This window comes from Pipistrellus kuhlii, unplaced genomic scaffold (assembly GCF_014108245.1).
Source record: "Pipistrellus kuhlii isolate mPipKuh1 unplaced genomic scaffold, mPipKuh1.p scaffold_m20_p_1, whole genome shotgun sequence".
Classification (NCBI taxonomy): domain Eukaryota; kingdom Metazoa; phylum Chordata; class Mammalia; order Chiroptera; family Vespertilionidae; genus Pipistrellus; species Pipistrellus kuhlii.
The window spans coordinates 12,761,021-13,278,557 of record NW_023425404.1 but is presented as its reverse complement, the minus strand read 5'-3'; the positions used below and the strand labels follow the sequence as shown (position 1 = coordinate 13,278,557).

The window sequence follows — 517,537 nt, the reverse complement described above, 5'->3', positions numbered from 1 at the left end:
CAAACGTTGGAAGGTTGCCTTTGCATCTGACACATTAGTACACGTGCCCAGCTGTTTGCCGTTTGCTCTGGGTCCCGCGGCTTCTTCACAGGCTCATTCCCGAAGTGCTTTCTTTATCTCAGTCACCTTCCTCCTCTCTCTCTCTTTCTCTCTCGGTTTCTTGGAACTGCCGCGGCTGTTCCTGGCGATTCCAGGACAGCAACTCCCCCCCCTCCCTCCTGGAAAGTCTCAATGTCAGGCCGCTCCCTCTGGCAGCCGGGCTTCGGTTATGTAAGGAGCGGTGGTCACCCCGCGCGGCTCCCCCTCCGCGGCCACCTCTCCTGTCCTGCACACACACCGGGGACTTCTGCGGGGACCAGGCTCCGGGCGCCTGGGGAGAATGGGGGGACCCGGCTCTCAGACCTGGCTTAGATGTAGGGAAGGTTTAAGGAAGCTTTGGGAAACGTATTTTACTACCTAGCCTGGGGGGGGTGGGGGCATAACCCTTTTCTGCAGAGTGGCACACGCGATTCTGGCGTGACTGTTAGATAGGAGGTGGAAAGGGTTTGCTAATGAATACTCTGATGGGACTGGAGGTGCCCAGCCTGTGTGGACTCCTCCCTGGAGAACCTCTGGCAAAATTGGGGAGATGTCTGTGAAGCCAGTCTACCGCCCCGGGAGCAGTCGGGAAGCTCCCGAGGTGGGTGAAATCGCACTGAATCCTGAATTAGAGGCCTCGTCAGCATACAGAAATCTGGCTGCCATCCCAAAGTTGTTGAATCAGGTCAAATAGCTAAGATAGTGGGGGGAGGGGGGAGGGGGGGAGAGGAGAGGCCGAATTGCCAGTTCTTCAAAGCTGTGCCCTCTCCCTTCCTTTCTCAGGGCTCCTCTCAAGGCAATGAATAAAAACCGAAACTTTTTTTTTTTTTTAAGTTCCAAAACTTTCAGAATCCAACTCATTACACTATTGGAGTTACAAATAAACAGAACAGGGCTGAATTCGGTATGTTTGTAAGACTTGGCCATTTTAACCCCTTCATTCATTCTACCCAGCTGATAGTGGAGTCAACTTCTATAGGTTGCTTTGTACAGCACCTTGCAGTTTGAAAAGTTGTCCTCTTTTCTAAAATTCCAGTTTGAAAAGTTTCTTTCTTATTGATTCAAAAGTTAATATCTTGCCTGGGATGTGCCCTGAAAACATGAAAATGCAAGCATTGTATTCTGATGCAAGAAGCATGAGGTTGAAGTATCAGTCAGAACTCCCACCCGCCTCTTTGAGATATCAAAATCGCAGCAATTCATAGTGGAAGGCAACAGTGTATTTTAATATGTGCAGCCTTGATAAAGGAAGCATAAAATCTAGCCTGCCCTGAACAAGGCTAATGATTTAATAGGAGAGGGGGAATACATTTATATCACATATTAAAGCAAAAATATACACCCTAAGCCTGTACAATCATGTATTGTGTTAAGGCCCAGAGGCAGAGACCAGCATGACTTGTCCCTATCCAGCACACTTGAAAATGGCAGGCCAGAGCTGTCTTTATTTTGAGAAATTTTAATCCAGTACTTAATCATTTGTTACATTTTATAATGATTGAATTGAGAAAATAATGACTTGGAAGCAGGATTTTTATAAGTAGGATAGGTCTTGCTTTTTAAATATATATATATATATATATATATATATATATATATATATATATATATATATGTTTTTTAACTTCAGAGAGGAAGGGAGGAGAGAGATAGAAACATCAATGATGAGAGAGAATCATTGATCGGCGGCCTCCTGGTTCACAGGTCAGGCATGTGCTCTGACCAGGAATCAAACCGTGACCTCCTGGTTCATAGGTCATCACCCAGTCACTCTGTGAGGGGCTTAGTGTGCACCTCTCAAAAGGAGACAGGGAATTTGAACCATTTTGGGGGAATGTTAAATTTTACATTCATTTTGCAAGGTAGTGCTACAAGTGTCCTGAGTCTTCCAATTGCCAACTGAGTGATCTTGGACAAGTTTACTTAGCAACTTGAATGTTTCTTCATTTGAAAAATGGCAATAAAAGGACAGATGCACCCCTGAGTTCATAGCAGCATAATCTATAATAGCTGAGATTTGGAAACAGCCCAAGTGCCCGTCAGCAGATGAGTGGATTAGAAATCTGTGGTACATCTACACAGTGGAATACTGTGCCACTATAGAAAAGAAAGAACTCTCTTACCATTTCCAACAGCATGGTTGGACCTGGAGAGCATTAAAGCTAAGTGAAATAAGCCAGTTAGAGAAGATAAATATCACATGATCTCACTCATTTGTGGAATATAATGAACAGCATAAACTGATGAACAGAAATAGATCCAGAGACAAAGAAGCATTGAACAGACCATCAAAATTCAGAGGGAAGGAGGGGGGTAAGGGGAAGGGAGATAAGAGATCAACCAAAGGACTTATATGCATGCATATAAGCATAACCAACGGGCACAGACACTAGGTGGGTGAGGGCATGTGTTGGAGGTTTGGGGGTGGCCAGGGAGAGGTCAATAGAGGAAAAAGGAGACATATGTAATATTTTAAACAATCAAGAATTTAAAGAAAAAAAGAAAAGAGAAAAAGAAAAATGGCAATAAATCATAGAACCTATTTCATGTGACTCTTTCCAGGATTGAATGATGTAATACATGTCCAGTGTCTAAGTGCTGAATATCTGATAAATTTTTTAATAAATATATTTAATACTTTCTTGTTGACATAAAAAATGTAGGGGATCTGAATAAAATGAGACATCAGAAAATGAAATTGTCATGCTTACATCACCAGCATTTATGCTACAATTAGAACAATATAGAGAAGATTATCATGGACTTGCCTGCCCAGGTGGCTCAGTTGGTTGGAGTGTTGTCCCATACACCAAAAGTTTGTGGGTTCAATTCCCAATCAGAGTACATACCTAAGTTTTGGGTTCAATCCCCAATAGGAGCACACATGGGAGGCAACCAATTGATGTTTCTTCTCTCTCTCTCTCCTTTCCCTCTCCCTGAAAATCAATAAACATATCCTCAGATGAGGATATTTAAAATGCTTTAAAAATTATCATGACCCCTGCACAACAATGACACAAAATTCATGAAATGTTCTGTATTTTTTATTAATCATTGATTTTTAAAATCTTCTACAAACTGACTTACAAACTATTTTTCTATTGAAACATGTTTTTAAATGACATTTACTCACAACACAAACAACTATTTTAAATCTGGATAACTTTATGTTGTCTTTCTTGCTTTTGTACCATTAAAACAATAAAGTGCTTTCTTTTACAATTGTATATTTACTTTATTTTGTATTACCTAATTACAATTTTCAAAATAGAAAATATAGAATGTCAAATTGTGCATTAGATTTCATTTATATACACTGAGTGGCCAGATTATTATGATCTTTGCATAATAATCTGGCCACTCAGTTATATATTAGAGTCCTAGTGCATGAATTCGGGGTCCAGCCAGTCTGGTCAGGGAGAGGGGACATGGGGGGTTGGGGAAGGGACATGGCCTGCCTGCTAGTCAAACTCCTAGTGTTGGGGACAATTTGCATATTAGCCTTTTATTATATAGGATATATACTGAGTGGCCAGATTATTATGCGTTTAGAGTTCATAATAATCTGGCCACTCAGTATATATATATGTGTGTATTTTTTTTTTCCAGAAAGGAAGAAAAAGGGAAAGAGAGATAAAAACATCAATGATGAGAGAAAATCATTGATTGGCTGCCTCCTGCATGGCTCCAACTGGGGATCAGGCATGTACCCTAACCCGGAATCAGTGGCCTCCTAGTTCTTAGGGCAATGTTCAGTCACACCTGCCAGGCTCCAGATGACTTTCTAAGGCACATAGGGTAAGAGAGAGATGTAAAGGAAGGAGATGCAGGCCTCACAAACAACCAGAGCTCATATAAAATAGGAAGTGTGCCAAAAAAAAAATCCAACATGAACACAGTTCCTAGAGGACTCTGCAGGTTGAAGGAGTTTTAAGTCCTGTAGGTATTAAAAAAAAAAAAAAAAAAAAAAAAAAAAGAACAAGAACAGCCCAGCCAATGTGGTCAGTGGTTGAGTGTTGACCTATAAATCAGGAGGTCAGGGTTCAATTCCTGGTCAGGGCACATGTCTGGATTGTGGTCTCAATCCTTAATGGTGGGTGTACAGGAGGCCGCTGATCAACGATTCTCTCTCATCTTTTATGTTTCTATCTCTCTCTTTCTCTCCCTTTCTCTTTCTGAAATTAATTTTTTAAAATGTTTTTTAAAAATACACAGAAGAACAAGCTCACCCTCGATCCCTTCATTCACCCACAAAAGGAGCAGCCATGACCTTTGCAGCAGCTAGTTGGCCATGCTGGCTCCCTGAGACCCAACACCGGCGCTGGCATGTTCTAGGCACTGAGTTGAAGCGGGGCCATCAGAACTGCCATCTGGTTTTCTCTCTTCTCAGAGATGTGAGGGGAGGTGTTTTTTTACTCCTTTCATGAAATCAAATTCCGAGATGTTCCTAGGGCCAGACCTCTGAAAGCTCTTAGACCAGGGTAGCGTCCAAAGAAAACCATCGTTGCTGTTTGCCATTAGCTCAGTTCATTCATTCACTTGTCCACTGGAGGGAGGGAGAGGCATTGTGCTAGGCACAGGTGGTGAAATAAAAATAAACCAGACATGAAAACCATCCTCATAAAGCAATTCCCATCCATCTGGAGAGAGAATAAAGATAGTAGGCCCAACCTTAGAAGCAAGCCAAGTAATTACTTAATGTGACTGAAAAGGGGGAAATGGCCAGTCCCTCCTTTTCCTGGCCCATAACCCCCGTGGACACATCCTTGGGTGTTTATTGAGTGCCTTCATTCCTTTGGATTTTCAAGGCTTCATGGTGTTAAGATTTCTCACAAATTGATAATAAAACAGGGGGAAAGGGGTATATGTCCAAGAACTTCTATGGAGGGAGCAAGTACCCCTAATGTTGGGGGAGGGAAAGGCTTCATGGAAAAGGTCACATTTAATTAGGGCTTTGGCTGGTATATTTTAGAAATGAGCAAGGAGTAAAAGGCCTTCCAGATCCAAATCATAACCTAAGAAGAGCTCATTCATACAGTCAACATTCGTAGATTCCCTACCCTGCTCCACCACGCACCTCATCTGCTGGGCCATGGGTACAGCGCTTGATTAGAATCTGAGGCCCCAGGCAAGGCAGCAGATGGGGTTTTTATACAGGAGCTTTCTCCACTCAAGTCACACGAAGTAACCACAGCCGACTCTGAAGTCTGGCCCCTGCCCCTTTCCCTCTCACTAATACAGACGATCCCCCGTGCACCTTGGTCCTTCCTGATAAAGCCACCGCTTCTAGAGCTCTTGGCGTGTCTGTTTTTTAAGATCGCTAACTTCTCTCTCCTGTGCTCCTCTACCTGCCGAGTCCAAATCTGCCAAGTCCTTCCTTGGTGCATCCACATGGACATCACATCTGAAATCCTGGCAGCTCCAGCATCCTAAGTCAAAAAAAACAAAACTGGCAAGGTCCTCCTGCAGAGAGGGACAGGATGGAGCAGGAAAAAGAAACCTTCCACCAATACCATCCTGGGGAGTGGCCAGAGCCAGGCTTGGACCAAGACAAACATAAACCAATTTCCCGTAAGGCTGTATCCGCCAGTGCAGAAATCAGTTCACCCCCTCATTCTGGATTAAAGAAATGTTTTTTCATCTGCAAAGTGACTCCCCTGAGGGCTCCCAAAGAGGGCTTTCTGTGGGGTATTGCTTTAAGTATGGTGGCACTCCAGACACCTGTTTCCCTTGCTCACACCTCACATGATCTCAGCTTTTACTCTGTTATTAGGCAGGACACTTCCAGGAGAAGTCTAAGAGCCAAGCACAGGAAAACATTTATTTTTAAAATTGATTTCAGAGAGGAAGGGAGAGGGAGAGAGAGATAGAAACATCAATGATGAGAAAGAATCATTGATTGGCTGCCTCCTGCACACCCCCTACTGGGGATCAAACCCAAAACCTGGGCACGTGCCCTTGACCAGAATCAAACCCCGGACCTTTCAGTCTGCAGGCCAACGCCCTATCCACTGAGCCAAACCAGCTAGGGCACAGGAGAGCAGGTTAAGTCTGGCTGTTTTGCAGATACTCAGACCACCATATAAAAATAGGTGTCCACAAGCAGGAATGATGGACAGAAGCCACAGGGCCTAAAGTGCCCCACACTCTGGCAAAGCGGGGGACAGAGGCCTGCTGAACGGCAGCAGATGTTTTCTATGCTCTCACAGCTCAAGGCGATGAACTCTGTCCTGCATAGCTGCAAAAGGATCTCAACTCCCTGTTTACTCTACTTGAGAGGAAAAAGGAAGGTGAGAACGCGTTCCTGAAGTCCACAGAAAGCCCTGTGCATTTTAAATGCACTGAAGCCAACAGCGGCAGCCATCCTAAGGATAACTTTCTCCAGGGCCACATTGGTTCCGGGTCAGTGGTCCACAGCCCAGAGGGTCCAGGGCTGCAAACAGAATAATGATAGAGGAATCAAGCAGGGGAATGAGTGAGGTGGGACTGCTGGGAGAAGAGATAAAAGATAAGCAATTGGTTCTGGTAAAGAGGAAAAGCAAGAATCCAATGACATGGGCCCAAACAGGTTTGGCTCAGTGGATAGAGCAACGGCCTGCAGACTGAAAGGTCCCAGGTTCGATTCCGGTCAAGGGCATGTACTTTGGTTGCAGGCACATCCCCTGTGGGAGATGTGTGGGAGGCAGCTGATTGATGATTCTCTTTCATTGATATTTCTAACTCTATGCCTCTCTCTTCCTCTCTGTAAAAAATAAATAAAATATATATTTTTTAAATCCAATGACATGGGATCATTAAGGTCTCTGCAAGAAATAAGATTTATTTTAGTACCTGGATTTCCAAAGTCACCGGATTTCTCTTTTTCACCAGTCAACCTATTTGATCCTTGCACAACAGACACTATTGTGTATTACTGTAGTAATCGGAACTCAATGGCAATTCTGAAAACCAGGGATATTTTCCAGACACAAGTGGGCTCATGAGCAACAACTCTGAAAGCCATCATGCTTCCAGAAAGCCTGTTTACAAAGCTGATGTTAAATATTTTCATCTTACCCATTTAGTAGCTTGAATTGAAACCTACGTGGATTAAATGGGTCTCAGATAAGTTACTTGCTACTTTCCGCTTTCGCAGAGTTTTATCCATCACTGTATTAAAACACACGTATGTAGGTGCACTTCATTTTCTGTTTTCCTCCTGCATCTATTGCTGGTAAGACTGTAAAATGGTTCAGCTGCTGTGGGGAAGAGTCTAGCAATTCCACAAATAATTACACACAGGTTACCATGTGACCTAGAAATTGTATGCTATGTGAATCATAGCTCAATAAAGCTTTTTTTTTTTTTTAAATTCATTTAAATGCCAGAAGCCCCACTAACCCAAGAACTTCTATGCCCATTTTCTCCTTTAGAACTGTTAGACATCTAGGAAATGTAGTCTATTGGAGGGAATTCAATTTTCAATTTGATGATTCTACATTCATATTAGCTTCTTGCTTCAAATCAAGTAATACAGAGAAAAATTCCTTGCCCTGAGAAGCTTGACATAGTAAAACTTAACTCTGACCCAAACAATGAGCTCATTAACAGAGATTCTGAAGGCCTTTAGTGTTTTGAGGAAGTCTTTAAATAAAGTCAAAAATAAGTGTCTTAATCTTGCTACCCTGGGGTGGCATCTCATAAAACAAGGGCTGAACCAAGTACCTTTCCTGCTTACTGACCAAAGCTGCTCCTATGTCAAGTTTGGTTTTCTTTTTAATTCTGAGATACAATGCGGGTTGCAGTGAAGATTTCATCGGAACCTGAGGTCCATTTTCATGTTTATAATGCCCTCAGCTAGCTTGTATCATAAATTGTGAATCATGGTTAAACTTTCATAAGGTAAAACTAAGAACATGACAGGGAATAATGTAACAACACTGAAGAATCTGAAAGTCTCAGTTAAAGAGGGCAGTTCAGAAAAAAGCAAAGTCAGAAAACCTTTGAAGTAAATCCTGGCTTATCTGTTTACAAAGGTACACAACCTCCGGCAGGTGACTTAATCCTGAACCTCAGTTTATTCATCTGTAAACTGGGGATACTGACAGTGAGGAATACATGTGATAAGGTGACATAAAAAGAAAAGCAGCTGATTCATAGTCTCCTCAGACAGAGGATGAAAATTGAATACTGGTTGGTGCTAAAGAGGTACAAAGAAGGCAAAGAACAGATGATGAGGAATGGCGAATAGTCTTGGGCCAAAATGGGAGGCCTTTCCTGTGTTCGAGGAAAAGGGGCATTAGACGAAACAGCAAAACAGGAGCCAATTGGCTTGTTGATAACTGCTTTGAGCTTATAAAGCAGCCAGTCTTTTCAAAATTTCCCTTAAGGGTATCATGGGATTATTTGTGGATATGTTGGATGACTATAAGATGCAATTAAATGTTATTTCCAGGTTGCACAATTACTAGCAAGTTGCTGTTACTCACTGTTAGCATGGATATTTCAAAAGCGTGGATTTTAGGGGAGAAAGCCTTCATGGAAACCAACATCTACTTCAGCCCATGCTAGAGTGTCTCCTCTTTTGGTGCCTCACTTGGAGGAGGATGGAGGGGTGCAACTGCATTTTTACTGAAAAGAGTAAAACCAGTCTTGAAATAGTGCACGATGTCCAATTGCCCAAATCTGTTACTGGCAATTGAGCGCCCTCTAGTGTCGATTCGTGAGGAAAACACCCTTTCAAAGACGCAAAGTTGAGGAACTTTTTGTAAGGTTCCGGTCCTGGAAGAAACTGCACAACACAGCAATTTTTTCTGCTCAAAAAGGGGAAAAAGTCAAAGAAGCATCAATATGATACGAATGAGTCCTTTTGTTATGAAGTTCTAGAACGTAATAGATATTCACAGGATGTACGGTGAATAAGTGAATGGCATTAGGTCCATGGCAAACAATCCTGGATTCGTGCCACATTAAGGCATTGACTTGTCATGAATATCATGCCTGTCAAACCAATGAAGCCATAGAAAACTTGGTTGTTCAGACTTTAGGATACTTTCCGAGTGACAGGCGATAAGCACCATGGCTGAGTAACGTGGTCAAAATCAAATACTCCTCTGGGTGAACCAAAATGTACATGTCGTAAAAACGAGTCATCTTTTCCTCTCTGAGCTTTAGTGAAATCCATCTGCAAAGCTAAGGGAGTCAATAACATGACCTGCCTCTGAGAAAAGACTGCCTACGATCCCACATTCTGTGAAAGCTGTAAAACATACTTGATTGATTTGTTACCCATGTTGACTCAGGTGGAGGGGTCGAGGGGGGGGGGGCAGGGATTTCCATAGCCAAGGCAGCTTTGCCATCAGATCTGTTCTTCACTGGGAGGAGAAGAAAAATCAACCTCACTGACTTACCTCAACCTGCTTGCCAGTCCAGTTTCTTTGGTTGCCAGGAACTTCTATTCAGTGGATTCGACGATATATGGAGTACGTCTTCCTTGGCTATTCCGGTTTTGCCCAGAAAGACTGCAGGTCTTACGAAGGTAAAATAAATAAATAAATAAATAAATAAAAAACTGGCACGCCACAATCCACTTGGATGTGAGTGCCTGGATAGCTGGGACAGCCAGCTGTGTGTTGGAACTTGCATTCTCCCTGCTTTGAGAACATGGGGAGATACGCCCTAAGCCACTTCAGGGTGAATGCACGACACGCATCACACTCCTTCCATGGCTTGGGAAATCTGCACCTTCTGATTTTTCCTATGTCAATGCTATGCTGGATCTACAGCCTATATGTATGTGCCCTGCATGGTCGGTTACCTGGAATCGAACGCCCAGCAGAATGAGCTGAGATGCCCCACCTTTTGGAAAACCCTCAAAGATCATACCTCCTGCCCTGTCTAGTTTGGCTCAGTGGATAGAGCGTCGGCCTAAGAACTGAAGGGTCCCAGGTTCTATTCCGGCCAAGGGCACATGCCTGGGTTGTGGGCTCAATCCCTGGTGGGTGACTTGCAGGAGGCGGCCGATCCATGATTCTCTCTCATCATGGATGTTTCTATCTCTCCCTCTTTCTTCCTCTCTGAAATCAATAAAAATATATTTTAAAAAAAAATCGTACCTCCTCATGGTTGATGCTTCAGATGACTGTTTATTTGGCCTAGAAGTCACAGACAGACTTATCTCTCAGACACTGGAGAAAGAGACTGTGAAAATTCAAATTTTCATTCACAATCTCCTTCCAGGACCCAGAGCATAAAGGGGGGCCGGATCGATGCGTTAAATACATGCAAGGGCACATGGTTCTGCTGAGAAAGGGGTACAAATCTGCCCCCCAGACAAAGCTCTTTGGGGGAGAGTACCAAACAGGAGCTCACTCAATACTCCCCAAAGTCAGGCAGGACAGGAAGGCTAGGTCTGGGAGGAGACATCCAGGCTACCAACTGGCGGCCACAGGTCCCCGGTTTCTATATTAAGGGCCACATGACATTGGAGAAGGGCAGAGTCCTCTCCAATTTGCTCTGCACTCACACAATTGTCCTTCCATGCAGCTGGGTGCTTTTGAAATCCTGGAGCCCTGCAGGGGTTCCTTTTTCTGACTCACCGCTAAGGCAAAGGACTGAGGCCTTCTTTTCAGGGCTCCTGACTTTCTAACACGGGAGCGCTCTCTCAGTTGGGGGTCAAAATAGCTTCTCCAGAGCTCCAGGGAGAGTGAAGGAGGCACGGAGAGTCCGTGATGGCATTCGAAGACTCTGTTCTCAAACAATCGAGGTCAGCTAGGCGGTGGGACATTGCAACAGGATGAAGCAAAGCCCCTTACATTCATCCTCATCGCTGATGTTTTTACAGGTTCTTTTTTTAATTATTAGAAAAAGACATCCTTAACAAAAAAAATACTAGATATTCTGTGTTTCCTATCCCAAATAGAGAATCAGGAACTGATTTTTGTTGATAAACACAATTATTTAAAGAAAATCAAAAGTATTCTTTTTAAATATTATTATATATATATATATATATATATATATATATATATATATATATATATATATATATATATTTATCCGAAACCGGTTTGGCTCAATGGATAGAGCGTCGGCCTACGGACTGTAAAGGTCCCGGGTTCGATTCCAGTCAAGGGCATGTACCTGGGTTGCGGGCACATCCCCAGTAGGGGGTGTGCAAGAGGCAGCTGATCGTTGATTCTCTCTCATAGATGTTTCTGGCTCTCTATCCCTCTCCCTTCCTCTCTGTAAAAAAATCAATAAAATATATTTTAAAAAAATAAATATAATATATATTTTATTTTTTTATTGATTTTTTTACAGAGTGGAAGGGAGAGGGATAGAGAGTTAGGAACATCATTCAGCCACCTCCTGCATGCTCCCTATTAGGTAGGTGTCCACAACCAAAGTACTTGTCCTTGATCGGAATCGAACCTGAGACCCTTGAGTCCCAAGGCCAATGCTCTATCCACTGAGCCAAACCGGTTAGGGCTCAAAAGTATTCTTAATAGCTGTTAAGTCCCTACATGTCACTATGAAGTGACTATATGTAACCATTGATTTAATTTGCCATCAAATAGAATTTAGTGCCCTCAAGTTCACGCTGTTGGGTGAACTATCATGAGCAAAGTAATTCAGACAATATCTCAGAATCCAACAACAGTTTATAGTAGAGGCCACTTCTCGCCCAAATAAGCGCATCCCGTGCAAGCAGACAACTGAGCTTAACCAATGAGAAAAGATTAATAATAGCAACACTTACGTAGTGCTTCCCCAAGTCAGGCACCATTCTTGAGCACTTTATCCCTGTGAGTCCATTTAAGCCTCTCAACACCTCCTCAAGCACACTCTCAGGACCCTCCGTTTACAGGCAGCAGAGATTCCCTTCTTTCCTCGGTTCCTTAAAGGACAACGGAGTCAAAGCAAATCCCTTCTCATTGGTAGCCTCGACTTAAAATGAGATCAACAAGTTTCCCCATCTCCACGCCCCCTCCAACAACTCTTCTCTCTCGTCCAAAACACAAGCATAGATTTCACTCTTCAACCTAACCTTTGCAAGGCGGGGTTTGTAATCTCACATCATGCTATTTTTATTAGCTATCCAAAAAAGCAGCAAGGAAACCTCACTTTCAAATAGGTCGCTTTCAACCTACACCTTCAAAGCAGCAGGCAACACTCAGCCAACGGCTGGAGAGGTCTCCCTACCTTTAACATATACTAACACCTCTCTTCCCCTCGCCTCAAAGTTCTCCCATAAAGAAAAAAATTAGCTGAAACCGGTTTGGCTCAATGGATAGAGCGTCGGCTTGGGGACTGAAGGGTCCTGGGTTCAATTCCGGTCAAGGGCATGTACTTTGGTTGCGGGTATATCCCCAGGAGGGGGTGTGCAAGAGGCAGCTGATCGATGTCTCTCTGTCATCTATGTTTCTAACTATCTCTCTCCCTTCCTCTCTGTATAAAATCAATAAAAAAATTTTTTTAAAAAGAAAAAGAAAAAAATTAATGCCAAAATATCAAACTTCTGCTAAAAGTTTTTAAAAGCTTGCAAAAAGCAGCAAGTAATTCTGCTGACACAGTGAACCCATCAAAAGGATGTGCTGTAACAAATATATGTGTGGCTTTACACATTTTCCCCTCTGCCCCATAGTTTGTGACGGGGGCAATACTTCAGAGCCATAGACATTTGCTTTGTTCATTCCTTTCCATCCCCTTTTCACGCAGAGTCCCCTCAAGCCCACTATAAATAAGAATGTGTGTGTTACTGAGTCGTATTAGTACTTTGGGTTTGGGGTATATTTGTTTTCTGTTGTTATTTTATTATCGAGATGAAGATAACTTCATCTTGTTCCTGGATATAAAAAATAACACATGTCCATTATAAAGAATGGGAGCAATGTATAAAGAAATAACCATGAAAAGAAAAATCCCCTGAAATCTCACCATCCTAATCAGTAACACTGAGGGGAACTTCCTTGCATGCGTTTCTTTATTATTTTTATGAGTTTTTATTTTTAGAGAGGAAAGGAGAGAGAGAAACATCAATGTGAGAGTGAGACATCCATCGGCTGCCTCCTGCACTCTCCCTACTGGGGATGGAGCCTACAGCCCAAGCATGTGCCCTGACCGGGAATCCAAACAACAACCTTTCAGTCCCAGGACAATGCCCAACCAACTGAGCTACACACGCCAGGGCTTGTACACACATATGTATGCGCTCACACATTTATGCACAGACACCAGACAGTCATACAATTTTACATAAATGGGATTGTATCATACTTACTATTTTTATTGTGGACAACTTTCCTCTACAATTAACAACCTAGGATGTGTCCACATACCCTTTCCTTAGTTATCACACACACACACACACACATTTATATATGAAGGTTTTTTGGTTCTTTAAAAAAATATATAATAGAATCATATTAAGCTCATTTTGCATCTTGCTTTTCTCACCGGTAACTTATGGAAATCTCTCTCAGACATCTGGTAAGGCTATAATTCATCCCGTTTAATGGCCATGTAATATTCTACGGGGTAATATATTTTAATTTTTCAGCCATTCCCTGATTAATGGCCATTCACTGTGTTTCCAGTTCTTGGCAGCTACAAACAGTGCTGCAATAAACGTTCTCGCACACATGTCTGCGCAAATCAGCACTTTCATTTTTATGGAATAGATTCCGAGGAGTAGGATTCTGGGGTGAAGTGGAATATGTATTTTTAATTTTAATAGGTATTGCCAGATTGCCTTCCTAAAAGCCTGAACGCTTTACGCCAATGTATGAGAGCACGCATGCCCCCACACCCCTCCTGGCTACAGGTTTATAGCTCTTTCTAAGTTTTTGCCAGTTTAATGGATGTAAAGCAATCTTTCATAATTAATTTGCATTTCTCCGAGTCTGGACCATTGCATGCATTGTGCAGTTTATGCTCAGTTTGATGGGGCTGAAATGTAGCCCACAAATGGCTTGCAAAGCCCAGCATCCTCACTCTGTTCAGTACAGAGAAAAGGCTCCAACTTTTTCTAGTTCATGGGGAGGACTGCCAATGGCCTTGTCCTAGCCGGCAAGAAATCCGAGCATCTTTTTATATGGCACTCGGATATTTGGGCTTGTTCTGTGAATTTTCTCTTCCTATTGTTGCCTATTTTTCTGTTGCATTATTATCTAGTATCTTTCTTGTCAATGTATGGGTGCTGAAAGTCCTGAAATTTACTTTATAGAATTAACTCTTTGACAACAATCTATATTACAAGTACTATCTATCATTTGCCCAGGAATTTTGTTTATGGTACCATTTATAATGTAATTTAAAAATGTTCTCTTGTCAAATATGTTTACCTTTTCTTTTATAATTTCTGGGTTTCCAGTCTTGATTAAAAAGATCTCCTTGATCCTTAGAAAAATGCATATAGCCTCCTAAATTATCTTGTAAAATGTTTATTCTATTTTTTTTTACATTTATCTTTTTATTCCAGCTGGAATTTGTACGTATCAAGTAAGATAGGGATTCAAACGTACTTTCATCATGCAGGGTAACTGGTTGAACCTGTCATTTAAAACATAGTTCATCCTTTTTTTTATATATATATATATTTTATTGATTTTTTACAGAGAGGAAGGAAGAGGGATAGAAAGTTAGAAACATCGATGAGAGAGAATCATTGATCAGCTGCTTCTTGCACGTCCCCTCCTGGGGATGTGCACGCAACCCAGGTACAAGCCCTTGACCGGAATTGAACCCTGGACCCTTGAGTCCACAGGCAGACGCTCTATCCATTGAGAAAGAAACATTTTTTTTCTTTATAGTTCATCCTTTACTTACTGAATTCAACTGCTTCCTTTATTGCCCTGGCTGGGAGGCTCAGTTGGTTGAACATTGCCCCATGCACTGAGAGGTTTTTAGTTCAATTCCCAGTGATGTTTCTCTCTCTTCCTCCCCCTTCCTCTCTCTAAAATTAATTATAAAAACACAGCCGAGCCGAAAACGGTTTGGCTCAATGGATAGAGCGTCGGCTTGGGGACTGAAAGGTCCCGGGTTCGATTCCGGTCAAGGGCATGTACCTTGGTTGCGGGCACATCCCCAGTAGGGGGTGTGCAAGAGGCAGCTGATGGATGACTCTCTCTCATTGATGTTTCTATCTCTCTCTCTCTCTCTCCCTTCCTCTCTGTACAAAATCAATAAAATATATTTTAAAAAAAAAAAAAAAAAAAACACAGCCGAAACAGGTTTGGCTCAGTGGATAGAGCATCGGCCTGCGGACTGAAAGGCCCCAGGTTTGATTCTGGTCAAGGGCATGTACCAGGTTTGATTCCGGTCAAGGGCAGCTAGTCAATGTTTCTCTCATCATTGATGTTTCTAGCTCTCTATCCCTCTCCCTTCCTCTCTGTAAGAAAAGCAATAAAATATATATATTTTAAAAATAATAATAAAAACACATTTCTCTAAAAAAATTTTTTTAAAGGGAAGGTAATTTTTATGCCCTAACTGGTTTGGCTCAGTGGATAGAGCATTGGCCTGCAGACTTCAATTCCCAAGGTCCCAGGTTCAATTCCGGTCAAGGGCATGTAGCTCAGTTTTGGGCACATCCCCAGTAGGGTGTGTGCAAGAGGCAGCTGATCGATGTTTCTCTCTCATCATTGTTTCTAGCTCTCTATCCTTCTCCCTTTCTCTCTGTAAAAAATCAATAAAATATTTTTTAAAGGGAAGGTAATTTTTAAATGCTTATTTTATTATATATAAATCTCTCATGTATATTAATTCTGAATTCTCTGTTCAGCTCCACTGCTCTAACTAGTGATAAATACTAGTAAGTTCTGATATCTGATTGTTTTTCCTCCATAGAATCTCAGTTATCTTTTGTGTAAGGCTTAAGATTATTTTAACTAATTGAAAAAAATCCTGTGAGCACTCTAAGTGAAATTGTGTGAAGTGTGTGTGTGTGTGTGTGTGTGTAATGGAGAATTGACATTTTAAAATATTGTCTCCATATTCAAAAACATGGTATGCCTTTGCATTTATTCAGATCTTCATTTGGAGTTTTATAATAATATTTTGTAGCTTTTTTATATATATATACTGTGTCTTGTCAAATTTATATCTAAGTATCTTATTATGTTTATTGCTATTATAAATACAGTATTTTTCCCATTTCCACATTTAATAGAGAAAATTTCTTGATCTTTATACATTTTAAAATCCATTTTCATTACCCAATTATCTTTTTAATTCTGGTAACTTTTTATTTTAATAGACTCAGTTTTTCTAAGTATGTAATCATATCATCGGGGGAAAAGAATAGCTTTTCTCTTGTTTTCCACTTTGCCAGTCAAACTGTAATTCTGCTACTGTTATGAATTGAAATGTAAATATCTGTGTTTTCCGATGGTCTTAGGTGACCCTGTGGGTCATGACAGGTTGAGAACCACTGCTGTAGAGCCTAAAACCATCGGAAAACACAGATATTTACATTACGATTCATTAACAGTAGCAAAATTACAGTTATGAAGTAGCAACGAAGATAATTTTATGGTTGGGGGTCACCACAACATGAGGAACTGTATTAAAGGGCCGCGGCATTAGAAAGGTTGAGAACCACTGCTTTATCGCACTTATCATTGTCAAATACAATCTTCCACAAAGTGGGACCCCTTTTCATTTTGTTGATGTTTTCTTTTGCTGTGTAGAAGCTTTTTATTTTGATGTAGTCCCATTTGTTTATTTTATCCTTAGTTTCCTTTACCCTAGGAGATGTATCCATAAACATATTGCTAAGAGAAATGTCTAAGATTTTGCTGCCTGTGGTTACAGTCTCCTCACAAGTACTCAATCACTGTACTTACTCTGTGGTACCTATCTCCTCTTTGGAAGAATCCCTATTTGAGCACAAGGACTATGGTTGAGCACTGACTTATGAACCAGGAAGTCATGTTTGATTCCCAGTCAGGGCACATGCCCAGGGTGAGGCATGCAGGAGGCAGCTGATCAATGATTCTCTCTCATCATTGATGTTTCTATCTCTCTCTTTTTTTCCTTTCCTCTCTGAAATAAATAAAAATATTTTTAAAGCATTACATTTTTATTTGTGATAGAGATAAAATTATCTTGTCAGTGAAATAATGCATTATAAAATACACAAATAAGGTAAATTTTATTACTGCATCCAGCTTCTTAAACAGGATATAATATTTTTTTAATTCTCCCAGTTTCCCTGCCTTATGGTTGGATGGCATATGGACTGTTATAATGGGAATAAAAAGAAGAAAATAATTATGAACATTTTTCAAAATTTATGAATAATCTCTCCAACATAGGAAATATCTTACCACTGAAATAATATGGGTAGAAACTGGGCAGTTTATTTCCATGACAAAACTTTAGGTATCTCTTATCTTGTCAAAAGGCCTCCTTAGGCAAGAAAGAACCTTTATGAAGCAAATGATTGGTAGGTGCAGGATTTGAATTTACAGATAAATTTGAGTGATACAGGAAGTATCAAATCAACAAAAGTCTATTTCCTGAATTTAGCAGCTGAAGTGAGGTCATCCAAACTTTCAATTCCAAGTCCACACTTTGCAAGAATGTCTCTAGCAGCACCAGCAAAACGACACCATGCGATAACCACAGATTCGTATTATTTTAACAATTAAAATACCGTGTTGTCTAAAAGTATAGAAGTTATCTTTTGCATTAACATAGCTTCAAAAACAAATTCTGAGATCCTTTTCTAAAATTTTTTTGTTTTATTTATTTATTTTTTTAATATATTTTTATTGACTTTGTACAGAGAGGAAGGGAGAGAGATAGAGTTAGAAACATCAATGAGAGAGAGTCATCGATCAGCTGCCTCTTGCACACCCCCTACTGGGGATATGCCCGCAACCAAGGCACATGCCCTTGACTGGAATCGAACCTGGGACCTTCCAGTCCCCAAGCCGACGCTCTATCCATTGAGCCAAACCGGTTTCGGCTCAAACTGTTTTTATTTGTCAGGATGCAATCAGTTTCTATGTGGTTTCATAATAATATTGTCTATAACTTGACAAAGCTTAAGAAATAAGTTTAAGATTAAGAGTATTCTAAGACTGATTATTTTTGTCCATCTAACTAGGTAACATTTAAAACATCCTGGATCTTTATTCCAGGCGTGCGGATCTGTAAGGAATCAGGGTATTTTAGTGCCTTGAACTTTCCGTGGCATTTGGAATCTCTCTCAGAAGGAAGTGGAGTGGTGACTTTTTCATTCCAAAGGCTATCATGACTTCATATAAGATAAATCCTTCAGGCAACTGGCTTTCCAGCAGCTTCGCTCTGCTTTGTTAACACTGAGGCTTTGGTCATTAAAGACTTCTCAATATTTGCTGAAATTGGTTTGGCTCAATGGATAGAGCGTCGGCTTGGGGACTGAAGGGTCCCCGGTTCGATTCCAGTCAAGGGCATGTACCTTGGTTGCGGGTATCCCCAGTAGGGGGTGTGCAAGAGGCAGCTGATTGATGACTCTCTCTCACTGATGTTTCTAACTCTGTATCTCTCTCCCTTCTTCTCTGTACAAAATCAATAAAATATACTTTTTTTAAAAAAAAAACTTCTCAATATTTATCAACCAAAAATAAAAATGAATGTATTATTTGATTGAAGTCATAGATATATATATATTTTTTCAATTAATTATTCCCTCCTAACTTGAAGTAGTATAATACATGCTATTGGCTTTGGGCTTGACTATGTGGTTTTCTTGGGCCAATGAGCTATTGAGCAGATAGATGTATGCTATATTTGTGCAGAGCTTCAAATGTGATTGTGTGGTTTGGCTAGACCTTTTACACTCGAGTGCCTTCTGCCTTGAGAATGGCATGTCCCACATGGAGGTTGTTCCATCAGCCTGGATCTCAGAATAAAAAGACACAGGAAGCAGCCCTAAAGTTAACCTAGCTTGGAACACAGCTGCAATAGCGACAGCAATAACACGAATGAGAAATACTTGTGTTGCAAGTCAAGGAGAGTCTGGGATTGTTTGCATGATTACCTAACTATAGCTGACTAATACAATGTGCATACACAAAAGGATTTACTTTCTCGTTATCTCTTTGTATTGGTTCCTGACAATAATTACATTGTGGTCATAAAACACACATTCTATTATTTCAATCACTTAAAATGTATCAAGAATTGCTGTATAGTCCAGTATATACCCAGGTTTTTTAAATATTCCTTGGTTGTGTGTGTGTGTGTGTGTGTGCTCGCACACGCATCATTCCTAGAAGTACTGTAATACCAGGTCAATGGGTGGAGTGGACAAAGCAAGCTCCTATTCCATCTCCTAATTTCAAAAATCCATTTAATATATTGTCCTCAGATACAGGACATATCAGATACTAAACTGATAAGAACAGCTACTACACTTGATCTTACCCACAAGGCCGAGAAGTGATAATATTACTTGGTTGAAAGAATATGCATTCTACAGTTATTGGAGTGTTGCATAAACTGATATGTCCATTAAATTAAGCTTGCTCATCATGTTGTTCAAATCTTCAATGTGCTTCCTGATCTTTGTCTGCTTGTCCTGACAATTATTGAGAGACTTGTTAAAATAGCCCATTATTATGGATTTTTCAGTTTCTCATTGTGGTCCTATCAATTTTTGTTTTATGTATTTTAAGTCATAATTATTAGATGCATTCAAAGGTAGATTTATCACCTTTCCCTGATAAATTGAACCTGTAATCATTACGAAGTGACTATTTTATTTCTAGTTATGCTTTTTACTTTAAAATCTGTGTTGTTTAATACTAGCACAGCCACACAACTGTCTTTTCTAGTTAACATGGTGTATTTTTACTTTCCCTTAACTCTCAAACGTTTTATATCCTTACGATTTAGATGTGTCTCGTAAATTGCAGGGTTTCCTTTGTTTGTTTTTTTTTTATTCAGTTCGATACTCTTTGTCTTTTAACTGAAGCACTTATTCTATGTACAGTTCATGTAAATTCTGATATATTTGGATTAAAATCTATTATATTATTATGTGCTTTCTTCTTGTTCCATATGTTTTATGTTCCCTTTTCTCACCTTTTCTATTTCTTTTGGATTGACTGAGCTTTTATTATTTTTTACACTTTTTTGCAGTTATATATTCTTTTTCTTTTTACTTTCAGTAAAAATTACATTAAGCATCCTTGGTTTATCTAAATCAAATATAATCAGTGTACCTACATTTTAAAAAAATATATTTTTTATTGACTTCATAGAGGAAGGGAGAGATAGAAACATCAGTGATGAAAGAGAATCATTGATCGACTGCCTCCCACATGCCCCCCTATGCGGATTGAGTCTACAGTCATGGCATGTGCTCTTGAACAGAATCATACCCGGAGCCCTTCAGTCTGCAGGCTGACACTTTACCCACAGAGCAACCCAACTAGGGCAGTGTGTCTAATTTTTCTTAGAAAATTCAAGAAATTTTATAGCATTTAATTTCACATATCCTTCTCCCAACTTATGGTATTATTGACATAATAATAGTTTAAATCTCTATAATCAAGGTCTTCTAGATTACCCATCTATTTACCCCTTTCTTTGTTCTTTGTTCCTTCCTTTATTTCTAACGTTCCATCTGAGAAAAAAATCGTGCTTTAGGATTTCCTTTAGTTAATCCGCTGATAGTAAACTCCCAGTTTTTGTTTGTCCAATACAATATTTTACTTTCATTCTTTGTCTGGATAATTTTATAACAGACATAATTTTAAGCATGGTGGTGCTAATTCTGAAGAATGTCTGTAATTATCAGTCCAGTAGCCAGAATATCTGCTTTCCTGTTACCTTTGCAAACAGTTGTTTGGCATAAAATGCTGCGTTAGGCCCAGTCCAAAGGTTATTTTGCCCAGTTCAAGCAAAGGTGTTAGAGGAGTAACACCTACAAGACAGTTCCTCTGAAATAGCAACTCCAACTCCATTTTGAAGTGGCTCCATTTTTGGTGGGGGGTTACGAATTTATTCCATCATCCGCACACCAGGTAGCTGAGCCTGGATGGCTCCAGCACCCAGTACCAGGAGCCAGCGGCTTTTAAAGGACTTTTGGCAGGCTTTGTCTGGGTGGACACTTCTTTATGCATACCTGGAGGGGAGAGGATGAAATGTGGTCTCACCAAAGGGAAGGTCCGCAGTGAAATGACTGGAAAACCCGGTTCCCGGGGCAGAGGTATTGATTCAATTCTTCGATCAGACCTAACAATTTTATTATTATTTTTATTTCTCTATTCCCCCTTTCCCAGCATTCGAATGTGTGGACAAAAAGGGGCCACATGCTAACCTGATGAGCTCAGGGAAAGCCTGCATGGCAGCCTTGCAAACTCAGAGACCAAAAGTAATCACAAAGGATTGTCTGAAGTTAAAACTTTTTAACGAAAAGCAGTTTATGGTGGGTAGTCATGTCTAGGTCGGCATCTTCCCAGACAAAGGTCAACCTTTACCCTAGCAGCCGGTCCATTCTCCTTTTGCGTCTATGATAACATATCTTTGGAATGACAAAGCAATCTTCCTTTTTTCTAGAAGTACAGGCACTGCTCAGCAGAGACCATAAGCCCCCTCATTGTTATTGAATTAATTGTTAACTATTAACTATCCTGCACTCACAAAAGAAGTATATGTCTATCATTCTACTTTTTTGCCCAGTCCCAGAGATTTCACCACTTTGCTTTCTCCTAAGACTCTCTATTCCAAGTTTGTTCCTTGTGATTAAGCCCCTATCCCTGTGGTCGGCAAACTCATCAGTCATGTGGCTCTCGAGCCGCAGTTTGCCGACTACTGTCCTAACCTATCACCAGTGGATTTTATATAACCCATTTACATCTCCTCTTTTGGTTGTAATGTATAGGATAAGGTGCAAAACTGCCATTCTCTGGAGCATTTTCTCAATCTTTTGAGATTTTGCTTAGACATTATCGATAGTTTGGCTCAAACACACAAAAATTCTTCAGAGGTTTGACTATATCTTACGTTGCCAAATGTTACCTTCCTTGAAAGCAAGGGTTTTGTTTGCCCAAAAGTATATCCCACGTGGAGTGTTGCAGCCCAAGTGGAATGAGGGAGGCATCCTCTTTGGTGGGGATGGCCAGCACAGGTTCCCAAAGCCCGAGGAGGTTAGGAGGACATCTGTACTGGGGAGGGTGTGGTGGCAAAGATATTGAAATATTTACGGCTGTATCCAAAGGACTTGATCAAATAAGTAAATAAATTCAAGATAATGGGAGTTTCACTGTTAGAGAAGGGAGATACAAATACGGAAAGGGAGTAACCTTTGTAAGAAACCTTACTAATGGAACCATTTCAAAATGGAATTGGAGTTGTCATCTCAGAGGCACTGTCTTGTAGGTGTTACTCCTCCAACCTTTGGAGTGCTGGAACTGGGCAAAATAACCTTTGGACTGGCCTCTAATGTATTGTCATAGAAAAGAAACAGCATGTGGCCAGGCCATTGCTGAATTTCCCCAGAGCAAACAGGATGTGGGGGGTGGGGAAGGGTATGACCTGTACACATAGCACGTGTCCTAGGAAGATTCCCCTAGAGGTAGAGGCAGCTAGAAAAGGCCCCGCCTACCAGTACTTTTATAAATGACCCCAAGGCAGATGGCAAGACTTAGGTGACCTATTAGGAAATAAGTGACCAAATTGTCCTCAGCCACTGAGGAACTGGAGGAGGGTCTCAATAAATAGGCTATGTTCCCTGCCCCACATGTGTTCCTGTGGGCGCCCACTCTCAAGACTGTTATTAAAAGTCTCATTTTTCCCATGCTTCTGTTTCCTAGTTCGTTATTTCAAATTTGGACAGGTGAGCTATTTCTCACAACTTCAATGAGCTCTGGGATGATGGATTAGAATTGGAAATATTGATGTGAACTCATGGTTTTTAAGATATTTAGATAGTTGGAGAGATACAAGATAGATAGATAGATAGATAGATAGATAGATAGATAGATAAATAAATAGATAATAGATAGATATTATGTTACAGAATTTACCAGGCCACCAAAAAATACACAGGAGTATTTGGAGATATAGGAAAAACTCAATGATTTTCAGATGTTTCACATGTACTAGTACAGTGACTCAGGGGAGACTGTTTCTCTCCAAATTCTGAGCAAGCCAATATGGAGGAAGCTCTCCCTTTATACCCTTTGGTTTCTTTGTCCCCAAAATATGGTTGGGACTTCTGGACCTTTCTCGGGCTTTGCAATAAGCCCTGTGTTTTGGGATGGGGGCAGTGAGACCACCTTCTAAAGGGCTGGCCTGGTGCCAGCTCTGATAACCCCCTCCCGGGGTTGTGTATTGTTCATGGTTTATGGCCTCTGTAAAATATGAGTAGTTAGGTAAATCGGTCTTGCAAGACCAGATTATGTAAAAAGGAGCAGTGACTTAATTATAGGATGTACCTTAGGTTACTGGCACAGATTCAGATTGATAGCCCCCCAAAAATGTCTTATTTTCCCCAACCGATAGATAGGTAAATAGATATGCAAGTAAATATAGTTGTAAATGTGTGTATGTGTTTGTGTGTATGTGTTGTCTATGTACTAGTAAATGTGTGTGTATTCCCAACTGTAACCACTGAGCAGGCCAGGGAACAGGGACACCCTATAGAAATGAGTGCACTTAGTACTTAGATCTCAGTTCCTAAGTACCAATCTCCACTAAATGGGACTAGGACTCCTTAGAGAACTGATTCATCCCTGGGACAGGGAAAGCCCAAGATGCACCTGGAACATCTTTTCCCAGAAAGCAAGGAGATGATCAAAGAATGATGAGGACATGTCAAAAGAACCCAGAAGACCATTTGAAGAGGTTCCTACTAGCCAAACCAGGACTATTGGAACATCAAAATAAATAAGAATGGATTTAACCCACTGAATAACATAGGAAACCATGAGTCCATAGTTAAGTAAATTAATTGAATGTTTAATAAAGAATAGAATATTTATATAAACTCGCAAACACTAACCAAATTACAAAAATAAATAAAAATAAGAGTAATATTAAACTATGGTTATGTAAGAAGGAAGCTATATGAAAGCAGCAGGGACTGTTGCAGAAGACCAAAGAAAAACCAAGCAACGCTTTTAGAGAGAAGGAGTTACACTGTTTAATACACAGGCGGACTCAGCGGAATAACTTCCCAAATCCGAGTAAAGTAACATGCAGGGGGTCTTTGTCCCGCAAATATGGATTATGCTTCCGGTCCTTTTCAAGGTTTGCAAGAAGGCCCCCTGGTGTTGGGTTTCTCCAGGCCTTATCTGATGATCTGGCTTGGAGACAGCACCTGCGTTAATAACCCCCCTCCCGGGCAGTGCACTGCTCACAGTTTTATGGTCTCTGTATTTAGATAACAGGTTTTGCAAGACCAGTTTCTGGGAAAGATGCAATAGGTTATCAAGAATGTACACTGGGCTTGCTGGCACAGATCCAGATTGCTAGCCCCCCAAATATCAGGGTTACATTGGAATTAGCCCTTTTTAGCCTTCTCAGGACCTTTCTACTATTTTTGCAACTTCCATTGAGTTTATAATTATTTCAAATTTTTAAAAGATTTTTAATAATAATTTTAAAAGAGTAACTTTACATTGGAGAAGCCTGGCCAACATCACACTAACCAAGAAGTCAAAGTTAGCCCTGGCCAGTGTGGCTCAGTTGGTTGGAGTGTCTTCCCATATATTCAAAGGTTGTGGGTTTAATTCCTGGGTACAAACCTAGGTTTTGGGTTCGATCCTGGTTGGGATGCGTACAGGAGGCAACTGATAGATGTTTCTCTCTCTTTCCCCTTCCTCTCTCTCTAAAAATCAATTTAAAAACACACGTATAACATATAAACATACCAAACTGCCTGAGTTTGAATCCTGGCTGTGCCACACACCAGCTGTGTGAATTAACTGCGTGACTCAATTCATCAGTGAAGTGAAGATAATAATAGTGCCTACCTCACATGGTTTTTGTAATTAACAGAATGAATAAATGAAAGGCTTAAAAAATAAGTGGCACATGACAAGGACATCTAAAAGTATTGTGTGTGTTTTTTATGTAGTCATTTTAAATGCCGTTTCAAAGAAAAACTTTTTTTTTTTTTTTTTTTTTTTGCCTTGCCTTCCAATTCTGGAAAAGAAGTTTTTAAAAAAGAATCGTTTTAAGTTTGGCTGATAATATGCACCATTCAGATACCAAGCCATCCTCATACAAGAAGGCATTGATGTTTCAGGGTCATCACATTTGCTCCTCACAACAACCTTACACAACAGCCCTCATTTCACCTCCCAGGAAACGGGTTCAGAGATGTCAAGTGACTTGCCCAAGCCCAGCTTCCTCTGTGTATTGATTTGCAAATGTTACCTGATGCCCACCCCACTGTTCTTTCAATGCAGCTCACCAGCTGGCTGTTTGCTATTTGCTGGCTCAGCAAGCCCCCAGCCAGCACCTCTGATTTCCTCCACTGATCCCCAGCTCTTCAGGTGAAAATCCAGTTTGACTCCTCCCACAGAGTTCACGTTGGTGCGTCCCATCCCTCCCTTCCATCCCAGCCACCACCACTCTGCTTCCACGCTGACGGCCTTTCACAGGGACTGAGCTGCATAAGCTCCTAGCGAAAGTGCTAGCCCCCAACTCTCAGACCCTCAGAGGTGTCCTTTGCTTGCTCCTTTCTCTGTTTGAGGTGACCCCACCCTCCTTCTTGACTTTCCTTCCAACTCTCTCCCTCCCGTCCAGCCAAAAGGAAGGCCTCACTATTCCTTGAGTCAGGTTATGTGTACAGCTTGAAACCTCTTTGTCTTCTCTTTCAGGCAGGCCGCTCAAGCTTCATGAAGCTGTCCTTTATTCTGAAAATACTTGCTTCTCTCATTCCTCTCACCATCTCTCCCTACTCCACACCATGCATTTATCTGTAAATTCTTTTTTTTAAAATATATTTTATTGATTTTTTACAGAGAGGAAGGGAGAGGGATAGAGAGTTATTATAGAAACATCAATGAGAGAGAAACATCAATTAGCTGCCTCTTGCACACCCCCACTAGGGATGTGCCCGCAACCAAGGTACATGCCCTTAACCGGAATCGAACCTGGGACCCTTCAGTCCGCAGACCGACGCTCCATCCACTGAGCCAAACCGGTTTTGGCTATAAATTCTTTTTTAAAAAAAACATTTTTATTGATTTCAGAGAGGAAAGGCTAGATAGAAACACCAATGAGGGAGAGAATCACTGATCGGCTGCCTCCTGCACGCCCCACACTGGGGATGGAGCCCATAACCCGGGCATGTGCCCTGACTGGGAATTGAACCATGATCTCCTGGTTCGTAGGTTCAACCAATTTATAGGGCAGGGCTGCCTATAAATTCTTTGAGAGCAGAAATCCTACCTTTTCTGTTGATTAAAAGGATTTCACACTCAGGTACAGTTGATAAATCCTACAACCTAAATCCCAATGAGTCCAACCACTCACAGGGGCCAGGGTTAACATGAAAGGCACATGGCACACCAGGCCCATTTGAGGCAAAAACCAACCCTGGCCTATTTGGACCCAGCTCTCTTCACAAAACTGTCATTTTTGGTCAAGTGGCCATGACAGGCTTCCATTTTCCTTTTAGAAGATCTGGTTGGCTGTCAGCAGATATCGGAAGCAGTCACAGCACTAGGAATATGCTGAAAATATTGGTTGTGTGAACAAACTTTATGCTGGAAAGAACATCAGGACATCAGGTCAACTACCTTGTTTCAACATAAGAAATCAAGGCACACTTTTCCGTCGGCAGCGAGCGGAGGAGCACACGCGGCTTGCCCCGGCCATGAGGTTGTTGGCGGCCGGGGGCAACGCCCGCGGGCGCGTCGCCAGGCCTTTCCAGAAACATAACAAAGGATGACTAAACCTCCAGGAAGCACAGCTGCATGTAACAAGCAATATAGGTAACTGCAAGTGAATGGACAAGTTCTTAGCTGTGGTGTTTTAAAATTCTTCATTGCCTCAGGTGTGGCCTGTGACATTTTTGGAAGAAAAAAACAAAAGAATTGGTCAAGAAGATAAGAACTGAAGCAAATTATGAAAAGTAATATTTTATTTAACAATGATCAATAAATTATATAGAAAATCACAATAAGGTTATATAGAAAAAAAAAAAGAAATCAAGGCACAGAAAGGGAAGAGACTCGCCCTCTGTCACACAGCGAGCAGGAAACAGAACTAAACCTAGAAGAGAGGCCTTCTGACTGCAGTTTGGGGCAATCTCCTCCGCACCTTGGAGCTATGCGGACCTCGGATTAGCAGCCTCAGCCTCCTGCTGTCACTGCTGAAGACAACACCACCTGTTCACCCCCTCCTTTTTCCCCTCCCTCATCGCAGAGCCTCCTTCGCCCTTCCCACAACACAATCCTTCCTCCTCCCCAAGTCTCAGTTCTCTCCGAGAGGCGAGAGAACTTCCACGGGCTGGATCAACGGGCTGCTGACGAACAGAGAAGGTAGCCGGCGCTGCCCAACCCTCTGGAGACGGCAGCCTGCAGCTTCTGGGTTTCCAGCGCAGCCTCCAGCCCCGCCCCTGCCCGGCCCCGCTCCGCCCACTAGCGTCGTGCCCCGCCCACTAGCGTCATGCCCCGCCCCCAAACGCGCCGGTTCCAATCACGCCAGCGAACACGCGGCCACTCCGCCAGCCTCGGGCGGAGCCGAACCCCCAGGCCCCGCTCCCTCCGTAGGATCCACCCAATTGGCGTAGACAGTCAGAAGCCTTGTCCAATGACAAGGAAGGGGCGCCCGCCACTGCCCTATCCGCTGCGAGAGCACGAAAACGGACGCCGCTAATTGGTGGACGCTGGGTCTTGGTCTTTCCGGGTCCCTCCACGCCTCGCCACTACTGGTGCGGAGCCTGGGCCCGAGAGCGAGCCGTCTAATCCAGTGAGTCTTTGCCGGCGGCGGTGGCCGTTGGGTCGGTCCAGGGGCTGCTGCTGCCCCCTGGACGGAGCTCGGGATGGGGCTGGGGCGTGCAGGGATGGGGAGGGCAGGGAGGGGAGGAGCCGAGCACGTGGGTCGCCGGCCTGACCGTGGCGTGGGTGGGTGGATGGGAGCTGGGCGGGCGCGCCCGGGTGTGCGGGGTTCTTGGACCGGAGGAGCCCGGTTTGCCCCATCCGATCGGTGCCGCAGCCGCAGACGCGGTGGGGGTTGGACTCGAGTGTCGCTGCTCAGGGTCGGACCTGAAGGAGCGGTCGTCTAAACCCGATGCCCGAAGGTGCCACCCCATACCTGCCCGCGGCCGGTCTGCGTTTCCCCTGAAAATTGAGGTTGCGGTTAGCGGGTTCCGGCAGGTCAGGATCACAGCTCTGGCAGGCCCAGCGCTCCCAGGCCCCGGTGCTGGGCGCCGGGAAGTTTTCCGCTCCCCGGGCCTGGGATGTGGGAGAGGGTACCTTTGTCAGACCCAGTCAGAGGCCCATTGAGATTGTCACTTGCCTGAGGTTAACGCACGCCCTGGACCTGGACCAGAAGCAGAGGAGCTTGGACCAGGCGGGTCCCGGTGGATCCACGGCCAGGGGGCAGAGCCGGGGTACCAGCCTCAGGATGAGGCCTGGAGCAAACTCAGTGGAGGCAGGGCGGAGGCTGAGTCCCCGGCAAGGGGCCCCGGGCAGCCCCTGGAGGTGGGGCAGGGCGCTGCGCTGGGAGTCTGACTCTGTCCCTGCAGATGCTGGCTGAATGGAAGTAGAAGCAGGAAGTCGTGGAGCCCAGGGTTGAACCCACACTTTCGGGGTTACCTACCGAGTGTGTCCGCGGGAAAGCCAATCTTTTCCTCGTCGGTACTTGCGTGACCAGAAAGCCTTATGTCTCCTCCACTTTATCTGAGAAACTGTGATACACCCTTCCCCTGGATGGGTGTGGAGACTTTGTCTTGTAAATCAGACAGCCAGAAGGAAAGGAAACGTGTGTGATAACTTTCTGGAGGAAACAAACAAAATTCCGAAGCCCCAGACTCCCATTTTAAATAATGGTGAAAATTGTAGTTGGGCCTCCTGGTGGTCACCAAGCCCCGGGCGCCAGACGGGCAGGGCTACAGTACTTAGCCCTAGCCCTCTCAGCCTGTTTCCTCAATTGTGCAATTAAAAAAAAATACCTGTCCTAACCGGTTTGGCTCAGTAGATAGAAGGGTCCTGTGGACTGAAGGGTTCCAGGTTTGATTCTGGTCAAGGGCATGTACCTTGGTGGTGGGCATATCCCCAGTAGGGGGCGTGCAAGAGGCAGCTGATGGATGTTTCTAACTATTCCTCTCCCTTCCTCTCTGTAAAAAAAAATCAATAAAATATATATTTTTAAAAAATACCCACTCAGGGTGAGCACACATTTTGTATTCTGCTCCATAAACCGATGGCATCAGCATTTCCATATTACAGTCCAGTGGTCTCTATGATCTTAATTCTCCTGTTGTTGGATATTTAGGATTTTTTTTCCCCTCTGAAAGTAGATTTTTATTGGGACCCTTGCCAACACAGTTCCACAAAAATTTCATCCCCCTCCAAATCATTGTTTTTAAATGGTATCATTGTTTCATTTTATTTGTTTACTTTTAAAATCTTTATTGTTGAAAGTATTACGTATGTCCCCCTATCACCCTCCATTGACCTCCCCTACCCCACCCCACCCTCCACCACCACTCCAAGCTCTCACCTCCCGATTGTCTGTGTCCATGGGTTATGCATGTAGGCATAGAGTTCATTGGTTGACTCCCCAGCTTCCCCTCTGAGGTCTGTTCGATGCTTCTATATCTCTGGATCTATTTTTCCCCCATCAGTTTATGTTGTTCATTAAATTATTTAGGATGTTTCTTTAAATATTATAGTACTGCTGTATTCAATCTTCGTTTTTGAGGTAGAATTTACTTTTTGAAAGTGTACAGTTTGTCGTATATTAGAAAGGTTGTGTGACCATCACGTGATATCTCTTATTTCAGAACACTTTCATCACCCTAAAAAGAAACCATGTGACCCCAAATAGGTCCCAGGCGCCCAGCCCCCAGCCCTGTGCTAGGCAGGGTGTGGGGGCCCTGCTGCCTGGGCTGCCCCGCCTGAAGGCGTAGGTGGGGCAAGTAGAGCCTCTGGCTCACGTTGAATTTCAGCCTCCGGAGAGTTCTGGGCCTACCTCTGGGTAGAGTGAGGGGACCAAGGTGTCCCTGAGGCGAGCAGCCAGCAAGGAGGCTGACTGCAACCTTTTGTGGCCTAGCACCGCCCCCACCCACAAGCCTTAAGGTTCCTGGGTCTGGGATTTTTCTGGGCCTACACCTTCCGGATTTTTCAGGCAAGCCCAAAATGGTGTCTTGGGGCAAAGACCCCATTTATCCAGAAACCTGTGAAACGCTCACAACACAAGCACTAGCACTTTGGAATGCGGAGCCAAATCTTTGCCACTCCTGTGCAGAAAGCTGCCAGAGTGCGAGACAAATCCAATCTCTGGGTGAATGAGATCCATGAATAGATCTCTAGAGAGACCCCAAATTTGAAGCAGGTTCTGAAAAACTGTTCAGATCTTTTCAACAAATGAAGGTTGAAACTTCAGGATTATCAAAAAGCGGAGGTTGAAAGACTTGCAACCAAAAGTTGAACTTTGGAAAGCTCATTGGAACCATTGTAAAAAACGAAATGGGATGACCGCAAAGCAACATTAGCAGTAAGGAATGGAGAAGCTAGGCAGACAAGTCAGCAAACGGATGGACGTGTTTCCTATTACAGAGAGCTACAGTGGATGCTACCCAAACAACTCTCCTCTGGAGAAACTATCGGTAGGTTTAAAAAGCAGATACAGGATATAAAGAATATATTTTCAGAATTTATCACTACTGAAATGCTTTTCATAGAAAACTTTAGAAGTATACTCTGCTGTCTACCAAAATATACAAAGGATTGATGAGGAAGAAGATTTAGAGGTTTTTCAGAAGCTCTACCGTGTTTCCCCAAAAATAAGACATCCTCTGAAAATAAGACCTACTTACAGGTTTCTTTCTGAGTGAAATATAAGACATCCCCCCGAAAATATGCCCCCCCCCCCAGGCTAAACATGAGAGATTTGGTCCACTGATTCTGAAAGAAATAGAGTCACAAGAAATTCACCAGGAAATTCAGGAATTGGATTGTTATGAAGATGTTCCAGAAGATGATATGATTGTCATTGAATAAATGAGTAAATTCTTGATACTGTAGGATTCACAGTTTGTTTGGTTTGTGTTGACAACTACCATACTACCGTACCATATACAGGTAATAAATTTCCTTTATTTTCATTTAACAATAAATGTGTACCATATTCTTCTTCTTCATGGAAAAATAAAGACATCCCCTGAAAATAAGACCTAGCGCATTTTTGGGAGCAAAAATTAATATAAGACACTGTCTTATTTTCGGGGAAACAGGGTAGGTATCTGCCAGATTCTCCATCTTGTTTAGATATTGTAAGAGCAAATTCAAAGTTGCCTTTTCAGAGATTGATGTAAGCTAAGAGTGTCTCAGGACAGGTGTCCATCTGTCAACTAAGAAAGGATCAACAAGCAGAAGATGAGTTAGATGTTAAAGAAGAAATTAATTTCCCTAAGTACATTTCTTTTCCCCCTTTCATCTTAAAATAACTCAGAACCCAGGATTACTATATTTAAAACTATACTGGCTTGCTATGTTAAGCCTCAAAATGAAATGGGACTGAAAATAGAGAAAATTAAAGGAAATTTATGCTGACTGAAAATTAAGGTTTTAAAAATATTACACACCTAGGCATTTCAAACTCCTATCTGGTAACATGTGATCTTTTTGTATGAACACTCACCCCCTTGGATTTCAAGGTACTTCATATTAATGCCCTGTGCCTGGCTGCGAGTGCTATGATAAGTAGTAAGTAGGCAACAGAATCTAAAAGATCTGCCAATTCCACTTAGCTTCTTTTAGGTTGACTCCAGAAAAAGATCTCATCAAGTCATTCTGTAAAATGTAAATTCTATTTCATGAAACTAAGTAAAAAGGTGTTTTCCATTTTTAAGCTTTTACTGAAACAAAGTATCATTTGATCTGTAAATTTACAGTGTGGACCAAACAGAATAAAGGAAATAGGATACCAATAGATCTGTGTTTTACAAATGCATGAAGCATAAGTTTTAGTTTAATTAATTTCAGAGAGATAGAAGCATCAATGATGAGAGGGAATCATTGATCGGCCACCTACTGCGCGCGCGCGCGCACACACACACACACACACACACACACACACACACACACACTTCCCCGTCCCGTACTGTGGATCGAGCCCACAACCCGGGCATGTACCCTTCACCAGAATCAAACCGGGACCCCTCAGCCCGCAGGCCAACGCTCCATCTGCTGAGCCAGACCGGTCAGGGCAGTGCTACAGCTTTTGAAAAGCTAGTAATCTGGTGGAATCTAAGAAAGCCTAAGTGCACATAGACTATCATACATTATGTAAAATTCTATAAAAATTTTATCAAGCTACCACTTAGTTAATAAGGTATAACCTTTCCCTTAGTCTCTTATTCTTGGAAGTATAAAACAATTTAATCAGCACTTATTATCTCATTTGGGATAACTCGAAAGAACAATTCTTCATAACAAAAATGGACTTTCAAGAAGCTTAAAAAAAAAAAAAAAAAAGACATATCAGTTAGTCTCATTCTCTGCCTCTCCCTCCACCTTAGCCCCTATAATGTGTGTGTGTGTGTCTGGATTTGCCTATTCTGGAGATTTCATATACATTGAATCTTTCAATTTTATGTCTGACTTCTTTCACTTAGCATATATTTTCAGAGTTCATCCTTGTGTCATATACTTCTTTCTTTTTATGGCCAAATAACATTCTGTTGTGTGGTGATGCCACATTTTTATGCATTCATCAGCTGATGGAAATATGGGCTGTTGCCACTTTTAGGCAATTATGATTAATGCCGCTATGAATGTTACTCTCAAAATTTTTGTGTGACCACGTGTTTTCATTTCTTCTGGGTTTTGCTGGCTGATATAGTAACTACATTGAACCTTTTGAGGAACTGCAAAACTTTCTGAAGTGGTGGCAGTATTTTACATTCCCACTAGCAAATCAAGAAATTTGTTATAGAATTGTGAAATGTTTGGTTAAGTACCATACTAGTTAAATTTCTCTTTCTTTCTATAAAAATAACCCCAACTCACAATCATAGGTTGACACGGAAGTGGGTGAGTAAATGCTGAATTCTGGAATGTAAGTCCAGGCTTGAGGCGCTCTGTTTGATGCTAACAGGCACTCTCAACTCAAAAGTAGAAGTTGGAGGCCCACATGGCTCAGTGGTCGAGCGTTAACCTGTGAGCTAGGAGGTCACTGATTCCCAGTCATGGCATATACTAGGTTGCTGGCTAGATCACCATTAGGGGGTGGACAAGAGGCAGCTGATCAATGATTTTCTTTCATCATTGATATTTTTCTCTCTCTCCCTTCTCTGAAATATATATATTGAATACGTATATATTTTTAAATTATTGTTGTTATTTATTTTTAAGTATAAGTTGGGAAATGGAAACTTTTATTCTTTGATTACATTCAACCCATCCCCCCCCAATTTTGTTATGGCATTTAAATGTGTTTTAAATGTATTAGGTAAGATGTCATCAGTGTCTCCAGTGAGTGGAGAGAAAAAAATCCCCAGGTGTTGAGAAAGCCTGAAACTTACAGCAATTGGTCCTTGGACCACAATTTAGTCTTTTTATAAAAATGAATGTGATTCCTATTGCAAAAACTTGTGATATTTTGATGATTGAGTGATAGATCAGGTTATAAAAGATAAGATTTTTAAAAGCCACTTGAAATAATTATGGCAATGTCAGTGTTACTAAGAAGTGCTTTCATCTCATTCCTCTAAAAAAAAAAAAAAGCTTGTTTACATCCTTCCTTTCAACTGCTAGTGTATGCTGGATGCTAAAACACTCTTTCGAAAGCATTCTGAGAAGTCATACACACTAGCCCCCAACTAATTATGTCCACAATTTTCCCTGCTCATCAATACTAAACTGTTCTCTGCAAACAGGATGTGTATAGATTGAAGGGAAAGTGTGTGCTCTGGTATTGTCTGGTAAGAAGAAAAAAGCACAATTTAAAAGAGACCTCATGTCAGGCTCAAACTATTGTCTTAAAGTAATTGTGAGTCTGTCAACAACTCACTGGGACCCAGGGATCAGCGGTTAGCAGCTTGTCAGGCCAGGTGTCAGCTGTGAGGTAGGAGAACTCAGCCAGCAAAGTGGCTTCAGACACATTGGATTTTATCGGTGTCTCCACCTGGAGGGCAGCCTTTTACAGATGAGGCTTGGGATGGCGGCTTTGATGACAGCCAGGTAGGGCTTGGTTGTAAGCATGAAGGAACTATCAAGAAGTGAACATAGCCGAAACCGGTTTGGCTCAATGGATAGAGCGTCGGCTTGGGGACTGAAAGGTCCCGGGTTCGATTCTGGTCAAGGGCATGTACCTTGGTTGCGGGCATATCCCCAGTAGGGGGTGTGCAAGAGGCAGCTGATCGATGACACTCTCTCATCGATGTTTCTGACTCTATCTCTCTCCCTTCCTCTCTGTACAAAATCAATAAAATATATTTTAAAAATTAAAAAAGAAAGAGAAAGAAAAAAAAAAGAAGTGAACATAGTGGGGGTAAGAGATCAACCGAAGGATTTGTTTTGTATGCATGCATATAACATAACCAATGGACACAGGACACTGTGGGGAAGGCCTGTGCCAAGGGGTAGGGGAGGCCAGGGGAAGGTTAATGGGGGAAAAGGAAGAAGTGAACAGAAAAGTACATGCACCCACATGTTTGTATGTAATTTTTCTTTTTTCTCATATAGGAGCAGAAATGCATAAAAGCGGCTGGAAAAGTAGAAGACATGGAAGAAGGAGCCAGCGGCAGAACCCTAGACTCAGACAACACAGCCCTAACGAGAGGCAAGTGCTGTTCCCCAGTGCCATTCAGTATTGTCCAGCACCCTCCCGTGCACATGGGTCACGGGGCGTTTGGTCAAAATGCAGAGTCCGAGGTGGGGCCCAGCGAGAGTCTGCACTCTAACGAGCTCCCAGGGGATGCTGCTGCTGCGGGTCAGCTTGGAGCAGTGAGGAGAGATGGCCACTCTTTGTTCTCAGAGTGACCATGGCTTCCGGCCAGAGCGTTAGCCATGAGCTTAGCGTAGACTTTATCTGAGGCTACTGAAGGAGAGTTGCTTCTCCATTTTATAGACTCCCTCTCTCTTTTCCTGTCTTTTTTTTTCTTTTTCTTTTTTTCCACCCAATGAAAATAGCATTCTGGAAATGTAATTAATTCAGTAAATCCTGAGAAAGAAGCTATATATACACATATATAAAATATAGTATTTAAAAACACAAAAAGGCATAAAGAATAGTACAATGAATGTGTACCTTCCACCCAGCTTAAAAAATAAAGCCTAGTCGAATCCGATTTGGCTCAATGGATAGAGCGTCGGTCTGCGGACTGTAAAGTTCCGGGTTCAGTTCCGGTCAAGGGCATGTACATTGGTTGCAGGCACATTCCCAGTGGTGGGTTGTGGGGGAGGCAGCTGGTCAATGATTCTCTTTCATCGATGTTTCTGGCTCTCTATTCCTCTCTTTAAATAAAATAAAATAAAAATAAAGCCTAGTCAATACTTAGTTGAAATCCCAATATAAACATTTTCCTCTCTACTTATTTTTTAAATATATTTTATTAATTTCAGAGAGGAAGGGAGAGGGAGGGAGAGAGAAACATCAATAATGAGAGGGAATCGTATATCAGCCACTCTACTTATTTTACTGCGTGAAGGAAATACAAGCAATCTAGTTTCAGAACAAGATTCCCCATCGCCTCATGGCAGGAGAGGACACCTCTCACAGTCAGGGTTGCTGGTGTGACTTCTAGCCATAAGAAGTCTGCACAGCCCCTACCTCACCAAGGGACATTTCTGCCAATTTTAAAACTTCCATACTCCAGACCTTTCAAAATGGACAGATTTCTAGTTATAAGGTGTCAAAGGCCATGATGCTTCTTTAGACCAGCTTAAACCAAACAATAAAAAAAAGCATCCAAATGTTGTGGAATGGCCTGGCTGGAGTGGCTCAGCAATTGAGCATCAGCCTAGGAACTAAGAGGTCATTAGTTTGATTCCTGATCCGGGCACATGCAGGAGGCAGCCAAATCGGTTATGTTTCTCTCTTATTGATGTTTCTGTCTCTCTATCCTTCTCCCTTTCTCTCTCTACAAAAAATCAATAAAAACATATTTTTAAAAAATGTTGTGCCAAAACCAGTTTGGCTCAGTGGATAGAGCATCGGCCTGAGGACTGAAGGGTCCCAGGTTCGATTCCGGTCAAGGGCATGTACCTTGGTTGTGGGCACATCCTCAGTAGGGGGGGTGCAGGAGGCAGCTGATCGATGTTTCTAGCTCTCTATCCCTCTCCCTTCCTCTCTGTGAAAAATCAATAAAAATACACAGGAACAAGGGCTTTGAAATTAAGAAGTCTGAGTTTGCACACTGCTTTTCCCTATGGGCAAGTTACTTAATCACTGAGTTGCTCTTGTACAGTCCTTCACTTGTGAACTTAACAATAAGGTATATAAAGCCCCTATCGGGCTGCCCGTCTCTGGGTAGGCCCCCCGTAAGGCATGGGCCTCATTAGGTGCAGAATATTACTCTAAGCCAGAGTCCCAGGCTGGACCAGTATTGTAGCAAGATCAGGGCAGTGCCCAGTGTTTGTATGTTTTGAAAGGAGAACCGTGGATACTTTTGTGGCCCAGGCCTTCCCATAGAGCACGGTGCGGAGTACAGTGTGATCTGTGCAGGAGTCTCAGCTCAGCTTTGGCCGAGTTGTGTGGAAACACTCTGAACAGCCACCTTCTGGGCTCCCTGTAGAAAGCATGGAGCAGCAGTCCTTGGACTAGAAATACAGACATTTGTCATGACACTTAATCCTCCTTTCCTCCTGCTGCTGATCACAGATGAGTTTCCTGATCACCGGAAGCTCTGAGCCATAAAAAGGGAGAATAAATTTTCCCTGAAACCATGCTTCGTTAGTATTTATAGACAAAAGAGAAAGTTCTTTCATTCCTTCCACCTCGTTTTGCAATTTGTGCTCCTTTTGGTGTGCAGGGAGAGGGGAAGTTCCTGATTTTAAAGAGGATTCTAAAATTAGGTCTTTTGCACTATCATTATATCCTTTAGCCTATAATTACCATGGAAGCTGCTTGTAGCTTTGCAAAATGAGTGTTTAAACCATGGCTCTATCTTAGTGTTACTGAGCAAATCACCTCTGTGTCCTGAACCCCACTTTCTCCATCTATAAGGTTGGGTTGCCAAGTACAATTTAAACTCTATTGCTGGATCCAGTAAAGAATGAAATTCACCTGCCCTTGTAACTGCTGTTGAGCTGACAAATGAGCCCAGCTGGTAGAATTCTTTTTTGTTGTTTTGTTTGTTTAAAGCACATGTGTCAAACACAAGGCCCGTGGGCCAAATCCGTCCCGCCAGGCCTTGCAATGTGGCCCGCACCGCGCTGTCATCACTGCACTCCGCTGCGTTTCCATCACAATGACAGTTTATGACTGTTCAGTAAACCATTCGGCCCGCGAAATAGGCTAGATTTGAAATTTTGGCCCCTTCTCTGATTGAGTTCGACACCCCTAGTTTAAAGTATTAAACATGTCTCCCCTTTCCCTGATTGACCTCCCTCACCCACACTACTCCTGCCCCCAGGACATGCCCCCACCGCCCAGTATCTGTGTCCATTGGTTATGCTAATATGCATGCATACAGGTCCTTTGGTTGATTTCTTACCCCAACCCCCAACCTCCCCTGCCTTCTCTCTGAGGTTGGACTGTATTCAGTGCTACCTTGTCTCTGGATCTATTTTTGTTCATCAGTTTATGTTGTTCATTATATCCCACATATGAGTGAGATCATGTGATATTTATCTTTCTCCGACTGGCTTATTTCACTTAGCATAATGCTCTCCAGGTCCATTCATGCTGTTGCAAATGGTAAAAGTTCCTTCTTATTTATAGCGGCATAGTATTCCACTGTGTAGATGTGGATTTTTAATCCACTCATCTGCTGACGGGCACTTAGGCTGTTTCCAAATCTTAGCTATTATAAATTGTGCTGCTGTGAACATAAGGATGCATGGTAGAATTCTTATTGGCAAAGATTTCTGGTCTTTTCATCTGGATAATTCTTAAAAAAAACCTCGTGAAGTGCTCAAGTGAGGAGATGAGAAAAGGAATGACACGCATCCTCTTACGGATGAGAGACAAAACCTTGCTCTAACAGGTGTATTTGCAATAGGTAAACTACTTTTAAGGAAAAGCGGGGTTAATGCTTCCCAAGTAATGGAAGGTGAGAGGGCCAGGGGTGAAGGCTGTGGACCCCACAGTCAGAGAATGACTGGGTCTCCAGCCCCTCACTGCAAGTTACCATGGTTGTGTCGACAGGTGTAACTCAGGGGCAGAGCAGAGCCCACAGGATTCCGACCATGACGATGAGGAGGTCCCGTCGACCTCGTCCAGCTCGGCCGGGAGTTCTTCTGCGCCAGGTAAGGCAGTCTGCTGGTGAGGACTCCCCTGGCCCTGCCCACAGGGAGAGATGAAACCTCGTCCTGACCGGTCAACTGGTTATGTCTGTTCGGGCCGCCCTTCCTCCTGGGTGTCTGCACTTGCACGTGGCTGAACTCCGTGTGTGTCACCAACCAGCTCATTCGGGCTTAGAGGAGATTCTGGGAGCAAACGGGAACGGTAAAGGGAGGAACTGGGTACGCCAAGAACTGTGATCCTGAGGCAAACAGCGCCCCCAGCCCTGAACTGGGCCCAGGACGGTGACTGACGATGCTAGCCCACCTCCCGCCCCTTAGAAAAGACAGGCAGCTGTGAGGGGGGTGGGCAGGCTCCGGGCTCCTTTCTAGATGGGTCGGGTCGCAGTATTTTAAGTTGGATTTTATTTCTTTTGGCTAAAGATCTACCAGGGTATTACTTTGACCCCGAAAAGAATCGGTACTTCCGCTTGCTCCCTGGACACAACAACTGCAACCCCCTCACGAGGGAGGGCATCGAGCAGAAGGCAATGGAGCTCAAAAGGCTGCAGCTGCTGGAGGAAGAGGACAGGCCGACCAAGGTGGGCTCCACGCCCCGGGGGCTGCTGGGCCCGCACTCCTGCCAGCCCGCGGCCACGGCTGGAGGCAGGCGCCCATTCAGCGCCCCTGCACACCCGCTTAGTGCACCTTGGGAGTGTGGCGGTGACTTTTCCCTGGCAGGAACCTGACGAAAAGAAGAACAACAAGCGAGCAGTCTCCTCCCACTCCACTTGCCCAATTTACAAGTTTCATCAGTAATTCTAACATCTGTCCTTCCCTGGGGGAATCTTGAAAAGCAGCATGATACAGTAACTGTATATTTTGAATAGAAAACCAGCGTACATGGTTTGGATATGAGGGTTTCTTAAATCCCTTCTGGGGATTGGATGCCAGGACATTTGGATGGCTATGTGGCAACAGAATGGGAAATCTGGGCCCCCGGGTCACCATAGGTGGACTGGCAAGCCCGATGCAGACCTGAGTGTCGAGGGCCGTTCCTGCACTCACTAGCTTTGTAGCTTCTCCCCAAGGATAGCTTGACTGGGGGCTTGGACAGAGGCACTGGGCAGACCTTCCAGTCACACATTCTTGCTTGTGATATGCTTTTCCTCTTGCCATGATTGGAAACTAGCCAAGGAGACAATCGAATTTATAGCATATAATTTCTGCCAATTTACCACCTTTTTCTTCATTGCATCCTATGGAACTAAAAAATATTTTGTTATTTTATAACATAAAACTTCACTGAATCTATCTTCTTGTTGTTTTTTAATTTAGAAAATAACCAGGATGGGATTTAATGCCACTTCCTTATTACAAAAAAGCAAGCTGGGTTTTCTCAATGCCACCAGTTATTGCCGGTAAGTCAGTGCCTCGTGTTTTCTTCATGAGTATTCTTTTTTATTTTTTTTAAATATATTTTATTGATTTTTTTTACAGAGAGGAAGGGAGAGGGATAGAGTTAGAAACGTTGATGAGAGAGAACATCGATCAGCTGCCTCCCACACCCCTCCCTCCCCCCACTGAGGATGTGCCTGCAACCAAGGTACATGCCCTCGACTGGAATCGAACCTGGGACATCTCAGTCTGGGGCCGGCGCTCCATCCACTGAACCAAACTGGTTTTGGCACTCACGAGTATTCTTTTTGTTTTTTATTCCCATGGCCCAAGAACCCAGTCAGGAGACCACATAGCTGCTCTGAGAGGAGTCCTCACAATTGAAGCTCACAGCCTGCCGCCTACTGCCGAACCCGCCCTGAGAGAATCACCCCTAGAGCACGGGCAGGCTTTTGCAGGCCCGAGAGAGGCGAGGGGGCCTAGGCAGAGAAATCGGGCAGGAATGTCTCAGGATGTTTTCTCTGTTACTTATAAATCATGTTTAGTTTAGTAGTAGGTCTTATAACTTCATTCCTGTGAGATTTCTGCTTCCTTTTCTCTCTACCTAATAAGTTACAAAACATGGAATATTAAATAGATGTATGTGCACTAAACTTAACTACTTGTGATTCCTGATACAATTCTAACTAAAGCCCTATGAGATAGGTAGATAACTGCCTTTCGTTTCTAGAAGAGACCAAAGCTCAGAGCGATTTTTCTCAAAGTAAAGCCAGAAAGGATGGGATCTGTCTGACACCCAGACCTGAGCTCCTCACCCTGTGTTCCGCTGCCTCCCACTGTGTGTGGACAGGTGGAGAGACACCATGAGTTTGGGTGATTTATCGGGGACACAGCTCTCATTTGGGAGCGAGGCTGCCTTCCGTGGAGGCCAGCCATGCAGGAGGTGTGAGGCAAGGCAGGTAGGAACATGCCTCTCCTCCATTTCCCTAAAAGAGATAAATATCTATATAGATAAAAAGACCAGTTCCTTGCCCTAAAACATGCTTTCTCCTTTGTGGAGAGGTAGCATGACGTGGAGGGAAAGAGGCAGTAAGATGGGCGGCCGCATGCCTGGGCTCTTCCCATGAGCTGGGTGTGTGCCTCTCGGTGTGTTTCATTTCTCAGGCACCTTCTCTTGGTCTCCAGAGAAAGAGTCATACCAGATGGTCCAAAAACAGATTCCTGTAGTTCTAACTTTCTCCGACCCTGTGAATGGGCCGCTCCTTCCTTTGCTTTAGTTTTTCTGAGAGTTCTAAAATTAGATTTATTTGGGATCTTGCTCATTTCCATTGCTGAGAAATAACAGGGCCAACATGGTGAGGTGGTCTTAGGATGTGAGGCAGGGAAGAAGCTCTGAATCTTCCTCATGGGTGTCTAGGTGTGGCGCCCATGCCCTCCCCGCCCTCTTTCCCCCTCCAGGTTAGCCCATGAGCTGCGAGTGAGCTGCATGCAGAGGAAGAAGGTTCAGATTCACAGCTCCGATCCCTCCGCTCTGGCCAGCGACCGATTTAACCTCATAATGGTGAGTGGGAGGGGCCACCTGTGATGCCAGGGGTGTTGCTGCCATGCCTGACACTTTATGGCCTAGCATTGGCTCCCATCACACCCTGCTGTGTAGATGCCGGTTGCATAAAAGCTTGTGTCCACTAGTTTTTATAGTTTCAACAGGCATCTGCAGGTGCCCAACTGGCAAGGAAGGTCATGGTGACCATTGTCACCCCTGCTATAGCTCTCTCATTGACATGAGATTCGGGGCCCACCTCACATTGACTGAGAACCACCAGAAGGGTACACAGTGGTTCGGGCAGGATTTGGTGGCCAGCCCTAGCGCTCCAGTGTCCTCAGTAGCAACAGCAGGTTACTCCCTTGCTTGCTATTCTGACCTGAGTAGCAGGGGCCTGTAAGCCTGTGAACCTTGGCCTGCACACCCACTACCATCATGCCATTTACAAGGAGCAAAAATCTCTTGCTGAAACTGGTTTGGCTCAGTGGATAGAGCGTCGGCCTGCGGACTGAAAGGTCCCAGGTTCGATTCCGGTCAAGGGCATGTGCCTTGGTTATGGGCACATCTCCAGTAGGGGGTGTGCAGGAGGCGGCTGATCGATGTTTCTCCCTCATCGATGTTTCTAACTCTCTATCCCTCTCTGTAAAAAAATCAATAAAATATATATTTTTAAAAAATCTCTTGGTTAGACCCGGGCTGGAAGCCAGGGCCAACTACTTGAGTCCAGGGTCCAGGGAAATGTTGGCAGAGGATCCACTGCAAACAGAAGGAGCCAAACTGCTCAGGTAGACTGGGGATTCGAGGTCACATAGAGCAAGCCCTGTCTTGCCTGGAGGCCTAGGGAAGACCCAGGAACGTGAGAGAGACATACAAAACAGAGCTTCGCCCAGCCATTACGGCTCAGTGGTTGAATGTCTGCCTATGAACCAGGAGGTCAAGGTTCGATTCCCCATCAGGGCACATGCCTGGGTTGCAGGCTCACTCCCTTGCGTGCAGGAGGCAGCCCATCAATGACTCTTATAATTTATGTTTCTATCCCTCCCTCTCTGAAATCAATAAAAATATATATATTTTTAAAAAGAGCCTCAGCCTGATGATCTCCTAACAGGACTAGGGGCTGAAGCTGCAGAATTGACCCTTGACATCTTACCCCAGGAGACCTCGATAGCACAGCCCTTCCTCGTACAGGTTTCAGGGGCCAGGACTCATTCCCCCCGGATGTGTTTGGGGAGACACTTGACCCGAATACTTTCTTGGAGTGAGTTCCCCTCAGGTCATCTCTGTGCTCCCTCATGGACAGGAGCTCTCAGCTGGTGAATATGCAGAGACAGGGGTTGGATAGATGAGCAGATGGTGTTAGGCCTGCGAAGTCACCTCCAGGCCGCTTTCCCCTTCCAGGCGGACACCAACAGTGACCGGCTCTTCACAGTGAATGACGTCAAGGTGGGAGGCTCCAAGTACGGCATCATCAGCCTGCGCGGTCTGAAGCCCCCCACGCTCAGGGTGCATATGCATGAAAACCTCTACTTCACCAACCGGAAGGTACTCCACCCGCCCCTGTAGCTTTGCAGCCCACTTGCCTTTTGGCCCAGGGGCACTGCAATGGTTAGCCGAATTCGGAGGAGAGAGAGCTTTGGGAAGAAGCCAGCGCTCTGTTACCTCATTTCCCCAAGGGAGAAACGGAGTTGTAGATCTTGAGAACCCCTGGAGGAAGAAGAGGGTCCCGGGAGTTTCTTGTCTGTTAAGAGAAAAGAATTCAGAGGTGGGAAGACTTGCAGTGGTGCTTCTTTAGCTGGTCGTACGGACCTTCTCTTCAGAAGGATTGAGTTGGTTCGAAGGAGCCCACGTAAGGGACACAGTTCCTGGGAGGTGGGCTGTAGTAGCCTGGCAGAGGGTCCTCCCAGAGGATCTGGACGATGTGGGAGCATTCAGCCAGCCCATGGCTAACGCTGAGGTTTACGTACATGTGGAAAGCTTGATATCTGAGGGGCAACCTTTAAACTGCAGTGGGTGACAACTGCATTTGTAAGAAGCTGTGGCTTTCTGTTCTTTGGGATATGAGCCACAAGATAGGAAAATGGTTTCTGGGTAAAGTGAGATACAGTAGCCTTCAGAGTTAGGTTTGCTTCCTGTCGTTGAAGAGAAGTCATCCTTGCCCTACAGGGTTTACCAGATGTCTCCCTGTGAGGCCCATGCTGACACTGGAGGACTAAGGCCTGGAGCTACCTCCTCCCTGTCCCCCTTTAAGGCTCTATGTGCTAGGACAAAAGCTTCCCTGTTCTCAGGATGCTTGTTCCAGCCCCTTTTAAAGAGAAGATCTATCCCCACAAGTTACTCCATGGGGTGGTGGTCAGACCAATCTTTCCGTCGTGCTATGTGCTTCCTCTCCAGGTGAACTCTGTGTGTTGGGCCTCGCTGAACCACCAGGATTCTCATATTCTGTATCCTTTGGCAGGTGAAGAGGTTTGGTGGGCAGGCCACGCCCTATTGTGGACAGGCATCCATGGGGTTTGTAAAGTCGTATCTTAGAAGTCAGAAGTCTGGACTATTCTGCACAAACTTCATTCTTTCAGAAAGAGCAATGCACATGGTAGAAGACAAGGATTCCCATGGTGCTCAGGGAAGTAGTTGAGGTCCTGGGGTGACTTTGAGGTCACTATGAACTTTAGCAGAGGAATAAAGCAGAAAGGAGCAGTAAAATCTTGGGAAGGAACCCCTGATCCTCCTGAAGCAGAGGTAGGAGCAAGAGCTGCAGTTGTCCCAAGGTGGGGTGGGCCTCCTCGGGGAAAGGGAAGGCTGAGGCAGGCATCAGAGAAAGCGGGTTCCTTTGGCATGGGGCATGGGCCTGTAGGCTCTGGACCTAGGGTCTCTGCAGAGATGGCCTTCTTTGGAGCACTCTTCATTCTAGTCTCTGTCTTCCCAGAGAGCCATCAGGGCTTCTTTGCTAGGAGCACAGCAGTGCAAGGTCAGGGTAGCTGGGCCCTTCGTCTAGGGTCCCAGGGGTTTCTCGATGCATAGGACAATTGTCCGACATGTGATTCACAGAAGAGTATTGTTTGACCCCAAGCAAAACCATATGTTAACAAGTCTTGTCTTCAATCATTTCCATAATAAAAATAAATGAGTTATTAAAAGGATGACCACTGGTACCCAACACACACTTCATGAGTTGCCATGTGGTTAACAGTTAACATCTGTGAATGCACTTAGCACAGTGCAGGGCACATGTGGGTCCTCAACAAATGCTGGCTGAATCGGAACCTATTTTTTTTTTTTTTAATAAATATATTTTGATTTTTTACAGAGAGGAAGGGAGAGAGATAGAGAGCTAGAAACGTCGATGAGAGAGAGTCATCGACCAGCTGCCTCCTGCTCACCCCCTACCGGGGATGTGCCCGCAACCAATGTACATGCCCTTGACCGGAATCGAACCCGGGACCTTTCATTCCGCAGACCGACCCTCTACCGCTGAGCCAAATCGGTTTCGGCCGGAACCTATTTAAACCTGAGGGTTTCAGCCACAGTGACTAAAAGTGCATGTGTAAGGACTTTTCCCCCATATCCTTGCCATCCACACTAGAGATACTTACCACCTAAGGCAGCATGATCTGCACGCATCAGACAGACAAAAATGTTGCTTGATTGCTTTGCAAATATTTACATTTTTTGATGAGGTGTGTGTGTGTTCATTCTACCAACATCTACTGAGCATATACAAAACCTGTGCAAAGTGCTGGAGGTGGGCAGCTCCACAGGAGTCTGTGTAGTGATGTCTCTGTTGCAGCTGGATGTAAGAGGGATGCAGGTATTGGGATGCGTGGAAAGGAGGGGCCAGTGCTCCATCAGAAGAAAGAGTCAGGAGATCGTGCACATGGGTATCCATGACGTCTCTGGCTAAGGGGGGTCTTGCAAGACTGAATCCTCAGGGATGTGCGATGCCCATAGAAGTCTGTGATCATGGAGTCATTTCTTATACAGGCTGACGACGGTGAGACCTCAGATAGAAAGCTGTTACAGTATTAGTAGGCAGTGGAGAGGGAGTGAGTGATGAGCAGGAGTGGAGGAGAGGCACAAGTCTCAGAGGCTTGGGATCCAGGCCAGGCAGTGTTGGTGTTTGGAAGAGTCCAAAGAAGGAACTCCATGAGTGATGGTGTGGAGACCAAGGAGTGTGTAGTTAGAAATTGTGCTGCATGACCCCAGGGCAGGCCTGGAGGGTGTTCATCAGATTCAGAAGCTAGGGCTCATTGGAGACCTTGGAGAGAACATTTACTGGGAAGGTGTCAAACCTGGATCTTAGTGAGTTGAAGAGTGAAAGAAAGGCAAGGAGTGGGGATACATGAAGGTTCTGATTGAGAGAAATTAGACTGGGAAGGTAACGGGAGAGGGACCAAATCAGTCAGAAGATGGTACAGTAGAAAAGTAGGCAATGAATATAGAGACAGTTCAGAAGGGAAACCCACAACTAATCAGATGAATCAGTACACCCAGTTGTAGTTAGGGAAATGTGAATTTAATTAATGGGAAGGCATTTTTTACCCATTCAGAGAAACACAAATTTTCAAGCTCTGATACTGCCAAGATTTGACAGATAAGGAGAATGGGGAACAATGCTGGATAAGTGCATTGATATAACCACTTTAGGTTGGAAGTTGGAGACACAAGAACCTTAAAACCCCACAGGCCTATCCATTCTAGGTATAGACATAGGAGCAGCTTCCAGGCTGCAGGTCATGGCCTGTCAGTGGGCTACAGAAAGAATTGGTGAGCAGCATATTTTAAGTGAAACAGACTAGAAAATATGACAGTTTCATACTTAGTAAGGGCAATTCCTATATGATAAAACCCTAATATGCAAATCGACTGAACAGTAGTTGCTATGATGCACACTGACCACCAGGGGGAAGACACTTAGTGCAGGAACTGCCCCCTGGTAGTCAGTACACTCCCACATGAGGATTACCACTCGGCCAGAAGGCTGGCAAGCGCAGTCTGGGGCAGTAGTAAGGAGCAGCGAGCTGAGCGGTAAGAAGAGCAAGCAGGTGGGTAGTGTGAGGCAAGAAGTCTTGGACTGGGCCAAAACCGGTTTGGCTCAGTGGATAGAGCATCGGCCTGCGGACTGAAAAGTCCTGGGTTTGATTCTGGTCAAGGACGTGTACCTTGGTTGCGGGCACCTCTCCAGTGGGGGGTGTGCAGGAGGCAGCTGATCGATGTTTCTCTCTCATCGATGTTTCTAACACTCTATCCCTCTTCCTTTCTCTAAAAAAAACCAATAAAATATATTAAAAAACAAAGAAGTCCTGGACTGTGAGTGGGATGTCCAACTGCCAGCTTAAGCCCACTCCCAGGAGCCAGCCTAAGCCAGCAGTCAGACATCCCCTGAGGGCTCCTGGACTGCGAGAGGGTGCAGGCCAGCCTGAGAGGCATCTCCACACACACACACACCAGTGCACAGATTTCTTGCACTGGGCCTCTAGTATTTTATGAAACTCTTGTTTCAAATATTTGTGTGTATATAGCATGTAGTACTGTAAAATTAAATTCTTATTCTGGGATTAAGAAACACTGCCTTAGAAAAGGCTCCCACACATGGCCCTGGGAGACAGGAAGGCACTCATTCCAGCAGCAGAGCAAAAAGAGAAACAACAGCCTAGGTGCCCAGCAGAAGACGAACAAATCAGTTGTGATGCATTTATACAAAGAATGGTGTAAGTGAAGGAACTGGGGCTATAAACCCCAACACTGATAAATCTAGAAGACAGTGGACATTGATCTGTGTGATACTGCTTACATAGGTTTTCAAAACCGTGACAGTTCTTTTTTTAAAAAAAAAATTTTTTTTTTTCTTAAAAAATAACAAACCTTTGTGTCGAGGGCTGACTTTCAATAGATCGCAGCGAGGGAGCTGCTCTGCTACGTACGAAACCCGACCCAGAAGCAGGTCGTCTGCGAATGGTTTAGCGCCGGGTTCCCCACGAACGTGCGTTGCGTGAAGGGCGTGGGGGCGGCCCCCTTTCCGGCCGCTCCCATGACAGTTCTATCGCTCATGGACAAATATGCTGTGGCAATGTAGCATGGCCTAGAACTTGGACCAATTTTAGAAGAGTGATTCTGGGTGAGGGAAAAGGGAGAATGGGCTAGGGAGGGGTCAAAGAGGACTTTTAGCTGGGTCTGTGACATTTTTTTCCTTTAAAAACATCTGAAACTCAATAAGGAAAGTGTGAATGTGTTAAATCTGGCTTTACGGGTATTATTTTTGTAATTTCTTGAAGGGTACTAATGTCCATTCTCCTCCCAGAGGAGAGCTTGTACTTGACTGTTCGTCCTTAACAGAGTTTCCAGGCTGTGCCTCATGGGAATCGCAGAGACTCCGGGCTGTGCCACCCTGCTCCCAGCGTCACTGTTCGTCAATAGTCATCCAGGTACCGGCCCTCCCCTTTTTGGTAAGGGGGTGCTGTGACAGGTCTGTCCTCGCCTCCCAGAGGCTACTGCCAACAACGCCAGAGCTCCTTGGCGAAGGACTGGACAAGAAGGGGTGGGAACCACAGGCTGAGTGAACCAGTTGGAGCTTGCAGGATGGGGACAGCAAACACCTGTGGGGAGCCCGTAAACCTGATCCAGGATTTATACTGGAAGCATGTGCATCTTCCTTTTTATTTATTTTATTTATTTTTTAATATATTTTATTGATTTTTTTACAAAGAGGAAGGGAGAGAGCCAGAAACGTCGATGAGAGAGAATCATCGATCAGCCGCCTCCTGCACATCCCCCACTGGGGATGTGCCCACAACCAATGTACATGCCCTTGACCGAATCGAACCCAGGACCTTTCAGTCTGCAGACCGACGCTCTACCACTGAGCCAAACCGGTTTTGGCTGCATCTTCCTTTTTAAAAAAGATTTTCAGATAGAAGTAGAAACATCAGGGATGAAAGAGAATCATTGATTGGTTGCCTCCTACAGGTACCCTACTGGAGGTTGAGCCAGCAAAACCAGGCAAGTGCCCTGACCAGGCCTCCAACTTACATTGGACAATGTCCAGCTGTTTGAGCCACACCTACCAGGGATGCATTGACATCTTTACATATCTCCTTCTTTTGGGTCATTTTAGGAGCCCAAACAGTTAAAAGTATGTGTAATCAATTCAAGAAATCAAAACATTTATTTGAGCTCCTGGTACAGATCATTCACAAAGGTGTGACCCGCTGGTGTTATCAGGGATATTTACATTCTCTGGATGAAGGCAGTTCAGAATTCTGGACTTCTTCCTGGCAGCATTCTGAAAATTAAGTTTCTAATCTTTCAGAGAATTAGGATCAATTAGACAAGGGTCAGGCCTCTAAGAGTACAGGCTTCAGGCAGGCTAGCACGAATCCCAACTTGAACAGATTGCTTTAAACTCTGTAGAGTGAAGAGGTTACATGGAGTCGTACATGAAGTCACATACACTTAGCCCAGTGCCTGGCATTTCGTTAACAGCTAATGTATGGAGCAGGTATTAGCACCATTTATAGATGAAGAAACAGCCAAGAGAAGTTCAGAATTTGCCTTTAAAACTAACCTGTGGCCTGATCCGTGTGGGTCAGGTTGAGGGTCAGTCACGGTTTGAATCCTGGTGAGGGCACATGCCCCCCGGGTTATGGGGTCAATCCCACAAAACCTCATCCTGGGTTCTCGGGGGCCCCTGGTTCAAAGTGGCTATTGTGAGGATGAATATATAAATCTTTCTGACGTCCGGGAGAAGTGGTAAAAGAGACTAAGCTATCGGAGAGGCAATGTAGTGTCTCAAGATAAGAGGGCTTCAATCTCGGATCATATTAGATGTGCATGTCAAGCAAAACATGTTTTTTTGTTGTTGCTGTTTTTTGTGTGTTTTTTTTAAATATATATTTTATTGATTTTTTAGAGAGGAAGAGAGAGGGATAGTTAGAAACATTGATGGGAGAGAATCATCGATCAGCTGCCTCTTGCACACCCCCCACTGGGGATGTGCCCGCAACCAAGGTACATGCCCTTGACCGGAATCAAACCTGGGACCCTTCAGTCCGCAGGCCGATGCTCTGTCCACTAAGCCAAACCAGTTTCAGCAAATAAAACATGTTTTAAATAAACTCTTTTATATATTTTTTTTAAATATATTTTATTGATTTTTGTACAGAGAGGAAGGGAGAGAGATAGAGAGTTAGAAACATCGATGAGAGAGAGTCATCGATCAGCTGCCTCTTGCACACCCCCTACTGGGGATATGCCCGCAACCAAGGTACATGCCCTTGACCGGAATCGAACCTGGGACCTTTCAGTCCGCAGGCGGACGCTCTATCCATTGAGCCAAACCGGTCCTGGCAAAACTCTTTTATTGATAAAACATACATAATGGGCACAAATCTTAAGTATACAGTTTAATGAGTTTTCACAAGGTAAATATAGCCACCACCCAGGTTAAGAAACAGAATTTCCAGTACCCTCCCAATTACCACTTCCCTAAAGGGAACCACTATCCTGACTTCTAACCACAGTTTTTTATTGTTGATTTTTTAAAAATATATTTTTATTAATTTCAGAGAGGGAGAGAGAAACATCAATGATAAGAGAGAATCATTGCTCGGCTGCCTCCTGCACGCCCCTGAGCAGCTGTTCCTGGAGGTTTCCCAAATCAGGTGGTTCCTGGCATGGCAGCGTGAAGGGGAGGTCTGTCCCTCCAGGGCCACCATCTGTACACTCCCTGCTTCTCTCAGCAGGAGACCGGCCTGGCATGCTGTGCAGTTTCCGGATCCCTGGGGCCTGGTCCTGTGCATGGTCCTCAAACATCCAGGCAAATAACTGCTTCAGCACAGGTGAGCCGGCTGCCACCCATGCTCCCAGAGTAAAGGATGTTTCAGACCTTAAATCCCAGATTACAAGTGACACCTGTCTCTCCGCCTCATCTCTGTCTCCGTCAGGCTTGTCTCGGTGGGTGCTGGTGACCAACGTGGTGACGGGACACCGGCTGTCGTTTGGGACGAGCAGTGATGTCTTGGCCCAGCAGTTTGCTGTCATGGTTGGTGGGACTGGGAAGGGCCCAATACAGTTTCCCAAGAGTGGAAATTTTGCTGGGTTGAAATTGGATTTCCATGTAACCGACAGTCCTCATTCCCCCTTTACAGGGGAAAACGGCATCAGAAGGATTAAGGGTTTCTTAAATGTGTCTGCACTGAGTGAAAGCTGACTGATCTAGAAAGACCTGGTTAAACTGGCTTTAAACAACTTCGTGTTTATTTTATTTTTATTTTTTTAAATATATTTTATTGATTTTTTTACAGAGAGGAAAGGAGAGGGATAGAGAGCTAGAATCATCGATGAGAGAGAAACATCGACCAGCTGCCTCCTGCACACCCCCTATTGGGGATGTGCCTGCAACCAATGTACATGCCCTTGACCGGAATCGAACCTGGGACCTTTCAGTCCGCAGACCGACACTCTATCCACTGAGCCAAACCAGTTTCGGCAAACAACTTCCTGGGTTAAATGAACTGTTAGCAGTTCTTAAGTAGCACTTGGATTAGCCAATAGGACAAGCAGTTTTTTGTTTTTAATGTTTTATTAATTTTTTTTTTTTTCAAAGAGGAAGGGAGAGGAATAGAGATGTAAACATTGGTGAGAAAGAAACATCAGTAGGCTGTCTCCTGCACGCCCTCCCACGTCTAATGGGCAGGTGCCCTGACTGGGAATTGAACTGGAAACTTCTTGTTTCATGGGTCAATAATCAACCACTTAGCCACACCAGCCTGGTGTGGCAAGCAGGTTTTTTTAGTGTATAAATTCCCAGTTTATAGCCCTTAATGGTTTCATACACAGTTTTCAAGTTACACATTTTATAAATTTAAAAATAAAAATTCTAGTCTTACTGCATTTCAAAATTTTGTTCCACAGAAAATGCTGTCTCTCTTTAGAAATGTGGAGGCGGTAGTATGCCAATCTGCTTCCAGCAGTAAGAACAGAGTTCATTAATTCCGGTTTCTTCACACGATCTTGGTGGAGATAGGGCGCCGCCCAAGTGAAGTCTTAACAGTGGGAACGGCCTTCGCGGGACACATGGGGCCCAGTTCTCTGCTTTCCTAAGGGACCCTCCCAACTCCGCTGAGGCTCAGACTCTGACCAACCATACCCACACCTCTGATGCCAGAGCTGGGGTAGGGGAGGGGACGGAGGGCTGTGTTCTGGAGGGCGCACCCCGCCCAGCCTTAGCAGGAGGTACCACGCCATCCCTCTTTCCACAGACTCCTTTGTTGTTCAACGGCTGTCGCTCTGGGGAGATCTTTGCCATTGATATTCGATGTCGAAATCAAAGCAACAACTCGAAGGCCATTAGCCTGTTCCACGACAAATCGGTGACCTCTATGAAAATCCTGCAAGAAGAGCAGTGCCTGGTGGCATCCGACATGGCTGGAAAGGTAGAGTAGACTGCAGGCAGCTGCTTTGCTAGAGCCCAGTCTGGTCTAGACACGTCAGACTGGTTCTGGTGCTTTTGATGGAGCCTCGGCCTCAGGATTTTGAGGCTTAAATTTCTCTAACCGGAAGAGGTGTTTGGAGAGCCCCTGCCCTCCCTCATTCCTGGGGTTCACCAGTGTACCTGCTGCCCCTCCTTAGCGGTCCCTTGTGCTTCTTCCCTTAGATCAAGCTGTGGGACCTGCGGACCACGAAGTGTGTGACGCAGTACGAGGGCCACGTGAACGAGTACGCCCGCCTGCCCCTGCATGTGCACGAAGAAGAAGGAATCCTGGTGGCCGGTATGGGGCGGGGCAGCTGTTCATTCACCAAGTTCTGTCCTGGGCCCCCAGTGTCTGAAGCAGCTGAGGGAGACATTACTCTGACACTGAACATAGTAGTATAGGGTTGTGGACTGTTGGGATTGGGGAGACTAGCTGGGACAGCCCTTCGTTTCCACATCAGTGGACAAACATCCTCTCAGCAACGGGCAAGCTGGGTGCAGTAACAGCAGTTTGGGAGACTTGGATGTAGGGTTGACAACTGTTCCCCAGGTCAGCATTCGGTGTGACCTTATCGCATTATGCAACTTTCCCACCGAAAACCTGGGGCTCCCTCTTCTTTGAACTTGTGTTTGTTTCCAGAAGAGGATGCTGAGAAAGAAATTAAGGCCATTGCAAGGAAACTGATGCCTGGTCCCTTTAACTCCATCCCTTGGGATCCATGTAGAACAGGAAGCAGAGCTGCTTAGCCACCAAGCCCCATCGAAAGCAGTTACAAGATTATACTGTTTGTGGACGATAGAATATTCTGGTAGCTGGGAGTTTGGTGGTTTGACAAATGAAATAGTAGGCTCTTGACATTAAGGGATATATTCTCAGTCTTAGATCCTCAAGTTTGCTACTATTCCTACAGAAAGTACTTTTCCCTGAAACCTTTTTGTGGCTAAGAAGCATCACTTTATTAGAACTTTCTTACTCTTTACTAATGTCACCATCACCAGCAGTTAGCTTGCATTTTATTGTTTTTTTACAGAGAGGAAGGGAGATGGATAGAGGGTTAAAACCATCGACCAGCTGCCTCCTGCACACCCCCTCTTCCCCCACTGGGGATGTGCCCGAAACCAAGGTACATGCCCCTGACTGAAATCAAACCTGGGACCCTTGAGTCCGCAGGCAGATGCTCTATCCACTGAGCCAAACCAGTCAGGGAAACTTCCTTTTAAAGTCTTATTTTCTGTGGGTTTTCAGCCCACAAGAGTTCAGTGTTCTGGATAATATAGAGAAGAGAGACACCTTGTTGACAGGCAGATGTGGGTAGTGGACAAGTTGCAGTGATATGTGAACTGCGCTACCTGAATCTCCCCGCAGCCCAGGAGCAGCTGGCTGGCTGCCCTCTTCCTCTGGAGCTCTCCAGTCCGTACACCATGTGTCTGGGCCACCGGAGCCAATGGTGCTGGGGGCCGCGTTCCTCATCACTGAGCCCTGAAGACCGTGTGGTCTGAAAAACTAAGCCAGAAAGCTCTGGGGAGCATGGCCCCTAGTTTGTCCCCAGGTGTAGTGAAGGCGTTAGTTCTTCCTGTTTTAGAAACGGGAAATCGGTTGCATGTCATCAAGACCAGGTGGGCCGGGCTCCCTCTTGAACAGCCATTGACACCAAGAGAAGCACAGTGCCCACCCATTAGCCAGATACCCAGCGAGCCCTGCAGGGTGTCACAGCCAGTCAGGCACCTTGTCACTTGAATACATGCAACTAGTTATGTTTCTAGGGCTCCAGGGTGACCCATCACTTTTTCAGAAACTACATATTATCGGTAGAAACTCTCCATTTGAGGGTTTGTGTTCTGGCTGCCAGGGAGTCATGAGCAGCCGCGCACACGAGTTCTCTGCTCTCACTAACCTGCCCCGTGTCTGTCTCCCCTCTCCTAGTGGGCCAGGACTGCTACACGAGGATCTGGAGCCTCCGCGATGCCCACCTGCTCAGAACCATACCCTCCCCACATCCCACCTCCAGGACCAACATTCCCAGCGTGGCCTTCTCCTCTCGGTTTGGGGGCGTGCGGGGCGCCCCGGGGCTGCTCATGGCCGTCCAGCAGGACCTCTACTACTTCCCCTACAGCTAGTTCTGCAGAGCAGCCTGCAGGGATGTGGATTCCACTGAACGGAGTGAGACTAGCCATGCCTCTGCCATAATTGCTGTTTCCAGTGAAGGCATTTTAAATGGATGCTCTGTGCACAGATCCCATCCATCCAGCTGCTGGGGACGTGAAGGTGCTATGTTTTATGTGGAGACACTTTAGTAATGTTATGTCAGTTAAGCTGTGGGCTCAGAGAGCTTGAAAGTCCTTTTCATAAAAGGTACCTATTTCCTTTTGTTGAATTCCTTAAAATAGTCCCTTTCCCCTTTTATAAAACAAACATTACTTTTTCTAAGGGCTGAAGATTATCAATACCAAAAGCCCTTTCCAGAAGCCTAATGAGACGGTTAGGGTAGTCAGAGCCTGGATCCCAAAAAGACATGCATCTGTACTTGGTAACACCAGCTGGAGAGAAGGGGGCGAGAGAAGTCCTTTTTCTCAAGTTTCTACAGAAAGATTTGAGGCCAGAGTGTGCCCTTCTCACACTCAGTATCAGGAACAAATGTTAGACTCTCCTTTTCTTAATAATTCACAGGCATTGGACAGAAAGATGGATGGCTTTAGATGCCGGAGGATTTAAGCAGTCTTCGCAGGCCTTTTGTTGAGGCGTCCTCCTGTGTGAGACACAGCAGCTCCCGTTTCTCTCATGGCGACATGAATGTCAGATTCAAGGGCCCCATTTCAAAGAAAATAGGCTCTGGCTTTTTTACAGTCTAAGAAGAAGTTTGTGAGATGTTTATACCAAATGTTGAAGAGCATGTCTTTCTACCAAATAAACCAGAAAGAACCTTGGCATGGTGCGTTGATATTAATGATTTATATAGAAGATCATGATGCTTGGCTACTGTAGGAACCAACCAGCTGCATGAACATCTACTTAAATCTCGGGTGAGGAAAAGGGTAGAGATTGGGATCAGCCCTAATGGCTTTGCTGGGGAGCTTTCGTTTGCCCACAGATCCACCCGTGTGCCTTTTCACCTGCTGTGTGTGTTCCCAAGCTGACCTCTTGGCTCCCTAGCCACCGTGGGTTTAACCAGGAGGACCTCGCAGTAGGAAAGCAAAGGGCAGGAGAGAAAGATGGATTGTTGTCCCTGGCTCCCCTCCTGCTCGGCTGTGGCTGTGTTCAGCTCTCTGGGGTCCAGGAACTTCTCTCCTTTTGTCCCTTCAGACCTACAGCTGGTATTGCACCTCCCTGTTGCTAGCCCAGGATGCTTCACCAATTAAACTCTCTTTAGTTACCCCTGCGAGTGTTACATCTGCTTCTTGCCAGAACTCAAACTAATTCAACCTAGTGTACGGAGAACCAAATCAAAACAGATGAGAATGATTGGTCATCTGCTAAATGAGCTACATGTTATAGTAGTTTTAGCGCCTCATATTTTATAAAGAACTTTACCATCTTAACTGGTTTGATTCTAATAATCCATAAAGAGGTAGAACAGTATTAGTAATATAAAAATTACTAGTATCATTAATCTATAATAATAAAAGCATAATATGCTAATTAGGCCGGATGTCCTTTCAAGCAAAGCTGGGGCTGCGAGGGAAGTCCAGGTCCCAGAGGGAAGCTGGTGCTGGCAGCTGGGGGAAGGCAGGCCTACTCCTGCACAAATTTCATGAATCAGGCCTCTAGTCTATCTGTCTATATATATATATATATGCCTAAGTGACCATAGTAACAGTTACAACCTGTTACTATGATGGACACTGACCACCAGGGGGCAGATACTCAACACAGGAGCTGCCCCCTGGTGGTCAGTGCACTCCCACAGCCAACCTCCCCCAGGCCAGCCAGCCCTGATGGAAACTGGGTGAGATGGCCCCGATTGCCAGCCAGGCCAAGGAACCCCACTCATGCACAAATTTGTGCACCAGGCATCTAGTAGATATAGAGAAACCCACACAAATGTTGAGTGACTTGCCTCAGATCACAGACCTTGTTAGTGGAGAGCTGGACTTGGAACTGAAAGACCTGAGATTATGTTCTCTATTTTTCATGCTCCTCCCATCACTGACAATATTTGCCATTATAACTGGTGGTATGGAGAAATCAGGAAGTGACTCAGTGCAAGTATAAACATGGGATGCTAACATTTCATGATACTTAATCACCAGGTAAATGAAATTTTCTGGCACCAGTGGGTAAGAAGCTTGCTAATTCTGTGTTTAATCATTTCAATTTGTCCCTATATCAGCAACCCTGGCATACTGGCCTGTACATGGGTCCCAAGAAATAGCTATATGATTGAAGGGTCCAGGTGGCCACTTACTGCAGTCTTCGATTAATATTGGTGACATGCCCTTGCCCAAGAGCACAAACAAGCATTATAAATGCTGAGCCATGACCTTAACATCCACACATACTCTTGTCCTCACGAAGTCTAAGTTACCACAAGGCACGAGTTTGTTCATTAAAGGATCTGCAATTTAGAATCACTGGTTACTGCACGTCCACTGCAGAGCTTCCCACACTGCCCATGGAGTTCTGTATGCGTCAGTGGAGCCACCAAAAGCCCATGGTTGGCACTCAGTTCAACTTGACTCCCTCCCTACATGGTGGAGACATTATGACTAAAGAGAATACCAGGTGAATTTTGACAAGCGTGGCCTATCACCGTATAACTTAACTTCTCTTATCAACATAGCCCAAGTTCTTAAGTAAACACATTTGTTGAAGAACCATTTTAGATTTTCCTTAGGCTTTATTTTCTTTAAGTGGGGAGCTTTCAAAACTTCTAATTTAAATTTGGCGATTTATTCTTGATCTCTAGTTAGCAGTCATCGCTCCTAACATTTAGTCTATGTTTTATGAAAAGCAGTTAAACTTAGCTGAGAAGTTGATTGAGCTGTTGATCTGTTTGCTTATTAATGCAGTATCCCAAAGATTAGTTATGTTGCACAGTCTCGAAGCATTTTTCACTTGCACGTTAATTGGGGCATTTTGCCCTGTTTGCCACGTAGAGAATGAGCAGGCAGGCAGCGGTGGCAGCAGCCCTGAGCTACGATAAGCCCTTTGTCAAGTGGCCTGGTGTTTGCTTGCTTCTAGCCTTCTAAAAAGAAATGAGAACACTGGCACATTCTGGCTATCAAAAATGCCCACAGATAAGCACCCGCCTTACACACCATCTTGCTGGTAGCCACCCTGGATTCAGCTGGCCCCACAGGCTCTGGAGGGTACTCAGAATCAGTGTCCCGGGAGGCATCCTTTAAGACCAAGTTAGTCCTCCTTACCTGTCAGCCCTACATCTGTCTGGTCTAAATCTTTCACAGGACAATCTCTGAAAATAATTGCAGGTTAAACTCAGTTTCTTCTTCCAATTCCCCATTAGTTGTAAAAAGCATCTAGGCCCACTCCTTTTAAGTCTGCCTCTCCAGGCCTCCCAATGCCTGGCTAAGACTCCTCCCTTCAACGGCTTCTTGTGCCTCGGAATAAAATGTGTTTTCTTTTGAGATTTGATCACATATGCCTCATCCTGTTGCCCCATCTCCACCTCCCACCTGGTGCTCTCAGGACACAGATGCTTCAAGTCCCTCCCTCACCTGCTCTCTCCTCAAACTATCCTCCATTCCTTTTCCTCTGAAAAGCCCAACTATTAGGCTTCGCTGATGTGGCTCAGTGGTTGAGCATTGACCTATGAACTAGGAGATCACAGTTTGATTACCAGTCAGGGCACATGCCCTGGCTGCAGGCTCAATCCCCATCATTGATGTTTCTATCACCCTCTTCCTCTCTGAAATCCATAAAAATATTTTTTTAAATGAACCCATAAATAAGTGGAACAACAAATCAATGTCGCCCATCCTCTCTAAAATCAAGATTTTTTTTAATTTTTATTTTTTTTAATTTTTTTAATTTTATTTATTTTTTAATCTTTTTTTAAAATATATATTTTATTGATTTTTCACAGAGAGGAAAAGAGAGGGATAGAGAGTTAGGAACATCAATGAGAGAGCATCATCGATCAGCTGCCTCTTGCACACCCCCTACTGGGGATGTGCCCGCAACCAAGGTACATGCCCTTGACCGGAATCGAACCCGGGACCTTTCAGTCTGCAGGCCTATGCTCTATATCCACTGAGCCAAACCGGTTTCAGCTAAAATCAAGATTTTTTTAAAACAACTTTATGCGGAGCATTATCTTAATCCGTTCAGTTTTGCTTCCTGGCAACTGTTGATAATGTGGCTCAAACTCACCAAAAATTCTAAAAAACCACTTTATGTAGCACCTCCCTAAAAGGGGGGGTGGGGCAGAACTAATCTGTGCTTCTATGTTGGGATATTGGATACTCCTGGTGTGAGGAGGGACCAGGAGTTCCTGGGGTAAAGTTATGTTGTTTCTTCATCCAGGTGCTGATGAATATACTAGTACGTTCAGTTTCAGAAAAATAATCAAGCTGAAATGTGTATGTACAATATAACTCAATGGAGGCGGGGGGTTAAGCCTTTGTTTTAATTCTGTATTTAGGTGGCTTTCACCTGATATTTAGTTGAGGATAGGCCTGGATATGTGGAGCAAGAAGAAAGAACCTTTTGTTAATTTGACACTTGGTTCCTCTCCTTTCCTCTGATGGTCTAGGGAAGGAAGTTCAGAATTTTGTTCTGCGTCATTCCTGTGGCTAGACTCCCGTGCTCAGGGGTGCCCCCACATGGCCATAAGACAAACAGCAGGTCAACAGGGCCACCTTATACATCTCTCTTCCCCCCCCCACCCCCCCACCCCCAGTCCCACCTACCCAAGTAAAGAAAAAAGAACAAAAGGAACCCAGAGCAGAAATAAGAAAGACCAGGGAAAAGAAGATGGGGCAAAGGGGAAGGGAAGGGACAAAGACCAAAGTGTCAATAGCCACCAGAATGAAGCAACAGTGGGGACAGACAGGAGTTGGACAGACAAGACAGGGCAGGGGAATGACAAAAATTTCCCCGTGTTTCCATAGGTCACTAGTAACACTTGCCTCCTCTGTGAGGGCGGATTCCCCAGGGAATGTGAGCCCACAGCCACCAGAGTGAAACCATCAGAACACAAGTTAAGCAGCTACCACGGCACCACACAGCACCCACCACACTGCCCTGCCCGGGACCAGGCCGGGAGAGCTCTGACCTCCCAACCTGGGCTCGCCCTCCTTGGAAGGTTCTGCTGAACAGCCCAAGCACAAGAGAACAGCACGGTCAGTGAGCAAGTGTGGAGCCCTAGAAAGAGTTCCTTCCACTAGAAATTCTCGGACCATCAGTTTGAACACACTTAAGGAATACCCACCAAGTTAGCCAACTGGGCTGGGGCATGCTATCTATGCAAAGCTGGGGAAAACAGCCCATTGTCACGAGATTAAAACCCACATAATGGTTTTGTGGTTTTTGGCTATGCTTTTTAAGTTCTTGTTAGAGTAATAACCTGAGGCATTTATAATAAAATATGACCACCCTAGAAATACACCTCTCCGCTTGGCTTCTGCTTGGAAAGCCACCAGCTACTCTTCTATCAGCCAGAAAGAGGGTGGCGGGAAAGGAAGGAGCCGCAGCCCGCGTTCAGCAGGAAGAGTCCTTTATAACAGCGAAGTTGATACACAGTACTAGAGGGGGGCCTGTCGCGGCCACGGGAGCAAGGGGGCAGGTCTGCGGACCAACGCAACGCGTTCCAGGGCTCACGTCACACCGATGCACCAGAGTGACTGCCACGTACCCCCTGGAGCTCCACCCACCCACCAGTTCCGCCAACAACTACGTCACTTTCTCTATCTTCGTTTTTGGCCACTGAAGATAAAATCCACCACGATGACAGGATTCAGCACAACAGTCTTTCCAGTCATGCCAGAGATGGATGTCCCAGCTCTTAATGAGAAACAAAAGTTCATTTGACTTCTCTTGCAAGGACCAGAGAGAATTTGTTTCTTCATGATCTGTTGAAATATGTATATATACTCCAAAACAAAACAAAACAACAACAAAAAACACAGAAAATAACTAACAGTCCATTCTGTGCTCTGTTTCCCTGGAAGATTGCTCATGATCACCCCTCCGATAGCTAGAGGGGTCATATGTCTGGGAATGAAGAATTAAGACACTTCAAAATAAGCAAGAAAAATCCTAGTGCAACACTCAGAAGCGGATGGTGGCTTGAGAAGGTCAGAGGGGCTGGGGCGTGGGTGCTCTATTTCGGAGCAGGGTATGTATGGCCTTGGGAAGCCGAGTGGATGCACAGACAGAAGCCGCAACAAGCAGGAAACACTGTTGGGGAGACCCACCTCCTTCCAAGCTCTCCCCAGGTACGAGGGTGTCACATCACCTGCACTCTGACTTCTCAGGGCTGAGGACTCTACCCCTCACCCTCCACCCACGCTAAGCTGAGTGGTCTCTGAAACAGGCCCAGGCCCAGGCCCAGGCCCAGGCCACGGCCCCGGATGCAGCTCCGGAGGGCTCCGGGGGACAGATCCCTTCTGGGCTATTCCCAGCAAGCACCGGGGAAGCTCACTTCCCCAGGCAACCAAGAGGCATAAAGGGGAGCAGCCAGGGGAGGACAGGCTTCGAAGGCTTGGGAAGAGAAACGGTGGCCAGCAGCACAGTGGCTTTGTACCCGGCTCGGTTTTATGGGAAGACCTGCTGCCACGCCACCTTAGCCCCGTGCTGCGGACAGACGGTGTCCAGCCTGCGACCAGCAGCCTGGAGAGACTCCGTATGCCTTTCCTATGTCTATGCGGGGATGTGTTTATTACTTGTAACTGATATAAATGCTCCTACAAGCTGCTCGGCCCGCTGCCCTGAGGGGTCTCTGCCTTCGGGCCTGCCGCCAGGCTCACCCCAGCTTGCCATCTGCCCTGCCCCACACCGTGGGAAAGCGGCCCCAGGAGGAGCAGAGAGGACACACACCACAACAGGTGACCAGGAGGAGGGCCTACCTCGATGAGACTTCTGTTTCTAACCCTGAGAACCTAAGGAATTGTGAAGGATGGGGAGAGGGAGCTGGGGTTAAAGGTCACCGGGCTTTTTATTGCAGTTAAAGCAGACTCGGACAGGATGGTCCCAGCCTCGAGATGGGACAGCCCGGCGGTCATGGGAGCACTCGTCGCAGAAGCCCTGGCCGCAGGCCCGGCAGTGGTGCTTGGAGAGCTTGATGCTGAACTCCTTCCGGCAGCTGTGGCAGTGCAGGATCTCGTGGTCGGGCACCCAGTAGGCCGGCCGGGCCGCGTCCTTTACCAGACCTGCGGCAAGGAAGGAGCCATGTTGGGCGGGACACGCGGAACCCACCACCCCCGTCCCACGGTGCACCAAGGCGTCCTCAGACCCTCCAGTGGCTCCCAAGGCAACTGCACACAGAATCACCTCGGGACCTTCTCAACAGGTACAAAGCCACTGTGCCTGGCCTTCGCCCTTTCCACCCGGCCACCGTCCTCAGGGCTGGGGCCCAGGAACTGGAATGTGTGTGTGTCAATGAGCCCTCCCGGTGTTCCTAAGGTGCAGCTGCATTAAGAGCCGCTGGATCAACAACAAGAAGTCGGGGTCAGGACGTATCTTCACTCAAATGCTAGTTCCACCGAGCACCAGTTACTTAGCAGCTGCAAGATTGCAAGAGGCTACTTCTCGGGGCCTTAGCTTCCTCGTCTTTAACAACCCACCTTCGAGAGCTGTTATGGGGATTTCAAGAAGTAACATGTCTCACACACGGGCGTGGGACCCGACAGCGAGGGAGCGCTTGGTGAGCGCAGTTGGCAGGCTCTGGGCACCAAGGGCAGCCTGCCTCTCCCAGTTACCGTGACAGCAGATGCAACCTCAACTTCAAGCCTGGGCAAATCCATCTATTCCTACACCTTGGAGTCAAAGCTCACTGTCTGCTCGTTCTGTGAGCCACGGTGATTACATCTGTTACAGGTAATTTTCATTACCATCCAGGAGACCTTGGACTCTGCCCTACAAAGGGCTGCAGTACCCCAGCCCAGCCAACCCTGCCTAAGCCCCCACACACTTCCTTCCTCTCCCTCTTCCCATCACGGTTACAGTGCCCGGTCTTCACCCCATTCCACCAGGCCAAAGGGAAGAGCCATCTTAAATCCTAAATGAGTAACAGCCTGGCTTGTGTGGCAGATTCTCTGACACTCGTGCCCCCTCCTTGAGTCTAGGCAGGCTCTGTGCCAACAGAAGACTGTACGAGTTTCCAAGCTCAGGCCTTGAGAGAGACTGGCAGCTTCTACTTGTCTCTTGGGATATTAGCTCTTGGAGCCTGAGCCACCATGTACAGAAGTCCAGCTACCAATGAAGAATCCACACGGAGAGGCCTGGAGACTTTATGGAGAGGGAGGGTCTACTCCCAGGCATCCAGCCCAGGCCCAGCACGTGAGTTAGGCTGGCCTGGACCCTCGAGGCAGTCCAGCTGCCACTCTGGAGTACCAGGCAATGCCACTTGAAGCAGAAGAATTACCCTTCCTGACTTAAAGGTGTGAGACATGGTAAAAGGGTGGTTGTTTGAAGCCTTTACGTGTTCAGATAGTTTGTTATGCAGCAATCAGTGGTCTAAGAGAATGGCCTCTGGAGGGAAACACGAAACCACTGAGGTCTTCCACAGAAGCAAGCAAATGTTCACCAATTTTCAGTCAACTTCCTGCTGCCCAGCCCAGCCTGGGTCTGCCAGCCTTTGACAAAACAACAGCCCAGGGCCCTCTGGAACCTTTCCTCCCACACACATGACACCCGGAGCAGCACTGCCAGGCCCACCTAGTGGTATGTCAATGGCTGTCACCACGGCTCCCAGAGTGTTCTGCACAGCCTCGCCCACCTTCCGAGCAATTAGTGTCCCGCCTTCGTCATCCACCTGTGCCTCGGTGACATCTGCAGACAATGACAAAGGAAAAGCCATCAGCTCTTAGTCACTTCCCAAAGGAAAACTCGCAGGGCAGCAGCAGAGCGCTTCTGGGCTCTTCTCCGGGTACCACTGTGCTGCCCTGCAGCGACCCCCAGGGGCGCGGCTACGGGTCAGGTCAGCCCAGACCCTGAAACCCGTGGCATCTGTTAGTCCTTTACCTCAGCCCTCTAGAGCTACCTTAAAACCTTTCTTTAAAGTAAAGCAGAAAGCTTCCAGGAGCACGACCTAGAACCTTCTCCAAGGAGAAGACTCGGTCTAAGCCATTTCTGGTAAACACAGGATAGGATTAACAACTCCCACCACCACCAAGAAATCGCTCCCAGCACTCAGACTGACCAAAGCCAAGGGAGCAACTGCTGTCGGCAGATGCAGTGAGGAGCAGGCTGGGCAGTCCCCAGCACCCAGCGCCACGGAGAGGTCCCGCCCTCCTCCCTGCAGCTCGCAGCCCCCATTACCTAACTGGACGCTCCTGGCTTCGTAGCAGTTGTCACACACCCGCACGGGCACGGGGCCCCAGCCCCGCTCGGGCACCGGCCGGGTCTTGGAGGAGCAGCCGTCACAGAAGCCCTCCCCACAGGCCCGGCAGTGATGCTTGGTGTCGTTCTCCTTGAAGGACGTCGCACACTTGCTGCAGCTCTGTTCCAAGCCCAGAACAGACAGAGGCAGGTGTCACTCACGTCTGCTCGGCTGAGAAAGCCACCGATACCCGGGGGGAGGGCCCAGGACCACCCTGAAACGGCAGGACCCCGCCAGTCCTGAGGGAGGGGCCCCAAAGCCTCCAGCCACTGAGGCAGCCATGACTATCATTTTCCTCCAAGTGCCTGGAAAGGTTCTCCAATCATGCGGCTGAGTCACGGGGTTCTCAGAAGGCTAATTAATTTAGCCAGAGGAGAAATGAGGCTTTTTTTTAACGGCTTCTGGGAAGTTGATGAGGAGCAAGCTCCCTGTCGAGGATTTGGGCCACAGCTGGGTGCTCCTTTGCTGTGGATGCCGTCAGGATTTATGGATCAAGTTGAGGATGGCGCTTACAGATCTCTAAAGGCTCCTGGCCTTCAGATTCTGTACCTATGGTCTTAGGCATCTGATCAATAATGATTAGCCCTTGCAGGGAAGGAAATCAAAATTGACCACAAAGAAAACACTTGCAGAATAACACGAAGGGAAATCCATGGGCGGAGAGGGCACTGCCTGCCTCAATGTGTCCCCCTTTCCAATGCTCCAGGCGCTAACCTGACGGGGAGAGAAATCCCACGCCTCCCCCACGGAGCAAGCTTGGGACAGGGTGAAGCAACACAAGCAAAGCAGGCGGTGCCAGGAGCGGCACGCCGCACCATACCAGGATCTGGGAGTTGGGCCTCCAGTAAGCTGGCGCTATCTGGTCTGTCAGCCAGGACGTGACAGCCTTGGTGGGCCCAAGGCTAAGCTCAGACACCGACTGAGCCATGAAGTTCATCCCGTCCAAGAGGCGCTGGGCAGCATTGTTGTTGTCCTTCAGAAATCCGTCAGTCTGGAAGGAAAATGCAGGCTCCCGTCACGCTCTGAGGGAAGGGACTCAAAGGAAAAGGGCGAGGGTCCTGGGTGAGCTGCACACGCATCACCTCCAGCTCAGAACCACAAACTCCCCGGCAGAGAAAAGCGGGGACAGACCGGGAATCCCTCTGGCTTCTGGGCAATATCACACCAACCAGTCATAACCGAATGATTCCCTTCAAGGCGGCCAGAAGACGTGGTGCACAGTCGCTCAATCCGGACTCAGTTTGCCCACAAACAAGATACACACTCCAGGAAACACTCACATAGAGACAACGCCTCCTGCAGGAAACCCCCATCCCAGGCTGGGTCAGGAGCCCTTCCTGACAGGTCGTCCCCTAGTATCTGTACATCCCCAGGAATCCTGTTTCCACGTGTAAGAACAATCTCTGTTTACGCAGTTACTATAAACTCTCTGAGAACAATAACCTATCTTTTCCACTTTTGTATTCTTGTAAATATCTAGCTCAATTCTGAGCACACGGTACTCAACAAGGCAACGAATGGGTGAATGAATGAACAGAAGGAGAGGAGCCCGCATTCCCTAATTCCAAGGACGGTGAGGAGCGCAGCCTGAAGGTACACCGCAGTGTTACTGTTTTCTTGGACTATAAACGATCTTGCCATAGAGACGGTAATAGCTTTTGCAAGAAATAACTAAGGCAGATCACAAACAAAAGACAGTCATAAAACACCTTGTGAGATATACTAGTGGGAGCCATGTTAAATCCTTGGACCAGAATAGCCTGGACCATCCTGTCAGGGAGACTGGAAAGAAGAGGAACAATAGGAAATTGTCGTTATGTGGTACCTGGAGGAACCAGGCAAGCTCAGAGGTGGGTCTGCAGGTAGGCCTCGGAGACTAACCGGTGGCTTTAGAAATCACCCAATAAGGGGAACGTCACCAGGTAAGTCCCTTCGAGAAAACTGCTTTTCCACGAAGGAAAAAGTTTTGGATGTATTGTGATTTATGAGTAATTCCAAGTATGATTTGTGGCTTAATGCAGAATCAAAGCAACATATCAGTGCCTCATAAACAGATTTATTTTTCTAACATCTGGAACTCAAAAGTCAAATTAAAAATAGTGAGGGTCGCCCGGCCTGCATGGCTTGGTCCCCAGTGTGGGGCATGCAGGAGGCAGCCGATCTATGATTCATTGATGTTTCTATCTCTCTCTCTCTCCCCCTCTTTCTAAAATCAATAAAATATATTTTTAAATAAAATAAATAAATAGTAAGAGTCTATAGTAATACCATTTCTTAGAATATATGTCAAGAAAATTCCCAAAAAAATACTAAATGGCTTTCTTACATAAAGATGGTCACTACAGCATTTTCTTTGATGATTAAAAAAAAAAAAACAACAACTCATAAACAGTACGCGTGAAGGGAATGGGGAATCAAACTATAACACTAGACATACTGTTACACAGTGACTACAAATGAGAATCTGAAAAATGGAAGCAATGTGGAAATGGTATTGTGGTAAAAAAAAAATTTTTTTTTTTTTTAAATAAATGGCATGTAAATTATATCTATATAAACATATGCATATGGAAAATGACTGAAGGAAACATGAAAAAATGATGTTTTGCCCATCCGGTGTGCCTCAGTGATTGAATATTGACCCATTCACTAAGAAGCTGCAGGTCCGATTCCTGGTCAGTAGTGGGGGGGGTGCAGGAGGCAGCAGATCAATTATTCTCATAGCTGTTTCTCTCTCTCTCTCCCTAAAAATAAAAAAAATAAAAAACATATTTTACAATAAATAAAAATGAAATTTTATTTGCAAAGACAATATAACAATAAGTCAATTTTTCACGTATTTTGTTTCAAGTTGTGCTTCTAGTATGTATGCAAAAAAAAAATGAAAGTAAGTAACGATCTAGAACAAGAAAAGCTCTTTAGATCATGCCTTCCTAAACCACCAAAATACTGAAAGTCATGGTTAACCTTGTTTCTAAACAAGTTCCACTTTTCCACACACATGTATAGCTGAACGATACAAGAGAAAGAATAATAAATGAAGCCGCTCTTACTCCAGGCCACACATGCACAATCTCTGTCCGCACCACTGTGTCCACGGGATCTTGGTTCCCAAACCAGTATTGCCGGCTACGATAGACCACGCCGCAGTTAGGGCATTCGATCACATACCTACAAGGAATGCAAACAGACACCATTACCCTGCCAGGTTTCTAGGGAGACAAACACACCAGACAACCCTTAGCTATGTTGTTTCAACTCACCCAGACCAGGCATATTTTGCAAGACCCATCCAGGGGGAGTCGGTGGAAGCAGATGTCTTGGGCACTACGCTGACCTCCTTGCCTCTCTCATAGCAGGCCTGAAACATGGAGCACTCTGCCAGCTTCTTCTCTGGACACCGGTCCCCGTGGCCTCTTCACATCCCTGTCCAGCACCCACTCCCCACAAACCATACCGTCTGAGGGTCTACAGACCCCGAGTTTAGCACATCAGAAGGAAGTTCATTTCTCTAAAGAAGCCAGTGCCCTGAATGGTCATGAACTGAATGGATACCCACCCCAGGCCCCAAAACTAATCTGTACATTATACACCCGTCAGAAGCAATCAAAACCCGGTTCCTTAAGAGCAAGAATAACAAATAGCCAGTGAATGTGACCCCTGCCGACAAGCTCAAGAGACTATGGGGAAAATAAGCTTTAAAGAAGTTCCACGAGGCCCCAGCAATAAATAAACGTGTATGAGTTATTTTGGTTAGAGCTGGTAAGAAGTTCCAGAGAGATTCCATATGAACATCAAATACTTGAGGGTGCAGCAAAGCTGCCCCAAGTTGATCTTTCCAACAGGAAAGGGACCAGCAGCCAGCTGCTGGGGCAGGGAGAAGCTCGGGACTCACCTTGCAGGTGTAAACTCGGTTGTCATACTGGTGGGAGTAGCTGCAGCGGCTCTTGGCTTCATGCGGTACTCCTTCTTTCCCATGATTCATGCTGTTCTTACATCCAGCCCTGAATGAAGCCCAAAAGCTGACAATGAGGCGGCCAATGGAACCGATGCTGCTTATGCAGAAGAATCTGACCCTGAGCCAGAGATGGGTTATTAACTAGGCCCCGGATCCTGAGCACAGAGGATAGTTTGTCTCAGGACCCACATGCGTCCCTTATCCTCGCCATCAGCGTCACTACGAAGGTAGAGCAATTAGTACCTTGTTATGAGGAGAAAAAGTGAAATGAGGAAACTCTTCTTAGAAATGGCATCTGGCCCCTCAGGAGGAATGGAGGCGCCAGGAGATACCACCTTGACAAGACATGGATCTGGAATGGCTCTCAGGAAATTAAAAAACCCAAACAGCATGAAATAAGTTTAACCAGGACAGGCTGCCAAGACGCCAAACAAAAACCATCCCCCAACATTTGGCAAAGCACTAAGAGGAGGCTTAAGCCGGACAAGAAAACCTTCCAAATGAACAGCGCACCCGGCCACCCTGACAACACAGGTCAGGACTTGGGAATGTCCCTACAGAGAAGCAAAGTCCTGGAAACCCTGGGAAGCTCAGTTAGAATGGAGAAGCACCGATCCAGCTGTGCTGGGCTCATGGGGCAAGCAAAAAGGAAGATAAATCACACTGGCAACGAACATCCCTCTGTCCAAGATAATCCTAGTTCTCCCTACCCCAGACCGTCTAATCCAACACCCAAATCCTTTTTACAAATTCAGAGCCAAGTGGTTCAGTACCCGGCGGTGGCCCACTGGGTCCAATGCAAAAGGGCTATTATAACAGAAAAGGCTCAGAACAGAGAGGTCTCCTCCTGTAAACGGGCAGATGTGAGCGAAGACAATACAGTGGGGAAGGGGTGGGAAGGCAGCGAGTAAGTATACGACGTGGGGACTTCGATCTGACTGTGACACACGGCATTTAAACCCCTGGGCTTCTTCAGTCAAGTCACCCAACTGTGATTTAACAGCCACCAACAGCTCAAAGTGTGGTCCCCAACCAGCAACATCAGCATCACCTGAAAACTTACCAGAAATGCAAGGTCTCAGGCCCTACATCAGACCCATTAAATCAAACTGTGGGGCCAAGGCCCACCGATCTGTTTTAACATGTCCTTCCGGGGTTTTTGATGCATGCTCAGCTGAGAATCAATGCTCTGTGCCCTGAAACAAAGTGTGGTCCACAGACCAGCATCAGAGGCATCACTCGGAGCTTGTTAGAAATGCAGATTTTCACCCAGAACTGCTGTCCACACTCAGCATTTTAACAAAATCACAAAGTGGTGTGTATACAGACCGATGTTTGAGAAGCACTGCTCTAATGCAATGTCCTCAACTCAGACTACACATTAGAAAAATCTCAGGAGCATTTTAAATATTCCAGTGCCTAGCCGTAACCGGTTTGGCTCAGTGGATAGAGTGTCGGCCTATGGACTGAAGGGTCCTAGGTTCGATTCCGGTCAGGGGCATGTTCCTTGATTGCGGGCACATCCCCAGGAGGGGGTGTGCAGGAGGCAGCTGACTGATGTTTCTCTCTCATTGATGTTTCTAACTCTCTATCCCTCTCTCTTCCTCTCTGTAAAAAATCAATAAAATACATTTAAAAAATATAGTTCGCAGCCTGACGCTCTATCCACTGAGCCAAACCGGTTTCGGCTAAAATATATATTTTTAAATAATAATAAATAAATAAATAAATAAATATTCCAGTGCCTACGCCCCACCCCCGAGCCATTAGGGTGGGGCCCAGGCCTGGGTAATTCTGCAAGCTCCCTGGATAATTCTATTGTGCTCTAAGCATTTGCCCTCACAGTGAAAGGTATCAACTAGGATTGATATGGACTACAGTGCTGTGCACACACTGGGATTTCTATCAAATATTAGTTGAATAAATGAAATAACTATGATTGAAAGCCCTGATAGGAGAAACACGGACAACAGGCAACGTAAAGTTTTCTGTAGTAAAAACTGCCCAAACCAGAAGCCAGTCAACTTCACATCTAAACTAGGCTGAAATCTTCAGGAGATTCTTCATAACCATGTGTCCAGGAATCCCTGCAACCTCCAACTGTGGTCCCTGACCTCCAGGAGCACCTGGGAACTTGGAAATCACCATCTCAGGCCCCAGCCCGTCCGTCCATCAGGATGACCTGCATGCACACTGATGTCTGAGAAGCACCGCTCTGAGGCTCTTTTCCCAAGATGGGGAGACAGCTGGCCCCACTTACCCGCAGCTGAGGCACAGGGAGGAGCAGGTGAAGTACTCGTCCGGGAAGAAGGAGCTGTGGGCCATCTGGTCGTCGGGGATCTCACCGCTGAAGCGGTCGCTCAGTGCCTGGCGAGGAGGGAAGGCGACATGAAGGCACAGCAGAGAGCCCTGTGCTTTGACTCTTCCCACACTTACTTGCCTTTCTAAGATCTCCCCCCACCCCGCAAGCTTATTTCTTACAGGCTCCACAGCAGGAAGAGGGAACTTACCTTCAACTTCCTACGCCCAACAGGCCTAGAAAGAACCAGCCCGTTTCCCAAGAGGTCAGAAGTGAACAAAGTTACTGTTCTCTACTAATCACCTTGGAGCTTATAAACCCCTCACACACTCAAGTCTTTCATTCAGAACCTCCCCAGATACTGACTAATGCCCACTTCCACTTGTGAAGCTGGGACTGAGAAATCAAGACTTGAGAAGGTGGCTCGCTCGTCTTGAGGCCAGAGACACAGCTGAGCAGTAAGCGAGTTTCGTGGGCTTTCATCCCGTTCTAACCCCAGGCACGCACTTAGAGTTTACTAGGCCACAGAACTATCTCAATGCAGAAAAATACGTCATGAGCCAAGAAAACAAGAATTATTGTAGTGTTTGGCAGCCTTTTATCAACTACAGTAACCCCAAAACAGCAAAGGGCCAAAAAAAATACCAAAAAGAAAGATAAGGTATTTGCAGAGGCAAACTGAAATTTTTATATTGAGAGGCGTTTCCATTTCTAATCCTGTTTTCACACATTACTTTATACTGAAAGTACTCTTCAAGCTGATTTCCTCCTTCCAGGCCCTTAGTCAGATTCAGTGGAAAAAGGAAATTAAATAGAAATGGGCTTTCCAGGCTTCAAAAATCATTAAGTGCACACTGTTCCAAGCTTCGGTCTTTCAGTCTCCCATTCTGAGGCAGACCATCGTTATTCCCGGGAAGAGAAAGAAAGTAGCCTAAAGCAGGACAAGATGTTACTTCCTTTGGTAAAAGCCAAATGAAATTGTAAAATGAAATTTGGAAAAAGGACAGATTAGGTTCTAAACCGAGCTTCTCAAGCTCTGAAAGCAATTTTGTTTCCTGAGAACTTATTTGTTCAAGTTCCTTTTCCTGCTTTCAATGAAGCCTTACCGCAATAAACTGCAAACTCAGGTGTTTGCGAAGAGAGTGATCCCAGTGTTGAGTCAACTCAGGTGTAAGACAAGAGTAGAGGCAGGAATGTGTCAAATTGAGGGGGCATGAGTCACTTCAGTCAGTGGTCGGCAAACTCATTAGTCAACAGAGCCAAATATCAACAGTGCAACGATTGAAATTTCTTTTGAGAGCCAAATTTTTTAAACTTAAACTTCTTCTAATGCCTCTTCTTCAAAATAGACGCGCCCAGACCATGGTATTTTGTGGAAGAGCCACCCCCAAGGAACCGAAATGACACATCATGAAACCAATTCTTACCATAGGCTAACTGATACAAACAAGAGCTAAGTTCCTACAGCACCTCAATGCTATAACAAAACATTTAACAAAACATTTGAGGAGCTGCTGTATTTAGCTGCAAAAGCTGCTTATGTATCTAATGCGGTGATAGAAAAAGTAAAACAAAAGAGAGAAAAAGAAAATAAAGGAATATAGAAGCTACTAAAGAGCTATAGGGGAAAACCAAAGAGAAGCATTATTAGCCAGAGGTTTTTTTTCTTCTAAATGGGTAACTAAAAAGATAACCTAAGAACTAGTTTGCCTTAGGAAAAAAGAATATATTTAGCATGAGTTCAACAACTGGGTTGAATTTGGCGAAGGGGAAGAAGGGTGAAATGAAATGTCACTCCCCAGTAAATATAAAATTGCATCCCAATAACCATGGCAGCACATTGTTACTCAAGGTTCTTTCTGTTCTAAAACCTAAGTTGCCTGGTTCACATCTCTGAAATTCCCTCAGAAAAATCGGGGCATGTCTACATATCTCAAAGTTTAGCATGAAACAATCTACAGCCCGATTCCCATGGTACATATGCCATAGAACCTCTATCACTGCCTGCCCTCAATAAATCAAGGCAATAGTAACCTCTATGACATCAGAAAGAGAACTCCCAGTCTAACCAGCCGCAGCACCTCATATGCTGGTCACCTGTGCTCCGAAACGCGGGGACACACGAAAAGCGTGTTACTTCCCTCACAAGTCACTGAAATAATGAGTCAGACCATGACAAGCGTCCGGAGGACTTAACAGGAGTCAAGAGTATGGGAATATTCGGTAACTGCTTTTTAAAAATCTGATGTTAGTGTGTTTTGGATACAAGGGTAAGCAGAAGCTGTCCTCCTTCCTGGTTGTTACTTTCCAATAAAGACATTACTGCCTAATCCATATACTTTGTCTTTCAAAAATTCCAAACCTCACATCATTCCAGGGATCTTGGGCTCTCCTCCTTCTGAGGTCCCATAGCTGTGAGAGAAAGGCAGGGAAGGAAGCTCCTGAAAAAGCTTGGGAAAGCATTTGAGGTAAGTCTGGAAAAGGTTGCCTGGAGACCAGATGATCTTGAACTTTAGTTGTCCAGGAAACAGTGTGGCTCTTTCTACTGAACCTGAAAGGTTGGCCCCAGTCATCAAGGGCTGGCAGTGAATGTTCTGATTCAAAATGGACTCTTATGCAATCAATGATGCCACCCCTAATAGAATATAATGACTTTAAATATACTTAAATGCATCCTGATGTGATAAAGGTCAGAGTTTCTACATTTAGATATTGGAGGCTAAAAGAGGTATTAAATAAAACCTATACAAATTCAACTTTAAAAAGATTCTCTCGCCAAAACCGGTTTGGCTCAGTGGTAGAGCGTCGGTCTGCAGACTGAAAGGGTCCAGGTTCGATTCCGGTCAAGGGCATGTACATTGGTTGTGGGCACATCCCCAGTGGGGGATGTCAGGAGGCAGCTGATCAATGATTCTCTCTCATCGATGTTTCTAGCTTTCTATTCCTTTCCTTTCCTCTCTGTGAAAAAATCAATAAAATATATATTTTTTAAAAAAGATTCTGTCGATTGTTAATAACTGTAACACAGACAACACAGTTAATTCAATATTAAATTCCCTTATTCAATAGGGTTCTGAGCATCTCTTTCCTTTAAAAAGATTTACTGGCTTACTCAGGTTTGCTCTGTTGGTGGTATCCTGCCTACCAACTTCACTGTTGCTACTATGGACCCTGTGGAAAGGAGTGGTCAGGAGGTGGGACATAACCAGCTGGCAAAGAGGCACTGGGCCTGGACCACACTGTGGCAGGAAGCGTGGTCAGGTCAGCAGTCACTAAAACAGAAAGTGTCTCTCTCTCTCTCCAAACTCTTCAGTATTCCTCATTAAACACATTCCCGTTGGATAATGACCATGAAAAGCAGCACGTGGGCTCCCCTTGGGTCCAACAGTTCTACATCAATCAGGTGGAACCTCATAACTAAGATGCAGCTAATAACTTTTAAAAGTATACCAAGTGGCATTAAAAAGAATGATGTATTATATACTAATATAGAAAGATAACCAAGATGTATAATTAAGTGGGGGGAAAATAAGTTCTGAAATAATATGAATGTTTAGTCCCATTTTTGAAGGAAGAAAAACGTGAGGTGTTTGTGTGTGTGTGTGTGTGTGTGTGTGTGTGTGTGTGTACATACACTTATATAGAATTGAAAATTTCTAGAAGAATATACAAGAAACTACTTACAATGGTTATCTGCAGAATAAGAGATTATAGGGAAGGATAAAAGAATTTAAGTTCCCTATGATCCCATTTATTTATGGAGAAAAATGTATCATATACATATACTTATGTATGCACATGTGTGTCACTGGAAATTTCTAGAAGCATATACAAGAAAATATTAACAATAGTTATCATAGAGTGAGGAGGTGAGGAGAAAAAGGGACTCAATTCATACTATACATATTTCTGCATTATTTAAGTTATTTTATCATGAACACACGTTGCTTTTATAATTTAAAAAATTGTGCTCGCTTCGGCAGCACATATACTATAATTTAAAAAATTACCTTTTTCAATGAAAATAACCAAATATACAAATAAGATTTATGGGAATGTCCTTTCTAGAGGCAACTAGCAATATGTATCAGGAACCTTAAAAGATGGTCACATGCTCTGACCTTCCTAGAAGTGGAATAACTATTGAGAAGGAATAGAGCAGAGTTAAAAGCAGAGACTTGGAACCAGACTACCTGACTCAAATTCTTCTCCACCACTTTTACTAGATAAGTCATCTCAAGCTAATTAATTCACCTCTCTGTGCCTCCATTTCTTTTTTGTTTTAATCCTCACCAAGGATATTTTTTTCCATTGATTTTTAGATAGAGTGAAAGGGAGAGGGAGAGAGAGATAGAAACATCAACGATGAAAGAGACACATCGACTGGTTGCCTACCCCACACCCCCAACTAGGGCCAGAGCCTGCAACCCGGGCATGTGCCCTTGACCGGAATCAAACCCGGGACCCTTCAGTCCGCAGGCTGAAACTTATCCACTGAGCCAAACTGACTAGGGCATGACCCAATTCTCTTTTTTATAAAATACCATAGTTTATCCATTTTTGTAGACTTAGTTTGCATTTTGTTGCTATTACAAATAACGCTATAACATCTTCATATATGTTCCTGTGGAAGTTTCTTTAAGGCAAATTCCTAGAACATATATTATGCATATTTTATCTATACTAGATATTTATAAATTACTTTTCTAAGAATTTTAACTCAGTTGGCAGTTTATAAGAGTTTACTGCTTTATACTGACTTTTTCTTGCCAGACTTTTCAGTGTTCACCCTTGTATTACTGTGATTTTCATTTCCTTGATTACTAGAGCAGCGTTCACCAACCTTTCAGATCTCACAGACCACCAGTGGTCCACAGACCACCAGTGGGCAACCGCTGTACTAGAGAGTTGAAGTTTATTGGTGCATCACAGTTTTTATTGCCTTTTATGTATTTTGTCTCTCCATTTTCCTAAAAGATTTGTATTTTTTCCTAACAATATTCCTGTATATTTTATCTAAAACTTTAAAAGTCATATAGAGCCGAAACTGGTTTGGCTCAGTGGTAGAGAATCGGTCTGCAGACTGAAAGGTCCCAGGTTCGATTCCGGTCAAGGGCATGTACATTGGTTGCGGGCACATCCCCGGTAGGGGGTGTGCAAGAGGCAGCTGGTCAATGTTTCTCTCTCATCACCATTTCTAGCTCTCTCTCTCTCTCTCTCTCTCTCCCCCTTCCTCTCTGTAAAAAATCAATAAAATATATATTTTTAAAAATAAACAAATAAAAATAAAAGTCATATAGACAAATGACCATATAAATCTGTCCCTACCCTTCTCAAAGTGTTTACTCAGTAAGTTAGGGAGGAACTAGACAAGGTAAAAAATGCCAGGGACAGAGAAGGAAACAAATGAAAACAGGAAGACAGACAAGTTATTTTGGCAATGATAATTTATCCGTTTATGCCAGTGATTTTCAACCTTTTTTATCTCATGGCACACATACACTAATTAATAAAATTCTGCAGCACACCAAAAAATACATTTTCTGCCAAAAGAAAAAAAAAAGGTATAATTTTGATTCATTTACACCAGATGGCTATTGCTATGTTGGCTGTTGTCATTTTTTAAAATTGATTTCAGAGAGGAAGGGAGAGAGAAACATCAACGATGAGAGAGAATCGTTGATTGGCTGCTTTCTGCGCACGCCTTAACAGAGATTAAGCCCACAACCTGGACTTGTGCCCTGACCAGGATTTGAACTGTGACCTCCTGGTTCATAGGTCAACACTCAGTCACTGAACCATACCAGCTGGACGTCATTTGTTTTATTTGACAATCTAAGAGAAAAGAGGTCAGTGCCCTAGACTAAATAGTCACAAATTTAATAGTCAAGAAATTTCACAAATTCTTGAAGCACACTGGTTTAAATCACTGGTTTATGCCCATCCTCACTCTTTTGTTCCAAAAAGGACTCGAGGCTACTTGTAAAAATAAATACAATATAAAACAAATAAAAAATAAGTGAAGAACAGACAGCAATTATATTATACACTGCTATGAACTACGAAGGCTTCAGTTAGGATGTATTTTAAAAGCAATAAAATTCTAGTGGGTCAATTTGTCGAATATAGTCCTTACAGGTAGCTTCCTATTAAAGTGATAGAGAACTGACAACTTCTAATATAAAGTGGATTGAAACAAAACAACCAAAAAAAAAAAAGAAAAAAAAGAAAAAGACAAAAACGTTTTTTTCAAAGATCTGAGTAAATTGCAAGAAACCCTACTATTGGCCCCGGCCGGCAGGTCAGCAGGCTGGAGCACCATCCCGACACACCACGTGTTCAGGTTCCATCACATACAAAAACCAGGACACACACAGAAACCAAACAATAAACACATAAATAAGTGGAACAATAGATTGGTTTCTCTCTCTCTTTCTTCCTCTCTAAAATAAATAAGTGTTTAAAGAATCCTACAATTTCCTGGGGAGAGCCCAAAATGTATTCTTAAACAAAAAATGCCTTGTCCTAGACAAGAGCAGTGGGTCCCACGTCTCAGTACAGCACAGCCCCTACTTCGGAGAACAGAAAACGTAGGATGGGGTCCAGGTGAAACTCAGGTGAGGACACCACTATCAAAAATCATCAGAACTCAGCTGACCAGGCTCACTTTATTTATTTATTTATTTATTTATTTATTTATTTATTTTAAATATATTTTATTGATTTTACACAGAGAGGAATTGAGAGGGACAGAGAGTTAGAAACGTCGATGAGAGAGAAACACCGACCAGCTGCCTCTTGCACACCCCCCACTGGGGATGTGCCCGCAACCAAGGTACATGCCCTTGACCGGAATCGAACCCGGGACCTTTCAGTCCGCAGGCCAATGCTCTACTGCTGAGCCAAACCGGTCCCGGCTGACCAGGCTCATTTTAATCTCAGAAAGCTTTTGAGATTCGTATCACCTCCTAAGAATACAGTGTAACTATTTTTCTTAAAAGTGCCTAATAAATGGTCTGGAGTAGGCCACCCAAGACTCTTAAGGGTGATATCACTAATTATCACTTAAGCACTCGGTGTCCCTGATGGTCTTATTTAAACATTAACCCATGCCGAAACCGGTTTAGCTCAGTGATAGAGCGTTGGTCTGCAGACTGAAAGTTCCCAGGTTCAATTCCAGTCAAGGGCATGTACATTGGCTGTGGGCACATCCCCGGTAGGGGGTGTGCAAGAGTTAGCTGGTCGATGTTTCTCTCTCATCGATGTTTCTAGCTCTATATCTCTCTCCCTTCCTCTCTGTAAAAAATCAATAAAATATATTTTTAAAAAATAATAATAATAAAATAAACATTAACCCAGCCATTGGCCTTGCAGTCAAAATTCCTATTGATCAGATTTACAGCCCTTTGCATAATAAAGCATGGATTCGGCAGGCCACTTTGGAGAATATTTGCAATACTTGGGTGTGTTCTTCCACTGTGACTACCTTTGAGCCCTTACATGGCCACTAGCCTGTACATCTAAGTACACATTAATCTCAAATTCTAATTAGAAGTATGTATATCATGAATTATTCAAATATAATCACTTTTCATAGTTTCTTTCTTCATATTATTCACAACAGTTAATTCTTATTGAACATTTACCATATGCCAAGTGTTGTTCTCATTTAATCCCCACCTCAATTTAATTAGGAACATTCTATTATTACCCCAATTGTTCTGATGAGGAAAGTGTCTGAAGAAGTGCTACAAGGGCAAAGACTGTTGTCTATCTTGGGTGTCCACTCTATTTCCAGCACCTCAGATTCTACCTGGCACAGAATGCACTCATTTATTTGTCCAATGAATTAATGATCAAACAACTTAATTCATTTCCCAAGACTAAGAAGCTGGTAAGTAGCAGAACTGAGATTCTGACACAAGTCTGACTCCACAGCCCAAGCTTTTAACCACTGTTAGTCTTTTCGGGCTGCTATACAGAATAGAGACCTGATACACAAAATTCATTCAAGAGTAGGCCTGCCTTCTCCCAGCTGCCGGCACCAGCTTTTCCTCTGGCACCGGGACCTGGGCTTCCCTCACAGCCCCCTCGGCTTTTGTCCAGAAGGATGTCCGATCTATTTAGCATATTATGCTTTTATTAGGTCTAGTAATAATTAATGTCGTTTTCTAATACTTTTTTTAAAATCGAATTTATTTAAACAATACAACAAAATTTAATCAACAATATAGTTGCCGTTGTTTTCTACTACTTGTGCCCAACGCTCAGGAAGCATTTCAATCCCTCTGTTGTAAAATTCTTGTGATTTAGATGCAAAAAATTCGGTCAATGCCATTTTGAGGCATTCTTCATTATTAAATTTTTTTCCAAGAAGAAAGTTTTGCAAAGAACGAAACAAATGGTAATCGGAAGGGGCAATATCAGGAGAATATGCAGGTTGAGGGAGAACTTCCCATTCCAACTGGCACAGTTTTTCAGCAGTGATTCTTGCAGTATGCGGTCGTGCGTTATCGTGGTGAAGAATTACGCTCTTCCGATTAATCAGCGCGGGTTCTTTTTCTCTTAAAGCTTGAGCTAACCTTTCCAATTGGGCACTATACACTGCACTTGTAATGGTTTGGTTAGATGGTAAAAGTTCATAATGAAGAATTCCTTTAAAATTCCACCAAACACACAACATCACTTTTTTCGCATGCAAGTCAGGTTTTGGCGTGGGCTGCGGAGCCTCATTTTTGTCCAACCATTGAGGCCGCCTTTTCAAATTAACATACAGCACCCATTCTTCATCTCCGGTAACAATTTGCTCTAAAAACGGCAAACGGTTTGGACGAGAGAGGAGCGAACTGCAAATTGTGACTCTTTGATTACGGTTGTTGTCGGTCAACTCATGAGGAACCCATTTTCCAAACTTGGACTTTGCCAGGTGCAAAGTTGTCGCAAGCTCTTGTTGGGTAATTTGAGGATTTTGCACCAAAAGAGCTTGAAGAGCTTCTTGATCAAAATTGGACACACGGCCTCGACCACTCTTGTCATCTAACGAAAAATTTCCCTCGAGAAATTTCTCAAACCAATGCTGGCATTTTCTGGCGCTAACTGCATCTTGACCAAGAGCACTACAGATGTTTTTTGCAGCCTCACTTGCTTTTCTTCCTAATTGGAACTCGTAAAGCATGCAGTGCCAAATATGCTCTTCATCCACCATCTTCTTAGCCCTAGTTTTGCAACAAAAACCAAACCGAACACAAACTTTTTCAAGCAAAACTTGTTAATTGCACTTCACACGTTCTGTAGATACCACGTGTTTGAAGGTTATGTCAATACAAGTACACCAAGCAAGATTTTAAACGAATGTTTAAAAACGACATTAATTATTACTAGACCCGATATTATTATAGATACACAGACTTAACAGAAATTTATTTCTAACAGTCTGGATGCTGGAAGTCCAAGGTCTGGGCACCAGTATAGTCAGGATCTGCTGAGAACCTGCTTTCTGGTTCATCAATAGTGTCTGCTCACAGTGTCCTCTCTTGGGGGGAGGAGGAGAGCTCTCTGGCGCTTCTTTTATTAAGGTTATTAACCTCATTCATGAGGGCTCCATCCTCATGGCCCAATCACCTCCCAAAGATCCCTAACACTAACACACTGGGCATTAAGGATTTCCAATAGGAATTTTGGGAGGACACAAACATTTAGTAGAAAACTCTGCTAAAACCACAAACCTTTTTTGGAGGGTAACTTTTCATTTTGACTTATAATTTCAAGATTATAGAAAAGTTGCAAGAATAATACAAGAAACTTCTACACACAGTTTACTCAGATTCACTAATTGTTAACATTGTGCCCTACACTGCAGACCTTTTAAACTCAATGGATTAAGCCACATGTGTCAAACACAAGGCCCTCGGGCCAAATCCGTCCCGCCAGGCCTTGCAATGTGGCCCGCACCGCGCTGTCATCACTGCACTCCGCTGCGTTTCCATCACAATGACAGTTTATGACTGTTCAGTAAACCATTCGGCCCGCGATTTAGGCTAGATTTTAGATTTTGGCCCCTTCTCTGATTGAGTTCGACACCCCTAGATTAAGCAAATCAGCCTAGGCCCAGAGTTGTTCCCTGTATAAACCAGGAACTGCCTAGCTTTGTACCAAACTCACTTCTACCGCTCCTTCCTTTCCCTCCCAGTCCCAGTCTCTGTCCCCTAACCCTCAGGGCATCCTCATATCCCAGCTCCAATCTTCTTGTTAACATTTCCCTGTTCTCTCTCCAGGCCCTGCAGCCCAGCACTGCCCCAAAGGCCCTGCTCCTTCCCAGCACTTCTGTCCTAAGCCTGAAGCCATAGTAACAGAGTTGTGCACAAAGCAAACCTCAAAAAGCAAGCAGTTTTTCACCCAGATGGACTTAATGAATTCATTATAAAGAAACCTATAAAATAAAATAGTAATATGCAAATTAACCATCACTCCACTACGTCCATAAGCCAATCAGGATCAAGTAGGCAAATTAACCCAACCAAGATGGCTGTGGCCACGGAACAAACAAGTGGCTTGGGTTTCCCCAGTAATGAAGGAAGCCAAGCTTTCAGCACACCATGGCCAGCCTACGCCTCCACTGAAGGCTACAAAATTTCAATTATAGAAGATAAATAAATCCCAGATACCAAGGCCTCTACTTGGATTCCTGGGGGGCGTGGCTGGCCTACAAACCACCACAGGCCCCTCACCCAGGTCGCCCCACACCCCAAAGGAACCCCCACCCTGATCCGGAATACACTTCAGGGCAAGCCAGCTGGCCCTCACCCATGCACCAGGCCTCTATCCTATCTAATAAGAGTAATATGCAGATTGACCATCACTCCAACACACAATATGGCTGCCTCCATGTGGTCAAAGATCCTGACCCCATGTGAACACAAGATGGCCACCACAAGATGGCCAACAGGGGAGGGCAGCTGGGAGGGACTGGGCCTGCAGGGAAGGGCAGTTTGGGGGGGACCCAGGACTGCAAGGGAAAGCAGTTGAGGGGGACTAGGCCTGTAGGGGAGGGCAATTAGGGGTGTCCAGGCTTGCAGGGAAGGGCAGTTAGGGGCAAGAAGATTGGCAGGGAAGCAATTAGGCATCAATCAGGCTGGCAGGGAAGTGGTTAGGGGGTGATCAGGCTGGCAGGCAGAAGCGGTTAGGGGCAATCAGGAAGACAGGCAGGTGAGCAGTTGGGAGCTAGCAGTCCTGGATTATGAGAGGGATGTCAGACCCTCGAGGGGTCCCAGATTGGAGAGGGTGCAGGCTGGGCTGAGGGACACATCTTCTCCCCCCATGCATGGATTTTGTGCACCAGGCATCTAGTGGTAAAATAAATAATCATATACTAAAGATAAAATACTGTGTTAAAATAAAATCCTTGAAATACTAAAAGCAAAATAGAAAAGGCACCAAATAAGCAAAAATACTTAAAATTATATTCTACATGCAACTATATGAGATGATAGAAAAATGATAGATGTTCAGTTTATATATACCAGAGTAGGAAAAAGTAGGTTTACAGTTGTTGGTACAGAAAAACATGCAAGTTATGATTATAATAATACAAGAATAAACTTATCTAGTATGCGGGCCAGATGTTCCCCACCCTTGGATTAAATGAACAAATCCTCTGAACTTTGGTATGTCATAAACAGCAATTATTGTTATCCATATATATTTTTTTGGTTTTTTTCTTGGTCAAATTTCTACCTGTAATACTAGTTTTCCATTTACAGTGATTACAAAATGTTGCCTACTTTCATAAATTAATTTAGGTTAAAAACAAAAACAGGTGAGTCTATATAAAGAAAAACAAAAGGGCTGTCCACATAACTGAGCCTCAGCATGAGTTGGCTCACCAGAGTTGAGCCACACAGTCCATAAATTAATGCTTTTTCCTATTCCCTAAAAGCCTAGTTTTTCACTTATATAAGGACTTATCATTTTTTAAAAACATATTTTTATTGATTTCAGAGAGGAAGGGAGAGAGAGAGTTAGAAACATCAATGATGAGAGAGAATCATTGATTGGCTGCCTCCTGCGCGCCCCTCACTGGGGAACTGAGCCCGCAACCTGGGCATGTGCCCTTGACCAGAATTGAACCTGGGTCCCTTCAGTCCTCAGGCCAATGCTCTATCCACTGAGCCAAACCAGCTTGGGCAGGGCCTATCACTTTTTAACTATCACCTAAGATTCCTCTGCACTCGAGCTCCTAGCAAGATGAGGTCATTTGAGAGATGTAAACTCCACTCATGCACTTCCTTTCCCTATAACCTCTCTCTCAGCCCAGGTTTCCAATCACCAGTACCAACAAAAGCTGGAGAACTGAGTGTTCTCACCACCCACTGGCACTCCAGTGAGAAGCACTCGAGGCGAGGCGGGAGCCAACTGACCTTCAGGGCTTTGAAGATGACTCCTGGGTGCCGGGGAGAACGGGTGGTGTTGTTCTCTAGCTGCTGCTCCAGAGCTCTCCGGAGCCCGGAGAAGTCCGTGGGAGGGTTGTAAGTCCTGGTTCCCTTGTAGTGAATGGAACTGAAGGCTTCAGGGAAGCGGCCCAGCTTCCGGAAACGGTCCTGGATGAGCTTCTCCGGCACCTCCGACGGGTGATCTGGACAAGCAAAAATAGGAACCTGAAAAGTGACCTTTCGTTCGTTTGTTTGTTTACACCCCTCACCCGATGGTATGTTTTTAGGAAGGGAGAGGTAGAGAGATGGAAACATCAATGAGAGAGAGAATCGGCTGCCTCCTCACCGGGAACCTTGCCTGCAACCCGGGCACGTGTCCTGACTGGGAATCAAACCACTGAGCTATGCCATCTGCGCTGTTTTTATTGATTTTAGAGAGGAAGGGGAGAGAGAGTGAGAAACATTGATCATTTGCCTTCTGTATGCCCCGATGCGGGATCAAACCCAAAACCTTTTAGTGTACGGGATAGTGCTCTAACCAACTGAGCTACCCCGCCAGGGCAACAGCGACCTTTCTTCAAAAAAATAAAAAAAATAAAGTTGCCGAAACCAATTTGGCTCAGTGGATAGAGCTTCGGCCTGCGGACTGAAAAGTCCCAGGTTCGATTCTGGTCAAGGGCATGTGCCTTGGTTGTGGGCACATCCCCAGTAGGAGGTGTGCAAGAGGCAGCTGATTAATGATTCTCCCTCAAAGATGTTTCTAATTCTCTATCCCTCTCTCTTCCTCTCTGTAAAAAAATCAATAAAATATATATTTTTAAAAATAAATAAAATTAAAATAAAAAGTCACCCCTCTTTCATTGCAAAAGTCTGACTCCATATATATGTAAAATACTTAAGCAGCCATAACTTAAGCAGGCAAGGGTTACCCTGTTAGAATTCAGGTTATCCTACTGAGCAGGACTGAGCAGGACTTCTATGAAGAGGGTGGTGTTGTGTCAAGATCTCAAACTGATTTCACGGGTATGTTCAGTAATGAAAACTCATTAAGTTATACACTTCTGATATGATGTGCACTTTTCTCTCTGTACATTATTCAAGAAACTTTTTTAAAAATCTGCTCATTATGCCCTGGCCGTGTGGCTCAGTTGGTTAGAGCATTGTCCCAGGCCGTAAAGATCCAAAGTAGCACAAAAACGCTGATTCCAGGAGGCATTCAAAATTTGGCATTTCCAACCTTAAAATCAATTGCTATGAATTATTTCTTCCATTCTGGAACACTTAGATTTCTTATCTTCCCACTAAACCAAAGTCCTCCCTATTCTAACTCCTTAATATGGCCCAGACTGTCCACTTCCCTCTTACTGCCACTGCCCTGGCTCACCCCCATCACTTCTCACCTAGAACTGTGAAAACCTCCTGGCTGGTCTCCCTGACTCTTCCAGGCATGCCTCTCCAGTTCATCCTACAACAGGACCTTTTGAAAACACAGGATTGACCATATAACTCCCCGCTTAAAATCCTGCCATACTTAAGAACTGAGGCACAACCATCCATGATATAATTCCCAAGAATATCCCCACCATTCCTTCTCATACAATCTATGCTTCAGACACACTGAGCCTCTTCATTTATCCACTGAGCATACGTCGGAGGAGAGCCTACTGTGAATCAAGCACTAGGCCAGTTTGGATGTAGCAGTAAGACAGAGAAGGTTCCTGCCATGTGGAATTTCCATTCGAATGGGAAAAGATCAAAAACAAGTAAGCAAATACACAGCATGATTTCTGATAGTGAAAAGTACCCTAATGCAAATGAATAGGGTGATGAATAAGAGTACAACCACCAGGATGCAGGAACAACTCTACGGGACAGTCAGGAAAGGCTCCGAGGAGATGAGAGTTGACTCTGAAAAACCTATGGCTAGGTGGGGGAAGAGCAGCGTATGCCAAGGTGTCAAGAGAGAAAAGGATAGAACTAGTGGAGGTAGTATACACATATGTCATGTGTGTGCACATATACAAACGCGTGAAAAGAGGAGGGCATTTAGTGGGTGAGGGGAGGGAAGGAAGGCGGATAACTAGAGAAGTTCAGAGACGCAGCTAGAAGTCAGAGTGAGGACACCATAATTAGGAGTTTGGATTTTATTTTGATGTAGACAAAGCTGCTGACAGGCTGTAAGCAGAAGTATGACATGATCTAATTTATAAACTAAGCTTTTAAAAAGATGGCTCTGGATGCTGTGTGGAGGATGCACTGAAGGGAGCTACAATGGAAGTCAGGAAGCTGTAGTAGAACTTACTCCTTCAAACTACTAGGCATTTGCCCTTCCTAGAGCATCGCTCTTCCCCTTTGCTACCTAGCCACGTCTCTAGAGTTCAAATATCACCTCCTCTTTCCTAGAAGGTTTAGAGTGTCCCTCTTCCACACCCCACAGCTCCAGTACCTGCATCTACTACAGAACAGAACAGAACACCCGTGGTTCCTCCACTACACTGTGATTTACTTGAGGGTGGGAATTGTGTTCCTTTTCAGCTTGGTGCCCCACTGCTCAGCACATTGTGCACTTAGTAAGCTTTGTTCAACTGAATAACAGGCAAATGGTGTAACTGCTCTCAGGGACAATACTAATATTCCCACCTGCTCCCCCAATCTCCTTCTCAGGTCATGATCTTGCTTCCTATTTATCTAAGACCGTGGTCTGCAAACTACGGCTCTTTGGCCCCTTGAGTGTGGCTCTTCCATAAAATACCACGGCCTGAAGTATATTGAAGTCTATGTTGAAGAAGTGGTGTTAGAAGTTTAAAAAATTTGACTCTCGCCGAAACTGGTTTGGCTCAGTGGATAGAGCGTCAGCCTGCGGACTCAAAGGTCCTGGGTTCGATTCCGGTCAAGGGCATGTACCTTGGTTGTGGGCATATCCCCAGTAGGGGGTGTGCAAGAGGCAGCTGATCGATGACTCTCATCGATGTTTCTAACTACCCCTCTCTCTTCCTTTCTGTAAAAAATCAATAAAAATATATTATAATATATAAAAAATTTGACTCTCAAAAGAAATTTCAATCATTGTACTATTGATATTTGGCTTTGTTGACTAATGAGTTTGTCAACCACTGATCTAAGAAAACAGAAACAATAAGACAACACACACACATACACACACACACAACTCTTACTTATAACTGTGTCCATACATCCTATCTTCTCTCCCATTGAAGATGAACTGTCCATGCTCCTAAGGCCAATGTCCTTGCTGTCTCATACATCTACTTTCCAGTGAATTACTCTCTTCAGTACACAAATATCTGCAATACCTTTCATCTTAAATTTTAAAAAGGGAAAATTCCTTGAATTCTCACATTAGCCTGCAGCTATCATTTATTTGTCTGCTAGCCTTTACAGAACTCTTTGAAAGAGTTGAATAAACTCACTGCCTTCATTTTTCTCCTCCTATTCACTCTCAATCCCACTCTGACTAGGCTTTCCTACTCACCATCCCTGGGAAACAGGTTTTAATACAGACCACCAAGGACCTCTATTTTGCCAAAGCCATTCAACAATTCTTGATCCTCATCCTAACCATAAGCAGATTATATATACTAGAGGACAGTTGCACAAAGATCCGTGCAATAGGCCTTCCTTCCCCTGGCTGCCTGCATCGGTTTTCCTCTGGCACCTGGGACCCAGGCCTTCACTCCAGCCGGAGCCTTCAGTCTTCACTCCAGTGGGAGCGCAGCTCCTGTAGCTCCCTCTGTTCCCCACCCTCCCCCTCAAAGCAGGTGTCCTACCCCACCCAGCACTACACACCTGCATGTATGCTGCCCAGAGGCCCAGAGGGACTGGGGGGGCGGGGCCTCTGGCATCTTTGTTGGGTTAATTTGCATATTCACTCCTGATTGGCTGGTGGGTGGCACAAAGTGGCATCAATTTGCATATTTCTTTTTAATTAGTGTAGGGGTGTGTGTGTATGCACATATATGTATGTATATGTATGTATTTATTGGTTTCAGAGAGAAAGGGAAAGGGAGAGATAGAAACATCAATGATGAGAGAATCATTGATTGGCTGCCTCCCATAAACCCCCTACTGGGGATCAAGCCCACAACCCAGGCATGTGCCCTTGGCCAGAATCAAACCCGGGACCCTTCAGTCCACAGGCCTACACTCTATCCACTGAGCCAAACCAGCTAAGGCCATAAGCAGATTTCAACATGGTTGATTCATTACGTCCTTCTGGAAACATTTCCTTATGTCTTGCCCAGGCCGAAATTTTTCTAGGCAATGGCCACCATCAAGTTGCTTTTACAGCCCAATGGCTGCCTCCTTGTACCAAGAAAGGTCAGTCTGTGACACAGTACCCCATCTACTCACCAGAGCCCAGCAGCTGAGTGTGCACAGTCTCATGGAAAATGATAACAGCAGGGCCCAGGGTGGACAAGGGCACATCCAGGCCACAGCGGGCAGTAGTAGCCTTGAGCTCCTTGGTGAAGTGCTTCAGATAAGCTTCTGAGGCGTCCCCGAGGAACTTGAAGAGGTCATTATGCAGCCGGTCTGCGTGAGTTCGATAGATGACGAGGTCTGAGATGGCCAGGACCTTAAGCAGCAGCCGTGTTCTCTGGCTGATATTCACCGTAGCCCCCAGGAGCCCTTCCGTGTCTATCACTGCTACTTTGTGGACTGGGTCGTAGGCTGCCCACACTCCCACGGTGCAGGACTCCTGGGCAGGGGAGGTTTTGAAGACTTCACGGCCATAAAAGAAAGTGTGATTGAGGGTATGAGACTTCCCATCACCAGTATTTCCAAAAATGGAAACAACCTTCAGATGCTGATCAGGTTTGCAGTCCAATTTCCTAATAAAGTCCTCTTCATTAGACACCTTAAAAAAAAAATACAATGAAATCAAGAAATGGCAAAATAGCTAGAAACATGTGCAAGAAGAACAAATGCTTCCCAGAGTCAAGGTCCTTGACTGACTTGTTAAAATGGCAAGGAAAAAAAGCCCCAGTGTAACAGCCTCCACCAGCCCTTACCTTTAGCAAAGAGCTAATAGGAACTTTTAAAGCCTCAGTCAGTATCAGAACTTAGTAGTCATAAAGAACTAAAAGTATGAAATTCTCAGAAGAGAACATAGGAACAAATTTTTATGACCTTGGATTAAGCCATGGTTTCTTAGTTAATACAGCAAAAGCTATACAACAAAAGAAAAAATAGATAAAATGGACTATCACAAATGAAAGCTATCATTCTGCAAAGGATATTATTAGCAAGGCAGTGAAAAGACACTCAAAGAATGGGAGAAAATATTTGTAAATCATATATTTAATAAGAGTCTAGTGTTTAGGGTATGTAAAGCATTCAACATGAGCCTGACCAGTGTGGCTCAGTGGTTGAGCATCGACCTATGAACCAGGAGGTCACAGTTCAATTTCCAATCAGGGTACATGTCTGGGTTGCAGGCTCAATCCCCTATGGGGGCGGGTGGGAAAGGGGGAAGGGGGACATGTAGGAGACAGAAGATCAATGATTCTCTCTAATCATTAATGTTTCTATCACCCTCTCCCTCTCCCTTCCTCTCTGAAATCAATAAAAACTTAAAAAAAAAAAAATAATGCCAGGCCCTACACAGTGTGACTCAGTTGGACCATCGCCTAATGAACCAGAAGGTTGCCAGCTATATTCCCAGTCAGGGAACATGCCTGGGTTGAGGGTTCCAACCCCAGTGGGGGGCGTGTACAGGAATCAACCAATCAATATTTCTCTCATATCTCCATGTTTCTCTTTTACTCTCTTTCCTCCTTTCCCTCTCTCTAAAATAATAATAATTATATTTATACATATATAATTATATGTATTACATATATATGTACACACACACACCTATTTTAAAAAGGCCAGGAAGGAAGAGACCTGGTGCCAATGAAATATCAGGAGCTCCAAAAAGATTCTCAGGGCCACTACTCTCAGAAAACAGATTCCCAAGAACAAAATTCCTAATCCAGAAAGTAATGTTTTACTCCAGCTAAAAGAGTGATGAACCTTTACAGCAAGTATCCTCCAGCCATAAGAAAAAAACACCTTCCTGATATTCAAGTATGCTGGTTTGAAAAAGAGCAGCTAGAGAAATGTAAATAGACCACTGGATGTGATCATATCAGCCCTCATTTCCCATAACCTCAGGATGGTAAACCACTCATCATTCTATTAATAACACCACTATTGTTACATAGTTAGGAGCCTTAATGTTAGTGATCAGACTAATAATTTTCTAAATGCCCACTATATCCTAGGGCAGGACCCTGTCTATTTTCTCTTTACATCTCTAGCAATTGGAACACCATATGACACAGAGGAGTTCAATGTCCAATTATTGAATAAATGAAGGCCAGACACCCTGTTTGCCATTTTAATCACTTTTCTCCACCCCTTTTCTTCCTCAGGGCTTACCACTCAGCCTCATTCAATCAACCTGGTAATGGGCTCGTGGTTTACCAGACAACTGAGAGGAACAAGAAATTACATGAACAGTTCATTCTATTTATTTATTTTAAATCTTTATTGTTGAAAGTATTACATATATCCCCTTCCCGCTCCCCAGTAACTCCCTCCAGCCCACCCCCACTCCCCGCCCCAGGCTTTCACCACCTAATTGTCCGTGTCCATGGGTTATGCATATATACATACATGGTCTTCGGTTGATTACCTCCCACCCACCCACCTTTCCCCGCCTTCCCTCTGAGATTCTGCACTCAGAACAACCCATTTTAGACTGGTGTCACTCCGCCAGCCTTGTTCCCAGCTGTTAAGTTGGCCAGCAGGAGAAACAAAAGCTCCATAAAGCACAGCTGGTGTGGCTCAGAGGTTGAGCATTGACCTATGAACCGAATGTCATGGTTCAACCCCCAGTCAGGGCACATGGGCGGGTTTCAGCTCAATCCCCAGTGGGGCAAGTGCAGGAGGCAGCCGATCAATGATTCTCTCTCATCATTAGTTTCTCTCTCCCTTACTCTCTGAAATCAACAAAATAATATATATTTTTAAAAGCTCCATAAACATCTACTAGCAAGGATCCACCACAAGAGCCATTCACCTTCTCAAATAGTCCTCAGTATCCATAAGGGTTGAAAAGTACAGCTAAAGATTTTCTTCCCTAGAAATCTACTGTTATCAATCTGTTAGCCCACAACTGTTACCCATATATGTTAAGAGGAGGTACCGATAAAGAGACACATGGGAACCTTCAGATACAGAATTAAATGCCTCATTACTCATATTGATTAAGTGCTGACTAAATGATGTACATAACATATATAAATTCATTTGGGATGAAAATAAAACACTCCCTATAAGCATCTGGGACATTGTTTGGGCACTTGGTATCCTGGGGTATTGTATTAAACACATCTGTTCATGTGTTGGGCATATACAACTGAGTCTAGAGCAAAGAATTCTGGGAGAAGCTCAAAGCTCTAGGCTGGGTTTTTGTTTTTCTTTTTTGTCTTTTTCCTATTAATTGATTTGAGGGAGGGACAAACATTAACATAAGACAGATGGACTGTTTGCCTCCCGTACACGCACTCCGACCGGGAATCTAATCTGCAACCTGGGTATGTGCCCTCAGTGGGAATCCAACCCGAGACCTTCTAGTACACAAGAACAATGCTTCAACCAACTGAGCCACACCAGCCAGGGCCATAGGCTGACTGCCCTGGCTAATCATTTAACATGCACTGACTGCATTTTTTTCTTAAATATATATTTTATTGATTTTTTTCAGAGAGGAAGGGAGAGAGATAGAGCCAGAAACGTCAACGAGAGAGAAACATCGACCAGCTGCCTCTTGCACACCCCCTACCGGGGATATGCCCCCTACCAACGTACATGCCCTTGACCGGAATCGAACCTGGGACCTTTCAGTCTGCAGACCGCTCTACCACTGAGCCAAACTGGTTTCAACACTGACTGCATTTTTTATGTGTAAAATGGGGATATAACCACTTTGCCTCCCTTGACAGGGTAGTGGTTGCTAATCAAATAGCTAAGTAAGAATGTGCCTTGCAAACAGAAAACATGGTTCATTTTTCCTTCCAGTATCTTTCACATAATTTTGCTCCCATTTTTACTATTCAATCCATATTTAAATGAGCCAAGAGAGAACAGCCTAGGCCTAGGAGGTAGCAAGACTGGTTTTCAGTCAGGGGAGGGAAAAGTAAAAATAAGAAGACTCCCTTTCATGAGGGAAGGAAAGGGCCAGAAGGGACAAGGCTCCTGCTCCACTGGTTCTTCCTGTTTGTAATCAATGATCCCACTTTGCATAGCACAGCGCCTGGCACAAAGTAAGCGCTCAATAAATCCTGGCTGTTAATATTTAAAGACCTGCACTGGGAAAACATCCAGGGGCACTGAGCAGCAGCTGGGCTGGGACCTGCTTGGTGCTCAGAAGTTGCTCATTCAGGTACTCAATCAGCAAGGGTGAAGTCTACACTGATTCTACCTAAGAAATGCTTGCTACTTGCTTCTGATAACTTCTTTCCTCTCCCTCAAATCAAAACAACATATTACCATTCATACTGGCTTTATAGTTGACTCTTAGTAAAGTTGGCATCTAACTGCATACACATCTTCAAGAAACCAAACAGTATACCTCTTCATCTCACTCACAAAGCTTTTCACTTTGTGTTGAGTATTAAGTAGAGTTTCTAAAATAAAAAATAACAGTACTCAGTGAACTTCATTGTTCCAAGTTAGAATTCAGGGCAGTTTATGGTAGTGAAAAGGATCCAGCAGTCAACCTCTGACCCAGAATGATGACAATCTCCTTTAAGAAATTCCTTCTTAGCCCTCCCAGAATCCTCCAGGAAGAATGACCAACCACATGGGCTTTGTTCTGAGGAGGCCTGGGAAGGGAAAAGCAAGAGATGGGGAAAGAGCCTTGGAAAGTAAAGTTCAACAGAACACAGTCAGACTCCTGAAATTAAACACCAAAGACAACAGAAAACAATCGCAAGGCAAGTAGCTCAGCATTGAGGTTCTTTCCGTTTTGGCCTCTCGGGATGAAAACGATCTAACTGGTACCAACTACAATCATACAGTCCTTCAAATCTTTATAAAGGTGTTTGGCCAAGGGCAAAAATCGGCTCCTAACTCAAAGCAATAGAAAGAGCTAAGGGACACTTGCTTGCTTTCAATAACAACCTAATGCTTATCATAAATTCCACCCCTGAACCAAAAAGATTTATTTTTTAAAAATGTTTTTATTTGTTTTAGAGGGGAGGGGAGGGATAGGGGGAGAGAGAGAAAAACATCAATGTGAGGGAGAAACATCGATTGGCTGCCTCCCACACACACCTTATCCAGAGATCAAGCTGCAACCTGGGCATGTGCCCTGACCAGGAATGGAACTAGCAACCTTTCCATGCACAGGATGATGCTCAACCCACTGAGCCACACTGCTAAGACTCAATAGATTATTTTATACCTCTCCATTGAGATTCTAAAACTAGTCTAAGTTGCCCTATCCGGTTTGGCTCAGTAGCTAGAACATTGGCCTGCAGACTGGAGGGTCCTGGGTCCGATTCCCATCAAGGGCACATACCTCAGTTGCAGGCTTGATGCCTGACCTTGGCTGGGGTGTGTGTGAGAGGTAACCAATCAATGTGTCTCTCTCACATCAATGTTTCTCTCTGTCTCTCTTCCTCTCCCACTCTCTCTAAAAAACAATGAAAAATATCCAAAGTGAGGATTAATAAAAAATAAATAAATAAAAAATAAAACCCAGTCTAAGCCCTAACCGGTTTGGCTCAGTGGATAGAGTGTCAGCCTGTGGACTCAAGGGACCAAGGTTTGATTCCGGTCAAGGGCATGTACCTTGTTTGTAGGCACATACCCAATAGGGAGTGTGCAGGAGGCAGCTGATCGATGTTTCTCTCTCATAGTTGTTTCTAATTCTCTATCCATCTCCCTTCCTCTCTGTAAAAAATCAATAAAATATATATATTTTTTTAAAAAAAAACAACAGTCTAAGTCGATACTAATTCCCAAAGTTCAGTTCCTCTTCATTACTTTTCTGTTTTGGCCTCCAGTTTACTTTGCTTTCATTCCATTTTACTGAGCCCACTGAAACCAACCAGATTTTTGGTCTTATCAGAACTGGGACCACTATCCCAAAAGGAAACTATAACTTGACATTTCATTTAATTAAGAGAGGAGCACAGGTATGGAACTTGGGTTACAGTTTCCTTATTGCAGGGAAGGGAAAGGGGAAGTGGAAGGTGAGGGAACTCTTCCTTGAAAAAGCCAAACCGACTTTCTTCACATTGAAAAATGTTCCTTAGTGGATAGAGCTTCCGCCCTCGGACTAAAGAAGGGTTCTAGGTTTGGTTCCAGATTTGAGTCCAGCCAAGGGCATGTACCTTGGTTATGGGATAGATTCCCAATAGGGAATGTGCAGGGGGCAGCTGATCGATGTTTCTCTCTCATTGATCTTTCTAACTCTCTATCCCTCTCTCTTCCTCTCTGTAAAAATCAATAAAATATATTTTTAAATAGAAAGAAAAGAAAAAACTCACTACAGACTGATTTATATGCCTTTCAGCATAATGATTATTGCTTGTCTCATTTCTTATATTTCCAATAGGACATGATCTCACTCATCTAGGGGAAATGGTGAACAGCATAGGCTGATGAACAAGAACAGACCCAGAGATAAGGAGCCACGGATCAGACTGTCGGACCTCAAAGGGAGGGTGGGGACAAAAGGGAGAGATCAACCAAAGGACTTATGTGCACACATATGAGCCTAACCAGTGGTCAAGAATAGTAGGGGGTTGGGACATGAGTGGAGAGGGTGGGGAATTGGGATGAGGGGTTGAGGACAAATATGTGATACCTTAATCAATAAAGAAATTAAAAAATAATAATAAAAAATGCAAAAAAAAAAAAAAAAAAAAAAAAAAAGAAAGAAAGAAAAAGAAAAATGCTCCAGGCAATGATTTAAGCTCATGACCTAATTTTCAAACAGGATTTTACTTAAACAATGTCAACCAGTCAGTGGCCACTCTAATTTGAAAGCCCAAATGATAAGGAGGCTCCATTTCAATAGCAAACCTCTACTGCCAGAAAGTTCTAGTAAACCTGTTTCTCTAAACCAGAGAGTTCAGAGAAAGGCCTCTCATTCTATCCTAAAAGTGTATATCGCCGAAATCAGTTTGGCTCAGTGGATAGAGCGTCAGCCTGCGGACTGAAAGGTCCTGGGTTCGATTCCGGTCAAGGGCATGTACCTTGGATGCCGGTACATCCCCAGTATGGGGTGTGCAGGAGGCAGCTGATCGATGTTTTTCTCACATCGATGTTTCTATCTCTCTCCTTTCCTCTCTGTAAAAAATCAATAAAATATATTTTAAAAAATAATAAAATATGAGGCTAGACAGAAGATAAGAGTACTAGGTTCAAGTCCACCTCTACCTGAATTTTACCAGGGATAACTTACTCAACTCTTCTCTTTCTCAAAGTCTTCATTCTCAACCCATCACCTCTGTTAACATCATTCTGGTTCTGAGATTCCCAAATAGAATGTACTCCATGCTAGCACGGGTCTGGTCTGTATTGTTTACCCCTGCAGCCCCAGCACAGGCCTGACACATAATAGGAAATCAACACGTATTTGTTTTTTAAAAATTAAGAAACTCAGCAAAAATGCAGATGCTACAGGTTCTTTAGAACAAAACAGTCCATATTACCATTAAGTGTTCACCCAACCAGTCTCCACCACTCACTGACTTTAGAATAATCTTAAAGAAGTTATTTTATTTATCTGAACCTCACCTTGCTGTGAGAATTAAGTGACACGATGTACCTCAAGCACTCTGCACAGTGGAGGCATGTAGTAAATGCTAGAGAAGTGTTGACTGACATTATTGCTGTAGCTATCTGGTTTACCTCCAGGCCAGTTATTGCAGCCACTACAAAATTTGCATTCCATTATCCCAATTAAAAACCCTCCTGAAGGAAGTTTTCCAATAAATGCCTCTTTATAGAATTAGGGATAATGGGACAAGGAAGATACTCAGTATTTACCACTCCCTCCCTCAAAAGGATGAATCTTCAATTTAATGGGGGGGAAAGCTGTTATAAGGTTATATAATGCATATATTATGCATAAGAAAGCATTCAGTCTTCAGAATGATGATTCCAAGAATTATCCCTACACCAGAGACTTACTAAAGTGCTCTTCTCACTGTTTATGCCGAAGATCTTAGTAGATGACACAGCTTTATAAGGAGAACTTTGGTGTCTGAGTCCAAAACTGAGAGGGGTCTGTTTCTAGTCAATATGGAATGAGATAGTAGAGCTGTGGTTAAGTAAGAATATAGCAATATAACTATTTTAAAGTCAATTAACAACAGTAACTCCTCCAGCAATAACACCCTCTTCTGAATGGCCATATTTTCTCCATAACACTCTGACATTATACACCTTATTCTATGTATTTGTCTTCTACTACCACTAGACTGTCCTCTCATCAAATTCAGAGTTCTACTGTCACTTTGGGGTTTTTTTTGTGTGTGTGTGTGTTTTTTAAATATATTTTATTGATTTTTTACAGAGAGGAAGGGAGAGAGAGATAGAGAGTTAGAAATGTCGATGAGAGAGAAACATCAACCAGCTGCCTCTTGCACACCCCCTCCCGGGGATGTGCCCACAACCAATGTACATGCCCTTGACCGGAATCAAACCTGGGACCTTTCAGTCCGCAGACCGACGCTCTATCACTGAGCCAAACCGGCTTCAGCACTACTGTCACTTTGTATTTCCCCCAGTTGTCAGTACATAGTAGGCACTAATTAAATGTTTGTTGAATTAAATGTTATATTTATTTATTTGAGTACATACTGTGTGCCAAACACTGTCTGGATGCTGATAAACAGAAGAGGTAAAAATCACTGCCCAGTCCAGCCAGCTTGGCTCAGTGGTTTTGCGTCGACCTTTGAACCAGGAAATCAGTTTGATTCCAGTCAGGGCACATGCCCAGTTGCTGGCTTGAGGGCATGTAGGAAGCAGCTGACTGCTGATTCTCTCTCACATCGATGTTTCTCTCTTTCTCTCCTTCTCCCTTCCTCTTTCTCCAAAAATCAATTAGGAATCTTTAAAATTAATTAGCCGAAACCAGTTTGGCTCAGTGGATAGAGCGTCAGCCTATGAACTGAAAGGTCCCAGGTTTGATTCCGGTTAAGGGCATGTACCTTGGTTGCGGGCACATCCCCAGTAGGGGGTGTGCAAGAGGCAGCTGATTGATGATTCTCTGGGCAATGTCCACTCTACATTTTAGTTGTATTCCATTGAAATTGTTGTGTGCTGCTCTGGTTAGGTGTCTACCTGAGCAGCCATCTTGGATCCTCTGATTGATGATTCTCACTCATCAATGTTTCTAACTCTCTATCCCTCTCTCTTCCACTCTGTGAAAAATCAATAAAATATGTATTTTTTAAAATTAGTTACCGTATTTTTCGGACCATAAGACGCACTTTTTTCCCCCCAGAAGTGGGGGGGAAAAGTCCCTGCGTCTTATGGTCCAAATATAGCCTACACATATACTTTTAAAAAAAAGTTTTTTTTACTTGCCCGGCTCTGTGTGGTCTCTGTGTGCTTGCCCGGCTCTAAAATGGTTCTAAATGCTGCTGTTTACTTTACAGGGTTGATTACATGTGTTTATGACTGTGATGTTGGGTTTTAATGCACATAAAATATTTTAGGACACTATTTGTTTCAGAATCTTTTTTTCTTCATTTCCCTTCTCTAAAAACTGGTGCGTCTTATGGTCCGGTGCGTCTTATGGTCCGAAAAATACGGTAATTAGCCGAAACCAGTTTGGCTCAATGGATAGAGCATCGGATTGGGGACTGAAAGGTCCCGGGTTCGATTCCAGTCAAGGGCATGTACCTCGGTTGCGGGCATATCCCCAGTAGAGGGTGTGCAAGAGGCAGCTGATCGATGACTCTCTCTCATTGATGTTTCTAACTCTCTATCTCTCTCCCTTCCTCTCTGTACAAAATCAATAAAATATATTTTTTTAAAAATTAGTTAATTAATAAAATGGCACAAGGGAACCTTCTGGGGGTGGTAGAAATGTTCTCTACCTTGACCTTGATGGGGAGTAGGAGGGTTACTCGTGTACATATATTTGTCAAAACTCATAGAACGGTACACTTACAATGTGTAAATTATACCACAAAAGAGTTTATTTTTAAAAGTCTTATTATGTCATGTACTTTTTTTATGTCATGTAAAATGGTGATAAGTGCCTAAACCGGTTTGGCTCAGTGGATGGAGCGTCTGTCTGCGGACTGAAACGTCCTAGGTTCGATTCCGGTCAAGGGCACACCAGTAGGGGGTGTGCAGGAGGCAGCTAATCAATGTTTCTCTCTAATCGGTGTTTCTAGCTCTCTATCCTTCTCCCTTCATCTCTGTGAAAAATCAATAAAATATATATATTTTTTTAAATGGTGATAAGTGGTATGAAAAAAAAAACCGGGATCTAAGACTAGGACTACAAGGTGGGGATAAGGGTTGCTCTTATTAATATGATGGTCAGGGAAGGCTGCACTTTTAATGCCAAAATCTAGGTCAATCCTTTAAAAAAAAAAAATGGAGCAAGCTTAATTTTCTGTGGTAATAAAAGGAAAAGGAATGTCACGAACAATAAAAAACAGAACATAAACTTGAAATCATTTGTTTAGCTCTAGACAGAAACCACCCCCTCCCCTCAAAGTGACAGATTTTCCAGAGATTACTCAAACTAATAAGGCACATAATTGACACTCAATAAAAGTTTATGACTGTTGTTAAAGGACACATGTAAACTGAACTGAGCTCTTTGGAAAAGCTTATGAGAGGTTATGGAAAACACTTTAGTCATAAGGATGACATATTCAATAGGCAGAAGCGACTGGGCTAGAAAGCAGAGGAATTTCTAAAATACCCTCGGACTGCTGAACGGCTCTCTTCACCTGAGGCTGGGGTGTCGTGCCTACATGTCAGAATCAAGCTCTGTCAGTTCTGCTCAAGGATTCCACCATCTAGACTCAAATTCCCTGGGGAAGACAGCAAAAATTCAGCCACAAGTAGGAGGAAATCAGAAGAGGGGGACATTTCCAGAGCTGCTAGGAAGTAGAATCCTCCTCCAGTGAAGTCAAGGCAGAGGTCAAGTGCTTACATATGGCTGGTATACACACTCTCCTGCCCCAGAACGCCAGCCACTACCAAGACAACCACACAAACAGTTTAAACAGAGCCTCTTCATTTCTGGCCAAAAGTCATTGGAAAGAGAGGCAAAATGAACAAAACATCCTCCAAGGAAGCATCCACCCTTTCCTGCCTCCAGAAATCCTCCTATGTCCTGCCTGCCCACAGGTCGTTCCAATTCCTCTTGCCTGGAACTTTCTACAGTCCCTTCTTCGGGGTCTCATCCATTCGCTTCCCTCTGACTTCCCACCACCAATCAAATGTGCTCCATTCAGCAGCTCTAAGCCCAGAGAGAAATGATCTCATGGGAGCTCCTCCCAAAGCAAGCAAGACTCCCCAGGAGACTGCAGCCTGTTTCTCTCAGAAGGCCTTCCACGCTCCAGGATAAACTCGAAGGTAGTACGACCAGGAGATGCATCCACAGGGAAAACATACAAGGTCAACAGAATAAGAATCTTCCTCTTATACTACCCCAGACTCAAAGAGCCAGATGTGTGCCCAATTCTAGAAGAAGAAAAAAATCAATCACTTTAAGGAAGTGACAGACCAGGAAAAAAACAGAATTGCACACACTGGAGGTAACTTGAAATAGTTAAAAATAGGTTCCCTGAAAAGCTGACTCACAGTGTTTTTGATGGCTTATATGGGTCAAATTTTAAACCAGCCCTGCACTAAACAAAATAGCCTTCCAGGTTAGATGCCAGGAGCCTGTCACCGCAGTGCAAGGCTGAGAAAGCTCCGAAGATGCAGGGCAGAAACTGAAGGCACACAATAGGGGCCCTTTCGTGTTTTTGCCTGTCTGAGTCACCCTCAACCCTGCATTGCCCAGTAATCCCATACAATGCCTCCCCCTCCACCATTATGACTAAACAAAAGGGGCTTTTTCTTGGGCTTTTAGAAGTAAAAGCCAGCAGTCTGTGGAGGGAGCCTCTGCTACTTCTCCAATTATTGCTTATTATTTTGACAGACAGACAGCTCCTGAACAGACAGACCTATGGCTTTGTGTTACTTTTTAAACTATAGCACGTAAGAACCAATAGTAAATATATATTCATGTTCTGAGCAGAACTTACCAAAAGGCTAACAGCCACACCACCAAAATTGGTCCTTACAAGAATTCGGCCATTGGGAGAGAAAAATGGGCAAGTCCCACAATGTAGAAGATTATGACCCCTCTGGCTCATGACCTATTGGCCAGAATTAAGCTAAGGGTTTCCTGCCAACCTGTCTGAACCAAAGGGCCTGGGAAGAGCCAGCCCCACCCAGCAAGGTACCCTGGACCCGGAAGCAGAGAAAGGGCCAAGGAGCCGCCGGCAGAGGAGGCTGGCACAGCCAGTTTGTGGTTCAGGATTCCCATGCAGTCTGAAAACATCCTCTGCTGTTTTCCACTCCTGGATCCCATTAAAATAATGTCTCTTTTAGCCAACTTAAAAAAAAAAAAAAAAAAGCCAGGTCCCAGTATTCTGAGCCACACTATTCTGGGACTGTAAACAAGTGACGCAGCCAAGTACCGGGATGGGTCTTCTTAAAGGGACGGTCTCGGAGAGATGAGGTCCACCACGGACTTGGCTGAGGGAAGGACAAAGAAGACTCCCTTGGGCTCCCATTTCCGGGAGGGCCCGAGGCTGTCCATTTCTGAGTCAGGGGGGCCTGCCCCATGGGTATTTTCTTAGCTTCTCATTGACCACCCGGCTCACTGGCTTCCTCAGCACCCTGCTTGCTGGGCATGAGGAGTCTCCTGGCATGAAAAACTCCCTGGTTCTCCTAAGGTCCCAGTCAGGGGTCCGTCAGCATAAAGAGGAAACAGGAAAATTTCCTGTCAGGCTGCTGCTCTATCCTTTTGGAAAGAGGACAGTTATAGGAAGTTTGTAGAAAAGAGACAAAGAGGAAAATGGGGTGATTGTGAAAAAAAAAAAAAGAGAAAAAAAAAACTTGTATGGGGTTTAAATGTCTGTGTACATAAGAATGAAGAGAAAATTTTGAATATTTTTTCCCATTTATGAATAAATATTCTGGTAAGATATCTGAATTCCTACTATTCTCTTTTAAGAACCCTAATTATTAGAACTATTCTTCTAACCTTTGAGTTATTTGCTAAGGTTGTTGTCTCTAACTTCAAGAGATTACAATGACTTGTCAGTGTGGATCATTTACTTATTAAGGGCTGTAAATAATAGGTCCTTAAATCCTTTGGTTTTTCCTAACACAATTCTACTCTGGGCCTAGAAAAATCAACGAACACAATCCAGAAAGCCTAGCTATTTCATATGCCAAAAGGAAATACTGATTTCACCTAGATTACTTCTGAGGAGTGAACAGAACCAAAAGAGAGGGGGGTAAAATTAGTGTACCGATTAAATATTTAGTTCCTGATATATTTTCCACTTCACTAGAATCCAGGTCTTCTATTCAACCAAACCTTCATCTGTTAGATCAGGTTTCCAATCTCAGCACTACTGACATTTTGTACCAGATAATTATTATTTTTGTTAATCTTTGCCCAAGGATATTTTTTTCCCTTTGATTTTTAGAGAGAGTGGAAGGGAAGAGGAGAGACACAGAGAGAGAAACAACGATGTGAGAGACATTGATTGGTTGCCTCTCACACACACCCCAACTGGGGATGGGGATCAAGCCTACAACTGAGGTATGTGCCCTGGACCAGAATCGAACCCAAAGACTCTTCAGTCCATGGGCCAACGCTCTAATGACTGACCCAAACCAGCTAGAGCCAGATAATTCTTTTTGTGGAGAACTGCCCTAAGCACTGTAAGATACTTAGCAGCACCTTGACTTCTACCCACTTGTCAGTAGCACACCCACCACTTCCCCCATCTGTGATAAGCAAAGGTGTCTCCAAACATTGCCAAATGCCCCCTAAGGAGGGAAAATCAATCCTGGTTGAGAATTACTGTGTTAGTTTAATACCAAATGAGGCTAATTTAGCTCTCTTTATTGTATAAATTTTGTTCTTAAAGACCTTTAGTTTTATAGATTCAATAAAAGTTAGGGTATTAAGCAGGTGCTATTTGCACAAACCAAATTCCCAGGAGTCACCACTAAGTTCTCTCATTCCTTCACTCCTCCACCCAATATATCAGCATTCATTTTACATCCGAACTTTGTCCTGCATTCATTAATGTTTTCCATCTCATCATGTCAATGATAGCACCAAATCTAAGCCACCTCTCACCTCACCTTCTGCCATAGCCTCCTAAGTGGTTTCACCGCTTTCACTCTTGTCCCCCTACAATCACCACAATCTAGTCTTCACACTCCAGTAAAGAGACTTCTCTTAAAAAGTTCTATCAGATCATGTGACTCTCTAGCATAAAGCAGATAGGTGCTTTTCATTACCCTCGTAATCCAGTTATTTCTAGGGCAGTGGTCGGCAAACTCATTAGTCAACAGAGCCAAATATCAACAGTACAGAGATTGAAATTTCTTTTGAGAGCCAAATATTTTAAACTTAAACTTCTTCTAACGCCACTTCTTCAAAATAGACTCTCCCAGGACATGGTATTTTGTGGAAGAGCCACACTCAAGGGGTCAAAGAGCCGCATGTGGCTCTCGAGCTGCAGTTTGCTGACCACGGTTCTAGGGTCCTCAAGGCCCCATGTGATGTGGCACCTGCTTGTTTCTGCACCTGTTTCCTTAACACACTCTACAACTCACTCCAGCCACGCTGGCATACTCAAACATGCCATCCCACCTTCTTTTTGTTCCCATTTCCCTCTGGAGGTCTGTTTGCCCAGGTAGTATCAATCATCAGATCTTTGCTTGTAAGTCACCTCTACAATAAAACCTTCCCTGACTATCCTGCAAGAGTGGATTCCAAATCATCTTCAGGTCCTGGCTGGGTAGCTCAGTTAGTTAGATCAACACCAAGGTTGTAGGTTCGATCCCCGTTCAGGGCACATACAAGAATCAACCAATGTATATGTAACTAAGTGGAACTTCAAATTGATGTTGCTCTCTCTCCCTCTTCCTCTCTCTCGCTAAAATCCATCAATAAAAATAATAATACTTACGACAACTAAACCATCTATTTGTGTTTTACATATGTGAACTGTGCTTTCCACACTTAAATAGTAAGTTCTAGGATGGCATGGACCAAGTTTTTCGGGTTTTTTGAATATATTTTTTTACAGAGAGGAAGGGAAAGGGTAGAGAGCTAGAAACACTGATGAGAGAGAAACATTGATCAGCTGCCTCTTGCACACCCCTACTGGAGATGTGCCCACAATCAAGGTACATGCCCTTGACTGGAATCGAACCTGGAACCTTTCAATCCGCAGTCCGATGCTCTATCCACTGAGCCAAACCGGTCAGGGCATGGACCAAGTTTTTTAACCATTTATCCCTGGAAACTAGAAAGTGCTGGCACATAACATCTGGTCAATAACTGTGATGGTTTTGGCTAGCAGGCCACAAATGAGTTTCTACTTCTGAGACCAAAAGTTAGTCTCGCATCAAGTTTATAATTCTAGTATCCACTCAAATGACAACAGAATGGTAATAAAACATTTTCACCTCTAAAAGGTAACTTTTTGTCCTTTAAGTTTTCCAAAAAAAACCTGAATATTTGAATCACTAGCGACAATCTTGGGAGACTCTAGGCCATAGGATTTGAGGAAACCACACATAACATTAACAAACTATTAGCTTCTAAAATATTCCTTATGTACACAGATGCCTAGAAACAAGAAAATAAAAACAAAGTTGGGTCCTAACTGATAGAATTTTTTTTGTTTTTTAGTATTTTCTCTCTCTCTCTCTCTCTCTCTCTCTCTCTCTCTCTCTTTTAAAATATATTTTATTGATTTTGTACAGAGAGGAAGGGAGAGAGAGAGTTAGAAACATTGATGAGAGAGAGTCATCAATCAGCTGCCTCTTGCACACCCCCTACTGGGGATATGCCCGCAACCAAGGTACATGCCCTTGACCAGAATCGAACCTGGGACCCTTCAGTCCCCAAGCCGACGCTCTATCCATTGAGCCAAACCGGTCCCGGCTCTCTCTCTCTTTTTATAAGAGTATTTATTGCTATAAGGAAGGAGCTCTTCAATGACAAGTCTTACATTTATATACAGCTCTTCATATGATTCTTACAGCAGCCTTGAGGAACTGGTGATCTGATGCTTTTGACCATACGAAGCTTAACTAGAAAGTTTAAATGATTGGGCAGAGATAGCAGAAGGGTCACAAAGCAAGGAGCTTAGAGCCAGATACCTGTGTTCAAATCCACTGCCACTCACTGTAACTTGATCTTGGCAAGTTACTTCATCTCTCTGTGCTTCGGTGTCCTCATCTATAAAATACAATCCTGGAGACGAATGTTTGTTCCCCTCCGAAATTCACATGTTGAAATCTAACCCCCAATAGGATGGTATTAGGAGATGGGGCCTGTGGAGGTGACTAGATCATTAGAATAAAGCCCTCGTGAATGGAATTATATGGGTCCTTTATAAAAGAAACCCAAGAGCCCTAGTCAATTTGGTTTCAGTGGATAAGAGAGTGGGTCCTCGGACTGAAGGGTCCTTATCAAGGACACGTATCTTGGTTGCAGGCTCCATCCTAGCCCTGGTTAGGGCAGAGTGGGAGGCAGCCAATCAATCAATGATTCTCTTTCATCATTGATGTTCCTATCTCTCTCTCCCTCTCCCTTCCTCTCTGAAATCAATAAAAATATACTATATATAAAAAAAAGAGGGAGATGAGAGGAGAATGAGAGCAAGCTAGCTGGAAGATGTTAATTGGGAGAAAAAGGGAGCCTATGTAATATTTTCAACAATAAAGATTAAAAAACAAACTACTGCAACAGACTGGTAGTAGACACTATGTGCCAGGCCTTAAGATAAATCCTCCCCATTCCTAATATCTTTGAATCCTCTCAACTACTACTATGGAGTAGAAGGCACAGAGCTTATAACTTAACCTGGTTATACAGCCAATAAGCTATAACATGGTTATAGCCAGGATATGAATCAAGCAGCCTTCACTCGAAAGCACAGACCTTATATTATCTTCTCTGGAAAGTATAAACATTATACCACCAATCTCTCCTAGTGGCCATATACTACCCTCTCCCCACCTCGGAATCAAATCAAATGTTCTACAGTCCTTCCGTAATCCCAAGTGTCTCACTGGCTTTTACCAATCAGAAGCCTGCACATGACAACAAGAAGAGCCTGTCTGGTGTGGTCTTTACGGGGTGGTAAAGCCTCTGCAGAAAGTTCCACCAGGAGACGGTGACGTTTTTACTACCTTTTCACTCCCCTTTGGGGGCTAACTGGTCACCCTTCTGTAGGTCAGCCCCAGGAAGGCCTGGGGGGGAGCGGGAGGGAGGGGCACAGGGGCGTCCCAACCAGAAATTTCTAACTTTTTTTATTTTTAATTATTAATCCTCTTCTGCTGTGGTTTTATGTTGTCCATTTTTTTAATTGTTTTTGTTTTGTTTTTTTACTTTTACTTTTTACCTCTTGTGTATATGTAGCAAATTTATAGGGAAATATGTATGTACTTTATGGAATAAATTTTAAAAACTAAAATATATTTTATTTTAAAGTAACGGACCTTTAATCTTACGCAGCTAAATTACTGATTATATATTTGCTGAGCTGACTAAACGGTTCAGAAAATTGTATCAAGAGTTTTATTTTTTTACTCCATAGCCTTCTTAATAAAGTCTTTTTATTACGTACGAAAAAAAAAAAAAAAAGAAGAAGAAGGAGAAGGAGAAGGAGAAGGAGAAGGAGAAGGAGAAGGAGAAGGAGAAGGAGAAGGAGAAGGAGAAGGAGAAGGAGAAGGAGAAGGAGAAGAAGAAGAAGAAGAAGAAGAAGAAGAAGAAGAAGAAGAAGAGCCTGTCTGGAGAAAATACTATCCTTACCAAATGCCACTTCTAAAAATTTTTAAATTAAATTCAGAGAGGGCCAAAACCGGTTTGGCTTAGTGGATAAAGCGTCGGCCTGCGGACTGAAGGGTCCTGGGTTCAATTCCGGTCAAGGGCATGTATCTTGGTTGCCGGCACATCTCCAGTAGGGGGTGTGCAGAGGCAACTGACCAATGTTTCTCATGGATGCTTCTAGCTCTCTATCCCTCTCCCTTCCTCTCTATGAAAAATCAATAAAATATATTTTAAAAATAAAAATTAATTAATTAATTCAGGGAGGGAGGAAGGGATGGAAGTGGTAGAAAGAGAAAGACAGATAAAGATAGAGAGAGGGGGAGAGAGGATAGAGATAGAGAAATATCAGAGACACACATGTATGGGTTGCCTCCCATTCTCTGAACCACAACCTAGGTATGTGCCTTGACCAGGAAGTGAACCGCCACCTTCAGTGCACAAACACTCCTACTGAGCCACACCAATCAGGGCTCAAATGCCATATACATATTGTTACTGATTTCAGAAAGGAAGGGAGAGGGAGAGAGGGAGAAATATCAATGATGAGAGAGAATCATTGATCTGCTGCCTCCTGCATGCCCCGACTGGGGATCAAGCCTGAAACCCAGGCATGTGCCCTTGCCTGGAATCAACCCGGAACCCTTGTCTGCAGGCTGACACTCCATCCACTGAGCCAAACCAGCTAGGGCTCAAATGCCACTTTTTCAAGACCGGCAGGTGTGGCTCAGTGGCTGAACACTGACCCGGGAAATCATGGTCTGATTCCCAGTCAGGGCACCTGCCAGGGTTTCACACTCAGTCCCCAGTACAGAGCGTGAAGGAGGTAACCAATCATGGATTCTTATTGCCTAACACTCCCATGGCACTCACTATCACCGTTTCTTTCCCTGCACAGGTAGAATCCCTCATCATTCACAACTTGCCAAAGTGTTCTCGTTCAGAAAACGGTTCTAAATCAGTTCTTCCTAATAATAATAACAGCTATCATATACTGAGCACTTATTATGCAATAAGCTAAACAAAACTGCCACTTCATCCTCCCAGCAACCAATGAAGTCTCAACGTTCCCAACTTATAGATGAAAAAACTGAGGATCAGAGAAGATATTCAGTCAAAAAAGAAAAAGAGAGAGAGCGCACGCGAGCCCAAAGTCACACAACGTGGTAAGAAACTAAACCCGACTCCTTGCAGTTTAAGCTTTCAGGGGTCCTGCCTCTTAATGCTTACAACGGGAGCTCCTCCTAGACTCCCCTTTTGAGAGCTGCCTTCCAACGACCGACCTGCCCCACCACCCCCACATGACACCCCAGGACTCACCTGGATTTCCTCATTTTCATCTACGAGGAGGAAGCTCACCACCTTCTCGGTCATCTTCTTCCTCTTGGTCTCCTCGTCCATCTCCTCTTCCTCCAGGAACTCCTGGGCCTTCGGGACATGGTAGGCGGTGACGGCGTGTCTCCTCTTGTTACCCCCAGAATGAGTCCTCTTCTGGCACTCCAGGCACAAGTTGATCTTGCAGGCCTGGCACCTCACGGCCGCCCTCTGCCTCACCCCCGGCGAATGGCCGTTGGGACCCTTGCAGGGGTCGCAGTAAGGGACGTGGCCGGGCTTGAGTCTGATCCGCTCGTGGTTCCTCAGGCGCTCCTGCCGGTGCAGCTCCTCCTCGCAGCGGAGACACTGCAGGCTGCAGCACTCGTCGCACTCGAAGACAGCCTCGTCGCTGCCGCTGCAGGCGTAGCTCTCCTGGCACAGGAGCCCCGGGTTCAGGCCCTTCTGCGCCGGGGAGGTCTGAGCACTCATCCTCAGGCTGGTAAGGAAATCAGCCACCATACAACAGCCGCCGGGCTCTCCCCAGCAGTGAGGACAGAGGCTCTGAGGACGAAGACCACACAGAAATACCACAGGGTTCTGAACACCTTACCCTTCACACACACACACACACACACACATTCAGTGTCCCGTTAGAATGCTTCACACGCTCACAGATGTCCAAGTTCTTAACTTTCTGCCACCAAGGCTTCGGTATCAGCAGCAATGTTCATTTGGTTTGATGGTTTCGTCCTCCATAAAGTGCAGACAAATATGTGGTCCGAATTAACCTGGAAGGGTCTGTTATGGCTATCACAGAGAGAGAGCTGCCGGTTCACTGAGGTGGACTCATTAGTTGGGCCTCAAGCACAAGGTCTTGGTAAGGAAAGAGGGTGGTCAGAAGTGCTTCAATATAATCCAACCTCAAGTCAAAACTTCGGGGGTAACCTAAAATAAAGGAAGGAAAAGGATTTCACTCATCTAAAAACAGAAGTACACACACACACACACACACACACACACACAAAAAAAAGCAAGCCCTGGCCAGTTTACTCAGTGAGAGCATCAACCACTGGGCCCAAGGGCTCGAGTTCAATTCCCAGTCAAGGGCATGCACCTCGGTTGCAGGCTCGATCCCCAGCCCCACTGGGTAAGTGCGGGAGGCAACCAACCGATGTGTCTCTCTCACATCAATGTTTCTCTCTTTCTCTCTCTCCCCATCCCCTCCTCCATCCTCTCCTCTCTCTTAAAAAAAAAAATTAAAAAAAATCACTGGAGCCCGAGGGGGTCAATAGGGAAAAAAAGGGGACATATATAATAATTTCAACAATAAACAATTGTTTTAAACAATCGGTGGAGTGTTGGCTTCAGCAGCACATATACTAAAATTGGAACAATCCAGAGAAGATTGGCATGGTCCCTGGGCAAGGATGACATGCAAATTTGTGAAGAGTTCCATCTTTAAAAAAAAAAAAAAAAATCACTGAAAAAAATAAAATACTCTCAGGTGAGGAAAAAAAAAAAAAGATTGTGATTAAATACAACACCAAAACTCCTGTAAAAAAAATTCATTCTTGCTTGTAAAATTTACACTGGCTCAGCTTCGCCAACTTAGCTCACTGGTTGAGCATCAACCCATGAACCAAGAGATCACTGAACAGATTCTGGGTCAGGATACATGCATGGGTTGCAGGCACCATCACCAGTAGGCGGCGTGCAGGAGGTAGCTGATAAGAGGTTTCCCTCTCATCGGATGTTTCTATTTCTCTATTCCACTTCCTTTCTCTCTCTAAAATCAATTAAAAAAAATTTTTTTTTAATTTACACTGGTTCATTCTGACCTAGCAATTTCTTCTCAAAATTATGGTCAAATTGTCCTTTGAAAATAACCACTACCTCTAGGCCCAAGGCATCTAAGACTTTGCTACTTTATTTCCCAGACAGAAATTTTCTGTTCACTCAGTTATTAAATTCAGAATAAAAATCACTGGCCTTGCCGAAACCAGTTTGGCTCAGTGGTAGAGCGTCGGTCTGCGGACTTAAAGGTCCCAGGTTCGATTCCGGTCAAGGGCATGTACATTGGTTGCGGGCACATCCCCGGTAGGGGGTGTGCAAGAGGCAGCTGGTCGATGTTTCTCTCTCATCGACATTTCTAGCTCTCTATCCCTCTTTCCTTCTCTCTGTAAAAAATCAATAAAATATATTTTTTTTAAAAAATTCACTGGCCTAGCTGGCGTGGCTCAGTGGTTGAGCACTGACCTGTGAACCAGGAGGTCACAGTTTGATTCCTTGTCAGGGCACACGCCCAGGTTGAGGGCTAGATTTCCAGTGTGGGGCCTGCAGGAGGCAACCAATCAAGCCAATGGATGGTTCTCTCTGATCATTGATGTTTCCATCTCTCTCTCCCTCTCCCTTCCTCTCTAAAATAAATAAAAATATATATATTTTTAAATCCCTAAATAAAAAAACCTTCTGCACCCTCACATGCACTCCCCAATTGGGAGAGACAGAGAAAGAAGCCTGTAAAAAGCTAACGAAATGATAATAGTAATAAACTTCAGCTCCATCAAAGTACTAGAGTTGTTGCAAGTCTAGACAGATGCCTATTAAGAACTCTAAACCTGGAAACAAGAATCACCATTTCATGCTTGAAAACAATATAAAACAATTACTGAACTTCCTTTTGTTCCTTCTCTAACTGGGCACACAGACACACACACACAAAAAAAAGAGCAACAGGAGACAGAATTCCTCCACTGTGGCCCACCGCAAAGCCAGACCTGTAGTGAGTTAAAACCGTTTTTCTCTTTGTTACTCAAAAACTTAAAAAATACATATGTAACTGGGGCAGGAAAGGGGGCTTTTGTGACTTCTACAATTATCTTCCTAACCCCCCTTATCCTTGACACCCATTCTAAAGCCCCAACGAAATGCAAAGCCCTCTTTTCAGATATTTCCCACTCCTCCTACACAGAAATCCACCGATCAATCTTATTTTTAGATAAACAAGGAAGGCGAAGGGAGTGACTAGGAGACCTTATTTACACTCTAACCTCAGACAGCCCAACTAGCTAGCTCCCTCACGCAAACAAAAAATTTGTCGCGATTGAGAAAAATATAAAACCAGCCTTCAACAGCACACCTCGCCGCCCGCCGGGCAAAGCAAACAAGCTGCCCACTCTGCCCGCTCCCTCCCTCGGTATCCCCCTCCGGCCCGGGGATTCCTCACCCTTCCTCCCTCCCGGGCAACACCACCACAACCCGAGGATGGGTGGGAGCAGAGCCCACGAACAAAGAAGGTCCCCCCAAACCCCACACAAACACTGGCAGAGGCCAGAGCCCAATCTATTGTTTATGCTACCCCACCCCCACAACAGCCGCACCCGACACCCCCACCCCTCCCTCCTTGGGGGCAGCCTGAGCTCCCGAACTATATGGCTCGTCCCCGAGGCAGGGCCGTGCCCTTCCCTCCCCTCCCGCGACGGTCAGGGGACCCCACCGTGGAGCAGCTCGGCTGCGGCCAGGCGGCGTCGGGGGACCGCGGGTCGCCGGTGGTGGGGGGCGGGGGCTGTTTCTCAGGGCACCGGAGGATCCATCCTCATTTCCATCTCCCCCTCCACCTCCTTCGCAGCCTCCCGGGCTTCCTCCTCTCCTGTTGTCAGTTGTGATCAGCTGATCGGAGTGAACTTCTACCAGCTCCGACTAACAGGAAGGCGTGAGCTGTGAGTGCAGCCCCGGGAGGGAGGAGGGGGCGGGGGTGGAGTCTGTCGCGCCAAACGCGGAGAATGGTACGCACAGCTTGCTGGGAAATGTAGTTTCCTGGAGGGGCATCCTCCCTCTACACGACGGAAGTGGGGGGCCCTGAATGACTACAACTCCCAGTACGGAAGCGCTTGCTCGTGCCAGGAAGCGGGGGGGAAACAAGCCATGAAGCATTTCGGGAGTTGGAGTTTTTGCATTGGCTGTGGTTTCTGCTGTTTCCTGAGCGTTGTTTTGGGCACTGGCCCCAGACAGGATGACGTTAAGTTAGAGAGTTGATGTAATGTGTAGTATATGCAAAGTAATTTCATCTCAAATAACCCTTATTTCCCACCATTCCATCAGAAATGTGTAAAAGCAACCTCCACTTCCTCAATTTCACCATGTACAAAGTAGGGAGAAAAATAATTGATAAGAGAATAAAAGTACTCCTGAGAGTTTTGTTTTCTGTTTACCAGTATTCGCCAAGCCAACCATTACTTCCCACCTCCCCTACCTTTTATTTTTTCTGATGTCTCCTTACATAGTTTCTGAATTTTAAGTCATCCTTAAGTTAAACAGAATATATTTTCAAATAAGCTTGCAGGCCTCAGTGCAGGGTAATAGGTTAATACTGTTATCTGGCTTTATGTGAAAGGCCATATATTAGTTTAGTGTTTTCACTTTTGGGGTGTGTTTTTGTTTTGTTTTGTTTTGTTTTTTGTCTATTTGAATCTTGGAACAACACTGAAAGAAAGTGTGATGAAGTCAAAAGAGACTGATCTAAGATGCCAAGACTGAAAGCTTATTCTAGAAAGCTCATGAGAAAGTCACTCAATCACCCCATGAAATTAAGAAATTGTACTGTATAAACTCTGAAGTCTTTGCCAATTCTAACGTTCTATCATTCTATCTTGATAATTGTTAACCCAGGAGAGAATACTAAGGTTGAGTTATTTGACAGGTCACACAGCAAATTATTGACAAAACTGGGACAAGAACCCATCTCCTCAGCGGCTGCTGGAAAGAATGCCCTGGCAAGCAGCCAGAGGCCCCAGTTGGTCCTGATTGCTGGCCAGGCCTAGAGACCCTACCCATGCACGATTTTCGTGCATCAGGCCTCTAGTAATCAATAATATTCTAACAACTATGTATGGTGTCCCAGGTTGCAGGCTCAATCCCTAGTAGGAGGTGTGCAGGAGGCAGCTGATCAATGATTCTCTCTCATCATTGATGTTTCTCTCTCTCTCTCTTTCTTCTTCCTTCCTCTTTGAATCAGTAATATATTTAATATATATTCTATATATATTAAAAATATATAAAATAGCCAGGACCGGTTTGGCTCAGTGGATAGAGCGTAGGTCTGCGGACTGAAGGGTCCCAGGTTTGATTCTGGTCAGGGGCATGTACCTTGGTTGCGGGCACAAAAAAAAAAAAAAATATATATATATATATATATATATATATATATATATATATATATAATAAAAAATCTAAGACTTTACTAAAAAAAACAACAACAACATAAGTGAGATCATTAAAAAAAGAAAAGTCTTTGTCATATTAGAATTATTTTATAGCTACTTGACTAAATGTGCTGATTTGAAAAATAATGAATAGTTATTAAAATTCCATAATTGGCTGTGGCTGGTTTGGCTCAGTGGATAGTGTCAGCCTGCAGAATAAAGGTCCCGGGTTCGATTCTGGTTGGGAGCATATGCCTAGGTTGCAGGTTCGATCCACCCAATAGTGGGGGTGAAGGCGGCAGCCAATCTGTGATTCTCTCTCATCATTGATGGTCCTCTCTGAAATCAATTAAAAAATATATATTTTTTAAAATATATTTTATTGATTTTTTACAGAGAAGAAGGGAAAGAGATAAAGAGCTAGAAACATAGACGAGAGAGAGACATCGACCAGCCACCTCCTGCACATCCCCCACCGGGGATGTGCCTCCAACCAATGTACATGCCCTTGACTGGAATCGAACCCAGGACCCTTCAGTCCGCAGGCCGACGCTCTATCCACTGAGCCAAACCGGTTTCGGCTAAAAATATATTTTTTAAAAATTCCATGATTGTACATAAGTTAGCCTCAAAGCATTAAAAATAAAAATAAAATATTAAAAAAAAGAGACTCAGCTGGTGATTTAATCACAAACTCTTAATTTATTTATTTATTCATTCATTTTAGCATTCCTAATCGGGTGTTTTTCCCCCCCCCCCCCCATATATTTTTACTGATTCCAGAGAGGAAGGGAGAGGGAGAGAGAAATAGAAACATCAATGATGAGAGAGAATCACTGATCTGCTGCCTCCTGCACACCCCTTACTGGGGATTCAGCCTGCAACCTGGGCATGTGCCCTTAACCAGAATTGAACCAAGATCTTTCAGTTCGCAGGCCGAAGCTCTATCCACTGAGCCAAACCAATTAGGGCAAAAGAAGAAATGTTAGAAAGGTTAGGAAAGCAAGTTTTGCCCTAACCGGTTTGGCTCAGTGGATGGAGCGTCAGCCTGTGGACTGGAGGGTCCCAGGTTCGATTCCAGTCAGGGGGCGACTGATCGATGTTCCTAACTCTCTCTCTCCCTTCCTCTCTGTAAAAAATAAATAAAATATATTTAAAAAACAACAACAACAACAACAACAAACAAGTCTTTAGATAGGTTCTTGAGACTGGCTAGCCTACTGTAAAATTTCCCTAGAGGTTTTGTTCCTAAGACCACCACTATAACTTTCGGTAGCCCTAATAATTTGCTTAGTAATTATAAAATAAGTATATTAATATGTCCTGGGAACAAAATGGTATTTAATATTTTTAAGGCCAAAACTACCCATTTGAAATTATATTTTCGAAAGTTATAAGAACCCCTTAAATTGTGGGAAATGGTTGACTCCAAGGAGTACCGGTATACTAAGGTGAGGAAGATGTTCTTTGAATACGTTTATACTCCAGAAAATTTTTACTATGTAAGTGCAATGCATCAATAATAATGAAAAAAAAACACACAACCTTTTCTTAATTTATTGATTTTAGAGAGGAATGGAGAGGGTGGAGTGAGAGAAATGTCATTTTGTTGTTCCACTTATTTATGCATTCATTGGTTAATTCTGTTTTTAATGTATTTATTTTTTATTGATTTCAGATTTCAGAGAGAGGGAAGGAGGGAGAGGGAAGCATCAATGATGAGAGAAAAGCTCGGCCAGCATAGCTCAGTGGTTGAACATCGACCTACGAACCCGGAGGCCAACTTTGATTCTGGTCAGGACACATGCCCGGGTTGTGGGCACAATCCCCAGTGTGGGGTGTGCAGGAGGCAGTAATCAATGATGCTCTCTTTTTTTTTTTTTTTTTTTTTTTTTTTTTTTTTTTTATATTTTATTGATTTTGTACAGAGAGGAAGGGAGAGAGATAGAGAGCTAGAAACATCGATGAGAGAGAGTCATTGATCAGCTGCCTCTTGCACACCCCCCCCTGGGGATATGCCCGCAACCAAGGTACGTGCCCTTGACCGGAATCGAACCCGGGACCCTTCAGTCCCCAAGCCGACGCTCTATCCATTGAGCTAAACCGGTCCTGGCAATGATGCTCTCTTTATCAATGTTTCTCTCTCTTTTCCTTTCCCTTCTTCTCTGAAATCAATAAAAATATATTTTAAAATAATGATGATGATGAATAAATGTTTTGAATAATGTAAAAAAAATTAATAATGATGAGAATCATTGATTGACTACCTCCTGCAGCCCTACGCTGGGGATTGAGCCCACACCCTGGGCACATGCCCTGACCTGACATAGAACAGTGACCTTTTAGTTCCTAAATCAACGCTCAACTGCTGAGCCACACCCGCTGGGCTCACAGATGGTTGGAATGATCAGATCTGTTTCTGTTAGTTGTTGCTACTCATTCTCATTTTTTGTGTGCTTATTTTTTACTCTGAGCTAGATTTACCTTGGAAAATTATTTCTGGGAAGTTTTTGAGGCCTAGGATACAGGTTCATTCCAACAGAGAGGATTTGCTATCAATTCTGCCTGGAGGGACCACTTTAAACTATACTCACTGTTTGGGATCTTTGTTTTTTAACCGTTGAGATGTATGTTTGGGTTACATACCCCTCAGAGGGCAGTCTGATGATCCTGTGACCCCTCTACAGCTCCCTGAAATCTCCCCTTTCCAAGAGGACTTTCTTTCCAGGCTGTTGAGTGACTGTGTTTACTAGCAGTTCTTCACCCTTACACTGAAACGGAGGCTCTTTGAAGCACCCATCTGTCCCACTTGCCCCACAAGGCAGAGAAAAACCAAGCTTAAATTGCCAAGTAAGGTAAATGCCCCAGGGCAAAGTGACATCACTGCTCTACTTACTCTTTGGATCCTGCCTTCACCTAGATTTTGGTCTGATAATTCCTTATCTTCTTGTTGACTCTTCAATATTTTACCAACATGTTTCGTTATTTTCAATAGGATGACCTATTTGCCATATTATGTGCCATATTACAAAAAAAGGGTTAAAAATATTGTAGCCCTGACCGGTTTGGCTCAGTGGATAGAGCCTCAGCCTGTGGACTGAAGGGTCCCGGGTTCAATTCCAATCAAGGTCATGTACCGTGGTTGAGGGCACATCCCCAATAGGGGGTGTGCAGGAGGTAGCTGATTGGTATTTCTCTCTCACCAATGCTTCTAACTCTCTCTCCCTGTCCTTTCCTCTCTGTAAAAAATCAATTAAAAAATATAAAAAATATTGTAAACATTTTGTATGATGACATATGGTTACTAGACTTATCATGGTGATCACATGTTAAGATATGTAAGGGTAGAATCACTATATTGTACACCTCAAGCTAATATTGTGTATCAACTACACTCTAATATTTTTAAAACATTATTGAACAAAATTAAAGAAGAAATAAATAGATATCCTGTGTTTTGAGATTGAAAGACTATTGTTATGATTGTAATATTCTTAAAATTAACCTACAGATTTATTGAATTTTCTATAAAAATTTCAATTTTTAAAAAATATATTTTTTATTGATTTCAGAGAGGAAGGAAGAGAGAGAAAGAGATCTGCTGCCTCCTGCACTTCCCCTACTGCGGACCAGACCTGCAACCCGGGCATGTGCCCTTGACCAGAATCGAACCCAGGACCCTTCAGTCTGCAGGCCCACGCTCTATCCAGAGTCAAATTGGCTAAGGCTCAACTTTTAAAAAAATATATATATATATATTTTATTGATTTCAGAGAGGAAGGGAGAGGGAGAGAGAAACATTAATGATGAGAGAGAGAATCATTGATCAGTTGCCTTCTGCACGCCCCCTATTGGGGATCAAGCCCACAACCTAGGCATTGCCCTTGACCAGAATGGAACCTGGGACCCTTTTGTCTGCAGGTGGACAATCTATCAACTGAGCCAAACCAGATAGGGCATTTTTAAAATTTTTGTATTACAAATGGACAGTTGAACTTAAAAATCATGTGGAATTGCTAGGAACTCTGAATAACAATGATGAAACAATCTTGTAAACAACAAAGTTGGAAGACCTCATTCTTCATGATTTCAAAATTTATTACAAAGCTATAGTGATCAAAAACATTATTGTGCTAGCCTGGCTGGTTGTTCAGTGGTTAGTGTCAGCCCTTGAACTAAAGGGTCTTCAGTTCAATTCCAGTCAAGGGCACTTAGCAGGTTTAATCCCTGTCCAAGTAGGGGGCATGTTCAGGAGGCAATCAATCAATGTGTCTCTCTCACATGACTTTTTAAAACATGTTTTTATTTATTTTACTTTTTTACTTTTTTGTTAAGCCTCACCTCAGAATATTTTTCCATTGATTTTCATTTTTAAAAAAATGTTTTATTGATTTTTTACAGAGGGGAAGGGACAGGGATCAAGAGCTAGAAACATCAATGGGAGAGAAAGATGGATCAGCTGCCTCCTGCACAACCCCTACTGGGGATGTGCCTGCAACCAAGGTACATGCCCTTGACCGGAATCGAACCTGGACCTTTCAGTCCACAGGCCGATGCTCTATCCACTGAGCCAAACCGGTTTTGGCTTTCCATTGGTTTTTAGAAAGAGTGGGGGGGGGGGGGGAGGAGAGAGAGAGAGAAAGAGAGAGAGAGAGAGAGAGAGAGAGAGAGAGAGAGAGAGAGAGAGAGAGAGAGAGAGAGAGAGAGACAAGCATTGATATGAGAGAGACACATCGATTGGTTGCTTTTTCACATGCCCGAACCAGTGCCAGGGATCAAAGCCTCAACCAAAGTATATGCCCTTGACCCTTTCCGCTGAGCCAAACTGGCTAGGGCTATTTTTATTGGTTTTAGAGAAATAGGAAGGGGGAGAGATGGAGAGAGAGGAAGAGAAAGATATATATATATTTCAATGTCTGCCTTTTGCCTGGCCCCCACCAGGAATTGTCTATGCCCTGACTGGGAATCCATTTGGTGACCTCTGGTGCATGGGTCAATGTTCAAACATTGAACCACACTGGCTGGGCTCCCATGATATTTCCTCCTCTCTCCTTCCCTTTCATTATCTCAAAAAAAAAAAAAAAAAAAAAAAAAAAATCAATGGAAAAAATAAACTCGGGTGAGGTTTAGCAAGAACAGTAACAAAACAGTGTTATACTATAAGGACAGACATAAATATCAATCCAATACAAGTGAGAGTTCATAATTAACCCCCTCCATTTATGGTCAATTGATTTTTTTTAAATCCTCACCCGAGGATATTTTTTCATTGATTTTTAGAGAGAAGGGAAGGGGGAGAGACAGAAAGAGAGAGAAGTAGATGTGAGTGAAACACATAGATTGGTTGCCTCTCGTAAGTGCCCTGATGGGAATCACACCCAAGACCCTTCAGTGCTTGGGGCCATATTCTATCCATTGAGCAAGACTGGCTAGGACTATGGTCAATTTATTTTTTATAAGAGTTTCAATATTATGGAGAAAAGAATAGTATTTTCCACAACTGGTGCTGGGATAACTGGATTATTCATATGCAAAATAGTGAATTTATATACCTATCACAACATATACAAAAATTAATTCAAATGAATCCAAGACCTCAATGTAAGAGCCAAAACTATAAAATTATTAGAAAAAATATAGGTATAAATCCTAATGACCACCCTGGCCAGTGTGGCTCAGTTGGTTGAGTATTGTCCCTGGCACCAAAAGGCTGCTGGTTTGATTCCCAGTCAGGGTACATACCCAGGCTTTGGGTTAGGTCCCTGGTTTGGGCGAGTTTGGGAGGCAACCGATAGATGTTACCACTCTATTTCATAATGATCTCTCAACTCATTAACAAGGTATTTTTTTAAATAGCAACCAATTGATGTGTCGTTCTCACATCAATGTTTTCCTCCCTGCCTTCCTCACTCTCTAAAAATCAATGGAAAAATATCCATGGGTGAGGATTAATAAAAATAAATAAATTCTAAATCCTAAAGGTGTACTTGTTAATAATTCAGATTTTTTTCAATAGATGGAGTTACACATATGTTAATATGTATGAGATTTAATATGTATGCTATTTTGTTGTATTGATAAAAGCTTCAAAAGTTCATATGTCAAATTTGCAGAAGGTGTTAACATCATAGATATATTTTTAAAAAAATATATTTTATTGATTTTTTACAGAGAGGAAGGGAGAGAGATAGAGAGCTAGAAACATTAATGATGAGAGAGAAACATCGATCAGCTGCCTCCTGCACACTCCCCACCGGGGATGTGCCCGCAACCAATGCACATGCCCCCGACCAGAATCGAACCTGGGACCCCTCAGTCCGCAGATCGACGCTCCACCGCTGAGCCAAACCGGCTTCGGCCATAGATATTTTTATACTTAAAAATGTTGAATTTCGTGCCAAACAAAGAGCATTTGCGGGAAGTTTTAATTCATTACTTTATTTTGAAGAAAAGTGCTGCTGAATACTTCGGGAAGCTTATGGTGAATGTGCTCAACCTCAAGACACTTGTGAATGCTAGTTTAAGCGCTTTAAAAGTGAGGATTTCAATGTGAAAGACAAAGGGTCCAGGTCAACCAAAAAGTTTGAAGACCAACAATTACAAGCATGATTGGATGAAGATGTGTGTCAAACTAAAAAACAACTTGCAGAAAGATGAAATGTTGCTCTGCAAACAATTTCTGATTGTTTACAAGCAATGAGAAAGACTTCAAAGAAAGGAAAATGGGTGCCATGTCAACATTGAAAGACAAATGGAAAACTGAAAAGTCATCAGTAAAACCTTGTTTCAATTTTTTGCATTGAATTGTGACTGGTGATGAAAAATGGATTTATTTTGAGAATCCCAAATGCACAAAATCATGGGTTAATCCAGGTCAACCATCAACATCGACTGCAAAGCCAAATGGCTTCTGAAAGAAGACAAAGCTCTGTGTTTGGTGGGATCAGGAAGGTGTGGTGTATTATGAGCTTCTGAAACCAGGTGAAACCGTTAATACTGATCGCTACCGATCAGTATTAACCAAGTTGAACCATGCTTTGATCATAAAATGACCAGAATGGGCCAGAAGACATGGCAAAGTAATTTTGCTACATGATGATGTACCATCACACACTTCAAAATCAGTTAAAGACACGTTAAAAGATATTGCCGGGGAAAAATGAAAAATAAATAAATAAATAAATGGATTAGAAAAGTAACTGTATAAGGAATTGTAGCCCATGGATACATTAATAAAAAAAAAGAAAAAAAAGAAAATTGGATTAGAAAAATAACTGTATAAGGAATTGTAGCCCATGAATAAATTTAAAAAATAATCTTGCCTGGGAAGTATTAACCCAACCATCGTATTCACCAGACCTTGCTCCTTCAGATCACGCACTTTCTGAGCAGCACTTCAAAACATATGAAGAAGTGGAAAATTGGGTCTCTGAAAGGTTTTCTTCAAAACAAGAAAAGTTCTATTGGCACAGTATCCACAAATTACCTGAAAGATGGGGAAATGTGTAGCTAGCGATGGACATTTCTTTAAATAAAGCACTTTTGATGTTTCTCATGAAATTACCGTGTTTTCTTTGATTACAAAATCCTCATTATGAACTGGCACACCTACTAGGTGGGGCCCTTGAGAGGTGATTGGTTCCTGAGGGTGGAACCCTCATGAATGCGATCCCACAGAACCCCCTAGCCCCTCCCCCATATGCAGATACAGTAAGTGGAAGGCCTGGGAGAGGGTCCTCACCTGACCATGCTGGCACCCTGATCTTGGATCTAGCCTCCAGAACTATGAGCAATCGATTTCTGCTATTTACTGGTATAAGCTACTCAATGTATGGTATTTTATAGCAGCTGAAACAGAGTAAGACACCTTAGATTAGGTTAACAGGTTCTTAAATATGACACAAAAAGCAAAAGTAAAGAAAAAGTAGGTAAATTAAACATCATCAAAAATAAAAATTTTTCTTTAAAAAAAATGTTAGTTTTTTTTTTTGTTTTTTTTTGAGAGAGGAAGGGAGGGGGAGAGAAAAATCAATGATGAGAGAGAATAATTCATCAGCTGCTTCCTGCATGCCCCAAACTGGGGATTGAGCTCAAAACCCAGGCATGTGTCCTGTCCAGAAATCAAATTGTGACCTCCTGGTTCGTAAGTCCTTGTTCAACCATTGAGGCACACCAGCTGGCTTTGTTCATCCTCACCTGAGGACATTTTTTCCATCATTTTTTTTTTTTTTTTTAGAGAGAGTGGAAGGGGGAGGATGGAAAAAGAGAGAGGGAGAGAGGGAGAGAAATATCAAGGTGAAAGAGAGATACATTGATTGGTTGCCTGGCAAATGTGCCCTGACTGGGGCTGAGGATTGAACCTGCAATCCAAGTATGTGCCCTTGACCAGGAATGGAAACCTTCATTCTTCTGCACACAGGCCAACACTCTAACCACTGGACAACACGGGCCAGGGCTAAGTTTCTTCATCTGTTTAACAATAGTTTCTACTTCTGGTGAGTTAATATGGGAATTAAAGTTGCTGATATTTGCAAGATGTTTGAAATAGTGCTTTGGGCCTTAACCTGTTTGGCTCAGTAGATCGTTGGCTCATGGACTGAAGGGTCCTAGGTTTGATTCTGGTAGAGGGCATGTACCTTGGTTATAGGCTTGATCCCCAATCGGGCTTGTGCAGGAGGCAATCATCAATATTTGTTATTGTTGTGGGGTCGAACTTGCTACCATACTTCATTATTGATGTTTCTATCTTTCTCCCTTCCTCTCTATAAAAAATCAATAAAATATACAAAATAAGTCATACAAAATTAAATAGTGCTTGGTACAATGTAAGGGCTTTAACTGGGTTGTAAAGTCTCTCTCTGTGTCCTAAGGGGCCTGGCCAGGGTTTGGGACTTGCTATTCAAACTACAAATATCTGGAGTAGTGAAAAGATGATTTTATTAGGTCTAGTAATAATTAATGTCGTTTTCTAATACTTTTTTAAATCAAATTTAAACAATACAACAAAATTTAATCAACAATATAGTTGCCGTTGTTTTCTACTACTTGTGCCCAATGCTCAGGAAGCATTTTAATCCCTCTGTTGTAAAATTCTTGTGATTTTGATGCAAAAAATTCGGTCAATGCATTTTTGAGGCATTCTTCATTATTAAATTTTTTTCCAAGAAGAAAGTTTTGCAAAGAACGAAACAAATGGTAATCGGAAGGGGCAATATCAGGAGAATATGCAGGTTGAGGGAGAACTTCCCATTCCAACTGGCGCAGTTTTTCAGCAGTGATTCTTGCAGTATGCGGTCGTGCGTTATCGTGGTGAAGAATTACGCCCTTCCGATTAATCAGCGCGGGTTCTTTTTCTCTTAAAGCTTGGGCTAACCTTTCCAATTGGGCACTATGCACTGCACTTGTAATGGTTTGGTTAGATGGTAAAAGTTCATAATGAAGAATTCCTTTATAATTCCACCAAACACACATCACTTTTTTCGCATGCAAGTCAGGTTTTGGCGTGGGCTGCGGAGCCTCATTTTTGTCCAACCATTGAGGCCGCCTTTTCAAATTAACATATAGCACCCATTTTTCATCTCCGGTAACAATTTGCTTTAAAAACGGCAAACGGTTTGGACGAGAGAGGAGCGAACTGCAAATTGTGACTCTTTGATTACGGTTGTTGTCGGTCAACTCATGAGGAACCCATTTTCCAAACTTTTGGACTTTGCCAAGTGCACGCAATTGATTGGAAATTGTTTTTTGTGAACAATTTAAAGTTGTCGCAAGCTCTTGTTGGGTAATTTGAGGATTTTGCACCAAAAGAGCTTGAAGAGCTTCTTGATCAAAATTGGACACATGGCCTCGACCACTCTTGTCATCTAACGAAAAATTTCCCTCGCGAAATTTCTCAAACCAATGCTGGCATTTTCTGGCGCTAACTGCATCTTGACCAAGAGCACTACAGATGTTTTTTGCAGCCTCACTTGCTTTTCTTCCTAATTGGAACTCGTAAAGCATGCAGTGCCGAATATGCTCTTCATCCGCCATCTTCTTAGCCCTAGTTTTGCAACAAAAACCAAACCAAACACAAACTTTTTCAAGCAAAACTTGTTAATTGCACTTCACACGTTCTGTAGATACCACGTGTTTGAAGGTTATGTCAATACAAGTCAAGGCCAAGCAAGATTTTAAACGAATGTTTAAAAACGACATTAATTATTACTAGACCAGATAGAAATGTGGAGTGCAGTTAAGAAAGATGGCAATGGATGTTAGGTCAACATAAACAACAAATGTTTACTACAGGAAAGTTAGCAAACTTGAGTCAACTTCTCTCTCCTTGTATTTATGCCTTTTTTTGTTATTTATGCTTTTGGTAGTGAAAAAAAGGCACAAATAGTTCGTTTGCAAAAGTAATTAGCATTTGACTAGCACTTGACTGAACGAAGTACTTTCACATGCATTAGTTAATTTAGTTCTTGCATTACATGTTATTAGCACTCCTTAATGTTAAGGAAACTTAGCAAGCAGAAATATAGATACATATAAATTTTATAGATGGTAAATGATATATCCTTTCCCATTAGTCTTCCAGTACATTTTATTTTCTGTTGGTACTCATCATGTATAACTTAAAAAAATACGTTTTTGTTATTCATTTTAGAGAGACAGAAGGGAAAGAAAGGGAGAGAGAAACATCGATGTGAGAGGGTAACATTGACCGGATGCCTCCTGCCCACCTACTGGGGATTAAGCCTGAAACCTGGGTTTGTGCCTGAATCTGGACTTGAACCCAGGACCTCTGGGTGCATGAGATGACTCTCAATCAACTGAGCCACACTGGCCAGGGCTGTCATAATTTATTTTATTCAACAATTTATTGAGCACCTGCTGCATACAGGCATTGTTCTAGACCCTGAAAATACAGCAATGAACAAAATTTCCGCACCCTTAATTTTACATTTTAGTGGGGTAGGGCAGACAGACTATAAGGAAAAAATACATAAATGGTGATTCGTTCTATAAAGTAAAACTAAATAGGAAACAATGCCAAGTAGGAATTGTTTAGATATGTTTCAATTTTATATAGTGATCAGAATTTGTCATCTGTTCCGCGTTGTTTGCAGATCACAGAAATAAAATTTCACTCCCGTTTGCCAAAAGCCTAGCCCTTAGCCCAGCACCAGTCCTTTACGGAGACAATAACTTCATATTGAATAAATTATAAGCCTTCTGAGAAGCAGTTGGGAAACAAAGACCTGTCAATAGCCATTGACCGTTAAGTCCGTAATGGAATAATCTAGTCATGCGTGATCCGCTTATTCTCCTTAATCTAATTAGCCGAGATCTTTTTTTTTTTTTTACATTGGGGAATGAAAGCCACGGGAAATGTGGATGCAGGTCGGTTTAGGTATTTCAAACACCTAGTGACCTCACTGGCCCTCCCAGGGCGCCTAAGCATTTAGGCGACGTGTGTGCATTTAAAACAAACAAAAGAACCCCACCAGGGCCAGTTCTCCCGGTATCCACAGTCTCCGCGTTCGGCGGGGTGGGGGTGGGGAAGGGCGGAGGTGGAAGAGGGCATAGAGGGGAGAAATGGGTGTCGGAAAAAAATAAAAAAAAACCAGGGGTAGATCAGCCGTTGTGGTTTAAGGTGCCCATCGAACCTCAAACAGGGACCTAATGTCCTAATCCTCAAAACAAACTATAAAAAGTAAGAAATCCTCCAACGTCGCTCGCGCAGCGTCCAGCGGGAACCTTGACCTCAAGATGGCGTCCCCCCGGTCACAAGACCCAATCAGCTCCAATCAAAAATGGCAGGGTGGGTCGTCATTTACGGCCCGAGCCCTTCTAGGCGTGCCTTCTCTATGGTTACCCCGCTGGGGCGTGGTGACGGAGGGCCCCGCGGCTAGGCCTCTCTATACGCGCTCTTCTCTATGGTGCTTCTTTCCACGGTTTCGGCCGCGGTGCACGCCGGGCAAAAGGAAGACCTCCAAGAAGCTCCCCGCGCCGCGCAGCGCGGCAGTGTTTGCGCCGCGGCCTTGGCGAGTGGTCGCCTTCGCACCAGTCTCCCGGTGAGAGCGGCGCGCAGAGACCTCGAACCGGCGGTGTCTTCCCGTCACCTGGAGCCCAGAGGGCCACGGAGACGGTTCCCTTGTCTCGGCGGCGGGTGAGTTCACGCGCGCCTCTGAACGCGTGTGGAAACCGGGTACCTCGGCTTGGGGGGGGCCAAGGGGGGGAAAAGGAAGGAAAGCCGGGAGGCTCTGAAAGGGCCCGGGGGTGGGTGGGTGGGTCGAGGGGAAAGAGGGGGGCCGGGTGGGGGAGGGGAGGGGAGGGGCAGGAGGCCCGGGTTTCCTCACTTCTCTCAAGGCCTCGGAAACCACTGGGCCGAGCAGGAGCCCGTGGAGGCCGGACCGGCTGACGGCCGGAGCGTCTTCTGCTTGCATTGTCGTCCGCTTTCCCTTTTCCGTTCACGGATGGCCACAGGGAACCCCGTCCGCACCTTCTGGGATCCGCGTTTGCCACCAAACGATTGGTCCGCCCCCCCGGGGGAGCCCTTCACTGGAGGCCCCCCTCGGAGCCTTACGGTACCATTTCCGGGCCTACGACTCCCTTTGGCCTAGGCTCCGCGGAGAAGCCAGCCGGCATCCACCCTTTTTATTAGAGAGGTGCCCGCTACCAACGGATTTCTTCCCCTCCCTTCCTCTGAGGCCACCTAGAGCCCGCCCCTGTGGGTGACCTGTCCACCTACCTCTCTGCCCACGAATTTAGTCGATGCCCACTTTATATTTACTTATCCTTGTAAGCACCCTCCTCCTAGTTTGCTCGTCTGGAGATTGTGGTGAGTGTTGTGGTCCTGCCCCCTTCCTCGAATGGAGGCTGCAGTAAACCGCATCTCCTCCATTCATTCCAGGCGATGACCAAGCTTGCACATTAAAATGTGTTACTTCTTTCTCACCCTTTCTTTGGGTCTTCAATACTATTTTTTTTAAAAATACGTTTTTCGAAATAGATCTAGGAGTATGAAGATTATTTTGAAGTTATGTAATGTGGATTTATATTGCCATGGAAAAGCCATTTTGATACTGGGCAGAGTGGAGCGGACCACAAGAGGAGGGAAGAGATTGGACTTCTCTTGCACCGGACTGCTGTAGTGTGAAGTACTGTGCATTAGGTAGTTGACAGTAGTGTGTAGACAACCTTTATATTGTCTTGGGTGCTTTTAATTTTTAAAGATTGTTTTCCAAAAACATTCAGAAGCCTAGAAAGGCATTCAATTCAGTTGGTTATTACTTGCTCTTGATTTTAAGTACTACACTATTTAAGATACACTATTACAATTGTAACTCTTCTTAAAGCTTCTGTTGTCATCTGTAAGAAAGGATTATAATAGTATTATAATAGATTATATTGAGATTGGAAATTAATTGAATGTATGTAAAATCCTTAGTGCAATACCCAAATAACATAGCGCTTAGTCCATTTTAACCGGTATTGTTACTTAAGAATTTTCAGTGAAGTACAAGACCCTAATCCTGATCCTAACATCTCTTCCAGTGTACTGTGAATAGACTATTTTTCTGTTAATAGACTTACAAAGTAAAAGTTAATTCTTAATACAAAGTTTCTCATTGGTATGTTACTAGAAAGAGTAAGCATTATGACACAGTGACAACAGCCCTTGGATTGGTGATTTCAGGATATTAGGGATCGTGAGGGGGTCCCCACCACTCATTATGTACCTTTGGGCAAGTTAGCTTCTTCATCTGTAAAAGGAGAATATATCTACACAAGGTAATTTGGGAGATTAAGTGAGATAATGTATGTTGAAGGCTTTTGTAAATTAAATAAAAAGTGAGTTGCTTTTATTAAATAATTCATCTTGGAGTTACTGAATTTCCATTTTTGGTCCCCAGAGTGTAATTAAAAGAAAATTTTTTTTTTTTTTGGTAGAGAATTAACGCATAGTTAGGAAGAAAATTATTGTCCCACTGTTGCATATAGGCGCCCATATACTCATAGTTTGAGTACGTTTATTGTGTTTGCTATATTTTTATTCCACTATGTTAAGGCTCTTAATATATTTTAAAAATAAGTCCATTTTAACACTGGGTAACTACTTCAGACTTAAAGTCAACATTTTTGTCCACAGATAAATGAGCTTTATACTTAATTATACATAATTTAAGGGAAACTTACATTAAGTGTTTTTATAACATTGGAACAAAAGTAATCTTTGAATCTTTTAAGGCCTTACAAAAACATTGTTTTTTAATTTCTCAATAGTTTTTTGACACTGCTGCTACCATTCATAATAATTTTGATTCCTCACAAAGCTTTTACCTAGCTTTTTTTTTAAAATTTGAAAATAAAATATATTCCCACTAAGTTTATTTTGACATAATTTCAAACTAATTCTCAAATACCTTTCACCCATATTACTCAAATCACCTGACCTTTATCCTTTCCCCTTTTTTCTCTATACGTAGTTTTCTTCTGAAATGTTTACTTGTAAGTTTTGTGTGTGGTGTTCCTAAACCCCAAAATGTGTATTTCCTAAAAACAAGGACATTCTCTTATTTAACAACAGTACAGTGATCAAAATCACGAAATTAATATTGTTACAATCTAATCGGCAGGTCCTAATTGGATTTTCCTTGTAATTGTCCTGAATTGGTATTGCTTTTTTTTTTTTTAAGCAGCTTTAATTAAAGTGTAATTGCATAAAATTCAGTCATTGTAAATTTATAATTCAACGATTTTTAGTCAATGTACTGAGTTGTGCAACCATTACCCCAAAGGATTCCTCTTTCCTGTTTACAAGCCACTTCCTGTTCCCACTCCAACTCCAGACTATCACTACCTTTATCATTGAAAATGGTAAAAAACGGCAAAGTGGAAATCTCAGAAAATTATCAGCCGCTTTTGGGAGACACTAAACACTTTGATAACATGAAAAGCTTTCTTCTAAAAAAAACCCTGGTTAAGCATTTCCCATTCCTTTTTGGACATGGAACACCTTTTTCCTAGAAGTAGTTTCTGAAGACTCCAGCAGTCTGGAAATTCAATTTGAGAAATGATATTTTGAGAGGCTTGCTTTGCTTAGGCTGGGGAGGTTATGTCCCTTGTATCTTGCCGGGTTATGTCCCTTGTATCTTGCAGAGCAGGCAGCAGTGCATGCTTCACTAATCTTTTATACTCAATGTAGAATCACTACTTGGTATATAACTATATAACTTAAAATTTGCTCTTTCAGAACTAGCAAAAATAATACTTAGAAAAGAACTGAGCACATATATATTTATAGAGTGAGTGAAGTTGTATAGGAATGTTTGCTGGGGGAGAATCTATTGGTTCATTTGCCTTTTACGATTTCAGAAATTTGGCAGTGTTTTGAAGGGGTTAGCCTCTTAAGTCTGTCCCTGGTAAAATCTTTTGTTTCTATCAGGATAAATCTGCAGAGGAGGAATGTGTATAAGCAGTAATGGCATTCTCAGGAGTGCAGGGAAAAAAGAATGGTTTGAAAGAGTAAAGTGGAAAAGAGAAGCAGAGTGCGTGCATATGTTGAGTGTAGAGAAAAATCTTACTTAGAAGTCTGTTTTTTTGGGGGGCGTGGTATACCAAATTTATTGAGATAAAATTTACATGTAATAAAATGCACCCATAATTTCAGTGAATTTTGACAAGTGCATAACCCTGGATGTTTTTGTTAATTTTTGTACTTATCAGGTTAAAATGCTTTGACTCTTATTCTAAAAGTGAAGCACTACTGTTCAAATATTTTTAAAATGCTACTTAAATTTTTTCGATGCTACTAAAAATAACCTCTCCATCTCTCTTTCCTTAAATCCCACACACATTTCCTTAGCAGTTGGCTACCTTCATAGTATATCCAGAATGTAGCAGCTTGTTACCACTTTCACTGTAACACCTATTTCAGGCCCCCGCTTGTTTCTGGATTATTACAGTCATGTTTTGCTTCGACCCTGGTTCTCCAGTCTTAACATAGTGACCAGGAATATTGTTAAAATCTAAGCCAAATAAGAAAACCTTTAAATTGAAAGGTTTTTCTTCTTTAGAGGAAAAATCAAAGTCTTTACACAGGCCTACAAAGCCCTATACTCTCTGAAGCTCTTCCCCAGTAATATTTTATAATACATTTATCTGACTTTCCTCCCATACTGTACTCCAGCTGTCGGCCTAGCTATTCCTCCTGCAAGTACTCCATGCCCACCTCTGTATTTTCTTAGTTTGCAAGATTATTGCCTCAACTTAAAAAAAAAAAAAATCCTTACCTGAGAATGTTTATTGAATTTAGAGAGTAACATCAGTTGGTTGCCTTTTGTATGTACTACTCTGACCACCAGGAATCAAACCGAAACCTTTTTGGTGTTCGGGGTGATTCTCCAAACAACTGAGCCCCCATAGCTGGAGCTATTGTCCCTAGATATTAAATAGAGCTTCCTACCTCAGCCCTATTCAAGTCTTTGTCCAAATCTCATCTTGGAGAGGTCTGACCACTCACTGTATTTAAAATAAAGCATGTCCAGGATGTAGCTCAGCGGTTGAGTGTTGACCCAGGAACTTAGAGGTCATCTGTTCAATTCCTTCAGGACACATGCCCTGGTTGCAGGCTTGATCCTCAATGTGGGGTGTGCAGGAGGCAGGTGATCAGTAATTCTCTCTCATCGATGTTTCTGTCTCTCCCTCTCCCTTCTTCTTTGAAAATCAATAAATATCTTAAAATAAAATGAAGTACTCCCTAACTCTCTTCCCAACCTCTTTCTTTCTACAAAGTAACTATCAACTTTGAATATTTATATAACTTATTATAAGAGAATTGCAATTGATCAATTATAGGTAAAATCTGATTAGCTTTGCTTATGGTTATAAAACTTTATTCTCAATTATTTTTACATGTCAAAATATATAAAAGAAATTTAAGTTGAAATAAGTGGTTGAGGCTCCCATATTAGGATGTTTGAAAGTGAATAATATTTTTTCTAGTGGTCACCAGAAATATTTGTGTTCTGAATGTCATGGAAGGGCCATTATCTTATTAAGATTGCCTCTACCTTTGAAGTTCAACTGATGAATAAGTTTTGAACAGTCTGAAGTAAAAGAAATATTTCATAGAAAAATTAGAAGTGCATAGAATGGATATATTGGCATATACTAAGATTAAACATGTCTGATGAAATTAAAAAAAAATTTTTTTTTTGTGGTTGTTAATCCTCACATGAGGATATTTTTTTCCATTTATAAATTACTGTAAGGCTAGACACTGGGTCATTGCTAGCATATGGGAGCTAACTTTACCTGGCTTTTTAATAGATTTGTTTAATGAAATCCACAGAGTTAATTTGTTTACTCATTCATTTATTCAACAGGTATTAATACCAACTGCCCTCCTAAGAAAAGTGCTGAGATAGAATATTATAATACAAGAGCTTCTGTAAGTAGGACAGTAGCTGTCTCTATTTTAAAAGGAGATATACTCTTTCTTATAGAGTATTTGTTTTTATTTTTGGGCAAAAGTATTACAAATGGATCATTTAAAAATATACATTTATAGTAAAATTAATTGGCATTTTCTCTTTTTAATTTAATTAAAAATATTTTATTGATTTTTTTACAGAGAGGGATAGAGAATTAGAAACATCGATGAGAGAGAATCATCTATCAGCTGCCTCTTGCACACCCCCTACTGGGGATGTGCTTGCAACCACGGTACATGCCCTTGACTGGAATCGAACCTGGGACCTTTCAGTCCGCAGGCCGATGCTCTTATTTATTGAGCCAAACTGGTTTCAGCCCCTTTTTAATTTATATTGATATCTACTTACTATTACTTATTTATTTAAATATATTTTTATTGATTTCAGAGAGTAAGGAAGGAGAGAAACATCAGTGATGAGAGAGAATCATTGATTGGCTGCCTCCTGCACATCCCCTACTGGGGATCGAGCCCACAACCCAGGCATGTGCCCTTGACTGGAATCGAACCCGGGACCTTTCAGTTTGTAGGCAGACATTCTATCCACTGAGCCAAACTGGATAGGGCGCTTTTTTTTTTTTTTTTTTTTTTAATCTTAGAGGAATGGGGGTGGGGGAAGAGAAGCATTGATTTGTTGTTTACTTAATGCATTCATTGGTTTCTTCTTATATGTGCCCTGACTGGGGATTGAACCCACAACCTTGGCATATTGGGACAGTGTTTTAACCAACTGAGCAACGCAGGCCAGGGCGATTCTCTGTATTTGAATGATTACTATGTGACCTGATGTTAAGATGTCCCCTACCTCCAGGTTTGTAGTTCAGTGAGACATTTTTGTACTCAAGGAACTGGCCAATACTGAATAAATACTGTGTAACTTCGTAAATTAGTTTTCAGAAAGGTGCTTATATATATTAAAAAGTGAGTATATCAGAACACTTTTAAAAAATAAGTGTTAGAAACCTTCTTGGATTCTGAGTTTGGTTTAAAAAGATTCATTGATATTTCGTATTTAATTTTGGATATTAACTGAACCTCAAAATTTTTTTCTTCCTTTATATGTATTCCCATATGATTGTAGGAGTCTATCCTGAACTTAGATCGTGTACATTTTGGGAACTTATTTTAGAAAAGATCTAAATTTTAAAAATTCTCAATGGACAGACAGAGAAAAGAGGGTCTTTGCCAACTCCTTTGGGTAAGAAAACTTTAGAATTTTGCAGATACTCTAAAAATGAAGGCCAACAAACCAGGCATATTCAATTGTAAAGTTTTCAAATAAAATGATTTCTCATGATTTCTCTTTTAGACATCTGCAGTAAGAATGTCTTTCCCCCCTCATTTGAACCGCCCTCCCATGGGAATCCCAGCACTCCCACCAGGGATTCCACCCCCACAGTTTCCTGGCTTTCCTCCACCTGTACCTCCAGGTAATTTTGTGAGTACTGTAGTTGTTTTAGCTTATACTTTAGTTTTCGCAGCATTTACTTTTAGGAAGATATGTGTGTGACTGTTAGTAGTAAAGATGTCTGTTAACAGCATTCTGGAAATTTGATGCTTCATTTTCCTATGGCAGAAGTTTTCTTATCTGACTGAGTATAAACTCATTTGCGATGTTTTTAAAAAAGTTACTTAAAAAGATAGTGGGTTCATGAGGTTCAAAATGAGAAAATATACAGTTAAAAAATTTATTACATTCCCACAAAATTATTTTTACCAGCCTCTTAGGAAAAGGGGGAAACAAAGCAGGGTTATGAGTTTTTTCTTTGTCCTTCCAGATATTTTCTAGTGCATATTGTAAGCCATGTAAGTATATATTATTTTATTCACCAGAGGGGTTTTTTAATTGATTTTTTTATAGAGAGAGGGAGAGAGAAACATTGATTTGTTGTTCCACTTATTTATGCATTCATTGGTTAATTCATGTATGTGCCCTACCCAGGAATGGAACATACAACTTTGGCGTTTAGAATGATGCTCTAACCAACCAAGGGAGATACCTGGCCAGGGCTCCGTTAGTACTTTTTCTTTTAACACAGATACAGAGTATTATTCTATACACTAGAGGCCTGGTGCATGAAATTTGTGCATGGGTGGATCCCTAGGTCAGGCCAGCCATCAGGGCTGATCAGGTTCCCCACCTCCCTGCCTCCTCCTTCCCTTGCTCCCTCAGCACCCGGCTGCTAGTGCCCCACCATGTTCTGCGCTGCCCCCTAGTGGTCAGCGCACATCATAGCAAGCAATGGAACTCCAGATCTCTTGGTTGAACTCCTGAGGGGACACTTTGCATATTAGCCTTTTATATATACACTGGAGGCCTAGTGCATGAATTTGTGCGCCCATAGGATCCCTTGGCCTGGCCTGTGGGATTGGGCCAAATCGTCTCTCTAACATCCCCTGAGGGGTCCCAGATTGTGAGAGGGTGCAGGCCAGGCCAAGGGACCCCACTGGTGCATGATGGGCACCGGGGAGAGACACAGTAAGTTGGCCAGCCAGGGAAGGATCATGGGAGGGCTCTAGGGTGTGTCTGGCCATCTCACTCAGTCCCGATTGGCCAAACTCCAGCAGCAAGCTAACCTATCAGTTGGAGTGTCTGCCCCCTGGTGGTCAGTGCACATAGCAAGTGGTTGAGTGGCCTTAGCATACAGTGGTGCCTCGCATAAAGAACGCCTCGCACAGCGAACGCTGCACACAACGAACTTCATTTCATGATTCATACAACGAACTTCGTTTCACACAACGAAGTCGCCCGAGCTTCCACGACCGCTTTGCCCGAGCTTCCACGACCGCTTTGCCCGAGCTTCCACGACTGCTTCGCCCGAGCTTCCACGATCGCTGCCGATGTATTGCATCCTTCCGCGCAGGCACTGCAGGCAGTCATTAGTCACTGCGCTTAACTTAAGCACGTATCGCGGCAATCGTTCTTCATTACGAATTAAATCACGCACGTATCACGGCAGTCGTCCTTTTAAGTTAAACTCAATATTTTTTTTATATCATGGCTTCTAAAAAAAGCAGGAAGGTGATTTCTGTTGAAATGAAACAGGAAATAATTAGAAGGAGTGAATGTGGGGTAAAACAGTGTGACCTCGTCAAAGTGTTTGGCCTCAGCAAGACCACCATTTTCACCATTTTGACAAATAAGGATGCAATCAAATCAGCCAAAGTAGCCAAAGGAGTATCAAAACTATTTCATGAAAAACATAGGTCTTCAATCCACGAGGAAATGGAGAGGCTATTAGCTATTTGGATTAAGGACAGGCAGGTGAAAGGTGACGTAACAACCCAAGATATTATCTGTCACAAAGCCAAGAGAATTTATGACGATCTAAAGAAAAACGTCCCTGGAAGTAGCAGCAATCAAGATAATGAAGAAGAATTCAAAGCCAGCAGGGGGTGGTTTTTTAGATTTAAGAAAAGGTGTGGAATCCACAGCGTTACTATGCATGGTGAGGCTGGCAGTGCTGACAAGAAAGAAGCAGAAAAGTTCTCTATTAACTTTCAAAAATGTATTAAGGATGAAGGATACTGCCCACAACAAGTGTTCAATGCCGATGAAACGGGTCTTTTCTGGAAAAGAATGCCGAGCAGAACCTTCATTACAAAAGAGGAGAAGAAATTGCCAGGACACAAAGCCATGAAGGACAGACTTACTCTTATGTTTTCGTCTAATGCCAGCGGAGACCTCAAGATCAAACCTCTATTGGTTTATCACTCTGAAAATCCAAGAATTTTCAAGAAAAATAACGTTATTAAGTCCAAACTGCCCGTCCATTGGAAGTCCAATCAAAAAGCCTGGGTGACCCAAGTTATCTTCAACGAATGGATTCTGGAAACCTTTGCTCCTGCCGTGAAGAAATTCTTGCTGGAAAAAGAACTGCCGCTCAAAGCCCTTCTGATACTTGACAATGCCCCTTCTCACCCAAAAGACCTAGAGGAAATATTGCATGAAAATTATCCTTTTATCAAGGTGCAGTATTTGCCACCAAACACCACATCCATTCTTCAGCCAATGGATCAGCAAGTTATTGCGAACTTTAAAAAACTCTACACTAGAGCCCTCTTTAATAAGGTGTTTGAAGAATGCGAGTTTGGTGGAGACAATATGACTGTCCGAAAGTTTTGGAAGGAGAAATTTGATGTCCTTATGGCAATACGACTTATACAGAAGGCCTGGGAAGAAGTGTCACAAAGGACCCTCATTTCTGCTTGGAAGATGCTTGTGCCTTCGTGGACCCAGGAAGAAGCAGTAGTTGATGACACAGAAGTGGTGAAGGACATCATCACAGTGGCCCAAAGGTTGGAATTAGAGGTAGAGGAAGAGGATGTAGAGGAGCTTATTGAGGAACACGAAGAAGAGCTGACAACTGAAGAGCTCCAAGCACTTCTGGTCCAGCAACAGGACAATGCTCAAAGGGAAGCGTCATCTGATAACGAGGAGCAACAATCAAACAATCAACCAATCCCAACTGCTGACATCAAGAACATCCTGGTCAAATGGAAAGCAGTTCAGGAGTTTACCAATGCCCACTATCCGGATTCAGCTGAAGCAAACAGGATCAACGATCTTTACTCCGATACTCTTGTCCGTTATTTCCGGCAGATGTTGGAGAAAAGAGAAAAACAAACGACTTTGGACAGGTTTTTCATGAAACCATCGGCCAAAAAGCAGGAAATGGATGAAGATGTGCAAGATTCGGTAGACTCAGTCTGTCTTAAAATTAAAAAAGTGTTTTTTTAAAAAAAAAATTATGTTTTTAGATGTATCTAAATAAAAATAATAACAAAAAATTTATCTTTTTTTATGTCATCTTAGCATATTTTATGCTACAGAACGAATTATTTTTTTGAACATGTATTGTTATGGGAAAACGCGTTTCACATATCGAACTTTTCGCATAACAAACTTGCTCCTGGAACGAATTAAGTTCGTTGTGAGGCACCACTGTATCATTAGGATATTATGCTTTGATTGGTTGAATAGATGACTGACCACTTAGCATATTGGGCTTTTATTATATAGGATAGGGTAGATACTGTTTTGCCCCCTTTTCCTTTTAATTGATTTTTAGAGAGAGTGGAAGAGAAACAACAATTGGTTGCCTCCCCTATGTATCTGCCCTGGCTGGGAATGGTGTAAGGGACAACGCTCCGACCTACTGAGCCACACAGCCAGGGCCAATTTAAAAAAATAAAATAAAATGTGTGTATATATATATATACACACACACACACACACACACACACACACACACGTATATATGTGTATATATAAGTGTGTGTGTGTGTGTGTGTGTATATATATATATATATATATATATATATATATATATATATTGATTTCAGACAAGAAAGCAGAGGGAGAGAAGTAGAAACCACGATGAGAGAGACTCAGTGATAGGCTGCCTCCTGCATGCCCCACACTAGGGATCAAGCCTGCAACCTGGGCATGTGTCCTAATTGAGAATCAAACTGTGACCTCCTAGTTCATAGGTCGATGCTTAAGTACTGTGCCATGCAGGCCAGGCCAATTTTTGCTTTTATTAAAGAACCAGGAATAACAAGATTCTTCCTAGGTTTTCAGATTAATTTATCATTTGATACCTAAAGAAAAAATTTGAAAGGATTTATTTCACTTTTTTCCCCTTAATCCTCCTCTGAGGATATTTTTCCCTTTTTTTTTTTTTAAGAGAAAGTGGGAGGGAGGTGGAGAGACAGAAACATCGATGTGAAAAAGACACATCAATTGGTTGCCTTCCACACCTGCCCCAACCCAGGGCAAGGCATGGAGCATGAAACCAAGGTATTTACCCTTGACTGGAATTGAACCCATAACCCTTCTGAATAACCACTGAGAAAAACTGGCTAGTGCTATTTTTTACTTTTATAGGATTCATTAATATTGTTAATCCATAAGTGAATCTATATTCGTGATAGGGCTGGTTTAGAGGGTATACTGAATAAAATGAACATGAATAAAAAACTATCCAGAATTTTATACTCCTTAGGTCAAAAACATGTTGTGGTAGCCTTCTTACTTTAAGAGTAGTTTATTTTGTATTTTTACATAGAGGAAGAGAGAGGGATAGAGAGTCAGAAACATCGATTAGAGAGAAGCATCAATCAGCTGCCTCCCACACCCTTCCCACTGGGGATGTGTCCGCAAACCAAGGCACATGGCCCTGACTGGAATCGAACCTGGACCCTTCAGTCTGCAGGCCAACGCTCTATCCACTGAGCCAAACCGGCTTTGGCAAGAGTAGTTTTTTGTTGTAGGTAAACTTACATAGATTGACCTGATACCACATTGCTTTTGAAAGTAAGATGTTCATCAGTATCTCATTAGTTCTCCATTTCTACTCAAATTAACTATGAGTGAGCATCTATAATAACAAAAGCATAATATGCTAATCGGACTGGTCAGCCAAATGACCTTCTGGACATCATTCTGGGTGTCCTATTGGACGAAGGCACCTCGGCGGGGGCCACAGCAGAGGCCATTAGGGGCAATCAGGAAGGGAAGACAAGTGGTTAGGGGCAACCAGGCAGGCAGGCAAAGGCAGTTAGGGGCAATGAGGCAGGGAGGCAAGCAGGCAGGTGGGCAGTTAGGAGCCAGCAGTCCTGGATTGCAAGAGGGATGTCTGACTGCCGGTTTAGGCCCGATCCTGTCCCTGAGGAGGGTCCCCAATTGTGAGAGGCTATAGCCCAGGTTGAGAGAGACACCCCCTCTCCCCCCGTTTACGAATTTCATGCACCGGGCCTCTATACTTGTATATATGGCATGTAATTGATGATAGAATACAGTCATATATAATTGTATGCTTATAACTGGCTATGCTTTTTCCGTAGGAACCCCAATGATTCCTGTACCAATGAGCATTATGGCTCCTGCACCAACTGTAAGTATAATTTTTAAGTAAGTAAATTTTTTACTTATTGTTGATTTGAGAGAGAGAGAGAGACATTGATTTGTTTTTCACTTATTTATGCATTCATTGGTTGATTTTTCTATGTGCCCTGACGGGTATCGAGCCCTCAACCTTAGCGTATTGAGACAGTGCTCTAACACCTGGGTTACCCATCCAGGGCTATAAGTATAATTAATTTTAAGGAGGAAATTAGGAGATATGTTAGTGCTTTTAAAACTAAAAAGCTTGATAAACTTACATTATTTTAAGCATTTAAAAGAATAGTAGGAAGGATGTGGTCATTCATTTCTATCACACTACTTATTTGATTAAGTAACATTTTCACTCAACTGTGCATATATGTAGTTGTTCCTAAAATTGCTCCCCAGATAGTTTTATGGTTTCTCTCTCATTCTCTAGATTCATTTACATATTAGTTCAGATTTGGCACATTGGCTTTTTCATTATTTCTTATGTCTTGGTTTCTAGAGATAGAAGAATGATATTACATATATGATCTCTTAAAAGAATGTAAGAATTATTTTAGCAGAAATGTAAGTTATAAAATGAAATTTGTGTTAAATATAGTTGTATTCTTTTTCTCCTACCTACCTAATATTTAGCTTTTTCCGAGCTATTTTTTTTCCTGTGTCTCCTAGTATGATATCTTCAAGCTTTGTAGTTTTACTGAAGCCTTTCCTCTGGGCAAGTGTTTCATTATTTAGTCTTAAGTCTTGAATCTTAATTCTTCACATTCATCAAAGCTTCTGTACACTTTTAAAATATATATATATATATATATATATATATATATATATATATATATATAATTGATTTTTTACAGAGAGGAAGGGAGAGAGATAGAGAGCTAGAAACTTCGATGAGAGAGAAACATTGACCAGCCACCTCCCGCACACCCCCTACTGAGGATGTGGCCACAACCAATGTACATGCCCTTGACCGGAATCAAACCCGGGACCTTTCATTCCGCAGACTGACGCTCTACCACTGAGCCAAACAGGTTTCGGCATTCTGTACACTCTTAAGCATCTTAATTAAGAAAGTTAATATTATTACAAATTAATAAATAATAACCCTCTTAACTGTTATTTAACCAGATATTTCTTAGAGTTCATTGGTAGAATATCAGTATTCATTTGGAATTCCACTATGAGAGAGGCTTGATATTACTTTCAACTGATTTTCTATTTGTGGTTTTGAAAAGGGAGGGGAGTGGTGTTATTTATGTTAAAAGGGAGATGTGAAGTAGGTGGACAAATAGGAATCTGCTGTGAAGATAGGTTTTGCATACTAAGGGGGAGTCCAGCTTTTTTTTTTTTTTTCTTTCTTTTTTCAATATATTTTATTGATTTTTTACAGAGAGGAAAGGAGAGAGATAGAGAGCCAGAAACATCGATGAGAGAGAAACATCGACCAGCTGCCTCTTGCACACCTCCTACTGGGGATGTGCCCGCAGCCAAGGTACATGCCCTTGACTGGAATCGAACCCGGGAGCTTTCAGTCCACAGACCGATGCTTTACCACTGAGCCAAACCGGTTTTGGTGGGGAGTCCAGTTTTTCTTGCATTAGACACCAATGTTTGGTCATTTTGGAAAACTTCCACATGATAGGTACTCTTACTTTCTTACATTTCAGTCTAGAAAAGACAGCATTTGGATTTTGGAGCAGCTCTCCCAGTTCACCAGTATTTATTCAATGGTTATTGTGGGTGCTTTGCTAAATTCACTTCCAGATAAAATTATAACTATTTCTTCCTTTGGGAAGTTGAAAGTTAAAGGGATAATAAGCTAGGAATTCAAGAAAGTGATAAAGGGTACATTCTAAGTGTGGAGGAGTGCTATGGGAGTATTTAAATATTTTATAAGAGGACTAGCAGGGATAATTGAAACTTTTATACTAGTACAGAGTAAAGTTGTGAAGAAACTTGTGGATGTAGTTGATAATTTTAAAAGATTTAGGGTGCCTAAACAAACAAAGTTTCCAAGTTATTTTTGCTTTTCCAAGTGTTTAAAGGTAATTTAAGAATGGGACTTTTCTTGTCATGAATGTTTATATTAATGAAAAATGCAGTGAGCTTTAGATTAAGTATGTAGACCTTTTAATGTGCTACATAGAGGATGGTGCAAAAGTAGGTTTACAGTTATTAAGTGCATGAAACAGCTTATTCTGGTATTATTTATTAATAGTATTTTCCATACAAACTACTGTAAACCTACTTTTGCCCTACCCTGTATTTACTAATTTAACATTGGTGATTTTAGCCTAATGTTACATTAAACATGATAGGAAGTTTAATTGCCAGATCAAATTTTATTGCCTTTCTTAATTCTAGGTCTTAGTACCCACTGTGTCCATGGTTGGAAAGCATTTGGGAGCAAGAAAGGATCATCCAGGCTTAAAAGTAAAGGAAAATGATGAAAATTGTGGTCCTACTACTACTGTTTTTGTCGGCAACATTTCTGAGAAAGCCTCAGACATGCTCATAAGACAGCTTCTTGCTGTAAGTTAAACTGTTTTTCATTTAAAGGATTTATTTGTTACAAATTTTAAACAAAAAGCAGAAAGAGGATTCTGAATTTCTCTGGAAACTTAGGATCTTCTCTTTTTTGCTGTAGTCTTCATGAAATTTCACCATCGTCCTTGCTGGCTGTGTTTCTTCACTGTGCTGGGTACCATGTACAATATATTTCTCATAAGTGTTATTTTTTTTTTGCTAGTGTCATACCGTTTATTTTTCTGTTCTATAACTCTTTTTTAAAAATATATATTTTATTGATTTTTTACAGAGAGGAAAGGAAAGGGATAGAGAGCTAGAAACATCAATGAGAGAGAAACATCGACCAGCTGCCTCCTGCACAGCCCCCCTGGGGATGTGCCCGCAACCAAGATACATGCCCTTGACCGGAATCGAACCCGGGATCTTCTAGTCCGCAGGCCGATGCTCTGTCCACTGAGCCAAACCGGTTCTGGCTATGTTGAAAATTTTTAATCCAGCAGTAAAGCTGAACAAATAATACAGAGATTATCCTGTACAATAATACCAGAATAAGCTGTTTCATGCACTTACAACTGTAAACCTATTTTTGCACCATATTGCCACATTTATAATATATTGCCACATTTATTCTTTATATATACACACGCCACATACTTTTTTTTTTTTGAGTAATTTGAAAGTAAGTTGTGATAAGACATACACACGCCACATACTTTTTTTTTGAGTAATTTGAAAGTAAGTTGTGATAAGACATCTCACCTCTGAATATTTCTTGTGTTACCTAAGACCAAAGACATTCTCCTATATGATCACAAAATCATTATTGCACTTAAGAAATTTAAGGATGACACAGTATTGTTAACTAATATATGTAGATATTTTTTCTTTTTAAAATATATTTTATTGCCGAAACTGGTTTGGCTCAGTGGATAGAGTGTCAGCCTGTGGACTGAAGGGTCCTGGGTTCGATTTCCGTCAAGGGCATGTACCTTGGTTGCAGGCACATCCCCATTGGGGGATGTGCAGGAGACAGCTGATCTACGTTCTCTCTCATTAATGTTTCTGGCTCTCAGTCTCTCTCCCTTCTCTGTAAAAAATCAATAAAATATATATTTTATTGATTTCAGAGATGAAGGGAAAGGGAAAGAGAGATAGAAACATCAGTGATGAGAGAATCATCTATTTGCTGCCTCCTGCACGCCCCCACTGGGGATCAAGCCACACCCGGGCATGTGCTCTTTTTTTTTTTTTTAAGGTACTTGGACATTTTAAAGGAACTTCCCTCCACGTAGCTTCAAGCTACCAGGACACAGGCCCCACCAACACCCTTAATCTTCTCCTCGGCTCTTCTGCTGAATAACTTGGCCTTCACAGTGACAGGCTGCTTTAGGAGCTTTCCCTTCCCCAGAACTTTGTAGTAGCCCGATCGCACCACATCAATAATAGGAGCAACTCCAGTCTTGCTTTTGGCAGCATTTACCCGCATCTGCTCACTGACCAGGGTCCACAGTTTATCAAGGTTGACAGTTGGGCAGAAGCTCTGGTTCCTCTTTAAGTGGAAATGCCTCATACCAACTTTCCCAAAGTAACCTGGGTGATATTTGTCAAAGTTGATCCTGTGATGATGCAAGCCACCAGCATTACCGCGGCCCCCCTGGTGCTTCCTGTGCTTGCCGATGCGGCCGTGGCTGTGGCCGTGGCTCACCTGGCCCTGAAGTTTTCGGGTCTTCCTGAGTCTGGATGGCATGTCGGTGGCCGGGCTGCAAGAGCCCGGGCATGTGCTCCTGACTGGAATCGAACCTGGGATCCTTCAGTCCATAAGCCTATCCAATGAGCCAAGCCAGCTAGGGTTTTTTTTTTTTTTTTTTTTTTTAATAAGTTTTATTTTTATTTATTTGTTAATCCTTACCTGAGGATATTTTTCAGTTGATTTTTAGGGAGAGTAAGAGGGAAAGTAAGAGAATCATCTATGTGGGAGAAACACATTGAACGATTGGTTGCCTCCTGCAACCAAGGTATGTGCCCTCAACTGTAATCAAATCTGAGATCCTAGCCAAACTGGCTAGGACTAGATCTTTTCAGTTTTTAAAATTTAACTTCCTTTATAATTCCCAAAGTACCATGTTTTTGTTTTTGACCTATGATTCAGTCAAGGATTATACATCACATTTATTTATTTATTTTTATCTTAAAAAATATACTTTATTCATTTTTACAGAGAGGAAGGGAGAGAGCTAGAGAGCTAGAAACAACTATCAGCTGCCTCCTGCACACCCCCTCTTGGGGATGTGCCTGCAACCAAAGTACATGCCCCTGACTGGAATCGAACCTGGGACTCTTCAGTCTGCAGGCCAATGCTCTATCATCCACTGAGCCAAACTGATCAGTGCTGTACATCACATTTAATTGTCATAACTTGTTTGACAGCTTCTTTAATAAAAAATAGTTCCCTTCTCCCCACCTTTTTTTTTAGTTTGCTTATATTTTGTTTATATTATTGATTTCAAGAAAGAAAAGGAGAGGAGAGAGAGAAACATCAATGACGAGAGAGAAACATTGGCTGCCTCCTGTGCAGGTCTCCTGCTGGGGATTGAGTCCACAACTCAGGCACCTGCCCTTGATTGTAATCAGACCTGGGACTCTTCAGTCTGCAGGCTGACATGGTCTACTGACCCAAACCAGCTATGGCTCATTGATGTTTTTGAAGAGTTTGTTGTTTATTGTGTTTTGTTTTTTTTTTTTTTTTTTTAAGGACGTGCCAATTTGAATTTGAGTGATTGTTTACTCACACACACACACACTCTTTAATTTAATTGATTTTAGAGAGAGAGAGAAACATCAATTTGTTGTTTTACTTATTTATGCATTCATTGGTTGATTCTTGTATGTGTCCTGAGCAGGGATTGAACTTGAAACCTTGGTATCTTGGGATAACACACTAACTAATCAAGCTATCCAGAAAGGGCACTATTTTTACTTCCGTATCCCTTCACAATTTGCTTTTTTCACTTAACATGTAGCTCTGTTTACTTTCAACTTCTATATGTTATTATATTCTTGAAATATACCGTAAATTGTCAATTTTCTACTGATGGTCATATGGATTAGTCCCGTTTTTTTTTTGTTTTGTGATATAATTGGTAATATCACATCTTCAGAGGTGAACCTCAATAAATTTATATGTTTTCTTTTAGAAGTGGAATTTCTGTGGTAGAGCATGCTTATCTTCAGTTTAATAAGATGATTCCAATTTTTCCAAAAGTGGAACATTGTGAAGACATTTTTATTTTATTTTTTAAAATATATTGATTTTTTTACAGGAGAGAGATAGTCAGAAACATCAATGAGAATCATCGATCAGCTGCCTCTTGCACACCCCCTACTGGGGATGTACCCGCAACCAAGATACATGCCCTTGACCGGAATCCAACCTGGGACCTTTCAGTCCGCAGGCCAACGCTCTATCCACTGAGCCAAACCGGTTCCGGATCATTGGTGGTTTCTTATATGTGCACTGGCTGGAGATGGAACCTGCAACCTTAGCATATTTGGATGGTGCGCTACCCAACTGAGCTACATGGACAGGCCACTCCCCTCCCACCCCCTCACCCCCCGTTTTGTTGACCTGTAGATCTACGTGACTTTATAGAAACACTAGCCTTTCTTTTTACCAGTATCTGCATCTGTAGACACTTGGAGTTATAGCTTTCTTTGCTCTATAGCACATGTGTCAAACACAAGGCCCGCGGGCCAAATCCGTCCCGCCAGGCCTTGCAGTGTGGCCCGCACCGCGCTGTCATCACTGCACTTCGCTGCGTTTCCATCACAATGACAGTTTATGACTGTTCAGTAAAGCATTCGGCCCGAGATTTAGGCTGGATTTTAGATTTTGGCCCCTTCTCTGATTGAGTTCGACACCCCTACTATAGGATGAGTTACCATCCATTTTGTTTGTTCAAAATTTTGTTGAATTTTGTTGCTGTTTCTCATGCTATGTTAGACTAAGTGTTTTTAACTTTTGTATTATTTTAAAATCAATAAAGAGAAAGAAATATTATTTGATTATCATTTTAGTGGTTTCTCTGAAGAAACCACTAAAAAAATTATTTGTAGAAAATAATTCTGTCAAAGCTAAATTTATATTCAGCTTTGACAATTATTTTGTACAAATAATTTTTTTAACATCTTGATTTTTAATTAGAAATAATGTTTTAAAATTAAAAGGAAAAAAGTTGTAATGAAGTCCCACCCTTCACACAACCTGCCCCTTAGAATTTTGGAATATTTCTGATATTTTATGAAAATTCACTTTTTTCATAATTAAAATCTTACCATATATCTGCAATTTCATGTCCCATGTTTTGCATTCCATATCAAGCACTTTCGCATGTTACTAAAACTTTTTAATATATACATGTATTTTATCGGGTCTAGTAATAATTAATGTCGTTTTTCAACATTCGTTTAAAATCTTGCTTGGCGTTGACTTGTATTGACATAACCTTCAAACACGTGGTATCTACAGAACGTGTGAAGTGCAATTAACAAGTTTTGCTTGAAAAAGTTGGTGTTCGGTTTGGTTTTTGTTGCAAAACTAGGGCTAAGAAGATGGCGGATGAAGAGCATATTTGGCACTGCATGCTTTATGAGTTCCAATTAGGAAGAAAAGCAAGTGAGGCTGCAAAAAACATCTGTAGTGCTCTTGGTCAAGATGCAGTTAGCACCAGAAAATGCCAGTGTGTGTTTGAGAAATTTCGCGAGGGAAATTTTTCATTAGATGACAAGAGTGGTCGAGGCCGTGTGTCCAATTTTGATCAAGAAGCTCTTCAAGCTCTTTTGGTGCAAAATCCTCAAATTACCCAACAAGAGCTGGCGACAACTTTAAATTGTTCATAAATAACAATTTCCAATCAATTGCGTGCACTTGGCAAAGTCCAAAAGTTTGGAAAATGGGTTCCTCATGAGTTGACCGACAACAACCGTAATCAAAGAGTCACAATTTGCAGTTCGCTCCTCTCTCGTCAAAACCGTTTGCCGTTTTTAGAGCAAATTGTTACTGGAGATGAAGAGTGGGTGCTGTATGTTAATTTGAAAAGGCGGCCTCAATGGTTGGACAAAAATGAGGCTCCACAGCCCACGCCAAAACCTGACTTGCATGCGAAAAAAGTGATGTGTGTTTGGTGGAATTTTAAAGGAATTCTTCATTATGAACTTTTACCATCTAACCAAACCATTACAAGTGCAGAGTATAGTGCCCAATTGGAAACATTAGCCCAAGCTTTAAGAGAAAAAGAACCCGAGCTGATTAATCGGAAGGGCGTAATTCTTCACCACGATAATGCACGACCGCATACTGCAAGAATCGCTGAAAAACTGTGCCAGTTGGAATGGGAAGTTCTCCCTCAACTTGCATATTCTCCTGATATTGCCCCTTCCGATTACCATTTGTTTCGTTCTTTGCAAAACTTTCTTCTTGGAAAAAAATTTAATAATGAAGACTGCCTCAAAAATGCATTGACCGAATTTTTTGCATCAAAATCACAAGAATTTTACAACAGAGGGATTAAAATGCTTCCTGAGCGTTGGGCACAAGTAGTAGAAAACAACGGCAACTATATTGTTGATTAAATTTTGTTGTATTGTTTAAATAAATTTGATTTTAAAAAGTATTCGAAAACGACATTAATTATTACTAGACCTAATAAAATGAAATCTTTGTGGATTTAATTGAATTTACTATATTTTTAACTATTATAATTTGGGCATTGATATATATATATATATATATTTGTAGGATAAATAATGCTGTAAAATTTCTAATTTATTAAACAAGTTTCTGTAAATAAAAATCAGTAAGAATTTATACTTTTCTCTGAAATAATTTGTTATATATTTCTTTCATATAGATTTGTAGGAACTGAGAGAATTTTAAGAAACTTAGTTACTAATAAGATATTTTTCTTTTTTGCTTCTATTTTTTTCTTAGTTGTAATTCAGTTGTGCTAATATTTGCATTATAAGTTAATTTTGTTAAGTGGTAACAATGTTTTGTTTTGTTTTCCTTTTTAAGAAATGTGGCTTGGTTTTAAGCTGGAAGAGAGTACAAGGTGCATCTGGAAAACTTCAAGGTAGGTACATTTTTCTTATTTCGATCATTAAGTAATTACTGGCTTCTTTCATCGCACTTTTTACATATAGTAATTTCAGATGTTTTTAGGATGTATGGTTCTAGAAATGTATGGTAAAATTTAGTGTTTTAAGTTCACTCAGAATAGTTTATGATTATGTCATTAACTATAATACATAAGTACTTGGATTTATTTGTTAAATTTTACTTCTAATTTTCAGGTTACTCTTTAAATTTAATTTTGTTTTGATATCTGATATAAAGGCATGTAGTAATAGTAAGACTAGTTATTAAAATGAAAGATACAGAAAAAATTAGATGAATATAATCACATAAGAGATTGTTACTTTTATAGTTTTAACTTCTCAGAAAAATGTTGTATTTATGTTAAAGCAGCCTGCTCTCATTTATAGCTGTTAAGAAGTCTGGATAGAATGAGTTCATGACATAATTAACAATCGTGAAATGTGCTGATTTCGTTAACTATTTTATCAGCACTTCTAATAAGTAGTAATTTGCCTGATTAGAATTTTTCTTTTCCCCTGTTTTTGTTTTTATTTTTTCCGTTAAGGGTGCAAAAGTGAAACCCTTGTCAAAGGAAATTGAAGGAAAGGGCAGAGTGACAACATGAATATTCCTTGTATTACAATATTTGGTCTATTAATGATTTTGACTTTCCATAAATACTCTTCATCTTTCATTATTATAGTGATATTTTACTAATTCTTTATGTCTATTGCTAGCCTTTGGATTCTGTGAGTATAAGGAGCCTGAATCTACCCTCCGTGCACTCAGGTTATTGCATGACCTGCAGATTGGAGAGAAGAAACTACTTGTTAAAGTTGATGCAAAGACAAAGGCACAACTGGATGAATGGAAAGCAAAGAAGAAAGCTTCTAATGGGGTGTGTTTTCTATAGTGTTAATCTTCTCTCAGCCAAATATACTCTTTAGTGCAAATACGTATTATAAGTGCATCTAATATGGGGCTTTACAATCCCATCGTGCCTGTGAATACTAACATGTAGGAGGGTATTTTATAGTTTATAGTTATTTTAAGTCTTTTATCTACCCATTGTGGGTGGATGACTATTGATTTGCTTGTTCCAGGTTGGGATGAAGGTAGTAAGGGAGGCTGGACAAGGTTAACTTGCCAGAGAAAACATTGGTACAGACTATTCCAAACAGAGCTAATTCATTAAGGCAGCTTTGTAAGTAAGTACAAAATATATTTCAATCTACACAACTTTTATTAGTTGCTCTCTCTTAGGAGTACACAGGTTCTAAAATACTGAAAATAAGTCGTATTGTTTTCCTCAGGTGGATGACTATATAAAGCATAAAGCTAACCTAAAGAAAAGGAATTTTTATTATTGTAATTTATGCATTATCTCAACAAAGCAAAAAATAGTTAAAATCTGAGTATGTTTATTATTCCTTCCTACTTCCTTTTGGCACCTCAAGCAGACCAGATCCACTATAGATTTATTATTATCTTTCTGTTTCTACAAAAACAAAACAGCGGTTTGCTCTCTTCAAACTTTTATTACCTTTTAAAACAGAAATAGCTTTCTTGTATATTCTTTGTAAAAAAGATTAATCAATTAAAGCAAACTATAAAAATGAAATTATCACCCATATAATCCCATCACCTTTGGTAACAATTGTAGACATTTTGTTTCGTTTTTAAAAATTTTTAAAATATATATTTTATTGATTTTTTACAGAGAGGAAGAGAGAGGGATAGAGTCAGAAACATCGATGAGAATCATCGATCAGCTGCCTCTTGCACACCCCCTACTGGGGATGTGCCCGCAGCCAAGGTGCATGCCCTTGACCAGAATCGAACCCGGGACCTTTCAGTCTGCAGGCCGACGCTCTATCCAGTGAGCCAAACCGGTTTTGGCTGACTATATTTCTAAAACATAATTATAATTATGTCTACTCCCCGCTCATCCATCCTTAATGGTTTTGAATTTCTTAGTGTTCCCCATTCATTCCCTTTCATTCAGTCATGTATCCATAAAAACTTATTTGTGCTTTGCTGACATCTCAAGTCCTTGTTGCCCCTTCACATAGTGTAATTAAAATGTTACTTGCTTCATCATATCTAACCCTTGATTCTTCTCGGGCAGAATTAAATTCTCTTTCTATATCAAACAGGTTTGTTATTCTGTTAAAGTAAGTCTGCTTTGTAGTATATGTTGTTTGTTCTTTCTCTCTCACTGCCTCTTATACCCAGTTTCTTTCTCCTGTCCTCCGTTCTCTGATTACAAGATAGAAAGGGCAGTAAGTTCACAGAGTGTGTCCTTTTATCTTGTACTTCCCCAAAATCTAGTACTGTATAATGTCTTGGCCCTAGCAAAAACGGAATAAGCATTTATTGAATTAAAAAATGCACAATTTTTTGTGTGATACATTTAATTTGTAAATACATTAGCCAGAGCAAACAGAATTTTAATTTTTATATATCTTCAAGAATGAAAATAAAGCCACCTCCAATAAGCAATTTTTTTTCAGATGAATTGAAATTTTAAAAAATTAATAGGCATGACTCTTATGTACACTTGGAATGGTTCCCAAGTGTTTGAAGTCAAAAGACAAAGTACATTATTTTTTCTGAAATGCCAATTTTTCTCAATAATGTGAATTTTAAAAGTGTCAAGCAGCTGTCAGAAAAAAAACTTTAAGTAACTTAGGCAAGTATAACTATACTGTGGAGTAGATTGTAGATTTGTCATGATTTTCTAAGATAAAAAATGAGAGGTTACTTGTTTTTACTCCTTTATTGATTTGTTGAAAAAACTTAGAAAATAGTGGCTTAAAGTGAATGATAGGAGAATAAGTCTTAGAGAAACTTGTATGTTACTTTATTCAGGCATTTTTATAACTCCCAGGCAGAAAGGATAAACACAGTTGGGTAGTTCTCTTTGACTAAAACAAAACAAAACAAAACACCATAAGCTTGTCTAGAAAGAGATTTTTCTGACCCAGGATTTTAACAGGATTCTGTGTCTTGTCTAATGGCTTGATTGAAAGTTTTCATTTAGATTCTCCCCCCCCACCCCCAATTTGTATAAGCAATTCTTTCACTTTTAGTAAAAATAGTTCATTTTGCTGATCTATTTCATGTCCTGTTGCTTTTTGGCTGTTCAGCAATAGAAGTAGAGCTATCTGCTTGAATGTCACAATTAGTGGTGGTTAACATTCAAGAATCAATTTTTTAAAATTTATTATATATTTTTAAAATATATATTTTATTGATTTTTTTTTACAGAGAGGAAGGGAGAGGGTAGAGAGCTAGATACATCGATGAGAGAGAAACATCAACCAGCTGCCTCCTGCACACCCCCTATTGGGGATGTGCCTGTAACCAATGTACATGCCCTTTACCAGAATCGAACCTGGGACCTTTCAGTCCACAGACTTGACACTCTATCTACTGAGCCAAACCGGTTTCAGCAAGAATGAATTTTGAGAAGTGTTGAAAGTACAGATATCTCTGGGAGGAGACCCTTATATTACACTTTAATAGATGTTATAGGTAGGAACATCTTCACATCTTTGCCTGTTAATTAGTTTGGCCAAATCTACATTTCCTCAAAAGAAAGAGCTCTGCATTTGCTTAAGTCCCCAAAGAAGTTCTTGTTTCGGATTCTAGAAGTCAGTGCCAAAGAAGCCTAGTAGAGCTGTTTTCCAACTTTACAACCAGTAGCTTTACTATTGAAGTTCCTAGTTTTTCTGAAAAGTGCTAATTTTGTTACTTTTTTTCCACACTTCTCCACCATTTTAAGTTTTAAGAAGAGAGGAATTAAGAGTAACGAGAAATTACCCAATGTTTTGAGGCAGTTTCTAAATTTTGTGGTTTGAACTAGATTAATTCCTTAACTGGGAGATTTGAAATAAAACCTAGAAACGATAGTAATAGTACCACAATAGAAGACAATAATTTTTTCATATCAACATAAGTAACAATCTAAACTTCTCTAAAATATAATGAAGTTTTACAAATAGTTGCTTTTTATTTTTTATTTTTATTATTTTATTTTTTTAAAATATATTTTATTGATTTTTGTACAGAGAGGAAGGGAGAGAGATAGAGAGTTAGAAACACCGATGATAGAGATTCATCAATCAGTTGCCTCTTGCATACCCTCTACTGTGGATGTGCCTACAACCAAGGAACATGCCCTTCATGACCGGCATCAAACCAGGGACCCTTAAGTCCACAGGCCAACGCTCTATCCACTGAGCAAAACCAATTAGGGTTAGTTGCTTATTTTTGAAGATTACAACATAAGTTTTGTGTTTTTATAAATGTTACATGTGCAAGTCATGGGAATAAAGACTGGTGCAGTATTTAGAGTTGATATTTTTCTTAGTATGTATATGATTTAAAAATATATATTTTTAAAATTGATTTTTAGAGTGAGGAAACGGGAAGGATAGAGAGAGAAAAACATTGATGTTATAAGAACATCATCAATTGGCTACCTCCTGCACACTCCACAATGGGGATCGATCCTGCAACCCGGGCATGTGTCCTGGCTGGGAATTGACCTCTTGGTGTCTGGGTTGAGGCTTTACTGCTGAGCCACATCAACTGGGCAATATATGATTTTTATAAGTGGTATTTCCACATTATAGATAATTTAGAGAGCAGAGGTGGAGGGAAAGAAACCACTGTTTCACCTCTGACCTATCTGATGCTTGCATTTAATTGTATAAAACTGTCTAGTGTGTTTTGTTCCTTTCACCTGTGCTTTTTAAAAAAAATATATATTTTTTTGATTTTTCACAGAGAGGAAGAGAGAGGGATAGAGAGTTAGAAACATCGATGAGAGAGAATCATTGATCAGCTGCCTCTTGCACACCCCCTACTGGGGATGTGCCCACAACCAAGGTACATGCCCTTGACTGGAATTGAACCTGGGACCTTTTAGTCTGCAGGCCGACGCTCTATCCACTGAGCCAAACTGGTCCCAGCTCACCTGTGCTTTCTTATTTTAAATAGTAGCTAGCATAGTGTACATAAATTATATTTTGCTTTTTTCACATAATGTATTTTTCGGACCATAAGACGCACCGGACCATAAGACGCACCAGTTTTTAGAGAAGAGAAATGAAGAAAAAAAGATTCTGAAACAAATAGTGTCCTAAAATATTTTATGTGCATTAAAACCCAACATCACAGTCATAAACACATGTAATCAACCCTGTAAAGTAAACAGCAGCATTTAGAACCATTTTAGAGCCGGGCAAGCACGCAGAGACCACACAGAGCCGGGCAAGTAAAAAAACTTTTTTTAAAAAGTATATGTGTAGGCTATATTTGGACCATAAGATGCAGGGACTTTTCCCCCCACTTCTGGAGGGAAAAAAGTGCGTCTTATGGTCCAAAAAATACGGTAATTAAATTTTCAACTGTTGAGTTATTAAATATTCTTAGTTTGTGCAAGTATTGAGCAAGACAGTCTGAAAAATTGGGGAAACTTGGCAGATGTTTTGTGCATTATGTTAGTCCTATGATTTTATCTTCCTGTAGCTGAGTAGGAGTTAAAATATTAGCTACCGCTGAAACCAGTTTGGCTCAGTGGATAGAGCATTGGTTTGCGGACTGAAGGGTCTCAGGTTCGATTTCAGTCAAGGGCATGTACATTGGTTGTGGGCACATCCCCAGTGGGGGGTGTGCAGGAGGCAGCTGGTCGATGTTTCTCTCTCATTGACATTTCTGGCACTCTGTCCCTCTCACTTCCTCTCTGTGGAAAATCAATAAAATATATGCTACCAAGGGAGAAAGGGAAAGAAATGAAAGTTTATTTTATAAAACGAAGAGCAAAATCAAGTCTGCATTTAGTAGAACCCCAGAGATGTGTTTTGTTTTTTTTAAATTAAAGATTATTTGTTTTTATTTCACAGAGGGAAAGGGAGAGTGGGAGACATCAATGATGACAGATAATTATCTATCTGCTGCCTCCTGCATGCCCCCAACTGGGGATCGAGCCTACAACTAGGCATGTGCCCTGACCAGGAATCATACTAGTAGCATCCTGGTTTATGGGTCAACGTTCAACCATTGAGCCACACCTCCTAGGCAAACTATATAAATTTTTTAGAAGAAAACATGTTTGTTTTGAGTACTAACCCTTAGAATGTTTTTCATTTTTCTTGGTTGATTCTTCCCACCCCACCCCACCCCACCTTTTGACTTTGCCTTGTTTTCTGTTTTGTTTTAAGACTGCCAGGCCAGAAACTGTCACTAATGATGACGAAGAAGCCTTAGATGAAGAAACTAAGAGAAGAGATCTGATGATCAAAGGGGCTATTGAAATTTTAATACGTGAATACTCCAGTGAGCTCAATGCCCCTTCACAAGAATCTGACTCTCACCCCAGGAAGAAGAAGAAGGAAAAGAAGGAGGACGTATGTGTTACTGAATTCTGACAACAGTCATTTCTACAGTTTACTTTTTATGATGCCACTCTTGTGCTTTCAGTACATTTTAACTATTGAGAGGAAAATAGAAGAATGACTAACATTTACAATAATTGTACTGTTAAGCCTAATTTGACATGTTCTACCAATTAACTCCTCATAATTTTGCCAAAACATTTCTGTTTTCTTTGTCTAAAATGCACTGGCATTATAGCTTGTGCTTAGCTGTGGATTCAAATTCAGTAAGGAAAAAATGACCTTTAGTGATGAAATGTAGGCACTGATGTTAAGGGGTAAAGTAAAATGTTTTTGTTTGACTATGAAGGACTGGCTTTGTTTTGCCTAATTATTGTTTAGTCTCTGCTCCAAGCAGGATGCTGGACTCCTTCACTAAAGATTTTTACCCATTCTTTAATTTTTAGCTGTGTCTCCTTATAACCACGTCTCATTCCCCTTCATGGACAGTAATGCTGTTTAAATTCTAGCTGGAAGACTGTCAAAGAGCAGCACACGATGAAACACTCTTCTGCAGTGTATTATATTATCACTACTCTGTCTGACCAGGCTAATTGAACATTAGGGAGTCCAGGTTGAAAGAAAATGTTTGGTTTTCTTCTTTCAAATAAACAGAGAAGTTATGGGGAGTGTTTTTTAAAAAAATATCAGAATTATTTTACATGCATGGATTGCATATATGTGAAAAAGTAATGTTGAATATATTGTGATTTAATATCAAAGTTCATATTATTTAGAATTTCATTGCCTTATTAGGCCAGCTTCACTTTTCTTTGTGGCCAAATACATTTTTATTATTTGTCTCATTCTTTTTGACATGGTCTGGTGAAATGCCAATAGTTGGGTATGGTAATTGGTAGAGTTAGTCAGGTATAGGGTAATTGAGGTTAATGGGAAAGGAGAAAGTAACTAGACATATGTTGGATATAGATCGGGAATAATGGATCAAAGAAATCTTGCTCTATGGCAGAAATTATGGATACATTTTATTGGTATGACTGTTCCCTATATCTAGGTCAAGAAAAAAGCCCCAGTAGTATGAGACCCTCCCTATTCTGTTGCTCAGGGAAGCTAGAGAGGAGGTGATTCGAAAGGTTATAGAGAGTGAAATATTTTTATTATCATGTAATTTGAAGTCAAGAAAATGCCCCAGAAGCATTGCTTATTGTAAAATATAGCATTGTTTTGCAGATTAATATGAACTCTAGTGTTTTTTTAAAAAAATCTTTGTGGATTTTTTTGCAGATTTTCCGCAGATTTCCAGTGGCACCTCTGATCCCGTATCCACTTATCACTAAGGTTTGTTTACATTGACGCCTTTGACAATAACTGTGTTCACTGCTAATGGTTAGATTTGTAATTCTCGTCTACCAGATTTTTCACTAACTTAGATCATTACATTTGTTACTATGTAAGTTCTTTTTATTAATCTACTTTTTTGTAAGATCTGTGCAGAATATCTAACCTTTGCTTTTTATTAGATTGATCTTTAAGCATTGCCTCCTGTCCCTTGTCTTTTAGGAAGATATAAATGCAATAGAAATGGAAGAAGACAAAAGAGACCTGATATCCCGAGAGATCAGCAAATTCAGAGATACACACAAGGTAGTATTCTTGTGTTTTCACTTGATACCAATCTAGACTTTTTACAGAATCCAAAGCAAACAGACAAAAAAAAAAAATCAACCTTACATTAGGATATAAATTTAAATGCTTTTTAAGGTTTAATTGATATTTAGATAGAAACAAACAAACAATATCATATTAAAGTGGACCTTGACATTATATTTAATTTTTTTAAAGTTACTATTCTGCAGTCATCTCACTTTAATATGAATAAAAGCTAATTTTATTTTTAGGTTTCAACATAAACATCAAGGTCAGATTTAAACTAGATTCAAGGGGGCAGGATAACATACACTGTAGTGTATTTCTGGGGGCATTTATTTAACTTAATCTTAGGACAACCTTTTCTTTAGAGCTGAGGTTAAAAATTAAGATTTATATTTGTATAGATTTAATTTGTGAGGGGGAGATTTTAAAAAGTAGGTCAGTGATTACCAGACTTACCAAATTTTAGATGCATGGAAGAACTGTAAATGCCCATAAAGCTAATCTATTCATTGACCCCCACCATTATGATAGAGATCATATGGTGACTAATGCAAGATGAAACACTCAGCTTGGAAAGTAACAAGGAATAGGATGTAAGTATGAGCTTCTGTTTTTTATTATATTTATGGATGCCCCCTCAGAAAAATATGCAAAGGGGTAACTGGCTTGGAAATGGGTATTTGTGTGTAGTAAATCTCACGAGTTTTGCCTATTGAAAGCTTCTCTCAATGATAGTGCATCTGTAAATGTTCACTGATGTTGAAATTGATGCTATGGACATTGAAATGCAAACACTGCATGAAATATATTTTGATGTTAAAGATAGTAAGACATCATTGGTTCTTCCACATAAGACTGAGTGACCTTTAATTAAGTGAAAAGTTGTATTCATTTTTTCTTTTATTATTTTTTCTTACTGCTTTCAAAATTCCAAGTTGACATTGCCATTGAATCAATGCTGCTGACCACTTATTCATGCCCAGTGCTTTTTCAGGAATTAAATATGAATAAAAGCACAAATGCAGTTCTCTCAACTTAATTTTTAGTATAAAAGGGGTAGTATGTGGGAAATTATTTTAGAGGACTACTTTCGATTACATTTAATATTCAAACTCAGGGTCTGAGTAAGCTTGAAAATAGTATGCAGTTGTGTGTGATTTACCCCTTTTATTATTTGTTAAACCCTATCATGTCATTGGTAAAATATGACAAAACCGTGTTTTAAAAAAAATTATTTCAAGATATTTGCTTCAGAGTTTGAGAAGCTGTCAGGCATTTGACTGCCTTAGATTTATTTCACTGTAAGGTGGGTGGGGGAATGTTTTGAATTTCCAAAATGTGCTTTAACAAAAAGGTCAAAATGAAAAATGGTTCTTGTTATTGGGTGGATGGTTAAAGGCATGTTTAAAACTTGAGTAACAAAAAATGAGCTCAGTGAACCTTTGCATGTTTTGGTATGAGTTTACTAAATAACCACAGACTGTCAGGGTATCAGCGTGGCAGGGGGCGTCCATTTACAGCACGGACGAGTCTGAAGAGAGAATAAGGTAAGATTTATGATTTCTTTCTGTTCTTTCCTCTTCATTATTTCCTTATATCATTTTTAGTCTCCATTTCCTTTTTCTTCAGTCTGTCTTAAAATACATATATATGTGTGGGTATCTATATACCACATATATAACCTTTTAGAAATGCATTTAATATGGACCAGATTCACTCACTTTTTCATTTACTTAGAACAAAAACTTTCAATGAGTTCTGAAACAAATTATTACTTACATAAGTGAAACTATACACCTAAGAAATAAGTAGTGCAGTGAATAAGCAGTAGTAAAATAATTGAGGAATTCTACAAAAGAAATTATTGGAACAGCTAAAATAATCTGTAAGTATTTATCTCAGAAATAAACAAATTTCTTTATAAGTGTATGACACTGAGGTAAGTGTTATGTAGTCTAGCCTCGTTTTACAATTTAAATTTTTACAATCCATTAGAATTGTTTCAAAAATTAGAATTGCCCCTTTAAATAGCTTTTAGTTTCTGTCCTCTTTATACCATTTCTTTTTCTCTTTCCTTTGTAATTTCAATGTATTCAGTATTAGCTTTGCCTGCATTCTACTTTGATACAGACTGGCACAGTAGCTGAATATATTGATTTTTCATGCATTAGCTTTTCTTTCATAATCCTCTATCAGTTCTCTGATCCATGAGCAAGAGAAAAAGAGTACAAAAGGTAAGATTGCTTTTTAAAGTTGTTTTAAATGCTTTACATGACTGAGAAAAGAAAAAAATGAACATTTTATTGTTACAGTTCAAATTTCATTTCAGTGACTCTAAACATGGAACAAAAGGATAAATGTGTTTTGTTTTTGTTTTGTTTTGTTTTTCCTGTTTGGGGTATTTTTCTTCTGAGCTTGTATAGAAACCGTGTGGTACACTGGTAATCTTGTCAGGGTACAAACTTGGTCTGACTTTGTTAATTTGGTTTATTTGTGAACCATGTACTTGCTCTTCCTCCCAGAAACATAGCTTGTAGGCAAGGTTAATCCAGTGTTGGCGATCCATGTCCTAACACAGCATCTGTAAGTTAATATGCGATCATTCCTTCCAAGGATGGATTTATCATTGTTGATATATTTTTATTGTCTTATAGGCATAATGGGCAAAAATATGTTGCTTTTACAGTTAAGTTAAATTTTTTGCTTGAAGTGAGTGATTTTTCAAACTTTTGAATTTGGTGGGCTGTCCATCTTGTAATGGTGGGAGTAAATGTTTCCATAGATAGTGAGGCAGGTCTTGGTTGAATTTACCTTGCCTTTTGGAGGGTGGGCATACCAGAAGACATATTATTGCGTTACAGACCTGACTCTTCTTCTTCACCTCTTCTTTAAAACACTTAACCACAACCTTTAGGTAGTGGCAAATCGTGTTTTGAAATTAGTATCAATAATCCCACTGATTTACAGAAATTTAGAATGGGAAGAATCACATTTTTGCTAAGTGATTGTCTTTTTAGAACTCTATGAACCAACACATTCTTCATGGTCATTTTAGTTATATAATCATTGAGTGGCTAGCCACACTTGACACAATCTCCCAGCATCCAAGATTGGAAATTCCTGGTCTGTGTAGAGTATATGGTTTTGCACGAAATCTATCTAATCTTGTGATTGCTTCAGTTTAATTTGTCAAGTAAAACCACAAATATTTAATAGCAAAGTACCAGTGGTTTTGTTGTTGTTGTTGTTGTTCTCCCCAATATTGGGCATTGTGCTGGGAAAAACTGAATACCGGAGCTACAGATTAACTCTAAAAGTACTTTTATTGGTTTCTAGAAACTGGAAGAAGAGAAAGGCAAAAAAGAAAAAGAAAGACAGGAAATTGAGAAAGAACGGAGAGAAAGAGAGAGGGAGCGTGAAAGGGAACGAGAAAGGCGAGAACGAGAACGAGAAAGGGAAAGAGAACGTGAACGAGAAAAGGAGAAGGAACGGGAGCGGGAACGAGAACGGGATAGGGATCGTGACCGGACAAAGGAGAGAGACCGGGATCGGGATCGAGACAGAGACCGCGACCGCGATCGGGAAAGGAGTTCAGATCGGAATAAGGATCGGAGTCGATCAAGGTAAGGCTTTATAGAAGTTATTGTTTTCATGATAGCTTTAATTGAACTCCAGGTTAGCACTCTGTAGGATGACTTATATTTATGTGATGAGAACTTCCTTAGCCACAGAGCATGCCTGGTTTCTGTATCGCATATGTAAAACGGTGAAAATAACAATTTTAATCTTAAGGATTATTTCTGATTAAGCCAGTTTTTACAGACTCAGAACATATCAACTGTTCATCCAGTGCCCTGGGCAGACTGAATTCTGTTATCCTTTTGGTTCGGGTGGCCTTTTTCTTCTAGTCACCGTTTCAGTGAGGTCCATTATACTGGGAAATCAGCTTCTAGCTTAGCCTTTGGTGTCAGTTTGCTCCTATAGCTCACTGCAAGCTCACAACTAAATTTACTCTCTTATGATTCCTAGTAATTTCATCCTTTTGGCCGAAACCGGTTTGGCTCAGTGGATAGAGCGTCAGCCTGCAGACTGAAAGGTCCCAGGTTCGATTCCGGTCAAGGGCACGTACCTTGGTTGTGGGCACATCCCCGATAGGGGGTGTGCGAGAGGCAGCTGGTCGATGTTTCTCTCTCATCGACGTTTCTAACTCTCTATCCCTCTCAATTCCTCTCTGTGTAAAATCAATGAAATATATTTTAAAAATTTTTCATCCTTTTGTTGTATTTAGGAATTTTTCTTATATTCTCAAATTCTTTAGGAATGAGGGAGCAAAAATGAGCAAAGGAAGGAAGAGGAAAAGGGAGAGTAGGAGGAGAGAAGAGAAAAGCACAGTTTTTTGTGTTTTCTTTTTTTTTCCTTTTTTTTTTTTAATTAATTTTCATTGTTCATATTATTATAAATGTTCCTTTTTCTTCCCCCCACCCCGCTCCATTGCTCTCCTCCACCAGGTTCCCACCCCACCCTCTGCCCTTTCCCCTCTCCCCATTGTCCTCATCCATAGGTGCACAGTTTGTTGTCTCTTCCCACATCCCCCTCTCCCCTTTTCCCCAAGAATCGTCAGTTCACTCCCCTTCCATACCTCTGATTCTATTATATTCAACAGTTAATATTGCTCATCAGATTTTTTTAATTTCCTTGGTTTTTAGATTCATTTGTTGATAGTTATGTATTTGTTGTTCATAATTTTTATCTTTGTTTACTTTCTCTTCTGAAAGAACCCCCTTCAGCAATTCATATAATTCTGGTTTGGCGGTGATGAATTCCTTTAGCTTTTTTTTATTAGTGAAGCTCTTTATCTGGCCTTTGATTCTGAGTGGTAGCTTTGCTGGGTAGATTATTTTTGGCTGTAGATTCTTACTATTCATCACCTTGAATATTTCTTGCCATTCCCGTCTGGCCTGCATGGTTACTGTTGAGAAGTCAGCTGACAATCATATAGGTGCTCCTTTATAGGTAACTACCTTCTTTGCTCTTGCTTCTTTTAATATTCTCTCTTTGTCTTTTGCTCTTGGAATTTTAATAATGATGTGTCTGGTGTGGTCCTCTTTGGATTCCTTTTGTTTGGAGTTCTGTGCGCTTCCTGGACTTGTAAGTCTAATTCTTTCACCAGGTGGGGGAAGTTTTCTTTCACTATTTCTTTCAGTATGTTTTTGATATCTTGCTCTCTCTCATCTTCTGGGACCCCCATAATTCTGATGTTGGTTTGCTTGAAGTTGTCCCAGAGTTTTCTTACATTATCTTCAATTTTCTGGATTCTCTTGCCTTCTAGCTTCTGTGGAGGAGTGTCTTCTGGCTCTTTATGTTCCAAATCTTTGACTTGATTCTTGTGATCTTCCCTTCTGTTTTTAGGACTCTGTAAAATATTTTTTATTTCAGACAATGTATTATTTATTTCTTGTTGATCCCTTATCATTTCTTGTTGACTCCTTATTAATTCTAGTTGATCTCTTTTCATATCCTCATAGGCCTTATCCATCTTTTCTAGGAAATTCTTGAAAAACCTTATAAGCGTAGATTTGAACTCTATATCCAGACGCTTTTTGTCCTCCATTTCTTTCGTTTGTGATCTATTTTGTTGTCGCATTTCGCAGTTACAGATGGGACGGGGTTTCAGGGTGGAGCCTGCAGCTTTGGCTTCCGTCAGCCCCGCCCTATGCGGGTCCCTCAGTGCTCGCTGCCGGCACCTCTGAGAGAAAGGTGCCCTCGATTTTCGCCTGCTGCCAAACAGTCTATGCTCTCTCCCAATGAGCCCGGTATTGGGGTTCGGTTCAGTTGGTAGTGGGATTGGAGGTGGCGTTCAGAGCAGTCTGGAGCCCGTCTCCTTCCCGTCAGGGCAATCCCGCGGCACAGCCCACCGTCCCTTCTCTGTGCGCAGTGTGCTCGCCGCCGGGACCTCCTTTCGCCTCTTCCCCGGAGTCCCGCCTTACAGCCCGGCTCCCTATGGCTGAGCCTGAGTCCCCGGGGTCTGGCCTAAAACTGGGGTTCAGAGCAGTCGGGGGCCCAGCACAGTCGGAGTTTTATCTCCTTTCCGCTCGGGAACGCCCGCCAGGCACTCGGCCTCCCTCCTCTCAGGTCCGTCCTCTCCGCGCGCCGCGTCTCCGTACCTTGGCTTTTCCAGCTCCTCCGCACCTCCTTCTGGTTTTCTCCTTGCTTCTCGCTGAAGAATTTCCAATCAGTCAACCTTCCTCTAGTTCTGGGCAATGTCCGTTTTATATTTTAGTTGTATTTTATTGAAATTGTTGTGTGCGGCTGCGGCTAGGTGTTCACCTGGGCGCAGCCATTTTGGATCTTTTTTTTTCTTTTTTTTTTTCAAGCTAGTTTTCAAAAACACATTTTTGGCTTGCAGGTTTTCTATCTGATTGTAGCCGAAGGGAGGTCCCCTTTAAGTAAGTTAATTACTGGATAATCTTTAGTGGGCATTAACAATTCTTCTTTTCTGCCGAGACCGGTTTGGCTCAATGGATAGAGCGTTGGCTTGGGGACTGAAGGGTCCCGGGTTCGATTCCGGTCAAGGGCACGTACCTTGGTTGCGGGCATGTCCCCAGTAGGGGGTGTGCAGGAGGCAGCTGGTCGATGACTCTCTCTCATCGATGTTTCTAACTCTCTATCTCTCTCCCTTCCTCTCTGTACAAAATCAATAAAATATATTAAAAAAAAAACAACAAAAAAACCCCCAATTCTTCTTTACCATCTCCACTGGAATAACCAGTATCCTTTTGACTATCATTGAGAATTTTACATATTATATATAAAATAGTGTTTTTATGCTTTTACTACAGAACAGTATATTGCTTCATATATATTATATATTTGTATTTAGATTCATGACATTATATCATATACTACAATTTTGTTTTATTGCTTCATGTTAAATATTTGAGAACTTCTCATTGCTCCTAAATAAAGTTGTAATTTATCTGTGTAACATGACAAAATGCTCTTTTCTCAGCACTCTTCTATCTCCTTCATTCCTTGACCACTAGTACAATAGACTATTTTTTGTATTTCTTTTCTTTTTTTAAATATATGTTTATTGATTTAAGAGAGGAAGGGAGGAGAGCGATAGAAACATCAATGATGAGAGAGAATCATTGATAGGCTGCCTCTGGCATGCCACCTACTGGAGATTGAGGCCACAACCCGGGCATGTGCCCTAATCGGAATTGAACCCAGGACCATTCAGTCTGTAGATTGACACTCTATCTACTGAGCAAAACCAGCTAGGGAAGCCCTTTGTATTTCTTATATCCAGGGTTTCTTGGTTTATTTTCTGAGATACCAATATGCATTAACATTGAATTCAGAATTTGGTGCTACTATTATATTCTGTGCCTCTGATGAATATAGAGGAGTTTACAGTTTTGCAGAAATCAGATGCTGAAATCTGGCTTGTTAGTTTGTATATTTCATAATATATATTGTTTTCTACCTTGGATTTTAAAGGAAAACAAAAAGGAGAATGACAGATTTTCAAAAATCTTTTTTTATGTAGAGAAAAGAGCAGAGATCGTGAAAGGGAACGGGAGCGGGAAAGAGAGAGAGAGAGAGAACGTGAACGAGAAAGAGAACGTGAACGAGAAAGGGAGCGTGAAAGGGAACGGGAGCGAGAAAGAGAAAAAGACAAGAAGAGGGATCGAGAAGAGGATGAAGAAGATGCATATGAACGGAGAAAACTTGAAAGAAAACTCCGAGAGAAAGAAGCTGCTTATCAAGAGGTAAATTGAGGAAATGTTTATATTGATAAAGCTTATACAAAATTTTAGAACCCTTGTGTACATTTTTAAAGCTCTGACAATTTCGTTTTTAGCGCCTTAAGAATTGGGAAATCAGAGAACGGAAGAAAACCCGGGAATATGAGAAAGAGGCTGAGAGAGAAGAGGAAAGGAGAAGAGAAATGGTAATAATCTAGGTTAAAAATAAGTGATTTTCAGATATAAATTAGGTAAAATCTTTTCTGCTAACTAGAAATAACTTTATAATTAAATCGCACAAGTTCCCAGTATAATTTTATTTTATATATTTCAAATAACCTTGAGACACTTTTTTAGTTCACCAAAATATTTTTTCCTTCGATATTTCATATTGTTGCTGCCTACACAAAATTATCTTTTGGCATACTTTGAAAGTAAAGTATGCCAAATATATAAAATGAGAATTTATGGAACATTCTTTGATAAAGAATCTGCACCATTTTTTAATTTGGAGAAGCTTTGATATTCTGAAATGGTTGGTACATTGGGTTGGATGAGTGTCCTGAAAAGACTTCTGGTTTTATAAGTCAAAATTATTGTCTTTATATACCATTTGTGGATTATAGGTTTTCCTTAGGTTACTGTTTATTCTTTTGACTATATAATAATCACAAAAAATGCCTTCTTTTTCACATTTGCTTTATTTGATAAACTAACAGTGAACAATTGATTTAAGTTGTTACTAAGTAAAATGTCAAAAATATATTTTATCATAGTATTTGCTTCAGTAGTATGTTCCATGTGTTCTGTCTTTGCCAGAATTTCATGTAAGTTTCTTTATCTCCAGTTTGGAGATTATTCTTCCAAAAACTTCACTGAAGTTAGGAACCTTCTTCAAATAGTTTTGAACATGAAACATAGAGGGAATTTTTGTAAGTAACCAAAAGGGTGCATGCAGCAACCAGCTATTTATAGATAGTATGGGTGTTCTGAATAGTACATCCACTAACGTTATAAATTATTTAAAATACTTCTTATTTCCCTGGATTGTAGCTCCCATTCTAGAATTTCTTTTTCATCCATAGGTTAGAAAGTAGGAAGAGAATAATATAGTAAAAGGCATAAGTATTTGAAGAAATAATTGTGGAATAGGTTTAAGTGATTTTTGTTTCCTATAAGCAAATCTGAACCCTATCTTTCTAGAGAAAAATTTCCTATTAATTTTTTATTTAGAAACTTAAAAAATAGTTAAAAAGTAGTTATTTGCTTATTATAAAAAATGTTCCAGTAACAGAACTATCTGATGTAAAAAGTGGAAGTTTCTGCACTCTTATGGAATGATAACTTATGTTTGTTTTAGTATTTACCGTGTGGGTCCTCCTCTTTTTTACTTAGATATTTGTATTGTCATTACTACCTAATAGTCTGCGTTTGTTTATTTGACAAATTTTGAGTGTACATTATTATATTCCAGCCTTGTGCTAAGCACTGGGCATACAAGAATAAACAATGCTTCTAATCTAGAAATAAGTAGGTAATATTGTTAGGGAGATAAGGTACTTAATATAGCATGGGTGAGAGTGTTTAAAGTATGGTAAGGTGTGTTCACAGTATTTTGGGAGTACAGAGAGACTGGGGGAGGAGTTGGTCATGGATAGATGATTAGATTGGGCAAGTCTTTATAGAGAGGTAACATTGAGGTAACATTTGAACTGGATTAAGTGGTTAAGACTTTACTGTAGTCAGAAACCTACTGTTACCTGCTTTGTACATAGATTTAATACATGTTGATAGAATAGGTGTAGATTGTGTATACATATATAATGGTTAGGTGTAACTGCTACTAAATAAATTATTTGGTGTATATTTGAAATTACAAAAACAGGAATAAGAGGTTTGTGTACTCAAGTGAGATAGGCATTACCTTTAAATTGATGCATGAACATGATTTAAATTTTTAATCCTGCATTTCACAAAAAGTACTTGTATCATTTACAAATGAAAATGCGTGAAATATTTTTGTTCAGTTAACGAATTCAGTAAGATAACTTTCAGTTTTGTTTACTGGTACGCTCAGGTTTCATTAATTAGAAATTAATTACTGTACTTTGAAGATTATATTCAGGGAGCAAATTTACTATAGTATACTATCTGGTTTTATTTTACAGATAAGTCCTAATTCTGACTTGTCTTATGAGTAAAAGACAAAAGACATATACTTTTTATTCTCATATGCTTTATTTAACATATGAAGTATGTGAGAATTATAAAGTTCAAATGGTACGGATAAGAAAAATCTGTTCCCAAAAATGGGGGAGGATGTAACTTAAATGACTTTTCTGTTAATTTTCCACAATTGATCCTTTCTAGGCAAAAGAAGCTAAACGACTAAAAGAATTTTTAGAAGATTATGATGATGATAGAGATGATCCCAAATATTACAGGTATATGCTTTATGAACTCATACTTTTAGCATTTTATTAGCTATATTTTCCCCTTGTCTACCAGAGAGTGCAAGTTCACTCAGCAGAATAAAGAACGAAATCTTCATATCCCATCTTGTAGTCACCTCCATAGCTGATATACTATTCTGGAGAGGGACGTTGAGCAGTGGGGAAAAGTGTTGTTGGCAAAGGATCAACATTTGTAGTATTAAAAATTTTTCTTCCTGTATTTTAAAGAGGTTTAGTTAGCCCAAATCGGTTTGGCTCAGTGGATAGAGCGTCGGCCTGCGGACTGAAAGGTCCCAGGTTCGATTCTGGTCAAGGGCATGTACCTTGGTTGCAGGCACATCCCCAGTAGGGGGTATGCAAGAGGCAGCTGATCGATGATTCTCTCTCATCGATGTTTCTTTCTTTCTTTTTTTTTTTTTAAATATATTTTATCGATTTAAAAAAAAATATTCTATTGATTTTGTACGGAGAGGAAGGGAGAGAGATAGAGAGTTAGAAATATCGATGAGAGAGAGTCATCGATCAGCTGCCTCCTGTACACCCCCCACTGGGGATATGCCCGCATCCAAGGTACATGCCCTTGACCGGAATCGAACTCGGGACCCTTCGGTCCCCAAGCTGACTATCTATTGAGCCAAACCGGTCTTGGCTATTTTATCGATTTTTTACAGAGAGGAAGGGAGAGAGCTAGAGAGCTAGAAACGTTGTGACTTAAAAAAAAGCCACAAAATATAAAATATATTTTACTGATTCTTTTAAATTTTTATTTATTATTTTTTTTGAAGAGGAAGGGAGAGGGAGAGAGAAACATCAATCAGCTGCCTCCTGCACACTTCCTACTGGGGCTGTGCCCACAACCAAGGTACATGCCTTGACCAAAATTGAACCTGGTACCTTGCAGTCCACAGGCTGATGCTTTATTCACTGAGCCAAATCAGTTAGGCAAGAGGTTCAGTTTTTATAGCAAGTTATAATTGATCTTTATAACTGTCTAAAGTAGTCTACAGATTGTTTTCTTAAAGAATGCCATACAGTAATCTGAACCACCCTTCCATTCTCCTCTCCCATCCAATTGATATATTATTGTGAAATGAGAATTGGTGAATCCTTTGCCTTCCCTCTTCTTTGTTTCCATGGTGTTTTTGAACTACTTGGATTCTAACATTTTTGGCATGGTGGTAAAATTGTTTTTATTTAGCTCCCTCTATTCCAATTATAATTTTCCCTGAAGATAGGGGTAATATTTTTAGTTTTGAAAAATCTCTCATGTGGCTCACATGACCCAGGCATGTAATAAAGGCATTTAATATGTTGGTAAGTTTAATACTCGGGTGCTAAAACAGATTAGCCAATTAAATGGAAATAATTTCAAAATTTGATGTTTTTGAAAATGCAAAAGTGAAATTATCAAATTATAAAATAGGATATAATTTCAACATTCTGAGGTATAAAGTGCTAGATGGAGAAACCTCTGCTTTCTGTTGATTCTGCACTACTACTAGTACTTTTTCCACAAGGAAATAATTTAATTGAAGATACAGATATTTTCTTAGTGTTATTATTACTTCTTATGCTAATTTTTCACAGCTTAGCATCCAAGCAAACACAGGTTAAGTGTTGGTGTTTCTCTGTAGAATAGGCACAAAATGAGAACTTTCTCTCTGAAAGCTATTTTTCTGCTTGATTTAGATATTTATTTAGAGTAACTTAACAATGAAGCATGATTATAAGTGACAAGACAATGCTCACTTATTAAATAGTAACACGTAGAGCTCACAATGTTTGCAGAAACAGAACATTAAGGGTCATGAGTCTTTTAGAATGCAGTTTTAGTGTTGAAAGAAAGTGCTTTTGATGACATGTGCATTAATTGATGGTCTGAGTATTAAATAAGGCCTGTTATGATTTCTTTTGCAGAGGAAGTGCTCTTCAGAAAAGATTGCGTGACAGGGAAAAAGAAATGGAAGCAGATGAACGGGATAGGAAAAGAGAGAAGGAAGAGCTAGAGGAAATCAGGCAGCGACTTCTGGCAGAAGGGCATCCAGATCCAGATGCAGAGCTTCAGAGGGTGAGTTACTATCACATAACGATATTTTAAGATCATGAAGTCATATATATATATTTTTAATATGTATTTCAGAGAGGAAGGAAGGGGGGGAGAAAGGTAGAAACATCAATGATGAGTGAGAATCATAGATTGGCTGCCTCCTGCACACCCCCTACTGGGTGATCAAGCCTACAACCCAGGCATGTGCTCTTGGCTGGAATTGAACCCGGGACTCTTCAGTCTGCAGGCCAACGCTCTATCTACTGAGCAAAACCAGCCAGGGTTTTTTGGTGCTTTTAAATTAGGTATAATCTTCCACCCAGAATCTTACCAATTTATAGCCCTCATGCCTTTTTTCATACTTTCACTATTGTGGTATATTGTTAGTTTTGTAACATTTAGGTTGGGATGATTTTATTTTATCTTTCTTAATTTCAGGATGAATGGAATGTTCATATTGTTTTAGGCCTTAAAATCTTAAATTCCCTCCATTGCCAAATTGTTTGCGAATATGCCAAGACTGGTTTGGCTCAATGGATAGAGCATCGGCTTGGGGACTGAAGGGTCCCGGGTTCAAATCCGGTCAAGGGCATGTACCTTGGTTGCGGGCATATCCCCAGTAGGGGGTGTGCAGGAGGCAGCTGATCGATGACTCTCTCTCATTGATGTTTCTAACTCTCTATCTCTCTCCCTTCCTCTCCGTACAAAATCAATAAAATATATTTTAACAACAACAAAAAAATTGTTTGCAAATATAGAAGTGGCTACCACACTTAGTCATTAATTAGGAAGAAGAAATAATTGTGGCCTGGCTGGTGTGGCTCTGAGGTTGAGTGCCAGGAGGTCATGGTTGGATTCCCAGTCAGGGCACATGCCTGGGTTGTGGGCTCAATCCTCAGTAGAGGTTGTGCAGGAGGCAGCCAATCAATGGTTCTCTCTCATCATTTATGTTTCTTTTCTCCCCCGCCCCCCCATCATTGATGTTTCTATCTCTTTTCTCTCTCTCCCTTTCTTTAAAATCAGGGGTGGGGGGGCCCCGCGGGGAAAGGAAAGAAATGATTGTGTATGACCAATGCTGAGGATTTGAATTTCCTCTCATGTTTTGTCTATACTGTTTTGAAATAAAACTGCTGGTTATACTAGTAATTTGTTTTTCTTTTTAAATCTTTACCACATTTTTATTGAAAAAAAATTTTTTTTTTTTTAAAGAGAGAGAGCGAGCCATCAATTGGCTGCCTCCCACACCCACTCCTACTGGGAATTAAACCTGCAATCTAGTTATGTGCCCTGACCAGGAATTGAACCGGCAATCTTTGGTGTATGGGATGACACTCCAACCAATTGAGTCACCCAGCCAGGACTCTGGCTCTAATGTCTTTAATAACTTAGAGGAATATAATTTATATTTTGAATTAGCCAGCTATTTATTTTGTATTTACCTTTGTTAATCTGAAGGGTTTATGTAATACCACTGAAAAATGGTAATTTTTGTAAAATCTTTTTAAAAAATTTCAAAGTATCTTCGTCTGCAGAATTACATAGCTTTCTGATTATAGAAGTAAGCAATGTTTTTCACTATTCTTAATTTAAAAAATAGATATTTTTATAAAGATAATTAGAGGCCTGATGCACCACATTTGTACAAGGGTTTGGCCCTGGCCCCAACCTGTTGCTGAGGCCAGGGCGCCTCTGTCACCTCTATCTGTCCTGTCCTGTTCCGGCTTTGTCCGGAAGGACATCTGGTCTAATTAGCATATTATGCTTTTATTATTATAGATACAAAACAAAAAGCCAGTTGAATGGAGTGTAGTTGTGGTCTGAGTTAGATTATTATTTTATTTTATTTTAGATGGAACAAGAGGCTGAGAGGCGCAGACAACCACAAATAAAGCAAGAGCCAGAATCAGAAGAAGAGGAAGAAGAGAAGCAAGAGAAAGAAGAAAAACGAGAGGAACCTGTGGAAGAGGAAGAAGAGCCAGAGCAGAAGCCCTGTCTTAAACCAACTCTGAGGCCCATCAGTTCTGCCCCATCTGTTTCCTCTGCCAGTGGCAATGCCACCCCCAACACTCCTGGGGATGAGTCTCCCTGTGGTATTATTATTCCTCATGAAAATTCGCCCGATCAACAACAACCTGAGGAGCATAGGCCAAAAATAGGACTGAGTCTTAAACTGGGTATGTTAGCATTTGTTTCCTTTCTTCTTCATTTTCCCCTCTGCAAACACCTGAATTTTGCCTTAAGGAAAAAATAAATTAATGTGCTGCTTGGTAGGTAGATAGAAAACATTCAAAAATGCCTTTCTAGCTCACTATTGTTTTCATAGTTCTGCTAGTGCTCCTATATCTGCAGCGCCTCGAGTTCTGAGAAGAAATGAAAAGTTATATTTTCTAACACTTGTGAGTAGTGAGTTATTTTTTACAGTTGGGATCTTTCTCTGAGATTTGTGGAAGTATATTTTGCACTGTTTTTGAGGGGATGGAGGGTTATAAAATGTAACATTTCAAAATAAAGTCATCATACTAATAGATTATTTTTACTATAGGTGCTTCCAATAGTCCTGGTCAACCTAATTCTGTGAAGAGAAAGAAACTCCCTGTAGATAGTGTCTTTAACAAATTTGAAGATGAAGACAGTGATGATGTACCCCGAAAAAGGAAACTGGTTCCCTTGGATTACGGTGAAGATGATAAAAATGCTGCCAAAGGCACTGTAAACACTGAAGAAAAGCGCAAACACATTAAGAGTCTCATTGAGAAAATCCCTACAGCCAAACCTGAGCTTTTTGCTTATCCCCTGGATTGGTCTATTGTGGACTCAGTGAGTAGTAAATTATATTTCACCATTTTATTGTAAGTAGTTTTGAATAGAGCACACAAATTCAGTTGATACCATTAATGACAAATAGTGATGATAATGTAGCTGGAATCTTGACATTGCTGAGAATTTAGTAGGTTATTGGAGAAATTAGTGGTGGTACTTGAAGTCTTCATAAATCAGAAGTAAATATATATCTTGATATATACCTCTTCCAGTGTGAAAGATTGTTTTAATGTTATGAAAAAAATCACAAGTTTGTAGACTTTATTTTTAAGTGTAATAAAAATTTTCTTAAATTTAGTAACCGTACTTTATTTTTCAGATATTGATGGAACGGCGAATTAGACCTTGGATTAATAAGAAAATTATAGAATACATAGGTGAAGAAGAAGCTACATTAGTTGATTTTGTTTGTTCTAAGGTTAGTCTTTTTCTCTCTCCATCCCCAACACTTGTTTTATACTTTAAAATGTTAGACACTTTCCAAATGAAATACCTTGCAGGGTTAAGACCATGATAGTTTAGTTTCAGTTAAGAGATTCATGGCTACTTAAATGAATTCCTTTACCCTATTTCAGACCCCTATGCTGCATGGTTTCATTTCAGAGGGTCAAAGAGGGTAGAATTGCTGGCTGCTGCCAATTTTGCGCTCTCCCTGCCCTTGCGAATGCCTTGCCCCACCCCCTTCTTGTCTTATTGGTTAGAATGGTGTTGAAGTACAGTTGAGGTGTTGTGGAGATAGCTGATAGCATGTCTCATCAGTTTCTTTGTCAGTCATCCAACCTTTGGAGGAGGAGCAAAATAGTTTTCTTCAGAATATAACCTATATATAAAAGCCTAAGTGACCATTACGACCAAACAACCAGAGTAACTGGTCACTGTAACGTGCACTGACCACCAGGGGGGTATACACTTAAGGCAGGATGTGCCCCCTGCTGGTCATTGCGCTCCCACAGCCAATTTCCCCTGGCCAGTCAACCACCCCCAGTCCCTCCCCTCGATCCTCCCCTAGGCCAGCCGGCCCTATACCTTCCTCCAGCCAGCAGGGCACAGCAGCCGGGGAAGGAGGAGGGGGAGAGGCAGAAAACCACATGGTGGTGGAGTGTCAACGCCAGGCATCTGGCCTCCTCTCCTGACCCTGCTGTGGGGCCTATGGGCCCCATGCTGGGGCCGGGAACCAAGGGTGGGTGGCAGTGGACACGACCCCTTTCCCAGGGGGCCAAGAGCTGGCTCCCTCTTTGGGGACAGTGGCCTACCTCCCATGCCCTGATTTCCTTTCTCACCCCTGGCCAGCAGGCCTCAATTGGTGCCTGCCCGTCGCAGTGGCGGTGCTGCAGTGAGGGAAGAAAGTGGGGTGGGGGTCAGGGAACCACGATAGTGGCGCCCACTGTCCATTCCTTCTGCGCCCATCCTGGCAACCGTTGCCTCCTCTTGCAACCCTGCTGGGCCTTCAGGGCCCCAGCTGGGATTTGTGACATCAGATGTGGACCCTTTTCCAGGGAGGCCATGGTCTGGCTGCCAATCTCCCACAGTTCCTCCCTCTGTGTCCTTCCCTGCAGCAGGCAGGCCCTGATTGACCCAGCCCCAATCGGTCTGACCCTGATCGGCTTTGAACATTGGCCAGACTTAAGGTCCCACCCAAGCATGAATTTCATGCACTGGGCCTCTAGGATTGATTGATTTATTACTATGTGGTGGATATCCTCTTTAAACACCCCCAATCTTCTTGAAACCTCCCAACAAAGGAAAGTGTAAGTTATAAGTATTCTCTAGTAAGACATCACAGTAGAAGTATCATATTTCTGGAAAGGAATAACTAATTACATTTAAGAAAATGCTATTTTTCTCCCTAAGGAGTAGCAGATTTAGGTTGCCCTTCACAGTTATAATTATTGTAGCATTAAAACTTGTAAGACTGGATTTAAATTATAAGACAGATACTATAGAGATTAAGGGCCCAAGTTATAGTGTCAAATTTCCATTCCAGAGAGTGGGATTTGGGGAATTAAGAAATTTTTAGAAAGATTATTCATCCACAAAAAATTCCCATACTAGTTTGAAAGAATCTTAAAATTACTTTATCTTGCTGTTTTGATTGGTTGATAAGTTTTTATTTATTTTCAAAATTATAATTTTTTATTTCTTTTAGGTTATGGCTCATAGTTCACCTCAGAGCATTTTAGATGATGTTGCCATGGTAAGTTGTTATTAATACATTTATTTACATATGTATATATTAAAATACATTTTCATTGATTTTGAAGAGAGGAGTGGAGACAGAAACATTCCTGAGAGAGAACCTTTGATCTGTTGCCTCCTGTGCTCCACCTCCTGGGGGTCTAGCCTGAAGCCCTGGCATGTGCCCTAACCAGGAATCAAGCTGTGGTTCTCCTGGTTCATGGGCCAACACTCAACCACTGAGCCACCCCAGCTGAGCTTATTAATACACATTTTTTAATTTATTGATTTGAGAGACAGACATTAACTTGTTCCACTTATATATGCACTCATTGATTGATTCTTTTTATTTTATTTATTTATTTATTTATTTATTTATTTAATTGATTTTTAACAGAGAGGAAGAGAGAGAGATAGAGAGCAAGAAACATCGATGAGAGAGAAACATCGGTCAGCTGCCTCTTGCACACCCCCTACCGGGAATGTGCCCGCAACCAATGTACATGCCCTTGACCTTTTAGTCCGCAGACTGACACTCTACCACTGAGCCAAACCAGCTTTGGCCATTGATTGATTCTTATATGTGCCTCATCAAACCCCCAGCCTTTGGTGTATTGAGATGATATTCTCACAAACTAGGCTACATGGCTAGGGCTGTTATTAAATATTAGGTCTAGTAATAATTAATGTCGTTTTCTAATACTTTTTAAAATCAAATTTATTTAAACAATACAACAAAATTTAATCAACAATATAGTTGCCGTTGTTTTCTACTACTTGTGCCCAACGCTCAAGAAGCATTTTAATCCCTCTGTTGTAAAATTCTTGTGATTTTGATGCAAAAAATTCGGTCAATGCATTTTTGAGGCATTCTTCATTATTAAATTTTTTTCCAAGAAGAAAGTTTTGCAAAGAACAAAACAAATGGTAATCGGAAGGGGCAATATCAGGAGAATATGCAGGTTGAGGGAGAACTTCCTATTTCAACTGGCACAGTTTTTCAGCAGTGATTCTTGCAGTATGCGGTCGTGCGTTATCGTGGTGAAGAATTATGCCATTCCGATTAATCAGCGCAGGTTCTTTTTCTCTTAAAGCTTGGGCTAACCTTTCCAATTGGGCACTATACACTGAACTTGTAATGGTTTGGTTAGATTAGGGGTGTCGAACTCAATCACAGAAGGGGCCAAAATCTAAAATCCAGCCTAAATTGCGGGCGGAATGGTTTACTGAACAATCATAAACTGTCATTGTGATGGAAACACAGCAGAGTGCAGTGATGACAGCGTGGTGCGGGCCACATTGCAAGGCCTGGCGGCACCGATTTGGCCCGCGGGCCTTGTGTTTGACACATGTGGGTTAGATGGTAAAAGTTCATAATGAAGAATTCCTTTAAAATTCCACCAAACACACAACATCACTTTTTTCGCATGCAAGTCAAGTTTTGGCGTGGGCTGCGGAGCCTCATTTTTGTCCAACCATTGAGGCCGCCTTTTCTTTTTTTTTTCTTCTTTTTTTTTTAAATTATTATTTTTTAAATCAATCTTTATTGTTCATATTATTACAAAGGTTCCTCGTTTCTTCCCCCCTCCACCAGGTTCCCACCCCACCCTCTGCCCCCTCATCCTCATCCATTGGTGCACAGTTTATGTTCAGTCTCTTCCTCCTTCCCTTTCCCCGATAGTAAATCCCTTTTCAGATAGCAAATCTGTTACTTAGCATTTTCTCATATCAATAATACCTCCCTATGCCCAATGATACACTTCACACAAAAGACATTTCCAAATAGGACAACCAGCCTCATCCAGGCCCCACCCAAGGCACTCACAGATCAACACCCCAGCGCTATACTAACTCAACACATCCAGATATAAGCCTTCATCACTTGATTCAGCAGACCCTCAAGTTCCCGCAAAAGTTTCCAGCCATGTCTGAGAGGCAGCCGTGGGGCAGGGGCAGGTGAGGAGCGAGCTGTTTCGGGCCAGGCTGCTCCGGGCCTGGCCTCTGTTGCTCTGGTTCGTTCCACAACCAGCTGCTCCGTGTCTGGTCACTGCCGCTCCCGACCCAGTTGCTCTGGACTTGGCTGTTGCTGCTACAGGCCTGGCCACACCCGACTCGGCTGCTCTGGGCCCAATTGCTCCGGGCCCGGCCGCTCCAGGCCTGGCTGCTCCCAGCCTGACAGCCGCTGCTCCGGGACCCGGCCGCTCCAGGCCTGGCCGCTCCCAGCCTGGCAGCCGCTGCTTCGGGCTTGGCCGCACCCAGCCTGGCAGCCACTGCTCCGGGCCTGGCCACACCAGACCCGGCTGCTCCGGGCCTGGCCGCTCCCAGCCTGGCAGTTGCTGCTCCGGGTCTGGTCACTGCCACTCCCGACCTAGTTGCTCTGGACTTGGCTGTTGCTGCTACAGGCCTGGCCACACCCGACCCGGCTGCTCTGGGCCCGGTTGCTCCGGGCCCGGCCACTCCGGAGGCCGCCTTTTCAAATTAACATACAGCACCCACTCTTCATCTCCGGTAACAATTTGCTCTAAAAACGGCAAACGGTTTTGACGAGAGAGGAGCGAACTGCAAATTGTGACTCTTTGATTATGGTTGTTGTTGGTCAACTCATGAGGAACCCATTTTCCAAACTGTTGGACTTTGCCAAGTGCACGCAATTGATTGGAAATTGTTATTTGTGAACAATTTAAAGTTGTCGCAAGCTCTTGTTGGGTATTGAGGATTTTGCACCAAAAGAGCAAAATCTTGATCAAAATTGGACACACAGCCTCGACCACTCTTGTCATCTAACGAAAAATTTCCCTCGCGAAATTTCTCAAACCAACGCTGGCATTTTCTGGCGCTAACTGCATCTTGACCAAGAGCACTACAGATGTTTTTTGCAGTCTCACTTGCTTTTCTTCCTAATTGGAACTCGTAAAGCATGCAGTGCCAAATATGCTCTTCATCCGCCATCTTCTTAGCCCTAGTTTTGCAACAAAAACCAAACCAAACACAAACTTTTTCAAGCAAAACTTGTTAATTGCACTTCACACGTTCTGTAGATACCACGTGTTTGAAGGTTATGTCAATACAAGTCAACGCCAAGCAAGATTTTAAACGAATGTTTAAAAACGACATTAATTATTACTAGATAGGTTTGTAGAATAATGTTAGAGTCACCCCAATCCTACTGGGATCAGGCCTAAATGGGCAGTTGGACATGTCTCAAGGTCCCAGATTGGAGAGGGTGCAGGCTGGGCTGAGGGACACCTCCCCACCAAATTTTGTGCACTGGCCTCTAGTTGTAATACACTTGCTATGATATGGGGATATGTAAAAAGGGGCAGAGGAGATAGAGCATCTGATGGTGTTGAGACTAGATAGGGAAAGCATCACAGAAATTACCATCTAAATTGAGACTTGAAGATTCTATAGATGTGTTGCCATTTGGATAGGTAATGTTGGAAGTAGGAAATACCAAATTCCCAATTGCTTTTAATTTGGATATTACAGTAGAGTCAGTGATTGCATTTATCTAATTTGTGGTTTTGTGAGAAAAAGGAGGAGGAAAAATATTGATGGTAAAGGTAAAAGAGTGATTGAATAGTCTTTGAACCCTGAACTAAGGGAAAAAGGAAATACTATTGGAATTGAGCTGGTAGTTTGAAACTGGACTGGGAAAGTGTTGGAAAGTTACAGTAAGAGAGTAGAATGTTTAAGAATACAGGTGGTGGCCTGGACAGTGGTTGAACATTGACCAGTGAACCAGGAGGTCACAGTTCGATTCTTGGTTGGAGCATATGCCAAGGTTGCTGGCTCCATCCTCAATGATTCTCCCTCATCATTAGTGTTTTTATCCCCCTCTTTTTCTCCCTTTTTCTGAAATCAATTATGTATATATGAATACAAGTTCATATGATGGCAGGGTGACTATAACATTATTCTACAAACCTTCATGGTAGTGATACCCTGAAGCTTAGTCACAGCTGCTTCCTGAGAAGGAAACATGATATTCCATTTTACCTCACTGTGTGGAGGAGGGCTGGCTGACTGTATGTGTGGGATGAGGGCAGGAAGATATGATGTGCCTAAGTCATGCAGATAGGAAGATAATTTGATTTATTTGTCAAAAAGATAGGACCTTTAATTTATTCACTAGTCTTGAGTTCCTTTGTAAGATGACACTTTTTACTTTCTCTTTTTATTGTATCTCAGACACTGTATTAAATACCTTACATATATTCCCATTTAATACTTATTTCAGTGTCATATACATAAGGACTCCATAATATTAAGATTCTTGTTTTGGGCAATAAAGGTGATACTCTGTATTAAAGTTATTAAGTAGTTGTATAACTAGTTCTGCCTAAATTACTATATCCTTTTTAAAAAAAATTACTGTATTTTTTAATAAAAAAACATTTGCTTCCCTTAGGATAGTTTTTCAAAACATGCATAAATGTACTATTTGTAAAGATAAGAGAATAAAAGTTGCATTAAGAAAATACTGTGGTGTCAGTATTCAGTAAGCCATGAAATTTTGCTGAATGTATTTTTATAGTTTATGTGTACCACATTTCTCACACTAGACAGATTTTTTTTTTTTTTCTATTGAAAGTAAATGCTTGTCAGTGGGTAAACACCCTTTTTTTAACAGTCTCTATTGTTGGGAGATGCTGATTGCTTATCTTACATATATTGCTGTTTTGTTTTTCCCTCCCTCCTAGGTACTTGATGAAGAAGCAGAAGTTTTTATAGTCAAAATGTGGAGATTATTGATATATGAAACAGAAGCCAAGAAAATTGGTCTTGTGAAGTAAAACTCTCTAGAGTTCCATTTCAGATATCGTCTTTCCCATCCTTCAAAGGACCTTGAAAAAATTTTTTGTCTTCAAAGACATTTGTGATATCTGTAATTTTTTTTTGATGTAGAAAATGTGAATTTTTTTTTGTTCTCCAATTTGTTGATGCCCTGTGTACTCCCTTGGTTGTAAAGACATCCGAATCCTACCTTGGTTCTCTTTATACTCACCAGGTACAAATTACTGGTATGTTTTATAAGCCACAGCTACTGTACACAGCCTATCTGATATAATCTTGTTCTGCTGATTTGTTCCTTGTAAATATTAAAATGACTCCCCAATTCTTTTGCAGAATTGCACTTAATATTGAACTATACTGTATAGGAACCAACATGAACAATTTTAATTGAAAGAATACCAACCACATCTATTATCCTTACCCCCTTGATCAAAATTGGCAAGCTTTCATGAAGGCAATTAGAGTGTGAAAATTAGGAGACCATCCATTCCTACTGTATCTCTGTGTGAATGTATATATAAAAGTATTGTCCCTAATTTGGTTGGAGGGCTCCCTTGAACATTTTCTAATTGAAAAATATAATTGTAAAGGAAACATGGTTGTGCCAATATCCAAATTTCTGGGATAATTAGGTTAATAGTCTCCCAGAGCATGTTGTTCTCTTATGGCAAGAAACAGTCTGTTGAATAGAATGGGGTTTTCCTGTTAAAGCTGGCTGCTTTAGCCCCTCTTTTACAAGCATGTGAATCAGTGGTTCCTCTCCCTTCCCTATCCCTCACCCCCATCTCATTGTTCAGAAATGAGGCAGATCCTGGAGAACTTTATTTAATGCATTTTTGCACTGATTGGCCCTTAGCTTAATTTTGGTGTGCCCCTTTGCATAAAAAATAAAATAATAAACATAAGTGAAAAATACTTTTTTAAAAACAAAAAGATAAAATTAGGCCATTTTACAGAGTAGGAAAGTTTGACAAAATACAATAAAATTTTAGCATGGCATTTTATAAAAGTTTACATCTTATTTTTAGGGATAAAGTAAATCATTTAGGGCAGTTACCACTAATTTTTGTTTTGTAAAGTCTTGATAGCTTGTGTATGTGTATGAAAGCACACACCTTGTTACCTCTGCTCATCAAAGTTTAAAAATACATTGATGGCGTTAGACACACACATGGGCTTTCTTTATTGTACATCAGAACTTCACCAGGGAGCAAAATTAATCGAAAATATAACAAGTTTTAAACAGTTTTAAATACAAAGTAGGTGCAGGTATTTCATGTCTAAGTATTTATTTAAAGATAAAGATTGGGAATAGGAAGACAAAGCTTAATGGAGCTTGAGTTACTAGATTTTTTTTTTTTTTTTTTTTTTTTTTTACATCTTAAGAGGACATTTGAAAACACTGTTCTTAACATTGGACCATGACATGGTTCCCTTATGTAAATATTTCAGATATTAAAAATGTATATATTTGACCTCGGGGACTCATTCTTTCAGTCTTATTAAATAAGTGGCATGTTTTAATTGTATGGTGCATACTAGAAACTTGAAATTATGGGCTGATATTTCTTTTGAGTATTATTAGTAACTAAAGGTCAGAGAGACCATTTACCTTATTTTGCATTAATCTAAAAGTCTATGGAGATATTCCCTTTTAGTGTTAAAATATTTTAAATTCTGGTTTCTCAAGGAAAATTTCAGAAACTTGCTTCTTGCCATTTACAAATTCATTTACTAGCTTTTTCTCAGATTGACCCTCAGCCTAACATCTTGTTCGGGCTTTATTAAGCCTATTTTCTCTTACCATATTACTACTTTTAATGCATCATAGTAGGTTGTTTTATTTAGTTAACATTAGCATTAATTTCTTTTGCTCTTACTCTTTCACTATATTTATCTTAAAAAGACGATATCTGAAACCCTTGGGGACACATACCATGTATTGAATAATGACTCCAGAGAGATTTGCCTCAGAATCCAAGTTCGTACATTAACATTTCAGTAGCAGAGCAGGAATGATCACAGTCGCTAGGTTAAAGTTCATTAATAGCTTAATGTCAGTTAAGTCAGGTTTTGCCACCAAGCTTAAACTTTAAGGTTTTCAGATTTACATGTGAAGAATTGGACATGTATAAACTGCTGCGGTGGGGTATTTAAGTGTTTGGGAGAATACACGTAAAATTTCTAATGAATTGCTTGAGTTTTCTGGGTCATCTTTACCATTTGCCCATAATTGAATTTCAGTTTGGAAACCTTGCTTGATCCCATTCCAGGTATAAAAAAGTTAGGCAGTTAAAAACCAATATGCTAAAAAAAAAAAAAAAAAAACCAACCAAAAAAACACACCAATATGCATTTTCCTCATAACAAATAATTTAAAACATGCATGTTTATTAACAGGAGGAGAGAAGTTATTTTAACTTTTTAGAAAATGTGCTTTTATTGATATATATATATATATATATATATATATATACACACACACACACACACACACACACACACACAAATATATATATATTTTTTTGAGAGAGAGAGAAAAGGGATGAGGAAGGGAGACATCAATCCGTTGCCTCAACCTGGGCTTGTGCCCTGACGAATTGAACCGGTGACCTTTTGGTGTACAGGACAATACTCAACCAACTGAGCCACACCAGGCAGGGTTGACGCGTTTTGTTTTTTTTTTTTAAATAAAAAAAACAAGACATAAAACTCTGGGGAGGGAGGGGGGCAAAAAAATATATATATATATTTTAAAAAATTAAAAAAAAAAAAACACAAAAAAACAAACTCTTATGTCGAGGGCTGACTTCCAATAGATCGCAGCGAGGGAGCTGCTTTGCTATGTACGAATCCCCGACCCAGAAGCACGTCGTCTACGAATAGTTTAGCGTCAGGTTCCCCAGGAACATGCATTGTGTGAAGGACGGCGTGTTCTTTTTTTTAAGATCAAACTTGAAAGTGCACTGCATCACTTGGAGGAATCTTGTTCCAAAAGTGCAGACTGACCTATTAGGGCTAGGGTGGGGCCCAAGGTCAATGATGGTGCCAATGCTAAACGATTCAAGGACTACACTTTTCATTAGCAGTTTAATATTTTCATTAGCAGTACCAATATTTTATCCTAACAGACTACATAAATGCAGCTTTATTTTCTTTTTGAGTAGATTTTGAAATTTATTTTTTATTTCAGAGAGGAAGGGATATGGCGAGAGAAACATCAGTGATGAATCATGGATCAACTGCCTCCTGTATGCTACTGAGGATGGAGCCCACAACGCAGGCATGTGCCCTTGACGAATTGAACCTGGGACCCATAAATATGCAGGTTGACGATCCAGTTAACCAAATGAGTGAGGGTTTTTTAAGTAGATTTTTAGAGAGGGAAACATTTTTTTAGGCAAATCAACATACCTATTCTGTATGTTCATCAATGTAATCTCTTCCAAAAATGTTGCCTGAGAACAACTCAATATTATAGGCTTTATTTCTAGCCATTCCCAGAACATTTCCTCCTTAGAGAACTTTAATTTGAATCTTGTCATAGTGCTTTCTGATAAACTTGATGTAATATAAGCTAACAATTTGTAGAGAGTGCTGTTTTAGATACTCATCAGGCACAGACACTGGACCTGGTGACAAAATGAGGAAACTCAAAGAGGACTAAACTTATTTTTTTCTTTCATATGGAGTAAAAAACAGTTTTTAATGCAAATAAATGTAAGCCAGGTAGGTATACTACCGTATATATGAGGCTTATTTACCTGGTTCTTTCTAATGAGGTCTATAAATGTTTTCACCTCTATGCAGAAACTGCTGAAAGGTTTTATGTCAAAATGCTTAGAAATTTTTTCCTGGTCATATTTTAGTCTATTAATAGAATAAAATTGAGAAATAGTTTTTGCTCAGCAATAGATGATAAAATTGATTTGTGGATACCACTGGATATAAAGGATATGAGAAAGAATCCTAAATAGACAAACAGTCTGGGTATCAAGAAGAAAACTGAGAATTCAGAAATGTATTTCTAGCCGAAACCGGTTTGGCTCAACGGTAGAGCGTCGGTCTGCAGACTGAAAGGTCCCAGGTTCGATTCCAGTCAAGGGCATGTACGTTGGTTGTGGGCACATCCCCGGTAGGAGGTGAGCAAGAGGCAGCTGGTCGATGTTTCTCTCTCATCGACGTTTCTGGCTATCTTTCTCCCTTCATCTCTGTAAAAAATCAATAAAATATATTTAAAAAAACGTATTTCAAAACCCAGGAACTGTTATATTTATACTTAGACCAAAGTGAGCTTGTAATTACTATTTTTTAAGCTTATTATTTTAGCTTATAATTATTGATAAATATAGATTTTTTAAAATGTTAAATTATTGAAATGTTTATTTGCGTTTGAATGCTTATATTTTCCATCTTTAGCGATCTTCATTTTCATTTTATTACTTGACTCATAAAAGCCAGATTGGAAATTGGCAATATAAAATGCCCAGTAAGGAATGATCTATAATAATATTAGGTCTAGTAATAATTAATGTCGTTTTCGAATACTTTTTTAAAATCAAATTTATTTAAACATTACAACAAAATTTAATCAACAATATAGTTGCCGTTGTTTTCTACTACTTGTGCCCAATGCTCAGGAAGCATTTTAATCTCTCTATTGTAAAATTCTTGTGATTTTGATGCAAAAAATTCGGTCAATGCATTTTTGAGGCATTCTTCATTATTAAGTTTTTTTCCAAGAAGAAAGTTTTACAAAGAACGAAACAAATGGTAATCGGAAGGGGCAATATCAGGAGAATATGCAGGTTGAGGGAGAACTTCCCATTCCAACTGGCGCAGTTTTTCAGCAGTGATTCTTGCAGTATGCGTTATCGTGGTGAAGAATTACGCCCTTCCGATTAATCAGCGCGGGTTCTTTTTCTCTTAAAGCTTGGGCTAACCTTTCCAATTGGGCACTATACACTGCACTTGTAATGGTTTGGGTAGATGGTAAAAGTTCATAATGAAGAATTCCTTTAAAATTCCACCAAACACACAACATCACTTTTTTCGCATGCAAGTCAGGTTTTGGCGTGGGCTGTGGAGCCTCATTTTTGTCCAACCATTGAGGCCGCCTTTTCAAATTAACATACAGCACCCATTCTTCATCTCCGGTAACAATTTGCTCTAAAAACGGCAAACGGTTTTGAGGAGAGAGGAGCGAACTGCAAATTGTGACTCTTTGATTACGGTTGTTGTCGGTCAACTCATGAGGAACCCATTTTCCAAACTTTTGGACTTTGCCAAGTGCACGCAATTGATTGGAAATTGTTTTTTGTGAACAATTTAAAGTTGTCGCAAGCTCTTGTTGGGTAATTTGAGGATTTTGCACCAAAAGAGCTTGAAGAGCTTCTTGATCAAAATTGGACACACGGCCTCGACCACTCTTGTCATCTAACGAAAAATTTCCCTCGCGAAATTTCTCAAACCAACGCTGGCATTTTCTGGCGCTAACTGCATCTTGACCAAGAGCACTACAGATGTTTTTTGCAGCCTCACTTGCTTTTCTTCCTAATTGGAACTCGTAAAGCATGCAGTGCCAAATATGCTCTTCATCCGCCATCTTCTTAGCCCTAGTTTTGCAACATAAACCAAACCAAACACAAACTTTTTCAAGCAAAACTTGTTAATTGCACTTCACACGTTCTGTAGATACCACGTGTTTGAAGGTTATGTCAATACAAGTCAACGCCAAGCAAGATTTTAAACGAATGTTGAAAAACGACATTAATTATTACTAGACCCGATAAAAGCGTAATATGCTTATTAGACCAGACAGGCCCACCTCTGGGCCAAGCCTGGGCCTCTGGTAATTTCTATTAAACAGAAAGGAATAATTCTCAGCCATGTTGTTTGAATTAAATGACACTCCGAAGTCTGCCACATCACATACTAAAGTGGTAGCTGACCTTTGAGCAACTCATTGTCTGCTCAGGTTTCAGGATTATAAAGCCCATTTCCTGCTTTCTGGAAGCTTACCATTTAGGAAGACTGGTTCTTAATTTGGATCCCAAGAATCCCAGACATTTGTTTAAAATGAGGCTTCTCAGGTTTGCTCTACCCATCAGTTTTTTCCTCAATATTTTTTGATTCGAGAGAGGAAGGGAGAAAGAGAAACAATGATGAGAGAGAATTATTGATCCGCCGCCCCCCACCGTGACCGAACCTTCATATGTCCGTGATCAGAATTGAATCAGACCCTTCAGTCCGCAAACCTGCCAGGGCCCACCCATCAGTTTTGATTCAATGAGGAAAGAGAAGGCACAAGTATTTACAATTTTAATTAGCATCCTCTTGATCTTGATGCAGTTGATTCACATTGAGAAACACTATAAATAGGTAATACGGAGACATGAAAGAAACTTGAGGTTTTAAGATATCATAACTTGCTGGTTTGGAGAACCACACACTGGGCCCAGCATACGTAGAAACTTTGGTCTGGCTCAAGAACTGTCTCGGTTCGTCCAGGTCCGAGGCCGGCTAGAGCGCAGGCTTCCCCCCGCCCACGATCCGCTCCCACACCACCGGAAGCTCCACCCCTCTCCTCTGGTCTTGTCCCCGCCCCCTCTAGAGCCCGCCCCTCAGTCGGCGGTCACGCCCCCAACGACGCCAGAACCGGAAATGACAGCGGCGAAGCCTTTGGGGCGGGGCCTGGGCCGGGCAGCTCCTGCGGCCGAGATTTCACTTCGGAAACAACAGGCGCTGCTCGCGAAGGAGCCTCGGCTGCGGGCGGTCGCAGGAGGCGGCGGCGAGGAGGAAGTAGGTGCGTGATGGGGAGTCCTGGGCGAGAGGAAGGCGCCCCTCATCCGGTGTCGACACGGGTGGCCGCGGGCTCGGCCGGCCCTTTGTCGCCGTCCCGGCCGCGGAGCAGACAGACGTCCTGGAGGATGGGGAGCGGGCGCGGCAGGGCGGGGACACGGGAACCCCGTGTGGCTGATGAAGAGGGGCTGCCGGTTTCTGGGGTTCGGGGCGCGGCGTGCGGTCGGGTGGAAGAAGAGAGCGCCTTGGGAGCCTCGGTCCGGAAGTGCGGATTTCTCGAAGGTAGCTGAGGGCGCAGGTGCCTGCGGCCGGGGTTGGCCGTCCGGACCAGCGGAGCCGGTGGAAGGGGAAGCGCGCAGCGCCCTGCCCGGTTGAGCAACTGAGGAAACTCCACGCCTCCTGCCGCCTGTGTCCTGGTCCAGGGGACGCGAGTGGCACTCAGGGCTAAAAAAAAAAAAAAGTTCCTTATGTCTCCCATTCGAAGCGGACAACAGGGTCTGAGGCGTTTGCCTTCGATCGCAACTGTCCCAAGGCATGTATGTCCGGTGCCTTGCATGTGTCTTAGATGTTTGTGTTTTCTTCCCGCTCAGATGGTTTTCCTTTTGTAGGGAAATAGCAGTAAGGTTAAAAGCATCATTTGTCTGCTTTGCACAAGATGAAGAACGTATTCAAGGTTTTCTGTGGGAGCTAGTGTGCAGAGTGTGCAAATGATTATATGGCAGAGCATATTGTAAAGGTAAAAACACTTCGTTGACGTTTGAGGCAGATAGAGATCACATCTGCGTAAGAGAATCTTGTTATTTGAATTATCTTTGGCAGTGGGAAGGTTTCCACCCTCGGCGTTGAAGTGGGGAGGACATTGTAATCATGGGGTGTGCCACAAACGGGGGTCCTGGATCTCACTGTCCAGTGAGCCAGGCTGAACATTAAATGACTGTTACGAAGGAAGATAAAACGGGAAAGTAGGTTGGATCCTGTTGCATTTGTCTGATTTCAGTCACCTGCCAAAGCCTATTTCAGTTTTCCTTAACTCCTTTGCAGAGTTCAACCAACTGAAGCTCCACCCCACCCCACCCACGTTTAAGAACAACCCTTTAGCAATGAACACATAAGTCTATTGTGTGCATGGATCCTCCCCTCCTCCCACACACACACACACACACAATAGATTGTAGAAGAACCACCTGCCATCTAGTTTTCCATTCTACTACTCCTGGTTCTTGAGTAGAAAGCCCCCACAGTTCTGGGTATCCTTTCTTCTGAATGGACACCATTTACTGCTGGATACGAGTCCTACACTGCTGCATGGATTTCTGTTTGCCGAGAACCTGAGGATTGGAGTTGGTCTCCGAATCACCAGCAGAAAAGTTGCCGAAGTTTATGTGGTTCTCTTCCTCGCACTCCAGGTTCCCTTGGCTGTAGTACTCTTCCACTATTGTATCAGATTATACGGGGAGACTTCTTGGAGACAGATACTGAAAAACCTTTCAGAGACCCCTCATACTGCTTGTCCGTCGTGTGTCAGATGCCAGGCAGATTCGGAAGGTGATTTGAAAGTGTGGCACTGTTGTCAGAGCTTTCTTAAGGCTCATTAATCCGGTAGTTGGGGCTCAAATGGATAAGAGAATTGAGGTGACTTTGCATAATCAAAGGAGATATAATGAGAGTTTGATCTTTGGTGGTAGTAGAGGCTTAGAAAGGAAGAAAAAACATGAACAGGACCTGGCACACGATTGAGCAAGGAATAAAGTGTTAAGTTCACAAGGAAACTTGGAGTTTGGAAAATGGGAGCGAGCGTTGATTGCACAAATAAGGAAGTGAGGAGCAAAGAACTATCTAGAGAGGAAGATGAGGAAGTCCTTTGGACAGGCCTGGGGCTGTAAACATGGGAGTCACTTAGACTTGTGAGTTGGTGTTGAAGCAGTGGATGAGACACCAAAGGAGAGAAAAGGACCCTCAGGAACACGCATACTCAGGGGGTGGAAGAGTGAGAACCGGGCCGGGTGAGGAGAATGGAGTTCAGTGTCACAAACGCGGAGGAAGGGAGGGGTTGTCAGGGATTTTCAGCATTAGGCCTGGTGTATCAGAAAGAACGGAAGATTTAGAGCACCACTGTCCAATAAAAACAAATGTGAATTTTAAATTTTCTAATAAATTTTTTTAAGGTAGAAAGAAATAGGTAAAATTAATTTGAATAACATTTTATATAATTCCATTACATCTAAAACATTTTGATTTCGACATGTAATTAATATGAAAAGATATGTGTCTGTCTTTCCCTCTAGAAAGTAAGCTCTTTAAAGTAAACAGAAGCGTTACTGGGTTCAGTGGCGTCCCCAGCACCTTTCACAGTGTCTGGGTATGGAGAGGAAACCCAATAAGCGTTGACTAAAGGGTATAATGTTTAGTTTTCACAGTTTCTTAAGTTTCTTAAGTTGATCTAAATAAAGCAAAAGAGGGAATGCAAGCTTTGTTGAATATATAGCCAATGACTTACAAATTAATTAGATAAAAGTAGTCCCCCCCCCATTAAAGATAAATTGTATTCTCATTTCCACAGTGAATTTAAGACAATGACTCAGGGTAATCATATCTTCCATGTAGAGTTATTGAAATTAAATGTTTGTTTTTTTTTTGGGGGGGGGGGTAGAGATTATTTTTAAAAAATTTTTTTTAATTTATTGATTTCAGAGAGGAAGAGAAACATCAGTGGTGAAAGAGAACCATTGATTGGCTGCTTTCTGCATGGCCCTTACTAGGGATTAAGCCTGCAAGTGGGCATGTGCCCCTGACTGAAAATGAACCCGAGACCCTTCAGTCTGTAGGTGGATGCTCTATCCACTGAGCCAAACAGACAAGGGCTGATTCTTTATAATATACAAATATCTACAAAAATTCTGAGATCCAAAAGCCCCTGAAAAAAAACTGAAAGGCTTTTCTTTTTTTTTTCTTTTTTTAATATATTTTATCAATTTTTTTTATATTATACATATTTTTTATTTTTTTTATTTTCTTATTGATTTTTTACAGAGAGGAAGGGAGAAAAATAGAGAGCTAGAAACATCGATGAGAGAGAAACATCGACCAGCTGCCTCTTGCACACCCCCTACCGGGGATGTGCCCGCAACCAATGTATATGCCCTTGCCTGGAATCGAACCTGGGACCTTTCAGTCCGCAGACCGACGCTCTACCACTGAGCCAAACTGGCTTTGGCCTGAAAGGCTTTTCATCACTCATTTGACATTTAACCTGAATCTGTTTGTGTAATTTAAGGTTACTTATATACTTTACTACATATTTATTAATGTGTTCTATATTGTGGGCCTAAAACCCCAAGGGGTCATTATAAAACATGGTACTTGCATCATATTACTTTATAAAACCCGAAAAATAATATGAATTCTAAACACATTTAGTTCTAAGGGTTTCAGATAAAGGATTCTGGACTTGTAAGTTTTTGTTAATTTTTATTCTGAGCCCACATAACCATTATTATTTTAAAACAATTCTGATAACTATATAACAGACTCCCTCAAAACTCAGTGCCTTAAAGCATTCAAGGCTCTGCTTCAAGATGTAGCTAGAGCAAGATGGATCAGCTAGAGCAATTTTGCTTTGCATATCTTATTCTGGGGCCAGACTGAAGGGACAGTGGCTACACATAGTAAGCTCTTCTCCAGGCAGCAGCAGAGGTACAAGAAGGCAAGGCCTACCTACTACACAAGCACAGTTCAAGTGTTTGTGCCACATCTGCTAAGATCTTAGTGACCAAAGCAAGTCATACTGTCACTGATGGAACTTGGTAGAAAATGATCCACCAGAAGTGGGAGATCCCTTTCTCCACTGGGTGCTTGTGGTCTGGTCCTTAGGATATCTTGAGAAAAAGAATTTTCTAAGGCTAGCATGGGAGGATGAATGACCTATATTTATGTGGAATTACATCCCTGGGTTTCAAAAGTCCCACTTCCCTTAAACCAGTCCTGAAAGTGTTGTAGCTGGGAATTCAGCAGAGCTGGAAGCAAAGCCAGTGGCCAGAGTGTCCTATTGTGGAGCTGGGTCCAGTGTAACATCAGACAGGTTATAGTCTACTAGAGGCCTGGTGCATGAAAATTCATGCACTGGTGGGGGAGTCCCTCAGCCCAGTTTGTCCCCTCTGACAGTCTGGGAGCCCTCAGGGGCGGGAGGCGACCTGGCAATCAGGGGAGGGCGACACCCCCAGCAGCGTAAGCCTGGGCCAGCCCTGGTTACCTGAGCCTCGGAGGTCCTGGAAGGCTGGGCAGTTGGGGGGCTGTGGGGATTCGCACCGCCACTTGTGGCTGTGAACACCGCCATCTTTGAGGGCTTGACAGTTAATTAGCATATTACCTCATTGGCTGTGGGCACTGCCATCTTTGAAGGCATGGCAGTGGGGTAGTGGGTGCCGCCATCTTGCGATGGCATGAGGGTCAGTTAGCATATTCCCTCTTTATTAGATAGGATTGTGTGTGGCCACCTGGCCATGAGCCATGTGGACAAATGCCGGGGAGCATGCCCTCTACAACAAGAGAGCCAGGAGCCCAGCGCACGAGAGTAAACCCCTTTGTGTAGGAGTTGAAATATCTGAAATCTTCCCACACTTGCAGCAGCCATGCTTACTCTGGCCAATGACCTGTTCCTTCCCTGTTTCATCCAGACTTTACTAGCATGCTCCTTCCCTGTTAATTAATAACTAGGTTACTTACAACAGTATCTTTATGATTGGGTATACTATACCCACCTTGAGGCAAAAGCAGGACAAAGAGGCAAACCTAACATTACTGGAGAGGGGAAGTATATTTTTCTCTTGGGGATGCTGGAGTGAATATTTGCTAAATAATAGTCTAATCTACCGCAGATGGTTCACAGAAGTGGAGTGGGATGGAAGGAGGAAAAAAATCACCAAATAGGCTATATCACTATCCTTGCTCTTTTTCAGAATCTACCACTTTGGCAAAGCCTGTTGTAGGGGTGGGGAAATCATTTGCTCTTAAAATTCAGAGGAGTCTTTTCAGGATGTATTTCTAAAACTTTAATTTCAAATTATTTTTATAAATTTTGGAGATGGGTTGCATTTATTGTTGGATGTGCGCTGTTAAAAAACAGAGGGTCTCCATACCCATCCATATAATCAGAATTTGGACTGCCTGTCTAGGAAGAAGCTCTGGCCTTGTTGCGCAGTTGGTTGAGCATCATCCCATGAACCCAGGCATTGCCAGTTTGATTCACAGTCAGAGCAAGCACATGCCCGGTTGTGGGCTCAGATCCCCAGTACGAGGTGTGCAGGAGGCAGCTGATCATGTTTCTCTCTCATCCATATTTCTCTTTCTCTCTAAAAAATCTATTCAAATATTAATCAAATTAACATTAAGGCAGATTAAGTAATTGTGTGGAAAAGAATAAATCACGAGTTTATTGACATTTGAAAACTTCTTAGCATTACAATACAAATACACTTCTAAAAAATCGATATATAAAGAAAAAGAGCACATAAAAAAAAATCGTTTTGGTCACTTTCTAAGTGAAAGAGAAACTAATCAAGTGGCTAGAATCATTAAAACAAGCCACAAGCCCTTTGCTTTTTGAGAAGATCATGATAAAATGTCTCCATGAACATATTTGTTTCTGTGAAGTAAAATTTTGTTTACATTTATCTCTGAGAGTAAAGAAAGAAAGTGTATCAGTAATTAAGTAAACATGCTGTAAGACCAGGATCTACTGAAAGAAATGCACTTTTCTGTTGATGCTGCCTTAAATGGGATTTTTTTAATAAACTTATTTTCAATTCTAAACATTGCTCCTATGATACTTTTTCAGATGCTGATGGGTAGAAGATTTTCTGGTTAAGTTTTTCTGTTCAGCATATCTAAGTTTCTATATTATTTGTATCTTCTTATTTTTAGACTCATTGTATTTAGATATTATAGTTGCCCATCAGAAAATGATTTCTTTTTCTTTTATCTGATTGAACAAGTGTTTTGAGGAAAAGGAAATGGATGGCAGTGAATTCAAGTATGCTCTGTCCGTCTCAGAGAAATCTTTAGCAGGTGGCCAGGGAGAGAAAACACCAAAATCCACTTCTGTCCCTATTCCCACTCCCTCAGCAATCCAGGTCACATGAAATATTCTCATTCCCAACAACTATCTTTTCTTGTTCTCAGCTGCTAAGAATGTTATAAAGTCCACTTGTGTCATCTGCCACGCTGCTTTAACAGTGGGGTCATTGGCCTTCTCCACGGAGTCATTAATTGTTTCCAGCTGTTACTGGACCAGAATCAAATCCGCCTTTGCCTGCTCCTTCCTTTGTGCCAACAGTGCTGGTTTGTCACCAGGCTGGCTGAAGACCTAGCTTAACCCCGTTGCCTGTCTCTGCTTCATACTGAGCTCCGTGTACAGAGCAGCTCTTCTGGGAGGGTTGCCTTGTAGTGTTTTGATCTTCAGAGCATTAGTGGAAACCTGTGCTTTCTCTGGGTGAACTGGAGAAGACCTGGACTGGGAAGCAGCAGACCTGGGTTCTGGAGCTGGTGTTATTTACTCCATAATCATGCGCTGGCAGATTCTTTTACCTTTCCTGAGCCTTAGTTTTTCACAGGGAAATGTGATGGATGTGCCTTTGAAAATACAATAGTATTGGGATATGCTAAAGTGATTACTGTATTGGTGATTTTTGCAAGGTTTGTCTGAGAAAGCTCCAGTATGACAATCAGTTTGTATGGTTTCTTCTAATAGCTGAACAGATCCTATAAGCAGAAGGCTAATAATGGAAACTTCTTCAAACGACCATCTTTTCGCCCAGCTGGTGTGGTTCAGTGGTTGAGTGCCGATCCGTGAACCAGGATATCATCAGTTTGATTCCAGGTTTGGGCTCGATCCCTGGCAGGGGGCATGAAGGAGACAGCTGATAGATGTTTCTATGTATTTCTGCCTCTCCCTCCCCCTCTCTCTAAAAACAAACAAATAAATAAAAATACAAAAAAAATGACTATAGTGTCATTATAGCTTATCTTTTTTTTAAAATATATTTTATTGATTTTGTACAGAGAGGAAGGGAGAGAGATAGTTAGAAACATGGATGAGAGAGAGTCATCGATCAGCTGCCTCCTGCACAACCCTCACTGGGGATGTGCCCGCAACCAAGGTACATGCCCTGGACCGGAATCGAACCCGGGACCCTTCAGTCCCCAAGCCGATGCTCTATCCATTGAGCCAAACCGGTTTCAGCTCTTTTTTTTTTTTTTTAATTCTCACCTGAGGATATGTTTATTGACTTTAAGAGAGTAAGAGAGAGAGAAAGAGAGAGAGATTGAAAGAAAGAAATCAATGTGAGAGAGAAACATCCAGCTGTTGTCTCCCATACATGCCCCGACCAGGGATTGAACTTAGTGTGCCACGCTGTTTTCCTATGTGGAATGGGTAAAGTGAACATATATGATTAAATCTCAGTGTCTGTCTTCCAGTTTTGATATAAGTCGATAGCCAGTAAACTGCTATTTAGTGAATGGATAATTACTTCTTGCTACCTTTAAAAAAAATTATATATATATATATATATATATATATATATATATATATATTCCAGTGCATGGATTTCTGCACATTGAAAGGAAATTACTTAGAAGGTGGCCTGCAGGGTGGGTCTGGGTGAGATGGGCTGGACACACCCTGGAGCCAACCTCCCTTGGTCCCTCCCCTGGGGCGGGACTGGGGCTTGAAGGGCATCTGTGGAGTGAGGGGGATCCCTCCAGCAGGTGGGGTCCCTCGGCCTGGCTGTGGGGATCGGGCTGAAACTGGCAGTCCAACATACCCCGAAGGATCCCAGGGTTCGAGAGGGCACTCTGAAAAGTTGCTGTTGCTCAGCAGCTCCTGTGTTGAGCGTCTGCCCCTGGGTGGTCAGTGTGCATTATAGCTACCAGGTGTCGGCCAATTTATCCTTTTATATATATAGATATAGATATATTTTACTTTTTAAATTGATTTCAGAGAGGAAGAGAGAGAAACATCGTGATAAGACAGAATCATTGATCAGCTGCCTTCTGCACAACCCACACGGGGATCGAGCCCATGATCCAGGCATGTGCCCTGACTGGGAATTAAATCACCTCTTCGTTCATAGGTCAATGCTCAACCACTGAGTCACACCAGCTGGGCTTTCTTCTCATTTTCACCTGAAAATGTAATACACTTTATTTACTTTTGCACATTGCTCTTTCTTTCCCTTTACTTTCATTTGGCTAAGACTGTCTTATTTACTTGATTTGTTTCTGAAGGATCATATGAGAATATTAATGATAGATTTCTAAGGACTTTTCTATAATAGAGCTATACTTTCAATGATTTGGTCTAGTCTTCAGAATAGTCAGTGGAGGTAATCAATTACAACTTTTTCTCTTTGCCATCCTCTGGCATTTCTGGGTTAGCTGAGGTGCTGTACTAAATGTATTGTGGAAAAGAAGGGAACAATATATGCTCTGTTTGCTGATCATTAATACATTCATGCTAAAATTTTAATTAGGTAATTAACTTTTAAAAATCTAGAAGCATAGTACTTGAGTACTTAGAAAATATAACTGTTGTGTTAGAATCCACCTCTCTTTTGAGTAAACTAGCATACTATTGCTAATTCTTAATTTTACCCATTTAAAAAGATAGGACCAATAGTATGAGTAACCCTAGATATAGGTTTATTTCCACAAAGATCAATTAAAATTTTTTTCCCCATTGTTGTTTTTTCCCCCCCAGAGAAAGTGGGAGGGAGGGTAGAGACGGGGAGAGTGAGGGAAACACTAATGTGAGAGAGACACATCAACTGGTTGCCTCCTGCATGTGTCCCTGGACCCGCAACCAGGTACGCGCCCTTGATTGGGATTTGACCGATGACCCTCCTGTGCACAGGCTGATGCTCTGAACACTGAGCCATATGGGCTAGGGTCAATTTAAACTTTTAATTGGAATATGTAGAAATGTGCTCACAGATCATAATGTGTACAGCATAGTGTCTTTCACAGACTGAAACCTCTGTGTAACTAGCACTCAGATCAAGAAACAAAACATTAACAGTCTCCTCCAAAGTTTCCTATGTATCCCTTTCCAGTGAATAACCCTCATAAAAGTAACCATTATATCTATTTTTATCTACTTTATTTTAAAGGACATTTACATTAATTATGTCTTACTAAATTAACATTAATTTGCGATCCCCTGATCCCAGGCCAGTTAACCTTGGGCCAAAATTGGAGGGGAGGAGAAAGATAGGCATGAATACATGAAAGCATGTAGGATAGAAGGGAAAAGATACCTTAATTAAAAGTTTGTCATGCCCTGGTCACTGTGTACAATGGTTAGAGCACCCATTCCCTAAAGGGTCTCGGGTTTGATTCCCGGTCAAGGGCACATACCTGGACTGCAGGTTTGATGCCCCACGTTGGTCAGGGCAATTTTGGGAGGCAACCAATGGATGTGTCTCTCGATCGATATTTCTCTCCCCCTCTCTCTCCTCTACCCCCCAACCCCCACTCTCCCTAAAATTCAGTTTTCTGGAAAAAATATCCTCAGGTGAGGATTAACAACACCAAAAAAAACTGGTCATGATTTGAGTGAGCCAAATATAGGTAGCTAAGGGATAATTTGAACTTGATATCTTTATTAGGAGAAAAAGTTACTTTAATATGTTTTTTATGAAAAATCATTATAATAAAAATAGTGGAGAATTTAGGGAGTAGAGGATCCTGAAAAGTGAAAATGAAACCAGATGTTGATTTTGACAAAATTGCTTTCATGTAAATATGTACATGGTAACGTTATTAGATACTGTATATGAATTAGAGTTCTGCTTAGGTTTGCAAACAGATCTTTTCCCTTTTACATTTCTGAAGACTTTCTGTGAAGAGGAAAGTTAAAGAATTGGCTGATGGAGATTAAGGTGAACAGGCAGAGAGGAATGTGTCCCTTGGAAGGGATGAACTCTGGGACAGAGTGATACATGTAAAGAAAGCTGTACTTGAATATAAAGGAGAGACTTGAGGCTGGGAGTCAGAAGTCTTTTATTTTTGTCTTGGTCTGACCAATTGTGATTTTTAACCAAGTCACTGAACTTCAGCCCCTTCTGCTTTTTAAAAATATGTATGTGTGTTTTTAAAAAATGTGATTTTATTAATTTTAGGGAGAGGGATAGAGAGAGAGAAACATTGATCAGCTGCCTCCTATATGCCTCGAGCCCATAACCCAGGCATATACCCTGATGGGAATTGAACTAGTGACCTCATAGTTCATGGATTAATGCTTAAGCATTGAGCCACCCCAGCCGGGCATAAAAATGTATGTTGCCCTGGTTTTGCCCAGTGGTGAGAGTGTCGACCCACAGACAGAAGGGCCCCAGGTTTTAGTTTTTGTTTTTTAAATATACTTTATTGATTTTTTAATAGAGAGTTAGAAACATCGATGAGAAACATCAATCAGCTGCCTCCTGCACACCCCCTATTGGGGATGTGCCTGCCATTACCTCCCCCCCTCCAAAAAAAAAAGGGAACCTAGCTGGTTTGGCTCAGTGGATAGAGTATCGGCCTGTGGACTCCAGGGTCCCAGATTCGATTTCGGTCAAGGGCATGTACTTGAGTTTCAGGTGACATCCTGGCCCCGGTCAAAGCGTGTGCCAGCAGCAACCAGCTGATGTGTCTCTCTCAAATCAATCTTTCTCTCTCTTTTCCTCGGCCCCTCCCTACCTACCTTTTACTCTTTCAAAAAAAGCAATGGGAAAAATATCCTCAGATGAGGATTAACAAAAAAATAAAAATTATCAGTTGAAGGTCACGGCAAATGAATAAATGTGTGCTTATAGATTGGTCTTTTAAGTACTTGATTGATGTGAATGGATGTACGAGGATTTGACCAACTCTGGGTAACCTGATAAAATCCTATTTCAGACCTAATCCAGGAGTCTGCAAGTGACAGCAGCCTGTGAGGTCCTTAGGAAGCTCAGACTGGAGGAGGACACATGAAAGAAAGGTTGGTTTGACCTAATGTAATTTATGAAAGTGTTTAAAAATAAAAGTGTAATTGTAATGCACAAAGGATTGCTTTCTTTCTCCCTTTTCAGAACCCCAAGAGACTTTGCTTTCTGTGAAAAGGTATTTCTGTATAGTTGCTCCAATGACAGAGTTGCCTGCACCCTTGTCCTACTTCCAGAATGCACAGATGTCGGAGGACAACCACCTGAGCAACATTGTACGTAGCCAGGTACATTGTCAGTCTCTGTAACTGCCTTTGTCAGACCGGATTCTCTGATCACCCTCCCTCACCTCCAAAAGATGCTGAGGGGGCTGAGCAGGTTTCTCTGTTTTACAACATTCACATATTTTCTGAACTTCAACTGACCACAAAGCATTGTTCCATTTCGTGCTGGGGACGCAAGGCTGTGTGAGGCATTGGTGTTGTATAGTACATCACTGGCTCAGATAGCACTGCATCCGTTGAAGCCTCTCCAACTTCCTCACCTATTTATTATTCTACCTTTCTTGCTCTTACTCTTCTATAAGTGAGTATATTTTACTTACTTTCATTTTTTTAGTACCTAGTATGGTTCCCGACAGTGCTCAGTAAATGTTCACGACGAAGTGCATGATGATGAATGCAAAGCTAAGTGTAGAAGTCCTAAGCTAGATCAAAGAAGAGAAGTAGGAACAGGTGTAATCTGTGGCATGGGACACAGAGACCTCACTAGCTATATACAGAGACATCAAATCTGCCTGTGACCGTTAGCTAATCGTTACAGATTGAAGGTGGTTTCCACAGAGGACCTATGAGATGGTTGAGGAATTGGAATTTTTAGAGGCAGAGCCAGAATCGGGGGAAACACAAGGCCAACTATGAGCTAGGCGGGGTGCACGAGGACCAGGGAATCCGACTTCTCTCTATTTCAACCAGAGGACAGAACCACTGGTGGAAAATACCAGGAAATATTGTAGATGCTGGGTTAGTAAGAAGAATTTTCTCACAATTACTGTATGTCTGAAAGGGTTTGGGCTGCCTTGTAGGCCAGGGTGTGCTTGTCACTAAAAGCAGTCACAGAGGCCAGAAGACTACCAGTCACATCTGCAGAGGGTTTGCTGGGACCGTCTAGCAGACCCTGAGCAACGGATGAATAGATTACTCTGACACACGTTTCTGTGAAAGAGAGGCTAAGGGGCTGGTTGGTAGGAGGCACCAAAACAGCCCTGATTGCCTGCCTCCTTCGGCTTTTAATGTAATGACAGCTTGCAGGGTAAGTATCCTTGAGAAAGCACACGTTTCCACAAGGCCGGGTCTTGAAGACTAAACATAAGAGATACCAGCAAAACGCCTGGGGGCTCAGACTTGTTTGGAAACGACAAGGCAGGGGCTGCTGCCTTCGGCAAGGTCCCCTTAAGAGGCCCCCCAACCTTTCTCCTTACAGACTTTCCAACCAAGTCCTGTGCTTCCCCACAAGGGTTAGTCCATGGAATGAGCAGTGAACTAGAGCACTGCCTGGCCTGGAAGTTCCCTTCATACTCTGAAGATTTGGAATTCCAACTGAAGGCCAAAATGTGGGGAGGATGGCTTCACAAAGTAGACTTTGCAGGATGCATAGGCTTAGAATAGTGAAAACTGATAGATGCAGTAACTCTAGGGGAGGGAGAATTTTTCTAAAATATAAATTGACAAGGAGGCTATATCCTCAGAGAACATCAACAGAGGTAGATCACATTATATTGCTTGAATATGATTAATTAAGTGAAATCAAGTTAAAATGAATATGTAAGGAAGCCCTGAAAGGGAACACAAGCTATCACCGTGTAGTATGTAGCCTCAGAGGTGTGTGTGGAGCGGGATGGGGGCACTTTGCCCTCGTGCCTTGGTCTGGGTTGATAAAGCGGTGTTACAGAGACTGATTTTTGTGGCAGCACATTTGTTCCTCTACTCTGGGTCAGCAGCATTTACTCTCTTTTTGCTATTCCCGATGAACAGCTTTTTGAAAAGTTAAGATGGGCCTGGATTATGAAGTTGTTTGGATGCAGGGTATGAACATTTGGATCCTACAGACTGTCCTCATTTGTAAACTTGAGAGGAGGGAGAGGGAAAGTGGGAAGAGCATAGTCAGGTTTCTAAGTACCTTTTCCTTATCTGTGTTACATATAATCTTCGGTGGATCCCTTGAACAAAAGATTCTATAACTAAAAAGTTTTGGAAAAAACACAGTTATATGTGACTCATTTGACCCAAACTTTCCAAAGGCATCTTGTTTCAGAATAAAATCTTGTCCTGAGGTTTTAATTTCACCCTCTCCATCCATATCATTTGTCTCTTAATCTCTTAGCACCTTCTTCCTCCCTCAGTGCTTCTTCAGCTCTGCCTCTGAGCCCTGGGTCATTCTCCCACTCTTCTCAGACGGCTAACTTCACTTCCTTCAGGTTTCCTCATGAGTCAGCTTATCAGTGAGGCCTTGCCTTCCTTGACTCCGATCCCTTTCCTGTACCCTTATGCTGCTTTACTTGTGTGTAGCTCTTACTATTATTTCTAGCATACAGTTTATTGGGGATTTTGTTTACCTGCCTCCCCCTGTGTAAGCTGCTTGAAGCCAGATATACAATCTCCTTTGTTCACTCTTGTTTCCCCAGCTTCAAGAACAATGTGTGATGTCCTGGCCAGTATGGCTCAGTTGGTTGGGTGTCATCCTGTGCATCAAAGGCTGCTGGCTCGATTCCCAGTCAGGGCATATGTCTGGTTTGCAGGCTCGATCCCTGGTCAGGGGCATGCAGAAGGCAGCTGATCACATCAATGTTTCTTTCTCCCTCTCTCTCTCTCTCTCTCTCTCTCTCTCTCTCTCTCTCTCTCAGGGGCATGCAGAAGGCAGCTGATCACATCAATGTTTCTCTCTCTCTCTCTCTTCTCTCTCTCTCTCTCTCTCTCTCTCTCTCTCTCTCTCTAAAAATCAATAAAAAATAACTTTAAAAAATATTTTTAAAATCTTTAAAAAGAACATTAGCAGCCCTGGCTGGTATTTCTCGATGGTTAGAGCTTTGCCCCACACACCAAAGGGTCTAGGGTTCGATTCCCAGTCAAGGGTATGTTATTTGGGCTGCAGGTTCAATCCTCGGCTTAGATTGAGGCTAGTGTGGGAGGCAGCTCATCAGTGTCTCTCTCTCTCTCACATCAATCTATGACTCACTTCCTCTCTACCTCTCTCCACTCTCTTTAAAAAAAAAAAATCAAATGGAAAAAAAAAATGCCCTTGGGTGAGGATTTAAAAAAAAAGAAAAAGAAAGAAAAGAAAAAAAATGTCTACAAGTAAGGATTCAACAACAACAGAACAGTGTGCGGCACTTAGTGAGCTCCCTGTTGTTAATGTAGTACTGTATTGTTTATATCCCTCACATTCACATTCAGGTTTTGTGAGGCTTTTATGGTATTACTAGAGGCCTGTGGATGAAAATTCATACCTTGGGGGATGAGGAGGGGAGCCCCTCAGCCCGGCCTGTGCCCTCTCACAGTCTGGGAGCCTCAGGGGATGTCTTACTGATGGCTCAGGGAGTGGGCCTAGGCCACAGTCTGGCCTCCCTCTGTGGGAGGCGACCAGGCAGGCGGATCAGGTGACATGCTGCCCGCATCACCCCGCCACTGCGTCTGGTGGGGCCTCCCTCTGTGGGAGGTGACCTGGCAGCTAATTAAGCTGACGCCTACTGGTCACCACCGCTGGTCACTGCTGCCCCCCCCGCCCCCCATTGCTTCCCTCCCCCTCCCACCTCCTTGCTCACTAGCATGGTCCTTGGCTGGGCAGGCGCTGCCGGCTTGCCGGCCCCACCCCCTGCTGATTGGCCGGTCTGCCATTTGGTTGATTTGCATATTACCCTTTTATTATATAGGATTTTTCTGCCATTCTTTACACCTCAGTGACTGATAAAATATCCCTTTGAAATAAAAGGTGCTATAGAGGAGGTACAATTGACACAGGATTTTTATTGAAAATTACGTGTGTTCCTGGTTTAGTTTTAGCAAGTCTTAGTGCTAATGTTCTCAGTGGTACCTTTTAAGTCTGTTAGGGCACGACTGTCTATAACATTAGGGCCTGATTTGTTTAATTTTGACTCTGCTATTGATAGTATATTGTCAAATAAGTTTATGTTTTACTTATCTCCTTAAAAATGCATTCTTTAACTTAAAAATCTTAGTATATTTCATACTTTCCAGTTATCATGGGATCATTATTCCCATTTTACAGTTTCTTTTTTTAAAATATGTTTTTATTGATTTTAGAGCAGAAGGGAGAGGGTTAGATAGAAAGAAACATCAATGATCAGAAAGAATAATTAATCAGCTGCCTCCTGCTTGCCCCCCATGGGGATTGAGCCTGAAACCCAGGCATGTGCCTTTGACTGGAATTGAACCCGAGATCCTTCAGTCCATAGGCCAATGCTCTATCCACTGATTCTTTCCAAAAATCGGGACTGTTTTAAAAAATCGGGACTGTCCTGCCAAATGTGGGATGTCTGGTCACCTTAATATACTGGCATCTGATATATTAACAGAAACACATAGCATAACAAGGCTCAAAAAATTGCTCCCTATGTTCATGTTGTGGGGCAGAGATTAGGAGAACACTCACTTTCTATGTTATAAATACGTTTATAACTTAAAAGCTTTTGGAAACTTGTTTATAGTATTTCTTTTATTTACAGAAACAAACCTTTAAAAGGCAGGAAAACACAAGGTTCAAAAAGAAAACAGGCAGGCACTACACTGTATTAAGAATACCTTCACAAATGTTTGCTGCTTGAGAAATACTAGCCCTGCTTGAGGGTCCACATGCCTTGGGTGGCTGGACCTAAATTTGCATCAGGTTCCAGAGTAAGGGGAAGGGAAAAAGAATTAAAATGATGCCTCTGACGTAATGGTGTAGGAGCTCACTTCCCACGTACCACTTCCTGTAGGACCCCGCCCTCCCTGAAACGTACAGCATTTACATAGTGAGTAATCCTTCCCCACTCCACAGAAATGAAATCATTTATGATGGCTACGGAACTTTCTTTTTTAACCTTAAAAATATCCTTTATGGGTAAAACTATGGAGGCAGTAAAAAGATCCGTGGTTGCCAGGGTAGAGGATGAAAAGAGGGATAAATAGGCAGAGAACAGAGGATTCCTTTAAAGAAAACATTCTTTTTTTTAAATAGATCTCAGAGAAAGGAAGTGGGGGAGAGGGAGAGAGAGAGAGAAACATCAGTGTTTGGGAAACATCATTGGGATTGCCTCCTACATGTGTCCCAACTGGAGATCAAACCCAAAACCTGATATGTGCCCTGACCAGGAAGCTGGTGTACAGGATGACCTTCCAACCAACCGAGCCACAGGAACCAGGGCCAGAGAACAGGAGTTCAGGACAGTGAAGCTATTCTATTTGGCATGATGGATGCATGTTACACATTTTTCAAACACCAAGAGTGAACCCGTGGAGCTTCATTACATACTTCTGACAGTATTTCTTTTAATTTTTCCATAATAAAAAGTAGCGTTAGCCCTGACTGGTGTGGCTCAGAACATGTCTGTGCACTGAAAGGTGGTGGGTTTAATTCCCAATTGGGGCACATACCCAGGTTGTGGATTCCATCCCCATTCGGGACACATGCAGGAGGCAACTCAAACGATGTTACTCTCTCACATTCATGTTTCTCTCTTCCTCTCTCGTTAAAATAAGTAATAATAATAAACAACCTCAGGTGAGGATTAAAGTATACAACTTGAAACCATCACCACAGTCAAGATAATGGACATAATCATCACCCTCACACGTTTCCTCGTGCTCCTTTGTAATTTTCCCCTCCTGCCCCTCTCCAGCTACACCTATCCTTAGGTAATAACTAATCAACTTTTTGCCACTGAAGTTTTGGTTTCCTAGTATTTTATATAAATGAAATCATATGATATATACCCTTTTGTCTAGCTTTTTTTTTTTTTTTTTTAATTGATTTCAGAGAGGAAGGGAGTGGGGGGAGAGAGAGAGAGGGAGAGAGAGAGAAACATCAATGATGAGAGAATCATTGATCAGCTGCCTACTGGGGATCGAGCCTGCAACCCGGGCATGTGCCCTGCCTGGGAATCAAACCATGGTCTCCTGGATCACAGGTCAGTGCTCAACCACTGAGTCATCCTGACCAGCATATGTTTTTATTTATTTTGAGTAAATAAGAGTACAATATAATTCATATACCTAAGAGTAGAATATGATCCAAGAGTAGAGTTGTGTATTTGACTTTTAAAAAAATATATATATATTTTATTGATTTTCTACAGAGAGGAAGGGAGAGAGATAGAGAGCCAGAAACGTCGATGAGAGAGAAACATCGACCAGCTGCCTCCTGCACACCCCCCACCAGGGATGTGCCCACAACCAACGTACATGCCCTTGACCGGAATCAAACCTGGGACCTTTCAGTCTGCAGACTGACTCTCTACCGCTGAGCCAAACCGGTTTCGGCTGTATTTGACTTTTTAAAAAAATCTTAACTTGTATAGCCGAAACCAGTTTGGCTTAATGGAGAGAGTGTCGGCCTGCGGACTGAAAGGTCCCGGGTTCGATTCCGGTCAAGGCCATGTACCTTGGTTGCGGGCACGTCCCCAGTAGGGGGTGTGCAAGAGGCAACTGATCGATGATTCTCTCTCATTGATGTTTCTAACTTTCTATCCCTCTCTCTTCCTCTTTGTAAAAAATCAATAAAATATATTTTAAAAAGGAAAGAAAGCAAGCTAAGCCATAAGCAGCTTTTAAAAGATAAAAAAATTAAAAAAATCTTATAATCATTCTTAAATCCTTTTAAAAAAATATATTTCTTTATTGATTTTAGAGAGGAAGGGAGAGGGATAGATAGAAACATCAGTGATGAGAGAGAAACATTGATCGGTTGCCTATTGCACATCCTCTTCTGGGGACCAAACCTGCAACCCAGGCATGTGCCCTGAACGGGAATTGAACCAGTGAACTTTGGTTCATGGGTTGAAGTTCAACCTCTAAGCCACACCGGTATGCCATATATACTGTGTATTAATCTATATGTACATTGGGGTGCAACAGATCTCTAGAACCTTTTCAACTTGCAAAAATGACACTCTAGCCACAACCCCAACAACCACAGTTATACTTTCTGTTTTTTTTGAGTTGGACTACTTTATTTTTATTTTTTATTAAAAAATTTAATGTTGGCATTATTATAGGTGTCCTTCCTTCCCCGCCCTCTTTACTCACTCCACCCACAGAGTTGGACTACTTTCGATACTTTATATAAGTAGAATCATATACAGAGTCTTTTTTTTTTTTTTAAGTACAATTTCCATTTATTTTTCCCCCAAAGAACTTTTCTTCACTCTTTAAAGACTTGGCTCCTTACATGGGCTTTGGTGGAGGTCGTGGGGCAGCACCCGAAGGTCTAAATCGGGGTGGGGGTGTTCGGTCCTTCCGGGCTTCACAGGAAGGATTCCTGACTGCCTTGCTGTGAATGGCTCAGCTCAGTAACGCAGCTTGGGAAGCACATAGGCATCTAAGACACTCACTTCGGAGATGTTCCCAATGGCCGCGGCCTCTACTGTGTTTCAAATGACAAACTTCTTACTGGCCTTGTCCCTGGGAATGCACCAGGCACAGTTGGTGCAGCAAATAGGCTACACATGGCCTTGGCCTTTTTTGGCACAGCCGTTACTCCTTTTCTTGGTCATCTTGGAAAGGAGGACCCGAGAGAGCTACAGTGTCTTTTTGTAACTTGCATATTGCACTTAGTATTATGTTTTAGCATGTGACAAGATTTTCTTTTTTTTTTTTTAAGGCTGAGTAATATTCCACTTTGTATACACATTTTCTTTATCCACGTGTGGTTTTTAAAAAATATATGTTTTTATTGATTTTAGAGAGGAAAGGAGAGGGAGAGAGAGAGACATTAATGATGAGAATCATTGATTGGCTGCCTCCTACATGTTCCCTAGTGGGGATTGCGCCTGCAACCCGGGCATGTGCCCTTGACTAGAATCGAACCCGGGACCCTTCAGTCCCCAGGCTGGTGAGCTATTAACTGAGCCAGATTGCTAGGGCTCTTTATCCATGTATTCATGGACATTCGAGTTGCTTCCATCTCTTAGCTTTTATGAATAATGCTGCAGTGATCACAGGTATGCAGATACCTCTTTGGGATACTGACATCAGTTCTTTTGAATATATACCCAGAAATGGGGTTGCAGGATCATATGATAATTCTTTTTCTAGGAAACTCCATACTGTTTTATAGCATCTGCACTATTTTTGCATTCATAACCACAGTGCACAAGGGTCCCAAATTTTCTGCATCCTCACTAATGCTTGTTATTTTCTGTGTGTGTGTGTGTGTGTGTTTTATAGTAGCATTCCTAATGGGTATAAGATGGTATCTTATTATAATTTGATTTGCATTTCTCTAATGATTAGTAATGTTGAGCATCTTTTCAGATGCTTGTTAGCCATCCTTCCTATATAATAAAAGGCTAATGTGCAAATTGTCCCCACGGGCGGGAGTTTGACCAACCGGGAGTTTGACTTGTGCTGATCACCAGGGGGCAGCACGGAACATGGCAGGCATCAGCGTCGTGACACTGGCAGCAGGTGGCAATGGAGGTGCTGCCGGCCACAATGGGCCCCAACGAGAGCGGGACTACGGCACGATGGTGGAACAGGTGAGCGGGTGGCACCAGGCCCAGGCAGGTGCGAGTGGGGGCCCTAATTGCCCCACCAGTTGCCCCACAGATTGGCCCTCATTGCTGGCCAGGCCTAGGGACTCTACCTGTGCATGAATTCCGTGCACCAGGCCTCTAGTTTGTATATGTTCTTTGAAGAAATGTCTGTTGAAGACTTTTGCTTATTTTAACATTGGTTTGGCTTTTTGTTGTTGAGTTGTAGGTGTTCTTTATATATTTCAGATATTAACCTCTTATTAGAGATATGACTTACAAATATTTTTCTCCCCTTCCATGGTTGACTTCACTCTGTTGATTCTTTGATGCATAGAGGTTTTAAAATTTGATGTGGTTCCATATGTCTATTCTTGCTTTTGTTCTTTAATTTTTCTTAGCAGTATTTTGTAGTTTTCAGTGTACAGGTATATTTGGGATTCTCCAAGATTATGCTCAGGTTCAGTGTTCAGCTAGAAGGATTCACAGAACTCAGAAAAGCTGTTATATTCACTCTTCCAGTTTATTACAGTGAAAGGATACAGATTAAAACTAGCAACAGAAGAAGGAAAATAGAGCAGGGTCCAGGCACAAGCTTCCAGTTGTCCTCTCCAAGTGGAGTCATGGGAACAGTGTGACCACGTGCATGGAGTATTGCCAGCCAGGGAAGTGCACTTAGCCTTAATGTCCAGGAGTATTGTTGGATATCACATAGATATGGCTGACCGTATTCTCTAGCTCTTCCCAAAGTCAAGCAGATACCACATGGGCCAAGACTCCCACCATAGATCACATTGTCAACAGTGTGATCCAAGGCCTCATGTAAACAGAAACACTTTTCACAAGCAATATATTGAAAGGGTTTAGAGGTTATCTTCCAGGTACAAGGCCAGATCCTTCTTTGTCATGTGCAGGGTTTGGACACTCCTGACCTACTGAGTTAATCCTTTATTGTACAGTAAGCTTTTCACATCTTTTCATCCTTCAGATTTCAGAAAAGCATCTCATGTATTTTTTAAAATCCTCATCCGAGGATATGTGGTGGTCTTTGTTGGTTTGAGAGAAAGAGAAATAAATACCAATGTGAGAGAGAGATATTGCTTGGTTGCCTCCCGTACATGCCCCCACCATAGGAAGACTTTTTATTGTACACCTTTTTATACTCAGATTTCAGAACCATGTGAATGTTTTATCTGTTTAAATAAATAAATTGTACTTTAAAAATGAAATTAAAACATATAGTCAATTTAAAAAAAAATATACTTTATTGATTTTAACAGAGAGAATGGGAGAGAGAGAGAGAGAGAGCGCTAGAAACGTCGATGAGAGAGAAACATCGACCAGCTGCCTCTTGCACACCCCCTACCGGGGATGCCGGGGGTGTGCCCGCAACCAAGGTACATGCCCTGGACCGGAATCGAACCTGGGACCTTTTAGTCTGCAGACCGACGCTCTACCACTGAGCCAAACCGGCTTCGGCCATATAGTCAATTTTTAAAAATAGTTATGTGCCCTGACTGGGAATCAGACCAGCAACCTTTTGGTGCTTGGGACAATGTTTCAACCAACTGAGCCACCCAGCCAGGCCCCAAGTATTCTTTCTCATATCACCCTGGTATAGTACCATCCCACTGTGTTTGTTTATTATCTCTCTCTTAAAATCAGTTCATGAGAGCAGAAACCTTTTCTGTCTTGTTGGAATGCTATATTCTTGGCACCGAGTGCCTGGCATTCACTGATAGTTAATTAAGGACTTGTTGAAATAGGCACTCTTCCTATTTAAACTGATACAACTCATAGGGAGGGAAATTAGTATCTCTACTGATGAGTACTTTGACCCAGCAATTTTACTTAAGGGAATTTATCCTACAAATACGCCCCCACGTGTGAAATAAGTTAATAGGGAGCATTCTGATTGCAGCAGTGTTTGTAATGGCAAAAAGTTCAAAGCAGGTTAAATGTCAGTCTTTAGGGAATTGGCCTAATAAATTAATGACATTTTATATACTGGCTATATAGATGATTAAAAATTGTTTTTAAGAATAAGGATGTTCTGCCCTAGCCAGTTTGGCTCAGTGGACAGAGCATTGGCCTGCAGGCTGAAAGGTCCCAGGTTCCATTCCGGTCAGAGGCACATGCCCGGGTTGCAAGCTCAGTTCCAAGTGGCGGGGGCATGCCGTGGGGAGGGGGCTGCAGGAGACCACTGTTTGATGTTTCTCTCTTGCTGATGTTTTTCTCTCTCTCCCTCTCCTTTTCTCTCTAAAATCGATAAAAGCATTTAAAAAAGAAGAAATGGTATATTTGCATCTAACCTAAAAAAAAGAAGAAAAAAAGAATAAGGATGTTCTCTATGTAATGATGTAAAAAAATCTCTAGGATACATAGTTAAGCAAAGTGCAGGGCAGTGCATTTATTCAGCTACTACCATTTGTGTGAAAAGGGGTAATGAAGCTATGTATTATATTTGCTTGTATTTACATGAAGAAACTTTGATAGAATTTGCAGAGAACAATGACAGTGGTAACCTGAGGGATTGGGAAACTAAGTAGATAGTTAAGTGGGAGACTTTTTATTGTACACCTTTTCATACTCAGATTTCAGGGCCACGTGAATGTTTTATCTGTTTAAATAAATATTTGTACTTTAAAAAAATGAAATTAAAACATATAGTCAATTTTTAAAAATAGTATCCAAAGTACTGTGAAGAGGAAGTGTGTGTGTGTGTGTGTGTGTGTGTGTGTGTGTGTGTGTCTCAAACTGTTCTAGCTTCCCGTATCAGCTTCTGGGAGTGGGGCAGGGTGGGGTTGGCTAATGTTCTTTACAAACCAGAACATCCAGTTGAGTAATGTGAATGAGCATGTTATGATTGCCTCTTTCATGCTAGACTTACTCAGTTAAACTGTTCACATAGCCTAATGGGACAGTTGTAGTGTCATAGGAAGAACACAAATTTTGAAACAAGAAACTTGAATTTGACTCCTATCTCTGTTGATTTCTGGCTGTGAGATTTTTTTAGACAAGTTGCTTTATAGTTCACCTACTAACACTTCTCAGCATATAAAAAGAATGATTGAGATATATGAGAGTGCTTTGTACATTATCAAATGCCCATATAGTTATTATTAATTGCATTTTAGTATATTTTGTGCATAATTGACCTGTCAAGTTGGTCATAATTGTGTTGCTAAACATTAATCACAAATATAACGTCCTTAGCATATTTTTCTTTCCACAGCTGCTATTTTATATTAATGACCAATAAGTTCCTACTGTTCCTACTTTCCATCTATACTCTCTCCCTGAGAGTTCATTCATTTCCATAACTAGAAACTAATGACCTTTCCCAACTCTCTTCTGAGCTTGAAATTCTTATTAACTGCCTTTAGACTTTCCTGCCTGGGGTGAATACTTTACATTTACCTATCTCCCTCCTCCAGTCTGCTCATCTTGTGTTCCCATTCTCAGTTAGTGTCATAATCACCTTCCTAGTTTCTTATGCTAGAAACCTCCAGGGCCATCCTGACTCCTTCCTGACCATTCACAAAGCCCTTCAATTCTACTTCTGAAATGTGCCTCACACATCCCTGTTTTCCATCGCCACTCAGTCCGTTTCTTACAAATAAATCATAATCTGATATGTCACTTCCTCAACCTTGACAATTTTTATGACTTTCTATTGCCTACAGGACAAAGTCTAAAGTCGTTGGCAGGCAAACAAGGTCCTTTACAACCTTTCCCTACCTTTTCTCCCACCAGCCCTAACAGACTGTTCTCCAGTCACCTCTGGAATACTCAATGGTTGTCTGTGTGGCACTGTCACATGTCTGCGCCACAGTTCATGTGGTCTCTGCCTGGAGCCCACTTACCTTACAGTCACTCTTGAAGTTTCTGTTCAAAAATCGTATCTTTTATTTTGTCTTTTTTGACCACACAGAATTATAGTCCTTTAGCACTTTATTCTTATCTCTAATATAATGTTTTTATCTCTATATTAAAACTAACTTAGGAACTTCTTAAGGATAGCAAGCATCTAATTAACTTCTGTATTGCCACAGAAGAGTACCTGAAATACAGAATTTTCATAGTTACCTGTGGAATAAATAGTATTGAAAGTAATGTAAAAGAGAACTCAGCTCACAGTCTGCAGAGCTCTCATGTTGTCTTGTGAACAGCAAATTGAGGTGGGTAAGAACTTGATTTCTGGCCGAAACCGGTTTGGCTCAGTGGATGGAGCATCAGCCTTCAGAATGAAAGGTCCCGGGTTCGATTGGCTGCGGGCACATCCCCAGTAGGGGTGTGCAGGAGGCAGCTGATCGATGTTTTTCTCACATCGATGTTTCTAACTATCTCTCTCCCTTCCTCTCTGTAAAAAAATCAATAAAATATATTTTTTAAAAAGAAAAGAAAAAAAAGAACTTTATTTCTGAAGACAAGCGTATCTGGATTCAAACCCACTCTGGCTTGTAGCTGTTTCCTTACCTATAAAGTGGCGATGATGGAGTATCTATGAGAATTAAATGTAAAGTACATATCAATCCTTGGTACATTGTAGTTTTTTTTGTTTTTTTAATTTTGTGAGCCTGAAGTTTTTTGTTTGTTTTTTTCTAATATATTTATTGGTTTTTTATAGAGAAGAAGAGAGAGAGATAGAGAGAGCTAGAAACATCAATCAGCTGCCTCTTGCACACCCCCTACTGGGGATGTACCCGCAACCAAGGTGCATGCCCTTGACCGGAATCGAACCCGGGACCTTTCAGTCCACAGGCCAACGCTCTATCCACTGAGCCAAACCGGTCTTGGCTACATTGTAGTTTTAAGCTATTATTAAGTATGTAATGTATTTTTAATGAATAATGGTTATACTCTATTAGGTATATTTGTAGTCAGAAGTGAGGTGCAAGAATAGTATGTTTTCCTAAGAGAACCCTTTTTCAACCAAGCTGATTATATCCCAGCAACAGTGACTATCTTTTATCATTGAGAAGGGAGAAGAATATCTGTTATCTTTCCTGTTATCTATCACTAGAGGCCTGGTACATGAATTCATGCACAGGTGGGGTCCAGCGGCCTGCCGCAATGGGGCCGCCCAGGGGAGGGACTGAAGGAGGTTGGCTGGTTGGCTCCGCCCCCAATTGGGGTATTGCGGGCTGATCAGGGGCTGAGTGCCAATCATGGCCAGATCAGGTTGGTTGGCTGCCATGGTGTGTGTCATAGCCACGGGTCTTTTGAGTCATTCCGCCTTTCCAGTTGCTGGGTTTTATATATAGTGATCTTTATTATTGTTATTGTTAGTGCCCTTGAGATTCATTCTACCTTTTATAAAAACTGAGTTTAGATGTGAACAGGGATACCAAAAAGGAAATCAAACTTGAAGAATAAGAAAGTAGAAACCTAGGATAAGGATAAAAGTATTTGGTATTAAGAGCCCAAGGAAAATAGAATCTAAGAAAGGTTCTCCTTTCATTCCATAATTCAACAAGTATTATTGTCCCCCATTCTATTCAGGGCACAGTGGGACCAGGGCAAGGATATTATCATTGTTTAAGGCCTAGTTTCTCACTGTAAAGATTTTTTTTTTAAATTGCATACTTGAGATAGACTTACATGCAATTGTAAGAAATAATTACAGAGAGATCCCATATACATCAATACAGGATTTTAAGTCTTATTGGTAATGAGGTGAGATAGTTCTTTGTATAACTGGTATAAAACCACAGATAGAAAGCACTTCATGAATTGGAAGAGCTGGGATTTCTCTGCTTGAAGCTGCAGCAAATAAAGTATTCATATAGGTGTCAGTTTTAAGCCACACCTCAAAGGGCGAGTGTAATTGTATTAGGTTAGGAATGGAGCGAGAGAGTGAGGAAAGCCAAGACCCAGGTGAAAGGGAGGACCTGGGTTCCTTGAAGGAATTTGGTAAATAATCTAGATTTCTTAACTGCACACTTCTTTTAAATTGGTTTTCTTACCTCAGGTTTTTAGAACTCAGGTAATCGTGAGCCTGTTGTTAATCTCAGGTTTGACTGTTACATTTCCTGTTTTTGATATAGAATAACTTGTTTCTGCTGAGAGTCTGACATATTGAAAAAGTGTTTCTTTTGCTTTTAGAATGACAGTAGAGAACGACATGAGTACAGCAATGAAAGGCGGAGGCGGGGCAACCCTGAGCCCTTGTCTAATGGAGGACCCCAGGGTAACACACTGCAGGTGGTGGAACAAGAGGAAGAAGAAGATGAGGAGCTGACACTGAAATATGGCGCCAAGCATGTGATCATGCTCTTTGTCCCCGTGACTCTCTGTATGGTGGTGGTGGTGGCTACCATCAAATCAGTCAGCTTTTATACCCGGAAGGATGGACAGTTGTATGTATGAATGTTTTCTTTTATTATTCTCAAAGTCAGCATAGCTTTTCTTCATTTCATGCCATCATTATCTTGAAGGCCTCTGAAGAAGTATGAAGGCCAGAGAGTTTTTTCAGTCAGAAGCAATTGAGAGTGAGGAGTTATTTATTACTTGATGCTATAAGTAGAGAAAATGAAAGCTACAGAATTATATTTCCTGTATGCTGTCACTAAGACAGGGCTGAATTTATTTGTAATGAGCCAGTAAAGCATTAAACAGTAATCTTTCCCATCTCAGGGCCATTGAGCCCATTTTTCTTTGCCTAGAATGTTCTTTTTCTAATTAGGTGGATTAAGTCCTCTCATCCTTCTGATCTTGGCTTAAATGTTAAATCCAAATATAATGGCTCTGATCCTACTAATAAAACTAGTAGGATCTTATAGTTTCTTATAGAAACCTGTTCTTTTTCACTTGTAAAGATATGCAAATATAAATTTATTTACATGACTTATTCAACACCTGGTTTCCTTCTGTACCGTAAATCTTTTCAGAGCACTTTGTTTCCAGGATGAAGTGTGTAATAAAAGTTGTTAAATGAAAGGATGAAGAATTACTGCAAGCTGGCACTCTACTCTTGGGGAACTATTGTGTAGATTCTCTGGTGCTGTTGGTGTCAGCCCTTGATTCTTATGTCACCTAGTTCTGTCTCTAGGACCCTAGTGGGCTCAAACAAATTTTTAGTGTATTTTAGAATTTGAAAGTGGCAAGTATCTTAAAAAATTTATAGTGTTCTGAAAGGCAAGCTATTTTTTAAATTTATTTTTATTTTTTTTAAATATATTTTTATTGATTTCAGAGAGAAAGGAAGAGGGAGAGATAGAAGCATCCATGATGAGACAGAATCATGGATCGGTTGCCTCCTGCAAGTCCCCCACTGGGAATGGAGCCCACAACCTGGGCCTGTGCCCTTGGCTGGAATCGAACCTCGGACTTTTCTTTTTTCTTTTTTTAAAATATATTTTATTGATTTTTTTACAGAGAAGAGGAGAGAGGGATAAAGAGCTAGAAACGTTGATGAGAGAGAAACATCTACCAGCTGCCTCTTGCACACCCCCTACCGGGGATGTGCCCACAACCAAGGTACATGCCCTTGACCGGAATCGAACCTGGGACCTTTCAGTCTGCAGACAACGCTCTACCACTGAGCCAAACTGGTTTCGGCCAAACCTCGGACTTTTCATTTTCAGTTCGCAGGCCGACACTGTCCACTGAGCCAAACAAGCTAGGGCCAAGCTATTTTATTTATATATATATATATATATATATATATATATATATATATATATATATATATATATATATATATATAAATAAATTTTTTTTTAAATACAACTTCCATTTATTTTCCCCCAGAGAACTTTTCTTCACTCCTTAAAGACTTAGCTTCTTACATGGGCTTTGGTGGAGATCGTGGGGCAGCACCCACAGGCCTAAACCGGGGTGGGGGTGTTCAGTCCTTCAGGGCTTCACGAGATCGATTCCTGACTCCCTTGCTGTGAATGGCACAGCTCACACAGTTATGCAGCTTTACATACAGCTTGGGAACCACATAGGCGTCCAAGACACTGGCTTCGGAGATGTCCCTGATGGCCACGGCCTCCCCTATGTTTCGAATGACAAACTTCTTAATCGCCTTGTCCTTGGGCACGCACCGGGCACAGTTGGTGCAACGAATAGGCTGCACATGGCCACACCTTTTTTGGCACAGCCGTTATTCCTTCTTTTCTTGGTCATCTTGGAAACGAGGACCCGAGAGAGCCCAAGCTATTAATTTTTGAAAGAAAGACTATGACATTGAGTATCGGCAGATAATGGAGATAATAGCTAAAAGAGATTAAGTAATAGTCTCTGTATTAATTAGAGTTAGCTTGGCTACATATTATAGAACAGGGATTAGCAAGTCATAGTCCACAGAGCAGCTCTGCTTGTCACCTATTTTTGTAAATAAAGTTTTGTTGGAATACAACCATGCCCATTCTTTTATATATTGTCTCTGCCTGCTTTTATATATATGGTTGAAGCAAAGGCCACATCACCCACAAAACTTAAAATACATACTCTCTAGTCCTTTGCAGAAAGTTTGCTGATCCTAATATAGAAAATAATTCTGATTATAGAAAAATCCGATTATAGAAAATCAAAACAGCTGCTTTAAATAACGTACATGTTTTATCTCTCATGGAGTAGTGCAGAGGTGGTCAGTCAGTTTGGAATAGTGCTTCACATTTATCAAGGATTCAGGCTCCTTTCTTCTTTATTATACTCTAGGTTATTTCAGGGTCTATGCTCTTGGTCTGTGGTCGGCAAACTGGCTTGTGAGCCACATGCAGCTCTTCCACAAAATACCACGGCCTGGGCGAGTCTATTTTGAAGAAGTGGCTTTAGAAGAAGTTTTAAGTTTAAAAAAATTGGCTCTCTAAAGAAATTTCAATCGTTGTACTGTTGGTATTTGGCTCTGTTGACTAATGAGTTTGCCGATCACTGCTCTAGGTTATTAGGATGCTGGAGCCCTAGCCTTCATTCAAACAGCAGGAAGCAGGAAGGAGTAGAGGAAAAAAGAACATAAAACATCTCAGCAGAATTAACTCCTTTCTTAGAAGTTCCACACAATATAGTATCTGCTTATGACTTATTAGCCATTACTTAATCTCATGGCCACACCTGACTATAAGGGAATCAGAACTAAAGTCTTTTAGCTGGGAACATTGGCCCTAGAATAAAAATGTTTTTGTGTGAATGAGAAACAAGGGGGAAATGGATATGTGACATTATCTTAAGACAACCCCAGTTGCAATCTCCCTAAAGATGAAGGATAATAATTATAAGCCATATTACTTCCGCCGACTATTCCTTGTGTCCTCAGTAGTCCATGTGGCAAAATCTGGTTCTTTAGCAAGTCCTAAGAAGCAGTGGAGAAGGAATATTTGCTGAGGTAGTTATTTTAGGATATAGCATCCACTAGATGGAGTCAGGGTCTGGTTCACAACTCCTATATCTTAGATATCTTTTTTATTTTTGAAGCACTGTTTTTGACAGTAGCTATTTTTGTTAAGTTAAAACTTCTTGGCTAGGTTGATGAGATGGGCAAAAGTGATATATCATTTGAATCAGGGAAACAAAACTCATGTTGGAGAGAGTATATGGCTTGGTGTATCTATCCATTAACACTTATCTGAGGCTTTGTATTTTGTTTTGTTTTGTTATAGAATCTATACTCCATTCACAGAGGAGACCGAGACTGTGGGCCAGAGAGCCCTGCACTCAATTCTGAATGCTGCTATCATGATCAGCGTCATTGTTGTCATGACTATTCTCCTGGTGGCTCTATATAAATACAGGTGCTATAAGGTGAGCATGAGAGACAGAGCTTTGCTTTCCACCATATTCTTTTTATGATTGGGTTTTCTATCTATGCTTTACTTGGTCTAGTAAAGAAAAAGGTCTGAGCCCTGGCTGGTATGGCTTAGTGGTTGGAACAACAGCCTGCCAAGGGTCTCAGGTTCGATTCCTGGTCATGGACATAAACATGGTTACAGGTTCATTTCCAGCCACAGTCAGGAGCATGTGCGGGAGGCAATCAATCAATATGTCTGGGTATATATCCAGAAGAACTGATATCAGTATCCCAAAGAGGTATCTGCATACCCATGATCACTGCAGCATTATTCATAAGAGCTAAGAGATGGAAACAACTCGAATGTCCATGAATACATGGATAAAGAGCCCTAGCAATCTGGCTCAGTTAATAGCTCACCAGCCTGGGGACTGAAGGGTCCCGGGTTCGATTCCAATCAAGGGCACATGCCCGGGTTGTGGGCTTATTCCCCACTAGGGGGCGTGCAGGAGGCAGCTAATCAATGATTCTCTCTCATCATTGATGTTTCTATCTCTCCCTCTCCCTTCCTCTCTGAAATCAATTAAAAAATACATATTATTAAAGAAAAAGAATGCACTGAACCCAAAGCCATATGTGCTCAGCCATTTGAAAAGAATAACATATACAGAAATAATATACTATTTTTGAAGAAAGTAATTTGCAATTTATTTGGATCATGGGCTCTCTTATTTATATTGAAATTTTTTTCTAGGTCATCCATGCCTGGCTTATTATTTCATCTCTATTGTTGCTGTTCTTTTTCTCATTCATTTATTTGGGGTAAGTGGTGAAATACTTGGTCTATTTTTCAGAAATTAATTCTGTTAGAAGTCTCTATTTTAAAGCCATGTCTCTTATTGATGAATAACCCTTGAAATTATAATTGTTTCCAGATGTCGGTCATAGTTGGTATATATAAGACAAGTTAATATAAATAAGGACATTATTTTATTGATCCTTGCTTATAAGTAGAACTGAAAGAACTCATGACTGTATTTAGTTCTAAGTCTTTTTAGTGAAGAACTTATTACTTTAATAAAAAAATTTTAAAAGTCTATAAATCAGATTGTTAACAGGATTTCAAGAAAGTGTATGCATGATTTAATTGCTTTTCAGTTTTTTATATTTTATAAGTTTTTTCTCTCAAATTAAATCTTATTTGAAAATTTCACATATAAAATAGAAAAAAAGTAGAGCTATCTGTTGAAAAGAGTAGAGAGGTTCAGAGATTTCTCAACCCCATTTACAGAATCAAATTTGTAAATCATTGGGATAGGTCTTATATTAGGAACAGAAGCAATAAAGCTAATACATAAATTGCCCCAGTCTGGTGGTTCACTTGGTTGGAGCATTGTCCTTTATACCAAAAAAAGGTTGCAGGTTTAATTCCAGGTCAGGGTACATATCTAGGTTGCTGGTTTGATCCTGGTTGGGGCATGTAAGGGAGGCAACCGATTGCTGTTTCTCTCTTCCCACTCTTTCTCTCTCTTCCCCTCCCCTTCCCTCTTCCTGACTCTTTGAAATCAATAAGCATATCCTCAAGTGAGGATTCAAAAAAACAACAAATGCATAAATGGAACAGTTTCATAGAGGCAGTGGGAATAAGGACAGACAAAAGAAACAAGTGAGAGAATCTATAAGAACTTGGTGGTTTTCTAGGGAAAAAAAGATAACTGCCACTGATGCAATAGAAAATCTAAATAGAGGTAAAGAAAAAACAGCAGAAAGTTGTTGAAAAGATTTCTATCCTACCTACCAATTAAAATAATACCAGGCACAAATGGGTTCATATTAAACTTTCTAGGAGTAGAAAATTCTAATAGTATTTTAACTGTTCCAAAACACAGAAGAAGAAGGAAAGCTTCCAGAATCACTTTATGAAGCCAACATAACATTGATACAAAAAACCCCTATAAATATAAAGTAAAAGGAAACTGTAGACCAATTCTATTTATTGATATAAAAGGAATAACTCAATATTAAACAGGATTCAGAAATACATTGAAGGAAAATATATTATGACCAAGTGGAGTTTGTTGCAGAATGGAAGGTTGTTTCATTATTAGCAAACTAGAGGTCCAGTGCATGAAATTTGTGCACGTGTGTGTGTGTGTGTGTGTGTGTGTGTTGTGTGTGTGTGTATCTGTGTGTGTGTCCCTCAGCCCAGCCTGTACCCTCTCCAATCTGGGATCCCTCTCACAATCTAGGACTACTGGCTCCCAACTGCTCGCCTGCCTGCCTGATTGCCCCTAACCGCTTCTGCCTGCCAGCTTGATCACCCCTAACCACTCCCCTGCCAGTCTGATCAGCACCTAACAGCTCCCCTGCTAGCCTGATTGCTCCTAACTGCCTTCCTCTGCTGGCCTGGTCACCCTTAACTACCTTTCCCTGAAGGCTTGGTCGCTCCTAACTGTCCTCCCCTGCAGGTTTGGTTGGCCCGGTCACCCCAAACTGCCCTCCCTTGCTAGCTGTTTGGCCTTAACTGCCTTCCCCTGCTGGCCTGGTCACCCCTAACTGCCCTCCTCTGCTGGCCCGATTGCCCCTGTCCTCCCCTGCAGGTCTGGTTGCCCCTAACTGCCCTCCCCTGCTGACCCGGTCACCCCTAACTGCCCTCCCTTGACAGCCTGTTTGCCCTTAACTGCCCTTCCCTGATGGCCTGGTTACCCCTAACTGCCCTCCCCTGCTAACCTGGTCCCCCACAACTACCCTCCCATTTCAGGCCTGATTGCCTTCATCTGCCCTCCCCATGCAGGCCTAATTGCCCCCAACTGCCCTCCCCTGCAGGCCTGATCACCCACAGCTGCCTTCTCCTGCTGGCCATCTTGTGTGTTGGAGTGATGGTCAATTTGCATATTACCTCTTTATTAGATAGGATTTCAATATAAGTCACTGTGTTACTAGGCCATCATCTCTGTACATGCTAAAAGGCATTTGATGAAATTTAAGACCTTTTCTTGATCAAATTCTTTTTAAAAACAAATATATGATTACTTTTTTAACATAATAAAATGTATGGATCTCATCTAAAGGTCATTATTACCTCATAGGGAAGCTAGAGGCATGCCTAGTAAGTTAGGAACAAGATGGGGATTTTCTTTATCACTATTCACTGCTATTGTCTGCCATAGCTCTGGAGGGAATAGTTAACGCAACTAAATAAGAGGGGAAAAAAGAAAGAAGAGCTATAGAATTTGTAAAAGATGGTTAAATTATCAATATTTGGAGATAAAATGATCGTTTACTTCATTTTAGAACTAACCAAAAGACAATTATAATCACTAAGTATTGTTGGATAAATATTCTAATCTGTTAAAGTTGCCAACAAACACACATTGGTGTATAACTTTAAAAAAAATATGTATTTATTTCGGAGAGAAGAAAGAAGAGGTAGAAAGGGAAAAATAATGATAAGAATCAATGTGATGCCTCCTGAACACCCCCTATTGGGAATGAAACCATGAACCGTGACTGCATGGTGCATGTGTCAATGCTCAACCACTGAGCACACCAGCAAGGCTGGTGTATAATTTGTACAAGCAATTTGGCAAAACCATTAAAATTTTCAGTGTATATGCACTGAACTTAGTAATTTATAGAGATAATAATTGTAGAATTGTTTCTTATGGCAAAATAATGGAATCAGTCTAAATATCAATCAATAGAAAACTGATTAAATAAATTATGGTACATCCATACAATAAAGCCATTAAAAGGATGTGATAGCTCCGATATACTAATGTGGAAAGTATTTTAGGAGGAAAAGCCTGATATAGTGCAATGTAATAATATGCTATCATTTGTGTCTAATAAAAAAGTGTATATATAATATGATATTGAACCTCCCTAAAAGGATACACATGAATCTGGCCGATGTGTTTCAGCAGTTGAGTGTTGAACCAGAAAACAAGAGGTTGTTGGTTCGATTCCTGATCAGGGCACATGACATGTTGCAGGCTCAATTCCCAGTAGAGGGCATGCAGGAGTTAGCCATTTGATGATTCTCTCTCATCATTGATGTTTCTATCTCCCTCTCCATTCACTCTCTATAAAAATCAATAAGAACATTCTTTTTAAATATGTACACAGATAATAATTTAATAAAAAATTTTTTAAAAAGAACATTTTTAAAAAATATATATATTTTTTAATGATTTTTTACAGAGAGAAGGATAGAAGGGAGAAGGATAGAGTTAGAAACATTGATGAGAGAAAAACATCCATCAGCTGCTTCCTGCACACCTCTTACTGGGGATGTGCTCACAACCACGGTACATACATGCCCTTAACTGGAATCGAACCTGGGACCCTTCAGTCTACAGGCCAACACTCAATCCACTGAGCCAAACCAGTTAGGGCTAAAAACATATTCTTAAAAAAATTAAAACATAAAAGCATGCACATGAAATTATAATAGTGCTTCTTTCCTTTGGAGAGGGGAACTATGGGAGGAAAACTTTTCATAGTATATGATGTGAATTATGTGGGGTGGGTGTTTAGTGCTAGGATATCTGAAATACTTAATACATTGTTCAGAAATTTCAACAGTTTTTTAAATTTTCAAAATCTCAAAATGATCTTTCTGGGTAGTTCTGGCACCCAAAGTTTGTGCTTAAATTAAGTGGGTGCTTTCTTTCTCATTTACCCAGGGCATCTTTCTTACATGTAATTTATTTATTTTTAGACTATAGGCCCAATGCATGAAATTCGTGCAAGAGTAGGCCTTCCTTCCCCCAGCTGCCAGCACCAGCTTCCTCTGGCACCCGGGATCCAGGCTTCCTTCCGGTCATCGGTAGCCATCCAGGACCTGGGCTTCCCTGGCAGCCCTGGCTTCATCCGGAGGGACATTTGGCCAAATATTATAGACCAGTGGTCGGCAAACTCATTAGTTAACAGAGCCAAATATCAACAGTACAACGATTGAAATTTCTTTTGAGAGCCAAGTTTTTTTAAACTTAAACATGTTCTAATGCCACTTCTTCAAAATAGACTCGCCCAGGCGTGGTATTTTGTGGAAGAGCAACAGTCAAGGGGCCAAAGAGCCGCATGTGGCTCACAAGCCACAGTTTGCTGACCACTGTTATAGATGGTGGAATCCCTCCCCCACAATTAAAATAGTATTTTTCTTCATTATAAAAATGACGCTGCCTGGGGTATTGCAGTTGGTTAGAGTGTCATCCAGATACGCCAAGGTTTTGGGTTTGATGCTCAGTCAGGGCACATACAAGAACCAACCAATGAATGGAACAATAAATAAGTCAATGTTTCTCTCTCTTTCTCTCTGTCTCTCTTACACTCTGAAATATTTTTTTTTAAATGACTAAACATTCATTGTAAAAAAACCCAAACATACTACCTATTTTACAAGATTATAAAGAGAAAAGTAGTAAAGAAATAACCAGATTCCCATCATCTAAAGATAAAGAATCCTGCATTCTTTCAGGAATTATGTATCGATATATTGCTCTCCCCACTCACACATAATTTCATAAGTGAGATTTTTTTTTTTTAGGCAGTGTGTCGTGTGTGTGTGTGTGTGTGTGCATCTTTTAATGGATTAATAAATTTCATTTTATGAAGGTACTAGAGGCCCGGTGCATCAATTCGTTCATAGGTGGGGTCTGGCCAGCCCACCCCAATCTGGGCTGATTGGACCCCCTTGCCCCTCCAGGCCAGGGGGAAGGGATATGGGAGGTTGGTCAGCCAACCCCGCCCCCAATTGGGGTAGGGGGGGCCGATCGGGGGCAGGGCCACCTTGGGAGAGGGGCCAAGGGCAGTTGGCCGGCTGGCCCCACCTCCTGGGCCTGCCTCCTGGTCAAACTCCAGGTTGAACTCCTGGTCAAGGGGACAATTGCATATTAGTCTTTTTAAAAATATATATATATTTCTATTGATTTTTAGAGAGAGAGGAAGGGGAAGGGAGATAGAGATAGAAACACTGATGAAAGAGAAAGTCATCAATTGGCTGCCTTCTGCATGGCTCCCACTGGGGATGAAGCCTGAAATCTGGGCATGTGCCCTGACTGGGAATTGAACCGGCGACCTCTTGTTCCTGGTTCAATGCTCACTGCTGAGCCACATCCTCCAGGCAGCATGTTAGCCTTTTATTATATAGGATCATACATTCTAATTATGAAATTAATTGTTCATGTTTCATTTGTGTCAATTTCAGGTATTTTCTTTCTTTAATGCATTTTATTTAAATATATAGCACATGTTCTACCATAGATTTTTTTTGGAAAACATGTTTTTTAAAAAATGAAATGCTGGTTTTTCATAAAATTTCCACACTATCTAATCTCTAATTTTGCCCAAAATTAAAACCAGCATTACAGGTGACTACATGAATCATTCCTCCCATCCCTTTGTTATAATTTCAGATATTTTAAATATTTTTTTTTATTGATTTTTTTACAGAGAGGGCGAGAGAGGGATAGAGAGTTAGAAACATCAATGAGAAACATTGATCAGCCGCCTCTTGTACACCCCCCACTGGGGATGTGCCCACAACCAAGGTACATGCCCTTGACTGGAATCGAACCTGGGACCTTTCAGTCTGCATGCCGACGCTCTATCCACTGAGCGAAACCGGTTTCGGCATAATTTCAGATATTTTATTTTATTTTTAAAAATATATTTTATTGACTTTTTACAGAGAGGAAGAGAGAGGGATAGAGAGTTAGAAACATCGATGAGAGAGAATCATCGATCAGCTGCCTCTTGCACCACCCTACTGGGGATGTGCCCGCAACCAAGGTACATGCCCTTGACCGGAATCGAACTCGGGACCGTTCAGTTCGCAAGCCGACGCTCTATCCACTGAGCCAAACCGGTCTCGGCTAATTTCAGATATTTTAAACGAGAGTTTCCAAAGTATAGAATTTGGTATTTTAGGTAGTATGCAGCCTTTTTTAGTGTTTGTATGTACTTATTTTTATAGCTACAGTCTATGTTACTGGTTTTCCATTTATATGAATGATACAATTTTCTTTTTCTTTTTTTTTCTTTTTTTAATATATTTTATTGATTTTTTACAGAGAGGAAGAAAGAGAGCTAGAGAGCTAGAAACATCGATGAGAGAGAAACATCGACCAGCTGCCTCTTGCACACCCCCTACCGGGGATGTGCCCGCACCAACGTGACCGGAATTGAACCCGGGACCTTTCAGTCCGCAGACCTATGCTCCACCACTGAGCCAAACCGGTTTCGGCTGAATGATACAGTTTTCTGTTAAAATAATTTGAGGAGGCTGGGACCAGTTTGGCTCAGTGGATGGAGCGTCGGCCTGCGGACTGAAATGTCCTGGGTTCGATTCCAGGCAAGGGCATGTACGTTGGTTGCGGGCACATCCCCAGTAGAGGGTGTGCAAGAGGCAGCTGATTGATGATTCTCTCTCATCGATGTTTCTAGCTCTCTATCCCTCTCTCTTTCTCTCTGTGAAAAATCTATTCTTTTTTTTTAAAATAATAATTTGAGGAGGCCAAAACCGGTTTGGCTCAGTGGATAGAGCATCAGCCTGTGGACTGAAGGGTCCCAGGTTTGATTCCGGTCAAGGGCATGTACCTTGGTTGTGGGCACATTCCCAGTGGGGGGTGTGCAGGAGGCAGCTGATCGATGATTCTCTCTCATCAATGTTTCTAACTCTGTCCCTCTCTCTTCCTCTGTAAAAAATCAATAAAATATATTTAAAAAAATAATAATTTGAGGAGAAAACTGAATTAATTTAAAGAAAATGTTAAAATAATAGCACAGTTGGTACAAGATATGGTAAAAATATGAAGGTGGGATAGGAATACCTAATGTTTGAGAACCATAGTTCTAAACAGTGTTTTGAGGAAATTATTATACATAAATCTTTTTATATCTCTGTTTCATTTTTTTTAGGGAAGTGTTTAAAACCTATAATGTTGCCGTAGACTACATTACTGTTGCCCTCCTGATCTGGAATTTTGGTGTGGTGGGAATGATTGCCATTCATTGGAAAGGTCCACTGCGACTCCAGCAGGCGTATCTCATCATGATCAGTGCCCTCATGGCCCTGGTATTTATCAAGTACCTCCCAGAATGGACTGCATGGCTCATCTTGGCTGTGATTTCAGTATATGGTAAAACCCGAGATTGACTTTTTTAAAATTTATTCACAGAGATACCTCATCTGGTGTATTTTCCTTCCTCTTCTAGTTATCTTGACTTATGAAAATGATAATTTTCATAATTAATTAGCAAATAATTAGCAATGGCATCTTTATCATAGAAAGATTTCAATTTTTTGAGGTTAATATCTTTAAAAATATTTTATTATTGCCTCCAGTTTAACTCAGTGATAGACAGATTTCTGGTCAGGAGACTTACTTAGGTTCATATCCTCCTATCTGTGCCACGGACAGCCTTTGTGATCTTAGGAATGTGACTCAGCCTGTTTGAGCTTCAGTTGCCTCATTTGGAAAATGGGAACAATGCTTCCCAGAATTTGTAATGGTTCAGAATATATGTGTAACACATAAAATGCTCATTTTAATTTAAAAAATATATATACTCTTATTGATTTCAGAGAGGAAAGGAGAGGCAGAGAGGTAGAAACATTAATGATGAGAGAGAATCATTAATTGGCTGCCTCCTGCCCAGGTTAAGTATTGAGCCCCAACCTGGGATGTGCACTAATTGGAAATCAAACTGTGACCTCCTGATTTGTAGGTCAATGCTCAACCCCTGAGCAACACTGGCTGGGCTCACTTAATTTTTAAAATAAAAATTAGGTTATCTTTTTATAAGGCACTTGGGTAGAATTATTCTTTTAAAAATAAAACTTATTTGGGTAGTATGAGATTCAAATTCATTAACAACCAATGTTACATGGGTCCTGAACAGTTAGAAAGTGCCCTACCACGAATAACTAAGGCAGTTGTACAAATGTGTACTCTGTTGCCCTGCATGAAAGCTACAAAAAGAGATCCATTTTTAGAGGCCAGTATGTGGTTTCTACATTATAAGTAGGTAGTGTTTTTTTATTCCTATACAGTTGCTTATTTAAAAATGTCAGGGGACGCATATTAGGAAACATCATCATCCCAAATTGAGTGTTGAAGAAAAAGTATATGGAAATAGAATTGAATTGGTTCTGTTCTCATATATAGAACTAAAGTCATATGTCTTCTGTGCCTGACTTTAGGTTATCTTCTATCTATTGATATATATATAAAAGCCTAAGCAACTGTCCACTGCCTGACTGGTAGCTATGACGTGCACTGACCACCAGGGGGCAGACGCTCAATGCAGGAGCTGCCGAGCTGTAGTGACTTGGCAGCTGTGTTCTAGGGTGACGCACCCAGAACCAGAGAGTAGGGAGCCCAATTCCAGTGTGCTTCACCTGAGAACTGCCCTCTGTCAATCTGGGACTCCTCAGGGGATGTTGGAGAGCCGGTTTTGGCCCTATCTCTGCAGGCCAGGCCAAGAGACCCCACCGAATCTGTGATCAGGCCTCTAGCATAATAGAATAGTACTTGATTTGCAAAGTAGTCATCAGTTATTCCATAGCTAAGATGAAGAATGTCAATGCTGTACTTCATCCATTCAGCAACTAATAAGTACTTTACAGTCAGAGATTTTACTAATATGTTCTGTTTAGTGCCATTGTCAACAACCACATTTTGCTAAGAGACCTGAAGTTTATATAGGTAAAGTATTTGCCCAAGCTTATCCTGTTTGATGTAGAATCGGAAGCCCAAATTCAGTCCTTTTTCTTACTTACATTACATTCTTTTTTCCATCAACCATTTATTTCCTTCAAATATGATACAAATAAATACCTCTACAGATCTTTGAGTTCCTTTAAAATGCAAAATTTTTGTATCTAATATTTAGAGCAGTGATTTTCAACCTTTTTCATCTCATGGCACACACAAATTAATACTAAAATTCCAAGGCACACCAAAAAATATTTTGGAACCCAACAAATTTCTCTTTTCTTATTCAAAACAAATTGAAGTGGAAACAGTGAGAGTAGCAATTTCTGTTTGTTGCATATTATATTATTTGTAGTAGTAGTAGTAGTAGTAGTTTACGAGATATTACCATTTGCAGGCATGAGATGTTTTACTTAAATGCATTAGACTGTTTGGAATATCACCATAAGCTGTCAAGTTTTCCTTTAAAATGTAGCTGTACCTGTTTTGTATTTTCAAATGTTTGAAATTATTTTCCATATTCTGAATTTTCATGATAGAAAATATAAGAACAGCTGCAGTTATTGGAAAGAGATGGTGGTAGAATCAAGAATGATTTAGAACAACAACAAAAAAGCATAATTTAGGCATTTTACTTCCTCTCTTAGTTGCTGTTTTTGTGAAAACAGATATACTCTAAGACCTAAATACTTATGAAGTGCTTTTGACAAGAAAACTAAAGAAATGCTAAACTCTCTCATAGAAAAGTTTATTATTTTATTTTGTTTAAATTTACTGCCCTCTTATTTAAAAGAAGAGAAGATGAATCCCTTGTCTGCTCTTCATATTTTGAAAAGTTCAATCAAATACCCTCTATTAAATTCTTTTTAGAATAAAGTTCCTATCTGTGGCTCATAGATATGGTTTGTTTGCAAATGGCTTGTCCCTATTTTCTGCTTATTGGACATTGACAATTGCTCTAAAATAGTTCTGTCTTGCAATTATCTCTGCCTCTTTTCTTCAAACTGGGAAGAGTTATTCTTAGAACCCAATAAAGATACATTGTAAACTAACCAAATAGCATCAAAACCAAAGCAAAATTTGCACAGATTTATAGGGTTTTGTTTAGGTTGCCCCATACCAGTTTACCTGCTATTTATTTCATATTCATTCAACATCTTTAAAAAATAGTTTATTAATTTTAGAGCGAGCGAAAAGCATCAATGTCATAGGCTAACATTGATCGGCTACCTCCTGCATGTTCCCTGATGGGGATTGAGGCAGTGACCCCAAAGTGTGCCCTGACTGGGAATTTCACCAGCAACCTTTCAGTGCACGGGAAGACAACCCAACCAACTGAGTCACACTAGCCAGGGCCATTTCACATCTTTTTATTTAAAAATTTTTTAAATATTTTCTATTGGCTAATTTTTCTCTAACACACCTACTTACAAGTTTAGCCAATACATTTTTTCAGATGTCTTTTCTATTTTGCTTTCTAGATTTAGTGGCTGTTTTGTGTCCAAAAGGCCCACTTCGTATGCTGGTTGAAACAGCTCAGGAAAGAAATGAAACTCTCTTTCCGGCTCTCATTTACTCCTGTAAGTATTTGGAATGGTATTAAATTAGTAAGCAGCTTAGAGTTTATAGGAACTGAAACACACATGACAAGGTCATTATCATAGTACTTTTTTTTTTTAATGTATATTTTATTGATTTTTTTTACAGAGAGGAAGAGAGAGGGATAGAGAGTTAGAAACATCGATGAGAGAGAATCATTGATCAGCTGCCTCTTGCACCCCCCCCACTGGGGATGTGCCCGCAACCAAGGTACATGCCCTTGACCAGAATTGAACCTGGGACCTTTCAGTCCGCAGGCTGACGCTCTATCCAATGAGCTAAACGGGTCTCGGCTATCTTGGTACTTTTTATCTCATCTTAAATGCAGATCTCTGTTTCCTTGCAAATTATTATCTTCCACCTGACATGGTAGAGAGAGAAGAAATAAAGTTTTTTATTGATATTAGAGAGAAAGAGAGAGAGAGAAACATTGATTGGCTGCCTCCTGCACTCATTCCAACCAGGGAACAAGTCCACAATCTGGGAATTGAACTGAGACCTTTTGGTGTATGGGACAATGCTCAACCAATTGAGCCATACTGGCCAGGGCAAGATAGAAGAAATATTTAGAAATTGGGGAGCCAGTATTCTCACTTAAAATTTTACTAGTCAAGTGTTACTGAGTACTGGTTATAGACATATCTTGCAGAGTTTATGAAAGAATTGTACTGTTCCTTCAGAATGTGTTTGCCTTTTTTGTTTTAGAGTCACCCTTTTCCTAATAATTCAGTAAATATTTATTGGGCATTGACCATCTTTTCCCACAGAGCATTGTAGGGGACAAAAAGATGATTAAGATACTTTGCCTTCCTTTAGAGCTCATTTGCTTACAATTTAGGGATCAGATAAGAAAATATACAAATAAGCAGCATCTAATGAAGAATGTGATCAGAGTGAGAAGTGGAGAGAGTTCAAAAGGGAGGAAGTCTGGCTGGGGACACAGGGAAGGCTTCCTGGAAGAGACAGCATTTGGATTGAATCTGTTAAGGATACGGTAGGATTGCAGCAAGCACAGAGGGAAATCAGTTCCATAACTGGGCTTGTCACAAAGAATGGCTTGGAGATATAAGTGTGGAGCCTCTTCATCAAATTTAAAGTGTTTACTTTGACTAGAACATGAAGTACACAATGGGGAAAATACTAGGGAGAGTTTAGAGAAGCAGATTACATCAAGATCAACTATAGATTTGAGTGACTGGGTTAACTCTCCATGCTTTTCATGATCATTGGAGAACCATAAAAGGTTCTTGAGCTGAAGAATAAAGAAAAATATGTGATAAAAGCCAGATGTGACCCACAAGCCTGAAATGTTTACTGTTTGGCCCTTTATTGGAAAAGTCGATAGACCCCTGATTTCTGTAGTAATATTAAATATTAAGAGAATTTGTAGCAATATTTTCTCCTTTGCATAAAGAAAGAAAATCAAACACCTGCTGCTGTGTTTCTAAGAAGGCTACCGAAATCCATAAGCCTGGAACATATGGTTGCCTTCTGTTTGTCTTATTTGGGTTTGGATTTAGTTGAACAGTGCATTGCCTGCCCAGCTTATGTTGACTTTGATAATGTTATTGGATAATGTAACTTATTTAACTTCAAAATAACAAAGTCATGATTAAATATGCCTATTATAGAATTTTCAGCCTCTTTTTTGTGTGTGTGGTTTTTTTTTTTCATAAGTTGCTCAAAAAGCCTAAGAGTATTAGGAACATGGGTATAATGATAAAATTTATAACAAAAAGCCAGAGAGACATAGACGCCAAGTGTCTTGTTTAAAATTGCTTACTATGATCAGGTTAGGCATTTGGTTCCTGGTGTAGCCCTGTGTGGTACATGTTTATATGAATTTTTATATTATTGTTGTTGTATTTTCAGGATGACTTCCCAAAAAGTGGTATACCTTGGTCTAAGGGATAATGTATATGTAGTTTTGTTAGATGTTACCATATTCCCCTCCAGTAGGGTCTATACCATTTTTAGTTCCATGAAATACATGAGAAGCACCATTTTAAAGAATTGATATTATCTCTTCACTAAAATGTGACAGAGATACGTATGTATGTATCTACGTATATATTTTTTTCTTATTTTCCATATGTAACATAGGCTAGCATTATTGAAAATCCAGAAATGGCACATGATATGAAAGAAACTAACTCTATGCATTTTTAGAATTATAATAAGCATATGATCCTCTTGTGAACCCTATTTTGTCCTCTAATTTAGTTCCAAGAACTAATTTTTATCTGTGAATTCACACTATTTTAGGAAATTCAACTAGTCCAGCTACTATTGCAGTGGAACCTTGCTGGCCTGAAGAGCTTTCCTTTTGGTTACTTTTCAGGGACTGTGAATGATTACGGCACTTTTACAATAGCAGCTGCAGTTTTAATTTCAGAATTTTTTATATGCCAGAATCAAAGAGAACCTTTTGTATTTTTAAAATACATCTAGTTCTGTTTTTTAAGAAGATGGTAGGAAGAGGTTAATGGGGGAAAAAGGATGAACTATGTAATACTTACAACAATAAAGATTGAAAGAAAAAGAGAAAGAAGCTTGGTGATTTGTGTGGGAATTGATGGCCTGCTGTCTATTCGTGCACTTCCCTTCTGCGTTTCCAATGCTTACCTGGACTCTGTCTTTCTTAACAGCAACCATGGTGTGGTTGGTGAATATGGCAAAAGGAGACCCTGAAGCCCAAAGGAAGGTATCCAAAAACTCCAATTCTAGTGAACAAAGTAGGTAAATTTTATTTGGTAATTTTCTGGGGTTTCGGGTCATTGTCATCTTACAGGCTAACAATTAGTTATAAGGTTGTGATTGTAACCTTTTTCTTTGGTCATAGATTTCTTTGAGAATCTCCTGAAAGCTGTGGTAATAGCTGGTAAAAATACCGATAAATATTAAGGAGTTCAGATTGTCCAAACCCAATAGTAAAGCCAAGGCACCCTCGGTTAAGAATTCCTGCCATTGGGTACCATTAATGCCAGGGTGAAAGTTTCAGGTGGAGGCTGATTTTATTATTTTTTATTTTATTTTTTTAAAGCTATTCATGACACTTGTTTTTTTAAAATTTAATTTTATTATTTTTTATATATTTTAGTGATTTTTTACAGAGAGGAAGAGAGAGGGATAGAGAGTTAGAAACATCTATGAGAGAGAAACATCGATCAGCTGCCTCTTGCACACCCCCTACTGGGGATGTGCCCGCAACCAAGGTACATGCCCTTGCCCGGAATCGAACCCGGGACCTTTCAGTCCGCAAGCCGACGCTCTATCCACTGAGCCAAACCGGTTTCGGCTGGAGGCTGATTTTAAAAGAACAGGTAGCCTTTCTCTCCAAACCTGTAGAGAATGAGAATCTCTTGTTTGTCATGGCCAGACCAACTTAAAAATAATTTTATTTGAGATGTGATCATGATTATACTGAGAAGAAAAAATACTCTGGGTGGACATGACTTTCTGGAGGAGGCAAATGATGGCCTAGGAGGGGAGAGGAAGAGGCCCACGTATGGAAACTGCCGAGGAGATTAAGGAGAACATAAGTTAGGAGTTATTAGAAAGAGTTGAATAACAAAAACAATGACAATAGTCAAGAAGAAAGGACACTTTTTTTAAAGAAAAGGAAAGGGCTAGCCTTATGAGGAAACTGAAAAACAGAAGCAGGATAAAAGTTGGTGAGAGAAGTGGAAAGGGCCTTAACTGAGTTGCTGTTTGTCAGGTAAGGAAGGGGTTAGGTTTTTTAGAGCCAAGAAAACAGCTGAAACCGGTTTGGCTCAGTGGATAGAGCATCGGCCTGCGGACTGAAGGGTCCCGGGTTTGATTCCGGTCAAGGGCATGTACCTTGGTTGCAGGCACATCCTCAGTAGGGTGTGCAGGAGGCAGCTGATCCATGATTCTCTCTCATCGATGTTTTTAACTCTCTATCCCTCTTTCTTCCTCTCTGAAAGAATCAATAAAATATATTTAAAAAAAAAAAATAGAGCCACGAAAACTGCTGCTTTAGCTTTTAGGTAACTGAGGACACTTTCAACTGGGAATTCCTATTTGGGTCCCAAAGACTCCAGGTTCATTCTGCAGTGAGCAAAGCAATAGAACAAGGTGACAATGCACCCTCAGTAGACCTGGTAGAGAAGTGGGAAATGTATTGGAAATAATTGCTACAAGTCTGGTTATTATGTTAACCTGTGTTAAGCTAAAGCAAATTAAAAGATGGATTGTTTATGAGTATGTATGTTTATATGTCAGTATGAGTGTGTATTTGGCATATCAAGATTTTATTCTTTCGATAAATGTTGATTGAGCACCAAACTGTGTGCCTGATATTTTGCTAGGTACTGGGGATAGGGCACTGAACGAGATACCCTGTTCTGTGGCACTTGTAGCCCATTTAAGGAGACACAAACATTCAACAGATCATTCATACAGTTGTTGATAAGTCCTATAAATGAGAAGTCTAAGTTGCTATGGAAGTTTATAGTAGAAGAATTTCATTTATTTTGGAAAGTCAAGGAAGGCTTCCCTGAGGAAGTGATAGCAAATGAAGAATGGAAGTATTTTCCAAAAGAAGAAATGACCTGGGCAGGGGGTTTGAAGTGAGAAGGAGCCGAATAAGCTGCAGTTCCTCAGGGGAGTGCTGTTGGTATTTTGGGTGGGGGGGGAGACACACAGTTCTTGGTAGTCACATGGGCTTATCCCGCTGCAGATGTCTAACATTCCTGGCCCTTCAACCAATAAATGCTAATCGTGACTTCCAGGTGTTACAACAACTCAAAACTCCTCCATGGAAGTTAGTTCCAAATAACCCCTGGGAAAACACTAGAGGAACTAGACACCTGATGGGAGCAAACGGGCATAGGTCTCCAGGAGGGATGTCTGTACAAGGAAAGGCCGGAACAGAGCTGGGAGGTTACCTGACTGTGAACTCTGCTAAGAGTTTGAGGATGAATTAGTTGTAATACATAGAAAATTAGTTAAGGAAAAAAATTAGGCGGTTTGCCAGAGAAAACAAAAAGTCATACAGAAGAAGCAAATGTAATTAGAGTATATTCTGATTGTAGCCAAGTATTTTAGTTGTGAATACTTTTTGCATTGTGATAGTATAAAAATTGAACTTAACATAAGATGATGACGTATTGAGAATATGGGGAGAGGTCAATTTACATGTGGGCTTGAATATGAAAGCAATGCTTCATTTCCCTGTAGGAAGTGATTACATTTTAACCTGAAATGAAAACATCAATATATCACACTATGAACATGCTATTTATAATTAACTGTGAATGCTAACACCAAAGGAAACAGCTGAGAAGTTTGAAAATAGGAGTGAGAATAGGAGGAGGGAAGGGACAGAGCAGGGGCTGCTGTTTTTATCTTTATTTGTAAACCTTATGCTTCTGTAACTTCACAAACTCCAAACCAGGGAAGATCCCATTTTGTGGTAACTGATTAAGAAAAAGAATACAAAATTGTGAGGACCCCTCCCAGAAAAAAATGTATGCAAGGGAGAGAGGCCTGAAGTGAACAGGCTTAATTTATTCATGGTAAATCTACCTCTGCTAGGAACATGTGTCATTTTTATAAACAAAGAAAAAAGAAAAAAAATATTACTATCAACGCCACGTAATATAATTATTTTTGTTGTGTGGAAGGTTCTCAAGACTCTCAAGTTATGCTCACAATTTTCAGACCGACAGTCATGACAAAATGACTAGCCCATAAAAAATGTGTTCCCTACCCACCCCACCCTTCACCTCCCTGCTGTATAACTTAGGCACTAAAGGCAGAGCCGAGTTTTCAGAAAGGAGTGGTTAGAAAGCTTTCAGCTGCAAACATCAGAAAAAACAACTTGTTTGCTTTAAACAAGAAGAAATGTGTTCTCTCACATGACCAGAGTCCCGAGGTGTAGACGTTTTAGGGTTAGTTAGTTTTGTGGTCGTCAGTGTTATCAAGGGCCCAGGTTCTTTCCTGCTGTGCCATCCTTAGCACACTGCTCCTCATGGTTGCAAGATAACAAATACAGTTCCAGGCATCATATCCAGATAAGACAACATCTAGGGGTAGGGGGACAGTTAGTAAAGAGTGAAAAATTTCCCCCAAATTTGTAGCAGGCTTTGCTTCATCACACACTGACTAGTACCAAACCCATAGCCTCAGAGCTTTCATTGGGAAGAGGAATGATGGACTTGGATCGATCAGGATTTACACTTGAGTCATGTGAGCGAGAGGTAGAAATCCAAACACATCAGGACTGCCCTCAGGAATAAGGGGAGAAATGGTTAATGGGTAAGCAACCAACAGGCCCTGCTATAGCCCATGTTTTGTGGTTAAAGAGCCAGGTAACCAATTATGACAACCAAGTAGTTACTGTTTCCATGTAACTTTCTAAAAGGTATTAAGAACATTTTCTGAATATTACAGTTGTGATTTCTTTTTCTTGAAGACACAGTGAGTGAGCCACAGAACCCTGTGACAGAGAGTGATGATGGTGGCTTCAATGAAGAGTGGGAAGCCCAGAGGGACAGTCGTCTGGGACCTCATCACTCTACAGCTGAGTCACGAAGTGCTGTACAGGAAATTTCCAGCAGCATCGTAGCCAGTGAGGACCCAGAGGAAAGTATGTGCATTTCTCTAATTGAAAGTCATGGATTCCTGTAGGTGCTGCAGCATCAAGCCCTCCCAAAATAAAATTAACCCAGAGCACTAGTCTACTTCTAAGTAACAGCACAGCTTTTAGTGGGAAATAACAATAGATGTTGCTTTTCTTTATACACACACACACACACACACACACACACACACACACACACACTAGAGGCCTGGTGCACAAAATTCGTGTGGAGGGAGGGGATGTTCCTCAGCCTGACCTGCACCCTCTCCAATCTGGGAGCCCTCAGGGGATGTCCTACTGATGGCTTAGGCCTACTCCCTGTGGTTCTATGCTCTCTGTGGGGCCTGCCTGCTCCACACCGCGGCAATGGCCAACCAAGCCATGCTGGGAGCTGCCTCCTCCCTGTTGTCAGTCTCCATGGGGGTAATGAGGTTAATTTGCATATGCACTCCTGATTGGCTGGTGGGTGTTGTGAAGTGGTGGTAAATTTGCATGTTTCTCTTTTATTAGTGTAGGTATATATATATATATGTGTGTGTGTGTGTGTGTGTATGTGTGTGTGTGTGTGTATATATATATATATTATTGATTTCAGAAAGGAAGGGAGAGAGAGAAACATCAATGATCAGAGAGAATCATTGATCAGTTGCCTCCTGCATGCCCCCCCATTGGGGATAGAGCTCACAACACAGGCATGTTCCCTGACCTGAAATCAAACTGCAACTTCCTGGTTCATAGGTTGATGCCTAACCACTGAGCCATGGTGGCTGGGCTAGTGGGGCTTTTCTCATAGCATCGTGTGTTAATGGGTCAAATCCTGCCCCTCGGGTTGTTGAAATTGGCCTTTTATAGTCTGATCTTTGGTATTTGTTTTATAAGGTCAAAGATTTATTTATTTTTTCAGTAAGATTTCATGGCTGCAGTATTCTTGTGTACAAATATTTTATTAATATTTTTTACTTTTTGTTGTACAGAGACCAGTGGTTTGAATGTTTCCATCTTTTACATTGTTATTCCCTATGTCAGCAAGTTCCTCCTAACTTCAGATTAATATTTTCTTTGGGACCAATATAAACTAATATTTCATCATCTTAGCATCCACTACCACACAACCACTCTGATTACATTAGTGTTTTAAACCAGACTTATGGTTACTTATAACGGTCTCCGTTTATACTGGAAATTATTTCTAAAAAGACACATATGTCTTCCAGGACAACCTTTTAAAAATCAGCATTTAGCCGAGACCAGTTTGGCTCAGTGGATAGAGCGTCGGCCTGCGGACTGAAAGGTCCCGGGTTCGATTCCGGGCAAGGGCATGTACCTTGGTTGCGGGCACATCCCCAGTAGGGGGTGTGCAAGAGGCAGCTGATCGATGATTCTCTGTCATCGATGTTTCTAACTCTCTATCCCTCTCTCTTCCTCTCTGTGAAAAATAAATAAAAATAAAAAAAATCAGCATTTAGCCCTAACTGGTTTGGCTCAGTGGATAGAACATCGGCCTGGGGACTGAAGGATCCCGGATTTGATTCCAATCAAGGGCATGTACCTTGGTTGCGGGCACATCCCCAGTAGGGGGTGTACAGGAGGCAGCTGATCAATGTTTCTAACTTTCTATCCCTCTCCCTTCCTCTCTGTAAAAAAATCAATAAAATATATTAAAAAAATAAATAAAGTCAACATTTAATCAGAAAACTAAGTAGAGCCTTTAATTAGAAATGTAAAACATTTTTATTCAGTGTGAAGGCAGTTGATCTTCTAGTGCAGTGTTTCCCAAACTTTTGACATATAATTTTCGTAACACTGAGTTCCCCTCGTACTCATGAGAACGTAGAATTAGGTGCAGCTAAGCATGGTGCAGTGCATATCCCCACCAAACTCCGGTGCAACGCGTACTCCCACCAAACTCTTCCCGTACCCCTGGGGGTATGCGTACCACACTTTGGGAAACACTGTTCTAGTGAATTTCAAAAATATTCTTCCTTCAAACATCATGCGCCCAGCAGGCTCATCCTCGGTGTAATACTGTTAATCTTACAATTGACCAGAGCAGGGAAAGGAGCCTGGTGTTTCCAGGAGTGGGGAGTTGACTCATGGAGGTTCTTTTCCTATTGTATTTACCTCAAGGAAGGAGAGAGAGGGATTTTGCTATTTTTTTTTTAAGTGGAGGAAGAGATTTTAGTAGTATAAAAGGCAGTTTTTAATATGTTTATATTTATTTAAGAGATAATAGGAAATAGTCATTATTATGCTATTATACATAAGCTAGACACATATGCTGCTGGAGGTCATATAGAGAAACCTTATAATTAAAGTGAGCAGTCACATCATTTATTGTCTTTACTATGTCTTGTGTTTGGTAGACCATCAGATGCCCCTTTTAATATTAAAAGAATACCATAATTACTTAAAATTATTTTTCAGAGTTGGCAAAAACAAAACAAAAAACAACAGAAGGCAGACTTCTGTTAACCATTATAAGCAAATAGTAGAAAAATGCTAGCAGCCAATTTTAGCATACTTGGCAATAGCATACAATTAATTCATTATGTCTAACTTAAGCAGTTTTCAGGGCTATAATTTTAGTTGTTTAGCCATGGCATATTTTGATTGAATAAATAAAAGTGAGCTGTTTAAAGAAAACAAATTCCCAGCAACTGATTTTTCTTAGGTTTTATATACTGATTCAGTTTCTTCTGATTATAGGTCAATAAAATGTGTCCTTTTGGTAAGTGCTAAAGAAAAAAAATTGATGGTTACTTCTTTGTCGTCCCCCCCCCCTCTATTTTAAATATATTTTTATTACTGATTTCAGAGAGGGAGAGGGAGAAAGAGATAGAAACATGAATGATGTGAAAGAACCATTGATCGGCTGCCTCCTGTACGTGCATGCTAGGGATTGAGCCTGTAACCCGGACATGTGCTCTGACCAAGAATCGAACTGTGACTTCCTACCTAGTTCATAGGTTGATGCTCAATCCCTGAGCCACGCCAGCTGGCTTCTTTCTCTGTTTTAATTTTGCTAATAAAATATACCTGTATTTATCCCTTCACTAAAATGAATTATGTGAAGTAGTACAATAGCATTTATCACAGTATAGGCAGTCCTCGGTTATGTCAGACTCAACTTACGTTGTTTGGTGGTTACGTCACCATCTCCCATTTATTTATTTTTAAAAAATTCCGTCATTTCGATGGATGTACATATGGCTTTATGTTTTTTATTATTTATTTACCACAAGTAAAAGTCAAGAATTATCTTTCTTTTAATTTTTTTTTATTGTTTGACTTCATTTCCGCTGTGTATGTGCTCCATGTGAGTGACGTAGGTGCTTATGTAGGTGGGTTTCTACTTACGGCGACAATCGCGTTACGTGGCGCTGTAGGAATGGATCTCTGACATAACCCGAGGACTGCCTGTATTGCTGTTATTTACACAAGACTTTATTTTTTATTTTTAAAATGTTTAAATTATTATTTTTTTTAAATTTAAAGTATTACATATATATCCTTTTTTTTAAATGAAAAAAATGTGAGACCGTAATTTTAAGCTTGATTCAATACATTTTTTTTTAAAGCTATATTGAGATATAATTCACTTACTATAACAGTTCATGCATTTAAAGTTGTGGCTTTAGAATATTCACAGAAGTGTTCTAGCTTCATCACAATTAATTTTAGAATGTTTTCATTATCCCAGAAAGAAACCCACACTTGTTAGGTGCCCACCTCTCCATCCCCCCATATAAAGTATGCAGTGCATTGATTTTTATTGTATTCAGAGTTAGGCAATCATCACCATAAGTGAATTCTAGAACATATTCATCACCTCAGAAAGAAACCTTTATCCATTCATTAGCCTCCACACCTCTCAACACCAACCAGTGTGTACTATCTTCATATGTTTTCCTGTTCTGGATATTTAATAAAAATGTGGTCCTTTACCCTAACCAATTTGGCTCAGTGGATAGAGCGTTGGCCTGTGGAGTGAAAGGTCCCAGGTTCGATTCGTTCAAGGGCATGTACCTTGGTTGCGGGCACATCCCCAGTAGGGAGTGTGCAGGAGGCAGCTGATTGATGTTTCTCTCTCATCAATGTTTCTAACTCTCTATCCCTCTCCCTTCCCCTCTATTAAAAAAAATCAATAAGATATATTTAAAAACAAACAAAAAACATTATGCTAAGTGAAAGAAACTGGTACAAAGGACCACATTTCAATATATTTTTATTATATAATGTTTGTGGCAGCATTATTCATAATAGTCCGAAACTGAAAACAGTCCACGTGCCCGTCACCTGGTAAGTGGGTAAACAAGCTTAGAGGTAGTATATTCATACAGTGGGGAAGTATTCATCAGTGAAAAGGAACAAGCTACAGACATGAAGTAGCATGGATAAACCTCAGAAACGTTAAGTGAAAGAAGCCAGTCACAAAAGACTTCATAATGTCTGAGTCCGTTTCTATGAGCTGTCTAGAAAAGGCAGATTTATAGAGAGAGCAGGTTGGAGTGGGGATTCTTTGAATGGGCACAGGTACTTTATCAGGGTGTTGGAAATGGGAATTGTGAAAATGGTTAAACAGTTCTAAGTTTTCTATAATGATTGAATTCTACACTTACACAAATAGATGAATTTTATGAAATGAATGGTACCTCAGGAAAGCTGTTTTTAAAAGGGGGGATGACACTTATCTCATAGGGGTCTTCGTGAGGATTTATTAGAACAAATGCCATGTATAAACCAGGCGTTCAAGAGATGACCAATAATAACTTGTTGTTATTATTTTTGATACTTAACAGCAGTATCTGGTTAAGATCCCGGAGTCAGCCACATAAAATCTGAAGCTCCTATTGTAAAAAAAAAAAAAAAGAAAGAAAGAAAAAGAAAAAGAAAAGGAAGAAAAGCTAGCTCAAGCCTAATTTTGTGTGATACCATTTACTGACTTCTCATTCAGGGTGGAGTAGAGCAGGGACATTTTTGAATTGTGAAATCATAGCCGAGAGTGACAAACTGTTTATATTTGTAATCTTTCCTTTTCAGGGGGAGTAAAGCTCGGATTAGGAGATTTCATTTTCTACAGTGTTCTGGTCGGAAAAGCTTCCGCCACAGCCAGTGGAGACTGGAACACGACCATAGCCTGTTTCGTAGCCATATTAATTGTAAGTACATACTAATAAAAACATGCCAGAACACCTCCTCGGCTCTGTTCTGGCAGCCCCATTTAACCCCCGCTGGGCTGAGTGTTCCAATCCCCTGGGAGCTTTTTAAAAACAATTAGGCCTCACCTGAATAGTTCTCCAGGGGGCCACACATTAAAATCACCCAAGACCTTTTAAAACTGTGTATCCCCATCCTGAGATACTCTTATTTAATTTGTTTCAATTGTGTATCTTATTTTTAAAGTTCCCCAGGAAATGCTGTAAGTACTTCTGATTAGGAACCATTGCTTCAGGCAGCATAGATATGTTGGAAATTAGCTGTGTCTTTAAAGGGGTGAGTAGATCCTCACTCAGTGCCTGCGTTTGGTGGTGATTTTTGCATTTAATGCCACAACCTGCAGGGTACAGAGTTCCTTTGGGCAGCAGATATGAGGCCAGAAAAGGTAACACAGTGCATGATCTCCTATAGGTCTTACCCATAGAGCCACACCATTAATCCTAAAGCTTCCAGAACTATGATTTAAATAAATAACTCAGAAGATATTTATTACTGCCCCCCCCCTTTTTTTTTATTAAAGATGCTCTTTGTTTCATATGTGAGTGAAGTTACATGACAGCCTTTATATTGCATTTATTTTGTGATTTATAGTGCTAATCTACCCAGTTAGAATTTTCTTGTATTTTATTTCTCTTTTGATATCAATTTTCTGGATGTGTTGCAGCTTTTAAGAAGAAAAGTATTTATTCTGGATAAACCTGAAATGATGCTTAGCCTCCAGAATTTATAGTTAGTGTCTCAATAAATAGAGTAAAAATGGACTATATTATAGGGCTGTTCTATTTCTAAGAGAGCAGCAATATAATTTTCATAAACTTGAGAAAAAAATCCTCACCCAAGGATATGTTTCCTGATTCTGATTTTAGAGAGACAAGGGGGTGGGGGAGAGAAAGAGGGTCATTGGTTAGTTGCCTTCCCCGTGGACCGGGACCAGGGATCAAATCTGCAACCTAGGTATGCGCCCTGACAGGGAATCGAACCCACAACCAATCAAAGCACCTGGCTGGGGCACTTTCATAAACTTTTATCAGCATATTCTGTGTAAATCTTTGCCTCCCTCCAACCCACAGCATAAAAAATACTTTTCATTTCTGGGATTTTAGGCAGCCAAACTTAACTGAGAGTAGCCAACTCAATATTTTAGATAAAATTTTTGGCATTAAATTTTTTCCAAGAATAGTTTTACTTATTTTCAGGTTCTAATTCTTTTTTTAAATATACATTTTATTGATTTTTTTACAGAGAGGAAAGAAGAGGGATAGAGAGTTAGAAACATCCATGAGAGAGAAACATCAATTCAGTTGCCTTCTGCACACTTCCTACTGGGGATGTGCCCGCAAGCAAGGTGCATGCCCTTGACTGGAATCAAACCTGGGACCCTTCAGTCTGCAGGCCGACGCTCTATCCACTGACCCAAACCGGTTAGGGCTTCAGGTTCTGTTCCTTGCCTAGAATTAGGGGATGAAGAATCAAGAATGTGTGCATCATGAATTCTGTGTTGCAGAGGAAAATAAAAGTTGGTTCCGGGTTTAATGGGAACTTTTGTTCTAAAATTTAACCTCAGAGGATTGTCTTTAATTAACTAAATTAAATGGGAGACTTGTGACTGAGTTGTTTTGCACAAAATACTTTCATAATGATGTCTGGGTTTGTGTCTTGGCCCCTCTCCCCCGCAGGGTTTGTGCCTTACATTATTACTCCTCGCCATTTTCAAGAAAGCATTGCCAGCTCTTCCGATCTCGATCACCTTCGGGCTTGTTTTCTACTTTGCCACAGATTATCTTGTGCAGCCCTTTATGGACCAGTTAGCATTCCATCAATTTTATATTTAGCAGATTTGTGATGAGACTTCCATGGATTTTTCTCCTCTAACTATAATAAACTCTGGGAAGGACAACGGTGATTTTCCTGTGTCTACATCTAACAAAGTCACAGTTCCCAGCTGGACTTTTTGCAGCTTCCTTCCACGTCTTCCTGAACACCTGCACTATTGGCCATCGGAAGGAGGTGTCTACAGAAAACGGTTCTGAACATCCGTCGTGGTGGTGGTGGTGGTTGGTGGTGGACGGAGTCCCTTGGAACAAACTACCAGCTTTTAGGGACAAGAACAAAGAAAAGTGATGGGCCAAAAAGCTGCTGGCTCCCTCCCACCAGCAGTTTCAGAGGCGGACTGACCAGCACTGCAGACTCTCAGGACCGCCATGATCACGATGCTAGATGGAGTGGTTAAACCAAACAGGACTCATCATCGGGAACGCGTGTAAGCCTAATCAGTCTGGGTTGAACTCTAAACCTTTTCAGGAGGTACTATGAGGAAGGCAGTACCAGCAGCAAAATGGGAAGGCGAAAAGGGGTTCAAACTTTCACTCTCAAATTTCTTTTGCTACAAACTTAACAGTTTTAAATAAGACTCTTTTTTCACCTGGAGTCAAGTCAGATGTATGCGTTGATTTGAACGGTTTTTGTTCTCACGCACTGACACTCATTACCATCGATGGTTGCCATTTCCTCCCAAGGCCAGTATGAATTTATGTGAGGTTGCTTTATCTTAAAAGTGTTAACCTCGGGTTCCAAGTTCAGTAATTTCTGGAAATAACGGAACTATAACAATGATTCTCTGACACCCTTAGGTAATTCTGGTTTTGCCTCAAATCCCTAATTTTTAGACAGACTTGTAGGTTTGCTTGTCCCTCGATGCCTTCTTTGTTCCCCATCTCTCCCTCCACTCCCCCCATACACGTTCTTTCATAAGACAGCTCTGTGGTGGAAGCAGACCATCCCGTTATCTAGGCTTTTCCTCTGTGTGGAGCACAGAACGTGTTATGGATCAGTGCTCTCAGCCTCGCTGTCATAGTTTCCTCAGTAGCAGATACAATGTGCGCCCAAAGACCGTAGCATTAAAGAAGAGTAAATGGCTGGTGAAGCACTTTCTGTCCTGGTTTTCTTTTTTTTTTTTTTTTTTAGTACAACTGAGTGTCTCTGACAGTAGGTCAGAGTTCAGACCAATAGCCAGGAGCTGGTGGTTTGTAAAGTCAGGGATCAGGTGTGTCTGTGCCAAGCAGGAGTTGGGAGAAAGCCAGTATCGCCCTTGGTGAGCCAGCGGGTCAGGCGGAGAGCCCAGTGCCAACAGAACAAAGGGGCCTCCAACAGCCATTGGCACCAGGGGAGCTCGTGTCCCGCGGGCAGATGCGAAGATCCACGTTACTCCTCTGGAACCTGTCAGTGGCGCTTGGTGGTTTCCCTTCTGCCTTGCCTTGCAGCTCAGGGTACCTTCGTATGAACTGGGCGGTGTGGCCAGGCCAGGCCGTTCAGCTGGACATGCACATAAACAGCCATCACCTGTGGGCACAGGCCCCTCTCACTGAAGCTGTGCCAGGGCACAACCTTCTGTCCCCGCCATTAGTAATCAGTTCCCATCGGGCGGGAGAAAGGCCTGCATTTCCTCGTCCTGCCGCGCGCTCTCAGCCTGTCGTACAGCCGGGTCTGGGGCTGGTTCCCCTCGGAGGTTAGGGTGTTTGCTTCCCGTCATGGAATATCTCTTAGAAACTGCCTCAAGGAGCAGCGTGCTGGTCCTAACCTGAGTGCAAGTGAAAACTGGCTCAGACTGGGCAGCTGAGAACTGCGGGGAAGCAGCTGTGCAAAGAAAGCAGGCTGAGCGTAGCAGGAGCTCCGGCATCCATTTTTGTTTGTTTAGCCCCTTTTTCCCAAGATTCTCTTTTTCTCCTCAGACATGTGGCAGTGTCGTGGGTACTCCAGAAAGACACGGCATTCAGCCGCTACAGCACAGTCCCCAGTCTGATTCGAAACTGCCTCGAAGGAGCCCCATATGGAGAAGTTTATCTGTGCGAGGGTTCTCTCAGAAGAGGGGGGGGGGGGTGCGTGTGCGTGTGCGTGTGTTTAGATCCACCCTGTGTGTTACTGTCCCGTGTAGAAAGATGGCACTAAATCTGTCACTTTCTACAAGATGGAACCACATCCCACCACAGAGAAAGCACACTGTATTCTTTAAATCACCAATCTCAGAGGCAGAACTTTGTTTTCAAATCTTTTTAGAATCAATTCAGTCATTTCTGAAATATCAAAATGCTAGTCTTCCACTGGGAAATATCAGTTGTCACTGAAGAGAACAGTAGCAAGTCCACTGGGGCCGGGCCACACAAACCAGAAAGCATGGCCAGCCGAGCCAGCCCACTCCATAAGAGGGAGGAGAACGGTAGGAAAAAGTGGCCGCTACCGTCTGGGTCTGGCTGGCCGGCAGAATGAAGGTTTTGTAATATAGCATGGTGCTACAGAAGTACCGACCTATGGAAGTACCGACCACATTTGGAAGATTTTTAGTTTTTTCCAAGAGGAAGGGCTCACTTTCCTGTTTTTGGTTCTTGGTAGGTTAGTGTCTCAGCTCTCCGTATAAATGACTAAATTTCTTGATCAGAAAAAAAAATAGAAGCTTTCTGAGCTCCTAAAAACTTTCATAAGTGAGCAAATTACTGATTTCACTATGGAAGCAATAGTCGTCTTGTTCACAATCTATAGAATGTGAGACAGATGTCAAGCTACCTCCAGGGCCAGGCGTCTCGAGGAAGCCCCTGGCCCTGTGCCCAGCGCCCAGCCTCACATAGTCCCCGTTTGTGAGCTAGCCCTGGGAGGAAAAGTTCAGATACTGCTATGAAAAGATTTGTTCAACCTCTTCCATGGTGCTGGAGTCTAAAGATGCAACAATGAGTAAGATCTGTCTTCAGGGGGTTGAGCGTCTACCTGTGAACAGGAGGTCACAGTTCAGTTCAATCCCGTGTTGCAGGTTCGATCCTCAGTAGGTGCTGTGCAAGAGGCAGCCAATCAATGATTCTCTCTCTGAAACCAATAAAAAAAAATTAAAAAAAAAGATCTATCCTCAGAAGGCAGCTGTAGTCTCTTGTTTTCTGGTATATGCCATCTTTTTTTTTTTTTTAATTAAAACAATATATATATATTTTATTGATTTTTCACAGAGAGGAAGGGAGAGAGATAGCTAGAAACGTCAATGAGAGAGAAACATCGACCAGCTGCCTCTTGCACACCCCCTACTGGAGATGTGCCCGCAACCAACATACATGCCCCTGACCGGAATCGAACCTGGGACCTTTCAGTCCACAGACTGACGCTCTACCACTGAGCCAAACCGGTTTCAGCCTATGCCATCTTAATGTCTCTAAAATATCAGGTACTGGTCATTAACGCCTTTCACAGTTGATGTTATTTGAGCTCTTATATAATATTGATGTTACAAAGGTGACTTGATTTTCCCAGAAATGCATCCTTTCAGTAAAGTTCTTGTTTTTCTCCAAACTTGCTTTTGGATAGTCTGTAAGCCATTCTCCTCACCTCCACAAGTGTCCTGAACGTTAGAGTTTGGAAAGAGACTTGAAAACTGGACATTTGGTTTTGCCCTGGATGAAACAGTGTCACCATCATAAGTGTGAGCCCAGAACTGATCTTGTGATTTCTCCAGTGTTTAAAGTCCCCAAAACACAGAAGAGGAGCGACTGTTTCAGCTTTCCCAGCCCTCGTTGAAACCGTACCAACAAGGCTGCCAACGTGCTCGGGTCCCGTCATCTGAATCCATCCATCCTCCCCTCCGCCGGGAAGCACCACAGATCGGTGTATTAAAAACCAGCCTGGAGCTAAATCGAGCCCCTTCCTTGAAGGCAGAGCTTTCCCAGGGCCTCAGGCAGCTGCAGTGTCGCCCCGAGGAAGTAGCTGGATCCCCCAGGGCCCTGGAGTGTGGTGTTCGCCCTGCCGTCTGCAGCGAGGATTTGCCAGAAAGCAGTTTTCCTTTTAAAGTAAATAATTGTAACAGGGCAGCTTCAAACTCGGCTGTCTGGAGGAGCAAACCCAGGCCTGCTCTGCTTCCTGTGTGATCGGCGGGGCTGGGATGCGGGTTCAGTGGGTCCTTTACTCTCACGTGTTCACAGTCCGGCTTTTCCTCCTGCAGACACTGCTCTGTACGTGCATCAGACTGAATGCATCTCTTTAAAATGCCTTTCAAATTCTTGGTAAGAGAGGTGGTTGTTTTGATAGATGGTTGCAGATTTTCCTGTGTTTGTCAAAGGAATAAAGGCTGCATGGATCCAGTTGTGCGAGTTTTCTTACGTGAAAGTAGTGTAACGGGTAAGCGTGAGAGACGCTGAGCGATGATCAGGAAACGGTTTGAAACGCACAGGCATTGCTTCTGTCCTCCACGCGGAGCACAGAGGAGTGGGTCATAGCAGGCCGCACCTCTGAAGGATGCAATGTGGAGCCTATGAGAAGTCTCAACATAATTACTCTTAATACTGTTTCTGAAAAGGTATTTTAAAAAAAAATAACGTTTAACTCAATTTCACGTAAAAACTGTCCAAACAAGAATTTGCAGGACATGTTAGTGGTGACAGTATATTGCAATTACTTCATGTGCCAGAGGATTATCTTTCAAAAATCATAGAGCTGCCAAAACCGGTTTGGCTCAGTGGATAGAGCGTCGGCCTGCGGACTGAAGGGTCCCGGGTTCAATTCCGGTCAAGGGCAGGCACATCTCCAGTAGGAGGTGTGCAAGAGGCAGCTGATGATTCTCATCGATAGTTCTAACTCTCCCTCTCTGTAAAGAATCAATAAAATATATTTAAAAATAATAATAAATAAAAGTTACATTAAAAAAAAAATCATAGAGTTACTCATCAGTAGAAAATCATCATTATCCCCAAACTGCTGTTTCTATACAGAACGTGGGGATTTACTGATCAGAATCAAGTTTGTGGCAGAAGAAAGCAGAGCCGACCTTTGCCCTCAGAAGGAGGGTGTAAGCGAGGACTGTCCCTGCGGAAGTGGCTCAGGGCATCGAAACAGGAAAGGCGCCCTTTCCTCCGGGGTCAGGCGTCATTGCTTTTATGAGTCTCGAAGGCAGTGTCCCTCGGGTCCCACGGGCATGATGGCTTGTCCTCACCGCTGGGCGAGGTTTCTGATGTCTGGGGCCTTGCATGGTGCTCTTGGTGAGAGAAGGACGCAGGGTTGAGGGGCAAGAGTAACGGGGCCGAGTTTTCTGCATCACTAGGTAAGTAAGCCAGTTTCGTGTAGCCCAACTATTTTCTCTGGGGCCAAAATAGGATCTGGTTAAAGGTGAAATGGCAACGTCCTTGAGAATAAGCCACACAATGTTCACTCATTGAATTTTTTAAAACATTTTTTAATTGATTTCAGAGAGGAAGGGAGAAGGACAGAGAAAAACACCAATGATGGGTGAGAACCATTGATTGGCTGCCTCCTGCACACCCTTTCCCGGGGATTGAGCCCTAAACCTGGGCATGTGCCCCGACCTGGAATGGAACCGCAACCCCTGGTTCGTAGGTCTACCACAGCGGCCGGGCCTGCACCGAGTTTGAATGGGAATGCAGGGTAAGAGATCCACAAGAGACAGGGCAAAGGTAGAGTTTCTCCAAAACAAAGTTTGAGCCAAATTTGGGAAGAAGGGGAGAATCTGAAATGGCAAAAAGGCAACATACACTAAAATCAGGAAGGAAGAAACACGCGGGAGGTAGCCAAGGATCATTGGTGTTCGAGTTAAGATGGCTTATTCAGAGGAAAACTCAATTAGCAAGCCGAATCCGTTTCTACATGACTTGTAGAAACCATGGAGGACTGGTGACCGAACCCACCACAGGGATGCCATGCCTGATCCTCTCTCTGGGCTGGCACTTCTGTGCCTGGCATGCCGTGCCCTCCGAAGGGGAAGAGCCTCAGGAGCCAGGCTTGTGGGAGACCTAGCTCTTGGGAGAAGGGGGTGACACACCCTTGACCGCTCTGTTCATCTGTTGTTTTCTTTCTAAACTTGCTTTAATTATGTAGCAACTCAGGATCAATTCCTCATGCAGAAGAGGGACGGAGTCTGTTCTCCTTTGACCCACAGCATTCCTCGAGGTGGACTGCAGGGAAGATCTTGACTGGTTCATTTTCTGGGGGAGCAGACCTAGTCCAGAGCCACTAAAGGCAAAGGCACGTGTACAAGGGGGTTTAGAAGTGGGAACAACTGGGAGCCGGTGAGCACAGCGACACGACACCAAGCACATGGCGGTCCGTCGTTCGTGATGGCGTGCGTCCCCTCCAGACGCAGCTGTCCTAGTGACGGCCACGACTCTCCAGCACCTGCCAAAGAGCAGGAGAGGTTGGGGGCTTTCTCCTGACATGATCATGGGTCTTCCTGTTTCCTAATTGGATTCTGCCATGTCTGCTACAAAACAGCACAGCATTTTTTTTTAAAAAAATATATTTCATTGATTTTTTTTACAGGGAGAGGGATAGAGAGCTAGAAACGTCGATGAGAGAGAAACATCGACCAGCTGCCTCCTGCACACCCCATACCGGGGATGTGCCTGCAACCAATATACATGCCCTTGACCGGAATCGAACCCGGGACCTTTCAGTCCGCAGACCGACGCTCTACCACTGAGCCAAACCGGCTTCGGCCAGCACAGCATTTAATTGTTCAGGGCGATGGCAGGGTTTTAACTTGCCTGGGCCAGGTAGATGTGAACGTGTGATTTCTTCGACTTTTTTGAAATGTTGGAAATGACCTTTGCACCATCCTGCCTGAGACTCCTGACACCCCCCCCGCATCCCCATCTCCAACCCCCCAGTTCAGAGCACAGGTCTGGAGTAATCCAGGCAGAAGGCCACCCTGTTTGGAAGCATCATCAGGTTGAAGACTGTACCATCCCAGTGTGAGGGGAGGGTTTTCTTTCCTAGGAAACCTGCAGGGGCCTGGGGTGCAGTCTGCGGACACTGTGAGGGGAGGGCCGGAAGAGCTGGGCCTGGCGCTCAGGTCCCCCCAGTGGCATTCAGAAGTGAGTTCCCGGATGTGCAAGGGCCTTCAGCCCTGCTGGGCCTCCATGGTGACGCCAGCCTGCCTGGCAGTCCAGGTGCCATCGATGGCACAGCCTGTCTGACTCTGAGGTGATGTAGCCAGCCAGAGCACCCGTTGTGTCACCGGGCCCATGGCAGTGACCCCGAGACAGGGAGGGTAGGAGCTGGGTCCTCCGCCCTGTGCACATGGAGCAGGTCACCCTCCGGGGACTTCCCAACCGGCAGGGCTCGGAATTCCCTTCCCCCTCGGGCGCCCTAGATAAATCCGCGAGGTAAGTCCCAGACTTGTTGCCAGTGGTTATGCAGCCTTTTGTCATTAAAGACATCACTGACCAAGGCACTCCGAGCATTTGGTCATTGCTGCATGAACGGCTTTTTGTTTCTAAGTCACATGCACTGGCAGACAGTTTTGTGATCTGACCCAGAGAGCCCCCATCCCGGCGCGAGTTCACCCCGACCAGGTCTGGGGGCCGCCACCCAGCCCCTGTGCCAGGCCCTGCTGGCATGGCCCTGGCAGGCGCTGCTCTGGGTCCCCTCCCCACCAGCCCTGGCCGCTCGGGAGGCTCTGCCTGTCTCTCCCTGGCAGCACTCCATCCTGCCGGTGGGGCAGGCGGAAGGAAGGCGAGGCCTGGAGTGCCCCCCCCGCCCCCCCCCGCCCCGGCCCGGCCCGGCCCGGCCCCTGCTCCCGAGGCTGGAAACAAGTTTGGCCCCATCTCCCCACTGGGAAAGGGGCCAACCCAGCTGCTTCCCACAGCCCCTCCCTGACTCACCCCAGCCCAAGTTCCTCTCCGCCCAGCCCCAGGATTCTGTCCCTGGTTCCGGGGAGGGGCCCCCCCCCCCCCCACACACACACACTCCTACCCTGCTGCTTCTCTCCATTTCTCTGAGGTTTGGTGCTCCTTGTCTTTCTCAGAGCAAGGCAGCCTTGGGCTGCAGACCGCTCCCTGCCTAGACCCCCTGCTCCGAGACCTGGCAGAGGGAAGCGTCTTACCCTGAGGCCTCTGAGCCAGGTGAGGGCGCCCCAACGACAGATCCCCAGAGACCACCACTCAGGCGGCTGCCTTGCTCCCTGAGGTCCCTGAGGTGAGGGGAACCGGGAGGTCGGAGGGAGCTGGGCGTGTGTTCACCACCCCATCCCCGGGCTCCTCGGAGTTGCTCAATCAGCGGTGGATAAACGGAGTAAACAGTGGATTCCGGGCCCACGGGAGGGGCTGTCCATGCAGGACCATCAGCAGCACGTGTGTGGGAACGTGCTCGGGAAGAACAAACATTGCCAGCGTGGCCCTTGTTTGCAGGGCCGTGTGGAGAGCGAGGAGCCCGAAGCCCATTGGCCTTACCTGCTTGAGAGAGCAGTGTTTACAAATCGGTGGTCAGGGCTGAGTCCAAACAGAACGCAGCTGTGACATCTTGAGAAGTGTGTGGGTTTGTCCCGGGTCAGTGCCTCCATGCTAACGTGAGAGGAACAGTGCAGTTCTTAATACCTCTACTTACCCCCCATTCAACCAAGAGAAGCTCCCAAGGAACACCCTTCAGGAAGTGGACGGGGAGCGAGGGTGGCTTGCTTCTCCCGGGGAGATTGTAGCCAGATGCTTGCAGTGCGTGCATGCGTGCGTGTGTGTGTGTGTGTGTGTGTGTGTGTGTCTATGTGTGCACACGCACCCTTGTGGAAGGAAGGGGATGAGATCCCAGGCTGGAGCCGCTGGGTGGGAGCCAACCAGGTCAGGTTTTCTGGAAAGCCCTGCCTTTACCCCTTCGCTGCTGCTCTGGCTCTGTCTCCTGCCCCAACTCCGCTTTCTCACGGGGCCTCGCCCTCCTCCTGGCGCCCTTTCCCAGGATCTGGATTGAGGTGGGGCAGATGGGGTGTATACATCCCAGGCCCGATGCCTCTGAGAAACATCCCAGGAATTCTGTTCTTTCCCTCTGGACGGCCGCATGGAGCTATACCTCCGTCCTCCCAGCGCTGAGGGCACAGCTCCCCTCCAGAGGCCGGGCGGCGGGTCGTACACGCCCCCTCAGGCACACGGAGCGGGCACTCCTCCCGCTGGCGGTCCGGACTGGCTCAGGGCAGCAGAGGCAGGACGGGATCTGGAAGCACAGCGTGGCCGGCAGACTCTCCTCCCCCAGCCCCGCCCGGGAGGACTGTCGGGGGAACTGTGTTGGAGGGAGAGGATGGAGTGATAAATGGGAGGATCCTTGAGCGTGAGGTGTTTCTTTTTTCCTTTTGGATTGCTAGTGGGCTGTATCATAGGTTCTGTGATTTGAAAAAGTGTTTTTATTGATCATAGAGGGATAGAGACACAGAGACATCCATGAGAGGGAGACAGCCATCAGCTGCCTCCTGCATGCCCCCTACAGGGGATCAAGCCCACAGCCAGGGCACATGCCCTGATGGGGGAATCTAACCAGTGACCAATGGTTCATGGGTCGGCACTCAGTCACTGTGCCACCCGGGCCAGGTGGTCCTATGATGTCATAGTGGAAATAGTGATATTCAGATGGAAAGAGTCATATATTCTAAATGACACACATTGGCATGCAATGTCAGCTCCCCTCGGGGCAGGACCGTCTGTGTTGGAGCCCCCAGCGTGGGAGAGCTGATGGTGAATCTCTTCCCAGCGCTCTGGCTAATGACATCACCGTTGTAGCTTGGAAATAGCCCTGGGGGACTCACACCTTGGCAACAGATCAGTGCCGCAAAGCAGTAGCGGAGAACTGGTTTCTGAACGCATGCCACCACTGGGCGGGCCTTTCCCCAGGGAGCTTCTGGCACACAGAAGACGCTCAGATATATGCAAGGAATGAATAAACCAGTGAACAGACACCGCCAAAATAAAAGGGAAAAAAAGAGAGAGAGAGAGAAAGAAGAGAAGAAGAGAAGTAGATTTTCAAAATTCAGTTTACACCAAAACCGTGTGCAGTGAGCTGCGGGAGAGTGTGGACACGTGCTTTGGGGCAGCCGGCATCTGGGAGCTGCCCTTCTCCTCCCTCGGGCCCTGGCCCCTGCTGGGCTTGGAGTCTCCAAGGACCGAGGACCGTTCCTGGGGGTGGCAGGGCTCAGTGTCACCTAAAGTGGTGGTTGCAGTAGGCTGGTGTCCAGAAGGCCAGGTCCTAGCCAGATCTGCTCCTGGGCCAGGAACTATGACCTTGGCAGGGGTTCCAGCCCACTTCTGGGTCTGACTCTCCATTTTCCTGTCAATTCGATGAGCTCCCATGGTCCTTGCTCTGAGAAGCTTTCTGTTTCAGTTAATGTCGTTCTTTGTGTGTGTGGTTTGCAATCAAGAACCCTGCGTCAGCCCTAGCCGGTTTGGCTCAGTGGATAGAGCGTCGGCCTGCAGACTAAAGGGTCCCAGGTTCGATTCAGGTCAAGGGCATGAACCTTGGTTGCGGGCACATCCCCAGTAGAGGGTGTGTAGGAGGCAGCTGATTGATGTTTCTCTCTAATCGATGTTTTTAACTCTCTATCCCTCTCCCTTCTTGTCTGTAAAAAAATCAATAATAATAAAAAAAAAGAACCCTGCGTCAGATCAGGTTGGCTGTGCAGAGATCTACGGGGGGAAGTGCAAGGGAACATAAAGGGAGGAGCAGGGAAAGCTTTCAGGACACAGACCTGGGGTGTGGCTGCTGGAGGCTGTCAATCAGCCATGCTTCCCACAACTTGCTCTCTAGAGCAGTGTTTCCCAAACTTTTGACATATGGGTACCCCTTCTATAATTTTGGTAACACTGAGTACCCCTTGTACTCATGAGAACGTAGAATTAGGCGCAGCTAAGCACGGTGCAGTGCATATCCCCACCAAACTCCGGTGCAACGCGTACCCCCTCCAAACTCCTCCCGTACCCCTGGGGGTGCGCGTACCACACTTTGGGAAACACTGTTCTAGAGAGATACCCTCAGGAGCACCATAAACCTCTGGCCCAGGATGCAGTGATGGAAGAGACAGATCCCTGTCCTTGCAAAGGTCACTCTCAAGGGCACAAAGGGAAGGCGTCTTGGAGGAGGTGCCTACTGGGAGCCCCGAGGCTCTGGGTCTTTGCCCCTTTCCCCTTCTCTGCAGCTTTCCATCCGAACCGAACCTCACAGAGATCCGGCCACTTCCCAGCCGTGGCCTGGACCTGCCATCCGCAGAGCTGGTCAGGGGGCAGGGAATCCAGGATACAGGCGAGGGAGCATGGGATAGTGCATGAGCGGTCGGCAAACTCATTAGTCAGCAGAGCCAAATATCAACAGTACAGCGATTGAAATTTCTTTTGAGAGCCACATTTTGTTAAACTTCTAACACCACTTCTTCAAAATAGACTCCCCCAGGCTGTGGTATTTTGTGGAAGAGCCACACTCAAGGGGCCAAAGAGCCGCATGTGGCTCTCGAGCCGCGGTTTGCCGACCACTGGTCCGATAGAGGAACTAACGTTTACTGACACTTAGTAGGAACTTCACAGAGCCAATGACGCTGTCACCCTCTATGTGAAGTTCCAGGCAGCCAGCTGAGGCTTACAGAAGCGGCATGACGGGGTCACACACAATGAGAAGCAGAGCAGGTTCCAGGCCTGCCTGCCTCCCAGGCCGTCCTTCTGCCTTCCTCCTCCGGGCTCCCCCTACCTCCCAAGGGGAAGGGAGGCAGGTGCAGCTAGTGAGTGGCTCAGGGTCAGTGCAGAGGGGAAGTTACACCTGGAGGGATGGTCTTACACTTTTTCTTGGGGTGTTTTTTCTACACCACCTTTTCTTTGTGTGTGCGTGTGCACACCAATTATGTACACCATTTTTTGGTGCATAACAGCTATGTGCTAGGTTTGTGCTCACATCCTCCTGAGGTAGCAGAATCTGTTTTTTGTTTGTTTGTTTGTTTTAAAAAATATATATTTTATTCATTTTTTACAGAGAGAAAGAGAGAAGGATAGAGTTAGAAACATTGATGAGAATCATCTCTCAGCTGCCTCTTACACACTCCCTACTGAGGATGTGCCCGCAACCAACGTACATGCCCTTGACCGGAATCAAACCTGGAACCCTTCAGTCCTCAGGCAGATGCTCTACCCACTGAGCCAAACCGGCTTCGGCAGGATCTGAGGTTTGAAGACAAGCCCTTGCTCAAGCCAGTCGCCCAGCTGGTGGGTGCAGAGCTGCCCCCAACACTGTGTGCGGGTTCTGCTCCCCAAATTCCGGGTCTTCTTTATGGCTGGGCGGGCCTGAGTGTCTCAGAAGGAGGGATCACAGAGGAAAAACGAGAACAGATGGGAAGACGCCTGGCTGCCCACCCCCATGGCTTCCTCCCACTTGACAGGGACCTTTGGCCCAGCTCAGAGAATCCCAGGCTGACGGGGCAGGGAGCAGAGCTTGGTGCACGGAAGAAGCTCTTTTCCTTTCCTAGAGAGACTCTGGGTAATTCCACTCCCTTTTCTCCTGTCTCTGCTGAGAACCCACACCCGTCCCTGGGCCAGGCTGCACAGCTGTGCCCCTCCTCTCTCTGGTAGGTAAGAGATGGGTCCCTCTCAGAATGCTGTTTAAGGAAAGCATTTCGTCTGAGCATTCCTCACCGCCTAGGGACGAGGCCTGCCGGAGCTGGGGGCCTGAGGGGGTGAGCTCCCCACGGGGGACTTTTCTCTGCCCCGAAGGAGGCCGGGAGAGAAAGGGCTGATGGCTGGGGTAGGCGGCGGGCAGAAGGCAGGAGAGGAGGTTGAGGGGACCTCCCGCTGCCTACGTGCCCCTGGGCCAGCGCTGTTTGGGGGAGGGGGGGGAAGGGGTGTGATTTCCAGCTCCAACAGCAGGCAGAAAGCCTTGGCTGAGAAGGAGGAGAACTAGGAAAGGAAATTAAATGAATCACACGGATTGTGCCCCTACCTCCATCCCAACCAGTGCCCTGGGCCCCGGTGATAGGGGTGCAAGCTTCACCCTGAGGGACCTCCCGCTGAGTCAGGGAGACCCAGGTTCCCGCGGGGAGAGGCGCCCGTGTCCGCACAGCAGACAGGGTCTGAGGGGACAGGGCCCGCCGGCGGTGGTGAGGGGGAGGGTCGTAGAGAAGTTGACCTTTGGCCAGGGTCTTGAGGGGTGAGCAGGAAGGAGTTTGCATGGCAGCGGGTTCCAGGGTGCATTCTGGGCCGGGAAAAGCCAGCTGGTGGGGGAACAGCGGCATGTCCGTGGGGACCTCGGCCGCGGCCCGAGCTCAGAATCCGGGAGAGAGGACGAGCAGGGGCTGCAGGCGGAGCAGGGCTGCCGCTCGGAGAGGGTGGAGGCGGCGCAGGGAGCTGGAAGGCGCGGGCTCAGAGGGGATGGCGTGGCTCAGCCCCCAGGGCATGGCTGCGGCGGCCTCCCCGCGGGGGCGTGCTCTCACCCCGGGGTGGGGACCGGTGTCAGCACGGGCGGGGGGGGGGGGGGGGGAAGAGGTGGGGATTGGGGTGGGGATTGGGGTGGGGAATGGGGCGGGGAGGAAACCAGCCAGCCCGGGGAGAGCAAGCCCGACCTCCGCGTGCGAGTGCGTTCTGCGCGGCCAGGCCGCGCTGGGGCTGGGCGGTCCGATGGAGCGGCCCGCGCCCTGCGCCCCGCGCCCCGGGACCGGGAGGAGGCCGGAGGGGGCGAGGGGCTGGCCCCGGGGCCCCGCCGGCACTGCCCGCCGGCCCGCGGGGTGCGGGGAAGTGGAGCCCCGAGGAGCCCGCCCGGCTCTGCCCACCGAGGTGGGGCTGCCGCCTCCGACGTGCGCGCCTTTGGGGGCTGCACCCAGCGGGCCCCGGGGGTGGGGCTCCCCGCGGGGCGCCTCCTGGGGCGGCGGCGGAGGGTGACGGTGCGGGGTGCGGCACCGAGGCGCCCCTGGTAACAGTGACGAGGAAATTCTTCCCTTCGGTCCTTTCCTCAGTCTCTCCCTCCGCTGGCTCTCCCCGCCCTGAGGCCGGAGCCAGGCTCCCACCGCCTCCTCCCCGCCCGGGGCTGCGGTTCCGGGGTGGGGGGTGCTGGGGGCGCTGGGGGGCGGGGGAGAGGAACGGGGTGTGCGGGGCCCCGCCCGCACGAGCCCGGGAGCCTGGCCTGACTGTGAGAAGGACCAGGAATCGCTGTTGGTGCTAAATGAACGGGACACGCAGGTCGTTACATGGACCAGGTTCACTTCCGCTGACATTGGCTTATGTTTGCTGCTGTAGCCTTGCAAACCGGAGTCACTTTGTACTTAAAACCGAAAGAACATGGTTCAATTACACACCTTAAACTTTAAGCATACAAGTCAGCACCCGTTTGATGCTTTGCACTGAACGGGAGGACACATTGCTTATTTCACTCTCCTGCACAGTAACATGTACACACATAAACGCACAGTGCACATACCGCACTCCCGTGCACACATGACATGCACACGCACACCAGACAAACCCACAAGGCACTCTGCACACGCCCCCCCCACACATCCCACTGCACCTGCACACATCACATGCACACACACACCAGACAAACCCACAAGGCACTCTGCACACACACACACACACACACACACCACTGCACCTGCACACTTCACATGCACACACACACACCAGACAAACCCACAAGGCACTCTGCACACGCCCAGACACACATACACCCCCCCCACTGCATCTGCACACATCTCGTGCACACACACAAGACACTCTGCACACGCACAAGCACACACACACACCCCACTGCACCTGCACACATCACGTGCACACACACCAGACAAACCCACAAGGCACTCTGCACACACGCACACGCGCACAAAGACCGCTTAAGGGACCGGCAAGGGAGCTTGCTCAGTACAGAGAAGCAGTGCTGGCCTGGGTTTGGAGTAAGATACAATTAACATTTTAAAAGCATTTACGTTTAGGTTTAAAATGCCCAAAGAGCCTTTGTGAGAACCTCTACCAGTGAGTGTGTAAACAACGCGGGGAATGGCTTTTGAAAAGGGCAGCCCTGGCCGAGTGAAAAGAGGGAATCTGGTTGCTCTGAACCGGAGCTCCCAACAAGGAAGTATTCTTATCGCCCTCTTTCCCTCCGACGCCCCGGAGGCGTTCCTCTCGCGCGTTGGGAAGCGGGTGTACACTAAGGCGAGCAGGCGTCCCGCTTTGGGCGGGACAGCCCCGATTTTTAACAACCTGTCCCCGATTTTTTAAAAACGTCGCCGGATGCGGGACAAATTGTTAAAAATCGGGACTGTCCCGCCGTCTGCTCGCCTTAGTGTAGACCGGCCGTGCCCTGCACGCTCCGCAGGTCCTCCCGCCGCGGCTCCGGCCACCTGTGCGGAGGGGCAGGCGTTCGAGCCCCGCCCGCCCGCACCCGCCGCCGAGGCCGCGCCTGCTCCGCCCGCCCGCGCCCGCCGCTCCGGCCGAGATGCCGCTGCTCCCGCTCCTGGCCCTGCTGCTGGCCCCGGCGCCCGCGGCCCCGGTGAGTGCGCCCGCCGGCCCTGCTGGGGTCCCCACCGGGGTCCCCTCCCGTCCCCGCTCCCCTCCCCTCGCGGGGCGACAACCCCAGGAGAGGGCCTGGGGGAAGACGGGGTGGGAGGAGGCGCGTCCTCAGCCCGAGCTCCTTGGAAAAGAGGGAGGCCCGGGCTGACCCGGCGCCCAGAGCTGCGCCCCGGGCCGGGGCTGCCGTTGGCAGTTGCAGGAATGGCAGCCCCTTGGCCTCCCCGCTCCGAGGAGCTGGGTGCAGACCGGATGGTCTCCCAGGTGGAAGGAGGGGGCCTCGCCGGCACCGCGAAGGTGCAGAGCCAGGTGGGCCCTCCACTGGGTGCCGGGGACCGTACCCCGCTGCCCCTCAGCCGTGCGGGCCCAGGGGCCGGGGGTGCCAGCCACCCCGCCCCGTGGGGTTGAGCTCGGGAGCAGGGCTGCGCTAGAGCTTCCTGCGATGCTGGAAATGTTTCCACCTGGGCTTTCCAATCGGAGAGCCGCCGTGTCCACCTGGCTGCTGAGCTCAGGAACAGTGGCTGGTGCAGCTGAGGACCTGAGTTTTTACATTTTATTTTTAATGAATTTGAATAGCCACAGGGTGCTCGTGGCCACCTCACTGGTGCAGGTGTGGAGAGCGGGCACAGAGAGCCACCTGTGGTCCGCGTAGCTGCTTCGTTAGCGGGAGCCCAGAGGACAGGGCTCCCTGGAGAACACATGTGGGTCCTGAGAAAGGGGAGTCTTCTTGCTGAGGGCGCTGCCATCAGGGAGGGAGGGTCTGCAGAGCTGGGCGTGGTGCTGCCACGTTCTCCTGGCTCGGCCTGGCAGGAGGCACAGGGGCAGCCAGGCCCCCTCCAGCTCCCCCTCAGAGAGGCAGGCGGGAGGGGAAGGGCTGGTGAGCTGAGGTGAGAAGGCCCCGGAGGGCAGCCTGCCCTGGACATCAGCTGTGGGCAGGCGGCATGCCCCCCACCTATCCAGCCCCAGCTTCCGAGCGTGGTGGGCCAGAGCCCTCCTTCCCCGTGTCCTCTCTCCACCTGCCAGGCCCCCACCGTCCTCTGCGTGGGCCTTGCTCCCTAAGTGCCACGTCCGGTCCTCGGCCGGCTTCCTGCTGGTGCCGGTGCAGGAGGCTCACTGGAGGGGATCCCGGCACCAGCCTCAAAGCCCCAGGGGGGAAGCCAGAGGCACCCTAACTGCATCAGCAGCCAGATCCCCCAGTGTGGGCTGCGTGCAGATGGGAGGAGCCGAGGTTCCTGGGCCCTCGGTGCTTCCTTCCTTAGGAGCACTGAGAGCCTTCTCCAAGCCACTCCGGGGAGGGTGTGGGCCAGGCTCACTGCTCTGCAGCCCCTGGTTCTGGTTCTGATTCTGGCTGGGGCAGGGTCCACCACAGGGCCCCCCGGCTGTTCTGGGGTCAGCTGGCTCAGTGAGCAGAGGAGTAAGAAGGGATGAAGCAGGGTGGCCCTGCTTGCCACGCCCCGTAGGGGAGCTCCCTGAGGCCATGCCTTTCCAGCCCCCTGACTCCCACCCACGTCCCTCCTCTCTCAGACCCTCCCGCCTGCTCCCTGGGGCAGCGGGTCCCCCTGGGAAAGGGGCTCCTTGCCCAGGTGGGAGTTGCAGGAGGAGGGGGTGGGGTGCTGAGAGCAGCAGGAGGCAGGTGAGGACAGGCAGGTGAGGGCGGCGGGACCAGCTCATTCTGGCCTCCCAAGTCAGTTCAGCTGGTGGTTCGGGTAATTACAGGGAAGTAAACGCACCAGGCGCTCCTGGCTGAATGCGCTCTCTCCCCTGGGAGACCGTGTGGAGCAGTGGACAGGGTGCGGCCCGGAGCTGGCAGCCTGGGCCCCCCAGTCCCACCTGCGGGTGGCCCCAGGCCAGTGGACGCCCTTCTCACGGGTGCGGGAGGGTGAGGCCAGGGGGTGCTGGGAAGGCTGGGTGCTTAGAAGGCCCCGTGTCAGCCAGTCCTCCCCCCACCCCGTCCTCGCCTCCACTGGGTGGCTGTGGCAGAGGTGCCCCTGTCCTCACAGCAAGCCCAGCCCTGCCCCAGGGAGGTGGGCTGGGAGGCTTAGGGGCTGTGCTCCAGGGGTGAGACTCCCTGCAGACAGGCCTTGGTCAGCGGGTAATCAGTCACCAGGCCCAGGCCGGCAGCAGGAGGAAGCAGCAGACCCTGTGGCCGCAGCTTAGACTGCGTGTGTGTGCATGCATGTGTGTGTGTTGCACGCGTGTGCGTGAGTGTGCGTGTGTGCATGCGTGTGCGCGCGCTGATCGCCCCTGGAAAGTCGCCTCCCACCCTCTATCCCCGTGGTCGGCAAACCGCGGCTCGTGAGCCACCTGAGGCTCTTTGGCCCCTTGAGTGTGGCTCTTCCACAAAACACCACGGCCTGGGCGAAGAAGTGGCGTTAGAAGAAGTTTACGTTTAAAAAATTTGGCTCTCAAAAAAGAAATTTGTTGATATTTGGCTCTGTTGACTAATGAGTTTGCCGACCACTGCTCTACACTCAACCTCTTCCCCTTTAAGATAGAAACCTGATCACGTGGATTCCAGTTTAACTTTCCCTGAGGGAACATACCTTGCTATTCTGGTTCACTGGTTTTCAGAAGCTGGCCATTCTGTCCCGGCTGGAAGCGGAGGATAAATAACTCGAAGGGTCTGGCTGGCCCTTCCTCTTGGCTTGGCGTGTGGCTCAGCCCATCGTGTGGTTTGTGGTGACTCGGGGTAAAGCCAGGGGTGCTGGAGCTGAGCTGTGGGTGACTGTGGGTGTGAGCTCGCCTGAGACCCTGTGAGGTTGCTGGGGGCCACAGCAGCAGGGGGAGCGTGCTCTCCCGCATTAGGCCTTGAGTGCTTTCTCTGGAAATTGGGAGTGATTCTCCCCCTCCTCCCACCCCCCAGAGATTCGTAGATGGTGATGCTCTAAAATAAAGTCCCTTCCAGCAAAGAGGACACACACCTCTGCCTCCTGGCAAGCGGTGGTCAGCCCTCACCTGCCCAGCTCCTGAGGGCTCAGCGGTCTCTCTGGGCTCCCCCGGTGAGGAGGTGGGACAGAGGCCCGGGGTGAAGCTGGCCTGCTGTTGCGTCCACTTGTTGATGCGTGGCTCCCTCGCCCGTGCCCTGTGGGAATACTGCCCGCCCCCCCGGCTGGCTGTGCAGTGAAATCAGCCAAGGCTCACAGTGTGCCCGGCCCTGCCAGGTACCTTCTCCCTCAGAAACACTGAGCAGCCGTCTGCCTCCGCGCAGCCTGTGCCCGGACGTCAGGCTGCTCTGAGGGGGACACGAGAGGACACGTGTGTAGCAAGCAGGTGGACGTCTGGTCGCAGCTGCAGTGGGTCAGGTCTTCCTGGTGGGAAACTGCCTGTGAGGATAGATTCTTGTTTCGGAGTCGCAAATGGCAGCCCTTCAACGAGAGAGAGGCGATCCCTCCTCCACTAACTACCCTGGGGGGACTGGAGCCCCTGGAGCCAGACCGCTGAGACCCTGCTGTCCTGGCTCCCCTGGCGGAAGCCTCTGCTGCTGAGCTCCCTCACGGAGCAGCAGGCTGCTCTCACACCACGTTCCAAGCAGCAGGGGGAGGACAAGAGAGGGAAGAAAGAGGACAGAGGCCCGCGCAAGCTCTCTCTCGAGATGCCTGGGGCTGCTGCCCGGCACTGCTTCCACCGACGAGAGGGACGGACTCAGCCACGCTCGCTGCAGGGAGTCTGGGGAACGGACGGGTCCAGCCTGGTGCCCAGCGGAGAGTCAGGGGTTCTCTCACAACAGGAGGAGGGGAAGGCAGCTGCGGGGGGACCCCTGGGAACCCGCGCAGCGAGGCAGGGAGGAAGCACCGCCTCTCCCCCAGCCCCTCCTAGGATTAGTAGATGAACGTAGTGTAATGGGCCAGAACCACAGACCCTTCCAGAAGCGAGGTCACCGCCCAGGGCAGACGCAGGAACAGGCGTGCTGTGGCCGTCCACGCCAGGCCCCGGTGCAGCGGGCGCACCTGCCCAAACGCCGTCCTCCCCGCCTGTGAGGCCTCCCTCCTGGGAAAACCCATTTGGCTGACCAGGCTCCCTGCCAGGCGGTCGGCAGCCGCCGTGCCTGTCAAACCAGACTCCGCACAGGCCGGTGGGCAGCATCACCAGGGGGCAGTCCTCTGCCGCCAGCACGGAGCCGGCAAGGAGCCGGGGCAGCGGTGACAGCTGGCTGACGGGACTGTGCCGGGGTGCCCGGCAGGTGCCAACTCCGGCTCCTGGGCGCGTCTCCCCCCCAGGCTCCCAAGCTGAGGCGGCAGAGCGACGCCTGGGGCCCCTGGGGTGACTGGAGCCCCTGCAGCCGGACCTGCGGAGGGGGCATCAGCTTCAGGGAGCGCTCCTGCCACTCGCAGAGGTAGGGGGCTGGCGGGGGCAGCGTGGATGGGGCGTTTGAACTCAGTCATTTCCTGGTGCTTCCGCTTGACTTCCGTCATCAGCTAGATTCTGGGGCGCTGGGGCCCCCTGGCCTCTGGCTCCCGGGGTGGCGAAGGCACCGGCAGGGCCAGTGAGTGCTCGCCTGCGCGGTGTCTCTGCCTCCAGCCTTTGTCACCTATAGATCTTGCCCTTCACGTGACCTAAGACCTACTGTGTGCCCTGGGCCCCATAGGTGCTAGAGCGGGGTGGGCGCAAAAGAAGGGGCGGAGACACCTTGTCTGTCGGTGGGTTTCAGTCACTTCCGAGCCGGTGTGAAGAGGAAAGTGAGGTTCTGCTCTAAGTGCCTGGTGCCCCTGAAGTGGCAGAATGGCCTCCCCGGGGGCGGGGGGTGTTATACCCTGTTTCACCTCCAGGAGCAGCATCGGGGCTCCTCTGGATGTTCACCTTCAGGGTGGTCAAACTGCAGGACGGCTGGGCTGTCTCCGCCCAGATACAAACCAGGGCTCAGTGCACCGCTAGCACGGAGGGGATGTGTGTGTGCGCGCCCCCCAACACACACACACACACACACACACACACAGACCTGCCCTCTCTGCCCTCAGAGGAGTCCCCGGAGGGTGGAGTCCCCGGAGGGTGGGGTGTCGGTTACTGGTGCTCTTGTCCACAGGAGAGACGGGGGCTCCAGCTGCGTGGGCCCCACTCGCAGACACCGCCTTTGTCACATTGAGGTACACACGCAGGGAGTGGGGCCAGCTTCCCAGCCCCCCCCCACACACACCCAGGCCCCGGTGCCCCCTGTCACTGCCCAGCGGGTGCGGGAGGTCCCTTCCTCCCCCAGGGACAGCCCAGTGACAGCCTCCACGGCTCCCCCTGTAGCAGTCCCCCCCCCCCAGGGGAGCCCCAGACTCCGCCTCCCCGAAGCAGCAGGCGTTGGGGGGACGGACCCCACCTCCCGGGACCAGCGGGCGGCACAGCCCAGGGGTCCCCCACCTTCCCTTCCCGGCCCCGTTGCCCGCAGAGCTGCCCCCCAGGTGCCCGCGACTTCCGGGCGGAGCAGTGCGGGGAGTTCGACGGCCTCGACTTCCAGGGCCGCCGGCCTCGGTGGCTGCCCTACTACGCGGGTGAGTGTGCCTGCGTTCGCCTGCAGGGTCCCGGCCCTTTGGGGTGTGGTCCTCCTGAGTTCTGAGGAATGTGCTGAGAATGATTTCAGTATGTCCCTGTTATAGAAGCACAGAGAAAAGGTTAAAAGGGCCACAGAGGGGTGCCTGCTTGGTGGTGGAGGTTGTGACCATCCTATCAGCACTCCGGGCTCTTTAGCTGGGTGTAAAACATTTAGATCAATGTAAAAATTAAAACAAGAAAAAATGATCCCACCCCCACCTCTTTTCTAAGGTCACTGCTAACATCTCATTCTGGCCCTTTCCACATCACTTTATGTGCTGACATATTTGTAATTATGACATGGTACCATTTTGCATTCTGTGATAAGCATTTTCCTGCATTTCTGTATAGTCCTCATACAATTTTTTAAAATCCTCACCTGAGGATGTTTTTTTTTTATTGATTTTTAGAGAGAGAGTAAGAGAGAAACATCAACGTAAGGGAAACATTGATTGGTTGCTTTTCGAATGCACCCTGACGGGGGATCAAACCTGCAACCAGGTATGTGCCCTGACTGAGAATTGAACCCACTGGGGTACAGGACAGTGTCCCAACTGAGCCACCCAGTCAGGGCAAGTCTTCATAAAATTTAAATATATTTATTTTTATTGATTTCATAGAGGAAGGGGGAGAGAAAGAGAGAGAGAGAAAGAGAAACATCAATGCTGAGAGAGAACCACAGATTGGTTGGCTGCCTCCTGTTCGCCCCCTACTGGGGATTGGAGCCTGCAATCTGGGCTGTACCCTGACCAGGAATCAAACCATGACCTCCTGGTTCAAAGGTTGATGCTTAACCACTAAGCCATGCCCTCCAGGCAAGTTTTTATAACTTTTAACAAAATTGTTAATGTGCATGACATCCTACAGATAGGTCCTTCTCCAGAGAGTCCCTGGTTGCTAGCACTTGGGTTAGGGTAGGTAATTCTGAGGCAGACCCCTTCGAGGGTCTAGTTTTTTCCTTGTTCTGGGATTCCCTTAGACACAGCAGTTTGGTGGAGAACATCCCTCTCCCTGGGAGGGAAGAGGGACTCTGAGCCCCTTAGGGGGGCTGCTCCAAGGGCTTCCCCCAACACCCCCAAACCCCCCCCTCCCCGTTTGTGTGCTCCTGGCCCTGCCTGTGCTCTGCGGAGGCTCGGCGAGGCCTGAATATCCCTGGGGGCTCCGCTCCCCCCTTTGCCTTCCCCAGCCCCGAACAAGTGTGAGCTGGCCTGCATCCCCAAGGGGGAGAGCTTCTACTACGCGCTCCGGGAGGCCGTGGTGGACGGGACGCCCTGCGAGCCTGGCAGACCCGACATCTGTGTGGATGGCGTCTGCCGGGTGAGTGTCCGGCCCCCGCCGGTCTCCCTGCCCGCAGCGCCCGGGCCCTCGTGAGCCGGACCGGCTTCTCAGCCGCCTCTCATCGCCGAGGCCCTGTGACCTTCCCTGGGGTTCGGGGACTGACGGCCCCGGCAGCTCCAGGCCCGGCTGTCCTGGCCTGAGAGGCCTCCCCAGGAAAGGAGTTCCATCTTCAGGGGTTTCAGGGACCTGGGTTGCCTCTGATTTGTGTTAACTTGGGGCTCCCCTCAGCCATCCTCTGAGCGAGGCTTGCAGCCCGCCCATTTGCCCAGACCCACTGTGGGGAGCTCTGTCCAAGCTCTGAGGCTCTCGAGAGGGGGTCCCCAGAAGAAGTGCCTAGAAGGGGAGCTGGGTGTTGAGCGGGCAGAAGAGGCGGATTGGCAGCCCCAGGCCGGACCCCTGTGTGCTCAGCCCTCCCTCCGCAGTTCTAAGCTTCGTGGCTCCTCCGAGAGGCTTCTCCGGTTGTTGCAAATCCCCCCAAAATTCCCAGTCTGTTTATTGAAAAAGATCCACCTATCCGCGGACCCACACGCTCCCAGCCTGTGCTATTTCTGGGTCTGCTGTCGTCACCGCTCCTCCCTGGCCCGGGTTCGAGTCCCGGTGTGTGGGTGACTCCCCTCCCTCTCCGCCTGCAGGCTGTGGGCTGTGACCACAAGCTCGACTCGACCACGCAGGAGGACAAGTGCCTGCAGTGCGGGGGCGACGGCACGGCCTGCTACCCGGTCAGCGGCACCATCGGCGTCAGTGACCTCCGCAGAGGTGGGTCCCCCAGACGTCCCCAGACAGGGGAGGCCCGTCTGCTGCCTGGGCCCTCCCCGCCCATGGGCTGCTCGGCTCACAGCGCTGACCGGGCGCTCAGGTCGTGCCTGACAGCCCCGGGGTCATGGCTCAGGTCATGTGAGGCCGAACCCTCTCCCAGGAGCCTGTGGCCCCCGATGGTTCCCGCCTCTGCCCTCGCGTCCCCTGTAATCCTGTCCTGCTGCCGCCTCAGTGCCCCGTCTCATCCCTTCCCCTCTGCCCGCTCCCGCCCGTCTGGGTGCCCAAGCCAGCCCGCCCCCCACTGGCCTTTGGGAAGCTGTTTCCTCTTTGGGGGACACCCCCCCCCCCCCCCGGCACCCTGCGGCCCCGGCTCGCCCTGCCCTGACCCCCTCCGTGCAGCGGGGGGCATGGTGCCCACCGGGCCAGCTCCTCCGTGGCCTGAGGGCGCCAGCGTGCCCCTCCGCTCCCCCAGGCTACAACCAGATCCTCATCGTCCCCCCGGGGGCCACCAGCATCCACATCGAGGAGGCGGCCGCCAGCAGGAACGTCCTGGGTGAGGACGGGGGCGCGGGGCGCGGGGCGCGTGGCGCGGGGCGCGGTGCGCGGGGCGGCGGGGGCGGGGGGGGGGGGGGGCTGGCGCCCCGGCAGCTGACGGTGGGGGGCTCGCCCCGCCCAGCGGTGAAGAGCGTCCGGGGCGAGTACTACCTCAACGGGCACTGGACCGTGGAGGCCGCCCGCGCCCTGCCCGCGGCCAGCACCCTCCTGCACTACGAGCGGGGCGCCGAGGGCGACCGGGCGCCCGAGCGGCTCCTGGCCCGCGGCCCCACCTCCGAGCCCCTGGTCATCGAGGTGAGCGGGGCGGGCGGGAGAGGCCTCCGGGAGGGGCGCCTGGTCCCCGGGGACCGTGGCGGGTCCCTGGGGCCGGGCCGGCGGGAGGGCTGGGGGTGAGGGGGGGTGGGCGCGGGCCACAGGCCTCAGGGAGGACCCCCCCCCCCCCCCGCAGCTCATCAGCCAGGAGCCCGGCCCGGGCGTGCACTACGAGTACCACCTGCCCCTGGGCGCCCCCCGGCCCGGCTCCCGCTGGAGCCACGGCTCCTGGAGCGACTGCAGCGCTGAGTGCGGCGGAGGTGAGGCTGCGGCCCGGACGGCCCTCTCCTGGCGCTCCAGCCCCGTGGGGGGAGGGAGGGAGGGAGGTGGACAGCACCTGAGACATCTGCGGGTTCTGGGGTCACCGTGGGGGAAACCCCAGGGACAGGGCTCCACAGAGGGCCCCCACCTGAGCTAGGAGAACCAGATCCCTTAGGCCACATGTGTCAAACACAAGGCCCGCGGGCCAAATCCGTCCCGCCAGGCCTTGCAATGTGGCCCGCACCGCGCTGTCATCACTGCACTCCGCTGCGTTTCCATCACAGTGACAGTTTATGACTGTTCAGTAAACCATTCGGCCCGCGATTTAGGCTGGATTTTAGATTTTGGCCCCTTCTCTGATTGAGTTCAACACCCCTACCTTAGGCAGTGTTCCCCAAAGTGTGGTGCGCGCACCCCCTGGGGTACGGGAAGAGTTTGGTGGGGGTATGCACTGCACCGTGCTTAGCTGCACCTAATTCTACGTTCTCATGAGGACGAGGGGCACTCGGCGTTTCGAAAATTGTAGAAGACCCCACACATGTCAAAAGTTTGGGAAACACTGGCTTAGGAGAGGGTGCCATGGCAGTAAGGCGGAGCCTGGAGCCCATGGCCCCTGTCAGGGTGGGGGTGGGGGTGGGGGGCATTGGTCCCTCGTAGCTAAAGCTCTGAGCCTCAGTTTCCTCGTCTGTAAATGGGAGATGATGACCCCTGGCCCTTCCCCGGGGGCGCCTGAGGTTGGTCGAGGTGCCCGGCGGGTGCCTGGCCCAGGGAGGGCGTGTGGTGAGGGAGGCCTCACCAGCTCCCACGGCGGCCGGGCCCCTGCAGGCCACCAGACCCGCCCCGTGTTCTGCACCATCGACAACGAGGTCTACCCCGACCACCTGTGCCAGCACCAGCCCCGGCCGGCCGCCCGCCGCCCCTGCAGCCCGCACTCCTGCCCGCAGACCCAGCGGTGAGGCCGGCAGCCCCTCCACCCGGGACGGGCCCACGCACTGGGTGGGAGGGATTGGGGCGCCTCGGCTGCTGGAGGTGTTGAGCAAAGAGGTTGGGGGACCCAGGGCTCCCCACAGCTGTCGCTTGTGGGGGGCAGCGGAGGAGCCTGAGCACGAGGCCCCGGCGTCTCTGGCCTCCCTGTGTGCGAGCACAGTGCCCGGAGTCCAGGATGGCGGCTGGGGGCGGGGGAGGGACCGGAGGCCCCGTCTGTCTGAGCCGAAGGGGCTTGGCACACAGGTGCCCAGGGCCGCCAGGGGATGGGCAGAGGGCCTGAGGGTGCTGCACTGCCTTTGTCCATGCAGAGCACCTCTTCCCTGCACCCCCAGAGCCTGGCGCCCTGCGGGCCCGGAGGGAACGGGTGACCTGCAGGCACAGCTCCCGCAGGGCTGTGGCCCCGGGGAGATGTGGGTGAGGAAGGGAAGCTGGGAGGGAGGCAGCCCGGCTCCGTGGTGCGGGGCCAGCACGCAGAGGTGGGGGGTGGCGAGGGGGCCCGGGGAGTGGCCTGCGTGCTGAGTGCTCTGCCCCCGGCTGCACGGCCCGGATGGTCGGAGGATGGGCCGGGCGGGGGCCTCCAGTCCACTCCCGGGTGTGAGGGCGCCCCCCTCGGGCCTGGGCTCCGGCCCCGCTGCCGGCCAGCCTCACGCTCCTGCTCCTGCTCCCTGGCAGCTGGAAGACGGGGCCCTGGACTCCCTGCTCGGCCTCCTGCGGAGGCGGCTCCCAGTCCCGCTCCGTCTACTGCGTCTGGTCCGACGGGGCCGGCGGCCAGGAGGCCGTGGAGGAGGCCCAGTGCGCGGGCCTGCCCGGGAAGCCCGCCGCCACCCAGGCCTGCCGCCTGCAGCGCTGCGCCGCCTGGCGGGCGGGGCCCTGGGGAGAGGTGAGGCCGGGAGGGGAGGGGCCCTGGGGAGGGGTGAGGCCGGGAGGGGAGGGGCCCTGGGGAGGGGTGAGGCCGGGAGGGGAGGGGCCCCTGGGGAGGTGAGGCCGTGAGGTGCTGCCGGGCAGGGGAGGGGGCCCTGGGGAGAGGTGAGGCCGGGAGGGGAGGGGCCCTGGGGAGAGGTGAGGCAGGGAGGGGAGGGGCCCCTGGGGGAGGGGTGAGGGCCGGGGGAGGAGGTAGGGGCCTGGGGAGAGGTTGAGCAGGGAGGGGGCGGGGCCCTGGGGATAGTGGAAGGCATTGAGGGGAGGGGGAGGGGCCACATGGGGAGGGGTGAGGCCGCGAGGGGAGGGGCCCTGGGGAGAGGTGAGGCCGGGAGGGGAGGGGCCCTGGGGAGGGGGTGAGGCTGGGCGGCAGGGAGGGGGGGGAGGCAGCAGCTGGTCTGGGGCCTGGGAGGGCTGGGAGGTTTGTACTTTGCCACAGAAACAGGTCAAATCGAGTCACCCACTGGGTGGGCTCGGAGCAGGTGAACAGGTGCTCAGGCCCTGCTCCAGGCTCTCCTCCTCGGGGTCGGCGGGAGGGCCAGGCTTTGCCTCGGCAGGAGGGGCCGCTGGGCACGGGGCGGGGCCAAGGGCGGGGCCCTCGCAGCCCGGGGCTGCTGGCCACGGCTTCTGACACCCACGTTTGTCCATGAGGGAATAAGGTGGGAAATGCACCTGAGCCTGTGTCGGTGTGCGTGGCTCAGGCTGTGTGGCCTCAGGGGAGTGCCTCAGCCTCTCTGGTCCTGCGAGCAGTAGGGCTTCCGCTGTGTGACCCGGCGTGGCTCCTCGGGGTGAGGACACGCTGCGCTGACGCCGGCCCTCACAGTGCCCGGCCCTCACAGTGCCCTGTCCTCACAGTGTTCCGTCAGCTGTGGCTCCGGGACCCGCAGGAGGAGCGTCACCTGCCAGGCTGAGGAGGGCTCCCTGCTGCCCGCCGAGGCCTGCTCCCCGGAGGCCCAGCCGCCCCTCACCGAGCCCTGTGTGCGCGGCGACTGCCCCCGCCGCGGGGACCAGGCCTGGCACGTCGGCGCCTGGAGTCCGGTGAGCACTGGCCCCGGTCCCTCCGCCCAAGCCTGGTCCCCTGGTCCCCTGGTCTCTGTGGTGGCTGTACAGATGCCTGTCCTGGGGTCTGACAGGCACTGTCAGCACCTTCCCTCCCTCCCTGTCTCCTCCCTCCTCCTCCTCCCTCCTCCCTCTCTCCTCCTTCTCTCCCCTCCCCTCCTCCCTTCCCTCTCTCCCTCCCTCTCTCCCTCTTCTCCCTCTCCTCTCCTCCCTCCCCTCCCTCCTCCCTCCCTCCTCCCTCCCTCCCTCCCTCTTCCCTCCTCCCTCCCCTCCCTCCCTCCCTCTCTCCCTCCCTCCTCCCTCCCTCCCTCCTCCCTCTCCCTCCCTCCTTTCTTCCTTCCTCACCTCCCTCCCTCCCTCCCTCCCTCCCTCCCTCTCTCCCTCCCTCCTCCCTCCCTCCCTCCCTCCTCCCTCCCATCCTCCCTCCCTCCCTCCCTCCCTCCCTCCCTCTCTCCCTCCCTCCTCCCTCCCTCTCTCCCTCCCTCCGCTCCCTCCCTCCTCATCCCTCCCTCCCTCCTCTCCTCCGCCCTCTCTCCCTCCCTCTCTCCTCCCGCCCTCCCTCCCTCTCCTCCCTCCTCCTCCCTCCCTCCCCCCATCCCTCCCTCCCTCCCTCCCTCCCTCCCTCCCTCCCTCCCTCCCTCCCTCCCTCCTCCCTCCCTCCCTCCCTCCCTCCTCCCTCCCTCCCTCCGCCCTCCCTCCCTCCTCCCTCCCTCCTCCTCCCTCCCTCCCTCCCCTCCCTCCCTCCCTCCCTCCCTCCCTCCCTCCTCCCTCCCTCCTTCCTCCCCTCCCTCCCTCCCCCCTCCCTCCCTCCCTCCCCTCCCTCCCTCCCTCCCTCTCTCCCTCTCCCCTCCCTCCCTCCCTCCTCCCTCCTCCCTCCCTCCCTCCTCCCTCCCTCCCTCTCTCCCTCCCTCCCTCCTCCTCCCTCCTCCTCCCTCTCCTCCCTCCCTCCTCCCTCCTCCTCCTCCTCCCTCCCTCTCTCCTCCCTTCCTCCTCCCTCCCTCCTCTCCCTCCCTCCCTCCTCCCTCCCTCCTCCCTCCCTCCCTCTCTCCCTCCCTCCTCCCTCCCTCCCTCTCTCCCTCCCTCTCTCCCTCCCTCCCTCCCTCTCCCTTCCCTCCCTCCCTCCCTCCCTCCCTCCCTCCTCCCTCCCTCTTTCCCTCCCTCCTCCCTCCTTTCCTTCCTCTTCCCTCCTCCCTCCCTCCCTCCCTCCCCTCCCTCCTCCCTCCCTCCCTCCCTCCCTCCCTCTCTCCCTCCCTCCTCCCTCCTCCCTCCCTCCCTCCCTCTCTCCCTCCCTCCTCCCTTCCTCCTCCCTCCCTCTCTCCCTGCGCCCGCTCCTGCGCCCGGTGTCTCTCTGTCACACGCTGTGCCTCTTCTCACCCGGGCCCAGTGCTCCCAGAGCTGCGGCTCAGGCACGCGGAGACGGCAGGTGGCGTGTGCCATCGGGCCGCCCGGCCACTGCGAGAGCCTGCCGCTGCGGAGGCCTGCGGAGGAGGAGCCCTGCAGCCCGCAGCCCTGCCCGCCTCCTCCGGGTAAGGACGGGGAGAGGCCTGCCCTGCTCCACCCTCCCTCTCCGCAGCTCCCCACCACCCGGCCGCCCTGTCCCCCTCAGAGCCGTCCCTCGGCCCGCCCACAGCTCCGTGCTGCGGTCACTCCAGGCTAGTTTTCTCTGGCTGCGGAGGTTGTATCTGACCTGCAGGGCTACGGGTTATCAACTTTTCGAGGGCCTTCCTCATTCCTGCCCTCAGCCCTTGGCTCTGCAGGCAGGAGGGTACTCAGTGTTTGCTGACTGAGGGCAGTGCTGGGAGGGGCCAGGAAAGATGGTCCCTGCACACTGCACACACTGCACACACTGCATACACTGCACACAGCACACACTGCACACACTGCATACACTGCACACACGGCACACACGGCACACACTGCACACACTGCTCCTGTGTCTGCCCCCCTCCTCCCCTGGTCCCCACTGGGAGAGGGAGTCCGGGCGGGAGGAGCTCTGGAGGAGGGTCACGGGGTGAGCACTTGCTCGGTGCGAGGATGTGCGGGCTGGGCTGGGGGTGGGGGGGGCCTGGTTCGGCGGAGAGGCGTGCTGGGCCCTGACATACTGGTGATGGGACCCGGGAGCAGGGAGCCGTGATGGGACCCGGGAGCCGTGATGGGGACCCGGGAGCAGGGAGCCATGATGGGACCAGTGAGCCGTGATGGGGACCCGGGAGCCGTGATGGGGACCCGGGAGCCGTGATGGGACCAGTGAGCCGTGATGGGGACCCGGGAGCTGTGATGGGACCAGTGAGCCGTGATGGGGACCCGGGAGCCGTGATGGGACCCGGGAGCCGTGATGGGGACCCGGGAGCCGTGATGGGGACCCGGGAGCCGTGATGGGGACCTGGGAGCCGTGATGGGACCAGGGAGCCGTGATGGGACCAGGGAGCCATGATGGGACCCGGGAGCCATGATGGGACCCGGGAGCCATGATGGGACCCGGGAGCCGTGATGGGACCTGGGAGCCGTGATGGGGAGCAGGGAGCTGTGATGGGGACCCGGGAGCTGTGATGGGACGCGGGAGCCGTGATGGGACCTGGGAGCCCTGATGGAACCTGGGAGCCCTGGGGAGCAGGGAGCCGTGATGAGGACCCGGGAGCCGTGATGGGACCCGGGAGCCCTGGGGAGCAGGGAGCCGTGATGGGGACCCGGGAGCCGTGATGGGGACCAGTGAGCCGTGATGGGGAGTCGTGATGGGGAGCAGGGAGCCGTGATGGGACCCGGGAGCTGTGATGGGACCAGGGAGCCGTGATGGGGAGCAGGGGAGCAGTAGGATTCCATGGAGGCACATGGCAGGGCGGCCAAGAACCAGGGCCTGGAGTTCACAATGGACCTGGGTTCAAATCTCCACTCCATTGCCGACAAATCCATGTGGCCCTGGCACCTGCCCCGCCCCCGACTGTGTGACGGGTCAGGGCGGGGACGCCCAGGCTTGTGGGGAGTTGCTGGCACCAGGCCTGCGCCACAGTCTCGAGCAGCAAAGCGTTGGCTGTGGCGGTGGAGAGGCCAGAGAGGCCCTGGGCCTGGCCCCGGGAGCAGGGCAGGAGGCTCCTCGGCTCCTGTGACCCAGCTCCCTGCCCGAGAGGCGTCCACATGGGCGGGAGGGGAGGGGGGAGAACTTCAGGCCCGGCTGAGTTGTTAGAGCAAGAACCTCCACCCACAGGATTTTTAAAAATCCCTTGTTGGAAGTATTGCCTGTGTCCCCTTCCCCCAGTCCTCTCCCAGCCCCCACCCCACCCCTGCCCCGCCCGGCACAGCCGTTTACAATGTGCGCGCACCGTGGGAAGGAGTCTGGGGAATCAGGAAATAGTGTATGTGGAGAAGCTGCGATCGCCATCGGTCCGCCCATGGTGGCTGAGGTCCTTCCTGTGACGGGCTGGTTTGTGTCTGCTTTCCCCGTGAGGGCCACTTGGTTTGTGACCATTTTTCCAGCCTCAGGATTTCTGGGAGCTTCTTAGCTGTCACTGATGCTGTTGTGCACTTGGCAGGTGTCCGGGAGGAGGGATCCAGGTCAAAGGAGGAGGCCATGAGGGTGGGTGTCGGAGTGGACACCCAGCTACCTCTGCTTCCTCCTCTTTCTAGAAATAGAATGCCAGCTGAAACCGGTCTGGCTCAGTGGATAGAGCGTCGGCCTGGGGACTGAAAGGTCCCAGGTTTGATTTCGGTCAAGGGCATGTACCTTGGTTGTGGGCACATCCCCAGTGGGGGTGTGCAGGAGGCAGCTAATGGATGTTTCTAACTCTCTATCCTTCTCTCTTCCTCTCTGTAAAGAATCAATTAAAAAAAAAAAGAAATAAATAAAACGCCAGCCATAGATGGCAGTGAGCATTTTCTGAGAGCCACATTAAAAGAAAAATAAAAGGAAATAAGTACCTTTATACTTAATAAAAATTTTACTTAACACGCAATTCAAATAAAAATCATGAATGGGATATTTTTGCATTCATTCTACACAACATTTAAAGATAAATAAATCTTCAGCATCCAATATATAATTTGTGCTTAGAGCACAGCTCCATTCGGATGCTAACATTCACCGCACAGGTGATCGACATTTAGATTTCATAAAATGTGCAGTTGACAGATAGACTGACTACCCACGTTGTTCCGGACATTCCGGGTGTTTTCCTATAAATGAATCAAGCGTCAGTATCTGGATTTAAAATTAAGTGAATCCTGATGAACGAATGTCAAACTCCATTCTGCATCCCTCTGGCCCCATCCCCAGTGCCCAGTGCTCTGCCTCAGCCCGGGTGCGAGGTGGTGACGGACGCTCAGGCTGCACTGGTCAGGGGGGCCCAGGGGAGACGCTGAGAGTCCCGGGGGAAGCGGGGACGCCGTGAAAGCTGTTGGGGAGGACAAACTGGGCACCTGCCCGAGGGTCAGACTGCCCGAGGGTCAGACGGACTGAGGGTCAGACGGACTGAGGGTCAGACGGACTGAGGGTCAGACTGCCCGAGGGTCAGACGGACTGAGGGTCAGACGGACTGAGGGTCAGACTGCCCGAGGGTCAGACGGACTGAGGGTCAGACGGACTGACGGTCAGACGGACCGAGGGTCAGACGGACTGAGGGTCAGACGGACTGAGGGTCAGACTGCCCGAGGGTCAGACGGACTGAGGGTCAGACGGACTGAGGGTCGGACTGCCCGAGGGTCAGACGGACTGAGGGGCAGACGGACTGAGGGTCGGACTGCCCGAGGGTCAGACGGACTGAGGGTCAGACTGCCCGAGGGTCAGACGGACTGAGGGTCAGACGGACTGAGGGTCGGACTGCCCGAGGGTCAGACGGACTGAGGGTCAGACGGACTGAGGGTCAGACGGACTGAGGGTCAGACGGACTGAGGGTCGGACTGCCCGAGGGTCAGACGGACTGAGGGTCAGACGGACTGAGGGTCAGACTGCCCGAGGGTCAGACGGACTGAGGGGCAGACGGACTGAGGGGCAGACGGACTGAGGGTCAGACTGCCCGAGGGTCAGACGGACTGAGGGTCAGACGGACTGAGGGTCAGACGGACTGACGGTCAGACTGCCTGAGGGTCAGACGGACTGAGGGTCAGACGGACTGAGGGTCAGACGGACTGAGGGTCAGACTGCCCGAGGGTCAGACGGACTGAGGGTCAGACGGACTGAGGGTCAGACGGACTGACGGTCAGACTGCCCGAGGGTCAGACGGACTGAGGGTCAGACGGACTGAGGGTCAGACGGACTGAGGGTCAGACTGCCCGAGGGTCAGACGGACTGAGGGTCAGACTGCCCGAGGGTCAGACGGACTGAGGGGCAGACGGACTGAGGGTCAGACGGACTGAGGGTCAGACTGCCTGAGGGTCAGACGGACTGAGGGTCAGACTGCCTGAGGGTCAGACGGACTGAGGGTCAGACTGCCTGAGGGTCAGACTGCCTGAGGGTCAGACGGACTGAGGGTCAGACGGACTGAGGGGCAGACGGACTGAGGGTCAGACTGCCCGAGGGTCAGACGGACTGAGGGTCAGACGGACTGAGGGTCGGACTGCCCGAGGGTCAGACGGACTGAGGGGGGACAGTTGGGAGGCAGGAGCCGGTGGGGAGCGGCTGCAGACATTCACGGGCTGTGGAAGTGATAGAAGCCGAGGGACAGGTGCTGGCCCCGCAGGGCCTGACCCGAGGGGGTGTGGGAAGGGGTCCTGGAGTCACGGGAAGCCTGAACGGAGGGTGGGGAGAGTCCACGGGGGAGCCGGAGGCAGGGTGGGCGTGGCAGACAGGGCCTCCCGCCTGGGGTGGCAGGAGGACAGCAGGCAGAGTCCCCGGGCCAGCTGGGGACCAGGACTACGGCCTGAGAGACGGGGGTGGGGAGGTGACAGAGCTGGAGGGAGGTTTGGGCCTGGGTGGGAGGGCAATAAAACGAACACAAAGATTCGTATCTACTGAAAAATCCACCCCCACGTTGTTAGTTTGTAAGGATCCCCTGGGGACTGGCAAGATGCAGTCCACATGGGAATGGAATGTTCACTTTTTAACTTTCTTCCGTTGTGTAATAATGTGCTTATGCTGGAAGATGTGAAAAACGCGGACAGATAGGAGACAGGACCCCCGCATCCCTCCAGCACATGCATCCACCCACGGAGCACTGAGAAACGTCCACTCCGAGCCTTTGGGGTGGTTCTCGAAGTCTTACTCATCATTTAAAAATTCCCGTCTCCTTTACTCAGTCTTTTGCCTTTTTCTCCAGCATTTTATGAAGAAAAACATGTTGAATAACTGTCATGGTGATTGGGTATAATAAGCCATAGCATTCACCCATTCTAATGATATCATTCATGATTTTCAGTAAATTTACCCAGCTGAATAAGACAGAGGAAACTTTTAAATATGGAAACAGAGAACTGTATAGGGAGGAGCCCTGTACCCACCTTCTAAATTCTACAATTAATTTTTTTTTTCCCCCCAGAGAGGAAGGGAGAGGGAGAGAGAGAAACATCGATGAGGAGAGAGAATCATTGACCGGCTGCCTCCTGCATGCCCCACATTGGGACGAGCCCACAGCCCTGGACCAGACTGCTTTTCATTGTTCTCTTTCTGCTCTTCCCTCTAGCAACCCAGTTACTGTTTATGTGGACTCTTTACGGAGGTAAAACTCACAGAGTGTACATGTCATTGTGTTTAACTTGTGCTGTTCGGTGGGTCACAGTGTTGCTCAAAACCACCCCCTGCCCAGTGTCAGAAAAGTTCGTCCCCCAGGAGAGCACGGTGGGCCCACTGAGGCACCACTCCCCACAAAACCCACTCCTCCTCGGAGGCCTGACCTGCTTTCCGTCTTTATGGATTTGCCGATCTGGACTTCAAGGAGGAAAAGGATCCGTACACCTTTAGTGCCTAGCTCCGTTCACTTAGCAAGTGCTTCTGAGGTGCCCCAAGTTGCAGCATGCACCGGCAAGCCATTGCTTTTTATTTTTAAATTAATGTATTATTATTGGCAATATTACAGATGTCCCCCACCTCCCCCCTCCACTCCCCTCCAACCAGCCCCCGCCCCCTGCCCCAGGCCTTCACCACACTATGTCCGTGTCCATGGCTGTGCATATATGCATGGAAGTCTTTGGTCCATCTCCTCCCGCCCACCCCCAATGCCATTGCTGTTTCTGGCTGAATCACTCTCCTGTGGACACCCCACCATTTGTTTACCCGTTCGTCTGCAGCCGGACACTTGGGTCGTTTCCACCTTTGGCTGTGTCGGGTAGTGCTGCCACAAACATTCACACACACGTTTCTGTGTGGACGTGGGTTTTCATTTCTCAGGTTTGTGCCTAGGAGTGGGATTGATAGACTCGATGGTTATTCCCACATTTAGTGTTTTGAGGAACTGTTTCCACAGCGGCCGCACCGTTTTACATTCCCGCCAGCAATGAGGACAGTGCCAGTCTGTCCACATCTTCTCCCACAGTTATTATTCAGATTAGAAATAATTACATCTATACTAGCAGCCCAGCACGAGAATCCGTGTGCCAGTGGCTCTCTGTGGGGCCTGGCCGCTTCGTGCCGGCTGCCCAGAGGCCCATCTGCTGCCCAGAGGCCCATCCGTGGCCGGGCACAGAACGCTTTCCTTGTTGCCGGGGCGACAAGCCCCCCCCCCCCCCCGTCGGTGCCCGCTGCCCAGAGGCCCTCACGGCTGGGGTGGAACACTTGCCTCATCGCCGTGGCGACGAAGTAAGCATTCCACCACGGCGCTCATGCTGCCCACTCTCAGTTCTCAGCAGCCACCCATCCAGCAGGGCTGAGAGGACTGGGTGCCGCCATCTTGTGGCTATGGGCACTGCATCTTTGTGATGGAGTGATGGTTAATTTGCATATTATTTTTTTTATTACCTAGGATTACATAGGATATTCTTTTTTTGGGGAGGGACATTCTTTTTTTCTTTTTTTTTTAAATAAATCTTTATTGTTCATATTATTACAAATGTTCCTCTTTTTACCCCCCCTCCATTGCTCCCTTCCACCAGGTTCCCACCTCACCCTCTGCCCTTTCCCCACCCCTCATTGTCCTCACCCATAGGTGCACAGTTTATGTTCAGTCTCTTCCCACAGCCCCATCTCCCCTTTTCCCTGAGAATCATCAGTTCACTCCCCTTCCATACCTCTGATTCTATTATATTCAACAGTTAATATTGTTCATCAGATTTTTAAAAAAATTTCCTTGGTTTTTAGATTCACTTGTTGATAGTTACGTATTTGTTGTTCATAGTTTTTATCTTTATTTACTTTCTCTTCTGAAAGAACCCCCTTCAGCAATTCATATAATTCTGGTTTGGTGGTGATGAACTCCTTTAGCTTTATTTTTTATTTTTTATTAGTGAAGCTCTTTATCTGGCCTTCGATTCTGAGTGATAGCTTTGCTGGGTAGATTATTTTTGGCTATAAGTTCTTATTATTCATCACCTTGAATATTTCTTGCTATTCCCGTCTGGCCTGCATGGTTTCTGTTGAGAAATCAGCTGACAATCGTATAGGTGCTCCTTTATAGGTAACTACCTGCTTGCTGCTTTTAATATACTCTCTTTGTCTTTTGCTCTTGGAATTTTAATTATGATTTGTCTTGGTGTGGTCCTCCTTGGATTCCTTTTGTTTGGAGTTCTGTGCACTTCCTGGACTTGTAAGTCTAATTCTTTCACCAGGTGGGGGAAGTTTTCTGTCACTATTTCTTTCAATATGTTTTCAATATCTTGCTCTCTCTCATCTTCTGGGACCCCCATAATTCTGATGTTTGTTCGCTTGAAGTTGTCCCAGAGTTTTCTTACATTATCTTCAACTTTCTGGATTCTCTTGCCTTCTTACTTCTGTGGAGGAGTGTCTTCTGGCTTTTTATGTTCCAAATCTTTGACTTGATTCTTGCAATCTTCCATTCTGTTTTTAGGACTCTGTATAATATGTTTTATGTCAGACAATATATTCTTTATTTCTTGTTGATCCCTTATTATTTCTTGTTGATTCCTTATTATTTCTAGTTGATCCCTTTTCATATCCTCATAGGACTTATCAATCTTTTCTAGGAAATTCCTGAAAAACCTTATAAGCGTAGATTTGAACTCTATATCCAGTCGTTTTTTTTGTCCTCCATTTCTTTCGTTTGTGATCTATTTCGTTGTCTCGGCATTTTTGCAGCTTCCCTGATGGGGCGGGGTTTCAGGGTGGAGCCTACAGACTTGGCTTCCATCAGCCATGCCTTATGAGGCTCCTGAGTCTCAGTATTCCTCAGGGTCCTTCAGTACTCGCTGCAAACACCTCTGAGAGTGAGGTGCCCTCGAGTTTCGCCTGCTACCAAACAGTCTAGGCTCTCCCCCAATGAGCCCGGAACTGGGGTTCAGTTCAGTTGGAAGTGGGGTTGGAAGTGGGGTTCAGAGCAGTCTGGAGCTTTTGTCTCCTTCCCAGGAGGGCAATCCCGCGGCACAGCCAACCATCCCTTCTCTGCGCGCAATGTGCGTGCCTCCGGGGGCTCTGCCTTTCGCTGTTCCCCCAGGATTCTGCCTCACAGCCCAGGCTCCCTCTGTACAAGCCTGGGTCCCCGGGGTCTGGCCTAGAACTGGGGTTCAGTGCTGTCGGGTCTGGGGTTCAGCACAGTCCAGAGCTTTTATCTCCTTCCCACTAGGGAACGCCAGCCAGGCACTGAGCCTCCTCCTCCTCTCCGGCTCTGTCCTCTCCGCATGCACAACATGTCTCCGTACCTTAGGCTTTTACAGCTCCTCTGATTTTCCTTCTGGTTTTCTCCTTCCTTCCTTGTAGAATTTCCAGTCAGTCAACTTTCCTGTAGCTCTGGGCAATGTCCATTTTATATTTTAGTTGTATTTTATTGAAATTGTTGTGTGCGGCTGTGGTTAGGTGTTTACCTGTGCAGCCATCTTGGATCCTCCTCTCTCTTTTTTCTACATAGGATATTCTTACTGATTCTGGAGGAAATGGAAGAGAGAGGCCAGGCTATTTAGATTCTTTTTATTTATCAGAGCCACTGTAGTGAGTGCGAGGCAGTACCTCATCTTTCCTGATGACCAATGATGTTGGATATCTCATGTGCTTTTTGGCCATTTGCATATCTTTGGGAAAATGCCTGTTCAATTTCTTTGCTTGTTTTTAGATTGGGTTATTTGTTCTTTCAACAATCCAATTTTTAAAAATTGTGTATGACATTTTGTATGTGTGTGTGTGTGTGTGTGTGTGTGTGTGTGTGTTTTATAGTTGGGATCAAACAGATGCTAATTTTATATCTAGCTTTCCTTTTTGCTGAACATGTAATATTGGTGTTTTCTATGGAATTAAAGACTCTTAGAACGTGGGAAGGGTCTTATGAAATCACAGGCCCTGCTCGTTTCCGTCCGCTGTGCTGGTCCCCCAGGCCTGCCTGACCCTCGGGTGGGAGCAGAGGCTGGTCAGGGCGGCCACGGCTCTCACACTCCTCTCCTCCTTCCCTCTGCTTCCCGCCGGCGGCCGGCTCCCCAGCAGGCAGGATGTGCACACCAGCTCCGGTCCCCGGGTGTCTTTGGGCCCTCAGGGGGCCCCCGCTTTGGATGAGAAGTGGCAGAAGCCCCGACCCAGGGCCCTGGGCATGAGGTTGGGGTGGGGTGAGTGGTTTGGGGGGGTGGAGGGAAGGACACGTCATGTGTCTTTGCTTTCTCATCTTTCTAGGTTCCAGAGACCAGTGGTGGGCACCCCGGGAGCAGCCCTCAGCTCCGGGTAACCCCAGAGGAGAGCAGGGCCCCCGCCTGCCAGCCCCCGCCCCCGCCTCGGCGCCGCAGCAGCCCCTGTGGGCTGCCTCGGGACCCCAGGACTGCAGGCTCGGCCCCCACGGCTGCTGCCCCGATGGCCACACGGCCTCGCTCGGGCCGCAGTGGCAAGGCTGCCCCGGGGCCTCTTGTCAGCAGAGCAGGTGGGTGCCTCTTCCTCTCACCAGGTCAGAGGCGTGTGCGTGTGCACGCGCGTGCACGTGTGTGTATGTGTGTGTCTCTCTGTGTGTGTGTGTGTGTCTGTGTGTCTGTGTGTGTGTGTCTGTGTGTCTCTGTGTGTGTGTCTGTGTGTGTCTGTGTCTCTGTGTGTGTGTATGTGTGTATGTGTGTGTGTCTCTGTGTGTGTGTCTGTGTGTGTGTGTGTCTGTGTGTGTGTGTCTGTGTGTCTCTCTGTGTGTGTCTGTGTGTCTGTGTGTCTCTCTGTGTGTGTCTCTGTGTCTGTGTCTGTCTGTGTGTGTCTGTGTCTGTCTGTGTGTGTCTGTGTGTCTCTCTGTGTGTGTCTGTGTCTCTGTGTGTGTGTATGTGTGTGTGGTGTATGTGTGTCTCTGTGTGTGTGTCTGTGTGTGTCTGTGTCTCTGTGTGTGTGTATGTGTGTGTGTCTCTGTGTGTGTGTCTGTGTGTGTGTGTGTCTGTGTGTGTGTCTCTGTGTGTCTCTCTGTGTGTGTCTGTGTCTCTGTGTGTGTGTCTCTGTGTGTGTGTGTCTGTGTGTGTGTGTCTGTGTGTCTCTCTGTGTGTGTCTGTGTGTGTGTGTCTGTGTGTCTCTCTGTGTGTGTCTGTGTCTCTGTGTGTGTATGTGTGTGTGGTGTATGTGTGTCTCTGTGTGTGTGTCTGTGTGTGTCTCTGTGTATGTGTGTGTCTCTGTGTGTCTCTCTGTGTGTGTCTGTGTCTGTGTGTCTGTGTCTGTCTGTGTGTGTCTGTGTCTGTGTGTCTCTCTGTGTGTGTGTGTGTGTCTGTGCGTGTCTGTCTGTGTGTGTGTCTGTGTGTGTGTGTATGTGTGTGTGTGGTGTCTGTGTGTCTCTGTGTGTGTGTGTCTGTGTGTGTGTATCTCTGTCTGTGTGTCTCTGTGTGTGTGTGTCTCTGTGTGTGTGTCTCTGTGTGTGTGTCTCTGTGTGTCTGTGTCTGTGTGTCTCTGTGTGTGTGTCTGTGTGTGTGTGTGTCTGTGTGTCTGTCTGTGTGTGGTGTCTGTGTGTATGTGTGTGTGTGTGTCTCTGTGTGTGTGTGTCTGTCTGTGTGTGTCTGTCTGTGTGTGGTGTCTGTGTGTATGTGTGTGTGTGTGTCTCTGTGTGTGTATGTCTGTCTGTGTGTGTCTGTCTGTGTGTGTGTGTGTCTGTGTCTCTCTCTGTGTGTGTGTGTGTGTGTGTTTGTGGGGGGGGAGGCGCTGGTGGGGAAAGCAGCCTCTGCTCAGAGGGTGGGTGGGTTTGCCGAGCCCAGGAACGGGACCACAGAGGTCGCTGCAGCCCTGACTGCCTCCGCTGGGCTGGCCGCGCCTCCTCCTGCTGTGCTTTGTGAATGGGGGAGGAGGGCCGCTCCCTCTGCAGAGTGGGGCTGTCGCCCGAGGCTCTGGGAAGGCACGAGGCTCTGGGAAGGCACGGGGTTGGGTTCCAGCTTTCAGTCCACCCCAGGCCCCACTCCCTCGGGCTAAGTACGAAGGACCCGGACGGTGGGGCCAGCGGCCTGGGGGTGAGCCCGGCTCAGCCGCTGGATGGCGGGGTGCTGGGTGGCAGCCTCTCTGGTCTGGGCCCCCTCGGCTGCGACCGGAGCAGTGGCAGCCGTTGGCTGGGGCGGCCGTGAGGACCAGCAGACCCCACAGGGCCTGCCCCGGGGAGGGTGCTCGGATCTGCTCTTCCTTTCACCGTCCTTCCCAAGCCCCGGTTTGGGTGAAATGCGTGCCGGCTTCTGACCCTCTTTCTGTTTTATACGCCCGGGTCTGGCGATGAGGCCGCTCCGGAGGCGGGATGTGTGCGCGGTCATCAGGCTGCCCTCCCCGCTGGCCGCTCCGGGGCTGGTGGACTAGCGTGTGGGGTGGGTGTGCGAGCTGGGATATGCGTTCAGGGACGCGGCCTCTCCTCCTGGAGAGTGGGTGCCCTGGCCAGCCCGGCGCAGGGTCCCGGGTGCTGGAAGCTCGGTCCCCGGGCGGGGCCGGGCGGTGAGCACAGGGCTGTGGTGTCTGCTAGGTACGGGTGCTGCCCTGACGGGGTGTCTGTGGCTGAGGGGCCCCACCACGCTGGCTGCGCCACGGCTCACGGCGGTGACAGGCGGTCGGGGTCCAGAGCAGTGGCCCCCACGGTGAGTGCCCCGTTCACGCGGGCGGAGCCAGCCTGCACCCCGCTCTGTGCCCGCACCCCGCTCTGTGCCCGCACCCCGCTCTGTGCCCGCACCCTGCTCTGTGCCCGCACCCCGCTCTGTGCCCGCACCCTGCTCTGTGCCCGCACCCTGCTCTGTGCCCGCACCCCGCTCTGTGCCCGCACCCTGCTCTGTGCAGGGAGGAGGTCTCTGGCACCTGTGGGCCTGGGGCGTCCTCTCCAGGACACACGCTTCAGAGACGTCTGGGGCTGGGGGTTTCGTCTGCTGTCCTCCGGGCCCCTGATCTGCCCCAGGGCTGGCGTTCTGCACGGGGCGGGTGTGTGTGTGTGTGTGTGTGTGTGTGTGTCACAGTCTGTCTCTTCCACTCCTGCCATCCTCTCCCTGCCATCCGAGAGCCCACCAGGAAGCGGATCTGTTCCCGCTTCTTCCCCAGGTGCCCCGGGCCCAGCAGCCCCAGGCCCAGCAGGGCGAGCCCACGGAGTGCCGCGGCTCCCAGTTTGGCTGTTGCTATGACAACGTGGCCTCCGCAGCAGGCCCTTTTGGGGAAGGCTGTGTGGGCCGGCCCAGCTACGGTGAGTGGGTGCCCTCCTCAGCCCCATGGGCAGGCCCTGGTCCCCCCTCATAGCCAAGACCTTCCTGGGCCCGGTGGTTGGTTCATTCTTCCACGAGGATGTACCCAGCGCCCCCTGGGTGCCAGGCCGGGAACAGCGGTCTGTTCATCCCCAGTTCTCTTGCACTGAGGCCGCTGGGCTGCGGTGGGGTCGGGAGAGTGTAGGTGGGGACCCCACAGAGGAGGAAGGCCCGTCCTCCCTGGGGGCTCAGACCCCGTCAGAGCAGAGGTGGTGCAGGGTCAGTGCCTGTGGATGGGGTGTCCCTGCCCTGCCGGGGGCGAGACCTGGAAGGAGGTATTGGGGCTGGAGTGGGGATGCATGGACGGAGCTTTGGGGGACCCACGTGGAGACGCTGGAGGCCAGGCAGGCTGGTCTGGGTCTGCAGGAGGCTCTGAGCTGAACGTGGAGGGGAGGCCATGCTGGGCGGGGGCAGGTGGGCTGGAGGGTGTTCAGAGGCTGGCGAAGGGGCCTGGGCACAGGGTGGGCCCCTCACAGGCCATCTGCACAGGCTCCTGGAGCTCAGGGCTGGGTCAAGCCCTGGGGTGCCCTGGGTGTGCACTCCACGGGCCTGGTCAGGGATGGGGGTGCGGGGGCCAGTCCAGGGAGCTCCCAGGCCTGACTTTCTGGGAGGCTCTGGTTCTGTGGGTGGAGGTGCCAGGATGAGTCGGAGGCTGCTCTGTGCCCAGGTGTAGGCAGTGAGCAGACTGCCCCAGGGCCGGGGAGGGGCCGGGCCGGGGCTGGGGCCGGGACGAAGGCTGCTCCATAGACTGGAAGGCTCCTGTCTCCGAGGGGATGCGGGCAGTTCCTGGCAGGGCTCTGCTGGGCCGTGGTGGCCGCCTCAGTGCTGTCCGCGCTCCTGCCCGCAGCCTACCCCGTGGGGTGCCTGCTGCCCAGCGCCCTGGGCTCCTGCACAGACTGGGCCCCTCGCTGGTACTTCATCGCCTCCGTGGGCCGGTGTAACCGCTTCTGGTACGGCGGCTGCCACGGCAACGCCAACAACTTCGCCTCGGAGGAGGAGTGCATGAGCAGCTGCCGGGGGGCTCAGCAGGCACCCCGCCAGCCGGAGCCGGGGGCCGCGGGCCAGCGCGCCCACAGCAGCCCCGGAGGCCAGCGGGAGGCCGGCCGGCACAGGCCCGGGGCCGCGCACCAGCCCCCGGCCGCGGGGGAACGGCCCTGGGGCCCCGAGCTGGGCTCCAGCACCCCTGGACTGGGCGGAGATGCGGGGCGGCCAGCACCACCCTCCCACAGCTCCTCCTACAGGTGAGCCTCGCCTTCCCGGGTGGGGGGCCAGGGGCCCAGGCCCGGCCCGGCCTGTTGGATCCAAAACCCTGAGGCCAGCCGCCCTCCGCCCGCCCTGCCTGGAGGGCTGGCCAGTAGAAGGGGGACGCCAGCTCACCGGTCAGGGTGGGCAGCGCCTGTTAACTCCTTGGGCCTGTGCGTAGAAATGAGAGATTTGGGGAGATTAAAAACAACAGGAAGCAGGAGAGGTTAGTGTGACTGTGGCCTGGGCGGCCCCCATCCCCCACCTCCCACCCTCCACCCCCTCCTTGCCTGGGCTCAGTGCGTCCCTGCTGTGCCAGCCAGGCTGAGGGCAGTGCTTGGCTTGGGGGGAGCTGGGAGGGCAGATTCCTGAGTCCATGGGCTTCTGGAGTTTGGCCCCTCAGTGCCCGTGACAGGATGGGGCACAGACGAAGGGGCCCCGGTGGTGGCACCCATGCCCGCAGGCAGGTCCTCACCGCCCACCGCTGCAGGGTGAGCGAGGCCGGCGCGGAGCCCTCGCTGGTGCAGGCGGCCCTGGGGCAGGCGGTGCGGCTCTCCTGCCCGGATGCGGCCTCCACGGGCCTCCCTGCCAGGTGGCAGAAGGATGGGCAGCCCCTCTCCTCGGACAGGTGTGCGCGGGGTCCTCCCCCAGAGGTGGGCAGCCCCCTGACGCCCCCTGGGACGGGGGGAGGGGGGCCATGGCCCCTCCGGCTGGAGCACGGAGCCCGCGGGGGTCGGCTCACCGCTGTCCCCGTCCCCCTCGCTCAGACACAGGCTGCAGCCGGACGGCTCCCTGGTGGTCAGCCCCCTGCGGGCGGAGGACGCAGGCACCTACAGCTGCGGAGCCAGGCCAGGCCGGGACTCCCCGCAGATCCAGCTGCGCATCACAGGTCCCTGTCCCCTGCCCCAGGGGCCTGTCCCCTGCCTGTCCCCTGCCCCATCCCCTGCCTCAGGGGCCCAGGGCGGGAGGGACTGGCTGAGGGGCCGAGCCGGGCACCCCAGGACAGAGGGGCTGGGGTGCTCCGGGCCCAGGCATGCGGGGCAGGTGCTGGGGTGGAGTCTTGCTCCTCATGGCCCTCATTTCTCCACGATCCCACCTGGCCTCATGGCCGACCCTTCCCTCCCCTTCCTCCCCTTCCCCCCTCCTCCCCGCCACTCCTTCCTTCTCCTGGCCTCACACAGGGGGTGACGTCCCTGCCCAGGGCCACCGCGCTCAGGACTCCGGCCCAGGGCGGGACGCTGGGGGCCTGGGGGCCATCTCCTCTCCGCACCCACGGCCCTCCACCAGGTAACGGGGCAGAGTACCCCCCATGGAGTCCGGGGCCCAGGGGACGGGGGAAGGGAAGGGGAGCGGGTCCCCGGCCGTGTGCTGTGCCCAGGCTCGCTGGCCCTGCTCAGGGCCCTGAGAGGGGAGAACTGGACAGCATGGCTCCTTAGCCAGCCCTGGGGGAGGAAGAGCGGGAGCAGGGCCGCGGCCAGGACTCGGGAGCGGGGGAAGGGAAGTCGGGGTTAGGGCCCAGGACAGCTTTGAAGAAGAGCGCGGTTTGCAGGGGCTGCAGGGAACCCAGGCCACCCACCCAGAGTCGGATGTGTGGGGTGCGGAGGAGCAGCCTGAGAGTCTGGGGTGGGGGGAGGAAGTGGAGGTGGCCGCTGGACTTCGGCCAGTAGTTGATGGGGTCCCTGGCAGGACAGCGGGAGGCTTTAGGAAGCTACATCTGGCTGGAGAAGGAGGGGCCCTTGGGGCTTGTGCAGAGGTCCCGACCCCATGCTGGATGGGAATGGGGGGCAGCAGCAGGGCCCCTCAGGGCTGTGGGTGCTTGTCCTGCAGGCTGCGCCTGGACCAGAGCCAGCCTGGGGTGGTGGACGCCCATCCCGGCCAGCGGGTCCGGTTGACTTGTCGCACTGAGGGCTTCCCACCCCCAACCATCGAGTGGCAGAGGGATGGGCAGACCCTCTCTTCTCCCAGGTTTGTCCGCCCCTCTGCCCTCCCTGCCGTCCCCGCCCCGCCCTGTGCAGGCCCTTGGGGGAGGGAGCTGCCAGGAGTCACTGGCCCGTCAGGGGCTCTCCAGATGGAGCTGCTGGGCACAGGGCTCCGTGGGCCTTTCCAGAGTGGGCAGAGGGCAGAGGAGCAGGGCAGCTGACAGGTGGTGGCTGGGGCGGGAGGGGGCAGGCAGTCCTGGCTGTCGTTGTAATGGCTAGTGTGGCCCCATGTGAGCGTGTGTGGTCTCCACACAGTCTGCAGAAAATCCTACCCCAGAAGCTTACCACCCCACAGCCCCTCAGTGGCAAGACCAGGATGTGAGCCTGCTAAACGAGCAGAGCCAAAACTGGAAACCCACATTATGTTGTGTCAGAGAATGTGAAATGATTTATTACCAGGACTAAAGTCAGGCACCTTCAAGTAAACGAGCGCGGGCAGCTGGTTGCCCACGGGCCCTGTCAGACCCTCTCACCTGGAAAAGGACCCCCCCCCCCCATCTCCACCTGCATGGGCTGGAGCCCCCGCCTCTGCTTGGTTCCCAGACACCAGCAGCAGCCCGATGGGTCTCTGGTCATCAGCCAAGTGGCTGTGGAAGACGGTGGCTTCTACGCCTGTGTCGCCTTCAACGGGCAGGACCGAGAGCAGCGATGGGTGCAGCTCAGGGTTCAGGGTGAGGGGCAGGGAGGGTGGGACGGAGGGTGACTGGGAGGCTCCGCAGAGTGGCTAACAGTGCCCCTCCTTGGGCCCAGGGGAGCTGACAATCACAGGGCTGCCCTCCACGGTGACGGTGCGGGAAGGTGACACGGCCAGGCTGCAGTGTGTGGTGGCAGGAGAAAGCGTGAACATCAGATGGTCCCGGTAAGGCCCACCTCTCTGCAGGGACGCTGCTGGTGCTGCCCAGGGAGGCCCACAGGGCTGCTCTCTTCTGTTGGCGGGGCCATACCAGCGTTTCTCAGCTCCAGCTCTATTGCCAGTTCGGACCCGGTAATCTGGGCTACCCTGTGCGTTGTTGGGTGTCTAGCATCATCCAGGCCAGCACCCCCTGGCTGCCAGCAGCACCTCTGCAGGACAGTAAGAAATGTCTCCAGATGATGCCAAATAGCCCCTCGGTGGCACGGTCTCCCCGGGGCTGAGAACCATGGGGCTGCACGCAGCTCTGGGGACTTCAGCAGCCTTTTGGGACTCGGTGGGTCTGATTCGTTCATTCAGCACGCACCTTTTGCCTTCCTCCTCCTCGCAGCGTCTAGCAGGCTGGCTCTGAGGGCCCTGGATCGTCAGAGCCCCCTAGATACTCTCAGGCGGGAGCTGCCCAGTGCCTGAGTGCTGCCGGCACACTGAGGAGCGAGGCTGACTCCCTCGGGGAGAACCAAGGAAGGGGTGGCAGGCGGTGGCTTTGGCTGGGCCTTGAAGGCTGAGGAGGGGAGAATGTTCTTGGTCAAGTGACAGGTGATCCCAGGACAGGAAAGGCCCTCACCCTGGACTGGGCTTATACCTTCACCTTTACCTCCCCCGGGTCTTCCCTGTGGGAACATGCCCAGGACTCCCGCCTCACAGCACCTGTGTACAGCCTGTCTCCACCCGGTCACCACACCCTCGGACGGGGCCAAGGCCACCAGCTGTTCGCCTGCTTCTAAGTCTTCTGGACACACCCTGTCCCCACACGGCCCAGGCCCTTCCTGCTCCTTTCCTAGCTGGCTCATCTCCGCACAGCCGTCCCTTAGAAGCCAGCGGACCTCAAGGTCTGGCCGTGGTCCTCGGGTTATCTAACTTCCCCTTCGGCAAACATGCAGACACATGGTTTCAGGGACCATCCAGTGGTGACCATGATCTGGTTCCAGACCTCAAACCCAATGCCTCCTGGTATCTCACAGGCCCACAAAATGCAAAACGGTGGAAAATAACCTCACCATTCACCCCTCATCACTGTCCTGGGTCTCCCATGGTGGAGGAGCACCCCATTACCCAGCACCCACCCTAGAAACCGCTATCCTTCTCGAGTTCTCCTCCTCCCACATCCGACCCTCATTGCCTGTGTCATCTTCCTATGCAGCAGCCTCTGACCTGGTCTGTTTCCAGGCTTGGCCCCCAACCTCCCCCGCAGTCAGACTTTCTGAGCACAAATGCCATGTCAGTCCTATTGCCCTCCGGATCCAGTCCGACTCCTGGCCAGAGCCAAGCACACTTCCTCTCGCCCCGGCCATGGCCTTCCTCAAAGAGTCGCCATGTTGCCCTCTCTTCCAGCCAGCTGCAGCCGCCTCCTCAGGCCAGTCTCCCCCAAATACATGCACCCCCACCCCAATGCCCTGGAGGCGGGGAACGCTTATTGCTTCATCCAGCACAGGCCTGGCCCCTCCTGGCTGCCTCGTCCTTGGTTAATGGAGTGAGTGTGTTTCTCTGTGGGAGGCATTTACGGCCCTCAGAGCACCGTGCTGTTGGTGTGCTCGTCACTTCTGTTTCGCTTTGATAATGTCCTATCTTTTGGGCACCCTGTCCCACCTCTTCTAGGTGAGGGCCATCTGTCTGTCCACGGAGAGGGAGCAGCTGACTCTGGAGTGGTCTCCGACTGTCTCCTCCCTCTGCCTCTTGGCCTGGGAGTAGCATCCCAGGGGCCGAAGACCGGAGGCCCTGGACAGCGCTCACGGCCTCTCCCCTCCAGGAACGGGCTGCCGATACGGGCCGATGGCCACCGTGTCCACCAGTCTCCAGACGGCACTTTGCTGATCCACAACCTGCGGGCCGGGGACCAGGGCTCCTACACGTGCAGCACCTACCGCGGCAGCCAGGCCGTGAGCCGCAGCACCGAGGTGAAGGTGGGCCCGCCAGGTAGGAAAGGCGCTTGTTCCCCGGCAGCCTCTGCGGCCCAGGGACTCTGGTCCGAGTCCTCACTCTGCCCGGCGCTGAAGTGTGACGCGGGGCAGGGCTGAGCCTTCCTGAGCCTCTCCTCAGTGTGCAGTGGGCTCCTCCACCGCCCGCAGGCTACAGTGAGGACGAAGGAAATAATGTGGATGACAGGCATGGCTCGTAGCTTAATAGGTTATGCTAAGTACCTTTTTTTTTTTTTTTTTTTTTTTTTTTTACTATTTTGAGAAATAGGATTGACTGGTAGTTTATAATAAGGCAGATCATTAAAATCTGTCCATTCTAATTAGGGCGGCAAACATGGTCCTACGCTTGGAAAGTGCCTGTAAGGCCCTGCGATCACACAGCCCAGACAGGAAAGGCAGGGGTTAGAGTCGCCATCTTACACATGACACAGTAATCAGGAGAGCTCCCGGGACTTCCACAGGTCAGGCCACAGATTTGTGGCCAAGTTGGCTAATCCTCATACTTAATGTTCTTTCCACTGAACTATTACACCTGGAGTGGGCGGAATTTTCCTGGCACTATTTAGTAAGTTGATATTTCAGCCTTCTATTCTCTATGTCTTGCTCTAAGCTGTTATCAAATTTCAACAAATCTAAGTACCATGTTTTAAGATGCATTTTAATAACACTAAGGAAAAAATGGCTAATTCAATGCGAGGACACCAATTAATTTGCAGTCCAGTTTGACAGGTGTTAAAATATGAAAGTAAGTGCATCTCAGAATTGATGAAAACAGCTTGTGGTATAATCTTCAATCTCACAAGAGCTCTGTGTTCAAATAAGCCAGAGGGACGGGGGGTGGGGTGGGAGGATGGAGGTGATCTTTGCCCTATGCCCCGTGTGCCTCCACACACCCTCAGTCTGGGCTCACTGAGCAGCAGGGCTGTGCCCGGGGCTGGAAGGAGCGGAGCTGAGGGAGAACGTGCCGGGGCCAGGCCTGCAGAATGAGGGTGGGGACCGGTCAGGGCAAGGGGAGAAAGTCTGTGGTAGAGTGTTGCTTAGGGGGTTGAACTGACACCCGGGCCTCTTTTCAAGTGCACACAGAACATTTTCCAGAATAACCAACATGTCAAGCCATAAAAGAAGTCTCAATAAATTAAGAAAACAAATCATATCAAGCATCTTTCCCAATCACAGTGGTATTAAACTAGAAATCGGAACAAGAAAACTGAAAATGACAAAAACATGCTATTAACCAATAAATGGGTTAACAATGAGATCAAGGAAGAAATGAAAAGATACCTTGAGATAAACGTAAATGGAAATACAATGACCCAAAATCTATGGGACACAGCCAAAGCAGTTTGAAGAGAAAGAGAAATAGTAATACAGGCCTACTTCAAAAAACAATAAAAATCCCCAACAATCTAACCTTGTATATAAAGGAACTAGAAAAAAAGAACAAAGCCCAAAGTGAGAAGGGAGTAATAATAAAGATCAGAGTGCAAATAAATGAGTTAGTTTTTAAAAAACAATAGAGCCCTAGCCAGTTTGGCTCAGTGGGTAGAGCGTTGGCCTGTGGACCGAAGGGTCATGGGTTCAATTTTGGTCAAGGGCACATACTTCGGTTGCAGGCTTGTTCCCCAGCCCTGATTGGGGCACATGTGGGAGGCAATCAATCTCACATTGATGTTTCTGTCTCTTCTCCTCCCACTCTCTCTCTCAAAAAAAAAAAAAAAAAAAAATTATCCTCAGGTGAGAATTAACAAAAATAAAAAACCTGAAAAGACAACCTACTGAATGGGAGAAGATTCTCACCATTGAAATATCCAATAAAAGGTTAATATCCAAAGTACACGAAGAACTCACAAAATTTACCAAAAACAATACCCCTCAAAACCTCAAACAACCCAATTAAAAAATGGGCAGAAGTCCTAAACAGACATTTCTCCACAGAGAATATACAGATGACCAATAGACATGTGAAAAAATGCTAAACATCATTAATCATCAGGGAAATATAAATTAAAATCACAATGAGATATCACTTCATACCTGTCGGAATGTTTATCTCCAATAAATCAACAAACAAGTGTTATCGAAGATGTGAAGAAAAGGGAGCCCTTGTGCACTGTTGGTGGGAATACAGATTGGTACAGCCACTATGGAAAACAGTATGGAGGTGCCTCAAAAAATTAAAAATACAACTGCCATATGACCCAACAATTCCAATTCTGGGTGTTTATCTGAAGAAATCCAAAACACAAATTTGAAAAGACATATGCATCCCTATGCTCACTGTAGCATTATTAGTAGCCAACATATGAAGCAACCTAAGTATCACTAAATTATTTGACGAAGACGTGGTACATATATATAAAATGGAATATTAATCATAAAAAAGTGAAATCTTGCCATTTGCAATAATATGGATGGACCCAGAGGGTATTATGCTAAGTGAAATAAGTCAGAGAAATACAAATACCATATGATTTTACTTACATGCGGAATCTAAAAAAAACCCCAAACAAACAAAATAGAAACTCAGATGCAGAGAACAGACTGATGATTTCCAGAGGGAAGAGAGTTCAGGAGGATGGGTGAAGAAGGGGAAGGGACTAAGATATACAAATTGCAATTGTAAAAACAGCCACAGGGCTGTAAAGCACAGCACAGGGAATAGTCAACAATATCCTAATTACTATGCACGGCTTAGATGGGAACTAGACTTACAGGATTTTGTAAGTTATATGAATGTGTAATCACTATGTCGCACACCTGAAACTAATATAACATTGTGTCAGCTATAATTGGGGGGGGGGGGGAAGAATGGGTGGAAATTGTGACCCCTCCTCGTAGTTGTACATACAGGTGTGGAAAGGTTCCAGGTGCCACTTTCAAGGAAATGAAATGGTGAGAATTTTCAGCGTGCAGAACTTCCTTACCCTTTCTCTCTCTCTCCAAAACAGCACTGTCCGCCCAGCCGAGGGACCCGGGCAGGGACTGCATGGATCAGCCGGAGCTGGCCAACTGTCAGCTCATCCTGCAGGCCCAGCTCTGTGGCAATGAGTATTACTCCAGCTTCTGCTGTGCCAGCTGTGCCCGTTCCCAGCCGCACGCTCAGCCGGTCTGGCTGCAGGGATGAAGGCTGGCTCCAGCCCCAGTTCTGAAACAACTGGTAGGGCTGGGGAGAAGGGCAGGGAGACTCTTGCTCTCCCCTCCTCTCCCCTCCGTGGCTGGCAAGGGAGTTATCTTCTGGAGACACCCCACCCCACCCCACCCCACCCCACCCCACCCCCTCCAGCCACTCCAGCCAGCCAATGTTTAGTCTCAGCAGAGGCCAGATCAGCATCTCTGTCATGATCAAAGGAGAGAAATCTGTTTGGATTAGATACCCTTTACTTTACAACTTCCCTCTATAATTCCTGTTACACAGCATCACTGCGTTTTTAAAACGAGCTACCAGGGTTCTCACTTCATGTAAAGCTGGATTGGGAGGTACATAATTTCACACCTACCTAACTCCTGCTGTGACAGGGAAGGATTCTTTGCTAGAACTAGCTCTCATCTGGGGTCCAACAGTGGTCTATTGCTCTAGTCCCTTTCTCAGCCTTCGAGGTAGTAAACGGCAACCAACTTCAAGCCCATCTGTGCCTATGGTTAACACCATGATGTTGGTGAAAGCTCCCAGGAAAGTGGGCTATAAAGTAAGGCTCAGTATAGGGGTTTAGTATGAAAGGGTGGTAGTTGCATTATTATCTGAGCATGAAAGAACTGGAAAAGCTGCTTACTTTCATTCGGAAGCTGGAGCCGGAAGCCCTCCTCCTGAGGCCAACAGGAAGAGCTGGCTGTGGGGACCGCCTTACACCTGTATGAAGCTGATCGACGGGCCTGCTCTGTACCGAGACCAACAAGGAGCTGCTCCTTCTCGAGTAGGAATCTGTGAATCAAAGTGTTTGCTGCTAGATAAAAGCCAGACTATTATTAAAAACAGCCATCTAGCTGAAACCGGTTTGGCTCAGTGGATAGAGCATCGGCCTGCAGACTGAAAGGTCCCAGGGTTGATTCTGGTCAAGGGCATGTACCCCAGTATGGTGTGTGCAGGAGACAGCTGATTGTTTCTCTCTCATTGATGTTTCTCTTTATCCCTCTCCCTTTCTTTCTGTAAAAAAATCAATAAAATATTAAAAAAATAAAAACACCCAAAAAACAAAACAGCAGTCTGGCAGTGTGGCCTAGTGGTTGAGCATCAACCCATGAACTAGGAGGTCAGGGTTCAATTCCCGGTCAGGGCATATGCCCAGGTTGCAGGCTTGATCCTCAGTCGGAGGAGTACAGGAGGCAACAGATCAATGATTCCCTCTCATCATTAATGTTTCCATCTCTGCCTCCCTTTCTCTGAAATAAATTAAAAAATATATTTAAAGAAACCAGCAACAACAAGATGGTGGTACCAATGGAGGGGAGGGCAATGTAATAATAAGTGGCTTCAGAAATGGTTTGAGTTGGCAATCATTCATCTCAGAACTTCCAATTCCTTGCTGCTAAAATAAGAGGCCTGGATTCAACGAGCTTCTTAGTACCTTTCCACAAATCCTCCAGAGGGCTGGCTGGGCCTGCTGACACAGGTTATTGAGAGACATGGGGGAAAAAGGCGCTAAGGGAAAGGTTTTGTTCATCATGACCACACTGGCTGATGAGGGATACTTCTTGGTCTACCTATTTTGGGCCAAGGCACAGATCTTTTCTTTCCATTTAAAAATACTGAGAACCCTTCCCTTTTATTTACCATGCTGGTTTTGCTATAAAAATTAGAAAATTTCTAATACTCTTAAGACTCCCCAGTTCTTTAATTGAACCAGTATTTGGCCCATTGGTAACATATTTTAAGAAGGCAAGTTTGAGGTTAGCTACGTAGCTCTTCCTAGAACTTGTCACAGAATAGTGGACTGAAGTTCAAGGTGAGAGTGAAACTCAATCTAAACCACTGGTTTTCAACCCTCTTCCACAGTGGGAGCCTTTTAAAAAACAGAACCAGGTTCCACTCGCTAGAGATTTGAATTTAATTGGTCTAGAGTTCCGCCCAGCCTTGAGGATTTTAAATGTTCCAAGTGATTTTGATACATATCCAAGGTCGAGACTCACTGCTCCAGCCCTGGACATCTGATTGTGAATCTTGCTCAAATGCAGATTCTACTTCCAAGGTGTGGAGGAGGGTGGGGAGGTGAGATTCTGTATCTCTAACCAGCTCCTATGTGAAGTCCGTGCTGTTGTCCAGACCACACTTTAGGCAGCAAGAATCTGATGTTAGAGATGTGTTTAGGATCAACCAAAGCCTAAAGAACAAATATAAATATGAACTATAAGAATATACCAGAGCCCTGGCCAGTGAGACTTGGAGTGTTATCCGCACACCAGAGGGTTGCGCATGTGGGAGGCAACCGATCAATTGATGTTTTTCTTTCTCCTTTCTTCTCTCTGAAAAATAATAATAAAAGAATATATTAGAGCCAAAACCGGTTTGGCTCAGTGGATAGAGCGTCGGTCTGCAGACTGAAAGGTCCCAAGTTCAATTCCGGTCAAGGGCATGTACCTTGGTTGTGGGAACATCCCCAGTAGGGGGTGTGCAAGAGGCAGCTGATTGATGATTCTCTTTCATGGATGTTTCTAACTCTCTATCCCTCTCTCGTCCTCTCTGTAAAAAAATCAATAAAATATATTTTAAAAAGAATATAAGATTTTCTAGCCACTAAACTAGAGACTGCAGCAACAGCAGAATGGAGAGAGGGAACAAGACCTGGAAGAACTAAAAGTCAACTGATAATAAAGAAAAGGGGAAAGAACAGCTCTTTATGGGCAAAAGCTTCTACCACGAACATTTATTTTTGTTAAAGCAGATTATAAATTCTCATCAGTACAAATATATATAACTTACATTTGATTGTAAGGCCAACGTTCAAAAGTAAAAATGAGATGGGATCTCACTTTGTTACCAGAGGTCAAGTGGCTGCAACTGGCAACAGGATGTTCTGTCCACCACAAGGGAGGGAGATGACACACACGGACACACACACACACACACACACACACACACACCCCTAATAAAACCAGAAACTCCATCCCCACAAAACTCATGGGAACAACACTTAAAGGACAAAACAGAACCCACCAAGACCCACATGACAAACCAACAGAATAACCTGCGTTCCAGTCTATGCATATGATGTCATTGTCACCTTAGTGTTAAAGTCAAGGATTAACATAAGGAAACTGCAGCAATATATAAAAGAAAATACATATTCTCTATAGAGCATATTTAGACTGATTCCATTAAAATAATATTAGAATTTCACCATAGGTTTAAAACCAGGACAAGACTACTCTTTCATTCTTTATTTAAACTACAACCTAGTGACTGTATTGGTCATAAGCATGATTGTTGTTGCAATGTGCTACTCTACTTACAGTGACTGATACCAAATGAGCGAGGGATCCGGTCTGCACCTCCAGCTTTTCCCCTTTGACTTCAGTAGGCATCAACGATAAATCAATCTTATGTACAATTTCTTACAGCTAACCCTTTTACCTTTGGCAAGATTACTTACAACTTATACAACTTTTTAATATTGAGAACTATTTAAAATATTCTAAATGCATAAAAATAAAGATTTTGGCTTTTTTGATATATATTTATAATATTTATTCTTACTCAAAATGGAAGCTCAACTTTACCCCTAAAATACAGCTCTGCCGGGCAGCTGCTGATGCGCCCTCCTGGGATTCTGGCAGCACAGCCTGCCTCTCGTCCTTGGCCCAAGCACAGGCCACCCTATTCTCAATCTCTAAGGTGGGCCAGGATCGAGAGGAGGCAGGTGCATGGCCTGAAAATCAAAGGGAGATCGTTTTGCTTCCCGTTGTGTTCTATATTCCAGTAAATGTGCTTTGAATACAGATTCCTGTTCAGATACGTCTGCCTCTCTGTTATCAGAGATTTGTAAGGGGCTGAGGCAGGAGAGGGACAAAGGGCAACGTTTTCTTGAGTTCTTTAGCCTAACTAGGACAGCTCTTCTCTGGGAATGGTTTTCTCCACTTTTTTTCAAGAATTACCCCACACAGCACTCCGCACCTGGACGTGCTCCTGGGACCTTTGGGATTAGTGAAAAGTGTGCTATTGGGAACACAAAGTCTCCTTTGCTCCTCTAACCTTCACCCTCCTCCCGCCCTTGCCTAAGTATGGACAAAATACATAAGCCACGGGGACTGCTCAAAGTTCAATTTCAAACGTCTTCTGTAAGTCACTGGAGAAGGGGTTGGTGGGGGAGGGGTTGGTACGCTGCTTGGACTTGCTCTCTAACGCAGCCCACTGGGCTTCGAAGGGATCCACCGGGCAGGTGCCCTTAGGAACCTCTGTGTGCTTGTCTCCTGAGGCCAACCTGCCGTCCTCTACACCATTGAAAGCTGCAGGACCATTGAAGTGCTCGGCAGGAGGCTTAAAGAAGGGACTGGCAGTAGCACTGCTTGTCTCATACTGAGGGAATGTCTGCTGCTTGACCAGGCTGGGAGACTGATGGGGATGGGCAGCCTGGGGGTGGCCCGCAGTGCCAAACACATTGGCTACCATCTGGGAGGGAGTGATGCCCACCACAGGCACATTAGGGGCTGGATAGGGCATCCCATTGGCCACAGGATAGGCCTGGGCAGGGATAAAGGCTGGCTGTAGGGGCGGGACCGCACCCACTGGCAGGGGCTGAGAGGCGAGGAATGCATTCCCTGGGAAAGGTGGCGCTGGCTGGGAGATGGCAGTGGGCGGAGGCGGCTGGAGGACTGGCTGCAGCGGGACAGCTGAGGCGGGGGGTGGCTGCGCCCGGACGCTCTTGGACACCTCTTCTAACCAGCGGTCGGCCTCGGAGGGAGTACGTCTGTGACCAGCCTGGAAGAGACCTGGAGAGGCAGCACCAGAAGACTGAGCCCACTCGGTCCCTGAAACCAACATGAGAGAGAAGAGTCAGTCTTTCGGAGCGTTTTTTTTACCTGATAACCTTGGTGACCTGAATGATCCTAACGTGGAACAAATCCCGCTAGTGGAAGAATGTGACTGGCAGAGGAGTTTTGTGGCAGCATGTGTCAGACCATGCTGCTGTCTCAGCCACGTTGAGGAGCCGTCTAGATATGGCTCAACTGCACTGAACCAAGGCAGCTGGTGGCACAGGAAGCCCCTCCGGTGCTGTGGCTCACCGATGGTACAGAGACCACCTTGCACACGCTCAAAGGGCCCCAGGTGACTCACCTACTCTAACAGAACGAAGAGAAAATACTTGGTTCTGTACCTCATGACCCCTGCCTGGCTTCCTAACACAGGTTGCCTTCCTGATGAACTGCCTTTATTACTGTTTAAAATTCTCTTGGTTACATGTTCATTATAGAAAAATTAGGAAGTACAGAAGAGCAAAAACAAAGTGCTTTTTATAGCTCTTGTTTTTGGGCCTGTCCTTGTAGGAGGCAGGGTCCCCCGTCCTATAGGCTTACCCACATATTCCCAATCCGGTGACAGACTCCTTCAGGGCAGGCCCCAAATCTGTGCTTTATGGAAGGTCTGTGGGTGATTCTGTTCCATAGTCTTAAGAACTGTCAATTTAACCTCCTTAGTTCTTTCTCCTTCTCCATCCTTTCTTAATCATAGGTAGTTTATTTCCAGGAGAGAACATCTTTTTCCTAAAAGGACTTCTCCCTGGCTCCTCCTTAGGTAAATGGCTGATTTTCAAACCAGGGTCACTTAGCTGATCCCAGAATCCTCACCACCATCTGTGGCCACCTTACCCGAATGTGTGGCTGCAATTCCCTTGTTAACAGCATCAAGGGCATGGGCCCAAGGGTTGGTTTCACGCACAGGCATTGCTACGGATGCTAGAGCAGTATGGGCTGGCTTAGCAGCAAGCACATGGAAGGCTGAGTCAGTGCCATTAGCTACAATGGGAGCAGACAACATCAATGGAGTTAATTCATGCAGGGTGCACAGGTCAGTCAGGCCAATGTGCAATACTGATGGAACAGACAGACAGAAAAGTTGGTGTTGGTGTAACCATACCATCTTCTAGTGGATACACACACCTTCTGGCAAAGAGGGAATTAGAGGTTGTGATGAAAATAGCTATCTGGAAAGGGTCAAATGACTGTTCTAAGACACTATGTGTATGGGGAGAGAGGAAATGAAAGCCTAGAAAAACAATTTCAAATAAATTTGAACAGAGCAGCTTTGCATTACAAGCAGCAAAAAGCTAATGCATAGCCTTTGGCATAATGATGTATATAAAGCATTTCCCTCTCCTTTCACTTTCCAAAGACCAAGTTAAGGCAACAGTAACAACATTGGGATAAATATAATGATTCCACATTATGTTCTAGATGCTATGTTAATACTTTAGTGTGCATCATCTCATTTAATTCTCTCAAAAACCTAGTAAGGCTGGTATTATCCCCATATTACAAATGAGAAATCAAACTTTGTATATGTTTTCACTTGCTTAATAAATCTATAATTGACTACATAATTATCTTTATCTTTCTTTTTGGAAGATTTTTTCCTCCTTCGTAATGTTGATAATATCTCAAAGGCCCTACTATTCTTTTCTTTCTCTCTTTATCAAAATCTCCTGAGACCCTGTTCCTGTACTCTGGGCATCTATCTATTAGTTGCTCCTCCTCAGTCCATCTATCATTCATATTTAGTACGGATCATATAAGCAGGTACCTTCCCTGGCCTTACACTACAACCATTCCCTGGTTTAGGACGAGGTAACCATGCTGTAGCTTTGGTACTATTTACCCAGGGCTTGTCTGAAAAACTAGCTTACCCTTTGACTGGGAGCCCCTTAAAGACAGGGAAAGCACTACGTTCTACTCAGTTTTATACTCAATGCCTTGTGAATAGGCATACAGTCAGTGGAATGTAACGGGTACTATATTCAGAAAGACTTGGGTTTAAATCCTGGCTGTGCATGTTGGGCAATTTACTTAAGCACTCTGAGCCTCATTTTCCTTATCTGTTTTGCTTACCTCAAAGGTTGTTGTGGAATTAGAAAAGATGAGAACATGCATGAGTTCTTACCGTAATGTGGTAAAAGGTACCAAGGGCTTAATAAATTGTGCCTATCATTATTGATATTTTTAAAAATATACTTTATTGATTTTTAACAGAGAGGAAGAGAGAGGGATAGAGAGTTAGAAACATTGATGAGAGAGAAACATCGATCAGCTGCCTCCTGCACACTCCCCACTGGGTATGTGCTCACAACCAAGGTACATGCACTTGACAGGAATCGAACCTGGGACCTTTGAGTCTGAAGGCCAACGCTCTAATCCACTGAGACAAACCGGTTAGGGCTCATTATTGATATTATAAATATTTGTCAGATGGAAAACTATTTGGCGCACATGACTTTAAAGGTATAAAGGTTTATTTTTTAAAAAGAGATTCCTTGTAGGAAAAGCATGCTGTAGCTTACTCCAACAAGAGCAGGGTACTGTTCTCACAGCAAAGCTTTTTCTGAGCTCTCTCTCTCTCAAAAGAAATAAAGGAATAGCAATTATAAGGAGGTCAAACTCTTAAGTCTGTAATTTAAGTAATGCAGACTCTTTGCTGACTTCTGTACTAAAACTCTGAAAACAACTTTTAGTAACTCTTCAATGCCACAAAGTCAAATTCTAGGACGCCTGTTATAGAATATTAAATGATCTAAAGAACCAAAAGAAGTACCTTTTTCTGTATGAGCCTCCTGAGAATGGGTAGAGACTAGATGAGTCTAGGACTTCTCAACCTTGGCACTATTGATATTTTGGGCCAGATAATTTTTTGTTGTAAGGGTGGCTAGCCTGTGCATTGAAATATGTTTAGTATCATTCCTGGCCTCTACACAGGTGCCATTAGCAATCATCCTTTACCAAGTTGTGAAACCCCAAATAAAAAATGTCTCCGACAATGAATGCCAGATTTTCCTTGAGGGACAAAATCACCCTGGGCTGAAAACCACTGTGCTAAAGAAAGAATAACTTAGAACCAACTCTGATGACGGCTGTGTCTGGAGAAGTGGCTGGACACTCTGACTTTGAACAGTGAAGGAGAAACGAAGCAGTGGCTGGGACTGCAGCTCCTAACAGAGCAGGACGAATAATAGGTAGGTACATGCAAACTGACAAATGCAAACATCTGAGGAATCAGGAGGGGAACAAAGAGCAAGGACACTGTTGAACAGGGAAATGAATCCACCTGAGACATCAAACAGGGAAATGAGTGGGTCTGACCAGCTTTCTGAAAACTCAGGATGCCAACTTACAGTTAGTGAGCAGCATCATAAAATGCTAGTTTCGGAGAGAAAAGCTGAGCAGGCTAACAAGGCACTGACCTTGAAAGGCAGGAGACGGTGGTGCCGCCGCTGTCACTGGTTTGGTCATTGGGGCGGAGGAGAAGGGATCCTCGGAGGGTGTGCTGAAGGCACTGGTGATCTGTGAGCACAGGGAGCTGATACTCTCTGCCTCCCCCTCTACCTCTGGCACTGCAAGACAGCAGAGAATGGCTCCAGACAGAAACACTCAATAATCCAAAATTACTGCATTTCCTGATTTGTGGAAGGAAAAGTCTCAACTGACAGGTGTGGCTATAGAAGCAGCTTAAAAAACTTCACTGTCCACGATTTCATTGGCTTTTCAGGTCAGGAGGTATGAAATGTCAACAATTCATGTCCTGAGGTCTATCTTCCTCCCTTGCAAATCCCCAGATTCCTTTTTGTGTTGTTAGCTAGAAGTTTCTGGAAGACATGAGTGACCTGTTTGTCTTCCAACCAGTTCACAGGTGTGATTTAAGCTCTGAAGCTATTTAGTAACTATCAGAAAATGGGTTAAAGTCAAGGGCAACAGTGGATGCTCAGTCCTTTTCTCCATGATAATCCATGCCAATGTCATCACTCTCATTTTCCTCCAAAGTACAAAGTATAATAACTGTGAAAACATGGAAAAGTGAACTGAGGTCCAGGACTCTTGAGGCTTTGTTCTTAATATTGACTCTGGGATACTTGTGTGTCACTGAGGAAGATAAATGTGTGCTGTGCTTTTATTTGCTCAACTGTGAAAAGAGAATGCTAGTTCCTGGTTCCTCTCTGCTCCAGAAGGAAACTGAAAACAGTACTTGAAGCATCTGGAGTTTCCGTTTTTATAGGAGTTGAGAGCTGGACCAACCCTCAGTAATCATCTAGTGAACCGTTCTTTAGGCCTGGTTTCATGTGTCAAAAGAACTTAACTCTCTGTGCTTTTATACCACCACCAGGGAGAGTGCCCTATTGAGACGGAGCCTCCTCACGCCCTGAGGAAGCACTGGCTGGGTGTGTCTCAGAGTGAAGTGAAAGAGAGTCCAATAAAAGCACTGACCAGATCTGACACTTTAGCTCCGGGTCTTATGATGAGGATAGAACTACCGGGGCTGGCTCAGCTGTACAGAGGCCACACAAAGGATTGTGTGGCAGTTCTGGAAGGTAATGAATATGTGTGAGCAAGCCCACTGTCTCTGGTGAACAACAGATCTCAGATTCATACAGGAAGCCTGTTTAGAGTTTCCTCCCTATGGAGCCAACCAGCCACAAGAACAATGAACACTTATCCATTCCTTCTGGTGAGTCTGACAGTAATGCTATTTATCTTTATAATTAATTCCCTGCTGGGTCCCAAATGGCAGGATAAGAATGGAAACTTGAGACCCTTGATGTTTGAAAGCAGGTTGGCTGAGAGTTAAGTACACTTCCACCAGGACAAACCACAAATCTTATAGCTCAGGCTAGGAATTCCCATTATGGCTCTATTACTTGTCTGTTGAAGAGAAATGAATGATTCACATGTCCCTCCAGGAACCTCAATTTTTTTCCGATGGGAAATGGTACAAGATATTTATAACCATAAACCAGCCTGGGGGCAGTCAGGGTAGGAATACTTTGGTGGGATGAGTGTTTCAACTGGAAGTGACGATAATGATCAGCGCTAGAGCACCAGGCAGTCAGGTGGATGCTGCATTACCTGCATTTTTTATGGGGAAATCAGTCTTCCTCTGCATAGTGGAAGGCAAGTCGTTGATGCGTAGGGAAAGCTGGCGTTTAAAGGGTGACATCTTCTGGCTAAGAGCAGGAAATCCTCGGAAAGAGCCTTGGCGAGCAAGTTGTTCAATTGGAGCATGGCGGCGTGGGATGGCATGAGGATTGTTCATCTCCAGAGAGGCAGTGGCATCCGAAGTGGGAGAGGTGGGAGAAGATGGGGATGGGGCAGTGTTGCCAGGGGCCACTGATGAACCAACAGCTGTCTTGTCTGTTTCAGCTAAAGGTCAAACAAGAGAAAGAGGAACTTAGCAATGTCTTCAAATAAGTTGAGCTTACACAGCTGAGGAATTCAAAAACCCTCGTAGGTCCTTTACCCATCTCCTTCCCAATGCCTTAAAAGGCAGGTTAAAAGCAGGGCTCAGATCTATTTTTCAAACAAATAAAAGGTTTGACCTACTACATGCCCCATGATATAGCTACTGAGACACACATATTAGATCTCTAATTTTTTTTTAAATATATATTTTATTGATTTTTCACAGAGAGGAAGGGAGAGAGACAGAGAGTCAGAAACATTGATGAGAGAGAATCATCGATCAGCTGCCTCTTGCATGCCCCCCACTGGGGATGTACCCGCAACCCAGGTACATGCCCTTGCCCGGAATCGAACCCGGGACCCTTCAGTCCGTAGGCTGATGCTCTATCCACTGAGCCAAACTGGTTTCGGCCAGATCTCTAATTTTCATGCAATGATCCATAATTTAAGACTTTGAGCAAGCTTAAAAAAGTAGTACAGATGAACTTCTAATGTGGAGTCCTTTAAAAAATGATGACTTATGGTTTTCTTTTAAAAATATATTTACTGATTTCAGAGAGGGAGAGAGAAATAGAAATATCAGTAATGAGAATCATTGATCGGCTGCCTCCTGCACACCCCACACTGGGGATTCAGCCTGCACTTCAGGCATGTGCCCTGACCAGGAATTGAAAAGTGACCTAATTCCTAGGTCAACATCAACAACTGAGCCAAGCTGACTGGGCTGGTTTATGGTTTCCAATGTTTATTTGTTTACTTGTTTGGGGGAGAAGACTTTGGGAGTGGCAGTTAGAAAAGTCTAAATAAGCATAAGATTGATTAGATGTTACAGAATGGCATAAAGTAGTCTTTCAATCATGGACGATATGCATTGTGACTCATTTGAATAAAAGCATAAATAAGTAAAATTTTAAATTGGAGTAAACTAGATATGAGATTGTTTCCATGTGAGTACCAGCTGAGACCCAGTCTGCATGTGGGAAATCTTTAGCACTTCCTCCCCTCACAGCCCTCTGTTGGGATGCTTTCATGTTAGCAGTTTCTGTGCGGAGCACAGAGTATTATGTGGTGGTACTACAGAACACACTTCCACTTAGAATGTCACTGAGCACACTAAATAACAGCTGGCCATATTAAATTTCCTAATAAAAATAACACGGTGTTTCTTATTCTTTAGGATCCTGGCACAAATGCTTATGAGAAATGAACAAATCACAATGAATAATTTAGTTTCAAATAAAAATATGTATTTTTTTTGGTCTTAAAAATTAGAGCTGTTTGGGTCAGTATTGGATTAATGAAGTTACCAAAATGACTGGTTTAGAACTGAAAGAATATGCTAAAAATTAGCAAAATTATGTTAATGTATATTTAAGCTGAATTGTTTAATTCCAAAATATGCCACATTTGTTTCAACCTGTTATACACAAGAATGCAAAGCATTTCACCAAGCCATCTCACTTATACACCCAACCCAACTGTAGGCAACAGACTCTTGAGTAGCTTGAATGCTTGTACTGGCATTTCCGCTACGCTACCATGTGTATCTGAAAAACATTCTGTAGAAATCACACACTAAAATTAACAGGGCTAAAGGAGAAAGAGCTAGGAGCTAGCTTCTCAAAATCTAGGAGCTTTTTTCACAAAAGCACTAAAAAGCAGTAATGATATAGTGAGAACAGTAGCATCCAGCAGCAGATGTAGGTTCTTTGTTGTTGTTCTCACCCAAAGGTTTTTTATTTTTTTTAACAGAGAGAGTAGAAGGGAGAGGGTGAGACTCAGAGAGAGAGAAACATGGATGTGACAGACACACATGGATTGGTTGCCTCCTGCCTGGAACCCCAACCAGGGCCGGGATGGAGCCCACAAACAAGAATCAAACCTAGGGCTCTTCAGTCTGAGGGATGACTCTCTATCCACTGAGCCTAACTGGCTAGGCAAGATGGAGGTTCTTGACAGCATTTGCTTCTCACAGAGATCAGATGCATTCGAATTAAAAATCTGTTCCAGGAACAGATTTTCTCAAAAATTAAAAAAAAAAAATATATATATTGTATTGATTTTTTAGAGAGAGGAAGAGAGAAGGAGATAAAGTTAGAAACATCAATGAGAGAGAACCATCGATCAGCTGCCTCCTACACATCCCCCACCGGGGATGTGCCTGCAAACAAGGCACATGCCCCTGACTGGAATCGAACCTGGGACCTTTCAGTCCACAGACAGACGCTCTATCCACTGAGCCAAACCGGTTTCGGCTCAATTTTGTTTTTAAACACAGGGAGGGTAATGTCTTTGCAGCATATTCAACTGCACTCTTAGCTTCCCCAGGTAGCTTAACATAATAAAAAGGGTAAACAGTTTCAAAGCCACTAAACAAACCATTCTAAAGGAAATCTTTGTTTAGATTTTCAGCTTTTGGTTGTTATTAATCTTCAACCCAGGATATTTTTCCCATTGATTTTTTTTTTTTTTTTTTTTTTTTTTTACAGATTTGTGGAAGGGATGGAGGGAGAGGGTGGGAGGGAAGAAAGAGGGAAGGAGGAAAAGAGAAATAGAAACATTGATGTGAGAGAGACACATCGACTGCTTGCCTCCTGCAAGTACCCAGACCAGGGCCAGAGACTGAATCAGGTAGATGCCCTTGACCAGGAATTGAACCTATAACCCTTGGTGTGTGGGCCAAAATTCCAACCACCGAGCAACACTGGCCAGGGCCAGCTTTGTTCTTAAGATCGTTACACATTGCTAAGAATTCTCTTTGTGAGAAAGCTTAGCCCTGATAGCTTCTAAATATTCACCCTCTGGGGAAAACTGTTTAATAAACACACATTGTAGTAGGACAAACTGTACCTTTCTTGGCATCTTGGATTTGCTTCATAATCTCCTCTCTTTCCGCTAGCTCAGTGGCTGTAGTGACACGGAATGAGCCTTCTCTTGTAAAAGTGGTCCGGCTGGCATCAAAAGTAGCAGTCACTCCGCATTCCTTCTCCCTCTTCTGTTTACGCTCTAAACAGGCCGCAAAAGCACAGCCTACAGCGTGGCTCAATCTTTCACCCTGGACATAACGGAAGGTTCACAGAACATTTTTAGAGTTATTGTACCAACATTTACAAATGAGCTTAGACCACAAATAAGTCTGTTCTTACACAAGGCAAAATGTTGGGAGCTTAACCTAGATTTTAATATACTAATATGCCAAATTGAACGAATAAATTACCTTAGAGAATACCTATGATACTTTACTGTAATAGGCATTGGGTAAAGTGACCATCAGCAACCTGTGCTTTTGTGAGCAGCCACTGAGATTTTCTTATTATCAGTCAGACTTGCGCTGTCACTCACAGTAGCTGTGCCATCAGGTTAGGAGACACTGCTGAAGGTTTCAAGCTCTCAGTCTTGAAATGCAAAACTCTATTTGCTATTTAGGGGGCCAGTGATAATATTTACCAAGCATTTCTAAGAACTACTGGAAAGGCAGGGCAAAGTGCAGGAGCTTAAATATACTGTAAACATGTCTAGGAATAAAAGGTGCAAACTTAAAACTTCAAGTAAATAATGCAACTCCCGGGATGAGAAGGGAATCAGGCAAAGGAAAGCTTAGCTTTCTTAGTCCCCCTTTCTATTATCCCCAAGCACTCTTTCCCATTCTAGATCCACATGGCTTTCAGGTTTCTCCTATACCTTCCTATATTCTTCTAGCTCTCTCTTACCCCCAACTCTACCTCACATCCACACACATGCATAAGTTAAAGCAGTTTGGCTCAGTGGATGGAGTGTCAGCCTGTGGACTGAAGGGTCCTGGGTTTGATTCTGGTCAAGGGCACATACCTAAGTTGCAGGCTTGATCCCAGGCCCTGGTCAGGGCACATACAATTGATATGTCTCTCTCACACTGATGTTCCTCTGTCTCTTCCTCTCCCCTCCTACTCTTTCCAATAAAAACCAAAAAACTGCTTTTTGTTTGTAAGATTTCACATGATAAGCTGTTAAGATCTCACGTGACTATAAAATGTAAAATTTCACAAGACTGCTTAAAAACTGACAGACTTATTTTTCATGAAACCACATGAGTTTCTAACTTTTTAATAGGATGATATAAGGTTAGGTGTGAAAGCATGAAATATGTTAGAACCTGTTTGCATTTGCACACAGATCTATTATAAGGACAGAGGTACAGGCCAAGAAGCTATTCTTTCTCTTTAGATTCCAGGCAGAAGTTCTTGAAGAAAGATCCCTCCTCAAGCCCCACCCTGGACTCAGTTGGCAGAAATAGCTTAATAGTAACAATAGTCATTATTTTAAAAAATATTTTTATTGATTTCAGAGAGGAAGGGTGAGGGAGAGAGAGAGAGAAACATAAATGATAAGAATCATTGATTGGCTGCCTCTTGCATGCTCCCCACCCAGACTGAGCCCACAACACGGCATGTGCCCTTGACCAGAATGGAACCCGGGACCCTCCAGTCCACAGGCTGACACTCTATCCACTGAGCCAAACTGGCTAAGAATAACAGTCACTATTTTGAGAGCAGTTACTATGGGCCAGATCTTATGCTAAGAGTGCTTAAATTCATTAATCTAAGTTTTTGCAACTGTTATCTCCATCTTATAGCAGTGGATACTAAGACTTAGAGAATGTTAAGTAACTTGCTACAAAACCCACAGCCAGTGAGAACCAGAATCAGGTCTGGAACTCATATCAGAGTCAGAGCCTGAGCTCTTAATATGTGTTTATATCACTGTCTCCAAGAACTAAAGAAAAAATATATTTTGCTCAATTTTAAAGCAAAGTCACCACTCTAAGATTAAATCTTGCCAAGGATGTATTAAGTTGTAACCTTTGTGAATGGCTATACTGCCTCATTCTGTCTTAACTTTTAAAAACTCAGAAATTATATGCTCAATGCTGTACTATAACTATAGTTAAAATCATCATCAGCATGTAAGAGATATCTTTCATATTAGAATTTTAGGTAATTTACACGAAGGATGATGCATTAGGTTATTCTGTATTCTTAAACAAAATAAAAAATTATACAATGTAACAATTTCTAGAACATTCATTATACCATAATTTAGTATTTCTACTTTTCTTATAAAATATATTTTATTGATTTTTTTTTTACAGAGAGGAAGAGAGAGGGATAGAGAGTTAGAAACACTGATCAGCTGCCTCCTGCACACCCTCTACTGGGGATGTGCCCACAACCAAGGTACATGCCCTTGACTGGAATCGAACCTGGGACCCTTCTGTCCACAGGCCGATGCTCTATCTACTGAGCCAAACTGGTTTCAGCTAGTATTTCTACTTTTTTAATTAATTGGAAATACATTCCAACTCAGTTCTTTCATTTGTAGTGGAGTTTCTTTGCAAATAAATTTATAAGCACCTTTCAAATGCCAATATAATCTACCCAGATGTCTTAGCAAATAAATACATATAAGATCTTGAAAATGGTTCTAATAATGAAAGTTTCAAATAAAGTTTAGCAGCCATCCTCCCCACAATACGTCTACTTTCCTTTCATGACCATGGATCTCAGCTAGTCAGTCATCTTGCTCCATGCAGGGTCACACCAAGAGTGTGGATTACTTGAATAAAAGGAATGAAAACAGACTAGTGTAGGCACTTCCAAGTACTGTAACAGCACGTACTTGTCAAGTGCAAAGTGCTTGACTGAGCCAACCCAGAAGGAGCTTTGCTGACTGAGGCTAGTCATGATGAAATACAGGTTGAACTCACCGTGTCCTTGACAGCCATGAAGCAATGACAGATCCAGCGCCGAGTGGTGCCATCACGACATATGTAAGAGAAGGCTCTATCAAAGTTTCTATCTGGGGCACAGAAAGAAACTTTTTCTATTGTTTGATCAACTATGAGGTCCTTGAAAAAGGGGAACACAAAGGAGCAGAGAATTATGGTTATTCAGCCTTCTCAGAAGGAACAAAGAATATTCATTTTACAACAGAGAATCCTCACCCCTAATGCATTGGACCTATGGAATAGCTGGATCTGAGGCCAGCAGTCTGAATACTAAGAATTTGACCTTAGAGAGATCCCATGTGGTCCTTTGCCCAGAGGCCTTTCTCACCTAATCTTCATGTTCTAAAACATATGCTTATTAATTATAACTTTATTATGGTAGAGTCCATGTTCAATATGCAATATATATAAATCAATATATTTAATCCAATTTCCATATAACTTATTTAATAACCTAATTCCCCAAAGTTCTATGTATTTATTAGCTTATTGATGATTTAATTTTGAGGACTTTCTGTTTATATACTTGCTGAATGACCCAGTATATGCACAGTATAAATATTACACAAAATGTTTTTAAAAATCTGGAGGTTCTGAGGCTCTTCTGTGTGACATTCTCATGGTCTAGAATCCCTAGGTGCTGAGATGACGCTGTAAGTACTAAAACATACAATTAAATCAAACGGCTTTTATATAGTATTGCTGAGAATTCCTGTTGCTCCATAAACTTGCAAGTCGATTTTTAAAAAATTTGCAACTGTAGCCCTTGGTGGGTAGCTTAGTTGATTAGAGCATCATCCCAACACATTAAGGTTGTAAATTTGAACCCAGGTCAGGGCACACACAACACTCAACCAATGAATACATAAACAAGTAAAAAAACAAATTGATGTTTCTTTCTCTGTCTCAAAACAAATTTAATTTTTTTGAAGATTTTAAAATAAATAATTTGTTTTTATTTTGGCAGCTATAATGATTTTATTTTGTATAACCTTGATTACTATGAACTTTCTCTCTAGCAAAGGAATTGCTTTTTGGGTTGTCTGTAATTTTCTTATGGATATGTAGGAGTTACTTATATATTCTAAGTGTGATCCCTTTATAGATTATACATATTGAAAATTTCTTTTCTACCCATAATGGGTCCAAGAGTGACAATCCACTGATTATTATTATCACTCTGTGTGGAAAGAACTAATTAGTGTCAGTGCTATAAGCAACCACCAGGGGGAAACATCACTTTCTCATTATTGCACAAAGCAATTAAAAACATAGCTTCCATGTACAAAACACTTATAAGTTCTTAAAAATAATCTAAATAAATGATCGTTGTTTCCAAGATTCATGTACATTTAACACTATCATTTCTCTTGAACTTTAAAAAAGAAAAAGCCTTTGATAGAAAGTCAAAATAACTAAAATGCAGTTATATTACGTAAATCACTTAAAATGTATCGGGCAAGTTACCCATCAAACTGCTCTTTACTGGTCAGACTTTCTCCCAACTGCCTTCTTGCTAACATTTCTCCAGACTTTAGGTCTTTTAGGAAATATAAATTAAGTATTAATATACTTGTATAACACTAGATGCTCTCTAAGGGAAGAGTCTATGTCTCTATTCTTATTAATCCTCACCCGAGGATATTTCCTCCACTGAATTTCAGAGAGAGTAGAATGGAGGAGACAGAGAGAGACATCAATTGGTTGCCTCCTGCACGCACACTAACCAGTGCCGGGGAACTTGCAACCAAGGTATGTGTCCTCGACCAGAATCGAAACCAGGACCCTTCAGTCTACAGGCCAATCCTCTATGCACTGAGTCTAACCTGTTAGGGCCTATGTCTCTATTCTTACAGGCAAGTAGGATCATATTCTTTCAAATGCAAAATGCTAACTGTGATTTGAGATATTGTATGGATCCTAAGTAAATGTTAATCTAATGAGCCATTTACTAGTCCTTAAGATTTCACTTAAGTTGGGTTTTCAGTCAAACAGCAATCAATTCAAATATCACTTTCTAAAAACAGAGTTCTATTAAGGAACAAGAAGAAATTTCTAATGTGGTCCATCATCTTTAAAATTTTTTTTTAAACTGTGGTAAAAGGTCCATCATCTTTTACATCAAATTTGTGGGGTTACAACAGAAATAGAACTCAGATCTTAACATTAAGTGAAAATGCTTGGTAGGCTAAACGTGTGCGTCATGTAGGGCAAAATGCAGAGAGAATTCTATTTTTTATAAGGTGAATGAGTAACTAGTTGGCTTCTTAAACATTAACTAGTCTTAGAAGATTGTACTTTGGACAAAGTGAAGGGTACAAAGTGACTACAACTGCTTAATGGCACTATAATTGATCATTAGGAATTAAAAAGACATATGAGCAGTTACATTTAAGTTTGTAAAGATTTACCTTAGTTTTTTCATCCACAACTCTGAGTCCATCAGCTGATACCCACAGGACTGCCTTAACAGCTTTCTTTCCAGTCTTTTAAGAGAAACCAAAAAAGAAAGAAGAAGAGACACACATATAATGTATGTTTTTAAAAGTTATCTTCGATAGAAAATACTGACTTCTGCCTTCCAAAATTCACATGTACAAATGGAGTCCAGGAGAGGTGCCCAAAGCCATATACTCAAACCAAACTGCAGAAACATTCAGGAAAAGGCAAGCCAAAGCCATTATTTTAGAAACACGATGCACAACAATACAATAAAAGTAAGTAAAGGGGAGGGGATATATTAAAACCAAGATACCACATTCCATAAAGGGCAAAGAATTCATAAGTAGATTCTTCACCCATTTAAAAAATAAACCAAGAAAATCACGAGTCAGATAAATTTACATACATAAGGAGTTACACCACAAGTAGCTTCTATGAGTGTATTTAGAGTAAGAAGTAATATGTGAGTCTAAATTGAAATGCAGACCATTTTACTACCATGTGACCCCAATGTATATAGCAGGACCTTAATCATCTGAAATTTTCATGTTAAAAACCCAAGAATTTTTCATTCTTTCTTTAACAGTCTTTAAAACCATTATTTTTTCTCCCAGGATTTAGAACTAGTTTAGTTTTTAATTTGACATTAAATGCATGGAGACATTTTGGAGACATAGGAGCATTAAAAAGCTGTTGAAAATATTGTTACTATGACATGAATTCTTCTTACTGCTAAGAAAAGACTTCTTTTGCACATAAGAATCACATGGGGAAAAAGCTGATATATAATTTCTTCTGTGATGGAATGAAAATAGGAGAGTGGGAGTTTGTAATAGCAATTTTACAGCTTTCTTTCTTTCTAACTGCTCCAAGGATATGAGCAAAATAAAACAAAAGAAAAATGAAAGGTGAGGATATCAAAACATCATAAAAAGAATACATCAAAAGGGATCAGCTACTAAAAGTTGGAGCAGCAGCTTCTAGAAGGGACAAGGAAAGATAAAGAAACGTCTACCATTCTCCTGTGTGTGTGTCCAAATTCAACACTCCTCAGTAGGGAAGACATGGCCTTATTTAAATGAGCTGTGTGATCCCCCCGGAATCACCATCTCCATCACCACCACACATCTGATGAGAGCCTTTTATATGCCAAAGAGTGGAAATACTGTACTTGAATTTACAGCCCATAAGGTGATACTCAGAAAAACAAAAGATAAATAATATAGTGATGAGTGCTATAGAACTGAAAGCAATCCTATATAATAAAACACTAATATGCAAATCGACCAAACGGCATAATGACCAATTGCTATGACACAAACTGACCACCAGGGGGAGATGCTCAATGCAGGAGCTGCCCCCTCGTGGTCAATGTGCTCCTACAGAAGCCAAGCTTATGGTTGGCAAGTGCAGCAGCAGTGGTGGGAGCCTCTCCTGTCTCGGCAGCAGCACTACATCCTCAGCGGACATCCCCTAGAGGTCCCGTACTGTGAGAGGGCACAGGCTGGGCTGAGGGATGCGCACCCCGCCTCGCCCCCATGCACAAATGTTGTGTATAATAATATCAGAGAGCAGGCGTGGTCAAATCTGTGGAATCTAAGAAGGTTGTTCAAAGGAGAAGACAGAATTGGGTACTGAAATAATTTTTTTACATGTCCTAGATGGGAGTAAGGAGGGAGGTAACTGATAGAAGTAGTGGACATAACAGGCAGGAAAAAAAAAAAGCAAAATAGGACATGGCAAATCTGAGCTCTCTAAATATTGGCTTGAAAGTATGATGTGTTTTTGTTTTGTTTTGTTTGAGTGAGCAAGGCATGGTGGGAGAGAAAGAATATGAAAGGCCTAGGCACAGAGGGCCTGTGGGCCTTCAAAAGAATTTCATCTTAGTTCTGGGGGCAATTAGAAGCTACTGGAGGAATTTAAACACAACTAAACAGATTTGCATTTTTAAAACATCATTCTGGCAGCAGAGTAGAGGGACTGGGAAAAAACAGGAGGCAAAAAGACCACAAGATTTCAGGTCAGAGAAAATGAGGGTTGAGCTTCTTGATTAAGACTGAGATGGAGAAGAGCAAATTTTACATGGTAATTATAAGGGAGAAGTTGAGGATTCCTATAGGTTCCTAGCTTGGGTAACTGGGTAGGGAGGTTAATTTAAGATAGAGAATAGAGGAGCCTGGCTGGTGTTGCTCAGTGGTTGAATGTCTACCCATGAACCAGGTCAGGGTTTGATCCAGCTCGGGGCACATGCCCAAGTTGCAGGCTCGATCCCCAGTAGGGGGCATGCAGGAAGCAGCCAACTGATGATTCTCATCATTCATGTTTCTATCTTCCCCCTTCCTCTCTCTGATATCAGTAAAAACATGTTTTAAAAAGAGAGAATAAAAGAGATGCAAAAACAAGTTTAAGAAGGGAAAGAATAGGACTTCAATTTTAGATAAGCAAAATTTGAGATGTCTGTGCAACATCAAGGTTAAGATGTCCAACAGGTAATTGAAAAATAGGTCTGAAGCTCAATAGAGAACTCTAGATGGAATTTTTGATTTGAGAGACATCAATCATGGGAATAACAGAAGGACCAAGGCTAGAAGAGACTATCAATAATTAAAGAAGTGGGAAAAGTTAAGTCCTTGAAACAGAGAAAAGAAATAACCAGAAGGACAGGAAAATGGGTGATTGAAACTAAGGGAGAAGGGTTTCAAGAAGTAATGAGGTGGCCGAAACCGGTTTGGCTCAGTGGATAGAGCGTCTGCCTGCGGACTGAAAGGTCCCAGGTTCGATCCCGGTCAAGGGCATGTACCTTGGTTGCGGGCACATCCCCAGTAGGGGATGTGCAAGAGGCAGCTGATCGATGATTCTCTCTCATCGATGTTTCTAACTCTCTATCCCTCTCCTCTTCCTCTCTGTAAAAAATCAATAAAAAATATATTAAAAAAAAAAGAAGAAGTAATGGGGTGGTCCAAGATGTCAAATGTTGCACAGTGATCAAATAAGAAAAGATTTGAAAAGTGTCCATTTGATTTAGCAATGAAGACACAGTATAGTGATAGAAGTTGTGTGGTTAATTTTATCTGTCAAATTGGCTAGGCTATGGTTGCCCAATTGTTGGGTCAAACACAAGTCTAGATATTGCTGTGCAGGTATTTTGTATGTGTGATTAACATTTACAATCAATGGACTTTATTTTATTTTTATTATTATTATTTTTTTATTTTATTGATTTTTCACAGAGAGGAAGAGAGAGGGATAGAGAGTTAGAAACATCGATGAGAGAGAAACATCGATCAGCTGCCTCTTGCACACTCCCCACTGGGGATGCGCCCGAAACCAAGGTACATGCACCTGCCTGGAATCGAACCCGGGACCTTTCAATCCACAGGCCGACACTCTATCCACTGAGCCAAGCCAGTCCTGGCCAATCAATGGATTTTAGGTAAAGGAGATTACTCTGATAATATGGTGGAAGAAGACTCATCCAATCAGTAGAAGGCCTTACGGGTAAAAACAGGTTTCCCAGGAGAAGAAATTCTGCCTGAAGTCTATAACACTGAAATTCTACCTGTTTCTAGCCCGCTGGCCTACCCTATAGATTTCAGACTTGCCAGCCCCACAAATGTATGAACTAATTCTTAAAATCAACACCCCCTTTCTAAACATATGTAGAGATAGATAATCTAAATACATATGAGAGAGAAACAGATGGTGGCTCTGTCTCTGGAAGGTCCTGATTAATCCAGAGGTGGAAGACAAATACGGATGGGTTGAGAAGCAAATGAAAGGCAAGAAGAGTCTATGAGTATTAAATATGCTCTCTGAAAAAGCTTTTCTACAAAAAGGAGAGCTATTGGGTAATGGTAGACAGGCACATGATCCGGGGAAGTCTTTAAGAATTGTGATAAACTAGCATGATATACCAAAAATAGAATGAAGGTAAATATGAGTCTGAATTTAGTGCCACTATTCATAAGCTTAGTAAGTTATGTCGTCCTCTGAGCTTCCATTTCTTCATCTGTAAAGTATCTGCAGGGTTGGTAAAAGGATCAGAGATATATGCAGTACCTGAAATTTAACAGGGTAATGAATAATTGACAGCCATTTATCATCATTATGTTATTAATAAACCTGAAAAAAAAACCCTCCCAACAGTAAAGCTTTTTGAAAGAGTGATACCTTCAACAACAGATCATGCTTACATGCTGAATGGGAAAAGATGGAGACGAAAAGCCCAAGAAAAACAGAAGAATAATTTAGAAAACAGTCACCCAGGAGGTGGGACAGGATGGGGCTGGAGTACAAGTTTTAGAGAGAAAGATGTCCCCTTCCTTGAAATGGAGGGATGGAGTGAGGCTATACAGAAAGGAAGACAGAGTTGTAAAGGAGGGAATGGCGAGTGGAGGAAGTTTACTGAGAGAGCCACAGATTCATCTGTGAAGGAAATGAGATCACTTGCTTTACTTGGCTAGCAAGAGGAAGGGAGACGTGCAGAGTAAAAGAAAGACTTCCAATAGCCGTCTAGAGGCAGTGAAGCATAGAAACTCAGCGCATAGACTCTGAAACCAGGCTGCTGAGTTTAAATTCTGGTTCTGCCACTTACTGTGTGACCAAGGGCAAACTACTCCACTTTCCTATGCTTCAGTTTCCATACCTGCATAATGATGCTAATAATCTTATATACCTCATGGGATTACTATGAGGATTAAATGAATTAACATATGAAAAAGGTTTAGAACTAGGGTGGGTCATATAATTTTCTGTCCAAACTGGGACCTTTTGAAAGTGAAGCAGGTGTTATATTGGGGCTGTTCCAGGAAAACTGGGACAATCATCATCCCACCAACAATGGTATCTACCCATATTTAACCAACACTTAAGTAGCAGTCAGGATTTTGCTAGAAGGTAAATTCTGTGAGGGCAGCCTTGTTTCCATCACTGCTATATCCTTGGAGCTCAGGACAGTGCCTGGCAGAGCAGGAGTTTGAAGGAATAAATGTGCTAAGTACCCGCTGGAGGAAATAGGAAATGGCTGATTAGAAGACTGCCGTTGACATGGAGATCCTGTGTAAGAAATGTAACTGTGAAGTTTTATTAATCTGCTTACTGGTTACTACAATTGTAGCCTGCAATATTCAATATCCGAGCCAACAGATTAGATATACTTCAAGGAGTTGGGAGGCTGAAGGTGGGAAAAATAAAAGGCAGTTTTAAAATGGGATTATTCCCCACTTAGTCTCCTTATCATATATAGGGAATTATAAAATTTTCTTGGCCCAATTATACTGTCATAGAAACATCTCTACTTTTTGAGGAATGTCTCTTTCTTTCTTTCTTTCTTTCTTTCTTTCTTTTTCTTTCTTTTTTTCCTTTTTGAGAGGAAGGGCAAGGGAGAGAAGAGCAAGTATCAATAGATGTTGAGGGAAATATTGATTGGTAGCCTCTCACATACACCTCACCTGGATCAAACCCACAACCTAGGTGTGTGCCCTGACCAGGGATCGAACCCACCATCTTCTGGTGTATGGGATGAAGTTCCAACCAACTGAGCCATACTGGCCAGGGCTTGAGGTATGTCCTTATAATGGTGGTGTGCTGACCTATCAGTTAGGCACTGTATTTGTCATATTTCATAGCCTCTAATCTCCCTAAAGGGGGGAAGAAAACAAACATAAAGTCTTTCTGCAGTTGTTCATACTCCTGGGGCTGGTACTCGGATGCTACTCTAGTTTGCCACTTATACCAGGTACTGAGATATTAAGGCTCAGAGAACCTGTAGTTGAAATTAAGTTCAGACTTCCCTCCCAGATTCTATAGTAGCAATGCTTCTGTATTATTTGTGAACTTTTCTTTTATTCTGATAATATAAACTAGGATACCTAAGAAACTTTTAGAAAATGATAAAAGTCACAGAGAGAAGATAAAAGTTCTTGCTCTTGTTTTGTTTGCCTAAAACTATACACTTAAGCTAATCTCAAGGAGATAAAACCAAGATAGCTAACCAAATGATAATAAACTAAACTAAGCTAAAAATAACTAAGTATAAAATGTAGAATTTACATACATCTTAGTGATGCAAACACTTTTTTTTTTTTTTTTTTTTTTTTAGAATAAAGTAAGTTTTATTCAGGTAGAGATAAAGAGAGAGGCCAGGTGATGGGTGCTGCTATGAAAGAAGCGAAAAGTACATGTCCACTAGAGGGTGAGTTTGCCACAATCGGAAGGAAGGGAGGGAGGGAGGGAGGGAGGGAGGGAGGGAGGCAGGCAGGCAGGCAGGCAGGAAGGAAGGAAGGAGACCACATAGTACTTCAGAATCTAAAACGAGGTAGGGGTAATGCAGGTGAGAGACATTCAGAATTACTTCATCACCACTGTTTCAACACTTTCTATTTTAATATCATAACAATTTCAAGTTTATTGGTAAAATTCACACTGACTAGTGTCAACATACAAAAAACAGTTTTACAACAAAGAGAAAATTGCTTATTCTTGAGGAAAGAAAATGAATCTAAAATGGAGAGCACTTCAAATTTAAACTGGTGAAATCTGAGCAGAAGGCTCAAGCTCACCTATGAGTGAACAATGACAAATGTTAAGTATAACTTTCAGGTAACCACTCAACTCTCTAATATCCAACTTAGAATTTTAAACTTATCTTCTGCCTTAAATACCTTTTACTATGGGTAGATATAAACCAACACAGAAATTAAGCAGGCTGATACTGGAGAAAATGATAGCAGGTAGTGATTAGATCCATTACAATTTACTATGTCAGGAAACTAACATGGAAAGAGAAACGCACAGGCAATCTTAACATGAAAACACCAGTGAAGAAACAATGGTTGTAAAAATAACACAGAAATAATAACATAAACAAGCTCAATTCACTGTAAGATCACTCTCTCTAAATCTAAAAGCTACCCACAATAAAAGGCAATTGAAACAACTAATTACAATAAAAAATGCCATCTACCTATCTATAAACCTATCTGAAGTAGACACCATTTAAATAAAAAGAAATTGAAAAAGGATGAAGATCACAAGTTAGTGATATCTTCAGTAGGCTGACAGATCCTTACAGTTGATCTTTCATTTTACATATTGGTGTTAGTTAGAAAAGTTCTTCAGGTCTCCAATTGGAGAAATAAGTTTTTAAATTGTTTAAATCAGAGATTGGCAAACTTTTTACGTGACGGACCAGATAAATATTTAAGGCTTTGCATGCCATACACTCTATGCCATGACTACTTTGCCACTGTAGCACAAAAGCTGCCATAGACATTAGTAAACAAATTGACATGGCTTTTTTCCAATAAAACTTTATTCAACAAAACAAGTAATGTGCCACAGATACTGACCTGATGTAAATTACTGTAACCCCTGAAAAGTGAACATTAATTAAATCTTTTTGAAAAGACAGTTCATTATATTAAAATCTTAAACTTGTTTAGAATTATGTCCCTGGATGATTTTTCTTTTCCATTTTGTTTTTTTCAAATGTGTTTATCTCCTATTATTTTAAACTATATATCAGATCTCAGGTGCTTTCCAGCTCTACAGTACTATGATTCCCAAAATCCCAGTGAGGTAAGAGCATGCAATTAAATAACAAACAGAAGTAATATTTGGAAGCAAAACAATTCTGTTGGGCATATAAGGGCAAAAAGGTTAAGCAGATGTCCTAAGGTAAGCCAACGTAAAGACATGCTATAGAGACACATGGAAGCATAATTTGGCACAGCTATGAGGTGTTACAAAGCAACAGCAGCCACCAGTTCAGGCAGGAGGGGCAGAGCATGTCACTCTTTCTGAGTAATAGAGATTTTCCATTCTAGTTTACAAAGCTCTTTCTGCTACAAACCAGAGGCCATTAAGGCATCCAATTTGTAGAGAATCATGGATTAGTCTTCTTGTCACACCTATACACAGAGATAACCATCATTACAGAGTAATAATATATTCACAGACAACCATGACATGGTGTGCTTGTAATAAATGAAAAGATTTCTTTCTTTTTGTAGGAAACATGGCTTCATTTTTAAACATGACAAGGGCCTTAAAGTCTTACAGTGTGATGACATTTGAATTTCTGAACGTAATTGTGTACTAAACAGATTTGGTTTTATAATTCTAAGATACAGTGAGTATTCCTCAAAGGACAAAGCAGTGAAGGGAAAGAAATGCAGCTTTCTCCAGGATTTGAGACAGGCACTAACTCTAATGACTGCTTCAATAAAAGTGCAGTAAACTTTCATCTGGGACACTAATATACACTATTTCCTGTATTTTCTTAAGCGAGAGAGGAGGACTTTTGGAGAAAATAAGGATAGTAGCATATCATGAACCAAAAAGCAAAGGAGAGAAATTTGAAGACAATTTAGCTCTCCTAGTTTGCCAAATCACTTTTAATCGAGGAGAGGTGGGAAACCCATAAATTATTCTAATATTAAATTCTTATTTCAAACGTTTGTAATAGCAGAAATGAAAAATCCACAGGCATCTCAAATTCAGTTTCTTCAAAACCAAATTCATCATACCTCCTCTCACAATGAATGATTTCCCCAACCCTTGGTCATGCATGCCTGAAACATGGGTCTTATCTTCTGTTTCTTTCGTATATCCATAAGTTAAATGAATGATCGGGTTGGTCTCCTCCTCCCAATGATTCTGTTAATGCTGTTCCTTCTGTCTGAAACGCCTTCCTCTTCTAAGTTTAACCAGAAGTCATAGTTTTAAGTCAGCCTTCGGTGCTATTTCCTCTCAGAAACCTTCATCACAACCTCTCACATTATTCCTTTGTTCTCTTGGTACGTTAATGTTACACAATTTGCTAACCATTTTTTAAATCTGTCTGATTTCTCTCACTACAAGGTGAACTTGAAACCAGTGCATTTGTCATTCATTCATTTTTTTCATTCACTAACTCAAATATTTTGGAGCAATTACTATGGATCACAGACTATTCTAGGTATTGAAGACTCAGCAGTGAACAAAACTTTAGTCGAGGATGTCTGTCCTCAGAAAGTTAGGTTTTAGTGAGGAAGAGATGAACAATAAGTAAAATGTATGGTATGACAAATGGTGATATGCCCAATCAAAGAAAAATAAAGCTAGGAAGGAAAATAGTGTGTGGACACAGAGGAGCATGGTATTAGGAATTTAAAATAGGGTCCTCGCCGAAACCGGTTTGGCTCAGTGGATAGAGCGTCTGCCTGCGGACTGAAAGGTCCCAGGTTCGATTCCGGTCAAGGGCATGTACCTTGGTTGCGGGCACATCCCCAGTAGGCAGTAGGGGATGTGCAAGAGGCAGCTGATCGATGATTCTCTCTCATCAATGTTTCTAACTCTCTATCCCTCTCCTCTTCCTCTCTGTAAAAAATCAATTATATATATATATATATAGTGCTTTCCCCCATTAGGTTTTTTAAAAAGCTAACTAAATAAAAAATAAAATAAAATAAAATAGGGTAAATAAAATAGGGTCCTCACTGAGAATGGGGCTTTTGAACAAAGAATGGAAAAATATAGCAAGTGGTTGAGGTGGAAGCATACCTGGTGTGTCCAAGGAATAGCAAGGAAACTAGCTAGTGTGAATGGAACAGAGGGGGCAAGAGTGAGAGTGGGAGAAGACAGGAAAAGAAACAGAGGGAATTCATGTACAGTGGCCTACAAGGCCCAAAAGGCTCTGAATAGGTCAGGAAACTACTGAAGGATCTAGGGTGGGGGAGCAACACAATCAGACCTCTATCTGTCTTAGAAAGAGCACTCAGGCTGATATCTTGAGAACAGATGGTAGAGGAGCAACAATGAAACAGAGAAAACAGAACACTACTGCAATGATTCAGCTGAAAGGAGAAGCTGGCTTGGACCAGGGCAACAGTGGTGGAGATAGTGAGACAGAAACTGTTGATGGAATGGATACAGGGTATAGGAGAGAAAGGAGTAACCATAAGATCCAGAATTTTTGGCTGGAGCACAGGGATAGTTGCTGTATGTGAGTTGGAGAAAATGAGGGGAGAGTAGCTTGAGAAAGAAAGAAAGAATTTTGGTTAGTGTGAGATATCTGTGAAATGTTTAATGATGATGATGATAACGATACCTAACACCCAATATGGCAAAGTTTTTAATCTTTTTTTAAAATCTTCACAAGATTAAGTATTTAATCTTCACAACAATCCCATAAGGTTGGTATTATCATCTTTTTAAAAAATAGATTTTTATTTATTTCAGAAAGCAAGGGAAAGGGAGAGACAGAAATATCAATGCTAAGAACCATCAATCAGCCACCCCCTGACATCCCCCACTAGGGATCCAGTCTGCAACTTGGGCATGTGACCTGACCAGAATTGAACTGTGACCTCCTGGTTCATAGGTCAATGCTAAACCACCGAGCCATGCTGGTGGGCTATTATCTTTTTTTTGTTTTTTTTTTTCCATAGGTGGAAAAACTGAGGTACAGAGAGTTAAGAACCTTTCCCAAGGTTACAAGCTAGTAAGTGGTTGAACCAGGATTAAATGCAAACAATCTGGCCCCCTAAATTCTGTGCCCTTGACCCTATGCTATACTGCTTCTAAGATATAAACCACTACAGAGTTTGGGGGAGACGTCTGGAGATAAAAATTTTAAAATCACAGAACTAGAAACAATATTTAAACCCATGACACTATGAGATCATCAGGGAGAGGTAGAGTTAGAGAAGAGTTCACAGAGATAGGCAGCATTATCTATCCTATATAATAAAAGCCTATTATGCTAAGTGTCCAATTGTTCAACCAATCAAAGTGTAATATGCTAATGATATGCTAAGGCAGCTCAACCACCCACTATCACGTGCACTGACCACCAGGGGGCAAATGCTCCAACCAGTAGATTAGTTTGCTGCTGGGGTCTGGCCAGTCTGGACTGAGTGAGACAGGCCAGACACGCCCTGGAGCCCTCCCACAGACCCTTCCCAGCCACCAGACTTATCGGTCCCAATCAGGACTGGGTGAGATGGCCCTGACCAGCCCCAGCCAGGTGAAGGGATCTCCCACCCCTGCACGAATTCCATGCTCTGGGCCTCTAGTATATATATATAAAATCCTAATATGCAAATAGACCGAACGGCCGAACAACTGGTCACTATGACATGTGACCACCAGGGGTGTGGAACATGGTGAGCATTAGCCACAGCAGATGGTGGAGCAGGTGATCAGGGGTGCCAGACCAGGGCGGGGCACAGGTCACTATCATTGGGTTGAACCTCTGGTGGTTACTGAAAATTTTTTGCTCCCATGTGTCATAGCCCCACCTGGTGCTCACACCTGCTGTTGGCGCCCACCCCACTTGCATCCACTTCTGGTGCCAGATCCACTGCTCACACCCACTGCTGGTGCCTACCCGCCCTGATCGCTCCTGAGGGGTGATTGGGGCAGCAGCTATTGCTCACACCTGCTGATGGCACCAGCTCCACTGCACCTGCTGCTGGCACCAGCCCCAATCACTCTGCGCCATCACCACATGGGAGCAGTGGCAGTGGGAGAGGGGCTGCCAGCAGAAAGGGGACCTGGGGCCGTGGCAGGAGGGACTGGGTGGGGGCATGGAGGATGGGCCAAGAGCTGCCCCTATGCCCACCACAACCTCGCAGCCCACAGTTCCTTTCAAGATGCACAAATTCATGCACTGGGCTCCTAGTCCTATATAATAAAAGGCTAATATGCAAAGTGACTGAATGGCGGAATGACCAGTTACTATGATGCGCACTGACCGCCAGGGAGGCAGAAACTCCCACAGGGGGAGTGCCGCTCAACCAGAAGCCAGGCTCACGGCTGGCAAGTGCAGTAGCAGCAATACTAAGGACCTGGGCTGTGAGAAGGTACAGGCCGGGCTGAAGGATCCCCAAGTGCACAAGATTAGTGCACTGGGCCTCTAGTAAAAAAGACAAGAGTATGATCCCTGAACTCCACGGAACTGAAGTGTTTCAAGGCAGGGTGAGGAATGGGCTACGTCAAATGCTGCTGATAGGTTGGATGAGAGACCATTGGAAGAGGGACGAATTGTCCAGTGGTGAGGGCAAAAGTCTGATTAAATGAGTTTAACAAAGGAAGGGAGAACAGGAACTGAAAGCACAAAGAAGATACCTTTTTTTTTTTTTTTAAAGGATGGCTTGTGTTTTATGCTAATGAATGATCCACTAGACAAAGAAAGCTGATTGTGGAGGAAACAGAGGGTAGCATTGCTAGAATAAGGAAGAGCTGGAATGATTAGAACCTACTGGAGGAGCTGGTCTCAGCCAGCAGCGGTGCATCCCTGGTGTAGGAGGGAAAAGAGAGCATACAGGCATGGATGCAGGTAGGTGAGTAGATTTGGAAGTGCCACATGAGAGTTTTCTTCTGATTGAATCTACTTTTTTTCAGTGAAGTAGGAGGCAAGGTGATCAGCTGAAAGAGAGAACAAAGTAAGAAATTCTGGAGGTTTAAGAAAGAGAAGGAGGTGCCAAATAGTCATCTAAAAATAGAGTAAATGGACTAAAAAATGTAGACTGTCTTGCTTATCTTTGTATCTGCATAGCATAGCACAGTCCCTAGCATGTTTTGGATACCAACTATGACTTAAAGCTTGAGAACCACTGGGTTTTCATGAATACAAATTTTAAAAAACTCCAAAGGTTATTGATTTTTTTAAATCTAGAAAAGGTCTGTGACCAGGGCATGTGACATACTAGTTGCTTATGTCACAGGAAATAATGAAACCAAGGATGAATGGGAATCTTCTGATTACTCTTAGGACTTTTTGTTGTTCTTCCGGAATGTGTTATAATGTATTTCAAAAAGAAAAATAAACCAAATCCCAAAAATGCATCAATAAAATGCAAGGAAAATAAAATTTAAAGAAGAAAGGGATTGGGAATTAAAAAAAAACCAAAAAAACAAAAAAACCAGGAAGGAATGAAAGGAAAGAGGTAGCAGCTATTATAATACTTTTAAAGAAAAGGATCCAGAATGAAAATAAGCACTAAGCACAATTTGTCATAGAGGAGAAATTTGGGAAATCTAAAATAGAGTGAACATGAGAATATCCTGATTTAAGTGGGTCATAAGTACCACGAAATGTCTTATTCTTGAGAATTAGGTGAAATCAATATAACCATACATTATATTTAAACCATGAATTCTCTAAAACATAACCATTTCTATAATGGCATTTAATAATCATGAAAGCATAAAAACTTGAAAACCATATTTGGCAGTACATTAACAGGACTTACTACAAAAGATATAATTTTGGGTGATTTTTATACAGTTTGACATGGTTGCCCACTTCTTCCTTAATCAGTGACATAATAGCTTTGGGAGGAGTTCACAAACTCTCCAGGCTTAGAAGCAGGTAATAAAATGAGGGAAGCTGATTGAGTGGAAGGACAATAAGAAGTTGCAGGTATTATGGCAAATAGACAACCAAACTGCATAGTTGCTAGCTACTCAGCTCAAGCCACTGTCGTCACATAGAAAGCATGCCATTTTGCCAGACCTTCTAATTCTTTTTTAAAAAATATTTTTTAAATTGATTTCAGAGAGAAGAAGGGAGAGGAAGAGGGAGATAGAAAATCAATGCTGACAGAGAATCAATGATTGGCTGCCTCCTGCATGACCCCTACTGGGGATCGAGCCCGCAACCTGGGCATGTGCCCTTGACCAGAATTGAACCCAGGACCCTTCAATCCACAGACCAACACTATCCATTGAGCCAACCCAGCCAAGGCCAGACCTAATTCTTAAAACAGATATCTTACTTTGTACTTGCAAGCTTCCAATGTTTGAAATACTGCAACCAATTCAAATTTATAAACCATGCATAGGCCATACAACACATATTTGTGGAAAGCATTCAGACCCTTGACCTGTCTCGTGTTCTCTGCAATAAGCACTTCTTCATTAATTATAATTAAGGTATACTTGAGGAAAGCAAAGGCCAATACCTTTGAATGAGAAAACATCAATATGGTGTAGGTCAGTGGTCGGCAAACTGCAGCTCGCAAGCCACATGCGGCTCTTTGGCCCCTCGAGAGTGGCTCTTCCACAAAATACCACATATGAGCACGCACGTACAGAAGACTTCGTGGCCCTTGCGCAGAAGTCGGTTTTCGGCTCTCAAAAGAAATTCCAGTCGTTGAACTGTTGATATTTGGCTCTGTTGACTAATAAGTTTGCCGACCACTGGGCTAGGTGAAAGAACACTGCACCAGGTTTCAGAAAACGTTGGTTTCAAGGCAGGCACTGCTATTTACTACTAACTGGGTGACCTCTTTTGAATTAATTCATTCATTTGTAAAATGCAATTTCATGAACTATACTAATTCATTGAGCTGTTGTGAGTAGCACATTGGAAAGTAGGTCAAAGCATGTCATAAATTATAAAGCTCTTCATGAATACAAGTAAACGCCTGTAAGATAACAGAAAACATGTATTGGTCTTAGCCACTAGGTTCCTGGCATAGAGCTCCTAAAACCCCTGTAAATTCTTAAGTGATTAAAGCATTATGAACATCTCTTGTTCTAATATTTGGTCTTTGACCCGTTCTTGACATAAGGACCCTAAAACCCTTATAAATTCTTAAGTAGTAAGAGCACTATGAAAACCTTTTGTTCTAATGAGACGTCTCTGGGTGGCCTCCTGGATGAGGGCTGGTCACTAGTAAGAACAAGCCCTGATTAGAAGCTTGGAATTTCCAGCCCCACTCCCTATTCTTCAGGAAGGGAAGAGGAGCTGAAAAGAAATAACTGATCATGCATACGTGAGAAAGTTTCCATAAATCCCAACATTACGAGGTTCAGAGAGCTTCCAGGTTGGCAAACACATACACACTAGGAGGGTGACACACCCCAACTCCACAGGGACAGAAGCTCTTTAGCTTGGGACCCGCCCAGACCTCTTCATCTGGCTGTTCATCTTTATCCTTTTCAAATCCTTTGATAAACTGGTAAACGTGTTTTCCTGAGTTCTGTGAGCTGCTCTGGCAAATTAATCAAACATGAGGAAGAGATCATGGGAACCTCCAATTTGTTGCCAAACTGGACAGAAGTTGTGAGTAACCTGGAGACCTACTACTTACAATTGGCATCTGAAATAGAGGGGGAGCACCGATGTGGGACTAAGCCCTTAACATGTGTGATCTGACATTATCTCTAGGCCAGTGGTCAGCAAACTCATTAGTTAGCAGAGCCAAATATCAACAGTACAACGATTGAAATTTCTTCTGAGAGCCAAATTTTTAAAACTTATACTTCTTCTAACGCCACTTCTTCAAAATGGACTCGCCCAGGCTGTGGTATTTTGTGGAAGAGCCACACTCAAGGGGCCAAAGAGCCGCATGTGGCTCGCAAGCAATAGTTTCCTGACCACGGCTCTAGGCAATGTCAGAATTGAGTTAAATTGTATGACACCCAGTTGGTGTTTCAGAGAATTGCTTAGTGGGGGGGAAATTTCCACATATTTGGTGAACGGAATTGAAGTGTTTTGTGTGAATAGTAAGCAGGACACAGAAGAAAAACTCACAGGAGGCAGATTGAACTAAGTTTTTCTAATACAATGGTTTTAAAAAGAGATATAGATGGGAGGTCTAAACATTTTATATAACCATGTTCAGTCAATTCCTCATAAAAATAGGAATATACAATAGATTACTTAGCTCATGGGGCTCCTTAAATATACGAAAATTATGAAATTCTTTTCAAATGTTAAGTGCTCTACAATTACTTGGTAATAGAGTACTGGCCTCATATGGCCGAAAACACAAATGAAGCTGCCTGTAATACTTCCTAAAAAGTTGAGTGTATTCCTGACTTCTCTAAAACAATGAGCAATTTGGAAAAAAATATTTCAGGTTCTCAGTTTTCCCCCTTCCCTTTTACGATGTAAGTTTACAATGGGCTAATCAGAGTCCGGTAACAGGCTGCAGTGTTGTTCCCTATGGCTAACGTCTCTGGAGGCCTGTGCCCATCAGCAGGTCATGCGGGACAGAGTAGTCAGGTCCAGGTAGCAACGTGGTGAAAAGAGGAAGCAGTTCTCCTGGCCATGACTTACAAATTCAGAATCAGGGCTGATAACTCTTACGTCTACCTACTGTTATGAAAATGTTTGATGGAAACATTTCTTGATAACTGTTGTTCTTATTATCCTGGGACCATTAAAACACACAAGATGTGAAGGCTAAGAAAGAGTGAAAATTCATGAGGAACTGTACTGGATACAAACTGCCTATTATATGTCCTATGAATTCCTCATTTTCAGCTTTTATGAAACCACAATTGGCCTAGCAAACTCAATAAGCCAAAACTCTTTCACCAGCCTATTTCTTGTAAAACTGTGAAAGTGAGTTGAATGATGGCCACCTGAAAGATTTAAAAGGCTCCAGAATAGTTTTGCATTTAAAAGTACACTTCAGGTAAGATAATGAGAGATGCTTCCCCCTGCCTCTGTTTTCCAAACTCTTTGAATGACTTTGTAATTTTAAAAATTGTGTATTAGAATAAAATCAGCCTGTCATAAAAATAATTCTCCCCGCAATAACATAAAAAGTTCTGATAGTCACATTTGTTCCTGGATGCCATTATGGGATTACTTAGCATCTTTTAAGGAAATCCCGTGGGAGTCAAACTCACTAGTATGACTTAAACATCTCCAAATAACTAAATGTTAGTTTGAACCACTAAAAAAGACTCTTTAATGCTTTAACTAATAAAAAAGTAAATTAACTAGAGATAAAGCCAAAGTTAATTACTTACTACCTTTGAAGGAGAAAGAGAATAAAAGTTTCCCAGAAGCTCTTTATTTAGTAGCATCTTTTAAGGCTAAATCTTTTAAAGTTCACTTGTAAAATAATAGGAAAACAGAGTGAATGTATAGCATAGTGATTAAGAGTGTGGGTTCCAGAGTCAGATTATCTGGGTTCAAATTTTAGTTTTTACCACTATTACATCTGTGAATGTAGGTGGATTGCTTAGGCTCTGTAGAACTTCACCTGAAATTTAACTTAGATTGAAAAAAATAGCATTGAGTGTAAACTTTGCGATACATTTAATTTTCACTTGAATTTAATATTTCTTCTCACTTCTCTGTCAATACAGAACACTAAATAAAACCCACTTCTAAAAAATTCAACTAATATGAATAGTTTTGCAATATCAAATTAAATTTAGCACCTAGTCTTAATAAAAAGGCAATCCTTTTTTAACCTACTTTGTTTATTGGACTTTCCTAGGAATCATCAGATTTAGTATCAACAGACACAGGAAATATCATAGATGGCAACTTTCCAATTCATTAATTTCCACATGTAATCAAATCAATTGCTGTATTATAAAGATACCAAAGCTGTATTTCTTTTAAAAAAAAATTTGTCAGTGCTATACTAGGGGTGTAACTCCTTATAAAACAAGCACAAATGTGGCATCAAACTTACTTTTCCAAAGAAGCCTTTGAAGAACTTCCTTTCCTGGAGGAACAGGGGGACAAGTCGAGCGCTATTATTGTATGGGCTTAATGTCCCAGGGTTTCACACCAATAAGCACATATGGAAGTTGGGTAAAGGGCAAAGTAGGAGAAGGGGAGGGAGTGAGTTTTAAAGAGTTATCCATATCAGAAGTGACATGAAAATGCAGGGAAACATACTACAGTGCCTAAGAATCCATAGAAGGAATGCGAAGAAATCAGAACCTGTATCCATGCAGAGCAATTAATTATAGTCTCTATTTACTTTTAGAACAGAGATTATCCAAATTTGGTAGCAGAGAAAAATATTAGGACATACTGGTTTCGTGAGATTTGCATTTTAAATTTCATAACAGTGAGCAGTAAATAGGAGATTAGTTCCATACACATTTTTCAATTGAAAAGTGGAAGTCATCAATTAAAAAACCCATTCACATTCAAATGACCACATAATCATACAGCAACACATACAATTAAATTAATGAATGTGCAGCAAGGGTCACTGTCAGACTTTTTCTTACTGAGTTCAAGATTTCACTTGGAGAATCCTTACTTATGCAATAGGATTAATCTGTACGTGTGCTTATCAATTCCACAGCAATCATGGGGAAATAATAAATATATTCTATTGCAAACACAGAATAAACCTCCTATAAAGAACACAGGCTAATGATTTCACTGGAGCAGAGAAAAGAAGCATATGAGAACAAAACCACATCTGTGGAGCACAACTGAAATTTAAGGATTAGGGTTTTGTTTTCTTTTTAAATGTTACTGTTTTAGAAAAAGAACTTGCATGGACAGTTATAAGTATATAATCCTAAAACTATGTACATGAGACAAACATAGCTGCTTATGGTCTCAGCACCAATTTTTAAGTATATACAAACTTTAAAACTGACCACCATTTAAAATCTGAATTTATGCAAAGATGGATTCAAATTCGCCCAAGCTAGCTTAAGTTTCTTTACATTTTCTAGATTTATACTTTACGCCTTTACTTTTTATAGTCAGTTTTTAATGATGGGCAAATATCTAGAAAAAGACAACTTTCTAAAATTTGACTCTCAATTTATAAAGTCTTTCAAACACAGTTTGCTTGCTCCCTAAGTTTTGAAAATGATAAGCAATATCAAATATTTCTATAAAATGTTTTGAACTTAAGCTAGAAAAATAATGAAGTAATTGGGGTAGTTATCACAAGACTGACATTTTATCTCTGCTGCCAAGTTTGACGACCTTAGTTTTGTTAGACTGTGAGCAACCATCAGCTTTTAAGGATGCAGCCAAAGTTAACAGATTCACCATTCTTAAGGATAGTGAGGTAAGGGAAAGAGATTCATTAATATTTAATTTAGCTTCCAGAAAAGCACTTGTTAAACATGGAGTCTGACTTCTTTTTATAAAAGATCTCAGGTGTTAATGAAAAAAGTTTACGTGCAAAATGCATAAAAAGATAGTTATTAGAGAATATATTTTTTAAACAATTAAGTTATGATTCTTTTACCTGCTAAAACAAAAAAATATATTATGAAAAAATATATCAAATAGTGAATAAAAAAAATCAACATATTAGAAACTGATAGTATAATGAAACTAGTCTAAAACCAAGACAGAGGGAGACACATTTACAGAGACAATGGGAAGAAAAGACCTTTTAAATGGAAGGGCACTTTGGATCATTGTCAAGCAATATAATCAAAGGCCTGATAGATTTTTTACGGAATAGATTGATAAATTACATTACTCCTCATGTAGCACTATGACATAAAAACACTGAAAATGAACAATAGATTATCCATAGACAGATCCCATACAATCTAAATCTCTAAGTGATTAATTTGTGAAATTATATCACAAAGTAAATGAGTTAAAAATAGCTATTAACTTTATGTACACAAAGTAAAAAACAAAACATGCTTAGGCTCCGAGGAACATATGTTTAAAATACTATTTTATTTTAGTATCTCTTCATTTGAGAATGTTGTTTGCAAATAACTTCTAATTGAAGTTAAAATAATCCTAAATGTTGAAGAGCTACTTCAAGAAAAAAGAAAACTACAATTAAAAGAAAAAAAAAAAGAAAAAAGAAAACTATACTTGCAAATTATCCTGCTTCCTTAATTTCCCATAAATTTAAAAAGCACCAGAAGGTTAGATTTTTATTTTAAAGATTGTTTAGGTGATAAGTTTAAGATGACTGTTTTGCTACTTAACTGGTACATCTAAGCTAAATCATTCTTCAAATTTTAAGTACCTGACATTCAAACTAGAAATGTTATTTTTCTTTAATCTTTAAGTTGTACACTTTTATATTTGCTTGTGTTTATTTGAAATTCTATGAGGAAGCTTTATGATCTATAAAAGTAAACAGAAACACCTCAAGAGACATAACTTTTGGCATAACATATGCATCTGGTATATTTGATTACAGATGTTTGTTAGGATCAATGTTAGGGAGAGAGGCGATTAGAATTTCTGCATAGCAAAAATATGAAAAGAAGACAAAGTCATAAATTTTTGTAATTAATATGACCTAAGAAGAACAACAAACTGAAGTTCAACTTTTTGCAACCTTCTCAGTACAGTGTTAGAGTATTTATACAAGGGGGAAGACTGAGTACAATAAATAGGAAATTGACATCAGTTAACTAAAACTTTCATCTTGTCTTTTAAAATTACATGTTCCCTATGTAAAATTATAAACAGCATTTGCTACAGGTCTCCTGGATAGGGTTGGTCTGAAAATTTTCAAAGAATTTCTTGAATGGAAAGTTCAGAAATGGCCCAGCCAGTATGGCTCAGTAGTTGAGCATGACCTATGAAGCAGGAGGTCATGGTTTGATTCCAGGTTAGGGCACATGCCTGGGTTGTAGGCTTGATCCTCAGTAAGGGGTGTGTAGGAGGCAGCCAATCAATGATTCTATCTTATCATTGATGTTTTTATCTCTCTCTCCTTCTCACTTCCTCTCTCCAAAAACCAATTAAAAAATCTTAAAAATAAATACCACAGGGAAATAAGGGTCTTTTAGAGTTATGTAAAAGGATTTAAAAACATGAAATGTAATTATGGTTATGGTGATTATTATGAGATTCAATTTGACCACATACTGAGGACTGAATTGTTTTCTATATATTCATTCCAGAAATATATTTTGAGTGGCTACTGTGTGCCAGCCACTGTTTTAAGTATAGGTATAATTTTTGTGATAAATTTGGTTCCTATTTCTGGTGAAAATAAAAACTAACTAAATTTTATAATCTAAATAGTCCTGCACTCAAATAATCATGCTTATAGTTTATCATCTTCTTGGTTAAGAAAATAAAAAGGAAAAATAAAACAAAAACATTCACTTAACTCAAAAATTAGTTTTAAAACTCAATGGTAAATAGTGACTATCTCTGGGATTGCAAGAGATTTTATGTACTGTTTTTGTTGATTTGTATTTTAAATAATGAAATTTACTACCTATATAATAAACAGATGTTTCTATTTTAAAATAAGGTTTTTCTCTTTTTTTCCATCACCATCTATCCCTCCATCTCCACTCAACTCACTCCTCCTATCCCCTGCAATCACCACCTGTTGTCTGTGCCCATGACTTCTCTCCCTCTTTTTTTTCATTATTACTCAATCCCTCCACCCTCCCAGCCCACCTCTACCTCCCAGGCAGCCTGCTCTCCCATCTATGAATCTGCCTTTATTTTGCTTGTTAGTTCAGTTTGCTCCTTAGATTCCACTTATGAGTAAAATCATATGGTATTTGTCTTTCTCTGACTGGCTTTTTAAAAAACCTAGACAGTTAAGAGGGTTAATTATGTAACTACTCACTAAACAACTTAATATCTTCTGGCTAAATTTAAACCATCCTTAGATTTTCCTCATTTAGAGAGTGAACCTGAAGCTGTACTCTGAGTTAAAAGACTTTCTAAAGGTTCATTCCACAGTGACCTTCTAACTGTAAGCTATAGAAGTTATAAGACAGAGGGGGTTGGAGGGAGCCAATGGGGGGAGAGGGGAAGGGAAACATACGTAATACTTTCAACAATAAAGAATTATTTTAAAAACAAAGTTATAAGACTTTAATAACTACTTATAGTTTGTTTCAGGTCCATCTAGTCTGTTCACCGATTTGTCTATTGCTTTCAGTCAGTAGTTTATGACGTTTTAAATGCTCTTTAGCTGTAGCTGGTTTGGCTCAGTGGATAGAGCATCGGCCTTTGGACTGAAGGGGCCTGGGTTCAATTCTGATCAAGGGCACGTAACTTGGTTGCAGGCTCCTCCCTAGCAGGGCTCTGCTCAGAGCATGTGCAGAAGGCAAGCGATGTGTTTCTCTCAACGATAATTCTGTCTTTCCGTTTCTCTTCCATTCTCTCTAAAATCAATGGCAAAATAACCTCCGGTGAGGATTAAAAAAAATAATTAAAAATAATTCCTTAAACAACTGTAAAACAACTGTAAAACAAATCATTGCAGAACATTCAACTGTTCTGCCGAAACTGGTTTGGCTCAGAGCATAGAGCATCAGCCTGCGGATTGGAAGGTCCCAGGTTCAATTCCAGTCAAGGGCATGTACCTTGGTTGCGGGCACATCCCCAGTAGGGGGTGTGCAGGAGGCAGCTGATCGATGTTTCTCTCTCATCATTAATGTTTCTAACTTTCTATCCCTCTCCCTTCCTCTCTGTAAAAAAAAAAAAAAAAAAAAAAAAAAAAATCAATAAAATATATTAAAAAAAACAAAACTTCTTAGCTAAACATCTTATTTTTCTAGTGAACTTAAAATTTTGTTAAAGAGATTGAATTTATATTTCTTGAAAAATTACATTTTCTGAAGCTGTATTTAACTGAGAAATATATATTCAGGTGGACATAGAAAGTCTATAAATTATAGTTTCATGTACCATAACACATGGATATAAGTCTCTTTAACATTATGATAATAGGAGAGCACAGAAAGTCTAGGAAGGGCTTCAATCATTTAAGAATTTAAATGACCAAAATCTAAGTCTAAGGTAAAGGGTATGTAAACATACCCTTTGCCTCCTGCATGGGCCTGTGGTAATCTGAGGTAAAGGTATGTGTATAGTATATATTGTATCTACATTGATTTTTTTATTTTAGTTCTTTGCATAGTATAATCAGTTATTTTTCTCTTCCTTTCCCTTCTACAACAGATTCAGGCATTTCTTCCAAGATATAATTCATTTCTCTGAATAGTTGCTCCCTTGATTTTATATCTTTTATATTGAGGAATTATAAAAATAAAAAAAAGGTCCTATAGAATGTATCAAACAGCAGAAAAGTTTTGATTATTAAGTAAACTGAAAAAAAGCACTCATTAGTAGCCAAACTCAAAGCAGCCCACTATACCAGCAAATCCAAAGCAACAAGTATTTAATGCTATATGGGGCAAAGGCATGCTTAAAGCTTTAAGAGCAAGGGGTGAGGGTGGAGGAGGCCAAACACTGGAGAGAAGGAGGTTGTGAAGAGGGCTGTCAGAGTTTATGAAACATTCTTCAAATCTATCCAAAATATGAAATAAACACTTTAATCTGAACCTTTATTAACTCTGATCCCATTTTCTCCTTTTATTAAATATACAGGCAGATGCCTACGATGTGTTCTATGGCATAACTGGAGAGAAAACATTATTTATCAAATATGCTGAAGTTTGTGCAAGAAGCAGAGTGATATGTTTGAGGGGTATACAAAAGGAAATTTGGGAGTAGCAGTCCAATTAATAAGTCCTCCTAACACAGATATCCTCATCTTCTATTTTTTCCTAAAAAGCCGATCATGGGTCACTAAAATTTATGAGCAAAATATTTTAAGAGAATATTTACAGCATATGGACCAATACTGGCAACCATCAAATACATACAGCTTTCAATCTTTTTACAGCATCTTCACAGATGTGCATTCCTCTTGATTCATCAACTTCTACATGGCCAAGGTACTGTAAATAGAAGAAAAAAGTTAGGGCTTTTGCTATGTTTACTGAGTAGTTCCCTGCCCCTTAATTCCAAATTAAGTATCAAAAGAAACTGGAAACTGTCATTCTGGGAAGCATTTTTCTCTGCAGCATTTGTGATCTTACTTCTGGCATGCAGTCGGTTTGCTTCAAATAAACTTATAAAAAATTCTCTACATGTTTGGATAGTCTCTACATTGACACAGTAAATATGCATTATATATAGTTCTAAGATGAAAGCGTATACTCTCTTTAAGGCAAATCTGAATCATATAAAATCCAAGAAGACATACAATCAAGTCCTGCATAGCGACCTTTTAGTAGACAACCGCATATACAACAGTGCTTAAATAAGATTAAAACGGAGCTGAAGAATTCCTATTGCCAAGTGACATCTAGCTGTCTTAACATCCTAACGCAACACATTACACAAATACCACTGTGTTATAACTGCCTCCAGAATTCAGGGCAGGAATAGACTGTATGGGTTTGCAGCCTGGCAGCTGTAGGGGAACACATTTTTGTCACCCCAGAATATCTCTCTGGCATAAGGATTATTTTAGGCTGGCAATTTTAAGAAACAGCATTCCATGAAGAAGCTCTGAAATCCAAGTAAAAGTTATTCTTTGGAGGAGACCTCTACCTTTGTAAGGGAACTCTCCATTTTGAAGGGTGTCTCCCTGCTACCCCCAGAAGAGAAGAATAAACTTATCTCTAGAAACTCTTATTAATTCTGAAGACAAAAGATTTAAATCTGCTAACAACCTTACCCATTTATAGTGTTTTTTCCCCTCCCTTAATCGACACGCCCACCTGCAACATCTTTGTTTTCAGCTGAAGATGGTATTTAAGTAGTGTTAGCTTTAACAATTTTGGCTCAATAAGAGATAGCATGAGCTTTAAGACAGATTCCACATTTAGTCATCTTTGTTTATCTCTTTTTTACTATTAAATTGGAAAAAAATAATTTAATATTACAGGCTGTTAAAAATGTGAAGTTTGTGAGGCACGATAGTAAAAAGTTAGGACAATTCTTTGGCAAGTGGAATAGAGAAAGCAAGACAATGGCTGAACAAACTGGCTGAGCAATTTACAGCAGATACAGGTCACCAGGGTGGAAAGCCCCAGGTGCCTAGCCACAGGCAGAACTGGTGCTGGATCTTCCCCCCAGGGTGGCCTTTTCTTCCATAGCTGGTCATTCGGTCCAAACCCTCCTGACCTTTCCTCCCTGGAGATATCTAAGCCTCAGTTATATTTTCAGCTCCAGGCCAAGAAAAGCAGCAAAACCAGGCAGGTGACTCCAAGACCAGTAATGACTCCATGCCCTGGCACTGACCAATCAGTGGAGACCACAACCCTAAGAGGGCACACCTGGAAAGTGATGAATATTCTATTGAGATCTCACCTAAACTCCCAGCCTTTAAAACCCTGAAGACAAAGGTCCCAGCACACTTCTCCTTAGGCCACGCCTTTCCCTTTCTCCTCCTGGAGCTGTCCGGGCTAATCCTCTGACCGTTTCCAAGGTCCCTTTTTGCTGACTCTCCAGCGAGCTGACAGCAGCCCGCCTGGGCTAACTTCTTTCCCCTGAAAGCCAAAGCAGCCCCGCCTAGTCTTCTGTCCTAAGCCCTTCCTTGTTTCACTGTCCTCAGCTTTAATAACTGTACTTTCACAATCACCTGGATTTGTGTTGTGACATCTTTCCTGTACAAAGTTAAGAACCCACACACTACCAGTCTGCACAAGGCAACCCGCTCTGGGCTTGGGCCCTGTCCAGTAAGATTTGGTTCTGTCAACTAGTTCTAGATGGTTAGATTGGACTCACACCCAGAAAGAATAGAGTACTTTGTCACTGAATACTACTGTTTCATCAGTCAGATGCTACAGTGACAGGCATATTACACTCAAATTCTGGAAAGCTGTATTTTTTTGTTTATAAGTTAGTGATGAATGAACTTTTAAATTAACTCTGGTTGAATTAAGCTTTCAAAAGTATTTCTTCATGTTCAGTTGACATGTTGCTTTTTTCAAAGCCCAATAGTATATTCTTAATTTCTTGGTCCAAGGAAAAAAGAAAATTAAGTACTGGGAAAGAATATAACCTCAGCAACTGAGCAGTCTGCATCACTGTTCTGACATTTTAAGAAATTCTGATATCTCATTCTTGGCATATATACTGTCTATTTTTTTTTAATTTTTAATTTTTTAATTAATCCTCACCTGAGGATATTTTCCCATTGTTTTTTAGAGAGTGGAAGGAGGGGAGAAGAAAGAGAAACTATGATAAGAGACACATCAATCGGTTGCTTCCCACATGTGTCCCGCCAGGGATCAAACCTACAATCTAGGTATGTGTCCTTGACCAGCAATTGAACCCATCGATCGCAGCTGTGCAGGCCAATGCTCCAACCAACTGAACAACACTGGCCAGGGCTAATTTGTTATTATTATTTTTAATATATTTTTTAATTGATATCAGAGAGGAAGGGAGAGGGAGAGGTAGAAACATCAATGAGCCCTAACCGGCTTGGCTCAGTGGAGAGAGCTTCGGCCTGCAGACTAAAGGATCTCTGGTGCGGTTCTGGTCAGGGCACATGCCCAGGCTGCGGCTCGATCCCCAGTTGGGGGCTTGGAGGAGGCAGTCGATCAATGATTCTGTCCCATCATTGGTGTTTCTCTCTCCCCATTCCTCTCTGAAACCAATAGAAGAATATATATATATAAAAAAAACCACCCCAAAACCCACAAACATCGATGAGAATCATTGATTGGCTGCATTCTACACAACCCCTACTGGGGATTGAGCCCACAGCCCAGGCATGTGCCCATCAGCTTCCAAATTCCTTCTTAACTTCTGGTAACTGGAGATATCTGTATTGAATGGCTGCTGTATTTTAAGAGAAAAACTTAGTTTGAAAATGTATTCAGCATTTCTAGATATTTATATTGGTAGTATTTCTATGTTAGGTTATTCTACATTCTGCCAGAATCAGAAGACCCATAATATTTTCTAACTAAACTAAGTGGTTTTTCTATCTATTGATTTTAGTATATCTTATAAGTAGCCTAAAACCCTGCAATTTCCTATCCTTTGAAACATTTTTTGGTTGATTCTCTTCGGTTTTTCATATAGATATCATCTGCAGAAACAATTGCAACAAAAAATGTAATGATTTCCCACATTTACAGTTTTTATTTATTTTCGTATATAAAGATGATTGCCAATTCTAAATGTGTTGAATAAAGCAACCTCCTCTTCATCGTAAATTCAATGTAAATGTTTAATCATTCTGCATGACTCTAGGAGAGTTTTTCAATCACTTAAAGAATCCTATCCTATCTAATAATAGAGTAATATGTAAATTAACCATCACTCCAGGACAAAATGGTGGCTCCCATAGCCACAAGATGGTGGCGCCCAGTCCCCTCAGCTCCGCTGCTGGAGTGTCAGGCCTGTCTGCAGGAGCAGCGAGGCTGGATCTGTCTCTGGAGGGGTTTTTGATCCGCCCCAGGCAGGGCAGTCAGAGCCTGGACGGCAGTTAGCGTGGCAAACAGAGCCTGGACAGCAGGGCTTAGAGGCTTCCTTAGCGCGGAGGCGACAGAAGCACCCCCAGGCCCCGTAAACAGAGCCTGGACAGCAGAGCATGGTGCTTCCTTAGAGCGGCAGCAGCAGGGGAGACCAAGGCCCAGCAGACAGAGCCAGAACAGCAGAGCTTGGGAACTTCCTCAGCGTGGCAGCGAGAGGAGCACTCCCAGGCCCGGCAGTCAGAGCCCAGACAGTAGGGCATGGAGGCTTCCTTAGCACAGAGGCGGCGGGAACACCCCCAGGCCCAGCAGACAGAGCCAGGACAGCAGGCCTTGGGGGCTTCCTTAGCATGGCAGTGTGGGGAAGTCCCCAGACATGGCAGACAGAGCCCAGACAGCAGGGCTTGGGGACTTCCTTAGTGTGTCGGTGTCGGCGAAGCCCCCAGGCCTGGCAGACAGAGCACACTGCAGGGCATTGGGGCTTCCTTTGCATGGCACATGGCGAGGCAGGCAGAGTGGAGAGCAGGGCATGGGGGCTTCATCTCCATGGCTGCAGCAAAACCTCCAGGCCCACAGAGAGCAGAGAACCATGGGGAGTGGGCCTAAGCCATTAGTAGGACATCCCCTGAGAGCTCCTAGATTGTAGAGGGTGCAGGTTGGGCTGAGGGCCCCCTGTGCACGCATTTCGTGCACTGGGCCTCTAGTCTATAGTAATCTGTAATAATAAAAGTGTAATATGCAAATCGATCAAATGACCAAACAGCAGAACGACAGTGCAGACGACCACACTATGACAGGCACTGGTGCCAGGTCAGCCAATTCGGGTCTGATACAATTGGTCAGGGAGCTCTGCCACTGCCCCATGATCACCCTGCAGAAGGAGGCCCAGGCCACCCTCTGCATGGCAATTGATGGGGAGAGGGAGGCTCTGCAATAGACTGCCCCACAGAGGGAGGCCCCGGCCACCGGCCAGCGATGCCATGGCGGGTATGCGGGGCCGGCCAGCAATCGCCCTCAGAGAGAGGCCCAGGCCAGCCAAGCAATCACACCCCACTCCTGTGGCCTGCAGAGGGAGGAGACCAGTAGCAGGGGAAGGGGGCACAATGCCGCACAGATGGCAAGCAGTGGCAACAGTGGGGGTAGGGCTAGCTGCCGGCAGCTGGGGGAAGGAAAGCCCCGATAGGTGTGATCACTGGCCAGGCCTAGGGACCCTAATGAGAGGTCCCAAATTGCGAAAGGGCAGGGGATGAGGGACCTCTCCCCCTTAAACCCCCCCCCCCCCCCGTGCACAAATTTCGTACACTGGGCCTCTAGTCTCTCTCTATATATATATAAAAGTCTAAGCAACCAGCCAACTGTTTGACCGACTGACCAGTAGGTATGATGCACACCGACCACCAGGGGGCAGGTGTTCAATGCAGGAGCTGCAGAGCTGTGGTGACTTGGCAGCTGCAGTTCTCGGGTGACACACCCAGAACCAGAGAGGAGGGAGCCTGATTCAAGGCTGCATCACCTGAGAACCACCCTCTCAAATCTGGGGCCCCTTGGGGAATGTTGGAGAGCTGGTTTTGGCCTAATCCCCGCAGGCCAGGCCAAAGGACCCCCCGGTGCATGAATCCGTGCATCAGGCCTCTAGTTTAAATATAAAGAGAAAAATCACCAATTTTAACCTGTTTTATCAAATCTATTACTGAAGCAGAATATGAGATATTAGTTTTGTGAGGGACTTCACATGTAATATACTGCCCATTCTTTCTACACATATATTTATAGAAACGTGATCTTTTACCTTAACTGGGAAGCTACATTTTCCGGTGCGAACCCCTTCTTCATCTGTTTGCCACTGATGTGGGCGACTGGCCTCTGGAATATAAACATCTTTCTTTCTCCTAAAACTTTGCCGTAGTTTGTTCATTTTAATTTTTACAACCTGCAGAGTTAAAGAAATATGAAAAATTATTACTTTCTCATGTATTTACATTTTGGTTTGCAATATTAATGAAAAACTAATGTACCAAAGTAAAGATTTTGGTTTGGGGGGGGAAATGAGCAATTATTATACTTCCTCTAATACTAAGTTCAAACAAATCATTTCACATTTTGAAGACAATTAGAATACTAATCTTGTAAAACAATAATAACCTTTTAGGATTTGTACAGATTTTTTGTTTTTTTTGTTTGTTTGTTTTTTCATTTTTATTTTATTTTTATTTTTTTTCTATTTTTTTAATTAAGGTATTATATTGTACATATCTTTCCATTACCCCCGATTTGCACAGATGTTATCCTGAGACTTTAATTATAATAACTCAATGAGTATATCCCTATTGATCTACCTCTCAAATCCATTCTGACTCCTAAAAATAAAAATTTGTACATGTAGACCAAACTATAAACTGTTAAAAATTTCTGAAAACTTTTATACTTATTAGGAAAAAAATTCAGTCTAAAACATTGAAATTTGAGGACTTTTTTTGGCTTACTATTGAAGACACTAAGCAAAGCAGGGATTACAGTCACCGTTTTATAGAAAGGTGTTTTACAAAAAGGAATAAAATAAGGTTTCTTTTAAATATGTTTAAAGGAAAAGTTCTACTAGGACAAAATTATTCTAAAGAAGAAATTTCTTACAAGCAATATGATATCAGAATGTACTTTCATATCTATAATCATTACAGATATGAACGTAGCCCAAGAGAATCACTCATCAGTTGCCTCCTCGTGCCCCTCTACTGAGATCGAGCATGAGTTAATGAAGTAGCCCAAGTCTCATCATTAACTCTGTAAGTTAAAAAATATTAAACTGTAGTCAGTTTTTTGTTTTGTTATTGAAAGAGGCACTTCTCTACTGCTTTTCTAGGTGCAACAGAAATCACAAAACGGAGAGAAGGAAGACCTAACTGATAATAACAGAACATTCAAGAACCAATGAATAGCCCTAACCGGTTTGGCTCAGTGGATGGAACGTTGGCCTGTGCACTGAAGGGTCCAAGTTCAATTCCGGTCAAGGGCATATGCCTTGGTTGCAGCCACATCCCCAGTGGCAGGTATGCAGGAGGCAGCTGATTAATGTTTCTCTCTCATCGATGTTTCTAATTCTCTATCTCTTTCCTTTTCTCTCTGTAAAAAATCAATAAAAAAAAAATATTTTTTTTTAAAGAAGAAGAAGAAAAAAAGAACCAATGAATAAACATAATGAGTGTCCCTTTACAGAGCAAATCAAAATCTAAAATCAATACCTCCAGCCCTAGCCGGTTTGGCTCAGTGGATAGAGTGTCAGCCTGCAGACTGAAAGGTCCTGGGTTCAATTTCAGTCAAGGACATATCCCCGGGTTGCGGGCTCGATCCCCAGTATGGGGTGTGCAGGAGACAGCCAATCAATGATTCTCTCTCATCATTGATATTTCTACTCTCTCTCCTCCCTTCCTCTCTGAAATCAATAAAAATATTTTTAAAAAATAAAATAAAAAATAAAATCAATAACTCCAATTTTTTATTAAGTTGCACTGCTCATTATTTTAAGCACCTCACAGACTAAAAGAAATCTTAACTTGAGAAAATGAGTGACAAATAAAGGAAACATCCTCTTTGTCAGAAGTGTTAAACAGCAAGAGATTGAACATTGATTCCCATGTGACACCACTGAAAGACTTGAAAATCAAAGTTTGCATTCTGTGGAAAGTCATTTTGTATTTTAAAATACATAATAACACAGGAGAACTATTATCAAATTAGCTATTTTACACAGACAAGTCAATCTTACCACATATCTTCTCAAAAGGTAAAAAGTCTGACAGATAAATAGCAATGTAAAAAATCTCTGGATTTAAAAAAATATATTTATTATTTCTCAATTAAAAACTGACTCACAGAGTACAGGAGTTAGATGTTAAATAATCAAAGGGCTGGACAAAAGGTAGTCTAATTCTCTGTCTTGAAGTAGATCACTCATTTCTAAACTAAGCTAAATGAGAGTCTACTTGAACAGACTCCAAAAAGAATTACATAAGCTTCCTTGATTATACATCCTGTTATACTCTTTCATATCACATTTTAAAAATATACAAAAATACAAGAAAATAAAAAACACACCCATATCCCTTGCTCAAATTGGCACTCTAAGAATCTTGTGACTACATGAATCCTTTCTTCTTAATTTTTTTTCTCTTAGCAAAACAGACTACCCTCCCACCGAGTTAGTCAGGCCAGACACCCAAGAGGCATCACTGCAATCACCCTTTCTCTGACCAGTGACCCCACTGATGTCACTTTCTCAGAATATCTTTAATTGATCCCCCAACCACCACCACATGAGTTCCACTAGCTTTAGACATTTTTGCTTAAATTATTTCAAAAGCCTTTCACTTAATGGTCTTTTTGCTTCCAAGATAAGTCCATTCCACTATGTCCTTCTGACTACTGCCAGAGTGCTTTCTAAAACAAATCTGATCACGCAATTACTCTGCTTAAAATTTCAATTGCTTCACTTCACTTTCAAGCCCAAATTCCTAAGCAGGCCAAACACAGACTTTTCATTTGGTTTCACTCACCAATCTTTTCAGCAGTCCCCATTCACATGCTAAGCTCCAGCCATACTAAAGTACAAGTCTCCAAACAAGGCAGGCCCTCTTTCAGAACTTCCGTATATGTTCCTCCCGTGCCTAGAAAGACCTTCCCCTGTTTGCCTCTGGTATAAGTCTATTCATCATCTTTTAAAGTCAGTTCAGGAGTCTTTAAGGAAGCTAGCATTTTTTTCTGACAAGCCCCTACCTGGCCTGGGTAGGTCCTTCCATTTCATATGATTCCCATAAACACCTTCTGCTTACTTCTATTACTGTATTCACCAAAACTTTTAGCAACTTTCTATTTCCTTAACAGTAGACTATATTTTGTTTGAATAGTACCCCTACATCCTAACACAGTGCCTGTCATATATATGACAAAAAGTAGTTCAATCCTCTGCCTTTAAGTAGATCACTTATTCTGTACTATAAATTTGAAGAAACTAAAAGATAAAATAGACCCCCATCAAATTAGATGGTATTTACTAGGTAGGGTAGATGTAGACATAGAAGACCAGGGAATCTTCAATGTTGGAAGATACTGCAGAGATAATAGCAGGCCAACTTCCCATTGACAAAGAAACCACTTTGACAACTTCCCTTAAAGAAAAATATCTAGCTGAAACCAGTTTGGCTCAGTGGATAGAGCATCGGCCTGCATACTGAAAGGTCTCAGGTTCAATTCCGGTCAAGGGCATGCACCTTGCTTGCAGGCACATTCCCGGTAGGGGTATGCAGGAGGCGGCTGGTCGATGTTTCTCTCTCATCTATGTTTCTAGCTCTCTATCCCTCTCCCTTCCTCTCTGTAAAAAATCAATAAAATATATTTTAAATATAAATATATAAATAAATAAATATATAAATATATATATATCCTATATTCCAATTATGATTTCCCATCATACTTTTAAAAAAAATTCTTTATTGTTTAAAGTATTACCTAAGTCTCCCCTTTCCCCCACTGACCTCTCCCCTGCCGCCCCCACCCTCCAGAACATGCCCTCACCCCACTACTGTCTGTGTCCATTGCTTATGCCCATATGCATGCATATAAGTCCTTTGGTTGATCTCTTACCCCCTTCAACCCCTGCCTTCTCTCATAGGTTAGACTGTCCAATGCTTCTCTGAGTCTGGATCTATTCTGGTTCATCAGTTTGTATTGTTCATTATATTCCACAAATAAGATGATGAGATATTTATCTTTCTCTGACTGGCTTATTTTGCTTAGCATAATGCTCTCCAGTTCCATCAATGCTGTTGCAAATGGTAAGAATTTCTTCTTTTTAACTGCAGCATAGTATCCCATTGTGTAATGTACCACAGTTTTCTAATCCACTCACTTGCTGATGGGCACTTAGACTGTTTCCAAACCTTAGCTATTGTAAATTGTGCTGCTATGAACATAGGGGTACATATATCTTTCTGATTAGTGTTTCTGTTTTCTTTGGATATATTCCTAGATGTGGAATTACTGGGTCAAATGGAAGTTCCATTTCCCCATCATACTTCAAAGTCTTGCTCTTTTACTCAAATTTCTATATGTGAGCACACTGATGTTGCCTCACATACATTTATTTAAAGTTAAATCATCACCTTTTACCTCCCATCCCTTAAGTCCTCTCTCTCTGACCCAACCTGTTTGGGTCAGTAAAAATTGTTTCAATGTTTGCTATGTGCTGCGCCCTACTATTAATGCTGATGGGTAGAGAAATCCATAAGACAACTTAACTTGCCTTCTTGCCTTTAGGTGACTACCTCCCCTCATAAAATGTTGATTTCTGCACAATATAGTATAAGTGACTATAATATTAGCACTATACAGAGTATGTTCTGGAAGCACAGTCTAGGTTCAGGTTACATTTACTCAGCAAGCATGTGAAACTTGCGGCCAGCGGACTGCATGCATGCTGCTGGTGAGTTTGACATGTTTGCTCTAGCGACTATTGACTTAGCTAAGTTTTAAAGGAAGAACAAAAATTAGACACATACATTGGGGAGTGGGAAGGAAAAGATAATTCAGATAGAGAGGCAACACCATCAACAAAAGCACAGATGAAGGAAATCAAACACTAGGCAGCAATGCAAGAAGAGAAGCACAGAAATGAGGTTGAAGGATCAGGTCTTGATTTTTATCCTCTGACAATCAGAAGTCACTAAAACACACCAGTGACACAGTCAGAGTTGCAATAGTTAGATTACTCGGATGTCAGTGTGGAAAACAAATGTGAAGGGGAAAGGGCAGCAGATTATGAGTTGGAAGACTTTTAAAATAGTTGGGGCAAGTTATGACAAACTGAATGAACTAGGGCAGTGGTGGTAGGAGAACAGGGAGATTTTAGGAAAGTTTAGAAAATAAGAGTAGCAGTGAGAATTAAGTAAAATCCCAGGATAAGACTATAAACCAATAATCAGCTTCACTGTTTGCTTGGGGAAATTCTTGTCAACTAATTTATCTGGGCAAACAATGTATACATCAGGGCAAACAGCCTTCCTGACAGGACAATAGATTGCCTCAAGACTCTTTCCTTGTTGTGTCTACTAATTCTAAATACTATGTCCATCCCAAGCAGTTCTCCACTTTGAAGCACCTGCCTTAAACCATGTGAATCCGTATTTAAAGACCCAAGAAATACCCTTTCCTAACTTCTACCTACAAGACTCTGTCAAAGTGGCGTTCTCCCTTGCTGCTGTCAGTTTAATAAATTCAGCTTTGCTTTGGCCAGCAGAATTCTTTGTGGGAAAAGCCAATACAGTAGGTCCTCAGGTTATGTCAGAAATCAGTTCCTACGGGCACAACGTAATGTGATTTTTGCCATAAGTGGGAACCCACCTCTGTAAGTACCTAATTCACTCACATGGAGCACATACACAGCGGTAACATAGTCAAACAGTAAAAAAAAAAAAAAAAAAAAAAAATTAAAAGCAAGGTAATTCCTGACATTTACTTGTGGTAAATACAGTAAATAGTAAAAAACATAAAGCACATATGTACATCCGTCGAAATGGCGAAACTTTTTTTTTTAAAATAAATAAATGGGAGATGGCGATGTAACCACAAAACGACATGCGTCAATTCCCATGTAACCAGAGGACTGTCTGTAGCAGGAATTGATGACTGATTATGAAAGGTGAGGAAGAGGACAAAATCCAAATATGAATTTTAGTTTTAGTCCTCAGCAAACTGAATAGATGAGTTCAGCAAACTGAACTGCTGAATTTGAGTGCTTAATAATAAAACTTCCAGGTGGAGAGAGGTATAAGCTTGAAGTTTAAGAAAGGGTAAGGGCCACCATAGATAGTCATTATAAATAAAACCTTTCTTGTGATGATCTCTTACTACTATTCTCTTCGTTCTTAATAGGAGTTATGATACAGTAAATAGAATTAAGGCAAACACACTAAAAAATAAATAGGTGCAGCCCTAGCTGATTTAGCTCAGTGGATAGAGTGTTGGTCAGCAGACCAGAAGGTCCCGGGTTTGATTCTGGTCAAAAGTACTGGCTCCTTCCTGGTCCAGGTGCATCAGGAGGCAACCAATAAATGTGTTTCTGTCACATTTGGAAAATGTGGAAAAATCAATGGAAAAATATACTCGGGTGAGGATTAAAAAATAATATTTAAAAATCAATAAAAAGATATACCAGGTATAACGGTTAATAATGCAGATTTTAAATAGATGGAGTTACACATATATATTTTTAATTTTTTATTAAATTATCTTTGGAGTTACACATATTTTGATTTATATGCAATTTTATATTATGCTATTTTGTTGTATTGACAATAAGCTTCAAAACTTCATATGTTAAATTTGCTGAAGGTGTTAACATCATAGGTATTTTTATGCTTAAAAATGTTGAATTTTGTGCCAAAAAAAGCATTTGCAGGAAGTTTTAATTCATTACTTTATTTTGAAGAAAAAGTTATCGTATATTTCGGGAAGCTTATAGTGAACATGCTCCATCTCAAGATACTTGTGAACGCTGGTTTACATGCTTTAAAAGTGAGGATTTCTATGTGAAAGACAAAGAATATCCAAGTCAACCAACAAAGTTTGAAGACCAACAATTACAAGCATTATTGGACGAAGCTGTGTGTTAAACTCAAAAAACAACTTTCAGAAAGATTAAACGTTGCTCAGCAAACAATTTCCGATCGTTTATAAGCAATGGAGAAGATTTTAAAGGAAGGAAAATAGGTGCCACATCAACTGAACGAAAGACAAATGGGAAACCAAAAAGTTATCAGTAAAATGCTGCTTCAATGGCACGAAAGAAAATCTTTTTTTCTTTCGTGCTGTTGAAGATGTGTCTCTCTCGTGTTGATATTTCTCCCACCCCCACTTTAACCCTCTCTAAAAAATAAGTGAAAAAAATATCCTAGGGTAAGGATTTTAAAAAATATATAATAAATAAAACAAAAGGATTTAAGTCATACAAAGTTTGAACTCTAACCACAATGAAGTTAAATCAACAAATATGTGGAAACTAAATAATATATTTCAAAATAGCTCATGGGTGAAAATAGAAAACAAAGGGAATTTAGAAGGTATTTTGAACAGAATGAAAACACAATATATCAAAATTTGTGAAATGATACAAATTTATAGCACTAAATTTGCAGCATGAAACCAGTGGTTCTTGGCTAGGGGCAATCGTGGCCATCAGGGGACATTGACAATATCTGGAGACAAACATGGTTGTACCTAAAAGGGATGCAATCGGTATCTAGTGGGTAGCGGTCAAGGATACTACTAAATAGCCTATAATATATAGGACAGCCCCTCACAATAAAAAGTTCTCCAGATCAAAATGTCAATAGTGCCACTATTAAGAAACCCTTCACTAAATGCCTAGAAAAAAAAAAATCTTCCCTAAATCACCGACTTCAGCTACCATCTATAGACACTAAAGGGACAAATTAATGCAAAGTAAGAAGGAAAAAAGGAAATAGTAGATTAGAGCAGAAAGTGTAAAGTAGGAAAACAGAAACATTGAGAAAAGGAAATCAAAAGCTGGTTCTTTGAGAAGATTAATAAAACGGATAAACCTGTATCCAGACTAATCAGGTAAGGAAAAGATAAATGGCCAAATATCAAGAATGAGAGAAGCATCATTATTATTGAGTCTACAAATATTAGAAAGAATAAGGAAATACTATAAACAAGTTTAAAATTCAACAACTCAGATAAAATAGATAAATTCCTTGCAAGGGGGACCTCTGTACTATTATCAACAATAAATGCAATTAAAAAAAAGAGAAGCAATAGATAACCTGAATAGTCCCTAATGAAACTGAATTTATAGTTTAAAATCTTTTTACAAAGACAACTCCCAGGCTAAATAAGTTCAGAAATCATATCAATTCTACAAAAATCTTCCAAAAAAACTGAAGAGGAAGGAATATTTCTCAAATTATTCTTTCAAACTAACATGACCCTGATACCCAAACCAAACAAAGACATTATTTAAAAAGTAAGCTACAGATCAATTATCTCTCGTGAACATACATGCAAAAATTCTAAACACAATTTTAACAAATCAAATCAAACCAAACCAAACAATACATAAAAAGGATAATAAATCATGACCACATGGAGTTTTTCTAAGAAATGCAATTAACATTCAAAAATAAATGTAATTCATCATATTAACAAACTAAAAATATCCCTGTCAATATTATGTTTGCAACTCAATGTAAATTGTGTCTTTCCTTCTTTGACTTCACACACTAAACTGAGATTTTAAAAATTAGGTTAAGATTAAATTAATTATAAGCATAAATTCTCCCCTTCTCTCTTTCTATATATATATCCCATAGAGTTCATATTTAGCCTTGGTTTTTTCATGGATTCTAGTTCTGTACTTCCAATTCCAACTCATATCTTTAAATCAAATTTATCTTTTCTTTTAAGCAAGCTCTTCTTCCAGACTTTCCTATTTCTACATAACACCTTTATATCCATCAAGACTTTCAAATGACAAAAGCAAACTTAAAGATTCATCTCTGACATTTTTCCATAATTCATCCATACCCAGTCAACAACTGGTGCTACTGGATGGGAGTATCAATATCTCTGGCATTCATGCAGCGTTGGTGGTATAGTGGTGAGCACAGCTGCCTTCCAATATCTCTGGCATTCAACTACCACTTTCTGTTCCTAATTGCCTTGGTAGAAAAAATCAATTCATCCATCTTCTGCAACAACCCTAGACTCTAAGCCCTGTTTCCTCTAATCTTCCTACATAGTTATGCCAGATTAATATTCCTAAAATTCATCGTCCATTGTGTTCCAAATCTGTTGAAAATCCTAAAGTGTAATTTGTGATTCTGGCATTAGGGAGCTTCTATAGCTTAAACCTTTTTCCAGCCTCTTCTACCAATACTTCCCCAAATAATCCTGTGAAAATCAGGCCTTTGAAATATGCTGTGGCTTTTCCACTTCTCTTTCTTCAGTGTATTTTCTACTTGTAATAGTTCACTTTCCTCCTCTTTCAACTAAGATACCATATTTTGGTATCACAATTAAGCTGATTTTGAAGTAATTTTTATCACAGAAGTAACAGATGTTACTTGTAAAGAACAGGAGAAACAGAAAAGTCCAAATAACTTGTAATCCCACTAAACAGAAATAGCCTTCAGAATTGTGTGTGTGTGTGTGTGTGTGTGTTTGTCTTTTTCTATGTATATATGCTTTATCTTTTCCTTTTTTATAAAAAAAAAGGGAACATATATCTTTCTCTCAGCTAGGCAAAATTGAAAGCCTTTCTATTCTTTTCAGAGCAGCATGTTTCAGAGAAATAAGGATTTTTATACTGTTGTTATGATCAAAACTTCATATTTAAAAATGAAGGAAAAAAGGTTTACATATCTTTGAAGACAAGATTTATATTTTACTCAGCACGTAGTATTGGCATTTGCTTACATTAATTATTTTAAATTACATATAAAAGATCGCAAATATTTTAATTAAAATTTTTCAACAAGTACTTATTGTCTATGATGCTTTGCAACAGTAAATAATACAAAACAAAACCCATACCTCTATGAAGGAGACAGAAAATAAGTAGGCAAATTATTTATAGTAGTAGTGGTATGCCGGGTGATAACATCCAACTGTTAAATTTTCAACATGTTTGCAAACTGGATGTTAAACACAGCTTTTAACTCGTTTGGCTCAGTGGATAAAGCATCAGCCTGTGGACTGAAGGGTTCTGTGTTCAATTTGGTAAAGGGCACATGCTCAGGTTGTGTTCTCAATCTCCAGTAGCAGGGGTGCAGGAGGCAGCCATTCAATGATTCTCTCTCATCACTGATGTTTCTCTCTCCTCTCTCTCTCTCTCTCTCTCTCTCTCTCTCTCTCTCTCTCTCTCTCTCTCCTCCCTTCCTCTCTGAAATCAATAAAAATATATTTTTAAAAAGCAACTTAAATTATATAAACTTCTGTTATTCTAAAACAAAATTAATAAACACTAAAAACTATCACTTCCTATTTTACTACTAGAGGCCCGGTGCATGAAATTCATGGGGAGGTGGGGGTGTTTCCCTCAGCCCAGCCTGCATCCTCTCCAACCTGTGAGAAGGACCATCCCTCTCACAATCCAGGATTGCTGGCTCCCAACTGCTCACCTGCATGATTGCCTCTAACCACTTTGCCTGCCAGCCTAATCACCCCCTAACCCACATGTGTCAAACACAAGGCCCTCGGGCCAAATCCGTCCCGCCAGGCCTTGCAATGTGGCCCGCACCGCGCTGTCATCACTGCACTCCGCTGCGTTTCCATCACAATGACAGTTTATGACTGTTCAGTAAACCATTCGGCCCGCGATTTAGGCTGGATTTTAGATTTTGGCCCCTTCTCTGATTGAGTTCGACACCCCTACCCTAACCATTCCTCTGCCAGCCTGATCAATGCCTAACTACTCCCCTGCCAGTCTGCTTGCCCCTAACTGCCCTCCCCTGCTAACCCAGTAACCCCAAACTGCCCTCCCTTGACAGCCTAATCACCCCTAACTTCTGTCCCCTGCCAGCCTGGTCGCCTCCAACTGCCTTCCCCTGGTGGGCTAGTCCCCGCCAACTGCCCTCCCCTGCCGGCCCGGTCACTCCTAACTGCCCTCCCCTGCAGGCCCAGTCCCCAGCAACTGCCCTCTGCTGTAGGCCTGGTCCACCTCAACTGCCCTTCCCTGAAGGCCTGTCCCCTCACCCCCAACTGCCCTTCCTTACAGGCCTGGTCCCCCCCAACTGCCTTCCCTTGCAGGCCTGGTCTCCCCCAACTGCCCTCCCTTGCAGGCCTGGTCCCCACCAACATTCATTAAAGGCCTTTTTCTCAGTGGTGAAAATGTCAGCCGACAGACAGAGGGTCACAGGTTCAATTCCCACTCAAGGGCACACACTTCAGCTGCAGGTTCAATCCCCGATAGCGGCCGAGGCACATGAGGGAGGCACACAATCGATGTGTGTCTCTCATGTCAATATTTCTCTTCCCCTCCCTTTTACTCTAAAAAAAATAAGTGAAAAAATATCCTAGAGTAAATATTTTAAAAATATATAATTTTTTATATAAAATCATATGTTTTTCACAAAATCATATATTTTTTAAATATATGGCAGGCCTGGTCCCCTCAACTGCCTTCTCTTGCAGGCCTGGTCTCTCCCAACTACCCTCCCCTGCTTGCCTGATTGCCCACAATTGCCCTTCCCTGCTGGCCATCTTGTGGTGGCCATATTTGATCACATGGGTGCGGCCATCTTGTGTGTTGAGAGGTGGTCAATTTGCATGTTACTCTTTTATTAGATAGGATTAACTATGCTCCTGAAATTATTTTATGATTTTTGTATATATATGGTAGAAATACTACATAATGCTGGGCTAGTGTACATCTTTTCACAAAATCATGTTCAGCAATTTCACGTTAAGGCTTGAAATTAGCCATGGTTGAAGTATTTATTTAACGGAACTTGGCAAAACTACCAATCACTGCTTGATTTACTGTTTTGTGATTGTCTAGCTCTAAGAAACTAATGCAGCAAATGTTAATAATGCAGATTAAACTTAAAAGTGTGTGGTGTTAATAAGCATTACATTATGAATAGCACAAAAAATTTGAGGATATGGCCGAAACCGGTTTGGCTCAGTGGTAGAGTGTCGGTCTGGGGACTGAGGGTTCCCGGGTTCAATTCTGGTCAAGGGCATGTACATTGGTTGTGGGCACATCCTCAGTAGGGGGTGTGCAAGAGGCAGCTGGTCGATGTTTCTCTCTCATCGACGTTTCTAGCTCTCTAACCCTCTCTCCTCCTCTCTGTAAAAAATCAATAAAATATATTTTTTTAAAAATTTGAGGATATGTTCTTCCATTATTTGAAAAGTATTATCCAATTCAGCTAAGCAGTCTCTCAGGTAACTGAGAAATGAGTAAAATTCTGACATACATCTTCATTGTTTCACTTTCATCTTACTCATTAATACAAACAAAAATATCAATCATCATTCATGATGGAACTACACTCAGTGAACTAGTTGTGAAACACTGGCACACCACTAACTATATGGTATGTTACAAGATGGTAAATATTATGCAAAAAAAGATGGACAGGGTTAAGATGGGGATTAGAAGTGCTGGAGGCAGGGATAAATTTTTAAATTAAAGTAACATCTGAGCAAAGAATTGAAGGAAGTAAAAAAGTGAGCCATGCAGGTAGGATGAGAATTTCAGAAAAAGTAAAAGAACTACAGCACATACTGATATACATCTTATATAATAAAAAGCTAATATGCAAATCGACTGGACGGCAGAACAACCAGTTGCTATGACACGCACTGACCAGCAAGGAGGCAGATGCTCAATGCAGGAGCTGCACCCTGGTGGTCAGAACACTCCCACAGTGGGAGCGCTGCTCAGCCAGAAGGTCTGAGCTGGGCTCATGGTTGGCAAATGCAGTGGCGGTGGTGGAAGCTTCTCTTATCTCCGTAGCAACGCTAAGGATGTCTGACTGATGGCTTAGGACCACTCCCAATAAGGCTACACCATCAGTATTCCCTGAGGGCTGCTGGGCTGTGAGAGTGTTGCAGGCCGAGCTGATGAACACCATCCCCCAACCCCAAATGCATGAATTTCGTGCACCGGGCCTCTAGTAGTAGATATAAAAGAGCCACCCAAGAAACTTGACCCTGACGATTGCTTCCCTATAAGAAAAGAAACGAGTGAGCCAAAATGGTAAAATTACTCTAATTTTTACAACAGTATTAGTTGGTTCCAAATATAAGAATAGAGAGGCTAAAATATAAAAGTATGAGTACTATTTAAAATATTTGGGGGAAAACAATTAAATTCACAAATTTCCTTAGATTAGCTTGTTAAGACATTCTACTTCTCACAAGGTTAACAGGACTACTCACAGGGTTAAGTCCCAAAGATAGCAATAAAAGCAAAAATCACATAAATTCAAAATTATATTGGGAATACTTTAAATCATCCATAAAGTACAGTATTACACTATCTTGCAACACAGCCAGATAGTTCTTTTTTCAACAGAACACAGCTGAAGTAGCACACTTACGTTTAGGATCTATGCTGTGAGAAAGTTTTCTAACTAGTACTAGAACCACAGGGCACGCTCCAACTATGGGAGGCACAAACAATGTATAGCAGAAAGTTATTGAGAACAGCAAGAGATCTAAATTTAATTAAATTATTTTTAAACTGTGACTTTTATTTTACTATTCTCTGAACAAATATGGTTGAATGTGAATGTATACAACTGCACTGTATTTTTAATCATTATATCCCAGAATTCTATAGGGGAAGTTACACGAAAAAGAATGTATTGACTATCCATCTGCTTAAAAAAAAAAAAAAAATCAACATTACGTTAAATTAGAACATTTTACTACAAGCATAAAGTATTTCATATTTGAATTTTCTCTCTTTGATTTTTAGTATTTCTTATGATATGGAACTTGATCAAGATTTAGAGTGAAGAAAAAATCTTTTTATTTGGTTAAGTTAGTGAAAAAATGTAAGGAATCCTAGACTCTCAGCACAGCCAAAGGATTTAGAGGTAGGTCATCTACTCAGTCCTACTCAACAATAAATTCTAAGAATTTTGGATTAATTTTCCTAACTGGCATAATTTGCCTAACAGGAAACAATTTATAACTTATTAACTTGTACCACTGGCTCAGATGTTTCACTTAGGCACTGAAACAAATGAATAGCAACGAAGTACAACTTCATTAACAACGCTGAAATAAACACAGGACTAATAAAATTCATTTTTAAAGTTCAGTCAGTTTTGTGATAAAAGTTAATTTATAAACAAATTCATGGAAAGGTACATAGAACAAACAGTTGTTTCTCTTTTAAACCTACTTTTCAAAAAAAAATATTCATTAAGTTTCCATATAAACCTGGGTGTCAGTAAATTTAAAATTTGTTTATATTTCAGTTGAACTTTTTTGTTTTTGGTTTTTTTGTTAATCCTCACCTGAGGATGTTTTTCCATTGATTTTTAGGGAGGGTGGAAGGGAGCAGCAAAGACAGAGAGAAACATCAATGTGAGAGAAACACGTCAACTGGTTTGCCCCTGCATGAGCCTCAACCAGGACCTGGGCCAGGGAGGAGCCTGCAACTAAGTTATGTGCCCTTGACCAGAATCGAACCCAGGATCCTTTGGTCCACAGGCTGATGTTCTATCCACTGAGCTAAACCAGCTAGGGCTCAACTTTTTTTTTTTTTTTTTTTAATTAATAAGCAACATATGTTTAGGGTATCTTGAATACTGTGCTACCTTATTTCTGAAAACTGTGTCAACTATGGCATTTTGAATTAGAATATTTTAAGAACAGAGTATTGTAATTTTTCAATAGCTAAAACACTTCGCTTTATCAACTATCAGACCAAAGGTTTAAGATGAACAATAAATTGTCTGAAATATCCAAAAGATTGGTATTTCAGAAGAGAACATTGTCACAATTTGAATGTCGAAGCTCTCCAGCCACATACTCCTCAGGTTTGATTACAATTTAGATCACATGTTCTCATCAGGGTATCATACAACCCAAGGGTTCTTCAGATTCAGCAATGTCCTAAGATTATGTACAAATCTGTATGTACCTGTGTCTGCACTTTCTAAGCCAGACTTCAACTTTCATCAGAATTTAAAAGGATCCTGTAACTATCAAAAATTTAAGAGCCCCTGATTTAAACAGTAGTCTGTGATCCTTAACTATTATCTGACTTTAAGTTTAGGTTTCTTACTACTTTTCATCTTCCCACTCATCTTATCCAAAATATTCTTTCTTTTGTTTTGATATATGGCTTCTTTATTTACTCTTTAAAGATAATAATGGAAAACCAGAGCTTCATAATGTGAGAAAAGAACCTACTTAAAACTGCAGTCAAAGGTGACTTCAAAACCAGATGTGTATATTTTTAAGAAACATTTCCCTAAAAAGCTCTCTCTTCCTAGTATTTTTTCTTTCAGTTACAAAATCAGTTTTATCTTTTAGTTGACCACTTGAGAAAATAATTAACGAGAATTTGCAATTCAGCTATACTTACCTTTACCTCTTAAGACTTAGCTAAAAATACATAATACCTACAGACTGACTTCAAGAATTAAATCTTTATGTACAGAACAAAATAATTTTGCTCTGATATAGCTAGTGAGGACTGATTTAGCAAGGAACTTTTTGATGGAAAAAAGGGCAGAACTGCTAAGAATGCTAGCCTACTTTTTACATTACTTTCTTCCTCTAAGCATCTGTCAAGTGTGGGATGAGAAAAAGGTGCTGGAATCTGGAGAGGCAGACTAGAATAAAAATATAACTGGGTCCAAGAATTTTTTAAAAAAATATATTTTATTGATTTTTTACAGAGAGGAAGGGAGAGAGATAGAGAGCTAGAAACGTCGATGAGAGAGAAACACCGACCAGCCGCCTCTTGCACACCCCCTACCGGGGATGTGCCCGCAACCAACATACATGCCCCTGACCAGAATCGAACCTGTGACCTTTCAGTCCACAGACCGACACTCTACCACTGAGCCAAGCCGGTTTCGGCGTGGGTCCAAGAATTTTAAAAAGAGAGACAGACACACAGAAATGCCACTTAAAAATTTATAGAAATAGAAGGTTAAAAACAGTTCTGCTCCCCTTTACTGACAAATAACTACACAAATTATCTATACACATCTCTCCAATTCTTTAACTCTCTGCTGTCTGACTCCTTCCTCTCCCTCACAGCATTCTCCCTTATACAAGCCATCAACAGAGAAGAGTTATAAAATATATCTTAAATCTCACTGCTCATTGCCACCACCAGAACCATGGTCCAAGACAACTTTGTCTCTTACCTTGACTAGTATATACCATCAACTGAGAATTAATTTCTATTTCCTCCACTGTCTCCCTCTGATCAACTGGTACACAAAGTAGTCAGTGTAATATTTACAAATGTAAAACGGATCATGGCACTACATAACAATGCATCTTCAAATTAAACCACTCTCAGCATCCAGGAAGTCAGTATGGCATAATAATTCATATTGCCCACAAAGTGCTTAAAACGGTGCCAAGCACAACACAAATGCTCAATAAATGTTAGCATTTAAGGGAAAGCCCAGTCTGCCTTTCTTTCTTTGAAGTGCCATTCTCCCCCAAATAACTATGATCTTTTCATTTAACTGCAAGCTCTTTCCCACTCTGTGCCCGCTGTTTTCCTCTCTCTGAAATGCTTTTTTCTCAGACCCTTCAAGAACTTATAAATCTCACTCATATTTCAAGTCTCAACCTAAATGTCATCTCATTGATGAGAGCTCCTTTTACCACTTTCTGTTTAAAACCCACTTTCTGTAATTCTTTATTGTGTTACACTTCTCATTTCTTTCACAGTGGCTTATATTTTACAATTATTTTTTTGTTTCATTGGTTAAACTCCTTCTTGAACATCATCAGATGACTAAGCATCCATCCAAGAAATTCTCCAACTGGCAGGAAGCAATAGGTTCTATGTATCCAAAATGATCTTAATTAACATAGGTATTAACCTCTTTTCACATGAAGCTAAAATATTGGTCACAATATGAATATGTCATAGCCTGTACTGTGATCCATTATACCTAAACCCTTCCCTTAACATGTTAAGCGTCATGTCAGTCACCGGTGACTGAAATGGAAAGGAAGACAAAACTTGGCACTTAATATGTTAATTGTTAATGAAATATAACCCTGTGTCCAACAAAGCATTGTGCTACGTGCTGGAAGAAGAGGACCCAGGGTGAGAAAATAAAAAGTTATTTCCTCCTTTAAGGTCTTGAATTATATTTTCACTGGAAAAAAAAATAACATCTTCATTTAAAGATGCCCCAAATTGCATACACAGAATTAGAAATAATGATCATGTTTTACTAGTTGCTAGCTGATAATACTGGGTTCCAGGCACTATTAAAAGTGCTTTCTACATATTAAATCATTTAATGTTAACAGCAAACCTATCAGATGTATAAGACTGCTATCTTCATTTTACAGATAGGAAAACTGAGGTATAGAAAATTTTGTTAATTTTCCTAATGTCACACAAGTAAGTGGAGAAATTTAGGGACTCATGCCCAAACTCAAATGCAGAGTTTCAGACACTTAATTACTATGTCAATTATTATGTTATACTATATTTAAAATATATAAAATTATTATGGATAAACTCACCAATAAAAATGTATCAGTAAAAGTTAAATAATAATTAAGCAATATTAGTATCAATACAACTTATCATAGGTTGATATTTCACAGTTATTTAAAAGATTCATGATTAAGAGTTTGAAGTTGGACAGACCTGTCTCTGAATCTTGGTTGTGCCCTTTACAAGCTGTGTGACTTTGGACAAGTTTCGTAACTTCACCAAGCCTCAGTTTCCTCATCTGTAAAATGAGAATAATACAAATCTCACAAAATTGTTGTAACATAATTATTGCTACATTATACTAATATGGTAACTAAATAAAATACAGGAAACAAAATTAAAAGAGGAGGTTCTCAAATTTCCCCAGGAAACAGGACTTTATTATAATACTAGTGGCCCGGTGAACAAAATTCATGCACATTAAAAGCAAATTACAGGAAATATTTTAATATTGCTATTTGCCCTTTCTCTATAATAGAAGTGTCAAGAAATGAAAGAAAATTAGTAAAATATATATGAAAATCTTCCTCCTGTCAGAGTTTGGGGCACACCACAGGACCCAGAGTCAAGTTCTCACCCACCCACGCATGCTTTGAAATCTGAGATCTACCGGGCGGGGGGGGCGCAGCCTTAGGTCCCCCGCCAAGTCCCGCTGGGAGGGAGGGTATAGCCTCAGGACCACCAGCCTGGGGTGAAGGGTGTGGCCTGAGTCTCCTGGCCCAGCACCGTGGTGAGGAGTGCGCCCTCAGGTTCCCCATCAAGCCCCACCGGGTGGGGGGGCATGGCCTGAGGTCACCAGGGCCAGCGCTGGGGTGGGGAAGCTCGGCCTCCGGTCTCTCAGCCCGGGGCGAAGGGTGTGGCCTGAGGTCCCCTGACCCAGCACTGGGACAGAGGGCGAACCTTGAGGTCCCCTGTCAGGCTACTCTGGATGAGGGGGGGGGGGGGGGGGGGGGGGGCGGCGGCGGCGGCGGGCGGCAGTCTCAAGTTTCTTGCCCCGGCCTGGCTCCATGCAGCCTCCATGCTGATCACTTGTTATGGGAACCCCGTTTCTGCTCTGGACGCAGACATCTTGTGTTACAGGAACCCCACTTCCACTGTGGGTACAACCATCTTGTTTTATGGGCACCCCCACCTCCACTGTGGGTGCAGCCATCTTGTGTTATGGGAACCTCACCTCTGCTGTGGGTGTAGCCATCTTGTGATGGTGTGATGGTTAATTTGCATATCAACCCTTTATTATACAGGAAGGACTAGAGGCCCAATGCACAAATTTCATGCAAGAGTGGGTTTTCCTTCCCCTGGCTGCTGGCACCGGCTTCCCTCTGGCACCTGGGATCTGGGCTTTGTCCAGAAGGACATCAGGTCTAATTAGTATATTATGTTTTTTTATTATAGATAACAAAGATGACTACTGCAAGTCACTGCAGCAAACTATAAGATCCACACACTAGCCAAAACCAGTTTGGCTCAGTGGATAGAGCGTCGGCCTGCGGACTGAAGGGTCCCAGGTTCGATTCCAGTCAAGGGCATGTACATTGGTTGCAGGCACATCCCCAGTGGGAGATGTGCAAGAGGCAGCTGATTGATGTTTCTCTCTCATCGATGTTTCTAACTCTCTGTCTCCTCTCTGTAAAAAATAAAATATGTATTAAAAAAGAAAATCCACACACTAATGTAGAACCACAATCTCCTCTAATTCATAACAAATAATTCCCCTAGATCTGTGGTCAGCAAACAGCGACTTGCAACATTAATACATTATTAAATTGTTTTTTAAGTGTTTTTCCCTAAGGCAGTGGTCAGCAAACTCATTAGTCAACAGAGCGGCAAACAGCAGCTTGAGAGCCACATGTGACTCGAGAGCCGCAGTTTGCCGAACACTGCCCTAGATAAAAGTCAAATGCTTAGAGCAGTGGTTGGCAAACTCATTAGTTAACAGAGCCAAATATCAACAGTACAACGATTGAAATTTCTTTTGAGAGCCGAAAACCGACTTCTGCGCATGGGTCACAAAGATTCAATCACACTGTACGTGCGTGCCCGCACGTGGTATTTTGTGGAAGAGCCACACTCAAGGGGCCAAAGAGCCGCATGTGGCTTGTGAGCTGCAGAGTTTGCTGACCATTGGCCTAGAGGTAAACTACTGGATCTTGGAATATAAAATATTGTATGTACCTATAGAAAGAGACAAACAGATAAGACATTGTTGTTTGTTCAACAACAACTCCCACAAACCCCATTCCACACATATCCTTTTAAAGACCAACAGTATTCAAGAGGCACAAAACAGGAAAAAGCAATTCCCAGCATTGGTGGAAGCACTTTTTATGAGAGAAAAACAGAAAGAAACAGACATGTCATCCAAATATGGTAGGAATATCATTATCACTGAAGAGTGATTATGTCTCTCATACCTGACATTTTACTAGTCAAAACAACTTAAACAGTCACTAATGCTGTCTTTAGAAACTCAATCCAATAATTTAAAAAGAAATAATCACATTTCTACCAATGCCTGCTTTTATCAGTAATATACCTATTTGTAATAAGATTAGGTGTTTCTTTGAAGGTGATGATTTTAGAAATGTATTATAAAAATCTTTTTTGAAAATGAAAAAATAGAAATATTTTACAAAAAATCCTATAGGATAAATGTTAATTGGCTCATCAATACTATTATCAAGGTGAGTTTTTATTAATATCACCCAGTCCAATAATTGAGAGGCACATAGACTGGTTGCCTCCTGCACACCTCCTAACAGGGGCTAGGGCAGTGTTTTTCAACCTTTTTTGGGCAAAGGCACACTTGTTTCATGAAAAAAATCACGAGGCACACCACCATTAGAAAATGTTAAAAAATTTAACTCTGTGCCTATATTGACTATATATAAAGTAATTCTCTTGAATAGGAATCAAATAAACACAAAGAAAGTATTTTATAATTACTTTATTATGAAATATTAAGTAAACAAAATAGTGAAAAATTATAAAATTCTTGTCTTGTCTGCACCTACGGCACACCAGGCAACATCTCGCGGCACACTAGTGTGCTGAGGAACAGCGGTTGAAAACGCTGGGCTAGGGATCAAATCTGCAACCCAGGTACATGCTCTTGACTGGGAATCAAACCTGAGATCCTTTGGTATGCAGGTCGATATTCTAACCACCGGTCAGGGCCTCACCATTCCTAACTAATGGAATAAGACAAGAAAATAAATAAACCGAAACCGGTTTGGCTCAGGGATAGAGCATCGGCCTGCGGACTCAAAGGTCCCAGGTTCGATTCTGATCAAGGGCATGTGCCTTGGATGCGGGCACACCCCAGTGGGGGGTATGCAAGAGGCAGCTGATGGATGTTTCTCTCTCATCGATGTTTCTAATTCTCTATCCCTCTCTTCCTCTCTGTGAAAAATCAATAAAATATATTTTAAAAAATAAATAAAAATATTTAGATAAATAAATAAAAGATATACAGATTGGGAATTAAGAAATACAACTGTCTTTGTTCACAAATATTATATGGTTTTATATGTAGAAAATCAAAAGAATTACCAAAACAAACAAACAAACAAACAGCTCCTAGAACTAATAAGCAATTATAACAAGGTTGCAGGATATAAGGTTAATATAGAAAAGTCAATTACTTTCCTATACACCAGCAATGAACAAGTGGAACTTGAAATTAAAAACATTTACATTAGCACCTAAGAAATTAAATACTTAGGTATAATTTAGGGCAAATCTAACAAAATATGTACAAGATCTATATGAGAAACTATAAAACTCGAAGACAAAGTCAAAGATGAACTAAGTTAATGGAGAGATATTTCATGTTCATAGATAGGAAGACTTGCTATTGCCGAGATATCAATTCTTCCCTATTTGATCTACAGATTCAATACGATTCCACTCAAAATCCCAGCAAGTTATTTTGTGGGTATTAACTCATACTAAAATTAAAGCCCCACATAAATACAGTTACCTATCTTTGACAAAAGAGCAAAGACAACTGGGGGGAGGAGGACAGCCTTTTTACAACTGTGGCAACAGCATCCTTGTTGAAGAAAGGGTAGGATGGAGGTCAGAAAGAAAGCCAAGTGCTTCATAAGGTTTCATGGGATATTGCAAGTACTGTGGTTTCTATTCCTACCCTGTTTCCCCGAAAATAAGCAGTGTCTTATATTAATTTTTGCTCCCAAAGATGCGCTAGGTCTTATTTTCAGGGATGTCTTATTTTTCCATGAAGAAGAATACGGTACACATTTATTGTTAAATGAAAATAAAGGAAATTTATTACCTGTATACGGTACGGTAGTATGGTAGTATGGTAGTTGTCAACACAAACCAGACAAACTGTGAATCCTACAGTCTCAAGAATTTACTCATTTATTCAATGACGATCATGTCATCATCTTCTGGAACATCATCATAACAATCCAATTCCTGAATTTCCTGGTGAAATTTCTTGTGACTCCATTTCTTTCAGAATCAGTGGACCAAATCTCTCATGTTTAGCCTAAGGGGGCCTTATTTTCGGGGGGATGCCTTATATTTCACTCAGAAGGAAACCTGTAAGTAGGTCTTATTTTCGGAGGATGTCTTATTTTCAGGGAAACATGGTAGTAAGGTAATGCCACTGGAGGGCTCTGAGCAGAGGAATTGAGATTTATATTTTTAAAGGATCACCTTAGCTACTGCGTTATAAACAGCACAGCTTAATGTACTTACTGGTGGGTCCCTCAGCCTGGTCTGCACCCTCTCACAATCTGGGACTCCTCAGGGGATGTCAGACTGCTAGTTTCAGCTCAATGCCCGCAGATCTGGCCTGGTAGTAGGGTGCAAAGCGGCAGGCGCCAGGAAGGAGCCCAAGCCCAGGCCAGGCACCGCACAGCTCCCACTCATTCCAGCCCCACTGTGCCTGCCTGCCTGCCTCTGCAGCTCGGCAGCCTGTTGTGAAGGAGGAGAGGCTCGCACCACCGCCACTGTGCTTGCCAGCCGTGAGCCCGGCTTCGGGCTGAGCAGTGCTCTCGTTGTGGGGGCGCACTGATCACCAGAGGTAGCTCCTGTGTTCAGCATCTGCCCAGTGGTGGTCAGTGCACACCATAGCGACCAGTCAACCGGTTGCTCAGTCAACTGGTTGCTTAGGCTTTTATAATCCTATGGTAGAGGCCTGTTGCAAAAAATTCATGCACAAGGGCAGGGGGTTCTCCTCAGCCCAGCCTGCACCCTCTCCAATCTGGGACATCCTTCTCACAATCCGGGACCACTGGATCCTAACTGTTCACCTGCCTGCCTGATGGCTCCTAACTACCCCCCTGCTGGCCTGGTCACCCCCAACTACCCCTCCTGCTGGCCTAGTCGCCCCCAACTCTTCACTCCACACAGCCTGCTGTTCAGTCGTTTGGTCACCACTCACTAACCTCCCTGCTGACCTGGTTGCCCCACGCAGCTTGCTGCTCAGTCGTTTGGTCGCACCTCACTAACCCCCCTGCCAGCCTCGTCGCCCCATGCAGCCTGCTGTTGAGTTGTTTGGTTGTCCCTCACTAACCCCCCTGTCAGCCTGGTCACCCCACACAGCCTGTTTGGTAGTCTGTTCGGTTGTTTCAGATACACTGGTTGCTTAGCCTTTTATATAGATAGGTATAGGTATAGGTATAGGTATAGGTATAGGTATAGGTATAGGTATAGGTATAGATAGAAAGATAACAAAAGGTTTGTATGCAAATTGTCCCCTTACCGAGAGGAGAGGCCAGCCTGCCAACCAGCCGTGGCTCCTCCCCCAGCTGGCCCTGCCCTCAATCAGCTGCCCCCATACCAATCAGGGGTGGGGCCGCTGGCCAACCTCCTGTGTCCCCTTCACCTGGCCGGCCAGCAGCACCCCATCCATGCATGAATTCATGCACCAGGCCTCTAGTATATAGATATACCTCTATATAAAAGACTAATATGCAAATTAGGCTAGGACTCTGTAATGGGCCACGAGGAGGTTGCCACGCAGCTGAGGCCCAGAGCAGAGACGGAGACAGAGGCAGTGGGCCTGCCCACGCTGGCACGGCGGCTTAGGTGGCCCAGGAGTGAATACAGGCAGGGGAGCTGGTGCTGCGTGGTGCTGGACTCATGGCAGCCATGGGCTTAGGCAGCTGCAAGGTCCAGGAAGCCCCAGTGGCTGCAGGCCCAATGCTCAGGGCAGCCATAGGTTCAGGCAGCTGTGAGCCCCAGCGGCTGCGAGGCCTGGGGCTCAGGCAGGCATTAGCCCCAGCAGCTGTGAAGCCCGGGACTCACGGCAGCCATGGATTCGGGCAGCTATGAGCCCTGGCGGCTGTGAGGCCTGGGGCTCAGGCAGCCATGTGCAGGGAGCAGGCAGGAAGCAGCCTACCAATGATTATCTCTCATCTTTCACCCTTCCTCTCAGAAGTCAATAAAAATATATTTTTTACAAAAAGTAAAGACAGCCATTATAGGTTATCACAGAGTAGATTATATCACACCAATTCTCCTGGCTTCCTCAACTATGAAAACTGGATTTTAAAGACTAAATTAACAAAGAAAGCAACCAGCATGCGAGAAGCTAAAATACCAGAGAAAAAGGAAATGCAGAGTTAAATCTGACAGTCTCCATTACTCTTTCCTTCTAAGGCAACTAGCTGCAGCTAGAGTTTTTGGCAATCTCACAGGACTGCAGAGACAGAGATTAGAGTTCAGGATTTAGCGAGACAGGCAGGATTTGAGGGGCTAAGATTCCAGAGAAAAGGCAACCACAGAAAAGTGAGCCTGGACATTCTGTTCTGCTCTTCCCTTCAGGATAGTTACTGAATCCTAACCTGCATGGGGCTGCGAGGCCAAAGTGCCTATTTTGAAGCAAAAAGGTAAGCAGAACTTTTGGTAGCCTCACAGTGCTAGAAAAAGAAAAATTACAGTTCAGGGCAAGCCAAGAAGAGAGGCCCTGGCAAACACCCCAGGATTCCATTTGATACCTCTGAAAGACAACACTCTTGGAGTAAGGGGAAACTGGATTTAAATCAGCCCTTAAGAAATCTAAAACAAAGACTCAAGTCATCTCAAGCCTGTACTGGATCAAGGTCATCTGCTCCTACTTTTAACTTCCACCAGAAGAAAATTAAATCCTCTCTAGAAAACAATGTCATCATCAAGACTCTCTATAACTTCTTATACATAATGTCTGACATTGATTTTTCTTTTTTTAATCACCAGGAATGTTATGAGACAGGACAAAATGACTAAAAGTCAAGGAATAAAGCATACAACAGAAAAAGACCAAAAGGGGATCCAGATATTATAATGATCAGACACAGACTTTAATATATGATTGATATGTTTAGGAAAATAGATGACAAAATGAGAATTTCACCAGGGAACTGGAATCTAGAAAAAAAAGAAAAAAGAAAAAAAAAGATTCTATAATTTTCAAAATGCATAATATTAAATTATTAAACAGATGCTTATAACAGCAGACTGGACACTAAATGAAATAGAAAACAGAAATTATCCAGATAAAGTACAGGGGGAGTGGATGGAAAATACAGAAAACTTCATAAAATATATTGGATGCAGAAAAAGATCTAACGTTCAGATATCCAGAATCCCAGAAGAAAGTGAAAGAGTAGGGCATAATTAGACACCAAGCCACAGATTCAGAGGGTCTATGGAATTTTAAGCATCTTAAAATACAAAAAAATCACAGAGAAGCATTATTGAAAGTTGATGAAAATTAAAGGCACTGCTTCTCTAACAAAAACAATTGAATCAGAAGACAATGGGATGATGAAAGAAAATATATGCCAACCTAGAATTCTATGTCCAATAAAAATATCCTTCAAAAATAAAAACAAAATTTAAAAATGCTTTCAGACAAAAAACTACACGTAGATTCACACTAAAAAAAATTAGGAATTATCTATGAAGAAAATAATCTCATATGAAAGCATGGTAATATAAGAAAGAATCAAGAATAATAGAAAGAGGAAATATGCGACTAAAACTCAATAACTAAAATGAAAAAAAATTACAACAAAGTGAAAAGAAGATAAAAGGGAAATGATGAATGGAATGAAAGGGCTATTAAGGTACTGTATTATCCAGAAAATAGCAGTCATCTATGTTCAATATGGCCATACTTCCTCCCATTCCTTATGCACTCTCCTTTACAATGTAACTTTGCTACTCCTCTTTATCAAGAATATTTCTCTGGCTCTTGAATGAGGGTTTAGTCATGTGATTTCTTTGGCCAATAGGGCATTAGAAATGTCAGCAGAGACTAGATGGATTTATCTTTTCTTGATACTCTTAGAACTTTCAGTCATCAGCTGTATGAATCTGTCTGCTGGAAAGCTCAGGTAGAAAATAGAGTCCCTTACCCCATGCTGGCCAAAAGCCTGCCAACCAATAAACATATGAGTGAGGTTATTCTATACCATCTGGCCCCAGCCAAATCACTGTCAGATTACAGAGATCAATATAGCCCAAGCCAAACTGCCAATCCAGATAATCATGAGCTATTATGTGATTTACTTTAAGCCATAAGCTTTTTATGAAACAGATACTATCTGGTACAGAGTTAATATATGTAGGTAGGTAAGGGGTATCAAATAAGGTTGATTTTGCTTCTCAGGTGTCACATAACAATATCTGAAGACATTTTTGGTTATCAAACTGGATGAACACTACTGGTATCTAGTGAGTAGAAAGGCCAGGAATACTGCTAACCATCATTGAAAGCTTCCACAACAGAAAATTTATTCAGCCCAAAATGTTAACAGTGCCAAGTAAAGCATGCTAGAACAAGGCAGCCTTGAGAACAATCTTATCCAAAAGAACTTTTTGCAATGATGAAAATGTTCAATATCTGTAGCCACTAGCTACATTTGGCTAGTAAGCACTTGAAATGTGGTTAATTTGTTAGAGGAACTAGGGTTTTTATTTTTTTTAAAATTAATTTAAATAGCCACATATAGCTAGTGGTTTCTGTATTGGATAGCACAGCTCTAATATTTAGATGCTAATGTTTCTCAAAATAGTGAAATTAGGTTGGATAACAATGGTAACAATGAGTTTTGATAAAATTAAGGCCCATAGTCACTTCTATAAATAAATATTCTACTTTGTTTCAATATCTATAAATTCTAAAATGTACTATTCTGACAAAATAATGAACTGAAAAAAAATTTTAATAAATTTACCAGATCCTGCAAAAAACACACACACAATTATTCATGAAACAATGGCTAACAACCTTAACTAGAGGGCTTTTCTAGATTATTAGTATGAAAGCCCTAGCCCTAGGAATTTTCTTTCCTTTTTTTTTTTTTTTTTTTTTAAGTTTAAAGTTATTTGAGAACTGCTGCATTGTAGAGGCCTTCAAGTTTTACCAAATGAAGTTTTTAATAAAATCATTCAGTCATTTGAATATTCTTTTACTGTGCTACTCCCCTGCAGCAGTTCACTATCCTTTCTTATCCTCTTTTCTATCAACACTCTATCCACCATAAGAGAAGATGATACAATGCTGGTACAATTCCACACTTTTTTTTTTTTAACTTGTCAGCATTAAGTAGGTCAGTTTTCTGCTCTAGTGGGTGTTTGGCAATAGGTTTTCTTACTAGAATACAGTGTCTACTCTGCCTGGTAAGCACATACCACAAATTAAAAAAAGACTGAATAACTCTCCTAAGGGACGAACAGGCTGCCTGATCTCTAGAAGAAAATCCCTGCATCTTAACTAACTACTACCAGAAAATTCTGAGAGAAGAAAAAACGAATAAAAAATAAAGAAGATTCGAATTCAAAATGTGTTCTATATGGTGAAGTTTAGAGTTTTTAAGGCCTTCAGTATCTAGCAACCCATAGAGATTTTGTTGGGACTATAATAAGTACTCAGCCAACTTCTAATCACTTAGATTATGCTTTTTCTTTTTAAAGGTAATAAAGGACACACAATCTATCAGATGTTTTGTTAAGAATTCTAATACCCTGTTTCCCCAAAAATAAGACAGTGTCTTATATTAATTTTTTTCTCCCAAAGTTGTGCTAGGTCTTATTTTCAGGGATGTCTTATCTTTCCGTGCGCTAGGTCTTATTTTCAGAGGATGTCTTATTTTCGGGGAAACACAGGTAGAAGAAACCTTACCACTAAAACTAAAATTCTGGAAAACCTCTCCCTTGTAAACTATGACTTCCCGTGAGAAAAAAAAATTGTTAAGTCATAAATAACTTTAAAATGTTAATGATTGTATTATAGCAGAAAAGAAAATCTGATAGAAGTTCATTAGAATAAATGATACACATTATTAAGTTGTTATTTCTTTAAAAAATCACTACTGTCTACTGTGAGTCTAACAACTCAGTTTTACTATTTTAATCATTTATAAATCAAATATTAAATAAAAAACTTGACAGATATACATTCAGCCAGTTAATGTATTTCACATCAGATCAAAAGTTCCTGCAGGGGCAAGATTAATATCCCTTATTAAGAAAGTGATTCAAATAAAAAAGAATTTAAAATAGTTGAAACAACATTATCTATTGGATTTGTTTTCCAGAAAATTCCAAGAATGTTGACAAATCGCAGAAAAATAAAATGTAAAGCTTACAAACCAGATCACTAATTGAGGTAACTATAGAACACACTCAATAGAAATAAATTACATTAAAAAAAGCAATGTGTTGTGACCAATTTTCACACTGTTATAAAATAAGCTGATATTCACTTTACCATATTGCACTCATTGTTAAAAAGAAATATAGAAAATTCCAGATATAATATAAATTCCAGGAAAAATAGAAACTCATTCATCTTTACTTAAAATTGAAAGAAATTCACTGAGACTTATTTTTGTTACAAAAAGGAGTTTCTCTTAGCTAAAAAGCTAACCACTCTCTTCTCCACTGCCAGATATTAAAAAGTAGATAAAATCAAATTTAAATGAGTAAAAAAAAATGTTTAACATACTTTACTGATTTTTTTACAGAGAGGAAGGGAAAGGAATCGAGAGCTAGAAACATCAATGAGAGAGAAATATTGATTAGCTGCCTCCTGCACATCCCCTGCTGGGGATGTGCCTGCAACCAAGGTACATGCCCTTGACCGGAATCGAACCTAGGACCCTTCAGTACACAGACCGATGCTCTACCACTGAGCTAAACCGGTCAGAGCTGGCTCTATTTTTGTTCATCAGTTTATGTTATTCATTATATTCCACAACTGAGTGAGATCATGCGATATTTATCTTTCTCAGAACTAGCTTATTTCACTTAGGATTTTTACAGCAGCATAGTATTCCATTGTGTAAATGTAGCACTGACTTTTAATCCATTCATCTACTGATGGGTACGGAGGCTGTTTCCAAATCTTAGCTGCTATGAATATAGGGGTGCATATATCTTTTCTAACTGGTGTTTCTGGTTTCTTGGGATATATTCCTAGAAGTGGGATCACTAGGTCAAATGGGAGTTCCATTTTTAATTTCCTGAGGAAACTCCATACTGTTTTCCACAATGGCTGCACCAGTCTGCCTTCCCACCAACGGTGCATCCTCGCCAGCACTTTCTTGTTGATTTGTTGATGATGCCATTTTGCAGGTGTGAGATGGTACTGAACTGTTGTCTTTACAATTAGCTTTTAAACTTATGAAGTGCTAAAACAAGCCCCTCCTCTGAAAACGTGTTAGATAGCGGGATAAAGAGCAGATGTAGTTTGAAAAACATTCTAAAATTATTATTGCTTTGATTTGCTTTTAGAGACAGTAATTTTTGATACCTCACTAAACATGAAAGCAGAATGAGATTTTTGTGTTTATCAAAGTAATTTTTTAAATGTTATCTATTTAAACATCAAAGATCATATCCTTCTTTGAAGCATTCCCCAAACCTTCAAAGTCAGACATTCCCTCCACTGTTTCCCAAACCATTCTTTTTTTTTTTTTTTTTTTTTTTTTTTCTAGAGGTCCACTGCACGATGATTCGTGCGGTAGGCTTTCCTTCCCTAGCTGACGGCACCGGTTTTCCTCCAGCACCCAGGACCCAGGTCTTCGCTCTGGCTGCCACCTTCAGTCTTGGCTCCAGCAGGAGCCTCCTGCCGTTCCCCTCATAGTAGATGTCCCACCCCACCCAGCCATTCCATGCCTGCATGCATGCTGCCCAAAGGCCCGGAGCGGCTGGGGGGTGGGGCCACCTCCATCTTTGTCAAGATAATTTGCATACTCACTCCTGGTTGGCTGTGGGTGTTGTGAAGTGACAGCAATTTGCATGTTTATTTTTTATTAGTGTAGCTTTTATTTTTTAATCCTCACCCAAGGATATGTTTTCATTGTTTTACTGGAGAGAGAGAGAAAAGGAGAAAGAAAGAGAGAAACATCTATTGGTTGCCTCCCACATGTACTCCAACTGGGATGGAACCTGCAACCTGGGTGAGTGTCCTGCCTAGAAATTGAACCTGAGACCTTTCAGTGTATGAGATGATGCTCCAACTAATTAAGCCACACAAGCTGGGGTCCAAACCACTCTTTAGATAGCATTGTCATAGGAATCATTGCCCTACATTAACTATCTTCTTTATAAGACTGAGTCCCTAGAGAACAAAAACTAGATCTTAAGCATTTTGTACTTTTCCAATTACTTATCCAGATCCCAGCACATAGTAGGTCCTCTATAAAATGCTTGTTCAATGTCTACATTTTAACTCTACTTTTCTGCTTATCAGATATACTCACTGCCTTAGGAAATTTTTTAAACCTCTTTCAGCAACAATGGGTACACAAAACCAGTGTGAGGGATTAAAGCACCATTGTATATATATGGCACCAAAAAATGCTACTTTGCTTTCCTTTTTTCCTCCTGACAGTGCATCATAAAAATATTAGAGAGCCCTGGATGGTTTGGCTCAGTGGACAGAACATCAGCCTGCAGACTGCAGGGTTCCAGATTCAATTCTATTATAGTCAAAGGCGCATGCCAGGGCTGCATGCTCGATCCCCAGTTGGGGGGGGAGAGGGGGAGGATCCGATTGATGATCCCGGAGGCAGCCGATTGATGATTCTATCTCATCGTTGATGTTTCTGTCTCTTTCTCTCTCTCCCTTCCTCTCTGAAATCAATAAAAATATTTTCTTTAAAAAATTAGAGAAACTCATCTCCTTAAAGAGAATTGAAATGAACTTCACAGACAATAACCTTGCAGAAATTTAAGTTAAAAATAAAAATCTGCCCTGGCCAGGTGGCTCAGTTAATTGGAACATTGTCCCTAATACCAAAAGGCTGCAAGTTTGATTTCCAATCAGGGCACATACATATGCTAGGTTTCAAGTTCGATCCCAAGTTGGGGTGCGTATGGCAGACAACTGACCAATGTTTCTCTCTCACTTGGATGCTTCTCTTCTCTCTCTCTCCCCACTCCCCTTCCTCATTCTAAAAATCAATAAAAATATATCCTTGAGTGGGGATTTTAAAAACTGTTGCGTGTGTGTGTGTTCTGTTTTTTTGTTTTTTTAATTTCCAGCTGTGCTTGTTAGGGACAGTAATAAAACCACTAATTTTTTCTAATAGTGAAGATGCCTTCTGTTTTCAGGCAGCTGTGAACACTGATAATACAGGTAGCAGGAGTTCTCAAGCTTTAGCATACATGAGAGTCACCTGGAAGGCTTGTTAAGGCACCGACTGCTGGGCCTGAGGTTTCTGAATGAATAGGTTAGGGAAGAGACCTCAGAATTTATATTGTTAACAATTCCCTGATGATGCTGGTGATACTCGTCCAGGGACCACAGTTTAAGAATCATTTATATTCTGAGATGATGGGAAGATTACCTCTTCTCTGAGATTGCAAATATAAAACTAATATAAATTGGAGCTGACTACATGGAGAAAGCTACCTGTCTTAGAAGGTAAAGAGGCAAAGAAAAACAGTTGAGAAATAAGAAATAAAACTAAGACAGTCTTTTGAGCCCCTAGTATCTCTACTAACTCAGATTTGACTCTGGATTATTCAATTACTTGGGCCAATAACTCTTTTCCCCCCTTAAACTGGGTTTCTGCCACCTGAACTATTAGAGTCCTAACTAAAGATGTGGGGAGTAGAAGGAGTGGAAGAGATGACGGCACGAGGCTCTAGTAACACACAGACATCCATAAAACTAGCTGAAACAGCAAACTTTTAGGTAAGATTACACTTTGGCTATAACCTATAATTTGAAACAAGTTACCACAATATTTAAATAAAAATAAAAAAGTTACCATATTTTGTGGTTTCTTGGAAACTGATTTTCTGGCTACAATTTATGACCAAACCCTTTTCAAAAGTTTACAAGTAAGCTTTAACAGATACCCCAGGAAATGAGACTGTTGTGCCTTAGTATTTAACCTATTTGGCTTGATTAGTTGTTGTTTACAGTGAGCACAGATCTCTAAGCGAGCCACACAGTGTCATAAAAATTATTTATCCTATAATATCAGTAATTAAAATGTCTGCTTTATCTCTCTATTTTAATCTCTCTACTACATAAAGATAACCTGATAAATATGTCCAGCAGATAAAAACTCACAAGAGAACCAGATTTAGGAGCCATCTACACTGACTTGACAATCAAAGTCAGGATTAGTCTGCCAAAAGAAGAAGATGTGCAAAAATCCTTAACCTGGATCATGCATGAGCTTCAGTGGAGTGGGTGGAGGAGTGGTGTCTATAAAGTTCCAAAACTGCAGGTAAAGTTCAACAGACATGTGCATTCTTCTGGTAAGAGGAGTCATTACCTAAATCCTATTCTGAAAGGAGGACAAGACCCCCAAAAGGGTTAAGAATAACTGGTGTAAGGAGAGAAAATATTAAAGAAGAGATTTATGAAATGGTGACTTTGGATGATGAATTCACAATTTATAGATGATGTATTATAGAATTGTACATATGAAACCTATGTAATTTTATTAACCAATGTCACCCCCAATAAATTTAATAGAAATTTAAAAAGAAAGTAGAAACTTGTGAATAACATTTATATTAAGAGAAAATGAAAAGAACTTATCAATTACTAAGTGCCTATGAGAATTGTGTTATGCACATTTCATATCATATTGCATTTAATCCTTATGATAACTTTGTGAGATGGGTATTGATAGCTCAATTTTATAAGAAAACTGAGGCACAAAGAAATTAGGCAACTTGACTAAGGCTACGTAGTTATCCAAGTTACCATGCTGTAGTGGAAGGTAAGATAAAACACTAAAGAATAATGGGGGTATCATTTCATCTCCAATGTTCATCATTTATTTCAGACCAAGCAGTATGTCTGAGAATTAATTATTCAAGTCAAAACTATAAACTTTGGAGATATCAATAAGAACAAAATTACTGAATGCTTAACTATGGAATTAAATTATTTAATCATCAAATTATTTCTAAGGCTGTATAAATCTGGAAGCTTGGCAATTTGGCAGACTCTATTAATGCCATTCGAGTCCAAAGCAATCATTCTAGGGGGGAAATGTCATTAAAGGATGAAGATTGGGATAAGGGCCAATTTTAGTGTTTACAACTGCCCTTTAATAAAAGTCCAAGAACCACACTGAGAACCACTGATCTATGCAGGGACGTCTATGAAGCCATTAAAAAAAGTAGACCTATATTTAGTGACATATTGTACATATGCAGTAGTGTGCTAATAATTTGGCTCTGGATAGAACTGGGCACAAAGAGGGAAGCTGTGATTTGTGGCATTTGCCAACTTCCATGGTGTAACTACTGTCATCATAGCTAATACCAAATTATCTATGGTTTGGGCTTGCATAATTCATTAATCATTGGGCCTAGTGAGCCAGTGTACACCACTTAGGAAGGCATTTAAAAGTATATAAAGTAAAGTTGTAATAGCAGTTATCTTTGAGTAGAAAGATTATGAGAATTTTCTTTTCTTATTGTTTTCTATACTTTAACTAGAGGCCTAGTGCATGGATTCGTGCACCAGAGGGGTTCCTCGGCCTGGGCTGTGGGAATTGGGCTAAAACTGGCTCTCTGACATCCCCCAATGGGTCCCAGACTGCAAGAGAGTGGTTCATGGGTGATGCACCTTGGAATTGGGCTCCCTCCTCTCTTCTCCCACTATTATGTACTTTCTCTCTGTATCTGTCTCGCTTCTTTCATCTCACTTTACCCTAAATTTGGCGGTAATTAATGATTTGTGGGCAGTTAGCTGCAAAATCCAATTATTTAGCAAATAGGATTTACTTAGCCTGAAATCTAGTCGGGCTGCTCAATGTCAGGCTTCTGCCCAGGTGGAGTCCAGTGGCTGTGGGAACCTCTTTCCCACCTGAGCTGCTCCTTCACCTTTATCCCTCCCAGAGGTTGCCATCTGATGCTACTGTCTGCCCAGAAGGAGGAAAGTTGCAGCTGGTTTCCCAGCCTAGAGTGGTAGCGGGAAAATTTGCTACTTCCACTGGAAATCAGTATTAAGCAGATGGGCCGGTGTGGGCGCCAGACATCAGGGCCACAGCCAGGAGGTCCTGCATATATCATCATTTAGTTAATCAAGTTGAAAAGTTTCTATAAAGGCCAGACCCACAACCTCTGCATGGGCTAGAGGTCCAGTGGGGAGCCAGACCCAAAGTGGGGAGCCAATGAGCTAGAGGCCTGATGCACGAATTCATGCACTGGTGGGGTCCTTCAGCTTGTTCTGCAGGGATCAGGTCGAAACCGGCTCTCCAACATCCCTGAGAGGTTCCAGATTGCAAGAGAGCAGTTCTCGGGTGACGCACCTCAGAATCTGGCTCCCTCATCTTTGGTTCCGGTTGCATCACCCAAAAACTGCAGCTGCCAAGTCACTGCAGCTCAGCAGCTCCTGTGTTGAGCGCTTGCCCTCTAGTGATCATCATAGCTACCAATCAGCCAGTCAATGGTCAGCCAGTAACTTAGGCTTTTATGTATATATAGATTGTTTTGTAATGAACATTCTTATTTTTATAATAAAAAGCTATTAGCATTTTGAAAAATTAGATTAGACTTCTTTTTTTAATACATTTTATTGATTTTGAGGAAGGGAGAGGGATAGAGAGCTAGAAACATTGATGAGAGCGAAACATCGATCAGCCACCTCCTCCACACCCCCCACTAGGGACATGCTCACAACCCTTGACTGGAATCAAATCTGGGACCCTTCAGTCTGCAGGTCGACACTCTATCTACTGAGCCAAACTGGTCAGGGCTAGATTAGACTTCTTAATAGTTGCAATTTAGCAGCTCCTCTGGTGAGTATTATGCTAAGTGAAAATAAGCAGGTAGAGAAAAACAAGTATCACATGATCTCATTTGTGGAATCTAAAGAACAAAACAGAATGATGAACAAAACAGATAGAATCTTAGAAACATGGAACAGACTGATGAATCTCAGAGGGAAGGCAGGGTGGGTGGGTGAGAAGAAAGTAACCAAATATGTATATATACATACACACACACACACACACACACACACACACACACACACACACATATATATATATATATATATACATATATATACATATATATATATATATATATATATATAGATATAGAGAGAGAGAGAGAGAGAGAGAGAGAGAGAGAGAGAGAGAGAGATATATGCAGGAATTTGTACATTAGGGGATGGGTCCCTCAGCCCGGCCTGTGGCCTCTTGCAGTCTGGGAGCCCTCGGAGGATGTCTGATTGCCAGCTTAGCAGCGGCAGAGGCAGGAGAGGCTCCCACCACTGCCACTGCAATGGCCAGCTGTAAGCCCAACTTCTGACTGGGCAGCACTCCCACGTTGAGCGGGATTAGGTTGAAACCAGCTCTCCGACATCCGCCTAGGAGTCCCAGATTGCAAGAGGGTATAGGCCAGGCCAAGGTACCCCACCGGTGCATGATCAGGGCCGGGGAGAGATGTGGGAGGTTAGACAGCTGGGGAGAGACCACAGGAGGGCTCCAGGGCGTATCTGTCCCATCTCACTCAGTCCTGATCGGCCAGACCTCAGCAGCAAGCGAACCTACCAGTCAGTGTCTACCCCGTACACATTAATAAACACTACACATTAATAAACTTTCTTAAATTATGCACGTCATAGTGACTGGTCAACTATCTTCCCCCTGGTGGTCAGTGCATGTCATAGTGAGCGGTTGAGCAGCCTTAGCATATCATTAGCATATTACACTTTGATTAGTTGAACAGACAACCAGTTGACTGGACACTTAGCATATTAGGCTTTTATTATATAGGATATGCTTAACCCATGGACACAGACAATAGTGTGGTGAAGGCCTGGGGCAATGAGAGAGGGGCTGGGCTAGAAAGGGCCAATGGGGGGGGGGGGGGGGGGGACATCTGTATTACTTTCAACAATAAAGATAAATTTAAAATAAAATAAAAGTAAAGAGATACCAAGCCTCCCTCTCAATCACAGAAATGTCAATTAAGATAAAATACTTGCCTAGTATACCCATCAGATTGACAAGACTAAACGGATAAACCAAATGCTGGTGAGGATTAAAGGAAATTGGAACCCTAATACATTGCCATTGGGAGCATAAAATGGATAACCATTCTGGAAAACAATTTGGAAATATTTACTGAAATTGAGTATATACGATTCTTTTTCCACAATATATACTACAGAGAAACCTTTGCATAAGTTAACAGGGGACATGTACAAGGAGGTTTATAACAGTACTATTTGTGTTAGCAGTTTCCAAGCCAAACCCAGAAATCCGTTAGAAAAATGCATTAAGTAAAATGTAAAAATGCATATGCAATGAAATATTACACAATAGTCAGTAGTTATAAACTAGATTTACACTTATGTTTTTATCTTAAAACAGTGTTGAACAAAAAAGAACTTAGACTCACAGCACAATACCATTTAAGCTAACTAAGGTTCACTTTGCATAACTCAAAGCTTATCCTCACAACAAAATTTAAAATCTTTGTTTCCAACAATAATAGTCCAATTTCTGCAGTTAATAGATGCCAAACACTGAGCAACACTGGCCGGGCCCAAGTAATTTATCTTTACAAGAGAACCTTATCATTTACCCCCTTCCAGGGACTGAATGAAGTGCCACAGGTTCACACCACTATGTTTGTAATTTCTTTTTTTTTAAATATATTTTATTGATTTTTCAGAGAAGAAGAGAGAAGGATAGAGAGTTAGAAACGTCGATGAGAGAGAATCATCGACCAGCTGCCTCTTGCACACCCCCATGGGGGATGTGCCCGCAACCAAGGTACATGCCCTTGACCGGAAATGAACCCGGGACCTTTCAGTCCGCAGGCCGACGCTCTATCCACTGAGCCAAACCGGTGCCGGCCTATGTTTGTAATTTCTACAGGGTGTTTTTGGAGTTTTGTTTTGGTAGTTTTTAAAAAATATATTTTTATAAACTTCAGGGAGGAAGGAAGAGAGAGATAGAAACATCAATGATGAGCGAGAATCATCCTTGGCTGCCTCCTGCACACTCCCCCTGGGGATCGAGCCCGGAACTTGGGCATGTGCCCTTGACCAGAATCGAACCTGGGAACCTTGAGTCTGCAGGTCAACACTCTATCCACTGAGCAAAACCGGCTAGGGCTGTTTTTTTGAGTTTTTATTGTTTGTTTTAGTTTCAGTCAGAAAACAGATCTCATTCACTCAAGGAGTTTTTATCCCCTCAAACATAGGTCTTGTAGAATGGAGACAAGATAAAGCAGTGAACAAACCTAACAAAGATGTTATCAACAATTTATCTACTCAGATTTCTTAAAACCAAAACTGGGCTAAAAAAATGCTTTAAACAAAAAAGGCAAACTAATCACTTAAATATGTCATATGTTCATATGTTTTGTTGTTAAGATACAATATTTCACACTACCTATAATCATTAATCCCAATCTATGTCTACTGGAAAATATCTCACTTTGTTTTTCAAATGCAATAAAACAAAACACAAACAAAATAGCTTCTCCAATTGTACCTTTTGAACTAAAATATATTGTTTCATGAATTCAGTCAATTCTGACTATTCACAGTTGAGAACAAGTTTCTGAGGTTACCTTTATTATCACAATATCTGGTTCAGTCATTTCCCACTGCAAAATATCTATCTACCTGTGAGTACTGGGGAAAGAGTATTGAGCCAACTCTGCTTAATTAGGCTAATATGACGTAAATCACCTAGGAATGGGAGACTTCTGAGTCTAATAGATAATGAGACATTCCCTAGAGTTTACTTCCCAAATATAGTGAATGGACAAACACCCCCATGTAATGCTTAGAGGATTATCTAAAAATATTATCCCATTACACCCAGAAATGAAGTGCCAGCTATATTCAAAACTGTCATAGGCAACTGATATCAATGGTGTGATCAATAAGACAACCAAATATTGGCACTAGTTTCTCAAATCTATTATATGTATTGGAAAACAGTTTCCCAAATCTCAAAATTATTAAAACAAATCAAAACAAAATACCCAAGTAGACTGGAGAGGGTACAAGCTGGGCTGAGGGACGCACCCCCCCACCCCCGTGCACGAATTTCGTGCACCTGGCCTCAAGTATATTTAAGAAAAAGAAAAAGGTTTTCTAAAAAGAAAAAAGCAATACAAACTGTGGCAGAATATACTTTCCAAAGATGGCTACAATGGCATCCCATAGCTCTTCTTATAATGTGATGTTCAGACTCCTCTCTTCAAATGTGGGATCTACGTCTACCACCCTCCTCTGAACCTGGGTGGGCCTTTATGACTACCTCGACCAATAGAAGAGCAGAGAAACACTAGGTGACTTTCAAAACTAAGTCAAATATGCCATGCGAATTTGCCTTGCTCTCTTCTCTGGGAATCCAGCCACCATGCTGTGAGGAAATCCATCAGCCAAAAGGAGAGGTCATGTGTAGGTGTTCTGGCTGACAGCCCAGGCTGAGGTCCGTGCCAACAGCCAGCATTAACCACCAAACACTTGAGTGAGCAAAACTTCAAATGATTCCAGTTCCCAGCCCCTGAGCCACCCCTACCCTTCCAGCTACTCCACCTCACACCACATGTTGACAGAGACAAGCTGTCCCCACCAAGTGAGCCTTGCACAAATGGCAGATACATGAGCAAAACAGATAACTGGCATGTTTTAAACCACTAAGTTGGAGTGGTTTGTTATGCAACAATAGATAACTAACACATGCTCATGAATACACTTTGGAGAATGCACAGAGACTACAGTTTGGTAATATTATTTTATTTAAAACTTTTTTTTCTTGAAATATTAATTTGTATTGTAACATTTAAAATCATTTTTCTTGAAATATTATTGTTTATTACATGTAACTTTATATTTAAAATTTTTTTTTCTTGAAATATTAACATTTACTGCATGTAAAATTATACTAAAAATCCTTTTTTTGAAATATTAATGTTTATTGCATGTAAAAAAATAAAATGCACAAGAAAATATTTAATTACTCTAAGTTTCACCACTGTTGTTTCTTTTATATTTTTATTGAGTTTATTTATTTCAGAAAGGAAGGGAGAGGGTGAGAGAAATAGAAACATCAATAACGAGAGAGAATCATTGATCGGCTGCCTCCTGCATGCCCCACACTAGGGATCAAGCCCGCAACCCTGGCATATGCCCTGACCAGGAATCAAACCCGTGACCTCCAGGTTCATAGGCCGATGCTCAACCACTGAGCCACGCCATCCATGCAGTTTTACCACTGTTAACATTTTAACATGTATTTTACAACCAAGAAAATGTTTTGCCACACCAATTTAGATTCCAACTGTTTTGTTTTTACCAAAATAAATGATTAAATTTTTAAAGATGGTCAAATGTTTCCATCTAAACAGAAAGGAAGAACATTAGCACCCATTCTATTTTTCTTACCCTTACTCTCTCTTTCACTTACCTGTCCTAAGTCAGGTGTCTGAGGATGGCTGGTCCACCAATATTCCAATCTCTGGATATGGATCAAGATCTTTGGTTGCAAGAACAGAGGCACTGGTTCTCTTCCCTAGAAGTTGCTTAAGGCCCAAATCTGAAATTTTCAAAGAAAGAAAATGCTTAATATAAACATCTCCTTTCAATCACTTACAATTCCATCTCTACAACTAAATAGAGGCTGAAAGAGTGGGTTAAGATTACATGGAAGTGAATGCACAGGCTTCACTAAAAATGGAGTTGGGTGACGTGGATTCAACTTCCAGCTCTACTTCTTATTAGCTATATGAAATTTGTTAAAATTATCTGTGCCGAAGTCTCATCATGTGATGAAGATTAAGGAGACATGATCAAAACTTTGAGCTGGAACTCAGAAGACCTGTTTCTAAACTCAGTTATCGCCGAAACCGGTTTGGCTCAGTGGATAGAGCGTCGGCTTGGGGACTGAAGGGTCCCGGGTTCGATTCCGGTCAAGGGCATGTACCTTGGTTGCGGGCATATCCCCAGTAGGGGGTGTGCAAGAGGCAGCTGACCGATGACTCTCCCTCATCGATGTTTCTAACTCTCTATCCCTCTCCCTTCCTCTCTGTACAAAATCAATAAAATATATCTTTAAAAAATAAATAAGTAAATAAATAAATAAATAAAAATAAACTCAGTTATCATTCTGCATTGCTATAAGAACTTTGATATTTCCCTGGGTTCAGAAACATCATCTCTGAAAGGAGAGGGTTGCATTAAATAATGGTTTCTGAAATCTAATCCTTGAACAGGTGCCATCCATGACCAAACATGGGTGTAAAGTTACAACTGTGCTTACTGTGAGATTGTCCCTGGTACTCTTTTGGTGTTAAAATGAATAGCTGTTTTTGTTTGTTTGTTTGTTTTAATATATTTTTATTGATTTCAGAAAGGAGAAGGAAGGGAAAGGGAGGGAGGGATGGGGAGAGAGAAACATCAATGATGACAGAGAATCATTGACCAGCTGCCTCCTGCATGCCCCCCACTGGGGATCTAGCCCACAACCCAGGCATGTGCCCTGACCAGGAATTGAACCTTGACCTCCTGGTTCATAGGTCGACGCTCAACCACCGAGCCACTCGAGCCGGGCAGTAGCTGTTTTTTAAATAACCGAAAAGCTAGAAATAAAAAGCCTATAGCCCCATGCAAACAATCTAAAATTCTTTTTAGAAATTCTAGTTATCTGTATGATTTACATGAGCTCTAAAATTCCTTCTACTTCTAACATTCTGAATATTCATTCACTACTCAGTATATATAGCAAAGGCTTATATGATCCTAAGGAAAAACGAGCTAAAAACTGGAAGACATTAGAAACTTATTTTGTATGGACATTTACTTTCAGATAATAATGTTTTTTAAAAACCACAGATTAAGAAAAGTTAAATTTCATTTCTAATAGATAGATGCTCTCACAAAACAATTTCAGATGTAATTTGCAAAATATTATATATTTTTAGCCAATGTGTTTCACTTCATTTCTTCATTGGTCTGATTCTAGAACAGACTATAATGCTTTTGATGTTTTTGCTTTCAGTTTTAACAGTTGTATTCAAAGAGAACTAAATACATACACACACACACACACACACACACACACACACACACACAAAACCATAGGGAACAATAGGTGTAGTAAATGCTTTTCAAATATGCCAGAAATCGAATTGGGTATGTTACTAGTGAAAACACATGTATTTCATTATAATGAGCCAATATAATTAAAGCAATATTTATATTTTGTCCATGATTACATTTCACATATTTCTTCCTCCATTACAGCACAATAAATTTAAAAATCTCCTTATCATATTGTAACTATTTTCAAGGAAACCAGCATTTCAATGATACTAAAACATGGAGCCAAAATAAATTATGAATGTTAGTAATTTTCCAATATTTTCAGATTGAAGCAGGCGAGGTGCCATATTGAAGAGGAACTATGAATATAGAGCATTACTGAAATAAGACCAGAAAGAAAATATAAATTTCTAAAAACTGGAAACACAAAACTAAATAAAAGGCTGCTGTTTCAAAGATTTGGTTTGCTAAATTTCCCCCTATGGATAAATGTTAGAACATTTTACACTACCTCCAAGATTGAAAGTCTTCTGCTAAAAATAAAAAATAAAAAATCTCTGCTAATACTATGAACATAAATTAACTCCCAGATTGTTTATGCTCCAAGTAGCTGCCACTAGAGCACATGTGTCAAACACAAGGCCCGCGGGCCAAATCCGTCCCACCAGGCCTTGCAATGTGGCCCGCACCGCTCTGTCATCACTGCACTCCGCTGCGTTTCCATCACAATGACAGTTTATGACTGTTCAGTAAACCATTCGGCCCGCGATTTAGGCTGGATTTTAGATTTTGGCCCCTTCTCTGATTGAGTTCGACACCCCTACACTAGAGCAACAAATCAAAGACAACTTACACACAACATTTAAAACTTATGCAGACCTAAAATCAAAGAAATTTGATATAATTTCCACAGAAAATATGCCTATTGAAAAGTTATTTATTTTTAAAAAAGCACAGCATTCACTTCAACTTTTTAAAACTAGAATTGCTATGTTAGGGTAAGCACAAAGAGAGAAGGAAATCTCAATTATAAATTAGTCTTCCTAGTCAACACTTAACTTAAATTTTATCTGAGTAAATAGTTACTTTCATCGTATCTGATGATTCTTGTCTCTTTCACTTCCTAGCAACTTTTCAAAGATTTCAGACCCATCAACCAGCCAAGTTCAGTTCTGGATGCCATTCAAAAAATAGGTGTTTATGACCTACCCCCCCCCTTAGAATATGAATGAACATTAACAGCTCTTACAATTTCATTTCACCAAGGCCAAGTGTGACGTGCTATTCGTTTTGGATGAGTAACTCCAAATTACTCTTCTCAAAATGGCAGCACTCATTCCTTGCTATTCATAAAGTGTGAGAGTTTGTAAGAAATGCAGAATTTAGGCCTTTATCTTAGACCTTCTGAATGAGAATTTGAATTTTAATAAGCTCCTCAGGTGATTCATACACAACGAAAAGTTTGAGAGGCACTGTCCTACCTAGTACACTCATTCAGGCTCCCCTCCTCCTACTTTACAGTTCCTCCTTACCAATGTGCAGAAAGAAATCAGAACCTTTTTCTTTTGTGCATATTAATAACGACCAAAATGTAATGAGGATTTTTTTAATTCCACTTTCTTTAATGTACAAAAACGAATGAGTAGAAACAAAAGCAAATTCAACATTATCACATATGTTTACACCATTATCTAGGTTCTTATGTCAACGTTACATAGAAACGTTGCGAGCTGGTATGTGAGCAACAGAGCGGCACCACGGACATGCTGGCAAGTACTGGCGATGAGCAGAAAGCAGGAGAGGCAGGGAGTTTCCCGCAGCGGGCAGTGGTTGTCTGCGTTCCGCTTAGCAGCAGCCGCCCGCCATTAACAAGAGAGCGCTTGAGGAGTCTTTAAATAAGATTACATAGTTTCTCGGGAGTATGCCCACACCTTTTCCATACCCCTCTACTCTCTGTCCCCCCCACCCCCGAAGCATTACCTGTGCTTTTCTCCTAAACTCCAAGGAGTTTGCTCCTTCTTTTGCTTCTGCACCTTGTTTCCTGAGCCTACACAGCTCATCTGGCTCACTTCTACTACCTCTGTAAATTTCTAAATAAACTTTTTCTTATAAATGAAAAGAAAAAGGTTACACACTTTCTTTCCAACCTTCTTTTCATAAAAGACTACAGGCTCCATGAAGTGAGGCACTTCATTTTATCTTCAAGACCAAATCAGTGCAGGCAAATATTTGTAGAGGGAACAAAATAGATACCAGATGATCCCTAAACTCCTCCAACTCTTCACAAGGCAGATTCACTATTGAGTTTATAAGGCTCAATACTTTTATCTTATCATTATATCAACTTACCTAATAATAGACAAACATGTAAATTGACTGTACTTTTGCTACGCCTATAGCCAATCAAGAGTGATTATGTAAATTAACACAAAAAAGATGACAGTTAATTTGCATACATAGGCGCCCAGGGCCTATGTTCCAGGAGCATCCTGGCACCCAGGTCACTGTGAGGTAAGGCCTGGGCAGAAGCGGACCCCTGCGATCCATCACAGGCTTGTGGCTTGGTGCCGGAGCAGACCCCTGCAATCAATCATAGGGAGCTGGGGGTCCGCTTCGGCCTGGTGCAGGAGTGGACCCCCTTGGGTCGATTGCAAGGAGCTGGGCTCCGTTCCTGCTCAAGACCCAAAGGCCTGGAGGAAGAGCGGACCCCCAGCAATCAATCGCAGGGAGCTGGGGCTCTGCTCCTGCCCAAGAGGCTTTAGGCCTGGGCAGAGCCCAGCCCTCGATTGGTGTGAACTATAGAGGAAACACCTTTTCTGACTGCACATTGGCTAAGTTTCTTGTATGCCACTGGTAATATTCTTAGTAACTTGGGTAATAAGAATCCAAAAAGGTGATCGAGAGTTTTCCCACCACACTTCTGGAGTAAAAAACGAAGGTCCTGTTGGAGGGCTAAGAAATGTCATATCCTGCCCTAGCCGGTTTGACTCAGTAGAGAAAGCCTTGGCCTGCCGAACGCAGAGTCTGGGTTCGATTCTGATCAAGGGCACGTGCCTAGGTTACAGGCTTATCCCTGGCCAGGGCCCAGGTCAGGGCTCATGCAAGAGGCAATCAATCAAAGTGTTCCTCTCACTTTGATGTTGTTCTCTATCTTTCCCTTTCTCTTCCACATTCTCTAAAAATCAATGGAAACATATCCTCCGGTAAGGGAGGGAGGGAGGGAGGAAGACAGGAAGGCAGGAAGGCAGGAAGGGGGGGGAGGGGGGGAAGAGAGAGAGAGAGAGAGAGAGAGAGAATATGAACTGCATATCCTATGAAAGACACATCTTGAAAATGCCTAAAGGAAGTTGTCATTTTTTCTTGGTGAAGGGGCTGGAGTCCACGTTGATGAAAACACCTTGGTGGCTGAGGTGGCTGGCAGTGGCTGCAGCAGCAGGGTGATGGGGCTGGTGCCTTCCCCTGATCGGCCAGGTTACCTCCCACAAAGGGAGGCCAGACTGTGGCTTAGGCCCGCCCCCCTTGAAACTCGGGCCTAAGCCATCAGTAGGACATCCCCTGAGGGTTCCCAGTAAGTATGAGGGGGTAGGTTGGACTGAGGGACACCCCCAACCCCCAGTGCACAAATTTCATGCACCGGGCCCCTAGTTATTAATATATTTTAGGTGAAATGACAATGATATTTCCTCTATATATACATTCTCATTCAAGTAGCTAGCAAACTCAACTATCCAGAAAAACTGTGCACGTAGAGCTTACGGTAGCCTAAAATATACAGAGCTGGAAAGGATCTGTACATTAAAAAAATAAAGTTTTTTTATGTGATTAATTTCTTCAAAACCACAAGAAATAAGTGCTTTTAATCCTAGCTCAAGCTGAAACCGGTTGGCTCAGTGGATAGAGCGCCGGTCTGGGGACTGAAAGGTCCCAGGTACAATTCCAGTCAAGGGCATGTACATTGGCTGCGGGCACATCCCCAAGTGGGGGTTGTGCAGGAGGCAGCTGATTGATGTTTCTCTCTCATCGATGTTTCTAGCTCTCTATCCCTCTTCCTTCCTCTATGTAAAAAAATCAATAAAATATATATTAAAAAATCCTAGCTCAAGTTGAAATAGAGGAAAGGAACAAAAAGAAAAATACAAAAAGACAAAAAAATTAGAGACATATAGAACAGAATATTGAAAACCATGAAAGATTTTAAAGAATGTGATTTAGGGACTAACAAAAGCAAAGGGAGCCACAAAAGCCAAGAGCATAATACAAATGGAAGCAGCATCCACTTCAATAACCTCTAGTGATGACACATAATGCAAGAAATTTTTAGAGCAAGTAAATCCTAGAATATCTAATTAAGTTATTGTATCATTTCTTATATACCATATCCTACATATCTAAATTAACGAGGAACAAGAAAATACGTTCCTAACCCTTAAAGATCAATAAAAAGCAAATTAGGCTCAATATGTGCTTTGTTTTCTGTGGCAAGTATTGGTCTAACAAAAGTTTTCATTGATCTCTATGAAATTTTCATTTTTTAAAAAGGTGATGCCTCACCTACCTTCTATACCTAATTTTCCTTTACAATAATAAATTTGGTCAGAAACACGGACGTAGTGTGGAGAAGGCCTGGGATGGAATAGAGTTTAGGTGGAAGGGAGTGAAGAAAAGACACACAAAAAAAAAATTAGTAAAAAATATAGATGTAACCAGTTCATACTGAGATTTCTATTTCTAAAAAACATTTTCTAGAAATCTCTCAATATGCAAAACAAAACAAAAAAACTATTAAAGTTAAATCAGAATGGGGCAAGGCTGCCATCAATGGACCAAAACAGAAATTATAAAGGACTACTAAAACTGAATATAAAATGTAAAACATCTATACTGCAAAAGACATTATGAAGAAAAGTTAAGAGACAAATGATAAGTTGGAAAAATACAATATAAAACAAAGATTTAATACCTTAGTATAGGAGCTCTACAATTCATAATGATACATAGACAACTGACAAAGTAGGAAATAAAGTCATAAACACAAGTTGTTCAACTTTCCTAGTAATAACCAAAGAGATAGAAATTAATATCATTTCATATTGATAATATAAGCTAAAACATGTAGCTTCTTTGCCTAATTTTATAATTACCTGAAATTAAATCCATGTAAATTAACTTTCTTTTCTTTGGCAAAGAACTCAAAGTCTCTAGTAGAATGAAAAAGAAGAACTCAAATAAAAATACCTGAAATAGCCGAGACTGGTTTGGCTCAATGGATAGAGCGTCGGCTTGGGGACTGAAGGGACCCGGGTTCAATTCCGGTCAAGGGCATGTACCTTGGTTGCGGGCATATCCCCAGTAGGGGGTGTGCAAGAGGCAGCTGATCGATGACTCTCTCTCATCGATGTTTCTAGCTTTCTATCTTTCTCCTTTCCTCTCTGTACAAAATCAATAAAATATATTTTAAAAAAAATACCTGAAATATCTGAATATGTATATTAGGAAGTCTCCAGGAAACTGAAGAGTAAACTACTGAGATCTGAGCCTTCAAGAATACATAGTTTATGGCCAAAATAAGTAAAAGGGGGAACCAAATCTGACATAAAAGTAAGTATCAAGAATAGAAAGCCCCAACCAATCCCATCATCCTGTTCCTTGCACCTTTAGAGAAAGGTGTGACTCCAGCATAACTTGAAATGTTTAGTTAGGGCATACCTAGGGAATTCATCCCATCAAGGAGTGGCGAGTACTTAAGGACTGAATCCAAATTTTGTCCTAGCTGAAACTTTATTAAACAGGATATTCCAGGTGTAGAAGCAGTGCTCCTGCTTAGCCAGGTGCACACTCACCTCATGGGAAGCTGCCTTCTGATAAGCAAAGGAAAGCCAGGTCTATCCTCCAAAGAAAACCAATACTACTCTTTTGAACTGTGAAAAATCAACAGTGAAATCATTTAGATCACAATCAGCACTTAAAGAGAGAGAAATAGATTGGAAAAGATGAGTGCATTACATGTAATAAGTAAAGGTGAATACTGATTCTCATTTTTCTTTCAAGTGTGTGTATGTATGTTGGAGGAGTCACCATAAAAAAAATGCTTAAAACTCATTCTTGTAGAGCAGTGGTTCTCAACCTTTCTAATGCTGCGACCTTTTAACACAATTCCTCATGTTGTGGTAACCCTCAATCATACAATATTTTCGTTGCTACTTCATAACTATAATTTTGAATCGTAATGTAAATATCTGTGTTTTCCAATGGTCTTAGGCGACCCTGCTATTGGTTCTCAACCTGTGGAACCGCTGCTGTAGAGCCATAGAGATGGTCAAGAGACATAAAAAATGTTCAAAGTCACTGATCATCAAAGAGATGCAAATTAAAATGACAATGAGGTATCACCTCATACCTGTCAGAATGGTTACCATCAACAAATCAATAAGTGACAAGTGCTAGTGAGGATGTGGAAAAAAGGGAACCCTAGTGCACTGCTGGTGGGAATGAGACTGGTGCAGCCGTTATGGAAAACAGTATGGCGTTTCCTCAAAAAATTAAATATGGAACTGCCATTTGACCCAGTGATCCCACTTCTAGAAACATATCCTAAGAAACCGGAAAAACCAGTCAGAAAGAATGTATGCACCCTTATGTTCATAGCAGCACAATTTACAATAGCTAACATCTGAAAACAGCCCAAGTGTCCATCAGTAGATGAGTGAATAAAAAACCTGTGGTAGCCCTAACTGGTTGGGTTCATTGGATAGGGCGTCGGCCAGTGGACTAAAGGGTCCCAGGTTCGATTCCAGTCAAGGACATGTACCTCGGTTGCAGGCACATCCTCAGTAGGGGGTGTGCAGGAGGCAGCTGATTGATGTTTCTCTCTCGTTGATGTTTCTTAACTCTCTATCCCTCTCCCTTCCTCTCTGTAAAAAAACAATAAAATATATTTTTAAGAGAAATCTGTGGTATATTTACTAGTATACCATGGAATAGCATACAGCAATAAAAAAGAATCTTTTGCCGAGACCGGTTTGGTTCAGTGGATAGAGGATCGGCCTGCGGACTGAAAGGTCCCGGGTTCGATTCCAGTCAAGGGCATGTACCTTGGTTGCGGGCACATCCCCAGTAGGGGGTGTGCAGAGACAGCTCGGTCGATGATTCTCTCTCATCGATGTTTCTAACTCTCTCTCCCTCTCCCTTCCACTCTGTAAAAAATCAATAAAATATATTAATAAAGAAGAAAAAAAAAAAACAATCTCTTACCCTTTGAGACAGCAAAGAGGGGCCTGGAGAGTATCATACTAAGTGAAATATGTCAGTCAGAGAAAGACAAGTATCACATGACCTCATTCATCTGGAATCTAATCAACAAAATAAACTGATGATCAGAATGGATCCAGAGACATGGAAGCATGGAACAGAGTGCAAAATCTTGGAGGGAAGACAGGGGAGGATGGGTGAGTAGGAGGTAATCTACCACAGACCTCATATGCATATATGCGTAACCAATGGAGTAAGATAGTGGGGTGGTAAGGGCCTGGAGCGGAGGGCGAAAGATGGGGGAGGTGGAGCTGGAGGGGGTCAATGGGGGGAAAGGAAACATATGTAATACTTTCAACAATAAGGTATTTTAAAAACAATTTATAGCCGAAACCGGTTTGGCTCAGTGGATAGAGTGTCAGCCTGCGGACTGAAAGGTCCCGGGTTCGATTCCTACCTTGGTTGCAGGCACATCCCCAGTGGGAGGTGTGCAAGAGGAAGCTGATCGATCTCTCTCATCAATGTTCCAACTCTCTATCCCTCTCCTTTCCTCTCTGTGAAAAATCAATAAAATATATTTTTTTTTTAAAAAGAAAGAAATTAAGATACTTATTTCCTTAAAAAATAAATAAATAAATAATAAAAACAATTTATATATTACCAAAAATAAATAAAATATAATGTAAATTAGCCAAAGCAAGTAAGAATATATATGATTCCATTTTTTATGGTTAAAAAATAAGCAAAAGTAAATATATTTTTGAAATGCATAGAAATTTAAGGTAAAATTAAAAAGGGAATGATAAATGAAACAACATTCTGAAGAGCTTTATTCCTGGTGGAGAGACAGATGAATGAAAATCAAGGAGAAATATACCATTAAGAAATATATGATTTCTTAAGTTGGGGGGTGGGTTCAAAGGTACTGGTTTTATTACATGCTTCATTATTTACAAATACAGTACCACATTCTTGTCTATATATCAAATATTTCATAGTAGAAAGGAAAATAGAAAATAATAGGAGAGAAGGAGAGGGAAGGAAAGAAAGCAAAGAAGAGTACAGACAGCCATAACGTAGGCCAACATAAATCTTCTACTTTCCTCTAGAAAGGTTACATAGATTTCTGTTAAATACAGGTTCCATCATGAAACCCCACAAAACAAAAGTTGAGTTATTTTAAGAGCATAAACCTAAAATTAAATGCAAGCAGGTCACTTGCCTATCTTCAATTTTAAAAATTAAGATAATGTAATATGAGAAAAAAAGTAATTTTCAATACAATCATATTTTAATCTGTAAAAGCTCAAGTATGACCATCCTAGAATTCATATTAATAAGGAAATAGATACTTGCACCGATACATAAAAATGCCATGAATGCCAAAATCTGTTTGGCTCAGTGGATAGAGTGTCGGTCTGCGGAATAAAGGTCCCAAGTTCAATTCCAATCAAGGGCATGTACATTGGTTGCGGGCACAACCCCAGTAGGGGGTGTGCAGGAGGCAACTGGTCGATTTTTCTCTCTCATCGATGTTTCTAGCTCTCTGTCCCTCTCCCTTTCTCTCTGTAAAAAATCAATAATAATAATAATAATAATAATAATAATATATATATATATATATATTTTTAAATGCCATGAAAGTGACAGCTACAAATGTAAATTAACACAATAATTTGTTCTGGAAAATCAGAGACCATGAGGGACAATGCATTGATAATATGATTTTTCTGAAAAAGTTAACAACCATTGTTAAATTTCTGAACAAAACAAATAAAGTACAAGTTGTTTACGCAATTCCTGGAAAATCCCGTATCTATTAAAATCATGCAAAAAATACTTTGTGTTTAAATGTACAACAGAATTAGGATCAGATAAGTACAAGTTTTTCACCTACAAGGAGTCTGGCGGAACGTTCGAAATCACGCGGAACTCTCTCGTACCTTGTGGAATGTATGGTATTCCTGGCTCCTGCTCACTCACAGCCGGTGCGCAGCCACCCGCCCAAATCACTGTGGCAACCAAAAGTGCATCTCAAAGACCCAAACACCTCATAGGGGAGGTACTGACCCTTAAGACCAGTGACGTCAAGAAAGGCTAGATCCCAGTGTAGTCACCACACCATAAAGCTGACTGTAATGATAGATTTCTAACTTTGGCAAAGGAGGAATCCTCATTCCGTGAAAAAATTCATTATTAAGGAAAACAAAAAGGCAGACAAATACCTAAGGATAATCACCCCAAATAAAAGTGATACATCAAACCAAAGGTGGGCAATCTTTTAACCCATATGATAGCAACTCATATGTTGTTTTACTAAATACAACAAATATCCCAATTAATAACTCTCAAAAAGTATGTTATAGTTTACAAAGCATTTTAATTTTAATTGGTTCATTGCAAACTTTAATTGCTATGCTTATAGCAATTCTATGAGATAAATATCATTATTCTTTTCATATAATAAAGAGAACACTCTCAAAAAGGTTAAAGTCATATAGTTAGTAAACTGACACAAACTTCAAAACCTGATTTCAAATCCTGTGTTCTTCCCATCAAACTATACTGATCCAACATCTTCTACTTAAACATTACAGAATCGCTCAGCAGATCTGACAAGAGTTAAAGTCTCTTTTAAAATCTTTGTTTGGAAGTGCATTTTCCCTTTCACTAAAGACTGAAGACTGCATATCCCTGGCTGAGCTAAAACATAAAAGTCTCACCAGAGCAGAACAGAGCAGACCACGGATCCTCACACAAAGCAGCAAACTGGCACTGAGCAGAGCAGAGGGGAGCACCAGAGAGGAGCAGAGCTGTCTGCAGGAGAGGGGCCTGGCTCCAGGGCAGCCTTGGAGCTTTGCTGTTGTATCACAATTGAGTTGTTTTGCACTGAATAAAGTTTCTTTCTTCATTGCATCCAAATTGGGTATTCCTGTTAGTGTTGAACTGGCACCAATGACCATCAACCAGATACCATAAAATGACACATCTTACTTCCTGAATAACTTAGACTTAGAGGTAGTAAGAAACCTGCCCAAGTTCAAATAACAAATGTAGAGCCCGACCTGAACTCCTATTTTTAAATCTCTAAAACCATGCTATTATATTCTACAATCTCTAGCTCTTGAAAGCATGAGCACAATGTTTTTACTTCTTGGCTTAGTCTGTACAAGTTGCTATTTACAAATTACCTGGCTGAGTAGTTTAAATAATAAATAAACCTTTATGTCCTATCATTCCAGAGACTGGGAATTCCAAGATTAGGGTATCCACAGATTTGGTGCCCTCTTCTTAATTCATAGCTGGTCATCTTCTCTGTGTCCTCACATGGCATAAAGGGGCAACAGAGCACTCAGGGGTTCTTTCCAAAGAGCACTAATCCCGCTCATGAGGGATCCACCTTCTTGACCTAATTATCTCCTAAAGGCCCCACTTCCTAATACCATCACACTGGGAGTTAGGATTTAAACACATGAATTTTGGGGGCACACAAAAAACGGCCTTTTATTTAGGGGAGACATGCATAACCATTAAGAATTTTATAAAATATTTTATTTTATAGTTTAAACTGTTACAAATAGTAATACATTTGTCTCCTTTTTTTCCCCAAGGACCTTCCCCACCCCCCATCCCCACCCTCTTACCCCCCCCACCCCGCCTTCCCCATCTCCTCCCCCCTCTCCCAGTGTCTTGCGTCCATTGGTTAGGCTTAGATGCATGTATACAAGTCCTTGGGTTGATCTCTTATCTCCCACCCCCCAACCCTCCCCAGCCTTCCCGCTGTAATTTGAGTCTGTTAGATGCTTCTCTGCTTCTATATCTATTTTTTGTTCTATAAAATCTTGATTAACCTCTAACATTGTCACTAGATCAATCCTTGCAGAAACACTTAAGTTCATCTTGAGAATGGCTACAAAATGGGCTGGCATACTGAATTAGCTCTCATTTATGACAGGTATAGTAACTTTAAAATTTTAAAAGATACTGTGCCATGACTCTTAATAATATATTTCCATGGTTCCAACACCTATATGCACAATTTACAATATAAGACAAAAATAAATGCAAAGGCATTCTTAGAACTTGATGTAGGAGAAAAAAGGCATATGCTTATTATTTCAGCTGAAGAAATAAGGAAATTAAGATCATATATCAGCAAGCCTAATCTTCTCAGACACATCTCTGACAGGCAGAATAATATACTCAGGCTTCCCTAGAAAATAGTAGAGGATAATCTACAAGACACTAATTCAACCCCAAAATTCAAGAAGAAAAAATAACTTAATTGACATTTCTATTTTAAAAGAAAAAAAATGTTATGCTTCTGAATTCATGGGTTAAGTTTAACTCACTAGAGTAGAGGGAAGGCTTCAGAAATTAAAATATGCAAGCATGTTAGTTATAACCTGAACATACAAACTGAAAGTCTATCTTTTATTATTTTATCCTTTTTTTTTGTTCCTCTTTCCCAAAGATGATTTTTACCTCTGTCATAACTATGGTTGTTTAAGTCAAAATCTCTACCTCAAACAACACCTATTTCCTCCCTTATAGACAGTCTTATATTCCTTTTCCTTACTTAAAATTCACTCCATTACAACATCCACATCTTTAGACACATTGCACTAATTTTTTTTTATTAGTACAATAGCTAATGGAAACTACTTGCAATAGAGCTTAAAAGAATATCAACTACCTGAATATTTCTAAAACATGACCACAAATACAAACAAAGCATTTCAGCCTGTTGTTACACTGGGGGGAAAAAAATTTATTCTAAAAAAAAAACACACCTACAATCGAAAGTTGGTAGGGGTATAGGTTAATATTAGATTTATTGTAAATGTCTTACCCTTACCCTAAAGCCTCAAGACATGCCAATCCCCAGACACATTTACAGAAATTTCAAAGTGACTGACAAGAGTTCTGGAACAAACACACACACACACACACACACAGAAACCAACAAGAAAGTGTAGGACTCACTTGAAAATATAATAGCTGCTATATATAGGTCTATGTGTGTATATATGTACATACATATGTGTGTATATATATCACTTACTATATATTATTCTAATAATATAAGTGTGTATATATATTTCATCAACACAAAGAAACACTAAGAAGTCAGAACTATAATTCCAATTTTCAATATGCGAAACCATGGCTTTGAAAGATTAAAAAGGCTTCTAGTCAAGATAGTGTAGGACATTCACCCAAATAACAATCAATATATAAATGTATCAAATATATATGTAAACATAGCTGGCTCAAAAAAAATAATTTAAATACTTCTCGGTGATAGGGAAAATAAATGCAAAAGGGAGACACTGAAGCCTGGGGCCTCCTCGGCTCCTGGTCCAGAGGCAGAGCCCAAGAGACTTTATAAAGTGTCCTTGTTTTATAGACAAAGAGCCAGAAGCCTAGATTAGGTTAGCTAGTCACACAGCTAGTTAGTGGCAGAGGTAGGTCTATCACTTAAATCCTAAGTGATAGATTACTAATTTTATGCTTGATTTAATGAAGTACACTTTTTATTCCGAGTTATTTTTCCTAGAGACTATTTTTAATTCCTTTTCAGAACCTTTCAATTGTGTCATCCCAAAGCTGGAAACCACTCCCTTCCTAGTGGTAGGAAAGTCCTGTGTCTGGTTGATAATAGGAAGGCTAGATTTGAGAGATCTTACATCACAAAGTTTGCTTAGACATGGTCAGTAACTTTAGTTATAAAGACACTTTCTTTAACTACGGGATACTAACTGCTTAGTATTGGAGCTGTCGGAGGCTACTAGTTAGAAACAGGTTTTTGTAACTTTATTGCATTTAAAAGTAATCTTTCAGATTATCATTATTGATTTAATGGGAAGGCAGGAAAGGTTCAAAAGTGTTAGCTTCTGATTTCCTTATGTAAGGAGGATATATCCTGTAACATTCTTTTAAACATGATAGGAATGTTTGCTAGGTGTAAACAAACTCAGCAGTTACAAATTTTCTGAGCTTCAAAGAACTTTACAAATGCTAATGATGCTTATGCACCATTTTTTTAAAAATCATAAGCAGAATCTAAAAACAAAACATTTTCAGGCCATAGTTCTCTAAAGCACTTTTTAATATGGTTACATATGTGCCAGAACTTTAATTGAGGATAATTTATACATACTAAAATTCACTTTTAAAAGTTACACCTCTGAGTTTGAAAAATACATACAATCATGTAGCCACCACGACAATCAAGATATAAATCAGATATAAACAACAGAAAACACCCCCAAAAATGTCCTCATCCCTTGTAGTCAAACCATTCCTGCACAACTTGACAATCACCAGTCAGTTATCTGTCCTTTTAGTTTTGCTTATTCCAATATATTATTTTAAAAACCCACATTCAAGCCAAATGGGTGTAGCTTTTTGAGTCTGGCTTCTTTCACTTATCATAATGCATTTGATATCCATCCATGTTGTTATATGCACTGACAAATAGTATTTCACTGGATGGATATACCAAAGTTTATCATTTCACCAGTTGAAGTATATTTGGGGTTGCTTCCAATTTGGGGCATTAGCATACATCTATGTGTAACTATAGTTTTTCATTTCACTTAAGTAAATCCTTAGCAGTGGGGCTATTAGATCATTATAAGTGTATGTTTAACTATTTATGAGAGCTTGCCACACTGTTTTCCAAAAAGACTGTATTAACAGTGAATAACAGTTATTTTTTCTAAGTTCAGATCTTATCACAAATTTCATAGAAAGATCCTAAATGGATCCAGATATTTTCAGAGGAAATTATTTTCCTGTATCCTATTAATAGAAAGAAGTTAACAATGGAAGTTGGACTTGAAAATTATTAGTCTTTAAAATAATGTTATGTTTGAGATCACACTCACAAGCTCTATAGGTCACTGTGTGTGTGTGTATGTGTGTGTGTGTGTGTTTCAATCCATTTGGCATAAATTCGTGCACCAGTGGGGTCCCTGGGCGTGGCCTGCGGGCCATCAGGCTGAAACCTGCACCCAACATCCCCGAGGGATATAGTAGTGTGTAAAGCAGCAGGTGGCCAGTGAGGAGCTACCCCAGCTCATCCTGGCACCAGTCATCCCAGTCAGCTGAGTGGCGCTCCCGCTATGGGAGTGCACTGACCACCAGGGGGTAGCTCCTGCATTGAGCATCTTCCCCCTGGTGGTCAGTGCGCATTAGTGACTGGTCAATGGGTCGTTCAGTATATATATATATATATATATATATATATATATATATATATATATATATATATATATATAGACTAGAGGCCCAGTGTACGAAAATCTGTGCACTCAGGGGTGTCCCTCAGCCCAGCCTGCACCCTCTCACAATCTGGGACCCCTTGGGTAGGGTCCATAGGCCTGGCCTGAGATCAGGGCCTATCGGGGCTTTCCTTCCCCAGGCTGTGGGCAGCTGGCCCCACCCTTGTGCAGCACCGCCCCCATCCCCTGCCACCAGTGGCCTCCCTCTGCAGGCGACAGGCTGGGGTTCAGTGGCTTGGCTGGCCTGGGCCTCCCTCTTTCTTAGCTGGGGGGGGCAGGGCCAGCCCTTCAAGGGGCCGTCTGCCTATCTGATCACCCCTAACCACTGGTCTGCCTATTTGATCACCACTAACTACTCTGCCTGTCTGCCTGATTGCCCCTAACTGCCTGCTTGGGCGTGGGGCCAGGCCAGCAAGGGGCCGTCTGCCTACCTGATCTTCCCTAACTGCTGGTCTGCCTACCAAATCACCTCTAACCCCTCTGCCTGCCTGCTTGATTGTCCCTTACCGCTTGTGTGGGGGCGGGACCAGCACTGATTTCCAGTTGGTCAGCCTCTGGTCATTACTGGTTGTTACAACCTAGGGTTTTTATATATTAGGAGGTCACTCCAATAAATTCAATGATTTTTTAAACCACTAAAATGAAACACAAGAATGGGAGATTCCAAATGGCTGAGTGTGTATAAATTCTGGTCATTTTGGACATAAATGAAAAGGAATCAGAAAGAAGAAATACATATAATAAAAGATTTGATCTTTCTACTCACTCTTTTTTATCCACTTTAGATTTCACAGTTCATCAATACACTCACTGCTTCCAATCAATCCAATATTCCCCATGTCTCTTTCCTCTCCCTCTCTCCTAGCACCTCCAACTAACCTTCAAGACTGCAGCAGACCAGGAGAATATTGAAGATCACATATCCAAGAAGACCAATTACTGCCATAAATTCACAATTAACAACCTCAACCACAGCAATATTATCTTAAAAGCTCCCTGTAGTGGCTGTTTTATATATTTCCCCCAATCCTTAAACATTTCACCCCTCCTCTCTATTTCTCCCACCACTTTTAAGACACTTTCACTAAGAAAATAGAAGTCATCAGCGAAAAGTTCCCTATTCTTTCCACAACCAAATCTATAATATCCCACCCAAACTAAACTAGTCATCTTTTTCCCCTATTTTAAAATGAGTAAGCATCTATGATTATTATTGAAGGGCAACCGGAGTCTGCTCTTTTTATTGTCTTGTACTTGAAAATTTCTTTCCTTCCATAATTCACTTTCTCCTGTATCATCAATCTTTCCTTTTTTATAAGATCAGTCCCATTATCATGTAAATATGTACCATTATCTTCCACTATAAATTTTTTAAAGTATTCTATCATTCCCTCCTCAACTATGCTCTACCTCCTTCCCCATTTCTCAATTACTCCCTGCAGCCACAATTCTCAAGCTGATCAGGCTGGCAGGCAGAAGCAGTTAGGGGCAGGCAGGCAGGCAAGCAAACAGTTGGAAGCCAGCAATACATGTGGGATTGAGCCTAAACTGGCAGTTGGACATCCCCTGAGGCAGGCATCTTCAAACTACGGCCCACGGGCCACATGCAGCCCGCAGAGGAGTCTGATCCGGCCCGCCAGGTTTTTTGGGCAGTGAGCGCAGCCGAGGTGTTACAGTAGGAATTAGTAGTTCATATAGTCCGGCCCTCCAGCTCTCTGAGGGACCGTGATCTGGCCCCCACTTTAAAAAGTTTGAGGACCCCTGCGAGGGGTCCCAGATTGGAGAGGGTTCAGGCTGGGCTGAAGGACACCCCCCTCAGTGCATGAATTTCATGCAGACTCCTCTGAGGGCTGCATGTGGCCCGTGGGCCGTAGTTTGAAGACGCCTGCCTCAGGGGATGTCCAACTGCCAGTTTAGGCTCAATCCCACATGTATTGCTGGCTTCCAACTGTTTGCTTGCCTGCCTGCCTGCCCCTAACTGCTTCTGCCTGCCAGCCTGATCAGCTTGAGAATTGTGGCTGCAGGGAGTAATTGAGAAATGGGGAAGGAGGTAGAGCATAGTTGAGGAGGGAATGATAGAATACTTTTAAAAATTTATGAATTTCATGTGGCCTCTAGTCACTTTATAAAAGAAGAAATAAAGACCCAGAGAAGTTAAAACACCCAAATCATAATGTAGAAGCACAGAAATTAAACTCATATTTCATAGTTTATTCATTAAAGAATTTATATTCTCTCATTTAAAACATACAAAATGCTTCCCACCCACCTCAACTTCTTTACATCACCCATGATACAATGACACCAAACCAGAAGTGGAGGAAGCCACAAAAGGTATTGTGAAGGCAAAGCCAATATATACTTTTATTTCTTCCCATTCCCAAATCTTCTTTCAAGAAAATTGGCCCCCAAAAATCTAGCCACCCAGCTAGCATGACTCAGTTGTTAAGCGTCAACCTATGAACCAGGAGATTATGGTTCGATTCCTAGTCAAGAAACATGCCTAGGTTGTGTGCTCGATCCCCAGTGTGAGGTATGCAGGAGGTAGCTGATCGATGATTCTGTCTCATCATTGATGTTTCTCTCTCTCTCGCCCTCTCATTTCCTCTCTGAAATTAATAAAAATAGATTTTAAAAAAAGAAAAACCTAGCCCTCCCTCAAAGATTAATCTTATCTAAACCCAAACTAATGACAAAGATGAGTTCCATGGTTTCAATATGCAGGGGATTCCAAAATAAATAGAAAATAATTTTAAGAACTGTGAATCTGCGCCAACACATCATTAATACCTATGAATATCAAGTATTTAGGCAGTGCTGGTATTAGGTCCAACATTTTTCAGACACGAATTCCATCAACCTCAAATCTCACTCAGTTTGTTTCCAGAGGATGTTAAACATTTACATTTAGAGATTTTCACAAAGACCAGTTAAACTAACACTGTTGACTGTCTGAAAGTAACTGCTCCAATTCCAACACTCAACTAAAGTAAAGAGAGAAATTACATCTTCTCTAGGAAAGCACTCAATATCAGGTTACTAGGTTGTCCACCATCTGTTAAATCAGATAAAACTTTCCTTCTATAAATCAACCCCTGAGATATATTACAGGAGTACTGATAGTGAAGGAAAAAGAAACTGGTAGAGAGTTTATTTACAAACATAGAAATCTTAAACTATAAAAATGCAAAACTGACTGCATTTAATTTAATCACTTTAGCACTGAGTAATAAAAGTATGTGTTCTGGAGGCAGACTATCTAGGTTTGAATCCCAGGAGACAACAAGCTCTATGATTCTGGGCAAACTGTTTAACTTCTGTATCTCCGATTCCTCAACTAGAAAATAAAGACAATAATAGTACCTACCTTCATTCAGGTGATTAAATTCATGTATTTAAATTGCTTAGAACAAGCCTGGATATAGTGTTAGCTGCCGCTGGTATTATTATTACCTGATACCCTCCCTAGACTATCAGTTCTCACGTGTGGCTCTAACACAGAATAGCTTACCAGCCAAATCATGCAATTTTAATGTTCTTGAATCAATGATTCAACATACCAAATTCAAAAAGGAATACTACAAAAATACAGTCTAGAGTCTTCCTCTTGAATCATTTACTTCTCAGTCAAATAAAGTTCTTACAAACATTAATCAACAGTAAATGTTTATTTAACTCCAAAAAAAACTATATAAATTTTCACTATGATATAAAACTTCTAAAAAATCTTATACTAGAAATAAATGTTTTTCATTTACTTTTAATTACAAATTAACCTCTGATCTTACAAGTCAGATTAAAAAAACCGAGTCCAACCGGGACCGGTTTAGCTCAATGGATAGAGCGTTGGCTTGGGGACTGAAGGGACCCGGGTTCGATTCCGGTCAAGGGCATGTACCTTGGTTGCGGGCATATCCCCAGTAGGGGGTGTGCAAGAGGCAACTGATCGATGACTCTCTCTCATCGATGTTTCTAACTCTCTATCTCTCTCCCTTCCTCTCTGTACAAAATCAATAAAATATATTAAAAAAAAAAACAAAAAAAAAAAAAAAAACCGAGTCCAGCCGAAACTGGTTTGGCTCAGTGGATAGAGCGTCGGTCTGTGGACTGAAGGGTCCCAGGTTCAATTCCGGTCAAGGGCATGTACCTTGGTTACAGGTACATCCCCAGTGGGGGGGTGCAAGAGGCAGCTGATCGATGTTTCTCTCTCATCGATGTTTCTAACTCTCTATCCTTCTCTCTTCCTCTCTGTAAAAAATCAATAAAAATATTAAAAAATAAATAAAAATAAGAAAATAAAAAAACCAAGTCCATATATAGTAATTAAAATGACTCTTTTATTAAGATACTAGAGGCCCAGTGCATGAAATTCGTGCACAGGTAGGGTCTCTAGGCCTGGCCAGAGATCAGGTCCAATCTGTGGGCAACCAGTAGGGTGATCGAAGCACCCACTTACTTGCACCCACCTGGGTGGTCCTGATGCCGCCCACTCACTGACCCCATCCCCCACTACCAACAGTTGGGGCCTGCAGGCTAGGGGGAGCTGCTGCATTGAGCATCTGCTCCTGGTAGTCAATGCACATCATAGCAACCTGTCATATTAGGTTTTTATTACATAGGACTTACTATCAATCTGCAAATTTGCCTTTGTAAAAGATTTTAACAACAAAGAATAAATGCTCAACATCTTTAGTCATCTGGAAAATATACATTAATACCATTCTAAGAAATCACTTTATATCCACTAGAATGGCTAAAAATCAAAGAGACTAACCATCCAAGAAAGTATTATAGTAGAGAAGATATGGAACAACTGAAGAACATTGCAAATGGAGAACCATTTGGCAATCCTATATAATAAAAGCATAGTATGCAAATTGTCCCCTCAATTGGGAGTTTAGCCAGGGGACAGGGCCAGCCAGGAGAAGGAAGGGAGGCCCCATCTGGCAGCACCAGGGGGCAGTGGCAGGCAGTTGGGGAAGGGAGGGAGTACCCAGCTGGCAGCCGGCAGCCACTAGGGACCTTATCCGTGCATGAATTTTGTGCACTGGGCCTCTAGTCCTATATAATAAAGAGGTAATATGCAAATTGACCATCATGCCCTCACACAAGATGGCCACCCCCACGTGGTCACAAGACAGCCACCACAAGATAGCCGGCAAGACTTGCAGCTGTGGTGGAAGTGTTCGCAGCTATGGCGACGGTGGCGGTGGTGGCTGTGGGCACTCCGGGGCAGGTGGGATGGGCGGGGTGCGCCTGCCCCGCCCTGCCCGCCACAGCAGGAGAGATGGGAGTGGTGGGAGTAATGGGAGGGAAGCCCCGAAAGTCTTGCAGGAATATTCCTGCAACAGGTCGCTAGTACTATATATAAACAAAGCAGATGATGATCCTTCTGACTGTGAAAATTAATAAAATGAAATCTCATAAGTACTAAAGTAATGAGTAAGAATCTAGTACAGGGGGCCAAAAGAGGGAGCTCTCATTCAGTTTCACTAGAGGTCCACTACAAAAAGAATTGTTAACTGCAGATCTCCCAACAGGAAAGAATCACAGTTACAAGCCCCAACAGAAAAAATGTACATTGCATTTCCCACAGAAGTTGACTACCACAATTCTCAACCAATGAGAAGCCCCCATCACCCTGAGCTCCTGCTTCTATCCAATTAATTTTCATTTGAAACAACCCTTCCCAATTTCCTCCTTTTTCTCTATAAAATAATGGCCCTTTGTTTGTTGGGCATGCCTATGGCTTTTACTATAGTTTGCTTGTCCCAGATTGCAATTCTTTGCTATGCCCAAATAAACCCATTTTTGCTGTTTTATTTTTAAGGTCAATTTTTGATGTATAGTCAAGAGGTCATTCACTTCCCTACATTTCATGCAGGCATTTTATCATCTCACATCAACACAAGCAGGGTGACACTAGTACAGTACACTATTTTGAGAGAGACCATAGTCACATAACTTTTGAGAGAGAGACCATGGTCAAATAACTTTTATTGTCATAATTGTTCTACTTTATTACTGTATGAAATTCAAGGACAGAATTAGAAAGTAGTTACAGAGAAGGAGGGCAAAACTAAATGGAAAGGGACATGAAACAACTTTTTGTTTATCATTTATGTAAATTAAGTCACATATTTTAATATAATCCATCCCCAGGTCCACATAAAAATTAACATCCACTCAAAAAAAAAAAAAAATACATACACCCATAGCCAGTTTGGCTCAGTGGACAGGGAGTCAGCCTGTGGACCAAAGAATCCCAGGTTCAATTCTGGTCAAGGGCATGTACCTCAGTTGCAGGTTCCTCCCCAGCCTAGGCCCTGGTCTGGGCTCATGCAAGCGGCAACCAATTAACGTTTCTTTCACATGGATATATCTGTCTTTCCTTATCTCTTCTACTCTCTCTAAAAATCAATGGGAAAATATCCTCGAGTAATGATTAAACAATAATAATAAAATAAATAAATTACTTTTTAAAAGAGCACACATATTTGGAAGAGGATCAGGTAATGCTAGAGACACAACCAATGACAACACAAAAAATTTTAGCCTCATTTGCCACATTTTTAAATCTAATCCACCAAACTAAACAATCCACAAAAACAAAATAATAAATGCTTAAAATACAGGCCCTGGCCAGATAGCTCAGCTGCTTAGAGCATAATCCCATTACATCAAAGTTGAGGGTTCAATCCCATTCAAGGCACATACAAGCAGCAACCAATGAATGCATATATAAGTGAAACAACAAATTGATGTAAATGCTTAAAATACATGTAAAACTTTAAAGTCAACTCTGGTTTTCTTAACTGCCACTAATCATAGATCTGGAATAATAGACCTTCCAAGAAAGAGAAGTCTATAATAGGCCTAATATTGTTATAATTATTATTAACATTGCTTCAAGTTGAGCAACCACTATGGGCAAGGCACTATACAAAATGCTTTTCATTCAATTCTCACCATCAGACTAGTAAAGAGGATAATTTAAGCTCCATTTTATAGATGATAAAACTGAGGCGAAGAAAGGTTGAATAAACTGCTCAATTAATGAATAATAGAGCCAGAATTTAAAAAAAACATCATCATACAATTATAAAACCTGGACTTTGTCCATTCTATCATGCTTCCTCAGAACACAAAGTATGTCTTTTCCAATTTATTAATATGGTAGTTGTTATTATACTTCTGTCATAATCAGGCTATTCTATAGTTCTGTGAGATTCCAGGTTGAAAAAAGTGTATCTGAATTAAAGAATACTGACATAAGGTGGTGAAGGCCTGGGGCTAAGGATAGCAGCAAGCTAGAAGAGGTCAATGGGGGGGGGGGGGGGAAAGGAGACATATGTAATACTTTCAACAATAAAGATTAAAAAAAAAAAAAAAAAAGACTGACAGCTAAAATTCCTTAGAACAAAGTTGGTTATATTAAAGTAATTAAGTGAACCTTCATAAATTATGCAAAACAGCACCCGTGACACAATTGAAAGGTACCTGAGGTGTGCTTTTGCATAGCTGACCAAGACAAAGGCGTCGTCACTAACTTACTTTTCTAAGGTCAAAGGTAGCCAAAGTCAATCTTAAATAAAGTTATGAATGTTGTTGTTTTTCTGTGCTCCTAGCTTCCCTTTGCTTATATTCAGGAGCTAAGCAATGTTCTACAACTTTCAATCCCTCTTTCTTCCTAACTAAACTGGAAAAAAATCTGATCAAATGATAATATACACCTTAATACTACAGATTTTGCTATCTGATCAGAAAACTCAAGACTTCAATCCTGATTAGAAGAATATAAGGTATCAGCAAGCAAGTGGAGAGAAATAGAGTTTTGGTGGGAAGAGAAGAGGAAGTCGCTGAACATTAATTATTAATATAGAAGCACCTTGGTTAATTCATTTAAGACGACTAGGAATCTCTTTCTACTGCTTAATCCTGAACTCCATTGGAAAGGACCAGTAAGAAGGCTTGGTCTAGTTATGATTGCTGGGGACCTAATTCCAAGAGCTACAGAAGGAAAGACTAGTCTCTAACCTTCTATTTTTTTATTTTTATTTTTTAAGAGACAGAGTGGAAGAGAGGCGGGAGAGGAGGAGAAGAGAAACATCAATGTGTCAGCATTGAAGGTTGCCTCCCACTTGTGCTCTGACCAAGGGAGGGGATGGAACCTGCAACCCAGGTACATGCCCTTGATCAGGAATCCAACCCGAAACTCTCAGTGCACAAGCTGATGTTCTAACCACTAAGCACACCAGCCATGGCCCAATCTTCTTCTAAATCTACAATATCTTACCCAGACTCCCCCATCTTCTAGGACTAGCAATTGTCAGTCTATTCACTTGCATTTTGACATGCTTTCCTGAGTGGAAGAAAACAAAGGAAGAGTTAAAGCAAGCCATGGAAACTACACAGAACAAAAAAATATGTCCATGGGAGAATATTGCAAACAGGATCATCCTCCTTTACATATGTCACTCCAGGAAAACAGCCAAGAACAGCTCACTCCTCTAGACATGCTTCCTGCAGATGCTCCAGACTCCCGCATAAGCACATCATCAGTGTTCTCATTCTCCCTTAGTTTCAACCCTCCTTTTGCCCCAAGATTTCTAAATGCATACTTTATATTCTCCAAAATATATGGCAATGAGATAATGCATACACAGCAATAAGATATGTAACAGTGTCTGTTTCACACCTGAACAAACATCCTAAAGCATTAGAGTATCTCTACCTTTAATAATGAAATTTTCAATATATTACTGAAACATTTTCTTTGCAAATAAAAGACTTAATATGTTAAGGTTGTTTTTTTTTAAATAAGATAAGCAAATTTTAAAAATAAAACAATTGTTTCCTTTCTCCCTAGCCCTATCAAAGAAACATATCAGAATTAAGAAGTCAGCAGAATTCAAGATCTATTATGTAGAAGTCAAAATATATTAAACCCAAAATAAAATGTGGCTTTTCATATACTCTATTAAATAAGACTTTAGTTTAAGGTGATAAGTTCACTGGGACCTTTTATATAAAAGGAATTCTCCCAGCAAACTAAAAACCAAATATAGGTGTTTTGTACTTTGAAAGTACTAGGTTTTAAGAACCAACATTCCCATTAGGATTTATTATATAGTAGCTAAGGGGCTACCCATATAGTAAGAAGTGGGGAAAGCAGATTAAAAGCTATTTATAAAAGACAAAACTTTACTGAAATAAAAAATATATTTAATTAACTAGTGTTAATTGAATTCTACTTTTGAAAATCGTTTACATGAATAATCTTTGATATGTTAAATTTAGTCTCATGTAAAATTATTTAAATTGTACCATCAGGAGCACACAGATTCTTTGGCATTGAAAAACCACTACAAATTGAGAAATCTCACTATAAAATGAGTTGAGCAAGCAAAGCTATTCTTAGATAAGTATGATTAAATTATGGATAAGCCAAATGACTAAAGTCCACTTATGAAGAAGCAAGTAAGTAGCCCAGTGTAGCTCGGTTGGTTGGGCCTTGTCCCATGCACCAAATGATTGCCAGTTTGATTCCCAGTCAGAGCACATGCCCAGGTTGTGGGCATGATCCCTGAATGGGGGGCATGCAGGAAGCAGACGAACATGTTAAGCTCTCACCACAATGTTTCTCTCTCACTCTTTCTCTAAAAAGCAATAAAAATATGTAAGAAAAAATAAAGGAAAAGTAAGTAGCCAGGTAGCTCAGTTGGTTAGAGCATTGTCCAGATATGCCTGGTTGCAGGTTTGATGGAATCAAGACACATACAAGAAGGAACCAATGAACACATAAATGAACAAGAAGTTGGTCTCTCTCTCTCTCTCTCTCTCTCTCTCTCTCTCTCTCAAAATTAATAAAGAAAAATAAAAAAGAAGCAATCAAACAAGTCATTGCTTAAAATTATAAGGATGAACATTTACATTTTCCCACACTTGATTATTAAGATTTTGCTTTCCTGCCCCGACTGGTTGGTTTGGCTCAGTGGATACCGTGTTTCCCCGAAAATAAAACATCCTCCGAAAATAAGATCTAGCGTGTGGAAAGATAACACGTCCCCTGAAAATAAGACCCAGCGCAACTTTGGGAGAAAAATATAATATAAGACACTGTCTTATTTTCGGGGAAACAGGGTAGAGTGTCAGCCTGCGGACTGAAGGGTCCCAGGTTCGATTCCAGTCAAGGGCATGTACCTTGGTTGTGGGCACATCCCCAGTAGGGGGTATGTAGGAGGCAGCTGATCGATGTTTCTCTCTCATTATGTTTCTCTCTATCCTTCTCCCTTCCTATCTGTAAAAAATCAATAAAATATATTTTTTTAAAAGATTTTGCATTCCTCCATCAGTTAGTAAAGAACGAAATGATGTATACAAATGTGCTCATCAACTGTATAATGACTTAAAGCAGCAGCCGCCAACCAGTGGTCTGTGGCTCACTGATGGTCTGTGAGGTCTGAAAGGTTGGTGATCGCTGATTTAAAGAATAATCATTTTGGTGGTAGGGATGCTACATTTAACTCAATGCAAGGAATTCAAAAGCTTTCATCCTTGGAATCTTTGTTCCCCCAAATTAGTAAATTTGTTTGTGAAAAGACTGCTTATGATTTTAAACTCAAACATGCAATGATTATGTTTTGTAGTCTTCCAAACAAAAATAAAAATTTTAACAAAAATCTGAAATAAAACTACAAATAATTTTTGAGGAAAAAATTATCTAAACATCCTACTGCAAAATTTCCTCAATATTCAGTTTCACAAAGCATTAATGAAAGGGTTATATAAATCCACTAGATTAAAAATTTTAAAAAGGGCCGCAACAATCTATTTTCAATGTTGTTTTCTTTGTTCTTATACCCATAAACAGATCTACATAAACTTTCCAAATAACAACCTAGTTTTTATAGAAAAATCAAACCAAGAACAGCACAAAACATACATATATATTCTCAATATACCTTAAAGTAAATATTGTGGGCTACATTTAGGTCCTTCAAACAAATTACATTAACAGCATATGCCACAGCCAGTTCATTCCCAAGGGAGAAAAAATATCAGAACAAAAGTTCCTACTTAATAAACTATTTACTTTGCTGTTAAGCCTCTACTGTAAATGTATTTTACTTCCAGTATTACTATTTTTTCTTTTTTAAATTGATCTTTATCGTTGAAAGTATTACAAATGTCTCCCTTTTTTCTCCTATTAACCGCCTCCACCCTTGCCCCACTTCCTCCCCAGGCCTTCACCACACTGTTGTCTGTGTCCATGTGTTATGCCTAGCCTATCCTGTATAATCCTATCCTACACAATAAAAGGGTAATACCCAAATTGACCGAACAGCGAAACGACCAGTCACTATGACTCGCATTGACCACCAGGGGACAGATGCTTAACCCAAGAGCTGCCCCCCTGGTGTCAGTGCTCTCCCACAGGGGGAACACCCCTGAGCCAGAAGCTGAGCTCACACACAATGGTGGTGATGGGAGCCTCTCTCGACTCCATGGCAGCACTAAAGATGTGTGACTGCCTGTGGGAAGCAGGCCTTAGCCCTCAGTCACACATCCCCTGAGGGTTCTGAGACTGCGAGAGGGTGCAGGCTGGGCTGAGGGACACCCCCACACCCCGCCCCGCTCTACACACACACACACACACACACACACACACACACACACACAGTGCACTAATGTCCTGCACTGGGCCTCTAGTATGCGTACAAATTCTTTGGTTAATCTCTTCCCACTGCCCCCTTCCCTCTGAAATACATGTCTGTTGCATGCTTCATCACTATTTCTTCTTTCTCCAAAAATCTAAAACATACAAGTGAAGTATATCTGATTCCTTTAAAAATGCTTTTCTAGCCCAGATAGGTGCAGGTTAGTGGTTGAGCATTGACCTATGAACCAGGAGGTCATAGTTCAATTCCCAGTCAGGGCACATGCCCGGATTGTGTGCTCGATTCCCAGTGGGGACGTGCAGGAGGCAGCCAATCAATGATTCTCTTTTATAACTGGTGATCTCTCTCTGATATCAATAAAAATATTTTTTTTAAAACAAAAATATTTTTAAGGTGCTTTTCTATTATGTTTTGTATTAGTGTAAGGCCATGAACAGTTTTAAGATACTTTTACTCTAAAAAACAAACACCCTTTCACTTTTCGCTTTTGAAATGTGTCATACTTGGTTTTTACTTATTTTCAATTCATATACTGTTCTCAAACCAGTCCATTTCAGTGTTAATCATTTACTATCAATATGTCTGTATGTATTTAGGGTTTTTTACAAACAATACTTTACAATAGGGTGGTAAAAAAGAAAGGGTAGACAAGGAGGCACAAGTGAAACAAAGTGTGCCACATCTGAAAAACACCACTCAGTTTCCTTTCTCTGCCTCAACCTCCCTTAAATCCTAGTGCCAAAGAGTCTCAATCTCTAGAAAGAGGTACAACACAATATGTGATAAGGCAAGCACAGAAGAAGTAAAATTAGAAACTGAAGAAATGTCATAGAATTTATCACCATCTGAGAAAGAATTAGCACAAAAAGAAGACAAAGAAATAAGTAATAAACCCAGTCCCTAGATACCCCAGCTGAGGGGCTGCTTTGCTGCACTGTATGGCTCACAACAGTTTTTCAGTCTTTTGACTGTCAGAAATACATTTTACATTGTGACCTACCCTGTTTCCCTGAAAATAAGACAGTCTTATATTATTTTTTTCTCCCAAAGTTGCGCTAGGTCTTATTTTCAGAGGATGTCTTATCTTTCCATGTGCTAGGTCTTATTTTTGGAGGATGTCTTATTTTCGGAGAAACACAGTAGTACACAAATGTATGAGACCAATTTCCCAAAACAATACTTTTCCTTACCAAGGGCAAGCCTAGTAATTCTGTTCATCTATTTCATTTTCTTCTCTCTCTCTCTCTCTCTCTCTCTCTCTCTCTCTCTCTCTCTCTCTCTAAAAGAGAAAAGAGAGAGAGAAACACCCGTGTGAGAGCAAAACATCCATTGGCTCACTCCTGCACACCCAGTCCAGGGGATAGTGGAAAGCCACTAAAAATTGATTCGATAACTTACTAGTAAATCATGATCCACAGTTTGAAAAACAGGCTTAAAATAGAGGGCCCCTTATATTAAGATCTTTTCTGCAATATGCCTCTGTCCCTAGCAGGGTAGACAGGTATTTTAAGGTTGCCACAATATTACTGTTATCATTCAAAGCAGTGGCTCTTGCCCTAGCCAGTTTGGCTCACTGGATGGAGCGTTAGCCCACTGATTGAAGAGTCCAGGTTCCATTCCAGCCAGGGAAACTTACCTGGGTTGCAGGCAACTAGTTGACCTCGCATCTAAATTTCTTCCCCCCCCCCCCCCCCGGCACCCCCCCCTCAGTCTCTCCCAATTCTTTCCATTCTCTTTAAAAAACAAAAACAAAAACAACAAAAAAAAAAAACAATGGAAAAATATCCTCTGATTAGAATTAAAAATAAACAAATAAAACAGTGGCTCTTAAAGTGGATCAACATAAGCATCACCTGAAGTAAATGTAAATTCTCAAGCCCCACCCAGACCTACTGAGTCAGAAATGCCTGGGGCCAGCAGCGAGGAGTTTACCAAGCCCTCCAGGTGATCCGGGTGCAAGCTCAAGGTTGAGAGCCGCCTCATTAGAGAACTCTGGTCTGTCTGCATCCTCTATTTAAAAACCCAGTACACGTGCTCACGCCGTGCCAGTCACTATTCTAAAGGTTCTGCAAATATTAACTCGTGTGAAAAATACAAACCTATAAAGTAGAAATTACTATTATCCCTGTTATACAGCTGGGAAAACTTCTGCACAGAGAGGTTAAGTTGTCTACGCTAAGTGGCGGAACCAGAATCCAAACTTACTTATAATTTGGCAAGGGAATGCCTCTCCTCTACATGTCTCTCCTCCCTCTGTTCAAGTCCCCTGTCCTCCTCCTTTAGAGTCCTCCCTCTTCCTCTTTCAAACTCCCCCATCCCGTCCATGTCCCCATTTTCTAATAGTATTACTGTCATCCTAAAGACACATTTCTTTTCTAAAACCCTGGAATGCAAGCCATTTAACGCCTTGCTTTTGGGTCCCTTTCTCTGGTTCTTCGTGGCACCTTCGTGTGAGGAGGCTGAAGTTTCTCCTATGTCTGAAGTTCTCGGAGCTTATGCATGACCTCGCTGTTCATTTCTCGTATCTACCGGACTGCGGGTCTTAGCCCTCAGTCACACAAAACAAAAAAATCTGAAATAAAACTACAAATAATTTTTTAATCAATTGGCATCATTAGTTTTATAAACTACTTAATAAACGATTTACTTTGCTGTTAAGCCTCTATTGTAAGTGTATTTTAAATAAGATAAGCAAAAAGTTGCTCCGGAGGAGAGCCGCGGTCTGGGGCAAACTGGCCAGTTTGCACCAGACCACGGCTCTCCTCCCGGAGCAACTTTCTGGCTCGCTCCTACTCCGCCCTATCTATCTCCTTAGACTCCCTTCCCACCAGGAAATCACTTCTCCCCGCCCACCTGCCTGTCCTTTAGCCAGACTCCTAACTGAAAGAACTTCCACTCCCGGGCTGGACCTCTCACCCCCGTCTCAAACCCGAGTTTCTCGAGGATTTTTCTTCCCCTGGTGTCGCCCGGGATCCTCAGGCTCAGGCGTTCCCAGTTCAGTCTGGAGTCTCGCATCCCAGACCAGCGATGGGGGGGCAGGGAGCTCCGGTTCCGCCCCGAGCGGTTCAAGGTCTCCAGCGGACCGACCCTCCCAAGACCCGTAGGTCCCTAACTCCCCCGGAGTCCCTCCTCCCGACGCTCGGGAGGGTCCCCACCCCCCACCTCCCTGCCGTTCCGCAACGCCCTCGCCAGGACTCGGGTCGCTCCCTGTCATCACGGACCCCCGCCGCCCTCGGGCTCCCATCTCCTTCGAACCCGGGCCCCTCCCAGTTTCCCGACTTCTCCCCCCCCGCCCCCCCCAGCACTCCGGCCGCTCGCGGACTTCTGGGGTTCCTCTTCTCCCTCGAACCCAAACTGTCCCGGGTATTCCCGAACCACCCCGTCCTCGGACCGGGGTCATTACCGGTCACCACCCTGTCTGGGACCCCGGGGGCTCCCGTCTCCCCAGGGACCTAACACCCCCCCACCCACACACACACACACACACCGGCCGCGGTCCGTGTTCCCGACCCGAGCCAGCACCACGTCCCGCGGGACGTCCCGGCCTGACCTGCCAGGGACTGGCCCCAGCCTACCTGGCCGCCGCGGACTCCGCCGCCGCCGGGAGCCGGGCCATCCTCCCACCAGCCCGGTCAGCGCGAACTCGCCGCCGCCGCCGCCCCCGCCTCCGCCCTGGCCCCGGCCCGACCCGCAGCCCAGCGCCCCTTCCTCTGGCCTCCGCCTCCGGGGCGCCGCGCTCGAGTTCCCGCCCCGCGACGGCCCCCCGACTTCAGGCCGGCGTTCCCCGCACTCACCTGCCGCCGCCCCCAGCCAACTCCAGCGCCACTGCCTCTACCTCGACCGCCGCCAGCAGCCACCAAGCGCCACCACCTCCCCCATGACAACAGGCCCGCCCCGATTTATACTTCCTACCTCTCCATTGGATGGTGACGCAGAGGATCTCTGCTCTCATTGGCTTCGTTTAGTTGTCCTTCAAAGCTTCCTCACCGCCCCTTTTCCTGGACCCGGTCTTAGCTCCCGCCCGGACCTGGGGCGTGCTGGGCCAAGCTGCAGCTGTGATTGGCTGGTGGTTGGACAGTTCGAGGTGATGATAGGCTGGCCAAAGCGTCTGTTAAGTCAACGGGTAAGCGAGGTGACGGCCGCGGTTGGCGCAAGCACAGTTTGGTTGCGCAGTAGAAAGCCTTCAGGAAGGGGCCGGAGCTCGCGCCCGGGGTGACCCGGGAAGGGTTAACTCTTTTGTTGTAGAGTTTACTCCGTGAACTCCTCCCTGTCCCCGGCTGATCGCGGCGTGCCTCTTCGTAGGGTGGCACTGAGAAAACACCACCCTCAGAGGTTGTGTGGAAGAGGTGCTTCCCACTCCTTGGGAGAGAAAAAGCACTGCGAGGATAAATCTCTCCTCCTCTTGAGGTCCCAACGCGCCCAGTTTCTTTGAAGTTTTTCCCAGAAGTCTCCATGTTAAAAGGCAAAGCTCTGCGGTTTACTTAGCAGCAGTCAGTCCATGTCAGTCGCAGTTATAAACGTCGTTAATAAGAAGCCGCGTTGAAAGTTCTCCAGGTTCCAGATTCACCCCTGGCTGATTACTGCCAAGTGACCACGCAGCCATCAGCAAGTTGGTACTAAATGGGCCACATTTTACCCTTGTGATGCTCTCTCTGGAAATGAGAATTCCTCTCTTCCCAATTCCCTCCTCCTCACCCCCCAACTTGATTTTAATGTTCAGCAGTTCTTAAATAGCCCTACGAGATGTGTGTCAGATACTTAAAAAGCTTGCCTTTTTTTTTTTCTAAACCGCTCCTCTTCCTAGCAGTCTAAATTAGGACCATTGAATGAATTGCAGTTCTTTTCTCACATTGGCACAATGCACGAGAATAAATGATTGCATTTTTTATTCATTTGGGTACAAATCACAGTAGGCACTTTTGAGAAATCTGGTGTTGCTATAAAAATTCTTGTGCTCCCAGAAATATATGCGCCATTAGCTTTTCTTTTTCCTTCCACCCACTTTTCCTGCTCCTGAAAAACAAAATGCTGTCCTGATTACAGTTTCTAAAACAGATTTAAATGTACCTTCCTCACAACTCCACCTATAATACACAAACCCATGGGCCGTGACAAATTCATTCAGGGATGGATTAGGATGGATCCAGGAGGTTGTCCGCTTATAAGCATTACGTTATAGTTGGAAACTTGTGTGGGACCAAGAATCTGGACTTTTTGAAAATGTGTGTTGTTTGCCCCTTTATTCTTTCTGCTAACTCCTTGTCCCATATCCCTTCTATTTACTCCTGTCCTTTGCAGAGCAAGCTACAGGAGTCTACAATGGCATGATACATTATCTAGAAAAAATAATGTCCATTTTCTAGCCTATAAACTACATACCTCTATATCACCAACCTAAGCAAAAGTTATTCCTCCAGAAACTATACATTACAACAAGATGTCTTTTCCTAGTTATTTTTTGGAACTTTCCTCTCCCTTGTCTCATCCTCACCTTCCAATTTAGAAATAACATCCCCTTCAATTCGGTGACTCATAAAAAGCCTGTAAAGGAAAGTGGAAAAGCCAAAATAACTTCAGCCTTGCCTGAATCACTCAATTGAAGGAAAGATCAGACATTGGCCATGATAAGATGGAATCCAAGACATAAGGCAAGCTTCAACTAACATCCCATAACAAATGAAGTGCCATGCAAATGTAAAGATGCTCCAATGAGAGGGAGGTATCAGTATGTCCTGAACACAGTCTTTTAATATATTATCAGCAGCTCTCTTCTCTCTCGTCTTGACAATGTGTCCTACCTACCAATTTTAGAACAAGATGGAAGACAACACCCTGGTAGATAGGAAACAGTAACGTCACGGGAGGGCATGGTCATTATGATGGTATTTTGGGTAATAATGGCTCTTGCACATCCATAGTGACTAGGTGCCATAGAGAACATAGAATTAGGCCAGCCTCACTAAGAGGATTTGTCATCTAAGTTCAGGAGCTCAAAAATTACTATCTCAAAACTAGGAAAATGCTACAAAGGTCAGCTATTTTATGAACTAAAAAAAGAAAAAAGAAAAAAAAAGATGTTATAGCCATGACCAGTTTGCCTCAGTGGCCTGAAGACTAAAGGGTCCCAGGTTTGATTCCGGTCAGGAGCATGCGCCTTGGTTGCGGGCATGTCCCCAGTGGGTATAGGGGGCAGCTGATCGATGTTTCTCTCTCATCGATGTTTCTGACTTCCTATCCCTCTCCCTTCCTCTCTGTAAAAAATAAAAATAAAAATTTTTTTAAAGATGTTATAGATATGTTTTGCTTACACATGCACATACACTGTACCTCTCCCATTCCTTGTGAACATCAGTTAAGAAAAAGAAATATAAAATAAACATGTGCAATCCAGTAAGAAGAGATAAAGCCTTGAAGAAGGGAAGGTTTTAAAGGATATTCTTCGATCCAACAGAAAGCTATTGTGTTCTTAAAGCCCATGCAGTATACTGGAAAGGTGGTTGCTTATAACCCATGTCTTGAATTTGCATGCACAGTGTAACCTTATAACGTAACGACTCCATCCAACTTCTCTTTTCTTCCCTGTGTTATGTGTTTCTCCATCTCTCCCAAGGCCCCCCTCTCAGAAAGCCAGGACACTGGAGTCAGGGAGTCTGCAGCTTTGTGTTGTGTGGCCAGCTGTGGAGGTGGTGCAGATGGTATCTGTCCAGAGCCACTTGAGCAAGACCAGGATGGCAGGTATAGTAAAGGCAAAAACAGCCTTTATAAATCCTGCTTAAGTGGAAAATGAAGGACTAAGAATTGATGTCCCAATATCTAAGGAGTTGTATGGTTTGCCTTGGGCTTTAGTATATGCTGATGCTATTTTTTTGCTCTATTTTCTTTGCTATTCCTGCCTTCTTTTCATCATATCACTTTTCAAGGAAGTAGAATCCAAGTCTCCTTTCATTTCTATTTTAGTCCAGCGGAGCAATCTCGCTAGGAAAAAGCTCAATTTTTTGTTTATTTATTTTGTTTATATTTTTATCTCCCCCGGCCCTCCTCCACACACACACACACACACCCTGGATTTTACACACAATTTCAAAAGGATTAGAAGGACAACTAGTGAAGAAGAAACTCAGTCACTCAGTCAGATTGCAGAAAGGGCCAGAGCTGCCTGCTGCCAGCAGTTGGAGGCAAGCCAAGATGTTTGATAAGAGGTGGTTCCCTGAGCTAGAGTTAGGGATCCCTGAGTTAGGAGCCTGACAGGGATGAACAGGATTAGAGAGGAAGGAGAGGAGGCCCTGAGCGTTCGCGGGGAGGGAGAGAGAAAACTGAGAGATATGAGAAAGAGAGAAAGAAGACCAGCAATAAAGAGGGTAAATAAAGCTAAAAAAAATCAAGAGGCCAGAGTGCTGAGCCAGCTTAGAGTCTCACCCCACCCCCCTGGCCGTGGACTTTACTCCAGGTTGCACAATTATATCAGCCTCTGCCTCTGGTTGAAAGGAGAACCATGCCAGAACGCTCCCCTGTGGGACCATTGCTCTCCTGCTACCTGGAAATCCACCCTGAGTTCAAAGCCTGCTGTTCTGGCACCAGGGCAAAACTGACAAGGAAAGATACATTCATGCAGCCAGCCAACGAGTATATCTTCATTTGATTTCATAAAGGTGACCACTGGCGTGAAGCTCTGGGCGAACAAAGGGAATCTATCTGGAAGAAGATGTATTTACCATCCCAAATTGGGGACCTTCCAGCACAGGGAAGTGCCAAGCTGCTTTCCATGCTGGAACAAAGAGCAACGTGGTTTCAAAGTTCAAGGATGGGAAGAAGGAGGGGGGAAAAAAAAAAAAAAAGATTAATAGAAGAGAGTGTTCTTTCAGGCAGAATCATTTGCTTCCCAATTCTAAGGCTCGTGTGATTTTCAAACAGCACACCGTACCTTCTACTCATCTTGCATATTATAAGTAAGATGGCAAGGCTGCTTCTAAAATGGATGGGCTGCAGCTGCCTTTGTGCTACTGAGTGGAGCCCTTGGTTACTATCACCAGATCTATGGGTGGACCAGCCATTCTTTTGCAATAGGGAGTAGGTCACTCAAAGCACGTAGCATCATTTGAACTTTTGTCCATCCCTGTTTTACACACACACACACACACACACACACACACACACACACAGTTTCCTGGAAACATGGCTATCCTCCAAGGATTTCAGAAAACAGAATGCCTTCTAGAACGCATTTCCCAGTCACTTGAAATCCTACTAAAAAAGTAGATTTGAACTCAGACTCTTGACCCTAAATGTGTTCAAATCCAGGCTCTGCCATTTCCTAGCTGTGTGACTTTGGAAAAGTTGATTCATCTCCCTAAGCATTAAATTCTTCATCTGCAAAATGGGATGTTTTTAGTTCTCTTCTGCTGCATAATAAATTACCCCAAAGCTTTAAAAAAATACTTTTTTTTCTCCATTTCTGGAACAATTGGCCCAAGGCTTCCCTCGGTGCCGTGTCTGGTGGGTCTCTCCATGAGCATACTGAAACACAGCAGCTGACTTCATCAGAGCAGGCAAGCACGAGGGCCAGAGAAAGGGCCGGCAAGAGAAACACTGCTAGCAAGACAAAAGTCATAGTCTCATAATCTAATCACAGAAGTGACATCCCATCACTTTTGTCACATTCTATTAGTTAGAAACAAGTCATTAGATACACCCACACTCAGGGAGAGGGAATTATGCATGGCACAAGAATGTACATACTAGGAGGGAGAATAATCTTTGGAGCAGACTGCCTGATGATGATGATGATGGTGGTGGTGGTGGTAATAATAATAATAATACCTACTTATAGATTTTATTTTAAGATTAAGTGAAAGAAAATATTCAATTCAGGGCCTGGGCCTGGCATATATTATATAACTGGCATATATAATAACTATTATTATTTTTAAATATATATTTTATTGACTTTTTTACAGAGAGGAAGGGAGAGGAATAGAGTCAGAAACATCGATGGGCGAGAAACATCGATCAGCTGCCTCCTGCACGCCCGCTACTGTGATGTGCCTGCAACCAAGGTACATACCCTTGACCAGAATCGAACCTGGGACCTTTCAGTCCGCAGGCTGATGCTCTATCCACTGAGCCAAACCGGTTAAGGCTATTATTATTATTATTAATGTTATTATAGAGTAAATGATGACTGGTTTTCTCTCCTTTCTAGTTAATAGAAGGAAACTTTTTTATGAGAAGTAAATGAAATTGTCTACATAATTTAAGAAGGACCTAACACACAGTAAGTACTCAGTAGCCATCAGTGAACGTTATATGAGAATATGATTTCTGGTTGCCACTCCAAGCTACTGGAAGGATGGGTTAAGATTATGAAACTTTCCCAGGATGCTCTTACTTTCAAATATTTTGTCTCATTTATTCATGTGTACACTACACTTACCAGACCACAATTTCAGATTTAGGGTTCATAAAATATGAGCAACAAAGCCATGATCCCGTTTCATTTCCTGTCTGCCCTATACTAAGAAAAAAAAAAGCTTGTCACTGTGCAGTCTGAGTCATTCCTCAACTGAGGACAGAGAAAGAGGGATCTACCCATGAAGAGGAAGCAGCGGGAGAACCTGAGGAGATGAGTGTTGCAATTGGAAAGTTGAAAAAGGAGAGTTCGGTTTGCAACCTGAACGAGATCACTAAGAGGCTGGGGTGAGCCAACAGGGTGGGTTCTAGCTGGCTTCCTTGTAAGGGAGTAGGTTGTTGAGGGCTGGCCTGTGGCCAGAGAAAATGAGGAACTATAATCAAGGAAACCCCATTATTTTGGCTTTGAGTCATTTCTCAGAGATCATCCAAGATTACTATATGAGAAAGATTGGGGCGGGGGAGGGGGGGCTCCTAAAATGTGATTGATCTCAAATCAAAAACAGTCTAGGAAGACAAAGGTTCAAGAGCACAGTTCAGCTGAAACCAGTTTGGCTCAGTGGATGGAGCGTCGGCCTGCGGACTGAAGGGTCCGGTGCTCAATTCCGGTCAAGGGCACATCCCCAGTGGGGAGTGCAGGAGGCAGCTGATGGATGTTTCTCTCTCATCAATGTTTCTGACTCTCTGTCTCTCTCCCTTCCTCTCTGTAAGAAATCAATAACAAAAATATCTTTTTAAGTTTTTATAAAAAAAGAGAGAATGCACACTTCATCTTATCTCATCTTTTCAGACAAGGGATATCCAGATTATGTATTTCTCTCACCTCTCCCTTCCTTCCCCACCCCCCACCCCATGTTTGTACATGTTCTCTTCTCCAGTGTTCCACACAGAAAAACAACTATCCTTACAAGGAAATGACTTAGGATCCTTTAGACTAGAACTGTTTCTTGATCTAGAGTCATCTTCTTGAGTGTTTTCTGCTGTGGTGCTACACCCTTAGTGTTCAAGAAATACTCAGAGATGACGTCAGTTTACACCTCTGCCCCCAAATCGCGTCACCCGGGCAGGTGTGGTTCCAACAAGCCCGCTGGTTTTCTGCGATGCACCAGCCCTGACCCCTTCTTCTCCTGACACATTCCCAGACGTTACCAGATTTTTTCACAGAAAGATTCAAAGCAGAAGTTGAAAGGAACGTTGTGTGCGGTTAAGAGGGAGGTGTGTAGCAATATCGAGTTCCTCTTCTTGTGACTCTTGCCTCTTCTTTTAACTCTGTTTTCTCAGTGTTTGAGAAAGAGGAGCCTTGTGAGTCACAATCCCTCTCCGGAGCCAGAGGGGACATCTGTCTGTTCTCTGCAGCACGGCTGGTTTTAGATGGGAAAGAGGGGCTGAGGAGACAAGGACATGCCCCCAGGAAGTCTGCCTGCACAATAGGGATGGTGTGCCGTATTTATTTACTCAGCCTTTTCCTACAGGCGGCCAGGGCAGGGACCGTGTCATTTAGCCTCCAGGAAGTGTATTTAGTGGTAAGCTTTCTTTCTTTTCCTGTTAGTTTCCTGCAAAAGGACATCACTGTCTTCTCAGTGCAGCAGCTGATAAGAAGGATGTTGTTGCTCAAGTGGAGACAAACATATTTCCTGTCCCAGACTCAGCCACCCCAAGGGCACAGAGGGCTGGGCCTGGGTGTAGAAGAAGAAAACCTGATTTTCACGAGTACTTCACCGGCGTCGCCTTCCTCCCTGAAATACTTTCCTTAGGGGGGGGCACGAATGACATCTTCCGGCTGTGTAAAACTTCACGTGTTTCCAAGGCAGCGTCAGGCTGCACAGACGCAGTCAGGGGCACTGTATTGGCACAACCTAGGAGTTCCTTTGGGGGGTTCCGAGGAGGCGGCTCTGGGTTTAACATGCTCTGGGAAAATTATGCAAAATGAATAGGTTTCCACTCCTACTCATCCTGTTGCAGGCACAGGAATGGCACCAGCTGCCTGACCGGTGGGATCAGACCAAACCTCAGGACTTGGGTTCTAGCTAGGAAAGAGCTTGGGAGTGAGGAAGGCAATGGTAATGTGTGTTTGAGGTGGGGGAGCAGAGGGGAGAGGGAGAAGAGGGAAGGGAAAGGTGCAGGCTTGCTCCTGGGAGGGAGAGCGCACTGGGTCCTCATTCTAAGGGTTTAAGGGTGGAGGGAGACTTTAGGGGACGTGCCAGGGGAAGATCATCATCATCTTCTTCTTCTTCTTCTTCTTCTTCTTCTTCTTCTTCTTCTTCTTCTTCTTCTTTTAATATATTTTATTGATTTCTTACAAAGGAAGGGAGAGAGATAGAGAGCTAGAAACATCGATGAGAAAGAAAGATCGACCAGCTGCCTCTTGCAGACCCCCTACCGGGGATGTGCCTGCAACCAATGTATGTGCCCTTGACTGGAATCGAACCTGGGACCTTTCAGTCCGCAGACTGCAGACCGACGCTCTACCACGGAGCCAAACCGGTTTCGGCAAAGGGAAGATTTTAATAGAAATGTCAGCAGCTTTCCAGGGCTGTCCTTTCAGGGTCTAGGTCTCCACTGATTGGTCCAGGCCATGGCAGGGGGTCATTATTCAATGCAGCTGGTCCTGAGGGCAGCCATGAGGTCCCTGATGTGGTTCTGTTGCTTTTCTGGGCCTGGAGCTAAAAAACCCCTGAGGCCTAGATGTTATCTCCAGAGAGGAAAAGTCAGGGGGTTCAAACTGCATGACCAGCCATATGCTAGGGGAGAAAATGTCACCCTTGGGTCAAGGTCCCACGCTACAGTTGTCCTTTGCTAGGTACCAGGACTTTCCACCCTGATGACCTTCTGTGCCTAACTCATTGTCCTTGCTCTGCTCCTGTCTGTCTAACTGCCTGCCATAATTATATAGATCTCACCTTCAAAGTTACTACTGCAGGGGCGCCTCCTGACACCCCCTCTCCCAGACACCACTGGGCTGGGAATTCCTGTCATACAAACTGTGCTTCTATGTTAGATACACTCCTCACCCCCCACCCTGCCCACCACCCGCCCCATGTGTCAACTTGCTTATTGCCTATCCCTCCTACAGCAGGTCAGCATTGTGATACCAAGAACTACCTCTGTCCTGCTCACAGCTGCCGAGCATAGGGCCTGGCCTGCAGTAGTTCACTGAGTAATTCGTGAATGAGTGAGTCAGGAGTTGTCTCTAGGAGCAATCTTGCCATCCCACACCATCATTTATTTTGGGGTGGTGATCTTGGAGTTATATAAAAAAAAATGTGCTAATTATCATATAATGACCACTAGTGGTTATAGTAATTAGTAAGTAAAAGCACAGTGGTGAAGTATGACTAAATAAAGCCCTCCGCCAGGGTGTATGGGGCCATCCCTATACTCTGAACTTGGCATCCCACTGCCAATCTCTGTGGGACTCCCGTAGACAGGGTCATTCCTTTGGGGAAATTCTATTCAGTTACCCACACTGGGAACAGGGAAAGCTCAGTTTCCTCGGACTCAGTGAAACCATTCTAGTCTGAAAATTAAACTAAAAGCCTGGGCCAATGGTGGCCCTCAGGCTCTGAGACAGATTTCCCCATCAAGGGTCATCCCTCCTCCTGATTAAAAAAATAATAACAACAAAATAAAATGCAACTCTTTCAGGATGGATGATGGAAGCAAAGGCTTATCCTGCTAATTTCCTCCTCTCATTGGAGTTTAAAGTTCATGGCCTCAACCCCCCTTCTGGGAACAAGAGGGCAATCAGAGAGAAAATGAAAGATTATTCTTTCCTATCTCAGAAGCTCTTAGTCTGTGGCTTCCTCTTGTCTACTGAAAGGAGGTGAGGACTGAAGATAGAAATGGAGAAAGAATGTCAGAGGGCCGAAACCGGTTTGGCTCAATGGATAGAGTGTCAGCCTGCTGACTGAAAGGTCCCGGGTTTGATTCCAGTCAAGAGCATGTACCTTAGTTGCGGACACATCCCCAGTAGGGGGTGTGCAAGAGGCAGCTGATCGATGATTCTCTCTCATCGATGTTTCTAACTCTCTATCCTTCTCTCTTCCTCTCTTTAAAAAAATCAATAAAATATATTTAAAAAATAAAATTAAAAATTAAAAAAAAAAAAAAAAAAAGAATGTCAGAGGATACAGCCCTGAGATTGTGGGGGGAGGTTGAAGGCTGGCAAGACAAAGAATCTCTGGAGATTCTTCAATTCTCACATCCCAGACAGCCAGGACACAGCCCAGTTGCCAGGACATCAGGGAACCAGAAATGCAGTCAGTGGGAGGTGATGACAGCAAAGAAGCAGGCAGATCTGATACACAGGTCCCTGCACTACAAAGAACTGTGCCCTGTGGGAGCCTGCAAACGGCTTAATATTTGGTAGCGAAAAGGAGTGGGTGTTGAAGGTGAGGCCTTGAAGCATGAGATTCATACTCTATTTCCATCGTAGTCATCCATTTATGGGAGGACCCCAAGCAAAAAATGGATGTCAGAGATGTTGCTTCATCTGCTACCTATGGGATGGGTACATATTTGTGAGAGGCTTTGAAATCTCTAGATGAGAAGAATTCCAGGAAGAGCTATTATTATTCTGAGGGCTGATCATATCAGAGCCAGAGCATCACTGAAATCAGAAGCCACAGTATTTTCATCTTGGGTGGATCAGTCCCTGGAGATTTGTTTTCTACTAACCTCAGTGGAGAACAGAGTCATTGTTGAGGTCCAAAAGGAAGACAACCAGAAATACCATCAGTGGTTGGTAGAAATTTCCAACCAAGCTCCAACAATTTTCCTGTGCAGGCAGATCCTGGATCCTGGCCAAGTAAGAGTTGCCTAGAAGGATGTACAGGCTGTGATCTGATAACACCCTTCCCTCTGGGTCTCTTTCCCAAGCCCGCTTTCTGCTCTTTCTTTTTACGTGTGCGTAAGGCTCCTTAGAAACTTTGAGTCATCAAGGGACACTTGGAGATTCCAAAATGATTACCTCAACTGTGAATATCCATCTCTAACCACTTAACCTTTTTTTTTTTTTCTTTCTTTTTTAAGGAAATGGTTAGACCAGACAGACCCCTTGCCTTTTCATTTGGCAGATATGTGACCCTGGTATTCTCCTTCTCTATTCACTCCCTTGTAACCTGTACTGTAAACACACCTGTCCCACTCCCACCTCTGGTTTCTGTTCTGCAGACCCCCCATGGATATGTTAGTCATTGAGCACTTAAATGACAGTATATTTCCTTTCCTGGTCTCTTCAAGGCTAGTAGGCTGACTAGACTCATAACAGGACTTTAACCTAAGTTCACAACAAATGGTTACCTGTCCTGAATAATCTAAGTAACAGCCATCCATGGCATAATCCTCACAGAAATGATATTATATTTTTTGCTGTTGCACAAACTGGGCAAAGGTTGTCTAGCTGAGGCAGAATGAATCACTTGATAAAGCCAGAGCTGCTTGTAAACCAAGAAAAATCTTAAGAATGGACACGTGACATCTAGGCATGCTAGGGAGAGAGCTGAGCTAACTCTAGTATCACAAAGATCGTGGCTATGATCAGCATGGGCTATTCTCTCAAATCTCCAAATCCTGGGTCTTAAATGTCATTTAGGAACTTCCAGTAGAGATAAGCTTAGGGCTGATATTAAAAGCGAAACTACTTCAAAGTGCAGTTAATGAATGTATGGAACTCTTATCCAGGGAGGCAATATAATAAGAATACAGAAAAGATCAGAGCAAATTTGTGAGTTGCCGGGCCATACATGAATGAACTGGCCATTTTTCAACCCTGGTCCCACATCAGGATCCCAGGTCCCTCTCCTAGTTTGAGGAGTTCCGCTTAACTCGCTCCCTCAAGTGATTCTGATTCATAACCAGGTAGAAGAGCCACTACTTGAATATGTTTTTCTCCAAGGTAAGAGACTATAGGTTTGATGCAGCCCACTAATCCCTTTGGTCCTAATTGTCAAACTGTTTGGTTAGTGGACGACAACTCAGAAACAGGCATAGCTGGTATCCTGTGACATGGAACAAACTCCAGAGAAGCCACTAGACTCTGGATCCACCGACCACCTCTAGTCGTAACATAATCCTCTGACCCCTGGCTCATTGAGAACCTTCTCTGAGATCTGTGAGGCCTTCCCACCTCGGGATGACTCAGTTAGGCTCCTAACATTTTTAAATTTTATTATAGTATCTGGTATAGTGGAACAACCCTCCCAAGAAACCCTATCTACGGGTGATTCTTCTACCCTCTTAGGAACACAGTGTTTGACCGGTTCTTCGGAGGACATAGCTGACCTGAGTCCATGAACCACTGTACAAGGAGAGATGCCCACCTTCTCTTTTCCAATGGATGTATAAAGAGAAGGATAAAAATGAACTTCCAGAGGATGAGAACTATACCTTATTCACCTTTGGATACCTAATACCAGATACAGTACGTCGTGCATAGTATGTGTGTGGCTTTTTTGAATGAATGAATGCAGCTTGAATCTCAGTTCCACCGCTTCCTGTGTATCCTGTACAAAGTACAGAATCTTTCTGACCCTCTGTTTCCTCATAACTGGGAGAGTAACCAACCACCTTGCCTCATTTATATAGGATCAGAAATCACATGTTTTAAGAGGCATTAGGACTGTGGCTGGGGTAACGGTTGTGGTGATAGTACAGAGTTGTTAGCCTGAGAACCCGGGAACCAGAAGCTCCTAAAAACCAAACTGTATGGTAAAACTGACACCTAGTGGTGCAATCTTAGAACATGTACCTAACGTTGGGTCTATTGCTGATTTGAAACAAATTGGGGAATAACTAAGAACTAAAGAGTATCTATTTATGATAAATGAAATAAGCCAGTAAGAGAAAGGTAAGTACCATGTGGTCCCTCTCATATGTGGAATTTAATGAAAACAAAAACTGATCTAACAAGCAAAATAGAGACAGACTCATAAATAGAGAGCAGGCAGACAGCTCTGGTGTATGTGTGTGGAGAGTGGAGGGCGGTGGGAGGAGGGATTTAGCAAAAATGTAAAAAAAAAAAAAAGAGAGAGAGAGAGAAAGAACTCATGGACATGGACAACAGTGTGGTCATTGCGGGGGATGAAGGTGGAAGTGGGTATCGGGAAAATAAATGGTGATGGGAAAAATAAAATAAAAAATTTAAAAAGAGTACCTATTTTACACAAGTAACAGTTGTTTTCAATCCCGACTGCATATTAGAATGATGTCTGAAGCTTCTAAAATCAACTGATGTCTGTATTTCACCCTCAGAGATTCTGACTTAATTTGCAAAAGGTGTGGCACAGGCTGCAACATTTTTAAGAAAACAAGTTTAATATGCAGCCAGGTTAAGAACCACTGCAGTTGACCCATAAGACAATTATTTTTCTTCTCATGTTACAAATGATGAACATAAGACTCAAACTGATAAAGTAATGTGTAGAGTTACTTAGTTATTCGCAGCAGAAGGCAATCTGGACTTGAGTTTACCATCTTTCTACTACATCACAGTGCATGCACAGAGGCTTTCGGAGTTCTGGTGTGCTTCACTGTGGGAGACAGACCCAGAGGCTGGAGGGGACTCCAGGACTCTATGGGATGAAGCACTTCAAAGGAGTCTGCTGCTGATGGGATAGAATGGTCCAATGAACCCTCTCTAGACACCCTCTTCTCAGAGCTTTAACCTCTACTGCTCTGTCCATGGGTCAGTGAGCAATATGAAGTTCTTTGACTCAGAACTGAATAACTACAAGATAGATTTAGCCCCAGCTGGTGTGGCTCAGTGGTTGAGAGTCGGCCTATGAACCAGGAGGTCTCTGGTTTGATTCACGGGCCAGGCACATGCCAGGGTTGTGGGCTCAATCCCCAGTGGGTGCTGTGCAGGAGGCAGCTGATCAATGATTCTCTCATCATCGATGTTTCTATCTCTTTCTCCCTCTTCCTCCATCTCTGAAATCAATTATATATGTATATATATATGATAAAAAAAATTTAAAATATATTTTATTGATTTTACACAGATAGGAATTGAGAGGGACAGAGAGTTAGAAACGTCGATGAGAGAGAAACATTGACCAGCTGCCTCTTGCACACCCCCCACTGGGGATGTGCCCGCAACCAGGGTACATGCCCTTGACCGGAATCGAACCCGGGATCTTTCAGTCCGCAGGCCGACGCTCTATCCACTGAGCCAAACCGGTCCCGGCTATATGATAAATTTAAAACTTGTTTTCCTTTTCTGAAATCATGGATATGTGAGGGAATTAAAACAGATTAAGTGAATCATCCATTATGGAGTTCCAGAAAAGAGCTGCCTACACTGCTCCTGCACACTTACGTTTTTTGCCAAAACCGGTTGAGGTGATAGGTATGAGCCAGTAAAGGAAAATGAATGTGTTTAAATTCTAACATCTGAGACTGTGCCCTGAAGTGGCCTCCCACAGAGGTCCTCAGAGGACAGGTGATCTTGAAAGGCGTGAGAAGCACAAATCTCTTCCAAACCCATCCTGTACAAACTTCCAGCTCAGCCCGGACATGGGAAGTGAATGGGGCCTCACGGGGTCAGTGAGGAAGGCTGCAGCATCTTATGGAGAGGGATGGGATCCAGACCTCTGCTTGGCTTAATTACTTGCTATGATGATTTCCCTGAATTTTATGAGGAATGATTCAATTAGTGCTGAGCAGCAAATGAGAGCAGGCTGAGGGGGCCAAGGTTCAGCCAAGCGGGCAATATGCTAGAAATTCACCATCTGGAAAACCTACATCAGGGAGTCACAAACTGCCAGTCCAAGTTTGGGCCACACACAGTGTTGGCTTACAGGGTTTTGTTATTTTAAAATTAATCTCCAATATTTAACATTGGAGAGATTTTTAAAGATCTGCATTTTTTTTTTTTAATGAGCTATAGTGTAGAGATTCTTGGCTGACCTAGTCCTTCCTGTACCCGTGGAGCCTAGAATAGTGCCTGTGTTAATTACTATTCAATAATGTTATTCAAAAACAATCATATGAAGTAGGAATTATTTTCTTCATTTTACAGTGAATAAAAGAAATCTGAGAATTTAAGTAATTTAAGTATGGTCACACAATTGATAAGTAACAGAATATTTGGATTTAGGTGTATTTGACTTCCAAACCCGTGTTCTGTCCACCACACACACCACACTGCCTCGTGCCCTACACATAGTCATGAAAGGCTTTCAATGTAGACTTTTAAAAATCAGATTTTCTGCCGAAACCGGTTTGGCTCAGTGGTAGAGCGTCGGTCTGTGGACTAAAAGGTCCCGGGTTCGATTCCGGTCAGGGGCATGTACATAAGTTGCAGGCACATCCCCAGTAGGGGGTGTGCAAGAGGCAGCTGGTCGATGTTTCTCTCTCATCGATGTTTCTAGCTCTCTATCTCTTTCCCTTCCTCTCTGTAAAAATCAATAAAATATATATTTTTTTAAAAGCAATAACTAATGCCAAAATAAAATGTCAATTATTTAAATAAATAAATAAATAAATAAATAAAAATAAATAAATAAAAATCAGATTTACTGAGATATAGTTAACATACTATACAATTCACCCATTTAATATGTAAAATGCAGGGTGTTTTGTACATCCACAGGGTTGTACCACCACCACCACCATCTAATTTTAGAACATATTTATTCCCCCTAAGAAACCTCATTACCAGTCAATTCCTATTCTCCTTCTCTCCAGTCCTTCCAGCCCCAAGCAACCACTAATCTACTTTCTGTCTCTATAATTTTGTCTATTCTGGACATTTTATATAAATGAAATCATACATAATGTAGTCTTTTGTAACTGGCTTTCTTCACTTAGCATAATGTTGTCCAGGTTCAACCGTGTTGTAGCATGTGTCAGTACTTCATTTCTTTTTTAAAAAATGTATTTTATTGATTTTTTTACAGAGATGAAGGAAGAGGGACAGAGAGTTAGAAACATTAATGAGAGAGAAACATCAATCAGCTGCTTCCTGCATACCCCTCACTGAGGATGTGTCCACAACCAAGGTACATGCCCTTGACCAGAATCAAACTTGGGACCCTTCAGTCCACAGGTTGACACACTACCCACTGAGCCAAACCGGTTTCAGCAGTACTTCATTTCTTTTCTTTTCTTTTCTTTTTTCTTTTCTTTTCTTTTCCTTTCTTTTCTTTCTTTTCTTTCTTTCTTTTTTAAAAAAAATATATTTTATTGATTTTTTACAGAGAGGAAGGGAGAGAGATAGAGAGCTAGAAACATCAATGAGAGAGAAACATCGACCAGCTGCCTCCTGCACAACCCCTACCGGGGATGTGCCCGCAACCAAGGTACATGCCCTTGACTGGAATCGAACCCGGACCTTTCAGTCCACAGACCGATGCTCTATCCACTGAGCCAAACCGGTTTTGGCAGTATTTCATTTCTTATTGACAAAAAGTATTTCATTGGATGGATATACCAAATTTTATCTATCCATCCATCAGTTGATGAAAATTTGGGTTGCTTCCACTTCCTGGCTATTATGAATAATGCTGCTATGATATCAATTTAGATTTTTTTTACATCATTTCAAAAATTAGTCAATTTTTTTGTGTTAAAAGCAATGTTAAGTGTATACATAAAAAAAAAACGACCATCATTTATAAAAATTCAGCTGGGCACTTCATTAAAAAAAAAATAGTTGGAGTCTCAAAAAAGGCAGTGTCTAGCTCAGCCTTGACTTCTGAGAGGCTCTGATGCTGCCTCCAGTGAACAAGCCCATTTTATCCAACTAGACAACAAACTCCTAAAAGTCAGTGGAACGACAGGGAACAACCAGTTGCTATGATGTGCACTGACCACCAGGGGGCATACGCTCAATGCAGGAGCTGTGCCCTGGTGCTCAAAGGGGGAGCACTGCTCAGCCAGAAGCTAGCTTCTGGCTGGCAGCACAGCGGCGGTGGTGGGAGCCTCTCCCTCCTCCACAGCAGCACTAAGGATGTCCAACTAATGGGGAGCAGGCCTAAGCCATTAGTCAGACATTCCCCAAGGGCTTCCGGGCTGCCAGAGGGATGTCTGACTGCCAGCTTAGGCCCAATCACCTGGGGAGTGGGCCTAAGCCATCAGTCAGACATCCCCCAAGGGGTCCCAGACTACAAGAGGGTGCAGGCCAGGCTGAGAGACCGCTCCCCCCAAGTGCACAAATTTTTGTGCACCAGGCCTCTAGTTAAAAAATAAAATGTTTTAAAAATGGTGGGGTAGTTGAGAGGATTATTAGTGAGGACCAAGAGGAGGTTGTGATAGGGGAGAGAATAAATTCTAACACAGATGCTTTTCTTCTGACCCACACCCCACCACTTAGTTGTTAGTCTGGTCAGAAAGAATTCTGTTGATGTAGTGGTTCACTAATGATGCTAACTCAGATGAAGTATGTCAACCAGTAAAGACATGAATCCCAGCTGAAAATGAAAATGTACTTTAAGTCTTGACCAAGAGGTCAGTACGGTGTTTCTCCCACATGCTGGGCCAAACAGAAGCTTACAGTGAAGTTGATGGATATCTGTGGCAGAAGAAAGAAAGATGAAAAGAGGAGAAATAAAGAGGAGACAACTGAGACATTCTTTGTGAGAAGAGAATTTCCTACAAATGCTTTAGTCAGGAAAGACAGGCAAGGCCTTTTATAAAGGATTGTGGACCTCCTGGGGTATTTTGTCATTATCAGATTTTGTTAACATGAATGGATTAGGTAAGGATAATGGATGTCCAGCTTCTCCATTGCTAAGTCACAACTGATCCAATTTGGAAACTGGAGAGAAAGGGAAAGTGTCATGGACCTCTGCCACGCTCATTCTTTCCTCCAGCCTTTTTCTCCTGTCCTTCCCCTCACCTGGAAGGTCTTTGCTTCTCCTCTCTGCCTACCTAAGCCTTGTGCAATCTCTGAGATCCAAGCAAGTTCTGTGCCTCCACCTCTACGCCAGTACTCAAACGCCCCCTTCACAGGGACTCCCACAGCACATCTTCTGTGAGCCACACAATTCCTACTAGATGGAGCATATTGTCTTTGAAAGGTTCTTATATGTGTGTCTTAGAAAACCTCTTGTAAACTCCTCAAAGACAAGGGCTATTTCTTCTGTGCCTGCTATTTTTCTCACAGTGCTGACATCCTAAAAGACCATCTGTTTGGCCTTGCTGACTGACTGGAGGGTTCAGTTCTGCTTACTTGTTCTTGTCAGCAATGCAGAGTGGACAATAAAGTCCATTCACATTGAAATGACAAAGTCAAAGACAGAGGGGCCGAGAAAGTACTCATACAGAATTACTTATTGTCTCAAAGGACTTGTGGTAGCCAGATCCCAGAAGACTCAGGTTTGATAGATGTGGGAATAACTTTGAAATATGTGATAGTGCTTTTGAGATTACTATTTCACTTGGGTGGGAGGTATAAACTAATAAATAAAAATATGGGTTACAGGCCTAATCTGTTTGGCTCAGTGGATAGAGCGTAGGCCTGCAGACTCAAGGGTCCCAGGTTCAATTCTGGTCAAGGGCACATCCCCAGTAGCGGGTGTGCAGGAGGCAGCTGATTATATCAATGTTTCTCTCTCCCTTTCCCTTCCTCTCTGTAAAAAATTAATAAAATATATTTTAAAAAACTGAAATGATTAAAAATATATATATGGATTACATGAGCCAGAAAAAGGGAAGGTTTTCTGTTATATAATTAACTGATATCCCACAATGTTCTTTCCTGCCACAGTGTTTCGCAGCAAGGGTTCAGGAATATGGAGAAGGGGCTGCAACATAAATGAAGAGACTAGACAGGAACTATATTTGAAATTGAAAGGCATGGGGAAAAGCCAGGCAGATCACTTCCTTTAGTGGAGAAGCTCCCAGAATTTTCTGTCCCTTTTGCTTTTATTTCCTAGAACATACTTTTTCTCTTTAGCAAAGCAAACAGACATATCAAAGGTAAAGTTTGGTAAACAGTAAAAGGTTATCAGGTCAGGGGAACTGCCTTTGGCCACCATTGTCTCGACAGAACAATCAAGGCATAGCCTCTAGCCCTTGGTCTGAAAAGCCCTACAAGCTAAAAGCCCAAGGTCCATCAGCCTTCTGAAGGACTTCTTGCATAATTATGACCTGCTGGTCTTAGCTTCCAGCACTTTCCCAATCATGTTCCATAGTTGGTTGTTGTTTTTTAATATTTTATTGATTTTTCACAGAGAGTAAGGGAGAGGGATAGATAGCTAGAAACATTGGTGAGAGAGAATCATCAATCAGTTGCCTCTTGCACACCCCCCCACTGGGGATGTGCCTGCAACCAAGGTACATGCCCTTGACTGGAATCGAACCTGGGACCCTTCAGTCCGCAGGCTGATGCTCTATCCACTGAGCCAAACCGGTCTCGCATGTTCCATAGATAGTAGGAGTTCAGAATATTGCTTTTCATACTTTTGATGTTAACAGTGCTACTGAAAGAAAGGATGTGATTAGGGGAAGAGAAAGGGAAAAATTCATATTGCCTTATTTTAATCATTGGATGCCCCAAAGCTTTATAGCACATGTGTCAAACACAAGGCCCGTGGGCCAAATCCGTCCCGCCAGGCCTTGCAATGTGGCCCACACCGCGCTGTCATCACTGCACTCCACTGCGTTTCCATCACAATGACAGTTTATGACTGTTCAGTAAACCATTCGGCCCGCGATTTAGGCTGGATTTTAGATTTTGGCCCCTTCTCTGATTGAGTTCGACACCCCTACTTTATAGGATGTAAACAACAATCAATATTTAGGAAAGAAAGCTGGATTCACACTACTTTGAATTTTGGGACTTTCCTCTTCTGTGGCAATTTTTGGAATATCATGTGCTCTTACACTGTAAGACTTATAGAGTCCCATTTTACGACACAGACATAGTTTCCAACTTTTCATGATGCTTAAATCACTTAAGCATTCAGTACATTGAGGCTCATGAGAATTGCTAATTGTCCTTGTGAAACTGCAGCAATGCTTTGCAAGGATCTAAAAGTATCCACATCCACCCACACAGCAGAGTGGGAAATGACTGTGCTGGCTTGTCCAGTGCTTGTGATAATCAAATGACATGGCTTCCTCATTCCCCATGAGCTACATTTAAAGAACCTGCTCCAGAATAAGACTAGACATGTGGGGAAAAAATTAAATTAAATTTTAAAAATCACCTATTTCTTTCCTAGAAAAAAGATAGGATTATAGTTTGGGTTTCAGAAAGCTCTTTATATAGCTACTCTAGTAAAACTTGAAGTTCTAACCTATATTCAATATGACTTTTCTAGGATATGGAAAAATATGCTCTATCTCTCTATATAAAAGGCTAGCCCAAGCTGGCTTGGCTCAGTGGATAAAGCATCAGTCTGCGGACTAAAGGGTCCTAGGTTCGATTCCAGCCAAGGGCACATGCCTGGGTTGTGGGCTCGATCCCCAGTAGGGGGCATGCAGGAGGCAGTATATCAATGATTTTCTCTCATCATTGATGTTTCTATTTCTCTCTCCTTCTCCCTTTCTCTCTGAAATCAATAAAGAAATATATCAAAAACATAAATAAATAAATAAATAAATAAATAAATAAATAGCTTTATGCAAAGTGTCCCCTCAGGAGTTGGACCAAAAGACTGAGAGTTTGATCACTCACTATGATGCACTGACCACCAGGGGGTGGCACGGAATGAAAGAAGGCCCTGGCCAGGAGCTGGAAGGCCCCTATTAGTCCTGATCGCTGGCCAGGCCTAGGGCCCCTACCTGTGCATGAATTTCATGTACTGGACCTCTAGTGTTTAATAAAAAAAAAGTCTACTATTAAATAGGTATTTTTTATAAGCATAATGACAGATTACACAACATCAATGAAAGAATATGACTGGGTTCACTGCTACCTGTGTCTTGGAGCAAGAGAAGGGGCCATCCTAGGAATAATCACCTTTCCTTCCAAAGGAAGAGGGTTATGACCCTGGAAAAACCTTGTCTCAGCTAGAAATCTGAGCTGGAAGATCCAAATGGTCCCATTGCAATCCTTTTTTCCCAGGTGGTGCGCAGATCTTTGGCAAGAGGTGAGAGCTTTTTCCTTCTTGTGTTTAGGCCGACGGCTGGACTCCGTAACCAGGGATTTGGTATGCGAGATTTCACAGTCTGCAGGGAAATATTAACACATGAGTGCATATGCAAAACATGTGGTCTCATATGAATGTAGACCCAAAGAGAATGCCTCTTCAGCCATGGATTATCAAAATAGCTCTAAAAACTACTATAATAAATATGAAAATAAAATCTATGTGTTTAAGACCTGCCTCCTTTGACCCAGTCAGGAACCTCATGGGGAGAACACATGTGAATTGTCCTCACAAGAAGGCTTGAGTATATATCTGTGTGGCGATCTTTGAGGTTATTAGCCTCTGTTTTCTCTGTCTTTATTATTATGCAGATATAGCAGCAACTTTGAGATACTCTTGTAGCTATGACTAAAAAGTCTTATTCCAGGGATGTGTTGAGGAGGTGGATTCACTCAGGGTGAATAGCCCCTGGGGACCCAGCCCTGCTCTATTTCAACCCTATAAACCAATGTAGCGATGGCCAGGGTTGAGATTGTGCCTAGGTTAAAGCTAGATTAAAGTATCCCCAGGAACCTAAATAGTTCTGATATCCATCAGATTTCTGCATTACCCCATGGAATAATAAGAGGATATCCTCATTGCTAAATGAATTCTCAGGTTAGGACAAAAGTACAAACAGAAGCCCATTTACCATATGTCTAAATAGTTAAATGCTATAAGTCAAGCTAACAAACTGCTGAGTAAAAAGTAGGTTCTATCACCTACCTTGACAGGAGAGCAGGCCTGCATTTGAAATGTTTAGATGCTTTGGAGTTCCTTATCAAAACTTAGCAGTGCAGGAAAGCTGCCTTGCAGTCCACCCATTTCTTTCTGTCCTCAGCTCCATTTCACGTATGAGGACCTCACACATGCACATGTAAAAACTTCGGACTGCATGTCCAAGTTATGTTCACAAACAGCAAACCACTGTTGGCCCTGCCTTGAATCTAACGGTACACACACTTGCCATGCTGACTACCCTTGGGAAGATACGAGTCCACACAGCCCTAAAAATGGGCAGGGAATTCCAGAATCCTGGTACCCAGTGTGTGTAGTCTATGAGGTAGGGTGTGGCCCCATAGACTCCTTACTCTATGAGGCCCCGGGGCAGGAGTCCTCCTGACTGTTCCAGTGTGTCACTGGTTAGCTTTTTGCCAGTCATCCTGACATAAGTTTGCCTCACAGAAAATCTACTACTGCCCACAGTGCCCACAAAACTGGTGATGTGACATGAAGGCACAGGACCCTAGGTCGATAAGAATATGTCCTATGGTGCCCAACACTGAAGCATGTTGGTAATGGAGGAAAAACAAGGTTTGAAGTGTAAAGGGCCAGAGCTAGTTTATAGAAAATTCTTCTAATGATAAAATGTATGAAATTATAAAAGGATTGTTTTCACTTGATGCCTTATCAAAAAAGTTTTTTCCTAATAATGCAGCCTTATAAATGCACCATCTGTGTTTTTTGTTTGTTTGTTTCGTTTTGTTTTGTTTTAATTAGGAATCAAGCAAAACGGAATATATTAGATTGTGCACTTGTAGGAAATAAACCTATAGTGGTACTTATAGGTGAATTTGTCTTTGTGTATATGTATCTTCCTTTTTTTTAAGTATTTTTTATTGATTTCAGAGAGGAAGGGAGAGAGAGAGAGAGGGAGAAAGGGAGACTGAGAGAGAGAGAGAGAGAGAGAGAGAGAGAGAGAGAGAGAGAGAGAGAGAAGGAGAGAGAGAGAGAGTGAGAGAGAGAGTGAGAGAGAGAGGGAGAGAGGGGGAGAGAGAGAGAGAGAGAGAGAGAGTGAGAGAGAGAGAGAAACATCAATGATGAGAGAGAATCATGGATTGGCTGCCTCCTGCATGTCCCACATTGGAGATTGAGCCTGAAACCTGGGCATGTGCCCTTGTCTGGAATCGAACCCGGGACCCTTCAGTTCACAGGCTGATGCTCTATCCACTGAGCCAAACCAGCTAGGGCTGTATCTTCCTTTTTTGTTAAATAAATAGGAAAAATTTTTAATATGACACCTAAAGATTTAATGGGATTATTTGTGATTTTATACTTGATTATTCTTTAACTAATCTCAAAAGACTAATACCAGATTTTTAAAAAATACACATATATTTTTATTTATTTTAGGAAGGAAGGGAGAGGGAGATAGAAACATCAATGATGAGAGAGAATCATTGATCAGCTGCCTCCTGCATGCCCCCTACTGGGATCGAGCCCACAACCCAGGCATGTGCCCTTGACCGGAATAGAACCCAGGACCTTTCAGTTCACAGGCCGATGCTCTATCCACTGAGCCAAAATAGCTAGGGCCCAGATTTTGATATATGCCCACTCACACATTTGCAGGAAGAATGCCATGCCTCTTAAACAGTACAAAGGTTATTTATTTATTTATTTATTTATTTATTTATTTGCACTTGTCATGCCATGGATTCATAAGGGATATAGATCCCAGCAGCTCAGGCTCCTTTCCACTGCTTCTGACAAAGTGCTTTTCTGGATGGAGCAGGCTGGCGCTTCAGCTGAACCCAGAACCTTTCACTTTGGCTTCCTTCTTTTTCTGATCATTGTCCTTCACACGTTTCAGGAAGCTATCTTAACTCTTTGAGTGCTTTATATGCTCAAGGTGTACATTAATCCTCAGGGCAAGATTCTTGCCCTTGTTTGTTTACAACAATGCCCACCGCAGGCTGGGTAACTGTAGACTCCTCTAGCTGGCCATGGTGACATCTGTAGGGCATTCCTTTTTGAACAGTGCCCATTCCTTTGATGTCTGCAGTATCACCTTCCTTGTATTGATAGATTCACGTGTGAGGCCAGAGGAACAGCTCCGTGTTTTCTGAAAGGCCCAGCGAACCTGGAGCGGGTGCCTCTCCTCTCCCCCTTTGGGTTAGTCATTTTGGCAAGTTACTGAAAGATGGTGGTTCTTATTTCTTATTTCTTATTTCACAAATAACATAATTCAGCTACACATCCTATTATGTTGTATTATTAATAATAAGAGCCAAACCATTATTTATTATCTTGTTTTTCATTGCTTTCAAAAATGAATAAATCAATTGTAATGGACCATTTTATTTTAATTTTGACTTTCACAATGTATTCCTGTATTTATCAATTATTTTTATTATACTCTTTAAATGCATACTGGTTGCTAAGTGACAGAACCAGCCTGAAAAGGCTACACATAATGTATGATTTTAATTACGTGACATTCTGGAAAATGAAAAACCATAGACATAATAAGAAGATTCGTGGTAATCTTAACAAGTTCCTTTGATTTTTTTTTAAAAAGGGAATTATATTGATAAAACAAACAAACAAACAACAAAAAAAACAGAGCCAAAACTGATTTGGCTCAGTGGATAGAGCGTCTACCTGTGGACTGAAGGATCCCAGGTTCGAGTCCGGTCAAGGGCATGTACCTTGGTTGCGGGCACATTCCTGGTGTGGGGTGTGCAGGAGGCAGCTGGTCGATGTTTCTCTCTCATCGACTTTCTAGCTCTCTCTCTCTCTCCCTTCCTCTCTGTAAAAAAATCAATAAAATATATATATTTTTTAAAAACAGAAGAGCTAGGCAAGCAATGATTAGAGATTGGAAAAAATAAGATGCATTAGGGAAAGAGTAGTTTTAAAAAAAAAACTCTATTTTTAATGGCACAAGTGACACATGTTCAATGTAGAAAGTTCATAACATAAAAACAAAGAAGAAAATAAAAATTACCTGGAATCCCACCATCTAAAGATAAACATGGTTGAATATTGCAATGTAAAGACTCCTAATTTTTTCCCCAGTAATATGAATGAATAGATATATATACATACAAATCGACACACAAAGTACCCCAACTGGGATCCTACTATAATACTTATTTTGTCTGTCCCCCCAACCCCCCACTCATGATATATTAGGAACATTATTCCATGTCCTTAAATTATATTTCTAAAAATGGTTATTAATAGCTGCTTTTGTAGTGAGAACTAAGTAGAGCCACAGGAAAAGTGATGGAATTAAAGATAAGTCAGGATCCAAAAGGTACCTCCCAGTCACTACGGAAACCAAGAGACCAGGCAGCGACAACATTCTTCCAGGAAGTCACAAAATGCTGAAGAACTTAAAGGATGAGGTCACAGGAAAGGCTAGGAGGAAGAGATATGTGTACAGGATGCGGAAAAGACAAACTTACAGCCTTCCTCTAGCAGAGCAGACTGTCCCTCGCTTTGAGAGCAAATAAGCACAGCTCATCCCCCTCATTCACTGCAGAATGCGTCCATTGTATATTGAAGACCAATCTCTTTAAAAAGGCAGTTAAAGCTCCGATTGACAAATGCGACTTGCCCTCTTCAGCATTTCCCGGAGGGATCTGATGTCAGAGCCTCATCAGCACACACGGCCCCTCCGCTGTCCCTTCCTTCAGGCCCTGCAGCCCTAGACCAGGCCACAGGACGTGGGAGAGCAGTTGGTATCAGCCCCTACTCTGGCTCTCGGCCAGGTAACTTCCAACAGAGCAATGCCTCACACAGTGGTTTTGTCTGATATCGTCCCCACTGACTCAACTTCCACGGGGCATATGCAAAAATAATCTCACCTCCCTATCGCACTCTGTCATCCTGCCCAATTCAGGAACTTCTCTGCCTTCCCAACTCCTGAATCCTCTGAAGTAGGCTAGTGACACCAGCCATCATATATAGGTAATATGGGGTTTTGTGCCATAATAACAAATTATTATGATAGCTACCATTTTTAAGCATTTGGTTTTAAACCAGACTTTGTGCTAAGTGCCTTACATGCATTATTTTATCTTTACAATAACCCTATAAAAAAAAGTAGGTTAAAAAAATTAATAAAATTGGCCGAAACCGGTTTGGCTCAGTGGTAGAGCATTAGTCTGCAGACTGAAAGGTCCCGGGTTCGATTCCGGTCAAGGGCATGTCATTGGTTGCGGGCACATCCCCGGTAGGGGGTGTGCAAGAGGCAGCTGGTCAATGTTTCTCTCTCATCGACGTTTCTAGCTCTCTATCCCCTCTCTCCTCCTCTCTATAAAAAAAATCAATAAAATATATTTTAAAAAATTAATAAAATTGTATTAAAATAGCACTTCCCATCTATCAACTGGCTAAAATACAAGTTAAAAAAAAAAAAAAAAAAAAGAAGAAGTAGATTCAATTTTTATTCTCATTTTACAGATGGGGTTCCTGAGGCCTGAGAGAGTCACTTGACGGAGCTAATGTCATGGAGAATGAGTGGAGAGGGACTCAATTCTGGGTGGTCTGCTTCCCAGTGAACACTTCCTGAGCACCTGCTGTATGAAAAGCAGTGTGTGAAAAGCAGTAAGAGCAAAAAGCAAAGTAAATCTTTCCTTGAAGGATTTTACAGTCTAGGGAGTTTAGGAGAGAATATGACAAGTACACTCTATACCAGGACAGGCACAATGTGCTACATTCATGTGAAAGGGTCACAGTTCTCTTGTGATTAGAGATGGGAGAGACTTTGGTGAGAAGATGGAATGTGAAAGAGACTTAAATAAGGGTCATGACAAAAGAGGACTGGGAGACAGTCCTTAGGGGAACAGGATGAGTAAATGTATGGAGGAGAACATAGGCAAGGAATAGCCAATAGTCTAACTTGTGGAAGTATTGCTTAGCAGAGTTGTGGCTGAGGAGGCTGTCTCGCCATATGACTTTGGTATCTAGCGGAAGGGCTTGGATTGATGGATGGGGAACACAGATAGGTTTTGAGTACGGCAATGGCACACTGGGGCCACAACTTGAGAAAATTGACATTGTAGTTACCTATGTTACAAATTGACTAGGGAGAGACTAAAGTTAGAGACTAGTTGGAAGCTACTTGTAATTTTGAGTAAAAAGGGGCTACATAAACTTGACAAGCAGAGGATTAGATGGGAGGCACATGGCAGGCCTAACAAGCTCAGTGACCAAAAGAAACCACACAGGATGTTCTGATCATAAATTCCTAACTGGGCATGTCATGTTCCAGGCCTAAAGCTTCCTTAGCAAAGATCAACCTTCACCCTAAGTGCACTTTTAAATCCATATTTCTTATGCATGTAGGATAACATACTTTTGAAAGGACAGAGTAATTTTCTTTCATTTAAAAACAAAATTGATCCAGCTGGTGTGGCTCAGTAATTGAGCATTAATCTATGAACCAGGAGATCACGGTTTAATTCCTAGTCTGGGCAATACCCCAGTTGCAGGCTGGATCCCTGGTACAGGGCTTACAGAAGGCAGCCAATCAATGATTCTCTCTCATCATTGATGTTTCTATTTCTCTTCTTCTCCCTTCCTCTCTGAAATCAATAAAAATATATTTTAAAAACACATTGTAATTTTATTTTATTGTTAAATATGTTTTTATTGATTTTTGAGAGGGGGGAGGAGGAAGGAGAGAGAGAAAAAAACATAGATGAGAAACAACAATATGGATTGGTTGCCTCCTGCATGCTCCCTGCTGGGGATTGAGTCTGCAATCTGGTCATGTGCTCTGACCTGGAATCAAACCAGGGACCTCTTGGTGCATGGGTCAAAGCTCAACCACTGAGCACACTGGCCGGGCCAGTGTAATTTTCTTTTCCTACTCCTGGATGGCAAGACTGCTGGCACCAGATCAGTACACCACAGAACCCCTAATTATTTTCTTGTTCCCAAATACTATCTCTATGATCTGTGAATGTTAATTATTAATTATCCTGTACCCATCAATGTAAAAGAAGTGTTTCTCCATTTTGCTTTATATCAAATCCTAGAGATTTCCTCGCTTTGCTTTCTTCTGCCTCCTTAGTCTACTACCAATGTGATGAAAAAGGATGAAAATAGCTGCACTAGATGTTATAAGATTACCTTCCCCCTCTCAATCCCACAAGCAAAGTGTTCCTTCTGGAGGCGAAATGGCCCTCAATTGACCATGTGAGAAATAAAAAGGGTGGTTGTGGCATATGGTAGGGATAAAACCTAAAAGGTTTGCCAAGTATTTGGATAGAAATGTGACTGAGGAAGAGAATTGAAAGATCAAACAGAGCCCAGCTGATGTGGCTCAGTGGTTGAGCATTAGCTCAGAGTTAGATTCTCTCTCTGTCTCTCCCTTGCTCTCTGAAATCAATTAAAAATATTTTTTAAAAAGATAAAAAGATCAATCAGAATTACAGAAAATGCTCTGGAGGCCATGTAGTCTTATCTGCTTATAACTGCTTGCAAGATTGTAAACTTTGGAGGGAATGCAGTAAAACCTACTAATAATCACAAAAATTATCTTGCTCTTTGATTCAGAAATTCCATTCCTAGGAATTTATCTTAAAACAAAATTAAAATGAAAAACTTTATGTACAAAACAACAGTAGTTACATGGAGATAGTGACAATGTTGTTCTTAACAATTAAACTACAGTGCCTGTAAACAAGAGATCCACATTTAAGAGGTTGATTTAAGCTGTATGAGTTCCCTGTAAATGTTGGAGATTAAACCCTTATCGGAGATAACATTGGCAAATATGTTCTCCCATGTAGTGGGCTTTCTTGTAGTTTTGTTGATGATTTCATTTGCTGTGCAAAAGCTTTTTATTTTGATGTTGTCCCATTTGTTTATTTTCTCCTTAGTTTCCATTTCCCTAGGAGCTGTATCGGTCAAGATATTGCTACCACAAATGTCTGCTACTTTGCTGCCTATAGCTTCTTCTAAGATTTTTATGGTTTCCTGTTTTACATTTAAGTCCTTTAACCATATTGAGTTTATTTTTATGTATGGTGTAAGTTGGTGATCTAGTTTCATTTTTTCCAGCACCATTTATTGAAGAGACTGGGTTTGACTCCATTGTATGCTCTTGCCTCCTTTGTCAAATATCAATTGAGCATAATGGCTTGGGTCGATTTCTGGATTCTCTGTTCTGGATTCATTGGTCTATATGTCCTTGTGCCAGTACCAGGCAGTTTTGAAAACAGTGGTTTTGTAATATAGCTTGGTATTGTGATCCCTTCAACTTTGTTCTTCTTTCATAAGATTGCTGCAGCTATTTAAGGCCTTTTTTTATTCCAGACAAATTTTTGGAGAGTTTGTTCTAGGTCTTTGAAATATGCCATTGGTATTTTAATGGGGATTGCATTGAATCCATAGATTGATTTGTGTAGTATGGACATTTTAATGACGTTGATTCTACCAACCCATGAGCACAGTATATTTCTCCATTTATTTATGTCTTCTTTTATCTCTTTTTTCAGCGTCCTGTAATTTTCTGAGTATAGGTCCTTTACCTCCTTGGTTAAATTTATTCCTACGTATCTTAATTTACTACTTAACAAAAGGAAGATAAACAATCTAATTTAAAAAATAGGCAAAGGGCCTAAATAGACACTTTTTAAAAGAGGAGATAGAGAAGGTCAAGAGACATATGAAAGTATGCTCAAAGTCACTACTCATCCAAGAGATGTAAATCAAAATGACAGTGAGGTACCATCTCATACCTGTCAGAATGGCTATCATCAACAAATCAACAAATGACAAGTGCTGGCGAGGATGTGGAGAAAACCCTCGTGCACTGCTGGTGGGAATGTAGACTGTGGAGAACAGTATGGCCATTCCTCAAAAAATTAAAAATGGAACTCCCATTTCATCCAGTGATCCCACTTCTAGGAATATATCCCAAGAAACCAAAAACACCAATCAGAAAGGATATATGCACTCCTATGTTCATAGCAGTACAGTTCACAATAGCTAAGATTTGGAAACAGCCTAAGTGACAATCAGCAGATGAGTAGACTAGAAAAATGTAGTATATCTACATAATGGAATACTACACTGCTGTAAAGAAGGAATTCTTACCATTTACAACAGCATGGATGGAACTGGAGAGCATTACGCTAAGCAAAATAAGCAAGTCAGAAAAAGATAAATATCACATGATGACACTCATGTGCAGGATATAATGATCAACATAAACTGATGAACAAAAATAGAACCAGAGTCATTGAAGCATAGAACAAACTGTCCAACCTATGAGTGAAGTCAGGGGTTGAGGGAGTAAAAGATCAACCAAAGGACTTGGATGCATGTATATGGGCATAACCAATGGACTCAGATAGTAGGGGGGTGAAGGCCTGTGCTTTGGGTGGAAGCAGCCAGGGAGAGGTCAGTGGGAGAAAAAGGAGACTTATGCAATACTTTAAACAATAAATAATTTTTTTAAAGGTTGATTTAAGATTCAGAGATGAGATTGAAGATTCTGGAGAGAGAAGTTGTAGCTAATGAAACAAAATCTGAGAGCAAGTGGGAAGGGCATATAACAAGAATGCAAATAGGGAGCTGGACAGTGTGGTTCAATTGTTTGAGCCTCATTTCATGTATCAAGAGATGGCCCTTGGATTCCCTGTCAGGGCATGGCCCAGGTTGGGGCTCCCTCCCCAGTAGGGGGCGTGCAGGAGGCAGCCCATAGATATTTTTCTGTCATTGATGTTTCTCTTTCTTTCCCTCTCTTTTCCTCTCTCTCTAAATCAATAATTTAAAAAAAAATGTATTTATAAAGAAAAAAAAAGAAGAATGCAAATCCTAGCTCCTTTTCCAGAGAGAAGGCAACAACTGGGAGAATTTGTAATGGAGAAAGTACAAAGAAGTTGGGTGGAGGAACTGACAGAGGGCTTCAATCAATCACATCATCTACAGTAGGGGTGTCGAACTCAATCAGAGAAGGGGCCAAAATCTAAAATCCAGCCTAAATCGCGGGCCGAATGGTTTACTGAACAGTCATAAACTGTCATTGTGATGGAAACGCAGCGGAGTGCAGTGATGACAGCGTGGTGCGGGCCACATTGCAAGGCCTGGCAGGACGAATTTCGCCCGCGGGCCTTGTGTTTGACACATGTGATCTACAGAGTAAGGACCAGAACCACCACCCAAGGTTTAAACAAAAATCCCAAAGTTTGCCTGAGGGCATTTCCTGAAAACAAGATTTATGCACTTTCTGTGAAAAACTGCTCTGGAACATGCTGTTCAGAAATGAGGACTCCTGGGACATGCAATATGCAGACACTAGGAAGAATAAGGAGTTAAGTAGACATCTTTCTACTGAAATCCCTAGCAATTTGATTTTTAAATTGCCCTCTAGCCCTGATCGGAGTGGCTCAGTTGGTAGGAGCATTGTCCCACACACCAGAAAGTCTCTGGTTAATTGCTGGTCAGGGCACATGCATAGGCTATGGGTATGATCCTCCAACAGGTACGAGAGGCAACTGATCTATGTCTGTCTCACTTGATGTTTCTCTCTCCTCTTCTTCCCTTTCTAAGTCAATAAAACAAAAAATTTAAAAAATTATAAATAAGTAAATAGTCTTCTAGCCCTGAGCATCTATCCACAGACCAAAGGGTCTGGGCTTTGATTCCAGGTCAAGGGCAGGTACCTGGTTTGCAGGCTAATCCCCCAGCCCCTGTCAGGGAGTGTGCAGAAGGCAATCAAGCCAGGAGCCAACCAAACCTGGAGGCAACCAATGGATTTGTCTCTCTTAGGTTGGTATTTCTCTTTCCCTCCCTTACCTCCACTCTCTAAAAAAAAAAATAGATAAAAAAAAAATCAATGGGAAAAATATCCTCCGGTGAGGATTACAAAAACAAACAAACAAACAAAACAAAAATACTTAAAATAATTGCCCTCTAAATATGAAATCCCTGTTAATTTGGCAGAGATTCCGCGATTCTAGTGTGAAGCCACGCATTTCAATTAAACTACTGTTTTGCTAAGTAAAATACGCAAGTCAGAGAAAAATACATGATTTCACTTATATGTGGAGTCTAATGAACAAAATAGACTAACAAAATAGAAATAGACTCATCGCGACAGAGAACAGACGGATAGCTGTCATTGGTGAAGGGGGTTCCGGCTGGGGTTGGGGCCTGGGTGAAAAGGGTGGTGGAATCAAGCAAAAACACACACAAAAACACCCAAAAAACAAAAAGGAAATCCTGACAACCATATGGTGATTACCAGAGAGGAGAAAAGAGGTGGGAAGTGGGGAAGAGGGGGAGCTAGAAGAGCATAAAGGGGAATAAATAGAGAAGGAAGGAGATTTTCCTTGGCGTGGTACACACAGTACAATATACAGTTGATGCATTACAGCAGTGTTTCCCAAACTTCTCTCATGATGAGAATCACCTGACGTCCAGCCCCAACTTCACCCAGTTGTTAAAATACAGATTCCTGGCTGAAACCGGTTTGGCTCAGTGGAGAGAGCGACGGCCTGCGGACTGAAGGGTCCCAGGTTTGATTCCGGTCAAGGGCATGTATCTTGGTTGTGGGCACATCCCCAGTAGGGGTGTACAGGAGGCAGCTGATCGATGTTTCTAACTCTCTATCCCTCTCTCTTCCTCTCTGTAAAAAAATCAATAAAATATATTAAAAAAAAACAAAAAAACAGATTCCTGAATCCCAACTAAGAAGTACTAAATTAGAATTTCCTCCCAAAACCAGTTTAGCACTTTTTAGTTGGGATTCAGGAATCTGTATTGGGGAACACTGCATTTCAGAATTGTAAAAAATAAATAAATTAAGGTACTGCTGAGCATACAGTGAACAAGAAGGCCAGCGCCAGTGGAAGGACGGCGGGCGTGGCCAACGTGAGAGGGCTGGGGCCCCGCCCCCTTCCCACAGTGCACCGCGGCGGCGGCTCCGCGCGCCCCTTCCTCACCGGCTCCGGGCTCCGAGGAGGAGGAGGAGGAGGAGGAGGATTCGGCCATGGACGGGCTCCGGGCCAGCGCAGGTTTGCTGAGGCGCGGGCGGCTGAGACGCCGGCGCCAGCCGCAGTCCCTCAGCGGGTCGGTGCTGGTCCTGCCTTTGAGGCCCAGGAAAATCCGAAGGCAGCTCCGGAGAAGCGCCGCGTCCCGCATGGCGGCGCTGAGGGCCCAGTCGCTGCCCAGCGAAGACTCGGGGGACTCGCGGGCGGAATCGACCGCGGACGGTCCCCGGGACCCGCCGCCAGGAGGGGCGACGGCCACCCCGGATGCGGCCCGGCGGGAGCCGCCCTCGCGCCTGGCGGCCGCGCTGCCCGGGCCGCAGGGGGGCGGCGCCGGCGGCGGGGAGCCGGCCGGGAGCTCCCCGCTGCAGCGCGTCCTGGCCGAGCTGAACCGCATCCCCAGCAGCCGGCGGCGCGCTGCCCGCCTCTTCGAGTGGCTCATCGCGCCCATGCCGCCCGACCACTTCTACCGGCGCCTGTGGGAGCGGGAGGCCGTGCTGGTGCGGCGGCAGGACCACACCTACTACCAGGGCCTCTTCTCCACCGCCGACATCGACGCCATGCTGCGCCACGAGGACGTGCAGTTCGGGCAGCACCTGGACGCCGCGCGCTACGTGCACGGGCGGCGCGAGACCCTGAACCCGCCAGGCCGGGCCCTGCCCGCCGCCGCGTGGGCCCTGTACCAGGCCGGCTGCTCCCTGCGCCTCCTCTGCCCGCAGGCTTTCTCCGTCACCGTGTGGCAGTTTCTGTCGGTGCTCCAGGAGCAGTTTGGAAGCATGGCGGGCTCCAACGTGTACCTCACGCCCCCCAACTCGCAGGGCTTTGCTCCCCACTACGACGACATCGAGGCTTTTGTGCTGCAGCTGGAAGGAAGGAAGCTCTGGCGCGTCTACCGACCCCGGGTCCCGGCCGAGGAGCTGGCCCTGACGTCCAGCCCCAACTTCACCCAGGATGACCTTGGGGAGCCGGTGCTGCAGACCGTGCTGGAGCCTGGAGATCTGCTCTATTTTCCTCGGGGCTTCATTCACCAAGCCCAATGCCAGGATGGGGTGCACTCCCTCCACCTCACCTTGTCCACGTACCAGCGCAATACCTGGGGTGACTTCCTAGAGGCTGTACTGCCTCTGGCATTGCAGGCTGCAATGGAGGAAAACGTGGAGTTCCGTAGGGGACTGCCCCGAGACTTCATGGATTACATGGGGGCCCAGCATTCGGATTCTAAGGATCCCCGAAGAACTGCTTTCATGGAGAAGGTGCGGGTCTTGGTTGCCCGTTTGGGACACTTTGCTCCAGTCGATGCTGTGGCTGACCAGCGAGCCAAAGACTTCATCCACGATTCCCTGCCTCCTGTGTTAACCGACAGGGAGAGGGCACTGAGTGTTCATGGGCTCCCCATTCGCTGGGAGGCGGGAGAGCCGGTAAACGTGGGCGCCCAGTTGACCACAGAAACAGAAGTGCACATGCTTCAAGATGGGATAGCTCGGCTGCTGGGTGAGGGAGACCATTTGTTTCTGTATTACACAGTGGAAAACTCCCGCGTTTATCATCTGGAAGAGCCCAAGTGCTTGGAGATTTTACCCCAGCAAGCTGATGCCATGGAACTCCTGCTCCGCTCCTACCCAGAGTTTGTGAGAGTGGGAGACCTGCCCTGTGACAGTGTGGAGGACCAGCTTTCCTTGGCGACCATGTTATATGATAAGGGGTTGCTGCTCACCAAGATGCCTCTTACCTGAACTAGTTATCAAACTATGATATCATAGTTTCTTGTTGATTGCTGTAAACAAGGCAGTGGTGATTGATGATTCTTTCCTACCACCACCACCACCTTGTTCTGGAGTGGGGGGAGGGGGGACCACTCATGTTCTTACCTTGATGACCATCATTGTGTGCTTATGTGTTTACCTTTAGGACTGCTGCAGTGTCAGGAAACTCAGATGATTTTGTAGGGACCACCACATCTAGGCACAAAAATAAAAGCAGAAGTTGGAGGTGGAAAAAAAAAAAGCTCTTTCTACCGAAGTAACCTCGATCCCTGTTCATTTCAGAATACTAACTTAATCATCATCCTCAGGCTTCAGTGTACTGTGTTGCACGTGCTGTCACTCTGCTTGAGACATTAGAAATTTTTATTTGGAATTGGTGTGCATCCTTAATTTGGGTTCTCATTCATCAGGTTGGGGGAGGGTTGGCGTTAGTATCCTGTTTGTTATTGTGAGTTTGTATGAATGTTAAAAGTTATTAAAGTGCCAAAGAATGTTTCCCTTTTCTAAGACTAGATTATGTGGCATGGTTTGAAGGAATGTTGGAGAGCGGGGAGGAAAATGGGGAAAATCGATAATGGCCTAGGCCCTAGGTGAAAGGTAACTCTGGTAGTTGTAGGACGGGGTCCAATTCTGTAACTTTGGGGGTAATTTATTCATTTTAATCATGCTACTTGAACCCCAAACAGCACAATCATATTATAAAAATTATGATATATTATCTTCTTAAGAATATGTTTTTGCTCAGTGCTTGTTTGCATCAGTGACTGGCACTGAATCCTAGTTATGATATCATAGGCCTTAGTAAAACAGCTTGTAGTGAGCTGGCCCTGAGGGAGGGCTGGTGTTGAAGTTTCTTTCCACTCTCATTTTTTTCTGGCAAGTGAATATTCTCATGTTGGTGGAAAAGAGTCTGGTGTACCAGAGAGAACATTGGTCTTGGAACCAGAAGACCTGGGTTTGGGGTGGTGGCTGGTAGGCAGCTGGCTGAGTGACCTGAGGCTGCTGCTACACCTATCACCAGTTATGATGCAAAGTTGAGAACCTTATAAAGTCTTTTAAAGTTGCAAAACTATAGATGTACATTCATGATAGTTCTCTCTCCAACCCCACTTTGCAGAGGTAACCACTATTAAAGGTTAAGCCTAAACAGCTTTTTCGGGGTGCTCTACATTCGTTTTTGTTTTGTTTTGTACTTGTTTTTCTAATGTCATTCCCCTCTACCCCCTCACTTTCAAATCAGTTCAAATGGAGCACCCTCTTTTATTTTTAAAAGGGATAAAACAGACCGGTTTGGCTCAGTGGATAGAGCGTCGGCTTGCAGACTGTAAGGTCCCACGTTCGATTCCGGTCAGGGGCATGTACGGCCACATGGTTGCGGCCACATCCCCAGTAGGGGCTGTATAGGAGGCAGCTGATAGAAACATCGAACTCTATCCCTCGCCCTTCCTCTCTGTAAAAAAATCAATAAAATACTTAAAAAAAAAAAAGGGATAAAATAGTAAATAAAAGTGTGTAAGGGGGGGGGGGGGGGTGCAAGGGGAGGGGAAAAAAGTAACAGAAGGATGCAGAAGAAGCCCAATAAGGAAAGGAGGTAGGTAGCCTTTCCTGGCTCTCATCCTACAGGACACAACTAAGGCCCAAAACATCCAGATCCTGCCCAGCTAGAGTGCTTCAGTGGTTGAATGTGGTCGACCTGTGAACCAGGAGGTCACAGTTTGATTCAGGGCACATTCCTGGTTTGCAGACTAGATCCCTAATAGGAGGTGTGCAGGGGGTAGCCAATCAATGATTCTCATCATTGATGCTTTTACCTCTACTTCTCCCTCTCTGAAGTGAATAAAAATATCTTTTAAAAAATATAAAAACATCCAGATCCTAAAAGCATTAGACTCACTTCTGGAAAACTTACCACGAAAAGTTTCTTGAAGAAAAGTATGGAGTTTCATTGGTTTTTGCCCTTCTTTGGGTTGCAAGTAAATATGTTTTGCTTCTCCCTTTACTTTTTTTATGTCCTTCTCTATCTTGAATATTTTCTGCGTCAGCAAGTCCTTTTGGTTCAGTGTTTGAATCTAGATCAAAACAATATTGAAGAAAAACAACAACTAGGTTACAAATCATCAAAAAGCATTAGTGATGATTATTGCTCATTCTTGTTAGTATTAGGTGGTACATAAATGCCTGAGAGCATTGTTCTTTTGTGATATTGGTGGGACATTTTTACATTTGTTAATGAAAAATTAACTTTAGCTTTTTGGGCATGATGAAAGCAAACTGCTAAGAAATGCCTGCTTGGTGTGAGGTTGGTTTTGTGAATTATATATGAAGAAAGAAACTTTTATATTTTTAAAATTTCACTCTTATTTCTTCAACTCCTCTAACAGCTTTGAAAAATTAGAACCATCTCTTCAGCTAGAGTGTTCTTTTGGTGACAGTGTCCAGGTTAGGAAAGTTTAGAAGGAAAAAGAAAACCTAGGAGGCCAGTTCCAGTCCCTGTCGGCAAAAAAACCCACAAAAAACACACACAAAACTTTGGTTTAGGAGATGGCTAGGAGAAAAGAGGAAAGGAAGGAAACTATTTTAGAAACAACAACAAACCCTGATTTTGAGAACTATTCTGATAGAACTAATAGGATTTTGGTTTTGTCTTTATACTAAGAGGATTTTATAATCTTATTTTGCACAGATGTTTTGTGTCTTCAAATGACGTGGTATCTGTCTAGGATTGCAGAAAGTGCTTCCGTGATGGGGAAAATGGTGTGTCCACATGCTTTCGGGGCAAAAGAGTCTGAAGAATTCTTGCAAACCCTGAATTTTCCCTTGAAAACACAGGTGCATTTATCTACCTTGTTCTTGACCCGCTGAACCATTTCTTGGTATCCTTTACCTTCTAACTTGAGTATCTTCATTGCCTGCAGAATTGCCCTGCAAAATAAGAGGACTTCTTAGATTGCTTCTGTCTTTTAAGAAAGCATGGGGGTGGAAAATATAGGACTTGGAATCAGTCAAGAATCCTAAATTTCAATCCTAATTATGTGCCTTTTGCTGTGCCTTATCCTCAAGTGGTATGATGTCTAACTTTTAAGGATGTTATGTAGTTTTTGAGATGATATATTTGAAGGTACTAATAAATACAATTTAGTGAATGTCTTTATGACAGGTAGTGAACATTAATCACCACAAATCCGTAAGATAGACTATCGTCTGCACTTGATAGAAGAAGAAAAAGGGCTCAGAGAGTTTAAGTCATTTACTCGGACTCACATAGCTTGTGCAGCATGAGTTGATATTCAAACCCAGACTTTTTTACTTTAAAGCCTGTTGTACAGTAGTTGAATAAATTAATAAAACAACCTAGGATAGAGAATAGGTATGTGAACTATATGAGCTTGACTTTCAATCTCATGTAAAATCATTTTTTCAGTTACCCATTTTGATAAGTAGGTGAATGACACAGGTGAGCCCATGCTTTTACAGCCATCGGGCAGCCACAAGGCTTGTGTTCTGTTAACAAGGGTGGGCAGTGCAAGGGGTAGGGGAAGGAGCCAGAGGTTTAGTGCTTACTTTACAACAGCATCATGTTTTTCTAGGAGCAGCACGTCTAGGAAGGTGTTCCTGACCCGGTCCCCTTGAAGGTTGAGGGCTAGGATGCTACGGCAAGCTTCCAGACGCACACCTGCAGACCTTTCATAGTGTACAGCCCAGAGCAGGAGGTCTGTCAGCTGGGGACTCACTTGGCCAATCTGTCCCAAAGCTGCAGAGATCAGAGGGCAGCAGCGTCTTCCACTGTCACTTGAACTAATCTGGCTATATCTTAATAAATGTGTAGGCAGCCACCAAGTATTCGCTTTGTTTATTTCTTCCCTTTTGGATGAAAATCACCTTTAGAATTTTGGAGATGCGTTTGAGCAGGACATTATCTCCAAAAGATTCCTAGGAGGGGTTTCTATCCCATCCTTGTCCATTAGGATATGAGAATACACAATCTATTATAAATAGGTAAACGTAAGGATGAGATTCGGGACACACAACTCAGAAAACTAGTGTAGTCGAGGCAAGCTTTCGTTGTACACCTGGTGACACTTCATAGTCTAGTCCTTAACAGGCCTGTCAGCTGGCCAATCTGTGAAGAAAGGGGGCACGATAACTTCACAGGTACCTAGGGCCGATTCTGCTAGGGACCTGCCAAAAACTCAAGCAACGTAGAAGATCCTTAAAAAGAAACCAGGAAACGTTGAGGGCAGGGTTTTAGGTCTACAGCAGTCTTGAATGTGGTCTCACTTGCAGAGAGTCCTGTAGTTGAAATCTCCAGAGAAAGCAAGTGTATCCAGCCTTGTATTCCAAGTGGACACCTACTGTTAGCCCTTTGCCTTAACAAGTTTGACATTGACCCAGACTCAGGATCCTTAACTAAAAATGTAAAAGCAAAAAAATAATCTTTAATTTCTCAGGCAAGGAACTTCTGGGCAGGTGTGATCTTCTCCTCCCCTACACTCCACCCCTTATTAGGGAAATCCTGGGGATAATTTTTCTAGCATGTGGAGAGAGATTTGAGGTTGAGGAGCTGGGGCCATTTTCTCTGTCATACCTCGAAGGGCAAAGGCCTTGATTTTCCAGTAAGGATCTTTCTGTATCAGATTCCGGAGGCATTTAAAAACCTGGGAAGGGAAAGAAGAAAAAAAAGAAAAAAGACCTGGGATGGATAAAAGGCAATGTTGAACTAGAGAAAGGGACCCCTCTTGTCTGAAAAATGACATACTCTCGTGACAAATGAGCTGGAGTCTGAAGTATTACCCTGCATACATTATATATTAGCTGAATTATCTCATCTGTCTTTTGTTTTTCTCAGCTCCCAGATCTATATGGTGATGCAGGCTTCTTTTGAATACCTCCATCATGTTTTCCCCTAATGTGGGATTACAACTTCATTCACTGGAGTTGATCTTAAAGCCCATAAATAAGGTGAGAAGAAGATTCAAGGATGCCTGGGCTGGCTGGGAGCTAACTGTGGTCCTAACTGATTGACGTGGCCTATATGTCCCCTCACCTTTCCGGTTCAGATCTCTCATTCTGTGTCCCCACAGAATGGTGAGTGTACTTTGCACAGCAAGGGGAGCTCAGGGCAGTGCTCTCTTTGGGTCGATCAGGGAAGATGGCATTGTGTTTCCTTGACTCACCATTGGGTTACGGATCTGCAGGGCACCTGCTGCCAAACAGGCTGCTCGCCTAACTGCCATGAAGTCATCAGAGAAGCAGTTTAGGAAGCCTGGGAAAAGCTTGGCAGTCATGAGCTTGAGTCCACCAATCAGTGACAGGGCTTCCACACGCTCTTGGGAATTTCCTAGACTCAGCTTGATTCTGTAAAGTACAGGTGCTTTTATTTCCCCTCCTCAAGCTTTTTTTTTTTTTTTTAATTTATTGATTTTTTTACAGAGTGGAAGGGAGAGAGCTAGAAACGTCGATGAGAGAAACATCGACCAGCTGCCTCCTGCACAACCCCCACCGGGGATGTGCCCGCAACCAATGTACATGCCCCTGACTGGAATCGAACCTGGGACCCCCTCAGTCCGCAGACCGATGCTCTACCACTGAGCCAAACCGGTTTTGACCCCTCCTCAAGCTTTTGATGCTCCTTCCCCCCACAGCCCTCAGAATAAAATCCAACCTCTTTAGGCTCTCCATTATCCATTTCCACCCTTTCCTAATCAGCCTTTCCCCCTATTAGGTTAAGTTTCACTGGATAGAGACTCAACTCTCTTATTTACTTGAATCCCTTTTACCTAATTATGTTGAATGCCTAAATCAAAGAAACTTTCAAACATTCACCTCTTGCTTGCTACAGTTCTCTTTGCTGCCATGCTCATTTCTACATTTGGCTCCCAAATGTCTTTCCTTCTCTCCTTTGCCTATGTAGTCTTAGCTGTCCTTCATGAAACTTGACCTTATTAGGTATTTGTGTTTCTTACCTGTATAATCAGAATCATGTCATACTTTTGAATTCTTTTAATCATCCAAAATAATGCCTAACACCTAGTAGGCACTCAATTAATGATTCTTTCCTTAGCCACATTGTTAGTATCTATAATGACTGTTAACCTTTTATTTTTTTAAATCCTGCAATGGCACCTAGTACCATTACAGAGCAGCTCCCCAAAGGCTGGCTGGCTAAATCCCAGGGCCTCTGGACATTTTTTAAGAGTAGAAAAGTTTGTTTCTTCATGTTGCTTCATTTACCTGATTGTATCATGCAGCTCTTTCCCAAGATGCATTTGCCCCAGAGTTTTGGCAGCTGCTTGTCTTACTTCCTTATTCCAGTCATTCCACATCAGCTGGATCAACTTATGTTTCATATCCTATAAATAGGTGTGATAATTAGCTACCATTTATTGAATATCAGTTTTGTACTTGACATGTGCTTAGAGATTTTATCCATCACTTAATCTTCTCAAACAATCCAATAAAGCAGATATTACCATTGACAGATGACAGAGTGCAGGCTTAGATGTACTTGCCCAGTGTTAACAAGTTGAGTGCTAGAGCCAGGACTCAGATCCAGGTTTGTTTGCCAACCACTGACATAGACTCTCGATTCCAATAATTACAGACTATTGTTGTTCCTTGTGATTAAGCCCCTATGCCAGTGGTCGGCAAACTCATTAGTCAACAGAGCAGCAAACCTCGGCTTGGGAGCCGCAGTTTGCTGACCACTGTACCTAGACAAACCAGAATAGTTGATGCTTCTGTATATTGATACTTCTCTCAGAGGGGAAGGGACAAAGATTATTACAGTTGTAGTTGATTTTGTGAATTTGCCTGAGCTATTCTCCCTGATAGAAACACAAATATCTGTTTTTCACCCCTACCTGGTACTTGATGTTTTTTCTACTCTGCTTTTCTGATTTAGCTCAAAAGGCATCTCTTCAGTGAGCTCTCCTCTGTAAGCATAGGGCAAAACCCTATACTATCTTAAAACTGATTCTGTTATAGCTATTTATAACCAAGTGAAGACATTATCTTTGCATGCCCAGTGCTAGCATGTGGGATGTGGTCAGAAACTGCTCGCTTACTGAATGAGTGAACTGATGGGCATACTACCTTCCTTCATTCCAGCAATCTGATGTAAAGTTCTCATCTTTACCCTGCCCCTGCTTGCTCTGCATGTCTTTTTACTTTTAATCCTGAGTGATTTGTCTCTCAAATCAATAAAAAATATATATTTTTTAAAAGAACCAATGAATGCATAAATAAGTGGAACAATAAATGGCTCTCTTTCTGCCTACCTTCCTCTCTCTAAAATTAATAATAAATAAATCTATATATATAAAAGCCTAAACAACTGTTATGACCCGTTGACTGAACAAACAGTGGACTGGTTGCTATGACACACACTGACCACCAGGGAGTAGACACTCAACACAGGAGCTGCCTCCTTGTGGTCATTGTGCTCCCAGAGCCAGCCTTCTGTGGACCCTCCCCCTGGCCTGCTGGCCCCGATGGGCCCAATCACTGGCCAGGCCAAGCTACCCCGCCTGTGCATGAATTCATGTACCAGGCCACTAGTAAGTAAGTAAACAAGTAAATAAATGGTAGCTATGTGAGGACAGAGATCTATTTGGTAAGAATGCGATACTAGATAGCAGCAAAAGGTGGAAGGTTCTCTAGCATAGACTTTCTATCCTGGAAACAGAAGGAGGAGACTTACCAAACAGACATTTCCACTAACTCGTGAGAGAGTCCGGCAGGCCACAACCCGATCCTTCCATTGATGGCTATTCAGCTCCACAGCAAGCATGGTGTGTATCAGGGTCTGAGGAAATGAAAGACTTGCATGGGTGCTCATGATCATCTTTATAGGTACTAGAGCAGCGTTTTTCAATCGCTGTTCCGCGGCACAGATGTTGCCTGGTGTGCCGTAGGTGCAGACAAGACAAGAATTTTATAATTTTTCACTATTTTGTTTACTTAATATTTCATAATAAAGTAATTATAAAATACTTTCTTTGTGTTTATTTGATTCCTATTCAAGAGAATTACTTTATATATAGTCAATATAGGCACAGAGTTAAATTTTTTAACATTTTCTAATGGTGGTGTGCCTCATGATTTTTTTCATGAAACAAGTGTGCCTTTGCCCAAAAAAGGTTGAAAAACACTGTACTAGAGCCTTGAAGAATTTCCACCCTAACATGGCATCCAGCATGTCACAAATACATCCCTAGCAAAGAAGAGGTTATAAAATGTGGAGCGCTCTTTCAACCTTTTTAATCTCATGGCACACGTAAACTAATTACTAAAGTTCTGTAGCACACCAAGAATACATTTTTGCCGATCTGACAAAAAAAAAAGGTATAATTTTAATTCATTCATATTGGACAACTGTTGTTGTGTTGGCAATAGTCCTTTTTTTATTTGACAATCTAAGCGGTCCAGGCCAGGTGGCTCAGTCAATTGGAGTGTCATCCTAAACACCAAAAGGTTGCAGGTTCAAGTTTTATTCCCAGTCGGAGCACATACAGGAGCAACTGATCAATGTTTCCTCTCTCACACTGATGTTTCCTTCTCTCTCTCACTCCCTCCTTCCCTCTCTCTAAAATCAATTAAAAAACATATTCTTGGGTGAGGATTTTTAAAATAACAAAATAGCTCTGGCCAGTGTGGCTCAGTTGGTTGGGCTTCATCCCATCCACCAAACGGTTGCTGGTTCGATTCCCAGTCAGGGCATATGCTTGGGTTTCAGTCTCCATCTGCAGTAGAGGGAGTGGAGGAGGCAGCTGATCGATGTTTCCTCTCACATCAATGTTTCTCTCCCTCTTCCTCTCTCTAAAAATCAATAAACAATCTTAAAATAATAAAAATTCTTGGCACACCAGTTGAAAATCACTGATCTAAGCCAACTGACATCTGGGATTATGAATCAGGAAACAAAATACAGATTTTTGTCATCTGAACAGAAAACTGGGGCTTACTTTCTTAGATGTTTCGGAGAGAGAGATGGGAACACGTTCCACATATTCACGCACTCACTGGTTGGTCCCTGTTTGTGCCCTGACCAGGGATCAAACCCACAACTTTGGCGTATGGAACAATGTTCCAACCAACTGAGCTACCAGGCCTCGGCATTCCTCTTCCTGACTTGAACTACCTTTACTCCTAAAATGATTTGTATGTGCCTCAATCTTTGTGTTTCATGTTTCTGCTGAAAGTAAGCAATTCTAGATCTGTGTGATTTCAAGGATAAATTTATGGCAAAATTCTACATGTTACAACTCTTATGGCATACACAGAAACCATCTGCAGTCTACTTTTTCACCTTTCTCTAGTGGTCAGCAAACTCATTAGTCAGCAGAGCCAAATATCAACAGCACAGCTATTGAAATTTCTTTTGAGAGCCAAATTTTTAAAACTTAAACTTCTAACACCACGTCTTCAAAATAGACTCGCCCAGGCCGTGGTATTTTGTGGAAGAGCCACACTCAAGGGGCCAAAGAGCCGCATGTGGCTCGCGAGCTGCAGTTTGCTGACCACGACGCTAAGCTGTCATCACTTTTCCTTGTACACACCTCTACACTCCAGTTCAACGACTCCAAGCCTAGTTTTACCTATGCTTGAGATCTCCCTACCCAACCACACCTGCATTTTCAATTCTTTACATGCACTGAGACCCAGCTGTTCCCAAACTTGGTTTCTTTTTCTGACCTTGTAATGCATACGTACCATCTTCCCACTGAGATGACTCAGGAGCAGGCAAGCCTGGTGCTCAGTGTCCTCATTCTTCTTGTTAAACAGCTGATAGAGGATCCTCTTAATCACAGGGTAAATGTCCACACCCTCCAGAGCCAAGCACTGAGCTGCAGCCCAGCTGTCCACGTTATTACCTGCCATGGTGGGGTGAACAGAGTCCAGAAAGGTTCTCTCTGATTCCTCTGCATCCAGATGTTACCTGCCTCATATCTCACTTCCCTGTGCCACCTCTCAGTCTAGAAATCCAATTCCATATTTAAACCATATTAAATGGATCATATCAAGGTTTTAAATATAGACTGAAAAATCTTTTTTAAAATATATATATATTATTGATTATTTATTTATTTATTTATTTACAGAGAGAAAGGGAGAGGGATAAAGAACTAGACACATTGATGAGAGAGAAACATTAATCAGCTGCCTCCTGCCACCCCTTTCTGGAGATGTGCCCGCAACCTCGATACATGTCCTTGACTGGAATCGAACCTGGGACCCTTCAGTCCACAGGCCGACGCTCTATCCACTGAGCCAAACCGGTCAGGGCTAGACTGAAAAATCTTAACCTCAAAAGTTAAGTCTTCCCCAGCTGCAATGAATTTCAAGTTCTAAGGTATTGTCTCCTCTCCCACTCCTACTTTTCTACAGATGAAGGTTTCTGTTACATAGTAGAGGGCGGGGATAGGATCTCTTCCCTGTATTACTACTTTTTGCTGTATTACTACTCCACGATGCATGTGGACAATACCGATAAGTTAATGTGCACAAATGGAAGCATGATGTGTTCAAGTGATTTTTAATTTTCAGGAGGTATTCTTAAACATGATTACATCATATTTTCAATTACCAAAACAAAATCCAGTTGTGTGAAAGGGCATGGTTTCTGGTCAAACGCATCTATGAAACACCACTAGGTGGCAGTGTACCTACTTTGTCAAAGTACCTAGGAAGAACTACTTTTTCCATGTTCTAAGATGAACTGAAATCCAATACAGTAGACATCACAGACATGACAGTGGAGAGGAACAGATGGAAAATCCTGGGGTTTGCACCACACTGGATACTTCTTGGGACTCATCCCTATCTCCCATCTCTTGAGGTTCTTACTCCAGACACTGGGATTAGTGGGAAAAGAACACATAAGGGGATTCAAGGTTCTCCAATCTCTGATGTCCTCACTGATTTCACATATTCTTGCCAGCCTGTACTTGGCCTTCACTAATTTGACCACAATTCTAGCTGAACTCCTTACTGGTCCCAGCTGTGTCTACTTTAGGCGGGTAAGTGTTCATGTCTTCTCTTTCCCTGTAGGCATTGCCTGTCCTTACATTTTGAAGTTAGTCAGGTTCTTTTTCAATGTAAGGGTGGGAGTAACACTCCTTCCAGTTCTCTACATCCAGGGCAGAAAGTGAAAGACCTGAATATGTTTTTCCTCCCTCTTGTGGAAGAAAAATATTTCCCAATGACTGTTCTATATTTCCAAGATTTAAAAATCCCAATGTGAAAAAAAAATCCCAATGTGTACATTAACATATACTCAATTCTTATCCAATCCCCACCCTAATTATATTTTTGTTAAAAAGATTGGTTCATTGGCTATGCATACATTTTCTATGGGAAAAGGGAAGATTTCTGCGTTGGATCGTACCCTTTAGAGTAGGGGTGTCGAACTCAGTCAGAGAAGGGGCCAAAATCTAAAATCCAGCCTAAATCGCGGGCCGAATGGTTTACTGAACAGTCATAAACTGTCATTGTGATGGAAATGCAGCGGAGTGCAGTGATGACAGCGCGGTGCGGGCCACATTGCAAGGCCTGGTGGGACGGATTTGGCCCACGGGCCTTGTGTTTGACACATGTGCTTTAGAGATAATTAAATGTGATCATAGACTTTATCTTCTGTGGCTTGTTGATTGTAAAGAATAAAATGTACATACGTGTGTGGGGGAAAAAGTTAAATCTTAACAGATTCTTGTTAGGTAGCAGCAATAAGGCACTTCTGGCCTGGCTGAGAGATAGTTTTTCCTCCCCTTAGAGATTGGGATGTCTGGAGTGGAGGCTTTCTTAAAACAAATGAAAAGTTGCTGGAGCCGGTTTGGCTCAGTGGTAGAGCGTCGGTCTGCGGACTGAAAGGCCCCAGGTTCGATTCCGGTCAAGGGCATGGTTGCGGGCACATCCCCGGTAGGGGGTGTGCATAGAGGCAGCTGGTTGATGTTTCTCTCTCATCGACGTTTCTAGCTCTCTATCTCTCTCCCTTTCTCTGTTAAAAATCAATAAAATATATATACTTTTTTAAATGAAAAGTTGCTGAGTTTCTATATGTAGGAGGCCAAACCAGTCTGCCCGTTGTCTTTGTCCGGATTCCGCAGACAAAGAACAGGCACAACTCTGAGCAGGTAGGCACCATGGGCACATCACTTGACCTTTTTGCTGTATTACTACTCCAGCAATGCATGTGGACAATACCTATAAGTTAATGTGCACAAATGGAAGCATGATGTGTTTAAGTGGTGATTTTTAATTTTCAGGAGGTATTCTTAAATATGATTACATCATATTTTCAATTACCAAAACAAAATCCAGTTGTGTGAAAGGGTCTGGTTTCTGGTCAAACGCATCTATGAAACACCACTAGGTGACAGTGTACCTATTTTGTCAAAGTACCTAGGAAGAACTACTTTTTCTATGTTCTAAGATGAACTGAAATCCAATACAGTAGCCATCACAGACATGACAGTGGAGAGGACAAATGGAGTAGCTCTAATGGTAAGGTATCTCTTCGCTTTACCCCATATTCCCAGGTCAGAAGAAACAGAGAGTTCCTCACCTTTCATGAGGGCAGTATGCATGATCTCCCGGGCAAGGGGATTATGTGACTGTATAGCATATTGGCATACTGCTGCCGCCATCTGCACATTGAAATTCTGGTCACCAAGAGCAGCCTCCAGAGGCGGGAGTAGGACCTCTGGCAAGTCCTGGATTGATGGGCCTTCCACAGTCTTCTTGTCTGTGATCAAAAGAGAGTGCTAGCCCCTTTGCATTTCTCTGAAACACAGCTTCCTTCCCAGAGCCACATACCCGTTGCAGGTAATACAATTAGAGGTTAGCTGGGCCCCTACAATGGGCAGGATTTTATGACTCACTTCTGTGCTGGGTATGCCAATTCCACCCTTTACCATCTGGCCTGGAAGAAGCTATATTCAAGCCAAAGAAGAATGTTTCCAGCTAGGCTATGGTCACTTGCCATTAGTTTTAGTGATAAAAATCAACCTGTTTACCCTATATATTTTTGTGTTTTTACATTACATTTTGTACTTTCATATTATTTTTAATAATAATAGCAATTACATTTAGGTAGTGCTTTGCCATCTATATGGTGTTTTCTATTCATCTCATTCGTTCTTCCAACCTTTATTGAAGTGGACAAGGCAGAATTTACGGCAGAACTGAAATATGTGTATGTTTAACAAACAGACTCACAAAACTATTATAAGTCACATAGTATCAGACTTCCCAAGGGTATAGGATGGGAGCACAGTGTGCCAACAGGGCACTCCCTTTGGCCAGAGTCTATGAGGTGGTTTGTATAGCATTTCACGGATCCCTCTGAGGACACCTCAGGACTATGGTCTTATGTTTCACTGGAGTATCTCTTATAACAACTCTTAGGGTCCCTAAAGGGGATGCTGTTATTAAGCCCCAGCATTCATGGAAACCTAAAGAATGGTGCCCCTTGACAGATTTACATTTCATTTATAGTTCTTCCCAGTCCAAATGTAACTAATCAGTCAGGGTTCATTTCTATCATAAGCAACATTGCCTATAAAGATAGTTCCTGTCCTTATCAAGTTAGCAGAGTGACAGGTATGCATTTAATTTAAACTCAAATTCTCAAGTAGAAGGGGAAGGATTTTATTAACCTTTTGTTCACAACTATCCTCACTTTATAGATAAGGAATTTGAAACTTGGAAAAGCTGAACCTGTGACTAAGGTTTTAGGACTTCTAATCTGTCCTTTGTACTACCGCTACAATCCAGTATGCCAACTGTTAAGAATGACCTAGATGGAAATACATAGTTCAGGGGAATACTGTTTCCCCGAAAATAAGACATCCTCCGAAAATAAGACCTAGCGCATGGAAAGATAATACATTCCCTGAAAATAAGACCTAGCACAACTTTGGGAGAAAAAATTAATATAAGACACTGTCTTATTTTCGGGTAAACAGGGTAGAAACAATGGGTTATTTCAAGAAATAATGAGATCATTTTCTTTGGGAAGGTGTGGGGAGGAAACAAAACAAAATCTGGACACCTAGGACACGTAAAAGGGATCACATGAAAGGCATAGTTCTGGCGGGAGATAAAGATGTTTGTATGGCCGAAACTGGTTTGGCTCAGTGGATAGAGCATTGGCCTGCGGACTGAAAAGTCCCAGGTTCAATTACGGTCAAGGGCATGTACCTTGGTTGTGGATACACCCCCAGTGTGGGGTGTGCAGGAGGCAGCTGGTCGATGTTTCTAACTATCCTTCTCTCTTCCTCTCTGTGAAAAATCAATAAAATACATATTTTTAAAAAGATGTTTGTATGTATGTGGAAAATTTGGGGATAAGATTATGAGATATGTTGCTGTTTATTGAAGGTTTTTTCTATGTGACAGGCACTGAGAATATACCATCCCATTTAATACCCAAGGAAATAAGCAATTATAATAAAAAATGTATGTGTGTGGACACATGTCTAGCAGGGACACCAAACCAAGTCTGGGTGGTGGGGCAGGGAAGACTCCTCAGAGGAGGTGACACCTTAGCTGAAAGTTGAAGGGCAAGTATAGAAATTAATCAGATGAAGAGAGAAGAGTCTTCCAGGAGAGGAAACAACAAATTTGGAGGGGGGGAAAAAAAAGTCCATATCTGGAACTCAATAGACAGGATTTAAGTGGAATGAAACTTTAAAAACCTGGCAGTTTTGTAGAGCCAAAATAGTCCCTGCCCTGAAAGAGTCCCTTGCCTGCTAGTGATAGCAGAAAAGCACACAGACAATTATGACAGATACATATTAGGACTGGAATGATATTAGGATGCTAACCTGCAGCAGAGAAGAAAAAGTGTCAGCCCAGGCTTCGCATAAAAGGTGATATCTGAGAGGGGGACTTGAGGGACCAGTGTCCATTGGTTTTATGTCCTTTCAATGGCATTTATACACTGAGTGGTCAGATTATGATGATCTCTTAACACATAATAATCTGGCCACTCAGTGTATATATGAGGCCCGGTGCATGAATTCCTGCATGGGTGGGGCCCGGCCAGCCTGGCCACAGGGAGGGGACATGGGCAGTTGGCCAGCTTGCCTGCTGGTTGAACTCCTGGTTGAGGGGACAATTTGCATATTAGCCTTTTATTATATAGGATAGACACTGAATAGTCAGATTATTATGCGTTCAGAGACCATCATAATCTGGCCACTCAGTGTATAATAGTTTCCAACATTGGGTCCTGTGTCTTGTTAAACCTGTTTCTGCTAACGAAAAGAAAACTGAAGAGGATTTTCACACTTAAAACATGCCGTTACCATACTAATGACTTCCAGGAAAACGAGGCCGCACGTTCGAACTCGCAGAAAGTGGGAGATGATGCTTCGCTTCACGCCACTTCGGCTTACAAAGGGTTCCACGGGCGCATCTGCTTCCGGAGAGCAGGGGAAACCTGTAGACAGTGTTCGCCAGCAGTCCCGTCCTGGCTCTCACCTGGGTCCTCCTGCGCCCTGGCAATCCGGGGCCGTTCTAAAGCCGCGGTGGCACACGTGGCGATGGCTTGGATCCGAATGTCATCGTGCATGTCCACCAAGCTTCGCAGCAGACCCTCTATTGTCTTGTTGCGCCACTCGATGACTGTGACACAGGGAGGGGAATGAGAAGAGAACCACTTGGCCAGGGTTAGACGCTGGACTGCAGGCGGGTGACAAGAAGCCCTCTCCCCCCTCGCTCTCTCCCCCTCCCCCAGGACAATTCAAGCAAAACACTAGCACAGAAAAATAAAGGGCCTCAGGGATGGGATCCTTAGGGAAGTTATTTCTCTGAGGATCCATACACTCTCTGGTTCAGTCCCAAACACCTTCCCCCCACCCCCAATCTCATCCTATAGCCTGTCTCTCTCTGCTTAAACAGCTTCATTGTTAACCGTCTGGAAAATAAAAGGGGCAATAAAACATGGCGGTTAAGGGCACTTTGTTATCAGACATACCTGTTTTGGAATCACAGTTATTAGCTGTGTGACCTTGGATACGTTACGTAACCTGTCTGAGCCTGAGATTTTCCATCTGTGAAATGGGAATGATACTGGGATCTACCACGCTGAGTGGCTGAATAGTACCTGAGTTAACTAGACAACGTTGAGCAAAATGCCTGGCATGGAATCATGAGGTTTCCTTGCCTTTGAGGGCTCCTCCGTCTGGCTTTCAAGGTCATTCTCATGTGATTGCTAATGGCTCTCTTTGTTGGTATCAAGCTTTGATCTCAGTGCTCCCACCATCTGTGGTTGCTCCCTTTTTTAGTATATGTGCTGCCAAATGGCTTTTACTTAGCATCATCTCTTTACAACTCTTTTATGCTTATCTGATCCGGTTTACGAAATGGAGCACCTCTCTTCTTCCTGCCCTAGCTAAATTAGTTTCTCAGGTTCTGAAAGACAGCAGCCCTTGCGTCCTCAAATCTTATAGCTTTCAACAAGTCCTTGCTAGGCGCTTGCTCTGCACCAGGCACTCAGACTTCTGCTCCCATATCTCTGAGGGCAAAGTAGATATAGGATAACCCCAACTCCACGAATGAGTTTTGGAGGGGGTGGTTTATACCACAGACAACTACCGTGTGAATAAAATAGCTATAAGGGTTTCTTGGGGGTTTTTGACCGTTACATGTCCATTTCTTGGACAGCGTGTTTCAACCCCCCTTCACGTAGTATGTATTGAACACAACGTTTCAGGGGTCAGTAAGTTAGGGTCCCTGCCTGCCAAGAGTTCTCATCATAGTGAGTTTCCACAGATTACTGAAGTACAACCCACCCATGCAAAGGTATTCACATGCCAGCTAGCATTGTGTGAAAGGATCTTGTCTAGTCTAACCTTGATGAGACAACCAGACTTTTATGTTTTACAAGAGGATGGATTTTCAAAGTCTGAGGAACACGAGTCCAAGGTGAGAGCCTCCTCCCCCACAAATGCATACTGACACCTCTTCATGTCCCCGCCCCGTCCACTCACTCAGAGCCCAGGCGGTCCTCCATTCCTGCAGCATCCTCCGCAGGACCAGCAGTTTCCAGGGCACATCCTCCTTCAGGGAGTCCGCCTGCACCTTCATTTTCTTGGTCTTACTGGTCACGTCCTCACCCCTCTGCATCAGCAGATCCTTGGCCGGGGTGGGCAAAGCGGCCCAGCGTGGGGCTCCTTTCACGGGCCTACAAGCTGTGCAGGGTGCCAGTGTGAGGTGCTGCCCTCGGCCCTGTGTTCCAGCAGCATCTCACTCCTACTCCTGACTGAGACCAAGGCAAAACAATATCCTCAAGAGCAAACGTCCTTGTGGTTAGATAAAGGGAACTGAGTGCAAATCCCACGGGGAGCTGTGACTGCAGACGTGAGAAAGCCACGCTGGTGGGGGAGGAAAACTGAGCTATTTACAAACCTTTCTGTAAGTCTAATAAATCTTTAGGCACATACATATGTTTATAATACAAGCCCAGAGCACAAAATTGCAGGGCCTGCCTACCTGTGCATGCCCGCCCACCCGCAGCGATTACAGCCCTGCCGACCCGCCTGCGCCTCGCTGTGCGCAGCTCCGCCCACCTGCACGCTCCTCGCCGCCCACCGACCCACGCCGGTCTTTGGTCGTTATGACATTAGGGCCACTGGGATTTTATAATTATAGATATAAAAGGCTTTGTTCCTAAAATTCGATATTTGATATATTACAATTTAGAGTATAATGGGCCATTAATTTCTAGTTTAAGTGTTCTTTTTTAAAAAATATTTTTTATTGATTTTTTACAGAGAGGAAGGGAGAGAGAGTTAGAAACATCGATGAGAAAGAATCATAGCTCAGCTGCCGCTTGCACACCCCCTACCGGGGATGTGCTCACAACCAAGGTACATGCCCTTGACTGGAATCAAACTTGGGACTTTCCAGTCCGCAGGCTGATGCTCGATCCACTGAGCCAAACCAGTTTTGGCTAAGTGTTCTTTTTAATGCTTTTAATTTGGGAGTAAGAATGGTCCTGCAAGCTGCTACACTTTCAAGATTTTGGCATCTCAGAATTTTTCCTAATTATGACAAATAACAGTTGGAACTTTGAGAACAGAAGAAAATCCTATATAATAAAAGGCTAATATGCAAATTGACCAAATGGTGGAATAACCAGTTGCTATGATGTGCACTGACCACCAGGGGGCAGGCGCTCAATGCAGGCACTGCTCAGCCAGAAGCCAGGCTCACAACTGGCGAGGGCAGTAGTGGTGGCAGGAGCCTCTCCCACTTCCTTGGCAGTGCTAAGGATGTCCGACTGACGGCTTAGGCCTTCCCCCCAGTAGTCGGACATCCCCCAAGAGCTCCCGGACTGAGAGAGGGCCCAAGCTGGGCTCAGGGATATCCCCCACCCGCCCTGAGTGCATGAATTTTGTGCACCGGGCCTCTAGTATTATATAAGTATAGTTGATATATAAAAATAGTTATAGCTGTTATATTTTTCTAGACTTAACGTGATCCCTGATATGAGATTCAGAAAGCGTCTTTCTCAGAGGAGTAGTAGTGTAGAGAAGAAGGCAAAACAGATAAAAACATTTCTGGCCCGGCCAACGTAGCTCAGTGGTTGAGCATCAACCTATGAACCAAGAGATCACGGTTTGATTCCAAGTCAGAGCACATATCTGGATTGCAGGCTCGATCCCCAGTCAGGGTGAGCAGGAGGCAGCCAACCAATGATTCTCTCTCATTATTGATGTTTCTATCTCTCCCTCTCCCTTTCTCTCTGAAATCAATAAAAATATATTTTAAAAAGAAAACAAAACCTTTCCAGACTACTAATTTCATTATTTGCCACATTGCTTCTCAGTTTCATGTTCTAATCTGTCACTGTCAGCAGTTTCTGTTTTTCCAGAGTTCATTCCAACTCCAACGTGTTTAGATGTGCTCCGAATCAATTCTTTTCTTTGAGTAAGGAGGGCAATGCCACTTCTTTCTTCTAATGTAAAAAGAGACCTGTGAGACTCCAGGGCAGTTTAGCTCAGATGCTCATATAGGCCACACCCTAAAAATGGCGCTCACCCAGCTGATCACGCTGGGGGAACTCAGTCACCCTGAGTTCAGGGCTTCCTTCCTTTGCAGTGTAGGATGTGCTCAGCCAGAAGCCACAGAACCAGCTCCAGACAGGTCAGCTCCCAGGGAATAGATCCTTGGCCACATGACATACCCCCACTTCTCTCAGCCTTCTTAAAATCCTTTTCCTGGAAGTGAGTAGCTGGTCCTCCTGTATGCCCCTGCCCAGGGAGTTAAAACCGATGTGGTCAGAAAGTCTTAAATCTCTGCCAGGTAAACTCTAAGAGAATAAACATGTACAACTACCAACATTTATTTTACTGCCAGCCCTTGAGTTCTAGGCAGGTAGAAATACACCCACTAGCCACCTTCCGCCTCCGAAGTGACCTAAAGGGAACATACACGGAAACAACCCTCTGATTGTCTATGGGAGAAAAGGCGCAGTACACCTAGTTGGCAGAAACAGATGGTGCCTTTGTGACGTGTACTGTAAACCTGTGCTTGCTATACAGGAACCATGATGATCTAGGCACACTAAGAGAGTTTTCGGTCCACTGTATACTTACTTTCTTTCTTTTTTTAAAAATACTAGAGGCCCAATGCATAAAACTCGTGCAAAGGGCTTGGCCCTCACAGCCATGGTGGCTGCCTCAGCCCTCACAGGCCCGGCTTCATCCAGAAGGATGTCCAGAAAATCGTTCAGCTGTCTGGTCTAATCAGCATATTATGCTTTTATTATTATAGATATGTTTATTGATTTCAAAGAGGAAGGGAAGGGAGGGGGGGGATAGAAATAGCAATAATGAGAGAATCACCTGATCAGCTGCCTCCTGCACACCCCCTACTGGGAATCCAGCCCGCCACCCAGGCATGTGGCCTTGACCTGAATCGAACCTGGTACCCTTCAGTCCTGAGGCCAATTCTGTATCCACTGAGCAAACCGGCTAGGGTTGTACAGTTTATATCTTAAGAATTTTAATCATTTTAAGGGAATCACCATCTAAGTTTTCAATTCAATCAAAAGGGGGAAAAGGGGGGAATCTACACACATCTAACCTCAGGAAGTTTTCTATTACTTTCAGGTTATTTCATATCCAGTATTTCCTGAGATGAGATGGTGAATAAAATAGTTGTAAGAAGATATATATATATATATATATATATATATATATATATATAATTACTATTCTGACTTTACTTTCCTCAGATCAATTTCAAATACTGTTTTAAAAAGAGATTTGATGTCAAAAACCTACAGCATCAGCTCATTTAAATGTTCTGTGTTCTGAGGGGAAAGGTGGGTATCCAGCTCTGTTGGGGATAAGGTGGCTAAGAAGCAAGCGAGATAGGTTGTGAAGTTTCTGTGAATGCAGCAGGATCCTCAGAGGAATAAAAAAATAATAATAATAAGCCCTAACCGTTTTGGCTCAGTGGATAGAGTGTCAGCCTGTGGACTGAAGGGTCCCAGGTTCGATTCCGATCAAGACCATGTACCTTGGTTGTGGGCACATCCCTAGTGGGGCGTGTGCAGTGTGCAGGAGGCAGCTGATTGATGTTTCTCTCATCAATGTTTCTTTCTTTCTTTTCTTTTCTTTCTTTTTTTTTTTTTTTAATATATTTTATTGATTTTTTTACAGAGAGGAAGGGAGAGGGATAGAGAGCGAGAAACATCGACCAGCTGCCTCCTGCACACCCCCTACTGGGGATGTGCCCGCAACCAAGGAGCATGCCCTTGACCTGAATCGAACCTGGGACCTTTCAGTCCACAGGCTGACTGACGCTCTATCCACTGAGCCAAACTGGTTTTAGCTCATTGATGTTTCTAACTCTCTAACCCTCTCCCTTCCTCTCTGTAAAAAAATCAATAAAATATATTTTAAAGTAATGATAATAATAGCTTCATTAAGGTAGAATTTACATCCTGTAAATTCCATCCTCTTAAAGTATATATAATTCAGTGTTATTTTAATATATTTGCAGAGTTGTGCAACTATCACTCAGCAACCACTGATCAACTTAGTCTCTGTGTGTCTGCCTTTTCTCAGAGCAGAGGACATGCAGAACAGAGCTGGCTTGTGGGGAAGGTAGTATACTAACAATAGTGCCTTGAGTTTGTACAGCACTTAATGGTTTATAAAACATATTCACAGTCACCTAAGAATCAAAAAGTATCACAGAAGTGCCTGGCTATAGGAATTATTAGTGGCTCAGTATATACATACATACATATACATATACATATACATATACACATACACATACACATACACATACACATACATATACATATACATATATATATATATATATATATATATATATATATATATATATCAGAGAGGAAAAGAGGGGAGAGAGAGATAGAAAGATAGAAACATCAATGACGAGAATCACTGATTGGCTGCCTCTGCATGTCCCCTTCTGGGAATTGAGCCCATAACCCCAGCATGTGCCCTTGACCAGAATTAAACCTGGGACCCTTCAGTCCATAGGCTGACACTCTATCCACTGAGCCAAACTGGCTAGGGCTAGTGTCTCAGTTTTATTTTTATTTTTTTTTAAGAGAAGTTTTATTTTATTTTTATTTTTTAAATATATTTTTATTCATTTCAAAGAAGAAAGAAGAGGGAGAGAAAGATAGAAACATCAATGATGAGAATCATTGATCGGCTGCCTTCTGCACACCCTCACCGGGGATTCAGCCCGCAACCTGGGCATGTGCCCTTGATCAGAATGGAACCTGGGACCCTTCAGTCCGTAGGCTGACGCTCTATCCACTGAGCCAAACTGGCTAGAGCTAGTGTCTTAACTTTAAAGAAGCAACTAAAACTCCAAAGGTGACTTGCCAAAATCTAACCCAAGGCTCTGCAGGGGTGCTTTCTTCACTGCTTTATAATAGTGCTCCTCAACAAGGAAGGAGGGGGTGTGGGTATTGGGGAAGCTATGCATACCACCATCAGTAGCATCTCTACTCTAATGACTGATAGCTAGCCAGGCAGCACTAGAGACAGAGGTTTAGGGGCTGGTGGGAAAAAGAACGGGTCACTGGTGCTACTAGTTTCTGCACATGAGGGGACCACCTCAACCGTGACTCTGCAAAGAAAAGAATCATGGGAAATGGATACATAGTCTCTAGGGGGGTGGGCACTTTTTGTTTTGTTAGCTCATTTCCTGGCTCTTTTCCTTCCCTTATCTGTCTTACGTAATCAAGAATGATGTACTGGTAGAGGATGATGCTATGGCCTGAGAGGCAGGTATTGGCCTGAGAATGGAGTGGGAGGGTAGAGCCAGCCCAACGGAAAAGAGCAGAGTACTCAATCAGGGGTCTGATAAGCATGCCCTGGAAACATTAAGATGGGATCTGCCTTATTGTTAATTACTGGCACTCATTACACCTAAGTTTTATTTTTACTTCAACTGAATGGATGCTTCACAAAACCTCTTCCGAGCTATAGTTACTATTTATGAGAAGATTTTTAAGAAAAGATTTTTTTATTGAGAGAAAGAGAGAAACATCAATGTGAAAGCGAATTGATCGGCTGGGCATGCGCCCTGACCGAGAATCTAACCGTCATCCCTTCCGGGCGGGGATGGTGATGCCCAGCCAATGGCCAGGGCAGGGAGATGGTTTTTAGTTGGTAGGAAGAGACTCTCCTCGATGCTGGTGGTGCCCTGCCCTTTGAAACAGGGATCTTAAAGAAACGGTGCCTGAGGCAGTGTGGCTCAGTTGTTTGGAGCATTGTCCCCTACGCCAGGCTCAAACCCTGGGTGGGACACAAACAGGGAGTTGGGGGGAAAGGAGCAACCCATTAATGTCTCTCTTTCTCTCTCTCTCTCTCTCTCTCTCTCTCTCTCTCTCTCTCTCAGATCAATAAAAACATATCCTTGGTGAGAAGTTTAAAAAGAAAGGAAATGGCCACACTGCCATCTTTATGCCCATCACCAGCTTCCTGCTTACGTGCTTCAGGAACTGGCTGGGAAGACCACCTTTCTGGGGTTTCAGGGAAGACCTTGGTTAGCTGCTTCTGGTACCGGTTGAGGTTCTCCAGGAAAATTAGGTCTCTCTGTGCACCAATCTTGTGGACGATCTGGACTTTATCTATGAACAGATAAAGAAATGATGAGTCAAATACACAGAGGGGGCAAAAAACAAAAAAGAAATAATGAGTCCCCAGCACCTCCCTTCTCACCCTTCTGGGCTTTAGTCACCTGGACCAGATCCAATTTCGTCTTACCCTCCCCCAAGCCCCAGGGACGCCTGGCTGCCATGCTCAGCGGTGAGGCCTGGAAGGAAGGCGGAGCCTGTCTCACTAGGAAAAGCTAGATGCTGATGAAGGGCCACCTACGTCATCTCTTCTTGGTCATGAATGCTTTTTCTTAAGCACTTTAGGAATGCGTTGAGTCTATAGCAATTGAGGAACAAGATGGGAGTAGGAAAGGATGAACAGCTTGGCTGGGCATTGGGCAAGGAGCATTACAAAATGCTTTCCTGTCTACGGATTACATGAAGTGCATTTTTGTTAATGTTGTTTTACACATGAGGCACATAAGGCTCAGAGAGATTATATCATTTGCTGAAGGTTAGGAGGAAAGGATTAATTCAGGACTTAACCTCGGATCTGCCTGACTCCAAAGCCTGTGATATATTTTTTTCTCCAATATAGCACCTCAGTGGGGGAATGTCTCACAGTGAGAGGAGGGAGAGGGATGTACAGAGAAGAGGTAGATTGTTCCCAAAGCCAAACCTTGCTTGCTTTACAATCCCACCCTCCACGGCCTCCTTAGAGAGCTAGAGAAAGGAGGAAGAGGGAGGACCATTTTCTCAGGGAAGACCTTGGCTAGCTGCTTGTCTGGACATCTCCCCTTCCTCTCCCCACACACCCCTCACAAAAACAAAACAAAAAACAAAAACAAACAAACAACAAAAGCCCACACGCAAATAGCTCGTATGAGAGTGACCAGGGAATGTTATGCAGATGTTACCAGGAACACCAGGGTCATCCAGGACCTCATCTGCACCCATGACTGTCACCCCCCAGCTTCCTCCCATCTCCAGGCCTCCTCAGCCCCCGCCAAAGGGCCCGGCTCCATTACCAAAGTAAATCTCCTGTGCAAAGGTGTTGTCGGTGGAGTAAGCATGCTTCCCAGCTCGGAGAGTCACCTGCCGGATGTAGCTCTGTGTTGGGGACTGGCAGATGATCTTCTCTTCATTGATGTACTCGGCGGTCTTGTTGTCAGACGTTGTTTCAACACCTTGCTCTTGAGGCGAATAATTAGGCAATCTGGCAGGAGTGAGAGAGGGAAGGAGAAAAGGAGGGGAAAGGTAGGAGATGGACTTCCTCCTTTCTATCAGATCCACAGCTCACTCTCTTTCCTATTTTTTTTTTTTTATAATATGTTTCTGGCCTGCCTGATGTGGCTCAGTGGATAGAGTGTCGGCCTGTGGTTCGATTCTAGGACATGATCCCCAACTCCCCAATGGGGGCCGTGCGGAGGTAGCCGATCAATGATTCTCATCATTGATATTTCTATCTCTCTCTTCCTCTCCCTTCCTCTCTGAAATTAAAAGGGGGAAAAAGTTTCTATTGATTTTTAGAGAGAGAGAGAGAGGAAGGGAGAGGAAAAGAGAGATAGGAACATCGATTGGCTGCCATCTGCTCGCCCCCTACTGGGGATCGAGCCTGCAACCCAGGAATGTGCCCTGACTGGGAAGCAAACCATAACCTCTTGGTGCATGAGATGACACTCAAACCATTGAGTACACCTGCCAGGCTCTCTTTCCTTTTTAAGCTCAAAGCACACACACATGAGCATTTTTTGTTTGTTTGTTTACCATTCCCGGAGGTACTGCAATACCAGATCGATGCTCAGAGTAGACGGAGCAGGTTCCTATTCCAACTCCCAGCTTCAAAAATCCATGTAACAGCCGAAACCGGTTTGGCTCAGTGGATAGAGCGTCAGTCTGCGGACTGAAAGGTCCCAGGTACGATTCCGGTCAAGGGCATGTACCTTGGTTGCAGGCACATCCCCAATAGGGGGTGTGCAGGAAGCAGCTGATCAATGTTTCTCTCTCATTGATGTTTCTAACTCTCTATCCCTCTCCCTTCCTCTCTGTAAAAAAATCAGTAAAATATATATTTTTTAAAATAAAATAAAGAACGCCTTTATTTAACTATTGGCCTCGGCCCCGAGGGGCCAATTGAATATGGAGCTGCCAGAAGGGCCTGCCTGCAGCCACCTTCCCCCTTCGCTGGTGGAGCCACTCCTTCTGCAGCCACTGGAAAGCACCATCACTGCCCATCCTGCCAGCATTACCCTTCCTCAGTGTGGGTGCCCTTCGCGGTCACAGGGACTTGGGGAAGGAAACCCACCTCCTTCAGCTGCCCACTTTATTATCAATAGGGGTGGTTACTTACTGTCCGCTGGACAGGCTGTAAGCACCTTAAAAGACAGGTTCATGTCTATCCCACTGACATTGCACTCCCAGCACTTTGCAAAGTAAAGTAGTGGGGATGCAACTTATATTTCACTAACGCACGAATACATAAATGGGCTCCCGCTTATGTTTGGTTCGCTTTTGGGAATCGGAGCTCTTAGAATAGCTCCAGCCTTCCCTCTGGCTATCCATGAGAAGGAGAGACAGGCACGTGACCCTCTCCGCTCCGGCTGTTTACTTCTCTGCCCCGCGGCCAGCCAGTGTTTGAGTCCGTGACATGCTGGCCTCTCATTCAGGGTAAGGCAGGACCAAACCTCAGAGCCAGGAGGGCTCTGCCTTCCTCACGCTCCCCGTGCATGCGTTTCCGGGAGCGCCTGGGTAGTAACTGGATCAGCAGAAAGGAAAAGGCTGAGAGCCGATCCCTATAACGGCACCGGTTCTCAACGGGGAGCAGTTTTGTCCCACGGGTCCATGTCTGGAGACATCGTTGGAGAGTTACCAGTGGTGGCATCCACAGGAATGCCGTTACACATCTCACAATACACAGGGCCGCCCACCCCCTGCAACCTAGAATGTGGGCAGTGCTGAGGCTGAAACGCTGACGGTGTGCAGATCTACAGAGCAGGCTGGCGGGGAAGTCACAAGAGGTTGGTGGGAGAGGGTAAGCCCACCCAGGATCCCGTGAGGGGAAGCCCGGGATTCTTCAAGGCGGGTCCGGGGCCCGGCCGGTCTACCTGTAATAAACGGGAAGCAGCATCTCTGGCTCCTTCTTCACCTCGGTGGGCAGGCTGACCCTCGGCTCCTCGAAGTCTGCCATCTCCGCTTCCTCCAGTTCTCTCAAGAGCTCCAGGTCGCTGGCGGAGCTGAGCTCGTCCCGGATGTGGCTCCAGTCGTACTGGTGGCGCAGGAAGCTCTGCCACTTGTTGGGGGACATCCCGGGCCTCAGGGGACGCTTGTTCTGGATCCACCGGGCCGTGCGCTTGTTCAGTTTCCCCAGCACGATGGCCTCCCAGGCCCTGGCCTCCTTCTCGTGGGGCGGGAGCCAGGTCTCCCTCTCCAGGTTCAGGTCTGGCGTAGGCGGCAGGCTCAGGAGCTCTGGCTCCTGACAGGGATGAGGAATGGGCAAGCAAGACTTCTCCCGGCCTGCGCTCACCGACTTCTTTTTCTTCTTCCTAAAGAAGGTGGGGCTTCTTGGTTTCTCAGCCGGGGATGTCACCCTTGCTGAGGGACTTGAAGAATCCCAGAAGCTGAGCCTGACAGGTTTCTCAGGCCGGGCCTTCCTGACGGGGGGAGGCTGGACGATGCCGCCTGCGCGGTAGAGGTGATCGAAGTTGTACTGGTTGTAAGGGACGCTGGCTAGCCCTCGCTGCCACACCACCTCCTGAGAGAAGGTGAGGTGGGAAGCCGCCTTTCTAAAATACTGGTTCTTGAGGTCTGCGCAGTGCTGCGGGCTGAAGTGGAAGGCGGGAGGCACGCTGCAGAGGGAGGCGCACTCCTCCTGGCCTCTCGGTTTCCCATGGGAGAAAGGCACGTCCCGTCCCAGCTGTAGGGGGGGCGACTGGTGGAGAGCTTGAAGAAGAAAGGTCTTTTCCTGTTGGTTCCTGGCCATTGTTTCCCAGCAAATGCTGCCTGCCCCGCACCGCCTGGTCCAGAGGCAGGGCCTGGAGGCGTGACCTGCGGAAGGGATGAGAGGACCTGGTGAGGAGGGCTCCAGGTCATAGACATAGGTAACCCACAGCAATACAGAAAGAGAAGAACTTGGGAGATAGATGGGAGGAGGGAAAGTCGTGTGAATTAGAAGGATGAGAGAAAGAAAAGGTACAACATTCTAAGTACTCCTGGCATCAGACCCTTGCTTCCAATCTCACACTTGAACCCAAAACTCAGCGCCCCCATCTTCTTAGCAGAAGCAGTGACCCTGCTTCTCAACAGTATTCCATGCTTCCAGTTTCTCCTCAGACCTGCTTTCTCTCTGTTCAAAGGCTTAGAGCATAATGTTCAGACAACTCAACCTGGCACTCGGAGTTCTCCATGCGTGCAATCGCCCGTTAATGATCTTGTCCTGACTTGTAGCCTCTGGCATCTCCTAGCTCTCCTCCAGCTATTCCTCCCTTCACATAGTGGAGCTTCCGTCTGTGCCTTCTGTATGAAACTAGTGGCCCAGAGCACAGATTCAGGCACATTAAAAGGAAATTAATTAGAAGAAATATTTTAATATTGCTATTTGCCCTTTTCCTATAATAGAAGTGGCAGAGGTGAAAGGAAATTAGTAAAATGTATATAAAAATATATAAATTGATTAATAAGCAATAATAACATGATATAACAACAGCAAAGAGATGATATAAAAACAATATTGATAAAAATAATGATTGATAAATTGATTAACTTATTCTAATAGCTCCCTGTGTACCACATTAAGAGTAAAAACACTTTCAGAGTGCTTGACTAATTTCCCTTGTGATGAAGTATTTACAACTTTAACTCTAATGTCATATGCTCTTTGAACTCGAGAGAAAGCAACATATAACTGACCATGTCCAAAAATGGGTTCAGGTAGGAATATTCCTACTCTGTCTAGATTGGTGCCAGTGAGAGCTTTATACATATTACACATGCGTGAGTCAAGGTTTATTTTTAAATTGCCAGTGCATGTTATATCTACCAGATGGCTGGATGGTCAAACGGATGAATGGTGGTTAACAGCCTTTTATATAGATAGACTAGTGGCCCAGTACACGGATCATGCACATTAAAAGGAAATTAGAAGAAATATTTTAATATTGCTATTCACCCTTTCTCTACAATAGAAGTGTCAACCAAATTCACGATCAACAATGACAGGTCGAAACACATGCATGCTATTGGCACCAGTGAGAGCTTTCTATGTATCACACATGTGTGAGTCAACTTAACATTTTATATAGAGAGAGAAAATACACTTGCTTAGTTAGACCTGCTTTCTCTTATTTTTTTTTAATATATATTTTATTGATTTTTTTCCAGAGAGGAAGAGAGAAGAATAGATTAAGGTGACCAGACGTTCTGCTTTTGGCTGGACAGTCCTAATTTTTAACAATTTGTCCTACGTCTCTCGGCGTTTTAAAACAGTCCTGATTTTTGGAAAGAATTGTTAAAAATTGGGACTGTCCCGCCAAAAGCGGGACATCTGGTCACCTTAGGATAAATAGTTAGAAACATTGATGAGAGAGAAACATCAATCAGCTGCCTCTTGCATACCACCTACTGGGGATGTGCCCACAACCAAGTTACATGCCCTTGACCGGAATTGAACCTGGGACCTTTGAGTCCACAAGCCGACGCTCTATTCCCTGATCCAAACCGGTTTCAGCAAGAGACCTGCTTTCTGATTTAGCCAAACTTCTTCCAGCCCAGTGAAGCACCCCAACTTCTCTTTCAGGTAATTGTCAGCAACACAGCAGTAAATAACAACACGAAGCAGATTATTATTGTAGGCCACACAGGGAGAACAGCAGATAAACTATTTAACTGCAGAAGTGTTTAACTATATTCTGCGCAATAAGAAAACCTGAAATAATTTTCAAGTTCCACCATTTCTTACTTCTCAGTCAGGTCAAGTTTCTAAGCTTTCTAATTCTCCATTTTCCGGCTAATGAAAAGAAAATAGGATTCCACCAAGTCTCCTATCTACCTACTCCAGGACTTCTGTGAGGATCAATTGAGATGAGGCCCAGGAAAACACATCATAGACATTTAGTTAGTGTAAAATGTTTCTACCTGGCTAGAAAGCAAGTCGTGTTCCTGGACTGGAGAAACTGCAAGGAGGCTAGTCACTAGTCACAAGGGAGAGGAAGTCGGGTGTTGCTAAATGACATTATTACGCAGATGGACACATAGCATATAGCCTTTTATATATATAGATTGCCAGGGGCATGTCATATATACTGGCCAGTAGTGGATGGCCGAACAGACGTATGGTCAGTCACTTAGCCTTTTATATATATAGATATCCTTTCTTCCGTATTTAACACAAATTCTATCTATTTTCTCAGCTCAAATTTCTGCCTGCTCCATAACCTCCTTGACCTATCTGGGCCTCCATGTCATACAAAAATGTATAAATTATTTCTAGTCCATGCCAGTTGTTTTAAATTTTAATACTGTGACACTTCACATTATTAAATATATGGCTCTCTATTGCCCTCTTTCTGCTAGCCTTCAAAATCACCTGGTACTTTTTCATATTGTTTCATGGTCATCATTGTTAGAATTTCTAATAGCTGCAAAATATTTTGTCAAGTGTATAAACCACTTTATTTATTTATTTATTAATATATTTTTATTGATTTTTTACAGAGAGGAAGAGAGAGAGAGTTAGAAACATCGATGAGAGAGAATCATTGATCAGCTGCCTCCTGCACACCCCCTATTGGGGATGTGCCCACAACCAAGGTACATGCCCTTGACCGGAATCGAACCTGGGACCTTTCAGTCCCCAGGCCGATGCTCTATCCACTGAGCCAAACCAGTTTCGGCTGTATAAACCACCTTAGCTCTTCCTTAAGTACTGGTTTTAGCTAGCATGGAAAACACTATAGATAACCACTGCCTGAGTTTAATGCTTTGAAAAAAATTTTCCTTCTGAAGCACTTACTTGGACTAATCATGATAATTTATAATTAGGGAATACTTTGCTAAGGGCTTTACACAGGGAAGATATTATAGTCTTCATTTCCTCAGAGAGGTAGGTAGTTATTTCAGATTACACAGGTCTTAAGTAGAGCAGTGATGCTTCAAACCAGCTGCCATTTTCCAGCTCCAGAGAACTTAACCTCTGGGCAACACTGGCCTTGGTTCAAGCTCCACTCACTGTGCTGGCCTTGCCATTCCCTGGGGGCAGGTAGGCCTCATGTACAATGACACAATTATCCTGCCTTGTTTGCCCTGTGTACAAGGTGTCCTTTAGCTCAGATCTGACTCATTTCTCTTTCCTTTATAACACTCACCACAGTACCTTCTCTCCTTAGGGCTTGATTTATCCCACTGGCTTGTGTATTAAATCTCATCTCTCAGTGGATTTTTTTTGTTGTTGTTAAGGGCTAGCTTTCATCTAGATGTCACTAGGTCAAAATTGATAACCTCACTCAAATTAAGTCCCACATGATTGATATGCTATCGCTTTAGAATTTTTTGCACATAAGATGGAATTTGGTTGTTCTATCTCTTCACAACCATGAAGGCAACATGGCCCTAGTATTTTTAAGTATGTAAATGCTGGAAGCCAGTTTCATCGAAAGGTTGATGGAATTTGAGGATTCAACAAGGGCTGAGCCACATATATTATCACTTGCTGGGATGGTATTTCCCCAAACCTGAAAAGGATATATAAATTGTTTGCTGCCAGACAGTGCAGGGCATCTTAATCTACATGTTATTGCCTCCTGTTGGCCAAACACCTGAACAGCTGAAGGCAATTCCCCAATCTGACAATGCTTCTGTACAAAACCCTACTCTTTGAAGTGTATATCTCCACCTTGCCTAAGGACAATTTGTGTTACTAAAAAGCAAGGGGTCTTGAGACAAGGAAAACTTAGTTTCTTTAGCTAGGAACTCTGACCCCAAAGCCTTTCAAAATTATCTTTCGTCATGGACTCTTATTTAATCTATGCACAGCCCCCTCTCCAAATTGCTGAACCCTTCTAGATTCTAGATCAAGACCATCAGCGTTATTTAAAAAGTTAGGGCAGGGGTAGAGATGGTCACAAGGTGATAATTTTCCTGAAATAGTGCCTACTTTTAGTAGTTAAAAATAAACTGTTAGATAAAAACAATATTAGTGTTCTCCTGCCCTGTGTAGTGCCTAGTGGAATATTTTATAATTCTTAACATATCAGTATATCAATTACTTGCTCCTAAGGCAGGGGGCATTTTGATCCTAAACACTTAAAAAGCAGGATGTGAAAAAATAAATAAAAAACAAGATGTGGACTGGTTTCACCCCAAGATGACTATCTATATTAGGGGTGTCGAACTCAATCAGAGAAAGGGCCAAAATCTAAAATCCAGCCTAAATCGCGGGCCGAATGGTTTACTGAACAGTCATAAACTGTCATTGTGATGGAAACGCAGCGGAGTGCAGTGATGACAGCGCGGTGCGGGCCACATTGCAAGGCCTGGCGGGATGGATTTGGCCCGCGGGCCTTGTGTTTGACACATGTGATCTATATGGAATGATTGGGGGTTATCCCTAGTATATGCCCATTAGCCTGTGACATAAAGAATCTTTGGTAACAATGCCAACATTCCAGAAAGAATACCATGTTATCATTATTAATTATTATAAACTAGAGGCCTGGTGCATGAAATTTGTGCACAGGTAGGGTTCCTAGGCCTGCTGGCCATCAGTGCTGCCTGGAGCCTTCCTTCCCCCAGCTGCCAGCTGCTGGCTGCCAGCCTGGACTTTCCTTTGTTTCACGCCACCCCCTGGTGGTCAGTGCACATCATAGCGAGCAGTCAAACTCCCTGTCAGTGAAACTCCCAAGGGGACAATTTCCGTATTAGCCTTTTATTATATAGGATTGTTAAAGAATAGTTATCATCTCTCTATATAAAAGGCTAATCTGCTAAGTGTCCAACCATCTGACCAGTCGCCATGATGTGTACTGACCACCAGGGGGCAGACACTCAATGCAGGAGCTGCTAAACTGCAGTGACTTGGCAGTGGCAGTTCTCTGGTGATGCACCCCAAAACCAGAGAGGAGGGAGCCCAATTCCTCATGAGGCCATGCAATTTCACCATCGGCTGTGGGTTATGTTGTTGCTGGGGCACTGTTCACCCTGAATCTGGTGCGTTCCACACCATGTATAACAGCAAAACTTTGGGGATGTTAAATAGCCGATTTCAGTCCGATCCCTGCAGGCCAGGCCGAGGGACCCCCACCTGCCAGAGGGACCCCACTTATTCTGCAGATGCCGGGGAGGGACCGCGGAAGGTTGGCTCCAGGGCATGTCTGGCCCATCTTGCCCAGTCCCACCCTGCCGACCACCTTCTAATTAATTTCCTTTCAATAATTATGAATCCGTGCACCAGGTCACTAGTGTAATTTTATAAAAAGAAGAAAGCACATGATAGATATATTTTGAAAAGGAATGGAGACAGGACAAAGTGTCATAAGGTTTGATCCAAAGAGGCTTGTCCTGGATGGATTTGGTCAGAAGATAATTGGAAGGCCAGGTTCTGCACTTCCCAACCAAGTTGCCTTGGGACTATTATCCTGAGAAGGCCAGTCTCTAGGGTCTCGTAGGGAACAGTTTAGTGGTATTGAGCTGCAGACAATTAAAAGAGAAGGTGCACAGCCCCATCTGGGTGGTTCAGCTGGTTGGACCAATGTCTAGCACACCAAAAAGGTTGTGGGTACAATCGCTGGTCAAAGTGCATACAGGAGACAATCAATCAGTATCTCTCTCTCTCTCTCTCTCTCTCTCTCTCTCTCTCTCTCTCAAATCAATGAACATATCCTCCGGTGAGAATTAAAGAAGAAGGAAGAGGGAGAAGAGGAAGAAGAGGAGGGAAAGGAGGAGGAGGAGAAGATGAAGCATAGAGAGGGAAGAAAATGCCTATGAATAGAGTTTGGAGACTCCATATTTATATTATCCAAACTTAAATGTTATCTGGACCAACACTGTGAGGCACAGTCCTCTCCCCCATCAAACAGCCTGTAAGAACCCAAAGCAGAGTGGCAGGTCTCAGGTGCCTTTGAGCATTGCCAGCATACGGAGTGGAATAAATGGCATCCTACAGTTATTCCAACCTGGCATAAGTGCAGACGAGGCCCTGCACTCTGGTAGGCAGCAATCCCAGCGTTCTCTCTACACTTTTAGGAACTTGGGTGGACAGGCAGGTGTGGGTTCAGGAGGGTTAAACTATTGATACATGCCTTCAGTTAAAACCTGATACAAGAATCCAGGCTCAAAATGTGTGATATCTCATAAGTTCCAAATTTAGTTCCACTCTCTCTTCGCCTTCCCTGTTCCCTACCCTCACCTCCTGGGTCTGGCACTGTTATTCTGCAGAAATTGTTGAAGTGGACTGAATAGTATGTGTAAAAAGAGCAACATTTTGCTTTCTTCCTTCTGTTATTAAGGCAGTAGAAACTGCCAAAGAAGGAAAGATTAAAAAGAGATAAACCTTAGCACAGTTCATGTCTGAAAGCTTTAAAAAGGTAATACAATCTCACCTCCACCCACAGATTCTCAAATTTTGAAGTAGCACCCAGAGGGCAGTCAGCTTCTCATAGTGTTTGTTTTTTATTTTTTTATTTTTTTAAAATATATTTTTATTGATTTTGTACAGAGAGGAAGGGAGATAGAGAGTTAGAAACATCGATGAGAGTCATCGATCAGCTGCCTCTTGCACACCCCCTACTGGGGATGTGCCCACAACCAAGGTACATGCCCTTGACCAGAATCGAACCTGGGACCCTTCAGTCCCCAAGCCGACGCTCTATCCATTGAGCCAAACCGGTCTTGGCTGTTTATTTTTAACCTTTATTGTTGACAGTATTACATATGCCCCCTTTTTACTCCATTGATTCCTTCTATCCCACCCACACCCAGGCCTACTGTCTGTGTCCATTGGTGATGCATATATATGCATACAAGTTCTCAAGTTGATCTCTTCCCACCCATCCTAGATATTATTAAAGGACCCTCTGCATCAAGATGGGGGGTGGGGAAATTACAACACATTAAAGAAATCACAGCACCAAGAGGTATCTGTCATAGACTGATGAATAAGAACAGACCCAGAGATAAGGAGCGATGGGTCAGACTGTTAGACCTCAAAGGGAGGGTGGGGACAAAAGGGAGAGATCAACCAAAGGATTTATGTGCACACATATGAGCCTAACCAGTGGTCAAGGACAATAGGGGGATGGGGGCATGAGTGGGGAGGTTGGGGGATTGGAATGGGGGGTTGAGGACAAATATGTGATATCTTAATCAATAAAGAAATTTTTAATAAAGAAGTATCTGTGGGGCATATGAAGGAAGTTTGGCTGGTAGGGAGAGCGGGAGAGGGGACTTGTTTTAAATCCTTTCCCTGCTGCCTTTTTCTCATCAGAAATTTTCCTTCCTTTTTCCCCCTCTGCCTTCTCATTCCCATTCTTAGCCATGTAATCACACAACTATACTGCTGTCCGCTGTGGAAACTGCCACAGGGGAGACCTGTTCTTACTCTTATCTTACAAGTTTCAAAACTGCGGCCCAGAGCAGAAACGTGACTCAGATCACAGGACTGGTGAGCAATCCTGATCCTTTGACACCTAATCCCAAACCTTTCCATCTGCTTCAGACCGTCTCTCCTCAGTCAGCTGCCAGTAAACTCCTTTCAGACACCAGGAAAGCAGCAGCGTGTTGAAATTACCTTCAAAATAGCCTCCCACAACAGTCTTCCAAGGGAAGCAGGATTTTGCTGTTAAGCCTGCCTTCGTTTCCTATGTTCCAAGCTGTTTACATTGGTTACTCGGCAGCCGCCGCTTTAGAATTCATGTGTCTGCTCACAGAACCTTGGGGCTCAGTCAGGGGTGTGTTCAGTTATTTACTAAGCTTCCTTCTTTGGGAGCTGAGCTTCTGGAAATTTCGTTGGTTGCTGACAAAGTGGGCTTCTTCATCATTCTTTGAAAAATAAATCTTTACACCCTGGCTGGTTTTGCTCAGTGGGTAGAGTATTGAAAAGAAAAAGAAAAAAAAATCAATCTTTAGCCCTAGCCAGTTTGGCTCAGTGGAAAGAACGACGGCCTGTGAAGTGAAGGGTCCTGGGTAAGTACTGGTCAGGGGCATGGACCATGTGTGCAGGCTGGTCCTGGCCCTGGTTGGGACCCGGGCGGAGGCAATCAATCGGTGTGTCTCTCACATCAGTGTTTCCCCTTCCATTCTTTCTAAAACTCAGTGGAAAAATAACTTAGGTGAGGATTGGGAGGAAGAAAAGAAGGGAGGGAGAGAGGGAGAGAGGGAGGGAGGGAGGAAAGATAAATCTTTCTGTGCAGCTCAATATTTCCCCCCACAGGAGTTCTTAAGTCCTATAGAGTCTTGGCAAAGCAGGGAACACATGAACCCAGCTCTGGCATGCTTCAGTCTTGGGGCCTTTCCCATTCCCCTTTCATCTCTGTCCCCACTTAATCTGCTTCCTTTCACAGTTCAGTTCCACCTCCCCTGCTCCCCAGATCCTGGGTAGATTATCAACAAATTGTACTCTTTTTATAAGGAGACTCTTCGTGTCTTGTTTTGTTTTGTTTTTTAATCCTCACCAGGGGATATTTTTCTCATTGATTTCTAGAGTGGAAGGGAGGGAGGAGAGAGAGAGAGAGAGAGAGAGAGAGAGAGAGAGAGAGAGAGAGAGAGAGAGAGAGAGAGAGAGAGAGAAACATGGACTTGAGAGACGTATATTGATTGGTTATCTCCCACACACAGCTTTTCTGGGGCTGCAGAACCTTCATCAGAAGTGCATGACCTTGCTGAGACCGGTTTGCCTCAGTGGATAGAGCATCAGCCTGTGGACTATCTAAAAGGTCCCAGGTTCGATTCCGTCAAGGGCATGTACCTTGGTTGCAGGCACATCCTGCAGGGGGTGTGCAAGAGGCAGCTGATCGATGATTCTCATTGATGTTTCTCTCTATCCCTCTCTCTTCCTCTCTGTAAAAAATCAATAAAATATATTTAAAAAGAAAAAAGAAGTACATGACCTTGAACAGGAATTGAACCTAAGATCCCTGGCAGACGGATGCTCTAACTAGTGAGCAAACAGTCCAGGGCCATAACATGAACTTTTTTTTTTTTTTTAATACACTGTATGTAGAGATTGTGAGTGGCTTCTTTAAAATATATATAATTTCAGAGAGGAAGGGAGAGGGAAGAGAAAAACAGAAACATTAATGATGAGAGAGAATCACGGATTGGCTGCCTCCTGTACGCCCCTGTACTTGGATCGAACCCGAAACTCAGGCATGTGCCCTTGACTAGGATCGAACCCAGGACCCTTCAGACTGATGCCTCTATCAAAATTAACCGTGTTCGGTGCACTCTCCCTCCTGGGAGCACATCCTTGTCTTTCCCTTCCACCTCCTCTTCCTCCACAGGCATGCCTCTCCTAAACTCTGGGGAAGGGGGGGGGGGGGGGGGGGCGCCAGGAAACTGGCAAACAGGGGAGCAATGGGCAGCAGCAGCAGCTCCTACTGAGCTAACCCCTCTGAACCTCTCCCAAAGACACCCTTTCCTCTGCCATTTCAGTGAGCCTAAGCAGCCCGCCTGAGGCTCGCATCCCGCCTAGCCTCTCTCCTGTTACTTCCTCTACCCTGGGCGCTTCCTTGTTCCAGTGTCCGCAGCTTTAATAACCGTACTCTCAAAACAAAAGCAAAACAAAAGCCCTGGCCGGTGTGGCTCAGCTGGTTGAGTGTTGTCCCATTCCCTGCTCAATGCCCAGTGAGTGGTTTGGGTCCCCTGTCAGATCAATGAAAATATACTTAAATAATAATTATAATTAAAAAAAATAATAACCAGAAAATATACTTAAATAATAATTATAATTTAAAAAATAACCAGAAAATATAGTTAAATAATAATTATAATTAAAAAAATAATAACCAGAGAGTTGGCGCGAGGACTGAACGTTGGCGGAGGCTGTTGTGGCTGTTCCCGGAGGCGGCTGGTCCAGCCGGTGCAGCTGGCGAGGCCTCCCCGCGGCGGGAGGTGCACAGGCCCAGGCGGCCTGGCTGCAGGGCCGCACCAGCAGCCGGCGGGCGGCGGAGGCGCTGGGAAAGTGCAGGTGGGTGTGGGGAGGGAGCCGGAGGGTGCGTGCGGAGGGGGAGCGGCAGTTGGGGAGCCGGGAGGTGCGGAAAGGCGAGCCAGAGACTGAGAAAGGAACTGCATTGGGAACTCAAAGGCCATAGGGAATGGAGTCTGGCGTTTGGGAGGGCGGAGAGGAAATGGGGCGGAAGGCAGGAACACAGAGGGACCAGGCGGGGACTGTGCTCTGATGGGTGTGGTCCAGCGGACTCCTCAGGACCTCAGAGCCTTGGGAGGCGGCAGGCGGAGAGGGTAAAGTGATGGGCAAAGCGGGGCAAGAAGAGCACCTAAAATAATGTCAGCGTTACAAATGAAAAGACTGACATCTTCCAGGTTCTCATCCTGAGGAGCTGCCAGCTTGCAGACCATCTGAAGGGCCCAGGACCTTCAGGGGTAAATAGAAGACAGGAAAGGGAGCTGGCCTAATATTTACTGAGCATCCACAGGCTGCCAGCTGTGTGTCATCACCCTAATGGGAATGAGGAAACCGAGGTGTGCCCAGCTAGGGAAGGCTTGGCAATCACACCCTGGTTTGTCACCTAGATGAGGTTCTGTGTTAGTCGTTGCAAAGGAACAAAAGTATGAAGTAATCTTTAATGTTGACTGAGCATTTTATGCTGGGCATTGTGCTCAGTATTTCAGATATGTTACCTTGTTTGGTACAACTCTTTGCGGTAGGAAGAATAAAGATACAGACATTGCAGTCAGGCTTCTTGCTCTGGAGTGGCTTACAGGTTAAGGGTTCGGAGAAAAGAGGTGCCCTTTGCTGGAGTATTACATGCCTTACTACTTTTTAAAGAATATATTTTTATTTCAGAAAGGAAGGGAGAAGGATAAAGAGGTAGAAACATCGTGATGAGAGAGCATCATTGATTGGCTGCCTCCTGTACGCTCCCTACTGGGGGTTAGCCCAAAACCAGGGCATGTGCCCTTGACTAGAATTGAACCCAGGACCCTTCAACCCACAGGCCGAGGTTCTAGCCATTGCGCCAAACCGGCTAGGGCTGCATGTCTTACTAATGGCAGGTACTCATAAAAATGCAGTGACATAGATACTGCCATTATCTCTGTTTTATTTTTATTTTTAAAATATATTTTAAAAAATCTATTGTAAAAAAAATAGATTTTTTACAGAGAGGAAGAGAGAGGGATAGAGAGTTAGAAACATCGATGAGAGAATCATCGATCAGCTGCCTCTTGCACACCCCCTACTGGGGATGTGCCAGCAACCAAGGTACATTCCCTTGACCAGAATCGAACCTGGGACCTTTCAGTCTGCAGGCTGACGATCTATCCACTGAGCCAAACTGGTTTCGGCCATTATCTCTGTTTTAAAGATGAAAAAAAAAAAAAAAATGAGGCTTACGTTAAAAAATTTACTCAAGTGAGCGAGGGTTCAAGCCCAATTCTTACTGCTACAGAGGCCAGTGCTTTTACCCTTTCCAAGGCAGCGGAATAGGACCAGAGGGGTGGTTTCAAGGGAACTGTGACTTTGGAGGCAAAAGAGATGATTGTGATTTGGGATTAACAAGGAAAATTTAACTGAGCAGGTAGAAAGGGATTCGGGATTAGTCAGGTCTGTTGAATTTGGATCGTCTGGACAATAGTCTCAAGACTGTCACGCATCTAAACCATGCGTGACAGTCTTTCCTGTGGGTGGCTACAGCTTGCTTAACTAAAACCCACTCGGCACTGTTAATAAAAAATAAAATTAAACCATGTTCTGATTGAGCAATCGTCACAGTGCTCTCCAGGGAGGCAGAGGCCTTAAGCAACACCCTTTGCCCTTCCCACGTCCATGAGAGAGCATTTCTCTCCTTGGTGTCTCTGGACTCACAGTGGTTTTCCTTTCGATCGCATGTCTCAAATTACAAATTTCTGTTGTTCCCAATTAAAGCTATTTTGCTGGAGAAATACCTGGCGATTTTGTCAAAAGTGAAATAAAATGAAGTCACTTGTGTTAAGGAGCTTTAAAATGGAGCCTAGCCGAAACCGGTTTGGCTCAATGGATAGAGCGTCGGCTTGGGGACTGAAGGATCCCGGGTTTGGTTCTGGTCAAGGGCATGTACCTTGGTTGCAGGCATATCCCCAGTAGGGGGTGTGCAAGAGGCGGCTGATCGATGATTCTCTCTCATCGATGTTTCTAACTCTCTATCTCTCTCCCTTCCTCTCTGTACAAAATCAATATATTAAAAAATAAAAAATAAATAAAATGGAACCTAGAGGCCATTAAAAAAAAAGGGGGGGGGGGTCTTATGCACATCCTTACTGGACAGAACATGAACTCTGGAAATAGGCAAAACTATAAATATTCTAGGATGCTGTAAGAACACCTGCAACTCCTCGCAGAGATGCACTTTTTACTTCCAGATAGCTTTAGCAATTAATTTTGTGTAGCCAAGGTTAGTTTTCTGTCCCCAGCACCAATTTAAATTCTTTATGAATGATTTATGCAAACTCCCTTTTTGCCTTTAAAAATCTCCTGACTGCCCTAGCTGGTTTGACTCAGTGGATAGAGCGTCAGCCTGCAGACTGTAGGATCCCAGGTTTGATTCCAGCCAAGGGCACATGCCTGGGTTGTGGGCTTGATCCCCAGTGGGGGATGTGCAGGAGTCAACCAATCAATGATTCTCTCTAATCATTGATGTTTCTGTCTCTCCTTCCCTCTCCCTTCCCCTCTGAAATCAATAAAGATATATATTTAAAAAAATAATAATAAAATAAAAATCCCCTGACTTCTCTGGCAGACACTTTGGGTTGCTACCTGAATCAGTGTCCCCAGATTTGCAGCTCCTTTAAACCCCAAATAAATGCTTTTCTGTATTTTTGCCTCCTGACAATTTAGGTTAGTAATTTGCTTGGGGTCAATAGGGTGCTTAAAGAATATGCAGTTTGCAGATTTCTCTACTAAAAAGGATATCCTATATATTGAAGTAATATGCAAATTGACCATCACACCCTCACAAGATGGCTGCCTACAACCAGGCAGGCAGGGGGGTTAGTGAGGGACAACCAAACGACTGAACAGTAGGCTGTGTGGGGCTACCAGGCCAGCAGGCGCAGGGAAGTTGGGGGCAATTAGGCTGGCAGGAGGGTAGTGAGGGGTGATTAGGTGGCAGAGGGGGTGGCAGTTAGGGGCAACCAGGCCGGCAGAGGGGAGCAGTTGGGGTGACCAGGCCAGCAGGGGGGGCAGTAAGAGGTGACCAGGCTGGCTGGAGGGGGGGGGGGGGGCAATTAGGAGCAACCAGGCCAGCAGGGAGGGGTCAGTTAGGGGCAACCAGGTCGACAGATGTGGCAGTTAGGGGTGATCAGGCTGGCAGGCAGAGGCGATGAAGGGCGGGCAGGCAGGCAGGTGAGCAATTAGGAGCCATCAGTCCAGGACTGTGAGAGGGGTCCCAGAGTGGAGAGGGTCCTGGCGGGCTGAGGGGACCACCCCCTCTCCCGTGCACAAATTTCATGCACTGGGCCTCTAGTGAAATTAGAAATGTAAAATCAAGTACAAGGTATTGGAAGAGGCCTGAACTGAAATTTGATGAAAAAATCCACCACAGAGTAAAAATCTGTAATTCATGAAAAAGTAGGAAAATCCAGGATGAGGAGGAGATACCATTTGCCTAGAAATAACATGAGAATCCAGTATATAACAATAGTTATTACCTCGTTTGGCTGTTTTTACTCACACAGTAATATGCCAGGCCCCTTAGATGTGGCAAGGTGTGGAAGGTAATCAGATGCACAAATACTACAAGCAAAATACCCTGCTGCACATTTTAAAAGACCTATGATCATTATCAACAAAGTGCTAAAACTCGATTCCAGCCCTGCACTATTTAGCCATTAAGAGTGGGGACTGGAGACGGCTTTATGCCAGGCTCCTTCAGTGGCAACCCTGGCACAATCCTCTGCCCACGCCCAAGGACGTTTGAAAGGCAGAACTAGGAAATTCTCTCTCTCTCTCTCTCTCTCTCTCTCTCTCTCTCTCTCTCTCTCTCGTGTGTGTGTGTGTGTGTGTTTGTGTTTTGAACTAGGAAATTCTTTCCCCAAAAGGGTGGAGGTTTTTCAGCCAGGAGTCTTTGAGCATGTTCATGTGTGTTTGATCTCTTTTGCTTTCAAACATAGGCTACAGCCTAGCCATTTTGGCTCAGTGGATAGATCGTTGGCCTGCGGACTGAAGGGTTCCAAGTTCGATTCTTGTCTATTACATGTACTACATGGCCCCGGTCAGGCTTATGAGAGGGCAACCAATTGATGCGTCTGTCTCTCCCCCTCCCTTCCACTCTCTCTAAAAATCAATGGGAACATTCCCCCTTCCCCCGCCCCCCCCCAAGACGATTAACAACAACAAAAAACAACAGACTGGGCTGCTGATTGGCAGGGCCAGGTTCCACGCAGCAGGCTGCCCTGGCCTATTAGGCTCTCAGCCTGCAGGTGGGCAGCCTGCCAGTAGAGGCTGTCAAGAACCGGTTCTAACTTTCTCCAGATCCCCACATTCAGTTGGTCGGAGGTCTGAAATTAAGTCGCAAAAAACGATGGACTCTTCTCTCGCGGTCCTGCGAGTGTCTGGACTCTGCCGATGGGGCCTGAGGCGCTGGGCACCCTGCAGAACTCCAAAGTTGGGCGCTCAAGGACCCTTCTCTTGGGCCCCTGCCAGGATGGCGGCATCGGTGACCTTGGAGCCGGCGGGCCGCAGCTGCTGGGACGAGCCTTTGCGCATCGTGGTGCGCGGCCTGGCCGGGGAGCAGCCGGTCACGCTGCGGACGTCCCTGAGCGACGAGAAGGGCGCGCGCTTCCGGGCCCACGCGCGCTACCGCGCCGGCGCCGGCGGCGAGCTGGACCTGGAGCGCGCGCCCGCGCTGGGCGGCAGCTTCGCGGGGCTGGAGCCCATGGGGCTCTTCTGGGCCCTGGAGCCCGAGAAGCCCTTCCTGCGGCTGGTGAAGCGGGACGTGCAGACGCCCTTCGCCGTGGAGCTGGAGGTGCTCGACGGCCACGAGCCTGACGGAGGACGGCTCCTCGGCCGGACGGTGCACGAGCGCCACTTCCTTGCGCCCGGGGTGCGGCGGGAGCCGGTGCGCGCGGGCCGGGTGCGCGGCACGCTCTTCCTGCCGCCAGGTGAGTGACATCACTCCCATTTTTTCTGTGTGTGTGTGTATATATATATATATATATATATATATATATATATATATATATATATATATATATATATATATATATATATATATATATATATATATATATATGTTTTACTTCCTCCGCTTCCACTGAGAGGATGGAGGTAGCTCCCAGTGTTCAGGAGGTCTTCGGGGCCTTAAAATGTCAAGGAGACGTGAACGGAATGTAAGGCTGGCTGGGAGGTGGCTCTGCCAGTTTCAAAGCTGAGAGATCAGCTAAAAGATATCCTGCCCCTCCAGAGTGGCCCAGCTTGAGGAGGAGATACCATTTGCCTAGAAATAACATGAGAATCCAGTATACAACAATGATTATTACCTCGTTTGGCTGTTTTTACTCACACAGTAATATGCCAGGCCCCTTAGATGCGGCAAGGTCACACATTGAGGTATGTCTGTTCCATGCTTTGGGTCTTATTTTATTGGTCAATTCATTTTATTCATTAGATTAGATTCCACAAATAAGTGAGATCATGTGATATTTGTCTTTCTCAGATTGGCTTATTTCACTTATCTTCACTTACAGTTGTAATTAAAACAAACAAACAAAAAACCCACAAAAACTGCCAAAACCGGTTTGGCTCAGTGGATAGAGCGTTGGTCTGCAGACTGAAGGGTCCCAGGTTTGATTCTGGTCAAGGGCATGTACCTTGGTTGCGGGCATATCCCTGGTGGTGGGTGTGCAGGAGGCAGCTGATCCATGTTTCTCTCTCATCGATGTTTCTGACTCTCTATCCCTCTCCTTCCTCTCTGTAAGAAATCAATAAAATATATTAAAAAAAACATTTATAGGAAGTTTCAAGTTTTTAATTTCCTAAAGGTTTCTCAATTTTACAATTTTGCTTATAATTCCCACTATATATATATATATATATATATATATGTATATATTTAAAATATGTTTTTATTGATTTTCAGAGAGAGGGAGAGAGAAATAGAAACATCAATGAGAGAGAAACATCACCAATTGGCTGCCTCCTGCACAGCCTCAAGTGGGGAGTCCAAAACCTGGGCATATGCCCTGACCGGAAATTGAACTGATGACATCTTGGTTCCTAGGTTCACTGAGCCATACAGGCCAGGCTCCCACAGTATATATATTAAGGCTTAAGAAAATTAGCAAAGGAGGAAGGCCTCTTGCTATTAACTGGAAATCTTTTGAAGTTATTGGATAATTTTTCCATTACATAAAAAGCAATTGGCCAATGAGAAAAATAAAAAGATGCTTATCCTGACCTTACCAAGTGGCTCAGTACACCAAATGGTTGCAGATTCTATTCTCAATCAGGACATATCCCTAGGTTGAGGGTTTGATCCCAGTTGGGGAGAGAATGGGAGGCAAACAACTAATATTTCTTTCTCACATCACTTCTTGTTTTCTCTCTTTCTTCCTCTCTAAAATCAAACATGTCCTTGGTGAGGATTTCTTTAAAAGATACTTATACTATTAGGAATCAGGGAAATGCAAAATAAAACTACACATTTCAAACCCTCAAAATTTAAAAGTCTAATATTACCAATTGTTTTTTGTTTTTGTTTTTTTAAATATATTTTTTATTGATTTTTCACAGAGAGAAAGGGAGAGGGACAGAGAGAAACATTGATGAGAGAGAAACATCGACCAGCTGCCTCCTGCACACACCCCCATCGGGGATATGCCCACAACCAACGTACATGCCCTTGACCGGAATCGAACCTGCGACCTTTCAGTCTGCAGACCGATGCTCTATCCACTGAGCCAAACCAGTTTTGGCTAATATTACCAATTGTTAACAAATATGTAGAGGAAAAGGAGTTCACACTGCTCAAAGGAATATATTCATCTATTCCTGGAAAAAAAATTTTGTTGTTGTTAATCCTCACCTGAGGATATTTTTCCATTGATTTTTTAAAATATATTTTATTGGCCCAGAAAGGAACTCACTACAGACTGATTAATTTGCCTCTCAGCATAACCAGTATGGCTTGTCTCAGTTTCGGTTCTTACAAGGGTATTTCTTGGATCACATGATCTCACACATCTAGAGGAAATAATGAACAACATAAACTGATGAACAAAAATAGACCCAGAGAAAGAGAAGCAGCGATCAGACTCTCAAATCTCAGAGGGAAGGTAGGGGAGGGTGGGGGTAAAGGGGAGAGATCAACCAAACTTGTGTGCATGCATATAAGCCTAACCAGTGGCCATGGACAACAGGGGGGTGGGGGCATATGTGGGGAGGGGTTTGGAATGGGAATGGGGGGATGAGGACAATTATGTGATACCATAATCAATCCATAAATAAATAAATAAAATATATTTTATTGACTTTTTACAGAGAGGAAGGAAAAGGGATAGAGAGGTAGAAATATCAATCAGCTGCCTCCTGTACACTCCCCACTGGGGATGTGCCCACGACCAAGGTACATGCCCTTGACCAGAATTAAACCTGGGACCCTTCAGTCTGTAGGCCAATGCTCTATCCACTGAGCCAAACCAGTTAGGGCTGATTTTTTTTTTTTTTTTTTTAAGCAAGTGGGCAAATCAGGAGGGACAGAGAGAAATATCCATGTGAACAAGACACATCAATTGGCTGCTTTCCGCACATGCCCCAACTGGGGCCAGAGATTGAACCTGCAATGCAGGTACGTGCCCTTGACTAGCATTCAAATCTAAGACCCTTCAGTCCACAAACCAATATTAATCACTGAACAACACTGACCAGGGCTGGAAATAATTTAAAAACTCTTTAAAAATATTTTTTTATTGCTTTCAGAGAGAAAGGGAGATAGAAACATCAATGACAAGAGAAAATCATTGATTGGCTGTCTTCTGCATGCCCCACACTGGGGAGTGAGCCCAAAATCTGGGCATATACCCTGACTAGGAATCAAACCATGACCTCCTGGTTCATAGGTCAATGCTCAACCACTGAGCCACGCTGGCTGGGCAAGAAAACAATTATATATATAATTGATTTTTTACAGAGAGGAAGGAAGAAGGATAGAGAGTTAGAAACATCCATCAGCTGCCTCCTGCACACCCCCTACTGGGGATATGCCCGCAACCAAGGTACATGGCCTTGACTGGAATCGAACCTGAGACCCCTCAGTCCACAGGCTGACGCTCCATCCACTGAGCCAAACCAGCCAGGGCAAGAAAACAAATGTTTTACTTAGAAAGTTGACTATATCATTCTACTCCTGGTTCGTGTGCACCAAGAGGTATTGCTTGTAAGAGCAAAAACAACTGTCCAACAACAATAAAAATGATAAATTGGATGAAACAATCAAATTCATACAGGGTATGTAGCCTTTTGTCTAGCAGAATGCATTTGCGATTCATTTGTGTTGCTCGATGTATCTTGTTTTTTAGTAGTACGCCATTATCTGGTTGTTTATTCACTCACCACTTGAAGGACATGAGCGTTTCAAATCTTTGAAGATTATGAATAACGTCACTACAAACACTTGCATACAAGTTTTTGTGTGGATACAAATCTTCATTTCTCCTTGGTAAATATACCTAGGAGTGAGATTGCTAGATCATATGGTAAGTTTATGTTTAACTTTATACGAAACTGCCCAACTGTTTTCCAAAGTGGCTGTACAATTTTGCATTTTTACCAGCAATGTGTGAGGGTTCCAATTGGCCTGCACTCTCACTAGCATTTGGCATTGTCAATTTTGGGGGGGGAGGGCAATGATTTTGCTGTTTTCATTGTCCGTAAATTATTTTTAACCACAAAGTAATTCATAATCTTCATGAAAACCTGTGGGGCTTTAGTCTATGCCATTGTCTGGATCTCTAAAGACCAGGGGTCTTTCCACAATTCTGATTATGAAGAAAACTTTGACATTACCAAGTAGGCAACAATTGGCTTTTGACATCACTGTAGAGCAAGCATGTCAAATTCGTGGCCCAGGGACCACAATGAATATTTTTGCAGCACAGCTAATAACAATATGTAAGAAACATTTTAATACACATTTCATAACTTAATTCTTACAATACCCAGTTATGCATAATTATTAATAATGAACTGCAATGTCCGCTAATGACTGATTACTACAATCGTGTTGCATTCATTTCCCTTACTTGCCTTACGACAGGACCAATACTAGCAGTGAATATTTTAGCAGCTGATTGCCATGCCATTATTTTTGTACTGACTTGTTTGGTGTGTACAACATAAACTTAAACCCTGTTTATTTGGCCCGTGTTAACCTTTGAGTTTGACATGCTTGCTATACAGTTTCACTAACAGCCTGGCTGGTGTAGCTCGGTGGAGCGTCCTTCCACGCACCAGATCACAGGTCATGGCATGTGCTCAGGTTGTGGGCTTGTATGTAGTGTGCAAGTGGCACCCAATAGATATTTCTATCTCTCTTTTCTTGTCTCTCTAAAATTAATTTTTTTAAAAAGTGTTTCAGGGCCGAAGCCGGTTTGGCTCAGTGGTAGAGCGTCAGTCTGTGGACTGAAAGGTCCCAGGTTCCATTCCGGTCAAGGGCATGTACCTTGGTTGTGGGCACATCCCCAGTGGAGGATGTGCAAGAGGCAGTTGGTTGATGTTTCTCTCTCATCGACGTTTCTAGCTCTCTATCTCTCTCCCTTCCTCTCTGTAGAAAAATCAATAAAATATATTAAAAAAAAAAAAAAAAAAAAGCCAAGACTGGTTTGGCTCAATGGATAGAGCGTCGGCTTGGGGACTGAAAGGTCCCGGGTTCGATTCCGGTCAAGGGCATGTACCTTGGTTGCGGGCATATCCCAGTAGGGGGTGTGCAAGAGGCAGCTGGTCGATGACTCTCTCTCTCATTGATGTTTCTAGCTCTCTATCTCTCTCCCTTCCTCTCTGTACAAAATCAATAAAATATATTAAACATCCTGGACTTTAAAAAAAAAAAAGTGTTTCAGGAATAGTTTAATTTTGTGTTTTGTTTCTTTCAAAGGACCCGGACCCTTTCCTGGGATTGTGGACATTTTTGGAGTGGGAGGTGGCCTTCCAGAATATCGAGCTAGTCTCCTGGCTGGGAAAGGTTTTGCTGTGATGGCTCTGGCTTATTATGGCTATGAAGACCTCCCCAAGAGCGTAGAAACCCTCCACCTGGAGTACTTTGAAGAAGCTGTGAACTACCTGCTTAATCACCCTCAGGTTGGAATTTCTCTTAAGTTTTGTGGTCTACATAGCAGCTCTCCTCTTCATAAATGCCCTTGGTCCTCAAAAACTTGACTAATTCATGACAGCCACTCCTTAACCCCAACATACCAACTTTTAAAGTCACTTCCCATATACAGTTTCTATGCATTCATATTTTACTGTGACAAATTTCCTACAAGTAAAGAAGTTCTTAGTCGGCATTATGGGATTTTACGTTCTAGTGCACATGTGTCAAACACAAGGCCCGAGGGCCAAATCCGTCCCGCCAGGCCTTGCAATGTGGCCCGCACCGCGCTGTCATCACTGCACTCCGCTGCGTTTCCATCACAATGACAGTTTATGACTGTTCAGTAAACCATTCGGCCCGCGATTTAGGCTGGATTTTAGATTTTGGCCCCTTCTCTGATTGAGTTCGACACCCCTATTCTAGTGGTTTATAGCATTTCATAATAAGCCCCAACACCTTTGAGAACCCTAGGTTTGACACAGGAAGTGGGAAAGGGGGAAAGGAATCACTGCCTCCAGATGGCGCCAGTTTAATGGATCAGAGGGACAGAAGATTAATTTGCAATTCACTTAGAGCTCATGATAAATGGAAGTAAAGGAGCTCTTAGAAAAAGTGGAATCAGAATAAGATGTGGATAGAGAAAAGTTAAATTTGAGTTTTGATTTCACCAAATACTAGCTTTGGGGTTTATGTTTCCTCATTTGAAAAACTGGGATAATAATAATATTTAATTCCTAGCACTTTCATGATGAATAAATGTTTGAAACCATCAAAAGTGCTGTTGTAGAAGCCTTGAGAAGAAAAGAAAAAAAAAGGCTGCTGTTGAGAAGTCAATCAAATAGCTATTTATAATACAGGATTTTGGAAACTATGACATTATCAGTCCTTGTAGAATAGTGCAAATCCAAATTACCCTGGAGGAGGCTAAGTAGAGATTAGAAGACAAGAAAGAGAACAACTACAAACAACTTTTCCCACAGTTTTGCTGTGAAAGAGAGGAAACTATGGCAGAGTAGCTTGGGAGACAAGGAATTGGAATTAAAATGTAAGGTTACTATAGCATGTAGTACGCTGATGGAATGAGCCAGGAGAGAAGAAAATTATGAAGGAGGAGAAAGAGAGAAGCAGTTGCAGGAGCAAAGGCTATGAGAATAAGAGTGGATGGGATCCTAAACCAAGCAGAGGGATGGCTTTTGGTAAAAGAGACTTTTGGAACCAGGAAGGAAGGCAGAGAGCTTCAGTTCATTCGGAACTATGAATACTTGGCAGGGGGGAAATGAGGAAGAGTTCCTACCGGACAGCTTATATTTTCTCCATGAAGTACGAACGGCTGAAACTGAAAGGGAATAGTGCAGGAGCCCCTTTCACGTCCCACGTGGTTCAGGGTTCCAGTTCAGGGTTCGGGTTCTGGAGAAGGCCACACACAAGAGACTAGAAAAGTATTAATTTGGTGATTGGGGCCCAGGCAGGAGCCCACCTCTAGCGGGAGGACTGGGAGGACTACACACCGCTCTGGCCCTGCTATCCCTTTTATTGAGGCAATGGGGAAAACACCCATAGCCCTTAGGCAAGAAATAACAGAAATTTACATAGGACAAACTGAGGTGGAGGCTGCTTCAGCTAACAATGCCTCAACTAAAAGGTGAGCCGTTAGAGCAATTAGGTTGTTGACCTGCATCCCGGCTTCCTGTCCACATAAGGAAACAGTGATTGGTTTCTGGCAGAACAGAGAGGAATTCAAGAGGCTTGAGCAAATAGGAAAAGCTATGGCATTGTCAGGAGAGAAGTGAAAAGCAAACACACTGTGAAGTGTGGCAGAAGTGATAGGCAGTCTGAATGCATACTTGAAATTTGTGGTCATGGAATTAAAGATTTGCCAGCACAAATGTGTATTTCCCCCCTTCAGTGTTTATTTGTACAAATGCAGGCCTAGAGGAAGTGAAGGTGGATTTAACCAAGGTTATCACTTCCAGGCAAGTATGGCCAAAGGAAGAAAGGTATTCGCTAAGGGTGCTTACAAGGGAGGGATAATAACAATGAAGTTTGAAATCTAAACTGGAAGGGGTAGGAAATGAGCATGAGAGATACTGATAGAAAAAAAAAAAAAATGATGGTTGTCAAGGTCTCAAAGAAATGGGAGCAGGTGGCATAAAGTGGCTGAACAGAAGTATTTAAGATGGTGATTAGAGAGTAGAGCGCTTGCAGCTGAGATTTTGGAGATGGAAGTGTTTACTGATGATGGCTTGGTAGAGGTTCTGACAACGGGAATGGGTGGCTAAAGCAGGGTAGGAAAAAAAAAGGTGCTTGGAGGTATGGACGTCAAGGAACCGAGAGGCTAACGTCACCAACAATGGTGATGGAGACACTGTGGAAAGGAAGAGAGAAAGGAGGAGTAAGTAAATATCCCTGGTTTCGAGCCTTGGTAAACGGCAGAGCCCAGATTAGGGTCAGTTCCAACTGACTTCCAACTCCACGCACTACTCACCAGACTGGCCTGCGGACTCGTGATTATTTCTCTGTCCTTCTCTCAGGTGAAGGGCCCAGGAGTTGGGCTGCTCGGGATTTCCAAAGGAGGCGATCTCTGCCTCTCCATGGCCTCGTTCCTGAAGGGCATCACGGCGGCGGTCATCATCAACGGCTCGGTGGCCAATGTCGGAGGGGCCCTACACTATAAGGATGAGACCTTGAAACCGCTAGGTTTCAACCTCGCTCGCGTCAAGGTGACCAAAGACGGCTTTGCAGACATTTTGGATGCCCTGAACAACCCTTTGGAAGGACCTGACCGGAAGAGCCTCATTCCTGTGGAAAGGGCCGAGAGCGCCTTCCTGTTCCTGGTAGGCCTGGATGACCACAACTGGAAGAGTGAATTCTTTGCCAACGAGGCCTCCAAACTCTTGCAGGCCCACGGCAAGGAGAAGCCGCAGGTCATCTGTTACCCACAAGCGGGGCACTACATCGAGCCTCCTTACTTCCCCCTGTGCCGGGCTTCCCCGCACGCCCTGGTGGGCAAAAATGTCATTTGGGGAGGAGAGCCCCGGGCTCATGCCGAAGCCCAAGTGGATGCTTGGAAGCAACTCCAGGCTTTTTTCCACAAACACCTGGGGTGATCCCGCCAACACTGTGATCTTTTATTTGTGTGGCGTCTCTGATGTTACTGTACCCTGGGAACAGCAGTTGCGATTAGTGTGTAAATGTAGTGTGTTTGTTTTTTTCTTTTTAATAAGTACTTAGTTTTTCCATCCTTACTGTTAAAACGAACTTACCAATGAGTTTTTCAAGATTTTTATAGACGACATGCCTTTTCAGTTGTTTAGGAGGAAAAGAAGACATAACAGATGGACAAGGCATACCTTTCAGTCTCTCCCAAATCATAAGGCTCTGAAAGGAAAAGTGAGAACGCTGATTAATAGTGACCCATACATAATTGATGCTCAGTAATTACTTAATTATTTACTATTACTTATTGAATTTGTTTAATCCTATACAATAAAAGCCTAATGTGCTAATGATATGCTAAGACTGCTCAACTGCTTGCTATGACATGCACTGATCACCAGGGGGCAAACACTCCAACTGTTAAATTAGTTTGCTGCTGGGGTCCAGCCAATCAGGACTGAGCAAAATGGGTGGACATGCTCTATAGCCCTCCCACAATCCCTCTCTGACCCTGATCATGCACTGGTGGGGTCCCTCAGCCTGGCCTGTCACCTCTAGAAATCCAGGATCCCTCAAGGGGTGTCAGAGAGCTGGTTTCGGCCCAATCCCACAGGCCAGGCCAAGGGATCTGAATTCGTGCACCAGGCCTCTAGTAATAATTAAATGATTACCTACCATACAAGAAAAGCATATAATACCAAAAATATTACCAGAGGCCTAGGCAGTCTGGCTCAGTGGTTAGAGTGTCAACTGGAGGGTTCAGTTACAGTCAAGGGCACAAACCTTGGGTGCAGGCTCGATCCCTGGCCCTACAGCAAGCAACCAGTCCATGTGTCTCTCTCACATTGATGTTTCTGTCTCTCCCCCTCACTTCTACTCTCTCTAAAAATCATTGGAAAATATCCTTGGGCCCTAACCAGTTTTGCTCAGTGGATAGAGCATTGGCCTGCGGACTGAAGGGTCCCAGGTTCGATTCCAGTCAAGGGCATGTACCTCGGGTGCAGGCATATCCTCAGTAGGCAGTGTGCAGGAGGGAGCTAGCTGATCGATGTTTCTCTTTCATTGATGTTTCTAACTCTCTATCCTTCTCCCTTCCTCTCTGTAAAAAATCAATTAAAAAAAAAAAATATATATATATATATATATTTTTTTTTATTATTATTTTTTTTTTTAAAGAAAAGAAAATATCCTCAGGTGAGGATTAACAACAAAAAGAATGGAAGTAAACAGGGCCAGTGTGGTTCAGTTGGTTGAACGTTGTCCCATGTACCAAGAGGGCACAGATTAGATTCCTAGAGAGGGCACATACCCAGGTTTCATGCTCAATCTCCAGTAGGAGGTATGCAGGAGCCAGATGATTGAGGTTTCTTTCTTATGAATAGTTCTCTTGTTCTCCATTTCCCTTCCTCTCTAAAATCAATAAAAAATATATTTAAAACAAATAAACAAAAAAAATGGAAGTGAACATCTTAGCTGTAAATTACTAGTTAAACTACTACTTAGCTGTAAAACTACTAAAAATTTTCATAGCAAATATATTTTCAGTTCTTTGATATCTTCTTAGATGAATAGGTATTGTCCTAGTGTAAATAAATTTTAAGTTATGTTTCTGGTTACACATAAGGGCCTTTAAGATTTAGTTATTTTAAAAGCTGGCAAAACATTATTTAGATGAATTACATAAGGGATTTTAACAATGATTAGTGTGAAAATAAACTGATTTAATACATATAACACTTGTTATAAATAGTTCCACAACAGACTTACAACACTTTTTTTTTTAAAGCTTACTGTATTTAAAATAAACAATGCTTCACCTTGTGATTATGGTGTTATTCCCTCAATTACATTTTTCAGTAAAGCAATTCTTGACATTTTTTCCTCCTGAAACTCAAAAACAGTACAGTGCTTTCTGTATTGTCAGCTCTTTCTTGTATACTACTTACTGTGTGCTTGTCATGTAATCCTCACCAACCTGTAAAACAGGTGTCATCCTCATTTCACCAATGCGGAAACGGAGTCTCAGAGAAGTTCTTCACGTAGTAAAATATATGTAGAACTGGGGCTCACATCCCCAAATCCGGTTTCTTTTCTCTTTGTTAAACTGCTTCCCTTAGCTCTGTGGATCTTCATTTTATGTGAGCACAAAGCCACTGGCCCATCAATTTCCGCCTCTTCGCATCCACCCAGTGGAATGCACATTTGTGTAAGTTTGTTCACATTCACACACAGTGTGTGTTCTTCAGGTATATCATCGTGAATTTCCTTAAAGCCCATCCATGCTCTCCGCAGGATAACTAATTGGGAACTGTGGAGAATAGTGGCCAAGTTGAACCAGCTCATTGGCATTTCAAGGATGTGTAAACTATCCAACCAGTGTAATTTCTTTGTTTATTCATAAAAAAAACAAACACATTTCATTGTTTTTTACTTATTGAAGTTCATCATTGTCTAATATTTTGTTCTTATTTTTTTGTCTTAGTTTTGTGGTGATACTACCACAGATATTGAGTTTACTTCACTTCCTGACTAGTATAAACAAACTAGTGGACCAGTGCACGGATTCACACACATTGAAAGGAAATTAATTAGAAATTGCACGCCCACGAGAAATTTGGCTCTCTCCTCTCTGGTTGTGGGTGTCACCCGAGAACCACTATTGCAGAGCATTGTGGCCCCATCGGTTGGCCGGTCACTTAGCCTTTTATAGACTAGAGGCCTGATGGATGAAATTCATGCAATAGTAGGACTTCCTTCCCCCAGCAGCCGGCCCAGGCTTCCCTCTGGCACCCGGGACCCGGGCTTCCCTCCAGACACCAGTCAGCACCCAGGACCCGGGCAGCTGCAGCTTCATCCAAAAGGTCATCCGGTCTAATTAACATATCGATATTATGCTTTTATATAGATTCAATTATACCCCACCTGGTGTAGAAAAAAATAGATGATTTCGTCAGCCTCACAATCAACTGCCCATCACTCTTGGATATCTCTTCGTTGCATCAGCTCTTCAGAGCGTCAAGACAGACTGCTGATTGAGCTGACAATATTGTTTTTGGGTTTTTTTTGAAGATTCATAGTTTAGTTAACCTATGATATTTTAGTTAACCTAGATATTTTTAACGAAATTAACAAAATTATGTTTAATTATTAAAAATATGTTTATAGGAAGAATTTAAGCACAGGAGAAAGTTTTGATGGAAATAATGTTGCCAATTACTATACAGGGAAATACAGTGTTCATATTAGTTGAGTAACATAAAAATTCTATCACTCCATATCTGTCTTATTGAGACCACAATCGTTCACTGTTCCAAGGTGATTTCATTTCCTACAAAACTTTAATTTTTTTCCCCCCAGAAGGATTACTACCACTTCCAGCAGCACCAAATCACATTATGCCTGTTAACAACTACCCTATTGTGTCCTAATATGAAGTGATGGGAAAATTTGCCTTTGGGTGGCGGGCACACAGTGCAATATACAGATCTTGTAACACAGAAACCCACGCCTGAAACCTCTATCACCCCAATCGATTTAATATTTTTTAAACACACAAAACAACTTCCCTGTTAACAGGTTGTGTCTGCTTTGATGAAATCGGTCATCGGGCAGACAGATACTTCCTCCCTGACGTTTGTTGTTGAAAAATGAGGAAATGACAAATGAACTCTGACTATACTTATATACGCAAGGCAGCAGCACTTAAGGGACCACCTATGGGAAACCTAGACTCCACTTAGATGATCACACACCATCATTCAGCGACAATATTGTTTCTTCCATACTTGAGAGATTTGTCAGAAATAGGCTCTAGGAACATGACATGGACTTCTTCCCCACCATTTTCACAACACACATTTTTTTCTCTATTTTAATACTTGTTACTATTCCAATATCACAAAAATTACTGCTATGCAGAAACTTCACTTCTGTTCTCTTAGGGTTTCTGGTTGGGCCTGAGAACTAAATTTACCAATTTTATTGTTACATGTACAGAGTCTCCACAAGAAAATAAAGACCCAAGGAGTTGGCAAAACCTAAGTACTTAGATTGAACAGAGTGGTAAAATACACGAGACTAAAGGAAATTATTTTAATACTAGTTGCCCAGCACAAAATTCATGCAGGTTGGGGGGTATTCCTCAGTCCAGCCTGCACCCTCTCCAATCTGGAACCCCTCAGGGGACATCCCACTGCCGGTTTAGGATGTCCGAATCCCTGCAGTCAGACATCCCTCTCGTAATCCGGGACCGCTGGCTCCTAACTGCTCACCTGCCTGCCTGATTGCTCCTAACCATTCTGCCTACTGACCTGCTTGCCCCCAACTGCTTCCCTCGCCTCCCACCATGACCTGATTGTTCCGAACTGTCTCTGCCTCAGCTCTGCCACCATGGCTTTGTCCAGAAGGTCTCCTAGTCTAATGAGCATATTACCCTTTTATTAGCATAGAAGGTCTTGTACAGAATTTCTGGTGATAAGTCTGAATTCCATTTTCTGCTTTTAATGGGAAAAGGGATGGAATATGTGCCCTTCTTGAACTTGTTGTTTTTCAAGTGTCTTTAGCTCAAAATTATCAATATCCCATAATGACACATTTGGAGGAATCTTTCCCTCCTTCATCTGACTTGTTTCCACAAGTGTCTATCATCCCCACCTGATTTTGAAAATTGAAGAAAAACTGACGGAGAATTTTCATCTTGCTATGTGCTTAATTTCATGTTTCTGAAATGTATTTTTTAATGTCAAATTCCTTGTTCAAATTTAAATACACAACAATCTTCTAAAAGTCAACCTCAAAATTCCATCATAAGTCCCATTAATAGTCATAACTTCTGTTAACCTATTTTCTTTCTCTACCTTTAAAAAATTTTCCTTTCTTGCCCTCATTTCTAAAAGGCCACCAATACCATAATGCGTCTCCTCCAGTGCTCTCAAGGATATTGTCAAGTTCTTACCCAGCATCCATTACCCATCTCCCTTTCACTAGAGGACCTGACTTTCATTCAGGTAGGCCTGTGGTCAGCAAACTGCGGCTCGCGAGCCACATGCAGCTCTTTGGCCCCTTGAGTGTGGCTCTCCCACAAAATACCACAGCCCAGCTGAAACCGGTTTGGCTCAGTGGATAGAACATCGGCCTACAGACTGAAAGGTCCTGGGTTCAATTCCAGTCAAGGGCAGGGCATGTGGGGGTGGGGGGGAGTGCAAGAGGTAGCTGATGGATGTTTCTAATTCTCTATCCCTCTTCCTCTCTGTAAAAAAAAAATCAATAAAATATATTTTTTAAAAATATACCACGGCCTGGGCAACTTTGAAGAAGTGGCGTTAGAAGTTTAAAAGGAATTTGGCTCTCAAAAGAAATTTCTATCGTTGTACTGTTGATCTCTGGCTCTGCTGACTAATGAGTTTGCCGACCACTGCCCTAGGGCTTCAGGGTAAGCCAACCCCACCCTGAGGCAAAGGTATTCAGTAATGTCCATCTCAACATCCCACTCAGTGGAGAGTACGTGATCTAGGTCACACACTTCGAATTCTCACTCTCACTAAACAGGAACAAAAGAAGCACAGAGCCCAATTACTTTAACAGCCACCTCCTTCTGATACCGCCAAAGGCAGAGCAGACAGAGAGCAGATGGTGGTGTCCTCACTGAGCAAAAGCAGACACCAAAGCAGCGCTTTGGTGGCTCAGTGGTAAGAGCCTTGTCCACTCTCAGAAGGGTCCGGAGTTCCATTGTTGGTTAAGGGAGTGTACATGGGTTGCAGTTCCATCCCTCGCCCCAGTCAGGGGTGCCCCCATGGGAATTTCTCACATTGGTGTTTCTTTCTTCCTCCCCCTTCCTCGCTCCCACTCACTCTGAAAATCAATGGGAAAAAATATCCTCGAATACGAATTAGGAAAAAAAAAAAGAGGAAGAAACGAAAGAAAGGACACTAAACACACACACACACACACACACACACACACACACACACACACACTGAAGGAATCATTCCCATAGAGATCAGGGGGAAAAAAACACGTTTTATGGAGCCAGGAGAGAGTTCCTCCGGGAAGGGGAGGTTACAGTGGCTTCTGGGGTGCCGTCACCGTGTTCCCGGATCTGGATGCTTGGTTATGCGGGTACGTTCAGGGGATGGGAATTCATGGAACGGGTCTGTGCGTTTCTTAGGATCCACTGGGAGTTCTTTTATCAGTTACCCTTCCCTGTGGGAGGAGCTGGACTTCTTGGAATTCTGCCTGAACTCATTCAGTTCCCCTTTCCCCGCGAATCTATTACCCAACAACTTTCACTTCCACAGGTGAGAGCGCAGCGAGGCTGAGAAGCGTCCCTCGGGTCGGACGCCAAACCCGGCCCTCGGGCCCACCCTGCGCTCCCGGCCCCGCACCAGGAGAACCGCCGGGCCCGGTGCTTCTGCCTCGGAGGAGTCGCAGTCCCCGGTGCCCGGCTCCGAAGAGTCCGGACTCCTCCACCGACGACTCAGCCCCCGGCCGCCCCCGGAGCCTGAGACCCGATCCCGTCCGACCGCGCGGCGCGCCCCCGCGGGCGTCTCCGGGTTCCGGGTGCTCCCCGGCCGGTGCTCCCCGGCTCGCCTTCCGGACAGCGCGGCGCGCGCGGCCACAATGGCGGCCGCGGTGACGGTGACGGTGGAGCCCGCGGGCCGCAGCTGCTGGGACGAGCCCGTGCGCATCGTGGTGCGCGGCCTGGCGCCGGGGCAGCCGGTCACGCTGCGGGCGTCCCTGCGCGACGAGAAGGGCGCGCGCTTCCGGGCCCACGCGCGCTACCGCGCCGGCGCCGGCGGCGAGCTGGACCTGGCGCGCGCGCCCGCGCTGGGCGGCAGCTTCGCGGGGCTGGAGCCCATGGGGCTCTTCTGGGCCCTGGAGCCCGAGAAGCCTTTTTGGCGGTTCCTGAAGCGGGACGTGCAGACGCCCTTCGCCGTGGAGCTGGAGGTGCTCGACGGCCACGAGCCCGAGGGCGGGCGGCTGCTGGGCCGGACGGTGCACGAGCGCCACTTCCTGGCGCCCGGGGTGCGGCGGGAGCCGGTGCGCGCGGGCCGGGTGCGCGGCGCGCTCTTCCTGCCGCCAGGTGAGCCCGGGCTGCTGCCCTTGGAGGTGCGCTTGGCACTTCGTTTCTGTGCTGCGTGAGGAGAGTTTGGCTCCGAGGCAGGTCAGAGAAGTTGGCATTTGACTTAATAAGTGGTCGCACAACCAAAACAGAGCATTTGGATTTGTTAGGCTCTGTCCTATGCACTTCGTTTGCATAATCTCATTTCATTGATATGATATTTCAATGAGGTGAGTACTGTTATGCAGATTAAAAAACACACACTAAAAAACGGACCAGGGTCGGTAGGTATGTTGTCCACTTTGCTATGAACTTACTCTACAGGTCTCCGGCAAAATAGATGGTCAAGGAAGCTATTGCCATGCCACCCTTCCCTAGTGGCCTGGGTACCCTGGGCCTCTCCTCCACTTCACGTTCCTCTCTACCACAGAACAGACTTCAGACTTTCCTGCCTTCTTCGCCTAAAGTCATCTCTAGATATTTTTCTTTCCTCGATCTAAATAGGCAGCTGAAATATGAATATAAACAAAAAAGCCAAGGGTTGATGCAATACAACACAAAACTGTTGTTGCTTTTTTGTTTTTAGGGTGTGTGTGTGTGTGTGTGTTTTAACTTTTTTTTTTTACAGAGAGGAAGGGAGAGGGATAGCCAGAAACATCCATGAGAGAGAAACATCAATCAGCCACCTCCTGCACCCCCTACAGGGGATGTGCTGGCACATGCCCTTGATCAGAATTGAACCTGGGACCCTTGAGTCCAAAGGCCGATGCTCTATCCACTGAGCCAAACCAGTCAGGGCCAAAACTTTAAGATTCTCTCTCTCTCTTTTTTTTTTTTTTTTTTAATGTTTTCATTGATTTCAGAGAGAGGCAGGGAGAGGGAGAGATAAAAACATCAATGATGAGAGAGAATCATTGATTAGCTGCCTCCTGCTTGATCCCCAGGAATTGACCCTGCAACTCAGGTGCTCTATCCACTGAGCCAAACCTGCTAGGGTTTAAGATTCTTAATTCTATGTCTCCTTCTCTTGCAGATAATTTACCATAGAATCATATGAAGGGTAAACTCATCAATGAGAAGATACTACCAGAAGCCAATTCCAGAATGTCAGCAAGGTTGAATCACCTGGAGATGGCTGAGGGCATTTCCCCAAACCTGAAAGGGATGCATAAATTGATTGATTGCTGTCAGACAGCTAAAGGCATCTTAATCTACATGCTTTTGCCTCCTCCTGGCCAAGGACTTGAACAGCTGTAGGCAATTTTCCAATCTGGCAATGGATTCTACATACTAAACCCTAGCTTTAGATGTGTATATCTACCTTGCCTTAGGACAATTTGTGTTAATAAAAAGCAAGGGGTCCTGAGAATAAGGGAGGACTTGGTTTCTTTAGCCAAGCTCCTCTGGCCCCCCAAATGCCTTTTCATTTTCTATGTTTAGTCTCTGGACTCTTGATTAATACCTTCATTTTGTAATATTCCCTCCTCTAGGACCTGGCCCTTTCCCCGGAATCATTGATCTCTTTGGCGTTGGAGGGGGCCTGCTGGAATATCGAGCCAGCCTTCTGGCTGGCCATGGCTTTGCCACATTGGCTCTAGCTTATTATGGCTTTGAAGATCTCCCCAAGGAATTTGACAGCAATAATACAGACTACTTTGAAGAAGCCCTGTGCTACATGCTTCAACATCCCCAGGTTCTCCTAATGTCCTTTATTGTATCATCCTCTCTCCATATACTATCTCCAGAAGGCATCACTTTGCACGCATTTGTGCCAGGTGCACTGATGGTGCTCTACTCTTCTCTCCCAGAGATTTCTCTTGGAGACTTCCTTGACGTAATGTGCCTTGTTCCACTTTCTCTGTCGGATTCAGCATGCAGAATTAACCATAAAATACATATAAGATTTTATTTAAAGGAAGTACTTAGTAATATTAAAATTCCTTTTGTTAGGGAGCTTCTGGTTTGTTAGTTTTGCATGCTTGTTTTTTTTCATCCTTTTCTGAAAACAGAATTGTATGTTCTCAGATTTTTATCAGAATTGGCCCACCCATTTCAGAAGCTAAGAATAAGTTAGACTCTGAAATCTCACTTTGTTTGTATAAAGTTAATCATTTGCTGATATATTTTGATAGGATCTGATAAATGATTCACTTCTTGAATCCAGAACTTAGATACCCAGGCTTGTTGAGACAGTGTCCATGCCCACCTACACTTGACAGGCTCCATGACTCAGCATTCTCTAATGCAGTGTTTCCCAAAGTGTGGTACACGTGCCCCCAGGGGTACGGGAAGAGTTTGGTGGGGGTACACGGTTGCACCGGAGTTTGGTGGGGATATGCACTGCACCGTGCTTAGCTGCACCTAATTCTACGTTCTCATGAGTACGAGGGATACTCAGCGTTATGAAAATTATAGAAGGAGTACACGTATGTCAAAAGTTTGGGAAACACTACTCCAATGGACAATAAATTCTCTGGAATGTGAATAACCAATTCCCAAACTTGCCAGTAAGTTTAAGGTGTGTTTGCCGTGTGTCCAGCCAGATTTTCTTTACTCTGTGGGAAGAAACTCCTCTGTCAGTTTGATTCTCTTGTGCCCAGCTCACCCATTAAATCTAGCGGCACATCTGGCAGCATTTAGAAAAACACTTTTCCATTGGGAAGGTTCTTGACTCTTCTCCCTTCTTTTCTTCCAGGTAAGAGGCCCAGGCATTGGCCTTCTGGGCATTTCTTTAGGGGCTGATATCTGTCTCTGTATGGCCTCATTTTTGAAGAACATCTCAGCTACAGTTTCCATCAATGGATCTGGGTTCAGTGGAAGCAAAGCCATATGCTACAAGGATACTTGCATCCCCCCACTGGGCCATGACCTGAGGAGAATCAAGACAGACTTCTCAGGCCTCCTGGACATTGTGGACATACGGAACGATATTGTGGGAGGGTGTGAGCACCCCAGCATGATTCCAATAGAGAAGGCCCAGGGGCCTATCCTCTTCATCGTTGGGCAGGATGACCGTAACTGGAGGAGTGAGCTATATGCCCAAATAGCCTCGGAACGGTTACAGACCTATGGGAAGGAAAAACCTCGGATCATCGCTTACCCTGGCACGGGGCACTACATTGAGCCTCCTTACTTTCCCATGTGCCCAGCTTCCCTGCACAGGTTACTGAACAAGCCTGTGATTTGGGGTGGGGAGCCCAGAGCTCATTCCAAGGCCCAGATAGATGCTTGGAAGCAAATTCTGGCCTTTTTCTGCACACATCTTGGAGGTACCCAGAAGGGAGCTTCCCCCAAATTGTAATGCATTGGTTTGTTGTTGACATGAGAGATACAAGCCCAAGACTAGTGTTTAATAATTGTTAAGGGAATAAGTTATTCCCTAAAGAATATCAACTTCATATCATTGGTATTACTGTAATATTTTAGATAACTTTTCTGAACGTTATTTTTTTCACTGATTTTACTAATGTAGCACATGCCTGTTATAGAAGATTCAATTAAAGATATACAACAAAGCCCTACCCAGTTTGCCTCAGTGGATTGAGTGTCGGCTTGTGGACCAAAAGGATTCGATTCTGGTCAAGGATATGTTCAATTCTCAATTGCAGGCTCCTCCCCAGCCAGGGCCCTGGAGTATATACATAAGTGAGATCATATAGTATTTGTCTTTCTCTGACTGACTTATTTCACTTGCATGATGCTCTCTAAGTCCATCTGTGCTGTTGCAAAAGGTAAGATTTCATTCTTTTTTATGGCTGAGTAATATTCCATTGTATATATGTACCACAGCTTTCTAATCCACTCCTCTACTGATGGAGAGTTGCTTCTATATTTTGGCTATTATAAGTAATGCTTCAACGAACAAAGAGTGCATGTATTTTTTCAAATTAGTGTTTGGGTTTCTTCAGCTATATTCCCAAAAGTGGAATCAAGAAGTGTTGATAGCCCTAGCTGGTTTGACTTAGTATAAGTGAAATTAATATTACTACTGGAGACAATATATTACTCCACACGTATAGCAAAATGTATTCAGGAGAAGCAAAAAAGGCAGGTGATTATTGATTACCATTTTTTTCCCTCTTTCCTATACCCATCAGTGAAACCCGATATTACTACTTCCTTCCTTAGATTGTCTCCTCCATATCTAAAGCAAAGCCATGCTTCAGTTTGGGCACTCTTTTTAACTCCTACCTGGTCTTACAGTTTAATCTTTTCCCAAATCATCTTCACTCTGATGCCAAAGTAATTTTCCCAAAATACAATTCTGATCATGTATGCTTATCTAATTAAAATCTCAATGATCTGCCTCCTGCTCCTCTTAGCCACATCCCTCACTGTTCCCCTCTTAAAACAGCACACTCTCATCATGTCGAACTTCTTGCCTTTACATAAGCTGTCCCTCTGTAAATCTCTGACCCACAACATGTGCTGTTGGCCATTCTGTCCCTGGTTCCCAGTCTATGTACCTGTGCAGAGCAGCTACTATAACAGGTTTGTACTGACCACTCATGGGTCAGTTTCCCCTCTACATGTGAGATCCCTACAGATATAAAAGTCTCATTTATTTTTTTAAATCTCTAGCATCTAGTACATAGTATCAATGTACCTGCCTCAAATTGGTTTTTTAAAGTATATTATTAAGAGATTGAAAAGACAACCGTAGACTATGAAAAAAATCTCTGCAAAACACATATTCATTAAGGACTGGTATCCAGAATACACAAATAACTTAAAACTCAACAATAGAAAAACAAACAACCCAATTAAAAACCTCGCACAAGTCTGAGTGGCAGGGCTCAGTGGTCAAGTGCTGATCTAAGAACCGGGAGGTCATGGTTCAATTCCTGGTCAGGGCACATGGCAGGGTTGCAGGCTTGATCCCCATTGTGGGCATGCAGGAGGCAGCCAGTCAATGATTCTCATCCTTGATGTTTCTATCTCTCTCTCTCCCTTCCTCTCTGAAATCAATAAAAATATATATATATATATTTTAAATAGGCATAAGATTGGACCTCTCATGGCAAATAAGGTCATGAAGCCCTAGTTGGTTGTTTAGGCCTTTGGACTGGTGGGTCTGGGGATCGATCTGGTCAAGGGCATGTATCTCAGTTGCAGGCTCCATCTCCAGCCCTGGTCAGGGGGTGTGTAGGAGACAACCAATCAATGTCTCTCTCACACATCTATGTTTCTGTCTCTCTCCCTCCCACTCTCTAAAAGCAACAGAAACTCATTTGTTGTTAGTAGGAACACAAAATGGTGTAACCACTTTGGAAGACAGTTTGGTATACTCATCATATAACCCAGAAATTGTATTTCTTTGTATTGACCCAAAGGAGTTGAAAGTCATGTCCACACAAAGACCTGCACACAGATGTTTATAGCAGCTTTATTCATGATTGCCAAAACTTGGACGCAATCAAGACAGCTTTTAATAGATAAATGAATAAACAAATGGTGGTACATCCATACAATGAAATATCATCCTCTCTAATAAAAGAGAAACATGCAGCCAAAACCAGTTTGGCTAAGTGGATAGAGTGTCAGCCTGCAGACTGAAAGGTCCCAGGTTTGATTCCGGTCAAGGGCATGGTTCTAGGCACATCCCCAGTGGGGGGTGTGCAAGAGGCAGCTGATCAATGTTTTTCTCTCATTGATGTTTCTAACTCTCTATCCCTCTTCCTTCCTCTCTGTAAAAAAATCAATAAAAATATTTTTTAAAAAAAAGAGGAAATGCAAATTGAGCCACAAGCCATGCCCACTAGCCAATTAGGGTGAGTATGCAAATTAACCCAACCAAGATAGTAGTTAATTTGCATATCCAGGCCAGAGTGAAGACTAAAGACAGCATAGAAAGAAGCCAAGCACTGCAGAAGGGAGAGAAGCTGCGAAGAAGCAAGTGGGGCAGAGGAGAAGGCAGGGAAGCAGGCGGGGCAGCAGAGACCAAAACAGGAAGCCCTATTACAGGAATCTTCCTGCAAGGGGCATCTAGTTCATTAATAAAAATGAGCTATCAAGCAGCAAAAAGACATGAAAGAAACTTAAGTGCATATTGCTAATGAAAGAAGCCAATCCGAAAAGTCTATATACTATAGGATTCCAACTAGGTGATATTCCGGGAAAGGCAAAACTGTGGAGACAGCAAAAAGATCAGTGGTTTCCAAAAGCTTGGGGAGGAGGAAGGAAGGAAGGGAGGAATAGATGGAACATTACAGGAATTTTGGGAGTGAAACTATTCTGTGTATACCGTAATGGTGTGTATACATTGTGCAGTGTCAGCATAGACAAGGGTTCGGCAAGCCTGAGGGAGGGCGGCAAAGGATGTCGAAAAGACAAAGAGAATAAGCTGGGTCTAGATGGATCTCCTGTGCCTGGCTGAGGCCTCAGAGAACAGATCCAGAGGCATGCTGATGCTTTATTTTATAGCCAGAGGTAAACAAGGCAGTTGTCAACATACTTACAATGTTCTTGTGAGTTTCACTTGTTTTGGCAGCACTTGCTGCACCTCCCATAGCCCATTAGCTAACCAGGATGGATTTAGGGCAGTGGTAGCAAACCGCATGTGGCTCGAAAGGTCAAGCTTATTTATGCTAAAAGGGCTATGCCATCTAAGCTGGGACTTGTTTGTGGCTTTGCCAACAGGTCAGTCCAAGGCTTAACCTTATAGCCGCTCCCTACAATACATCATTACACATTTGTTAAAACCCACAGAATGGCCGAAGCCAGTTTGGCTCAGTGGTAGAGCATCAGTCTGCGGACTGAAAGATCCCAGGTTCGATTCCGGTCAAGGGGCTGTACATTGGTTGCGGGCACATCCCCGGTAGGGAGTGTGCAAGAGGCAGCTGGTCGATGTTTCTCTCTCATCGACGTTTCTAGCTCTCTCTCTCTCCCCCTTCCTCTCTGTAAAAAATCAATAAAATATATTTTAAAAAAAGAATATTATGAAAAAACAACAACCATAGAATGTACAACACAAAGAGTGATCCCTAACATAAAATATGGACTTTCGTTAATAATAGTGTACCAATATTAACTCATCAAATATCAGATTGCCACGTTTATGGAAGATGTTAAAGATGGGGGAAAGTATCAGTATCTATGAGGGTTGTTTTTTGTTTGTTTGTGTGTGTGTGTGTGTGTAGTTGTTATTTTGCTTAATCTCTTCAGCTTTTTATGGATCTGCCAACCCCCTGCCTCTCTAACAGGTGTCAGTCTGTTTTTTTATTCTATGAGTCTGTTTCTATTTTGTTTGTTTATTTTGTTCATTAGATTCCACATACAAGTGAAATTTTATGGCATTTGTCTTTCTCTGACTGGCTTATTTCACTTAGCTACCTGGCCAGGGCTGCTTCCACTTATTTGTATCTTTTTCAATTTCTTTCTTCAGTGTCTTATAATTTCCCTGGTGCAGGTCTTTTATATCATTGGTTACATTTATTCTAAGTCCCTGACTGGGTATCTCAGTTGATTAGAATATCGCCGTGGTATGCCAATGCCTCAGGGTCAACCCTTAACCAAGGAACATAAAAGCAGCAACTAATAAATGCATAAAAATGTGAAACAACAAATCTTCCCCCCTCACTTCTTCTCTCTAAAATCAATCAATAAAAAAATGTATCCCATTGCATTTTTTTCTGATAGTTCATTATTGATAATAATATAAAAATGCATCTGGGTATTTATTATGCCTCCTGATACTTTACTGAATTATCAGTTTTAATAGTTTTTTGGTGGAATCTTTAGGGATATATATATATGTATATTTATATATACATATATTATCATGTTATCTACAGTTATTGTGCTAGTGGCTGCAGCGGCCCACATAAAGTTTTGGAAGCTGTGTTTCTATATTGAGGACAGCCTGAAACACTTTTTATTTTTAAAATACATACATATATATATATATATATATATATATATATATACACACACACACACATATATATACACATATATTTCAGAGGTAGGGAGATGGAGAGAGACAGGAATATCAATGATGAGAATCATTGATGGGCTGCCTCCTGCACGGGGACTGAGCCGGAAACGTGATAGGAATTGAAGCCGGGACCTTTCAGTCCTCAGTTTGATGCTCTATCATGGAGCCAAACCAGCTAGGGCCAGCCTGAAATACTTTATTTTTAAAAAAAATATATTGATTTTTTACAGAGAGGATGGAAAAGGAGAGAGATAGAGAGCTAGAAACATCGATGAGAGAGAGACATCAACCAGCTGCCTCCTGCACACCCCACACTGGGGATGTGCCCGCAGCCAAGGTACATGCCCTTGACCGGAATTGAACCTGGGAACTTTCAATCCGCAGACTGAGGCTCTATCCACGGAGCAAAACCGGTTTCGGCTAGCCTGAAACACTTTAAACAACAGGTGTTTAAAACCTGTTTCAGGGAGCGCCAGGAAGAGGTCAATGGGGGGGAAAGGAGACGTGTAATACTTTCAACAATAAAAAATTTAAATGGGAAAAAAATGTTACAGCAATTACTTAAGGAGGTGGACTGGGGAAAGCTCTCGCTCGGAACTTGGAGATTGGGGTCCTCATCTGATATCTTCTTGTTCAGTCTGTAAAATTTATTGAGCCTCCATTTGCTGGGCATCTTCCATGGCTCCACCTACTGTTCTCCACCCTGCTTCATACCCAAGGCAGAGCTGTATGGTAGGTTCAGCCAAAGAGAGCAAGAGGCTGTTTGGAAAACTCATAAGATATCCAAGGGCAAGAGGAGAATGAGGGCAAAGTTTTCTTTCTCATCACTCCTGCCCCCTCACCATGGGTGCCTGCCTCCCTCTATGAGCCTTCAGACCTTTTTTTTTTTTTTTTTTTTTTTAAACCTTGCGCATTTCTTTGCAAACAGTCCCTTTAGGAAACACTCCTCAAATTACCCAGTTTGGAAATGCCACTTTTTTCCTGCCAGTAATCTGATACAACTCAATCCTGTATTGACCAGAACTGTGATCGTCACAAAATAATAATAATAATAATAATAATAATAATAATAATAATACTTTTACAGATAAGGAAACTGGATCCTCGGGCTTAATTAAGTAGCTAGATGAGAACCCCCACTCTATTAAAAGTAGCAGGGTCAAACTCACCGCATGAACATCCCGCTTTAGGGACCCTGGGCGCTAGGGGAAAGGCTCCGTCCAGGACGGAGGGAGAAGGGAGGGATTAGGGCTCTGCTTCTCCACTGATCCCCTTAATTACCAGTTACACAGATTTAGACTGTGCCGGAGGCTGACTTCCCTAACCGCACCCCGCCCCTGGTCCAAGGGTCAACTCGCCCAAGTCCGAGAAGCTGTTTTAAAAGCCCGGGCTCTTTCCCAATCTGTAACTTTCCGCAGTCTTTGGACCCCTGTTGCAACACTCAACGCGTCGGATTGCAGGGTTAGTAATTAACTCTTAGCAGATACTTTATCCTACTCAGGCCCTGGTGAATGTGCACAGATTCTGGAAGACTCCGCACAGCCGCTGAGAGGGTGACCACAAGGCGGCCCAGGGGCGCGCACTGAGTGAGCGCAAAGGGTCCAATAGCGGCTGGTCCCCGGGGAGGCGAAGGGTCGCCAGGCCCCGCCCTCGACTCCACGGAGGCAGGCCGAGGCCGAGATGGCTGCAGCCGTGACGGTGGAGCCCGCGGGCCGCAGCTGCTGGGACGAGCCCGTGCGCATCGTGGTGCGCGGCCTGGCGCCGGGGCAGCCGGTCACGCTGCGGACGTCCCTGCGCGACGAGAAGGGCGCGCGCTTCCGGGCCCACGCGCGCTACCGCGCCGGCGCCGGTGGCGAGCTGGACCTGGAGCGCGCGCCCGCGCTGGGCGGCAGCTTCGCGGGGCTGGAGCCCATGGGGCTCTTCTGGGCCCTGGAGCCCGAGAAGCCGTGGGGTCGGCTGGTGAAGCGGGACGTGGAGACGCCCTTCGCCGTGGAGCTGGAGGTGCTCGACGGCCACGAGCCCGAGGGCGGGCGGCTGCTGGGCCGGACGGTGCACGAGCGCCACTTCCTGGCGCCCGGGGTGCGGCGGGAACCGGTGCGCGCGGGCCGGGTGCGCGGCGCGCTATTCCTGCCGCCAGGTGAGCCCCCAGCTTCCGTGGCTGTCTGTCTATCCTGGGCTGTTCCGGGCTAGAGGTGGGTGGAGTGCGAGACCTTGCCGGCCTCTGGCCTGGCCTGGGAACCACGTGATTGTGGCCCTTAACCAAAATTGGTCTCCCGCGTTCCAGAGTCTAGTGTGGATTCTGGGTGGGAGGTTTTCTTCAAGTTCAGTGGCACTTCCTGAGACCCTGGCACTCAGGCATGTCCTCAGGTGAAGGACCAGCTATTTATATTAAGTATAATATATTGAAGTTAGATAAAAAAAAAGGATCCTTCTTCCACCAACCTCCCCCACAATCTCAACTTTCCTTGTTTCAAAAACGTCTCTTTCCTGATTGCCAAAATCTGAAGCCCAAGGATGTCTTTTGAGACTCTAAAGCTCCTCTCTCTTTGTGGTACCTTCTAGGTGCAGGGCCCTTCCCTGGGGTCATTGATCTGTTTGGAAGTGGTGGTGGCCTTTGTGAATACAGGGCCAGCCTCCTGGCGGGACATGGCTTTGCTGTGCTTGCTCTGGCTTATTTCAGATTTGAGGACCTCCCTGAAAGTCTGAATGTTGTGCACTTGGAGTACTTTGAAGAAGCCGTGGACTTCATGCTGCAGCATCCAAAGGTGGGTGCTGCTGCTCCTGTGTGTGCAGAAAAGAGGCAGAACGGACTCAGGGCTGGATCCAAAGGCCCCAAGTATGGCATGAGACACAAAGGCTCCTTCAAAAGTTTTATTAAAAGGATTATTATTTCAGTGTCTACCCATCTCTCTCTAATTCCTTAAAAGTTGACTGTCTAGTTTCCTTTAATTCTTTTTTTTTTAATCCTCTCCCAAGGATATATTTATTGATTTTAGAGAGAGGAAGGGAGAGAGGGAAACATTCATGTGAGAGAGGAACATACATCAGTTGCCTCCTGTACACTCACAGATCAGGGATCAAACCTGCAAACTGGTTATGTGCCCGGACCAGGAATGGAACCTGCAACCTTTTGGTGTATGAGACAATGCTCCAATCAACTGATCCTCCCTCCCACCCCGCCCTCACCTGGGCGTTCCCTTTAATTCTTGACCACAATTCAAAGAACTGGACTAAAAACTGACTAACCTTGAGTTCTGGTGGGGTTTTTTGTTTGTTCGTTTGTTTGTTTTTGTTGTTTTGTTTTTAAAAATATATATTTTATTGATTTCTTACAGAGAGGAAGGGAGAGAGCTAGAGAGTTAGAAACATCGATGAGAGAGAAACATCGACCAGCTGCCTCTTGCACTCCCCCTACTGGGGATGTGCCCGCAACCAAGGTACATGCCCTTGACCAGAATAGAACCTGGGACCTTTCAGTCCACAGACCGACGCTCTACCACTGAGCCAAACCGGCTTCGGCTTGAGTTCTGGTTTTATATCTACTACCAAGTTACCTTATGATCCTGAATAAGGCAATTGCCCTCTCTGGGATTCAGTTTTTCTCGTGTCTAAGATTAATGTAAATGTGTGTAGAGGGAAAAGTTTGACTAGAGAGACATCTTTGAGACAATTGGTGACATTTGAATGGGGACTGTGTATTTGTTGATATTAAGGAATCATTATTCATTTTGTTAAGTGTGATCATGGTAGTAGGGTTTTGTAGAGAAAGTTCTTATCTGGTAGTGGAAAAAAATGAATTAAAATATGTTGGTAGTGATAATGAATGGGATACATACTCTTTGCTACTATCTAAACTTAAGAGACCCACACATTTTTATGTTAAGGAATAAGATGTTCTACAAGGTCTGTAGGATGATTTAACTCTGCTAAAATTCATGGGCTGGTCTTTTAGCAGAGCGGCTAAAACCTAGATGATCTTGAACTGTGATGACTGGTTTACTTCGGGGACATAAGGGCCCAGAAAAAAGAAGAGAACAGTATGTACTATTAGTTCTGCCCTCAAACATAGGCAAGAGGGCCTTCTTCCTTGGACCCTTTGTGTTAGATGACCACACTCTGGCCTTTCTTTGGCTGCATCTCTGCCCACAGGGTAAGAACTCCAAGGGACCAAGGGAATGTGTTCACCAGGATCCTATGTGGCCCCTCGCTCACTATGCCTTTGGGATCTTGAACCCCATAATCATCTGCCAAACAGCATTGTTCCTGCTTCCAGGCCCAATGCCTCTCCTTGGGGTATTCCCCTCTCCCCCCCCTCTCCCCCCCCCCTGTAAGGGAGAGGGAGAGAGATAGAAACATCAATGATGAGAGAAAACCATTGAATGGCTGCCTCCTGCTTGCCTGGCCCCACACTGGGGAGAGAGCCCACAACCAGGGCATGTGCCCTGACTGGAAATTGAACCGTGACTTCCTGGTTCATAGGTCAGTGCTCAGACACTGAACCACACCAACCAGGCTTTAAATTGTTTTCATTTTATTAATCCTCACCCGAGGATAGTTTTCATTGATTTTTAGAGAGAGTGGAAGGGAGGGGGAAAGACAGAGAGAGAGAGAGAAACATCAATGTGAAAGAGACACATTGACTGGTTGCCTCCTGTATTCCCCCCAACCAGGGCCCGAGATCGAGCTTGCAACCAAGGTATGTGCCCTTGACTAAAATAGAACCCGTGACCCTTCAGTCTGCAGGCTGACGCTCTATCCACTGATAGAGCTTTAAACATATTGGTTGGGTTGTTCACACATGTGTGAAAGGCCCCTCAAGTTGCAGAGAGAGCTAGGGGTGGAAGAGAAGAGTGGTGAGCCAGGGCCCAGGGATTGGGGCCAGGCCTGGCTCTCCCCTATGTCATGTTCCAATATAAAAATGAGTTCCAAGATTTTAAATTCGAACCTTGTAAGTTGTTACGGAGGCATATTATCAAGGTAGGAGAAAAGAATATATTTTATTTAATATTTTGTTCACTTGATATCTAACTTTTAAATATTTAGGTATAGCGTGTATGGCTCTTTGTGTATATTCCTAACCCAGACCCCATAAATATTAGTGGAAGGCCTGTGTACTAGGAGATCAATTAATCTGCTTATTAGAAGACACTTTTGGACACTGCAGTAGGTTGTTGCATAAGGAAGGAAAGCAAATGACATTTGAGAAAACTGCCTAGAGAATATAAAGTCACTGTTTATGTCCTCTACTTATGAATTCTAAGCTTATTCTCTCTCTCTCTCCTCATCAGGTGAAAGGCCCTAGTGTTGGGCTTCTTGGATTCTCCAAAGGAGGTGACTTGTGTCTCTCAATGGCCTCTTTCTTGAAGGGCATCACAGCCACGGTGGTTATCAATTCCTGTGTGGCCAACACCATAGCTCCTCTGCATTACAAGGACATGGTTATTCCCGACCTCGGCAGTGACCTAGGGAAGCATACAACCACCGAGTCAGGCCTTTTAGATTTCATGAATATTTGGAATGATCCACTGGAAAAACCCTACTGCCAGAGTCTTATTCCGTTGGAAAAGGCTCAGGGACCCTTCCTGTTTATTGTTGGCTTGGATGATTACAGCTGGAGGAGTGACTACTATGCTGATATAGCCTCTGAACGGTTACAAGCACGCGGGAAGGACAGACCCCAGATAATCCACTATCCAGGAACTGGCCACTGCATCGACCCACCTTATTTCCCTCCTAGCACAGCCTCTGTGCATGCAGTATTGGGCCTAGCAATATACTACGGAGGCCAGCCAAAAGCGCATTCAAGGGCACAGGTAGATGCCTGGCAGCAAATTCAAACTTTCTTCCATAAACATCTCGATGGAAAAAAATCTGTCAACAGCAAAATGTAACATTACAATCAAAGGTGAGATACTGTTAATAAAAATCCTATTCAAGCTGAAACCGGTGTGACTCAATGGATAGAGCGTCAGCCTGCGAACTGAAAGGTCCCGGGTTTGATTCCAGTCAAGGGCATGTACCTTGGTTGCGGGCACATCCCCAGTAGGGGGTATGCAAGAGGCAGCTGATTGATGATTCTCTCTCATCAATATTTCTAACTCTCTATCCCTCTCTCTTCCTCTCTGTAAAAAATCAAATATATATATATTTTTAAAAATCCTATTAATGCAACATGTATCGGGTTTTCCAGAGCACCTAGGAGTCTTTTTGTAACAAAGCAAACATCTTGGCTTCCTTGGATTCTCAACCTTTGCAACCCTGTTTTCTTCACTGCTGGGTCTACCCCTTTCCCCCTGAACTGTATCCAGTGTATAGGCTTAACCCTGATCTTATTTATAAGGACAGTCTTAACCTGAAGCAGGAGAGACGTAAGAGGTGCTTGCCCAGCTTTCAGTGGCTGGCCTAGATTTGGCCTTGTGTTCTTGTTCTATGGACAGATTCCGTATTGCTAAGAGTCCTGTAGACACCTTGGGCCCTAACTGACCTTACCTAAGCTTTGGGAACCTGCCCACTCAAGCTCCTTAAGGAATAACTCTGCTTAATTCTTACCAGTACACATTCCCGAACGTGTGCTCAAGACTTGTTTTTGAATTGCTGTTGGGACATTGGAACAGTAGTATCCCCTTATCTGCAGTTTCAGTTACCTGTGATCAACAGTGGTCAGAAAATACTAAATGAGCCGAAACCGGTTTGACTCAGTGGTAGAGCGTAGGTCTGCGGACTGAAAGGTCCCAGGCTCGATTCTGGTCAAGGGCATGTACCTTCGTTGTGGGCATATCCCCAGTGGGGGGTGTGCAAGAGTCAGCTGATGGATGACTCTCTCTCATCATTGTTTCTAACTCTCCCTTCCTCTCTGTAAAAAATCAATAAAATATATTTTTTAAAAAAGAAAGAAAAAAAAAGAAAATACTAAATGAAAAATCCCAGAAATGAACAACTCAATGTTTAAATGGCATGCTATCCTGAGTACCTCACTTAATCTCATCACATAGACATTGTGATCACACATCTTCAAAAGAAGGGTGAGTTCAGTCTGATAATGGATTCTGAGAAAGAGAGCAGTGCTGTTGGGAGCTAGCAGAGTTGAGGCAAGCAACTCAGTCTTAAGAAAATACAATAGAATTAAGTTCCTTCTAGCAGAAGTTATGCGGTGCCCTGAGGGCTTGGCCAGAAGATAAGATTAACCTGGGGTTTAGCATCTCCTGTCTTCCTGCCTCTTCCCCTTCCTGATCCTCCCCCCTAGATAGCCCAGCCTTGGAATGTTGCACCTTGTAATGTCACACCGCCTCTGGCAATTAGTCAATCCTGTGTTGCCATACCAAAGACCCCCCTGCATAGGCGGCCCTGCCCCCCTTTGTCTCTGCTGTATAAATACAGCCATTTCAGAGAATAAAACTGAGGCTTGATCAGAACCTTGTCTTGCCTTCATTCTTTCGCGTTCCTTGTTTTTTCATTCTCTTAGGTGGTTCCTGCGTGCCCCCGTTGTTGTCCCGCGGGTCGGGACACAGTGCGTTCACGTAACTTTTGTTATGGTATCCTATATAATACAAGCCCAACGACCGAAACGATGGAACAACCAGAGACCAGAACGACTGTGGCTCCTCGCCCCAGCCGGCCCCGCCTCCCAGCTGGGACCCCCACCCTTATCCAGGGCCCCCATCAGGGCAGGCTGGCCGGCCCCCACAGGCACACTGAGCCCCTATCCTATGTAATAAAAGGGCAACATGCAAATTGACCTAACAGCAGAATGACCAGATCAACAGCTTGATCAGTCACTATGAGGTGCACTGACCACCTCTGGGTCCCCTTTCCTGGCCGGCAGGCTCAGATCACCCATGGCAAACGGAACAGGGTGGGTGACGCGGAACAGGGTGGGTGATGGGGGATGGGGTGGGTGGCGGGGGATGGGGTGGGTGACGGGGGATGGGGTGGGTGGCGGGGGATGCAGGTGGCAGCAGGCCAAGGCCCCCACCCCACCAATCACCCCACACACAGAGGGCAACCTGTGGTGGGGACAGGGCAGGTGAGTGGGTGGGAACAGCCGACCTCTTGCTCCCTTCCCCCAGCCGTCAGGCTCCGATCACCTGATGGTGAACAGGGAACTGGGGTGGGTGGTAGCGGGGGATGGGGCAGCTGCGGGCAGCCGGGGAAGATGGCCCTGATCGCAGGCCAGGCCTAGGGACGGTACCCGAGCACGAATTTCGTGTGCCAGGCCTCTAGTATTGTTATAATTGTTCTGTTCATTATTAATTTTTTACTGTGCCTAATTGGTACATTTTATTATAGGTATGTATACATATAGGAAAAAACAGTACTGAATATATAGGGTTTGGTACAATCCATGGTTTCAGGCATCTACTGGAAAGATAAAAGCTTGTGAAAGGCATTTCGTTGTTTCAGATGGCACATGCAGAAATGCACAAAATCCAAATTTCATGGGCACTATAATGATGGTTGTGGGGGTCAGGAGGAAAAGTATCTTGAGCTGTTTTTCTAAAACAGGGGTGTGGGGGGGTGTCAGCCACATATATATGTATTCTCTAAAGACAGAGAGCCTTAAACAGGGTTGTTGTATGAGGCAAGAGAGGCCATTTGCACGGAAAAGCCAATGGAAATGGGTGGGACAGGGTCTCAGAGAATCATCAGGGTGGGGCTATCAGTGTAAGCCAAGTTGATAGAGTCTCAGGTATGGCTTGCCTGTCGGGTCCGTGGGGAGGGCTCAGCAAAGACCAATGGCCTTTGTCAACACATCTGTCCGGGAGAAAGCTGCCCTCAGCCTTTGCCTTGAAGCCAGACAATTCAGTTCTTCCCCTTACGACCCTGGTTCTTTTGAGCTGCTGCCCCAGCATTGGAGCTCAGAGGGAGGGAGTCCAAGTATGTCCATGTGCCAGCCCTTTAAGAGGAACGCCTGGACCCAGCCTGAGTGGCTCAGTGGTTGAGCATCAGACCTACGAACCAAGAGATCATGGTTCAGTTCCCGATTCCCCATCAGGGCACATGCCCTAGTTGCAGGCTCTATCTCCAGTGAGGGGGACATGCAGGAGGAAGCCAATCGATAATTCTTTCTCATTATTGATGCTTCTCTCTCTCTCCCTCTCCCTTCCTCCCTAAAATCAATAAAAATATATTCATTTTTTAAAAAGAAGAATGCCTGGAACTCCAGAGCCCTCTGTCTTAGCCACCATCCCCACTGGCTTTTAGTCAGAAGTTCTGGGGATGTCTCTTCCCAGCACTGGAATGCTTTGCTGGGGATTCTGATGTGGTGCTGGGATCCTTCGTTCCTTAGGGGGCATCTCTATAGCAAGATATCTCTGCTACCGAAACCGGTTTGGCTCAGTGGATAGAGCGTGGGCCTGCGGACTGAAAGGTCCCGGGTTCGATTCCAGTCAAGGGCATGTACCTTGGTTGCGGGCACATCCCCGGTAGGGGGTGTGCAGGAGGCAGCTGGTTGATGTTTCTCTCTCATCGATCTTTCCAGCTCTCTGTCCCTCTCCCTTCCTCTCTGTAAAAAATCAATAAAAATATATATATTTTTAAAAAGATATCTCTGACTTTTATTTTATTATTATTATTTTTAGGCCTCATCTGAGGATATTTTTCCCCCCATTGAGAGTGGAAAGGAGGTCGGGAGGGGAGAGAGAGGAGAGAGAGAAACTTCTATGTGAGAGAGGCATGTTGATCGGTTGCCTCCCACAGGTGCCCGGATCTGGGCCGGGAATCAAACCTGCAACTCAGGTATGTGCCCTTGACCGGGAATCAAACCCATGACCCTTCAGTGCGAGGGCCGACGCTCTAACCACTGAGCCAATGCTGATTTTAAAAAATACGTTTTTATTGATTTCAGAGAGAGGAAGGGAGAGGGATGGAGAGAAACGTCCATCAGCTGCCTCCTACATGCCCCCCCCCCTCCCCAGTGGGGATGGAGCCCGCAACCCCAGCATGTACCCTGCCTGGCAAGCCCTGGAAGGGTTCCTAGGTCCATGCTCCACCTTGGAGCCTAGTTCACGTTGCCTCCTTTAGGTTTAGGGAACAGTGTCACCTGGTGGCCAGGAGGGATTTCAGAGAAGGTAACTGGCAGCATTGTCTGCCAGCTATCAGCTTCTCATTCTCGTTCGGTAGAGGGGTAGGTTCGCAATGAACTTGTACCTCTCTCTGGCGGTCCAGGACCTGCAGAGGTCGCCCCTTTTTGCAGTCCTTCGCTGAGTCCTCTCGACCACCCTGCCCCTTTGGCCCCGCCCCATTCCCTCGTGCCATTGCCTGCCCTGCTGGGCTACATCCTGGAGCCCTGACCCTCCCTCTGGCAGGTACCCCAGTCCCCAGGTCAAATCCGCCAAGATCCTGGACATCTCATGGCCTCTGCAAGCTTTAAACAGAAGTAAAAACACTCCAAGTTCATCAGAGCCTGAAGCTTTGGTACTATCCACGTTTCTCCATGTTTGAGCTTGAACTCAAGGTTAATTGCTAAAAACCGGTTTTCAATCTGCCACTTACCCACCCTTCCAAGGATTTAAAAAAACAACAAACACACACACACACACACACACACACACACACACACAAAAACTTGATATATTTAGGCTGCTATATCCGTCCCAGAGGTTTTACAACTATTTTGAACAAAATAAAGATAGGTCCCTGGTTTTACCATGGGGAACAATTAATTGGCCTACGATAACTTGCTCATAACAGAGGCCGGAATGAATTCTAACAAGATAACTTGGAGGTTAATCGGTGGTAGACCGAACTCATAGAATCCTTTCTGTTGTTAATCAGATTTTGATATTTTTCTAGTTTCCAACCATTCTAGGATCTTTAAGAAAAGTTGGAAATCCTAAGATACTGCTTTAAAAATGGCAATCAGTTACTAAGAAATACTACTTAGATTCTCTACAGTTTATCTCTGTATTTGTACTTTAAAAAAAAACCTTTTCTTCACATTAGGTTTCTTTTTTCCCTTTTTTTTTTGTTTTTGTTTTTTCTTTGTTTCTTAATTCTCACCCAAGGATATTTTCCTATTGATTTTTAGGGAGAGTGGAAGAGAGAAGGAAAGACAGAGAGACATTGATGTGAGAGAAACACATTGATTGGTTGCCTCTTGCAAGAGCCCTGACTGGGGAGGAGCCTGCAACCTACGCACGTGGCTTTGACCAGAATTGAACCCAGGACCCTTTGGGTTCTGAGCAAAACAGGTTAGGGCCACACTAGGTTTCAAAAATAGGTAGATTACAGATCCTAATCCCAGGTAGCAATGTAATTCTCTTAGGGAAGACAGAATTCATCACTTACCATTCACCACCTTCACCAAAAATTAATTACGATTTGTTAGGTGGGCCCTTGGAACCTGGGAAAGAGGAAGTTCAAGGTAACACACCTGGGGGAAGAAAAGGAGGGGAGAGTATCTATCTGGGGAGGATCCCAGTGAAATAGTCCGCAGCTTTCCAGGTGTGTCCTTTCAGGATTGTGGTTTCTGCTGATTGGTCGGTACCAGGGCAGGGGTCATCGTCAATGAACTGGTCCTGATGTCAGCCATGGCATCGCTTTGTCTAGTTTTGCTGCTTTTCTGGGCCTGGAGCAGAAACACAACTGGGGCCTAGATGTTATCACTAGATGTTACCTTCATGCAAGAGCCCGTCTGGGAGTTGAATGGAGCCACTCTTGCAACCCTTGTTCTTCCTCCAAGGAGCCTACTGCATAACTAGTGACATGCCAGGGGTGGAAAGGTTGAGAAAGGTCAGGGGAGGGTCTGAATCGAATTGCATGACCTGTAATATGAAAGGTCAGGGGGTCTAAACTGAAACAAAAGTTACCGGGGGCAAGGTCCTTGTTTTACCAGTTTTGCCTGTTGCTAGGTACTTGGGGCTTTCCACACTGGTGACCTGTATCTGGCCCATCGTCCTTCCTCTGCTCATGTCTGTCTTACAGTGGTTCTCAACCTTTCTAATGCCGCGGCCCTTTAATACAGTTCCTCATGTTGTGGTGATCCCCAATCATAAAATTATTTTTGTTGCTACTTCATAACTGTAATTTTGCTACTGTTATGAATCGTAATGTAAATATCTGTGTTTTCCGATGGTCTTAGGCTCTACATCAGTGGTTCTCTAGCTAAGGAAACCAGTCCTATTGGATGAGGGCTCCACTCTTATGGACTCTTTTAACTATAATTACCTCCTTACAGGCCCTATCTCCAAATACATGCATTCACATTGAGCTGCAACACATGGATTTTGAGGGACACAATTCAGTCTGTAGGAAACATTAAACCCTCTTGATATCCTTTAAGTTTTCTCATGTATAACTGTGTGTGCTATGTGTAATTTTTAAGAGGATCACATCATTTTGTTTCATAACTTACATTTTAAATGAACACATCATGACTATGCATGTCAATAGGTGCATTTCCGCAACATTTTGAATGGAAGTATTATGTCATTGTTTGGATGTTCAACAATACCAGTTATGTTGACATTTGGGTTGTTTTCTTTTTGCTGTTAAAACTTTGAACATGTATCTGTGTGTACTTGGGTGACTATTTCTTGATCATAAAGTTCTAAAAGTTGATCTGCTGAGTCACAAAGGTGCAAACTTTTAAAACATTTTCTCAATGTAAGAAACGTCCCAATTTCTAAGAATTTTTTTATGAATTTATTTGAGCCAAACTGATAACAATAAAAGGAAAGCAAAATCTCCCCGGAAATGGCTGATATACCACTTATTTGATATATTAAAATCGAAGGGCAATACCTAAAGGGTTTACATGAAATACATTGGTGATAGGTTAGGGAGGCAGAGAAAGCAAAGCAGAGAAGTCTCTGGAATTGGATAAAAAGTAAAACAGACACATACTTCTTTTTACATTTTTGTGGGTAAAGGATGGTTAACAATCAATTAACATGATAATAACAGTGAGGGGATTTGTGGATTGTTCTGGTGCAGTGGTTGTGCCATGAGGAGTGGGGAGGAAATTACCCTGTCATTCCAAAGGTATGTTATCCTAGATGCAACAAGACAGCAGACAGGCTTTGTTGGGAAAGACTGACCTTTGTAAGGGAAATACCAGTCTAGGAACTTGATTACCTGCTCTTGGTTAGAAAGGTTCCTTGTCAGCTGACGTATGGTAGTAGAAACTGCTGTTTGGGTTCTGTACTTACTTGTTTGCTAAAACAATAAAGTTATTTTGATTTTCTGGACATATGTGTGCTATCCCAATACTCCATTGATGATGGTTTGAATGTCCCATTGATTGTGATCTCACTGGTCATGGAAACACATTCCTCTGGGACCCAAGACAGTTCAATTATCCCAAATTGCCTCGGTAGATACAGATAGTGTATTCCTATTGACTCAGTGATCCCGGAATCTGGACAGCACAATTATTCTAAATTGTCCTGGTGGTCCCAGATAATGGGCTTCTGTTGATTCAGTGATTCGTAGATACTTTAGATAACTAACTTGCTCAGTTTCACTTCTGTAAAATCACGAAATAGGTTCCTCATTCCAGACCCAAAGATGTAATCAATACTTTTGTGATATTCTGCCAATATAAGCCAGATGAGGCAAGCTGTTCGGGGCTGCGAGACTTGGAGCCTTGGCCCCTCATCAGCCGCCGGCTTTTAATAAATGACTCCATAATTCGACTTTTTTTTTTTTTTTTTTTTTTTGAGGCGTCCTTTGTGAGATTCGGGGTACACTACAACAAGACCATCCTTCCTTGGACCCTGGAGTTTGTGAGGCCGCCCTGCACACTGTCAGATTTAGTGTGTGAACTTTTTCCGCCCATATTTTCAATACTGCCAACAGCCCTCCTGAAAGGTCGTATCTGTTATAAACTGTGCCCCATTTCTCCATACCCCTAGCAACTCTTGAATATTTTTTACAAACTTTTGGCTAATCTGAGAGTTGGGAGTAAAAAGACACTTCGATTATACGTGAAACCTAAATGTTATGTTTTCAGCTGCCTCTGGCGCCCTGGAGGGAGGTCACTGAAGAGACTGGGCCCAGTTCAGCTGAGTTGGGCTTCGGGTATCCTCGGTGGGAACGCCAGGTTGATTGCAGCAGGCAGTCCGGAGAAGGTCGGGAAGGGCAATTAGCAGGGAAAAGCGAGTTTTGCAAATGCTTTTAACCTCCCGAAAGCCATGGCCCTTCCCATAATTTAAAATCATG

The 517,537-nt window shown here is 43.5% G+C and overlaps 12 protein-coding genes, 1 long non-coding RNA gene, 2 other non-coding genes and 3 pseudogenes across 48 annotated transcripts; 10 read left to right on the top strand and 8 right to left on the bottom strand.

The window, feature by feature from the left end:
* Nucleotides 1-19,302: 19,302 nt before the first annotated feature.
* Nucleotides 19,303-19,493, bottom strand: LOC118709605. Its single transcript, XR_004985064.1, has one exon. It is a non-coding gene; the product is annotated as a U2 spliceosomal RNA (small nuclear RNA).
* An 8,361-nt stretch (nt 19,494-27,854) lies between these two features.
* DCAF4 (DDB1 and CUL4 associated factor 4) lies at nt 27,855-54,956 on the top strand. Of its 3 annotated transcripts, none has more exons than XM_036432333.2 (14): nt 27,855-27,981; nt 34,926-35,022; nt 38,551-38,651; nt 39,069-39,226; nt 39,963-40,045; nt 41,481-41,583; nt 42,964-43,107; nt 43,957-44,006; nt 47,905-47,984; nt 50,301-50,396; nt 50,502-50,599; nt 51,819-51,992; nt 52,214-52,328; nt 53,955-54,956. In XM_036432333.2, exons 2-14 carry the CDS (start codon nt 34,934-34,936, stop codon nt 54,146-54,148), a joined length of 1,485 nt encoding a protein of 494 aa, XP_036288226.1. In that variant the 5' UTR covers nt 27,855-27,981; nt 34,926-34,933; the 3' UTR covers nt 54,149-54,956. The 3 variants fall into 3 exon arrangements, with proteins under 3 accessions (XP_036288226.1, XP_036288209.1, XP_036288251.2); XM_036432316.2 differs by having other exon boundaries at nt 50,298-50,396; XM_036432358.2 differs by lacking the exons at nt 27,855-27,981; nt 34,926-35,022; nt 38,551-38,651; ... (1 more) ...; nt 39,963-40,045; nt 41,481-41,583 and adding an exon at nt 42,860-42,878 and having other exon boundaries at nt 50,298-50,396.
* On the top strand, nt 30,081-33,039 carry LOC118715714 (annotated as a pseudogene).
* Nucleotides 54,957-59,686: 4,730 nt separating the features above from the next.
* On the bottom strand, nt 59,687-109,385 carry ZFYVE1 (zinc finger FYVE-type containing 1). Of its 4 annotated transcripts, none has more exons than XM_045578964.1 (13): nt 109,165-109,385; nt 105,675-106,613; nt 86,585-87,089; nt 82,202-82,416; nt 69,747-69,853; nt 67,424-67,550; nt 66,792-66,889; nt 66,582-66,699; nt 64,349-64,519; nt 63,468-63,648; nt 62,865-62,978; nt 61,136-61,357; nt 59,687-60,058 (listed from the first exon to the last, which is right to left on the bottom strand). In XM_045578964.1, exons 2-13 carry the CDS (start codon nt 106,185-106,187, stop codon nt 59,880-59,882), a joined length of 2,550 nt encoding a protein of 849 aa, XP_045434920.1. In that variant the 5' UTR covers nt 106,188-106,613; nt 109,165-109,385; the 3' UTR covers nt 59,687-59,879. The 4 variants fall into 4 exon arrangements, with proteins under 4 accessions (XP_045434920.1, XP_036288185.1, XP_045434932.1 ...); XM_036432292.2 differs by having other exon boundaries at nt 67,424-67,532; XM_045578976.1 differs by having other exon boundaries at nt 59,895-61,357; nt 109,165-109,384.
* On the top strand, nt 107,024-107,130 carry LOC118709909. Its single transcript, XR_004985193.1, has one exon. It is a non-coding gene; the product is annotated as a U6 spliceosomal RNA (small nuclear RNA).
* A 13,422-nt stretch (nt 109,386-122,807) lies between the features above and the next one.
* Nucleotides 122,808-175,486, top strand: RBM25 (RNA binding motif protein 25). Of its 9 annotated transcripts, XM_036432237.2 has the most exons (22): nt 122,811-123,023; nt 128,245-128,309; nt 129,433-129,549; nt 129,661-129,781; nt 135,201-135,250; nt 135,421-135,441; nt 137,614-137,781; nt 143,849-143,906; nt 144,649-144,809; nt 150,142-150,327; nt 151,600-151,653; nt 151,876-151,959; nt 155,305-155,591; nt 159,521-159,743; nt 159,836-159,925; nt 162,090-162,163; nt 164,090-164,240; nt 166,069-166,393; nt 166,762-167,036; nt 167,359-167,457; nt 169,186-169,233; nt 173,918-175,486. In XM_036432237.2, exons 3-22 carry the CDS (start codon nt 129,508-129,510, stop codon nt 174,008-174,010), a joined length of 2,610 nt encoding a protein of 869 aa, XP_036288130.1. In that variant the 5' UTR covers nt 122,811-123,023; nt 128,245-128,309; nt 129,433-129,507; the 3' UTR covers nt 174,011-175,486. The 9 variants fall into 9 exon arrangements, with proteins under 9 accessions (XP_036288173.1, XP_036288147.1, XP_036288130.1 ...); XM_036432218.2 differs by lacking the exon at nt 128,245-128,309; XM_045578953.1 differs by lacking the exon at nt 129,433-129,549 and having other exon boundaries at nt 122,812-123,023.
* Nucleotides 139,058-139,540, bottom strand: LOC118715725 (60S ribosomal protein L27a-like). The gene has a single exon (XM_036432367.2). The coding sequence runs from the start codon at nt 139,523-139,525 to the stop codon at nt 139,073-139,075; it is 453 nt and encodes a 150-aa protein (XP_036288260.1). The 5' UTR covers nt 139,526-139,540; the 3' UTR covers nt 139,058-139,072.
* Nucleotides 175,487-180,680: 5,194 nt separating the features above from the next.
* On the top strand, nt 180,681-238,046 carry PSEN1 (presenilin 1). 7 transcript variants are annotated; one of them, XM_045578915.1, is made up of 13 exons: nt 180,681-180,816; nt 191,759-191,829; nt 191,921-192,060; nt 200,406-200,525; nt 206,628-206,881; nt 210,128-210,269; nt 211,010-211,077; nt 218,179-218,399; nt 221,459-221,557; nt 224,225-224,311; nt 228,016-228,189; nt 233,224-233,342; nt 235,077-238,046. In XM_045578915.1, the coding sequence occupies exons 3-13, from the start codon at nt 191,974-191,976 to the stop codon at nt 235,230-235,232; spliced, it is 1,527 nt and encodes a 508-aa protein (XP_045434871.1). In that variant the 5' UTR covers nt 180,681-180,816; nt 191,759-191,829; nt 191,921-191,973; the 3' UTR covers nt 235,233-238,046. The 7 variants fall into 7 exon arrangements, with proteins under 7 accessions (XP_045434871.1, XP_045434877.1, XP_045434866.1 ...); XM_045578921.1 differs by having other exon boundaries at nt 191,748-191,829; nt 191,921-192,048; XM_045578910.1 differs by having other exon boundaries at nt 191,748-191,829.
* Nucleotides 199,199-199,556, bottom strand: LOC118715622 (annotated as a pseudogene).
* On the bottom strand, nt 208,271-208,655 carry LOC118715630 (annotated as a pseudogene).
* A 12,256-nt stretch (nt 238,047-250,302) lies between the features above and the next one.
* PAPLN (papilin, proteoglycan like sulfated glycoprotein) lies at nt 250,303-285,394 on the top strand. The gene is made up of 25 exons (XM_045578872.1): nt 250,303-250,644; nt 254,879-254,994; nt 255,682-255,742; nt 256,033-256,135; nt 257,362-257,492; nt 258,146-258,269; nt 258,742-258,822; nt 258,946-259,118; nt 259,273-259,396; nt 260,223-260,349; nt 261,057-261,264; nt 262,158-262,340; nt 263,746-263,887; nt 273,049-273,289; nt 275,321-275,432; nt 275,884-276,022; nt 276,928-277,321; nt 277,813-277,950; nt 278,090-278,211; nt 278,504-278,609; nt 279,150-279,287; nt 279,845-279,972; nt 280,052-280,160; nt 281,959-282,125; nt 285,076-285,394. Exons 1-25 carry the CDS (start codon nt 250,591-250,593, stop codon nt 285,249-285,251), a joined length of 3,597 nt encoding a protein of 1,198 aa, XP_045434828.1. The 5' UTR covers nt 250,303-250,590; the 3' UTR covers nt 285,252-285,394.
* A 2,576-nt stretch (nt 285,395-287,970) lies between these two features.
* On the bottom strand, nt 287,971-403,549 carry NUMB (NUMB endocytic adaptor protein). Of its 13 annotated transcripts, none has more exons than XM_036432021.2 (13): nt 403,430-403,549; nt 371,784-371,912; nt 350,050-350,134; nt 332,446-332,586; nt 327,045-327,119; nt 321,134-321,166; nt 303,671-303,745; nt 301,239-301,379; nt 298,346-298,550; nt 295,163-295,456; nt 293,506-293,655; nt 290,924-291,070; nt 287,971-290,086 (listed from the first exon to the last, which is right to left on the bottom strand). In XM_036432021.2, exons 4-13 carry the CDS (start codon nt 332,569-332,571, stop codon nt 289,371-289,373), a joined length of 1,962 nt encoding a protein of 653 aa, XP_036287914.1. In that variant the 5' UTR covers nt 332,572-332,586; nt 350,050-350,134; nt 371,784-371,912; nt 403,430-403,549; the 3' UTR covers nt 287,971-289,370. The 13 variants fall into 13 exon arrangements, with proteins under 13 accessions (XP_036287914.1, XP_036287920.1, XP_036287935.1 ...); XM_036432027.1 differs by lacking the exon at nt 403,430-403,549 and adding an exon at nt 388,721-388,835; XM_036432042.2 differs by lacking the exon at nt 350,050-350,134.
* A 20,226-nt stretch (nt 403,550-423,775) lies between these two features.
* Nucleotides 423,776-474,804, bottom strand: HEATR4 (HEAT repeat containing 4). The gene is made up of 17 exons (XM_045578863.1): nt 474,712-474,804; nt 463,824-464,763; nt 461,748-461,935; nt 460,612-460,752; nt 454,610-454,810; nt 453,099-453,242; nt 450,178-450,357; nt 447,327-447,487; nt 445,315-445,419; nt 443,847-443,965; nt 442,790-442,970; nt 442,201-442,270; nt 441,177-441,366; nt 440,459-440,537; nt 439,525-439,684; nt 437,755-437,810; nt 423,776-424,157 (listed from the first exon to the last, which is right to left on the bottom strand). The coding sequence occupies exons 2-17, from the start codon at nt 464,696-464,698 to the stop codon at nt 423,999-424,001; spliced, it is 3,009 nt and encodes a 1,002-aa protein (XP_045434819.1). The 5' UTR covers nt 464,699-464,763; nt 474,712-474,804; the 3' UTR covers nt 423,776-423,998.
* RIOX1 (ribosomal oxygenase 1) lies at nt 435,788-438,117 on the top strand. Its single transcript, XM_036431911.2, has one exon. The coding sequence runs from the start codon at nt 435,855-435,857 to the stop codon at nt 437,583-437,585; it is 1,731 nt and encodes a 576-aa protein (XP_036287804.1). The 5' UTR covers nt 435,788-435,854; the 3' UTR covers nt 437,586-438,117.
* Nucleotides 474,784-488,731, top strand: LOC123651031 (acyl-coenzyme A thioesterase 1-like). Of its 3 annotated transcripts, XM_045578840.1 has the most exons (4): nt 474,784-474,892; nt 479,564-480,021; nt 485,010-485,212; nt 487,757-488,731. In XM_045578840.1, the coding sequence occupies exons 2-4, from the start codon at nt 479,565-479,567 to the stop codon at nt 488,330-488,332; spliced, it is 1,236 nt and encodes a 411-aa protein (XP_045434796.1). In that variant the 5' UTR covers nt 474,784-474,892; nt 479,564; the 3' UTR covers nt 488,333-488,731. The 3 variants fall into 3 exon arrangements, with proteins under 3 accessions (XP_045434796.1, XP_036287828.1, XP_045434798.1); XM_036431935.2 differs by lacking the exon at nt 474,784-474,892 and having other exon boundaries at nt 479,260-480,021; XM_045578842.1 differs by lacking the exons at nt 474,784-474,892; nt 479,564-480,021 and adding an exon at nt 483,488-483,612.
* LOC123652025 lies at nt 476,230-477,384 on the bottom strand. The gene is made up of 2 exons (XR_006741051.1): nt 477,132-477,384; nt 476,230-476,894 (listed from the first exon to the last, which is right to left on the bottom strand). It is a non-coding gene; the product is annotated as an uncharacterized LOC123652025 (long non-coding RNA).
* A 5,906-nt stretch (nt 488,732-494,637) lies between the features above and the next one.
* On the top strand, nt 494,638-509,717 carry ACOT6 (acyl-CoA thioesterase 6). Its single transcript, XM_045578855.1, has 5 exons — nt 494,638-494,953; nt 505,042-505,514; nt 505,940-506,142; nt 508,666-509,311; nt 509,543-509,717. The coding sequence occupies exons 2-4, from the start codon at nt 505,058-505,060 to the stop codon at nt 509,266-509,268; spliced, it is 1,263 nt and encodes a 420-aa protein (XP_045434811.1). The 5' UTR covers nt 494,638-494,953; nt 505,042-505,057; the 3' UTR covers nt 509,269-509,311; nt 509,543-509,717.
* On the top strand, nt 494,964-498,876 carry ACOT4 (acyl-CoA thioesterase 4). The gene is made up of 3 exons (XM_036431944.2): nt 494,964-495,462; nt 496,932-497,134; nt 498,137-498,876. The coding sequence occupies exons 1-3, from the start codon at nt 495,000-495,002 to the stop codon at nt 498,740-498,742; spliced, it is 1,272 nt and encodes a 423-aa protein (XP_036287837.1). The 5' UTR covers nt 494,964-494,999; the 3' UTR covers nt 498,743-498,876.
* Nucleotides 509,718-517,537: the final 7,820 nt, after the last annotated feature.

Excerpts from the sequence above, each read along its gene's own strand:
- DCAF4 (XM_036432316.2), top strand. The coding sequence starts at position 34,934 with ATGCATAAAAGCGGCTGGAAAAGTAGAAGACATGGAAGAAGGAGCCAG. Across the intron at positions 44,007-47,904 it reads CACCAGGATTCTCATATTCT|GCTGTGCCTCATGGGAATCG; the intron begins GTATCCTTTGGC and ends CAGAGTTTCCAG. Across the intron at positions 51,993-52,213 it reads CATCCGACATGGCTGGAAAG|ATCAAGCTGTGGGACCTGCG; the intron begins GTAGAGTAGACT and ends TTCTTCCCTTAG.
- ZFYVE1 (XM_045578964.1), bottom strand. The coding sequence starts at position 106,187 with ATGGTGGCTGATTTCCTTACCAGCCTGAGGATGAGTGCTCAGACCTCC. Across the intron at positions 87,090-105,674 it reads ATGAAAATGAGGAAATCCAG|GTGTCTAATGAAGAGGACTT; the intron begins GTGAGTCCTGGG and ends TTTTTTTTTAAG. Across the intron at positions 64,520-66,581 it reads TTGTGCATGTGTGGCCTGGA|ACTGACGGATTTCTGAAGGA; the intron begins GTAAGAGCGGCT and ends TTTTCCTTCCAG.
- RBM25 (XM_036432218.2), top strand. The coding sequence starts at position 129,508 with ATGGACAGACAGAGAAAAGAGGGTCTTTGCCAACTCCTTTGG. Across the intron at positions 151,654-151,875 it reads CGTATCCACTTATCACTAAG|GAAGATATAAATGCAATAGA; the intron begins GTTTGTTTACAT and ends CTTGTCTTTTAG. Across the intron at positions 159,744-159,835 it reads AAGAAGCTGCTTATCAAGAG|CGCCTTAAGAATTGGGAAAT; the intron begins GTAAATTGAGGA and ends TTTCGTTTTTAG.
- LOC118715725 (XM_036432367.2), bottom strand. The coding sequence starts at position 139,525 with ATGCCATCCAGACTCAGGAAGACCCGAAAACTTCAGGGCCAGGTGAGC.
- PSEN1 (XM_045578915.1), top strand. The coding sequence starts at position 191,974 with ATGACAGAGTTGCCTGCACCCTTGTCCTACTTCCAGAATGCACAGATG. Across the intron at positions 206,882-210,127 it reads ACCCGGAAGGATGGACAGTT|AATCTATACTCCATTCACAG; the intron begins GTATGTATGAAT and ends GTTTTGTTATAG. Across the intron at positions 228,190-233,223 it reads CAGTGAGGACCCAGAGGAAA|GGGGAGTAAAGCTCGGATTA; the intron begins GTATGTGCATTT and ends TTTCCTTTTCAG.
- PAPLN (XM_045578872.1), top strand. The coding sequence starts at position 250,591 with ATGCCGCTGCTCCCGCTCCTGGCCCTGCTGCTGGCCCCGGCGCCCGCG. Across the intron at positions 257,493-258,145 it reads GTGTGGATGGCGTCTGCCGG|GCTGTGGGCTGTGACCACAA; the intron begins GTGAGTGTCCGG and ends CTCCGCCTGCAG. Across the intron at positions 258,270-258,741 it reads CGTCAGTGACCTCCGCAGAG|GCTACAACCAGATCCTCATC; the intron begins GTGGGTCCCCCA and ends CCGCTCCCCCAG.
- NUMB (XM_036432021.2), bottom strand. The coding sequence starts at position 332,571 with ATGAACAAACTACGGCAAAGTTTTAGGAGAAAGAAAGATGTTTATATT. Across the intron at positions 291,071-293,505 it reads ACCGTCTCCTGCCTTTCAAG|CTAATGGCACTGACTCAGCC; the intron begins GTCAGTGCCTTG and ends CTCCCATTGTAG. Across the intron at positions 290,087-290,923 it reads AATTGCAGCCACACATTCGG|GGACCGAGTGGGCTCAGTCT; the intron begins GTAAGGTGGCCA and ends TGTTGGTTTCAG.
- RIOX1 (XM_036431911.2), top strand. The coding sequence starts at position 435,855 with ATGGACGGGCTCCGGGCCAGCGCAGGTTTGCTGAGGCGCGGGCGGCTG.
- HEATR4 (XM_045578863.1), bottom strand. The coding sequence starts at position 464,698 with ATGGCCAGGAACCAACAGGAAAAGACCTTTCTTCTTCAAGCTCTCCAC. Across the intron at positions 454,811-460,611 it reads CCAGCCAGTTCCTGAAGCAC|CTTGTAGGCCCGTGAAAGGA; the intron begins GTAAGCAGGAAG and ends CACCCTGCACAG. Across the intron at positions 440,538-441,176 it reads AAACATGATGCTGTTGTAAA|GGCAATTCTGCAGGCAATGA; the intron begins GTAAGCACTAAA and ends CTTATTTTGCAG.
- LOC123651031 (XM_036431935.2), top strand. The coding sequence starts at position 479,442 with ATGGACTCTTCTCTCGCGGTCCTGCGAGTGTCTGGACTCTGCCGATGG. Across the intron at positions 480,022-485,009 it reads CACGCTCTTCCTGCCGCCAG|GACCCGGACCCTTTCCTGGG; the intron begins GTGAGTGACATC and ends TTTCTTTCAAAG. Across the intron at positions 485,213-487,756 it reads ACCTGCTTAATCACCCTCAG|GTGAAGGGCCCAGGAGTTGG; the intron begins GTTGGAATTTCT and ends TCCTTCTCTCAG.
- ACOT4 (XM_036431944.2), top strand. The coding sequence starts at position 495,000 with ATGGCGGCCGCGGTGACGGTGACGGTGGAGCCCGCGGGCCGCAGCTGC. Across the intron at positions 495,463-496,931 it reads CGCGCTCTTCCTGCCGCCAG|GACCTGGCCCTTTCCCCGGA; the intron begins GTGAGCCCGGGC and ends TCCCTCCTCTAG. Across the intron at positions 497,135-498,136 it reads ACATGCTTCAACATCCCCAG|GTAAGAGGCCCAGGCATTGG; the intron begins GTTCTCCTAATG and ends CTTTTCTTCCAG.
- ACOT6 (XM_045578855.1), top strand. The coding sequence starts at position 505,058 with ATGGCTGCAGCCGTGACGGTGGAGCCCGCGGGCCGCAGCTGCTGGGAC. Across the intron at positions 505,515-505,939 it reads CGCGCTATTCCTGCCGCCAG|GTGCAGGGCCCTTCCCTGGG; the intron begins GTGAGCCCCCAG and ends GGTACCTTCTAG. Across the intron at positions 506,143-508,665 it reads TCATGCTGCAGCATCCAAAG|GTGAAAGGCCCTAGTGTTGG; the intron begins GTGGGTGCTGCT and ends TCTCCTCATCAG.